At 41.3% G+C, this 525,674-nt stretch overlaps 35 protein-coding genes and 1 long non-coding RNA gene across 59 annotated transcripts; 19 read left to right on the top strand and 17 right to left on the bottom strand.

Moving 5' to 3' along the window:
* Positions 1–5,227: 5,227 nt before the first annotated feature.
* Positions 5,228–8,529, bottom strand: Cdk8 (cyclin-dependent kinase 8). 3 transcript variants are annotated; one of them, XM_089590911.1, is made up of 11 exons: positions 8,254–8,529; positions 7,771–7,873; positions 7,580–7,690; positions 7,347–7,487; positions 7,081–7,270; positions 6,874–6,988; positions 6,714–6,812; positions 6,569–6,641; positions 6,389–6,486; positions 6,198–6,314; positions 5,228–6,037 (listed from the first exon to the last, which is right to left on the bottom strand). In XM_089590911.1, the coding sequence occupies exons 1-11, from the start codon at positions 8,382–8,384 to the stop codon at positions 5,836–5,838; spliced, it is 1,380 nt and encodes a 459-aa protein (XP_089447037.1). In that variant the 5' UTR covers positions 8,385–8,529; the 3' UTR covers positions 5,228–5,835. The 3 variants fall into 3 exon arrangements, with proteins under 3 accessions (XP_089447037.1, XP_089447038.1, XP_014212430.2); XM_089590912.1 differs by having other exon boundaries at positions 5,228–6,030; positions 6,191–6,314; positions 8,254–8,390; XM_014356944.2 differs by having other exon boundaries at positions 5,229–6,030; positions 6,209–6,314; positions 8,254–8,527.
* Positions 8,530–9,781: 1,252 nt separating this feature from the next.
* On the top strand, positions 9,782–11,964 carry LOC106642254 (dnaJ homolog subfamily C member 17). Its single transcript, XM_089591432.1, has 7 exons — positions 9,782–9,799; positions 10,291–10,567; positions 10,653–10,781; positions 10,858–11,241; positions 11,311–11,400; positions 11,465–11,683; positions 11,760–11,964. The coding sequence occupies exons 2-7, from the start codon at positions 10,496–10,498 to the stop codon at positions 11,901–11,903; spliced, it is 1,038 nt and encodes a 345-aa protein (XP_089447558.1). The 5' UTR covers positions 9,782–9,799; positions 10,291–10,495; the 3' UTR covers positions 11,904–11,964.
* SerRS (Seryl-tRNA synthetase) lies at positions 11,924–14,089 on the bottom strand. Its single transcript, XM_014356916.2, has 5 exons — positions 13,522–14,089; positions 13,070–13,354; positions 12,780–13,001; positions 12,458–12,714; positions 11,924–12,386 (listed from the first exon to the last, which is right to left on the bottom strand). Exons 1-5 carry the CDS (start codon positions 13,996–13,998, stop codon positions 12,131–12,133), a joined length of 1,497 nt encoding a protein of 498 aa, XP_014212402.1. The 5' UTR covers positions 13,999–14,089; the 3' UTR covers positions 11,924–12,130.
* A 68,788-nt stretch (positions 14,090–82,877) lies between these two features.
* Positions 82,878–84,287, top strand: Dh31 (diuretic hormone class 2). The gene is made up of 3 exons (XM_014356996.2): positions 82,878–83,050; positions 83,709–83,825; positions 83,981–84,287. Exons 1-3 carry the CDS (start codon positions 82,956–82,958, stop codon positions 84,114–84,116), a joined length of 348 nt encoding a protein of 115 aa, XP_014212482.1. The 5' UTR covers positions 82,878–82,955; the 3' UTR covers positions 84,117–84,287.
* A 2,840-nt stretch (positions 84,288–87,127) lies between these two features.
* On the top strand, positions 87,128–90,407 carry LOC106642263 (testicular acid phosphatase homolog). The gene is made up of 8 exons (XM_014356984.2): positions 87,128–87,280; positions 87,579–87,767; positions 88,318–88,413; positions 88,947–89,186; positions 89,288–89,470; positions 89,531–89,654; positions 89,743–89,945; positions 90,010–90,407. The coding sequence occupies exons 2-8, from the start codon at positions 87,609–87,611 to the stop codon at positions 90,157–90,159; spliced, it is 1,155 nt and encodes a 384-aa protein (XP_014212470.2). The 5' UTR covers positions 87,128–87,280; positions 87,579–87,608; the 3' UTR covers positions 90,160–90,407.
* Positions 90,408–93,777: 3,370 nt separating this feature from the next.
* Positions 93,778–102,399, top strand: LOC106642243 (putative achaete scute target 1). Its single transcript, XM_014356949.2, has 7 exons — positions 93,778–93,867; positions 99,608–100,137; positions 100,230–100,543; positions 100,687–100,795; positions 100,878–101,196; positions 101,275–101,445; positions 101,538–102,399. The coding sequence occupies exons 2-7, from the start codon at positions 99,652–99,654 to the stop codon at positions 101,741–101,743; spliced, it is 1,605 nt and encodes a 534-aa protein (XP_014212435.1). The 5' UTR covers positions 93,778–93,867; positions 99,608–99,651; the 3' UTR covers positions 101,744–102,399.
* Positions 102,400–103,038: 639 nt separating this feature from the next.
* Positions 103,039–104,043, top strand: LOC106642247 (transmembrane protein 216). Its single transcript, XM_014356957.2, has one exon. The coding sequence runs from the start codon at positions 103,312–103,314 to the stop codon at positions 103,735–103,737; it is 426 nt and encodes a 141-aa protein (XP_014212443.1). The 5' UTR covers positions 103,039–103,311; the 3' UTR covers positions 103,738–104,043.
* On the bottom strand, positions 103,825–106,157 carry LOC106642246 (adenosine 3'-phospho 5'-phosphosulfate transporter 1). The gene is made up of 7 exons (XM_014356956.2): positions 105,927–106,157; positions 105,621–105,832; positions 105,298–105,509; positions 104,828–105,203; positions 104,522–104,733; positions 104,326–104,451; positions 103,825–104,244 (listed from the first exon to the last, which is right to left on the bottom strand). The coding sequence occupies exons 1-7, from the start codon at positions 105,956–105,958 to the stop codon at positions 104,071–104,073; spliced, it is 1,344 nt and encodes a 447-aa protein (XP_014212442.2). The 5' UTR covers positions 105,959–106,157; the 3' UTR covers positions 103,825–104,070.
* Positions 106,158–106,901: 744 nt separating this feature from the next.
* l(3)76BDm (trafficking protein particle complex subunit 8 homolog l(3)76BDm) lies at positions 106,902–112,605 on the bottom strand. The gene is made up of 10 exons (XM_014356934.2): positions 111,890–112,605; positions 111,353–111,794; positions 111,030–111,275; positions 110,441–110,956; positions 109,749–110,268; positions 109,485–109,670; positions 108,666–109,409; positions 108,399–108,561; positions 107,262–108,324; positions 106,902–107,179 (listed from the first exon to the last, which is right to left on the bottom strand). The coding sequence occupies exons 1-10, from the start codon at positions 112,044–112,046 to the stop codon at positions 106,903–106,905; spliced, it is 4,314 nt and encodes a 1,437-aa protein (XP_014212420.2). The 5' UTR covers positions 112,047–112,605; the 3' UTR covers position 106,902.
* A 651-nt stretch (positions 112,606–113,256) lies between these two features.
* LOC106642312 (uncharacterized) lies at positions 113,257–117,372 on the top strand. 2 transcript variants are annotated; one of them, XM_014357060.2, is made up of 11 exons: positions 113,257–113,382; positions 113,573–113,829; positions 114,159–114,212; positions 114,286–114,354; positions 114,439–114,521; positions 114,606–114,750; positions 114,816–115,210; positions 115,293–115,556; positions 115,882–116,203; positions 116,276–116,619; positions 116,709–117,372. In XM_014357060.2, the coding sequence occupies exons 2-11, from the start codon at positions 113,814–113,816 to the stop codon at positions 116,976–116,978; spliced, it is 1,962 nt and encodes a 653-aa protein (XP_014212546.2). In that variant the 5' UTR covers positions 113,257–113,382; positions 113,573–113,813; the 3' UTR covers positions 116,979–117,372. The 2 variants fall into 2 exon arrangements, with proteins under 2 accessions (XP_014212546.2, XP_089447493.1); XM_089591367.1 differs by lacking the exon at positions 113,257–113,382 and adding an exon at positions 113,417–113,489.
* Positions 117,071–118,474, bottom strand: SdhD (succinate dehydrogenase, subunit D). The gene is made up of 4 exons (XM_014357058.2): positions 118,292–118,474; positions 118,054–118,193; positions 117,801–117,991; positions 117,071–117,712 (listed from the first exon to the last, which is right to left on the bottom strand). Exons 1-4 carry the CDS (start codon positions 118,344–118,346, stop codon positions 117,523–117,525), a joined length of 576 nt encoding a protein of 191 aa, XP_014212544.1. The 5' UTR covers positions 118,347–118,474; the 3' UTR covers positions 117,071–117,522.
* Positions 118,475–118,871: 397 nt separating this feature from the next.
* On the top strand, positions 118,872–121,319 carry Pez (protein tyrosine phosphatase non-receptor pez). Its single transcript, XM_014357056.2, has 7 exons — positions 118,872–119,081; positions 119,163–119,513; positions 119,609–119,777; positions 119,864–120,025; positions 120,116–120,204; positions 120,440–120,641; positions 120,731–121,319. The coding sequence occupies exons 2-7, from the start codon at positions 119,164–119,166 to the stop codon at positions 121,049–121,051; spliced, it is 1,293 nt and encodes a 430-aa protein (XP_014212542.1). The 5' UTR covers positions 118,872–119,081; position 119,163; the 3' UTR covers positions 121,052–121,319.
* Positions 121,320–121,377: 58 nt separating this feature from the next.
* Positions 121,378–122,266, bottom strand: Uros1 (Uroporphyrinogen III synthase 1). The gene is made up of 2 exons (XM_014357057.2): positions 122,027–122,266; positions 121,378–121,967 (listed from the first exon to the last, which is right to left on the bottom strand). The coding sequence occupies exons 1-2, from the start codon at positions 122,214–122,216 to the stop codon at positions 121,378–121,380; spliced, it is 780 nt and encodes a 259-aa protein (XP_014212543.2). The 5' UTR covers positions 122,217–122,266.
* A 462-nt stretch (positions 122,267–122,728) lies between these two features.
* Positions 122,729–124,020, bottom strand: Srp14 (signal recognition particle 14). 3 transcript variants are annotated; one of them, XM_089591310.1, is made up of 5 exons: positions 123,774–124,020; positions 123,576–123,668; positions 123,423–123,488; positions 123,223–123,335; positions 122,729–123,053 (listed from the first exon to the last, which is right to left on the bottom strand). In XM_089591310.1, exons 2-5 carry the CDS (start codon positions 123,607–123,609, stop codon positions 122,937–122,939), a joined length of 330 nt encoding a protein of 109 aa, XP_089447436.1. In that variant the 5' UTR covers positions 123,610–123,668; positions 123,774–124,020; the 3' UTR covers positions 122,729–122,936. The 3 variants fall into 3 exon arrangements, with proteins under 3 accessions (XP_089447436.1, XP_089447437.1, XP_089447435.1); XM_089591311.1 differs by having other exon boundaries at positions 123,423–123,495; positions 123,774–124,015; XM_089591309.1 differs by lacking the exon at positions 123,774–124,020 and having other exon boundaries at positions 123,576–123,742.
* LOC149375045 (uncharacterized) lies at positions 123,826–124,461 on the top strand. Of its 2 annotated transcripts, none has more exons than XR_016292953.1 (3): positions 123,826–123,958; positions 124,069–124,247; positions 124,329–124,461. It is a non-coding gene; the product is annotated as an uncharacterized LOC149375045 (long non-coding RNA). The 2 variants fall into 2 exon arrangements; XR_016292954.1 differs by having other exon boundaries at positions 124,019–124,247.
* Positions 124,462–125,032: 571 nt separating this feature from the next.
* On the top strand, positions 125,033–126,487 carry LOC106642213 (Arginine methyltransferase 8). The gene is made up of 4 exons (XM_014356915.2): positions 125,033–125,294; positions 125,358–125,472; positions 125,546–125,912; positions 125,986–126,487. Exons 1-4 carry the CDS (start codon positions 125,241–125,243, stop codon positions 126,485–126,487), a joined length of 1,038 nt encoding a protein of 345 aa, XP_014212401.2. The 5' UTR covers positions 125,033–125,240.
* Positions 126,488–127,197: 710 nt separating this feature from the next.
* On the top strand, positions 127,198–128,080 carry LOC106642241 (RNA-binding motif protein, X-linked 2). The gene is made up of 4 exons (XM_014356948.2): positions 127,198–127,322; positions 127,432–127,584; positions 127,656–127,785; positions 127,841–128,080. Exons 1-4 carry the CDS (start codon positions 127,309–127,311, stop codon positions 127,961–127,963), a joined length of 420 nt encoding a protein of 139 aa, XP_014212434.2. The 5' UTR covers positions 127,198–127,308; the 3' UTR covers positions 127,964–128,080.
* Positions 128,074–131,129, bottom strand: Kat60 (katanin p60). 2 transcript variants are annotated; one of them, XM_014356946.2, is made up of 10 exons: positions 130,735–131,129; positions 130,222–130,488; positions 130,028–130,160; positions 129,764–129,956; positions 129,593–129,686; positions 129,394–129,515; positions 129,145–129,324; positions 128,815–129,070; positions 128,604–128,730; positions 128,074–128,527 (listed from the first exon to the last, which is right to left on the bottom strand). In XM_014356946.2, exons 2-10 carry the CDS (start codon positions 130,484–130,486, stop codon positions 128,329–128,331), a joined length of 1,569 nt encoding a protein of 522 aa, XP_014212432.1. In that variant the 5' UTR covers positions 130,487–130,488; positions 130,735–131,129; the 3' UTR covers positions 128,074–128,328. The 2 variants fall into 2 exon arrangements, with proteins under 2 accessions (XP_014212432.1, XP_014212433.1); XM_014356947.2 differs by having other exon boundaries at positions 129,773–129,956.
* A 7,409-nt stretch (positions 131,130–138,538) lies between these two features.
* LOC106642227 (uncharacterized) lies at positions 138,539–147,761 on the top strand. Of its 2 annotated transcripts, XM_089591387.1 has the most exons (7): positions 138,539–138,845; positions 142,382–142,801; positions 143,939–144,041; positions 144,518–144,992; positions 147,137–147,296; positions 147,415–147,600; positions 147,673–147,737. In XM_089591387.1, exons 2-7 carry the CDS (start codon positions 142,474–142,476, stop codon positions 147,735–147,737), a joined length of 1,317 nt encoding a protein of 438 aa, XP_089447513.1. In that variant the 5' UTR covers positions 138,539–138,845; positions 142,382–142,473. The 2 variants fall into 2 exon arrangements, with proteins under 2 accessions (XP_089447513.1, XP_014212417.2); XM_014356931.2 differs by having other exon boundaries at positions 147,415–147,761.
* A 14,151-nt stretch (positions 147,762–161,912) lies between these two features.
* GluClalpha (glycine receptor alpha 1) lies at positions 161,913–254,121 on the bottom strand. Of its 3 annotated transcripts, XM_089590878.1 has the most exons (12): positions 254,034–254,121; positions 241,146–241,213; positions 227,053–227,174; positions 192,204–192,271; positions 166,092–166,161; positions 165,677–165,830; positions 165,156–165,238; positions 164,924–165,058; positions 164,637–164,789; positions 163,956–164,233; positions 162,892–162,900; positions 161,913–162,311 (listed from the first exon to the last, which is right to left on the bottom strand). In XM_089590878.1, exons 2-12 carry the CDS (start codon positions 241,202–241,204, stop codon positions 162,081–162,083), a joined length of 1,362 nt encoding a protein of 453 aa, XP_089447004.1. In that variant the 5' UTR covers positions 241,205–241,213; positions 254,034–254,121; the 3' UTR covers positions 161,913–162,080. The 3 variants fall into 3 exon arrangements, with proteins under 3 accessions (XP_089447004.1, XP_089447002.1, XP_089447003.1); XM_089590876.1 differs by lacking the exons at positions 162,892–162,900; positions 192,204–192,271 and adding an exon at positions 210,301–210,368 and having other exon boundaries at positions 163,962–164,233; XM_089590877.1 differs by lacking the exons at positions 162,892–162,900; positions 192,204–192,271 and adding an exon at positions 210,301–210,368 and having other exon boundaries at positions 161,913–162,308; positions 163,962–164,233.
* Positions 254,122–266,880: 12,759 nt separating this feature from the next.
* LOC106642277 (uncharacterized) lies at positions 266,881–268,933 on the bottom strand. The gene is made up of 9 exons (XM_014357003.2): positions 268,784–268,933; positions 268,478–268,622; positions 268,250–268,398; positions 267,987–268,179; positions 267,779–267,925; positions 267,629–267,694; positions 267,480–267,557; positions 267,304–267,357; positions 266,881–267,224 (listed from the first exon to the last, which is right to left on the bottom strand). Exons 1-9 carry the CDS (start codon positions 268,799–268,801, stop codon positions 267,094–267,096), a joined length of 981 nt encoding a protein of 326 aa, XP_014212489.2. The 5' UTR covers positions 268,802–268,933; the 3' UTR covers positions 266,881–267,093.
* Positions 268,934–269,299: 366 nt separating this feature from the next.
* Positions 269,300–270,797, top strand: Non3 (Ribosome production factor 2-like protein Non3). Of its 3 annotated transcripts, none has more exons than XM_089590988.1 (6): positions 269,300–269,392; positions 269,479–269,512; positions 269,609–269,741; positions 269,829–270,268; positions 270,341–270,485; positions 270,560–270,797. In XM_089590988.1, the coding sequence occupies exons 2-6, from the start codon at positions 269,490–269,492 to the stop codon at positions 270,773–270,775; spliced, it is 957 nt and encodes a 318-aa protein (XP_089447114.1). In that variant the 5' UTR covers positions 269,300–269,392; positions 269,479–269,489; the 3' UTR covers positions 270,776–270,797. The 3 variants fall into 3 exon arrangements, with proteins under 3 accessions (XP_089447114.1, XP_089447115.1, XP_014212479.2); XM_089590989.1 differs by having other exon boundaries at positions 269,474–269,512; XM_014356993.2 differs by having other exon boundaries at positions 269,300–269,512.
* Positions 270,562–272,952, bottom strand: CysRS-m (cysteine--tRNA ligase-like protein, mitochondrial). Its single transcript, XM_014356914.3, has 8 exons — positions 272,663–272,952; positions 272,290–272,585; positions 272,023–272,230; positions 271,685–271,950; positions 271,478–271,614; positions 271,286–271,408; positions 270,960–271,217; positions 270,562–270,886 (listed from the first exon to the last, which is right to left on the bottom strand). Exons 1-8 carry the CDS (start codon positions 272,872–272,874, stop codon positions 270,848–270,850), a joined length of 1,539 nt encoding a protein of 512 aa, XP_014212400.3. The 5' UTR covers positions 272,875–272,952; the 3' UTR covers positions 270,562–270,847.
* A 524-nt stretch (positions 272,953–273,476) lies between these two features.
* Positions 273,477–274,985, top strand: AIMP3 (aaRS-interacting multifunctional protein 3). The gene is made up of 4 exons (XM_014357049.2): positions 273,477–273,720; positions 274,265–274,468; positions 274,551–274,646; positions 274,735–274,985. Exons 1-4 carry the CDS (start codon positions 273,634–273,636, stop codon positions 274,864–274,866), a joined length of 519 nt encoding a protein of 172 aa, XP_014212535.1. The 5' UTR covers positions 273,477–273,633; the 3' UTR covers positions 274,867–274,985.
* A 672-nt stretch (positions 274,986–275,657) lies between these two features.
* Klp31E (kinesin-like protein 31E) lies at positions 275,658–296,596 on the top strand. 4 transcript variants are annotated; one of them, XM_089591792.1, is made up of 14 exons: positions 275,658–276,269; positions 285,388–285,772; positions 287,049–287,498; positions 288,109–288,421; positions 288,682–288,989; positions 289,191–289,229; positions 289,511–289,754; positions 289,849–291,118; positions 291,224–291,448; positions 291,941–292,063; positions 293,210–293,378; positions 293,486–293,591; positions 293,666–294,491; positions 295,930–296,596. In XM_089591792.1, exons 1-14 carry the CDS (start codon positions 276,235–276,237, stop codon positions 295,997–295,999), a joined length of 4,563 nt encoding a protein of 1,520 aa, XP_089447918.1. In that variant the 5' UTR covers positions 275,658–276,234; the 3' UTR covers positions 296,000–296,596. The 4 variants fall into 4 exon arrangements, with proteins under 4 accessions (XP_089447918.1, XP_023248391.2, XP_089447919.1 ...); XM_023392623.2 differs by having other exon boundaries at positions 291,221–291,448; XM_089591793.1 differs by lacking the exon at positions 289,191–289,229.
* Positions 296,597–297,832: 1,236 nt separating this feature from the next.
* PSR (bifunctional arginine demethylase and lysyl-hydroxylase PSR) lies at positions 297,833–300,900 on the bottom strand. Its single transcript, XM_014356945.2, has 6 exons — positions 300,614–300,900; positions 299,487–299,692; positions 299,127–299,409; positions 298,702–299,057; positions 298,298–298,524; positions 297,833–298,202 (listed from the first exon to the last, which is right to left on the bottom strand). The coding sequence occupies exons 1-6, from the start codon at positions 300,684–300,686 to the stop codon at positions 298,175–298,177; spliced, it is 1,173 nt and encodes a 390-aa protein (XP_014212431.1). The 5' UTR covers positions 300,687–300,900; the 3' UTR covers positions 297,833–298,174.
* Positions 300,901–303,140: 2,240 nt separating this feature from the next.
* On the top strand, positions 303,141–314,985 carry gpp (DOT1 like histone lysine methyltransferase grappa). Of its 2 annotated transcripts, XR_016293006.1 has the most exons (12): positions 303,141–304,359; positions 305,882–306,061; positions 306,169–306,495; positions 306,574–306,841; positions 306,932–307,586; positions 307,909–308,359; positions 308,445–309,062; positions 309,681–310,147; positions 310,233–310,361; positions 310,427–310,635; positions 311,458–311,576; positions 312,939–313,003. XR_016293006.1 is itself a non-coding variant. In XM_014357061.2 (11 exons), exons 1-11 carry the CDS (start codon positions 304,288–304,290, stop codon positions 313,259–313,261), a joined length of 3,699 nt encoding a protein of 1,232 aa, XP_014212547.2. In that variant the 5' UTR covers positions 303,141–304,287; the 3' UTR covers positions 313,262–314,985. The 2 variants fall into 2 exon arrangements, 1 of the variants encoding a protein (XP_014212547.2); XM_014357061.2 differs by lacking the exon at positions 311,458–311,576 and having other exon boundaries at positions 312,939–314,985.
* Positions 314,986–316,019: 1,034 nt separating this feature from the next.
* stl (ADAMTS metallopeptidase stall) lies at positions 316,020–319,558 on the top strand. Its single transcript, XM_023392633.2, has 7 exons — positions 316,020–316,124; positions 316,207–316,419; positions 316,496–316,718; positions 316,795–317,320; positions 317,409–317,833; positions 317,909–318,410; positions 319,178–319,558. The coding sequence occupies exons 1-7, from the start codon at positions 316,020–316,022 to the stop codon at positions 319,428–319,430; spliced, it is 2,247 nt and encodes a 748-aa protein (XP_023248401.2). The 3' UTR covers positions 319,431–319,558.
* A 2,036-nt stretch (positions 319,559–321,594) lies between these two features.
* Positions 321,595–326,835, bottom strand: LOC106642223 (dnaJ protein homolog 1). Of its 2 annotated transcripts, none has more exons than XM_014356926.2 (2): positions 326,734–326,835; positions 321,595–323,740 (listed from the first exon to the last, which is right to left on the bottom strand). In XM_014356926.2, exon 2 carries the CDS (start codon positions 323,723–323,725, stop codon positions 322,643–322,645), a length of 1,083 nt encoding a protein of 360 aa, XP_014212412.2. In that variant the 5' UTR covers positions 323,726–323,740; positions 326,734–326,835; the 3' UTR covers positions 321,595–322,642. The 2 variants fall into 2 exon arrangements, with proteins under 2 accessions (XP_014212412.2, XP_014212411.2); XM_014356925.2 differs by lacking the exon at positions 326,734–326,835 and adding an exon at positions 326,363–326,698.
* Positions 326,836–328,024: 1,189 nt separating this feature from the next.
* Positions 328,025–330,696, bottom strand: Atac2 (Ada2a-containing complex component 2). Its single transcript, XM_014356912.2, has 6 exons — positions 330,236–330,696; positions 329,995–330,143; positions 329,713–329,916; positions 329,268–329,636; positions 328,669–329,193; positions 328,025–328,588 (listed from the first exon to the last, which is right to left on the bottom strand). Exons 1-6 carry the CDS (start codon positions 330,604–330,606, stop codon positions 328,236–328,238), a joined length of 1,971 nt encoding a protein of 656 aa, XP_014212398.2. The 5' UTR covers positions 330,607–330,696; the 3' UTR covers positions 328,025–328,235.
* Positions 330,697–331,228: 532 nt separating this feature from the next.
* On the top strand, positions 331,229–335,496 carry tous (testes of unusual size). The gene is made up of 6 exons (XM_014356911.2): positions 331,229–331,425; positions 331,504–332,768; positions 332,845–333,071; positions 333,151–333,324; positions 333,384–333,927; positions 334,009–335,496. Exons 1-6 carry the CDS (start codon positions 331,229–331,231, stop codon positions 335,232–335,234), a joined length of 3,633 nt encoding a protein of 1,210 aa, XP_014212397.2. The 3' UTR covers positions 335,235–335,496.
* On the bottom strand, positions 335,247–337,119 carry LOC106642260 (trans-2,3-enoyl-CoA reductase Sc2). Its single transcript, XM_014356980.2, has 5 exons — positions 336,917–337,119; positions 336,766–336,813; positions 336,156–336,463; positions 335,657–336,066; positions 335,247–335,501 (listed from the first exon to the last, which is right to left on the bottom strand). The coding sequence occupies exons 1-5, from the start codon at positions 336,920–336,922 to the stop codon at positions 335,374–335,376; spliced, it is 900 nt and encodes a 299-aa protein (XP_014212466.2). The 5' UTR covers positions 336,923–337,119; the 3' UTR covers positions 335,247–335,373.
* Positions 337,120–338,810: 1,691 nt separating this feature from the next.
* On the bottom strand, positions 338,811–423,963 carry LOC106642207 (Mediator complex subunit 20). The gene is made up of 5 exons (XM_089591453.1): positions 423,801–423,963; positions 423,447–423,589; positions 340,701–340,960; positions 339,055–339,165; positions 338,811–338,962 (listed from the first exon to the last, which is right to left on the bottom strand). Exons 1-5 carry the CDS (start codon positions 423,812–423,814, stop codon positions 338,870–338,872), a joined length of 621 nt encoding a protein of 206 aa, XP_089447579.1. The 5' UTR covers positions 423,815–423,963; the 3' UTR covers positions 338,811–338,869.
* LOC106642198 (facilitated trehalose transporter Tret1-2 homolog) lies at positions 390,628–417,238 on the top strand. 2 transcript variants are annotated; one of them, XM_089591525.1, is made up of 8 exons: positions 390,628–390,964; positions 412,246–412,347; positions 414,348–414,475; positions 414,557–414,803; positions 414,877–415,161; positions 415,347–415,599; positions 415,691–416,055; positions 417,101–417,238. In XM_089591525.1, exons 1-8 carry the CDS (start codon positions 390,920–390,922, stop codon positions 417,236–417,238), a joined length of 1,563 nt encoding a protein of 520 aa, XP_089447651.1. In that variant the 5' UTR covers positions 390,628–390,919. The 2 variants fall into 2 exon arrangements, with proteins under 2 accessions (XP_089447651.1, XP_089447652.1); XM_089591526.1 differs by lacking the exon at positions 390,628–390,964 and adding an exon at positions 405,593–405,822.
* A 364-nt stretch (positions 423,964–424,327) lies between the features above and the next one.
* LOC106642305 (uncharacterized) lies at positions 424,328–518,638 on the top strand. Of its 3 annotated transcripts, none has more exons than XM_089591744.1 (16): positions 424,328–424,566; positions 509,306–509,790; positions 510,462–510,662; positions 511,077–511,205; positions 512,225–512,338; positions 512,899–513,297; positions 513,382–513,483; positions 514,108–514,731; positions 515,427–515,572; positions 515,642–516,064; positions 516,141–516,336; positions 516,498–516,659; positions 516,757–516,969; positions 517,067–517,256; positions 517,329–518,003; positions 518,079–518,638. In XM_089591744.1, the coding sequence occupies exons 2-16, from the start codon at positions 509,509–509,511 to the stop codon at positions 518,294–518,296; spliced, it is 4,074 nt and encodes a 1,357-aa protein (XP_089447870.1). In that variant the 5' UTR covers positions 424,328–424,566; positions 509,306–509,508; the 3' UTR covers positions 518,297–518,638. The 3 variants fall into 3 exon arrangements, with proteins under 3 accessions (XP_089447870.1, XP_089447872.1, XP_089447871.1); XM_089591745.1 differs by lacking the exon at positions 424,328–424,566 and adding an exon at positions 454,773–454,867; XM_089591746.1 differs by lacking the exon at positions 514,108–514,731.
* Positions 467,945–470,488, bottom strand: LOC106642306 (uncharacterized). 4 transcript variants are annotated; one of them, XM_014357055.2, is made up of 7 exons: positions 470,326–470,488; positions 469,766–469,944; positions 469,521–469,673; positions 469,193–469,381; positions 468,882–468,989; positions 468,432–468,650; positions 467,945–468,319 (listed from the first exon to the last, which is right to left on the bottom strand). In XM_014357055.2, the coding sequence occupies exons 2-7, from the start codon at positions 469,928–469,930 to the stop codon at positions 468,296–468,298; spliced, it is 858 nt and encodes a 285-aa protein (XP_014212541.2). In that variant the 5' UTR covers positions 469,931–469,944; positions 470,326–470,488; the 3' UTR covers positions 467,945–468,295. The 4 variants fall into 4 exon arrangements, with proteins under 4 accessions (XP_014212541.2, XP_023248395.2, XP_089447478.1 ...); XM_023392627.2 differs by having other exon boundaries at positions 467,945–468,316; XM_089591352.1 differs by lacking the exon at positions 470,326–470,488 and adding an exon at positions 470,119–470,186.
* Positions 518,639–525,674: the final 7,036 nt, after the last annotated feature.

Raw genomic sequence — 525,674 nt, 5'->3', positions numbered from 1 at the left:
TGTCTTCTGTACGTGAAAATAACAATGTGAATACGCGTACGAGCGGAAAATTGTTCGATTTCATTTCTTAAAAATCCTGACTCTCAAGTTCCCGAAATTTGCACGTATATGTTATTTTGAATGATGCAATTGTTGCGTACCGATTTTTCGAAAGACTCGTTCTGAAAAAACAAATTCCACCGATAACCCTCTTAATTGTACTTTTTACAATTCTAGGTATTTTAAATGTCTCGCGGCATTCGTGATAAGGCACTCGAGTGTTTGTAAACATTGCATTCCGCGCGTATTTTCTCATTGTCTACTTTCAAAAAAGTGTAGCCCAAGATAGGACGAAAAAATTCGCAGATATTATCGAATCGAGTGCCTCGGCGTCGACAAGTGCCACTTGTGCAGTGCGTCTTCAATTGGACATCTTCAGAATTCCAGTGTTACCTTCGATTCGTATTATTCATTTACGCGACCCTCATACGTTTTAATCTCAACACGCGCGTTTTTTCCAACCTGAGTGTATTTTTACAAAAATTTCTCTATGAACGAAAAGAAACCGTTTGAAAGCTCGCGACATCGCTCAAGTATTTCACGGACATTTATTGTTAGAAGAACAAGTGATAATTCTTTGTTTTTTCCCTCTAATGATCAACTTTTTTTACTATCTTGACAATATGGTTAAAGCCATTAGTTATTATCATTACTGGTTACAAGAGACCAAATAAGCCAACAATTAGGATAGCGCATGTTTTTCAGCGTGAAAATAATATAGCCATCAACTTCGTATAATAACTGACGAGAAAATGAAAAAAAAATAAATAAAAAATTTAGAAATTTCTCTTAGAACGGTAACATATGTAATCTAGTACAGTTTTCGTTGCAACATTTCCGAGCAAAGGAGGATCAGATGATGGGGCCCTAAGTTGGATACGGGGCACTACAGTTTTGAGCAACAATCTTCTTTTATACATCATTACGAGCGAGGACACAATAAAAGATCCAAGTCATCCAAGTCCGTAGAAAGTGCCCAAGTTGGGAAAAATAATACACGAAACTGGTGCGCGTCTATACATATATATATTTATAAGTAAGACCCTCGGGCGCTATTTTGTAGGCAACTCTCGGATGTGCCCTGCAGGTGGAGATTCGATGAGGAAACCTATTTATACCAATATTGTGTAATTGGGTTGTCTATGGAAGTCGAATTGTTCGAAAATCAAAAAGTGCGTTGGGAATGGCCTTGCAGTTGCCACACTCGACACTGCCATCGTTTCTCAGTTTTCATTTTTCATCAGCTATACTTTTTTTTTCTTTTTTCTTTTTATGTTCAAAACTACACATTAGTAGAATGAAATTGTAACATATCTCAGTAGAGGAAGGTAATATCGAACTGAACAAGCAATTCAGCCCTGATTTGACTATACAAATGAGTATACCAGCAGTTACATTTTAAAATCACTTTCGCCGTCTATCGTTACAGGCTCGATAACTTCTGTACAATGATGTCAACAAGCAAGTGAAAGTATTCACCTGCTAACATATTTACAAAAAGCGGTTTTCCCGGGCACTGCTCGCATCATTAATTTTTCCAGGTCACAATAATATGTAACAAGGTGGGCATAAGGACGCGTACAATACGTTTTTGTGTCTGGCGCAATGGATTCGAGAAAATAAAAATTTTCAAACGCAGGATTTGTAACACGTGTACGCGATGAGTCGACTATTTCGAACCCTCCTCAATGGCACAATTCGTCCAACTCCGGCCGCGTGATGAAAAACAGAGGCCCGATGGGTTCGAAAAACCGGTATGTATACATAATACGTACATCGAACGAGATTTGAAATCGTGATGAGTATATAACTTTGTCGAGTGAAAAAAATTTTCCCACAGATCGGTGTATCCGCGAGGCCGGAGAAAAACATTTTTCTATTCGATTCGGAGGGTACGTTAGCTGTTTATGGAATCCAAAGCCCCTGGAAGCCGTCCGGTGAATGTATAAGTGTACGCTTTGAATAATTTTGGGTACTGATTGATTGGCAAAATTTTTTTGACGTCACGCACAATCGCGATAGGCTGAATTTGCGTTGCTCGGCGAATCACGTGAGGCCGCGATGAAACTTTTGTCCTCTTGGCCCTTTCAATCACGTCCATACCGATTTTCGTAATTTTGGTGATCGCCGCGGACGTTTTTTTAATGTTTTTGGTCAGGCGCGTCATTAAAATGTATAATTGTGTTTTTCCGAAAACAATAAATCGGATTTTTATCCGAAAGGTCGTAGTTTTGAAAAATCGTATCAGTAGATTACGCTTAACTTCTTATCATTTTGGAGTTATAGCCTTTCGCAAATTAGTCATGCTTATCTGGTGTATAGTTTTCGAAATGATGATTCTTACAATTCTATGAAAAAATTTACCCAAAAAAATTGACTTTTTTCTACAGAGTATACAGTGACATATTGTATTGAAATACGCGTAAGATAAAGTAGACAAAAAAGGCTTTCCAGATAATGTTTTCTTTGTTCTCAAAATATTTAAAAGTTTATAGTTGTCGTTCATTATCAATTTGTTTTTTTTCTAATATTAATTATGACATTTAAGTATTGTAGATAGATATATCTTTTTTTTTTTTAATTTCAATAAAAAACGATGGACAATTTGAGTTAAAAGTCACCTTTGTCGACGATAGCTTTTTAAAAGACAAATTCAATTCGGTCTTTGTTAGTCGAAAAACCTTTTTGTGAACAGCAGATGCAAATAAATTTGTTCGATCGCCAAAATTCAGTCTCTGAAAAAATCTAGATGATTTATTCAATTTTTTTTTTTTTTTTTTTTGACTCAACAAGTCACATTGAAAAGCTTTTTTTATTATGTCAGACCAGTCCCTTGTTGGATAAATTAAATGAAATTATCAAATTTTTTCATGATAATTATTTTCATGATTTACAAAATGTCTAAATAGAGACGTGCCACACCGGCTTTTTAGGATGTTCTCGCTTTTTTTTTTTTTTTATTCGTCGCATAAAAGCACGAAAAAAGTAAAATTAGTTTAAAAATCTTGCAAAAACTTGATTTGTATTTTTTCAGGGCCATAATTATAACGAATGATTTTTCTAGGAATGGCTCACTAATCGTAAAATTCCACTGTAATCGGTAAGTGCGCACGTATATAAATTACTAGTAAACTGCTGCGTAAATAAAATGTAAAGAGTAATTAGAGGAACTTCAATGTTTATCTTTCAACAGATGATGGCATAGACTCTTCTAGAAATTATTCGAATTACGGTATGAAAAAGAAAAAGAGTAGAGCGTAAAAAGTAATAAAGTAAAAGTAGGGTGTACTGCCACCGCACGGCTCTCGTATCGCAAAAAGCTTGTATTTTACTAGTTAATTTAAAGAAGCAAAGGGTAAACGCAAGTCCCGTCAGGCATTATTTTCGAGTCCAATAGCGCACTATCGCGAAATACTGATGTTGCGAGAATTCCTGCGGCAAACCTTGCTAGGAATCGTGATTCGACGATCGGGATGTCGCGTTCAAGTGGATCAACTTTTCTATTTTATTAGCTCACCTATTATTATTACTAATTCAAACAAGAAGAATTTCATGTCAATATTATCAAATTTTTTATGTCCAAAATGGGAGATGATATAGTGTAAGGCTATGTAATGTTTGTTTGAAAATATTTTATTTATTGAATAACATTGTTGTGTTGATTAAATTTTTTTCCAGAATTCAGCGAAATTCTTACACACAGTCATTAATGCTCAGCCATTCGAGACTTTTCACACACAGAGCGCTCCAAAAACACTTTGAAAACTACATAATAATCGGCAGATCTCGCCTGTACGGATTTTAGGCTTAATTTTCATACAAACGTAGTCAAGAACATACATACGATGTAAAATAGCTCTAATTAATCTAATTAATAACGTGTCACAAATACAGTACAACAAATGCAAATCTTTGCGTGATTTCAATTTTACGTTGCGTTATGTACAAAAACAAGTTTCTTTATTTATACATTTCTCAAATAATCATTTTTGAGTGAAGCTATGGGAGCTAATAATTAATTGGTTGCCTACTTCGACCAAAAGTAGCACTTTTGCTCAATGTACCAACTTCTGGTCGAGTTGGCAATAAAAGAAATATTTATACACTACACGGAGGAGATAAAGAAAGTCTTGTATCGCATGTTCAACCCTTCATGTAATCTGAGATTTCACATTCGCTTCTTATAAGTGCGTAACCTACTAGTGTAAGTTTAAACTATGAATTAATAATGTAAGTATTATATATTTCATTACGCACGCTATTGGCGGAACTGTTTAACTGTGTGTGTGAAAAATTTTAGCACGAAAGCCACACGACATAATGTTGTAATAAATCACTCTATGGGTACAAAAAAAAATCATTTCAAATCTCTAAGGTCTTTGCAAATCTGTAAAGTTATATTCGATAATCGTGCATACTCTCACGATATCACCGTCACAAGGCATATAGCACGAGGCAGTAAAAAACGTTAAAATTTACTGTTAGTGAGAGACCAACCTCGTAGGTTGCATCGGGTCTACATCAGATTGAGCCAGTGTAACATAAAGTAGTACCTAAAGTAGCCTTAGCAAAGTGCCGAAGGCAAAACCAATAACGTAAACCAGCTCGAGGACACAGGCACATGCAGAGCTCTTCGGGGCAGAGATTGCATCGCATCAACAACTGCTGGCATAGTTTGATAAACGTTATAGAATTAAGAAATTAGTACACGTTGCTCGAGGAAAAAAACGCGTTTACTAATGAGACTGTATTGCTCAAGCTTTTGTTCGACTTTTAACAAGTTTTCCGAATGGCTTACACGTTTACAACAACCAATCAGTAAACCAATAGTTTTTTAAGGCTGATAATTTTAATGACAAAATAAAAGTTCATGAAAACTACAATCTTGTCAAATGGTTCATTAGAGTATATCATATATTTTAGTCGTATTAGAAATTGGAAATTTAAACGTACTTAGTTCCACACACTATTCGCTCCGAGCCGATACAGAGGTTGCGCCCCCTCTAGCCAAAATCAGGCAAAATTTCTTGCATGTAAACAAACGGTTTAGAACATATATACATGCGTATAGCTGCTTGTGATTGGCTGAATAAGACAGCAGGAGAGGATCGTCGTTCTCTCTCTAGCCTGCCAAGTGCCAATCACAAGCAGCTGTACGCATGTATATGTGCTCTAAGCCGTTTGTTTACATGCAAGAAATTTTGCCTGATTTTGGCTAGAGGGGGCGCAACCTCTGCATCGGCTCGGAGCGAATAGTCCAGCTGCTTGCTGTCCTTGCAAAGTCTGAGTTTTTTAATATTTCTAGATCGAATTGAGAGCCTTGCCATGATTCATGAAATTTTAGTACTGGCAATCACATTTTTAAGCAAGCGGCAATGATTATACTAACAAATATACGAGTATTTTCCAAAACAAGAAAAAAGTTTCGTACATCGATAATTCGATTTATAGATGTAATTACGTCAAATTATGATTTAGCAGTTGGGATCGGCAAGACAATCAGTGCCACTGTTCTATAAACGATCCTATAATGTAGCAAAACGTCTTTATAATTCTTATTTTAACATACTACACTGTACAAAATCTAATCTTCTAAGAGGAGACTATGTTATCAATTCCAACTTAATGAAACCGATTATTGGATAACAGAGAAAATTAATCGCGATTCCAAAAATCGTGCTTTACAAAAAAACAATTGTTTGCTGACTCTTCACAGAGCCGATTGTATAGATTTTTTTACGTGTTAGTCTTCGTTCAGTAATTAACTTATTTAATCAGTCATTTCAAAGATACTTATTAAAAACGCTGATGAAAATTCGCTTGCTGTGTTGGTTGAGCAGTCGAATAGACCATACCTTGAGGATGCTGTTGGTTCATAGCATGGCTTTGGTGTTGGTGAAAATCTGTTCCATGCGGGCCGTTCAGTCTCACTCTCTTAGTATTTTGGCCATGATTGTGATCACCGTTTCCTTGCTGCTGTTGATTTTGTTGCTGAAAAAAAAGAATATTACATTGTTTATTTCAATCATTGCAGTCTCCAAGTCTAGTTTCAAGCATAAAAAGTCTATTTTAATAATTGACTTTATATGTATGCTGCAGGCAATTATGAGCAAAAACAAATTCTTTAAACAAAATAAATTTTTTTGTTTGCAAAAAACTTTTTACTTACTGTTTGCTGTTGATTTTGTCTAGTTTTATTTTCAGTCTTATCATCGGCATCATCATCTGTTAAAAATTCTCTTTTTGGATATGGGATTGGACACCCTGCAAAAATACTGTAAAAAAAAAGAATTTGATTAGAAACAAACAGCCTCAATGTTAGATAGATTTGTAAGTCAATAAAACTTACTCTGGAGTAGGTGTTGGATCTTCTTGAAAGTAAGGGTCTTGCATGGAATTTTCCGATGTAATCCTTTTATTGGGATCCATCATTAATAACTTTTGTAACTAAAAAAAAAAAAAAAACAGAGAATTTTTAAATAGACGATTAAAATTTGAATAAAGTAAATAAAAAATTGTAAATTCATACCAAATTGAAAGCTTTGCTGTCTGGTTTAATTTTATGACGATCCATATACTTTGTCAAAGAGCAATTTGCGTAACTACGATACAAATCACATGTTTTAGTCACTTATGGAGGCAAAAATAATAAAAATGTAAATTAATAAAATTACTTTGATCTCTTGAAATCTCTTAACAAAGTCTGATGTTCAGGCATTTTCTTAATATCTTCCCAATCTTTCTCCAGAGGAAAACCCATAACGTTGAATATCCTAAAAATTCAGCATAAATGTTAGATGCCCAATTCTGCAAAAATTGTTACAAATTTATTACCTATCTAATTGGTCATGATGGTATGGGTTGCTAGTTTTAATGTCCTCCTGTCTGCAGTGAAAAATTGGCTCTGAAGTCAAGAGTTCTGCGAAAATGCATCCAATAGCCCATATATCTGAAATAATGTATTAAATACATTGCATAAATAAAATAATTGAGTGGTAAAATTTTTAAAATAATATAAAAAAAGTATGAAACAACACTCACCAATGGCCTTGGTGTAATGCCTAGCTCCTAAAAGTAACTCAGGAGCTCTGTACCAGAAAGTGACTACAACAGGATCCAAGTCTGCTAGAGGTTTCAAGGGGGCATTAAACAACCTAGCAAACCCCATATCTGCAATTTTCACACGTCCCCTTTCATTGCCTTCCCCCATGACCAAAATATTTGCCGGTTTCTAAAATTATTACCATTTTGATTAATAATTATGTAAAATGTAACCAAAGATAGTATGGGTTAGGCATTAGAAATACCAAATCTCTGTGAAGAACCCAATTGGAATGTAAATAATGAATGCCATCTAAGATTTGATACAGTAAAGATTTAACCATGCCCTTTGGTACCATGATTTGTTTTTTGTTTGCCTTGGCAGTTCTGTGAAATTTAATAATGTGCTGAAATACAAGCAGAACGATATTATTTTAATATTGATGAAGTCAAAGTATGATTAAAACTATTATGATACAAAGATTCCAAAGCAACTCACCCACAAGTCGTGTTCTGCAAAATCAAATAGAAGCCATACTTTTCTATCATTGTGAGATAAAAATACACGGATCAGAGTAATCACATTAACATGCTTGAGTTCTCTAAGTAGCTAAGAGAAAAAAATAAATGACTCCAAATTATAACTGCGACTTGTATGTATTGAATCCAGAACAATTTAATAAAACTCACTGTAATTTCTCTGCATGCAGACATGGACAGTCCAGTGCCTTCGATTTGTTTTAAGGCAAAGTCTTTTGTATCCGGTCTGCTCTTGAGTTCACTGTCCGGTACTCTAGTTATAAAAAAAATTAATGTAAGTATATAAGGGCTGTTTTCTCGATGGACTAATAGATTGGGATCAGAGACCAAAATTTTGTAATTGAAAATCTACTAATTTTTCGATGCGATGTGCATGTACTCAAGTTTAGGGAGTACTTATTACTTATCCATTAAGAGTTAGCGGATAAAATGAAAAATACCGCAAGCACAAGTGCTGTAAAAAAAGTGCAAAAAATGTGAATCTTGCAAAGTTGATTTGGACAAGATTTTCTAGATTGATGTAACACACGTAGAGGACCATAAGTATACGGGTGTACACGTTAAAAGGCGTGTTACAAAAAGCCAATGCTTATATAAATAAATAAATGAATAGAAAGAAAAAAGTAAACTAACCCCTCTTTTCGACGAGCTTTGTAGACGTGGCCATAAGTACCTCGCCCGACTTTGCAGCCCTCGTACTCGAACAGATCCTCGACCTTGATGCGGTCCTTCTGCGTCTTCATCTTGAATTCGTAATCCATCATGATCAGTTATTAAATTTACTTTCGAAGAACCAACAGACGAATGTCCAATTCAGTTTCAGTTGCTCGTTATTTTTACTCCCACTCCTTTTCTGATTCCGAGAATCCGAGACTCTCGGACCGAGAGAGCCAGTCCTGAGATTTTCTACCTTACCGTCCAGTTAAGTATTTTAATATATTTATTATTAATACGTAAATATTTTCAATTATTCAATTGGCAACTTACATATAGATATTTTTTTCTATAAAGTAAAATGTTCTTTTCACATTTTGTTAAGTATATCAGAAAATGTAAAAAAATTTACATCTATGAATTTTTAATTAATCATATAAAGTTTATTGAAATCGGCAAAAGAATCTTTTGAAACGATTAAAAGAAAAAAATTAATTACATGAATTGAAGCACCAATAACCGATGTAATTTTATTTAGGGTAGTGAAAACTGCAAACTAACATTTCGACATCAACAGTCACAGTGGGGTTTGATCGGGGCATTCGATGGGTGTATTCCGCAATCGCCGTTGCGTGATTAGGGGTACAAACTGCAACTGTGGATTTACTAGATTCGTTCACCTTACAATCCAGGGACTATGTATGTAAACAATAGTTTGTAAATAAAGAAGTGAAATACAAAAAAGTTTGTTTACTTTTTGCATTAAGGGGGCTCCTTCACGAAAGTCCCCAAACAGAGATATATTATTTCTTGTAAATAAAAGTCTACTGAATTTAATGGTGGTCTAAATTATATCTCGAATGGGTCAAAATTTTGAGAAATCCGAGCTCAAAGTTGTAACTATTATCACGTGCTCCTATGGGGCAGCGTGAAAAACAATTTGTTTTCGTTTATAATAAACCTAAATTAAATGTCCCAGCAGACTGAATATATACGTTTTGTAGATGAAGTCTTCCTCTGTAATATGCTGTATTAAAAATTGTGGATAAAGGATCATTTTAGCGAGATATTTGTGATGGAAATAAATAAATAGTGTCCGGGAGGTCAGTAGCAGACATACTTGTTCATGACATATGTATACCATATACCTATATATTACATCGCTATACTACACCAACACAGGTGGTCTGGTCTGGTGGTGTACCCTCGTATGCACTGGACTGGTCAAAACAATAATTAATTTTTCGTACAAAGTTAAACTACACACATAAATATCATTTTTCCCACTTCATACGTTATTAAAAATATCATAATGATTTTCAGACACATTTGTTTATTGAAAAACAAAACTTAATTTTTTTTTGTCTTTGACCTCAGCAGTAGTCGTAGGAGCCCCCTTAACCTAACCTAACGTGTACAACTGCGCATCGCGTACGGTCAGGGACGATCGGGGACGATCGGAAGAAGAGCACTTGTTCACTTTCGTCTCCGACTCGCCCACACTGTCCCCGACCGTCCCTGGATTGTAAGAGTGAGATTACATGGAGTCTGGCAGTCTGCAGACTGGCAGAATCGCGCTAAGTTTAAAATATGTTTCAATATTAATATTTAAAACCTGTTACGTTAGCAAAGAAATAACTATCGTAATACATTTGCATTTCTATATTAACTAATATTTATGAAAAAAAAGGCGACGAAAAACGTTTTGTCACAGTTACATATTGTTATACATACCAGGTTACATCAGTGACCCTACTGACCGACTGTGCGATGTTAACATAAATCTATAAAAAAAGTTATAAAATAATATTTGACACGTTTTATTGCAATTAAAATTGATTGTAACTTAGCCTTTATTCTGTTATGACAATAATTACAATTTTTTCTTTATTTTACTAAATTATTCAGAGATGTTATAATTTAAACATAATTTAAACTTAGCGCGATTCTGCCAGTCTGCAGACTGCCAGACTCCATGTAATCTCACCCTAAGGTGAACGAATCTTCTGATTATAGAAGGCGGTGGTTGCGGAATACAACTATATACAACTCTTGTATAGAATATCATATATATTTTGCTGTTGTCATACATATATACGTATCACGTATGTGATGAGGGCAAAATAACCTCATGTCGTATATGTCCTAAGTTTTAATTTTTTTTAAAGAAATACAAAACGTTACTTTTAAAGCCAAAAATTTACAAAGTTGCTGATGCAAAATGGCAGATGATATATTAAAATTAGATTTGTATGAAATAATTGGAGTTAACCAAACTGCAGATGAAAAAGAGGCAAGTATTGCATCAACTGTATACATTTATGATTTCTACAAAAGTATTTGCAACAATCGAGGAAATTATTATTTGTGACTTATAGATTAAAAAAGCCTACAGGAAAAAAGCACTTAGTTGCCATCCTGACAAGAATCCAAACAATCCCAAAGCTGCAGAATTATTTCAACAATTAACAAGAGTACTAGAAATATTAACGGATGCATCAGCTAGGGTAAGTCGACTATTCTTATGTATCTATGCATACTTTTATTAACATTGAAAGTAAAAATCACAAATTTCACATTTAGGCTGCATATGATAAGGTTGTGAGCGCAAGAGAACAGACTAAGCTTAGAGCTAAGGAATTAAATGCCAAGAGAAGAAAATTAAAAGATGACCTTGAAGCAAGAGAAGAAGCTTTCAAGAGATCATTGAATAAAGATTATGTTTCGGCCCAGACTGATGAGGAAAAACTCAAAGTTGAAATAGAGAGGTTGAGGAAAGAAGGATCAAGGCTAGTCGAAGAAGAAAAAGAGCGCCTCAGAAAAAAGATTTTAGAAGACTTGCAAGGAAATATAACGAGTACGTACAGCGAAGAAGAGTGTCGCGTTAAGATAAGGTGGAAAGTTGCTGTGGATGACGAGAATAACGGAGGGTACACTGAGGATAAATTACGTCAAATTTTGTCCAAAGTAATTTTGTTATTTATAATCTATTATTGAACCACTTTAAATTATATAATTAGTATTATTACTTTCTAGCATGGTGAAATATCAGTATTAATTCTGTCTAAAGAAGCTAAAAAAGGTAGAGGTGGAGCTATTGTAGAATATACGACTAAGGAAGCAGCTGTAAGTACATAACTATCTTTTAAATCATTTTTATGAACAAAATTCGCGAAATATATAATTTTAGGTTTCTGCAGTGAATTATGAGATAGGATTAGTATCCAATCCACTCAAATTAGAAGGAATGTGGGAAAAGGGAAAAACATCTCATAAAGTACAATCTAATGCTAGTCACTTTTCTCTTGGTTCCAAAGTAAACCTATTCCCTTCAGCTAAAGGATCTTCCGACACGAGGAATAATCCCTTTTCTCAAGGACTAACATTTTCATCAGCACCTGATATATTTGTAAGTATCAGTTTGACAGAAATAAGCTTTTACCACGATGTAAACTCATAAATTTGAACGATTTCTTGCTTTTCAGAAAGTTAAAAGAAATATTGATACAACAACTTCAGAAACTGAGTCTCACAACGACTTAGAAACAATGGTTTTAAAAAATTTAAAAAGGGCAGAAGAACGTAAAAGATTGATTGAACAAATGCAGGCAGAGGAAGACGGTGCATAGTCATATGAAATGTTTTTGGTTATTAAGATTTATATTTGTAAGATTTTACCCACTGTGTTTTAATAAAATTATAAATATTTTTAGAAAAATCTAATTTCCATTTATTAAATTCGTAGGAAAGTAGAAATAAAATTTCTTAGCAAATATTAAGAATATCAGAAAAAACATTATAAATTAGTTTTGCAAAACATTCAAATGCAATTATACGTTACATAGAACAGTTTAAGCTATTTGATCTGATTTTCTTTTTGTTTTTTTTGTTTTTTCGTTTCCGTCTCATCGATTGGGGCAGGTTTAACAAAAGGTATTTCCTCTTGGTATTGTGTTGGCATAAATTGAGCTATGGCTTTTGGAACTTGAATCCCAGTTTCTGTTTGGTTTATCTCTAGAACAGCACATATCACTCGAGTTACTGCACACATGGTTGCATTTAACATGTGCACATAGTCGACGGCGGCATTCATTTTTTTAGTTTGGCCATACCTAAAATAAAAATCATTCATATTGGTCCCTGTGTTTAACAGAAAGATTGGATTAGAATAAAAATTTTTTACCTAACCAGCAGACGTCTAGCCTGATAATCCAAGCAATTACTGCAAGACACAAGTTCCCTGAACGCACCAGATCCAGGAAACCATGCTTCCAAATCGAGTTTTTTTGAAGCAGCGTGATTCAAAGCACCCGATACTATATTTACAATTCGATAGGGTATGTTCAATTCTTGATAAAAATCTTCTGCATTTCTAATCATCTCTTCCATCATTTCCCACGACTTATTGTCATGTGGCGAAGTGAGACAAAATTGTTCCACCTATATGAAAGAATCGTAAGTTATGGATTTCGGTGCATTAAAAAAGAAAAAAATGTATATCTCACCTTTTCAAACTGGTGGACCCTAAAGATTCCTCTCGTGTCACGTCCATGAGAACCCACTTCTTGCCTGAAGCACGTAGATAAACCAGCATACTTGATGGGTAGCGAAGTCTCAGGAATCCATTCTCCCCTATGAAACGCTGCTATTGGTTGCTCAGAAGTAGCAATCAAATACTTTTCTTCCAAATCTTTTTCTTCTCCTTTCTCACTGCCTTTTCCTATCACCTAGCCCGAGAAATATAAATCAGTCAAAGTTTACAACGAATACTTGGGTACTGTGCATGCAAATCTACCTTGTACAGTTCTTCATCAAATTGGGATAGCTGTGCAACTTCCTGCATTGCATCTTTTCGCATAAAAAATGGCGTGTACAGAGGCTTGTAGCCTCTGTCAAATAACTTTCTGAGAGCCAACTGGATAAGAGCGTGCTCCAAGAAAACAGCAGGGCCAGTCAAAAAATATCCTCTTCCACCTGCAACTGCAGAGCCTCGTTCTCCATCCATGCCGTCAATCATGTGAATAAGATCCACGTGAGAGTACTTTTTTCTCTGCATGCAATCTCCGTATGTCCTCTCCACCTGTTGGAATTTAGTGACAATAGGGTAAGGTAACCGTGTACCATTTAGATAAATTGGAATTATGAAATCGTGCAAATTATTGCCGGGAGCATGGACAGTATGCAGGGGTACTCAATAATTGAAGGATCTAAGGGCTGAACGATCAAGAGTAAGGGAGTGTCGGATACCTTGTTCTCGTCCTCGTCGTTGCTGACGGGGACCGAGCTGTGCAGGTGATTGCCGACCTCCCTGAGGGCTTCGTTCCTCACAGCCTCGGTTCGCTCGAGCTCGCGCGCGTTTTCGGCTATAGCCTCGTCGATGAGGACACGTAGCTTCTTGATCTGGGCGACGCTGAGCGTCTTGAGGTTATCCGGGGTCACTTGGGCGTCGAGATCCTGGGCTATGTGTTGGGGGACTGCGTCCCCTGCTTCGTCGGCAGCCGGCTGGGGCTCCTTGCGCTTCATTTTTTCTCCGATCTCCTTGCTACAGACGTTCTTGAGCTTGTTGAGGTTGTCGGCCCGGTGGCGCAGCTGCCTCCAGGTCTTGTCCTTGTCGATAACCGTGTCGACGAGGCCGACATCCTTGAAGCGTTTGCGCTGGTTCTCCCGCACCTTCTCGGGCTCGAAACCCTTGTCCTCGCGGAAGAGCTCTAGGTCCAGCACCATTATCACAGGCAACACTTTATAAATAATATATTTCAATAATGATATAGACAAGCAGAAGAAACAGCAGCAGACACTATGCAGATGTTACCGCAAGAACCACGTGGAAGAGGAATTAAAGACAAGCGCATATATTATATGCGGTATGTATATATGTATGGCGGCAGGGCGGGGGGGGGCAGGGGGTGACAGAGTAGAAAAAGCCGTGCAAAATCCACGGCGCTGCAAATGCTTTAGATCCATATTTTAGATGTTCTCGATATGATGAAAATATAAAATTATTTTTATTGAACACGTCCTAGTTTTTAGTACTTACTTGTACCTAAGTTAAACATTCAGTGTAAGTTCGTTAATGTATTTTTGTTGAGTATATTTTTTGTAGTAAAATAAAAAACAGAAATAATGTAAGAAATCGTAAGATACTTTTATTGCTCACATTAAGAAAATCTTTTATGATCATCCAAAAGATAAAATTTTTTTTCTTATTCTTGACTACAAATAAGAAAAACAACTAAATAACGAGTACCAAAAGAGATAACAATATAGTGTGCTGTGAGGAAAAGAAAAAACAAACGGGAACGCTACTTATCCTCAGAACGTATTTACAAAGGTACACTATAATATATAATACCAACTAAACACAATTCTAAACGTACGTACATAACTTTGACACATAGCAAAATTCATTACTTGCAATTATGTTATTACCCATGAACAAAATATTTTTATCATTATGCTGACATCCACCTTTTTAATACCTTCATTGATTTTTCGATTATATGATAGTTACTGCGGACCAAGAGCCACTGTCGATAACGTGAAACAGCAGGTCCTGTATGGGACAGAAATATTTTTTCGGCCAATATTGTGTAAGTATGAAAGTTTACTTTTATTATTTTATCTAGTGCAATATTTTTCGTTTCTATCGGCGTTTCCATCATCACGGCTTTTTTTTATCTTGGAAAACTATTTATCTTAGAATTATTTAATCCTACTTAAACCGTTTGAGTATAGGTACTCTCTTGACTTCATTTACTTCAAAATCAGACATTATTCAGATCGCAAAAATAAAAAAAAAAGTAATGATACAGTCCATATTAAAAATAATAATACCCCGCGAATGGTGAAGGTAAATATTGGTAGGATTGATTTTTTTGTGCCAACTTGTCGACAGTTCAATAAAGTAAAGTTATTCAAACGTATCGATACACGATCGTATATGAAAAATCAAACGCCGCTTTACCTTTACTCACCGACTGCTAGCTCTTGGGGGGAAATTTTTCGAGAGTGTTATTAAACAAAAAGAAAAAAGTAAGTAATAGTAGTGTCAGCATAGAAAAATACAATAATATTAATAATGGCTACATGAGAAGGGTAAGGAAAGGAAAAAAGGCAAGTATTTTATAGCCAATAAAACGATCAATTTTTTCAATCGCCGAATGCTTTTTCGTAGTTTTTACAGCTCAAAAATACAATAATATCGTTTTTCTCAAAGTTCACGCACTGCGACTGAGCTCGTATAAAAATTCCAATATCATCTGACTCGATGATGCACATATTATGTTGTATGAATAAGTGTAAGTAGATTTGCTCAAACTGCCAGTAGTTAATATCATTACAAAATAATAAAAAAAAAAATTTCATTTAATTTTACTACGAAGCAAAGCGCACCACCCCTGCTTAGACGTTATGAATTCCCTATCACTATAATGGATGTAACGAAGCAAGTTAAATACGGTATATATTGCATCGAAAAAAAGCACTGCATTTCCAATTTTTTAAGAAAAAAGTGGCGTATCTTACATTCGTCGGGAAAAATGCAGTACTTTGGAAATGTATACTTTAGAAGTTTGAAAACACACTCGTGTTGGACAATCAAATTATATACTTTCCACGTTATTTTTCACACCTGACGGTAAGATAAAAGTTCAAAGTACATTTGTGTCTTTACAATGAGTTGAAAAAAAAAAAAAAAAAAAAAAAAAAAAAAAAAAAAAAAAAAAAATACAAATCTTCGAGATGAAAGCATTTTTCATCCCAACAAACTTAAAATAACGCCTTCTTTCCTGCACCGATGTACATAAGCGCAAATGTAAGTCAAGGGGTTCAACTAAGGCGTCTCGCGTCTCGGGCTAGACCAGACAGATAAAATAGAAGGACGAATATACATATATAGGATTGATGGTGCAAGTTAAAGTACATAGGTATACATGTATGTATAGGTACACCCACGCATCCACTGTACTTACTAATAGTCCATTTGACTGCAAGTACAGGGTGGCCTTTTAAAAGCCCCCACTGCTAAGTATATACTTACTTTATCGCGAGGAGAAGAGAGCGCACACAGTCATCATCATCACATCAAGCTGGTATGATGATTATTCCCACACATGCCGAGGGTGTACTGGTGAACAAGCCACGGGCAGCAAAGCTCTTGCGCGTAAGTGTATACATATCCGATGGAGTCCGCAGCCACATCGGCGTCTTTTGTTTCCGTCTTTGCCCATAGCACCTGAAACTCGAGCCAACGACGGACCAATAACAACCAGCTCTAAGTCAATAAAGTCGGATAAACCCTTGCCTGCACTTGACACCTATTTTTTAAAATGAAAAACAACATCGGTATCACCATCCCAACAGATATACCGAACCTAGTAGAATTTCGTATGTTACATTAAAGGGTAAAGGGTACATAGTATTTCTGCGTGTGATTTAAAGCCAAATGTGTTCTTACAGTGGAGTCTTGATCCTTGGCACCGCGGGAGGAACAAGCAGTGCGCAGCGGTGACACAGTGTCGTTATCCAGCGGGTGCAATATAGGTTTGCGCGAGTAGCTACCGTAGTTGCGTGTACAGTATGATGTATTTATGCAGTACCAGCTGGATTACATTGCGTCTTGTATATAGAACGTACGTGTGCGTGCGTCCTGCAGGAATCAGCTGGGCAAAGGTCATTTCATGCTTGGCTCGGTCTTTTACTGTAATGCAGAGAAAGAAAAAAAAAAAAAGAAATCTTTAAGCTCGTGACCGCATGATGATGTATGTGGGTACATAAGGTTGCGTTCGTGCGGTTCGTTATGTTTTATGATATTTTATTTTATTTTTTCAAGCAAACACAATATGCATCTTAAGTGCGTCATTTGAAATATCAACTAAAGACGTGACTTGTTGGAAACAATTTCACCAATTATTTGAAATAATTTTTATTGTCGTCGCACGGTAATTGCGGTGAGAAATGGAAACTACGGTAAATTCGTGTCAGATACACATCTACGATGTTCATTGTATCTCACGCAGTTTTGCGGAAAAAACGACTCCACTACTAATGGTTGGCCAAAAACAAGTCTTTTAATTTGAAGGTAAAATATATATTTCTTAAAAAATGCATATTTATCTGAACAAATACCTAATAAAAATTAGTAATATTAAAAGTACAGTGCCATTTACGGATGTAAACACAATTTAAAAACACGATAAACTTAACGAAAAATGCACTCCGATGGAGCGGCATTGCCAGAAAATACATATCTTATATAAGTTTGAGAAAAAAAACCATTAATTTTATGACATTGAGAATAAGTGTCAATACTGTCTAATTTATCTCACACTATCTTTCCAGATCTCTCTCATTGCATATATAACTAAACAAATGACTCCAGAGCCATCAAATTACTACCAATTCGTAAATGTAGATAAAGACAGCTAAAATCTTACACTGTCATATCTTCGTTAATAATAACAATGTAGAAGTGTATAAAATATTTTTGAGTCATTCAATAAAAACAAAAAATTTTTTTAAATTTCGTATACAAAGCCACACGAATAGTTTTCAAAGTCGGTGGAGCAATTAAATAACACTTCCAGACAGTCTATTGCATCACTACAAGCGCCCACGATGCCATAGCGTTACTAAAAATCGGAGCAACTTGGCTCAGAGTATAATATAATAGTCAAGACTTTCAACGCACGTATCACCGTAAACTATCAGGACATCGAAAAATAAGCAATAACTCTGAATCATTAAATTAGAAAAAAATTTTATTTTACTATTCTTATGCTTCCAAATAGAACCCTACAAGCGACTGCAGAACTGTAAAATTTATACAAATACAAAGATTCAAGTTTTCAAATAAGCCAAAACTTAGAATAGCCGTATCTCCGTAAATAATAGAGATACGGCAGACAAAGACGTAATTTAAAGTCAATAGAATAATTAAAAATTTTAATCTAAATATGCCCGTGCTAGGCTCTACAAGTTTTTAGAAAAAATTGTATACGACTGGGCCATGTACCTAGACATCCAAATAGATCCATACGAGTGCCTGTACGCCCTTAAAATTATTAACAATCTAAAATTTTTGAGCTCCGAATCATGCAAAAACTTCAAACGACCGTATCTCCGTAAATAATGGAGATACGGCTAAAAAAGCCTTAATTTGAAGTCACCAAAAAAAAGAAATATATTTTTGCATATTTCCCGTTCTAGGCATTGTTAGTGGCTGTAAAAAAATTGTACACGACGGGGCCATGTACCTAGGCATCCAAATAGATCCCTACGAGTGCCTGTACGCCCATAAAATTATTTACAATATAAAATTTTTGAGCTCTGAAATAAGCCAAAACTTGAATCGGCCGTATCACCGTAAATAATGGAGATACGGCTAAATAAGCCTTAATTCGGAGTCACCAAATAAAAAAAATATTTTTTTTTTCTGGCCTGGTCTAGGGACTGTAAGTGATTTTAAAAAATTTTTGTATGGCTGGGCTATGTGCCTAGACATCCTAATTGATCTCTACAAGCGACTGTAAAACCAGGAAATCATCTGTAATTTGAAATTTTAAGCTTCGAATTATGCCAAAACTTAAAACAGCCGTATCTCCGTAAATAATGGAGATACGGCTTAATAAGCCATAATTCGGAGTCACCGAATGAAAAAAATATTTTTTTTTATTTTTCCCGTTCTAGGCACTGTAAGTGGTTATAAAAAATTTTTTTATTACTGGGCTATGTACCTAGACATTCTAATAGATCTCTACAAGCGACTGTAAGCCCAGGAAATCATCCGTAATTAAAAATTTTGAGCTCCAAATCATGCCAAAACTTAAATCGGCCGTATCTCCGTAAGTAATGGAGATACGGCTAAATAAGCCTTAATTCGGAGTCACCGAATAAAAAAATTATTTTATTTTTTCTGGCCTGGTCTAGGCACTGTAAGTAGTTATAAAAAATTTTTATATGGCTGGGCTATGTACCTAGACATCCTGATAAATTTCTACAAGCGACTGTAAGCCTAGGAAATCATCCGTAATTAAAAATTTTGAGCTCCAAATCATGCCAAAACTTAAATCGGCCGCATCTCCGTAAATAATGGAGATACGGCCAAATAAGCCTTAATTTGAAGTCACCGAATAAAAAAAAATTTTTTTTTTTATTTTTCCCGTTCTAGGCACTCTAAGTGGCTGTAAAAAAATTGTATACGACTGGGCCATGTACCTAGACATCCTAATAGATCCCTACGAGTGCCTGTACGCCTATAAAATTATTTACAAATTAAAATTTTGAGCTCTGAAATAAGCCAAAACTTAAATCGGCCGTATCTCCGTAAATAATGGAGATACGGCTAAATAAGCCTTAATTCGGAGTCACCGAATAAAAAAATTATTTTATTTTTTCTGGCCTGGTCTAGGCACTGTAAGTAGTTATAAAAAATTTTTATATGGCTGGGCTATGTACCTAGACATCCTGATAGATTTCTACAAGCGACTGTAAGCCTAGGAAATCATCCGTAATTAAAAATTTTGAGCTCCGAATCATGCCAAAACTTAAATCGGCCGTATCTCCGTAAATAATGGAGATACGGCTAAATAAGCCTTAATTTGAAGTCACCGAATAAAAAAAAATTTTTTTTTTTACTTTTCCCGTTCTAGGCACTCTAAGTGGCTGTAAAAAAATTGTATACGACTGGGCCATGTATCTAGACATCCTAATAGATCCCTACGAGTGCCTGTACGCCTATAAAATTATTTACAAATTAAAATTTTGAGCTCTGAAATAAGCCAAAACTTAAATCGGCCGTATCTCCGTAAATAATGGAGATACGGCTAAATAAGCCATAATTCGGAGTCACCGAATAAAAAAAATATTTTTTTTTATTTTTCCCGTTCTAGGCACTGTAAGTGGTTAAAAAAAAATTTTTTATGGCTGGGCTATGTGCCTAGACATTCTAAAAATTCTCTACAAGCGCCTGTAAGCCCAGGAAATCATCCGTAATTAAAAATTTTGAGCTCCGAATCATGCCAAAACTTAAATCGGCCGTATCTCCGTAAATAATGGAGATACGGCTAAATAAGCCTCAATTCGGAGTCACCGAATAAAAAAAAATTTTTTTTTTTCTGGCCTGGTCTAGGCACTGTAAGTGGTTTTAAAAAATTTTTATATGGCTGGGCTATGTACCTAGACATCCTAATAGATCTCTACGAGCGAGTGTAAGCCCAGGGAATCATCCGTAATTTGAAATTTTAAGCTTCGAATCATGCCCAAACTTAAATCGGCCGTATCTCCGTAAATAATGAAGATACGGCTGAATAAGCCTTAATTTGAAGTCACCGAATAAAAAAAAATATTTTTTTTTATTTTTCCCGTTCTAGGCACTATAAGTGGCTGTAAAAAAATTGTATACGACTGGGCCATGTATCTAGACATCCTAATAGATCCCTACGAGTGCCTGTACGCCTATAAAATTATTTACAAAACAAAATTTGGAGCTCCGAATCATGCCAAAACTTGAATCGGCCGTATCTCCGTAAATAATGGAGATACGGCTAAATAAGCCTCAATTCGGAGTCACCGAATAAAAAAAATATTTTCTTTTATTTTTCCCGTTCTAGGCATTGTAAGTGGCTGTAAAAAAATTGTATACGACTGAGCCATGTACCTAGACATCCAAATAGATCCCTACGAGTGCCTATACGCCCATAAAATTATTTACAAAACAAAATTTGGAGCTCCGAATCATGCCAAAACTTGAATCGGCCGTATCTCCGTAAATAATGGAGATACGGCTAAATAAGCCTTAATTCGGAGTCACCAAATAAAAAAAATATTTTTTTTTTCTGGCCTGGTCTAGGGACTGTAAGTGATTTTAAAAAATTTTTGTATGGCTGGGCTATGTGCCTAGACATCCTAATTGATCTCTACAAGCGACTGTAAAACCAGGAAATCATCTGTAATTTGAAATTTTAAGCTTCGAATTATGCCAAAACTTAAAACAGCCGTATCTCCGTAAATAATGGAGATACGGCTTAATAAGCCATAATTCGGAGTCACCGAATGAAAAAAATATTTTTTTTTATTTTTCCCGTTCTAGGCACTGTAAGTGGTTATAAAAAATTTTTTTATTACTGGGCTATGTACCTAGACATTCTAATAGATCTCTACAAGCGACTGTAAGCCCAGGAAATCATCCGTAATTAAAAATTTTGAGCTCCAAATCATGCCAAAACTTAAATCGGCCGTATCTCCGTAAGTAATGGAGATACGGCTAAATAAGCCTTAATTCGGAGTCACCGAATAAAAAAATTATTTTATTTTTTCTGGCCTGGTCTAGGCACTGTAAGTAGTTATAAAAAATTTTTATATGGCTGGGCTATGTACCTAGACATCCTGATAAATTTCTACAAGCGACTGTAAGCCTAGGAAATCATCCGTAATTAAAAATTTTGAGCTCCAAATCATGCCAAAACTTAAATCGGCCGCATCTCCGTAAATAATGGAGATACGGCCAAATAAGCCTTAATTTGAAGTCACCGAATAAAAAAAAATTTTTTTTTTTATTTTTCCCGTTCTAGGCACTCTAAGTGGCTGTAAAAAAATTGTATACGACTGGGCCATGTACCTAGACATCCTAATAGATCCCTACGAGTGCCTGTACGCCTATAAAATTATTTACAAATTAAAATTTTGAGCTCTGAAATAAGCCAAAACTTAAATCGGCCGTATCTCCGTAAATAATGGAGATACGGCTAAATAAGCCTTAATTCGGAGTCACCGAATAAAAAAATTATTTTATTTTTTCTGGCCTGGTCTAGGCACTGTAAGTAGTTATAAAAAATTTTTATATGGCTGGGCTATGTACCTAGACATCCTGATAGATTTCTACAAGCGACTGTAAGCCTAGGAAATCATCCGTAATTAAAAATTTTGAGCTCCGAATCATGCCAAAACTTAAATCGGCCGTATCTCCGTAAATAATGGAGATACGGCTAAATAAGCCTTAATTTGAAGTCACCGAATAAAAAAAAATTTTTTTTTTTACTTTTCCCGTTCTAGGCACTCTAAGTGGCTGTAAAAAAATTGTATACGACTGGGCCATGTATCTAGACATCCTAATAGATCCCTACGAGTGCCTGTACGCCTATAAAATTATTTACAAATTAAAATTTTGAGCTCTGAAATAAGCCAAAACTTAAATCGGCCGTATCTCCGTAAATAATGGAGATACGGCTAAATAAGCCATAATTCGGAGTCACCGAATAAAAAAAATATTTTTTTTTATTTTTCCCGTTCTAGGCACTGTAAGTGGTTAAAAAAAAATTTTTTATGGCTGGGCTATGTGCCTAGACATTCTAAAAATTCTCTACAAGCGCCTGTAAGCCCAGGAAATCATCCGTAATTAAAAATTTTGAGCTCCGAATCATGCCAAAACTTAAATCGGCCGTATCTCCGTAAATAATGGAGATACGGCTAAATAAGCCTCAATTCGGAGTCACCGAATAAAAAAAAATTTTTTTTTTTCTGGCCTGGTCTAGGCACTGTAAGTGGTTTTAAAAAATTTTTATATGGCTGGGCTATGTACCTAGACATCCTAATAGATCTCTACGAGCGAGTGTAAGCCCAGGGAATCATCCGTAATTTGAAATTTTAAGCTTCGAATCATGCCCAAACTTAAATCGGCCGTATCTCCGTAAATAATGAAGATACGGCTGAATAAGCCTTAATTTGAAGTCACCGAATAAAAAAAAATATTTTTTTTTATTTTTCCCGTTCTAGGCACTATAAGTGGCTGTAAAAAAATTGTATACGACTGGGCCATGTATCTAGACATCCTAATAGATCCCTACGAGTGCCTGTACGCCTATAAAATTATTTACAAAACAAAATTTGGAGCTCCGAATCATGCCAAAACTTGAATCGGCCGTATCTCCGTAAATAATGGAGATACGGCTAAATAAGCCTCAATTCGGAGTCACCGAATAAAAAAAATATTTTCTTTTATTTTTCCCGTTCTAGGCATTGTAAGTGGCTGTAAAAAAATTGTATACGACTGAGCCATGTACCTAGACATCCAAATAGATCCCTACGAGTGCCTATACGCCCATAAAATTATTTACAAAACAAAATTTGGAGCTCCGAATCATGCCAAAACTTGAATCGGCCGTATCTCCGTAAATAATGGAGATACGGCTAAATAAGCCTCAATTCGGAGTCACCGAATAAAAAAATTATTTTATTTTTCTGGCCTTGTCTAGGCACTGTAAGTGGTTAAAAAAATTTTTTTATGGCTGGGCTATGTGCCTAGACATTCTAAGAGATTTCTACAAGCGACTGTAAGCCCAGAAATTCATCCGTAATTAAAAATTTTGAGCTCCGAATCATGCCAAAACTTAAATCGGCCGTATCTCCGTAAATAATGGAGATACGGCTAAATAAGCCTCAATTCGGAGTCACCGAATAAAAAAAAATTTTTTTTTTTCTGGCCTGGTCTAGGCACTGTAAGTGGTTTTAAAAAATTTTTATATGGCTGGGCTATGTACCTAGACATCCTAATAGATCTCTACGAGCGAGTGTAAGCCCAGGGAATCATCCGTAATTTGAAAATTTTAAGCTTCGAATCATGCCAAAACTTAAATCGGCCGTATCTCCGTAAATAATGGAGATACGGCTAAATAAGCCATAATTCGGAGTCACCGAATAAAAAAAATATTTTTTTTTATTTTTCCCGTTCTAGGCACTGTAAGTGGTTGAAAAAAATTTTTTTATGGCTGGGCTATGTGCCTAGACATTCTAATCATTCTCTACAAGCGACTGTAAGCCCAGGAAATCATCCGTAATTGAAAATTTTGAGCTCCGAATCATGCCAAAACTTAAATCGGCCGTATCTCCGTAAATAATGGAGATACGTCTAAATAAGCCTCAATTCGGAGTCACCGAATAAAAAAAAAATTTTTTTTTTTCTGGCCTGGTCTAGGCACTGTAAGTAGTTATAAAAAATTTTTATATGGCTGGGCTATGTACCTAGACATCCTAATAGATCTCTACGAGCAAGTGTAAGCCCAGGGAATCATCCGTAATTTGAAATTTTAAGCTTCGAATCATGCCAAAACTTAAATCGGCCGTATCTCCGTAAATAATGGAGATACGGCTAAATAAGCCTTAATTTGAAGTCACCGAATAAAAAAAAATATTTTTTTTTATTTTTCCCGTTCTAGGCACTATAAGTGGCTGTAAAAAAATTGTATACGACTGGGCCACGTACCTAGGCATCCAAATGGATCCCTACGAGTGCCTGTACGCCCATAAAATTATTTACAAATTAATATTTTGAGCTTTGAAATAAGCCAAAACTTGAATCGGCCGTATCTCCGTAAATAATGGAGATACGGCTAAATAAGCCTCAATTCGGAGTCATCGAATGAAAAAAATATTTTTTTTTATTTTTCCCGTTCTAGGCACTGTAAGTGGTTGAAAAAAATTTTTTTATGGCTGGGCTATGTGCCTAGACATTCTAATCATTCTCTACAAGCGACTGTAAGCCCAGGAAATCATCCGTAATTGAAAATTTTGAGCTCCGAATCATGCCAAAACTTAAATCGGCCGTATCTCCGTAAATAATGGAGATACGTCTAAATAAGCCTCAATTCGGAGTCACCGAATAAAAAAAAAATTTTTTTTTTTCTGGCCTGGTCTCGGCACTGTAAGTAGTTATAAAAAATTTTTATATGGCTGGGCTATGTACCTAGACATCCTAATAGATCTCTACGAGCAAGTGTAAGCCCAGGGAATCATCCGTAATTTGAAATTTTAAGCTTCGAATCATGCCAAAACTTAAATCGGCCGTATCTCCGTAAATAATGGAGATACGGCTAAATAAGCCTTAATTTGAAGTCACCGAATAAAAAAGAATATTTTTTTTTATTTTTCCCGTTCTAGGCACTATAAGTGGCTGTAAAAAAATTGTATACGACTGGGCCACGTACCTAGGCATCCAAATGGATCCCTACGAGTGCCTGTACGCCCATAAAATTATTTACAAATTAATATTTTGAGCTTTGAAATAAGCCAAAACTTGAATCGGCCGTATCTCCGTAAATAATGGAGATACGGCTAAATAAGCCTCAATTCGGAGTCATCGAATGAAAAAAATATTTTTTTTTATTTTTCTCGTTCTAGGCACTGTAAGTGGTTATAAAAAATTTTTTTATTACTGGGCTATGTACCTAGACATTCTAATAGATCTCTACAAGCGACTGTAAGCCCAGGAAATCATCCGTAATTAAAAATTTTGAGCTCCAAATCATGCCAAAACTTAAATCGGCCGTATCTCCGTAAATAATGGAGATACGGCTTAATAAGCCATAATTCGGAGTCACCGAATGGAAAAAATATTTTTTTTTATTTTTCCCGTTCTAGGCACTGTAAGTGGTTATAAAAAATTTTTTTATTACTGGGCTATGTACCTAGACATTCTAATAGATCTCTACAAGCGACTGTAAGCCCAGGAAATCATCCGTAATTAAAAATTTTGAGCTCCAAATCATGCCAAAACTTAAATCGGCCGTATCTCCGTAAATAATGGAGATACGGCTAAATAAGCCTTAATTCGGAGTCACCGAATAAAAAAATTATTTTATTTTTTCTGGCCTGGTCTAGGCACTGTAAGTAGTTATAAAAAATTTTTATATGGCTCGGCTATGTACCTAGACATCCTGATAGATTTCTACAAGCGACTGTAAGCCTAGGAAATCATCCGTAATTAAAAATTTTGAGCTCCGAATCATGCCAAAACTTAAATCGGCCGTATCTCCGTAAATAATGGAGATACGGCTAAATAAGCCTTAATTTAAAGTCACCGAATAAAAAAAAATTTTTTTTTTTACTTTTCCCGTTCTAGGCACTCTAAGTGGCTGTAAAAAAATTGTATACGACTGGGCCATGTATCTAGACATCCTAATAGATCCCTACGAGTGCCTGTACGCCTATAAAATTATTTACAAATTAAAATTTTGAGCTCTGAAATAAGCCAAAACTTAAATCGGCCGTATCTCCGTAAATAATGGAGATACGGCTAAATAAGCCATAATTCGGAGTCACCGAATAAAAAAAATATTTTTTTTTATTTTTCCCGTTCTAGGCACTGTAAGTGGTTAAAAAAAAATTTTTCATGGCTGGGCTATGTGCCTAGACATTCTAAAAATTCTCTACAAGCGACTGTAAGCCCAGGAAATCATCCGTAATTAAAAATTTTGAGCTCCGAATCATGCCAAAACTTAAATCGGCCGTATCTCCGTAAATAATGGAGATACGGCTAAATAAGCCTCAATTCGGAGTCACCGAATAAAAAAAAATTTTTTTTTTTCTGGCCTGGTCTAGGCACTGTAAGTGGTTTTAAAAAATTTTTATATGGCTGGGCTATGTACCTAGACATCCTAATAGATCTCTACGAGCGAGTGTAAGCCCAGGGAATCATCCGTAATTTGAAATTTTTAAGCTTCGAATCATGCCCAAACTTAAATCGGCCGTATCTCCGTAAATAATGGAGATACGGCTAAATAAGCCTTAATTTGAAGTCACCGAATAAAAAAAAATATTTTTTTTTATTTTTCCCGTTCTAGGCACTATAAGTGGCTGTAAAAAAATTGTATACGACTGGGCCATGTATCTAGACATCCTAATAGATCCCTACGAGTGCCTGTACGCCTATAAAATTATTTACAAAACAAAATTTGGAGCTCTGAATTATGCCAAAACTTGAATCGGCCGTATCTCCGTAAATAATGGAGATACGGCTAAATAAGCCTCAATTCGGAGTCACCGAATAAAAAAAAATTTTTTTTTTCTGGCCTTGTCTAGGCACTGTAAGTGGTTAAAAAAAATTTTTTTATGGCTAGGCTATGTGCCTAGACATTCTAAGAGATTTCTACAAGCGACTGTAAGCCCAGAAATTCATCCGTAATTTGAAATTTCAAGCTTCGAATCATGCCCAAACTTAAATCGGCCGTATCTCCGTAAATAATGGAGATACGGCTAAATAAGCCTTAATTTGAAGTCACCGAATAAAAAAAAATATTTTTTTTTATTTTTCCCGTTCTAGGCACTATAAGTGGCTGTAAAAAAATTGTATACGACTGGGCCATGTATCTAGACATCCTAATAGATCCCTACGAGTGCCTATACGCCCATAAAATTATTTACAAAACAAAATTTGGAGCTCCGAATCATGCCAAAACTTAAATCGGCCGTATCTCCGTAAATAATGGAGATACGGCTAAATAAGCCTTAATTCGGAGTCACCGAATAAAAAAATTATTTTATTTTTTCTGGCCTGGTCTAGGCACTGTAAGTAGTTATAAAAAATTTTTATATGGCTGGGCTATGTACCTAGACATCCTGATAAATTTCTACAAGCGACTGTAAGCCTAGGAAATCATCCGTAATTAAAAATTTTGAGCTCCAAATCATGCCAAAACTTAAATCGGCCGTATCTCCGTAAATAATGGAGATACGGCCAAATAAGCCTTAATTTAAAGTCACCGAATAAAAAAAAATTTTTTTTTTTATTTTTCCCGTTCTAGGCACTCTAAGTGGCTGTAAAAAAATTGTATACGACTGGGCCATGTACCTAGACATCCTAATAGATCCCTTCGAGTGCCTGTACGCCTATAAAATTATTTACAAATTAAAATTTTGAGCTCTGAAATAAGCCAAAACTTAAATCGGCCGTATCTCCGTAAATAATGGAGATACGGCTAAATAAGCCTTAATTCGGAGTCACCGAATAAAAAAATTATTTTATTTTTTCTGGCCTGGTCTAGGCACTGTAAGTAGTTATAAAAAATTTTTATATGGCTCGGCTATGTACCTAGACATCCTGATAGATTTCTACAAGCGACTGTAAGCCTAGGAAATCATCCGTAATTAAAAATTTTGAGCTCCGAATCATGCCAAAACTTAAATCGGCCGTATCTCCGTAAATAATGGAGATACGGCTAAATAAGCCTTAATTTGAAGTCACCGAATAAAATTTAATTTTTTTTTTTACTTTTCCCGTTCTAGGCACTCTAAGTGGCTGTAAAAAAATTGTATACGACTGGGCCATGTATCTAGACATCCTAATAGATCCCTACGAGTGCCTGTACGCCTATAAAATTATTTACAAATTAAAATTTTGAGCTCTGAAATAAGCCAAAACTTAAATCGGCCGTATCTCCGTAAATAATGGAGATACGGCTAAATAAGCCATAATTCGGAGTCACCGAATAAAAAAAATATTTTTTTTTATTTTTCTCGTTCTAGGCACTGTAAGTGGTTAAAAAAAAGTTTTTCATGGCTGGGCTATGTGCCTAGACATTCTAAAAATTCTCTACAAGCGACTGTAAGCCCAGGAAATCATCCGTAATTAAAAATTTTGAGCTCTGAATCATGCCAAAACTTAAATCGGCCGTATCTCCGTAAATAATGGAGATACGGCTAAATAAGCCTCAATTCGGAGTCACCGAATAAAAAAAAATTTTTTTTTTTCTGGCCTGGTCTAGGCACTGTAAGTGGTTTTAAAAAATTTTTATATGGCTGGGCTATGTACCTAGACATCCTAATAGATCTCTACGAGCGAGTGTAAGCCCAGGGAATCATCCGTAATTTGAAATTTTTAAGCTTCGAATCATGCCCAAACTTAAATCGGCCGTATCTCCGTAAATAATGGAGATACGGCTAAATAAGCCTTAATTTGAAGTCACCGAATAAAAAAAAATATTTTTTTTTATTTTTCCCGTTCTAGGCACTATAAGTGGCTGTAAAAAAATTGTATACGACTGGGCCATGTATCTAGACATCCTAATAGATCCCTACGAGTGCCTGTACGCCTATAAAATTATTTACAAAACAAAATTTGGAGCTCCGAATCATGCCAAAACTTGAATCGGCCGTATCTCCGTAAATAATGGAGATACGGCTAAATAAGCCTCAATTCGGAGTCAGCAAATAAAAAAATTATTTTATTTTTCTGGCCTTGTCTAGGCACTGTAAGTGGTTAAAAAAAATTTTTTTATGGCTAGGCTATGTGCCTAGACATTCTAAGAGATTTCTACAAGCGACTGTAAGCCCAGAAATTCATCCGTAATTTGAAATTTCAAGCTTCGAATCATGCCCAAACTTAAATCGGCCGTATCTCCGTAAATAATGGAGATACGGCTAAATAAGCCATAATTCGGAGTCACCGAATAAAAAAAATATTTTTTTTTATTTTTCCCGTTCTAGGCACTGTAAGTGGTTGAAAAAAATTTTTTTATGGCTGGGCTATGTGCCTAGACATTCTAATCATTCTCTACAAGCGACTGTAAGCCCAGGAAATCATCCGTAATTGAAAATTTTGAGCTCCGAATCATGCCAAAACTTAAATCGGCCGTATCTCCGTAAATAATGGAGATACGGCTAAATAAGCCTTAATTTGAAGTCACCGAATAAAAAAAAATATTTTGTTTTATTTTCCCCGTTCTAGGCACTATAAGTGGCTGTAAAAAAATTGTATACGACTGGGCCACGTACCTAGGCATCCAAATGGATCCCTACGAGTGCCTGTACGCCCATAAAATTATTTACAAATTAATATTTTGAGCTTTGAAATAAGCCAAAACTTGAATCGGCCGTATCTCCGTAAATAATGGAGATACGGCTAAATAAGCCTCAATTCGGAGTCATCGAATGAAAAAAATATTTTTTTTTATTTTTCCCGTTCTAGGCACTGTAAGTGGTTGAAAAAAATTTTTTTATGGCTGGGCTATGTGCCTAGACATTCTAATCATTCTCTACAAGCGACTGTTAGCCCAGGAAATCATCCGTAATTAAAAATTTTGAGCTCCGAATCATGCCAAAACTTAAATCGGCCGTATCTCCGTAAATAATGGAGATACGTCTAAATAAGCCTCAATTCGGAGTCACCGAATAAAAAAAAAATTTTTTTTTTTCTGGCCTGGTCTCGGCACTGTAAGTAGTTATAAAAAATTTTTATATGGCTGGGCTATGTACCTAGACATCCTAATAGATCTCTACGAGCAAGTGTAAGCCCAGGGAATCATCCGTAATTTGAAATTTTAAGCTTCGAATCATGCCAAAACTTAAATCGGCCGTATCTCCGTAAATAATGGAGATACGGCTAAATAAGCCTTAATTTGAAGTCACCGAATAAAAAAAAATATTTTTTTTTATTTTTCCCGTTCTAGGCACTATAAGTGGCTGTAAAAAAATTGTTTACGACTGGGCCACGTACCTAGGCATCCAAATGGATCCCTACGAGTGCCTGTACGCCCATAAAATTATTTACAAATTAATATTTTGAGCTTTGAAATAAGCCAAAACTTGAATCGGCCGTATCTCCGTAAATAATGGAGATACGGCTAAATAAGCCTCAATTCGGAGTCATCGAATGAAAAAAATATTTTTTTTTATTTTTCTCGTTCTAGGCACTGTAAGTGGTTATAAAAAATTTTTTTATTACTGGGCTATGTACCTAGACATTCTAATAGATCTCTACAAGCGACTGTAAGCCCAGGAAATCATCCGTAATTAAAAATTTTGAGCTCCAAATCATGCCAAAACTTAAATCAGCCGTATCTCCGTAAATAATGGAGATACGGCTTAATAAGCCATAATTCGGAGTCACCGAATGGAAAAAATATTTTTTTTTATTTTTCCCGTTCTAGGCACTGTAAGTGGTTATAAAAAATTTTTTTATTACTGGGCTATGTACCTAGACATTCTAATAGATCTCTACAAGCGACTGTAAGCCCAGGAAATCATCCGTAATTAAAAATTTTGAGCTCCAAATCATGCCAAAACTTAAATCGGCCGTATCTCCGTAAATAATGGAGATACGGCTAAATAAGCCTTAATTCGGAGTCACCGAATAAAAAAATTATTTTATTTTTTCTGGCCTGGTCTAGGCACTGTAAGTAGTTATAAAAAATTTTTATATGGCTCGGCTATGTACCTAGACATCCTGATAGATTTCTACAAGCGACTGTAAGCCTAGGAAATCATCCGTAATTAAAAATTTTGAGCTCCGAATCATGCCAAAACTTAAATCGGCCGTATCTCCGTAAATAATGGAGATACGGCTAAATAAGCCTTAATTTAAAGTCACCGAATAAAAAAAAATTTTTTTTTATTTTTCTCGTTCTAGGCACTGTAAGTGGTTATAAAAAATTTTTTTATTACTGGGCTATGTACCTAGACATTCTAATAGATCTCTACAAGCGACTGTAAGCCCAGGAAATCATCCGTAATTAAAAATTTTGAGCTCTGAAATAAGCCAAAACTTAAATCGGCCGTATCTCCGTAAATAATGGAGATACGGCTAAATAAGCCTTAATTCGGAGTCACCGAATAAAAAAATTATTTTATTTTTTCTGGCCTGGTCTAGGCACTGTAAGTAGTTATAAAAAATTTTTATATGGCTCGGCTATGTACCTAGACATCCTGATAGATTTCTACAAGCGACTGTAAGCCTAGGAAATCATCCGTAATTAAAAATTTTGAGCTCCGAATCATGCCAAAACTTAAATCGGCCGTATCTCCGTAAATAATGGAGATACGGCTAAATAAGCCTTAATTTAAAGTCACCGAATAAAAAAAAATTTTTTTTTTTACTTTTCCCGTTCTAGGCACTCTAAGTGGCTGTAAAAAAATTGTATACGACTGGGCCATGTATCTAGACATCCTAATAGATCCCTACGAGTGCCTGTACGCCTATAAAATTATTTACAAATTAAAATTTTGAGCTCTGAAATAAGCCAAAACTTAAATCGGCCGTATCTCCGTAAATAATGGAGATACGGCTAAATAAGCCATAATTCGGAGTCACCGAATAAAAAAAATATTTTTTTTTATTTTTCCCGTTCTAGGCACTGTAAGTGGTTGAAAAAAAATTTTTCATGGCTGGGCTATGTGCCTAGACATTCTAAAAATTCTCTACAAGCGACTGTAAGCCCAGGAAATCATCCGTAATTAAAAATTTTGAGCTCCGAATCATGCCAAAACTTAAATCGGCCGTATCTCCGTAAATAATGGAGATACGGCTAAATAAGCCTCAATTCGGAGTCACCGAATAAAAAAAAATTTTTTTTTTTCTGGCCTGGTCTAGGCACTGTAAGTGGTTTTAAAAAATTTTTATATGGCTGGGCTATGTACCTAGACATCCTAATAGATCTCTACGAGCGAGTGTAAGCCTAGGAAATCATCCGTAATTAAAAATTTTGAGCTCCGAATCATGCCAAAACTTAAATCGGCCGTATCTCCGTAAATAATGGAGATACGGCTAAATAAGCCTTAATTTAAAGTCACCGAATAAAAAAAAATTTTTTTTTTTACTTTTCCCGTTCTAGGCACTCTAAGTGGCTGTAAAAAAATTGTATACGACTGGGCCATGTATCTAGACATCCTAATAGATCCCTACGAGTGCCTGTACGCCTATAAAATTATTTACAAATTAAAATTTTGAGCTCTGAAATAAGCCAAAACTTAAATCGGCCGTATCTCCGTAAATAATGGAGATACGGCTAAATAAGCCATAATTCGGAGTCACCGAATAAAAAAAATATTTTTTTTTATTTTTCCCGTTCTAGGCACTGTAAGTGGTTAAAAAAAAATTTTTCATGGCTGGGCTATGTGCCTAGACATTCTAAAAATTCTCTACAAGCGACTGTAAGCCCAGGAAATCATCCGTAATTAAAAATTTTGAGCTCCGAATCATGCCAAAACTTAAATCGGCCGTATCTCCGTAAATAATGGAGATACGGCTAAATAAGCCTCAATTCGGAGTCACCGAATAAAAAAAAATTTTTTTTTTTCTGGCCTGGTCTAGGCACTGTAAGTGGTTTTAAAAAATTTTTATATGGCTGGGCTATGTACCTAGACATCCTAATAGATCTCTACGAGCGAGTGTAAGCCCAGGGAATCATCCGTAATTTGAAATTTTTAAGCTTCGAATCATGCCCAAACTTAAATCGGCCGTATCTCCGTAAATAATGGAGATACGGCTAAATAAGCCTTAATTTGAAGTCACCGAATAAAAAAAAATATTTTTTTTTATTTTTCCCGTTCTAGGCACTATAAGTGGCTGTAAAAAAATTGTATACGACTGGGCCATGTATCTAGGCATCCTAATAGATCCCTACGAGTGCCTGTACGCTTATAAAATTATTTACAAAACAAAATTTGGAGCTCTGAATTATGCCAAAACTTGAATCGGCCGTATCTCCGTAAATAATGGAGATACGGCTAAATAAGCCTCAATTCGGAGTCACCGAATAAAAAAAATATTTTCTTTTATTTTTCCCGTTCTAGGCATTGTAAGTGGCTGTAAAAAAATTGTATACGACTGAGCCATGTACCTAGACGTCCAAATAGATCCCTACGAGTGCCTATACGCCCATAAAATTATTTACAAAACAAAATTTGGAGCTCCGAATCATGCCAAAACTTGAATCGGCCGTATCTCCGTAAATAATGGAGATACGGCTAAATAAGCCTCAATTCGGAGTCACCGAATAAAAAAATTATTTTATTTTTCTGGCCTTGTCTAGGCACTGTAAGTGGTTAAAAAAAATTTTTTTATGGCTAGGCTATGTGCCTAGACATTCTAAGAGATTTCTACAAGCGACTGTAAGCCCAGAAATTCATCCGTAATTAAAAATTTTGAGCTCCGAATCATGCCAAAACTTAAATCGGCCGTATCTCCGTAAATAATGAAGATACGGCTAAATAAGCCTCAATTCGGAGTCACCGAATAAAAAAAAATTTTTTTTTTTCTGGCCTGGTCTAGGCACTGTAAGTGGTTTTAAAAAATTTTTATATGGCTGGGCTATGTACCTAGACATCCTAATAGATCTCTACGAGCGAGTGTAAGCCCAGGGAATCATCCGTAATTTGAAATTTTAAGCTTCGAATCATGCCCAAACTTAAATCGGCCGTATCTCCGTAAATAATGGAGATACGGCTAAATAAGCCTTAATTTGAAGTCACCGAATGAAAAAAAATATTTTTTTTTATTTTTCCCGTTCTAGGCACTATAAGTGGCTGTAAAAAAATTGTATACGACTGGGCCATGTATCTAGACATCCTAATAGATCCCTACGAGTGCCTGTACGCCTATAAAATTATTTACAAATTAAAATTTTGAGCTCTGAAATAAGCCAAAACTTAAATCGGCCGTATCTCCGTAAATAATGGAGATACGGCTAAATAAGCCATAATTCGGAGTCACCGAATAAAAAAAATATTTTTTTTTATTTTTCCCGTTCTAGGCACTGTAAGTGGTTAAAAAAAAATTTTTCATGGCTGGGCTATGTGCCTAGACATTCTAAAAATTCTCTACAAGCGACTGTAAGCCCAGGAAATCATCCGTAATTAAAAATTTTGAGCTCCAAATCATGCCAAAACTTAAATCGGCCGTATCTCCGTAAATAATGGAGATACGGCTAAATAAGCCTCAATTCGGAGTCACCGAATAAAAAAAAATTTTTTTTTTTCTGGCCTGGTCTAGGCACTGTAAGTGGTTTTAAAAAATTTTTATATGGCTGGGCCATGTACCTAGACATCCTAATAGATCTCTACGAGCGAGTGTAAGCCCAGGGAATCATCCGTAATTTGAAATTTTTAAGCTTCGAATCATGCCCAAACTTAAATCGGCCGTATCTCCGTAAATAATGGAGATACGGCTAAATAAGCCTTAATTTGAAGTCACCGAATAAAAAAAAATATTTTTTTTTATTTTTTCCGTTCTAGGCACTATAAGTGGCTGTAAAAAAATTGTATACGACTGGGCCATGTATCTAGACATCCTAATAGATCCCTACGAGTGCCTGTACGCCTATAAAATTATTTACAAAACAAAATTTGGAGCTCTGAATTATGCCAAAACTTGAATCGGCCGTATCTCCGTAAATAATAGAGATACGGCTAAATAAGCCTCAATTCGGAGTCACCGAATAAAAAAAATATTTTCTTTTATTTTTCCCGTTCTAGGCATTGTAAGTGGCTGTAAAAAAATTGTATACGACTGAGCCATGTACCTAGATATCCAAATAGATCCCTACGAGTGCCTATACGCCCATAAAATTATTTACAAAACAAAATTTGGAGCTCCGAATCATGCCAAAACTTGAATCGGCCGTATCTCCGTAAATAATGGAGATACGGCTAAATAAGCCTCAATTCGGAGTCACCGAATAAAAAAATTATTTTATTTTTCTGGCCTTGTCTAGGCACTGTAAGTGGTTAAAAAAAATTTTTTTATGGCTAGGCTATGTGCCTAGACATTCTAAGAGATTTCTACAAGCGACTGTAAGCCCAGAAATTCATCCGTAATTTGAAATTTCAAGCTTCGAATCATGCCCAAACTTAAATCGGCCGTATCTCCGTAAATAATGGAGATACGGCTAAATAAGCCTTAATTTGAAGTCACCGAATAAAAAAAAATATTTTTTTTTATTTTTCCCGTTCTAGGCACTATAAGTGGCTGTAAAAAAATTGTATACGACTGGGCCATGTATCTAGACATCCTAATAGATCCCTACGAGTGCCTATACGCCCATAAAATTATTTACAAAACAAAATTTGGAGCTCCGAATCATGCCAAAACTTAAATCGGCCGTATCTCCGTAAATAATGGAGATACGGCTAAATAAGCCTTAATTCGGAGTCACCGAATAAAAAAATTATTTTATTTTTTCTGGCCTGGTCTAGGCACTGTAAGTAGTTATAAAAAATTTTTATATGGCTGGGCTATGTACCTAGACATCCTGATAAATTTCTACAAGCGACTGTAAGCCTAGGAAATCATCCGTAATTAAAAATTTTGAGCTCCAAATCATGCCAAAACTTAAATCGGCCGTATCTCCGTAAATAATGGAGATACGGCCAAATAAGCCTTAATTTAAAGTCACCGAATAAAAAAAAATTTTTTTTTTTATTTTTCCCGTTCTAGGCACTCTAAGTGGCTGTAAAAAAATTGTATACGACTGGGCCATGTACCTAGACATCCTAATAGATCCCTACGAGTGCCTGTACGCCTATAAAATTATTTACAAATTAAAATTTTGAGCTCTGAAATAAGCCAAAACTTAAATCGGCCGTATCTCTGTAAATAATGGAGATACGGCTAAATAAGCCTTAATTCGGAGTCACCGAATAAAAAAATTATTTTATTTTTTCTGGCCTGGTCTAGGCACTGTAAGTAGTTATAAAAAATTTTTATATGGCTCGGCTATGTACCTAGACATCCTGATAGATTTCTACAAGCGACTGTAAGCCTAGGAAATCATCCGTAATTAAAAATTTTGAGCTCCGAATCATGCCAAAACTTAAATCGGCCGTATCTCCGTAAATAATGGAGATACGGCTAAATAAGCCTTAATTTGAAGTCACCGAATAAAAAAAAATTTTTTTTTTTACTTTTCCCGTTCTAGGCACTCTAAGTGGCTGTAAAAAAATTGTATACGACTGGGCCATGTATCTAGACATCCTAATAGATCCCTACGAGTGCCTGTACGCCTATAAAATTATTTACAAATTAAAATCTTGAGCTCTGAAATAAGCCAAAACTTAAATCGGCCGTATCTCCGTAAATAATGGAGATACGGCTAAATAAGCCATAATTCGGAGTCACCGAATAAAAAAAATATTTTTTTTTATTTTTCCCGTTCTAGGCACTGTAAGTGGTTAAAAAAAAATTTTTCATGGCTGGGCTATGTGCCTAGACATTCTAAAAATTCTCTACAAGCGACTGTAAGCCCAGGAAATCATCCTTAATTAAAAATTTTGAGCTCCGAATCATGCCAAAACTTAAATCGGCCGTATCTCCGTAAATAATGGAGATACGGCTAAATAAGCCTCAATTCGGAGTCACCGAATAAAAAAAAATTTTTTTTTTTCTGGCCTGGTCTAGGCACTGTAAGTGGTTTTAAAAAATTTTTATATGGCTGGGCTATGTACCTAGACATCCTAATAGATCTCTACGAGCGAGTGTAAGCCCAGGGAATCATCCGTAATTTGAAATTTTTAAGCTTCGAATCATGCCCAAACTTAAATCGGCCGTATCTCCGTAAATAATGGAGATACGGCTAAATAAGCCTTAATTTGAAGTCACCGAATAAAAAAAAATATTTTTTTTTATTTTTCCCGTTCTAGGCACTATAAGTGGCTGTAAAAAAATTGTATACGACTGGGCCATGTATCTAGACATCCTAATAGATCCCTACGAGTGCCTGTACGCCTATAAAGTTATTTACAAAACAAAATTTGGAGCTCTGAATTATGCCAAAACTTGAATCGGCCGTATCTCCGTAAATAATGGAGATACGGCTAAATAAGCCTCAATTCGGAGTCACCGAATAAAAAAAATATTTTCTTTTATTTTTCCCGTTCTAGGCATTGTAAGTGGCTGTAAAAAAATTGTATACGACTGAGCCATGTACCTAGACATCCAAATAGATCCCTACGAGTGCCTATACGCCCATAAAATTATTTACAAAACAAAATTTGGAGCTCCGAATCATGCCAAAACTTGAATCGGCCGTATCTCCGTAAATAATGGAGATACGGCTAAATAAGCCTCAATTCGGAGTCACCGAATAAAAAAATTATTTTATTTTTCTGGCCTTGTCTAGGCACTGTAAGTGGTTAAAAAAAATTTTTTTATGGCTAGGCTATGTGCCTAGACATTCTAAGAGATTTCTACAAGCGACTGTAAGCCCAGAAATTCATCCGTAATTAAAAATTTTGAGCTCCGAATCATGCCAAAACTTAAATCGGCCGTATCTCCGTAAATAATGAAGATACGGCTAAATAAGCCTCAATTCGGAGTCACCGAATAAAAAAAAATTTTTTTTTTTCTGGCCTGGTCTAGGCACTGTAAGTGGTTTTAAAAAATTTTTATATGGCTGGGCTATGTACCTAGACATCCTAATAGATCTCTACGAGCGAGTGTAAGCCCAGGGAATCATCCGTAATTTGAAATTTTAAGCTTCGAATCATGCCCAAACTTAAATCGGCCGTATCTCCGTAAATAATGGAGATACGGCTAAATAAGCCTTAATTTGAAGTCACCGAATAAAAAAAAATATTTTTTTTTATTTTTCCCGTTCTAGGCACTATAAGTGGCTGTAAAAAAATTGTATACGACTGGGCCATGTATCTAGACATCCTAATAGATCCCTACGAGTGCCTGTACGCCTATAAAATTATTTACAAAACAAAATTTGGAGCTCCGAATCATGCCAAAACTTGAATCGGCCGTATCTCCGTAAATAATGGAGATACGGCTAAATAAGCCTCAATTCGGAGTCACCGAATAAAAAAAATATTTTCTTTTATTTTTCCCGTTCTAGGCATTGTAAGTGGCTGTAAAAAAATTGTATACGACTGAGCCATGTACCTAGACATCCAAATAGATCCCTACGAGTGCCTATACGCCCATAAAATTATTTACAAAACAAAATTTGGAGCTCCGAATCATGCCAAAACTTGAATCGGCCGTATCTCCGTAAATAATGGAGATACGGCTAAATAAGCCTCAATTCGGAGTCACCGAATAAAAAAAAATTTTTTTTTTTCTGGCCTGGTCTAGGCACTGTAAGTGGTTTTAAAAAATTTTTATATGGCTGGGCTATGTACCTAGACATCCTAATAGATCTCTACGAGCGAGTGTAAGCCCAGGGAATCATCCGTAAATTGAAATTTTAAGCTTCGAATCATGCCCAAACTTAAATCGGCCGTATCTCCGTAAATAATGGAGATACGGCTAAATAAGCCTTAATTTGAAGTCACCGAATAAAAAAAAATATTTTTTTTTATTTTTCCCGTTCTAGGCACTATAAGTGGCTGTAAAAAAATTGTATACGACTGGGCCATGTATCTAGACATCCTAATAGATCCCTACGAGTGCCTATACGCCCATAAAATTATTTACAAAACAAAATTTGGAGCTCCGAATCATGCCAAAACTTGAATCGGCCGTATCTCCGTAAATAATGGAGATACGGCTAAATAAGCCTCAATTCGGAGTCACCGAATAAAAAAATTATTTTATTTTTCTGGCCTTGTCTAGGCACTGTAAGTGGTTAAAAAAAATTTTTTTATGGCTGGGCTATGTGCCTAGACATTTTAAGAGATTTCTACAAGCGACTGTAAGCCCAGAAATTCATCCGTAATTAAAAATTTTGAGCTCCGAATCATGCCAAAACTTAAATCGGCCGTATCTCCGTAAATAATGGAGATACGGCTAAATAAGCCTTAATTTGAAGTCACCGAATAAAAAAAAATTTTATTTTTTACTTTTCCCGTTCTAGGCACTCTAAGTGGCTGTAAAAAATTGTATACGACTGGGCCATGTATCTAGACATCCTAATAGATCCCTACGAGTGCCTGTACGCCTATAAAATTATTTACAAATTAAAATTTTGAGCTCTGAAATAAGCCAAAACTTAAATCGGCCGTATCTCCGTAAATAATGGAGATACGGCTAAATAAGCCTTAATTTGAAGTCACCGAATAAAAAAAAATATTTTTTTTTATTTTTCCCGTTCTAGGCACTATAAGTGGCTGTAAAAAAATTGTATACGACTGGGCCATGTACCTAGGCATCCAAATGGATCCCTACGAGTGCCTGTACGCCCATAAAATTATTTACAAATTAATATTTTGAGCTTTGAAATAAGCCAAAACTTGAATCGGCCGTATCTCCGTAAATAATGGAGATACGGCTAAATAAGCCTCAATTCGGAGTCATCGAATAAAAAAAAATATTTTCTTTTATTTTTCCCGTTCTAGGCATTGTAAGTGGCTGTAAAAAAATTGTATACGACTGAGCCATGTACCTAGACATCCAAATAGATCCCTACGAGTGCCTATACGCCCATAAAATTATTTACAAAACAAAATTTGGAGCTCCGAATCATGCCAAAACTTAAATCGGCCGTATCTCCGTAAATAATGGAGATACGGCTAAATAAGCCTCAATTCGGAGTCACCGAATAAAAAAATTATTTTATTTTTCTGGCCTTGTCTAGGCACTGTAAGTAGTTATAAAAAATTTTTATATGGCTGGGATTGTACCTAGACATCCTGATAGATTTCTACAAGCGACTGTAAAACCAGGAAATCATCTGTAATTTGAAATTTTAAGCTTCGAATCATGCCAAAACTTAAATCGGCCGTATCTCCGTAAATAATAGAGATACGGCTAAATAAGCCTTAATTCGGAGTCACCGTATAAAAAAAATTTTTTTTGTTTATTTTTCCCGTTCTAGGCACTGTAAGTGGTTAAAAAAAATTTTTTTATGGCTGGGCTATGTGCCTAGACATTCTAATAGATTTCTACAAGCGACTGTAAGCCCAGAAATTCATCCGTAATTAAAAATTTTAAGCTCCGAATCATGCCAAAACTTAAATCGGCCGTATCTCCGTAAATAATGGAGATACGGCTAAATAAGCCTTGATTTGAAGTCACCGAATAAAAAAAAATTTTTTTTTTTATTTTTTCCGTTCTAGGCACTCTAAGTGGCTGTAAAAAAATTGTATACGACTGGGCCATGTATCTAGACATCCTAATAGATCCCTACGAGTGCCTGTACGCCTATAAAATTATTTACAAAACAAAATTTGGAGCTCCGAATCATGCCAAAACTTAAATCGGCCGTATCTCCGTAAATAATGGAGATACGGCTAAATAAGCCTCAATTCGGAGTCACCGAATAAAAAAATTATTTTATTTTTCTGGCCTAGTCTAGGCACTGTAAGTAGTTATAAAAAATTTTTATATGGCTGGGCTATGTACCTAGACATCCTGATAGATTTCTACAAGCGACTGTAAAACCAGGAAATCATCTGTAATTTGAAATTTTAAGCTTCGAATCATGCAAAAACTTAAATCGGCCGTATCTCCGTAAATAACGGCTAAATAAGCATTAATTTAAAGTCACCGAATGAAAAAAAATTTTTTTTTTTTTTTTTCCCGTTCTAGGCACTGTAAGTGGTTATAAAAAATTTTTTTATGGCTGGGCTATGTGCCTAGACATTCTAATAGATCTCTACGAGCGACTGTAAGCCCAGGAAATCATCCGTAATTTGAAATCTTAAGCTCCGAATCATGCCAAAACTTAAATCGGCCGTATCTCAGTAAATAATGGAGATACGGCTAAATAAGCCTTAATTCAGAGTCACTAAATTAAAAAAATATTTTTTTTTTCTGGCCTAGTCTAGTCACTGTAAGTGGTTTTAAAAAATTTTTATATGCTTGGGCCATGTACCTAGACACCCAAATAGATCCCTACGAGTGCCTGTACGCCCATTAAATTATTTACAGATCAAATTTTTGAGCTCTGAAATAAGCCAAAACTTGAATCGGCCGTATCTCCGTAAATAATGGAGATACGGCTAAATAAGCCTCAATTCGGAGTCACCAAATAGAAAAAAAATTTTTTTTTTCTGGCCTAGTCTAGTCACTGTAAGTGGTTTTAAAAAATTTTTATATGGCTGGGCTATGTACCTAGACATCCTGATAGATTTCTATAAGCGACTGTGAATCCAGGAAATCATCCGTAATTTGAAATTTTGAGCTCCGAATCATGCCAAAACTTAAATCGGCCGTATCTCCGTAAATAATGAAGATACGGCTTAATAAGCCTATATTCGGAGTCACCAAATAAAAAAAATATTTTTTTTTATTTTTCCCGTTCTAGGCATTGTAAGTGGCTGTAAAAAAATTGTATACGACTGGGCCATGTACCTAGACACCCAAATAGATCCCTACGAGTGCCTGTACGCCTATAAAATTATTTACAAATTAAAATTTTGAGCTCTGAAATTAGCCAAAATTAAAATCGGCCGTATCTCCGTAAATAATGAAGATACGGCTAAATAAGCCTTAATTCGGAGTCACCGAATCAAAAAATTATTTTATTTTTTCTGGCCTAGTCTAGTCACTGTAAGTGGTTTAAAAAAAATTTTATATGGCTGGGCTATGTGCCTAGACAACCTAATAGATCTCTACAAGCGACTGTAAGCCCAGGAAATCATCCGTAATTTGAAATTTTGAGCTCCGAATCATGCCAAAACTTAAATCGGCCGTATCTCCGTAAATAATGGAGATACGGCTAAATAAGCCTCAATTCAGAGTCACCAAATAGAAAAAAATTTTTTTTTTTCTGGCCTAGTCTAGTCACTGTAAGTGGATTCAAAAAATTTTCATATGGCTGGGCTATGTACCTAGACATCCTAATAGATCCCTACGAGCGACTGTAAGCCCAGGAAATCATCCGTAATTTGAAATTTTAAGCTTCGAATCATGCCAAAACTTAAAACTGCCGTTTCTCCGTAAATAATGGAGATACGGCTTAATAAGCCATAATTCGGAGTCACCGAATCAAAAAATTATTTTATTTTTTCTGGCCTAGTCTAGTCACTGTAAGTGGTTTAAAAAAAATTTTATATGGCTGGGCTATGTACCTAGACATCCTAATAGATCCCTACGAGCGACTGTAAGCCCAGGAAATCATCCGTAATTAAAAATTTTGAGCTCCAAATCATGCCAAAACTTAAATCGGCCGTATCTCCGTAAATAATGGAGATACGGCTAAATAAGCCTCAATTCGGAGTCACCGAATAAAAAAAAATATTTTTTTTAATTTTTCCCGTTCTAGGCACTCTAAGTGGCTGTAAAAAAATTGTATACGACTGGGCCATGTACCTAGACATCCTAATAGATCCCTACGAGTGCCTGTACGCCTATAAAATTATTTACAAATTAAAATTTTGAGCTCTGAAATTAGCCAAAACTTAAATCGGCCGTATCTCCGTAAATAATGGAGTTACGGCTAAATAAGCCTTAATTCGGAGTCACCGAATAAAAAAATTATTTTATTTTTTCTGGCCTAGTCTAGTCACTGTAAGTGGTTTAAAAAAATTTTTATATGGCTGGGCTATGTGCCTAGACAACCTAATAGATCTCTACAAGCGACTGTAAACCCAGGAAATCATCCGTAATAAAAAATTTTGAGCTCCGAATCATGCCAAAACTTAAATCGGCCGTATCTCCGTAAATAATGGAGATACGGCTAAATAAGCTTTAATTTAGAGTCACCAAATAGAAAAAAAATTTTTTTTTTACTGGCCTAGTCTAGTCAATGTAAGTGGTTTTAAAAAATTTTTATATGGCTGGGCTATGTACCTAGACATCCAAATAGATCTCTACGAGCGACTGTAAGCCCAGGAAATCATACGTAATTTGAAATTTTGAGCTCCGAATCATGCAAAAACTTAAATCGGCCGTATCTCCGTAAATAACGGCTAAGTAAGCCTTAATTTAAAGTCACCGAATAAAAAAAAATATTTTTTTTTATTTTTCCCGTTCTAGGCACTCTAAGTGGCTGTAAAAAAATTGTATACGACTAGGCCATGTACCTAGACACCCAAATAAATCGGCCGTATCTCCGTAAATAATGGAGATACGGCTAAATAAGCCTCAACTCGGAGTCACCGAATAAAAAAAATTTTTTTTTTTTCTGGCCTGGTCTAGGCACTGTAAGTAGCTGTAAAAAAATTGTATACGACTGGGCCATGTACCTAGGCATCCACATAGATCCCTACGAGTTCCTGTACGCCCATAAAATTATTTACAAATCAATATTTTGAGCTCTGAAATAAGCCATAACTTAAATCGGCCGTATCTCCGTAAATAATGGAGATACGGCTAAATAAGCCTTAATTCGGAAACACCGAATAAAAAAATTATTTTGCTTTTTCTGGCCCAGTCTAGTCACTGTAAGTGGTTTTAAAAAATTTTTATATGGCTGGGCTATGTGCCTAGACAACCTAATAGATCTCTACAAGCGACTGTAAGCTCAGGAAATCTTCCGTAATTTGAAATTTTGAGCTCCGAATCATGCCAAAACTTAAATCGGCCGTATCTCCGTAAATAATGGAGATACGGCTAAATAAGCCTCAATTCAGAGTCACTAAATAGAAAAATTATTTTATTTTTTCTGGCCCAGTCTAGTCACTGTAAGTGGTTTTAAAAAATTTTTATATGGCTGGGCTATGTGCCTAGACAACCTAATAGATCTCTACAAGCGACTGTAAGCCCAGGAAATCTTCCGTCATTTGAAATTTTGAGCTCCGAATCATGCCAAAACTTAAATCGGCCGTATCTCCGTAAATAATGGAGATACGGCTAAATAAGCCTCAATTCAGAGTCACCAAATAGAAAAAAATTTTTTTTTTTCTGGCCTAGTCTAGTCACTGTAAGTGGATTTAAAAAATTTTTATATGGCTGGGCTATGTACCTAGACATCCTAATAGATCCCTACGAGCGACTGTAAGCCCAGGAAATCATCCATAATTTGAAATTTTAAGCTTCGAATCATGCCAAAACTTAAAACGGACGTTTTTCCGTAAATAATGGAGATACGGCTAAATAAGCCATAATTCGGAGTCACCGAATAAAAAAAATATTTTTTTTTATTTTTCCCGTTCTAGGCACTGTAAGTGGTTAAAAAAAATTTTTTTATGGCCGGGCTATGTGCCTAGACAACCTAATAGATCTCTACAAGCAACTGTAAGCCCAGGAAATCATCCGTAATTAAAAATTTTGAGCTCCGAATCATGCCAAAACTTAAATCGGCCGTATCTCCGTAAATAATGGAGATACGGCTAAATAAGCCTCAATTCGGAGTTACCGAATAAAAAAAAATATTTTTTTTTATTTTTCCCGTTCTAGGCACTCTAAGTGGCTGTAAAAAAATTGTATAAACTGGGCCATGTACCTAGACATCCTAATAGATCCCTACGAGTGCCTGTACGCCTATAAAATTATTTACAAATTAAAATTTTGAGCTCTGAAATTAGCCAAAACTTAAATCGGCCGTATCTCCGTAAATAATGGAGATACGGCTAAATAAGCCTCAATTCGGAGTCACCGAATAAAAAAAAAATTTTTTTTTTTCTGGCCTGGTCTAGGCACTGTAAGTAGCTGTAAAAAAATTGTATACGACTGGGCCATGTACCTAGGCATCCACATAGATCCCTACGAGTTCCTGTACGCCCATAAAATTATTTACAAATCAATATTTTGAGCTCTGAAATAAGCCATAACTTAAATCGGCCGTATCTCCGTAAATAATGGAGATACGGCTAAATAAGCCTTAATTCGGAGTCACCGAATAAAAAAATTATTTTATTTTTTCTGGCCCAGTCTAGTCACTGTAAGTGGTTTTAAAAAATTTTTATATGGCTGGGCTATGTGCCTAGACAACCTAATAGATCTCTACAAGCGACTGTAAGCCCAGGAAATCTTCCGTCATTTGAAATTTTGAGCTCCGAATCATGCCAAAACTTAAATCGGCCGTATCTCCGTAAATAATGGAGATACGGCTAAATAAGCCTCAATTCAGAGTCACCAAATAGAAAAAAATTTTTTTTTTTCTGGCCTAGTCTAGTCACTGTAAGTGGATTTAAAAAATTTTTATATGGCTGGGCTATGTACCTAGACATCCTAATAGATCCCTACGAGCGACTGTAAGCCCAGGAAATCATCCATAATTTGAAATTTTAAGCTTCGAATCATGCCAAAACTTAAAACAGCCGTTTTTTCGTAAATAATGGAGATACGGCTTAATAAGCCATAATTCGGAGTCACCGAATAAAAAAAATATTTTTTTTTATTTTTCCTGTTCTAGGCACTGTAAGTGGTTAAAAAAAATTTTTTTATGGCCAGGCTATGTGCCTAGACAACCTAATAGATCTCTACAAGCAACTGTAAGCCCAGGAAATCATCCGTAATTAAAAATTTTGAGCTCCGAATCATGCCAAAACTTAAATCGGCCGTATCTCCGTAAATAATGGAGATACGGCTAAATAAGCCTCAATTCGGAGTTACCGAATTAAAAAAAAATATTTTTTTTTATTTTTCCCGTTCTAGGCACTCTAAGTGGCTGTAAAAAAATTGTATAAACTGGGCCATGTACCTAGACATCCTAATAGATCGCTACGAGTGCCTGTACGCCTATAAAATTATTTACAAATTAAAATTTTGAGCTCTGAAATTAGCCAAAACTTAAATCGGCCGTATCTCCGTAAATAATAGAGATACGGCTAAATAAGCCTTAATTCGGAGTCACCAAATAAAAAAATTATTTTATTTTTTCTGGCCTAGTCTAGTCACTGTAAGTGGATTAAAAAAATTCTTATATGGCTGGGCTATGTGCCCAGACAACCTAATAGATCTCTACAAGCGACTGTAAACCCAGGAAATCATCCGTAATTAAAAATTTTGAGCTCCGAATCATGCCAAAACTTAAATTGGCCGTTTCTCCGTAAATAATGGAGATACGGCTAAATAAGCCTTAATTCGGAGTCACCGAATAAAAAAATTATTTTACTTTTTCTGGCCTAGTCTAGTCACTGTAAGTGGTTTAAAAAAATTTTTATATGGCTTTGCTATGTGCCTAGACAACCTAATAGATCTCTACAAGCGACTGTAAACCCAGAAAATCATCCGTAATTAAAAATTTTGAGCTCCGAATCATGCCAAAACTTAAATCGGCCGTATCTCCGTAAATAATGGAGATACGGCTAAATAAGCCTCAATTCAGAGTCACCAAATAGAAAAAAATTTTTTTTTTTCTGGCCTAGTCTAGTCACTGTAAGTGGATTTAAAAAATTTTTATATGGCTGGGCTATGTGCCTAGACATTCTAATAGATCTCTACAAGCGACTGTAAGCCCAGAAAATCATCCGTAATTAAAAATTTTGAGCTCCGAATCATGCCAAAACTTAAATCGGCCGTATCTCCGTAAATAATGGAGATACGGCTAAATAAGCCTCAATTCGGAGTTACCGAATAAAAAAAAATATTTTTTTTTATTTTTCCCGTTCTAGGCACTCTAAGTGGCTGTAAAAAAATTGTATAAACTGGGCTATGTACCTAGACATCCTTATAGATCCCTACGAGTGCCTGTACGCCTATAAAATTATTTACAAATTAAAATTTTGAGCTCTGAAATTAGCCAAAACTTAAATCGGCCGTATCTCCGTAAATAATGGAGATACGGCTAAATAAGCCTCAATTCGGAGTCACCGAATAAAAAAATTATTTTATTTTTCTGGCCTAGTCTAGGCACTGTAAGTAGTTATAAAAAATTTTTATATGGCTGGGCTATGTACCTAGACATCCTGATAGATTTCTACAAGCGACTGTAAAACCAGGAAATCATCTGTAATTTGAAATTTTAAGCTTCGAATCATGCCAAAACTTAAATCGGCCGTATCTCCGTAAATAATAGAGATACGGCTAAATAAGCATTAATTTAAAGTCACCGAATGAAAAAAAATTTTTTTTTTTTTTTTTCCCGTTCTAGGCACTGTAAGTGGTTATAAAAAATTTTTTTATGGCTGGGCTATGTGCCTAGACATTCTAATAGATCTCTACGAGCGACTGTAAGCCCAGGAAATCATCCGTAATTTGAAATCTTAAGCTCCGAATCATGCCAAAACTTAAATCGGCCGTATCTCAGTAAATAATGGAGATACGGCTAAATAAGCCTCAATTCAGAGTCACCAAATAGAAAAAAATTTTTTTTTTTCTGGCCTAGTCTAGTCACTGTAAGTGGATTTAAAAAATTTTTATATGGCTGGGCTATGTACCTAGACATCCTAATAGATCCCTACGAGCGACTGTAAGCCCAGGAAATCATCCATAATTTGAAATTTTAAGCTTCGAATCATGCCAAAACTTAAAACAGCCGTTTTTTCGTAAATAATGGAGATACGGCTTAATAAGCCATAATTCGGAGTCACCGAATAAAAAAAATATTTTTTTTTATTTTTCCTGTTCTAGGCACTGTAAGTGGTTAAAAAAAATTTTTTTATGGCCAGGCTATGTGCCTAGACAACCTAATAGATCTCTACAAGCAACTGTAAGCCCAGGAAATCATCCGTAATTAAAAATTTTGAGCTTCGAATCATGCCCAAACTTAAATCGGCCGTATCTCCGTAAATAATGGAGATACGGCTAAATAAGCCTTAATTTGAAGTCACCGAATGAAAAAAAATATTTTTTTTTATTTTTCCCGTTCTAGGCACTATAAGTGGCTGTAAAAAAATTGTATACGACTGGGCCATGTACCTAGACATCCAAATAGATCTCTACGAGTGCCTGTACGCCTATAAAATTATTTACAAATCAAAATTTTGAGCTCTGAAATAAGCCAAAACTTAAATCGGCCGTATCTCCGTAAATAATGGAGATACGGCTAAATAAGCCTTAATTCGGAGTCACCGAATAAAAAAATTATTTTATTTTTTCTGGCCTAGTCTAGTCACTGTAAGTGGATTAAAAAAATTCTTATATGGCTGGGCTATGTGCCCAGACAACCTAATAGATCTCTACAAGCGACTGTAAACCCAGGAAATCATCCGTAATTAAAAATTTTGAGCTCCGAATCATGCCAAAACTTAAATTGGCCGTTTCTTCGTAAATAATGGAGATACGGCTAAATAAGCCTTAATTCGGAGTCACCGAATAAAAAAATTATTTTACTTTTTCTGGCCTAGTCTAGTCACTGTAAGTGGTTTAAAAAAATTTTTATATGGCTTTGCTATGTGCCTAGACAACCTAATAGATCTCTACAAGCGACTGTAAGCCCAGAAAATCATCCGTAATTAAAAATTTTGAGCTCCGAATCATGCCAAAACTTAAATCGGCCGTATCTCCGTAAATAATGGAGATACGGCTAAATAAGCCTCAATTCAGAGTCACCAAATAGAAAAAAATTTTTTTTTTTCTGGCCTAGTCTAGTCACTGTAAGTGGATTTAAAAAATTTTTATATGGCTGGGCTATGTGCCTAGACATTCTAATAGATCTCTACAAGCGACTGTAAGCCCAGAAAATCATCCGTAATTAAAAATTTTGAGCTCCGAATCATGCCAAAACTTAAATCGGCCGTATCTCCGTAAATAATGGAGATACGGCTAAATAAGCCTCAATTCGGAGTTACCGAATAAAAAAAAATATTTTTTTTTATTTTTCCCGTTCTAGGCACTCTAAGTGGCTGTAAAAAAATTGTATAAACTGGGCTATGTACCTAGACATCCTTATAGATCCCTACGAGTGCCTGTACGCCTATAAAATTATTTACAAATTAAAATTTTGAGCTCTGAAATTAGCCAAAACTTAAATCGGCCGTATCTCCGTAAATAATGGAGATACGGCTAAATAAGCCTCAATTCGGAGTCACCGAATAAAAAAAAAATTTTTTTTTTTCTGGCCTGGTCTAGGCACTGTAAGTGGCTGTAAAAAAATTGTATACGACTGGGCCATGTACCTAGGCATCCAAATAGATCTCTACGAGTGCCTGTACGCCTATAAAATTATTTACAAATTAAAATTTTGAGCTCTGAAATAAGCCAAAACTTAAATCGGCCGTATCTCCGTTAATATTGGAGATACTGCTAAATAAGCCTTAATTTAGAGTCACCCAATAGAAAAAGAATTTTTTTTTTTCTGGCCTAGTCTAGTCACTGTAAGTGGTTTTAAAAAATTTTTTTATGGCTGGGCTATGTACCTAGACATCCTAATAGATCTCTACGAGCGACTGTAAGCCCAGGAAATCATCCGTAATTTGAAATTTTGAGCTTCGAATCATCCCAAAACTTAAAACGGCCGTATCTCCGTAAATAATGGAGATACGGCTAAATAAGCCTTAATTTAAAGTCACCGAATAAAAAAAAAACATTTTTTATTATTTTCCCTGTTCTAGGCACTCTAAGTGGCTGTAAAAAAATTGTATACGACTGGGCCATGTACCTAGACATCCTAATAGATCCCTACGAGTGCCTGTACGCCTATAAAATTATTTACAAATTAAAATTTTGAGCTCTGAAATTAGCCAAAACTTAAATCGGCCGTATCTCCGTAAATAATGGAGATACGGCTAAATAAGCCTTAATTCGGAGTCACCGAATAAAAAAATAATTTTATTTTTTCTGGCTCAGCCTAGTCACTGTAAGTGGTTTCAAAAAATTTTTATATGGCTGGGCTATGTACCTAGACAACCTAATAGATCTCTACAAGCGACTGTAAGCCCAGGAAATCATCGGTAATTAAAAATTTTGAGCTCCGAATCATGCCAAAACTTAAAACGGCCGTATCTCCGTAAATAATGGAGATACGGCTAAATAAGCCTTAATTTGAAGTCACCGAATAAAAAAAAATTTTTTTTTTATTTTTCCCGTTCTAGGCACTCTAAGTGGCTGTAAAAAAATTGTATTCGACTGGGCCATGTACCTAGACATCCTAATAGATCCCTACGAGTGCCTGTACGCCCATAAAATTATTTACAAAACAAAATTTTGAGCTCTGAAATAAGCAAAAACTTAAATTGGCCGTATCTCCGTAAATAATGGAGATACGGCTAAATAAGCCTTAATTCGGAGTCACCGAATAAAAAAAATATTTATTTTTTCTGGCCCAGTCTAGTCACTGTAAGTGGTTTTAAAAAATTTTCATATGGCTGGGCTATGTACCTAGACATTCTAATAGATCTCTACGAGTGCCTGTACGCCCATAAAATTATTTACAAATTAAAATTTTGAGCTCTGAAATAAGCCAAAACTTAAATCAGCCGTATCTCCGTAAATAATGGAGATACGGCTAAATAAGCCTTAATTCGGAGTCACCGAATAAAAAAATTATTTTATTTTTTCTGGCCCAGTCTAGTCACTGTAAGTGGTTTTAAAAAATTTTTATATGGCTGGGCTATATGCCTAGACAACCTAATAGATCTCTACAAGCGACTGTAAGCCCAGGAAATCATCGGTAATTAAAAATTTTGAGCTCTGAATCATGCCAAAACTTAAATCGGCCGTATCTTAGTAAATAACGGAGATACGGCTAAATAAGCCTTAATTCGGAGTCACCGAATAAAAAAAATATTTATTTTTTCTGGCCCAGTCTAGTCACTGTAAGTGGTTTTAAAAAATTTGTATACGACTGGGCTATGTACCTAGACATCCAAATAGATCTCTACGAGTGCCTGTACGCCTATAAAATTATTTACAAATCAAAATTTTGAGCTCTGAAATAAGCCAAAACTTAAATCGGCCGTATCTCCGTAAATAATGGAGATACGGCTAAATAAGCCTTAATTTAGATTCACCAAATAGAAAAAAAATTTTTTTTTTTCTGGCCTAGTCTAGTCACTGTAAGTGGTTATAAAAAATTTTTATATGGCTGGGCTATGTACCTAGGCATCCTAATAGATTTCTACAAGCGACTGTGAGGGTGTTAAATTATTCAGGCTTGAAAATTTCGAGCTCTGAAGTAAGCTTAGTTGTTGTAGTTGTCGAATTTGTCCGATATCCTCATCATAATCATCATTTACTTTTTTGGTTCGTCGATATTTATAAGTTCGTATGCCCTGTTTAGGATTGAAGTGAATTTAGTCCGCGTTTATACATTAAACCTATTCTGAGAAATTCACCTTGACTTGTACATCTTTATTTCTCTGCGAGCAGTCACACTGCAAATGTAAACAAAGACTTTTTCCCATGTTACAGACAGTTTTTATCTTTTCTTAAGTTCTCTTTTTCTTTCTGTTATTTTCTAATATTTTAGTTATATCCAACATGCCCCTACAAGTGTTACTCTGATCGTTATTGGCTTATCAATGCTTTGGGGCACATTTTTCAAATCAACACTACCGTTCAGACTACCCTAACTTTGATCAAAAATTGATTATACTTGGACTTTTTCAAGATAACTCCACATATCGCATAGAGGGTTAACATCATACCGACATAGAGCGCTGGTAAGACGTCGGACAGTGGCTCTCGAAACGTATCACGGCAATGTTTGTTGAAACAATATTCGGCCCAGATATATCATACGCGTAGGGGCACTACGTGGCGGATTGATTTTTACTTTTACGACCCGGCAGGCAATCCGTGAAATAAACATTTTTATTATCTCCCTGTCCTCTCGAGCCTCCTCCCGCCCCCGTTTTCTCGTGCTCTATTTATTTCTCACCAGCAGTCTACGTATGACCATTAATTTTTTTTTTTTTCCTCCTTCTCTTTCTGCGTCTCTTACTCCCCACGTTTATACGACGATGTGGTCGACGAGTACACATATAAGCTACGGGGTTTCTTACCTCGTCCGAATACAGCGTAACGCGGGTGGCCTGCTTTCGCCTGAAAAATCTGTGTGCTCCCGCTCATAAGTACACCGATGTTATACGGGAAGGTTATTGGTAAAGGGCGTGAGGCACCTCCGGAGCTGTATAGTAACACCTCTGTCATAAATATATTACACGTCTCGTAATCCAATGACGGGGATCCGTGTGTCCTTTGCCGCTGTTACAACGTTGTATATCCCTGATACAAAAATTATAGTTGTACCGGTGTAAGGAACGCGACGACTGTCACGTGATTTAACGGTACAGTTTCGCGGCTCGGGATTTAAACTTTTTAAAGATTTCCACCCCCCACTCCCACCATATACTTTGCAAAGTCGAGACGCGCATTCTTCCAGCTCCGCGGATTCGAATTTCCATTCGTGAGGGCCATGCATTTGAATTTCAAATTTCTCGGTGCCAACGGCTAAACTGCCGCCCGCTAACGGGTGCTTTTCTTTATAATGCGTTATCAAAAAATCATCATCCACCCGCGTTTCTTACCCTACGCACCAACTGTTTATTATTATTATTATTATCCTCCTACATATAAACATTACGTAGGTATGTGTAATGTCCGAGAGAAAGGCCTCGGCGATAAATGTAATGGCTGGACCCTTTCGTTTGTCCCTCTGATGCGTCACGCGTCTCGAGCTTAATGGAGGCTCGTTATTTTTACCGGCCGATTAAAACGATTGATAAATAAAATAACAGCCCCATCGGACGAGATGGGGAAAAAAAAAAAAAGATTTATATCATCCATTATTTTTGCACTGCGCGCTTAAAAGTATACCACACCGAGAGAAACTCAACTATGTGACGGAGAGCGTAAACATCGTGGAAGAGCAATAAATATAATACCCGCGGGAGTACAATGAACCCCCAATTGCAGGGGATACAAATATAGTTGAGATGTGAAGAAAAACTAGATTAAGGCGATCCACGGGGGGGGGAGGAGGAGGTATTGGAGTTTGAAACAAAGTTTTGGTCCGCAAAGTAAGAGGAGAGGTAAATTAATTCGCGGCCACGCGCAGCCTTTGCCCGACGAGACCTGTAATGGGAAGAGCCTTGCACATATTATACAGGATAGGGGGGTAAGAGCTCAAGTGACCGGTGCACCCAAGTCGTTTGACGGAGTACTTCCCTTTCCAAGACGAAAGTCGCGTACTACCCCTGATTCCCTCTGCTCCGGCGCTATGCGTACAAATGTACGTACAACCTTCTGGGCCATCGGTTCCCCTGCGGTGACGCGAAGCTCTTGGCTCCATCAGTTGCTCTTAAGTCAGGGTAAACAAGCTCCTCGGGTATAATATTGATATCCTCTACGTTACGTACCAGTAACTTTTTTCAGCCGAGCGATGGAAGCTGATTCGATTGCTCCTTCTAAATTCAAACGAATCCAATTAAAAATCGGCCTTTGCTGCTTTATTAAATTTTATGCGGGGGTTTTTCCTTTTTTTTTTTCTTTATTCCTATACACCGAAAAGCGCAACTTGGTCAACATTTCGATTAGGCTTGCTTGTTTTAAACGCGCACGTGTAACAAACTCTGATGGGGGAAAAAATGGTATAATTACGTGTAACTTTGACGTGAGAAAATTTATTTTTTACGCAAAATATTTGTTTTTCATCAATGGCACGCTTTTGGGATGACGCGCTATCGACTCGTCATTTTCATGGAAGTTATTCTTTTCTTTATAATTAAATACAATTTCGAAACGGTGAAAATCCCACGCGTATTTTATCCTTAAATTATGTAAAGATACAATGCACGTAGCACTCGAAAAATCATACTGTTGTGTATAAACCAAGCGGGTCCTTGCCATGCAAATCGGCTAAGCGACAATAATCCAGCGCCCATTAAACTGCAGCTCGATGCGAGAGAAAACTCTGTCGTACATGGGTGTATGGAATAATATATGCATCCAGCCCGCGGGTCTCGAGGCGACGCAGCCTCCGACACTCGGACCGCGGGTTGTGCGTCACCCAAAGACCGGTGACGCGATTCGACACCAGCTGCTGCGGCTAAGATCCACGACTACTAAGTATACAATGGATGTACGAGAGTGAGACCAGCCAACGCGGGTTTGGGCGCGTTTCGTCATTTTCAAAAATTAACCGGCAATTTTCTCGGTGTGGAGAAAATGTTACAGAGCCGGAGGAACAGGCGGCGCGGCATGTTAATAATCTAGATCAAGGAAAACTCGCGAGTAAGGAGAGTTTTCTCGAGAGCAAATGATTAATTTATCCCCCCCTCTTTGTTTTCCTCCTCCTCCTCCTACGTGGAAGTACGGCACATTATATGGCGTGCTCCCCGTCTGCCAGGGCGTTATTTGTTAGCGGTCGTTTGCAGACCGAGTCGTCCTTCTGCTGCTTCCGGTAGGGATGACGGCCACTTAAGCTCACTACTTCGAATCGATGTTTTGCGTGGGAAACCAAGTCCTGAAGTTCCCTCACGAGGTCTACATTAGACCCTATACAAATTAAGCATTCAATCGTATACGGAGTCACTCTTTTTTTTTTTTTTTTTTTCACAAAAATACAATATATATCATCGTTGAAAAATCTTACCTCCACTTAATTTTGTAATGACCGAGACAAAACATGTACACAGTGATCACTGACACCGCTATAGGTAATACACATGGTGAAAAATGTTGATGAAAAAACCAATGGTGTTTATGTAAGTACAGGTACACATGGGTATATATATAGATGTATGTACAAAAGTGTTGAGTGTCGAATGATTTGCGCGCACCCCCTTAAACCGAGAGTAATCGTCTTGCATGGCCCGAGTATCCGGAAGACTAATAGCTCGTTCGCATCGAAATTATTGATGACGCGCGGCTGACTGGCGAATTTTTCACGGGTCCAGATTTTTTGTTCGAACACCCGTACGCCAACGCACCAAACCCTCGGGCTCCTTCCGCGCCATTCGTACACAAATATGGTCGATAAACGCACGGGGGACATTCCCCCACGGACGGACTTGTCACGTCACTTTGTTTGAAATTTCTAAACCAGCTGTATACGCTGGTGGTGTAAAAGTAAATGTAAGTTCGCCCAGTAAAAAATAAGCCCGTCAAGCACTACCTATCAGCAGATCGCTAAGTGGTAAACACTGGGCGAGGAGAAAGTACGCCAAGTTAGCGCAAACCTGCCCATCACAGATCCGCGTTTCGGCGGTGACGTCAGGCGCCCTGCACGGCTGCTGGATCATCAATCACTCGGGCTGTGCAACGGTGCAACCGGAATGTGTATATGCACACAATACTCCACTATTTTTCGGTTAAATAAGTCTACGGAGATCCAGCCGATGCGGGAGATCGGCACAGGCTGCACCGATACACGCTGTGATTACAATTACCTTATACTCTATTGTTTTTCTGTATCAATCGTGTATAAACGCATTGTGTGCACAACTCGCACAAACGTATATATAAATAAAGCATACGCTGTTTTTCCTGTGTACAGTTTTTTTTTATACATATATTTATATATATATGCGTGTGTAAGAAATAAACTGATGTACTTAATTCATTGCTGACTCCATCCGCGGTGACTTGGCAAAAATAAAAGACGTTCGAGAAAAATTCCACCATCGAGACGGGCAGACGGATGGACATATCGTGGGGAAAGGGAAAAATAAAGGCAGCAAATTAAACGATTCACGTAGTGACGTTTGGGATGAACGTCATTCCCGTGTTTGTTTCAATTTTTACGATTTTCGACTGTAAGCGTTATTCGTTGGTTTCTTTCTTCTTTTTTTTTTTTTCTTCTATTATTTTGTTTTACTTTCACGAATCAAGGTTGATTTTCCATACGTCCATTTTTTTTCGCTTTTTATCCGCGTACGATGGACTTTATTCTAGAATTTTTCCCTGAAATTCACATTCACCGATAGCAATGGTCGCTTGTACTTGACAAACATTTATTTTTAATATTTATGAATATGTCAAAAGTTACGATTATTTTCAGTGTCATCACTGCCCTTATAAAGTCATTTATTTATCGATAGTCAATTAGTTGTTATCGATTATACATGTCATAAATAGTTCGCAAATGCATAACTATATATGCTACAGCTGTGCAATAAAATGATGCAACGCAAAAAATATATCATTAAAGAAATGTTAAATGGGTTATGGTGAATTGTCCAGTCATTACTGGTCAAAAGTGCGCACATAAAATATCAATTTTATCGGTGTCGAAAGTACTGTGTCAGACCTGTATTTATATTTTGATGAGTATTTTTTCGAAACAAAATCAGTCTCGATTAATTACTTCGGAAAATCATATGTTTATATCTGCATCGATTCTGAGGGATTTGAAAAAAAAATTAAAAGCTGCGTATTTTTAAGAGATCATACAAATCCTTTGGTAGATTTTAACGACATTTAGGCAAGATCGTTAATCAGAGTATTTTGTCAAGCAATGTCTTTTTTTTCATTGTTTTGCGATTTTAACTTTTACGATTTGCAAAAAATATCTTATGATCAAATGATACTTCAAGAAGTTGGAGTAGGATTTATCACGGGATTTTTCCGCAACTTGCGGACAAAAGAAAACTTTTTACATTCGAAATAAAGAATCAGTCAAAGCGTCAGAAACTCGCGCATTTCGCGAGGAGCGATGATTGTGCTAAAATTTTCCGGGATTATTCGCCCACTGCTACAAAGAAAAAATCATTTCGAAAATAATCACAATCCAAAGTTTACATCATTTTTATTCATCAATGTCCAGTCGAGTCTCAAACTCCAACAACCACATACGTTACGTCAAGGGTAGTTTGTATTGTTAAGAAATTCCATCACTTCGGTAATAAGTACGAGCTCATTAACAAGCTCATTATCTGGCTTTCATCTCGATACACGCTGCAACTGGCTCAAGATTTAATCTTTCTTTATTTTGAACTAAAGTACTTAAAGATCACAATATAGTTATACGTGTAACATGGAATTTTTTTTTTTTTTTTTTGTTTTCTTTTACAACCGTACATCCACTTAAAAAATATACTTTTCAATCTGACGAGTTATTGAGCAATTTCTCGACCATAACTTGAAGTATTCCATAACATGCTTCACATAATATACGTAGCCCATTGCACAAGTTTATATCCTGTACCATACTATACCCATGATACTACAATCTCCAACCATATGACGAGGCAAGAGATAACAAACGCTTTTTACCGTAAAAAAACTTTTCATTCTCGCCGCCATTTGAATTTATCCAACGAAGCGGGCATAATTTCGCGCATCAAAGTATATAATATATGTCGAGTCCAAAATTAACCCCAACCCTGCTAATTAGCAAAGAAGTTTGAGAAAGAGAAGTTTTTACAACAACAAAAAGTTGATGTTTTTCGTACGCCTATACCTGGGAAACCCCAAGGGATGACAAGAGCAAACAGAGAAAGCTGCAATTACGTACAGGTGGCACTCGAAGCGAAGGATTAATCGAAGCTCTGGGCAAATCGGCGCGTGCCACCTGTCGATTACTGATTCAAGAGGCCACGCCGATAAACAACATTATTTAAACTCTTTGAAGATGAACAACATAAGCATATATATATATATGTGTACTCCTGACAGTACTCAAGCCATGGGAAGCCGACAATGACGTCCTCCTGGAGTCTCGTGCGCGAAACCAGAGGAGCGACACTCGGAGGGGTTGGTTGCTCGTGAGGATATACAGCTACACACGAAGCAGCGGTGATGGATGGGTGGGGGGGGGTATCGCGGCAAACGGGAGTACCGATTGGCCGGCCGCGTGGGCGCACGCACACCCGCGAGGGTGCAGAGTAGCGCGCGCGGGCTTTATATAAACGCGGGTCGGTCCTCGCTGTCGCGCACTCATCTTTGGCACCCCCGGCCGGCGACTCGCAGCTCTACCCCCGTCAGGACTCGCACACGACTCGACTGCGCAAAGTTTCCTCCACGGACAGATTCGAGAAGTCCAGCCTCGCTTCCAACAGGTAGGTCCCACTGTACATTTATTACTGGCGAAAAAATGAAATACCAATAGCAATGACGTTCCCACGTATACCAACTTTCACGCGATGTAAGAGTTTCATTAATTTCAAGCGAGCAACTTGGCACGATGCCAATCGCGCAAAAAAAAAGGGCCATCCGATGTATATAATCTATAGTCCCTACGGGCAGTTTGCTCTTGAAAAATAGTCATACGTGGCTCAAACTACCGATTTTTTTTTTTTTTTTTTTTTTTTTTATAAAAAAAGTCCCCGGCAAATTTTAAGATCAAGTATGGTGAGCTTTTCGTCCAATCGGGGGGAAAGTGTCCGGCGAATGGTTTATCTCTGCTTCGCCGATACGACGCGGGGAATTGAAGGGGAGAAAAAAGAAAAGTGGAGTAGGTATCGGTAAAACTTGGAGGAGATAAGAAAACGAGGGTGTCGCGAGTGAAAGTATTTTTATCTATTTACGTTTAAAGCGTGGGACTCTCGGTGATACGGTAAATACGCGAAAGGAGAGCGCAACCGAATGGGAGCACCGAACAATCGCGCCTGATGCGTAATCGGATAAAAAGTAAAAAGAGGGACAGAGAAAGAAAAGTAAATTTGCGATTGTGCTTCGGGGAGCTTTTTTCCCTCCCTCGGAGTTGGTGGGTAAATCGGCCGCGGATACTTCTCGTGTACGGCCACAATGGATTCAACCCCTCACTTCCCGCTTCCAACTGTATTTTTATTATCAAGAGATAATGTCTACTTGTAATACCTTACGATGGGCTTCTTTTTTTTTTTTTTTTTTTTTTTTTTTTCTTCTTTTTCCAATTCGTGCGAGTAACTGAAAAGACGGATTACACCCGAACAATGAGATTTCTCTTTGATCTCTCGTTTGGAAAGTCTTTCTACCAATTTTGATTATGAATTCTAATATCTGGATGGCGCAACCACACGATGAGAGATCTAGTAAAGATATTAATAAGAAATTACATTATTTTTTATTCCCTGTGACATACATAATGCATGCTTACGTACAAAAATCTCTTCGTTTGACGATATAGCGCGAGTACGAAACAGGGAATTAATTTTTTATGCGCGTCATACGTACCCCATTTTGGAAGGAGTCAGATAAAAATTGTAAAAATAGTACACGTATATATTATCACGTTCGCCAATGCATTCGACTATACGTTCTTTGGGCAAAAATTGTACAAAGTTGTCAAACAATTAACTTTACCGGCACTCGAAAGTTTTTTACATTGTACGGGCTGTATGTACGCGCACCTCTGGATTGTTACTCGCACGAGGCACGAGCTGCGATACAAAAAACAAAGTACGCGTTGTATGAAAGTTTGCGCAATATTCACTCGACCATTTTGACGTGCGGTTTTAATACGTGAATCATGGCCACAAGCTGGTGAATGAATTTTAAGAAAAGGTACACAGGGTTACAGGAGAAATTGGGTGACGAGCAAAACCATGTCGGTGTAGGGTATATCGGCTCTTTTTCCCTTCTCGCCAGTGTAGGCTTCCCCTAAATTTTCTCACCAATTTATATACATAACCCAGATAGATACAGGTGGGGGTGAGAAAACGTTTGCCGACCACTCGAGCCTGCGTGTATATCGATTGTCACAACGACCACTTTGACGCGTGTATCTCGAATTTACGTCACCACCGAAGAGTACAATCGTTCAGGCATCCGGGCTTGCACGGAAAAACGTACCGAATTAATAATGCACATCTCTACCTATACACGATACGTCTCATGATACTTAATGCAGTATAGAGTGTCGTCATTATCGTAGTTATTGTGTACATTATCGCGATGTGAATCTTCATGGCCGATCTTAGCTTTGCTCTTTCCCCAGGAATTTTTATTTTTGTTTTTCTTCTCCAGGACCCTAAATTATTATGAAATCAACGGTGCTCGAGTTGATATTCGATGAAAACCCACCTTTACACGGGATGAATAGTATAACATCACTCATCAACCCTCCTCCAATAGTTATACGATGATCATTAACTTTTGGGGTCGATGAGCAAAACTGAGGGCGACTATCCGCGTCAAACTTTTGAAGAAAAAAAAATGTAGAACGTACCCCATCTTTGTACAATTATGCTCGTCGAAAATAGCTTGACGCGATGAAATAATGTATTCAGGGTCATTCGTTTCTCGCGCTTTGGAGGAAACAAGTCTCTTTTTGTATAATGTGGATCCATCGGGTATCCATCCACTAAATGAAAAATTACCAGTTGATACTGTGGTGGGAGGGATCGGCAGTTGGGGATAATTGATGTGAAATACCTACTCGATGGCAGCACATCTCCATCGAAAATATCCACAGTGCCTATAACATCCACGTATGCATAAACTTGTATGTATCACACACGAGCGACAAACGAGTTTTCACAGTTCCGCCCCATGTATCACGTCGCCACCTGTGATACACAAAGCGATGGGAAGAAGATGGGGGTGAAAGAGAAGGGGAGTATACATGCAGGTCTGGGGCGAAATAACAGATGACATTTGATTTCGATACGAATGTGGTGTGGTGCGTGTATGCACGTGCCGGTGAAAATAGATTGCCAAGGCCGAAAGTTGCTCCCGCGGAAAGGATCAACCGGTGGTTTTAGAGCTGTTTACGAATTCGCGTGTACAGTAGAGCACAAATCTTTATATTATTACGTAACTAATTCTTTGAATCAGATTAATACATGATTTAATACAAAAAAGTCGTACAGATGGATATCGACGCCTGAGCCGTATCAATTGAAAAAAGTTTTTTTTTTTTTTTTTTTTTGCACTTTGAAAATTATCGTACTGCACGACGATCAAATATAAACTATAGGCTGAACATTTTTTTTCGAAAGCAATTTCGTGGTTGGAGGACAAGGTTCGTTTGTCATTTATCCTCCTCAAGTCAGCTGCCCCCCGCCAAAGAAAAAAAAAAATAGATAAACACAAATATATTTTTCCGACAAGTTTAGATGTTAAAAAAAAAAAAAAATCTTCAAGCGCAATCTTTCTTTCTAGTATAGGTACATTTCGCACGGGACACCCTTTTCCCTTGAATCTTTTATAGCTGGTCGAGCGTAACGTATTTTCGTCCCAAGGCCACAGGTATAGTGAAACCGATTTGGTCTCTGTATTATTGTTGTATACTGTACTTCTCCCCAACGTAATGCAATAACAAAGGTAAAGGGTCCTCTCCAGGTGGCTCGTTACATTTCTCGGGTAGCTAAACGACAACAACGGACAGACGGGCAAAACGGCCCAGAAAATTTGCCACGGGGGAGTCGAAAAACGGAGTGAGAGAGAAAAGTTGCGGCGGCGACCACGAAAATCGGGCGCCCGGGAATTCTCTCTCTCTCTCTCCGGTCCTGCTCGTCCACCACGACTCGTCGTGCAATTTATTTACAAACGCGTGCAAAGAACAAATTACAAGCCACCCCACCTTCCGAGAGGGGACGCGTGCGGCCATTCGTTTCGCTCCCGAGGAAAATATTTATATAAATTTGGTCCCGGATGCCGCTCACGCCACTACACTGTTATACCGGCGTGTATGTGTCATCCGAGGAAATGGGAAAATTTTTCCGCCCCTATTATTTCCGTGGCATGATTTCTTATTTCTCTGCAGCCTCGGAAGCGCGTGCCCTTATTTTTACTTCTTACACGGCCAATCAGCCCCTCCGTCCGTTTTCTCGGATGCACTTATTCCATAAAGTTAAAGAATCTCTTTTTTTCCCCCTACGAGCATAAAAGGTATGTTAAACATCTTACGAGTGTATATATATTCAGCCAAACGAATTAAAATTAGGAGTAGGTATATATATATATATATATGTGGCAACATCGACGATTTCGTGGGGTCAGCTCGGAAAGATCCTTCTTGAATTTCAACGGCTCCCCGTCGAGTGCGTTTTATTCCGGTCACAAGCGCGATCATCGTAACTGTACACTCTGCGTATAGTCTGTCGTCGTGTTGTGCCGTAACACCACTGAATATAACCCAAAGTATATACCTACATCTATATTCATGCAGTATGCATTACGTGACGTTTGCCCGCGATACATACATGTATAAGTTGGAATCTGCTTGCGCGCAAAAGTTTAATTTTTTTTTTTCCCCTCCCGCACGTCCCTAGTTCAGGGGGGATTTCGAGTTTAGCCCGATACTTCCTATACATGCTCGTTCAACGTTGGTTGGGGGGGAAAAAAAAAATGTGCGTCGTGGAACAACCTCAATTATAGGTATACATATCAGCTTGTACCTTCTTTTTTGCTCGTTTATTTATGTATATGCATCCTGCTTGGTGACACATATAATATAATATAACACGTGCAGCGCTCGTAATGTCACGCAACACGTGCCATACAAAAGGTGTCATTGGTTCTTGAAAACAAAGGTTGCTTCATTCGCTCGTTCAATCGCACGGCAACAAAAAAACACTCGGTGAGATAACGCGTATACGAGAGCAGTGCATCCGTTTTCATAAATACCCCTGCGCCCGTCGGCAGAGAAAAAATTGAAAAAGGCTGCCCTTGAGAAATCGCCCGTTGTTTTTTCTTATTTGCAGTGCGCAAAAGCAAAACTAATAACTATTAAAATGGCTTAGAAAGTAAGGGTTTTTTTTTTTTTTTTTTTTTTTTTTGTTTTTTGTAGTTTCCAAGACTTTCAACGTTAGATAAAAGAGAAAATGTTTTGAGAATACAATATACATGAGCGAACTGAAAAATGTTACGTAATTTGAAAAAATGCACCCCGCGTCACGTTTTCAGTTTATTTATCTAACCTCTTTATTTATAAAAAATTAAAAAAAAAAAAAAAAAAAAAACCGATAGACTTTTTGAAGTATCCGATATAGATAACTGCACGCGCTCAGTACTTGGTCGCGAATAACCAAAACAAAAAAGCCAACAGGTCAACCCTAGGTGCCGAATTGATTCCTAGTGGCCGAAAACACACAACACTTGCTATTTTCATTCACAAATGGTTAACGGAGCTATTATACTTGACGTATCGGATGCAACCACGTAATTTCCTTTTTAATTAGCACAATCAAGTAGGCACACATGTACATCGTCCAAACACACGGCAATAACATTTGGGTAAAAGCCGAAACGCCGATCGCATTAACTGTCCGTAACCGGTGCTCTGTAACCAACCTACACACACAAATTTGCAATGGTGTGTAACCATATGGATGCGCTGGCGTTACAGCTGTCATGTGTACCCTCTAAAGAATCGATTGCACGGACCGAGGCTATGGTGTTGGCGGTGGTGACGAGATGAACCAATCAGCCGGCTGAGGCGCAACAGCGAGTAGTATATATATTCGTGTATGTACGCGGTATATTCTCTGCACAGCGGCGAACAGGAGATTGGTCTATTAGCATTGTCGAGCATTATGCAGGAAAACGCTTCAACAGGCATACCGGGAATCTCGATTCCCCCCGATACAGCACCCGTTCGCACAATCTGGATGATCGTGCTTTTCGTTGCCCCATTTTTTATTTTTATTTTTTTTTTTTTTACATCTAAGGTTTTTTCTTTCTTTCGTGTCCAGTGTATGCCTATTACGACACGTTAAATTTATACATCCGGTTGCCGATTGTACCTGTATCGATTATCAGGCACGTCGAGCCTATATCAACGTCTGGAGCATTCGGTGACATAATATACGCAAGTGTACAGAGGACGCGCTTGTTAAACCGTACAAACCAATCACAAATCGGGAGGATCGACAAAATATGGGGTTGTACGAGCGCGTGTGTACATAATTGTACACCTACATTTTCCGTTGATAGCCATTGTGGCCCCGCAACTGCACTAATTGACGTATACGTGTTTTCGAAGGAACCCTCGCTTTTATTGGTTTTTGACACAATTACCGGCTGTTTGAACGGGAGATGGGCCGCTCTCGGGAGGTGTCAGTCTTGAGTGTATCATCGCGGGCACTGGGTGGCCGTAAAGTCGCGCCTCTTGTTCGGGCAACACACGTCAATGACGCCTCTGCCGGAAATTCGCCGAACATTCATTACGCCTAAGGAGCGACGGATGGCTGTAACTACCATGTAATTACGCACGATACAACGATGAATTTTCCTGCGAGGAAATAAATAAACGGCCTAATCGAATATTACACGTACGTCATCGCGTACACGCGCCTATAAACCTTCTCGTTTTACGTCACTTTTACCTGTATATAGATATAATGTATGCGTATATATATATATGTGCCTACATAATAATAATAATAATATATATTCTTGTAAGGATACAGTTTAGGCCCTTTTATTTCTACTGCGGCGCTATCTGATTGTCAGCTCTCCTCCCCCAAAGTCGATCCCCTCGAAATCGCAGGCTATATAATATATGATACACACCTATACCGTACATTGCGAGGTACACGCACAATAGAGCGGTGATTCGCGCCTCATACCGGCAAATGCTGTACATTGTACTTGGGGCGATATGGCCAGCCAAGGGAGGGAGGGTCATGATTGCGCGTGGAGCTCGAGGGCCATCTTGGGCGACGAGGCTTCGGTATATAACGACGTATAAGTATGGGTTATACCACGATTTACAAGAGATACCGAACGAGGCGAAAAACGAGGATAATATTTTACGCGGCTGTTGGAAGTTTACCGGTGCTACCGACGCGCTCGTATTAATCTCGGAATAACCACGTCGTCCTCGATTTTAGACGATGCGCCCGCGTGCGTGTGGTACATGAATGAAGCAACAGAAGCTTCGTCTTACTTTGTTGTACAGAACAAACGATGATACTTTGAGTCCAAATTTATATAATATATATATATACCTACGCTTTTTTTATACACCTTTCAATTTATTTTAATTTTTTTTTCTTTATTTTTTAATGTGTACGCAGGCACGAGAGCTAATTCGACGATGAAATTCCAACGAGAGCAACAATTTAGAGAAATCCAATTAAGGCTGATGCCCGCCCCTATCTTTCACTCCGTTGCCGTTGTTGCTGATGATGCTGCAAACGCGTTATTTAATATCTCACGCGGAGCTTTCAGCTTTTGATGTTCACGTTGGGATAACGAATCCCGAGTTAAATGAAGTTCAAGCAAAACGTTCAGCTCGCCAGTTTTACACCTTTATCGCGCATCCCAATCTTTTTTTGTGCGCTTATACTCGGTTTTTTTATCGCTCGGGCTGTCATCCACGCCATTTTGACCAACAAACTACTCGAATTGATATTAAAAATTTTGTTTTTTTGAATCGCTAACACGCAGACGGGCACACTACTTGAGCGTCTGACCAAACTCGGGCTGTTCTACTGAACGCACCCAATGAGCCGTACGGTTGAAATCTTACCCGACGCTACATGATATTCTATAATGGAACGGGTACAACTGCACCGCCTGAATTTCGATGATTTTAAAATCACGTGCAGACGGAGGTTCTGATGTGCAGGTGGGGTACACCTGATGATGTGTATACCATCGAAATCATCGGCGTGTGCACGTGTAAAAGAAGTAAATAATTGCGTGGGGCACAAAAGAATTCCAGGCTAAACCGGATAAAGGCCGCGGGCTGCGTTGCGATGATGCTCTCGCGTTGCATTCAAGCCGGCTGGGAAGCGGTATTTTTGCAGTTTGGTTAATCCTCTGCGAAAATATGCCGTGACCTAGGGCGTGTCCGCATAACTTGGAAAAAAAAAAGAAAATATTATCCACGGGTGCTCGGGGTTAAAAGTTTTTACGAATTATATGAAAAAAAGACTACAACCAATAACCAGTCAAATCAACTAGGCGTCCTTTGTTTCGGATGATAATAAGACTTCTTCCACATAATATATCGAGGCCAGAGCGATGTACCTATACGCGCACGTATAATAGTGGCAAAATAAAAGATGGATGACCGATCGGTACGATACGAAGCAAGGAGATTTAGATATGTTATTGCCTCTATATGTTTTCGTGATGTGAGCGGCTATCAATATACATAGGTATATGTATACAATAGTCGTATGGACCACAGGTATAATAATATCCACCGTACCAAATAATCATCATGGCTCGTTGACGTGTACATATAGATAGCGTGCAACAATTTTGTCACATCTCATCAACTGTAACCTGCTGTCAACATAACGAATGTCCCATCCCACGCGCGTTGTCGCGTTATGTATAATCCGTGTTTCACACAACTGCGTGCTATACCTGTACGTTTCGTACGTACAACTGACCAACAAACAAATACCGTCGTAAACGTAAACACCTGGACGCCTCGCGTTGACGAGATGTGTGTGTGTGTGTGCTTTTTGTTGATTTGCGATAATCGCTTACTTTTGACGCGAATATTCAGCTGTCATCGAGTTGTTTTTATTTTTATTCAACAACTGCATTCGAATAGTGAAAAGAAAAAAAGGAGCAAAGGTCTTAAAGTGCAGAATTTAGGTTGAAAGTGTAGCAGATCATGCATCGACGACTGAAAATTTTACCAAAAATTTGCCGAAAAAAAATGAGTGTGCTTATATTGTATTGTTTGATGGTGTAATGAAGCTGTTTGGACAAACTTTGCATGCATTATCCAGGTAAAAATACACACACCTGAAAAATCGTTTGAAATCATGGCAACAGTAATATCATCAACAAAACCTATACAGCATGTGTAAAAGTTTTCAAACTCTCAAATACAATGAGAGAGAGTAGGGGAAACGAAGAAACACGAGAGCCGCGCCTAGCGAGTTCGTAATACCATTTAAAGCTCCACGGGGGGGGGGGATCGATTTTCCAGCCGAGTAGGTCGCGAATTCCTTCATCGCGCGCTAATTCTCCCGCACATGCACGCGCATCCGCACCTCGTCGTCCCTCCCCCTCATCCTATATACTTACGTATGGGCTCGAAGCTCCGACATACTTTTACCCCTTTGCTCCACGTCTGCGTCCCATTATTCACGCGTTTTTCAATTTTTCCACGAGCTACGCGCGCAATACACCCCCGCCAAATTGCCTTGCATCCTACGGGCTTCGCGGATTTACGAATCGAACCGCACGCGTATCATATTGGTATACACGCGTGACGGTGCAGCGCGCAGTGACGCGTAAAACTAAAAGGATAAGTATAGGTACGGATTGCCGATGTATGTACGAGTAGCGCGAGAATCATCTCGGGTTTTTCAACAAACGAAGCGGAAACGTCGATTGACTGCATATACATATACGTACACTTACAGCACTATATTTAGGGAGAGGGGAGAGTAGAAAATAAACCGTTTCCAAGTTCGAATCAAATCACGTCTCCTCTTGCAGGTTCATCGAGGATGCTTACTTTTTGTACAACCTATACCCTATAGACTTGATGAACCGATGAAACGTTTATCTAGTTACTATGCAAAATTATGCGGAGGAGCGCGAATGGCGCGCGAGAAAACTTTGTGAAATGACGATAATGTTACGTAGCGCCAACCGTTTGTCCAATCAAATTTGAAGTTTGGTAGCTCCCGTGCAATAGGCACACCCCGCGTTAAACATTCTTAGCTCGGAAACGGCAAAACAACCAAGGACAACTACCACGCTGATCACGTCCTTCGCGAGCGTCGCGCCAAATTAGCCACGTTTCGTTTAGCCAGCTTTACCCCACCCCCCCACCTCCTCTCGAGTAAAATTAAGGTGATTAATTATACAAAGTGCCACTTCTAACCGTTACTTGTGCAAGTGCCGGGGGATAAATCGAGTATTATTTCGTAATTGGCAGAGCAGGCAAGATCCCGGACTTGTCATCGGGGTCCAGCAGCCTTCGATTCGTGTTTGTCTCCGATAGGTACACGAGAGTGCAAGCAGCTCTAGAAAAAAGGAAACCTCGTACTCTGATCCGTTACACGTGTAGCTGTACAGTATATACTTCTGAAGACCATACATTTATATACTTGTACATAGGTATATACACTCTGTTGAATCGATTGGACGTTGACGCCCGCGTGTACGACAAACACTTGAAAGCGACCCGTCAAACGACGTTGATAGTTTCTTTTTTTTATTTTTTTTTTTTTTTTTTTTTTTTCTTTTCTTTTGAAGGTATACAGTTTGTACAGTTAACGTTTGCTCATTGCGCGTGACCTTGCCAAGTTTCACTACCACGCGTATAAAAATTCGAAGGGGCAAGGACGAGCTGACATTTATGTACCTACAGATATTTCAGTGGTTAAAACTTGAACCTCCACTTATGGGTGTTGATGCATCCGCGAATCAATCCCTTTTTCGCCGGTGACGGATATTCTCGTACCAAAAAAAACAAAAACAAAAAAATACAAAAATACTCCGGTTAGTCCAAGTTTGAGCCGAGGACGCAAATCGTTGGTTATTTTCTACTTTTTTTCGGTTCCCATCGGTCTAACTCTCTTTTTCTTTCCCCACCTTATCTTCCGCTGACGCACTCGCGAGGTATACCCAAAGACGTAAAAATGCTTTTTATTCTTCAATATCGCGCGCACTAAATTACGAGCTCGGAGCGGAAACGTCGAGCCAAATTCTATGGATACAGTTGATACTTGATTTCTTCCAGGAGCGAATGAATCGAGCGCACGATCGAGACAACAAATTAATGGTCCCCGCTGCAATAATATATTGTGTGTACTTGCGTGCAAAATAAGATGATTTTGTAATCCCGTCCGACTTGCGGGGTGTACCTAAAATGGATACGCTCGGCTGCAACGAAAGTGCTCTGCATCGGTTTATTTCCCACAGCTGCGAGGACTCGAATCAAGTTACAACTCTCGATTAAAGCATCCCGTACGGAGTCAAATCTGTTTAAGGCGATCCGCTCGCTGGCACTTGGGATGCAATCGTCGCGGAAAACTGCTATATAGTACCTATACTTACTCACTTGGGGAGACGTGACCAATATAGTAGAAATTTCATAACAATTTTAATGTGTGTCTTATGATACGGAAGTACCATTTTTATGACGATATGTATGTTTCTCTTACACCAAAGACTCAATTTTTATCGCTTCGTTTAAAGTAGACGGAAGCTTTTACATCAAATCATATCTGTAGAGAACTATCTCAAATAAACATACTATATGATGGAAACGTGTGCTTGCCTGTACATACCTCGTCGGCTCACTGCTCTAATTTTCAACACGCGTGATTGGTAATATCATATGTGCGCGCGTTTATGATTAAGCCTGCCTTTTTTTTTCAAGAAAATCGGATTATAAATGACATACTCTGTCCGCATATGGATGTGTGCTTCCTCTCGGCTGTTTATGCGCATATTATCACTTTGTCGACGAATATTGTGTGCCTAATAAGTGAAATACCTAAGGGGCACCGACCAACTATTCTCGGATGTACTTTTTCGAGACACCAAAAAAATGAACGAGCTCGCGCGATGCAAAGTAAAAATGCAAAGTTGATGAAATCATCGTTATAACATTTATAAGTACTTTTATTATCAGTTGTTTTCTCTGCGTTGTATCAAATTGATATCATTTCGATCTTTTATTCTAATATTAAAACCGATTGGTTTAAAAATTTGTAGTATACCGGTATATTATATTCGAACGGAAGGGCAAAAATCACCTCGAATCTCGTTCGTTCATTTAGCCGATATAACCGATCATCAACAAAGTAGGTACAAGCTAAAGGCTTCGCTACACCACCGTAGGGTGTAGGTTTCACTTTACAATGTCGCACAGCGTATACGCATCAGTACTGATTACAAAATTATGGAAATGCCGCGATTGCGGCAAGTGTCCGGGCACAGGGAAAACCGCACCCGCTTGTATTGTACGTTATGACAATGTCCCACAACATCCACATCCGAGCGCGCATGAATATGCATTGTGTACACAAATGGGCTATACAAATACACACGCGCGCACTTTGTACATGATAAACTGATACGATTGGCCCTGCGTAAGGCATACTCGTACATAATATGTGTTCAGTAACAGGTGCACTGTCTGTGTAAGAAAAGTATTTCTGGGGACTCAAAATGATAAAAGGGTTGCTTTTCCAATAGACGTTTGACTTTTCGTCTTTCAGTAGTTAGTGTAAGAGGCATTAAACTGCTAACTCGCTCTGTCATCGTGGATTACTATCGATTTTTCGATGCTCGGGAGGTCGGTGTATTTCCACTCCAACTAAGAGCCCTTTATTCAGAGAGTTGGTGAAATTTCAATAAAAAAAATGAAACAAAAAAAAATAGAGGGGGCGCGTGGTGCGGAGACCCCTTTTCTTCGATGTACTAAAAGCGTTTTACGAACAGCTTTTCATCGTACCCACATGAGTTTGGGAAATTAAAAAACCGAAGAGTGGGCTTGACACCCCGACCAAACCTGTTGGCTGTTTTGCTTTCAAGCTTGCCCTGTATGGCCTCCCAACCGGCGTTTATTTTTGTCGATTGAAAAAAAGCCCGCATCCGTGGAAGGGGTTGTAAAACATTTTTAAAAAACGCTGACGCACACCGAGTGTACCAAATGAACTTAAAAAAAATACGTGCGCGTTCGCCCCTTTCAATGAATAACGTTTGATTCCACATTGTCCATGGCACCACCGATTGATTCGCACCGAGCCACTGCACGAGGTGTAATTTAAAACCCTTGGCCGTAGGCTGAACAAGGTATATATATATATATAGGTCGTATTATCAACGAGGCCGGGCGTAGTTAAAAAACGTGACTCGCGTACCGGAGCAGCGACGGGGGCTTCACTCACGTTGTCCTGTAAAACTGACAGCGCCGCGGTGCCTTTTTACATCTCACGGAGTTTCGATTAACGCTGCGAGCTCAGAAAATTACAAAAATACACCCCGGTGTAATTAAAGTTGACGGAAACCACCGGAAGCACTTAATCTTAGCTGTGCCGCGAATGATCGAATAACGCGGGTTTTGCCGTTTGTGCATCCTCGAAGCCCCGAGTCCGGTTTATTACGGGCACCCATACGGCAGAGATAAAGTCCCCAATCAATTAAACGCGTATTCCTTTAGTATTTTCCCGATCCATCATCGCACATAAAGTATCGCGACCTCGTCTCTCTCTCTCTTGTTTTCATCACAAGAGCGTCACTGTCTTTGCCCTCGCCGATGGAAAAATATCAATTCACGTACAAACTGGGATTAAAATGATGTTTTATAGGTCGTGTTTTCGAGCCAAGAAGCGTAGGTCCTGTTGTACAGAACAGCAAACTTGTACACGCGCTGGGGGGTGAAAGTCGTCCCATCCATCAGTGACACTTGGACTTTCTCGGTGTAAAAAAACCTTCCACGCTCGTACGTGGGAATCGGCGGTGGACAAAAAAAATCGAGGAGACGGGGACAATCAGCGGAGTAAATCATGCAGGGAATGTATCCGCTCTAAGAAAGAAGGGACTCGATCCTACTTTCGGCAGAAATAAACTTGCCATCCATACATAATGCAAAACCCATATTCAGATTGATTCGGGTTAAAAATATATCAGCGATGATTTTATTTTATTTTTTTTTTTTCGTATGATTCATTTCTTATGAATTGCCGTCCTTCGGTTTAGCGCGACAACCGACCAACCCTTCAGTTGCAGTGAATGCCGATCCCATTGTCTCCGCGTCGGGATGAATGAAAGTACCGTGATTGCATCCCTGCGAGGGTCCATCCACGCTCGAGAGCAACCCTCGACGGCGACACGCGCGGATGCGTGGCTTTGTACATATTCCCCCATTAAATTGCTTCATACGGACGGTGAGGAGCTTTTCTTCCCTTTCACGCTTGTTATAACATATGACGCGCTCAGCAAATTAATATAGTATACGGTTGGCGAAATGCCGAATTCGCGTATCGTCATGTAGAAAAGTGAGTGGTCGCGGTCAATGTATGGTCAGACGAGCCAGTTTCGATAGGGAGAAAAAAAAAACACATCAGGAGATTCCGCAACTTTGAGACAACAAAGAAAAGCAAACAAAATGAGAAAAGAAATGCTAATGTCGTCGAATTTTCCACTCATGGGGGGCGGTCGAAAATCTCCATAAATAAATCGAAGGACTTATTTATACATACATTATGCCGATATCTATTCATGCGTGTACCTATACAAGCTGTAGGACGAGTCAGAATACCTACACGCGATATCCATTGTAGGACGACACACTTGTATATGTATATGTACCCAGGGGTCGTTCGTTTCCTCCTTCAGCCCATCTATTTTTACACATCTATAAAATTGCGGTTTACATGGCCTTGACGTATTTTTTACCCAAAAGTCTACAGCGCCGCTGTGAGTTTCTTGCTGAAAATTAGCAATGAAAAATGATTATCGGTAAGAAGTGTGTGTGTGTACCAACTGTTGCTTTGGTTATTGATTGAAAATGCAGAGAACCACGTAATGGCTCGTCAACGTGTTCTTTCGACGACAGAGAAAAAAAGAGAGAGAGAGAGGGTAGGCATAAATTAAAGAAAACAAAAACTCCAACTCGAGGATCGAGTCGACTCTTACAACCCCACACGCGCGGGTGTGAATAAATCCCGAGCTCCCGGGCAAACGAGGCAAAGCTCGAAGTTTTTCCTGTACACGTCCTCCGCGCGTTTCCTTCGGCGCGATACAACGCAACCGGGGGGGGGAGGGGGGATAATGGCACAGTGAGTATACAATCGATCGGCCATAGGAAGGAAAGCTAACCGGTGTTAATTAAATTACGCGGGCGCGGCCAGCCCTCGCTCGAGCATCCGTTTCTTTTCCGATTGTCGATGTTCCTCCCCTCGTTGCTGCTTTCGCGTATTACGTCACTCGGTGAATTATCATCCGAGCAGTGTACATACACCTGTTTCGTTACATCGAGCAAGGGATTCCGACGATGGCTCAATTTTGAGGGCAAGTGTGTACAGCAGCATCACCTATTTAAGCCGAGCAGATACGATGGGACGATGAAATCGCATCGGCAAATTGATATACAAAAGTTTTATTCGATAAAATACTGGACGAATTTGTGCATGGATAAAGCATTTTCGCAAAATAGCTAAATCGGGGATAAACGTAGACTTATCGTATTCTTTTTTTTTTTTTTTTTTTTTTTTTTTTTTTCGGAAACTCATGCTTCGAGAGATAATTCACTCCAACCTGTAGGTAATTCGCGTTGCTTCGGAGGGAAAAGAAGCAAAACGAGAGAGTCAAGGCCTGGGCGGGCGATCGTCCGTTGAAAAATCCGATATCCTGTGCGGCGCGAAGGGATGGATGGGAGGGGGGAAAATCGAGGCAAGTCCAGTGGGCGCTTCCGAGGAATCCGCGCGTCAATTATCGACGGGGCCCACGGAGGCGGCAAACCCAATCATCCACTCAACTCGCCACCCCGTGTGTATACGTGTGAGTTTACGCCCATGTTCCTACACACGTACAGGTGGTACAAAGTTGAAAAAAAAAAATAATAAAGTAAAAGTGCCGATTGCGACTCCACAATGAAACTTGATAACAAATTGAGCCGCTTTGGCGTGCACGAGTATAGCTAATTGTTTTTTTTTTTTTTTTTTTTTTCCATCTCTGCGGATCTGCCGGGCACGGGTTTTCAAAGTCACGAGCTCTTGACAGATCAATTAGAGGAGCGATGGTTTACCAACCCTGAATTATAACGATTCTCCCCTGGGTTGTTCCATACTCGTCTCTCTCTCTCTCTCTTTTTTTTCATTTCAACGCGAATCGTCACTCATCAAGAGGGGCATGTACCTGTGAAGGACACATAATATGAATGTGCATATCAAAGGCAATGATTGCATGTGTATACGTACTTACACCCTGCAAGAATTTGCCATTTCAATTGAATTCCAATGTGACTCGTTTGTGACGATTACAGTAAAATCAAGTTAGTGAAAGCCAATGTCCACCTGTTGAATCACGAAATTGCACTGGAGCGAGTTTTCAAGTGCAAATGAGACATGTTGTATACCAAGAGGTGACGGAACAATCGTCGGCCCAGTATCTTCCAACTTTCGCGGGATGCACACGCGTCGCGCGCCAAATCGAGGTGATCAATAGAACCCATACGATCATAAATAAATATATAAACGCCTCTGTACGTGCACCCGCGTGTGGGAAGGGTGGGAAGTCTCGTATACACATGCTCGTCACGGGGGTCATAATATACAATCACCACATAGATATACGTGCCTACGTGTATGTACAGGGTGCACAAGTGCTTTTCCATCCCGAGATCCATCAAGCTTTGCTCCGAAAACAGATGTCTCGGCTCACGTCAGCACGACAACTCTCCCTCGTTTCCCCCCCCCCTATATACTCTCCCGCTTCGCCCCTCGAATTCATCACGTGGCTCCAACATCAGATACGTACATATACATGTATATTTATTTTCTCTCCCATTCCAATGTGTATGTAATACCTTACACTCGGCAGCGGTTCATGTGTTTTTACTTCATTTCGAGCAATTGTGCCTACACATCTATAGTGTGTAGGTAAACAATGATCACATCGATGGAGGACGAGCGCACTATACTGATGATTTTCGATACTTACTGACCTAAATTCTTTTTTTTTTTTTTTCCCCCTTTAGAGGTGAAATTATGATTTTCAGGCCAGCGAGCGTCAAGAAGAAGCCGCAGCGCATAGAGTTATATAATACGTTAGATGCTTTTGAGGAAGTTGTGAAAAAAGCTCGCACCCGCGCACTAATTACACGTGGTTTGAAATTAGTTGCATAGGTATACACGGAAGAATAGCCAAAAGGAAAAAGAAAACTAAAGCCAAGACGTCGATTCGGGCTTTATATAGAGGGAGTGACGCAAACTCGGATCTACCAACACGTAGGGTGTATACACGTGCACGCGGATGACGTATAATTAACAGTACTTGTGATACTTATACTCTTTTTTTTTTTATTTAATGTATCCTCGAAGCAAAGAAAGTAGAGACAAGCGTCGCGCATCTGCGATTTGACGTGTGGGTTGTACTTTTGCGTTACAGCTATACGTGGATGAGATGTATACGTGTACACGTTGCCCGCGTCTCTTTATCTTTCGCGACATCGCGAGGGAAATCTCCTCCGCGCCACCCTCCCACCTAGTCTTCTCTCGCCTCCGTCCGTACGTCATATTATGGAGTTGAATTGAATGTCAGCGATTTCTCTTTTTTTTTTCTCTCTTAAATCAAAGCAGTGTTGTTTTACTCTTTAATTTGTTAAATCGAGTGGAATTTTATCCAGTCGCCACTCGCGCCATCATTTTACGCGATATCGGCAAATTGCCTCGGCAATAAAAGTTTAATGAAATAATCCGACAATTTTCTTTATTATCAATCGCGATGAAATAACCACGACGATATGATATGATATTCCGAAATCGATGCCACTTGAAAGAAGAGCGCGAGCCAATTCCGATATATAAAAATTTCCTCGGGGGTAGTCGTACTCCCTGTATCGGCTGTTTCCTTGCATGCAAATGCGTTACGCTCCCGAAAAATCCGAGTGAATTCATCCACAGTAAAATATTCAATGGATAAAAAAAAAACAATTAAACAAACGCAAGTAGTAAAATCTCGAAGGAAAGCATTTTTGCGTCGGCTCGATGAAAGAAAAAAATACCTCAGCCACGTGTACACGGAATGCCCGGCTTAGCTGACGCGCGCGTGAATAGTTTGTTAGCAAAAACTTGGCTTGCGCGCTCGTACACGCGCGATGCAGTTACCCTGTAACTATGTACGGCGTATAAATACACGGGGACAGGATCAACTCGTATAGGTATACCTGTGTACAAGTGTAGGGGCTCGGGCTTGCGCTACGTTTATATATACCTGTAGTTCATTGTCACCGGCGCTTTCAAACAAAACGAGGCGACTTTGCTCCTCTCGATGCTTCGCTCGACGAACTAGTTGTAAGCACTGCGACTACTTTTTCTTTCGTTTATTTTTTTCTCCTCCTTTGGCCTTTAGTCGAAGAAAGTAACAAATAATGCCCCGAGTGCCTGTACACAGCAGCTGCAAGCTCGATATCTCGCTACTCTCGCCAATTACCCGTACGATCGACTTGAAAATTATTTTTATTCGTCTCGGGCGGAAATTTTCTCTTCAGAGCAGGTCGCGTCATTGAGTTTACAGGAATGATTTTTCACCCCCTCCACCTACCTCGTGTACGCAATCGCTCGGCAAACTGATGGTGTACGTTTACAAGCAAAGGGTATATACTCGATTGTCGGGATGGGCGATGAAAAATAAATGTAATCCAGGTCTTGTGCAAGGACAGATCTCGATGAGTTTCATTAAATGCACAAAAAAATTTTCAAGTGTACTTTAACTGATGGCATTGAAAAAAAAAACAAGTATCAATCACTCGTTTGATCATTAAATTTAAAAAAAATTTCTTTCTTTAATTTTGTAAGGAAAAAAGTGTTTGGTATTATGTTTTAAAAAGCTCCTTTTTACCTTCCCTTCAATATATATATTTTCACATGTATACATAATTATATACCGTCAGTCACGTTGCTTGAATCAATTTATGCACCGATAAATATACTTTTCGCGAAAATGTTTCCCAACCCAGTCGAATGGCTGTATGCTAATGATGGTAACAATTTATGATGGCCGTTTGATGAAATAAAACGCGCGACGCGTGAAACCTTGGTACTCGGGTGTACGTATTCGCAATTTACGAGTCGTGCGAAGAATAATGACTCCCCCGTAAGCCCGTAAAACCTCAAAAATAACAGTAGGCCACTTCCGAGCAATGGGGCTTTACTTTATATAAGTACCTACCACTACCATTACAGTTGAAGGTAGGTGGGAGGGGAAAGCCATGGCGCACACTTATGAATGAAACATTCCAACGATCCCATAATCTGTATACGCGTATTCATAAATATATTTTTCACGCGGAAGCGAACAAGCGCAAGAAAAGTACAACCATACAGGAGCCATATTCCGAAAGAAGCGTCTATAAGTTCATCCTCTTGGTCTACCTTTTCGCCAATCACCTCATCGAGTGTAAGAAATTACGCGCGTACGCGCCGATTACACCACCGATGCCTGTACAAAAATCGAAAATGTGCGCGTGTCCGCAAGTTTCTCGATTAAACTCCGGCCAGTATTTCCTCGGCTGTCGTTTTTCTTAGCGCCTAAGCTTGTGCCTCTGGCCGTTCTCATTCGCAAAGTATATTCCGGAAGGTGGAAAAGGCGCATAACAAATGGAGCAAGCGCGTATACGAGCAAAAGTGGGTATTATACCCGCTGTCCTCGATCATTTTTTTTTTCCCTCCCCCGCGAACGCGCGTAGGTATACACACGTCTAGCCGCGTGCTTCTGACGTTTGCGTTTTACGGCGCCTTTGCGTCTTAAGCCAACGAAGACGACGACTTTATGCTCTCGCCGCGAAAAAAAACGAGCGTCTCGAGAGCGCCGCTTCATCAATTTACATCTCCGCAGCTTATTACAATACGTCACGCGGCCTCGCACTTTTATCCCCCGCGCGCGTATAATATAGCACACGCACGCCAACTTATTCTTCCCTCTGTCTCTCTCGCTGCTATTAAACACAACGCCCGGAGCGATGATTTAGCGACGTCGCTTCTCCCACTCCCTTTTTTTTTTTTCAGTCGCAAGGAGATGGATTCGAGAGACATAGACTCACCCCTTTCAATTTATTCAAATTTGTCCTCCGAGCATTAATCAACCGCGACGTGCAGTTCTAAATGTACACTTGGGATGGCGGGTACACACTCCGTTTCTCTGACCGGGGCCATTATTGCCCATCGAATGAATAAACAAGTGAGAAGAAACGAACGCGTCGACTCGGAAGCGGCGAAATAGTCGCGCAAGGAGGAACATCAATGCCAACGCGTGTTTGTCGTTCTCGTGATTTTTTCTCCCTTTCTTCTTCTTCTTCTTGTCGTTCCGGAGTGCAAAGCAAACCTCGAGTTCTCAATTTGCAACCACCCGTTTTATGTACAGGCGAACGCGAATAGCCTTTCTTTTTTTTTTTTTTTTTCATTCCTCTTTCCTTGGGAAAAAAAAAAAAAAGGTGGAGGAGGGAGTAATTCCGTGATTGGGGCATAAATAACAGAGCTGCCACACTGCTACCGCTCAACTAAATCGGGCAAATAAAATTTACTCGCCCTGCGATTGCCTGCACGTGCAATTCTATTGAAATTACAAAGCGAGGGCCGTACGTTAGAGAGAGAGTGCAGTGACGGTACCCGGCGAGTTGTACGAAAGCAAGGCCAACATATATTATTGATATTCATGTAATTGAGCGCCAATCGTCCTGCCAACTCTCGTATGGTTTGAGCCAAAGAAACTACGCTGCCGTTAAACCGACTCGATTAGCATTTTGTTGTAACCATGGGTTGTCATATACACCACATTTCTTGCAATCTCGTGGATACCCAGAGCTTTGAGTAATGCATCGTCAGCGGGAGACGTGAGTATATACATTTTTTTTTATTCAACCCTCAATTTTTTGTGATCGAACAAGCGCGTGTCGTACACGGAGTATATCTGTTTGGATCTCGAGGAGTTATACAGTTACATTAATGCAGATCATCGGCAGCGTAGGAAAATATAAAGTGAGATGAGTAACAAAGCGTGGAAATTCGGGCGAATCACGCCCCTCGTCCGGGACAGCCAGACAATTCGTACAGTGGGGCTTGTGGTCGTAATAGAGAGAGAGCTCCATTGCTTTTACATTATACCTACCCGATCCGAAAAAGTTGTTTGTCGTTTGTTTTTTCCTGTTTAGCCGAAAGCGCGTACAATACCTAATGTACCAGTATCAGACGAAAACTGGAGCAATGCCGCCAGTACTTATACGAGTAGAGTGACGAGGCAAGAAAACATAGGGAGCAATCATGTGTGTGGAGGAGTACACGTACTTGTCGTTCGCGCAGTACAAACGAGCTTTAATCGACGACCCAGATGTACCTACAGCAGCCCCCCATGACGATCAAATTTATCAAGTACATATATACATGTATACGTTTGCGAGAGAAGTTATGCAAACTTTGTACAGCTCGGCGCCACGCAAGTTGCGTTTATACCATTTCTGCAAGTGTTACCTATATATACACCACCTTTTACTTTATCGCCCATCGCGCAATGGGACCTGCTTTCACGGGGTCTCCAACGACCGGAAGCATAAATTATCTACGTCTCCGCAGTTGCGACTCCATACATCCGCACCGAGACCCTTAAAACCCCACCTTTTTTTTTTTTTTTTTTTCTTTCTTAAACCGGTCTTGTGCACATTAGAAGTCTTGGAAGAGGTTAAGAGCCATCTCGGAAAATCTGTTTCAGAGGCCGACGAGGAAAAATGTTCATACTTTTACGGGGTTTTACGGGTGATTTTTTAATACCGGGAACAACGTGGAATTTTATGGGGTTCTCGTTTGTGCCACCACAAAATAACGCATCAAGTGGTAAGGCTGTAAAGTTTGAAGGAGGGGAAAAAAAAAAAAATCCAAGTATTGTAATTTGAAACAGCAATTTTCGACACACGAGTCCAAGCTCGATAATCCATTAGATTTTATTTACCAAATATGCAATGAATAAACAATGTGCCATCGAATAGGAATTATAGATATAATTTTCGTCGGAGCCAATAAAAAAAAAGCAAAAAGCTTTGGTAAAAAGACAAAGTCGTATAAGTTACACCGGCACAAAAGCCGAGGGCGTTTCTCGGAAGGTGGGCTCTTACGTAATTTAACGGAGAGTCATTACTCGCGGCGATCGAGCACAGCACTGCGAGTGGTAAACAATTCAACGGAAAAATAATTGGAAAAACCAAAAAAAATCAGACCTCTTTCGAGCTCAAGGGTCGTAGGGGCGTGAAAATTTCAGTACCGTTATTCCCGCGAAAATATTTCCCCGCACACGTTATAGGAGTAAGTATCGAAGCTCAGTCGCGCGTCGGCGGATTAATCAAATTTATCGCCAGTGATTACCCCATGCGGGCATGTATACACATATATAGGTACGCGCGTGCGGGAGAAGGTAGTGGTATGCAGGTATATGTCCGCGGGGCAACAAGTTGTCGGCCGTTTGTCTTTGGGCTTCCGTGCACTGTGACGTCAGAGCCGACGAGTCCCGATTCTTCTAGCCCCCCGAGCTTGGAATCTCGTCGCCGGATAACGTCGTCCTTTTAGTGGCTCTCGCGTGGAATTTATCGGAGAACAAGCGCGGCGCGTAAATTAACGGCCGACGTTAACGCCACCCAAGTTTTCAACGACACACACACATGCGGGTGTTCCCTTTTGAATCTGCGATACACCTTATATGTATAAGGTACTCATCGTAAATAATAAACTTGTACCGAAGCCCCCGGTTGGTTGTGCGAGGTAAAATTGTTGTATTTATTTATTACATTAACCGGTTTTAATGTGCACCCACTTTCGCAATATAGGCAGAGGTATTATACACGGGTACACTTGCCGCGGTGGACGAGCAAAAGGAAGAAAAATCCGTCTCGCGAGTGCTCGCATTGGATATTAAGTACGAGGGGAAAAGAGCTCGGGTTTGCATTTTTAAGGGACGCGCGTGTGGCAAAAAAGTTCGTACTCAGCGATTGCTTCGCGGGAAAAGAAAAAAACGTTGCTTAGCAACAAATTGGTCACATATAATATGGATGGTGCGCGGGAGCTTTTTCTCGATACAACGGAGAGGAAAATCACGGGTTTTAATAAGGTAAAAGGCCTCGCTCGTTAAGTTAAAACGTGCCCGGTGTCCCACACAGGTGTACCAGCTTTTTTTTAACCCGATTAAACGAAAAAACAGCTGCTCCAGCTTAATAAAATTTTCGTTTAACCGATGATGGCAATGCCGTATACTTATTGCACCGGAATTTCCCTTTTTTAGCCCTCCTAAACGCGCGCAGTTTTAATCCTCGAAGTAGCGCGCGGCCCTCGGCTTTAAAAAACCAAATCTACCGAGCAATATGCATGGTGCAACGCGAGGTGCTTTTAATCGCCCAGTGGAGCTTCATTTTCGCGTAATGGCTGCGGAATATACATTGCGCGACTTGCGCACCGATTTCTCCCTCTCTGCTTTATACGGTGCAACGCAACTGCATATATATACCACAAATAGTTATGGTGCAACATTTGCAAGCTGCACGCGTCCACCCCATCGTAAATGAGTTAGCTGTAACAGCTGCCTCCCTCGCGACTCGGTTAATCCCCGAGCGAGCCAATCAAGACGACGCTTCTATTATTTCCCCGATGCTTTCGCACTTACGGGTACAATAAATGTGTGTAATGCATATATACCCTACACCTATACACCTAGTGCATAATAATACGTGTATATATTATATGCACGTGATTTGATTGTTGTTTTTTTCATGCCGTTTACGTTTAATTTCCCGACCACGGGAAGGAAAACGCGGCGGGTTTGAAAAACGAATGTTTAAAAAAAAAAAAACGCTCGCGCGAGTAATTATCCGTTTGAGGCCGGGGCTGAAATTGCAGGCGGGCGGGGGTATCGCGTTACGCCCCCCGGCTTGATATAATTAAAAAATCAAAATGAAAAAAATGAAAAAACCACCCAAGCTCATCTCTGGAAGGGGCAGTAGTTAGTAGCCCACACAGCGGTGTGCTAAAATTTTCAGAGCCAACCGAGCGGGGCTTTAAAGAGATGCACCCGCCGTCGGGGTGGAAAAAAAAAAAAGTGTCGACGTCAATTTACACTTTTTTGCGGAGGCCCAGCCTCGACGTTTTATTCCTTCCTTTAACGTTTTACTATACCGTAGGTATAGGTATATGTTCGTTGGGACGGTTTTTTTTTTCCTTTTTCTCTTCGAGCAGAACAACTCTAACGGCTGCAGAGAATGGCTCTCTTTGCCACCCCTTCCCCCGTAGCCGTAAAGTGGTATTTTCTTGAGTTTTTCTCGAGTAAATACCCGAGAAAATATATATATACATGTGTATAGTTGTATCACCATCCGGCACGTCGGAGCTGACTAACGAGCGAAGGATACAAGTTTATTAGGCAGTGGCGAATGTACACCCTGCCGAATGACTTGAAGCCCTAGATAAACGCGTAATTGACTCGTCTTGGGTTCGTTTTGCTGTATCCCACAGTGGGTACGTATAATATACCTGTATAGTCCGTAGGGGTGTGAAAAAGCTTGGCGGACAGCTCGACGTGCTTGTAATGAACCACGTACAACCGTGTATTTTTTTCAGTCACGTGTAGGTATACACGCAATCGCTGATTTTGCACCGTTGAAAAAAAAAAAAAAAAAAAAAATTATTGATCTTTATACAATGACTGAATTTAATTCCCCCGTTGCTCAATGATGAGATGTGAACATTTAATGCAATAAAAAGCAAAAAAAAAAAAAAAAACAGTGACTACGAGAGAGGAATAAGTTAAAAAATTGAAATACAAATGAACAAAATCTACCTATAGTCTCGGTTAATTTTAATGGTGAACGATAACAATGATGATGATAATTTGAACCGACAGATAGATCTGCAGTGAGAGTCCAAACAGTCGGTGCAGTGGGAAAAATAAAAAAAAAAAAAAAAAAAGAGCAACAGCGGCAGAGGGCACCTCATCAGGGATGCAGAAGAAAATCGCGCTCCCCCGATTGCTGCTGGCAGCCGTGGTTCTCGCCGCCTTCGCCGCCTCCTACCCCACCCAGGCTCTACCGTACAGGTGAGCTACGCATTTATATATATATATATATATATACATAATACCGCTCGTCCGATTATTTAATTTCAGTAAGCTCGGCGCTGTACAACCTACACCTATATATACCCTCCAGGTGTATATCATATTACATATATAGTGTATAGGGACCGGGGCACACATAAACAAAGAGCTTGCAACTACACCGCCCCTTCTCCGAAGATGTTTACTTTAAGCTTGTTTCCAGTTGCACGCGCGGATGCGGCTTACGAATTCATAATGAGATATACCCTCGTGTTAATCAGTGCTGCGGGAAGAAAGAAAGAAAAAGTTATACCCCGGGAGATGGACGATCTCGTCTTTGCTTCTCGTTATCTCAAACTCGGTGCTGGTGATGAGGGCGCGTGTCTGTATGTGTACGTGTATACATCCGCACACGCGTTCGTCATGCGTTAAATTCAATGGCCAATTATAGCGGCTCTCTCGCGCGCGACTTTGAATTGCGGCGGTCTTTGCATTATACCCTAGATGATACTAGGAGTGCTGCTACATACCCGTTATCCATATACACGCAATTATCTGAAATTTCGTTGGGTTTGGTGTGATTTTTCGATGCGGGAAAAAAAAAAAAAAAAAGAAATATAACCATGTGGTGGCACTTGTACGAAGTTTTACTTTGTAGACTGGCGTACGACGAGCGACGGGCAGCTTGGAATCCGTATCAGATGGATTATCCCGACGCCACGCAAGAATTGCTCGAAAGGCTGGAGAGCATGGGTCTGATCAGGGCACCGGAAGAGTAAGTATACATCAATATATTATCTTCAATTTATATTTATTTTACATTACATTGGACGATGCAAAATTAAATAATGCTTTCGTACACCTTGTAATTACTAAAACATACAACGCAAACACCCGATGATGGCTACATTGGTAATTGGGTGGTTACAGCCAGAAGCGAAGCCTCGATTTGGGCCTGAACCGCGGCTACAGCGGCAGCCAAGCGGCTAAGCACCTCATGGGTCTTGCGGCCGCCAATTACGCCGGCGGTCCCGGAAGAAGGCGCCGCTCCGAGTCAGCCGCGTAGACGATCACCACCACCACCACTTCCGACTCTGCTCTCGCGAACGCTGCTACTCCTATTCTCGATTCCACCAAAGACACTCAGCCCGCGTAGGGGACGCACTGCAGACACACCAATTCTATACTCACCAGCTGGTGCATGCCCGTTATGTTACTTATTCCATGGTCTCCTATTTATCGATAAATTTTTTTTTTTTTTTTTTTTTTTTTTTTTTTTTTTTTTTTTTCTTACGTGCTGTAACCCATGTACGTCGCTATGGTATCGCTCGCAAGACGCACAAAATTATACACATTATACAAGTAGTCACTGCTTACTCCTTGTTGTTATATATTTAATGTAAACGGTCTTCGATCGCAATTGATTTTTCCCTGCGTGCATTATCGCTTGATGGACGATTTTCGCTTTTCTGGCAGTTTTTAATGAAACGTATTTTCACAACGATTCCACGCGACCAAACCCGCATCATGATTGATAAACGCTTTGCAACATATTATTCAAAACAAATGTAGTTTACGGTCTTGTCGAAGCTTTCATTGGGTGACAGTTGCAATTAGTACATACTTTCTTGATTCGATCGAAATCGAAATTTTACGCCATCCACTGTTATTACATACATACATTATAAAATAGTTTTGAAAACATGTGATTACATTATTAGGACTGTGTTAAATGAAATGGCTAATTATTTTGCAACTGTATGGGAAATAAATTTAAATCAAATATATATAAATATACGTACACACGCATATTTGTGGAAAGTACAATTGTTGTAAAGTATAAATATGATTTTAATTGATTGAAAATGCAAGTGTTGTCTGTAAAGATTCTGTTGAGTATTAAAAAGCTTTCAAATTTTTTTTCTTTTTTTTCAAATGGAGCTTACAACACGTAATTCGAATGTCTTTTCAATTCGTCTCAAAAGCCTTTACAAGAATTGTCATACAATAACGATAAAGTTCTAGAGAGTAAACAATTAAACTAAAATTATGTGTCGTTGATATGTATTGTGAACCTTATAAAACACTAAACAAAAATTATGTGCAGCGCAACGAAAAAGAAAAAAAAACTCAACTCGGAGAAAGGGAGAAGAAAAAAAAAAGGACGTACGTACATTAATGTATATTAAATCGATGTTCTATTGTATAATTACCAAAGAAGTAGTACGTCGCCACGTGAGAATCGCAGGATCGAAATAATTCAAAAGGAATTTCTAAAAACTCACGCTGTCATGGCAATTTCGCAAACTTGGCACGTGCACTTTCACGATCAGTATTAAAATAATGTATTACGCATGTGACCCCATCGGCATAGATCGCCCATGCGCGTATAATATATAGATGTACACACGAATAAACGCACACTATCATACATGACGTGTTTTGCAGAACTTGGCTAATCATTTATTTTACAGTTGTATATAGATAAAAGAAAACTGTCATTGTTTGTACACGCATAATATGTACCTAAGCTTATAGTGATGTTAATATTATTTTTATATATGAATTACTTCACACTCGGTTGACCATCAAATTTTACAGCATGGCTTTTTATCGAACTTTTCCATGTTTATAAAACCATCTTAGTTCAACGTAAACAAATACTAATTTTTTTAAGCATACACTATTGTATTGTTAATTTTAAAAGACGGATCAGATAATTTCAGAGAGATACCAAAAAAAAGTTAAAATAAAAATTCTTGCACTTTACTATGTGTGTCTCACCATAAATTCTTTCCTAAATGTAGGTAGAAAAAAATTGTCGCTTCGCTAAACTATCAATACATGCGCACAGTAGAATGAGAAATAGTTATTTGTACTAAAATTAGAAAGAGAAAAAAAATCAACCGGATAAATGTTTACTATGTACGTTGTTTTAGAGCAAAAATCCTAATTAATTTGAATAAACAGTACTTTCGGTAATGTTTTTTGCAATAAAATTTTCAAACTTACGAATGGCATATGAAAATTAGTACGGAAAATGGCACGTGCTACGTAAAAAGCTGTGACGATCAATGTGACATCAATCCTTGATATTATACGTGTGTAATAGATATTGTATAAAAAAAAAGTTAATCTCTCCAAAAAAAGAGAAAATACTTGTGTACTTAATTATTTCTAGATAGAAGTTTTATCGTTTACGTAGATGTTTAATTCCTGCATCGATTGATAATCATCAAACCAGAAACAAAAAAACCCATGACAAAATGATGAATTATATTTATTTACAACATTTTCATTTATTTACCCAATAAAAACTAGTAATAGTAATTTTATTTTTTCCAACACTTTGTTTTATCAACAAAACCAAAAGCGCGAACAGTTAACCAATTTTCATTGTATAAAATTATGAAACTGTTACGCGTAATTAGGTTTATTTTTCTTGCCTATGCTTTGAAAAAGAGGAAAAATTAGAAAAAGTTGGGTACATAGTATACAAACATTTGTGCATGTTTTTGAAAGTTGATCAGATACCTTTACAGCGCAAAATGTGAAGAAAGGAATTAGTTGAATGAAAAAACGTGGGTCGAAAAGACGCAGGAAGTCGCAAATCGAGGATCAAATATATTTTTAAGCAATGGTTTATTTTCTATGTTAGAGATTGAAAAAAAAAAATAGGAAAAAAAAGTAACTTGTTATTTTATGATTGTAATAAAATGCAAACAAAAAAAAAAAAAAAAAAAAAATCACATTTCATTATTCTCCTATACGTATGTAAGCACTTGACTGTTACCATGAATCGATTAAATGAAAAAAAAAAAAAAAAAAAGCATGAACAATCCATGAAGATATTCAATTATTTCACTACGAGTTTATCGAAGCAAAAAGACCCTGAAGGAGGTATAGGCGTGGCACCCGTCCCTCGTACATACGCTCCTGGTATCCCATACGCAGTGACGTATCAAAGGAAATAGAAAAAGAAATCGGTATACATGTTTAGAGCGAGGGAAATACATATGTACATAACCGCTGCGCCACAGTGGCACAGTCGGCCGATTATCGACTCTCCGTCTCGTATGAGTTCGATGGGCAACCAAATAGTGCTCGCCCCGGATATCGAGGAAGAGGCATCATGGAGCTATACAGCTGCCGTCGATCATCGGGTGACAAATAGCCGAGCCGACGTGTTACATACGATCTCACGAGACAGTACTACAAACATATAATAAAGTAAGTGTCAAGAGCACACTATCTACTCACTATCTTCGCGAGGAGCGGCTTTGCTGCACGTTGATGTGAAGTGTAGGTACAGTATATAGAGTAGTGCGATGATAGTCGGGCACAGCTTACAGCGCCACGGGCGGTACATCGGCGATCGTTTCTCTCACTCGAGCTTTCATCATCGAGTACTTGTTTTGGTTTCAGTTTACTCGATCGATCGTGTCGTTATTAATAAAATACTTTTCTAGGGTATTTGTGAAAGAAAAAAAAAAAAAAAAAAAAAAAAAAAACATTGTGAAATTCGTAGACACATCATTTTACCGATCAAACGAAGAGGATGGAGAGCCGGAGCCAATTGTTAAGTGTCTGTCAGACCAAAAAGAGGAAAACATGCGTTTCGGTCGTGGCGCTTGCAGTCACAATCGGCTGCGTCCTTTTCGCTTTCAAAGCTTTTGGGGAGAAACCAAAGGACCCGTCCCTCAAGAAAGTATTCATCGTAAGTACGACGTAGTTTATTTATGATGGTAATCGTTTTTTTTTTTTTTTTTTTTTTTTAAACAAACAGAAAAATACTTTCTTGATTCGCCATGTGATTCAAACGAAAAATTTCTGCCTCGAAAGATTAAAAAATCGAGGGAATCTTGATTGGGTCTAATTACAAACGCGCATTTTTACCAAGCTTTAAGCACATTGTCAATTAACACGCTTTTGGCAATACGGGATTTTTTGTCGGCAAAATATTAAATATACTATATACATTACAGACGAAAAACATTGCAATCCATTGAACATCAATTGATGCGACATCATATTATTTGCATGAAGATTTTCCCTTTCAATACTAATTATATTTTCAACACTTGCTCACACACGCGTTTATTGTCTTTTATCTCTTGTTTATTTTTTTATTCGCTAAATTTGATAATGTTTGGGTGTATACGATGACATGAACCACCGATAAGATGTGGAGCTCGAAGCGTTTTGGATCTCCCAGCAGCAGCAACGAATAACTTAATTTTAATTCACCTACGATAATGTGCTTTCAGGTTTTTCGTCACGGCGACAGAAACCCGACAGAAACTTATCCCAACGATCCACACGTGAACCATCTTTGGCCCGGCGGTTGGGGAGCTCTAACTAAGGTATGCCATTTTCAAGTGTATGCATAAAGTATAGACGTCCAGTGATTCTCGTCACCAAACTTGGGCACAGACAATTTTTTAATTTTCCTACAGTATTTTTTTTTCTTTTTTTTTTTTTTTTTACTAAAAATATAATTGTTTGTGCAAAAAAAAATTAATTAATTAATTATTAATTACAACACAGTGCTCAGCAACATTTTTCGCGGCACTAACAATGCATTTGGAAGAAAAAATAATTTAGAAAACAGAGTCAAAGTATTAAAATTTTTAATTTCAAAGACTTTACAACAAACTTTAGTACATATAAAATGTATGCGTCTGCCAGAATAAAAAAATGATTGTAATATTTTATTGTGGATGGTATAGTGAAGCAAAAGTTCTTTTGAGCAAAACAAATGCACTTTATTTGGGAAAAAAAAAAAATTTGTCATTCAAAGTTTTGAAAAATCCAGTAAACAATTGTGCCCAAGTCTACCTGTCGCATTACCATTCATACGTGAAAAAATGTACGAATATACGCGTGTGATTTTCAGCTCGGCATGAAGCAAATGTACACGTTGGGCCAGTGGGTGCGTAGCAACTACGGCTACGTAACGGACCACACGTACGTCCCGGGCAGCGTCGTGGTAAACTCGAGTTACGCGGACCGTTGCATCATGTCGACCCAGGCGATGCTCGCCGGACTGTACCCCCAGGACGAGGAAGAGACCTTTGTCCAGGGACTGCCCTGGCGACCCATTCCCGTCCACTACTTGCCCAGGGAGTTGGACCAGGTTGCAATGCTCTTTGATTTTCATTTGATCATCGTTGTACCGCGACTGGACGCGGGAATAAGTACACGTGCCAATTCAATTTTGACTTGTCTGTTGCAAAGGTCCTGGTAGTGAAAAAGCCGTGCCCGAAATTGGATGCCGCGCTCGAGGAGGCGTACCGCAACGAGTCGCTCAGATCCGACGAGGAGTCAAAGTCCTACTACGAAAACCTGACGCGGCACACGGGCCAAATGGTGAAAACCGTCACGGACGTCGAGTTTCTCTACAACACCTTGGAAATCGAGGTAAACGTATTTTTCAAGCATTTCCTTTGAAGAGCCAAAATTGAGCGAGTGCTTGCGCAGGAAAAAAATGGACTGGTACTTCCGGAATGGACCAAACAGTACTACAACGCCAAGATGCGGGAACTGGCCGCTCGCAGTTACACGCTATTCACGAGCAACGCACTACAACAGCGACTCCGAGGAGGTACATGGCCTGTCTCTATTTAATCTTCCAAAAATGCGGGCTGCTCATTTGTATTTTAATTCGTATAATTTTGGCGGGGCCATTAAAGGCCCGTTGCTTAAGCACATCTTGGACAACATGAGAGATGGCAAAAAGGAGGAAAAAATCTTCTTGTACGGCACCCACGATCTGAGTATCGTCAACACTTTGCGAGCCATGGGTTTCGTAGACGAGCTCTTCAAGCTCGACGTGGGCGCGACGCTTATTTACGAGCTCAGAGTCGCCAGGGGCGGCCAGTCGCGCGTAGTCCACGTGAGTTGCGCTTTATAAGGTTCGTCGATGGCGATCTAATTTTTGTCAAATTGATTTTTTGCAGATTTCCATGTTAAACAACACCGAGCAAGGAACACCTCCGCATAGCTTGAAAATACCCGGCTGCGAGAGCGATCCGTGTCTACTAGATGAATTGTTCAACGTGTGGAGTGACGTACTTCCAAACGACTGGGACGAAGAGTGCAAAGCGTAAATTTTTTTTTTTATAAATTTGTTTATTTTCAATAGCGAAATGTTAAGGGCAAGCGTAACGCCACTGTGAACGAATCAAGATGTATCAGTTGCGCGTTTCAAGTACTCTTTCGATATCGAGACAATAAATCGTGTGTTTGACGATAGAAACAATAAGCTACGTTTGCCAATCGACGCGATTGTAGTACTTATATACATTATGTTAATTTGTACAATGTGCCCATGTTGTGATTGTATACTTGTGATTCACACTACCATACATTGTACAGTTGTTACAGTTGATATGCATATATATTGACGAATAATTATGAAAATATAGATATTTTTTGTAAAATTGTTAGCAGTACTTGAAAATGCCATTTAAAAAAAATATATATATATTCTCGTGTTGGAAACTCATTACGACGTAACACGTTTGATCGACAAAGTGTGTACCTCTTTTAAACGAAAAATAGCAATTCATGCCGTTACTGGCACGTACGTATAAGAACAACTAGGCTATTTTCTTCCTTTGAGGAGATTCGTGATTTTTAACTTGTTTTTATCCCACAGTATTTGTATTGAAAATGAGTGTCTACTTGTTATGTGTCGTCGAACCGAGACGTCACTGAGAACAGCCACACCAGTGTCGGCAACAGTATAGATACGACCGACTTTGAACCGTTAGATTAAACCCCATCGGTCACACCTCTGACGCGCGACTCTTGCAAAAACGAACGATTCCCACGCCGATGGATCCACTTACTTCGTGGACCAAGAGGGGAAACTGGGTTTTTTCATTCTCTCCAAACGCTGCGCACTCTCATTTTTGTGACTTCGCCCTGTTGCACTTGATTGGCCGTTCATTAGCTACTATTCCGGTTATGCTCATCGTAAAAAAGTTGGCGGACACTCGTCTAACCAAGAAAGACGTGTTCGAGAGGTTTACATACCCAGAGAAGTATAGACGTGCAGAGGGCGGCCGGCCAATCGATCTTGCGCGCTTATCTGACAAATTGCGGATTCGCAACGTTCGGTTAGCGCTCCGATTGACGCGAAACACTTGAAATTCGCGCTTATGTATGATTCATTCTCTTATACCTGATACATATAGCAATGGGTAAGTACGACGAGGGCAAACAAAATTTCCATTGTCCAAGGCGCTTCTTTCAGTGGAGTTTATATTGCGTAAAAGCACAGGTAATATAGTTGCCAAGTGGCGAAGAACAATTTATTAGGTAAACGTGGATAGGTGCCAAAAGGGAAGCCCAGAAAATAGAGAATACTTACGTCATCTATAATTAAATGGAAAAATAAAAAATCTTTGTACAAATTTTTTCTTTCGTTTTTCTCTGATTCATGGGCATATGTAAGGTGGTATACATTTACTTCCCATTCACGTTTGTTCAGCTTTTAAGAATATCATTGTTATTACTCATTTTATTCGTCGAGATTATATACCTATGTATGTATGCGTTGATACACGTGTAAAGTATACGTTGTTTTTACAGCCTCATTGATGTCGGCTCCCTCTATTTTTATGCCTGGGTAAAAAAGATAAGAAAATAAAAAATAGAAGCTGCATAGTACGCGGAAGAGTGAATGTACTATGTGTCATTTTATCTAGCACCCGACTCGTTTGATGGATCTGTTTCACAAACAATTTGATTCGAAGACGATATCTTTGGCGAAAATGAAAATGCAACGCATGCATCAATACATTTTAATAAACGATGCCTAGAAAATTGATTTTCCAAATTTTATAAAAATTGCACACGGGTATACTGTATGATTTTCGAACGAGGTGTCAAAAGTAGCGTGACTTTGAATACCGAGGCATTGTTGTTACACGTAGGTACAACAAGTTACGTAAAACACCAATGCGCTGATGGCAAACACGACGTGACGCGCCATCACCTAGATTTTTCAACCGATGTTCTAAAAATAAAAAAAATGAAAAACCAACTCCAACATCGCGGAAGACAAAAAAAAAAATCAGTAACTAGTGTATACGAGAGAGCCAGAGCTATCTGCAATGGCACAAAGTCGATCGACGTAACAAAGGCGCTACAGAGGGTTTTTGCGATAAATGCGTTAATTTATCCTCTTTACACCGCAGACGTAACGCAAACGTACACGAATCGAGCAATGAAAACGACAAGCGAACCGAGCTCAATTGGTTTCATGACATTACATACATATATACACACACACCTAAAACATGTCAAAGTTATCATCAGAGACATTCGGTGTCGGCCCGTGCGTAAACGATCCGATTGTCTGCACGCATATAGGTATCATATGTATATACATAAAATGCAATGAACCGATTCCGGGCGACGAAGCGCGCACATGACATGTATAATATATTTATACGGTCCGCATCGGAAGGACGGGCTCTTAAACGACGACGGCGGCTGGACCTATACGTATGTATACATGTACTCCTACTGTTAATCGCCCGTCAGCGCAAATCACGTCCTTAGAGCATATACATAATATATTGTGTATATGCTCTAAGAGCGATACAGAGCCCTCGTTGTGTGTGGCCACACAGCATTTATATGGGACATCCCGAGTTTTGCGAGAAACAATTGGTATATATGCACCATTGCAACGAGAAACGGAAGAATCGAGAAGGTTGCGAATTTGACGAAGCTCCGAGTTGGTCCAGTTTGCACCGGAGGTGGGCCGAAAAGTGTTTTTTCATCATTTAATACGCGCTAAAAGTATACATCATGCATGTGGGTTAGTTATCATTACTGCCCGATGGAGTCTCGAACGGCAGATAAGACTACTACGCACACATGCCTAGACGCGTATTGGGTCAATGCTGAGATAGCACTGGTTCTTGTAAATCATCGTTTCGCGACTCGCGCGAGACGATCACGTATGAGTGTGTGCATGCATAGGTACCCAAACACATATACATATACCTTTAGATACGTGGAGCGAGAGTCGGGGAGATAACGGCCGAAACTCGTATGATCTAAATTTCAGCCGAATATATTGAGCGTCAAATTCACTTGGCCGTAACGACGAAATCGATGATATCGGCGCTATACGCGTAGAAAAAAAAAAATCCTCGTACGTGGACGAGAGCGCGGAGAGATAAGATTAGTCATTGGTTATCTGTGGCTTGCGGAGCGTGAAAAATCCAACTCTGTTATTTCATTTCGAACAAACTGCTACTCCGATGAAACGTCCATGCAATAAAATAAACAAAAAAAGCTTTTTTTTTACACGCACGGTTGACGTTTAGAGCTACCTATCTAGTAATATGGTGTGAAATCGACACACGTCACTATAATATACATCCATCGGAGCTTTGAAAAATATCAAGCGTTCTACAGACGTACAACTATGACGATGAATCACGCGAAGCGCGCCCAATTATCATCACCTCGCGACGGAGCGCGTATAAGTACCGCGCACATGTACAAGGAAGATTGTATGGATGGCAACGCGATGGCACGCATACCCATCCCCGGCGGGTGTATTAAATGTATTCGAGCTGATATTATAGCTTTGTCCGAAAATTGAGGTAGATGTGTGTATAGGACAAGCCGTGCAACGTACTCGAGCATTAGACTCGTCAGTTTGGTCGCGAAGCCGGTGGCGCGTGCACGCGCTGGTAAGTGTCCCCGCGAGTCGGTTGTTGTTCGAGTCTCATTTTTATCAAGTGTACATCGTTACGCCACCATCACCTACAACATCAACATACGTATAGGTACAAGTCCCTTATTGTTTTCCATCCCATCCGTCGAAGCTTCATATATAGATACTTACCTGATGTATCCCTGCAGTGATCGGTTCAGACTTTTGATTGACAACTTTTTGGAGGTGCATCAGACGTTACGCGTACTCGGTTTGTTCTCCACGTGCTTCCGCGGCTATCGAGTGACATATTCTGGCTGTGTAACTTATAAGTGTACTTATACCAACCAACAAAATGTCTACAACACCTACACCCGTTTCCATAGAGTCGCGTATATTATATTACACAGTGCGCTCCATTGAAATCGGTTGAAATCGGTAATCAGGTTGTTAACCCCACGTGGGTGCGGGCTTGATTGTTGTAATGTACATACAACGCGTAGGTACAGGTGTGCTTATGTTTGTGATAGGTCCGGGGCGTCGGGACCTCCTCCAAATCGCGTAATAGGTACACACACCTGACTCTATGTATTTAATTTTCCAGTACGCGATAGATATAGTACTATTATCTGCGCTTTGCCAGTCTGGACATTTAAATGCCTAATATATATATATATATATATATATATATATATATATATATATATATATATATATATATACTTACTCTGCTGTACAATGGTGTATTTTCGCGTGCATATTATCTGTGTTTCCTCGTATATTATACGCGGAGCGCGCACATAAGTTCTTGAAATAACAATTGTTGTTGCATAACTCTCGTTCGCTCGATTGACAAAAAAGTTATACTTAGTCTGTAACTGATTGGGGTAGGAAAATTCGTTTACCCCTCTAGGCATGTACTACCTTATATTTTATATACCTATATATGATATTCAGTGGATAGATTTACATTTTTACAGCGGATTCCCAGTCGATTACGTATACATCAACTGCGTTTACTCAAAATGCATTGCATATAGGTATACACGCGCACGTGTGTTTTTTTGGAAGTTGACTTGCGCCCAGGTTGATTGTACCGTCATAGAAATAGTATGGATGACTGTACTGTGAGAGGTGTACCTATAACTTGTTGATATTTTTTAAGGTATATTTTTCGGTTTTTCCCAACATAAGTAGCAATAGAAAATGTGTATATGTATATGCCCTATACTCGTTCGTTTTAATATCTGTTACACAAAGTTTCCTCATTTTCGTTCCACTTTCTCTCTTCACTTTTTTTTTTCTTTCTTTCTTTCTTTTTTTAGCGAAACATAACTATTCGAGTATAAGTTACAAGTATATATCTAATCTTTTGTTTTGAGAAAAAAAAAACTTTCTTCTTTCACTTTACCCTGCAGCATATACAACATCTGACATAACGGAGCATTTCAATTTATATATGTGTGTGTGTTGTTAAAAAAGGCAAATTCAAAAATTTACGAAAAAGTTACGAGTATCGGTACATCACCTACCTGTGATATACACACCTGCACATACAATATTATTGCATCAGTGAAAAAAAAAAAAATTGTTTAAATAGCTTGTCCAAAGCCAGAAACAGACCGAGCGTCAGCATTACGTCCTTGTAACTAATACAAACGATTCCTTGACGCGACTGACTCGCATCGTTGCACTTTACATATTATATATACATGTATACACCTATGCTCATACATACAATATGTCCAAACGATCGCGTAAAATACATAATCCGCCTGTCTTTATTTATACGTTGTACTACGTATGTGTATCATGAGTATTCGTACCGTCGTGACGTGTCTGTAAAGTTAAGTACCTCTAAAGTTACGAAAAACTAAAAAAAAAAAAAAAAAAAATAGATTAGGCTTGCTGTCGCGCGCGCCACTTGACTTGTGCGTTAACATAGCGAGACCCATAAATTAATAGTGGTATATACTTATGCATATGTTTTGTGTACGCACGTGGTAGTTTGTAGACACACGTAGGCAACGAGTGACCCACAGTCCAACAGTTCAATATAACTCGATTAGCCGCGATCTCGATTCTAAATTACAATTGTATCATCCGCGTGCGATTGGCGTTCCCCGAATCGACTGTTGTTTCATTGAGTGTTCCTTTTTCTACGTTTACGTCACCTTGGGGGTACACCTACATTCTATACTGGCTTTACTCGATTTCGTTTGATTTTTCATTTTGGATTTCCATCGTTCAAAGTATACTTGCTTAAGAGTACATTTTTATCCAGAACTTTTTTTATGCTTCGTTTTGTGCAGGTACTTATAGTTATAATATATGCTCGTCATGTGATATACAACATGTAGTTTAGAGCATTGCAAGAGACAAATTAGTTTTACTACCAACAAGTCCCAGTGAAAACTACTCGACTTTTTCCCCGTTCGTGGGCACAATTCGGTTTATCTCCATGCATGCATGCATAAGTATCAATATTTAACGCTATAAATATAGTAAATGAAAATTCCTTTTTTTCTCTACCTATCGCACGCACAAACCAACAGTTACATTTACTCATTGGAGTTACTACATATAATATATCGATTGACTTAATAATTACTACTCTCTTCCGAGCGAGATAAATAATATGCATTATCGTATATCTTGGTAGATTCAAAAAATGCCTATTCTGCCTATCGAAGTTTAATTCCGTATGGATAACTTCGTATCTTATAAAAAAAATTACCGATAGTTTGATACGTGTATAACTTTCGTTAAACGATCGAGGCGTACTTTCCTTGAGAAAAAAAATTTTCAACGGTCTGATTGATGTTATAAAGCATTTGTTGTTATCCACAGTCATCGTTTTGTATTATTTTACAATTAAAGTACACTTACTCATTGGGCATTGAAGAAATAATTAAGTTATCATGTTCTTTATCTAGGAATGATTATTTTATGATTTCGTCGTACAAACTAGCCGATGAGTCACCGCTATATAAAGTATAGGTATCCCACACCCGCATACACTGACATTTGCAAATGACATTTAATCGGAATATTAAAAAAAAAACACGAGTTTGATTTATTAACGGACAATACCTGCGTGTAAAAAAAAAAATGATGTACCAGCTAACAAAACGTGGAAACGTTTACGTTAATTTTAAAAAAGGCCATCATTGAAATTTTTCCGAGCCGTGAAAAATTTTTCTTCACTTTCGATTCAATATACTCATAGTTGAATCCAATACTCATTGAATAATTGTTTTGCTCACGGGATAAAGAACAATTTATTAGAAGAACTTTCATTTTGTTGCTACTCGATACAACTTTTTTTCAAACTCTCCATGAGAAACAGCGATTTTCCGAGTTAGCTCCTTCCTTTCTTACAACTTGTAATTGATAGCTCTTTTTTTCCCATGCAATCAACAATAGCCCAATAACCATCCAATATTAATATCAGAGCAGCGAGTGCTTGCCTCTCATGAGTCATTCCATTAAAAGTCTTTTATACGTGTATATACAATAATTCAAGTATATAAGTATAGATTGTACAAACAAGGGTGTGCGAATGCAAACTTGGTTTACTATATACATCCGCGTCCGGATTCTGGGGTATTATGTTGCGTTGTGTATGTGTACGTTGTATGATAAAATGATAACAACGTAAAATAGTATGGGTGAACAGTTCAAAGTACCGCAGGAAAGTCACCGTATACTTAAGAAGGAATTTTTTTTTTTTTAATCCAAACAGTTTAAAATCGTATACAAGTACCTATACGGTGACTCAAATAAATGTTTCATTGGCTTGTTGACTAGCACGTTGACAACCATTTTACGATGCACACTTTTTTTTGTTTGCTCGGCCCTCCGCAAGTGATGTTTTTCCTACCGTACCAGCATTGAAGTTTTATCAAGCGAATCAGTGAATGTTGTACTTGTGGGACGAAATATAATTTTTTTGCTAGGCCGAGTTTTTTGTTGTTAACTTTTGTAGCGCTCAAGTGAGTTGTTATTATTTAGCAATTTTTAAGAAATTAAAAAAAAAAAAAAAAAAATTAACGTACCAGTAAACAGTGTACCCATCTATACAAAGTGTGTATAGATACCGCAGCATGATGCACAACAGCGCAGTGCAGTATACATAATTATGGGTCTACTCCGCCCCCTCGCTTCCCTTTCCAACTTCAAGTTCATACCATATACCGATACAACAAAACTTTTACCTGCAGTTCCGCATCCGAAAAAAAAACGCAGGATATGTCGCCTTTTCTCTCCGCTTCGTATACATAAACTCGTTGCATTCAATCGTGAATCATGATCGTCTTGAAACTCAAACCTCTACTGCACACAACGTTTGTTTCTCAAATTTCCATGTCTTATCTGTCCACCACATATGTTAGCGGGTCATATACAGTGTAAACACTGGGCAGACAATTTTTTTTTTCTTTCTACCTTTGGTTTCTTTTTTTGGACTGTCGCAAGCGCACTACGTTGTTCCATACTATTAACTATGTAAAATATAAATATCCCATTCTGCTGAAACTTGCAATATTGTTGGCACAGTCTTATGCGCAAAGATCAAGTACATACAAAACGGGCGATTCCTTTCACGGTTTTTTTTTTTTTTTTTTAAATCAATTTTTCTCGAATATAATACTCGTACAGAAAAATCATAAATCGCAATTATTATTTCCAATAATATTGCGGCAATTAGAGATTTCAACATTTTTCACCAATTTTTTGCTAGCTTAATGAATTTCAATATAAATTTAATACAATTATTCAAAGAGGTATATAGTATCCCCTCTTGTTTATCGTGTCAACAGACAACTTGAATCTCCCGTACGTATATTTTTGTCAACAATGACGCAGGCGAACTTATGGCTCTCGAAAACTACTAATATTTTGAAGAAGATTGTACGTTATATTAATCACGGTGACTGTACCAATTCAACAAAAAAAATTGTCCTCAACTGTGATCCACAAAAATTGTTTAGTAAAAATTTTGTAAATAAAAAAAACCAAACAAAGCAAAACGTAGATACTGTTAAAAACTGGGTATTGTCCAAAAGTTTCTCTCTATAACGCCGTGGTTCTAAATGAAAAAGTGTCAAAAAAATTGCAAGTTTTTTAATCTCAACATTGCAAGTTTCTACGGAATGACCCATGTGTTGGAAGACAATGTGTACATCATAGTTACCATACGCTGCGTGGCGTGGCGTGGCTGATGCCTTTGCAACGCATCACGGTGTTGCACATGCATCATCAACGGCAGACACGCACGTCGGGAAAGAAAAGGTTAAAACGCTGATGTGTCTCTCGAGAAGTCTCGGAAACTCTGAACATCTCTCGCGCGCCGGGGCCGCGTTCCAATTTTCTAGTGTACACACAGCATGCAGCTCGATTGGCTTTAATTGACGGCGCCTACAGTTGCTTGTTTTTTTTTTTTTTCTTTACGACTCGGTGTGGTACTTATATTGTGCGTAACAGTTCATAGGTGTATACACACAGAATCGTGTCATTACATTCACCACCTACTATAGTGTGTACAGCCAGCTCCGAGAGTTCCATGTACCATTAAGTTGCCTTATTGCTTCGTTTCGTCAAATCTTTCAATTGTTGCCGTTTAAGGTTCGACTCTTTTGCTCGTTGTGATGTTTTCGTTGTTCTTTGACATCGTAGGAAAAAAAACGGCTGATGGGATGGCACGAAACGTAACATAATCGCACACTCAAAGTGAAAGTGCACCTGGCACCTGTTTTTATACAAACGACTGTCATATGCTACCTACTAAAACTTCGTCTGCTCCCGTCCTTATTCTTGACTAGTGTATAATTTCATGGTGACTCGTCTAAAATACAATTCTTTTTTTTTTTCAGTGTTCAAGTTTTTGTAAAAAGAGCTGCGCTCGAGTTGATTCGAAATGTTCAGCTGGCTGAGCAGAGAGGGTCCTGGCAAACATGAGGTGTACGAAAACGTCACCGAGGGTCTCAAAAACATTTATAAATCCAAGCTACTGCCACTGGAGCAATACTACCACTTCCATGAATTTCACTCGCCCCAGCTGGAGGATCCTGACTTTGACGCCAAACCCATGATACTGCTAGTTGGGCAGTACTCAACGGGTAAAACGACATTTATCAAGTATCTGCTGGAAAGAGACTTTCCTGGCATAAGGATAGGGCCTGAGCCAACCACGGACAGATTTATTGCCGTTATGTACGATGAGAAGGAAGGCGTTATTCCTGGCAATGCCCTCATCGTTGATCCACAAAAGCAGTTCAAGCCACTCACAAAGTTTGGAAATGCGTTTCTCAATCGTTTTCAGTGCTCCACCCTCAAATCGGAAGTATTGAAGGGTATTTCTATAATTGACACTCCAGGAATTCTCTCTGGTGAGAAGCAGAGGGTATGTGTGTGCATGTGTTTTAACAATCATGAACAAATGTCGTCACCATTTATGTCGTTCCTAAAATCGGCCGTGGTTTCTTCGTTTCACAGGTAGATAGAGGATACGATTTTACCGGGGTATTGGAATGGTTTGCAGAACGTGTTGACAGAATTATTCTTCTGTTTGATGCACATAAATTAGATATATCGGACGAATTTCGACGTTCGATAGAGGCACTGCGTGGTCACGACGACAAGATAAGAATTGTTCTCAATAAAGCAGACATGGTGGATCATCAACAGCTCATGAGAGTTTATGGTGCTCTTATGTGGTCTCTTGGCAAAGTTTTACAGACACCCGAAGTGGCACGTGTATATATTGGTTCTTTTTGGGATCAACCTTTAAGATTCGATGGAAACAGGAGGTTTGTATGATTCATATACAGCATCAATTTATCCAATCATTTCAGGCAATGCAGACTCAAAGTTCTGTCACTAATGTAATTCAAGTAGATTTATCGTTAATGAGTTTTTTTGTCATAGTAAAAAGGAGATAATTTGCTTTCAGATTATTTGAAGACGAAGAACAAGATTTGTTCAGAGACATGCGATCGCTGCCTAGAAATGCTGCACTTAGAAAACTTAATGATTTAATTAAACGAGCTCGCTTAGCCAAGGTAAGCCAAACATGAGTCACGTTGATTTTTTACAATTTATTGTTACATGTAATTAATTAATCAACATCTATCGTTTTTGCAGGTACATGCACACATTATCAGTGCGCTGCGGAAAGATATGCCCACCATGTTCGGCAAAGATAGTAGAAAAAAAGAACTGATTAAAAACTTGGGTCAAATTTACGATCAAATTCAGCGCGAGCAACAAATTTCGCCTGGTGATTTTCCGGATCTCAAAAAAATGCAGGAAAATCTAGCCCATCACGACTTTATGAAATTTAATCAAATCCGACCTAAATTGTTGGAAGTTGTAGACAAGATGCTCTCGGAAGATATCTCAAAACTTATGAATATGATTCCTCACGAAGATATGACTACTACATCCGAGCCACTCATCAAAGGTATGGTAGCAATTGCAACGGCTTTAGATATTGTCAAACTAGTAAGAATCAGTTTAAAAAATTTTTAAATACTTATAGGAGGTGCATTTGAGGGAGTTGAAGATCAAGAAAGTCCATTTGGTTACAAAAAGGGAGAAGGAATTGACGCTGGTTCTAATGAGCCTGAATGGATTGTCATGAAACTTAAACATAAGTACGACACTTTGTTTGAATCGCTTGGTCCATCTGATGGAAAAATTACCGGTGCAGGTAGATATTTTTGATTGATCAACGACTTGCAACCATACTATTAAAATCCATACATATTTTATAAAAATTAATTTACGTTTGATATTTTACAGCTGCTAAAACCGAAATGATTAAATCTAAATTACCAAACACTATACTTGGGAAAATCTGGAAATTGGCAGATGTCGATAGAGATGGATTCCTCGATTCAGATGAATTTGCATTGGCCATGCATTTAATTAAAGTCAAAACGGACGGCTATGAGTTGCCTACGGAATTACCAAGTCATTTAGTACCACCGTCTAAACGCGACATATAGATAAAATTTATCAAAATTTTTGTATTTAAAATGCATATTTGCATGCTAGCAATCATTGCTCCTTTTTAAAAACTATTCTTATTTTGAAAGGACGAAGTAAAAGAGAATTTGAGTAATTTTCTGTTCTGAATCAAATAAATGTGCTTGTTGACGAAACGAGAGGAGAAAATGATATTCTTAGATACGTAATGGTTAATAAAAAGAGGTGTATATTTTCAAATCTACATGTGATTGTAAATGCGACTGATTAATGTGATTCGAATAAAAGTGTCACATAATTAATAACAAAGGATCATACATTCGATATTTACGAAAAGAAAAAAGGAATATTTTACGTAAACAATATTGAGTGTTACATTTTATAAAAAATAGAGTTCTAAAGTTAACTAAAATTTGTAAGGATCAATTTTGTAAAAATCGTTCGTATATTTTTTCTGTATTATCAAGTAGTAACACAAAAAACTTTGATAGTATACAGTTACTTGATTTTACGTGTGGACTTATTGGATTAGATTTAAGGTTTTTAACACTTTTTGCAATGTACATGTACAATACACGCACAAAAATATATGTGCACTCGAGTACACAGAAGAGTAAAATTTATACAATGATATTACAAGATGAATTTATTTAAAATGAAAAAAATATTTTTAAATTATTTATTAAAATAAATTGACATAAAAAAATCAATATGCATTTTTTTTTTTTTAACTCCCCCACACTAAAATCAAACTTGATTTTTATTTACATGATTTTAATAATATATTTTTTACTTTTTTTATACAGTTGCATGCGAACCTTACAATATATTTTTATGTTTAACTATTTTTACATGTTATCTTAAAGGTAACGAGTTAAATCGTGAAGAGAAAAACTGACCATTTAACATTAAATTTTATTGGTGTGGGTTATGCATTAAGTAGGGCGTTTAACACACGAGCTCGATATAAATAAAACTATCAAACCAATTGTAGTGTGATTATAATAAATTTGGTATTTCGACAGTCAGTCTGGTCAGCTGTAGGTAGCATTTAAATTTAAATTTTTCAGGTGCTGCTGATTATGAAGTAAGTACTTGTTGTATTAAGTCAATTTAGATATACCGGAGCAAAAATATATTTATTTATCACTTACTTGCGAAAAAAAATTACATGGTTACCTTTATTACTTTTTTTTTTTTTTTTTTTGACATCGTAAATTCAGTAAGTATTTTTGAACTCACTCTGTTGGCGCTTTACTTTATACCCACTTTAACCTGACCTAAAAAATTTTCGGTTTCTGACAGAGACGAGAAAACCTGATATAAATGAAAAAAAAGAAGTGAAATTTTTTTAATTATAAATTTTTCTTTTTTAGTTTAGTATTATTTTTTTATTCACAGTTTCAAAAGAAGTCTGAAGAAAGTGTTCAAGTACAAGAAAACAGGATCAGTAGTTATACTTTAGCATTGGTAAAATAAGTGTAAAACAATAACAAATATTGCTTAGTAACCATTAGGGGACAGCAAGAGAAGTTATAAGCTAAACTACGTACCTACTTGTCGAATAAAATAAAAGTACAATACCACAATGTCTTCAGCAGTTATGCTCTCTTTATTATACCAAGTACTTTTGTACTTGAATATGTTCTACTTTGGAATGTTTTCAACTTGTGAATTCTGCATGAAATGTGTAAAGGCTTACAATTTCCCATCAAGTTTTGGTACAGTTTCAATGGAATTTGCACTATTGCTATTTTTAATTACCACAGAAGGAATTAGAATTTATCTAGGCAGAAAAGGAAATTTGTTGGACCATGGTTTGCCTTTTTTATTGGGCCTAGCTCTCAATGTGCCTAGTAGCCTAGCTACTCTTTATTTTCTATTTTGGCAAGACAGAACCTTAAGGTTGGAGCAGATATTGTGTGGTATACAAATGGTCTTGCTAATATCAGAACTCATAGTCGCAATAATGTTCCTTGTGGCGGTTTTTAGACGTCCTGCACCAGAAGGCTAAATATTTTTGGAGACATGTCACCTTTTATACCAAAGATTTTATATATACACATATACCAAAGATTTTAACGCACAAAAGTTCATTGTGGCATATTCATTATTTATTATCAAAAGCATGTTTGTCATTATGATCAAATGTATATCATAATCATCGTTATAATTATTATTTAAAAATTAAATCTTTTACTTGATTATTTACTTAGTTTTAATGAAATGAAATTTGTTCTGTTCCTATTTCGTGCTTAAAATATCAAGTGTGAGATTTTTTTTCCCTAAGTTATGTATTTACAACATGTACAGTAGAAAATAAATATCTTTCTGAAAATATGATTAGTTACGATTTGTTTTTTATGCTAATAGCCTCAGCACGTCGTTTCTTAATAGAGCGCAATCTATTATTGCAATATATACGTAGGAACACTGCCAAAAATACTAAAAATATTCCAAGTATACCTAGTGGTGTAATGTAGTGATGATACAGCAAACACGATAAAAGGATCGCAAACCCCTACGAGTATTGTTGATATAGTCATCTTATTTTTGTTAAATAAGAACATGATCAAAAAATTCAATACGAAAATTATCTTACCTGGCGTACCGTCATCATTATGATGAATGTAACAGCTCCAAAATTCGAAATTGTATAAAATATGTACAATTGTCCCGTTGTAGAGAATACAGAAATTAAAATACAATCCAATATAAAGTGAGGGTACTGGAAAACAAAAATGTTGTTAGTTTATTTTATTTAAGGTTTAAAAAAAGTTTGGTTTAATTGCTTTTACCGTTGTTATGAAGGCTAAAGAATACCATAAGCTAGATTGTTGAAACAATGAAGTTGCTGTCAGCAAACAAGAAAATAAATTAACAGCGCACATCATTTGCAAACTAGTAACACCGTAATCATTGAACAAGGCATTTTGCCAATTGCTCGTAAAGCTGTCCAATGTCATGTAAGCACCCAAAAGTATCACTCCAGAAAATGTGGTAGCACCATCTAAAGATTTAATTAAAAATTATCCTATCATGCATCCACTGGAAAGTGTTTGGAAATATAGTTTTTAAGTTATGTCAAATAACAAGCATTGTACCATTTTTATGATCAGTGCTACCCAACATAAACATCATCATTCCAATGGAAATCAGCACAGCTGTTACGTATTCGTAGTATTCATACTTTGCACGAGATACAATTTTTCCCATGATCATGACAGGAATAATTTTTGAAGCCTTAGCTAACACCTGAGTTGGAAAACTTACGTACTTGAGAGCTTCATATTGGCACCAACTACTCAAGACATTAGAGAACGAACAAAACGCGTATTTGTACAGCGGAATTGTGTGAGGCGGTTGTCTGATGATTAATAAACAGACTGCAGATATGAAAACTGCAAGCACTCTATTTATAAAGACTAGAAATTGAGAGTCTTTAAAATGACTTGTGTTACCACTTCCATCATCATATTTCTGAAATAAAGATAATTGAACAAATGATTTTGCAATTCATTCGATCCATTACAGAATATCAGCAAAAACAAATTGACTGCTATGATAAAGTTACCTGAGTCATGATTTTTTCCTGCAAGTAGCCCCATGTCAAATAACTAACTTGCAGTCCCAAAAAGCAATGAATCAGTAATAATGAATCTTGAAGAAAAGTTCGCTGCGAGTGACTATTAGTTGGTGTGGGTGAATAGTGTGAAGAATCAAGCAATCCTTGATCTCCACTTCCCACAAAACAAGAATGGACTAGTCTGGGCAGGCATCCTTTGCCTATTGAAAAGAAAATAATTCACGATCATAAATGATTGTTAATAAACAACGTATTTTTCTGTCATGAAACAAAAATTTAATTGCGACTAATGAACCTTGAACAATACTCACCTCTCCTTTGGAAGTATTTACTTCTTCTAACATACTTGAAAATGAGGTATCCTGGTAACAACACAGTGGCATAGCCACAAAAATTTAAACAAAATCTAATGATCCAACTGTAATAAGTTTGTGAACTAATTATATTTTCTCCACTTCCAATGAAAGATTTGATTATATGCGTCGTACTGTATATGATGCATAGTGAAAACAAAACTATGAGGCTGTGAAAGAAAATAAAGACGAAGTCACATAAGAGTGATCATTTTTATTTTTATATGTATATTAATACGTAAACAATTAACGGTATGTTTTTACCAAATTATAAAATCACCCGCATAATTGCCCATAGTTGAGGTTAGCCTACGGAACTAGCTGTGTCTAGGCTCTGGAAATCTTTAACAGCTATTGATTAATGAATAAAAGAATAACTCTTTTATTGAGCATTTTATTGAACAAATCATAGAACTGAATTATGTTGTGCCATCACAGGGCCAAAGACACACCGTAAGTGGGTCTCGAATTGTTGATATTTCTCGGAGAGTTTGACTGTTGTGCGCGCGAATCACGCGAATAGGTAAAGTAGGTACGGTAGCTGACATAAAAACTAAGTATATTGAATGTATAATACAAATTTTCTTGGAACACTTTAATTAACAACTACATGACCCACTTAATCTTTAATATTTACGTTTACGGATAAATCTTTATAAAAATATAATTATGTCCAATAATTACCGTGCGTGCAGCAGTTAGACCTATAGATTGGAATTTAAATTGGAAAATAATTTTTTTAAACGAGAAACGACAAAAATATTTTTTAATATGTTTATATTTACATAATCGATTGCTTTTATACACAATAAGTTTTTATTAAATATTTACACTCAAGAAACCCTTTTCTTTGACCGCACAATAATCATTTAATAGTTGGTATACTAACTGTGCAGCTCAAGATTATTTTTCTTTTAAACGTTCTCTCATCCACAGACAACTTTTTGATAGGATACTGTTGCTTACATTTATAATGACTAAACAATAAAAGCACCCGGCTCATTGTAACCCACTGACAATTAAAAATTAAAACTATTATATTAAAATTCCGTATGGTTTTTAAGGCACCACACACTACATACTTTATACAAGTTTCTTGATTTTTTAACATTACGTATAATAGCAATAAATATTTCGTTTTTCTAACAAAAAATATGCTATATAGTAATATTTACATATTCTACAAATGTGTTTGAGTAAAAATATATATATATTAAAATATAAAAAAAAAATTTCTCATTCAAACTATCAACTGTTTCACATTACTAATAATGCATACGCTTTCCGTCCTCCACTTCTGCAAAACGTATTCGAGTTTGCTTTCAGCTCTAGCAGAGATTTCCAATCTGGATGATAAATTGTAAGTTCCTGAAGTAGGAAGAATAGCTTGAAGCTCAATCTCCCGTTGCCCATACGCTTCTAATTGACACTTAAATGTAGTTTGACCAGCATAACGGAATGATGTTGAAGCTTGTGGAGAGTAGAGTTGTGTTTTGATGTTTGGTAAAATATTTTGACTAGAACGAAAAAAAGTTTTCGATAATATAGTATATCAGTACACATAAAAAAACTCATGGAAAATTAAACAAATATGCCAACCTGCTCGTTCCGATTGTATCAACTTTTACATGGACGAGGGATTGAGAGTTATTCTGCATGCGCATTGTGACTCGCAGAACACATATCCGACTGCGCGAGAAATCGTGAGACACTTCTTTCGAGTGTTTCAACTGGTACCATATCAAATTCTTTTGATACTCTAACTCCGAGTAGCAATTTTTCCTCGAAAGTGTCTGCGAATCCGGAATAACGACGTCCGGTCCGAAAATCTTTAGACGCCCGGAATATTCGATCGGTTCTATCTGCTTCTCGGTCGGATGGTTGTAAGCTTTATTCAAGTATTGCAGATCTATGTAATTCTGGCCGATTGCGTTGCGCACGACCGTTCCACCCTCGGTAACTTTGGCTCGCCACCTGAGTACTATCGTCGAGTCCAATTTCAAGGCCGAAAAGGTAGGATCATTTTTCACTTTCGATCGAGACTGCTGACTGTCGTTTTGGGCATCGTTGTCATCCAATGGTCTGATATGCCGTTTCTTAATGAAATTTGCATAAGGTATATCATTGGCGGTTTTAGAATCGTTGGTTTTTGACAGAAGAATCTCGGACAAGTTCACGCCATCGCTTGCTTTTCGGCAAAGTTTCAGTAAAAAGTGTATCATCTCCTGGGGCTGTACTTTCACGTCTGTCCAAACGTCTGTTGATTTCGACAATATCCAGGTATCACTTTGGAAAACCATGTTTGTTAGTTCAATTTCATTCATAAACGGATCGTGCACTTGATTGGAATTTTTTATATCGATGATCAGATTTATCAAGGAAAAATTATCATTGTTTGTGGCACTTCTGCGAGCAATAGCACTCGACTGGATAGAATCTAAAACCGTTAAATGCCAACTGTGACGGCTCAGTCTGTACTTTGGTATGCATGTCTGTTGCAAATTTTCATAATAAAATAATAAATCTAGTCTGTGGTTTCCCTTTTCGTGGGGCGCACAAACCCAAAGCGTCATTTTAAAGGAATCGCCAACAAGCAGAACGTCATTTTTTTCGGCAGGCAAATTAATTTTGGTAACAAGCTCATCCATTCTTTTAGTTTCTCCTGCAAACAAAATCATACGTTTGTATGAAATTAAAGGTTTTTTAAATCAAAATAATAACAAACCACGGAAGTACCTTTTTTGAACTCTTGCTCTTCAATAGACAGTGTAAATAATTTTGGGTTGGTAGATCCTACATAAACATTTTTCAATGGAGCATTTCCGACATTTTTTATCGTTACATCCATACATTGAAGCTCACCGCACAACATTTCGGGTGAAAGGCTTGAAAACGTAATCTAGAATGGAAACATAGTATCCAAGAAAAGGAAGGATTATTAACGAAATTTTTTTTAAAGTCACGTGTGTTTATGCTTCAATACAAATTTGTTCATTTTCTTACCTGCATGAAAGGTGCTTCATCGACGATATTGATGTCAAGTCGTTGATCTACTCCATACAATGACACGCCAGACTTTTCTTTGACATTTTTCAACTTCTGTCCTTGGATTTCGAACAAACGTTTCCCGCAAACAAAAGATGATGGACTCGAGTTTACTTGGTCAACTTGCGCTTGAACTGGATTCAATAAATTATAACAAATCCCCAAAATCTTCATCTGCCCAATTTTCAAGGGTCTTACTGACAGAACAATCGTTTGTTTTGACGCAGGTTGAAGAATGACTGAATCGATTTTTAAAGTGTTGGCAAGATTTTCTTCAGATTCAGGAGAATTTTCGTTATTAACAACAGTGCCATTGTCATCAAAAGACCAAAGTAATTTCAAGTTTGAAAGAGGCAAAGGGATCAACAGAGGATTGGATAACGTTATGCACAAGTAGATTGGTTCCTTTATAACAGCATTTGGTTGGGCTGAATTGTTACTGGTGTTGGTGTAAATCGTGACCGTTGGTTTGAAAATCATTGGCATGGTTCCTTGAGCTTTGGAAAGTAGAATTTCTTCCAATTTCGACCATCGCACGTCATCCGCATCTTGACTGAACGATAATATTTGACTTACTAATTCAATATTATTGCCTGGTCTTAAAACAGGTCCCAATAATACTTTGATTTGATTATCTTCAACTAATGGCAAAGGCAAAAGTGGAAAGTTAGTTGGGGATGTCTTTGATTCTTGCACCAACAACTGTGAAATACATTAAAGTGTTAAATTATACGAAAAAAAGTTGCAATGATCGAATCATTTGAAAGATACACTCACGTCGTGTATGTACAAAAATTCTCGTAAAAAAGCTGCCTGTTGAAGAGCTGGCTGTTTACTGGAGGCATTTAACAGTTTTTCAAAGACAGTTATAGCATCTGTGAGTTGTTTCAAAGAAGCGGCCTGTCTGCCAATGGTAAAATGAATATGATCTTCAGCTAAGGACCAGCCCTTATTATTGTACACCTGAGAATAATCAACAGTATCCAAGTCAGGGAAAGCTTAACAAGTTATTTTCATCTTCTGTAAATATTTATCACTTACTTGATAAGCTTGCCTGTAGCAGCGTAAGGAATGTTTTTTCTGCCCAGCTTTAGAAAATCTGTGGCCAGCTAAAACGGCGTGAAAAGCATATTTTCTCACCATTTTTGGAGAGATAAAGCAGTACGCTGCTTGTTCAAGTAACAATGCCGATCGTAAATCAGAATCCTCGCTCGTCATTCGTATTAATTGTTTGGCCGCTTCTCCATACAGCCCTCGATTTTTCAGACACTCTGCACTAAGGAGTGTCGCCCTTGTAGCAAACTGAGGCATTTTACAAGTATTTAGGTAAGTTGTAATAGAATCATCCATGTACTCGATTGTTTTTCTAATCATTTCATCCATCATGAAAGCACTTAATGCAGCCATTTCTAGTGCACCTGCGTAATAAACCCATGCTTGATCTGCCGCAAAATCCCGTTTAGCGTTGTGATATGCTTGATATGCGAGCGAATAATGACCAAACATGAAGCAGAGATCGCCTAGACGACGTAATTGCAGTTCGGGTGATTCTGTTGTGTATCTGAAATAATTACGCGTCAAAAATTGTTATAAGAGTTTACACAACCCACACATGTAATTACTTTTATGTATACAATATTAATTATTTTATATGTTGGTTCGAATCAATATTAATTCTATTATTTGGTTTGCTTTAGACTGAGAAACATTTGGAATAAAGAGTGTCAACTTACATTACAGCATTAGCAGGAACTGATCCAGGAATTCCAGGTTTAGTGGTTCCAAACCACCTTTTTGTAGCACTAAAAAGAGACCTACTAACACCTTTTTTATTTGAAATGAGATCATTGAGTAGAGCAATTTGCCTCTCAACGTAAGGGAATAGACTCTTCAAACAAAATTCAGATATCATAGTCTTGAGTCTCTCAAGATCTTCAGTAGAAAGTCTAGCACCATGTTGAGGACTAACATGGACAGGTGAATCTGCCCAAACATTAACATTCATGGGTGAATTACTATCTAAAAGAGACTTTGAGTTATTAACACTACTAAATTTTAAAGGCAGTTCGTTTTCTGGACTCAACGGATGAACTGTCATCGTTACGTTTGAGACAATGACATCCTGACCAACTTCCAGTTGTAACTGTGAATCAGAAATTCCTGAAGATATACTTATATTTTCACTTTTATCTGGAGTGGGCAGTCCAAAATTTCGTGGAGCTACTGGTGTCCCAGCTTGACTAGTTGACCTATTCAATTTTTTTTTTTAATGACATAAAAAACTAATTAATAAATTAATATACAAAAAATAGTGATACTAACTTTTCTTGTTCAATGTTGACTGCATTTGGCATGGAAGACACACCTGAAGTATCGGCAGGCGTGCGAGGAGAGCTATCTTGATCACTATTGACCAATAAATCGGAATGCTTAACTAAGAACTGACTCCATGGATCTGGAAGATGAGTATTGTCATCAGAGCTGGTAAATTGTCTTGAATTTAGTGGTAAGAAAAAACAATTGTTTGGTCCATAAATATTTTTCATATCAGTAAAAACATCTTCAGCTCTGAAAAAGAAACAGTTGGAGTCAAATTCACTAAGTAAAAAAATAATAAAAATAAATTGGCTTTTTTTAAAACTTACTTTTTTCTATCATCTTGAAGAGCATCATGAATCAAAATATAATATCTAAGAGCATTATTATTGAACCACTTTGGTAATTTTCCAGGAACACTGAGGCTCAACTGAGTAGCCATTTGTTGAATTTTTTCAAGCGGATTGTCATCCGATGTGGAGACCACAATCATGCACGCCAAAAAATGTTTTGTAAATTCATGATCAGCTGGAAACTGCACATTGAGAAAAGTATCCCTCCAAGCTTCGAACCAAGGTACCGACATTGGCACATTGAGATCTATGCTACCAGTGCGGACTACTGTTGTGCGCTCATTGTAAGTCGAACTGGCAGATTCATTTAACAATTTTCTAGCTATGTTTGGCTCTGGAGGAGAAAAATTGACATCCTTGACCGAGATTTGTAAGGAGCGCACTGACACTACTGTTCCTTGAGGATCTTTAATGTGACCTAAAACGGAAGTTTAAAAGTTTGAATATGAATATAAGAACGAGTCATAAGAGACAGCAGCGAAGAAAAAATAAAGAAATGTGGTATAAAGTAACCTTCGGTATTGAGCTTGCAGAACGGCTGGAGCAGCTCGATGAAAGAGAGATTATTCTTTTGACAAGTGGCTTCGGCGTGCAGAGAGCAGGTAGCTGCAACCTGGGGCGCAAAGGTGTTGATAATAAACTCTCTCGCAGTGAGCTTGCACTGGGCCATGTTTCTCGACTTTTAAATGCTCGTGATTGAAGCAAGCTCTCTCAAGAAGTGATTTGCCTTCTTGTCAATCAATTTGGCTTCATCATCAACAAGAGTATGGTTCGTTCTGTATTAATCTTCTTGGAGAGGTATAAGGTCCTATCATTGTAGCAGATAACGAGGTGCCAACGTTGCATCATGGACTTTTAAAAAAGGAGGTGCCCATCCATAGTCTACTGTAATTTGCTAGTCTCGATCGTGAAACTTCTACACATATCACATATCAGTTTTCATAACTAAGTAACTGACGCTGTAAGTATAAGTAAACAAGTACACCTAATCACGTATCCACAGACTTAATTGAAAAAATACGGTCAATATAGAACTGAACTAACAATTTCAATGGGGTTAATTTCATTTTTTCTCCTTATGGATCCAATTGATGCTTGAGTTACCTCACTTCCTAATAATACGCTAAAATACTAAACTATTAAAACTTGCTTATCTTTAATTGTAACGAAATTTTTGCGGATATCTCGTATAAGTGTAGACAATTTCAGTAACTTTTGTTTACGTGTGTATACTTATTTGCTCCGAAAATAATAAAAATATGTAAACGCTTGTGAATCTGCCCCTTTTGTTTCGGACCTTAGGTGTATTCCGAAATCACTTCAAATGACTAGAAATCTATCAAAACGATTGCGGAACGTGAAAAAAAACTTTCTATTTTACCGGCTGAATTCCGATTCGATTGCCAATAATGCCAATGCCACATAGCCACATTATCACCAGCTAAAAAAGTACTTATGTATATCTGCAGTGTATAAGTTAAAAAACGCACTCGCATGTTCAATTTCGTTGGTTAATATTTAGGAAAGCGTAAGAAAATAGTGTAAGTATAAATAATGTGCACCTGTATCTACATGGGCATAATGATCCAAGACTTTTATGAACAAAATTCAACAAATATTGTTTAATTGGTACATATTACACACACTATACATTATGCTAAATGTATGTGTCGTTGAATTATTATTATTGAATCCATATCCTCCAATTGAAATGATGACTAATAAAATGAGCCAATAGAAAAATACCCTCTTATCTCTCGCTTATTTCAAAATCCTCCAATAATATTTTCTCATTGGACATTAGATGTCAGTAGATGTGCTCACGCTATACGTAAAGTGGGAGTCAGCTCGATCCTTATGCTCAATCAGCCACTAGCCACTTAGCCAGTCAGCGTCGTCAACGAGAGACACTCTCTCACTCATAAAGGTGTGCCTTCGGCCCCTTCATTTAGGCCATTTTGTTACTACTTTGTCTGCGTGGCTGCCCTTGCCTGCTGCACACAGCTGTAAGTACACCAAGTATACCTACTTCTTCCGGGCAGTCCCTGGTACTGCTGCAGCCATCGTCCTTCACGTATACCCAATACCCCCCATCATTCCTATATACATCATGGTAATAATACATATACATATACTGTTCTGATGCAGCATACCTATAAAAGTATAAAGATTAATATTTTGTGTTTCGTTCCGCAGAAAGTAAAGAAACTAACGTAAACCAGAGATTAGAGGGCCTCTACTTAAGTAGTCACTTTACGGCCTGTGGGTGCGGGCTGTGAATCAACGTACTTAACCGATTAATGGTCCATCAGCAGTTTATATTCTCAACCATTTCCAGCATTTACACTGGCATCCAGGAGGTAAAAACAGCTGGCAACTCCCTGCTGGTTGACAACTTTCTTAAAACATCCTACAAGTCTCGTTTTAAGGATTCCAAATGGGCGAAGTTATAGGTAAGAGCTTGAATTTACACGTATACATAACATGCGCTTGGTGTTTTTGAGAGCTTCGAATTTGGCGATGAAGTAAAGTAGGTAAAACTTTTAATGCACAAGTATCATTGGTACTCGGTGTGTACTACCTGTTGCGCTTGTTGCGCCGACTCCGTGATAGTTCCTACCTACTTGTCATGTTGTGTGTATCTACTTATTTATTTTGTTTCTTGTTCACAAAGCATGCATATATCCTACTTCCATAGTCATTACTTCTATCATTATCATCACCATCATCAGTTTTACTACAGTTGTTTACAATTACCAGATATCTCTTTTTTCCTTTTCAGAAGTTGTTAAAGTAGAAACCAATTACCTTCAGCAAGATGACGTCAATGTCGCTGGTGCGTTTTAAACTTTTTAATAGTTCTGTTGTGTATTTGTTTGGATGGTTAATCAGTAAAATTATATTTGCAGATGAAATCTTTGTCAAAGAGAATGATAGTGAAAGTTTTATTATACCCGATATAATTAACTCGGACGAAGGTGAGTTTGATTAATCTCCTTTATAACATTTATTCAAAAATTATTTCTAAGCAGCAGTTTAATGAAAACTTGAATTTTTCGTAGTACTCGCACAAAATGGACACATCATACAAATTATTGAAGAGTATGAGTGTGTTACTTGCCACAGAGTTTTTCCAAGTGACGAGGTGAGATTAATTTTTATTAATTTAAAAATGCTTGCCCTGCAAATATGTAATTTTGTTTTATTCATTTGGATACTTCCTTTACAGTTATTGAAAGAACACTTGGAAGTATGTAGAGAAGAAGATGATGATGTCGATTTGTTAGAATTAGGTAGGATGGGAGATGATGATTCTGAAGACGAAGATGACGACAATATCGATCCAAATTATAATACAGATTCAAATCCTTCAGGTACACATCTAAAATTTTGAGCACTGATTTGAGGAAAAATAAAATTACCTAACATTGATTTTTAGATTCTCAAACTTTCAAAAATAAGGAAAAAAAAGTAACAATAAAACCTGTACAAGAAGGCGAATGCCATTGTTGTGCCGAAGATGTGAAAACAGCTCATTCGGGAGGTCCTTTTAAATGCTCAAGTTGTGATATGTCATTTAAAAAATCATCTTCTTTGGAAAGGCATACTATAGTTATTCATTGGGAGCCTGACACATATACATGCAAAGACTGCAATTCAACTTTTTCGAGCAAAAAAACTCTGGATAAACATCGTTATACAACACATATAAAGACTAGCAAAGTATATAAGTGTGATAAATGTGATACTTATTTTTCAAGAAGTTATCACTTGAACCGTCACAAGCAGCAATCTGGCTGTCATGGGGACACCGGTAACAGTTTTTGTTGTCAGGTACAACCAGAGTCTAGAAAATATCTTTATTTATATTTTAATCATTAATCTGAAATATATGAGAAATATTTGTGAATTGTAGGTTTGTAATAAAATATTCACGCGCAAAGATAATTTGAGAGAACATTTAAGGACCCATGCAGGGATGCCTCAGAGGAAAAAAAAATCTTGCACTATGTGTTCAAAACAATTCTATACAAATCAGCAGCTGATTGTTCATGAACGTATGCACACAGGAGAAAGACCAGTGCAGTGTGATTTGTGTCCAAAATCTTTTTTATCTTCCCTAGCCATGAAAAAACACAGAAGAACTCATACTGGAGAAAAACCTTTTGAATGCAAATTTGTAAGTATATTAATATATTTTTCTATAACCATTGGAATAAAAAAAATATGCATACAATTATTTAATAATATTATTCCAAGCAAACAATCAGGATATAAGAATAGGATTTGTAAGTTTCAAACAAATTTTAAACGTCAAATTTTGAATGTTTTGTTTCAACTGAATTTTCGTATTTATCGAGATGTTAGTTGTTGTTGTTGTTGTAATTAAACTTTCCAATATTAGTTTTTTTTATTTACCTGCTTTTTTATAACTATTTTAGTGAAACTTTTTTTCTTTATGAAATACATGCACATAAAAATCTTGATTTTTTTTTGTAACACAGTGCCAAAAAAAGTTTGCTGCAAGAGAAACACTAAATCGTCATCAAAGAACTCACACTGGAGAAAAACCACATGTTTGTCAATACTGCAATAAATCCTTCATCCAAGCAGCTCAGCTGAGAGCTCATGTTTTCCATCACACGGGTGAAAATGGATTTTATTGCGACATTTGTGGAAAAGCATTTAATCGAAAAGGGCGGTTAACCAATCACAAAAAATTCGTTCATGAAGGTGCTACACCATTTAAATGCGATGTTTGTGATAAGGCTTTTATGCGTAAAGAAGATTTATCCAAGCACTCTAATTTACATGCTGGAATAAAACGTAAGTTACAAATAGCAATCATTTTTACTTTTTTAGTTAGACTTTTTTTTCTCTACTATTCGTTGTTTTTAGCTCACAAGTGCGGAACTTGTGGCAAATGTTTTGCTGCTAAATCGTCTTTGCAAGCCCATATGAATACCCACAGACGTGAGCCTCCGCAATCTTGCGCTGAATGTGGACGGGCGTTTATTCGACAGGATTGTTTGATGAGACATATACGAGCTAAACATAGGGATTTGTTAGAGGATGTATTAGGCGAAGCAGAAAAGAAACATTTACAGTTACAAATGTTCAACATTGCTTACAATGCTGCTGAGAAAGCCAAATCTGGAGAAACAAATCTCATGTCAACAGATGAATTATTAAAAGCTATTACGGAATTATTGACTATTCTTATAGAAAAAGAAACATTAGAGGTATATACAGCGAGAAAACAATTAAAAAAAAAAAAAATGTATAAAAAAAATTGTTACTATTAACGACAGTTTTATTTTGTATGTTACAGCTATTTGGTTGGCTACAGTCACCTTTACAAGATGTTTTGGAAGCTGTCATTCGAAGATGTGGTAACGAGCCACTTACAGCTGACAGTGATTTGTCGCTACCAGAAAGATTACGAGGGAATGTTAGAATTTTATTCAATGCTGTTCTAGAAGATGAAAATGTTAAATCATTATTGACAACTCAAACTGTTGATGAAGTTATTGCACATGTTCTTAACGTATCTAAAAATAACAAACCAGAAGAAATCAAGTTAGAAGAAAACGACGAATGATATGGAAAAACATAAATAAATTCACAAAATGATTGGTTGAAATATTATAAACATACAGCTTTAGTATGTTATAAATGTTGGAGGCTAACCATTTGCAATCAATGATTGTTCCCTACTTTTTGATTGATATTCCAACTTGTTAAAGATTCACGTACATCAAGCGTTGGTTGTCAATTCAGTTAGTAAATTACAAAAATTTATTTTAATAACATTTTACAGTGCCTTTTTAATAAAGTGATAATTATGTTTTCAACTTTATTCTAAAACTATAGAATATATAATAAGTACACTTAAAAACGGAAATACTGCGTATATTTTGAATATGCTAGTTTTGCTCTACATAAATGGATTTTAATAAACTAGAAAATTATACAAATATAATTCTGTTGAAATAAATGTAAGTATAAATTTTAACTATTTTTTAAGTGATTAAATTTATTTGTAAAATAAGAGTTTTGGTGAGGATAATTTATTTTTCAATACACATTTCATGTGTCTCATTATAAACTTGATTTTTAAAATCGTACCTCTATTTCAAACAAGCTTACTTATCCTTCCCAATGGCCCAACCCTGCTTAATGACTTTGCAAAGGCCAGGTCCATTGTAAATGAGTACCATAAGTCCAGCAAGAGTAAGAGCAGATGTAAGATACAATGCTGCCATTAAAATCTTGGGTACAACAGGTCCAACGACTAAGGGTCTTGCATAATCTATAATTATTGCCTCCAAACCCCTTGAAAATACGACAAAAATTATTTATTGCGTTTTTTATAAGTAACTTAATTGTCCCAACATTTGTCATAGAATCAATTGATAATTACCAATGAACGTGTATCACAGAAGCAACAGCTAGTACACTGTCAAGAATAGGATTTTCAAGCATGAATGCAAGAGGAAGTAGTGGCAAAAATAAAGCTGAAACCACCCTCTCAAGTTTCCACAAATTAACGTGATCACCATGTGTGCTTTGATTTCTTAATTGTACCAAGCTGCTGCCAATGACTCCTCTCAACTAGTAAAACGTATACATACGTCATTTACAAAACCTAAGATTAACAGGGGAACTTATCAAACCTGTGGTGAACGTGGGACAAGACAATTTTTTGAAACAACTGGCTTTGGTAAACTATTTAACTGGTTCCAACATCTTGATGAGACAGATCCGGTGGCATAGCATCTTAGGGCATTGACATTAACTGGCTTTGTTAGTGTTCCTACAAAAATCTCAAGAAGCTATTGTTAATTAATTCTTTTGTGGAAATAAACAATTATGTAATTGATTTAAAACAACCTAAAAATGAAAGACACTCACTTGACAATCCTGTCAAATTTTTAAGAACCGCAAGATTAGCGATTTTAGCTAACATGTTGGTAGATAACTTTGGACGAAATTACCAAGTATTTTTATTGAAAGTCAATTTATCCTGAGACTTTATCAATTTGTTTTCATTTATTTTTTACCTGTCAATAACTGAACGAATAGATGCGACTCGAATCTATAGGGAAAACTTGTTTCATAATTCGCGTAAGTTGGCAAAAGTGTAAAGCCGCCTGCAGTTTGAAAACTTTGTATATGTAATTTGTAAAACGATTTAAAGATATATCTACTAAGTAGTAGAAGTAGAAGTTAAGTACATTCATTCGCAAACATTTATGTTGCGTAATGCATACTACAGTAAAAATAAATAAGGCAATAAAAATTGGGAGAATATACGAATTTGAATCCTTTATTGGTTCGACTCTGTTTTATCGACCACCGCTGCTTACAACTAAGTGTTGCCACCATATAAAAATTAATACCGATTCGGCTCTATAACTCTATAGCTATAGCGGCGCGCGCGTGTGTGTACACTGCGTGTGTTTACACTGTTTACACAGGGAGAGCGAGCTGGAGTAGGGATAGAAATATCATCAAGAAATGAACAGAACAGAGGTTAACTTTTGACTCCTGTGACCTGTCATTGTCAATAAAGCAAGTATTTTTAATTCAAGCTCTGTCTGGGTTTGTACTGCAACGAAAATAGAATGAAATTTTCGAGGGAGCAAAGTCAAGAAAGCTGAACCATATGTATTTTTGCATGAAAATTTTTGAAGATTTTTAGGTATTTCTTTAGTTTTCTATACCTAATAACAAGCTTCTTTGTACATATTTCCAATCTATTGATTTCGTTTTTTTTTCTTAGAATGCCTTTCAAGTTCCACTTGAAGAAAAGCCGTCAGTACAATGTAGTTTCAAAAAATCAGTACGTGATATGCGTCGAATTGTTAGATTCGACTTCCATAGAATGTACTCTGAGCATTGATAGTCTTGGTCAAGAATGTTTGACGAATATTACGCAGAGACTTGGCCTGGGCCAGCCAGAGTTCTTTGGCCTGTGTTACGTTTGCCGCCACGGGACACCATCTCCAAGATGGGTGGATATGGATAAGCCTTTGAAAAAGCAATTGGAAAAAGATGCCAAAAGTTTCAATTTGTACCTCAGAGTGATGTTTTATATCGGTGATGTGCAGTTTATTCAGGACGAGATGACAAGGTAAAATTTTAAATGTCACAGTATTTATTTCACTGTCATTTGGAGTACAATTATTTCTTAGCTCCCAGAGATTATGCTTATTTTGTTTTTATTAGGTACCACTATTACCTTCAATTGAAAAGTGATATCTTAGAGGATAGGATACATTGTAACGTCAGGCAAGCCACTGTTCTGGCAAGTTACTCCATGCAAGCAGAATTCGGTAATTATGATGCTGAAAGACATAGAGCCGAATTTCTTCAGCAATATACATTTTTCCCAAAAGTATGATTTATTATATTTCATCACAACCACTACTTACAATGCTTTATCTTCAACAGTTGAGATAAACTTTTGCTTTTGTTACTTAGTCTGTTATTGAAGCTGAACTTGGTGGACAAGAGGCACTCTTGAATAGTTCATTAAGTCAATATAAAATGACATCTGGAGTTACACAAGCAGCTGCAGAAGAATACTATATTACAATGGTCATGCAATTAGAAGGATATGGTCACGAGACATTTTCTGCTAAAGTGAGCCATTTTTTTTCTCATTAAATCGCATAAACAAAATTTATATTTCAGTTTTCACAATAAATGTATCTGTATTTTTTAATAATATAGGATGAAAGTAGTAATGAGGTCATTCTTGGTATTTCTATTAATGGTATTATGGTATGCAGTCCAAAAACTCAAACCACACATTTTTACAGGTAAATTACTGTAGACTACAAGTAATTTCTTTATCTTATTTAAATAACAGACATAGGTGATGAGAATTAGACTCTGTAACTTTTTCATTTCCTACTTCCTCTATATGATGTTTCACAGGATTTATACATAAGTCTTTCATCATTTATACTATTCACTAGTTCACTTTTTTATTTCTACTCTATGCTTGATACCAACATTTTTACTTGTATCGTAATTAGGATCTCCTTTTTGTAGGTGGAAAGATATCAGTAACGTAATCAATCACAAGAAGACGTTTAGAATAGAATGTCAAACGGACATGGAATATGCAAAGCAATTTACTTTTCGAGAATCACGAATCGCGAAGTATATGTGGCGTTTGTGTATAGCACAACATACTTTTTATATGCAACATCAGCAGACGCAACCACCAGACCGTCTGACAAATGGCTATTTTGTAAGTCGTACTTAAAGTATAAATTTTTATATTTTCTTCAAAAAAATAAGAAACGCTTCATTGCCGGCACTCATGAAAATGTTTTTCAGGAAAACGAAACCAATAACTCCAGCGAACAAGCTCCGTCTGTTAATTTAGATACTAATGGAACGGAAGACTATACGCGATGGACTAGTTATAACGATCTCTCGACTTCACCATGCCCAGTAGTATCTGTTTCCACAACAGATATAAATAATTTACGTGCCTTATTACCTTCATACAGACCAGCACCAGATTACGAGACTGCTGTAAAAATGAAGTACAATAACAGCGGGAACAATTCGCAGCCTTATTACGCAAATCAATCGACAATTGTTGGAACAGATTTATGCATTGTTGGTAATATTGTAAATCCTAATCTATACTAAATTGCAATTGTATAAAATTTTTAAAAAATTTTTGGCTTTAATTTAGAAGACCATATTAATGCTTTTCAAATATTTCAAATTCTTAATTTGTCATTTCACGTTTTACGATATGATTTTTTTTGTATGTTTAGATAACTTAAATTATATTTATTAAAATTTTTAATGCCACCTATTTTAAGTATTTACAATGAGATTGCTTTAACAAAGTAAGTTGACTTGTACTATATATTTTACATACAATGTCAATAAAAATAATTTTAAATTTTATTTAAAACTTTGTAATTTTATTAGCACCAACAATAGAAACGTCATTTTGATTATACATATCACATAACAGTCTTAATAACTTTAACTAAGGCTTCGGGTTCTGGTTTCTCTGAGACCCCATCAACTCTGATTCTAGCATTTAATAATGCTTCATTAGTTACAGGTCCTATTGCAATAATTTTCGATTTTTCTAATACATGTTTAGCATTCTGCAAAACGTTTATCATTGTTTCTACCACTGATGGGCTGAAAAACACCAATACATCAGGCAATTTTCCCAACGTTTTATACAGTGCTTCTTCCAAGCCATCTTTGGCTTTTGTTTTGTATACAACTAACTTTTCAACAATCATTCCTGCATCTGATAACATTTTTGGTATAGTGTTTTTAGCTATTTCACTACATGGCAGTAGCAGAGGTTTGTCCAAGTAATTCGTCATAGTTTTTATTATAAAATTAGCAAGATTTTTGGCGTTTCCACTTTCAGTACCCAAAACATTTTTCAAGCCAAGTTGTTTTTTTGCAATCATTTCTGTAGATGGTCCTATACAGAAACTAAGTTTTTCTTCCCATGGTTCGATAGATGATTGGTTGTTTGTTTTTACCAAATTCAAAGCTATGACTGTTCTTGGACTTGTTAATATTAAACCTAAGAATAATAAATTGATTCAGTATTTTTCAGAAAAAATTGTACGAGATAATGTTCACCTGAATAAGAATCTGAATCAAGTAGGCGACTTTTTAATTCATCTAAATTGACAAACTCAAAGTCTAAAACTTCCAAAACTTTGCAATCTACATTTATTTCTGATAGGCACGTTTTGTAATGACTTTCTTTACTATCCGTTTCACTAGATGAGCTTGTACATAAGATAATGTTTTTAGTAACATTTGTCATAGCTACTTATATGCACATTCAACATGAGAATAACAAGTGTAAAAAATCGTTATAAAAGGTTATTTATACACTCGCGAATTCAAATGGATAGATAAACCCCTTAAGAAAGTATTTTAAATTACATCATTTTTGTACTTTCCTACATTATTTTTAATAAAAATTCTAAGCTAAAAGTTTAATAAATTTTTCCGTGTTGTGCTATACGTATTGTACAGCAGACAACTAGCACGTCAACCTGCTGACATGTATATAGGTTCAAACAAGTACTACCTATATAGATTAATTTTTTTATTCAATAAATATAATTTTTTTAATGAAATCGTAAAAATGAGTATTGACATTATCAGTGTCAGAACTTACTCAGGTAAAAATAGTTCAAACATTGAATAATACAATTTTGTAATAAATTTTATGCAAATTTTAAAATATTGAAATGGGAAAAAAATGTTGAATTAATTGAAAACAAGGTATTCTTTTGAATTTTAGCATCCTACAGTAATAATTGATACAACAGCAGTTAACCCATGTTTTATTTATTATTTAATATAACAAAGAAGCAGTAGAGCTAGATGATTTCCTCATTATAATAAACTTTCTTAAAAAATTAAATGTAGGCAGACTCAGTGCAGTGACAATCCATTATTATGACTGAGCAATTTTTCATACATATATTACAAACATTAATCTCAGTAACAATATAATGCTATTGATATGATGTTGTCAATGAGCTTTAGGTTTGACTGACTTGATCTTTTTCAATTTTTTAAGTCCATTTATGTTAGTTTTCAGTAAATTCCAGTATGCCTGCTGAAATTTATTTACATCCTTAGAGTGAATCTGAAATTCGAGAGAGTACAATTACTTTGTATTGTTAACACTTGCTTGTAAAGTAAGAAAGCATTATTTGTAACTATATTGATTCCTGTAAAACATACGATTAAACACAAATTATGGCATATTGCCCACATTTACAATATTTAGTATTTTCAAAAATTGCGTTACTTACAACGGTAGAAAGTTTCTTCGTTTTGTATGAAGCCCTAACTAAACACAAGTACTCTGTAGTTGTGGGAAGAAGTGGTTTACCCTTCCTTGGTTCAGGCTTATTATGTCCATTAACTATAACATCAGTAAATACAATTGTGAATTGGAATGATCTCAAATATTCTTACCTGCTTTTTAATGAAACAAAAACATTCAACTTACACCTTTTTATTGTAAGAGATACTGAGCCTGCCAATCGTGACTTCTCAAATAATTTATTGAGTTCCACTAAAAACTAAAAGAAAGTATAAGAAGTCATAAAAATCAACGAAAACTGTATAAAAAAAGCTTGTAATATTTTTAATAAAAAATTACCGGGTCGTTCTCGAGCAAAACCATTACGTAGCATATGCTTTCCTCGTCGTGATCGTCGTCGTCTTCGAGACTCGGGACTCGGAACAGTCAAGACTGTCAAAGTGCGTTAGCGCGATAGGTTATAAAAAAATATAGTACGTCATGTATAGTGGTGCATTCTTATATATAGGTATATAAATGAAAACAAAGCACACATACACCTGAACCTGATGATGATAATCCTGATCGACGATCCAGTCAGCCGGTATACTTACTTACTCCTTAGTATAGTGTATCTGTTTAATTCAGTGGTCAAATTTGTTTACCCTCCCAATTTTTTTAAGTTTACGCATGTAGGAATGAGAAAGTAAGAAAAAGTGTCAAGGAAATATTCTTAAAGAAAAGTAAGTACTTCAATTGCATATTATTTCATCCCGAGATAAATAAATATCATGTGCATACAGAGAAAAAACGAGCACAAACTAAAGCAGACAAACAACCGCGAAATTTTTAGATTCAGAATGGTTGAGACTTCGATTAGTATTCAAATGAATAACAAATGTTTTTATCAAGACACGATGAAAAAAGAAAAAAATGATTTGCCATCGTTGATTTCCGATTTAAAGGTGATTCAACAAAAAATTAACCAAATTCTTACGGACCTTATTCAATCTGGACAAAACTCTAGCCATGGTAATGTAATAATTAATTAAATTCTGTAATAATTTTTTTCGATTGTTGCTGTTGTGAGAGTTCTTTTTTTTTAATTCGTAGAAGATAATTCAGGAGACGATGATGAAGAATCCGAAGAAACTGATGATTCGGCGGACGACAAAGATGAAAATTTAAAACCAAAAAAGTGTAAATACGTATAATAAAATTTTTCCGATTTTTTTTTAAGTTAAAACTAAACCGTGTTTGATTTACTGACGTATGTACTTAATAGGTAACTGAAAAGCATACTACAATTGTTTGTTTAGAATTTAATATGCTAATAACTTTACGATGGGAAAAAAGTTGCTTATATTACATTCATTACACAATCGTGTAAATGCAGTAAAATAAAGAAACAAAAATAAAGTATGTTCATGCATACAAAGATTTGTATCATCCAGAGGCAGATCGAGCCGAAAAGTATAAAGGGTGTGTTTAGTATCGTTCACCGACAACTTTTCGGCAACTTACATATAACTTACGATATCAAAAGACACGATTAAGTTGCCGAAAAAGTTGTTGCAAAGCATTACTGGAACACACGCAAAGTGTCGTTAGTATACACAATGATTGTAATCAGATCCGATTGTATCCGCAATCCAATCGCCACCAGCCAGTTATGCATATATAAAACGTGACAACGTTGAGTGGTCAACCAACCAACTCAAGGGCGCTACTGTCGATTTACTAATGGGGACGGGTCGGTCTACTTGCTCTTTTTCGTGACATTTTCATTTACCGACGTTCTGTTATCTGCTTTGTTTTGTTATATTATACAATCAGAAAAAGTCACGAAAAAGAGCAGAAGACCGATATCAGGAACATATCAGACCATCACCAGTAAATGTCACATACTTATCACGTCGAACATATGTATTGCGGAATACACCTAATAAGTATATAGGTATACCTGTATAGAGAGAATCACGCGTGTAAAACAGTCCGCCAAACGTGAAAAACGTAAAATATAAAATGAACGACGAATCGGAAAAATCTGAATACTTTGAAAATTATCAAGATATAGATGTGAGTAATTTATTTTTAAAGCTATTTTTTAACTCTGATGTCTGATATTCAATATTTTTTAAGGTTCATCATTTAATGCTATCCGACGAACCCAGAACACTTGCTTATAAAAATGCAATTTTCAATATGAAGGATCGGTTTGCTGATAAAATTGTGATGGATGTTGGCGCTGGAACTGGTAACATGCAATGATAATTTAAAATCTTCATATTGCCTCCAAAAAATGTCAGTTTACTGATTATTTATTTTAGGTATCTTATCAATTTTTTGTGCTCAAGCTGGAGCTAAAAAAGTATATGCTGTTGAAGCAAGCAATGTATCAAAATTAATTTCTCAAGTAGCGAAAGAAAACAATGTCGAAAAAAAAATCCAAGTGATATCAAGAAAGGTTGAAGACATTAATCCAAATGACATAGAAAAAGTTGATATTTTAGTGTCTGAGTGGATGGGTTTTTATCTACTGCATGAAGGAATGCTTGATTCAGTCTTGTATGCAAGAGACAATTTTTTAAAGCCTGATGGATTATTGTTTCCATCCATAGCTAAGGTATATACAGCTCCATGCAAGTTGTCCAAGTTTAATTCATTTTGGGATAACATTCATGGTGTTAGTATGAAGTAAGTAGTTTTTATAATGAATACAAATTACGTTTGAAAACTCTGTTTTTAAGTTGGTGACTATTTTTTCTAGATGCATTGCAGATTTCTATAAAAAGTCACTTTCAAAACCTCAAGTATTGACAGTACCCAAAGATGATATTTTAGCAGAAGAAAAATTGTTAATTTGGCTAGATTTAAATTCTGTAACAACAGAGGAATTGGATGCCTTAGGAGGTGAAGAGACTGTAATAGTTTGTAAGAAAGATGGTAAATATCAAGGACTTGCTATTTGGTTTGAAGTTGAATTTCCAAATGGCACATGTTTAAATACATCTCCTGCTGCCGATTCAACACATTGGAAACAAACAGTTCTTGTTTTGCCAAAGTCTATGGATGTGAGTGAAAAAGAGCCCATAGCTTTTAAACTACACTTAAACAGAGATGTTTCAAATAGAAGATGGTATAAAGTACAATATGAAATGTTGGATGCTTTTGAGACCGAACATGATATACCTTGTGATTGTTATATGACTAAATGTATTGTTTCCAAAGCATACATTGAAACTCTTAGTAAAGAGGTGATAGAAAAATAAGTAAAGGTTTTATATTTTGTACACATTAGCCCAAGAGTCACTGAATTTATTTATTCTACCTTTGCTGATTTGCTACTCGAATTCCGTTGTCATGCTGTTTGTTGAATGACTCCAAGGGAAATCACCAATATTATCTTCTACAGAATATTTTATGTCAATTACTTCTTCCAGTTTTTTATTAAGATTATTTAAAAATCTAGAATTATTAATTGAAAAATGGGTGGCTTGCTGGTGTGTCATATTTTTTTTGTTTTTCTTTTTATAATTATGTTAAAAGAGTCTTCGCCTTATTGCGAATGAAGAGTAAAAATTCACTCAATAAAGTAATTAACTTTTTTGTTAAAAGTTTAATGTATTCCTAAACAAATTTGCTTATAAATTTTCTTTACAAACGTTTCCAATTTTTTGTTTGGAATACTTTGCGCTTTTTTTTATTTATCATGGGAGCTTCAGCTAACAAGTGTCTTTAAAAAGTAAAAAAAAATAAAAAAATAAAAAAAATTTTTTTAATTCAAATATTGTTAATAACTTTTTTATTAAATTTTATACACGTGTATTTTGATGATATTTAATTATTCAGAAAATCATAAAAAAAAAAAAAAAGTTTAAAACAATCATAATTGTGGCGGTGGTAGTGCCGCCAACCTTAAATAATTTGGGAAATTCTTTCGGAATAGACCCGTACCTAGTCATTCTGCAGTGTGTAAACTTTAAACTTTAACCTTTATTAGTGTCTCGGTCCACACACAATTTGCTATCAGCACTATTTTACGACGAGAAATAAAAATAATTTTAAACACTTGAATATTTAATGCTTCATCATGAATCCTATGACGTACGTAACGTAGTATTAACAATTTTAAATGATGTATATCTTCAAGAACTTCATCACTAGTTTGCATTATTTTCTCATTCAATTTCAGTGATTAATAATTTTTTTACAGAAACATCAAAAACATCAAAAAATTGAGTGAACAAGAAATACAAAGGGGCTCGAAAACTTCTTGGCATGATGAATATAAAGAGAGTGCGTGGATTTTTATTGGAGGTTTACCATATGATTTAACTGAAGGTGATTTGATAGCTGTATTTTCACAGTAAGTGAAAAATCGTAGATAATTAAAAAAAATGCTTTAATAGTTGTAATATAAGCACGTTTATAATTTAGGTATGGTGAAGTAGTTAATATTAATTTAGTTAGAGATAAAGACACAGGCAAACAAAAAGGATTTGGTTTCTTATGCTATGAAGATCAGCGCAGTACAGTTCTTGCAGTAGACAACTTCAATGGCATGAAGGTATAACTTTATTTTTTAATAGCTTTTTTTCTTAATAATGTGTTTTGTCGTGTAGATTTTAGGTCGAACAATTAGAGTTGACCATGTGAAAGATTATAAACCCCCTAAGGATTCAAAAAAAATTGATGATGATACACGAAAATTGAGGATGGAAGGTTGTGCTCCAGAAAGAAAGTGATTGACATACTATGAAAAGTAACTTATAAATATGTAAATAAACAATTTTATTTATAATATTATACATTAACAAGTAAAAAGATTAAAAATTGTAACATATTATGTATTTAATAAAAACTGTGCGTATTCAAAAACTACATTTTGAGCCAAATAACTTGATTGAAATCTATGCGAGAAATTTTTTTTTCTACATGCATGTTTTTTTACAATTGAAAATTTTTAATCCCTCACACTGATTATAATGACCAAGTTATTGATCCCGATGACAGTCGTATTTTACAATTAAAATTCTCATTTCAGTTAATGATATATATTTGGTAAAAAAAAATATATTGAATTCAAACATTAAGCGCGAGAACTGTGGTATCAAGACGAACCGAATTCATTCATCCATTTTTCATATTTATCTAAGTCTTCTTGTGATACACTTTTGTTGCATCTTTCGAGAGCTTCGTCAAAATCCGCTGCCGAAACGGGCAAGTCCAATTCTTCCTTTGGTAATTGCCTTATTTGATCTGGTCTTAAACCAGCAATTTTTCGCCGCATTGACATCATCGAGGCATCCCTGAAATAGCCATTTATAATTAAATCTAACATTAGTTAAAATTATTCAATAATAAACAATTCCTTTTATGCATTACCTGCAGACATTCGTAATATCTGCTCCGGAGTAACCTTCTAATTTTTTAGCAATTTCAGTGAGGTTGACTGATTCGTCTATTTTGACTTCACGGAGATTAATTTTTAACAAAGCCTCTCTTCCTTCGACTGTATAAAAAAGAAAAATGGCAAGCGTTATTTATTATTCAAGTTTTAATAAATATTAAATGACATAAAGGGGACAATACTTACGGTTAGGCAACGGTATATAGATTCGTTTTTCCAACCGTCTTCTTAAGGCTTCATCAATATCCCAAGGGAAATTCGTGGCAGCTAGTACCATGACTATTTTAGTAGGGTCTTCGTTATTTGAGCTTATACCATCCATTTGAACAAGTAATTCTGACTTTACTCGCCTAGACGCCTCGTGCTCGGACTCTGAGCCTCGTCTTGAACATAAAGAATCTATTTCGTCGATGAATATTGTACTGGGAGCGTAAAACCTGGCCTGTAAAAAGTAAGATTCTTGAAACTGAAATAACTGTCGTAAATATTATTTTTTAACGTTGTGAATGAACAAACCATCTCAAACAATAGTCTCACTAGCTTTTCCGATTCACCTCTGTATTTTGATGTTAATGTAGAAGAAGAAACATTGAAAAACGTTGTACTGCATTCCGTCGCCACTGCTTTGGCAAGCATAGTTTTACCTGTACCAGGTGGTCCTACCATGAGTACACCTTTCCAAGGCCTTCTAATACCCTGGAAGCAGAGATTCAATTTTAATTTTTGTCTTAATACATTTTACCTAGAAAAAATTTCAATGTTTACTTTGAAGAAATCTGGCATCAGTGTTGGAAGAACTACTACTTCTTCTAATAGTCTTTTGGCATCATGCAAATCAGCAATATCATCCCAATGGATATCGATATTTTTTTGCACAATATCTCGCTCTGAAAGTGTATAAATAATTATTTTGGTTGTACTGCGATAATGATATTCTGAGGTCAAAACGTGAAATTCAACACACCTAAAGTTTCTACAAGATCCCTGTCACATCCTGCTGGCTCAAACTTCCTCTCTTCTATTTCGACATCTGTTTTTTCTGAATTTTCCACTTTTTCCTAAGTCATAATAATTTCAATTTACCATTCAAAAATCCATAAATGCGTATGTAAAAAAAAATTTGTAGTTTATAAACCTGTTTTACATCGTCTTTCTTGCCATTATTTGGATTGGATGTTTTTTTGTCATCATTGCCATTATTATTCCTTTGATTGTTTCTAGCAATCGGTTTGACATCTGTTTTCTTTGCAGAAGTGATACTTGGTTTGCGAAGGTTCGAGCGGTTCGTTGGCGGCCTTTGCTGATTTCTCGGTGGAAGTTTCGAGTTTCTGCAGCATAAATAAAAACTCATTTAACATTGGGGAAGTGGCTTATAGCAATTTTATAGTGTGGCCCTTACTTTTGTTCTGTGGGTGAAAGTGGTGGCCATACATCAGGATCTCTGGGTGGTGTTGGTGCCCACATCCCTGAAGAACCACACGACCACAGTGCCGAGTCCCTGGTCGGTTCCTCGTACGACAAGCATGCTGGCCCTTTGAAATCAAATGAACATAGTACTTGCTGGAAAAATATCTAAAGCACAAGTGAACGTACCTACGAGTCTTTCACTATGCGAGTCGCATTTGAACAATTGCAGCATACTGGAGGTGGCCTTGACTTTCTCAAACTCCTGAGCTATCTGGTGCTGGACTTGTTGCCACTTGGCCTTACGGGTGCCATCGACGATGCTAGAAAGCAGCCTGTGAATCTGTTGCACGACGCCCTGATAGTAGACACCAGAGGTGTCGTAGTTTCCCGTGAGGGCCATCTCCCTGGCGAGCTTTGTGTTCTCGCAGATCTCGTTGATCGAAACGGCCATCTCTGGGATGAAAACAAGCGAAAATAATTTCATAAGTCCGTTGCACAACGACACGGCGGTAGTGAGTAGGTATACATATGATGAGGAAAGGAATATCTAAATGAACAGAGGAGGAGGAGAAGCGAGAAAACACAAACGCACAAACACAAGCCAAGGTTAACTTCCGAAAACAGATGTAGGCGGTAAGTTGGTTATTGGTTTTACAGGAGAGAGAGAGAGAAAAAGGTGATATGATATCCTATACTTACCTAATGATGACTGATATTTAATAACCACGGTCCTTTAGACAGGGTATTAAAATAACTCCTCGAGGAATGATATCCTTCCCCGTGCATTTATATCCAGGATGAAGCAGTACTTGCGACGTGTTCGTAATTTTTCCACATTTTCACATCAACACACAAGTGTTTTACACACACAGCACACTATTTTCTCGATCAACAATAAAATTTGTCCAAAAATCGAAATGCATTAGCTGATTGCCATCGTTACAAAACGTAATAACAGTGTATTATTTGTTTGTATTGTAATCAATTAATATTCCGAAGAGGAAAAAAAAATCGAGAGAAAAAAAAATACTTAGTCTCAACAAGTAAGTAGGTGTAGCAGAAACGTCAGTCTCTCTCCCCACCTCTTCAGTGGAGTGTCTCCAACTCTCCACTAGTCCGCTGTCAAGCAGCATAGCAGCATTGCTCCCTCCATACGGTAACCTATATATGTATACGTATACACCTGCATATGATAAATAACACGGTAACCGCATCAAATAGTTCAGGAAAGAGAAGAATACTTAATTGGTAAACTTTTAAGTACTGTGAACTTGCACCGGAGAGATAAGTAAAATGTAAATAAGGGGCTAAACCTATGTATAAAAATATACTTGTAAAACTGAGTACCGTACCGAGTAGGTACAATATTCATAAAAGTATAGTATATATTCGACGGCTCTTACGAAAAACAACAGAACTCAGATTTTCCCGTTTAAAATAACATTGGAATTTCTGAGTTCCGTTGTTTTTCGTAAGAGCTGTCGATATGAGTGTACCACTGTACAACCTGCAGAATATGTTTAGTAATATCACGAAATCCACGATTCACGATCAGTTCAACGACTATATAAGTACTTCACAAACTTTGGTATCGACAACATGATTTAGGTAGCTATAACTGTTAAACTTGCGGGTGGGACGATTCGTTTAAAAAAGAGAAATTGCAGATGAGCCTTACGACTTGCGTTAGTTACATTAAGCGTTGCATTGTTGCATACTTAAATCAAATATGTGTTTACTTGATGAATTACCTATAGTTCGTTCATTTTTTTTTTTTTTTCTCGTCTATTATTTTACTTCGAGTGGAAAGAACCGTTCCTCTCTCTCATCTTGGCCGATGAATTACACCTATTATCGGAGTTTACTTTGATGCACCAGCAGTAATATTATTGGAAAAAATTGCCCAGACCTTTCGATCAATTCAAACTGACGATTATTTTTTGCATAGCTTTCATTGTTGTATTCTGATGCCTATATACATACCCATAGCCGTTATACCTTCATTTTTATCATACCTATTTGTATAATTGGTATTATTATATAGTTTAATAATAGGTATTACTATATATATGTAGTACACAAGTTTTTATTAATTGAGTAAGGGAAGTCGAGTATTTTATACTTCATACGCTGCATTGATAAAGAATAATATTAATAAGTGCAGTTTAACAGACAGATACAGAATAAAGGAAAAAAAACATCGCATATTACCTTTTACAAACACTGACGGTATCAAGTGTGGAAATTATAGTAATGTTAATGATGAGAGCAGTTGTTTGTTTATGCGACAGTAAGCGTCACAATCGCTGGGATTGGGTTTGGAATTTTTTTTTGTATTTGACTGTTCGACGGTGGGAAAAACACCCTGGATTACCAGGGGGCATACTCGAGACTATTTTAAGATTAAAAAAAAAAAAAAAAAAACACTACATTATTAAAATAGGTTTAAAACTTTTATTCATTATTAAATTGTAGTTAACGGAATATGAAGCTCAGTACAATCATATTAAAAACATGGGCATATTTACAATTAGGACTTGAAGATGTGTGAGGTATTTTTCTAATTCTCGAATCATTCCTATTTTGAATATCGGATTGTTAAGGGTAGGTTTTTTTTTCCGGAATCATTAGCGATTTCCCCCCATCTCGTGGATGCAAACCTGGACAGAATTGCAAAGTAATTGTACATCAGCCAAAAGTAATGATACAAAGAGAAAAGTTGAAAAAAAAAAAAAAAAAAAAAAAAAAGCGTAGAAAATGCGAAAGGGCATAACGAACCGCTAAAAGTGAATATAATATATGTAATTGCACTTAAGGTACGATTGATACTCTGCACCGTAGAGAAAGAAGTTTAAATATGCATAGGATGAAATAATATAAGGTACCATAACGCGATTGTTGTATTTACACCGAACTGAATAACTGTTATAGGAAAAATTAAATCCCATGGGGTATAAGTTGTGCGTATTTTTGAGTTACGCCTTACCAATAATTTTTAATCATTACGACTTTTTTGTAGAATCGTTTTTTCGCTGTTATTTAAAAAGTTTGCTCTATAAAGTTTGCATTTGCATTAAATTATGGAGTAAAACGATTTCTTGGTCAATTGTAGTTAGCCTCTCGATCTTGAGTAATTATTCGAGTTTGCAGAGAAAACATGAGGCACACCCCTGGTAATGTATGATGTTTTGTGCTCAAATGTATGGTTGAAATATGTTGGAAAATACAATTTCTTCGTCACGCGTAAAAATGTAAGGAAATAACGGAGGATGTGATATAACGTACTTTTATGTTAACACGGGTATACCAACTGCACTGAAAAGTGGTGTGAAAACTATAAGTGCCAGAGACACAAGAGGCTGTGTAGGCCGAGTACTGGTGTACAAAAATAAATAACAATCATCCGAAATAGTTTATACTATTATTATAAAGCTTAAATGATTAAAAACTATACCTCTCACGTGGACTCGCAATAAAATTTACATTGACAATTTTCACTTGCATTACAGCGTTTGCCAATAAAAAATATCTGGATTCATGTAATGTTATTGATGTTATCGAGAGATTTCTTGTGCACATAAAATAAAAAAAAATAAAAAAAAAAAAAAAACATAAGGCGGGCCGACAAAAAAAAGCATATTTCAACAATACATTATACGCGGCTAATACAATTATTTTCGCTCTGGATGATTCATAAAAAAAAGCACGCGTTACCCGTCTCGTTAAAATATTTCCCGTATACTATTATACGAAAATATTTAAATCCAGACATTATAAATCCCAGACGGGGAAAAGAGAATATTATGTCCCGAGCGAGTATATACGTATATATATATAGAGAGAGAGGAAAAGGGGGAGAAAAGCCACTCGACTCCCCGTGAGCCACTTCAGCGCGGCAGTAGTACACAGGGAGTCGGTGTGGCTCTCGAGACACCCATACACACACACAATGAAAGTAATTTTTCCCTTCGAGAGGCTCTGCGTACTTACTGCGCCGTTTTACCTACTCCACCTATATGTGTATATATACATACAGCCTAATAGCCGGATTAAAACATGACACGCGGGCCAGTAGCTCTCCACGAGATATGCAAAATTCTTTCCAGTGCTGTATGGTGGGTATAGCGATCTTGAGACGGAGGGCTAAAAAAAAAAAGATATCCGACGGGGCGGTAATAGAGAGAACTCGTACCCTGTGCCGCGCTGCAAGCTTTTACACCTTTATACCAGTATAGGTATACACATATAATTATATACTATGCTCGTGATGTGAACACTACTTATAGCCTATCTCGTGCTCCATAAATAGGAAGCCGCAAGTATGAAGGTATGCGCTTTAAAAAAACGGGAACTCGATATCTCCACCTCTTTATTACGCTCATATAAATATAATAAGCTTGCGATAATATCAAACTTTCATCGTTATAAAGTGTAATTCGATCTTTTGGCCTATAGAGTATAAAAATCATTGTCATTCTTACGTGATGTAATAATTATAACGAACATCATCTCGGAGATGAATCTCCCCTCATCCTGTATATGTACAGTACAAATATTATAATTGTAATGATAATGCGCGTTTAAATATATATATACATATACAACTATAGGTATATATATTATATAGAGTATAGGCGCGCTACGCGACGCGAAGACTCTCGTTACGTAAAACGACTTTGCATAAATTGTCGCTCGGCACATAAAGCCATGGCCTTTAGAGGCTCCCGCTGTTGCCTTTTTTTTTTTCCTTTTAAAATATACGTATAACACACGTAAACACAAAATTATACACATGTATTCCGAGCGTATACGCGTATAAGTGCAGTCGGAGCAACAAGGCTGCATGTATATGTGTATTGACTTGGTTAATTTGCATTTTTATCGCTCGCGCTCGATCTCTCGGCCAAAAGGACGCTCGCGGGGCACTCGTGTGTAGGTACCTATTGCTGATTTCCTTATTCGTCTTTTACGCGTGTACCTATACTTATATATATATACACGTACACGGACGATCCAGTACGGTATAATAGTATAGTAGTTGTAGCAGGTAATAGTAAAACAGTACAGTCGTGCATGCAGATTTTTTTCGCCCATAGTATACATATGTATATACATTTGTATAGGGGGGAGGGGGTGCGATTGTTGTTTTTCTTTCTTTTTCCTTCCTTCTCGCGTTCGTACTCGTTTTATTTGCTTTCCCGTCTGTTTCGGTCGTTCGGGTGCCCGGACCAACGTGGACTGAATTAATACGGATCCGCTTGGATTTCTATCAATTTTCTCCTCCGCCCCCTCCCCCCCGCCATTAAGTATAGACGTCGGCCCAAAGTGCTGCAAGGGAAGGAGGAAGACTTTTCTTATTTCTTCCTTCCTTTTTTTTTTTTTTTTTTTTCTTTTTTTTTCTTCAACCCCCCTTGCTTATTCCTTTGGCTCGTCCGCGCAACTGTAATAGTTGGCTTTCAGCTTTTTAAAATTGCTCGTCGCACTGCCGAGATTTCGCTCGGGGGCAAAAAGTTCTCTTCGCATACGCTGCACACACATATATACATATATGCTCACGCGGCTCTCGAGCTAGCGCTTATCGAACCGATTGGCAGGTGCACACACACACGTAAAGTTTCGAGGGAATGGATGGTTATATATTATTATTATGTTGGAACTGTCATTTTTTTTTTCTATCTTTTCTTTCGTAGGGATTGAAAATCTTGCTATTCGTCAATGGGTGAATTTCACCTGGGAAATGTAAACTAGCATCATTTGATATAAAGTTTATGATAATCGATTGGATCAATCAGCTCTACCTAAATAAATAGCTAAAAAAAAAAAAAAAAAAAAAAAAAAAAAAAGTCTAAAAAGCATACACTCACCCGATTTGTATATACGTTAGATAGCTTTTTTTTCTTAACGCACACTTGCGGTACATTCACACAACACACGATCGCCAACACAATTATCCCTGATTGCGATGATCGGTATGGGTGTACCCACCTACCTATATATGATATGTATACATGGTACTGCAGGTTGGTAAGTAGAACAGGTCAACGTATAGGTGCCCACGATTGTTAAAAGACTCGGATGTTTTTTTTTCCCTCCCAACCGTAAAATATACTTATCACGGATGCACGAATTTTTCCCATTAAAGTTTAACCAAGAAAGAGAGAGAGAAAACGCAGCATTCATCTAGATTCAATTAACATTATCCTCCAGCGTCATCTTTACACTTACGGGCCGCGAAAGTTTAACGAGTGGTACGTAGGTATATATACGCGGTAACTTGATACTACTTTTTTAACGGCTACATGCCGCAGCTGGAAAAACGAGGGCCTCTCCGTAAAAAAAAAAAAAAAAAAAAAAGAAAAAAAAATTAAAGTTGTTTTTTTTTACGAGAGTCATCGCGCGCAATGATGCGGCCTTATTATTTAATGGCTCGCGCGGTGAAACTCCAACTGGCCGGGTAAGTATGTATTATACCCTCTAGTAGGGCATAAGAGGCTCTCGGTTTTTTTTTTTCTCCTAACTTGCTTTAAAAACTTTTTCCCCCTTTTTTCGAGCATTATACACAGGCATACCCATACGTACGGACGAGGGACGGGCTCGAACAAAATGTATAAAAGCCGACTACTACAATAATGTGTGAAGGTGACGTGACACTATGTACAATATAACCCTGCCACGGAGGCTATGACGAAAACACATGAATCAAGCGATAAATTGAAATTATCGCGCAACGAGGATATAATGTGACGGTTATGGTTGCTGTATACTGAAAAGTGTGTATATTGTATAGGTACGTAAGTATATGTATACACATGCATCACGAAGAGTATAACTGAACGTGCTCGTATATAAATAGCGGTAGGTGGGCGCGTGCCTGTGTGTATTATACGTACAAAGAAAGAGCAAGAGTACAAGGTATCCTATAGGGACCCCGGGCAGAAAGAGAGAGGGTGTGCAGGGCATATTGCACGCATCGGTGCACGCGCGTTAGGCACCGGAAAAGAGCCAGGCAGGCGAGATAACGCGTATATGTGTATACATTGTACACACACACACACATATATAGGTATGTATACTCGTGGGTTTGATGTGTACGAGTATAAGGTTGCAGTGGAGAGTACTATAATGGTACTGCAGCCACTATGGGACGTCACAAAGAGAGAGAGAGAGCCGGTCAAGTTATATTAGCCGGTAATAAAAGTCAGTCAGAGAGAGAGAGGAGGCGGTCAAAAGGGAGAAGGCCAATTACGCGATGGCGACATTAATCATTGCAGCGGGATCTCAATTTTCCGAAATTACCTTTCGAATGGAATGAAAGAGAGAAATGGCCCCGGTGACCTACTGGTATACCCGATGCAGAAAGTATACGTGTATAGCTAAATACACGGGGAGCAAATTTTAGCGCTCTGGGGGTTGCATCGGCAGTTAAATATAAAGGCCCCGTGGTAGATCTTAGATACATGCATGTATCCCGAAGGATGTATATATGCTGCGAAGAAAGAAAGAATCCTGGTCCCACGCGTATACCTCGATTGTGGGGGGGAGGAAAGGGTGCCCGGCACGAGCCATTAATCCATGCAGTGGATAGTGTACAAAGGCGCGAGCGCCCGCTGCGGCAGCTGCTCCTATATAGGTATGTGTACTTATATACTTACATGCGGCTGCACATGAGTTGAGCATCTGAGCAGTCGGACTCTCTATGGTACATATTACGTATAAGGTGGGCACATATAAGGAGGGGGGGGGGGCAATAGTCGTTACTATATGTATATATTACGCAGTAGTAGAATTACCATAGAGATGCGTGATACGTGCTGCAGCAGTGAGCATCAGCATCAGAGAGAGAGAGAGAGAAGGGTCTCCCCAATTAATGAGATTTTCGGCCGGGTGGGTGCTTACGAGAGAGAGAGAGAGAGAGAGCTTTATACCTACTCTATACACGCTACACGCCTGCAGCCTGAGCGTGCTTGTGTAGACACAGCCGCTGCTTTTACCACCATCCACCCATATATCTATATATATGTATACATAGCAGCGGCCTACCGCCGCGGCTGGCACGCGCGCGTTTTCCAACGAGCCCCTTCGAGTTGCTGCTATACGCGCATGTATACGTATATCCATTTCCCCATGGATGCAGCCGTGCACGTATTATATATAGTATACGCGGTCTTTCACCCCCCCCCGCCCCAACCAACACCCCCTCGATCTACCCGGTGAATCGGCTTTGCTCCGGGATGGTGTTGTGTGTATATATGTGCGTGCACGCGTGCAGCCAGCCGCATCGCACCACCATGCCGTGCGACGACGGCGGCAGCGGTGAGCTTTCCGCGCGCGCAGCGGTTCAATAACTCGGCGGCTACGACCACGACGACGCCTGCGCCACAGATGTGATGCGAAGGCGAGAGAGAGAGAGAGAGAGAGCTTGCTCTCCGTTTGGCTCAGAAAGAAAAGGAGAGCTACAACAAAACTGAAGCTCTCGAAGCACGGCATAAAGCGCCGCGCGCTCTCCACGCTCCGCAGCCGCTTTTACCTTATCCCCCTTTGGTGTAGTGTGGAGAGTGCTCCGCTCGCGGAGAGACACCAAAAACTTGTGCCCATCACGGCGAAGGGGACACATGTATTACAAGTACAACAGTGCAGTGCCGTGCGGTTAATTTATATACTTCGTAATACTTGCGCCTGTAATAAGTAATAAGTGGTGCATATATATATATATATTTAGGATACATCGATTAAAGAGGGACCACCGGCTCGATGTGCACGCCGACGGCGTAACGACTCTTCCGCAGGAGCTGGGCGCCACGCGCGCTATGGTAGGTGATGATGAACTCCCCGGTAGGAGGGATGAACCACCTCGTCAATTTCAATTTTTTTTCCCGCTTCGCATGTTCAATAAGTATACACCATAAAGCATCGTATTTATGATCGCGAGCTCCGGAGTGTCCATAGTTTATATCGTTAGCGCATCGGGTATAATCACTATCGCGCTGATTACCACAACGCGCTCGCCCGTCCGATGGTTAAAATACAAGCGTGACGATCACCAACAACCATATGTATAGTGATGATGTACCTATGTTATATACATATACGCGTGTGTACACCCATCAAAGCCGTGGGTGCGCGAATACAATGCACGGTACATAAAACACAATACGGGAGGAGGGGGGGTTGCCTTGTGTATACATCAGCCTGCCGGAGGTGCCAAGTGCGCGAAAGATTTACGGGGGGAGAGAGTGACAAGTGTTCCCTAATCCCGGCGCGTTACCTGAGGCCGCTCCGAGCGCCGTGTGTTCTTATCCGACTCCCCCCCCCCTTTCTGAACGATTACGCGAACGCAGGTTAGTCCTTATCGGCCGGCCACCTTTCTTTATTATTTTTTCTACACCCCATTTAAGGACCGATTGACTCTCTCTCTCTCTCTCTGTGTACATAATATGAGCTTTTTCATCTCCGAGATGATGTATAGTTTCGTCAAACGAGCCGTGCAACCGTGAATCCAATGGGTTACTGTTCGAAGAAACCACCACGGCGAAGGGGGATTTGTTTTTTTTTTTTTTTTTCTTCCACGTCTCTTTTCCCCACTGATTGTTCCCCTTGAACGGGTAACAGACGGTTCGTGGAAACTCTCGGTGTGGGAAGGGGGGGGGGCGAGTGCGCGGGGATTAATTGCCCGTGACACTTTTCCCCGAAAACCGTGGAGCGCCCGATCGATCTTCGGAGCAGCGCCGGCGATTTATGGGCTGTACGTACATACGCTCCTGTGAATTTTTTATCACGCCTCGGCTACCCCTCCCCCCCCCTTTTTTTTTTTCTTCGAGGATTAATCGTTAATCGGGCGATTCGAGGAGTCACGCGTGTGTATATACATAAACGCACGGGCGAGACGAACAACAGTGATTGTATACACGAAGAAATAAATGTGCACGACGTGATGTAACAACCATACATTATATAATTATAACGGAACAAGCAGTGAAAGTTTAATTCCACACGCGTATATATTATATATATATAGGTACAAAGCGACAATACATTATGTAGATTGTTATAGGAGCTAGAGAAGAATAAGAAGAAGACAGTGGCATGGTTCGGTGTATAAATATCCCAAGCGCACATACGGTTCATATAATATATACTTACGTCAGTAGGTATATATAGGGAGATAGTGTACAAAGCTCCTTGTCTCCGCGTGAAGTGTGTGTGTGTGTACGTACGTCGTGACGGCGGTGGCGGCGGGCGTCGAGTGACGTGTTGATACAGAGGCTTCCTCCCGTAAGATAAATGTCTTTTTAAAAGCTAAAGAACAGGTACACGTATATATATGTATGACGGACGGTTTACGCAAATCTGAAAATAATACCCTTCAACGTCATTTATACCCACCAAGTGTGTAAAGACATTAGAGGGACACAAAGAGGAAGAAGAAAAAGTGTGGCGGGGAGGGGGGAGAGGAGGGTATGTGTGCATACGTACACAACCCCCTCTTTCTCTCTCTCTACCCTGCTTTTATACCTCGAGTCAATCACGTGCATGCGTTTCATGATGGATAGCCTTGCCGTGCGTAATGTATAGTATCTACTCGAGTTAGTATTGCCTCTTGGAGAAAAAAAAAAAAGAAAAAAAAAAAAACACGCTATATACGTGCGGGCACTCGTTGAATCTATATGATTTATTTAATTTCCTCTTTCCTTTGTCATATTGACAAAACAATCACGACGGCAATTAAAACAATGAAATTCACGTAGCGCGACAGAAATGCACACACGTATATCCCTCGCTGTATATATTATGTATATATAAAAATGCATATATTCATGAGTACGGGGCTGTTGCAATGGTGCGCGTTTCAATTAAAAGGCATTTCATTAAAGGACGCGCGTGTACATATGTATATATATATATATATATATAACTACACGCGACTCGAATAGAATATTCGCTATCGAGTGGAGTTCAATAGTTCGTTAAACACATGACCGCAGGCAGCGGGGGGGTGCCCACCACGACAACAGGGACGATTCCCATTGCGTGCACTCGGACATTAATATCTTCGCGTTGAATCAACAAACGCGCGCGCGCATCCTCTTTTTTTTTTTTTTTTTTTTTTTTTTTTTTCCCCGTTTTCCCGTCATCGGCAGCGAACCCTTGAACCCCCCTCGTTGCGTGTACAAATACTCGGATACGTAATACACACACATACTATCGCTATTACACTATATGTTGTTATTATTATTATTATTATACTTTTAGTATAACGTGTACTTATCAAAGAGAAATGCCGGTATTACCGCCGTTATGATGATAGGACGGCCACAGCTTACTTAGTACTAACCGCAACCACTGCCGTCACCATGTGTGTGTGTGGGTGTCTTATATGGCATATGGGACACATAAGTCTGCAGAGGGTAGATGCATGGGTTATACGCGTACACGTACGAAGGAAAACGTAGTGCGCAAACATCCGATGATAAGCCCTTGAGCTCTCACTCTCATCAAAAGGCCATTAACGAGGATGGGGCGCGCGAGAGAGAGAGTTACCCGTAATATGGAGTGCGCTTTCGCGCGTGCCCATAATATTTACCCGTTCGTGGGCTGTAGGAGGACTCGAGAGTAAAACACAGAGATTCGTTAAATGCCGAAAAGAGGAAAGAGTACATATATATATTATATACATCTCTTCGAGTCCATCGTTATCATCATCGTCACTTGATGCCACATCACTGCACATATACATATAGGTACACAGAGACGCGCCATATAATATACCGCTCCTGTACGGGGCAAAGTTTATTCAATCAAAAGTTTTGTAATTTCATACGCAGTGTGATTCAACTTGCCTTTCTCGTGTACACTCCCGCGCGCATACCACCACCACCCTCTGCGTGTTCCCTTTACTGCAGGGGCCAAGGGGGAAACTTTGAATTATGATGTGCGGCCGGCGCTCACGTATATATACATATACATATACATATACACATATATATATATATAGCAAAAATTTACTGCAATTAAACTTCCTACTTATCATCATATCCTGACGTTTAATTATTTAGCACGAGGGTATCATGACGAATGGCCCGTGAGATGGTTTCTTCCTCTCCTCTGTATACACGTTGTTGGTTTATTTCCAATGTTATACAACACGAATGGTGCGGGCATGTGGGGCCATAAATGTGCGCGTCCTCGTTTGATGTACGAGCTTTGAGCTTTCGCCGAGACTCCCGCGCGCTAATACAGACGGATGGTCCTTTTTAAGCGATACGACAAAAGTGCGGGGTACAAGTATAGAAGTAGGTAGGGGACTCTCGTGCCAATGGCGAATAATGAAAAGCGCGTGTTGGGTCAGTGGTGTGATTGCAGGGGGTATCATCAGCGGATGCAGACGAGGACGACGCACCGAGGAGCCATCGCCGTGGTAGCAGCAGGAGGAGGGGAACGATGATGGTGAACGATACGGCGAACGAGTGCTCGCTGTGCAGCCTGGGCCCGCCGCCGGACATGATACTCCGGATACCCCCGCCGCCGATGCCGAGTTTTCTCATGCGCGCCTCGGATTACTTCATCAGCGGGACCGGCCCCGGTGCCAATGCCGGCGCTCCCGGGGCAAATGGTGGCGGTGCCAACGCCGGGGTCGCTTCTTCGGCCAGCCCCGGGGCCAACGAGCCCGAGGACGGACCGGCCGATCACTTTGACAACGGCGCCCCGTGTCGGCACACGTGCGATTGGCGAGCCGAGGGGGTCCGGTACGTCGAGGTGCCCCAACAAGGTCAGACCCTCATTTATACTTTCATCATTACATTATCGCTATATACCATTGTTATACTTATTATACCTAATACACTCATCATTATTGGATATAATACATAATTATATTATGCGTGCCCCCCCCCCTCCCTTGAAATATTTATTACCTATTTACCTTGGCTCGTTGGCACGACATTATTTTCATCGGATTATTTTGGAGCTATACGTATAGATGCGACTCCCCCCCTACAGGTATATATCTTAAAGTTGTCTCTGTCACCCCCTTTATACCAATCTTTTGTTATTGGCCGACTCGCGTGTATTGCCATGTGTCGACGCGGTGGCTTTAGTTTTCGGTAGTATACCTACCTACACAGTAGGTATATATATACTTAGGATCGCGTGATGCGTGCCGTGTAATACTTGTACCTATACGAGGGAGCGTGGCCGTGTGGCGTACCAGGATGGGTATATAGGTATAGGTTGTGTGTTGTTGTTTACACGTATATACATACATGTATATATGGTGTATAGGTGACATTGGTGCTAACGGCGTGCCGTGTAGGTATACATTCGAGGGCTGGATTAGGACGGATATTTGGGGATTTTATTGTTTTTAAGAGGATTAGCGCCACCACCCGGTAGCTGCCGTTGCTGTGTGCCAGCTTTGGCAACCCCCTCGTGTTCTCTGCCACCCCTACCCCCCCCCCCCCCTTTTTCCTCCTCACCCTCCTTCCTCTAGAGCTGATCGATACCTAGTTTGTGTAAATACCTTCATTTTCCCTTCGGATTATCATCGCGATGGGGTGAAAGTATTTCCGAAACTCCGAGCTATGTGTGTATACCTATGCGCGTGTATATATATATATATATGTGTAACGTTAACGAGGCTAATCGAATTGCAGACGAGTCGCGTTCTTCGAATTTCATTAGCGTACAGTACGTATATTTATATATAGCTAGGTATTTGAGCTAGTGGATATATACATCCGTATGATGTGGACTTTAATTCTCTCTCTCTGTTGGCTGAGGGCGATACGTCGAATTTCCTCTTCCCTGATTGAATAATCCAATAACGTCAACCCTAATTGTCCCTTTATTCGTTGTTTCTTCTTTTTCTTTCTTTGTACAATTTTTTCCTCTTTATATCTGTACATAGGAACGTTTCTCGACGACACGTGGTTCATAGTGTTGATATCAGCGTGCGTGGGCGTCGTTTTCGTCGGAATCATACTAGCAACTTTCATGTACAAATGTAAATTGTAAGTAAATCCATAAAAGTGATATATATCATTGTCTTTTTTTTTTTTTTTTTTAGTGACGCGTTTTTTTTTTTTTTTTTTTTTTTTTCGCTAATTTGTTCACTGTTGCACGTACATGTTTTTTTTTCTCTCACGACACGACCCGTTGTTACGTGCGCCCGTAAAATACCCTGTTTCACTTTTGCACGAAAATTCAATAACACGTATACCCATGTACGTATAGCTGTGATTTTTCGATGACAGAAATTGTATATACGTTATACACGCATGTACCGGACGATGTAGCTCGAGTTGATCATTTTGCCAAATTATACGCTCAACCCGTACGATTGTGCAAATATTTTCTTCCGTGCGTAAATGGACTTCCATTGTTGCATGTGTATACATACCTTATATTTTCCGTGAATTGTGTAGACCCAAACACTGAAAAAAAAAAAAAAAAAAAAAAAATGTTTTCTGGACTTTGAAAAAAAAAGGGAACCAGAAGTAGCCCACCCAAACGACGACGCGTCCCAGTGCAGCAACCGCAGCAACAAAAACAGCACCCTGTCTACGTCGACGGCCAGCTCGGGTATGCAAACGACGACAACCTCGGGCGGGCCGTGCAGCAAACTGGGCCTGCCGAGGCTCCAGAGCGAGGCGGTCCTGTACCCGTGCGCCCACCACCAGCAGCACGACGCCCTCTCGGACTCGCGGGTCATGTGGGCGACCCTGACGCCCCGCGGCACTACGAGGCACTACGTCGAGGAGCACACCTACGAGACGATCGGAGCCACCGCGGCCGGCTCGCCGATCGTGGAGGACACCGACGGCACCGCAACCGATGCTTCGACCGTTGACGGTGTTGTGCGGCCCCCGGAGCCCACGCTGCCCCCACCTCAGTCGGTGGGCAGCTTACTCAGGCCTCCGGGGCACAGGAGACGCTACACCGAGGCCGGCATCAACGAACACGTAATCACCAAGGCTGTTCCAGCCATTTATTTGTCATTCCACTCGCTCACCGCCACCGCCCCTACAGGATTGCGTGACTGCACGATTTCTATTTTATCAATACTCGTTCTTTCGGCTGTTTCCGTCTCACTTTTTTCCCCTTCGTTTTTTGCTTGGATCCCACGTATACGTTGCTCCTATAATTATTAAATTACTTTTTTGTACGTATAGTTTCTTCCTTTTTTTTTTTTTTTTCATCACTGCAAGAGTGTTTTGAAAGTATCCGCGGATTTATATTTTTCTCTCAAACACCTTGATTAATTGCACTCCTAGTATTTTTAGGTAACGTAGAAATATATATGAGCGATTCTACGTCTATAAAAGGGATGTATAAAAATGTGAATGCAGTTTTTTTTTTTTTTTACGGCTTTTAAACTGGTATTGTTTTGTTCGTATCATCGGCTAATAAATAAATAAATAAATAAAAAAGACTCGACAGGTCGACACGACAATTTTTATGTTATTGTTGATGTACTTGAAAAATGAATGTTTCCGGTACAGCTTTTTTGTTTTTAGTGCTCGTCGGTCGAAATTTAAAAACACGTAACACTGAATGCCTGCGTCAATTAAACTTCCGAATGGGGCTTGAATAACCCAGGGATCCAAAGTTACGAGTAGCTGGAGTTTACTCTTTCGATTCACGAATTTTCGTCAGAGTTAACTAAATCCGAAAAATTTTGATTGATTGCCCTTAACTTTGTTTGATAACAGTGACATTTTCCTTCTATTATTTACCTTTTTCATTGACATTCGAAAAACAACACCGTATTTAATTGATTACAATTTTTTTCAAACATGCAGTATAAAATATAAATCAAACAATGCGATGGATAAAATTTACTGAAGTAATAAAATAATTTCAAAATTATAAACTACTGATAATTTTTTTAAATGCGTTTTTCGTTTTTGAAAAAAACACTAGTAAAGACAAGCCTAAATAACGTATCACAAGGATATTAATTTTTCGCTTAACTTGCCTACTGGTTGTGTTTAAGTATAAATAACACATAAATAATATAGGAATTGAAAGCTTTCTGGAGCATTCATTTTTTATACAAACAAATATCACGAAAACACGATCGATAGAATGACCATCCGAATCGAGTTATCTCTTTTTCCGTGCTTTAATTTACACTTTTCTGACTTTTCACTGGCCTCTGTCGAAAAAAATTTGTAGAGGAAGGATGTCACTTTTAGAACTTTTTGAAAAATTCATTTTGAAGTTTCGAAATGGTTTTAAAAAAGTGTCCACGATTTTTCTCATTGATGACGTGACATTTCGAATGACATGAAACCACTTTGAAAAATATAAAAAAAATTTTTTCATAATATAACCTACATTGCATGTACAATAAACTAAAATAAGTTTTATTTAACTTTTCCGCATCTTAAAGCATCCCTTTCGCTAAATCTCTTTGTGTTTCATTGGTAGGGCAGCCTTGACTTTTTATTTCCATCATCTATTTACAACTAAATACTCTGCAATCGTCTTACTGTACCCGCACTCAAACAGATTATAACCGTTTGCAACCACAATATTATGTAAAATTTACAAGAATTGTAATTTTTTTTTCCCCCATTTCGCATTTGCATTATTAATCCGTGAAAGCGTACTCCAACATTTAAATTTCTCGTTTCGTATTTAAAAAACTGGAAGTATGTCATCTTGTCAGCGTGATAAACTCTTTCCGCGTATTTTAACGTCAACCGTAGTTGATTTTTTAGTGCATTTTTTACAAATTGCGAAATGTTTCGAATTTAAATATTTATTATTTTTAAAAAGTCGAGCGACCGAATATTCAACTGAAATTCAAAATTCATTCGAGAATATAATTTGAAACGACAAAGCCAGTTTTTCGTTTTAGAGGGATAAGAGACTTTTCGTTTTGTACAGGTGAGTATACGCTTTGCCTCTTGCACGCATGCACTACTTTGTCTTCCATTTCTTTGACGAATCCGAAACTTATCAGCGACGAAAAAACATGTTTTTCCTCCACTCCAGTTGTATTTAGGCGCAGATAGCACAAGAGAACACAATATACCTATACGCACAGATATAACGCATGCTTTTGTTAAGTCGGTAAAGTAACGGTGGGCTTTTACAGACGTACTCCGAGCCACCGGCGGTGCCGGCCCCGCCGATCCCGACTCGTCCAAAGGACGAAAAGGCCTTTGACAATACAGCTTTCGTGGATTACGAGGACCCGCACCAAATGAAAAACGAGTATTACCAGTTGGAGGACGTCCTCGAGCCCTGCGACCCGAGTAATTGAAACTATCTCTTACATTTTCCTCCTCCCCCTTCAATACCGATCTCTGTTTTGTTGAGTGCTCGCGAGGTAGGGGAAAAAAAACAACTAACGCCTCCGTCCTCGTTTCGCAGTTTTTTCGGTCCAAGGTCTGTACAGTATGCAGCCGAGGAGGAACAGCAGCAGCTCGGCGAGCGGCACCTTGCGCCCGCGCGTCAGCTCACCCATGAGGATCGAGCACCCAAACCTGCCGCCCCTGAACCTCCAGCCATCGCTCAAGCGCAACAAGCAGCACCGCAAGAACTCGTTCCACCAGCCCGGCCACCATCTGCATCACCATTCGCATCACCACAATCATCACCAGCAACAAACTTCGCCTCAGCAGGCCGCGCCAGGTGACTGCACGATACTCAGGTCCGGCATGACCTCTCCGACCACCTACATACCGACCATCTAAGGACTCTCCATCTATACATTACCCCCTCCCGACTCTACGTCTATACCTGCAGCGTACTGTTCTATACATACATAGTATATATTATTAAACCCTTAGGTATACCAATACCAATTCTATCTCTCTGCCGTGCAGACTAGACTGTCTTTTTTTTTTTTTTTTTTTTTTTTCTTTTCTTCTTTCTCTTCGTTTGTTTTAATTTTTAATTTAATTTTATACATACATATACATATTTTAACATATATACATATATACATATATATATTTATATTTATATTCTTACTGCTGTGCGAAAGCGAGACCGCGTTGATGGCGTGAGAAAAAATGGGAATCAAACGCGTGTTCATGTATGCGTGTAACATTGTTGTCGGAAAATATGAATCATATATAGAAAGTGTTGCGATTTGTATACATGTAGTATAATAATTATACGTATAAGTATATATTTGAGGAGGGAAAGAGGCGATTGTGCATCATTGGATTTGACAACGCAGATATAATATGAGCTTCGAGAACCTTTAGATTTGGTCGTGCTTGGGCTGCAGTATTTGCTCGATGTAGCGCTACTTTGATACACACACACACACACATACATATATACATATACCTAGATAAATGGGTATATAGGTTTATACATATATATCGTGGAATTGTTACCACCTGATATATACAATATACTTATTATCGCTCGATCGTTAATCCGTCGATTATTGTGTATATTATATGTATTGCTTGGGTTTTAATTAATATATGAGTACCTGCTGCGAAAGAGAACGTAAAAATTTCGAAAACAGGAGAGTATCGATCGATCGGTCGCAATATGTTATATTATATTACATATACACGCATGTACATCCGGCCCTTTACTATGACAATCAAATGTGTATATGTAACGATCGCATCGGACTCTTCTGCACTGCTATATAATAATAATAATAATAATAATAATAATATTATCATCGTACATAATTATACACTCGATCGCTTTTATTCGTATATTTTCTTACGTAGGTATAATTATGTAGCGTCCCTTATCGTTCGTCTCTGCGTTTGTACATAAAATATGCTATTCGCGCGTTTGAGGAAGTATGACCAAATCTAGAATAATCGAGAATGTTGAAATTTTTTTTTGAGCCATTTAACGATAAAAGAAAAAAAAAAAAAAAAAAAAAAATTAACAAAAATAACAATCATCCATTTATCAACGAGAAAAGACCAATGTAGTTAGTAAGAATTAGATTTTTATCGATGATCACGCATATTTATATCGACGATATTAAACATGAATAGGAGACGTGTAATCAATTATATCGCTTTATAATTAAGTAGATGATTCATTTTTTCCGATGATACACAGAGTAGTGAGGAGATATGTACATGACATATAGTTATTTATGAAATATCAGCTACGTAGAAAGAAATATTTTTATTGCTACTTAGAACGTTTCATTTATTCACTGCCAGAATAGAAGAATTTTTAAAATAGTTGATGATCAAAAAAAACGAGAAAATGAAAAAAAAAAAAAAAAAAAAAAACCAATAATATTATCAAGATTTCGCACAACGGACTATAATTTCCTATAAAAGTCTGAAGACGCGCGAAATTGTATATCGATTTTTACTCGAGTCCGCGCAAACTAAAGTAAGCCCCGGTAGCGGACTTTAGTTCCCATTTGAAAGGATCAACTCGTCTAAAACACGTCCTTTCGAAAGAAGTAAGTTTGAACGGGTAGAAAAACTGAATTAACTCTAAGTCGAGCGAAAAAAACAATTTTTAAGTAATAAGCTGTAACTTTTCGTATAAATTCTAAAGTCTGAGGGAAAGAAAGATATACGCATAAAATATATGTATCGTTTGTATTCGAATCGCATATCTCGACGCTATTGTTTCTATATAAAAAAAAGTTATCACTTGCTCTTGAAGAAAAAAAAAATCTGCTGCTTTTATTGGTCTTGCATTTGTATTAGTATATATTTACGATTTTTTCGTAAACACACCTATACCTAATATGATATTGTATTTCTCGTCTTGAGAGCAAGTTTGATAACAAACGGCAAAAACGTTCCTCGTGTAAACGCACTTGACTCACTTGCAAATCGTTTTAAACCATCGTGTAATTGTATACTGCGTAAATTAACTTTTACGTTTTTTTAACACTGTTACTATCTACATTATAATTATCACTCGTAGCGTATTTCGTTGATACGAAATATTCTATTTATTTGAATAAGTAACGATTAAGCAATATCTAAAACGCTATGCAGAAATTTACTTATTATCATCATTACTTTGGAAAGGATGGATAAGACAAAACCAAATGAGAGAAAAGTGAAATTTTTACATGAATTTTCATAGGATTTTCATATATGATTACTTGTAGACGAAGATGATTCTACAAAACCTGCGGGCCATGCGATACTGTGACTAACTTCTAATCTACTTCAGTGTTCCTAGTACTTAAGAAATATCGAATACGTCACACGACTTGATTTTGTAACTATTATTCGTTTAACGCGAACTCGGACTGATCTCACAAAATTGTAAAAGCAATTCACTTTACGAAAAGCAAAAGGAAAAAGAAAAAAAAAAAAAAAAAAGAAAAGTTAAAATAAACGAACAAAAAAAATTTTCTATTTTTCACAGTCAAATGTTTAGACTCTAAATGTCATTTTGCAACATGATTACTGCGTATTTTCATGTTTATCGGTTCGAAAAGGAAAATAATTAAAATTCATGTACATACATGTTATTACATACTTTAAATAATGAGGAAAAGCAATACTAGTCATCTAATTTACGCCAAAGTTAACTCGATTGTATCTAATTAGAAAGATTATATATTATATTAAATTATATATTATATCATTATCACATCGACTGAAACGAAAAGATGATTTTTTGTATTGCGATGAGGTTTACGTTACTTTTTACTTTGCATCGTACAATCTTGTTTGTAATCTTTTATTATGAGCCGTCTTTCTCATTCAACGGAATAAGGGGAGACTGTTAAATACGAGCTTTAACTGTAATAGATGTAATTAAACACGGAAAAGTCGACGCATAATCGAAAACAAAAAAAAAATAAAAAAACGAAGAAAAAAACAAAAAAACAAAAAAAACAAAAAGGAAACGAACGAGTAAACATAAAATACAAGTGAAGTAAGCAAATTAAACACTAGAGAGTATATGCTAAAAGCTCGTAGATTGAAAAAAAAATGGTGTACTTGATCTAAAAATGTACGTCAATAAAGAAACAACTGCATTTTATCAAAGTACTCTTGTCATTTGTTGTCTTTCCGCAAATTCACCTAATTCCAAAATAATTCATATTTTTTTTTAAACCGAAGGAAACATTTGATTTGGATTCGGGAAAAAAACAAAAGTAAATCTGTTTGAACGAAAAGGCTTTCATTTGCTCGCACGCGCGAGTTCGGCGTTATTTTATAGCTCGAAATAAAAGGAGACACTGGCGGGAACTTTGCCCTCGACTCAGTGCGTATCAGCTCATCTGTGAATTCACCGTAATTATGCACGTACGCGGTATATAACTCAAGCTTCGGGCCAAATCGAGTGGATCTTATTGGCCCAAAGTAAAGTAAATACCTGCACGCGTCAGTGGACCGATAAAATTGAAAAAAAAAATCCACCTCTATGAGAGCTAGAAGGAAAACGCGGTCCACCGGAATAAATGAGAAAGGCATCGAGCGATGCTCTTTTTGTACCTCTAAAAAGTCACTGTGCGCATTATGGGTTTTTATTTATTTACAACCTTTTTTTTTTTTTTTTTTACTCAATTCCCTCTGATATTGCATGATACAAACGACCGCGATAATTGAGATCCGGGCGCACTTTGCGAGATATCAATAAATACGCGCGCCCGTTGTGTTATGCACCGCGAGTGAAAGCATTTGCCCAATAATACCCTGTTCATGAATACACGGATGAGTACCAACCAGCCAGTTTATCTCGCATTCCCCGATCGTTGAGTCAAATATTTATGTTATGTTATGGCAAACTCTATCAATAATAGAAGCAACATTTTGCTTGACTATTATAAGAAAAAAAAAAAAGAAAAAAGTCTTTGGTGCATTTGTACGAAGATTTTTGTTTTATTTTTTCTTTAAACTGATTTTAATCATCGCAGAGAGTGTTTATGTCTACTCGGTTCATAATTGCTATGCCCCCATATTATACTCGAGACCCAAAGTGTCAGGTTAAAAAAGCCTCGTGCATAAAGTATTTTTTCTGCAAACCACATGGGAATTACATCCCTGTTCATTTGGATGGAAAATGTTGATGCAGTTGATGCAACGCACAGAGTGCGACGAGTCACGATATTATTCTTTTTTTTTTTTTTTTTTTTCTGGAAAACCGATTTCGCAACGAAATTCGAGAAAAGCGAGGGGGAAATTTCAATAAACGAAAAAGCCAGGTTTAAACGGCGCGTTATCAAAGGCACCGGCGGATGGACGCGCTCCTTTGGTAATTTTTTAACAAGATTAACGTGCGCGTATCGCCGGCCCTCTGGCTATACACACCCGTGCACACACACACACATGTGCCATTATACCGCGAGAGAGCGCCCGGGGAAAGAGAAAAGGGTGACTATATATATACTGCGGTTGGGGGACGGAGGTGGGGGGGGAGGTTGAGAGCCTGTGGGGGACGCCTGGCTGGCTGGCTGAGTGGGTTAAGCTCTCGCGGAGCGTAAAAGCAGAGTGGTTAGTCGTGCCGTTCGAGTTTAGAGTGTGCGTCAGCGACACTATACGTTACTTGACCCTCTGTGCGCGACGGTATTTGTCTTGCGAGCTGTGTACCACCCCGATGTATACATATACTGGGGAAAAGTATAGATATTTTATAAAAATACGACAACGATTGTTGAAAACAATCAAAATTGTTTTACGATTGTAGCAGCACGATTTTACAGTTGCATCTTTGCACTTTTATACGTTTCTTTCTTTTTTTTTTTTTTTAATTTATTGTAATTATTGAAAAATAAGCACTACATGTTATTCATGTTTAGAAGTAAAAACAAAATTTTGTGTTGAAAGTTGTTTGTACGAAAGTTCGAACTAATGAAAAAAGGAAAATAAAGTTCCGTGCCCGATCGAAACTGATGCGCTTGCAAAGTCTTGTCTTGCTAGTTTCTCCTATAATGGCTATCCCAACTATATACGTATATATACAAATCTGATGCCCCTCTCCTTTCACGGTAAAGTTAGTCCACTCCTGAAAATGCTTATATGGTGCTTTCACTGGATGCTCGGCTATTTTCCCACTTTTTCCCATCGCGACACTTTTTTTCGAAAAATAACATTGCTACTACAGTTTAACGTTTGGAAAATGAAATGTATTAATATTTTGACTAAAACTGTTTATCGTAGGTTTTAAGAAAAATGAAAATGGAAAAGAAATACCAGTTATCGATCGACACTGGTGCTGGTGTTGTCGAGTAAGCTTTTGTAATCGCGTGTAAAAGCATGTGCGGTTATCGACAAAGTCCACGGATTGACGGCGGGCAAATATATACATGACATTTTCCGGGCTTCAACAAACCCTTGTGAAATAATTAATATCTCGCCATTGTCGGTTCGACGAGGATACAAAAAATATAACTTTTTTCTTCGTACAAGCTTCAACTTTTATCCGATAATGAACAATTTGAGCCAATTTATTACTCCCCATCGTGTATTATTTCATTTGCTCGTCATCAGCTTTATTATTATTGCTTTTCGCATCGTTAGGTGTATATATCAAATGAAACGACCTGACATAGAAAACCAATATATTACTGCAAAAGTCAACCCAATTAGACAAGGAACACTTTCAGCGTTAATTATTCCACTTTAGTTGCGGGTAAATATTTGATTGATTGAAAACAGAAATTACGATAAATAATAATAAATGCATTCGGATTCAGTGGGAAGGTGAAAGTAGTTAATTGGCTCGGCAAATTGTATAGGTCGGTGCGCGTCATATCCATATACGTGGTTGATATACGTCGATTGACGTCAGTTCACCTCTTCTCCTCCTCACCGCGTATACAAATACACTTCCGTCCGACTTTTCTGGGTTTTGCGTGTATTTACCTATACTTTTTGCTGTCTCTATAGGTAAAAAGCTATATGTATATATACACAAAGCAAATTATTCAAGCCTGAGCTCTTCCGTAAATAAAACGAATAACTCATATGTTGTCCCGATGTGGTGCTAATATTTAGGATAATGATGATGGGAGACAGGGTGTGTACAATACAAACAACGATGTCCGAGTAATTATGAGTATTTATTTTATTGTGTTATCTTTAATTATACATAAAAATGGTAGTTTTCCAATTATATACATTGATGAAAACTAAACTTTTTTTTTTTTTTTTTTTTTTCTTCTATAAAAGGGCTGTTGTTTCGAATGATTCTGTTTGAGAGATGATTTTTTTTTTTTTTTTATTCATTATATCGTATATAATATATACGCGTCGTACGTATACATGTTTGATTAATCGAGTAGATACATTTTAATATATGCACACACTTTGGTTTATCATGCATAATTAAAATTCATCGAAGTGCATTGATTAATTTACGGCTTCGTTTGGCTAGGTTGGAAAATCGTAACGATAATAATAATTGTGGTAAAAATCGAAGAGAGAAGACCGCAAGAAAGTAAAAATGATACACAACGAACCCTATAATATACAACCAATGAGACGCTCAACTTTCGGAAGTTATCATCTAATTGTAACATTGATATTCGATAGTCGTTCATCTAAATGAAAACACAGTTGTATGATGATGATCTTTAAAACTCGTTCGCGACGAAACTATCGATTCAAATACATATACATATATATATTTATATATCTCACCACTTAATTGTTACGAATGGTTTTGGCAGTCTGACTAAACATTTAGTTATACTCCTCGGTCGTGATTTTATTCTCTTATTATTATTATTATTTTTTTTTTTTCATCCAAGCTCAGTTATTCTTTTACGAGCAAACTGCACGAGGGTTTTTTCTGCATTATTGACCGTTTATTCAATCGTCCTTTTCATTTTTCGTCTGTTCAAATTTTTTGCTCGCTGATTACGGTGTACATCTCTTACAACAAAAGAGCGAGCGAATCATCATTATAGGTATTACATCGAGGCGTAAAATAATACAAACATACGCACAACCGGGAGTCCCTGAGTATATGTGTTCTGAGGAGTTTATACACTCGTGTCTGCATACCTGTGTGCGCGTGTACGGATGTGAGTGCGTTGGTGTTTTCTCGAGTTAGCTGCGTGCAAGAAAATGCAAACGTCTACGAATTTCCGTGCAGCTCCGTTTTCAATATATACGTATATTTCACACTTAGTGCCTCGATGGACATTCATGCACGCCCTCTCCTATACGTTACATTTTATGCATACGTACGCGTAACGAGTATGAATTTTTTTTTTTTTTCAATTTTTTTGTTTTTTTTTATTTTTTTTTTATTTCGTTCAAATGGAAAAGTAAAAAATTACGACTCTTCAATGGCGGCAACGGCGATCAATGACAATTAAATTACCAGCGTACGTATTTCCGTCCCATTCAGCATTTTCACCAGGAAAAGGATGAATTTCGTTCGGTAAAATCCCTTGCTCCAGCTTTTTTTCTCCCCCCCCCTCCGACACGCACACACACACACACATGATTTTTGCGTATACCTACTCGCACATAATAACGGAATATATATACACGTACACGAGAAAGAGACAATGCCTCGTGAGCAAGGAAATTCTTACTCACACGTGAAATCTCCGTATAGTAACAAAATAATAAACAACGGCGAATCAAGGCAACTCGGAACTACGTTACACAAGACGTTTTTTTATTTATTTTTTTTTTTTAATTTATTTATGTAATTCGGTGTTAAGGCGTGAGTGCGCACGGCAAAGCACGTATACTCATACACACAGGTATGGATAGGCGTAGTGAAGGTGTGTCCATGAGGTATATACCTAACAGTGGCGATCGATTTATCGAGGAGAGAGGATATATCTGTGATTGGGGCTGGTGCTCGACATTCAACAAACACTTACTGCACGAGTTGATGAATCTCCGTTACTTATTTCTCTCAAGTGTAATATAATAATATGATTATTCCGTTTCGCTCGTGGTGGTTGAGATATATATATATATTTATAATGTGTGTACGTGTATTCGTTAACTCGCTTCGTTTCGTCTCGACGCAATAAAATTTCGTAAATTCAACTTTATGACTCGATCAACGCATTTACACATAAAATATCAATTGTTTAAAATTAACGTCCGTAGATTATTCATACTATTTTCTTTATCTCCTCGTCCCTTTGAACTCGCTCCTCGCGTGTTCAAACGATACACACAATGAAACTCGCTGTTACACGGGTCAACACATTCTATATCGTATCGTCGTGATACAATCAACTTTATTATAGCATACCGTATAACTTGTGATGAGATGACAAAATAACGATGATGATAATAATAATAATAATACTTTTTTCTCAATTATGGCGTTTCTACAATGCAGACGCATATCTTGCATAATAATCGTAATCATACACGTAATAACACATTATCCGTACTCAAACGTCACCATGATGCGCGTCACGTATATATATACCTCCCTCGTCTCTTCTTCACTTTTACTCGATCGTTTTATTTGTGAATTTCCCAGAGACGTCAATACTCGTTCGCATAGGTACACGAAATTGTTTATTAATTTTTTTTTTCTTTTTTTTTTTTTCTCGCTACGGCATGCAAAAACACACAGACTCGTGTATGCACATTGTACGTAAAATCGCAAGCTCATCGCCACCAAAATTATTGATTATTATTTAACTTTCAGACGTAGAGTTGGGTATTTGTTTCAAATACATCATTGATTCGGATTTCGTGGCAATGGTCTTTTTAAAGTTTACTCGGGTGGCGTATTAACTGTATATTTTACGTAAGATACACTTCAATTTTTTTATTCGTAATTTGACGTTATAAAAATTAAAGTCGTAAATTTTTTTTCTTTCTATTTTGGGTTTACAAAAAATCAAAGCTCAATTTCATATCCAAGAAAACAAGTGTACCCAAACGAAGATTTCAAAAATGATATTAACTCATACAGCACCAAGTTTGCAAAGGCAAAATGTCAATACAATCAGATAAATTATTTTTAACATGGACGTAACTAAAGCAGTTTATCATTTTATTATGCTTTTTAAGTGTTAAACTGAATTAATAGTTTACAAGATTTAAAATAAATCAAAAAATGTTTTTGGTCAGATATTCATGGTTTCGTTAAAGTGTCAGATTGTGGACACTCTAGTACATGTATAGGACATACACGCGATTCTAAACGATAGTTGATTTTTAGTTTTCTCTAATAACTTCACGCATCAACGCTATTATCGTCTTACTTTCATGCGCAAACATACAGACACACACGTACGTAATACAAGTTTGTTTGTTTTTTTTTTTCTTTCTTCGCCCTGTTTTTCCTTTACCCCTCTTAGCTCTGTTTTTATTTTTTAATTAATTTTTTTTTAATTTATTTATTTATTTATTTTTATTTCTTTGGTTGAAACGACCTTAAATACTACGAGACCTAATACAGTGTGGTAAATAGTTTTCGCATAGTTGTTTTATGTATATGTATATATATATAATATATGCATATGTATATATAATATCCTAAAGTTTTGAGCGACGCGGCGGCCCTTTATTTTCATCGGGAAGAGTTTAGAGGGTTTTTCTTTTCGTTTTCATCTTTAAATTTACCTATTACGATGTATATAGTACTTTGTAATATATATATATACATACATATTTTATTTTTATATTCTTATACGAGTTTTAGAATAACGACGGTTTTTTTTCTTCTCATTCATGTATATATATGTATAATTAAATGTGCGATTTGACGTAATAAAAAATACAAGTCACCTTTTCTTGTTTTTTTTTTTTTTTTCATATGAAATTTTGCAATCAATAGCAGTGACCGGATAATACACTGAAAAATAATTATAATAACAACAATTTGTAATACAAAAGCTGTAAACTGTAAAAAATCGACACAATGACGAAAACAATAAACAACATAATGTTGTGTAATTAAAAACGCATATAAACCATCACACGCACTTGCGTGAAATGTGATAATATTTAATTAATTCCCATATTATTTTATTATGCTCGTTTGCAGCTACAATAAAATTGCGATTCTTGTTTTTTATTACGTCTCTCGTACGCAGCTCGTGTATGTTTGTGTAGTGTGTGAGTATATATGTGTATTGTATTCCAATTAAAGATCTTTAACGAGAATCAGTTTACCGCGTAGTGCAGCGAATTTTCGATTTTTTTCGCCTTCACATACTCTCCTACATTTTTGACTCTCTTTCTCTCTTTTTTTCGAGTTTTCAAAGCTGAAATTCGATTTTTCTCTCCCGACTCGACCGACGTCCAGGGCTCCGAATAATGAAATAAAAGCGTGTACATGTATAAAATTTTCGTCGCTCAATCATAGTATTCGTTCCTCTCGTCTCATCATCTTTGACGCTTATTCGCCGTGTACAAAAACTCGCGCGTCGCAGTCGTTGGCGTCGTGTTTTACTTATTTATTCGGATTTTTTATTTTTATTTTTTATTATCATTATTTTATATTTATATATATTTCTTCGATTAATACAAACGTAAAAATCGCGTTCGCGCTAATGTTCGGGAAGCAAGTCGAGAGAAATCATCTTCTTTCGCGAGCCCCCTCGAGGGAGAAAATCGGCGTATATGACGTTCGCACGATAGTGCCCGAGACGGTGTGTTATGTGGATGTGTGTGTGTGTTTTTTTTCGTGTTTCCCTTAGTTTTTTTTTTTTTTTTTTATTTCATGTTCATTTTAGAATGTGTCGTCGACGCTGTGTCGCAAGGGATCTCCGTTTGGGTTTTTTTTTATTTTACTCTTTTTTTTTTTTTTTTTGTTTCATTAATTCTTTTTCGTACGCTTTATGAATCCCAATTAAAAAGATAAGATTCTTCATTCGAACGTTGTTACAACGAGCTAATACTTGTTTTTACCTTTTTTTTTGTCTTTGATACTTATAGGCATATTGTTTTTTTTTTTTTTTCTTTTTTTTTCATATATATTCATATTTATATATTTATAATCATACTTTTACACTTTGATCATCCACATCAGTAATTCTATTTTTATGATTTTTTTTATTTTCAGCATATTTCAGTTGATTCTCATCACTTTTTTTTCGATTTATCATATAAACTTATATAGATGCGTTACTATTTTTTTTTTTTTTTTTTTTTTTTTTCATTTACCCCTTCTTCACTCTACTCACATTGTCCATCATTAATGGGTTTTGTTTATTTCACGACTTTTAATCATTTTAATCATTTCGTTCTTCACTTAGTCGTCGATATAATATCATATCTTAATATTAACGTTATCTCGCTCGTCCTTCGTCGGATGTCCTAAAACTACGACTATTATTATTATTATTATTATTATTATTATTATTATTATTATTATTATTAGCCTTACGATCCTTAATGCCTTAACTAAGATTTTCTTTGTCGTTTTTGGAGATATAGGCCGTGGCTATACAGGGCCCTCTAAATTTATTAAATATCACTTATTGGTGGCGCGCGGTCTCCCCGGATAATGGGTATTACTCGACGATGCTCTTCACACGTATACACACGCAACGTGTATGTGCCCACGCCCCTGCAGTGATTCGGTTTCGATGACCCGAGCGACTCGAAGGGAAAACTCCCCGATTCCCCAACACCTCCTCGAACTCAAGATCATTGGGTAGACATTTTCAGTACTCCCCTGTATCCTAAGCCCATACGCGTGGGATGGCATTCATTTACATTTTCCAGTTAGGAATCGGCAAAATTTTCGCGCCCCGAACCGCTCGGCCCATCCAATCAACGTGGAATCACTTTCGCGCGTACGCACAAACACGAAAATACAGTATACATGCGTACGTATAAATATGGTTACGACGGCCGGCCGCATTCACGCCATTCACGCTTTCGCTCCCATTGGCATGCACACAACGAAACGCGCGCGATATCTACTCTCCCACACACACAACAATCGCGCCCGAGTCTTTTTCCCCGTTTTACATGTATGTAGTATAAAGCGTTTCGTTCCACCCAGAAATCGACATTCCCCGGACAGGGGGTTTTGCGCGGTGCACAGGTACATGCGTTTATACTCGTGTATGTATCTGCGTACCCCGTCGGCGGTAGCGGCTGCGAGCCTCGTTTATTCATGCTCTTCGGCGATTTGCGGTCGCGAGTCCGCGCGACGATTTCATCATCATTACTCTCGGCGATCCCCACCCCTATACCTCTAATCCTTAACGGTTAACCATTGAAATGCACTTTGTACGATATCAAAAAGGTCTTGGTATAAAAAAAAAAGAATAAAAGAAATCTTGCATAGGTATAGAAATCCCGTTTTTTGTATTATTTTATATATACACGCGTGTGTTGCTCGTATACGATGAAACCATATGATACAATTTGTATGTAGTAACGACGAATTCGCGCGTCAAGTATACGTTACAATTGTATTATCGAATAGGAAAGGTCGTGATCAAGTTTACAGCCAACGCTGGTCCTGCACGCATAACATAATGCATGAAAAGTTGTATAATGTACTCGTTACTCTTAATAGAACGACTCGTAAAAAGCAACTGTTTATGCGTTTGAATAAAAAAAAAAAAAATAAAAAAATAAAAAATAAAAAAAAATACAGACAACCGGCCGGTGGCCCTTTGAATAAGACTCGCCGCCTCCCCGTCTACTCGTCATGCAAGCGATCGACGCGAATGAAAATTTCGTTACTTTCATAAGTAAAGGCTGCCGTTGGCCGTGTTCGCCCTGGGCTATCGTAGGTGAATGAGGACTCCCTTTCATTAAACTTGCGTGGCGGCGAGCTCTGCGATACATGGAGGGACCGGCCGGCCCTTAGTCAGCTGATGGCCGAAATCGTCTGATGATTTGTCACTCGTATCGTCAAGTGCTGCTGCCGCACCGGTGCAGCTCGAGGCTCGCCGCGGTACCGCTTCCCCCATCCCTCGCTCGCAACAACAACAACAACAACAACAACAAGAACAAGAACATTCTCATCATTAACAACATCAACAACATGTACAATAAAAACAACAACAACAACGGTCACACAAGGGGCGCACACGAGTAGAAGAAGAACAATTGGCCGGGCCGCGCATCGTCATCAGTTACCCGCGGGTTCGTCGTCTCCCTGTAGGTAGCGGGTCCAGTAGCCAACGTTGAACATGACGAATATAAAGGGAAAAAGGAACCTCGACAGCACGTCGATTTGAGCGCTGCCCTTGGCGTGGCAGGTGAACCAACGCTTCGGCAACAAGCCCCAACAGCAGCGCTCGTCGTACGGGTTGACCAGCGGTTTCCGAAAGCGCGGGAAATTTTGGGCGCGCAACAGTTGGGCGGCCGCCTCGGCTGTTACCGGCTGAGCCGGTTGCTGCTGGTGGTTGTACTGTTGGGCGGCCGCCGCGGCAGACTCGAGCTCAGCCACGAGGTGGGAGGTGGGCGACGGCGTGCAGGAGGAGCGCCGCCTCGGCGGTAGCTGCACCTGGACGACGGTGGCGCTCGGGCTGGCCGCCGCGGGACTGCGCGAGCGCGAGCGGGACCGGGAGTGCCGGGAGCGTTGGCTGCCGCGCGAGGAGCAGCCGCCGCCTGGCCGGCCCTCGCTCTCCGTGACGGACGAGGAGCTGGGCGAGCGCGAGCGCAACTGCTGCTGCAGGGCCGCCCTGTGGTGGGCGTGGTGCTGGTGTATACTGGCGCTGCTTCGCTGCGACGTTTGCGAGTGCGGGGGCGAGGGCGACGGTGTCGGGGAGTCCTGCTCCTCAAGGTGCTGCTGCTGCTGCTGTTGCTCGTGCTCCTGTTGCTGCTCTTGGTGCTGGTGGTGGTGATGGGTGTGGTGGCGGTGACGATGACGGTGATGGTGGTGATGATGGTGATGATGATGCGGGGACTGTTCCTGCTGTTGATGGTGGTGCTGATGGGGGTGGTGGTAGTGGTGCTTGTGTTGCTGTTGCCTGGGGGGTCGGCTACTGGTGGTGGCTACTGGGAGGCCAGCCGCGGCGATGGCTGCTAACGATGTTGGCTGCTGCTGCTGGTAGGACGCCGCGAGACTGGCCGTGGTCAGGGGTGACGCCGCTACGACGGCTGAGGCTTGTTGTTGTTGAGCCGTCGCCGAGCGGGGCTGGGAGTAATAGAGGTGGCCGCGTGCCACATCCCTTGATCCAAGCGCTTCCTCCTCGTTGTTGTCGTCGAGGCTTACTCGCCATCCGCTTCCTCCCGAAATAGGTACGTTGACCAATACGCGAGATTGAACAGTGCGAAAACGAGGGGGAAGATTATCCGTGCGATTACGTCTATCCGCTTGGACCTCGTCGGGAACTTGGACAGCCACGACCTGCAGCAGTTTTTTTTCGGCGGTTGCGTGTGTAACTCGCACTGCCGCATCTTCTCCATAGACACGCTGTCCGCCTGCCGTACCAAAGGCTTCTGGAAGAAATTTGCTCCCTTTGATTTCCAGTCTGTATTCACTCATCATCGCTCGTGTGTTTTTTTTTTTTTTTTTTTTTTTTTTTTTTTTTTTTTTTTTTTCCCTCCCCCAAGTGTTTTATAGTGTGTGACAAAGATGACAGATAAAACAAAACAAACGAAATAATGCAAGCTTGATGCGCATACGGTTGTCGCTCCCCTTGCCGTCTCACGTGTAAGTGTGTTACAAAGATAGCAGATGAAAAGCGTGCACAAAGAGAATTTATTTACATGGTTTTGATAAGCCGATAATCGCACTTATGATGTAGTAATACGAGAATGCATTTTTTTTTTTTTTTTTTTTTTTTTTTTCATTTTTCTAAGGCGTTGGTGATAGTTGATCCAAATGAAAAGCAAAGACGTGAATCACTCAAACACACGCATACACAGTCAATTTCGTTGAAAAGCAAAAAAAAAGCAGCTTGAAAAAATAATCAAGCAAAAAGGTAATTGGATCGAGAATCCATTCATCCCGTAAAGTCTTTGATTACGGCTTCAAAATGGAAATACAATGACGCGAAGAGTTTCCGAAGAATATGACGAGGTCAAACTTTCAATATTGAATGCACAATAGCTTGGGCATTTTGCATCAGACTTCAATTAAGGTTGACAGCAAACCGTATTGTGTGGGAGGACGTATAAAAAATGTTAATCAACATATATATATTTGCTTTCAGCGACAACTTTTGTGATCTAAAAATTGCGATGAAGTAAAAAAAAATTAAACAGGACTGATCTCGTATGGATGAAACAATAATTAAATATCACGCACGCACACATCATGTACACACAATCAATTCTAATTAAAAATTCTAATATACGTAATATAATATACATGTCAACTAAGCATGCACATATCGATCGAGGAACAAGTAAACTTGTGTCCCAAAATGATAATAATAATAATAATAATAATTATAGTAAAAATAATAATAATAGTAATAATAATAATAATAATAATAAATAATTACTCATTACCACTCAACATATAAATTAATATGAATCGATTGATTGAAAACTTACTAGAATTAAAAAATCTAGACCACTCATTTCCCTGTAAAACAAAAATTTCCTTCAAAATTTTATGATCGATTTTGTTTTTCGAACACGGTTTACTTGCTTGTTACATACACATATCGTGATTTCTAAATTATTTTAAAAGCATGGAAAAGTGCAACATGAAAAAAAAATATATATATATATATATATATAGCAGAAGAAAAAAGTGGAGCTAAGGAAAAAAACAAAAATTTAACCGAACGCTAGTATAATGAAAAAATATCGTTGCACATCCAAAGCTACCCCGGACCCCGCACTTATCTGCTCAAACGTCTAAGGCACTAACGCGTACCAAAAACATAAAAATCACTGTCAATGTATTCAAAAGAATAGGAGGCAGATACGAGCTGGGGACGTGGGCTATGATGTATATAATGTACTTTGTTGTAACAAAATACGATCAGACATCCGATGCATGAAAAAAAATAAAGGTGTAATAAATAAACGGATAAGATAACGAAATGTGAAAGAAAGAAAGAAAAAAAAAAAAAAAAAAAAAAAAGAAAAAAAACAGACAAGAGAATATATTATAGGGGACGGAAAGACACTGACCATGGCAAAGCCGGCGGTATCCGGCTCGAAGGGCTCCGAGGCCGGATCGACGGAGGCCGAGTGCTCCATCTCCTGGTACTTCTTCTTCATGTTCTCGCGGTGTATGTCGCTGCGCGAGGCGTAGTTGACGAGGGCGAACTCGAGCAGCGCCCCGAACACGAAGGTCAAACAGACCCCCGTCCAAACGTCGATGGCTTTGGTGTACGACACCGGGGGCAGCGAGGCGTTTATCCCCGACGTTTGGGTCGCCATCGTCAGCAGAGTCGTCACTCCTGGCAGAAAAATGTGTGTCTTTATACCACCCTTCGCCCCCTTCCAATTGGGTATCGCGTCGCAACGCGGGTGTTTGTCCAGCCCAAATATAAATACCCGACGCGACGATTGTCCTTGTAAACTCGGACGGCTCGGACGTGTTTGTTATGTATTTGTTTTGACGCCTCGAGGCAAGAGCGAACTTTTTTTTTTTTTTCAACTCAACGAAGAAAAGAAAAACCGGAAAGTTAATTTCACCTCTGACCGAACAGCGGTAATTTTGTAGTTGAGAAGAAAAAAAAAAAAAAAAGAAGAGCTCCGTGACGCGGATTTCTTTGATGCGCCGGAGTGGGCGTCTTTCCATAGCTAAGGTCACGAGGTATAGGTATTATATATGTAGTGGAGAGATGGTCGTTCGCTCACCCAAGGACACGCGAGCCGGCACGGCGCTTTGATCCAGCCAGAAGGAGACCCAGGAGACGATGACCAGCATACAGCAGGGGATGTAAATCTGGATGAGGTAGTAACTGAACTCCCTTTTGAAGAGCAGGTCCACCTTCAAGCAGCTGTACTCCCCTGGTGGAGCAAACGAGAGAGTTATATTACATACGAGTGAATGTTGCACACATGTATATACTATATTTATATAGTCTGAAGCAAAATGAAAAGCTTTCCCGATGTATATGATGTACATAGTGGTATAGGCTTACCGGTGTTTGTTTTGCTGTTACAGTAATCCGTGAAAAACCTCTCCAGAGTGAACCGAGGCAGGTGCAAGTTCTTGACCACCTGCACGGGATCGCCCTCCTTCCACAGGAACACCAGATCCGCGGTGGTCCATCCGTCTGTGATTTTGGTTGGAAAAAAAAAAAAAAGAAATACCATCAATGTACCGTCGTGTCTTTTTTTTTTTTTCCGTGCAGTTCGCGAGAGTATACTCACAGCTGGCCATTCGCAGAGAACACGTCTGACGGTCGAGTGGGTAGAGCTTGAGATTCATCGGGCACGAGAGCGTCAGCGATATTCTGCAATTGAATAATTCAACAATTTCAGAAAAAACGAGGGGCTCCGAAAATTGTAAATTTTTAGAACTTGCGCTGCAAGAACATTGTTTCCTTCTTCTTCTTCTTTTTTTTTTTTTTTTTTTTTTATCAGGATAATGGAGTATAATTTTCAATTGGGCCCGCGGGGAGTCAACACGGGTTTTAATATATTTTCTGACGCGTCAGGAGCAAAAGGGAGGTAGGGAGGGGGAGGCGCGCTCCAGATTTTTCGCTGATACTTTAGAATCTGAATAATGAGAAATTTCGCTCGAGCCGCAGCTCCTCTCCCTCTCTCTGGTCTCGATCCAGCAGGGACGAGCAAATCCCGAATATGAATTTCAATGCGCGTGAAATTCCCGAGGAGTAGGCGTATGTTTCAATGATTCATGAAGAGCCGAGGATGGAAATGTTTGTACTCACCGTATGCTGTAGAGGACCGACCCGTTGGGAAAGATTCGTATGTACACGTTGGGCATGATGATGTTGTGGAAGTGGCCCTCCTTCTCGTTCGCGAAAAACAGATCGGGCATCCATACTCGGCTCGCGTCCGTCAGAGTCAGGTATTTCAGTTTCCCTTTTGGTTTTTCGGACGAGCAAAAAAAAATAAAAGGACACTCGTCACTCGCCGGTACGTACAACGTTAGTTACACATACAGGGTAGCAAAATCCATCGTAAAATATTTACACGAGCTGGTTTATGGACACGTATATATATAATATACCTACGTAGCCATAAACTTCCAGCGTATACAATGGACTGGTTATATCGTACATGTATAATGTAAGGTGGTGTTCATGCGTAAAGGTTTTTAGTTACAGGCGAACTCGGTCTTACCATTGTAGTCGTTAAATATGAGTCTATCGTCGATCCATTGTTCTCGGAATGTCAACTGAACGGAATATTCCTGCGGGCAGACAAGCAATGCTCAGACAGTTTTCTTTTGTACCCTTTGACGTGTACACGTACATTTACATGTACCTAACGGTAAGTGTACAATGGTATTGTCAAGTTTCAACTTTATCAATGCAATCCCGAAGAAAAAAAAAAAAAAAAAAAAAAGTTACTTTTTTCTTTTTCTTTTTAAGAAGCTAATTGAAACTTTGCACGCGGTTATACGTGAGATTTTAACGCAAGTATTCCGATTGTTTCACATGCACTTTTTTTTATTTTGCAACGATACACTTTCAACACAAGATATCGTTACTTAATTGGTTCCAAACAATGCGATGCTTGTATCTTAAATTCAAACTTTAAAGTTTAAACCGGTGATCAAAGGCGAGACTATAATGTACAGTTGCATTTCAAATCGTTATATGTACGGATGACAGTTTGCTTGCAACATCGAACTGAAATCGGGGTCGCCTTGCTTTGAAATCTCACGTATTCTACTGCAAAAAGTGATGAAAAATGATATGCATCGTGTGTATTTATAGTATGGTCTATAGCATCCCGGTTTGTGCATCTGTATATATCAATGTGAAAGAAAAGGAAAAGAATTGAAAAAACAGTACAGAATGAAAAGGTTGAATGTAAAAAATGAAAGTTCAGGCACGCGCGTAAGTAATATCTACCGTACAATAAATATGGAATATATCGGGTAAAAAAAAAAAAAGAAAAACACTAGTTTTGCATGGTCATTCATGACGAGTCCACCAACTGCATGCTTGATTATTTCAAGTCGTAAAAGGATATTTTAGAGAGAGAGAGAAGGTGCGTGGGGGGGGGGAGAGTAGGAAAGGTGAAGCGTTAATTACTGTTGGAGAAGTTTAAGGGTGTGCTATAATTGCATTGCAGATTAAACTATAGGGTAATAACAATAATGACCGCGTAGCGAGAAAATTGCAAGGAGTTTGTTGTGAAAAACGAAAGCGGGGAAGGAGGGATGAGGAAAGCGGTACGTAAACACGTTGTACGAAAAGTCAAGGCACGTCGGAGGGATTCTTTTTTACAACGAGAGCCTCGTCTTTATTTAGCGTAAGGAAGTTCAGTAATTGGTTTCACGTTTTTCTCGCAATTCTCCGGAGGGGCGGGGATTAGATGAGGGGCAAGTGGAGCGGGATTTCTCTCGTTCGCCGGTTCGTTTACACCTGTTTGCCGGGACGGGAGAGCCACTTGTGCAATGAAAAGCAGTGTCGAGCCAACAGCTGCAGCGAACAAACACACGCACACACAAGAGAGCACGGACTCTGAAAAAGTTCCTCCCCTTCTTTTGTTTTTGTGACTTTTTCGGTCGGCGCTCTCTTCTAGCTCTCGATGCAAAACGCGCACTCTCTGCAAGCGCGCAAAAAATTATCGCGAACGAAAAAAGCACGAAAGCACACCAAGAAGCTACACGTATACATTGCACATACAAACAATACACGGTGCAAACATTATATAATATGCTAACAACAACAATAACAATCATGCGTTTCACATGCACATGTACAAGTGTGTAAAAGTAAATGCTGGGGGATGGGGCACTTGTGTGCGTGTGTATGAAATACATACATCACAGGCACGTCTAAATAAGTATAGCGATACGGACACAAGATGCAAACGTGCAATTTAAATACTTGGGTTTTTTTTTTTTTTTTTTTTTGTATCTATATGATAGGGCGATAGGTGCATGCAGAGTCCTAACATTGCAGGTATCTATATACGTTGGAGCCATGGGCCTTGAATTTATTGTAATATAGCTAAGATAAATGTATAAAAGTATGCTAATGCCAAACGTGCACCTGATAGCTCACAGTTTAAAGTCGCAGCTCGTTGGTCTCTGGACATTATTTAGTATTTCCTAGCTGCGTCTCCGATATATATATTTTTTTTCTTTTCATTGAATTTTCCCTCTCTCCCCCGTATATACGTGGGAGCTCTTTCTACCATACCCGCGGTCTCCCCCCCCCCCTGCCCGCTCGTTCGCTCGCTGATTCGAACGCCAATAATTTCACTAATGAAATTACCGGAGGAAAAAATAAAGTAGAAAAATCTCCCCCAACCGGCAAAATCGCCGGATGTAATAATAATACGGAGGGAATTGCACGGTAATAACACCCGCAGGGAGATTCGATTGGAATACGTTCCGTGAATATAATTCACCATCTTGAAGACACAGCCTCGCAGAGTAGGGATATCGCGATGAGTATAAAGAAAAAAAACGAGAGCACACGAGTAAATACAGTTGACTATGTACAGACATTATACACTCTCGAGCGGGGAAAAAAAAAAAAAAAAAAAAAAAAAGTTGGAAGGGGGTTGAATGGAGTTTGGTGTACACATGAGTAATTTCCCGATGGCAGCCGCGACGCGGAGCGACAGCCCGAAGAAATTTTTCTCCCCGGCTCATTTGAAATTCATCGGGCGTGAGCGCCCCCCCCCCCCCCCCCGGAATTATTCCTCGCTCGCCCGCGTCCGGGCTCCAAATATATATATATAAATCAAGCGACGGGCGCCTCGTCCCCGGGATAATAATCGTTCGGCTGCCTATATTACGCCCATCCACACACCTATACCGAGCACTTGTACAGCCCAGGTGGGTTATAATGCGCGAGAGGGCGCATGTATTATTTACGATCTGATAGATGGGGCACGTGTGCGTTGATTAAAACAAACACGATGCGAGGGAGAGTTCGAAGAGCAATTAAAGGTTTTGTTCTCCCGCGGTGCGTGTAATGTATATACTTACACGGCCGCCAACTAATAACTTCGGAGCGTAGCACGGCTTTTTGGCACGCGTTTGTTGCGCACCCATATCTGCAAACCCACAAAAGTTAAGAGCCCGAGTGTGTGTGTGTGTGTACATACACATTGCGTATATGAATAGAGAGAAGGAGTGGCGTATGGTAGCTCGTGGGGTGGGTGTTGTATTGCTCGGGTGCGGGTGGCTTGGGGTTCTCGACGGGGCTGGCATACAAGTTTCGGACGGCAAGTCGGAGTTGTTGACTCAAACAGTTCGCAAAGTAAAAAAAAAAAAAAAAAAAACGAAGTGTGGTATTGAATTTAATTGTATATATATGCGAGGACGTTTGGGGAAGGAAGGAAAGAAAAAAGAAGCGATCGGATTTAAATTAAGAAGTAAAAGAGAGAGAAAGAGATATAACATTAAACGTGCATCACATATAGATGTGTAAAAATATATTCAAAGTGACGGGGAGAAAGATCAATACGTATAAGTTGAGTTATTTATTAGCCTTCATTCGAGTTTCGATTTTCATTTTACTCATCATTTTCGTTTCCCCCACTTTATTCGCTCGGTATTTCCATACTTTTCATCGCTACCACTGCAAATGTAGGTGTATGTATGCCAACCCTTTGCAACGCACACTTTCGTACTTTCGCTCGTGCGTAAAATACCCTTTGATTTCCAATCACCCCGTAGCATGTATAGTTTCGGTGCTCCATTTCGCAAACACACGCAACATTATTTTTCGTACCCCCACAGCAGTACAAAGCTGGTGGGGGAGAAAAAAAGATTACCAAAGCCAGCCGTTTGCTCCTCCTCATTTCAAGTCACGCTGATTGGATTCGTCGGAGACGACGAGCTCTAAGGCTGTATATATATAGGCATAGCTCCTGACCCACCTCATCTTACACAACTGAGCCTGTACCACTAGTGCGAAGGAGACTATAGTCTCTTATATACTATTTTCCGAGCAACTCACATATATGCCAATTTGATTTTCGTTTGCACCCTATAAAAAATAACGATGGAGTCGTTGATATATTGTCGCTTGAATTTGCAATTACGATGCGTATATTATCACCCGAGCGCCCAAACAACCCTGCTAATTCATTAATCCTTCTCGGGGGGGGGGGGGCGTTTTGCATAAGCAGCTTAGAGTTTGGGCGAAATATTCACCCAAGGTTTTATAAGGCGCTTACACAGCTATGGCGGTCCTAATTGAAAATCATTGCCGAGCCCGGTCGCGCTGATCAAGTATTCAAAAACCTGTGCGCCGATGTGTGGCTATGTGTGCTCTCGCTCGACACTGTACCATCAATTTTTAATTATTCCATTGAAATTGAAGCAGTAAACACGGCGTGTAATGCTATTAGAGAGAAATCGCATTACTATACATATGAATGTTACACATTAGCTGTAAGGGAGCTTTGGTATATCGTTTCATCGTCAATCCGATTATATATATATACATGCGGAGGTTCAAGGGGGGAAAAAATCTCGTGTCCCATTGTCCCGATGTTGGAGGAAAAAAAAGGGGCTGTTGTATCATCATCGTCACGTGCGGAAGTCTTTAGCAAAAGCTGCCTCATCCCGTGTACCGTGTACATACATACACACGTACGAAAATTTCGCGTACACGCACGAGGCCTCACAATTATATACACACAGCGACAGACAAAAGAAACGAGAGGCTATATGCAGAGAAAGGGAACAATATACCTACACGTGGGGGGTGGGGGGAGGGTATCAGGCTACTTCCAACAATATACGTATCCGTACACGTATCACGGCAGTGTTTCTTATCGAGGAAAAACAATATCTCGCGCGGACACACACACAATGGGCCGAGTGTTGTAAATACCGCGACGACGGAGACGGCAGTAGAACAAGTAAAGCAGTAGTCAGACGGTGGCAAAGGCCTAACATCGTCCGTGAGATAAGAAACATAATGCGTAGGTATACAAGAGGCGAGAGTGACGGACGGATGGATATAGGAGTGGGAAAACAAGCGAGGGGGGTTTTTTTTTTTTTATAGACGTATACTCTCTCGCGCGGGGCAAGAATAATCATCCCTGGCGTCGAAAATTCGACGAGACAAATGGGCACGTGTACGTATTTTCCTCCGGCTCGGTCGCGCGCGTGTCCCGACTCTGCAACAGCTACCACATAAATATCCTGTACAAACTCGTGTGTGTGTGTGTGTGGGTGTATACACGTGTATAACAATGTATGGACGCGCGTATATAAGATAATATTATAATGCAAAATTGGTGTCGCGTCTTCTGGAAAATCTGGCGCGCAAGCTGGTGTTGTCCCTGCCCCTCCCTCCTTCCCCCGTCTTATTTACGACGGGAACATCGACGGAAAACGTATCAGGCTGCGACAGCCGATACGTACATGCATTTGTGTTGAAAAGGCGAGGCTCCGCACCTGTGTGCCCCATATATACAATCTGGGGGGTACAATGCAGCACCTGCAGTGTATATATTATGCACAAATACAGGTATACAAGAGAAAGAAAGTAGTGTATAGCGTACAGGGAGTGGAAATAGACCAAGCGTACACGGAACAGAGAGAGGGAGAGGGAAACGTTTGTCGTTGTGCGCGGGGCGTTTTTGTTAGTCTCCGTGCCGTAGGTAGGTATACATACATATACATATATAAGGTACAAAAAGCATCGCGCACTGCACGCACGCTCATCTCCATCCCTCTCGCTCTCTCATCCTTTTGTTTCGTTTATTCACGGAAACGGAACAATGCCCGCGTGCATCATATCTGCACAGCCGCGGCAGTTGAATGCACGCGCCTCCACCTAAAACGCAGCTCGTGAAAAGTGCAGCCGGAGATAGAAGGCGCGCGTAACAGTAATTTGCCGCCCCGCGTGCAAATTTCGTACGGATAATACACCCACGCGGGATATGCGTGCATATGTATGTATATTAAACGGGTGCGTGCCGTTTCGAGGGGGTAAAGTTAAATGGATATATTAGTAGACTCGCGAGCGGGCGAGGAGTACCCATATGCAGGAGCTCTTTCAACTCTGGTGCCGTGGGTATACCCATTGTACGTGGCGCATGGTGCGGCATTATAGCTGTGTGGGTGTGTACAATGGGTGCCTATGTGCAATATGGACTCTTTATATTTTCTTCGCGTGCACCTACTCTCGTGGCTTCCTCCCTTTTTTTTATTATTTCCCTTTCCACAGACACACCACTCCCATATCTCTGCTCTCGTAGCGAGACGAACCGACAAATGTTTAGAGAGACGACGAAAGGTGTAGGTGAACGCAGAACTCGTGGGTGTGCGCTCCTCTCGATCCATTTCCATATAACCGAGCGAAACGCGATTTTGAACGCGATAGGAGAGAAAAATTGTTTTTCACCGGTACACCCACACACATCCATTCTGTATTGGCCGTAGAGTGGGTGTGGGGAACAAAAGGACTCGTATATAGATGAGAAAAACAAGCTCTCTCAGTGTGTACCATACATATATGTAGGGTGTGCACCTGTACGAGGCATACTGGCATCAAATGTATATACCTATAGGTGTAAAGTACATCCCAACTTGATGACGGATCTCTCTCGGCCCCCGCCCATTTTTCCCCTCTCGTTCTGGCTACGTTGTTTTTTCTCTCGTCCGAAATTGCCTTTTTCGACGCTCCCGCGTGTACGTACAGCTTGACCGCCCGAGCTTTTTTGCCCCTTGATCTTGTATTTTCAGCGCGCGGGTGACGAAATTCCTTCGAAATTTAAGAAAGCATCGCTGAATTTTTTTCCCCCCTCCGTTTGGACAAACAGAGACTCGGGGATGCTTGCTTCACTGGGATCATCCGGTTCGAGTACGTATATGATGTTGGGTCCGCATGGGAGGACAAACACAAGCACTCGACGAGGTGTGAAAAATACACCGGAATGTCACCGCAAATAATATTTTCATCACTGGTCCATCCAAACTTTTTTTTTTTCTAGGCATAAGTGTACATCTAACACTAGAAACCACCTTGAAGTGAATTTGATCTCTCGTATACAGAAAATACTTGCTTGATTGGAAAATAAAATGGAGAATGGGTCCTTGATACCTTGGAAAAAAATGTATTTTTCCAAAGTAAAGTATACGCGCGTACAACATATATTATATGTACAGAATGGGATTCGCATGAACAAAAAAAAATGAAGGTAGGAAGGAAGAGTGACTTCAAACGCGGTATAACCGACATTTCGCATCAACGTTTTCATACTTGCGTACACATGGCTGCACCGCCACTTTTCAGGCGCGCAGTCGGACGTAAAAGGACGCGACAGAACAGAAAAGTAAATAATACGGAGAAAAAGGAGGAAAAAAAAAAAAAAAAGAGAAAGTAAAACAGAGAGACGCTCGTAAACGTCGAGTGGGTCTGAGTTCTTTGGCCCGCGCGCGTGTATACACTTGCCGATGTTATATTGCCAGCTGTCAAATAAATCAGACGCGAAAACAGTGCAAAACGCGTTTATATATATATATATATATATATATATGTAATCACTGCGCATAATATACACGGGTTTTTTATGTGCACCCTCGCGTAGTTAGTTACACGCGTGTATTTCACTATTATGTACACCACAAAGTTTCGTATATAAAACGTACCTGTGCAAACTTGGATGATTTGTTAAAAGCGCGAGCAAGTGGTGTAACGCAGAGCACGCGTTTGCACGGCCTACGACAGTTATTTTTGCCCAAAGTGGCGTACACGCGCGCTAAAATTCCAGTAAAAACCATGCGAGCGCGCGCAATTGCGCGTATACCTCGGTGTTTTTCTAGTGCACCCATATTCGCGCAATGCGCGTTATTTTTTTGTTTTTTTGTTTCTCTCTATCTGCTCTTGCCATTGTTGTTGATGTTACTGCTCTCGAGTGTTTGTTTTATTACATGTGCAGTACACACGTAAAATATTATATATACCCTCGTACTACTACCTCTACAACAACAACTTGTGTGGCAATTGCGGAAAACTGTATAACGTCCCCGACTCCAGTGTGTGGGCTATATATATGTATGTATAGGTACACATTACACGCTCGGGCGCCAAATCGTTTTATTATCACAGTTCGCGTCCCGTGTAATACCCGAGGGACATTATTTTTCGTTAAATATCGCTTCGTTAATAGAATATCTATATCAATTCCGGGCGAATAATCGTTTATATGGGGGAGGGGGAGGGGGTGGTTATTATCGTCATTATTTGATGAAGGTGCCGGAGGGATATTACCGAGGGCTCTCGTGATTCTTTGGATAAATATTGTGCCGGGGCAAACATTACTCTCGGGGAGAGCCACGCCATGGGGGGGGATAAGTAATTGGGACGATCGCTTTTTTTTCCCCGATTTCTTTTTTCGGAACAAGTGGGATGATATTGATTTATTGGGCTCGCGTGCGCTGGGGAGCGCGTAGCTCGATACTCGAACCGAGGAGGGAAAAAAAAGTGCCATCCGAAGGTAAAGATGATACGTTTTTTGAAATATACACATTGTTGAGACGACACGTTTTTCAAAGTACATTTTTGAAATGTCACTCGAACCTACATCTACGACGGGGGTGGACAAGGTACACGCTCGAAAGGTATGGCTACTTGCTTGTTTATTTTATTCTTTGCGAGCAAAAGGATGTAAAATGTGAAACAAAAGAGAGGAGGAAAAAAGCGTCCCTTCGACTCATGCGTCCGACAAAAGTATTCGTATTTCATAAATGCACACAATGGAGGGTCACAGGGCGATAAGAGCGCTCCTGCATGTGTATTGATATTCAGTTGGATGACCTCCCGAGTTTTCCCGTATGAGCATTACGAGTCGCAGGTGACTCGTAAAATATTCAACGCCTCGGGGCTCGATTTTCAAATGCACCGCGGCTGGAATTTAAAGCCAACGGTTTATTTCCGAGCCGTGGGTGCCCTCGGAGTAAGTGTACGACCTTATACGTCACTCTTCGGGGCGATAGCCGAGCCAAAACGCGGATGGAAATTAGAAAAATGCCCCCCTCGAGCGCGAGGATCGTCATAAAACGGCGATAACGGAGTCACGCGTGTGCACCGTGTGGCATCAGAAAAATTTATTGTTTATACTCTTATTGTGATCTTTAGGAAAGAAAAAAATCCGTACAGGTTACCAACAACATAACAAAATAATTTTAATGTATATTGCACGTAAAAGCGTAAAACGCTGAAAAGCGCGGACGACCGAGGAAGAGAGCGAGTAAATTGGGAAGGCGATCGGATCGATGCACACACGTCCCGGTGGTCCGAGATCAGCGCCAATGAACAGCGTAATTAAAGCGTTGAACAGAAGGATGGGGAGCAAGAGAGAGAGAGAGAGAGATGGTGGGTGAAAAAAGGAAGGAAGAAGAAAAAAAAGGTATCACATTGCGGAGCTCGAAAAAAGCGTGTGCCTGCGGAATCACTTGGCTAGCGGCGAGAGAGGCAACACACACACACACACACACACACACACAGAGATACACGTCTATAGAGGCAAAGAGGAAGAGGGAAAGATAGCTTCCCCTGTACCTAGCTCCGATTGAATGCAATCGGCGACGCAACTCCATTAACGGCTCGGCCTTCCTCCTCACCCTTAGCCTCTCGCTTCCACCAACTTCTGGATTACCAGGTCGAGCAGCTACGTCCCTGCGCCTCCTCGTGTGCATCATCATCACATCTCTCGTATCGCGCACCACCACCGTTGTACTCCGTGGCTGGGTGTGTGTGTGTGTGTGTGTGAATTCAAACCACTACTATCTCTGTGTATGTACCTACCGCTGCCTCGCTATCACCGGGGACGCATACTCTCGTTTCAATCCGACGCCCATACAGACGCTGGCCGACCAAACCGGTGTATATATGGGTACGGCAGGAAGCACACCGAGCGGCTTTCAATGAAAGGAATAGATAAGGAGCTGACGCATTTCGAGCCCCACCCCCTTGCCCCGTGATCCCTGCGTACAGCCCGCCCTCCTTCCGTATATACACCTATACGGGTGTACTTACCCGTGAGAGCTGTACGAGTGACGTCAACTGACGTTTCCAAAGTCGCACTGTACAAAGCTTTCGCACAATCTTACAAACTTGCTTGGACTCACGTGGTCCGAAATGTTCGCCCCTCCGTCGTAATCTCACGTTTTTACGTATAATATGTTAGTGCAGGTGTGTATATATATAGGTAAACCTAATAGGAGACGAAATGTGTCTTTACACTGCATTTACGGAGACTCGATGAGAGACAAGATGATCCGAAGGGGCACGCCCACGACCTGTTGTATATATTGTATCCGTTAGTCGTCAGCTGCACGGCCTCCCAAAACCCACTCGGGAAAAAGCCCGGGCTCTACGTTAATTCTCAGCCACCCCCCCCCCCTGGACCCCTGTTTCGGCTTGAATGGGAATTTCATTGCGAGAGATAGCGGGGCGAGTGGGAGAGAAAAGACAACGGGAGAGCCCGAGGCTATTAAAGAGGGGTCGGCCGGAGATAGGGAGACGAGGGGTTACTTCGGATCAGGAGCCCCCGGGAGCTCACGTGAAATACGTAAGCACTCGCTTAGTGTTATGGCCTGCTGATTTTCGCCTCTCGGTTATTTATGTCCCCTACAAACACTTTTTCCCTAACTCTCGTCGCTACTCGGCTCGAATTTCGTGTGTGTGTGTGTGTGTGATTTAAGACGCGTATTTTGTATACCATTAAAGCGTTATTGTACAAAAAGCTTGTGGAATGACAAAACAATGGGATGAGCGTGTATTTTTTTTTGTGCTCCGCGCGTAGCAAAGGAAGTATAAAAATGGAGCACAGAAGCTACAAAAGTTCAAGAGAGAAAGGGTTTGCTTGTTGAAACTTTTGAAAACGGCGACCAAAAATCTTTTGCCGTTCAAATGTATACAGTACACGACAATCACTTTGAAACAAGTTCTGGACCCAAGCGGCGCCAACGTTACATAAACGATCCACTTTAACGTTGGTATCCTTATTTCAGCCGTATACACACGTGGTTTTCCATTTCTTTCCAAGATTTTTTTCTTTTTTTTCATTTAGAAGCAAAATTCCAGCCGAGTCAGCGCAATTTATATCCTTATCTTGTGTGTACCCACGAAAAAGAGTAGACACACGCACGCGGGAGAACGATTGGCTTTTTTTTCCCTCCGCCCTCGACTCTGTCATGAGCCAAAAAAAAAAAAAAAGGGTCCACTCGTCCTTGGAAACCGCGATCTACGATAGCACACAGCAGATATTTCGGACTCGTTCCCCTCCTAAAGGGCATATATCGCTACAAGTGCGAAAAAGAAACGAAAGCGAGGAGAGAAAGAGATCGGTAAGTATACACGTGTGTGTGTGTGTGTACAAAGTAGTGGGTGGGGGAGGCGTCCGAAAATGAAGAGGCGATAATCGTTGGAGAAACGAAAAAGTCGGGGTTATTTATACGCGGAGGCACCACCACGCCCAGTTACTTGAGCTGCTACCCTGTCCGCCTACGCGATCACATATATTATATATCCACACGGAGATCGGTATATGTAGGTAAGGAGTACTTTGGGAGTACGTCCGCGCGTGCTTGAGTTATTTGGACGTACGTGTGCGTGCTCTCTCGTGTAGTAAAATTTTCTACGGTCCCCGTAATGGCCACTTTAACCGAGGGCGGGGCTCGAACTCCTCCGTCTTTCCTTGTACCTTTTTCCCTCCTCCTTTCTCTCCAGTTTTCCTTTTTACTTTTACCCCGGAGCGAAAATCTGGGGTGGTCGGAATTGTTAACGAAGAGATCCGGGCTTTACACAAAATCCATGTCCTAACGGGATTTCGCTGGGATGGATCTTTTTTTTTTTTTTTTTCTATACGATGTTGACTCTTAAAAGCTTTCGCAGTTGGACGAAAATTTTTTTCCCCCCCAGCTGTGGATGCCCGGAGTTGAAAGAGACAAAAAATCACCATTGAATCCTTTGCTCCTCCTTATTTTTCATTCATCCGGGAGTTTCCAACAATATCGTTCATCCCACCGCTGAAATAAAGTGGCGTGTACGTGACTTGAATCGAACCGAAAAAAACAAAACCCTCTCATTAAAGCAGTGTCTAATTGAACATCAGGCCTATTATCACTTGCAGTAATTTCAAATCAATTGGCCGGAGGGGGGGGGATCGAACCCTCCGAAACAAATCATAATTAAGAAAACGCCATTTATCACAATTAGCGTATCGACAAGGTGCGATGGAAGCGAACGAAATTAAACTCAAACGTGTGTCCATCGATCCATTGAAATAAAAAATGATGAAAAAAAAAAAAAAAAAAGAGTTTCCAACTGATTTTCTCCTTTTCCTCGATTGTGCTCACCGCGTGAAAAGAAAAAAATACCACTTTCCCCGGCAATGGCCAATCTCTCAAAAAACATGATTGGGCACTCTCCCCCCGATAGAGAATCCAAAATACGTTTGGGGGGTAAAAAAAGCAGCAGACACGCGGTGGAAATAAATGATCACGCGCCAGTCTGCTTTGTACGTGTACCTACACGCGCGTCTACGCCGATTCCAAGAATAAGACGAAGAAAAAAAAAAACGGAGCAAAGTAAATCAGGACGTTTTTCCACCCTCCGATCGAAACAAGCGTGGGGCTTCGCGTGTGATCGGGTGATTAATGAAGTGGTGTGTTCGCGCGCGCGTTGAGTCTTCGCGGTGATAGATAACGGGTGGACCTGCGGCAGTGACAAAGGAGTCTCTCTCTCGCCTATATGGGTGTACAACACATGCACGTATATATGTGCTTCCTCCGTCCAATCCTTCGAGGATGGCCAGAGCCGCAGCAGACCCTTTTCACGTCTTCTTACCAGCTAGCTGTTGCTACAGCTCCCCCTGATGGCGCTCCAACTACAGTCAGTCACAGATGCAGCCATTGTGTATCTCGTCCCTACACTATACAATACAAGCACCAGGAGATGGAACTACTCGGGAGAGCCAAGTCCGATATGTACTTCTGGCGTATTAGCGACCGCCCGAGTGGCACGTCTTGGCCTTCCTTTGCTCGTCCTTATGTGCGCGTTCTGTACGGCTGCTGCCCGGGAAATGGATGAAATATTACACAAATTCCCCTTTGGTTTACTATACGCATGTTCTGTAACTCGTTTACTTGATCACGGGGTTTCTCGGATCGTAATGATTTGTCGTTCGAAATTTTAAAACTTGTCTAATTGTTTCTTACATTATATTTTGGTTTGAAAAAAAAAGTATCACTAATCCTTTATTTCGTGGATGAACTTTCTCATTGACATGGTAATAGTACCTATACAATGGAGCTAGCTTTTTCAGCTTCGCTGGTCAAGTTCTAGTACAGTTTTCACTTTTTCAGACTGAGAGACTCACCTATATCTCTAAGGTAATAATACAACAACGATAGTATATACATGAATATATTTGCCTAAAAAAAGATTATGGTGAGTCGCTTATATTACAATGGGATTTTCTGAACCTATATGATTCCGAATTTTAGTAACGAGTGTAATATGGAATTTGTATGTGTATAATATTCGAAACGTTGAAAATTTCCTGTAAATAAAGCTTCAAATCGAACTTTATCCGATTTGTATTTTGAGTACTACATCAAAATAAGGCAACAATACGTTTTATTCTCATTAAGAGAATAGTACTTTCCTAATTTTTTCTAATTAAAATTTAATGTTGCTACAGTGATGTTTAGCCTTTTTGTTACGTAACTATTGCAAACACATTTCTAACGTAACCTACAGTTTTTATTGCAGCGTTAGCCTCGTTTTTCTGCAGTTCGATCTTATCGTCCAAACAGAAAATCACAAGAGATAAAAGTTGTTTTCATAAGCATGTGATCTCCGAGTAATTGTGTCCAATGGTGTGTATTTAATCCACTGTAAATAAAAATCGTGAGATCTTGGGATGCGTGGTTTTACTGTAAGCCTAAAAAAAAAAATGTTGTGTACGTCATGGCTGGACAAAATTTTTGCAACGACATGAACACGTGGTGATGAGAGGCCATTGATAAGCAAAGATGATGTATGCTGGTGAGTGTATGAGAGAAGGCATGAAGAGCGAGAGATACATCGTTATAGAAGAGGGTCTAATAATTAAGATAGGGTATAATATCAGGCAATGAAAGCATGAATGAACACGAATGACAGATATATATATATATATATATAATATATAATATTGGTACGTATTATACATAAATATATAAATAAGGCGACATGGCGGGGAATTTTCGTTCTCTTAATACATCGCGCGTGCAGCTCAAATGTATCAGACAATTTTTCCATATGTGACAAACAATGATGTAGCAATAGTAATAACCACATACATAATAACAGTAAGTATATATACTTAATACAGAGGAACACCGGCTAACGTGAAAATTGTACACTCCCACCATATATATTGTGAATAATATGTAATACATATGTGTGCAATATACACGATTTTCGACAAACATCGTTATATTTAATATATACACTCACACATTTAAGCTTTGATATCAAAATTTCGCACAAATAGAACTCCAATCACTTACAATACACCATTACTTGTTTAATGTTATGGTTGCTCAACACGTTAAACAACACTCATTTAGGCAAGCACTTGACAACTTGTATACTTTCTTTACTGCGTCATTCAAGCTACTTACTCGTTTTATTTTCGGGAAAAAATTGCCTTTCAATTTCAATTTCAAAAGTTTTTTTTTACAAAATTCATTGTTCAAAGTTTAAAAAGCTTTAACTGTACAATGTCAATCGCTTTTTGGCTCTAAGCAGATTTAGTATTACTAAAAAAGCTGTAACTCTACTCTTAACTTTAGATATGTTTTATAAATAAAACTTTATAAAATGTTGATGATTTTTCAATGAAATTTTAGAGATATACATGTAGTTGATCACTAACCTTAGACATATACATTTTTTGCGTCTCTGTGGTCGGAAAGTGGAATCTTCGGCCCGCAAACGTGTGCGAATGAATTTTAATAGTGTAAAGCCATTTGAACAAACAAACGTGACAATAAAAGTAAGTTAAAAGCGATGCGTGATGTTGTATTCGATTTAAAATACCGTACAAGCGTGTACTCGAGGTGAAAAACCAACATATACTCGCACAGTTGCTTTCGTCATTCTCCTTATGTCGAGATGAAAATTTATTTTTAGGATTCAACTTTATTTGAACGAGACATCATTATATGTGTTCTCTTTGACAGAGCAACTGAAAGTGCAATTTCACATATACATCATGAATATATTTAAAAAAAAAGTGACCTCTCGTGCGCGCGCGCGAACTGTATCTTTATCAAAAGAATTATTTTTCTCATTTCCGATGCAGCAAGAGTAACGAGAAACAGCAAAGGAACACGTACTCTTTCCTCCAGCTCTTTCTGAATTATTTCTACCTCATTGATGCATCGTCAGTGCACTCGTACACATCTTTTCATGTATATACACAAGTATTACGTGTGTGCCTGTTACATATTTATAAACTATGTGTATGAGCGATTCTTCAAACAAAATTATTCGTTGTGTGGTAAAATTATATAACATTTTTTACACTTGTTTTACTACTGCCCTTATTTTGTTTAGCACATCGACTACTAAATGATAAGCATCTTCGTTACCTCAGAATCACAAGGAAATTCGTTTGCATCTTTGTAAATTGCGGAGAATTTTTTTTTTTTTTTAATTTGGAAAATAGCTTTTTTCCTATCAACTGTTTATAGAAAAAATTTTAAAAGTCATTGTTAGGAATTGAAAAAAATTTTTTTTTACAATCTTTAAAGTAGTTCCAAAAATGTATGGCACATTAACGGTGGAGTAGTTTCGGGGTAGTATTGAAAAATTGTAAAAACTGCAAATAAGATTAAATTTTTATTTATTTTTGGACCATAGAACGGAAAATATTTTGTGGAATCGGTTACACACACCACATGGTTTATTTCAATGTAACAGACCGTTCCAATGTTACACCGCCAATTTACTTGCTTTATGCTTTTTCCAGATATACATACATGGCTATATTCATATAAATATATATTAATTAATATATGGTTATATAAATATAAAACGACATCAATATTTATAAATATAAATATATACGTAATACATCACATATTAATAAAAACAATATTCAATATCCAATATACCGATGTCATAATGATGCGACGTCCAATTATTATATCCACATAGTTGTACAGTATACGTAAATTGTTGTACATGTATATGTAATATATGCATTATTTTATATACTAGAACAGTATACACAAGATAAATGCAACGAAAAAAATGAACTCGTATATGTGCAATAGTTGCTTAATACCCACAATCTTACTGAAACTTTGACTGCGCGCAAAATTATGTAAATATAGTAACGTATGTAGCTTCAGGCAAAATTTTATTGATGTGATTAAATCAATGGTATTATGCTCCAAGTAATATTAAATCAATAGTATTACATGACTCGAAAAATTAATATAATTTGACTCGATATGCAAATAACGTGTACGAAATTTCCACGTGGGCAATACAAGCAAACACATCTACAAAGAGTTCATGTTATGGGATTTGTAAATAATATATACACACATACATGACTTTCATGTATATGCATATATATATACATGTACATGTACAACATACACAAACACTGCGTGCGATCATATTCATAATATGTATTATATGTATATTGTAATATATAATACAAATATATGTATGGATAAACAGATACTCAAGGCATTGCCGGCTGGATATTTGGAAGCACTCACCATGTTATAATCATCAATTTTGCTGATCGAGCGTAGGTACATGTTGATTTCCACCAGAACCGGGCCGTCTAATATCATCGTCCGGAACAGAGTATATATAATAATATAATCAATTATTAACGTGGCCCCGATTCACATGATTCTTACATAGGTATACAGCTGAATGCGCAATATCCTGACTATTTTATATAAATATATATTTTTTTTTTTTTTTTTTTATATTATAGTGCTCTACGTCCGGCTCCTTTTTAATAAGGGCACTACTATGGGCACTTAGCACTTTGGAGAAGGAAGGGAAGAGGGATGGGAGGCCTCCCATTACAGGAGGGGGGTAGGGGGAATTAGGCAATGATGCTGCGAGAAGGTCGCCTAAACCCTCCTCGAGGAGCATTGCGTGGTGAAAAAGCACATGTGAAAGACACAGAGGTACTTGCCCGAAAAAGTCGCACTGGCCGGGAACTGAACCACGGTCTCCCGCGTGCCAATCCCCGACCTAGCCGACCGAGCCACCGCGCGCTCATATAAATATATATATGTATTTTATCATAGAGCTAACAATAAACCCTGGCCATTGTCTCTATACGTTATATCAGCTTTCATTCCAACTATGCTGTAATGCTATGATTTTTTATTTTTTTTATTTTTGTTTGTTATTATGCACACAACGTGTACCAATGAAACAATGCCATAATGAGTTATCGTCACATTTCATCGTATTGAGGAGCTGCCTCAATTTTCAGTGTATAGTTTGGACGTATTACACTTGCGCAGAGAACGAACGGACGAAAGCAGCTGTGTTTCTCTATATATATATATTATTCTACAATGAGGCACGTTTTAATGAACGAAACGCATTGTCGACGTGATATTGAAAAAAAAAAAAAAAAAAAAAAAAAAAAAAAAAAAAAAAAAAAGTGATCAGAGTAAGTTTTAAATGTAGAAATAAATTGACAAAACTGGTTGACTATGCTGTACAACTACAGTAATGTTGTGGTGAAGAGTATTATATTATATAGTTTTGCATAGTAAACGGCGTATATGTGTGCATGGCCATGTCAAGGAAACATCGCGCATTACACTAAGCATAAAAAATATGGTAATCAAAAGCTACGCTCTCCTTGCGAGGGGAGTGTCGTTGCAACAAAAATTGGGCACTTACCATCCCAAGTCTGCTCCGTGCAGCGTTTAACGCGCCAACTTGTCCAAGTTACCCGTTATTTACATTACGTGGGATCGGCTTAAAATTATTCCTCGTATTGCCACCTAAACACTTGGCTCGACTCGATCGAAGGCGAAAAGTGTGGGACGAGCCTCGCTTCGGCGAACGCGCGAGCCATTGAGGTGAAGTCGAGCGAAAGCCTCGCTTCTTGTTTATGAGTCTTAACGCGCATGACATATGGCACACTGGGGCATTTCACTCGCATCGTGCATAGTAAGTATATGGGTACAAAAAATATTGTAAGGGGAGACGGGTCGTATTGGCAGGCCTGTAGATATCGAGTGTGTGCGAGAGCGCGACAAAAGGAAAAGGGAAGGAATTCACGCGAGCTATCTCCGCGGGAATAAACCTCATTCACGCCCCGTTGAGCCGCGATAAGGAAAACGACCCGCACGGTCGATCGATTCCTCAGCGGAGAAAAAGAGGGGGAGGGAGGCAAAAAACGTATGTGTAACGCGAGTCCGCACGCACAATAAACGCCTAGGAGGAAGGCGCGGGGCCACTTGTGGCACTCTTGGCGCTATCGGCCCGAGATCCGGGAGGGACCGAGTGATCGATAAGGGAGTAACGACCAACGCAAGCTCCCCCCGAATGGAGATCAGATTCTTTTCCATTGCTATTAGATTTCACAACGTCAAGTAGCGTGGATGATTTGAGAAAAAAAGAAAAAATGTATAGGGGTGGCCGATTTTTCGATTCATTAGGCGAGATCGGTATTCCTATACTCTGTTTCTCTTATCGCGCGCTCGAGGGGCGAAACTCGTCAGCGACGAAGCACACCCGTACCATATTAGGTCTTATCGTCAACGACGACTCGTCGAATTCCCGTGTATAGATTGTGCAGCGAGCGCGGGCCATTGTTTACAGAGCGGACGCGCTACACATACATAGGCAGGTATATATACATCATAAATGGTAATAGGGTGGATATACATATAGACCTATATAAGCAAATGCGGGAGCGAGGAGCGAGATAAATGGCGCGTGTTCGGGGCATCGTCGAGGGTACGTATGTATACGTGTAGGGACGAGGGACAGCGTACAGGGGGGGGGGTATACGTATACCTCGAAGGGTGGAGTCGGACATTACGATTACGAGAGCGCGGATTGAAACAAATCGATTATGTGGGGCGCGCGTGACGGATCGGCTGCGCGCGACGTCAGCGCACGAGGAATGGGGGACGAACGTATATGTGTATAATATATGTACCTATACTCTGCATCGGTGTCGCAGCTGAGAGTAAGAGAGAGAGAGTTGCTCCTCTTATCTCTCTGCTCTGTTCTGCTCTGGTGTGTATACCTATGTCCTATATCCAGTGTGCCACCTATACATCTCTCCTCGGGAGTGCGGGGGACCACCTTTATCGTCGTTACCAAGCGAGAGGGACAGGATCGATTCGACCCAGGCTGCAGTTTGTACGTAGGTACACACACACACACACACACACCCACACACACACACACACACACACATATATATATATACATAGGCACACTTACATCCCCGTGTAGAGGAAGATGACAACCCTGTATGCACGGTGATGATTACCATGCGGGTGCCAATGTGTGTGTACCTATATATACTTAAGGTGGGATACTAAATGTACACTACACCGAGAATTTGCCTATACATCCGTCCGTGTAAATGTGTGCATTGTCCGATGGCATCTTCCGTGCCACGGTGGCACCGCTATCTTCCGCTCTCCCCTCCGTATGCCGAGCAACTGGTCCCCTTTCATCGTGGGTCCTTTTTTTTTCTCCCCTCCCGCTGGGTTATTTGCTCCCGCTTATTTGTGCTTGTTTCCAAGGAAAATTAATAATCATCCCAAAAAATGTAAATATTGCAATAAGAATTCGATACGAGCTTTTTTCCCGAGTTAATGTCCTCGGCAAATGAAGTTTTCCATTCCGGGAAGTTAATCAAAGTCGGGGTAAGACAGAGGGAGATGGGGATGACTGTAAAATAAAAAAATAAAAAAAAAACGAGATGGCGAAGGAGCCGGTCACCGCTACTATGTAATTTAACTGGAATCTTCATCGCTTCTCTGCTTTCGGATGCTCATTGAACATTGTTCTCTTCGAACTGCTCGGGTGAGCACGTGCACTTGTGTGAGCGAGGATAAATGAAAGATTCGAGTATACAATCACGGAAAGAAGAAAGAGACGTTTGATACAGAGTACCTTAAAGAGAGATTCATGATGATGATTACTTTCAAGTATTGTATAGGATATGTTATACTCCCAGAGTTCATTTAAACTTTTTAACTTTGGTGTAATGTTGTTATGGTGATTATTGCATCGATCTTCAAACACGATACCTTCCGCGCGCTCGAGGGACAGTAGACGAGACGCTGGCCGATGTCGACGCCAAAGCAATCTTTGGTTTTTCGTTCATCCCCCCGTGTCCCAGATATAAAAAAAAAAAAAAAAAAGAAAAAAAAAAAAAGAAAAAAAATACCATGAAGAAAGGAAGGAAGGAAAAGCCATCTTTCATCCCGCGTCATTTATAGAGGCCAATCAGGAAGGTTCTTCGTGGCATAACAATGCGGACGGCCCCGGGAAATCAGGGGGGAGAAGGGCGCTCTCTGGATAAAAGGGAAACCCTACACCTGCTTATACAACGTTTACATTTGCCTCGACGGAAGTGCCTGTGTGTACGTACACGGACACGGATGATAATGGAAGAGCGATGCGCCGGCTTTTTTTGACCCGCGAACACTCACTCGCACACAAACCATTTTTTCTTTTTTTTCCATACGGCAATCAATCACTCTGTACGTGTACCAAATAATCCCCCCCACCCACCGCCCTATCCCCCCTTTTAACAACACAGAGACTGTCACTATATGCCCCCTCCCCCACGCGATCGCATAATACCATTCATGGCCGTCGAACGTGGAAAATATTATTCAGCAGATGCTCGTGTGTATATAACGTACCGGGCGGAATACATTATACCAGGCGTGATCCCCCTGCCGGCCAAACGTCACGCGGGCGTCACTTGTGACAGAAAGTAGGTGCGCGTAATTGTAGACGTCGAATTTGTCAGCCAATGGCAAAACATTTTTGCTCTGCCCCCCGTCGTTTGTTTGCCGCCCGGGCGCAAAAACACATCGGAAGCGCGTGTACACGTATACAGTCAAATTTTACTGCGAATCAGTTATCGCAATAAGTAAACGACTCTTCACTTATAATTAGTCAGTATTGACTTATTCGACTCATCCAACTTTAGAGGGTATATATGTACATGGAAAAAAAAGCACAAACAGAACGAGCCAACGAAAAACACCCCCTGTACAGCATCACCAGTCTCACCCTGTTTTTTTGTTTTTCTTGTGCAAAATTGGATGTCGAGGAGCCAGGCGTTAAGAGGTGAGAGCGAGAGCGAATCAACGGAAAGGCAAGAAGGCGCGCGAAACGAGTCCTCCTCGCGGCATCTGCGCCAACATCGGATACACTCCCCCCCTCTCGCAGTGGAGTTGGCTCGAAAGGGTTTGTATACACGTATATATGTCCTTTCTCCCTGAGCAGAGGCGAAGATTGTCAAAGTTCGCGAAATCTCTGTCGAGCGGTACGTACCTGCCTAACCGATGGGCGGGGATATGGCTTCCTTTCGAGCCGGTGCTCATCCTCGAGCAAAGGGGACGATCCGAGTGTAACGTATGGTACGCTGCGACCAAGGACCTGTTACGTACACCGGCGCGCACATCCTGCTCCACGCACCCGTGCGTTTCACTACCACCCCACCACCAACTACCCCGAATTTGGTTCTCCGTGTGGGCACACGTATATATACATTACGTTCGTATTCAGTCGACGGAGATTCCGGAGCCCCGAGGCTGTGCAGAGCCGCGAGAGTATACAATTATACGGAGCTTATGTACGATGTGCTGTACGTGTTTCGGATGGAGGATCGCGGCACACCATCGGTAGACTATAACCCTCGTTGAGATGCAAGCAGCCGTGATAATAAGAAAATCATCTGGATTCGAGTGGTTTGCCGATCAAATCCCATCAACGCGCGCTTCCTTCCAACTTCCTCCCCTGCATATAGTATACAACCCCTGATCCGGTTATTTCTTTATACGCGCTCGTTTATTTGATGTTCATTCGGCACAGTGTATAAGTATACGTATCAGCTTCCTTCCTTTCTTTCCGGGACGTGACTTATTCCAGCCCCTTTGCGATTAACAAGGTAAAGGAGCGGGACGTGCCTGGCAAATGTTTGAGGGTGTGTGATTGGAGCTCATCGCTCCTCCCTTTTTCTTTTTTTTCTTTTTTTTTCTTTTTTTTTCTTTTGCTTATAGGCTTCGGGGATCCAGTTATCGTTGTCATTATTGTAGTTTTTTTTTTTTCCTTCCCTTCGATCATTCAATTTCGTTGCCGTCAATATTTACTGCTCCAAGGGGGAGGGGGTACGATAAGACGCGACGGATGCGAGCGCGAAACAAACTGACTCTTACGTGACATCGTCAAACGCGAAATTGCCTGTACTTTTTATTAAATATCGTTTCTGCTACGTGTATATGCTTTGTACATAAAATTACGCGATGTCGCATCGATGAAATCGCGACGGTGCACACGAAGGACTTACAAATCTAAGCCCCTTCTAGAACTACGTACACGGTAAGTATAGGCGCAGTCGTTTCACTACATTTTTATCATTAATAACAAGTAAAGTGCAGCTTAAGTCGAGCGTAGGTACAACGCAGTGCAAGAGTATAACGTACACGTGTATATACACACCATATTTATACTTACACATAGCTAATTTTCGACACGTCATTCCTCATACTCGACTTTATGCGTAGGGAGGGGGGATCGCGAGATGGATACAAACGTCCTTCCTAATAATCATCACGGAGAGGAATAGGCGTACCCAAGACGGGAGTAATCTTTATGCCCGAGGAAGGCGGCTCAATCGAGATTCGCGGGGGGTACGTCTACACATCTACTTTCTATTATATACGCTATATACAAGATAACTCCTCTGGCCGGGAACAATGGAGCTGGGGTCGGAGAGGCTGCGCGTCGGGTTGGTATACCTATATCTAGCGAATCCAATCAAGCCGCTATATATACGATGGAAAGCTCGAGTTTACGGGTTGCTTTTTGTGCGTCCAACACCCGCACACCTACATAGTTATATACATTGCACAGGTGTACACATTCGCTCGGGCAAATATGTATAGGTGTACACCTGGTAGTATTAAACGAGGGATCGTATACTGCATGGTCCCTTTGGCACAACGCATCACGTCCGCACATGGTTATACTTCTCGTCGGTGCGCGTCTAAAGGAGAGCTTCATCAATTTGTGGGAGCAGTAGTATACATGTGTCGGGTATCGATGACTCCGCGTCGTTGCGCCGGACCCGAAAATAAATGTACAATGTGGATGCACGGAGGGTTATTGAGTGAAAATCCAGCGGTGATTACGCGCGATTCCTCAAACGTGAAATCGCTCGAATGGGGCCACGCGTATACCCCATTTGGAACATTCATGCATCATCTCCCCGTGTAACATGTACGGGCATAATTGTGCATCTATGTACGTACATACCTAATGGAAATAAAGCGTCACAAAACATCACGCGCTGTGTATGTTATGTACCCTCGGGTGTGCGGGGGTTTGTCTGTGCGTAGGTATACACACACGTGCATCCAAAAGACTAATAACAATTTGTCCCCGTGTGTCATAACATGTACCCATACGTATCAATGCAAGGGTAATGGTGTGGTAATGGAAGTGGTGATATGCTATACCCGGTGACTACACACACATGTACGGTATACACCTGTACACGTATATATATATATATATAGGTACGCGAGAGAGCGTCCGTCAGTCAACGGATGTGATGTATATTATGGATGAAGCGAGGCGAGGGGGGGCACACATGTGTGTATACCTCTATACGTGTACGATTGAGTGACGCGTAATTGCATAACCGTGTGATCGCTAATTGTTGAGGCGTCCGAGGGGCACATGTACGCCGTCCACAAATACACACCCTGACCAACACAAGCTACATGCACGATACACGTGCAACCTTGTCGCGAGTACCTGGTGTACAACGTGTGTATATATCTATGCAGAGTCATGTATTATATAGGTACATTTGTGTGTGTGCGTGTTGCTGCCATGCGGGCCAGTCTGAGCTTCCAGTAATAACCCCCCCCCCCAACCCCCTTTTCGCCCGCGTCCCTCTCCCGTCTCCCCCCGGTAATTGTAATTGAGATCTAACAGCGTCGCGGACAAATCATTCGCTGAAGGGGCCCACATTTCTCCCCCCCCCGCCTACAATAGTATATCTTTGTGCACAACATACATACATACATGTACATAATATGCGCGGGCACATGGGTACGACACGTGACGCAATTTATACAATCGTCCTTTCGTCGTTTTTGATACTTCTATCCGTACATCCTTACTCATTGTGCTCTGTAATACCGTATACCAACTTTGTGAATAGGTACACGGTTTTTTTTTTACTATATAATAAAAAGTAATGAAGAAAAATTGCAGTACTTAAATAATTATAGTTATATGTATAGCTGATCCAGGGACAGCGTGACGCCACTTCCTCCTCCGATTCCTCCGTTGCTTCTTTTTGTGCTTCTCACAGTCGGCTTCGCCGGACTCTAGACGCCATTTATAGTCCATGTATTTTTTGCGCCACAGGGAGCAAAGCGTACGCGAGCCCGGCTGTGTGTGAGCCGGGGAGTGGTAGCGAGTGGCGTCAAGCCGCGATTGGATCGTGAATGTGAAAATCAAGGCAATGATAAGTAAGTATGTATAGGTATACCTACAATGGTACATAAGTACAGACAAATTGTTTTGATGTCTCATCGGTTGCGCAGTACTTTGTGTCCACGCGCAAAAGGGGATGTGCTGTCTTCCAATAAACATAATTAGATGCGTGGATATGTATAGACGTAACGGCTCGTGAGCCATTTGTTACCCAACAACGAGCCGCCCTTTGGATGTACCCAACAGAGATGGTTCGAGCATCGGAGGGGAGAATGGGAGTCGAGTGTTGGCCATTGATGTCGTTCGACTACAGGCGAAAGAGAAAAAGAGCCGGTCACGGGGAAAAGATATATTATAGAGATGAGGCGCGTGTCACATCATCATACGTTGTATACATACATATATATATACGTATACAGTGAAATGGAGGATACAGGTGTACAACGAGGCTCGCGCTATACGTGTGGGAGGTAGTGATTATACGACGAGCTTTTATATGCGCGCATTACGTGATGCGTCTGTGTAAGTGAGATATGCTGGGCACTGAGTGTGCATCAGAGCCAAGAGAATGAGAGACAATGAATTGTAACGGCGTGCCCCTATATATATATACGTGTGTAGTAATCACAGGAAAGAACAGTACAGAAGAAAGGGTGCTGCGTGGCTATACCTACACATTTGCCGCTATACTAAAGTCGTGATAACAAGGGTGTCTTTCTATGTATATATATGGATGTACGTATGTGCCCGATTACGACAGAATTGCAGCTTTTCTACATTTGTGATGGAAATACACGTAGAGCAAAAGAAGAAGAAGAAGAAGAAGTGAGACGAAGCCAACAGTGAAAAAGTGATTGCAGGTGGTGATGATCTACATACGTGTATACTATAATGATAATAATATGCTATGCGTGGGTGAGAGAAAGAGGCTCTATAGCGAACGACACGAGATGGAAATAGAGTTACAGGATAGAGAAAGATTATCTAATAAATTGTATTGTAATGGGCGAAAACATATCTTTTACACACACCCGTAGTAGCCCATTGCTATATAGTGTTGAATATTGGGTATATTACTATTATTATTGATGGTGGTATGATGATGATGATGATGATGATAATAATTGAATACCTATGTATTGAAGTAGATGAAAATTAAATGTAGCGCAGTGATTGTAAGCATTTAATATTATGTGGTATATGGTTACGTATTGTAAACAACGAAGAAATTAATTATTAGTAATAATATAATATTAACAACATTGAGAATAACAGTAATAGAAGTAGTAGTAGTAGTATTAAATAGTAGTAATATAATTATAATAATAATATAATACAAACACCCAGCACAAAATAAGTGTAGGAGTGTGTATGTGTGTATAATAAACGCGTTTACTGTGTCTGCAATAGTAGTATGTATGCTTTTTCTTGGTCTTCAAATCTTTTGGGTTTTTTTTTTTGTTTGTTTGTTGTCAATGTGAAAAATAGTAAATCAGCTGATAAAAGTCGGGGCGTGTGTCGTTTATTTGAGACTTACCATGGTAACGTCATCTATTTTTGAGATACTTCGAACAAATATGTTGACAGAGACAACCGCGGGCCCATCTAACATAGCAAAACAGAATCAATTGATTAATAAATCGTCGCAACGCCTCTTTTCCCTTAACATATCAATAAATCAGTGGTTCTACGCATACATTAATTTTTTTTTTTTTTTTTGTTTTTTTTTTTCTTAGTGTTACGTTGTATTCTCCTCCGTTGATCGTCGAATTTTCATTTTTATGCTTATGTTTTTTTTTCCCCCACAATACTTTACTTTTCTCGCAGCTTTCGCTTCTTTTGTGGCTCGAGCGCACTTTGGACTATTTCTCGCGACTTTCGACTATTTCTCCTCTATTTCTCTATCATCGGCAACGAAGAAAAAAAAAGTTGAAAAAACAGGGAGCTTAAGAAAAGGTCCCGTACTACACAGTCACACAGCCACATCGTAAAATTGCTTCTCTCCCCCCTCCTGCACCCCGACCCAACAAACGGGCTGAAAACGAATTTTCTCCGTCTCCCGGGTCGCATTCTAAAACGAAAGCAGAGCTACGTGTATGTATGTATGTATATACGCGGTGAAAGAGACGTTGCGAAAATTGCGAGACAATCTTCGGCGCACGTATACAAACTCGTTCAAAACACAATGGCATTACGGTGTCGAGGGTTACTACTACAGCAGAGAGGCGATCGAGTCGCCGATTACTCGCATAACATTGCACACAGTCATTTTTAATCCGCGAGAGACAATAACGCGCTCGCACGCGATACACGTTTCCAGCCCCCCCCCCCCCGCAAACTACATCGGTACAAGTCGGAGGCTCGTAAATCTTTTTGCCTTCCTCACTTTTCGTTTCTTTCCTCCCGTTGTACGTGTGCACTCACGCACTTTCAACCGTGTAATCGACGCTACAACTATACGCGTGTTTTTTTTTTTTGCTTTCGCCCTCCCGCGATTCCTTTTGCCGGGGTTTTTTTTTCTTTCCCCCCTCGCAGGGTTGGATACGCGGTAGCTCGGCCAACAAACGAGCGAATCTCGTTTTCGAACAACTGGAGCAAAATAAAGTTAACGAGCTTCGTCTATTGCTCCTCCACCTGCGCGTGTGTACAAATACACATCACCCACTGCTCCCTCTCTTCCGTGTGGTGTCCACTGCGGCGCGCGGCGGTGCTCTCTCCTCCCGTATATATACCCACCCCTTTCTCCGCTCCGTGTGTGTGTGTGTGTGCTTGCGTGCTCGCCCATACACCTAATAAATTGTGTTTTATTGGCTCGGCGACGTTTTACGCGGGCGATGGCTGGTGCCCGCCTCGCCCCCTTTTTTTTAAACTCACGTGAAAACATGCGTGTGCCTTCCCAGAAGTATCGATATTCCATATGTATATAATATATGTGCTCCAGGGCGTCGACAAACGCCTGTACACGGTTTAAACCTAACTGTACGAGATTTACGGCTGATGAAATTGGGTCGCGAAATTTACGGCTGTACCCACGTATATATACCTGCATATAACGAGTACTCAGTTGATGTTTGCCTTACTGTAATTTATATCACAAAGAACGTCCGCCGCGGTGCATAAGTAAAAAGGTGTGGGTACCTACTTGCAATAGATTAGCCTTCGATCGGAAGCCCCCGTTTGCTCGATTTGCTCTATGCTTATACACTCGGATGCTCCAACTTATATAATTTGTTTGCGAGAGTTGGCTCGTTTCAAAAGAACGCCAATCTCGTGCACTTGTTTTCCACGTGTACAAGTATAAATACGTACCTATACACGGGTAAGGCTATATATTTGTGGAATCAATGTTGCGCCGAATCATTGCTGGGTATATATATATATATATGTAAAGAGGGAGGGGGTTGATTGGAACGGATAGAATAATCGAGGCGATATTCCAACAACCGATCGCGGAAACTACCGATACCCTACCCCTGCCCCACTACCTCTATACGTCAGTTGGCTCCTGCAGTTCCTCCAACTCGATCACGTATACCGATCCATCTCCTGTTATGGACACGTAATACGTACCCCCTGCCCCTCGACTGTTGCGTACAATTTGCAGGTATAATGTACGTGCAGTATAGTACATTAACCATACGTGCCTACCTGCCCAGCAAAGCCGGCTCGAGAAATTAATTTCGCTGCAGTTTTGATTTTCATAGCCCGTCGCTACGAGGTGAGAACCAGCTCGAGGTAAAATCGGAGAAACAGCGTGCAATACCTAGTCGAGCTAGTCATATACTGCATCGCGGGTGTTTCCACGAGCGCAAGGAAAAAAAAAATTGTTACACGAGAAAATTGAGCTCGCGCGCGGCTAATGAGCTGAAAAAATTAAATATCCGCAAAGCGCTGCCCCTCGTGCCCCCTATTCTTACATGCACGTGACATTGGTCGTGCACGCACCGAGTAACATCTCGCGAATACGATTCCCGTTCGAGTGGACCCCCCTTTTTTTTATTTTTCCTCCTTCCGTATACTTCTGGTTATAGGAGTATCAGTAGTACGGATAAACGTGCGGTGCGCCAGTGAAGGAGGACCTCGAGCCGCGGCCGCGGAACGAACGCAATCCCGTTATAGCCGGTGCCGGGTACGGCTGGCGTGACCAGATTGCAAACCACCGAAGCCGTGCTTAAAAGCTCCGACCGCTTCTTTATCCGCTTCGCGTGTTTTACGGCAAGTTAAGCTCCCCCCACCTACCGGTATATATGTATATAATGCACGTATATCTACAGCTAGTTCAAAAAGGCGCATACATATACATAGACGTGGTGTATACGCGCAAGCGAGCCCGTTCGTATCCCGGCCTGCGCAGCAGAGGCAACGCCCAGTGACGCGGTGAGCCCGGCTCTCTCTCTCTCTCTCTTAGACTCCCTGTACAAATATTTGAGGGCTGTTGGCTTTGAGCTCCGAGGCGGAATAAAATTTAAACGCCGTCTACGTGAAAGAAAAACATCGGGGATGCTTGTACCCGACGACTGTCCGGACGAGGCTCCTTTTTTTCTTGTGCCATTAGCCGCGAGCGCGTCTGACCGGTATCGGGTTTTTACTACTCGTCGTGTCTCGTGAGCGCGTTGTATACAACACGGATACATGTACCTACAAGTTTATTAATCCGTTCGGGTATGGTGTCATTTTTTAAATAAAAAACGCAAGACTTTTGGGTGCAGTGTATACACACGCACGAGCAGGTGATTCGCGAGCAACCGTAAAACGGCAAATAGCCCGGGAAATTACGCGCTGTCTTCCGTAGCGCTTCCTGCTTTTTCCTCCCTTTCTTTCTTTTTTTTTTTTTTTTTTTTTTGTTGCTCGAACCGTTCCCTTCCGGGAGCTCTTCCGCGCGTACAGCACGCAAACTCGTTATTTAGTTCGTTCGGCGCGTTGGCAAGTTCCGCGAGTCGAACTCCCACACTTTCCGCTCGGTACGGAGGCTACCGCGCGCGTGTGGGGAAAACCGTAGGGAATAAAAAAGAAAAAAAAAATACCATGATGGAGATTAGCCGCGCAAATTGCGACCCTATTCGAGCCTAATGAGCATTCGTCATCGGGCGGAGTAATTTGTCGCCGCGGGTGCGTGTGGGTGTATGTGTGTATGTACGCTGGACGAGGAGACGCCGTCGTTGTTTCTCTTCTTCTCCTTCATCCCTTACTATTTTTTTTTTATTTATTTATTTCATACTCCGTCCCTTACGGGTTTGGAGGGGTTCCGTAACATTTTGTACATTTATTATATACTTAATCTACGCTATATACTGCATTCATTTTTACTTTAACTGTTCTTAATATCTACTTTGTCTTTTTTATAATAAAATTGAAATAAAACAAATTTAATATCACTACAATTCCAATTCTACAAAACTCAATTCTCAAACTTCAAAATTAAACACATGCCTATCAAAAATTCAACAATTTACGACTTACATTATCAAAAATTATCAAAATTTCCTATATTTAATTCAGTAAACAAATTTTCTAATACTACTTAACTATCAAAAATTTCAAAAATTAACAACTCTTTTCTTTAAATTGTCCATATATTTTGTATTCTTCATTCTTCCTTGCATTTCATTTTCTCTCTTCTTTCTTGTCCTACTAATCCTTCTTCTCTCTTTACTACCTTAACTTTCTGCATACTTTCTTTTATCTTTTAAATCTTTTCTGACTCCTTCCTTTTTCTGATTACTTTTCTTAGCACTTCTATCTCTTTTGCATCGTGGCTTAGTATTTTTTTCATTTCTTCTTCATTTCTCGTATCTCCGCAAATATTTAGTATGTGTCTAAGATCTTCTTCCTCCTCCTTGCATAATCTACACTTTTTATCCTCCTCTCCTTTCCAGTATTCTCTACTTCTGCATTCATTTCCGCATCTAAACCTTGCTACTAACTTTCTATCCTTTAATGGCATATCCTTTTTCAAGTATTCTGGTTCCTCTTCTGTTCTTATACCTTTATATGTTCTGTTGTACCGTGAATTCTCTATCTTTTCCATTCTCTTCTCTTTTTCTTTTCTTTCCTTGTTCATTAATATTTTTTCTCTTACTTCCTCCCTAAATTCTACTCCTTTCATAAATCTTGTTTCTTTTACTTTCTCTTCCCGTAGTAATTCAGCTCTCTTTTTTGAATCCTTTCCTATTCTCTCTCTTTCCTTGTCCTTGTCCTTTTCTCTTATGCATTCTTTTACTAATTTTATGTCTGACTCCCTAATTTTCTCTTCAAACTTTAACGCTCTCCTTAACGCTTTTATACTCATCCTTTCTAATCTGCACTCCTCTTCCACTATATAATTTGGTGTATTGCTGTCTAATCCTAATATCCATTTCATATATCTTCTCTGTATACTTTCTAGTCTTTCTTCTTCTTCCCAGCCCCACACTTCCGCACCAAATAGCGCTATACTTTCTACTAGGGCTGTAAATAATTTTCTTCTTCTTTTGTAGCTATTCTTAAATATTCTTTCTCCTATGCTCCATGCATTTTTCATAGCTATCACTGCTTTTCTTTTCCTTTCTTCTATATGCCTATCGTTTCTCCCATTCTTCTGTAGTATATATCCTAAATATCTTATTTCATTTACTTCTTCTAATTCCTTACTCCCCCACTTCCATCTTCTATCATTCCTCTTTCTTTTTTCGAACACTAAAATTTTCGTTTTTTCCTCACTTAAAATCATCTTCTTTTTATTTGTGTACTTTTTGAATCTTTTTAACATCTCTTTCAATTCTTCTTCTCTATCTGCTATTAATACTATGTCATCCGCGTAAGATAGACTCCATACTTTTTCATTACCAACTCTGCATCCTCCCACCTGCCCTTTCTTTAATTCCTGCTCCAGATCCGCTAAGTACACGTTAAACAGCGTCGGGCTCAGTGGGCAGCCTTGCCTCACACCTTTCTCTGTCCAAAATTCCTTGGATTCTTCTTCTCCAACTTTAACTACATTTCTCGTTTCTTTATAAATATCCATAATCCTATTTCTTAGCTTTTCACTCACTTCCATTTCTATTAATCTTTCTTTTAAAACTTTCCTATCCACTCGATCAAATGCTTCCTTTAAATCAATAAAACATGTAAATAATTTTCCTCTTTTTTTGCTTAATTTTTCCTCAACAATGTGTTTCAATGTATATATAGCTTCTATTACTCCTCTCTTTTCTCTAAAACCAAACTGACTTTCTGATAATTTACCTTCGATTTCCTTTTTTAACATCTCATTTAACATACTCGCATAAATCTTATAAGCTGTACATGTCAATGTAACTCCTCTATAATTTTCTAACCTATCTTTATCACCTTTTTTGTGAATCAAACAAATCGTACCTTGTCTCCACTGATCCGGTAATTCTCCTTTTTCCCATACTTTTTTCAGCAATTCCCACAGAGCTGCATCCACTTCTCCTGGCATGTACTTCCATACTTCATTTTCCAGCTTATCTTCTCCTGGTGCTTTTCCTACTTTTAATCTGGCTATCTGCCTCTCGAACTCTTCCTTGCTCATTTCTTCCTGATCCTCTGCATTTGTTCTTGCCTCATCCTTTCTTGTCTCTTCCCTCACAATTCCTTCTTCATTCTTCCCATCTAACTTTTCCATAAAATACCTTCTCCACTCTTCTACTGTGAACTTTTTGGATATTTCTCTCCTTCGTTTTTTCCTGTACTTGTTTATATATTTCCACACTTCGCCTTCCGATGTTGCCTTTTTTATCTCTTCTTCTTCTAATCTTTCAAACCTTTTCCTTTTTGCCTCACACCAGTTCCTATACTCTCTTTTTTTATCTATGTAATAACTTCTTTCTATTTTCTTTTTCCTCCACCTTTTCATTATTCTTCTTAAATCCTTCTTCTTCTCCTTCCATTCTTTATCGTGCCATTTTTTATCCCCCATCTTCCACACTCTACACTGTTTTTCCCCCTTAGGTACTGCACTATCTATTTTTTCTTTCAATTCACTCCATCTTTCTTCAATCTCTTTTCCCTTTCTCTCCCAGTCTTTACACCGTTCTCCATACTGATCAATCAATTCTTGAGTCCAATCCCTCCTTGCCTTTGTTCTCTCTTCTTTCTCTACAATTCCTACCTCTACTTCCTTTTCTAGGTATACTTCTAGCGGCATATGATCTGATTCCGTTCTTTGTCCTATCTTCATTTCCTTAATCTGATCTAACGCTTCTTGACATCCTATTGCGTAATCTATTACCGACTCTCCTCTGCTACCAACGTATGTGAATTCTCCTTCTTCTCCTTTTTGCCCATTTACTATACACCATCCTTCTTCTGTTATTTCTTTTATTAGTCTTCTACCTTCCTCATTGATCTTTTCGTCTTTCGACTTTCTTAACCTTACGTCCTTGTCGTCACTATCACTCTCACTATCACTTTCATTAATCCAACCTCCTTCTCTCCCAGTTCTTGCATTCCAGTCTCCTAGTATAAGTACGCATCCACTTTCCTTCGTTTTTACTTTTTCTTTTATAATTCCCATCGTCTCTGCTACATTTTGACTATATACTCCTATGATTTTCCAGTTCTGATTTCCGTGTTTAATCTCCTGCATTACTATATTATCGCTCCATACTTCATGATTTATACTCTCCAATTTTTTGCTTATTCCTAATATTACTCCTCCTTTCGCTCTACCTTTTTTATGCTCTCTAGTCGCTGCTATACACTTCCACTCATAGCTTTTTGGCAACTCACTTTCTACATTAGTCCACTTGTCCTTTTCCAACCATGTCTCTACTAACATTATCACATCAAACTCACTTAAATACTTCCACACTTCACTGTCCTTATTTAGCACTCCCGCAATGTTCCACGCACAAACACTAACATTTCTTCTTCTCACTCCCTCCTCCTCTACATCTTCTTGTTCTCTTCATTCTTGGCTCCTTCTTCTTTCCTCTGTAAAATCTCCTTTCCTTTCATCAAATCTAAGCCATTTACCATCGATCAAAATCTTCATATATCCAACTTTTGTATTTTTTCCTTTGTTCCTCTGCTCTTTTGACTTGTTTAAAATAAATCTTTGGATCTCTCTTTCTCTCTCTGTTAAATCGTTTTCTATGTAAACTCCTCTCTCCAGATGTTTTTTATTTCTCATTACTTCTTCTTTCATTTCTTTACTTGCCAGTCTTACTACCACCAACTTCCTCACATTTTGCCCAGCGTTTACACTTATCACTTTGGCCTTTTCTATCTTGACTTTTATTTTTATCTTTTGTTCAATATACTCTTCGACCTTCTTCTCCAGATTCTCTCCTTCAATATTTGCTCCTTTTATAACAATGTTCGGTCTCCTTTTCTCTCTCTCAGCTTTTTCTGTTTCCCATTCCAACTTGCTTATTCTTTCTTCTAACGCCTTCTTTTCTTCTTTCCACTGTTGCCTTTCTTTTATCCACATCTGTTTTTCCTCTTTCCAATCTTCTTCTCTTCTTTCTAGACTACTAATCATGCTGTCCAACTTCCTTTCCAACCTGCTCATCTTCTCGTCTAATTCTTTATTCTCCTGATTTTCTTTTGTAAAATTCAATAGAGTCTGTTCCTTTAATTTTGTACTTGTATTATTTCTTGTATTCATACTTGCTGCAGGCGGCTTTCCTGTCATTTTTAAAATTTTGCCGTTAGTGCAGTTTTCTTCTTTACCGACAACCTACTTCTATCTGTCAAAAATTCTATTTACCGGCCTTACTCAACAAAGTAGTGATCTTCCTTACCGACCTCACAATTGTTTTTTTTGTTGTTTTTTTCAGGGACCTTCCTTATCCACCTCTCAGATTACCCCTTTTATCGACCTCTTTCTCCAATTGCCGCTTCTTTCTTCCTGTAATATCTTTTCTAACCTCACTTTCTTTCGAACTTCACTGCACTTTTTCTTTTACTATCACCACTTTCACCTGTTTTCCTGTCCTCTTGTCTCTCGTTTTTCCGCTCACTAATACCTTTCTTTATTATCCCCTATTCTTACTACCCACTCCTTACTTGCCTTACACGTGTTCTCTTTACCCAGACACTACCACACTAATCTCACTTCATCCTTTCAAACTTTCATAATTATTCACTTTACACTTTTTCTCTGCTGCTTCTTCACTTTTTACACTTCCTCGTACTTTTATTTCTTTTAATTTTCACTTTCATTACTTTTTAATTACTCTTTCCTACGGAGCGCTCTCTCGACACGTCCGCACTCTCTCGCATGCACAACGGAACTCTCATCCCTTACTATTGCAGCGGACGATCGCGGCGCCCGGGAGTCCATTTGTTCCCTTCCCGGCTCCTGTGCTCGGTTTGCCCTCTTTTCCTCTCGCTACCTTTCGACCGTGCCATTTATTATTCACAACCGGGAGATGGAGCCTCGGCTGCGTGAATTATTTTCTTCGCTTTCGAGCGCGATATTTCACCAAACGCCAAACTGTATTGGTAATGGGATCTGTACATGTCTGTTGGGGTTTTTTTTTTTTTTTTTCAATTTTAATGAGCGTGTAATTCCCGAATTTCAATATATTCCGAGGGATTTCGCTGAAAGGGAAAAATTCCGGGGTGCATTACCACGCCTGCGAATCTGAATGAATGGCCGGTAGGTTTTTTCAAAAGGTTTTTTGTTTTTTATTATCATTATAACCATCCAATCGTAAAATCTATAAGTCGAGCTTGAATTTCTACGGGTTTCGAGTATGATGGATGCGTGGCTGATTTTTCCGTCGAATATCGAGTAATCCCTTTATCCTTGTGCACTGGTGGGATAAAAAAAATCATTCTGGACTATTTAATTTAATAACCTAAAAGAGCTTTTGAGGGGGTTTGATTACTGATGAATTTTATTGGCTCTATACTCTGGGAAGATGGATATTTTTTTACTTTACGAAAATATCTGACATAGAGGGGTGAGACACTAAATTTGTTATAAAATTATCCTCGCTTTGCCCGTCACAAACATGTATTAACTCACCCCTCGACGAACGCACCGTTTAAAAGCAATACATCAAAACACGTAATGGGTGATTTGATGACGTACATTTGTCTCTGTCAAAAAAAAAAAAAAAAAAAAAAAAAATGAACACGTGTGAGTATAAAAAATATATATATCCATGTCCTAATTTTCGGAACCAGCGTAATGCTTTTCCCTCGGGGGAAAAAAAACCAACAAACAAATAGGGTGTATAACTCACGGCTCCATCGGATACTTACTCAATTTCAATTCCGAGCGAGAGAGAAATTTATATATTTCCCCAACAGATGAATCACGATACAACCGCAGCCACGAAAGCAGAGCACCGATGCAGCACGCAACCAAAGGGACGATTGAAAAAAAAAAAAAAAAAAAAAAAGAGCCACGTCAGCCACCGCGCAATTAGCCATATTCCATCCGATAAAAATCCCCGTCCCACTGGATATATACGAAATACACTGCCGGCAGCGCAGTTGGCTCTTCTTACGCGCCAAGGGACCCCGAGAAGAAGAGGCGAGCGAGCGCCTTGTTTTATGCGACGCATACGTCTTCCGCGGGCTTTCAATCTCAATTGATCGTTTTCCGCTCGGAATTTCACCCCGGGGCCGGAGCGCACGATTATAAACTAGCGCAACTTTCCGATGCGCTTGGATTTTTTTCACAACAATACTTTCATCAAACTTTTTTTTCTTTTGATAAATGAATAAGCGTCAATTTGCCCGTTTGCTCGTACTTGCAGCGCATGGAGGTGAGTCATCGACCCGACAAAAGCCTTCCAGCGGGTTATAGGGAGTACCTAATACGTACAATACGAGCGCCCGCCTAGCCCATATCCGTCCTCGTAGAGAGGCTAAGCCGGACCGATTGGATTTAATGGGAGTTAATTTCGCCGGAGCCGTTCCGACGGGAGCACAATGGGACCCGCCTTTTGTTTCGCCGATCCTTTTTTGTTGTCTCCTCGCGGTGCTCGGGTGCAGGGCCGACGATGGCCTTTCATCCCTTTTCTCCCGATGGTCCTTCGTGAAAATGTTTTATGGAACGCCGAGGGCTGATATTTCGTTTTGAATGAACGACGAGGAGCCACCCGTACACGGGAGTATCGATCGAGCCCGGCTGTAGCTTGGACGCTTCGAGAGCACTGGCCGTATACGAGAGGTAGCAAAATGTTTGTACGCACAAGGAAGATTAGAGCTAGTGAAAAATATTTACCTATGCCACGGGCCAATCGTATACGAGCTATTGAAATTTTTCATCAGTGCACGTACATTGGACGAATCGTTGAAACCCGTTTGTAATGATATATATAAATGTACTACATGTACATCGGTAAAGATACTGCGCCTGAGTAAATCACTTAAAACGAATGGACACGATTAGCGAGAAAGGGTACATATATGTATGTACATCTTTCCGGAGTTGCGATTTTTCACGAGTCAATAAGTAAGTGCCTCACGTGCGCAGGTGTGTATACACACCAGGTGCCTGTATGTATATACGTATACCTGTACACAGAGAGTCTTTTGATGAATTTTTAATTTCACTTTGCCGTGTCCTTTGGCTCTAGCATGGCAAAAAATAAAGAGCCCGAGTCTGCCAAATAAAAGGGGCATGGCCTCGCACGCGCAAAAAATATCTCACGGACACGCCTCTCCGTGTCCTTGTCGCTTTTCTCTGAATAATTCAAGCTCGCGCCGAAACCGATTAGCATCCGAGCTGGCACGCGAGGGGGTAAGCATATACACCTCTGCCGCTTTTTTTGCCGAGGACCGCGCGTCCGAGCAGCTACCGTTTTTAAATCGTCCTGCTGTATAAACACGCAAGTGAGTAAGTACACGCGTGTGCGTCAATCCGCGGATTGGACACAAATCGGACACTAATTCGCAGAGAAAAAAAATGCCCCTGCCGCGGCAGAGAGTCACACGGAGAAAAAGGTTATAAATTTTTTTTTATCGGCAAATCGGGACGTGTGGTTTTTATCGCAAGGGGGTCGATATCGATTATTTAACCCTTAGGAGGCGCGCGAGCGCAGAAAAAGCGAGCGATACACATCGGTAAACGGTGATCAAACAGCGGCTTCCGGTGGCTGTTTGCCGATCATTAGCCGTACAAATGTGTATGCTAATGTACCAGGGGAAGGAGAAAAATGGCCTTCTCCGACGTGATGGAAAATTAATACGCGAACTCGTGAATGTTGTACGTGTATAGAGGTATAGCGGCGCTCCGCGAGGCGATCTCTTGGGCAAACACGAAAAAATACTGGCGCTCGTATATACCCCGCGGATCGAAATCCACGCGGGTGTGTAAAACTCGTTTCTCCTATTTGATCGCGAAATACGTGCGACGCGTTTTTTTCAATATACTCACGCCTTTATTGGATTTTGCGGTTACCCGTGTGTAACTCGCCTTAATTTTCAGTATAGGCGTGTCCATCCACACTTGGATGCTACCACTGACGTATAGGAGCAACATCCAAGTACGGTCAGACGTGACAAACGCATTTTTTTACCAAGTGCAGATTTCAATATTTCTACGTGAAAGAAAAAAGCCAACCCAACTGCCAGCCATCATTTTTACCGAGGCATATAATGAGTGAACGACAATTTAAAGCTCATCTCCGCCCAGCGTAGCTCGAAATAAGCGTCAAGACAGCGCTGTCACCGAGAGCGCATTAATTACACGCGCACACACGGCTGCAGCGGCGCACTCGACAAAAGAGAAACCCGCATGAAATCCCCGCTCTCTGACGCGTTACATTATCTCATCACGGCTGCCGGTGGCCGTCCTAATGAAATCTCGAGGCTCTCCCCGGCTCATTCAATTTCCTCATTGACGAAACGCGCCCGCCCGCTGAGACGTATACCCGCTTCGGATCGGCCGGGAGTTCGTCTAGTGGCCTACTTTTCGTACCACCCTCTCTCTCTCTTACGGCCGCGACTTTGATGGAGAGAGCGCGCGCGCAAAGCAAAGAAAGCGAGCGTATATATATGGGTCGGAGCACACACGGGCGCGCGGTGGTGTACTGCACTCAGCGATTCATAGCCAAGTCACACGAGGGACCACCGACGGGAGAATCGGGTCACGGACGTCGTCTCCTCCACGCGGATATGCATCGGCAGCCTTTCCTCATCCACAGTTCGTTTTTTCGCTCAATCTGCCGAGAGGGTTGTACGCAGCCGGGGGAAAAAAAAAAAATGATGATCGCTCGCACCTATATTACTTGCAATGTATTTATTTACTTTTTTTTTTTTTTTTTTTTCACCATATTTGACTAATGAGTTTTGTCCGGGGATTAAGAGGAGCTTGATCCCCGCGTTTGATTGATTGCCCAAGTGTGACTCGTATTTATCCACCACTCGAGTTGTCATTGTTGTTTCTAGAGTCTAGTTCGGGTCCGGAACTCCTTAATCCCGTCGAAGCTGCTCCCTGCATTGTTCCATTAGCTGATTTGTTTTCGGCTGATGATAAATCAGCACACGCTCGCTCCATACGTATACGTATATACTACACACACACCTACAGCGTTCCGATAGCTCGCCCGTGCGCATTGTTCGAGAAATTCCGATAAGAAAATTTTATTTCCATCCCTGGGGGGGGGGGGTTGGGGTGGAATAGAGTAAGACGTACGAGATTCGGGGCAACAATGGCTCGCGGCTAATCAATCACTCGCTCGGCTTATCTGAAACTTAATTTTGAAACTGAGAGGGCGCATTAGGGATGTATATATGTCTCTCGTCCCGCAGTGCAGTATTATACTGCTGCTGGTCGAGTCATATTTCTTCTCGGCTTGCCTTCTCTATATTCCTTTTATTATTTTTTTTTTTTCTTTACAGGTTCTTGCGTATAGAGAGTTCAGAACTCCAGGTCGACTTTTGGCTCCCGCTGGAATTTGACGCGAGACGAATTTCCACGAGCACAGCACGGGTTTACAAAGAACACACGCGTGCGCTGCTTTTTAGGCGCGGGCTCCCGTTTTCGACGCGTTGTTTCGTCGTACTTTTGCCCATACGAGCATGGCTTCAATTAAAATTAATTAACTTTTGTTTTCCCCTGCTTTTAATTAACGAAATAAAAAAAAAAAAAAAAAAAAAAAAAAACCTACCTACGCGCCTTCGTTATTTAATTTTCAGCGAAATTTCTTGCAGGGCGAACGATCCAATTAAACGTTTTTCATCCCACGTAGCCGTGAATCACAACTTGCCGAGGAAAAATTCGCACCGCGGCTCGATTAGATAAATTTGCTCTGTTCTAACAAGTTTTTTTTTCTTTACAACGTTGCTACTTGGATTTATCAGCCTTTCGGATATAAAGTTACGCATCTGAGCGTAGGATCAGTAGTCCAAGTTCGATTTAGGTCGGACGCACCCAAAGTTTGTTGGTAAAAATACGAGGGAACGATAAGTAGTACAATCCCGACTTTGGTCAGACACATGCTCCTGCCACGTTTGGTAAAATAAGCATTCTTTATTCTTAACGGAGGTGGACTTGATTATTTGTTTTTCTGCGTCAAACGATGCACAATGTAAAAGAGTTTGAAGATAAACGGGGCGCGAGTACACTGTCGTTGATGCAAAGTTTTCCGAGTCCAAAGTAAGTCCGTCCGTGTCCCAGCAAACGTCCGGGAGTTGAAATCAAATTAAAAAAAAAAAAAAAAATATCGCCAGCCTTTCCTGGAAATGTAATCATTCAGCCTCTCGCAAACAAGCGCGCGCCCGACAAAAGTTTCATTTGTATATTGTAACGAAGGCGCGCATGTTGGGGGTGAGCGCAAACAATCTCATTAGTCGCGAAAAACACTCGAATCCGAGACGCCGACGAGTAAATTAATTTGAAAATAATATCACCGCTAGTATAACGAGGGGGTGCCTTAACTTTTTTGTTTTCTCTCGGATACAGCGCGTTAATTAAACAAAAGGAAGCTCAGCTCCGAAAACACGACACGGTCATTTGGCGCACTCATCTTTTTTTTTTTTCGCCCCCCCCCCTCCTGTCTAATCCTCTCGTCTGAATAAAAAAAAAACAACTACAGGAGCAACAGAAGTAAGTACATAAGCTGCACAACAGACAATATTGGATAGGCACGCGCTCCTAATGAGGTCAACGGGCAGAAAAAAAAGTCATCGGCGCCGTTGTCGTGCTAATTGCAGTAACAGTCGACGCAACGCAACTCTCTTTTTTTTTGTTTTACCTACACGCTCTCGTACTTGGGACGCGCGAGTTGCGTTATTTTCCAACCGATATCCAGTAACACCAGAGCGTGCGAGGGAAAAAAAAAACAAACAAACAAACAACAGCAGCATCGCGCGCTCGTTTATTCAGCGGAGGAGGGTATAGTCGCGAAAGTCCACCTTACACGCGGAGCCAGTCGACGAGCAAAAAATACCCATCCGGCGGAGCTGTTTCGCGCGTTCTCCCGTGAAAAGGTAGGGAAAAAGCACGTATACCCAAACTCACGGGGATTACCTCGCGGAGCGTGTGCGCGCATTGATTAATCCAATCACGAAGCATCCCCCTCACACATATAGGTATTTGGTGAAATATAGAGCTGTTTGCGCTTATGCAATCGATCGCGTGTGCCTCTACTTTCGGCCCCTCGAATGAAGAAGACATTCGCGTGGACTGATTTACCGGCACTCGCGTATCCTGCCGAGCAGTGGGGCTCGTAAATTCGAGATTACGCCAACACGCCGGCAGTTGTACGGCAGGTACTCAACGGTGGCACGGCGCAACTGCGCGCGATAAGTTTTGATACGACACCCCCTTGTCATGGGTATATATATATATATATATGCACGCTGTAAACTGTATATGTGCACGGGGTACGGGTGGAAATTTAAATATTTAAATTTGGCGATGTGTGTCCCTGTAACTCGAGAGTATATATATATATATATAAGATACGGTGTATAGCGAGGCTCAGAGTGTCATCTGACGAGACTCCCTGAAAAATTATTCCAAGCGGGCGTTGTATCCCTGTTTACGTGTACTCTTAAGGAGGAGAGCAATGCGCACCGCGCGCTCCTAAAAATATGAATTTCTAAATCTCCGGGGCTACATCGAGCCCTTTTTCTCCCCTCCGACGCGGTGCAAATGTATATGTATATAATATACCTATACGTACTCATTTTTATACCCCTATAAGAGCTGAAATCCGAAGACTTGCATGCACTCGCCCCTCCCCTCCCTGTCCAAGAGCATACATACACGAGGTGGAGCTTTTTTACCAGTCCCTCCCACCTGGCACGTAAGTACACGCGCCAACTAAATATTTCACGTAGCTTATTTTCCCTCGTGGCACCTGATTTTCCCACTACCGGTCTGTTGTACGTGCACACACGACGCGCCTTTGCGCCAAGCATCCTTTTGACGTGACTGATGGCACGCCGCTCTGTACACAGGTATATACTAATAACAATAATAATGATGATGATGGATCGCATACTCTTACCTATGCCTGACTATGTTAAGTAGAGTATAGGGGTGTATACGTGGAAACGAGAGAGAGAGAGAGAGAGAGAATTTTGGGAGAGCCGGTCGGCCCGTTGACATTCGAGACGGTGTGGTGACTCGAGCGCTGGATTCAAAGGTAAGACGATCCCTGTGGATACTACGGGGGAGTTGTCGCGTGTGTGTTTACGCGTGCAGCTATACTTGCGAGTGATGGTGTGCTTTGTCGAGGGACTACGTAGGGGGAGGAGGGAGGGGGGGGGGAAGAAAAACACGAACCCTAGATTAACAAGCCGTCGATTGGGACGTTGTTACAGGATACTACGTGATGGCAATCAATTACCGAGGACCGACTCTCTCTCTCTCTCCCGCTATCTGGTTCGCCCGGTCGGGTCTCCCTTTGATTGGCGTACATCACCACCTTCCACGTTGTCTATATGCTGTTTTTTTTTTTTTTTTTTTGCTTTTCCTCGTTCTAGTAAATGTTTTTATCTCTGATTGTATATACGGTCGATGCGTATGGGTTCGCTTGTTTTTTTATATACATAATTATATCCTATGCGTAAATCGTCAATCACTGATTTGGTACTCCATACTTGATAATAATAGTAGTAGTACTATAAATCTTAAACTTTAAACCTTTTTTTTTTTTTTAACATACACATATACATGATTAGCTATATTTATTTTAATTCACATGTGCGTATATACGCAAAACAAGCTGGTATATATATATATATATAGTAATAATTTAATATGCCACATGCCTGCTTCTATTATCTAAGTATATAAATGCTCTATAGGTCGTGTCAAGGTGTGTACACTCCATTACACTATGTAATATCATATCATCCAACATAATATTGTGTAATGTATTATATATTATTACATACTTTTGGTTTTGTAAACTGCGGTTGTGTGGGTGGACGTGAAAGGGTGTACAAGTGTGGGTTTGTCAGGCGTATGCGAAAAGAGGAGGGTCGGTCGAATTCGTGCGTGTGTGCGGCGTTACGTGAAAAAAAATGTACCACGATGCTCGAGCGTATATATATATGCATATGTACATGTATAATATACATATACGGGAGAAATTAAGAACGTGTGCTCGTGTGTGTCTCTTGTGGCGGGGCGTACGCGCGCGCGCGTGTGTGTGGGTGGGTGGCGTAAAAGGGAAATGGTGGAACAAAAAAATGTTTTCGCCATGTATCAAAGGGAAAAGGGAGACAAAGGGGAGGAAAAAGATAAAAAACATGGGGTACACGTGTGCGCGTGTAAGTGTACGAGAGTGCGGGGGAGCTAGGAGAGGAAAAAAGAAAAAAAGAGAGAGTTAACTACTGTTACTACTACTACTAGTACTATACATATATACATGTGACGCCGGCAACGACACATTTCTGCTCTCTCTCTCTCTCTCTCTCTTGCTTTTTCTTTGCCAAACTAGCTCGCGTGTATCGCATGACTCTGTATGTGTGTGTGTGGGGGGGGGGTTCCGTGCACATAAGGAGTCTCGTATACAGGTGTACATGGTTCGGCGTGCGTGTGTCACTTTGCTGTCCCTCGACTCGCTTGATTGATCGTTTCATCACCGCGAGACGAGGACCAGAAAACATTGGAAAATTGTAGAAAAAAAAAATACATCTTTAAAAACATTTTCGCAAGTGAATACTCTGTCGTACTGTTTTTTACAGCAGCAATACATATATATATATGTATATATATATGGTATATGTATCCTTATGATGTAATATATTTGAATACGTATATTTGCAATGGTAATGATGATAATAGTAACAATAATAATAATATGGGAGACACAGATAAGAGAACGAAAGAGAAATGTGTAACACGGGCAACGTTGTGACGAAAGATAAAAATTAACTCCAGGTTGCAAATAAATAATGGTAACAATATGCTGTCAAGAGACGTCTGAGTGCTTTTTTTTCATCGTTATAGACGATACAAAACAATACTGTAGCTCGATTCACTAACTCGAGTGTATGTACATTAATTTAGAACTTTTTTTTTTTTTTTTTTATTATTATTTACTTTAAGCAAGATAAACAGGCATTCGCTTTTTACATGATATAACAACAGATATATTACAGGTAATATCATAATGCTTGATCGAGTGATTTTACGTGACTTTTGTTCATGGTAAGTTTATATATGTAATAGTCTCATTCGGCTTGTTTGGCGTTTCAATACTTACCATCTTGATGTCACTTATTGTGGCAATGCTTCGCACAAACAGGTTTACCCGGACAATGGCCGGCCCATCTAAGGGCAAAAACAACAACAAGAAGCCCCTCTTAACAAATCAGTTTCATTTTTCACTGGCGTCGATTTCATGGGTTCATTTTCATTCAATTTAATTCTCAATACACTTTTTTTTTTTTTTTTTTTTTTTTTTTTTTTCTTATCTCCATATCACATACATGTATGTCTATATAAAATTTATTGTTTCTTTGCTCATTTCACTCATTACACTATAAGTGTAAATTGGGACAAAGTTCCAAAGGTGATTGTTTGCTTTCTGACTTTGAAGGAGACTATACGTTATAACAACAACAACAATAACAACACGTGTGTGCCTGCAGTTGTACACAGACAAGAGATATTATACATGGGTGTGTGTGTATGTGCGAAGGGTGCTCGCATCGCCGGTCTCTGTAAGTCGACGCTCTTTCGGGTTCGTGATCAAACAACACAGTCTATATATTATATATAATGTACCAATCTACTTCTTTTGTGAGGAAATGAAAAAAACAAAGGAACTGTTTCAACCGCAGTATTTCTGCTTCCAAACAACAAAAAAAAAAAAAGATCCTGTATATTTCCAAAGCAAATACAAACAACGCACTATACGTCTACGGTACCAACAGATATGACGGCCGTCGCGATCGTTTGTCTTAAAACACAAGCGCCAGTGATATCAACCTTATATCTGGGTATCTGACGCAAGAGAGAGAGAGAGAGAGTGCAAAAGCCATTGTCGGAGCGCTAAAAGCTCTCAAACGTGAATGCAGATGGCATATACGCGCCTTCTCTCTCCCGGCAAGGGTAGAGACTCGATATGATATAGTGCGCACTCGTAATAACAAAGTTTCCTCCCTGATCTGGTGGCCTGACAGCGCCGAGTATATTAAACGTACCTAGTAGAAAAAAAAAAAAAAAAAAAAGGAGCCGCAGGATAAGCAGAGCCCTCGAGTGCCGGTGACAGTAGGACGACTCGTCCCTGTGTGTATACAGAGCTGTTGCGCGTACACGCGACAACAACGACAGCAAAGGCCTTCTATACACACCTCGTACATTGTATAAGCGTTAATCTCAACTCTTATCTCTGCCGAGCGGAGCTTTCGTTATTTTCTTATCACCAGCACATTTTTCGCTATCAAAAGGAGTGTAGTGTGTATGTATATGTATGAGAGAGAGAGCTGTACTCGGTGGAGTCAAGTCCTTTGCTTTCTTTCAGCTAAAGTGCCAGCCGGACCCGAAGTAAAAAGCGCGGCCAAGCTCGAGAGGCAAAACGAAGGAAAGAATTGTTGGAGTTTCGGTAAATTATCGCGCGAATCCTTGGTGCATCGATGCGTGACTCTCGCCGTGTACACACACAACTTTACCCGCGTCGTCGTCGTACGAATAAGTACAGAAGAGTATATACACGCAAGTCAAGCGAAGACGCCGAGAAGTAGAGAGAGAGATAGGAGGAAGCAACAGCGGGTGCAAAAGTTTTTCCCACCCCCCACCCCTGCCTCTTCTCTCCCTGGACCCTTTTTTTGTACGCGTAGCTACGGCTGTATATCTCTCCCCCATGGTGGTGGTGGTAAGCTTCTTTAACGAGTTGCCGTCAGCAGCGTGTACCTGGGCGACTCTCTTTTCGCGGTCGGGTGCACCCACGACGACAATATCACCTCGGAGCGCAATCAGCGAGGGCAGGAAGCTTTGCGCGCCACCAGAGCAAAACTTCCTTTTCGATCCTTTGCTCTTAACTTTGGGCACGCGCGCCCAGGTGTACTCGCATCTACTCCGCAGTGCACGCGTGTGTATGTACAATATATATATATTTTTTTTTTTTTTACGTGGCTGTGAACACACGTATACTTTTTCCGAGCGAGCAATATAAATATAATGTATATTATATACCTTTTCGCCCTCCCGAAGCTATATTATGCAGTTTTTGCTCTCTGCGGGTGACTTTATTTCGAGTTTCGTTGTTTTGCATGAAAAAGTTGAAAAAGCCGAGAGTAGACGCGCGTCTGAGTTGGAGTTTCGAAGTGTTAGTTGGGGAGAAAAAGACGACCCGGCAATTTAAATGGCAAAGCTTCTTAGCCCACCCCCGCTGTGTCTTTCTCTCTCGGGTATAATAACTCGGAGGACCTTTTGTGTGCACTTCATTTTTTTACTTCCTCCCCCCCCCATCGTGTACAAGCGCTCGAATAAACTTAAAAATCAGCGCGGATTCTTTATTGAGACTGTATACACCCAGTAATGAAAAAAACTGCTGGGGTAACCGAAAATCAAAAGCACTGGCCGATGGGGATTAATTAGCGTCGCAAACGACGATACGCATTAAAATGTAGAAAGGACGAATGAAATTGTTTTCAAAACTAAATTGTACAAGTATACACGGACTCGGTGTGTACCCCGGTTGAATTAAATAACAATATACATGTATACACCCGCCAGCCGCATTTAAGCGCCACGGGCACGTTCGCGCGATTATTCAGAGTTTGTAATAAGCGGTACACGGGAGAGTAGCTTTTTAACGAGCTCCCAAGCCCATCGTAACATCCGCGTTAATTTGTCAGGGGTTCATAGAGAGACAGAGAGAGAAAGAGTACACGATGAAGGGGGGTTGGTAGCGAAAATGTGACACGAGCTTTTCAGCCAGTCAAAAGTTCCCCCCCAACACATGTGGGTACAAAAGCCCCCTCGCGTACACATGCACACAATAGCAGCTATAGGCGACGCACCGAATAGATAACACCTATCCGCCGTCGTCCAATTAAAAGGGAGCGCGTCGATGATGGGCTGCAGTGTCCTATGTATCTCCGGCACAATATATATGTGTAGGCATCGGCTGTGCATGTAGCTTCTCTTCTATCGGACAAACGCTGACCGGTAAAATAAAAAAAAAAAGGGGGTCGTCGGTATATCAGCCCCTCGAAATCGAAAATTGCCGAAAATGTGAAAGTACCGAAAATCCAATGCAGCTGGAGGGAGAGAGAGAGAAGGAGGCGAGCGATATTGTTCGAGACTCGAGTGTTTGGTAAGGATGCGGGGCACCGACTGCCTCGTGTCTGTATCGCCCTATGCGCATATATATATATATACGGCACGATTCAGCGGTGTGTGTGTACACCACGTATAGGTCCGTTCGCGCGCAATATGTCACGGAGTGGCCACTCGAAACCGAGAGGCCCGTACATGTATACCTGTATAGGGAGCTTTCCTCTCGGTACGACCCGGGGCGCGAAATATGCCGATCCGATTGAAATCCCTCCCGTTATCTGCCACTTACGTCCTAGTATAGGTGGTATGCGGTGTATCCACCCCTTGTCGATGTGCCGCCAGTATATAGCCGATCTATACCCCTCCAGTGCAAGCTCAGCTTTGAGCCCCATACGAAGAGAGCGCCCTCCGCGTGTCTTGCACACTCTTCCATGCGGATATGATTACAGCACGTGCCTCGCGCACACGGCAAGCCCTTTGGTCCAGCATTTGCATAACATCGCCCTGTACATTATCCGGTCCCAGTCTGCTCAGCATATCTTGGAAGCCTATAGAGCGTGTCGTTTTGCAGTATATGTATATATTCCGTACAGGTACGATACTTCGTGGTGCACCTTATATTATGTTATATACTCTGCGTCTGGGGCTATGCACGGATACATGTGTGTACAGATGAGCGGTACTGTCCGGCGCATACCCTCGTGTACGGATCGGCATTCCGTGCATTGGAGTATGTGTATACACACACACGGCATCTTGACCCCTTCCCCCCTCGCACCGTCGGCGATGCGAATCAACAACATTTCTCTGCATCTGTTTTGCTCGAGTGCATCCCCTGCATGGCGACAAACTGTACATTGGTATACACACACATCTCTCGTCCCCATCATCTCCTTTGCCGATCTCTATCTCGGCGTAGCGCGAATTGTTGTGATTCCCGATGCTACGAGCTGCTCGTTGTTTCACTCTGTGTGGTGGACTGTGGGTGTGGTCTGTATTTGCATTACCACCAGTTGTACAAATATGTCGAAGCCACGAGTCCTCCCTCTATTCGAGACTTTGTGGGCCGTGCGTTTCATTGGGAGGGAAAAAAGGATAAGAAAAAAAAAAAAAGGGAATCAGAGGAGCGTTCGGATTTTTATAATCCACCGGCGCGCGTGAGTGCTCGGTTTCATTTTCGTTGGCTGCAGCTACGCTCCTCTCTCTCCCTTTCCGCCTAAACCAACTACTCCATCGTATAACACGTATATGTTATATACTCCGGGAGCCTAGAGACGAAAACCTGGTCGATGTATTCACGATCGTCGAGTAATTGTTTCTTTTTCGCGAGTATAATGTGTGTACGTATAGTACCACATACATATTATAGGCTCGCATTTTATTTGCATGCATTGAAGCTCCCCACGGAGAGTTTCCAAGGATATACGTTTTACATTTATTCGAGTGGCGTGAGAATATTGTGCGTATACGCTAGTATCGTTTTTTGGCCGTACAAATTAGTTTTATCGTCCGTAAAGTCTCCAGTAAAATATGTTGAACCACCTCGAGTGCGGGTAATCGGGTGTTTGGAAAAAAAAAAAAAAAAAAAAAAAAAAAAAAGACGCATAATCCACGTGCACGGCGCAGCGTCCCACGGACAATGGAAGAGGGTTGGGACAGACGCACGCCCAAAAACGAAGGAAGAAAAAACCAAAAAAAACAAGCTACGTATAGAGATGTAGCTGCGACAATAATATTCGCACTCGCGCCCGAGTAGGTATTATACGCGTGGAGCTTTCAAGCTCTCGTTGTACTCCCCCCTGCGTTCGGCTGTGTGTGCGTGTATCCCATTGTAGACGAGCCCTCGAGTGTGTGTCGCCCTGCACCGCTGCCTCAATGCACATGCTCCGATGCTTGTCTCGCTCTTACTCTTATACCCCCCTGCATGGCGCCCTCGAATATATATATATATATATTTAGTCTCGGAGAAGAGGGATGATGGGCGGCGTGGTGCTACCGTAGCCGTGTACACAGAGCTATATATACGGTACGGCACAGTGGCAGCTATAGGCAGTGCATATATAGTATACGTACACAGAAGAAGGGGATGGAGAAAGGGTGAAAGCCAGGCTATATGGAGGTAGGTAGGGTAGGCGCCGGGTCGCGCGCGCGCTCGTCGTCGATCGATCGAGCCGTTGATTCTTCTTTGCTAGCTCTCTCTCTCTGCTGCACCTGCTCTATATATGTATATAATATACGTATACATGAAGCTCTAGCCGTCCTCCTCCCATGCCGGGAGGGAGCCTACCGTGTGGGTGGACGGTTGCTTGCATTTGGAGGAACTGCATATTACTACATGTATATATATATACACCCATATAGGTGGTACACGCACGTGCGCTTTCGAGTGCCACGACCTCCTATTTTGCTCTTCTCTCTCTCTCTCTCTCTCTCTCTGCACTGCTCGACAAATTAACAATTCGAAGGTTTACGTTGCTTTACGACACTTTGGTGCGTACAGGTATACGTTCAGCTTCGTGTACAAATGTATATAAATATCACTTTTCTTTCAATAGCGTTGTACGGGAGCGATACACGCGCGTGCATGGATTTCAATCAAATGTTTCCACCTGATTGATTATTGTATGATCCTACCGCGTCTGCACGAAGAATGAAAAAAAAAAACTACGAACGGTAAAAAGTACAATCCACCGCACGCAGTAGCGAGTCGTTGAAAAAAAAAAAAAAAAAAAACATAGCTCTCGCTTCGATTCTTGAAATTTTTTTCGTATTTTTATTTTTATTTTCTTGCAAACTCGAGTTCCCGAATAAAAGATTTTAATATGCAAGATTGACGAGAGAAGCGCGGTACGGGGAGGTGGTTAGATTCACGGAATTTCCCTTTAGCGCCGAATTTAATCAAACGATTTCACGCGCGCGCCTCTAACCGAATGAATACACCAAGAGGATGTATGTACATACATTATCCGTCGTGTACACGGATATTATATACGCGACAGTGTATACACGTATGTAGTAGCAGTGCCCCCGTCGATCCCTGCAGTAAAAGGAATGTGTACGCACAAAAGAGCCGCGACGAGAGACCGAATTAGGCTTTCGATTACGTTTCGCCAACTTCCCCCTCGCAGCCCGCGCTGGTAAGATTGACGCGCAGACTAAGGAGAGCCGCGCGGCAACAGCAGCCTGCCAAATCTGTCTATATGAAAATTGCATCGGTCGGGAACACGTGTAGTCCGACAACGACGACGATGACTTTGCTCTCTTACCGGGCCTCGTGGAGGGAGAAACCGAGATTCTCTCGAGAGTGAAGACCGGGAGGGGAAAAAGCTGATTACGTTCGAAAGCTCGGATGAGCTTAGTCCTACCCTCCCCCAACTTCCGTCCTGTTATTCGTCACCTTGTACCCGAGGCGGTGTTTTCTGCAGGTTTACTTTGCGCTACGGTAAAACACTGTATTTTGGATATTACCATATATTAGTTGCTGCCGTTGTTGCCTCGGTTGCCAGCCCTTTTGGATTTTTCAGCTGTAATTTCGTACACACACGGAACTGTTGGCAAGTGTTCCATTATAGGAGGAGCGGGGCTCGCTGTTACAAAACTAGGTCGGCTTATAATTTTTTTTTTTTCTTCTTCTTTATTCTTTGTACCTTCCTTCGACGTGTGTGTGTATATGCGCGCGCGCTCGAGAACTGGAAGTTACGCAAATGCGCCTCGATTTTTCATTTCGCGGAGCTATATGGGGCTTAATTAAAAAATTTCGCTTGCTCGATTTTTACTTTCGAAAATATTAAAATTCACTTATTCGCGCGAAAATAGTATGATCGACTTTTGTTTACTCTTGCGAAAAAATTAATCGCGAGATCAGACGTTTCCTCCGGGCTAATTAACGAAACCCTGCATTAGCGTAAAAATAATTTTCTTGGAATGAAAATCCTTCTTCACGCGAGCTAACATTATACGGGAGCAATTATCAGTCTCTTAGAAAAAACAATTCGCGATGTCGGACAGAGTTGAAAGTTTTTTTTCCTTGCACATTGTTCGAACCCGATATTTCCGAGTAATGCTTCGTTCAGCTCAGGCGAAAGAGTGTTTTTTCACGAAGACCAACGCAGGGCAAAATTTCTTACGACTCGGTAGTAAAAACACAAATGACGACTATGAAACTTTTCGCTTGGTGTCTACCGGCGTAAAAAGTTTCGTAATCCGCGGGACATCAAACTGCGCGGATGCTTGAAAAAACAAAGTATTTAAAACCGTATGTATATAATAACACCGAGCTCCATTATCGTAACATGTAGGTATATTTTAATCGCTAGTTGCAATTAATTAAACGATTTAAAACGGAAAAGCTACGCCGTAGTATGATTATTGCACAAGTAGTTACATAAAGGGGGGTGGGGGTAGGTGCACGAAAACGCAGGCGTCGCGCGAGAGAGAGAAACCTGCGTAAAACAAGCGTAAATCTGCATTTGTCCCGGGGGCGCTATCCTGCAAGCTCCTATTAGCATAATTGTACTTCATCCTGGGCTACTTTTAAACCGTTCGGGATATAATGTATTGTACATATGTTTGCTCCAGTGCACACTCGAAGCATTACACGTATCAAAACTTTAACGAATTTTCATGTCCGCTCAACTCGTACGTGTATGCCTATAGATACGTGAATAAACGTATGTTAAATTTTTCATGCATCAGTTTAAGAGACTCGGGATGGGGAGAATCAGTCGTGCATGGTACAGATGATGACTTGTACCGAATAGCATACACAGTAAAAATACTTGCGATTCTTCAAAAAAACAAATTTTCATCTCTTTGTTGGTGAAAAATTATTACGTTTTAATTCGTGCAAAAGTACACAAATAAATTCGTAGGCTTAAGTATTTCGGCAAAGATACAAATAATTAAGATAAACGAAAGTTTAATATTCATTAAGTCGCCCGGCGGGACCGCATTAGGCCACGGTAATCCCGAGAATTTAGATTATGCGCCACTTTGAGAGGAGCAAGGGAGAAGGAGCACACCGACCAAAAGATGGTAAGATCGTAGGTGTATATAGACATAGGGTCTTTCCCCCCCCCCCCGTACACGTCGCACACAGTGGCTTCAATGCCTCCCAAAGAACCGAGAGATATAGACGAGAGGGCTGCGGAGGGGAACGCAACAAAGTGCCGCTGTGGGTTACCGTGACCCGTATAGCGCAGCAGCCCTCGCATGGGCGCTGTTGTTCCGTAGCCCTCCCTCTCCCTCTCTTTTACCCCGTACTAATATCAACTATATACATTATATACTGTGCCGCATACCCTACACCCTCCAAACTGTGGACGACTTGCATGTGTAGGTATATATATATATGTACATCGACGGCTATGCGGTGTGAATAACTTTAATTAAGCCATATTGTTCCTTCGAGTTTATTGTCACGGCTGTACAGCTAATACACCGTATACATGTATATATACATATTTATGATATTCGAATTTATATTATCCACGCATATGTATGTATAGACGTACGTGAAATACCGTGTGTGAATACATGTAGGAAAGTAATTAATGGGGCTTTTAAAAAAGAGGCTTTTAAAATTACGGCAAACTCGTATTTTTCCAACGATTGTTATTTACCGGTGAACAATGAATTTTATGTGTAGTGAACGGCGATCGATTAAACCAGCTTTTTGGTAATAAACGAGAGTTGTGGAGGATGATATATTATAGTATCGGCGATAAACAGCGTTAATCTTCGATTAAATCGGGCGCGAGGCAAGATCGTTTTGTTGGACCAAACCACTTTTTTTTTTTTTTTTTTTTAGGGACAAAAAAAAGAAAAAAAGTGCGATAAAGCCCGAGATGAAAAAAAAGTATTTATACGCGTGGGAAGCGATCTGTATAGGAGGGGGCACGTCGGCGCGTTAGCTCAACGCGCGATCAGGCGAGTTTTTACGCGCGTTTCGGGATTACGGCACTCGATTCGAGTTTCCCAACTTTCAGGATACCGTGAAAAAAACATTATACGACCCAGCCTCCGTGCGAGTGTCATTATACGGTACACCGAAGCGCAAAAACTTGGAACACAACCGCAAGGATTTTTACTGTGTATGTGTGAAAAAAGTACCTCGAACTTTAAAATGTATAATAAAGTTGCTTGCGTGGGGGAGGGGGAAACAAAACACATGGTATATCATTGTGCGTGCATGTGTGCTCGACGCACTTGGCAAGCTGTCGGCAAGAGGAAAAAAAAAAAATCAACTTAAAGGAAGGGATGCTCTGTTTCGTGGTTCATCGTCATCATCCCCATTAAAATGTATTTTTTTGAACCTCAAGATGACGGGACCACCGAGAAAGAACGAAGAAACACACCCAAGCCTGGTGCAACGTAAACTAGACGTTCATTTATTTTATTTTTTTCGGCCTCAAAACGAGACGTTTTTTTTTTTTTTTTTTTTTTTTTTTTTTTTTTTTTTTTTTTTTTTTTAACGAGGAAAACACGTTTCAGGAGTTTGAACTTTGTTGTTCGGCATCAAAACAACGTTGCACCGTTCGTCATGCAACGATTTTCCTTCAACTCGCGGTGTTGTCCTCTTCTTGTACAACGATATCGCTGGCAGTAACGCAGTGAACTAAATAGCATTCCCGTGATCCGTTTGAGTACAACGCGGGTACTCAAAGAAGATACTCGTACAGCTTTGGCAGCTTCTTCTCAGCAGCAGCAGCTGGAGGCGCATATTACGACTAATATATACCCGAGACGCGGGAGGGGGGGAAAAGCCCCGCAAAGCCGCAACACAGCACCTGCGTCTCGAATCAATTTATTTTGCTTAGCTCTCTCTCTCTCTCTCTTCGGGGCGTTTTCGCGCCACTTACGTTATATATATATATATACACCTACACGTATACCCTTCAATTTTGCACCTCCGTGCACCCACTCCTACATAATAAGTATACACGTGGGCTTGTTTCTCCCTCATGGCTTGCCTTTGATGCCAACTACGGCTTGCTATAATTATACACCAGAGAGCGCGCGCAATGTAATTTGCGGCGTGACGGTACCAACTGCATTAACTCGATCTTCCGTGAATAGGCGCCATAGAAATTTATCGCGGGTGAATATTGTTCGAGGTGCTCCTCGGGGGGGGGAAATGGTATATTTATTCGGTAACACATGGTGGATAATCGCAACATTCTGTTTGCTTTGGTTAATTTTCTTCCGCCCCCCCCCCCTTCCAAAACTCTCCCATCTCTAGAGAGCGAAAATAGTAATGTAAAAGAGAGAGGGTGCAAAGTTTTGTGTACGACCCAACGGATGAATCTCCGTGGGTGATAATTTCGAGACTCGCTGCGACAGTTTAACAGGCATCAGGGGTTACGGGAGACGCGGAGGCGAGAGAAAAAGCAGACGTTGGGGAGGGGGGGGGGTCATTTATACTCTGCTCGGCCAAAGTGGATTTGCAAAGTACAAATTCGGAGGGAGGAGGGGTTCTTATTTTCATGCGGGACGTGAAAATTAATTCCGGAAAATGAAGTGGAGCGCCGTGAGGCTCCGCCGACTGAATTCACTTAAGAAACTTTTTTGCGATTTCAATGGGCAGGAAGGGGGTCGTGCCGCTTCAGCGCGAGACGCAGCCGGGAGCGGAGCAAAGTGGCTCGGGGGTGGCGCGCAATTTACAGCGATATCCCGAAATTAAAAAGCAATCTCTTATTCCCGGACTCCATTACAAGGATTCGCACACCGAAGCTGCGGAAAGTTCCACGCTCTCCGCGCCCGAAATCTGGAATGGAAAGACCCGTTCGAGCTTTTGATGAAAAAAGGTTGATTACACCGATACGGACCAAGAACGAAATAACCGGAGGATCCTGTATATTTCGCTTGTCTCGTCTGGGCTGCTCGAGGGTGCCCCGCGCGAGCCAAGTGCCCCCCAAAGACGTTCCACGACTTTTCTTACACGTTTCGCCGCCTCCCTCCTCCCCATGTACTTCCGCCCTCGCGCGCGCGTTTTCTACCCGGGCACTACTGGATTAATTTGTTCCCCGGCTCTCATACGTCCTTTTCTCTCGTGCGGAACGGATTGGGTCATTTTTCCACGTTCCCGTGAACCCACTTAATTGTGGCGGATGAAGCGAGAGTGTTTGCTCGGTTATTTATCATTTGTGCACCCTCCCCCCCTTACAAACTTTTTTTCCGTGTTCTCAGCGAGGGAGGGGAGAAATGGGGACCATTTCCATCGCGTTAAAATGTGGATTTCGATTAAGAGGCGTTTCGTGGTGATTGCAAGCGGCTGTGCGGACCGACAAACGCGGGAGCTCTTTGAAAAGTTTTTTAATTGAAATTCGCTAGCGTGAGTATAATGCAGTGCTCCTTGGTCCCCTCGAGAAGCGCGGGATCGCACCCCTTGCGGGGCCAAAGGAACTTATTGGCTCCGTGATTTATGAGCTGTGACGAGCGCGTTTGGCTGATTTTTTTTCGAGACGCGAGTACTCACCATTTTGTGTGTGTATACGACGCATATTGAGATTTACGCTTTTTTTTTTATTTTGCCATTTTTTGATTTTTAAGCAATTACGGGAGGGGGGGGGCAAAAGCGCTTACGCCGATCGGTAATTCAAAAAGCTTTACGGCTGACCTGTTTTTACGGACACGGCATATTTTCCCGGCTCGCGGAAAATAAATTCGACGCCGTGTGCAAAACCACTATGTTCGAGGCTTTAAAACGAATTTTGGATAAACAAATCATGTTTAGCGTGTCTTTGGTGGGCTTTTCGTTGTTTTGTCGAATATACAAAGTAAATTATTCGCAATCCCGTAACAGTCGGAGATGAACGAAATTCGGACGGACAAAGTTTTTCGCTTTTGCTCGAAAAGTCCCACGACCCGCAAAAAAAAAAGTAGAATTGCAGATCTCATTAAACTCCTTCAACTCTATACTTCGGGTATAATTCGTGCCGTAAAAGCAAGGAAAAAAGAAAAATAAAGCAACCATCATCAAAATCATTAATGCAAATTTTTAGCAAACCAATTATACACGTAGTAACCATACTGCACTTTGCCGTGACGAAAAAATCGCAGCAGCCGCGCCCAATGCTACAACTTAACTTTTTCGCCCAAACTCAGTTTCCATTTTATTACCGGCAAAAAAATTACTACAGTATACAGTAACACCGGAGTCACCGGAGCATGCATTTTTTAACGAGTGTTTAGATTTTTATTTTTTTCCCAAAGCGGTTATAAAAATCGCTGGCCCTCACCCCCCTTGCCCCCCCCCTAAAACACCAGCAAAACCGGCAAGTCGAAAATAAAATTTGCAAACTCCACCCTCGGACGCCCCGCATCGGGCAGAGACACGCACAGACACAGTTTGGACGGGAAAAGCAAAACAAAACAAAAAATTGTCCAGCCCGCCAGCGCCGAAAATGTAAACACGACAGCCAGAGGCGAAGGGGGTGCCAAACGTCGAGCTATACACTCGTTAGCCGCGCCCAGCCGGATCAACTCGATTTGCCGAGCTTCCACGAAAAGTTTGTACACGCGCTCGCGTAACTGGATGCAGGCAAATTACCGTACCACTATATACGCGGATGGCGTTGAAAGAGAGCCGGAACCCATCAGCGGCAGTTCCTGTGTATCGGCATGGGGATGTGAAGGGAGGGGGAGAGGTACTGTTAATTTCAGCAGCACCACACACCCGATCACCGATCAAAGAGACGACCAACGAGGGAAAATAAAAGGGGACAAGCGCATCATTTGTCTCCGGTACGGGGTATATATAATTGCTTTGACGCTGATGGCACGCTGGTAAACAAGCTCCAAAATCCAGCAAAACAGAGGAGGAGTTGATCCAGCGCGGGGGAGAAAGGAGGAAAAAAAAAAAAAAAAAAAAGTTGTGTTGGGGGGGTGAACTGTTATACACCGCGGCTAAAAATAAACTCGCGCTTTCGTCGACCTTTGCCGTGTTGCAGCGTCAGAGTGCATTTATATTTGTATGTGATATGTACGGGCAGCAAGGCCAGGGCGTGCATCAGCATCGGCTTACCAAGTGCAGGGTACTTACATGTAGGTATAGGTACGGCTGCATTTGCTCGGCAGTCGGAGTCGAAAGAGAAAGAGAGAGAGAGAGAGAGAGAGAGCAGTGTAAACGCGGGCTCGAGAGAATGTGTCCGGCCTTGATCCACTCGTCTCCGTCGTCATCAACCGTGTGTGGATACTTATTCATAATGCAAGCTTTCGTTTACACTGCACCAGCTCGCTCTCTTGGGGATTTCTTATCTCCCTCTCTCTACGCTCCTGCCTCTGCCCGGCTGTATATATACACTTACTCCTCTCATCCAGCTCGCGTCTGTATGGATATATACATCTATTTTTTATGCATTTTACGTGGATACGAGTGGTGCATGCACCAGTGCAGCCCCGAGCGCTCCAATTACCGACACCTTCGGGATTTCAATGTGTTTTCTTTCTCTTCCTGTTTTCCACTGCCCTTACACTTACTTTTTCAGCCCTTCTTTTGTTATTTTCACGCGGGCGACGATGTCACTCGTCCATATCACGTCACGCGTCCGAGAAAGTAAATATACGAAGAAACACAAAAATTCATCGATTTTTACAGAAATACATACTTTTTGTTTCAATTTAAACCCATTCGCGTGAGTGCATTTAAAGTTTTAGGGTCGGAAACAAACGATTCATTTGCCGGGTAGGTATACATATATCATCATGTGAATTCGATTCGTCCATTCATCGTTATAAATACCGATAATTAAGTACACGTGGCTCCGGTGCGAGTCTTGGTCCTTTGAACCGTATAATATAATGTCCATCAATTTCCAATACGCCAGAGACATCCGCACGTTAAATATCACGACTAACTTGCTTTGAGACCTTCTTACTGTTTGTGGCATATTATATGCTTCTATATATTATACGTACAAATACCGAGTATCTGGCACTTGGAATAACGTACCCATATAAATATATGTATGTGTAAGGGCAGTTTCGTTCAATCCCGTGTATTTTTTTATTTCACTCGTACAATTGTCGCGTCGTTCCGGCTCGTCCGCTTATTTGGCGTGCTAGTTTTTTATACATGTACGTATTCTGGAAGAAAAGCCAAACGAGGCATTTAGCGGTCAATAAAGCGGGAATTTAATGTATCCGGTTTCATAGAGCCAACGTTGATGTATATACCCGCGGTACACCCCCCCACTGCAGCAAATGTATTTACGAAAGCCGATAAGTGCCAGAGCGCGCGGATACTTTATTCGCGCTTCGAGTGTACAGGGAATATATTTATTATGTATTTATTATCTTTATGCACGGCTATAAATAAACGTAAATAACATCGGTTATACAAGTAATAAAAAACATCTTTCATGAAAAATTGCAAATTGAACCGTTGTACCCCCTCCCAAGACAAGCAAAAGTTTTGCAAAAAGAGGAAAACGAAGCACTCCCCGAGGATAGCTGAGATTCCCACAAGTTACACCCGGATGCTCGCATTCCAGGTACCATCACCTATTATGTGTATACACTTGTATACTAGATTTACGGTGCGGTCACATTGATAGAGCCACCCGGAAAGTACATATTATATTAAAGCGGAAAAAAAATGGTAAACGATAATGATAACGGCGAGGGGCTATAGCGTGGGGCTCTCGTCATCATCGTTCCTTTGATCACGTCACTGTCAAAGTGAGAGACGCGTTCCTTTTTCTCTCTCCTTGTACGCCCTTTCCCTCACTCGTCAGTAGCCGCCCGATAGCATAGTAATCGTTTATCGGACGAGGAGGAGGAGGAGAAGAGACCTTTGGCCTCGTGAAGTCGTGCTCGAGTGCCGTGCTCCGAAGCTACAGAGGAGAATAAGAGGAGAGAGAGAGAGAGAGAGCAAGGACAGCTATATCCACGTATACATAATTATATAGACGTATGGAAGAGCAATCGCGCAATCACTCGCCGTAATGGCGTAGTTGCTTGTTCTTAATTGTCAATTAGGATTCTAATCAGCGGTGTCTCTTTCTCTCACTTCGCCCTCGGCCATGGTCCAATACATGCACAGCCCACCACTCGTTCACCCGTCCACCTATATATCTATATGTACGTATATACCGCACCGACCGACCCGTTCCCTCCATTAACCCGGTGTCAGCACCGCCCCTACCTTTAGCCGCCTTTCACGGGGATTTCGACCTGTCCTCCTCCTCCCCTCCCCCCCAGTCTCGCTCTTCTATTTAATTTCCATACCCATCGGTACGTCTCGTCCCCTCCTCTCTATTTTATTTCCACTCTTTACTTTATTTCGCCCCGTTTTTCCTCCGTCCCTTTCCCGCCGTACTTTTTCCCTTTGTGTGTGTGCTTCCCCGACGGCTTTACTGTACACCCACGCGTACATCTCTCGAGGCGTTTCTCCCTCGCTTTCCTCTTTTTGCTTCTCTACTTTTTAGACGCGGCTAAAAACGTACGGCTAGAAGATCGCAATCGAGTTTCTCTCCCACCCCCCCCCGCCCCCCGCCTGCCGGGAGTGTGTTTTATCCCTTTTTCCGCGAGAGCTGTACACAGCCTGCACCGTCTTTCCCTCTTCCTACCTCTGCGTGTATATTTGTACGGCGCGACGATCAAGAAGCTAATACTTTTTGATTTTACGGCGCCGGCGCTCCAATCCGTGATGGATATTAGAAAACGTGTCATTGGTAGAGGGGAGATGAGATTTTTTAGATGTACGTTAGAGGGGAAAAGGTGCTCGCGCGACAGGAGAGTTGGCAAACAGAATGTTGACGATTGTTCGTGGGAAAACGTTGTTTTTGTACCTATTATCTGTTGATTTCGGTGGTTACTTCATACCCAACATTCACATTTTTTGACGTCTTGCGCGTGAATCTTTCGAGCAAGATGCTGCGGCACTTTCAGTTGTTTTTTTCTTTCTTTCTCTTTTCTTACTCTCCCCAAATTCGTGGGGTTGGCTTGCAAAAATGTGTTGTTTGTTGTTGAGTGGACCTCGATCAGTTTGATTATCATGTGACATTTCCATGTCTGGGATTTTCGTACCCACTCCTAAGTTGTTTTTTTTTTTTTTTTTTTCATTCGAAAGCTCGCAAGAACTGTTTTCGTGACGATCAATATTTTCTCTTGAGATGTGTTTGTGTATACGAATGATTATTTTTATTTCTCCGATTTGGTTGGAAAAATTATTCATTAAAAACACCTCAGCAGCTGCAGTAACAGCTTTTTTCAGCTCTATCATAGTATTTTAGGCCCCATCCTTGTACCCTCATCATAATTTACCCTACAAGTATATTGGAGAAGAGTACCTATACACTGCCATATACAGCTATTTCTCATAGTGGCAATGACGAGTAACCTGAGCCTATCCACGTCAAATATGTCATACAACAAAATATATCAATTCCTTAGCAGGTATTTGTCGCTGTATGTATTATTAAATTGAGAATATCATAAATATCATTGCCAAGGTAGTTCCATCCACGATCCATTTCTTTGGACGGCAAATATCGGTTTTTTTATCATTGAATTACTTTCAACGATAAACTATAAATATTTCTCACGTATGCCGTATACTAAAGTAAAGTTATATTTTTTGCACAAAATAAATTTTCGAGTTTAAGCGAAAATCGCGGACAGAACCACCTCAATTGTAATTAAACGCAATGTCGGTCCGGAACAACATATCATGTTATATATGGCGATAGTGTAAGGGGTGGGTTATTGTAAGTAACGCGTTGTTTACCTGTTCCGTTGACGCCGCTCGGTCTTATGCGGGCGTCGTAGCTGGCGGGGCCGAGGATATTGTCGAGCACCTGCTTCTCCTTCTCTCGAAAGTTTGTCGCACCCATCTGCGACCGAGCACATCTGCAATGTCACCCATAAATACATGTATAATTGACATTAGCCGGAAACTATATATGTGTATATGTATATATATGTATATACGCCTTCGAGAGACGGCGAAAGATGAAGTTGGTGTCGTGACGTATACCTACACCTACATTGTTGTAGTACATAATGTATATATATATATATATAGGTACATGATGCAGTTATATACTTGTGCGATTGGATGTGTGAATATGCATGCAATGGATGCGCAGTGCGGGAGAGGAAGGTCAATTGCAAGGGAAGGAGGAGAGTAGCGCAAATAAGGAAACGAGAGCAAAGTGCAGACAGAGTCTTCTTTTCTCATCTCCGTAGGTGCTTCTCTCTCTCTCTCTCTCTCTCGCTTATTATCTCTTTCTTCGGCTCGACTTTTCCGCCAACTCTTTCTTCCCTGATGGTCTCTCTCTCTCTATATATATATACCTCCTCGGCGAATCATGTTATACGTGTACCATCAATCGCTTTGGCTTCTCTCCCTTGCGTTCATATATACATACATATACAGTACTGCTACTCTAGCTGACGAGTTTGAGTTATGGATTTAACATTGCCCTGCTGCGTGAATCTGCAAGATTTTTAATTAATTGCCTCAGCCCCGTATACGTTGTTCTCTTTTTTCGGTCTCTCTCGAAAATTCCTTTTTTTTTTTTTTTTTTTTTCCTCTACCTTCGCTATATCCCAATCACATCGTGAAATGTACCCTTAATTGAAGGTGTATTTTTTTATCACTACTTTTCAAGCTTTTTTTCAGTCAGTTGACGCACTCGACCTTTTCAATGTAATTTTTGCACTCGCGTGCGTTTACTTATCATGCATGTTACGACCCACGAAACGAAAGAAAGTTGATTCAGGCCGCTTTTTTAGCAATTGGGTCGCGACGAGTGTAGTTTACGTTATACAAGTGTAAATTATAAACTAAAAGCGAGGGGTGGGGTGGGGGGGCTGATGAAATTTCATATGCAACTCGAGCGAAAATACATTCGTCGGGAGAATAGGAAGAAATAGGGAGCTGGTGTTCTCTTCTTAATCATCAATTAAAAACTAGTTTTGGAGAGTCCCTTCATACAAAGGCACTCTTGTCCTTTTTACAAGGCTATCGTAGCGTGTCTGTGTCAAACAGATTTTCAAAAAGCAATTTTGAGTAGACAAAAGGGGTGCGCATCAGGATGGTTGAAAAAAAAAAAAAAAAAAAAAAAAAAAAAACTCCCACCAGCTCGGTAGTGGCGGTAATTTTGCTGAAATTCAATGTATAACGAGCGAACAAAGAGACTCCGGCGAGGAGCGAAGAAAAAAAGGCCAAGCGCGCAAATACGTCAAACACGATTCTTTACTCGCTCTATATTGTTTTATTTTTTTTTTTTTTTTTTTTTCCCTCTCCATCCCCCCACAAGGCTGCTCTTCATCAGCTCTCATGACGCGAATATGAAACTATCGGCACGGGGCGAGCGTAACCGTGTTCCCGGTGAAAACCAATTAAAAGCTCGAGCGGAAAAACAGCGGCAGTCCATTAGGCTCCGAACGGTCCGTATGTTTGTGTAGTGTCCACCGCGGCCGAGTGAAAAAATTGTACACGTGAGCCGAGAAAAATTAAATAAAAAAGTGAGAGACCGACGCTTTGCCAATGGTATATATACTCTATATTATGTAAACACACGCGCGTGAAAATAGACAAATTTGGTTTTTCCGCGATGTATTCGATTAAAAATCGTACGCGGTAGGAGGGAAGATAAGCCGATACACGAGAGCCGGACAAGCTCCTTATATTCCTCTCGAGGCTGTGGTGCACAGAGGCTTGATCGATACGTGTTTACTCGTGCACGTGTGCGCAAAGAGCGAGAGAGGGCGAGCACGACGTCGACAACAACGAGCCAATTACCGAGGGTCGGGGAGATGCAGAGTTGCGAAGTCACGGCCGAAAGATCTATATGTATATGTATGAGTGGAGCACCGGGCAAGAGAGAGCAAGAGCCAAAGAGATGACTCCCGAGTGCAAACTATTGCGCGTAGTTTCGGAGGAGAGAGAGAGGCATATAATACACTGTACACATACACGGCTGGTGCCTATATTCTCCGATCCGATCGCATTATCGACGAACGTTATATCCAAAGGGGGGAGTCGCGGGTGCGTGGCCGGCATGAAAGCGCAGTTTTTTTGTTTCTTCTCCCTTTGCCGTGCGATAATTCGGGGTTTGAAATTTTACAGACAAAACAACTTTGGCTGGCGTACAATGCTTTCGGCCCGTCATTCTCGGAGCTCGGCCGTCACGCGTTTCGCGGCTCATGACCGAGCGATTTTTGTTTTATACGTACACATTATCAATAATATATTTGGAGTCACGAAGCCAATACCCCACCGGCGCCGGAATATATTATTATACCCGTTTAGCTGGGAGTAGCTCATGATATTTCGCGTCATTTATAAGCCCCCAGCATCAACCCAGACGCCGAGATTTGGAAACAATCGCGTTAGAGTATAAGTGTACAATGCCATACACGGGTGTCGTTTGGGACCGAGCTGTGTGTAATCAGGGCCTTGCCCCAAGTACATCCAGTTTGGGCGAAACTGCTCCCGCGACGTGCCATTTTTTTTAGATGGGGGGGGGGGATTAACAAAATTGAAGAGAAAAAAAAAAGAAACTTTGGTCCCGTCGCGCGTCGCGCGAGCGAGTCGGAATTAACGTGCACAATGATAAGGGAAAAAGAAAGTATAATATACATAAAATGTATGGATGTGTGGGTGCAGTACAGCCGCGCGCGAGAGACGGGCGTTGAAAAAAAGCATGTTCGAGAGGTGGTAGGGGGGGGGGTGTAGTGTATACGGTATATATGTTAAAGGGGAAGCGAAGAGACGGAGGGCCACTGCTCATTGTGCTAATATAAGGGCACGATGGGCAAACAATTACCGTTAAGCCGACGAGTGGCAGCAGCCACACACACGTGGGAGGAGATACGAAGCGCAGTACCGACGGGGTGGTGGGTGTACATACACACATACATATATATTTTATATATTTATCGGTATGTAGGAGCTGAGGGTGCAAAGGTTGGAGCCGGGTCCCCTGGCGCGGAGGGCGCGAATGAACTGGTGGTGGGCCGATATCTATATACGTGGCAGTAGGCGAGCCCTATGCTCTCTAATGAGGTCGCTTGCGCGAGAGCCGGCTGATGGCCGGGGGGGGGGTGGGGTTACGGCGCCCAGCATCACCAGCGCCGATGTTAATGAGACCGGAGAGAGGCGAGCTGGAGAAGGAAAGGGGTTAGTAGAGGCACTGCTGCTGATATGCTGTTCAAGTCGTGCAGGCAAAGGGAGGAGGAGGCCCGGGAAAGGACCGGTGCGCGACGCGCGCACCTCGTTTACGGATTTTCTTCGTGTGCGCGCCCGCTTGTTGGCGAGAGAGAGGGAGCACCCGGGCGGGGCCGCTCCACGGGTACCTATACCAATACCACTACCCTCTGAAAAATGGAATGTGTATATATATATACTACGGGTAATTGGCTTGGTTGTTATGGATTTTCTTTCCTCCTTTTGTGACTTACTGCTTTCCTTTTTTTTTTTCCTCCCCATCCGCGACGGCTGCTGCTACCGGCTTTCTTTTATTCAGGATGGCGTTGAGGAGCTGCCTGGGATTACAATATCCCCCCTCTCCTATCGCTGATGTCTGTATATTGCTTGACCCCCGGCCTCGTTTGCTCGCCTTTTTTGGCCTACCAAGGGGCAGCCGTGTATTTATCTATTACGGGCTTAAGTGATTAGCTCTTCGTATAAATATATATATACCTACTTAGCGGGGGATATGCGGCAGGATCGAGCACGCGTTATAAATTATTCTTTTACTTAAAAAAGGCGAAAAGGTAGAATTTTCACCGGAGCTCGTCAATTTTCCATCCCAATTACAGCTAGTGCTCGGGGGGAGAAGGAGAAAAAAAAGGGCGGGAGAAGTCCGCGAGTTGCAATTATTCGGACTGTGGGGTAGGGGGGGGGGGGGCTACCGTGAACGATTCAACGGAGCGACAGGAGCGCCTCGCGGAAAGAAATTAAATTGGCAAAAACAAGGCGTCGCGTCCGCGCAAATAATTACAAGTTCGTTGATTAAGCCGAGGGTAGGGGAGAGGTAGGCGCGTGATTTCTCGCGAACCCGCTTAATCGCGCTTTAATTTTGATCCGCTCCAGCTCCATTTTCCCTGCGCATACATACACATATATACCAGGGCGTTGGTGTATCGGCCACGGTCCGCCCGCGGCTCTCGAGAGAGCCAATAATTTCAGGCTGCGAGCGAATGTGTGTATATATATACACGTATCGACGGCCGGAGGGGGATGGATGCTGATGAGGACCGATGATGGATGTAAAACCGGTGGGGCGTTAATTCTCCCCGGATATTCGAGTTGGCGGAAATGAGTTTTTTTTTTTTTTTTTTCCTTTTTCTTTCTGCTGTATTGCGTGACTCGTATATATTTTGGACGAAACGACAGTGGCTGCGTAAAGATGCTAAGGGGCAAACAAAGGCAAGCGGCTACGTTTTACATGTAACGAGTATTGTTTTCCGATAAGATCACTCGGGTATGTTTGTTGTTTTATCCTTTTTGAATGAGACAGGGGCTCCTGTGACACGGCACTCATAAACAATGGAACTCGACAAAACGAGTACCGATACACTTTAATACTCGATAGGGGAGTATACGTGCAGGCTATAGGTATCGAAATTCATGTACGACGTATATATTTCACGGTCGGTCAGTGACGCATTACCCATAAACACGTGGTCGCGTGTGCGCTGCCCCTGATGTTGACGTTTTAACAGGGACAACGACGACAGGCTCGCGGCTTATTCGCACGCAAATCTGCTGCAGGTAATCGCTTTATGCACGTTACGATTGATTTGTGGCTGGGTCGCGACGCCGTACACACACGTATCACCCCGCGTGCAATGCAACTCGGCTACCACTTGTACACGTACGAGCGCGAATCCGGGAAATTGCCGAAAGTTTATATATATATATATATGTATGTACGCAATACATCAGAGTCAAAGACGACGAGGGTGAGTCAAGTGGCGTCTGGCGGTAGTTGACGCGATCGTGGGTGAGAACTGTACAGCCCCGCACACCAGGTACAACGGAACAGAGGTTCGTAAGGTGCTCTCGAGTCGCGGCAAGTAGGTATAGACACGGGGGGGGGTTGACGCGCGGCGTGCACGATTGGCGGGAAAGGGGGCGCCCGCCGAGATGATTCGACTTTTACGAGGGTGCTTGGGGTATTTACTGCCCACCGATCTTGGATTCCCGGGAGACGCGTAACAACATCATCCCCCGATTTTAACGTTCCTCTTCGCTTAGCAGTTTTGTACACAGTACTGTTTGTTTTTTTCGCATACAAATGCGCGTATATCCCGTGTGCTTCGATGGCCATAAAACCCCGGGAATAACCGATGCGCCCATCAGGGATTTTATATCTTATTTTTATCCGGCCGCGACTCCCGTTTAATTAGCTATAAAAATATCTTTATTACCCATGATATCGGCTCCTGTGCGACGCTAACCCCTTCGAGTGGCCATCGGAAGGGTACACACTGGAGCGCGGTAATGGCGGACGAGGGTGTAAAAATATTTTAGGGGCTCGCTCGAGTGTGGCTGTATATATATATATATACATAGATGTGCCGCGGGAGCATACTCGAGTTTGGCTGACGGGAGCTTGACTTTTACTACTTGCTCCTCACGCATAGGTAAGTTACACAGGCGGAAAAGAAAACAAGAAAACGACATTTATGTACCGATGCACGACACAATGGGACAACTCGAGAAGCACATATAGTTTGCGCCGGTTGTTAATGTTTGTTTGGCACTCGATACTAGGCAGGGGCCGGGCACGGGTATTAGCGGCGAGAGGAACAAGAATAAGTCGTGGTCAAACAGAGGCCCGACCGGGAGGACTCGTAAGCCGAACGAGCGACAGGGCTCTTCCTCCGTATGTGTATGCATGGAGTCGAGAACGCGAGCAAGGATATATAAAAAGCGGCGTGAGTGGCGTGTTGACGGGATAAACGTTTCGGAGCGAGTACACACACGTTCGGTAATCGAGCACGGAGGCTGAAGAGGCGCCCGAGAGGGTGGAAGAAGCCAATAAGCGAGCGGGAGAGTTTTTCGACTCCTTCGAGCCAACTTTTCTCCCTACCCCCTCCCAATCTGGTTTAATTAGTCGATATTGTTCTCGCGTGCCCGATCACCAGGGGAGCAAGAGAGCCAGATCAGGAGCTGACGGGTGGATCTAATGCCGGCGAGGACTGGCTAATTGAACTTGAATTAAAATACGTGACTGGGGTGCACAACACGCGTAGCGCACCAACGTTTCTTCTAAGCGAGCCTATGTAATATAATCCTCGATGTCTCGTCCAGAGTAGAGCTGTGTATATAATACAAGCACCCGAAAGTGGCTTAGCAACGGCTAATTTCTTTTTTTTTTTTTTTTTTTCTTTGTTCATCTGGAATTGGTGAGAGGCCGCTTTCAATTAAACCCTGCCAACTCTGCCGGGACGCGATAAGGGCGCGCCAATTGTTATTGTTATCCGTCGTGTGTACGCCCGAGCCTTATAATCGCACCGGGTAAAGGGTGCTTTTCGTTAACTAAGTATACGACCTACATTCGCAAGAGCCCGTTTTTATTTTTTAATACGAAAACTGCGGGGGGGGGGGGAAGATATTCACGTTCCGAAAATGTTCTCGAGCGCGAACTTGCCGTATTTCAGCGTCAGTTGCGATATTTCAAAACTTTTGGCACTATGGGGCTGTGGGTGTGTAGTTCGTGTACTCTTGGCGGAGGCTCTTCTGGGATTGTGAAAAGCTGACCCCGATAAATTTGGTCCCTAAACTAGCTGGACTTTTCCAAACGGATGTGTAATAATTTCATACACGGGGTTATCTCCCGCGGCCGAGCTCTCCGCTGCGCCTGACATGATTTTGGACGTCGGAGAGAAATTCGAGGATATATAACAAGAAGAAAAAAGGGAAAATCAGTTTAGTCGAAACTCGGTATAGGTAAAAGTGGATGGAGAAGAAGAGGAGGAGAGAGCACGATTGGACGGGGAAAATAAATGAAGGTGCACGCGAGAGGGAAAAAGCGAGCGAAGGGTTGACCAATGGCGGGAGTTGCGGTACAGCCACGGAGCATTTAGGCAAGGGGGAGCAATAGCCCAGCTTTTGCGCGCTTCGCTGTGATGGGTAAAAAAAAAAAAAGAGTATTTAGGAGCTCGAAAGAAGACCGAATAGTGAATAGGACAGCCCGAGCGAGGAGGGGGCTGATGCGATACGCGGACCCGGCGTTTCTCATCAGCGTTTGGCCCCGGGGCTACCGACCGACGCTTGAATATTTCACCCGCGCTAGGCTCTCCCCGCATATTCCGGGCGGCCCAGCAGATCTTTTAACGCATTATGTGTACCCCACGGAGCCGAAGGGAAGAAAAGGGGCCGCCTCGTCCCGGTGCTATACGCGCGATTGCACGTCCCCGCGGCCAGCCCCTCTCGACTCGACGTTGACGGCGAACGTGATGCGTGCGGCGTTCCGGCCGGAGCATCGATTTTCCACTCCCGCGCCCGGGAGGAATTCCCCGAGATAGCGCAATATTGTTTTGTCGAGAGACGCGCCTTCTCCCTGCGTGCACGCTGTGCTCCTTTTTCTTTTTTTTTTTTTTTTTTTTTTTTCGTACACGGCCACCGGCGGAAAATTTGCGGCCAACTGGCATGCGGGGGGCAAAAAATGGCAATATACCGGATTATTGGCGATGGCCAGGGGGGGGGGGGAATTTTGCGGAAATTCAATTATTTTCATACTGCAAGACAAATAGAGCCGGAATTTCCCTGCTCCCAGGATTACAGGTTGTTGCCAGGTGGCCACGAACCACGATGATTTGCATATCGTTTTGTACGATGGGCGAGCGCAACGGAGAGATGAAAAAAAAAAAAAAAAAAAAAATCTTCTTTGGAAAGTGAAAACGATTAATAATCCCGGTGGGTCGAGCAATGGAAAAAGGGAGGGAGAGGATTCGTGAAAATTTTATCATGCCCGTGGCAAGTTGCCTGCCAGCGGCAGCCCAAATCGAAATCCCCCCCTGCCCCCTCTACTGTCGATAAGCTGCGAGCCAACTTCTCCCCCTCGGCCCTTTTCACGTATAGGAGCGTGTCCCGCGAGGACTGTAAGTAGTCGAGCGATACACTCGCGTTAAAAACTGATCCATCTCGAGACCCCCTGCGTTATAGTTACTATACCCGGAAAAAAAAAAGTGGCCGCATCATCCACTCCGCACACGTACCGGGCAAACCCTCGACGCCCTCGAGAAAGACGAAAAGGGACCCTCGGCCGCATTAGCGCAAAGACGAGCCGTCTCTGCTGGCATTTACTCGGATCCCTCCTCATTTTTTCCTGGCTGGATTTTTCCCCGCGCTCGTGCCATCTTCGCCAAGCCGCGATCGGGCATTTACGAGAGAAACCCGGCTGATGATGGCTGCCCGGGCGAGAACCTATCGATCTCTTACACCACGCACTTGACGAGACCTTGTCCAAGAGGGGTAGGTACGTAGGGAGCGACGTTTTATCAGTGCGCCACCTGTCAGTGCGAGCCGGATGATAATTCTCCCGGGCGACGGCTCTCCCTGTATGTACATGTGTATATATATACCAAGATGAGGGGGGGGGTACGAGAGCCACGCCTCGAGTGCATAATCCGAGTGCTCGAGGCCTACTCGTGCAAAACGACGTGCGCTGCTCTCGGTTCCTGCACTCTTGGCTCGTAATAACCGCTCCAGTTTTACGAAATCCACCCCCCCCACCGGTGTTTTTCTCTCTTTTTTGCTCTTGACTTTCTTTCGCTTTTAATTAAATTTTTTGTTTCACTCCCGATTGTGGCAGTGGGTGCCGTACGATGAAACATCCCCGGGTAACGTCGTTCCGCCAATGTGGTTCGCTCGAATCGAGTTTGCTCCCCCCGTGTGCACGCGAACACGGAAAATCCTGGACCCTCGCCCAGCGTTGATCTTCGGGTCGAAACGGACTCCAAACCTGCCCCGTGCCCTTTCGACGAGATCGCTTTCCCGCACCTACCCCCGCGCGCGAAAGGGTCAAGGAACCGTGTATACATTGCTTATGCAACGTGTACGTATTTACGTCCCTCCGTCTCTTCCAGTGCGTTTTCTATTATTGGCGCCCGACTCAACCACGTCCCCATCCATATTACCGGGATTGGCCATTGAGGTAGGTGTGTGTGTGTGGGAGGTGGGAGACAAGGGATGAGTCGACGGTTTACGAGTCTACGATTATTTCTCCCCCCCCCCCACTGTTATCTATCCACGGTGTATATACAGTGGGGCCAGACAGATAAATAGATATGTGGGAGAGGGGGTGGCTATACGCGTGGAGACGACCGTGATATGGTCAGCCGGTCCGTGAGCGTATCAAAACAAAACAAAAAGAAAAAACACTTTGGTCGAGCGGATGAATAATGCAGTGCCGTCTCTCTCGGGCCTCTACCCACACATACGTCCCCCGGATTCTTTTATGTTTATAGATGAAAAAATTATGCTAATGCACCGTATTGCGGGCTTTATGTGCCACGTAAAAATCATCACCGTGGGGCATACCTATGGATATTATATATATTTTGCGGTGTATTTTATATTGATTATTTATTCGGCGACAAAGGGACCTTTGATTATCGAGCGTGTCACGATTTATTTCTCCCCCCCCCCTCCCCTTCAATTTAACAGATTTTACTTATTTTACACCCTGTGATTTCTCCTGCATTATAAATATTCGTTTATGCGAATGCGTCGTCCAGTACAATGAAATTCCAATCATTATTTTTCAATCGTGTATACATCACTCATTAATAATAAAACACACCGAGGTGAAGTTAAATAAAGGGATGTGGGCGTCGATGTTGGAGTGCAATTAAATATTGCATTCTCGTGTTGGGGAGTTTTTGTAATTGATGAAAAATCATATATTTTAATAACGTGATATTTTGTTGCTTCTCAATCGAACTACATTACTCGCTTGAATTTTACTGTTTATAAATGATATGCGTTTTAAATTAAATATTACAGAAATTAGTGGAAATGGATAATGTATAATGCGGAAGTTTGGAAAATATACAAGCTGCATCATCAATAAAACTTTTTGCTCTTGTAAAAAAAATGCATTAGTTTCCTTTTATCTTTAGATTCCATTGAATGTATTTTTTCCTGATTTTTGTACACGTTGGTTAAACAAGATTTTTTTTAATGTAACAAAACACGTAAATATTCGAGGAAGCCTCGCAACTAATAACCATCCTCGGTTTTTGCCCCGAAAAAACGTATCGATGAAACTGATGAAATTCCAAAGAGCCGCTAGCAACCGTGAAATCTTTCTCGAAAAATTATACATCAAACCCCCTCTCGATATCCTGAGGTTTCGATACGCGTGTGGGGGGAAAAAAAACAACCCCCAGAGTCTCCGAAACGCGAGGCTCCTCTTTTGAAAGCAAAATCCCACGGTATTCATCGTCGGTTCGCCCTCTTTCTCCGGAAAAATCTCCCACATCGATTCCTCCATTCTCGGTAGCGCGGAGCGACCAAATGCACGCCGATGCGAATCGTGAAAACTCACGGGACGCACATAATGTACACAGCTCGCGGCACCGTACATTTTTTCACGAGAAACAAAAGAAACGAAAAAAAAAAAAAAAAAAAAAAAAAAAAAAGCAAGAAACACAACTCCGAGATCGCACAGTTGTTGCACGCGTCGAACACCGTTCGCGTTTCTCGCACCGCTGCCGAGTCGAAATCCACTCGTCCCCGGGTAAAATCGCGGCGTCGAAACAACGTGTGCACACACGTCGTACAATCATCAGAGCCGCAGGTCTGATTAAAAGTCACCTGCACATGCAAGTGCGCTCTTCCCTCTTCGTGTTGTCTTTAGCGGCGCGCCCACAGTCTCCCCGGCACGGCGCGTTTCAATTAGAGTAAAAGCATATTTACAGTTTGCCTCCCAGCCGCGCGGAATAATTAAAAAAATTTAATCCAAAACGATTTCACGCCGGGACGCTCGAGGATTTTCTTTTTTCCAATGCGATAATCTCGAGAGATTTAATCTACAGCATGTCGACGCACTTTGCCGGTGTTATCGGTTGTACTTGCCCAGTTTTTTTCCTCCGCGTGAAAACAAAATGCGCTCCGATTTACTTCCGCGAAGGTGTAGGTGGAAAACTTGGACGAAACGGAATTTCTGACATATCCGCACTCTCTCGTCGATCTCCCTTTGGCTGATGTACGCTCGTGCAGACGGGGAAGCAAGTGCATTTTTCCCGATGTACAAGTTCCGGAGGGAAGAGGGAGTGTTTTTGCATACGTGGCCTCGCGTGTGTGTAACCGTGGGGCGACGTGTACGTGAGCGAGCGGCGAAAGGGCGTAGGAGTCAAGAGGGGAAAGAGAGAGAGAGAGAGAGAGCGGAAAGTGAAGAAAATTGAGTTTGCTGTCCGTCGAGCAGCCCGCACGGAGGCAGGGCGGCTATATGTATGCACGTAGTGACCGATCGATCGATGTGCTCGCCCGTATACGTCTGCAGTATGGCCCCTTTGGCGCACCGGAGACGAGACTCGCTCGGTGTAATCAGAAAAGTTGAGTCCGCGAGGACCAGCTCCTACGCCCCATGTGTACCTAATCCTCGACCGGGCTCTCCCCACCTTGTTGTTTCCTTGGGGGAGGGGGGCCGAAAAAGTAGGTAATCCAACAGCCCGGATATCCACTTTGCCAAATGGCTTTCTTCCTCCGCTGTTGCGCCCGGCGCACTCGTTCCTCTTCCGCTATCTTTTTTTTTTTTTTTTTTTTTTTTTTTTCGCAGTGCCAGCAAACACACGCTACGGCCGTTGTAACACTCGCGCGTGCATCCCCGGTTATCCAGCTCGTCGCGATTTATGCGGCACTGGTCAGCCGAAACTCGTCCCCAGCGGCGCCGTTGTCGTCACGAGGACACTCTGTATACATACGTACATCGGCTCATTGCGAGAGTTTGAATCAGATACCCCCCCCCCCCGACCCTCTCCCATTTCAGTCAACGTGGAATGTAACTGCACTTCTTCGAGGAACGTAATCTGCCGTGGTATTGCGTAAGGCTTCCCTTTTCGAGGAGTAAAGAGAATTCCCTATAGGCAACGATTGAGCACGTACCGGCCGGCATACCTGGTGTATAAGGGGAAGGAATTCGAGCTTACGATTTTACGACCGATAGAATTTTTTTCGACATTCCAGCCTCTTCTGGGGGAATTTGGCCGGTGAAATAGATTCGCGGGCCTCTGCTTCCGTACGGCCTGACTACGCGTTGACTCATTCTACTGATATTACTCGATCCTCTCTTTCGCTCTCTCAACGTGCGTATTTTTTTTTTTATAAGTTTGATTCTTTTAACGTCACAGATAGAGGGGATGGTGCTCTCGAACCATGCGATTTTATGTTTATAATGCTCTTACAAGTTATTTAGTTCAAGTATTGCAAAACGATTAAATATTAATATTTTTAGTTCATATTATTTATAGCCACGTGAAAGAAAAAAATGTATATTTTGTATGTATAGAGATTCTGTGTAACAGTGCATTTTAAGCTGGTGGATGAGATTTTTGTTGAAACGACAGAAAGGCACCGTTTAAATCTCTCGGGTTGACTATTGTTAGCTTTCAAAGAGGATAAAAAACACTCGACTCTTTCCGAGGATCGTTAATTAATTACAAGAAAAAGCAAGGGCGCTTTCTTTATGTGCCGCGACAAGTTGTACGGCGTTTAATCTATTCCGCTGCAATGGATTTTTTTTTTTTTTTTTTGTTGTGCACGGAAATCACGAATCAAAGAACTTTGGGATAAAGGGTTCAAAAGGCTAAAAAAGAAAAAAAAATACAAAAGGAAGGACCGTCGAGGGTAATTGAATACAATGGAGTCTTAGAGATGAAACAAAAATGAAGAAGAACAATAACAAATTTCATTTTCTAGAAAAATCGTCGAGGGTCAAAGTTTCATGCAGGGTACCTACGAGTCAAGAGCGTATCGTTTCGAGATAAGCACAATGGAACGCATCCCGTGCGCGTAAAACACGTCAAATGTTTCGATAAAAAAAAAAAATAATGAATACGTGCGTTGTATTATGCTAGTAGTAGATTTTTGTCATGCAAATTTCGCGCGTTATTTCAATGAAAATAATTTGTTTAACATTGCAAAAGAAAAAAAAAAACCTTTGTGACGTATACACACGCGGGAAATTTTAACGCGTTTAACGAAATCCGATAATCAACGAGTGGGGCCATATTTAACGTCGTTACGTACACATATAGAGAATTGCATCGAGGGCAAATTTAAATAAATAATTGGCAGCGCGAATTTCAGACATAGTTGAAACCGGTATTTCGGATGAACGGTATACGTATTAAATCAACTCGCGCACTCCAAAACAATTCTACGTAGTAGTAGAGCATCAAAAAGTGCTCGTAGGGGGGGGGGGGCGAAAATGAAAAATATAGTAAGAAAATACAGAGTCGATCGAGTTGGCCGAGGAAAGTGGGCGGGATGGAAAAACCGGCACGTAAAACATTATTCGCTCGAGGACATTTGGTGGACTGTGTGTAGATCGTCCGAGCGAGTCGAAAGACAAGCGTCACAGTGCAGTAATGCATCCTCGGAGCTTGCAAGGGGCCACTGCTGCTGACTTGGTCTTTCGCCGGAGTGATTGATGGAGTGTGCAGTGCGTGTCCACCAGCGGGCAACTACACGCTAAAGCCACGTGTGCGAGGAGAGGTCGGTTGTATGTATATGCATGCACGAGAGAGGCGGAAATCTCGAGCGAGTGTGGCACCATCAGCATCACCAGAAGCAACGGAGCTACACACACATATGAGCCATACATGCAGTTAGGGCAACAGCGATAAACTCACCTTGCTGGATGTAGCAGGAGTGCCAGTAACGCTATCAGCGGTAGTGCTCCAGGCCACATTGCGAAAGCCTGAAAGCAGATGTAATCACCTTTATATAACGAGAGCTTGCAAAGCGCCCTTCTCTCCGCTGGGCATACATATACATATATTTATGGTATATGCATCTTGTCAACCCTCCGTCACTCCCTCCCCCCCCTTCCTACTACCAACTAGCATCAGGGATCAAACTTCGCCGTCTCCCTTGTCCCCATCCGCAGCCACTCCGTGGGTGGGTTTCCCTGAAGCTCTCTCGCTCTGGAGAAAGCCGATAGAGTCGAGAGCGCCACCGAGGGATGACAAAGAGAGCTGGGGAATTGATCGGGGAAACCGAGGATTGGCGTGGCGGGGGGGAATAAAGAAAATAAATATCGAGAAAGATGAGCAAAAAAAAACAAAATAAAGGGGGGGGGGAAGATGCGCCTAATGACTTTTGTATTGATGGGTCTTTTGTATGCATCGGGTGTACCACTCTCGGGTCCGCGGTTGCGTTTCAGCAATACAGAAGTGATGCGCCGGTGGAATTGCTTTTGTAAAATTCAGCGGTGTTTTTTTTTTCCCCCCCACGAGTCTCGGGCTCTGGTGCGGCAAAGGTTTCTCGAGCAGGGCGTGTCATGTATTTCGCTCTCGTGCGAGCGAGCCAGGCGCCACTTGTCGAAAACTTTGTCGCGTTGGGAACGAGTGGGAAATATTTTCGAAACAAAGAGTATCGAGGATAATCAACAAATGGGTCAACTTCGATTTTGGGCCCATTGCGCGTAGGTACGTGTACTTGTAAATGTAAAAGTAGTTTTTCGCCCGAGCCACGCCCGTCATCCATCGCTCGGTTCTGCGCAAAGTTTCCGCCTACGAAACTTTTGCAAAGAGCGCCTGCAGAGTTACACGCTCACAGATTCCATCTCGTACTTGTGAATGACGATTTTATCGTAAAGTATAGGTGCACTCATCGTTATCAAGAATAAATAAAAAAAAAACCACAGAAGTGATAACCTACCAAGTACATATGTATATGTATAGAGACAGAAAAAAAAAAGAAAGCCGGGCTCAGTTGTAGGCATATATACCGATCGATGGAAACGCGACGTTAATTGAAACTTATCGAGGCTCCGATTGCCGCCGCAAGCCAGCCATCAGCTAATAGTAGCCGTAGCAAAAGACACTCGGGACCAGACAATTCCTTTTTTTTTTCTCCTCCCCTCGGCCCATTTCCCAGTATGCCAGCAGTACATAGAACCCAATAACCCTCAGTCCATCGGTATATAACAAATTTAGTAGGTGTGTAATCCCCCTCGATATACCCCCCCCTCTCGTATATAGCGAACAACCTGCTTCGTCTTCTTGTTTTAACGCCGTTTGACCGAGATAGATTTCTGGCAGCGAGACTACGGGCACCCTCGGCCGCCCCTCCTCGGATCAATCCGAGCTATCGCTTCCCCTCCTGCTACTTCTACCCCCGTCTGTCTATCCAACCCCTTTTCTCGGCTCCCTCTCTCTCTGTTGTCGGTTTTTCCGATGAGCATCGAGGATTCATTATTATTGGGTATGTATTCATTTAGTATATACAGGTATACATGTACGGCTTGTAAACCGAAACTGGAAATTTGGTAAAGCAAACGTGTAATGAGAGGCAACGAGCTAGGGGTGCGGGATATACGCCAGCTGTAATATTATCGGTTCGCGTGCTCTGCGCCCTGGCGCGGGTTATCGCTGTTATTATTATTGAAAAAGTTGGAGCCAAGTTTCGACAGGCGCTACTTCAAGTTGGCCTGTAGGTACCTACACCATGACGAGGGGTGTTTTGGGCTTCTTTTTGCATGCCTTCGATCGCGCGAGAGTTAGTATACAAGTATGCACCTGTCGGCGCTGTTCTAACTTTTTTTTTCTTCTTCAAACACCCTGATCGATGATTGACGCCTGAGACTGAAAAAAAAAAAAAAAAAAAAAAAAACAATCTTTGCATATCGCGGCGTGAGTGGAATTTGATTAACCCATTTTTTACAGAAAAACACAGACTCGTCATCCCCGACTGTCCACGTCCCATGTTATGAATCATAATAGTTGTTAACTACATTAAAGAGGGGAAAACGTAAATAAGCAACAAAAGAATAAAAAATACCTGAACAGAGTCATAGGTTATTCGCAGACTGCGTCATAAAGGAAATTCAGAAGCTAAGCAAATAAGATAGTTGGGGATGATTTTTTGTTTCCTCAAAAGCCCTGCAGAATCAGTAAAGCTGCGGCAAAGACTGGAGATAAATCATAGAGTAGCAAACGCGAAATTTATTGAGGCTGAGAAAATAAGTTGATAGTAGCAAGTAAAAGACACACGGGCAACAACGTAGGCTCAAAGACTTGAAGATAAGGAACATATGCACAGTAAAACAAAGCCTCAAAGATAAACATGTAACGTACAAAGAAAACGAGATGACAGTGTAATCATAAATTTATAGAATACAAACACAGTATCAGGATGAAGTAATGATAGATTTAAAGGAAAAATAACTGATGGTTGAATATCAAAACAGTCGTGAAAAAAAGGGCGTACGCAGCTATAAAGGCTGAAAAAATTTTGCACAAGTACTTCAAAGACAAAAAGTGAAAGAGGGAATGCAGATAGAGATTCTAAAAGCAATTGGTACTTGGATCGAAATTTAACATAAAGGTAAGCGTTGAAGAGGGAAAGAGACAAGATCCTACTGAAAAAAGTCCAAAGAAACTGAAAGTCTAACTTTCAATAAAAAATAGAAAGTAAATTATCGATAATATACAACTAACAGACCAAATAAAATGTTTATAATTTTTTTTTTTTTTAATCTTAATTATTAGCTCTAAAAGTGTTTCTTTCTTTCATCACGACAAAGGAAAATAATATTTCTTTTCAATAATGTTTTTCACTGAAATATATTAGTATTTGGTTTGCGACTCGAAATAAACAGTGTTTTTCGTTGATACAACTAAAAAAGGACCAATCCGATAAAATAACAAAAATTGTGACAGCGTGGTACATAGGGTTGGGTCCAGAAAAGCCAAAGCCGCTACAACGCGCTCTCTCTCTCTCTCTCTCTGCTGAAACGGCAAGTACTTATCTAAAGTATTGGCGGTTGCGTGTGTGTACTTTTCCAAGGTAATCGAGTTTCAGCTGCGTCGGCAAAAAATCGCTCCTCGGACCGTTACTTAAAAAAAAAAAAAAAAAAAATTTCCCCCCGTCCCGCAATACGAGATTCTGCAATTTCCTCGGCCGAAATATTTAGTGCTCCATTCGGATGAAGTGTGGCCCTTTTTCCGCCCTCGAAGGTGAGAGAGGCTGACCCCCTTTTTTTTCTTCTCTTTTTTCAATACGCACTTGCGCGCAACGGGGTCGCCCGGTCGGGGAGTTTCGACACGACTCTCACTCGCGGAAATTCGGATATTATTATTATTATATATAGGAACGTATACGTTTTTCGCTGCACGGCGATAATTAATAATTATAGCCCAGGGTCCAAGTGAATTATCGCTGGGGAGCAGCCCCGCGGTTTGACTCGTTGTACACGGCCGGGGGGGGATCGATTGTAAAATCATCGCCCCTAATTCCCGTATTAAAGTATAATTAGCGCTTTAAGCGGGATGCAAGTGTGTCGTACACAACATACACAGCACAGCCCCGGGGTTTTCTCTCGAAGGAAAAAGTAACGAGTTATCGGTTTTCAATTTAAACACGCGCCCCTCGTTAATGACTGTACGAATTGAAAATGTTTTTTTTTTTTTTTTTTTTTTTTTCCTTTGATAAACTATTGAAATTGTTTACCTATGCTTGTCGCGAGTAAACTCGATTTCCCAATTGGTTTCGATCGGTTAAACTTTCATCGTCCGATCGATATCTCATTATACGAGAGCTCTGCTCTTGTCGTCAAAGCAAGCCAGCACTCGTCATCAAAGCTGACGGACAGTGTATGATGTATATATATGTACCAGCGAATCGCGTTACATCGCTAAAACAAACGGGAAAGCCCCTCGGGTGACCGTGAGCCGATACACATGTGAGCAGGTAGTGGAAATCTTGGTACACAGGCGGACAGGAGTGTAGAAAGTGATTTTCGGTGAATATAATCGGGCGCACACGCGTCGTGTGCACATACGTATGTACAGCCACGCGGCCAACGAGAGACCGATCGAGGGTTTCCTGTACACGTAAGTATATACCTATGCGTATAGTCCGCATTATTTGCCACGTGCACACACCTCCGCTTCCCGAGTACCCAATTCGTATGTATATAAAACGTATAGCAGCTGCAGGATGGATACAGATGGATGGACACATCCGCAGCAGGAGCGACAATACACGGACGAAAATCGAGAGCTCGGGGCGCTGCTGTCCGGTGCAACGGGGGTTGGAGGAGGAGGAGGGCCCCATACGTCATCTCGGCCCCACCCAGCACGTCGATCCATCCCCGGCTAATTCGATCATTGCCGTCAGCTAGTCGAATTACCTATACGTGGTGGGTGGAGAGCGAGGGCTCGGGCAGGTGCACCATGCAGCCCCGATCAAATGCTGTCTCTGCCCGTGCGCCTGTCAGTCTGCTTTATCGGGCACCCGCAGCGCCCCAACCGCCGGCACGTTATTTAGCTCGCGGCACTACTCCTCGCTCGTCTCTACCTGTGTGCATGTATATATATATACACATACATACACCGAATGCTGCAGTTTCGCAGTCTCCTTTCCTTCGATCTCATCCCCCCCACCCTGTCTTCTCGGGAGCGGTGTGCTCGAAAAAGGGCGTGGGCACCTGATAGACGTGAGCTGCTGGAATTAAAAAAAAAAAAGAGTGGAGAATTCCACCCTCTCGGCAAGTCCTTCTCTCTTTTTCTACCTCCCTGAATTTTTTTATCATTATTATTATTATTATTATTATTATTTTTTTTTCTTTCTTTCTTTCTACTTTCACCGGGCAGTGGTACATGTATACGATCTGCTCCCGGGCAATTTTCAATTTCATCCGTCAAAAGGTAGCTGGTGCGCGAACTCTCGCGGATCCTCAACCCACATTTCGTCTTTTCGCCACCACCTCGCCTCCTCCGCTGTGTATATATATATACATATGTACATCGCATAGGAGCCGGGGTGGCACTGTACCGACTTTCCGCTTGCCACGGCCCTACCTGACGCGGGAGGGCATGCGCTCTCTTTTCCTCTTCCTCTCGTAAATGATCCCCCCCCCTCGTTTGAATCTTACTCTGTCTAGCTCGAGCTGCAATCTCGGGCGTCGTCGTCCGGTCGTGTATGTATATCTGTACCACTGCAGCAAGAGGACCCCCCATTAAAAATGATAATGATTATTCGTGCAGGTGGCGGTCATCAGGGGTTTCGCCTATTTTTGGGTGGCACACCGCGCGCGAACTGTGCTAGCGCCCTGGGGACGCGTGTGTGTTTGGAGTAACGTGTGTACACTTGTCGTATATTTAAAAATAGGTGGTTGCTGTTGGTGGGAAAAAAAATAAATAAAATCTCGAGGTTACGCGAGGCTGCTCTTGATGCGAGGAAAAAAAAAAAAAATGTGTTTTTTTGCTCTCTACTATAACGTATGCGGAAAAATAAATTAAAATCAGGTGAGCACGCGCGCGCTCGAGAGGAAAAAAATGTATATTCAGGAATGAAAACACGCATCGACTTCGTTAAAATGAAAAAGAAAAATATATATATATATATTTTCTATCGTCAAGATGACCCGCGGAAATTATAGGTCAACGAGTGTCGAGCCGTACACGTGTACTGTATATTTAAAAAAAAAAAAAGAAAAAAAAAAAAGGAACGAGAGTCGAGAAATCAAGTGTGCATGAAAAAGAAAAAAAAATAATTCCAACGTCGAAGGAGAATTAAAATCCACACCTGTGACGGTACATGATGCACAAGCTATACAAACCATTTTGTCCGTAAATTATAAAAAAAACAAGGCGATGAACCAAACTCTCTTGCAGCTGAAAATCGAGCATCGGAAATTAACGGCGCCCTCGTAGCGTGTGTTTAGCAAACCATCAGCCGCGGCATCTAATTAACAACTCGCTATGAGTTGCGTATAAATTACCCTGAGCAGTATGGTTGCCGAGTTACCAGAGCCCCGGAGAGAGCATTAATACACCGCGAATCCCAAATTCATCGAGGCCCCCACGCAAGACTTGTTATTAAAGTCGTCGCGTTGTCTCGAGATTAGCACCATGCGTATGTATAGTTTTAAGCGTTAACGTGTGGTGCTGTCGACATCGGAGAACCCGTGTTGACGAGACGGGGGTGGGGCACGTGCGCGCGCGCAAAATAGAGGCAACACCGGCCGGAGATTGAGAGCCGATTGATTATTCCGTCGCTCGCGTACACCTCCGCCCACGTATACCTACACGAACGGACAGGGTAGCCTGTGCTGTCTTTTCATCCCATCATCCGTCTTTGCCCTCTTGACGCGCAATAAACAGCACAGCGCCGTTTGGATTAAGTATTTTCCGAACTCGGAAGTTGAAGAAGAAGAAGGAGGAAAAAGGTACAAGGGGTTGTGGGAAAACTTCTCGCGTAGGTGTGTGTATGTATACGCGTATTCCATCGATTTTCCCACAGCTATATATATATATACGTCGGCCCCTCCATACATCTTCCTCGGGCCGGTCTCTGGTTGACCCACCCAAACTCGTCGTCGCCCCGTGACGGCTGTGTACCTACTAACCAGCTCCCCTGCCTACGAAACGAGATGCCTCCTCTTTTTTTTTTTTTTTTTCTCCAGCTGCCAAGAATAACACCCGCTCCATCTCCTATATATAGCCTACTTTTTCGACCGCGTCGGTCTTACGTTATACCGATTTCCCAATTGAGATTCGGGCCGCGTCCCCCCCACCAGCGTTTTTCAATCGGCCGAGCAGCATCGACTCTCTCTCTCTCTCTGGCCCTGTTCTTTCGCGTGTATGAGTAACGCTTGCACGTACGCCTCGCCCATCCGGATGATCGTCATATCCGATTTTTCCTCTTATTCCGCCGCGCCAGCCAAGGATATTCCGGGGAACAATTGGACGTGCATCCGAAACGAGGAGAAACAGTATCACGACGCGCGTGTCGAATGTACCCCGGTATGGGGTGTGCTCGTGTATATTAATGCTCGCTCGCTCATCCGTGCAGGGTATGTATATATTATACGTTGGCACGTACCGTATACGTACGTATATGTATAGCTATCGTACGAAAAGTTAGGGGGAGGGAAATGGTAAATGTATACCTATACCCCCCACGTGTAAAGTCAGTACTCGCGCATCCGAAGATCGACACACATACCCATAATATAGTATACATGTGCGTGTACAGGTGCGTCCGTCTATCTATATGTGCGCAGGGTGTGTGCAGCGAACTCGGCAGAGCTCCCTCGAAATGCTGGAGCACATCAGAGCAGAGCAAGCAAGAAGGGCACTCAGCCAGCGGAGTTTTCCTCTCCCGTGCACTGTGTCGCAGAGACGCGTAAATAATTCGAAGCCTCTGTCACCAAGGCGTTGTATGTAGGTCTACATATAATACATCACGCGTATAAAGTGTATGCGTATGTATATTATAAAAGTACGTTCGGCTGCAACGGGTGAGAAAATCCGATGGGAGGTGCGCTGCTTTACTTTTTTTACTCCCTTAAACTCTAGAGGTGGAAACGACTAAGAGCTTACGTTTAAAGAGACCCCGCGCGTCCTTGGCAAATATAAGAGAGAAAAATGTGACCGGGAACAGAGATGGAGGGAAGAAAGTACACCGACGGTCTTCTTTGCCGGAGCTCGCCCGCTCGCGAAAAGGATAGAGGCCTATTGAGATCTCGAGCTGGTCAGAAAGGTTTTTCCGAAGCCGTACAGGAAGGGTGTTTGACAACCTTTGCCCCCTCGGTACAGCGGTGCAAGGACTCTATACCTCGCTCGTCCCGAAAAACAAAAAAAGCCCACCGCAAGTATACATACACAGGTCGTGCCGCGAATCTGCCCGCCGGTGCGTGTAAACTGTTTCCGATATAAGCCGACGCGAGGGTATGAAAATATTGACCACCTGCCTCTTCATTAGCATATTCAAATCGACACCCACCTGCCGAGGGCGAGTTGAAAAAGTATGAATCACAAAGCACGAGTTTACCCCCCCCCCTCCCCAAGTATACCTCAATAGGGAGTAAAACGAGTACAGAATACCCATATACATACTGGTGAAATGAGGTTCGGGTAAGTACGCGGTTTGCAATTTGAGGATATTTTTAATCATCGACTCGAAGCTCTCTGGTGCAGGCTTCGAGGAAAATCAATAGCCAACCTTGGAAACGGGAGGAAAAGCTTTTACTGTAATTGAACGAATGACGTTTTCGTATCGATATACGTATACATACGTGGTGTATACATGTATTCGCACTGAGGTCATAAAAAAAAGGGGAGGGGAGCTTTCATTGGAACCGGGTGATATTATTTATTCTAAAGTCATCGTCAAAAATAAAAATCATCGTCAAAAGGATGAAAAAAGAGGCCGATGAGCTTTTAACGTTGCATTTACCACGTACGAGACACGAGTCTTATCAAGCTTTTATGTATTTTCGAAGGAAGCTCTCGCAAACGGCACAGCTACAAGTTCATCCCCGCCCCGAAAAAAAAAAAAAAAAAAAAAAAAAAAAAAAAAAAAAAAAAAAAAAACGTACCCGCACTCGTGGGACGAACGGAATTTTCTTAAATGGGTCACCGATAGCAGAGAGCCTCGAAAATTAAACTCGCGCGCACACCCGCCTACTTCTGAATCTACTTAAATTTAAGTTTTTCCCCGCGACGACGAGAGAAGGACGAGCGAAAGAAAGGAAAGGAAGAAGAAGAAAAAAAAACAACATCAAGTGTCACTTGGAGGGGGCGCAGGGCGGAAAAGCCAGAGTGGAGGCAGCGATAAGTACAACGGCGGCAGAAAAAAAAAAAAAAAAAAAAAAATTTCTGGCTCAGCCGCCCGGCGCACTTATTTTACGGAGGCTGCATTTCGAGCGCGTGCCGGCCTTTTTCTTCTTCTCCTTCCTCTTTCTCTTCTAAATCTTGGCCTCCTCTCCGTAATTCACCTCCAATTTCTCCCAACTGGCAATCGCTCGTCGAACTGCTCCCGATTCCCCGAGGAAATCACGAAAATCCTCGGCAGTAGCTTCCGATAACCCGTGACCGCGCGGACGTGCATGTTCCCCTCGTACACCCAGAGTTCAACAACAATTTCTGCCGCAGTCATGTGCACGCGCGGGACATGTACGCTTGACTGCGGAAATGATAAATTAGCGACTGCGCGCTCGAGTCTTGGGGTGTGGTTATTTGACAATAACAGCTTTGCCGGTCTCGCCTCGCGCGTCTGGAGCTTCGCCGCTAGTTACAGTTTCACGGGGTTTCGGGAGACCCACACACACGGGCTCGGGGGCGCCGAGTAAATTCCAAAGTTTAGCCACGGCAGCCGGGGACAATTTTAATTATCTATTCATTTAGGGCTCCCACCGGTACATCATACCGTCTTTTCCTCCCCCGGCGAGATTTTCCTCTATCTCCTCCTCCCTTGTTTGCGGTGAAATTGTTACGACTACCGCTCGCGAAAATGAGTTTTGATGCTCCCTGATTGGGCTCGTGATTCGGTTATTTCGAAAAAAAAAACTGCGGGCAACGCACCCGATGTACAGGCTGGGGGAACGGAGGTCGGAGGTTTGACGAAAAGTTTTAGAGGGAACTTTTCATCAGCGACCCTGAAAAAAAAATTTGATGAGAGGGGCTCTTTTATCTCGGAGGAGACGAGGGTTGTTGCCGGTGAATCCACCTTTCGGACTGAAAATTAGCCCATGTGCGAACCGAATGGTGCTTCCGCAGGAAAAGTTCCAAAGATCGCGAATCCGCGCAGCATAGTTGGGGCTAATGCGACGTGTACACGGCCGTGAGGGGGGGGGGTCGAAAGTGGGGTGCTCGAAAAATCAAAACTTGCCCTTAATTTCGCAAGAAAAAGACTGATCTCGAAACGAGAGTGAGAGGCGCCAGCGAAATGGAAAGAGCAAGGGCTCTCGAGCGAGGCTTCATTGTTGCTTCGGTCGAGATCGATTCAACACTTTTAAGGGCAAAAAAAGCGATGCCGTAGGCTGGGATGGAAAAAAAAGTGGATGAACAAAAAAAAACATTGTAACAACAATCGTAATTTTTGTCGCTGGGGTGAGGGAGTGTTTTTCTACTTCCCGTGGGGCACGATGGAGTGAAAATGTTTACGCAGAGTAATCCCCGAATAACGCGCTCACCTACACACACATTTTGCGCCCGTGTATATAGCGTTCGAGCGTGAATAATCTCTCGATCGCTAACTATACGTAAGCGCCCAGCCCGACGGAGAAAAGAATTAAAAATTAACATCTGAAAATGTACTTTTTTTGAGGATGGCCTTTGAATAATATTTTGAAGCGTAACATTGGTGAACTTTTTTCCCATCCCTCCTCTGCTACGGCAAGTTTCATCGTGATATTGGTAAATCCCGACGATTCCTCGATACACGCAAAGTAATAAGTACTCGCGCGCGTGCGTATACATATTCCCAAGATATTATTTTCCATTAAGTACACATGTATACGTGTACATGGGAGTGGGCGCGCTAGATATTCTAATGGAAATCCGAGCCCGCGGTATTTGTACGAAAAACAGGCCAACGCGCAAACACACACGTAAGAGTATAGGTATAGAGAGGGAGGGGGAGCTAAGAGCAAAAACGTTTCAATGAAATTTGCTTTAGCCCCACGGCGACAAACAATAGCGGCGGGAAAAAGCAGAGCGAAACAGAAACTCGGCGAAAAAACAAAGCGATTTGCAACGTAAGGCGACGGCGTAGAGTGGATTTATCTTTATATATACACACACGTAGGTGAACCCAAGGCAAACAGGGTGAAAGGGCACGTGTCGCAAAAAAAGCGTAAATTTTCCCTGATGCCAATGCCAGACGCTACATAAGTGCGATGTGATCCGACGTAAGAGGAAAAAGAAGAAAAAAAAAAAAAAAAAAGAAAAAAAACAATTTTGAGAAGAACGAACGAGACAAACGCGGAGAGATGTAGATTATCGAGCGCTTGAGAGGACCGTAGCTGCCTTTCGTTAACCCTGCCCTCCTCTTTCCATTCTACCGCTGATTTTCGCACTTTCCGAGTCCCCCGAACAAAAGAAACGCTTGGCTGCCGATCTCTCTCTCTCTCGAGGACTTTTTTCGCCGAGCATCTTCCTTTTCTCTTTTATTTTTTATTTTTTTCTTCGTTTTTTCGTTTTTCTATTCACGAGACAGTGCGCGGGAACTAAAGAGGGCAGCCAGCAGTGTTGTTCCATTATGCCACAATAACCGGCATTACCACCGTGTACTTCGGGCGCGTGAATTAGCACCGGAGCCCGGATAAGTACAATCGTGGCTTTTAGCGAAACTGTGCTACTGGCTGCGTGCTACTGACGACCCCAAAAAAAAAAAATATATATATATACATATATAGATATACGTCAGTGTTACAACTCTTACCCCCACCCCTTTGCTCTTTATTAACCGGTAATGTGTAGTTGTGTAAATCTTTTTTTTCTTTTTTTTTCCCCCCGCCAAGATACGGAGAGATCAGGCGGATGTATACGCGCAAGTAGAAACAGCCGAGTTTGGTCAGACGGTGCGGGTACCTGCGCCAATCACCTCCGTAAAAGTATAAGTGCGAGGCGAGACGCTTCGCGTCTAATTGACGATCTTTTGTCTTTGTCTTCCCTTGTAGCGATAATTCACCAAAGAAGTTAATTGCAACGTTTCAGGAAGGCGCGAGCAAGAGAGAAATAAGAGTTGCCGAGGAGAGTTGAAATTAAATTTAAGTAGTTTGCCCGGTAGTTGGCGAGAGAAAATCGTATTCATAAGACGAAAATTTCGCCCCGAATTCATTTGGAAATTATTTCCCCGACCCTCCTCGACAAGCTGGGGAGTGTTGACCAGCCGCGGCTTGCATAAATGAATACGAACGTTTGCAAATTTTATTTTTTTTTTTATTTTTTTTTTTTCTCATCTCCGGGAATCATCACTACCATCAGCACCACCGGCGTCGAGATAAAAAATAAAATTTGCATTTTGTTCAAACTGCGCTCTTTACCCGGACTAATTAAACTCTGTTCCTTTACGAGCGGCCGGGTGAAGAAAAAAAAAAAAAAAAAAAAAAAAGTTGCTCTCCCCATTTTCGCGCGGAAAAAAAAGGAATATACATCCTAAAAATTCAATAAAAGCCCCCGGCCAGAAACCCTCTTTTAGAAAAAAAAAAAAAAAAAAAAATCACAATGAAATCACTCAATCGAGAGATATTGTGTTAGAGCAGCCACGATTGTGGCACCGAAATGTATGGGCGTGTAATATATACACGTACAGCGCGAGACTACGCGACACACGAAAAAAAAAAAAAAAAAAAGCTATGACCGATTTGATTACACGCTTACAAAAGCGCCTCTTGCGCTCGACGTGCCAATATAAAACGGGTGCAGCGTCGATGCCGTAAACTACCTGTCCCCCGCACGTATAAAAAGAAAGGGGCGAAGAGGAGAAAGGAATATTCTACTCGTGAAAATTAAATTCGAGCGTCACGTGTCCCCGTACCACCAGTGGTTGGAAGGTTCTCCCAATAACCATCAACTACGTACGAGGGAACGCGTGAATCCAGGAGGAAAGAAAGAAAAAAAAAAGCCGCGAACCGCTCACAAGAGCCCTCGAGACAGAGAGAGAGAAAAAAAAACTTTGGTAAACTCGAAAAACGTATTTTTTAAAACACAACCCAATGGGATCGAGGTTATAATATAGGGAGCCCAGACCGAGGAGAGTGGGTGTAAATCGAGTGGCCTCACCTGGAGTTATCTCGAGTCCTAGGCGATGGCGGGCCAGGGGCGCCCCGGATCTGGCATGGCGGCTGCAAGCACCACCACCAGCTTCACCAGCACCACCACCAGCACCAGAACCACCGGAACCACCAGCACAGCTGCTTCCGCCGTTACGAGGACCAAGAAGACGAGTAGAAAAAGACGTGGAGGAAGAGCAACGCGAAGAGGAGGGCTGGGCGGCCGTCGTTGCTGGATGTTTTTTTGGCAGAGTTAATTCGAGTCTACCGCTACCAGTGGTTCCTCTTTTTTTTTTTTTTTTTTTTTTATTTCGTTGGCTCCGAAGAGATGCGAGTGCGCGCGCGTCCTTCCCCCCGGGCGGCTGCTCCGCGGCTACGGGGAGCCAAAGAGCGGGCGCCGAGGGGATCTGCCTGTCTGGCTGGCTACTCGGCGCTTCGGCTCGCTCGGAGGCTCGCTCTAGCGGTACTCGCCGCGAGCCAGCACCGTGTGCTCCGTTACCCGCGGCAACTGCTGCTCCTCCTCGTCCACGGCTGCGGCTTTAACCTCACTCGTGGTCCCGGTGTCGATGCCCCTGCTGGCCTCGTCGTCGTGGTCGGCGGGCCCCAAGCCCGGCCACGTCGGCATCCTCGCCCTATATATCACACGGGAGCTCCGCCACTGCCGGCTATACCCAACAACTCTCTATATCTATCTCTGCTGACTGACTGACCGACCAAAGACGACTCTCTCTACGTGCGTCCGTCCTGTCGCGGGAGCGCCGTCTCCTGGACTGAACTGGCGCGCACCCGTCTCGCTCGCTCCCTGGCGCTGCCGCTCGACGCGCACTCCCCCCACGGATGAAACGAGGTGGGGCAGGAGGGGGAGGGGGATGACGACGGTGACGACGAAGACTACGTCGACGAGAGCAAGTCACGGGAACCAGGGAGGATGTGTACGTGTTGTACACCTGCCCGCCTGGCGGCCAAGAGAGACAGAAAATGAGGGATGCTGCGCCGCCGCCGACGTAAATGTAGAGCGCGCTGCGCTATTGATCCCCAGCGCGCACACACCCACCCACACACTGCCAGAGAGCGAGAGGGATGGTATATATACTTTGCTCGCCGTTGCCGCGGCGCGTCGCTTTAGCAACGTGACGTCATACTCCCAGCATCCGCGGGGTGGGCGAGTTGGCCTACTCTTTCTTTCCTCCCCCTTACACCCCCCTGCTCTCTCACTCTATACACACCGCACCCTTTGCGCTCCCTCTCCTCCTCTCCCCTACGTCCCTCGAGAGCAGCTTCCCTATAATCCCACGTATGTGCACGCGATGCAGCCAAACCAAGGGAGGAGAGGGGTGTATACCCATACACACATAATACATAATATATATATACTCAGTTGCATTGCCGGGTGTGGGTGGGTGTCGCAACGATTAACAATAATATACTAGCACCTCCGCGGTTTAACGAGACTCGGGTCCATCGAACCTCGTCCGATGCGCTCGCCCGCGACGTCGATGGTTTTGTTGGTGGTCGCGTTGCCGCAGCTGTATGCGATTTTCCCTCGGATCAAGTATACATATATTATGTGTATGTAGTACATACGTGTATATGTATATAGACGACTTGCAGAGAGTTCGGGCACTGGAACGACACGGGGCGGCTCTCGCGTTGTTTTCGCCGGGGCTCGAATTAATTTCACGAGGAATTGGGTATTTAGCGCCGTGCACGCGCACACACCACCAGACACTGATATGCGCTCGGTTATAATGGAGATTAGGGAAATTGCACGGCTACGGGGGAAATTTTGGTTGCGGGATGGATTTTCCAAAAGTTGCGTTTTTTTACAATTTTACGTTTCCATCCCCCCCCCCCCCCAATGGAGTCTCGCGAGAGATAAGAATGACGACGGTGACGCATTGTTTCGTAAATAGAGAGCATTATGGAATACGATACATGGGGTCGTGTGTGCGAGTGTTGGTATACGTACGAAGGCGAGGAAGGAAGGATAGCGGGAGCGAGGCGAGTGCGCTTTTGTGATTCAATTCGTGACTGAAGGTCGTAAATCACGCTAATACTCTACAATTACACAGTGTAGGATGGCGTAGGTACCGAGAGCGCTGCTGTTCAACTGGTGTTTCTTATCGTGTGGCGCCGTTGGAACGGAAAAAGACTGTTAAGATCGTCGAGTCTGATACATCGATGGGCCCGGAGTAAAGTGCGGGAGGGGGGACAGAAAACAAACAAACGACAATGGATAGTTGTTACCCGCGTGATTTTTTTTTTTTTTTTTTTTTTTTTTTCATCCTTTTTCCTCCAAAGTAGCCGTAAAAAGAATCAGTGTGTACTTACCATTGTACTTGTTTCGAGATAAAAGTATCGGAATTTCCATTCCTCGAGAGAACGTTTTTTTCTTTTTTTCTCTCTCTTCCTTTCGCCAAGGGTTGACACCGCGGTATTTCATCGTGAAAAGAATTATGCTGGATTTAAGAAATTCGCGAACTCTAAGAGGATTGTGGGGCGAGAGTCGCGGGGGCTTCTGTGTTGATAATAAAAATCTCTTCATCCAATTATGGGGGGGGGGAAAAGGATTTTTCTTTACACTTGCGACGCGGGAGTGTGTACGATTAAGATGAAATCGTCCGACAAGTTGTAGGCCAATTTTGTGAGTATGGACTACCTTCGACGTGTACAGAACAACACGTGGAATTATACTCGTAAGCCTGAAACTTTTGAAAAATTATTTCGCGCTTGTTTATACAAATGCCACGAAACTCGGGAAAAAATGTCCATTCGCAGATTCATTAAAAGTCCGTCGAGCCTCACTCGATGAGTATATGTTTTACACACACATAATGTACGTATACCACGAAAACTTAAATACATTAAAAAAAAACATGTACGTATGAAAGGGAGACAGGCTTCGAGATAAATAAGAGCGAAGCACAAACGAATGACTTATAAAACAAATAAATAAACGCAGCACTGGAGTTAGTTTGGGATAAAACTGAGTAGAATGCTTGTACTACGTGCGGAGGAGTTTCGCAGGCGCGCAAAAAACACCCTCTCACGAAAGAGAATTGACTCTCTTGTCCAGTTTTCGCTTGGCCGGACTGCCCGGGACGCGGTGACTCGTGCATCGGGCGCGCGAATAGATTTCGCCGAACAATCGGAGCGGACGCGAGAGGAGAGGAAATTAAGAAAACCTCGAGATAAAAAAACAAGGACAAAAAAAGGAGAGAGAGAGAGAGAGGGGGGGCAGTAGGACGCTTGATAAGGAGTTTGATTGCTTTTTGCCGTATGGATATATTATATATGTAGTGCTGGGGGCTTTTTTCGGTGACGCGACAAGTTGAGCGTGATTGGTGACGCGCACCGATTGCTTTCTCCCCCTCGGACCCCTTGTTTTGGTTCTATATCATTTTCTTTCTTTTTCTTCTGCATTGTGTACAACATCGGTGGTATGGTGTAAAAAGTACGTAAGCCAAGAGCGATGTAACTTTACCTAAAACGAAACTCATTCGGTTAAAACGAGAGAAACAAAAACACCGATCGGTCAACGATGCAAGAAAAAACAAGAAGGAGGACACGATAAAAAAAAAAAAAAAGCCACCTATAATGGAAGTCGACGCAAAAGTTTGCACGCGCTTCGGACCTTCCGTATATAATACACCCATACTTGGTACATATTTTCGTCGCGCATGGGCCAGTCCTCCATAAAGGAGGGCTTGAGCGCGAAGCCTCCTAAATCTTTCAGAGCCACGCGCACGCCGTGGAGGCGAATCCCTCCGCTTCATTGTACACGAGCAAACTCCACGCGAAGTAAAATTTCTATTTGAAGAGGTCTAGCTGCCCCGGAGGGAAAATGTATTTTAATTTATGCGGGGGAGCCCCAGTGTGTACGAAAATATACATATACATGAATACGTGTACGGATCCTCCTCCTCCTTTCTATACCGTCTGTTTACGTATGTATACGTATATCAACCTAGCGGCTGCCGGTGCACTTTCGAAAATCGTCCATCACCGAGGCAAAACTCGAGAATATCGTCGAAAGGACCGACTGAAGGTGAAATTCCGCACCCATCGATTCGAAAATTAATTCGGGGAGGGGGCATTCCACACGACGATGTAGCCCAACTTGACTGCAGGCAATTTCATCGAGGAAAAATCGGGAGGAGAAAAAAAAAAAAAAAGGTTATACAGGCGATCGGCGTGTTTGTTGTATACATACACGTGCGCGCGTCGCAAATCAATTTCGCGTACGTACCCGTCAAACCCTCGCGTCCCTTTTACGGCCCATCCGCGTATCGGAATCGTAAACATCGCTTATTTACGGCCCGGACCCCCTTCGCCACTCCCGGTTTCAATCGCCCCTTCCACCCCCGGCCGTGACGCGCAACGTCTCAATTAGTTGGCCTGCAAAGGTCCGATCAAATAAATTCCCGGCCGATCCGCGAGCTATGCACTAAATCACCCCTCGCAGCTCAAACGCACGCACGTAACGATCGGCGGATGGGAAAAAAAAAAAGAGGGAATCTCGGCCTGTTTTTTTCCCGTCCTCGGTGTAAACGATCGAGCGCGCGGACAAACTGCCGTCATATACATGGCTACAGCCCGATAAATTAGCGCGATCGAGGGGAAGAGCCCGCCCGAAGGGGATTCCTCAAATTTTTCCCTCCCCCCTGGGGTGACACTCGCGCTAAATCGATGCCGATAACTCACGGGCCGTATATATACGTGTACGCGCGTTGATTTCCCGATCCCACCCACCCCCTTTGCATGCGACCACGTTGGTTCGAGCCTCTTTTTTTTCCCTTCATCCTCCGGGAGAGCGGGGGGCGACGCACCGTTAACTCTACGTATATGGAGTTCACAAGATCGCGAGAGGGTATGTATAGCCGTATAGCATCGGAGCACTCGACGAGGTCGCGAATAAAGATGCCGGCGGCTGAGCGTGAAAACGGGGAGCGAGCCGAGCGTGAATATGTGTATATATATATATATTTTTTTTTCGTTTACCAGAGTTATCGGGGCGTCACGGTTTATTCGACTTTGCCGAATTTCGAGGTGTTGTGGAATTTACAACGCGCATCTGGTTTTGACGAGGTGAGCACAGCCCCCCACCCCTCTGTTGTTGGCTCGTAAGGAGCTTACACGCGGGGAAAGTAGAGTGCGAGATTAGCCGTCAACGTGAAAAAGAAAACAACGGTAAACAAAAATAATGATCTTCTTGTTGACACCTGCTTTTTGACTGTCTTTTTTTTTTAATACCGTCCTCGCCATGTGCCTGTGTAATGGAAAAAAAAAGTCTTTACGTAAAGAATATAATAAATCAAAGAGGGAGGGAGGGGCGGAAAGGCCTGGCGTATTCATTACTTTTTAAAATTTATCGCACCCGCATTATATTGTGTCGCGTATAAAAATTTACGCATTAATTATACCGGAGTATCTCGCCACGATATCTCGTGTACACCAGTGACTGTGTAGAATTTTACGCGTGCGTGTTTTTTTTTTTTTTTTTTCCCTTCCACCACCCTAAAACACATTCCAAAAGGGTCGTATATACATGTATAGGTGTGCCCCAAAACGAGGTCAGAATCAAATTACAGATGCTTACCACCCCATAAACCAGGACGCGTTTTGAAGCGGGAGTGAAACGGTAAAACCGTGCAAACAAGCCCGAAATGCCCCCTCGGCCCCCTTAAATTCCCATTAACACGCGTAACGGCCCCACTTTTCAATTCCACCGCAGCAGCGGCTGTTCTCCCCTCGCGAGCGATATAATCCCAACTCCCTCGAACACAAAAACCTTAAACGCAAATGTATATGTGTATATATAGACCCCTCCACCCTCTTGTATCACCGCACCCCCTCCCGGGTAAAATCTCGCAGGTCGCGTCAAGCCGTGAACGACACGAAAATAAAGAGGACAAGCGTTGGGGCTCGATCGAGAAGAGATTTAACGCTTTCGGCCTTGTCCTGCGACCCCTCTTGACACGTCGTACACGGGGACACCTTCCCTTATCGCGGGGAGCTCCCGCTTTTTTAATTTTAATCTCAACCCACACTCGCCCCCAACCTCGAACTCCATCCGCGCGTTCATCCGGCAAATATCGACATCAGCACCAGAAAAGGAGGAGAGCGAAGGAGAAGCCGGGAGAGAGAGAGAGCTGCGGGTCGGGGCGCAAATCGCTCTCGCACCTCGACGTCGATGCGTGCGCCGCCACCACCGACGATCCTCCCTGTGTATATACAGATTGATGTGTATAAACGCGAGCGGCACGCGATAGAGACGTTTCTCTCTCTCTGCCCCTCCCTTTTTTTTTTCTTTTTTTTTTTTAATTTCCACGTGGATACAAGTCGTACAGGTGTCCGGGGTGCCTGTGAAAATATACGGGCTACGGAAATTTATGGATCCAAACGTCACGCGACAATTGGCCGTCACTATATTTTTTCTCAAGGGAAATAAAAATTAAAAACAAGATGATGATGATGATGCCCCGTTGTATACGCACGTATGACTCGCGAGTATATATATATATAAGGCATTGTACGCGTGAGTCGGGCGCGACTCGGAGGCTTTTCGAGTTATTTGAAACGGGGGTTTCTTGTTCGCAATTTTCGCGCGTGAGCCGTACAGTGAAGGTGACGTGGGAGGGCTACGTGTAACGCGACCGAGCGCACGTTATACATCAGCTACATGTGTATGTATATACGTATATATATATATATATATATATATGCACGAGTGGTGTATATGGGTGTACAGCGAGTGCCGCGCTATATACCATAACGTATATGTACGTGGGTGGAAAGGGTGTGGCTATAAGCTGGCCCCTGGGACAAAATGAATCGCGCTCGCGCCTTCCCCCGTTTCACCTACCCCCCTGTGCGCGGTCCTCGAGCCGTAATTTTTGTATTCACGGCGGAAGCGACAAGGAAGGTTCTCGTTAGGCCCGCGGCTTGTACGAGCTTTTTCTCGAGAACACCGGGTTTATACTCTTTTTTTTTTTTTTTTTTTTTTTTTTTTTTTTTTTTTTTTTTCAAGACACCTGAAATAAGGATGTATTTACTTGCGTTGAGTCAATGATTAGGTACCGTCGTTTGATTTATAAGTTATTAATCACATTTTTTTTTTTCAAAATCATCGTTCGGAGCCATCAGGTGTCACTCGCCAATTTTTACGCTATTCTCCCTACTGGTGCGGGTTACAATTAAAATCAATTGGTATCCCGACGCGTGCACGCTCCAAAATTTAATTACAAAGTTTTCCGGAAAACTTTGTAATTATATTCGGATGATATTTCGTCGTGTTTCGTCAACTTTCTGTTTGCCGAGTACACCTGCGTGTACATACACATGTAAACGGTATACACCAACCAGCTGGAGGCATATCGGGTGGAGAGGGGTGTTATATTACATTCGAAACTTGGAATTGCAGTGACAGGAAAGAGGAGGAGCTGCTGATGCGACGATCGCGATCCGTTTGCAAATTGCCGCGATGACAAATTGGAGCTATCGCTGTTATACCCCCCCCCCCTTCCGCCTGCGTATAGCGGTAATTGTAGCTGTGGAGCTGATGGCAAAGGGCCTTTTTTTTCTCCTTCCTCCTCGTCTCTTTCTCTCATCGATCCGTTTTATCAGAGAAATATGTACTTTGCTCAATTTGTGGGTGTATCTGTTACAGCGAGACCGTATATAGATCGGTAAATCGCAATTGCCTTATTTAGTGGGTTTTCGTGTGATTTAAAGACATAAATTTTCATTTTATTTACAAATTCAATAAAACAGTATTGCCACTAAAAAAAATATTCCCCGGAGGTTATAGTACTACAGTATGCATTTTTACAAAAGGTGTTTACGCTTTTTTTTTTTTTTTTTCTCACCCCCAGAGTCATGAAATTCATCCCTTCGCACTCGATAAATGTAAATACGCAACTGTTCCTACAGCAGATGGATGGTGTTGTGAGTGACCTAAAAAAACGCGCGAAAAATGTTTGTTGTTTTCGATAAAAAATACTCTGCAGGTGCAACACATTAGCATTTAATTTTCAACATAACGCACCTGTATGTATCCGAGCTGCTGGTATACTCTACTTTGCTAATATGCAAAGTTTTTCAACAAGTGCAAAATTCTCGTTCCCAGCTTTTTCGTGTTTGGGTGTACTTTTTCGGTATCATTTTTTCTCCCCGCGCGGAGGCTGTAATGCAATTTTTCAAAAAGATTTTAGTCGCACATTTTATATTAACTTGCAAAAAAGATAAAAAGAAAACCTATTCTCATCCAGGTTGAAATAAACTGGGTGGCGTACACGCACGGCACAAGGACAATAGGAGTCGGAGGGAAACGTTTTTGTTCTCGTATCTTAACTTTTGAAGTGATCACAATTATTTTTCCGGGGGAGAAAAAAAAATATATATATATATAATACATAAACCCGGGGCTTAAACGAGAAAATGCTTTTGCGGCTCGAAACTTTGCCGGGGCTTGCCTCGCATTCCAAATTATATTAAATGTACGAGCTCGAGGCAGAAAGTATGTGGAGTGGGTATGAAAAAAAAAAAAGAGATGGGATGGGGTAGGGGTTTCATAACACACGTAATTTTCTTGGAAGATTAAAAACATAGAGATCTCGGAAAGTATATCGCGGCAAAGCTCTGAGCTTTTATGTGTATATATATATACTCACCCAGTGCACACGTAGGTGTACACGGTCGAAAGAAAACGAGGGGGTTCCAACTGCGCGATGTACACATATCTCAAACAACGCGATTTTCCCGTTATGCATGTGTATTAGGTGCGCCGGTGTGAGTGTAGATGTATATAAAATATGTATGCTCGCTCTGGGTAACAAATAGTAGAAGAGCGGCACAGCGATGGCGAAAGAACGGGAGGTAAAAAGTTTTTCCTCGACAAAGAAGTCCGTGCGGATAAATCGGGTCATCAATAAAATTTTTCGATGCCCCCACGCCCCTGGTAAGTATCTCCGTCGGGCAAATGAATGCGCGCGCGGGTAGATTGATGGTGGTATAGGTGTGTGTACGAGTTTCATCAAAAGTTATACGCGATGCATTTTATTTCGCTCTCGCGGGGAATTTACATCGATCCCGGGCATTTTTTTCAATATTTTCCTACGTCAAACAAATTTTACCGTAGGCAATAACAAGTTATTGGACAGTGGCGTGTACGTATGTATTTTTTTTTTTTTTTAATTTTATTTACCTTTGGTCAAAGAGTCCGATGAATTTCAACAAAGTGTGTATATACGCCAAAGTTGAATATTACAGTAGATATGAATATATACATACCGCGTGTATCGATGAAAAGTTCGTTGGTGTGCGTGTCATTAGCGACGCGATATGTGAATTTTCCCCGTAATGAAGTAATTGAAAATACCTATGTTGGAAAATTCATGGAAGGAAATTAGATTGTTGACGTGTTTCGGATTCCCATTGAAGTTTGCCGGAAATACAATTAATTTTTGATAAACAATACCCGCTCCGAGTGTATAAACTCTTTTCCCGACAATGCGGCCGTCAAACAATTGCTCGCGATGAAAACATTCGATCGCAACTTTTCGCGCTATTGTATCCGTGAAAAATGTCATACATAGGGCGCGTGATGTTGAGTAAAAGATACGATATTTGAGAAACGTTAATTTGCACTTTTATTCGCGGCCAGATGTAAAAATCGAGAAACGAGTAGACGTTTTATATACCTGTACAGTGGCAGCAGATGCCCTCAAGTAGAAAGATCCCGTTATGGTAAGACCAATGGTATATGTCTACAGTAAGTTTCTTCCTATGACGACACGATCACTAAAGTTCAAACGAAATCTGACAATGCTCGTGACATCACGCGTAAGTAATAAAAAAAAAAAAAAATAATTAATAAATCAGCCAATTGACACCCGGTCATAATATATATAAGCGTCGGTGTAAGGGTGCATCGTGCTACGGTTGCCCGGTGTAAACGGAAACAAATGCAGTTGTACTGCGAAATTACGAGGGAAACGCGAGGCAATATTTTTCTCAATATAGAGGCGCGCTTTCAAAAAAAAAAAACAAAAAAAAAAAAAAATCTCACGTTTCCAGGGAGGATGGAAGAATACCCCGAGCATCGGGCTGCTGCCGTCTGAGTTCTCGAAAAGTCATTAAATATCGCAATAAGACGTAGTTCCTCCGACCTTCTTCTTCTTCTTATTCTATCCTTTTGCCGCAGCCCGCACCACAACACAAGGAAACATGTATATAAATATACACAGCATCTAAGAAGTGGCGGGTATTAGGTACACCATTTCGGTGTGGGGGCACATTATGTACAACCCTCAGACGTGGCTCGAAGGATATCGACGATGCGCGGAATACAATATACGACAAAGCACATACACACACGCAGGCACGGGCTGTAATATACAAATACACATATATAAAAAACACGTGAGAGCTGGTATATAAGCGAGAAAAATAATAAGAAGCAGAGACAGCGCAGTGGGGGGAGGGGATAAAATCCAGAGTTGAGCCTCGGCGGCAAAGTTACTCGCGGAAAGAAGCCGGGCCCGAGCCTCGAGCGAACAGGGGGTCTGCATAAGTATACGGAAAAGCCGGAGGCAGGCGAAGCGCTCGATATATATACACACACACACATACACACTTACTTATAAATAAGACTTCCTTCGTCTCTGGCTTTCTTTTCATCGCTCGCATACACCCACTTTGTGTTTACGTACACGAGATGGTGCGTGGGTACACGTATTCCCGTGCGCATCGTAAGTGCTACGTGTAATATCGTCTCGGCGACGGAATCACTGCGAGGAGTTTCGCGGATCGCGCGATCGACGGCCGGAGAGGAGGAAGTGATAAAAAAAAAGGTACCTCCGTCTCCTCGAGCAACCATGTACTCGCGTACGGGTGTGTGTACCTGAAAAAACAAAAGACAAAAATCGCGCTGCTGCTGCTGCTGCTTCTTTTTTCACTTCACCTGTTCCTTCCTATGTTTTATTTTGTTTCACCTCGCCGGAGCTGCCGAAAGCACCTTTAGGAGTACAGCAAAAAAAGATAAAAAGGGACTCGGAATATCATTTTTACGGGAGAGCCGGGACGCGGAACCGAAACCCTCCTAACTGTAATCATCGATCACCTGCCAACTATGTTTCACAAAAGCCAGATCCAGTACAAAAAAACCTGTTTAGCTGTACATCCTGCACGTGTACGGTCTTCGACTTGGTCTTCCGTACCTCCACCGCGTAGGCGAGGGTTCCCACGACTTTTTTTTCCCTTGCATATATATATACGTGCACGTTTTACACGTGTGCCCATACTCCGCGTGGGCTCTGCTCCGCAACTGATTGGTACTTTTGCGGGAAAAATAAAATCCTCGGAAACCCAATGTTTTTTTTTTTTTTTTTTAGCAATGGTTGGAAAATAAAACCGCTTCGACTCGAAATACGATGGGGCAAGCAAATTTACCCGTGTATTTTCATCGGGTCGAGGAAAAGGTGGATCACACTTGTGTTTGCACTCGAGTATTCATAAAATAATACAAAATACGGCAGTTTGATTAAAATCACCCACATCATCGGGAAGGGGAGGAATCGATTTCAATTACAGTTTTTTCATCGTTTAAATAAATCCTCCGTCGCGCTCCGATGGGCCGCCCTGGTGACAATTTTTTTTTTTTTTTTTCCTATAAAATTTATGACGTACCCAGCGCCACTCATTTATAAAAACAAAAATATCGCCCCGTAAGCCGCTACCAACCACCCTCCCCCCCCCCTTTTTTACGCCCCAGCATTAACATCGAACCGTAATTAAACCCGTTGCGGTATCCCAGCGCGCCCTTCCATATATACACTGCATCAGCGGGCCGGAGGAGGCTTTAACTATTAAACCGCGTAAAAACAATCTTCAAAGTGACTTTTCTCAATAGCTGAAGGTAAAGCTGGGGGGGGAAGGAAGGGAAAAAACGAGGAGGTCGCGGCTAAGGGCCAGCAAAAAAGCGCGAGGGTGACGAGGAAAGGGGGGGGAGGGGCGCCCGGAGAATCATAAAAGTGTCGTAACACGGCCATTATTTGCCCGTAAGCGCAGGGGGGGGGGGGCTGCAGTTTGCGGCGCAATAATAGCCGGTGCTCGAAAAAAATCGTTTTAGCGATTAATGAAAGAAAGTAAAAAAAAAAGCATAAGTGAAAATGACTTTGTTGCTCTTGTAAAGGGCGGGTGTTCCCTACCATGTTTTCCTTCTTTCCATTTAGTGGGGCGCCCCTGTACTGTTACGAGGGAGGGAGAAAAAAAAGTTTTTCAAGCAGCGCGACGAGGGTGGTGGCTGTTGAAAATGATTTTTCCTCGCGCTTGACGTCAGACTTCTTGCAGCATCACGTTGCTTTATGTACATTATAGCGCGTTAAAACGCGAGTACGAGGGTATAGGATGCGAAAAAAAGGGAACACCAGGGCGAAAAAGCCCGCAGTTGGCTCCAGCTGAGAGAAAGGGGCGTTTTTCAGGAGTCGTTGTAATTATCAAGCCACTTGAATAATTTTAAAACACGCACTCGTTAGCGACTTGTTGGAACAATTAAGTGGGCGCTTAACTGCGCTCCCTGTAAGTACACCTTAGAAGGAGTTACCCAGCGCATGTGTGAACTTCACAGCTCCCGCTGGCTGGGCTGTCTAGTTGGCTGGCTTGCATGGCTACAGCCCGGTACATATTATTTAATTTCGTTTGCTGCGAGCGCGCGTTCTCGTTTCTCTGCACCACTGTACATTTTCACCCTTTTTGTCCCCATTTTTCTTTTGAGCTAGGATACAGTGTACAATCAGAGAGCGGTTTTTTGCATACTGTTTTCCATATATATATATTTTTTTTTTTGCATTTCCGTTTGACATAACAATTTTTTCTTCGCTTTCTTAAAAATACTCTAAGATCAATTGGTAGCTGATATTCTTTCACAACTCGTATGTACAATCGATGATTTTTAAACATATAAATTATATATTTTCTTTCAAATTCAACTCAATAAATATTTGTTAAGTATGTACATGCCTTAGATTACCTAGCAAACATTCTTCCGTTGATGAAAACATGGACAGTTTCTAGTATCTAGGATTTGGGAGCTTATGTCCGTTCTCGCTGTACATTTTTTTCATCTCCTTCCTTTTGAACTCCTCTTGCATCTCTCTTTGTTTTCTTTTCCTCTCTAGTCTCATTTCTTCCTCTGTCATAACTATTTTTTACACACAGTTTGGCTTTAACGTAATTTTCAATTTTTAGTATTAATGCATTTGTGTACAGTTCATAGTTACCTTTGTGGAGATTACTTCTGGATCTCTCGATTTTCGTTTCTTTGCTTACACCATCTGAGATAATCAGTTTATTAGTATTGTCAATCAAACTACCAACAGTTTTTTCTTTTATAAAAATTCAGTTACATTAAGTTTTTATAAAACTATTTTTATCCACGTACAATAATTACTCTTACCAAAACTAGCTTTGGCGGTAACTTCCGTCGTACTGTTGGAATTTGTGCGTACTAATTTTTTTTTGTCTTCATCCCCATCTATGAGTAATCAGATAATTTAAGTAAAATTTTTCTGCATAAATGCATTGATATATAAAAAATTATCTTACCTTTGTTCGATTTCACATCTTTTATGCGATGAGTATTGACATTTGATGACTCTTTTTTTTCTTTATCTGACAATTGAAAAAAATTACATTTATTACAAGTATTTTGCAAGTATTAATTTTGATTTTTCAATTGATTCAATTTTTTAATACCAGAGGGTACAAATGGCTTATTCCCTTCATTTTGGGGTGGCTCACTTCCGTTTGCCAATTGATCTTTATCAAATAAGTGATCCATTTCTACAATATCCAAGATAGCATCAGCTTGTGACATAGGGATCTCTGCAAAAGCTTCTTCATCTATGATGCAAAAATAATAATTAAAATTAAAATAAGATATCGTCACATCCAATTTACTCACCAATACTTGTTACAGCAGTTGTTGTTGTTGTTGTTTGGACCGGTGTTGCTTTTTTAAGCTGTTGCACCTTGCTGGATGGCGTTTCTGTTGCTAACGGACTAATTGTTTGTCGATTTGTGGAAGTATTGATTTTACTCGAAATATCACAGTCAAAACATAAAAGTGCTTTTTTTAATCCATCGTTCAACGAACCCTAAAATCATTTCCTAAAATTTTTTCACTGGTCAACAATAGGCCAAGTTCTTTATGCATTTTGTACTTACAAATCTAACTCTTTGTACTGCTGACGACTTAGTTGAACCCTCTGATGAATGGTATCCTACAGCTTCATGAAACTCTCCATTTTTCAACTGTACTCTTAAAATAGTTGCACATCCTGTGTGATACCTACCATTTATATAGTCCACAAAGTCTATAGAGAAAGGACAATTAATAAAAAATTCCAATTGTTACACTTAAAAATTTAATAGGGTGTCAACAATAATTTTTACCAAGAGTTTGACTCGTGATTGCATGACTCCAATTGCCCGGTCCAAACGTATGATTTGCAGCTGCAATCAACTGTGTAAGAATCGCAGTTTGATCGTTTGGACTATCTTTGTTGTTTGGCGTTTTGAGTTCGGATTTTGAAGTCGGCTGAAAAACAGATTTGATGAGGTTATATAGATATGTATGCGTACGTTGTAGGCGAAGTAAACAAAAATATCACTGATTTATTTGAAATTGACAATTTCACATACACATTTGAGTACTTAAAAACAATAATTTTAACTGAGAAAAATCATAAAAACACTTACAAACTTGATGCAGCTCATAATGAATGGTTTAAAATTACATTAAAAATTAAATAAACATAACCTTTCGAAAACGGTTACACACGCACACGCACACGCGGTTGGATTAAAACTGTTGCCAACACGATTACAGAAAAAATGGAATAGTTCAACGCAAGACTTGTTCGATTCGAGTGCTGAATAGGATCGGTGGAATGGTATAACCCAGTAACCCCAGAACGCTGGAGTATAGTATACCTCCAACGACCCAATAAAATAGGAACGGTGGAATGGTATAACACCATTCCGCAATCCTAATCACCGCCATCCAGTTACGTTACATATGCACGACGTGACAATATTGCGTAATTAGGGGCGCTACTGTCGATTTACTGGTGATGTGTTTTGAATGTGTTCCGTAATCTTACAATTAGAAAAGCAGACAACGTTGGTCTCTATATAGGAAGAGAGACTTCAGCCAATCAGGACCCTCAGTGGATCAGCTCGGGCGAGCGCAGGCGAGCGCGGTTTGACGGCGTGCGCCCAATCTCGGTCCCCGAACATACCTATACTGTAGCCAACTTTGACCGGAGCACGTGTAGGTAGTCACACTAGTTAGCCGTGCCTGTCAAAGTAAGTATAAAGCAATTGTTTATTTGTAAGGGAGGACATCTTTTTTAACAACAATTTCACTAATTATTATTAACTGCTAAGAAAAGAAGGTTCCAACATGGGTGTTATCGAAAGAGTAGTGTGAGTATACAACCAAAAGTTTTAAGAAATCTTTAACCTCTAATTTCGTTATAAATAATAAATTGTGTAACATGTGTTCTTTTGATATAATTTTAGTAAGCCCAAAACTCACAGGGCTAAAAGGGCACTTGAGAAAAAAGAGCCCAAAATAATTGAAGATCCCAAGCAAACGATCTATATTAAGGGTTCCAAAACTTCCCCAATTGGACAGAGTTGCATGAAAGATTTGGTAAGTAGCAAGCAAACATTTTTTAACAAAATTATGGTGTTCTACAAAATATCAAACTGTTATGCTTTTATTGCGATATGTTTACAGTATCAATTAAAAAAACCAGGTGGCCAAATGATGCAAAAGAGAAATGAAATTCATCCTTTCGAAGATGCCACGTTGATTGAAAAATTTAGCAAGAAATACAATGCGGCTCTGTTTATGTTCGTTTCCAGTAATAAAAAAAGACCCCACAATCTCGTACTTGGAAGACTCTTTGAACATACTTTGATGGACATGGTAGAATTCGGGGTGGAAAATTACACAGCTTTGAAAACTTTCAAGACAGAAAAAATTTCTGAAGGAATAAAACCTCTTTTAGTATTTCAAGGGGAGTTGTTTGAAAATAACCACGAGTATGGAAGGATTCGTAACTTGTTGGTTGACATGTTCCAAAGAGAAACAGTTGGTCAAATCAGATTACAAGGATTGGAGCATGTCTTGAGTTTCACAGCCCATGACAACTGCATACTCTTTAGGAGTTACAGGTATGTTTTTTTTACTTAAATTTTATTTCATAAAACCAATCACACACCTATCAACTATCAATATGTCTTAAGGGTTCAATTGAAAAAATCTGGAACCAGAATACCAAAAATTGAATTAGTAGAGATAGGACCACGCATGGATCTGAGAGTGAGAAGAACAAAACTTGCGACAGACGATCTATTCAAACAGGCTTGCAAAAGACCTAAAGAACTGAAGGTAAGACTCTCAATTTTGATATTATTTCATGCAATGATAAAATTTTGTATTCATAACTCAATATTTTTTTGTAGGTAAAGAAGAAGAAGAACATAAGCGAAGATGGATTAGGAAAAACCCTTGGAAGAATACATATGGGTTCACAGAAACTGCATAAAATACAGACAAGAAAAATGAAAGGCTTGCGCAAAACTCCCACAGAAGTTAAAGCAGAAAAAAAAAGAAAAAGTTTAATTGTTGATGAAGAATCAGCTAAAAAATTAAAGGTTGTTAATGCCGAGGCTGAATAAGTACAATTTACATTTTTGTATAGTAGGTAATAAACTTTGTTTACATAAATTACAAAAACTCTTTCTTCCAAGCTACTGTCTTATTGTCCATAGAGATTTTCCTTTCTGATCCTGAAAAAAATCTTTTTTCATTACTGTATTCTATATCAAAATTTTACAAAAAAAAAAATCAAACTTTTATTACTCTTAAGTCAACTCCACAGTCAGACAGTCTTTTTCTGACATTGTCGCAAGCTTTCAAAGATTCCACATCTTTAACGTCTTTCTCAATAGCCTTATTTCGAATGTCATTTCGGAAATCAATAAAAATATCTAGTACGTTAGATAGATCACAACTTTGTTTTAAAGCTGTTGATTGAGTTATACCCAGTTTGGAAATTAATCTTTGTAAATAACTCGATACAGCCGCAACACTTGCGGAATCCCTTGCAACAGTTTCTGTCTATAAATTAAACATAAATTTAATGAATTTTAAATTAAACATTATCACTTAAAAAATTATAAAATTACCTGTTTTTGATGTAGCATCTCATGTCCAACCGAAATCAAACTTAAAATAGCGTGAACAGCTTTTGGAGTATGGAAATCATTTTTAAGCGATTCGATCACTTCATTTCTAGTTTTTTCCAAAGTCTGAAAATCATATGTCATAAAATATCTTTAATTGGAAATAATTATTCATAATAAATTTAAAAAACTCACTTTTAAAAGTTTAGGTCCATCTACATTTCCATCCTGATATTTTCCAGAAACATAAGCATCACAATCACTTAAAAAGAATTCAATTTTTTTCAATGCATTCACTGCATTCTGAATAGTAATATCAGAGTACTCAATATCTAAAAACGTATTAAATAGTAACAAAAATGCATATCATTCTCATAAATAAAATACTGGGCTATACGTTACTATTTCTGTAATAACTCAAAAGGCAAAGCATCCTGAACTGATTAGGTGTAAGATCTTTAAATAAATCAGGTATGTTCATCGTATTTTTCAAACTTTTTGACATTTTCTTGTCTTTTGACTTATGTAAATGTCCTGTATGCATCCAATAATTGACCCATTGATGCGCATCATGATGACAACAAGATTGAGCTTCCTCATTTTCATGATGTGGGAAAGCCAAGTCTATACCTCCAGTGTGAATATCAATATTGTTTCCAAGCACCGCACTGATAATTAAATGGCATTTTATAAATTACTATTATTATCCGATTTCAATGCAATTAAAATATTTTTTTTACCTAGCCATTGCACTGCATTCAATATGCCAACCTGGTCTGCCAATACCCCAAGGACTTTCCCAATATGGTTCGTTTGGCTTTGCTGCCTTCCATAATGCAAAATCCAGAGAAGATTTTTTGTGTGGATTTTTCTCTGCATCATCTTCCGTTAATGGCAAATCTAATTTTCCATAGTTTTTATAATTCGATGTATTAAAATATACAGATCCTAAAAAATCACCAAAAGTTTGAATGACTTAGATTTGACGTATTTCAACAATAACTTACCATCTTTGCCAACGTATGCTCCATTTTTGTCCACAATTTTTTTTACAAAAGCAATGATGTCTGGTATATAATCTGTAACTCTACAAGTCTTGTATGGCCTTAGGACATTAAGAGAATCCATATCAGAGAAAAATTCTTTTTCATAATTATGAGTAAGCTTCATCCAGTCCATGCCAGTTTCATTGGAGCGCATTATAATTTTGTCATCAATGTCGGTCATTCCCATGACAAGTACAACATTCATATCAAAAAATTCCGTTAGAATTCTGCGGATAGTGTCAAATCTAACATATGTACTAAAAAAAATTAAGCATAAGCAATGGGATCTCTGAAAAATTAACAAAAATTATTTTACTCATAAAAGTGAAATTACCAAGCATGTCCAATATGAGCTGAATCATAGACTGTCGGCCCACACATGTACCATGTGACAATATTGTTGTTTCTTAAGATCAATGGAGTCTTTTTTCTAGCCACCGGATTATAAACAACGATGCCAGAGTCAGATCCACTTGGCTGTATCCACTCGAATTTGTTGCAAGCCCTTGCACTCGAATGAACTAGTCTTCTCCAAGTTTTAAACATTTTTTACACGCGTCGCGAGCCAATATAACAATAATTTTACTATTCAAGTTTTTAAAAAGAGTTTTCAATGCGCTCAACCTACATATAAATTTCCACTATAAAAATATGAACTTTTTCTCTTTAGTACCGTTAGATAATTGGAATATACCATTCTAATAAATAATGATACATTAAGGGAAATAATTTTTTAATTTTTTGAAAAATATCCTTATGGTTTTCGCGCTCGATTCGAAATGTTGATTTTTATAAATTATCAAACATTGTAAAAATTTAATCTCATGTCAGATTATTTACTTTTATTCACAATCAAACCAATTAACGTTGAATAAATATGTACCGGCAGACAATAGTACTAACAAAAAATTATTTCGCAAAAAATTTGTTAAAGCGCTTTTCATAAATTATTTTAATGTATCAATTATACAATTTTTTTCAAAAGCAACCGATGCGATGTTTACTTCGGTATAGTTGTAACAGACTGCACGCAACACTGCTTAGCAGACGGTTAACTCAAAAAAAAACCAGCTGTTTATTATTATTTTCATGTTTTCAATCGCAAGTACAGTATCGAAGCACAGCCAATCAGCGAGGGAGAGAAGGTATATATAGTCGCCCTCGCCGCATCGACCACCATTAACCTTTTCTTGTCAGAGCGTACAAGAATTAGTTGTGGCTTGCCCGACGACGTTTGTTGGAGTCTCGTTTTTCCGTTTGTACTAAAAATTAGTTATATTTTTCGGTTGTCTTTACGAGCCCAAGATGGTCCTCTGCAACATCGAATGCGTGAATAGAATAAGCGAGTACCTGGACATCTCTCCGGGGAAACTCTACGTCTCCGAGAACAACGTAAGTCCATGCAGTGTCCTTGGCGCTTGCACTTTTCATTTCTCTTGGCGTGTATATGGGGAACGGTCTTTTTAAAGCCAAGCTATGTTCGAGTAGGGTGGATGTCTGTCTGACGAGACTCATTTTTTTTTGTTTTTTTTTTTATTATTTTAAAGAAGGAATTCTTGCTGCAACTTGAATATTTCTTAGCATCTAAAAGAAAGTTTGGAAAAAAATAGAATACAAAAAGTTGCATTTTTTTGGGCTTGTGCTTCACACTTGGTTATATATTGAATTCGTGGCGAGAAGCTTTCCCAATTTTCGAGAGCACGTTTACTATTTTTGTAGTACTCGCGTGTAAAATTTTATCTAACCAACGTGTTTAAAAGGAAAAGTTGGTACCTCTACAATAACGTAGCAATTACAGTGATCGTTGAAATAGTTAACACCCAAACAGTCTTATTGTACGTATTTGAAAAAAATTTCAATTTGCGACAATTTTTTTTTTCTTACAAATATTAATTTTTTCAAAGACTTAAAACATCGGTGGTTTTCATAATTTTAGACTGTGGCCACAGATGATTTGATAAAAAATCAAAGCACCGAAGGATTTAGTACAATTGTTCAAACCCTTGTTAAAAATTCTAAATATCCGGCCATACTGGGTGACGATGCTATAACACAAGCGTTGACTAGACAAATGCTAGAGTACGCCGTGCTCTGTGTCAATTATGCAGACAACTCAAACAACGAAAAAAGAGTCCTGAAGGTAGTTTTTTTTCCAATCCTATATTATGTACTTGTTTCTTATTGATGGGCTTGCAAATAAAATATTCCAATGCTTCTTTTAGGAATTGAATTATGTATTAAAATTCAGCACTTACGTGGCAGGGACGAAAAAAACTATTGCAGATGTTACTCTGTACTACGCTTTACATGGAATTATGGTAAGATATGCATATAATAAGCAGTTTTTATTAAAATTTTATAAAACAACCTTAAACGTTTTATTGTTTTGCTATGTATGTATTTCAGCAAAGACTGAGCTTGCAAGAAAAAGCAGAATATGTGCACTTATCGAGATGGTTTGACAATATGCAGCAAGACGATAAATTAAGACAAACCATGGATGTAATTAGTTTTAACATGATGCACTTGTATTTGTAACAACTTGATTTTATTTTCTCATTTTCACGTGAAATTCCATCGAGTGTAACGATTTCGTACTAAATTGACGATTTATAACTAGTAATAAATTTGTTAATTATCTATCTAAGGCAAATAAATTTTGCATTTATTTATTATTGAGTACCGATATACATGTTTTTTTTTTTTCATTCGCCGCACCCTCTCTTGCATCAAATTAATAATCGAAAATCCCGCGAGCGATTAATTTGAAAGTTGCAGATAAAATTAGTGCACTTATAATTGAAAAATTTAAATTAAAAGACGTTAAAAAAAACCTTTCACGGACGAAAATTTTTATCGAAAAAATTAATTTTATTAATTCAAAATTGGAACCATAAGTAAATATAAGTACTTTTGATGAAGAAACAAATTACAACTCCAGTTGCTCCGAAAATATATATCGATCGAGCGGAGCAGGCGCGGCGCTGTCTGTTACCCCAACAATGGAGCTAACAGACAACAATAAACAAAGCGAGATGCCGCTAAAAGTTTCTACCTCCCGTCCGTTGCAACGCGACTATATATATATGTATACGAACACATACGAAGCCTCCGTAAAAAACGGAATAAGCAGCACAAAAAAAGGTCCCGAAACATGTCTGCCATGTCTCCGCCGCGTGCGCTGCCGTTGCGCAGGAAAACGGAGGTGGTGGGTGGTGGTAGTATAAGCAAAGCAAAAGAGAGAGTAGGGGATAACGGCGTCGGCGGCGAGTATTGTAGATGTAGAAGGGAGCAATAGAAAACTATATAATTCAGTCGAAGCTCCAAAGCCAATGCGAACGGCGGGTGTTATCGCGGCGGCAATCGTTGCTGCGATCGCGAGTGAATGTTATAAACATTAAGTCACATTACAGACTACTAGCGTTAGGAACAAGCGCTAGCTAACGGATAATATGGTGCTGCTGCTGTCAAGTGGTGATAGTTTACAAGCGCGGCATCGGGGCCGAGGAGATGCTCAAATCGCGAGGAACGAGAGCTGATGATCTGTCCTCCTTTTCTCGCCTATTATATATCACACTATACGATGCACCAGGAGTAAACGATCAATTAGCTACTCTGCGGTTGGAGGACCGGTGGGAGCAATCGTGTATATAATCCACTCGGATAGATAATAATAATAATGCACCCAAGTCCGAGCACGTAAAAAATACAAAACACGGGCCAACGCGGTAGTTTTTTTTTTTTTTTTTTTTTTTTTTTAATTTTATTTAATTTATTGTTTCTATTGCCGTTGTAAGTAATTTTCGGAGCACGGCCGCGGAGAGGAGAACTTTGTTCGCTCGGAACGGAGTAGAAATCAGCTGCCAAGTACGGAGAGAGCTGCTGCTGCAGGCGAGAGAGACGGAGATGGCCGACGATTCCAGCGTGCGCGTCGCAGTGCGGTGAGTATATACGTATACATATTGTATACTGTATATTTATGTTGTGTACTTGCGTGATGTCTACAGATATACTTAAGTATACCTGCATCGTATGTATGTACCTGACTATTTCTATTTTACGATTCGGTCGCTCTAAGTATGAGATACGGTACACGTACTTGCTACCTACAAGTACACCCATAGAGAGGAGTTATTTTCGGTCATTTACAAAGGCAGCATCGTTTAATTTGCTCTTTGTTACGGGGGAGGGAGTTTTCTTTATCTGCAAATTGCCTGATTCTTCTTCCTTTATTCGCGAATGAATCGCGATCAATTGATTCATGTGTACTTACCTATACCTATGTATTTCGGAACTCATCTTTCCAAGGTTGCTTATACTTACAGCAGCTGAATGCTGGGAAGGGGACAATGTAAGCCCTCGGATCCCAATAACGCACGCGCCAGAGTATTAGCCCTCGTCCCTGTAGCATAGCCATCATGGCTCGATGGGATATTCTTAATTGACTAGTTCTGTTGAACAATTTAACTGTGGCTTTTTCGATTTCGGCTATCCTCTCCAGCGCCTTTTAAATATTCGACTCGCGTTGTTATACGAAAAGCTCGCCGCTAACCCAGACCTTGAAAAGCTCTGCGGGTCGTGCACCACACCGCGGCACATACATTTATAACATGTAGACAATACATGTTATACTCACTGTTTAAATAATGAAACATTTGAAATTTAAATCAACCTTTACTTCAACCTTTTCTATAGCCGTAAGTATAAAATCTAACGTCACGTTGTTAATAATTCATCAAAGTTTCTTCAACGATGTGTATATATTATGCGTAAAAGGCGAAAGGTCGCGCTAAATATATTTGTAGTGCCAATTGTTGTATCATATACGTATTTCGTTGATTTTCATAAAAAACGACCCTCGTATTATTATAATTTTAAGTAATATGCTCTTATACATAATATACACTTTTGAGGTAAACGATTCGCGGGTTCGAGTGCATCATCAGATAATATGTATAATCATGAGTAACTGGATTACAAAACGACGAAATAAGTCTTGGTAAAAGCGCAAAGAGAGAGTGTACTTACTTGTATTTATACCCGCGAGTCCTCTTATTAAGTACCGAATTTCAAAAGGCAACAATCCACCAAAACAACGCGTAACAAAGACGCTGTACTTAATATGTGTGTATGGAAAAGAAAAAAAATATGAACCCAGCAAGAAAGCAGGATACCTGCACGCGGACGCGCGTAATGGCTTTCCAGCGCATTTTTCCCGCTCCCCTTGTTTTTTTTTTTTCTGCGCGGGTATACACTTGCAAGTACTCTCCTTTTCTCGAGAACTTTCTTGCCGAGGCAGAGTCACGTGGGAGGACTCCTCTCATTGTCTTCCACTTGCTTTTTTTTTTTTTTTTTTTTTTTTTTCTCCGCAACGAGTCCCTTTCCTCGTTACGTGTCCGCGCATTGCCCGCGGAAAAAAAGGTGGAGTGGGATGCGGAGGAATGCGTGCAGAGTTGAAGCTAAAGTTTCACAACATAACGTGAAAGTTATCGATTGCACGCCGAGCAGTGGTTTTTTTTTTCATGCGTTGTCGATCTTCGGCCCTTTCATTAGCCGGCCCGTGATGCGATGTGCACGATAGTACGTTTCCGCGTATATATATATATATATAGTCATATTTATACGCAAACTGCAGCGGTGCTTTCGCTGCCATACACCGCCGGGGGGGGGGACACCAAAGCAAATTTTATCGATTTTGATTTGGCGTCTGGCTGTAGTTGCGGGGCTGTTGATGGCATTGGTCTCGAAAAAAAAGCCGCGCGTCGGCAAAAAGAAAAAGTCGGCGCTGCAAAAGAAATCCAAGTGTATACTTAACGTGTGCGTCGATCGTAAAAAATATACGCATTACCGGGAATGATCGTTAAGTACGTATCACGTGTGCAAAAAAAGAGGAGTGTGTTTTTTGCGTGTGTATAATATGTAAGGCTGCTTGTATGCAAGTGAAGCGTTGTAGGCGCTGGTGTTTTTTTGTTCCTGCTTTTAATTTCCGCCTTGTATATATTATATATACCTACCTGTACTGAGAAAGAGAAGATGATCGGTAAGCCAGAAAAAAAAAAAGAAAGAAACGTCAAAGAGGATATTATCTCTCCCATTCTGCGTTTGATGCTGAATAATGGAGCTTTTCAGCCAATAACACCATCATTCCGTGCATGGGAGGGGGAGAGAAGGATATAATATCAAGACATCTCTCTCGGGGAGTTACAAAATGCAGTTGTAATGTTCAGCAGCAGCGACGAAAAATGAAAAATGATGATGGGCTTGAAAATTGGAGCCTCTCTCTTTGTGAAAAAGCTCAGTTGTTGTTGTTGTTGCCCCGTATAGATATTATACATCACGTTATATACTCAGAGTCCAGCGACTCGTGACGTAAAAATTATCTATAATTGTGTAATGCAAAACCAGTATGCTCGCTCACTCTCCTTCGATTTCTCGGAACGGCAAAACTTCCTCGAAAACTTCCACGGCACATGAATACACTGCCGCCTATGCATATATGCGTACAGGTATGCGTGTACTCGTAGTTCTGGACCGAAGAAGTGATCACCCTAATTATGTGACTCCTCCGGCACTCTCTTACATATAGATATATTATGTGTACACCACCACAGTCTCGCTAGTGAAAGCCTTTTTAATTGGAGCGAGAATATAACTTTACTTGTCATCGCCCCCCCCCCTTACCGACCAGTATACCTGCGCTTCGCTGAATTATGCACATTTCGTTATTTGTTCCCTACAAACGCCGCGAATGAAAGAATATAGGTACATGTGAAATAAACGAGCCATTGCCGGTGGTGCAAATGAACAATATTTTAAACATTTCCTTGCAATGCCTCGGAGGATTTTTCAATGCCACAAACACAATGTGTGACACCAATACGATGATTTACGATCACCTGATGCGTTTCTGCAGCATCAGCGGACACAATTTCCAAGAGAGGGGGGAGGGGGCTTAGAAAGTTTTACGACCTTTCGAGAAAATCATTTCACAAACAACGCCCGGCATGTTACACATACATATATATATGTTAGATAAAACATCTTGAATGAATAAAGCGTGATAGATTTCGCCAGCCCCACATATTATATATACATGTATATTTTCCAGCTCGTGTATATAAATATGTGAATCGCGGTAATGCCACGGTGATAAGTTATTTTAACGCGGGCCCGTTATACTTCTCCCGAATATTTATATGTACACGCTATTATACGAGAAGTACCTTACCTTTCACTTCCGCTCGAAGAAGGCATTAGTCACGTCTTGCACCTATATACCACTTTTATCGAATTGTTCGTAAACGCGCCGATATACTGATGTATACGCATGTATATATATATATTTTTTTTTTGTTCGTAATTAACGCTCGCACATAGTCACCTACGTTTTTATATTAATGTACATTTGAAAAACGTAAAAGTAGATAATCGCCATAAAACATAATAAACATTTTCAATCTTATTCCATAATATGGAGTTGGAGAACGAGGAGTATAAATCATTGTGCATAGCGAATTAAAATATCGCGACCGAGAGAATTTTCCAGTCAAGTCCGAAATCCTTGAGGCGAAGGTCCTCTAACGAAGATCGATCGAGAGTCTCCTTGAGTTCCGCAGCATCCGCACGAAAGCGTATATATTATATTCATAACGTATGTGTGCACCGACACGCGGTCCCACTCCCAAGGCATGTAGGACCGAAGGTATATGCGAAATAAAGACTTTTCTCGGGAAAATTGGAAGAGAAAAAAACGCACAAGTATATATACGTGTTTTCCTTCTCATTAGAGCAACAGCGACGACTGTTGGCTATTTTCTCAAAACGTTGGAACGGCCGCGCGAAAACTTTCTGAAGGTGAAACCCGATTTTCCCCCGCGCGTGTACAGGTGAAAACACAAAGGTATAACGAGTCGTGACGTGAGTTTTCGTGTAGGAAAAAAAAAAAAAAAAAAAAAAAACGGGATACTTATGTCCAAGCTACATTGAGATTTCAACCGAGTGTTACCTAATATTGGCGACTTCTCGCGCCAGTCGTGCATTTTTAGTTTTTGATTTATATCAACAATATACATCTGTCAGCTCCTTGTTTCGTTGTACCGGAGCTTATAATTTCTCATAGCGATTGCAAGTATTTTATTAATAAAACACACTTGACATTAGCGTTGAAATTAGCGTTTGAAACAAATTTTATCATCTTATTATCGCAACTTGTTATCTCGACACTCCTCGTTACCAATATACTGGACGAATTTTGTATCTATATAATATGTGCACACATATAATCTATTGATATCAAATATAAATTTTTTTTTGTTTAATCGCGAGTTCCCAAAACCAGGACAAAAAAGTGCTATCACAGAGTTTTAGGAAAAAATTTTTCTTCATCAATTTAAAAATGTTTGCGACAACGAAATGAAAAATACTTTTACGTTGGGAACGAGATAACATTGTCTTGGGGCTGGGTCTGGCTTAAAAATAAAATAAAAATAAAATACACGTTTTTGACTCGATCAATACGGTCGGTTGGACTCAAAAGGGTGGAAAATGTAAAATAACATGTTTATAGTCTGGTAAGAGCTTCTCAAACTAGACGCTTTGGATTATCCTTTTACCGCCCTTTCGCAGCACTTTCCGATACCTATTGGTTAGAGGAATGTTCGTATCTTAAAAAAAGAAAAAAACCAAAAAAATCGAAATATTTCTCACTTTGGATAGCACTTATCTTGCCCGAGTCGTCGAAATTGTCGGAAAATGATGGTACATTTTGAAAAACCTAACGGAAAAACTTGCTTGGAAGCTCCGAACGTTCGGAAATGTCGGGATTTCTGTGTCATTCCGCTCCGCTCTAAAATTTCTAAAACCAACTGATGCAGGCGAGAGGATGATTCAGCCCATCGTGCACCTACCGAATTCGCAAAATATCCTTTAAACGTGACATAAACATTATGGACACACCTATTAAATAGTTGGACTTGTGATACCAGCTAAATAATCGTGTTCTGTGATGTCACACTTTATTTTCAGTAGACACACAGAGAAAAAAAAAAGCCGTTATACTTCCGTAATCTCTTATTAATTACAATTATTCCCAATTATTACCCTCGTGTACACAGCAGCCACACTGCAAACCGTATATATACGGGATAAACGGTGTGTGCGAGCACATTATTAATTCGATTTGCAACCGCATCGCGCCTCGCCACCGCGATAAAAGCCACGCCGGTGTACTAACACATTAACATAATTATATACATACACAAGCTCATCAAAGTGCATACTCTTATACATATATAAATGTATCGTAATATACCCGAGCTCTACACTATATACATACACATGCATGCGTATAACAAATCGCGACGGCGAAGGTCTCCCCGCTCCGGATGCATGTACGACATGCCGTCATTGCTATACTATACACCAACTACTCCTCGTCTTTTTTTTTTTTTTTTTTTTTTTTTTTTTTGTTTACCTCCTTAAATCAACGTGCATAATGTATACTTGCACGTATATTATTATTGTTATCATACATCTTACATTCGCGTAATGCCTATCTGCTTTTGAAAGCCGCGTGGGTTTTGCAGGCAGGCAGCCTATACCGCGCGTATGGAGCTCACAACCTCCTGTTTTCCGATGAATGACCACTACTTACACACTAGCTCTCTCTCGGTTTTTTTTTTTTTTTTTTTTTTTCCTCGTGACACTCGAGTCCTTTCGTTTCCAACTTACTTATGACGTTTCCTTCCCGGGGCGCTGAGCCGGAGGTGAGGCGAGGCGCTTATATACACAAGTACCTGCCGGGCTTCTCTTTTTCGAGCCGCCGAGTCGGCTATTGTTTCGAAAGAGACCAAAGAATTTTCGGTGGCTCGTTTCGACCCAACATAAATTTCACCGGTTGCTGGGCGCATTTTTTTTTTTTTGCCGCAAAGCGTGTGTACCGATATTTCGCTCATGGGCTGATTAACCATCATTTCCATTGAAAGAGAACATTATTTTTACAAGTAATTTTATATCGAGAAGTAAATCGTCGATTCGAAGCATAATAATTTGATGATCGATAAGCGTTTGCTACCTGATAAGTAATTACGTTTTACTTTTCGTTTTCATTTGGTTGTTTGCAGCCAGCGTTTATCGAACCATCGATTTTTGTCTTACAACTTGTTTCGTCTAGCCTTACATTATTCAAGCAGAGATATATATTTATCCTTACCTAGAGGTAAAAATAACAAAACAGTAAATTACTTTATAACAAATAATAAAAGTATAAAAATATTGCGCGATTCAAGTACATTTTTACTTTTGTTATAGGTTTGAGTAATCCTATGGCTGTCTTTGGTAAATTTTTCAACAGATCACGCAGGAAAACATTAATAATAATTATAGCCACGTTGTCGTACTGTTGAATAAAACATGGGTTTGTTGCTCAAATCAAAACTCGTTATCTTTCCATTGAATCAGTTGGAATTTATGGTAACATTGTGGCTGTATGGAAACTTCATTTCTCAACAGAACAGCATAGTTATTCCCACGTTTCCTGTCCAGCAGTCCCCCGATCGATGCGGTACAGTAACATAATATATACTGTCACAAAGCGATTTCACATGAGTGGGTGGTTTCCGAATCTGAAATTCAGAAGTCAATCAAGAGAGAGAAAAAAAAATCCTCATTTCCATCGCGATAACTTTGCGAACGTTTGATCCCTACAACCCACGCGTCGAGCTTACTCGAACGTATCTCTAAAAATAAACTTTCACCAAAGTCAACAAAAGCTCGTCGTCTCGCTGCGCGTGTATATACACGTATACGCTCAATAAAACCTCATCAAAACAACCAGTCGGTGTAATTTGCCCTGCCACATAATGTCTTTGGGCATTACCCGGCAGCTCAAACAGCATTGGGGCGGGGCTTTCCCGTACTCATCGTTAGAGAGCCTTAACCCTTTGCAATTGTCATCTCCAAGCAAACTTTCAATATTGCTATACAGCGCCGACATAATATATACGAGTACAATAATTATAATCTGTACCAAAAGTACGCGGCGAAGCAAATAAGTCAATCACAAGTAATAATTTAACGCTTATACGGTCCTCCTCCTTTTTTCTGTTTTGTAAATATAGATTTGTACATATTTGTACGCACATCGATTGTTTTTGTTCTTTTGCAGCCGATAAAAAAGAAACACATCATATATTATTCTTTACTAGTGTTACTTTATATTATGTCATTCCTTTTGATAATTTCTAAAATTATGAACTAAACCTCCAGTAGTAGTTCGTAGCTATGAGACAAATTATTTGTATTTTTCATTTTTTTGTCACTCAACTCAGTTTGAGCATGAAAAATAGACTATTACTTGTTGTTAGATGTATCTAACGCGTCAAAAGCCTTAAAAAAAAAAAATTTGTCTATTGAATAAAAAATGTTTCCTTTATTTTCAAAAAACAGGTGTTTATAGGCTCCCGGATGCCTTACTTTCCTCTGAATCAGTTATAATATGACTTCACTTGAAAACGTAATAACTTTTAAAAACCCCAATGATGCGTAGAGTAAAAAATGTCTTCATTACAAATGCATAAGTCATAAGGTTAATTGTTTTATTTTCGTACTTTACCAACAGATATAGTTGAGTGCGTATATAAAGCGGTGACTGCTCCAATTTCCACTCGATGAATATTTAATATCCATACAAGCACTGGAATGACAATCCAAACATTTTGTACGAAAGCGTGAAAATCAATCGAGCAACAATAATATCCCCGTGCCACACTGTAGGTGACGATCATTTTTCATTTTTTTTTTTTTTTCACCCATCAGTGACTGCACGGCGTGAACCCAACGTTGTCGCCAAATAAAAAAAAAAAAAAAAAAAAACAGCACCTTCCCCCCTTGACATTGTTCGCGCGCGTCGAAAAAAAGCCAACAACAGCAGCGCGCGACGACGAGTTATTTGCAATAGACAAGAGGAGGAGGGAAAAAAGCACGCCTAGGTGAAAAACTTCATTGCAAAGCTCGTCGTCTTTGTCGTTTGTTTTTTCGGCGCACTTATACACGTGCTCTCGCGCTCCGGCACTCTCCCCTGCCCACACATACATATATAGACGTATATGTTAATCCACGTGCACGGGTGTATATAATACTTGGGTATGCGCTTACTCCCACGTCTCGTGTACACCTTCTATCTCGATGGAGAGCCGGTTCTCGGTTTTTTTTTTTTTTTTTTCCCACCGTCCCCCGCGCGCGTAGCATTAATGCGAAGAGAAAAAAAAAGAAGAAAAAAATGAGAGAGGGAGTCGACGTTCATTCATGATTCTAGGCTCACGGAACGACAACGCGACATCCGCGTACCTATCCTTGTTAATTATTTTCGGACGCGGGTTACACGCTTCCTCCCGAGTCTCGCACGAACAGGACTAGAAGGGGAGCGATGATTTTTTTTTTTTTTTTTTCGTTCAGCACACCTGTATACATTGTGATGGTCGCTGGTTTCGTTTGAGCTGTCGATACCGCGTGGGCGTTTAATTTGTTCTCGCCATACTTATACGTGTGTCGCGCGGGAGTTGATGGAGACGTCTTTAATAGAAAAAAAAAAAAAAAAAAACGCGCGCTAGAGTTACATATTGCGCGTCTGGCGCAATGTATGCTAATGAGCGTGAAAACTCTTGTTTATTTTCTCTCTCTCTCTCTCTCTCTCCATTTCTTTGTGACGTTTTTTAAAATAATTGTGCAAGCAAAACTCGGCAAAGAAGATTTTGCAATACCTTCTCCTGTCGCGCGTGTGTAGTATATGTATAGGTAACTTTGTTGATATAGAGCCGTATAGGCAATCAAGAGGGCGTTTTGGTCAATTGTATCGTACCGTACACACTAAGGGCCATTCGTGACAAATGTCACACACAAGTTTTTTCGTTCGCTTGAAATGGCCCCTACGGTCTTTGGTGCAGTTTGGTCGCCAAATACGACATATCTAAAATAATGTAGTGTTAATGGTATTGACGATGTATAGATGCCAAGTGGATTGAAAAAAGTAAAGTGATGGAAAAAAAAAAAAAAATGTTTAAGGATCCGTCCGCAAGTGGCTCGCGAGGTGATCGACATGTGCCGGATATGCACCCAAGTGCCGGCCGGCGAGCCGCAAGTCTTCCTCGGGCCGGACAAGGCCTTCACGTACGACTACGTGTTCGACACGAGCTCGGACCAGAGCAGCATCTACGAGACCTGCGTGGCTCGGCTGGTCGACGGCGCCCTCGACGGCTACAACGCCACCGTACTCGCCTACGGGCAAACCGGCTCCGGGAAGACCTACACCATGGGCACGGGCTTCGACGTCGAGATCGACGACAACGTCGTCGGCATCATTCCCCGGGCCATCAAGCACCTCTTCGACGGCATCGCCGACAAACAGGCTCGTGCACGCGAGCGCGCACAGATGCCACCCGAGTTTAAGGTTCGTGTATCCTTTACTACACACCTCATACAATTTTTTTTTATTATGTCACGCGAGTAAGCAATTTGTCACGATGAAGATCGGTTTGAATAACAAGGGGAATCGACCGGTTATTTTCAACGAAAATCCGCTCTTTTTCTCTTTGCCCCCGTTATTGCGCATATAACATTATATATACCTTTTCTTACGAGAAGAAGAAAGAAAAAACAAATGCCCACGCGTTCGTCAATAAATTGTATATTTTAAACTTGCGAGCGAGCTTTTGTCTTTTTTAATGGAATCTCCGTCCGTTTGCGAATAGCGACTTATTGTTTCGTAACTTTTTTTTCCTTCTCGAATCAATGTCTAGAGGCTACACTTTTGTAGTTACGGGTAATGGAAAAAAAAAAAAAAAACTCTCGCGTGGCTGTTTGAAACATTTGATTTGCGATTTTCGCAACACTCCGTCAAGTGTCACGGAACTCGTATCGAGGAAAAAAATAATGACAAATAAAATGAACGACCCTTCGAGACACGAAAAGGAAACGCAAAAAAGCCGCGCGGAGCTTAATTGCGAGACTATAAAATTACTCGATCCGCTCGACGTGAAATGGAACGCGACGTACTCACGCGGGTGATATAATATACATGTATATACCTATACTGTACATCGGAGGGGGGGGGAAGGTAACTCGAGTCGCATATTTTAGATGCGCTAAGAGGCGACATCCTAGACCCGCGCGTGCCACGCGATACTCTCTGTCTCCTACACGACTGTACGTTGCAGTCTATAAGATTATCTGACGAAAAAAACAACAAAATAAATAAAAAAATAATAATAACGATAAACTCGGTGTGACTCGGGTCTGAGAATCGTGCGAACGCAGTGGTCCATGCGATGCTTTTTGGTTTCAGACGCCCACGCGATTACGTTTCACGTTCGCTGTGGTGCTTCGATCGACTTGGTAAATGGAAAAAAAAAAAAAAAAATAGACTTGACAAATAAAACTGATCGGAGTAGGCCGTGGTCATCTCGTTTGTGTTTATTGACATAACGCTCGCTCCCTCGCAATGCCACCGCGCTAAATTTTCATTCGCATCCAAAAGATGCCTTGCATTTCCACTCAATTCCATTACGAATCCCTGGTATTTAAATTTACACGAATAAACTGTTTAATTGATGATGTATCGATCGGCACTGCGTCGCATCTCCCACATTATGATGGATATTAACAAAAATAAACATTGTTTTATTGATTACGCGTGCATACTTATATAATGTATACAATGATGGCAGGTGACGGCGCAGTTCCTCGAGCTGTACAACGAGGACTTGAAGGATCTGCTGGAGCCGGGCGGTCCCAGGGGTGGTGCTCGAATCCACGAGGACACGGCCGGTAATATCCACCTGGCCGGGGTCGAGTCGCAGCTGGTGACCGGTCCGCAGGAGGCACTGGAGTACCTGCGTCTGGGTGCCCTGTCCCGTACGACGGGCTCGACGCAAATGAACACCCAGTCGTCGCGCTCGCACGCCATATTCACCCTGTACGTGAAGCAACAGCGATGCGTCAGGGTCGAGGATCCGGACGCGGACGTCGACACCTCGAATTCCATGGAGACCGCCAACGAGTTCGAGACCCTCACCGCCAAGTTTCACTTTGTCGATCTGGCCGGCTCCGAGAGGCTCAAGAGGACCGGGGCTACCGGCGATCGCGCCAAGGAGGGCATATCCATCAACTGCGGACTGGTTGGGCTTCCTTTTTTCCCCCCCCCCACATTTGCATGCGCTTTCGCGTATGTTGTATGATCCAGCGCCTCGTGTTGCATGAAAACTCACACGCGGGGAATTGCATGAAATAACATATGAGATCGCGATGATGATCGATTCATCGTAAGCTCGGGGTGATTCTTCAATTTGATTTAGTTGTTTCGTGTAATATGTATCGCGACGCTAAGACAACTCTGCGAAAGTATTTTTCATTGGTACAGTATATTTTTGGATCCCTTTTATATATGTCGAACGATTTTTTCGTAAACAAAGTAAAAGAGCCGATCGTTCGGAATGATGATTCCGAGTCGTTGCAGGTAAACCGCGGACTTTCGAGAAATATATCGTGATAAACTTGTGCGCGGAGGGATAATTATTGAATAAGTATACACTCGTGGCAACGTAGCGTAACGAAGAGCTCGAGCTGTACGGGTATTCCGCGCCTACGCGCGACTGGATCATGAAAAATTCATAGAGGAAATACTTTTGTACGCGCTTCGAATTTCAATGAGTTGGGGGATTATATTGGGTGGCAATCAATTTTTCGAAAAAACCATGAGCGTAAAGTCTGAAATGTGTGTGATGACAGCTGGCACTGGGCAACGTGATATCAGCCCTGGGTGACAAGACGAAAAAGGCGTTGCACGTGCCGTACCGCGATTCGAAGCTCACGAGGCTACTGCAGGACTCGTTGGGCGGCAACAGCCAGACCGTCATGATTGCCTGCGTTTCGCCGAGCGATCGCGATTTCATGGAGACCCTCAGTACCCTCAAGTACGCCAATCGAGCCCGCAACATTAAGAACAAGGTCACCATCAACCAGGACAAGAGCTCGAGGACCATCGCTTCGCTGAGACGCGAGATACAACAGCTGCAGATCGAGTTGCTCGAGTACCGCCAAGGTGGGTGTGCAAATTTCCTCTTTTTTTGTTTTATTGAATATTGAAGAGGCGCACTCTGCTGCTACCACTCGTTTGTTCTGCATTTTTATTTCTATTGTACAGCCTTTATTATTCACAAGTGCACGTACTATATGGCGCGAAATAAAAGATTCAGCGCGATACGTGCGCGTGTATAAAACACGATGCATCATCTTTTTTACATCTCAAGATTTCAATACTCATCGCCTCTCTGATCACCGATTGATTTTTATGAATGTCAGGCAAGCGCGTGGTCGGCGAGGATGGTATGAATGACGCGTGGCACGAGAACCAGATGCTGAGCCACGAGTTGCAGAGCCTGCGAACCCGAGTGAAGGCGCTCTCGGAGACGGTGGACGCCTTGACGGCGAAAAATTCACTGCTGCTCGCGGAAAAGGCGGCGGGCCAGTGGCTCTCGTCTGGCGCGGCGGCTGCCGGTGGCGACGTTACCGGCCTCGTTCAAGGATACCTGCAGGAGATCGAGGAGCTCAGGGCGAGGCTGCTCGAGGCTGAGGCGCTCTACCAACAGCTCAAAAAGCGACAGATGCACGTAAGTTTATACTCACGCTGTTTTCTTACCGTTGCGCAACTAATTGTTGTGTCATTACGAAAAAAAAAATAATAAAAAAAAATACGTTTAGATCAGTTAGTCACGGTGATTTTTGCACAACGTGTACGTCGTTGTACGAAAATCCTGTTGAAATTTCTTACAACAGTTTGATGGCAAGTTTAAATTTATTGTTGTACACAGCAATCGTTTGGACTAGATAGTCAACCCGAAAATTTACAGGTACAGTTTCTTGGACGAAACCTATCAAAGTAGAAATACATATTATATTTATTCACCTTTACAATTCATAAACTCTAGATGTGGAAAGTAGCAATTATTTTTCTTTTTTATAACTCTTGCACAAATTAGATGACACAATCCTTGCGTAATATAGATTATTCTTATAACTTACAATTTGATCCATTTTTGCGAATAGTAGAATTCAGCACGTTGCATTCAGTATTTCTATACTCCCACGATTCTCCTCGATTTTTTACGATACTTTTACGTACCTTGATCAGATGAACGCAACAAGCAACCCATACGCCACAGATGTGTCGCATAATAACGACTCTTCCTCGCTACTGTTGGATGCCAAGAAGGAGTTGCAAAAGGAAAAAGCTCTTCTGGCCAGCCTTAAAAATCAGCAAGCGCAAAATTCCAACATGACCGGCAAAGACACCGAGGATGCGGATATGGAGGATGCCGAGAACGGCCAGGAGTCGATGAGCGAGGACGAGTCCGACGATGACTCGGATCGCAAAGGTGGGTTTGTGGTTTCGACAAAAAAAAAAAAAAAAAAAAAAAAAAAAAAAAGTTTTCTCAATTTGATTCACGTTGACGGTAAAATAAATCGTAGAAGAGGACGAAGAGGAGGAGGCAATGAATCGCGAGCTAGAGAACCTCACGTCCAACATCGACGTGAAACAGAGGCTCATTCAGGAACTCGAGCTATCGCAGAGGCGACTTCAGACCATGAAGCAGCACTACGAGGACAAACTGGCCCAGCTGCAGCTCCGCATTCGGGACACGCAGGAGGAGAGGGACAAGGTGCTGTCCTCGCTACAGAATCAGCCGTCCGCTCCCACGGAGAAGGCCAAGAAGCTACGCGACGAGTACGAGAAGAAGCTCTCGGCCATGCAGAAGGAGGTCAAAATGCTGCAATCAGCGAAGAAGGAGCACGCGAGGCTGCTCAAGAGCCAGACCCAGAACGAGAACAGACTACGGGGTCTACGAAACGAGCTGGCCGAGATGAAGCGGGCCAAGGTCAAGTTGCTGAACAAAATGCGCGAGGAGGCCCAACGCCACAAGGAGAACGAGCTCAAACGCAACCGAGAGATTGCCCAGTTGCGCAAAGAGAGCCGTAAGAACGCAAATATGATTCGGACCCTCGAGGCGGACAAGCGAATGAAGGAGGTGGTGCTGCGACGGAAGCAGGAGGAAGTCACTGCGCTCAGAAAACGAGACCGCGGGCTTAGTTTGAAGGTTGCGGGCAGGACGGCGGTCTCAAAAGTCGTCAATCCGAAGGCTCTAAAGCAGCGGTGGCAGACTTTCGAGCGGACAATCACGAAGCAGGCACTGGCCAAGCAGGCAGCCGCCGAGACCGAGCGTGAAATGGAACGACTGCTCCAGGAGAGGGAAGAGCTGGGCAGAGACCTGGAGAGGCTAAAGAAGCACAGGGCAGCCGTCGGCTCGGCGAAGGGTGACACAAGCGATCTCGACGAAGAGATCGATAATGTCACCAGCAAAATTAGCTACCTGCAGGACAGTATCTCCGAGTGCCAAAGAGCGATGGTGGAGATGGGAGACGCCGAGGCCGAGAACGAGAGCGAGACAGGTGCTGAGGCCCTTTTGGGTACGATTAGATCGGTAGAAGAGGCTCAGTACATGATGCAACGAATGCTAGACTTTACGATCGAGCAGAGTTACATAGCGGCCCAGAAACAACTCGAGGCTCGCGATATGGAGAGCCGACTGAAACAAGTCGCCCAAGAAAGCGACGTGCAGCACCAGCTACTTGAACACGTGTTGCGCGACAGGGATCTATTGTCCCTCACCAATAGCAATAATACCAATAATTCGATAGCGGCCTACAGTCCACCGAGTTCGCGTAGTTCATCTCCTGACAAGTAAGCGTGTAGAAACGGTGTTGTGTCGATTGAGGTGGTAGAAATAATATTTTACGACTAATAACTCTTTTATTTTTTGTTTTTCGCAATGTCATCTTGTAGTAGCGAAAGTCTCACGCAAAGCCTAACGACGAGCCTAACGCAGAGCTTGGGTGGAGATGATAAGCCACGAAGTATTAAGGTTCGACGGCGGACCACGCAGCCCCAGGAGCTGCTCTACGGCATATCAACAAACTCCGAGAATCAAAAGAACGAGGATCAAAATCAAAACCAGCACCAAAATCACAACCATTCACTGACGAGGGTTCCCAGCGCACCAGGCAGCCTAAAGTTTGTTATTTTTCTTTTATTTTATAATTATACTTCACTTGGACTATGGCACGACTGGGCTTTTCGGATCTGTGTTCAAATCTTTGCGCAAGGCTTAAAATTATCTATATTTCACATGCTTGTCATTCATTTCATTCAAATGCAAAGAGGATGTCACGAAATCATCAAATCAAACGTGCAAAAATCAAAATTTCATTGCAACACTTGATTGCACTGTAATGCTGTCCTTGCTGGGCTTACAATTTTTTTTCCAACGATTTTCAGATTTTCACCGTCGCTTATGTACTGTCTATGTTTTGTTCGATAGGCATTAGTCAGCAAGAGGGTGATTATTAATTTTTTTTTTTTTTTTTTCAATTTCTGAGCCAAAGATTGAAAAACACGGAATCCCGGTAGCCGAGTGGTGGGTGGTCTGATACATATGTGAGACAAAACGTAGTTATAAATGGAAAAAAGTAATGGTGCATAAAAACTTGAATTGCATGATCCTAGGGGGTTGGTACTCGCTAGGAATCAGTACGGCAGTGGGTTGATCGGCTCGCCGACGCTCAGCCGTCGCGACAGCACGTCACCGCGACCCCTGCGCCGAGCTCTTCACGCAGGTGGCGGTTCCATGTGAGTGACAGTGCTCCAGCTGGCTTTCACTTATTTTATCCTGTTGTACTTATGTCTTGACATTTTGCACAGTGCACTCTATTGTTGTTATTTTTATTTTTTACTATCAAACTTGATACAATCACTTTTTTTTCTCTATTCTTTCTACCTTGTATTTTTTTAGTTTTGGATCATGAGATCGGCGATGTGTGTAAATCGCAGATTGTATTTAAAGTGCCTTCCAATCAGACAGATAAATAATGTGAAAATTGGCAGCTAGGAGCTTAATTGTCCAATTCCACACAACAACACGAGTGTTTATCTCTTTTTTTTTTTTTTTTTTTTTTTTCCAACTCAATAAATAAACAAAAAACTTTTTTTTAATTACATACTCACAAAGTGCTTAATGAAATTAACGACTGTGTAGAAATAGAGTGTATCGAAAAGATTTTTAACCCTCTACATGGCAAATGAAACAATAATGAAGTTTTTAACTATGGAGACTCTAATGCAAATACTTACGTAGAGTGTACAAATGAATATATTTTTAAATTGTACTTGATCGTCAGAAAAAAACAAAGGTGTGTAAATATTTATGCATGTATCGTTGAAATACATAAAAAGTCCTGTCCAAGGCTTATAACAAAAAAAAGAAAATGTACTATACAACCAGTTGTATGTAACAAGCAATATAACTCTATATTTGTACAGCTTTCAAATTATTGAATAAATGATATAAATAAATTAAAAACTGTACCCCATGGATTTGTTTACCAATGAAAAAAAAAAAAAAAAAAAAATCTCTCCTTAACGTTTAGCGCGCAATATTTTAATAAAAGCACACGCAATAAGTATAAAATCGTAACCCAAATAAAAAATTCACTCAAAAGCAATACTCACTCGTTTCTCAAAAACTCACACAAACACTGCACATATTAACTAACATCCATCAGCTTTATTCTTAATACCGCCGCGCATTCAAAGTGATGCATGAAGCTGTCTGTTCATCATGCCAAAATGTACATAAATTCAGTAGTATCTTAAAAAAGCATGCGATCTTAGATGTAAATGTAATTTTTGCTACCTGTATGGACTAATAAAGTATACTTAAAAGGTGCTTGAACTAACGATGTTTTGCTAAACTAACAAATTGACGGCCTAACCCAGGGAGCAGGTAGCCTTGATGGACACCTCGTCGCCGCCGGGCTCGCCCACGACGTATCGCCGCTTCAACAGTCGCGAGGAGAACGTCTTTTCAAGGCTGACCGCCACCAGACAGACCATGCACGTCGAGCATTTACCAACCAAGGGCGTCATTTCCAATTACCAGGGAAAGGTCAGAATTTTTGTTTTTTTTTTGTCAACAGTGAAAGCTGTAATTTTAAAACTTTTATCTCATATTCTGACAAATATTTTTATTTATTTTTTTTTTTTTTTCTACAGAGCGTTCCCAGGGCTATACTGCAGTGCACGCACGTAGCCGAAGGCCACAGCAAAGCCGTCCTGTCGATTTGCGCAACCAACGATTTACTCTTCAGCGGCTCGAAAGGTTTTCTTTTTTCTTTTTTCCCCAAAATGCACACTTTTTTTCATCTCACAGCACATATTCCTAATTTTTTTCAGATCGAACGGTTAAAGTGTGGGATCTGGGAACTGGCATCGAGAGCACATCGCTGAGTGGTCACCCAAATAACGTCGTCGTCGTCAAGTACTCGACAGCTCATCGGCTACTGTTCAGCGTCTCAGCGGCTTACGTAAAAGTTTGGGACCTGCGTAGTGGCAATAGCTGTATTAAAACTCTGTTTTCGTCGGGCCAAGCCCAGAGCGGGCCCTTGAACCTCGCGACACCCTCGCGCACACTCCAGATGCCCGTGGGCGAGACGACGATCAATGACCTCGCCCTAGGTCTCGACGACCACGAGCTCTACACGGCGTCGAGTGACAAGGTACGGATCTGGGACCTCAGGAAACTGGCCTACATTGGCAAACTCAGCACGCCTCACGCTGCCGCTGTCATGTGCCTGAGCGTTTCGGATGACGGGAGAGTCATCACTGGGTCGAAAGATCACCTGGTGAGCTTGGTAGAGCCAAACATATCTGGCCAGTCGCTGAGCTTATCGCCGCCGCATTACGATGGGGTACAGTGCCTGGCGACCCGCGGAAGCACGCTGTTTTCCGGCTCGAGGGACATGTGCATCAAGAGGTGGGACTTGAGTCGAATGGAGCTGGTTCAGTCGCTCAATAATGCACACAAAGACTGGATCCTGGGATTGTGCCTTATCAACGGTGGATCAGTCATGGTATCGGGTTGCCGAGGTGGTTTCTTGAGGGCATGGTCCGTGCCCACTTTTGGTGACAATGCGAGTGAGTTCCTTGGCGAGGTACGCGCTCACACCTCTGCTATAAATGCCACCGTCGCCAACGATCAGCACATCTTCACAGCCAGCAAGTGAGTACAATTTTACGTCGACACGGCGGTAATATATATATATTTCTAAGCAACTTTTTCAGTAGTTAGAAATCGGGTTTGGCTTTAAGGGGATGCGATACAACAAAATGCTGTTTTGTAAATATGATAATTGAAAAAAAAAAAAAAAAAAAAAAAAAAAAAATGTAAAACTGGACGAGTTGACTTTTTTGGATAACTTTAAAAATATTAACGCGAAAAATTGTCGTTTAACGAAATCTACAAGATAGGATTTTGAAGTAGACCAACATCCCCTTGATGTCAATTAAATAGTTATTAAAAGTTATTAAAAGCTTGGATCGTTGGTTGCAGCTCTGGTGAAGTAAAGCTGTGGCGAAGTAAAGCTGATTCTTCTTTGACCACGTCCACAGTTTCCTTATAACTTGATCCGCTTATCCTTTGGTTGGTTTCTATTTGGTTATTTCTGTTGAGTGTCTATCTTTTCTATCAAGTAGTTTAATTAAGGTACTGGGATATACATGTAGGTAATCTAGTCATTAATTCTCTTTTTAACATTTCATTGGTACTTACTAAGATTAAATCAATTATTCTAATAAAAATATACGTTTTAATAACTGTTTGTCGGAAACAAGAGTTAAAAAATTTTCCATTTGGTTGTACATGTGCTTAATATTTTGCTAATGAAAAGTACAAAGAAGAAAAAGAAAAATTAGAGTAGAGAATAACGATTTTTATCAAGATTAAAAATCGTATTCAGCCTTAATTAATTTTTAAAAGAGTACACCTGTAGAGATACTGTTTCTGTGTATTTTTAAAGTTCCTTGTTTTAAGTATGTAACAAAATAAGCCATCTACTAAGCCTGTATAATAGCCACTTCAAAACAAGACGAGATGGTCTCAACTCGACTCGATATCGTCTCAAGGTCTCGAAAAAAAAATCTGCGTGAACCTCGGATAAATTTTTGGAGACCTCGAAACGAAAGCGAGACGAGACGAGAATTTGAAAAATTTTACGAGCTTAAAACTAAAAGATTTCGATACGAGACGAGAAATCTCGTAGCATTTCTTAGTGCATATCCCATCCATCGATCTCATCATTCACAATCTCATCATAATCATCCCTATCAATATATTAGACTGTTATTCATAACAAATGTGTTTTGCAGGTTCTGTTTTTTATATAAATATTTACTTCCACTGACACTACTAGTATATACTACCGCTCTAACAAGCACAGGTATATTATTATGCACATGCTTGTTAACTCTTAGAACAACTCGTCACTCGTCTCAGTGCCAAGACATGTTTGCTACCTGTCCTAAACTAAAATAAAAAATTCTCTTTGAAAATTCGTTTTTTTGCATGTAACCTTCAAGCTTTTATTCTATGTACTTATTATTGTCATTCACGCAAGTTTCGAATGTACTTACATTGATTGTGTTATTTTGCGTGTATCAAGCGATGGCAACGTGCGGATGTGGAACTTCAACAACCGGACTTTCCAAAGGAGCATCTCGCTAAAGTGCTAGCACGTGAAGTATTTTATTTATTTAGTGATATTTCTCGCTTATATTTATTCACCTAGTTTTTATTAATTTGCGGTAGGAATCTAGCAAATATTATCGATTATTGGAGACACGACGAACAAATACTTAATGAAATTTTTTTTTTAACAATTGAAGGTGCGAGATTATTTTCTCCGTATTTTCCGCATTTGTTGATGTATTTATGCTATTTGTTTTCGAGTACTTTTAAATATTTAACAAGCTGTAATGAACTTTTTTTTTTATACTGCGTGTAAGTATAGGCTATGCTGATTAATTTTCACGTGATATTTTATAGACTTTTATAGGTTGTATAATAATGTTACCGTTGGAGTCGAAAAATGAACTTCAATGCATATAATATGTGCACTTCTCCAAAAGCGCCTAAATAAATTATACAATAAAATTATATTTGAAAAAACTGAAAAAATTGGGCGTTAAGTAGCATTTATTTTATTATAAACGTAAAAATGATCATAATTGTTATTCTTAGTACAAACAATAATTGTCGATTACAATAACAATCAATGTAGTCTGAAAAAACAAAAATGTTAAAATCAAAACCAAAAATCCCAACTTTATACATGCAAAATAAATGATCAAAATGAAAAAAAAAAAAAAAAAAAAAAATGTAACTAAATAAGAACTGTTATGCGTTTTATTAATTTAGATTTTTCTATCATAGTATCACAATTTGCTTCGAATTATGTAGTACAAAAACCCTTAAGTATAAGGCCGTCTATACGAGAGAATCGGCATATGTCGACTTCTTTTTGAAAATTGCGGAAGAAACTACTTTCATCGTTCATGCCTGCATTTATCGATCCCTTTTTCAAAACGTTGAGAGCAGCAGTAGCAGCACATTTGTCTTAATGGTAAGTAACTCTGCTGCCACTCACTGACTCTGATCCTATTGTTGCGCTATGCATATGGGCACAGCACAGTGGTACGAAATTTGTTTTTCGAATGTATCCTATTCGCTTCGTCATACAAAGAATAAGTAAGGGTCAGCAGAGAGTGAACGTTATCTTTGATTTTGAAATTTCGATGGAACCAAATTAAAAGTAATGAGAGCCACGGTGTTTTTTGTTTTGCGCTGTTTTTCCCGTATACAACATAATTCACAAGATTATCGCAGTAATTGACCTCTTTTTAATAATACGCGACGTTTCCGGAAATTATAACTGGTTGGCCCTGCTAAAAGGTAATTTTTTAACAGATTTATTCTGTGTGTCTTTCGAACTTTAGGTCCAACTTTATCTTATAAAATTATTGGCTGGTTACATAGCGTAGTTTGTTAAAATGTAAGCAAATGACAACATTCATTTTTTATAACTGCCGTTTAATACTCCACATCAGGTAAGAGTTTCGTTTCAGCTGTAGACTTTTTGTGCAGTAGACAAGATTTGCTTTGCGCATTGTAATCATCGGTTTCACCGTAACTCTGGATTGCTTTTAGTAAAAAATGCTGTTAAAAAATTTTTTGAGTCATTTGAACGGTTTAAACTAAACAATTTTAGAAAATAAATACGATTCGCAGATATAATTGAAAAAAAAAAAAAAACTTAAGAGAGCGAATGTATACATCACGGGAGACAACTTTCTCATTGATTCAGTCAATTTCCATCACCGATACATGTATAAAGGATAGGTATAGATTTTGCTCGTTCTAATTATCGTTATAATGTAAAGAATCATTACAATAAATATTCTTTACATAGTGAATTTGTTTATTTTTTTGTGTTAATGTGTTATGCAGTTTTAACAAATAATTATAAAAAACTTTCAACTTATACAAATTAAATGGATTAACTTAATACAGTAGTTGGATTTTTGAGCAAAACGCAGTATTATCTTTTCATTTTTTTGTTATCTTTGTTTTTATTATTTCATACGATCGTAAAAAATGTCACAAGGCATAATTAAAATTTAAAAAGTATTTATTTATTGGTGCATATAAATAATCGTTTCCAAATTGGTCACACTATGTCGGGTCGTATTGGCACTTTCCATTGAATCACCTCACTAAGAGTTCCTCAACGAGTGGTCTTTTTGACACCTTAAGCAGTTCCCAAATGATTGTGGTATGTCCCCAGCAACTGTACAACATTCCCCGAGGGCTGTCATCCATCGGTGGTCGAGTGTCGTCTTTATCCTTCGTCAGGGCTGAGTGTTGTTTAATTTTCGTCTAAGAAAAAAAAGTGTATTGTAAAAAACAATAAAAAGAAATAAATTTACTTAAAAAAAAAAAAAAAAAAAAAACTGCGATATGCGTTAATTTACCTTTTCTTTTTTTTGTGTGAAGCAAGTCCGCTATCTTCGCTGTCTTCAGATTCACTGCTGCTACTACTGCTGCTGCTCGAAGAACTGCTAGATGAACCGCTCGAGGAGTCACTAGCTACGCCTGTGTCTTTTTTTACGTCAATTGTCTCTGCAAGAGCCGCTAATTCTGGCTCCTTTTCTCTTAGTACTTTTAGCCATTTGCGCGACAATTTCGGTCGACCTCGAACCTGAAAATAACATTGTATCAGATTTTTTTTGTTTTTAATTCAATACAAAAATATTATCTTGACGAATGATAATCCTTATCAGATATTAATATTTTGGAAAATTAAAATTAAAAATAAATGTTAATCCATTTTTTATTTGAAACTTAAGAGTATAAAACGCAATGAAGCTTGTCTTACCGTCTTGTGCCATACGACCGGAAAGTTAGTTCGGGAACAAAAATTTTGCGTTACAGCAATTGTATCATCGAGATTAAGAACAACATGCCACCAGCCACCAGGCACAAATACTGTTTCTCCAGGATTTTGTAAAATTTCTATAGGTTTGCAGTCTTGTGGCCACGTCGGCAGTTTCGTACGGGGATAAATAACGGAGAACCAGGTGATAGCTTCGTCTCTCTGCTTACCACCTTCTGCACCAGTTACTTTTAAGAGCTCTCTAGGAGTATGAGTAGGAAACAAACACCATCTCTTGTGTCCAGAGATAAGGGCGTTCCAGGCACTAGTTCCAAGAGGATCTATGTGAATTCCAGTTCCTGATATAGAAAATATGTATTAGTTGTATTATTGAAATTTTTATTTTAAGTAGTGTATATCTAACTTACCGGATCTCTCAGGCCCCATAACAAACCAACGATAAGGGGGTCTCCTGTGTTCCCCAGCATGTTGGAAGAGATCGTCTCGGAAGTACAATGGAATCACATAATCTTCCAACAGCTTTTTTCTTCGAGGATGTTCACCGAAGGAACTGTCAAATATATATAGCGGAGAATCATCCTCATTGTTCTGCATGTAGCGAATGTAATATTTCATTTTCATTTTAACACTATAGCCCTCGTTATCCTCTCCACACTTAAATTTTTGGTTTCTATATTTCTTTGCCAACCTCTGTAAATTTTTATTTGGCAAAATGTTGAAAAAAAACATATAACATAAATATTTTTTTATCAAGAATCGTATGTTACCTCTATCGTCCATTTGTATTGTGCCTTCCAGCCATTCTGAACACCTTTTATTATCACAGGTATGTAAGGTTTTTCGAACCTCCTAATAAATTCATCAGCTGAAACTTCAGCCTCGTTAATACGTTCAACATTATCTTGGAAGTCCCAAAATTGTCGGAATTTTTTGTAATAATTATGCTGGGTCCAAGCTGTCCTGTCAGCAAGTTCTGTAAATGAAATATTTCGCTACTTACTGAATACAAGATCCTTTCAAAGAGTATAAAATTAATAAATAATATAAAATATAAATTACTTTACAACTACAGTTAAAAAGAATCAGTGACATAATTATAAATAAATAATAACTTGCTTCTGGAATGACTTTGCAATGGAAATTTTAAAACGAAGCTCTCAAATTGACGGGAATTGACACTTTTTAATTTTTACGTGCGTAAAAATGAATTCACTCTTTTAAAACATAAAATAAACGTTCGACTCCTACCTTAAGCGAAACAAGATAGGTACTTAAGTTGGTATACTTAAGCATAAAAAAAAGGTCAGTGGCAAAGATTTGACGTGTACCTATTACGTAAAGCAACAACGGTATCAAACAGTTTTTCAGAGGCTCGTCATATGAGTGATTCATTAATTGTTTCTTTTTTTCTCAGCTTGAAAAGAGCAAGACGTTTCCAATCGATTAGCCAAAGTGTATCATAAAGAAGAAAAAAACGAATCCATCCTTGGAAGGGCATGAAACATGCTCAGCTCGCTAGAGAAAATTGGAGCAGGAGCAACGTTCATCGGCAAAATGGATAAGGTATGACAATGTGCGGTGAACAGCGAAAGCTCACAACGAATTCACTGTCGGATTAAGCGTGTCAAATTCAAGGACAATCCGACGTACACAACATACTATACATGGCCGTATATATGGAGGCATACAGCACACCTACACACGACGGTTGCGTAGAGGTTATGGAGAAAGAGAGAAAAGAATTTAGGGCATGCATATAAATCTACCGCTCTAGAACACATGGGATTGCAAATAGTTATTGGGACAGGAGGGTAAGGATATATACGCAAAGATGGGGTCGATCCTGACCCTACTTGAAGCATAATCATGATGACGAAAATACACGTCGACTTACCGGGTCTTGCTTTTCTTTTGATTTCACGAATGCGTTTTCGCGATCGGTGATCCAGCTTTAATTCCTCCGACATCTTCGTGCACAATATAACTCTGAACTAATGCACGGCACCCTCGTCGTCGTCACCGTTTTTACAAAATAGAGATAAAAATAACTACTCTAATTGTCCTGCTGTCCCTTGTATAAAATATAAATACGTAATTATTTGTACAACACTAACACAAACTTTATTTACAAATTGGGTATTGCGGGACACACGACACTCCGCAGGACGAAGAGCAAAAGAGCCGTCGGTCGACTGATCGGCTCCTGTCTGCTCGTCTCTCTTGCTTGCTTCATGTATACCTATACCTACATACGAGTTACGAGTATGTACTGTGAGCTGTGAGTACTGTCTGAGAGAGCTAGAGTATATTATACCTAGTTATACGCAGTATACGCAGCATATGACCATGTATACTTGTAAACTTCTTACAGACTCCAGGAGGTGTCGTCACCGCGGCATTTTTTGTTGAGCCTTGACTCTCTCCTTCACGAGCAAGCTCTATTTTTACACATTACTTTTTTTACGCAAGTGAGAGGAAATTTAAGGGAATCGTATGATTTATATTATAAAATTACGATAGAATTTTGTACTCTGGACATTAAGAGACATGCAATTGAAAAAAATTGTAGCAGGGCGTTAAAGTTGTCTGTCTCTATATACGTGCCTACGTGACGAACGGTAAGAGAATCATGTCCCGTTCGTTTTTTGAGAGAGAAAGAAAAAGAGGATAGAGAGGGGGACTAGGGGGGAGGGGAGCAGAGAGAAGTTCATTGCTCCGAAACGAACTTATTATCTTTTTTCAATTCTAATGCTTGTAAGTAAGTATACGAGTACTTGCGCCTGTCTTTTAAAAGGTTCAAGTGATTTTATTCAACCAGCGGAAATTCGATTTCTTGAGATTATCTACACTTTCGTTTTGAACACTTGCACTGTTTGAAAAATTGTTCAAATCGCAAATAAAAATTTACCGACACATAATAATAATACATTCCCTATTATTTTTAACAAAAATAAATTTTGTATCATGACATGTACTCTTGCGAAAACTTGAGCCAGACGTTTGGTAAGCGAGAATCGGTTTTTTGAAAAAATTCTATTGTTATAACGGTTCATACACATCCCCTTTTGCGCTCTCATCCCTTTAAATCGCATACTTGTTAATTTAATATGTATAATACACTAAAAAAAGAGAAAAAAATCAAAATGATGAAAAAAAAGATAGTAACATGATGCGAGAATCGGTGAAGTGTACGTGTATACTTAGATCGAATTATGTTGTACAAGTACATCTTTGTGATAAAGGATTATTATGTATACGTATAGGATTATCGGTACTTAGAAATGTATGGTATAAAGTTTAACTATTCGAGCAACTGGTACAGTTTAATTTTTTCTCCGAATCTACATCGCCGTTCGTTCATTTCTTACCGATTGTTCGGTACATACATAATGTATAAAAAATGGGTATGTGTAAGGTGTCATTTGCGCGCTGTACATTATTCAGCGAATTTATTGTACTTATGTAAGATCACAAGTAGATGACAAAAAATAAATTTTGTTTGAAACCGGGTACCTTAGCCGTTTTGTTTTGGCTTCATTTTAAAACTGAAAAACTGCACGCATCGGGAGTACCTATACGTGAAGCCTAAAGGAAAAAAAATACATTCTTTAAGCCCATTATTTAATTATTTGTACCCATCCATGACTCGCTGTTGTCCCGATTCTTAAGAAATCGAAACACTTACTAAGTATACATATGTACGTCTTAATGCGAAAACACTTGTTTAAATGAAAATTATTTGATCGTGGCTATTAACATTTCCCATTTTCAACGCAATACGCATGCATTACATTACAGCGCGTGACTTTTTGCACCCATCACAGCTGACGCCCTATACCTACTGACTGCAGGTGTTTTTGGAAAATGAAAATACAGTTGATTAGAACTTAAGTACTTAGATAGTACTGTTCTTATTCAAGTATTGGAATTACAACGACGAAAATGATATTTTCCAGAGTTCATAAAATATTTAAAAAAGCGTAATTTTGCAAACGATCGAGATAATGAAAAATTATATTCTAAAATATCAGGAAGAAAAACAAAATTGTACATATTATGTATTGTTATACATTTTACAGTTTAAAACTAATATTTGAGATTTCCATCGCCATCACGCAATGCGATATGGTTTAAAAAAAATATGAAAATTTTATCCAAAGAACCTTTCGGCTATTCCGAAACACAAGTGTCGTATGCTCTATCTCTTTCGTACTCGTACTTGGACTGAAATGCATTTAGGAACAAATTCCTTGTGGTGGACGGATGGGGGAGGTGAGAGGCGCGGAGGTGGTAGTAGAGAGAATAATAAAAGGTGGAGGAGATCCATCGCGCGCCATGTTTTGGTGTCGTCACCCCCTCACGGCCCTCCCCGCCCACTCCACACATACAGACATGGTGTGTGAGTGTGCGTGTTTTGTGTGTTTTCCAAGCGCGCAAACGAGAGCTGTGCTGTGCTCTCGCGCTTGTCAGCAGCGTGTCGTTACTGCCGCGCGTGTAAGTTAGGGCGCACCGCAGCAGCAGCAGCTCCTGCAGGAGCAAACACCAAATAGTGAACACCAAAAGACAATAACACTCCACCGTTGAAGAGTGAACTATACGGTGCACGGATAGGCCACGGTGAACTTTCTCTCTCCTGCCTTGCACGCTCAACCGAAGAGCGGAGAAGAGCAGCAGCCACGAGCTCCTGATGCTCTCCTCCTCTTCGACGTCGTCGTCGTCGACACAAGTATTCCTACCTACATAGCTTGTACAAGTCGTACACCAACATCAACAGTTTCTCTCACATGTGCAATGTATAGTAAATTGTAGTGTTATTATCGCGTAATCACGTGCACACATTACTGCTTACATAAATAAGGAAGATAAGCATCGTCTCTCGTCTCCGCTGCCTATACAGCATTCCAAAGTGCGTCGTGTGTGCAACTGTGTGCAGTGTTCCTCTGCTGATCTCCAAAATCGAAGACTCCAAAGGTGCAGCCTGATTTGTCGACGTATAAGAGGCGGGCGGGTGGGCTTCGCTGCGTTAAGCAACTTCTGCCCGATCAAAAGCCCCGTTTGCGCGTCATCGTCTCCTAGTGCGCGAAATCACCATAGCCTCGCTTGCTCTTCAGGTAGCTGCTATCATCGACGTGCATATGTATATATCTGTGTGTGCGGTAACATTAGGGCATATAGCTCTACTCGGAGAGCAGTCGGAGCGAAGCCAAAGTAGAGGCGCGCGCAGCTGAAGGAGTAGGTACTTGTTGTGCACCTAGGGTGTCTACTACGAGGAGAGCATAGGCGGCGCGCGCACAGAGCCAGACACGCAGGCAGCTGCTCCTCTGATGCGTGTATATATAGGTACTCTGTAATAGGTTCCTATACGTTCCTAGTCGCGTGCTGTTGGTTACTGTACCTGAACCCATCATACATATACCTACATCAGTTATACGGGTAAGCAAGCAGTACTTACATTACATTGGACGAAGAGAGAGGGGAACGGGACGCGCGTGGACGCAGCAAAACCATCATCATCGGCAGGTCAACACCATCAACATACCGTACCACAGCCATCACGATCGGGCCCCGATGGAGCTGCGATTGCATTCGCCCGCCGGGGCTGACCCTATCGTCTACCAGTGGCCGCTCACGGCCGTTCACGTATGTACCCTGTGTCCATATTTTAAATGCACATAATTAATATTATGATAAAAACAAGTGCATTGGTACGGTTTCTGTATAGCTATTACGATCCGCGCGTCTCGTGCTTCATTTGCTTTGAGAAAAATTTTCCTAGTGTATCCAGTTCTTCCTTTTTCTCTCTCTCTTTCGCAACTTGAGAAAAATTGTATTACGGAACCATGTACTTGTCGTCCCAACGCTATGAAATCTAGTCGACGAACCTTTCATCATTACCTAATCAACTTCACGGGAAAGAGTCGACAATGTCCCGTTAGCATGACCAATTCCATTCTCAACAACTCGACTCGCTACACTTACTTCACGCTCCTCCGAAATAACGATTCGATTTTGTTTATAACATTATACAATTTTTCCATCGTCCGGCAAACTTCTAAACAGTCCGCATGATCTTGTTGTTTACATCACCTCCCCTCACGCCATGCGATACCCTCGTTGGCACGCTCAGTTTAAAGCTAAACAGCCCTCGAATTTAAAGGCCCACGTGGGCGTTAAACTCCGGACTTGGATGTAATAATGGAGTATAGCTAATCGTGCACTTAACAATAGCTATGTTGAAATAACAATTTATAGAAAAAAAAAAAATTATTTAGTGTTTTTCATATCTACATAAAAATTATCAGAAATGGCTCCCTTGTTCGTATATTTATAAAAAATAAACCATCCTTACACGTGGCCATAGAATAATTTTTAATAGCATATCGTTCCCTTACCGTTTTGTAAACACGCAGTCTCTTAAGATGTACTTAAGTAGCAGTTTTTTTGTCATGGACCTACTGCAAAAAAAATTGCTGTGTATCATGGAAAATAAATTTATATTAGGGGTAGCTTTTTATGATTATACATTTGTAAAAATACAATGCATCCATGCATGTGTTGTAGCTTGTGTATAATACCGCTACGCGCACCATAGTAGTACATATATGTATATGCCTTGCCGTGTAGTTTTGTGTGGTTTGAGCCGGACGATGTTCTTAATCTTATTTCTATAGGAGTATGGATGTATACTTACGTATCCCCAAGAACTTCTCACGACTCGCAGCTCCAATACGATGATACTTTCTGATATGATAACGATACATTTACTCTTCTGCTCTACTTATGCAAAAAAGCACACATTCATACAATTCGTGCATGGTTTGCTTTGTAACCTCGTTCTTCTTTTTTTCTTTTTTTTTCCTTCTTTTTGCAGTCCTCGCTTTGATCCAGCGTTCGCGCGCGCTTTCGCTATCTCTTGCGAAACTGGATGCACGTGCTGCAAGAATTAGCGTTTGCAGTACATTACCCTATGTCATAAGAACTTTTTTTTTTTTTTTCCATTTTCAATATTTTGAGAGAATAGGTATGTTTTTCAAAATTGTACTGAAAATCGGAGTGAAGAATTTTTTCGAGTCTTCTTTTTCTTCTACTTGTCGTATTTTGATCATTTACCATACTAATAAATAAATATTAAAAACTAACATTTGATAAATGATTTTTTAAGGATCGTCACGATGGGGCAATAGATGTGGTAGAAACAATGAGATGGGTTTGCGAAGATTTACCAGACTTGAAGCTGCCCCTAGAAAACAACATACTTCACAATTATGATACACGTGACTATGAGAGCATGAAAAACTTGTGTGATAGGTTCAACCGAGCCATCGACAGCTTAGTACAATTGGTGAGCATTGTCTCAAGTAGTTTCTTAATGAATTAAAATTTTTATGTATCATCTATTCTTATTTTATTTTTTTCATTTTTAATAAATTATTCTTGTGTTAAATGCAGGAAAAGGGCACTAGTTTACCCACCCATAGGCTAAATAAGAGGCCGAGTAGAGGTTTACTTAGACACATACTGCAGCAAACGTACAATCAGTCCGTTACCGAGCCCGACAAGCTCAATCAGTATGAACCTTTTTCACCAGAAGTATACGGGGAGACGAGTTACGAATTGGTTTGCCAGATGATCGATCAAATTGATGTCACGGAGGACGATGTTTTTGTAGACTTAGGTTCCGGCGTTGGCCAGGTAGTACTTCAAATGGCTGCATCGACTTTCTGTAAAATTTGCATTGGTGTAGAGAGGGCGGAAGTACCTTCGAAATATGCAGAGGTAAATACTTTTTACGAAATAAAGTCTGAATTAATTTGGAGCGTTAATGTTTATGGATTAATGTTTTGCTATTCATAGAGTATGGAAGTCAATTTTCGTAAATGGCTAAACTGGTATGGTAAGCGTTGTGGAGAATACCGATTGATCAAAGGAGACTTCCTCACAGACCAGCACAGAGAAAGTATTACGTCTGCGACAATAGTTTTTGTTAATAACTTTGCGTTTGGACCTACCGTCGATCACCATCTCAAAGAACGTTTTGCCGATTTACGTGATGGTGCACGCATCGTCTCCTCGAAATCTTTCTGTCCCTTAAATTTTAGGATAACAGACAGAAATCTCAGTGGTAAGTTTAATTTCTACATCCATGTATTTCGTCGTAATAAAAAGTTTTTACAGTACATGAGATTCCAATGGCACTTTTTCTTTCCATCAGATATCGGTACGATAATGCACGTCTCGGAGATGTCGCCTTTGAAAGGCTCGGTCTCGTGGACTAACAAGCCAGTGTCGTACTACCTGCATGTGATCGATCGTACAAAACTCGAGCGTTACTTCAACCGATTGAAGAACAACAAGCAAGGGTGCTTCGATAACGATAATTCAGATTCTGTGATAAATAACACTGCCAGCAATAACCATAGAATATCGAGCAGAGGTGAGCGGGCCAAGCGCGATTTGTCCCGCCAACTGGATAACACAAACAGCGATTCGGATGCCGAGGAACATTCTATCAAGCGGCAGCCCAAGATGCGTCGGAAATTAAACAGGAAGGCAGCTACCGCTAGTGCTCCGGGAAACGGACCCCAGCTCCGGACGTCGTCGAGCAGGGGTAGGCAAAAAAGGGGTAGGACAAAAAAGGCGATTAATATATCGGGCCTGGATTTGCTGCACAGTCAGACGCTGCTGAGCACGTCGCCCCAGGCGATTGGCAAGAAACCGCCGCCCGCGCCTGGAACCGTCGATCAACAGCTCTCGACAATCTCGCTGGCTTTACAACCTAATCCAGCATCCGTGCACGAAGAGCTAAGCATACCTGCTGCTCCGAACGCAACGCCCTATGCGTTGCAAATTCTTCTAGATTTGTACAGGTAAATAGGAGTACATTATCTACCCTAATACGGATATTATATCTATGATACAAATGATATCGTGTATTTATTCAATTTCTATTTAATCAGCATTATTTTATAGAAGAAAATCAATTTATTCTTTACAATAATGGCGTGGGTAAAACTATAAATTGTCTTAAACTAGAGTGAAAAATATCCCCAGTGCTATTATTATCGGAACAATTTACACATACAAAAATGACTAACTTCCTAGCATGCCAATAGCACTCATGATTTTTGCATTTTTGTTGCCATTAACACTCTTCTCGCAATAATTGAATTTAAAAATTTTTATTTTCAGGGATCAATTTATGGCAATGCTAGACTCGATGAAAACACAAGAGTACAGAGCCTCCGTGAACGCCGACATAATAAAAGAAAAGGACAGGAACGCAAAATTATTAGCGAGAGCTGCCCAGTTGGAAAAGCAAATAAAAGTCTTGATAGACGATAGCGTAGGTCTTTTAAAAGCAAGGATGACCGAATTAGGCATCAATGCAACGTCACCCGGCGATCTATTGGCCAAAGCAAAAGAAATTGTTCTTAGACATAAGCAACTTCAGGCAAGAGCAAGTAAACTGCAGTCTGCGGTCTGCACCATGGAGACTGAACAAAATAGGTTAGCTACTTTAAGACACCAGGAACTATTGGAAAAGTTTAATTTGCCACCACAGCAACAACCTGTAACCTGTCAATTTCTTATGAAAGAAATATTATCGTCTCATGCACATCGCAAAATGCTACAAACTCAAGTATGCTTTGTTCTTATTTTTATTATGCACTGACACGTAGGATAAAAGTTTATATATTTATTTTTATAAAATATATTTTGTTTAGATGTATAAGTTGGAACAAGAAGTTGGGACGATGCAGCAGCAACAACAACAACAACAACAACAACAACAACAACAACAACAACAGCAGCAGCAGCAGCAGCAACAACAGCAGCAGCAGCACCAACAACAACAACATAAGAGTAGTAGTTCGCGCAAAAGTCGAGAGCGATCCCGATCTCAAGATTGGCCGGACGTTCCTGACGTTGGTAAAATTCAAGAGAAAAATCCAGAACTCCTCGCTCAAAAAATCCTAGAAACCGGACGACAGATTGAGGCTGGTCGATTACCCAACAGTCGAGCAGCTACTGGAACAGTAACGACAAGTAGCTCGAGACCTCGATTGCCGCAAGCTACTTTAAGTTTCTCCAGTTCACAACCGTCCACGATACCGACGCAATCACAGTCCGTTGTTCGGGATCAGAATACTAATCGAGCTCCTATTCAAGAGCCTCCGAGGGTAGCAAACTTTGAGGACAGGCTGAAAAGCATAATTACGAGTGTACTGAACGAGGATCAGCAAAACAGGAGTAAGCACCAGATGCAGCAGCATATGCGCATGCACGGGGACGTTGACAGGAAGCGGCATATGTTGCACCTCAATGCACCAGATTACTCACAGGTAGGTTAAAATTGCTTACAATATCGTTGATTGCAGAATGTTGATCGCTTTGATGGCAACTTTAGTGTAGTCCAAATGCTACTTCTACTTATTTAATACTAAAATCTTTGACTCAATCCTAAAGATTACTTTGTAAATTAAAACTTCCAATCTATTTACTAAATCATTTTTGTGAATGTCTCTTCTTTGACTTATTTCCTTTGTGTTATACTGAAATATACATAAAAATTTTAATTGCTTGATCAACAAAGCATGTGAATGTATTAAAATTTTACAGAAGTGATGTGAAAATATTTTTTTTATTTGATTGTATTTACCTCGTGAGAATACGCTTGAGTTTGAAAGCCTTGAAGTGACTGTTGAAAAAGTCATGTATCGTTGTTAATCAAATTACAAAGTAAATCCTTGAATTCTCGTAAATCTGGACTGCCACAAGTTAATACGATTTTCAAAGTAATGGTCAATAATGCAGAATACTGTAAGCGAATGGTGTTTGCAGATGAAAGAAAAGAAAATGAGAATGCCATTTGCATACGCTTTCAGTACACCGCATGTTCAGTCTCTTTACCGTTACTTTGAAAGTCTTGTAAAAAGTCAAAGCTCACATTTGCTTCAAAGGTATCGCCTGCTAAGATGGCTCTCCGTCGACATCTCTCTCAGGAACGTCTAACCCCTCACTCGGAGCAGCAGCAACACGTCACCGGCTCTAATTCGGAGGCAAAGCATCATCCGCATCCGTCCACCAATCACCATCCACAGCACAGGACAGAGCAAATGGCCAGCAGTGGAGCTGGGGGTCCGAGTGGACTCTTGGCAACGCGGACGATCGGTGATCTGGTGAACGGTGAGATCGAGCGGACTCTCGAGATTTCCAATCACGGTGGTTCGGGCATGGACATCAGGCCCGACAGTTTTTCACCCGTCAGTCGACCTGCTAGCGTGGAAGTTGAAAACACGGGATTGGCTACGCTCGCGCACGTGGCGAGCTACGCGCCTACGCCCTCGGCTTCCGCAAATTCCGCGTCATCAGCTGCCACGTCAAGATCATCGGTTCTGTATTCTCCTCAGCAAAATCAATCTCAGAGGTATTTTCCAAGTCTGGCTCTAAAATTGTTTGAATATTTTATAGCAAACAACTTTTAACTGACGTATATGTTTTTTTTTTACAAGATACACGCCGGTCCAACTGCCGCGAGCCGACATTAAGCCTTACCACGAGTCGTACTTCAGTGACAATCCCTCGCCGTCTATCAGCCAGTCTCGGGCTACTACTCCATTGGAAGGCCTGGCAGCAAGGAGGTATTTAAATAAAAATTGTATCTCTTTGTTAGTGCTGTGACAAAAAATTCATATGTACTCAACAGGTATAATCCATACGGGTACGGCAGAGATGGTAGCAGTTCAAATTCGAGTAACAACAGCGCAAATGCTGTGGCCCCTCAAAGCCAACCGTCGATGTCAGTCAAGACCGAAGCTGTCGTTTCAACGGTCAGTACGAGCGGTGCTCCTTTAAGTCCACCTCTCGTTGACGAACCGCACCTCACGAATCCGCGGCAGGGACACGGTGATGACGGTAAGTGGATTCGAGTCGATGCGCCGCCGCTACATTTTGCGAATATTGCAAATCAGCAAGATCTCTGCATGGCTGCTCCTGCCTATTTTTCTTTTAATTCTTAAGTTGATGGTGATATGCGTGTGTATGCACTGCGAGAATTTGAAGAGCTTTGCGCTTAAAAAGACTGTAGGTACTGTTTTTGTTGCAGGTTGTAGTTTCCTTTAAAGTAATGTAGAAGACTTCTCTTTCGTTTTGTTCTCTTGAAACGTGAATTTAAAATTTTTCAAACTTTTTTACTAATTTCAATCTGTTTATTCAAAACCTTCTTGGCTGTAGGTATTACAATATTTATATTAATTTATAATTAAACGGACTGTATTTGTATACAAATTTTGCGTAACATTGAATAATTATCATGTAATATATTAACAGCGTACATGTATGATATATATTAATTAATCTTACGGTCTACTAAATAAATAGGAATCAATAATATGGTACATAAAATTTTCAATTTATTTTATAATCAATCGATTATTTTTATCTCTACCTTTACTTTGCCCTAAAAGTAACTGACTTACCGAGTATAGTAACTATAATAATTTTATTTATGTTTATTTTTACTGTCGTTTCCACAGCGAGTTGATTAAAAACTTTTTTTTTTTTTTGCTTTTTACTGACTCTGCATCTTGAGTTAGTCGATAACTATCGCTAAAAACTTTAAAACTTTACAGTACCATCTCTGTCTTTCTGTTTGTTCCTTTTATTTTTTATTTTTCTTCTCAATGGAGCTGGTTTCTAAATCTTTATTTATATTTTTTATTTTTTGTTGCTGTTTAGTGTATTTGTTAGATGCACTGTAGCTGTATGTTGGTTAGCTCTGTCTGTCACAAAACTCAATCTCAATCACAACCCGTGCAGCTTGTTTTATATAGAAAGAGAAAAAGAGATTGAGAACGGTGAGTCTGGCCCGCCACGGGTTGTTTTTACAAATTTACACTTTTTGTTTTAAGATAATTTTAAAAGAACAACAAATAAGAAATTTTAACGCAATCTATTACTCTCGAATTCTCATCCCCATAATCATTACTCATATACAAAAAACCCGTTTCCTTCTGTGGATGTAAAATTAACTCGACCGATTATCAGTGATTTTTTAAAATATAAACTGTGACACTACGAAAGATCGATTTTTGGTCTATTTTTCAAGACGTCAATATTTTTGTCACTTGTTTTTTATTTTCATTAAAATGAAATAACGAATAATCACTATCACCTGTCAATCTATTGTTGCATGTTACTTTTGTCGTATGCTGTTTGTATTCACATATACTGTGTATCGTAGTCATTGATTCTTGCGTATTATGAGGTTTCTATTCATCACAAATAGTTTCACTTTTATGACTACTGTTACTTTTACATTTGCCTTTTTTGAAATTTGTATTAATTATTTTAAAGTGACACAAAGTGTCAGTTGGACTCGAAATTGTTTTTTAATTTTTGTAACACCGCGTCAAACCAAAACTCACAAAAAAAGTTGCTCGATACTTTCATAAAAATAAGCCAAAATTATATGAAGTTTTGGGCTGACTCGATACTCAGATTCTTGAAATGTTGCATGTTTTGCATGCAGAGTAGTAAAGTAAAAGTTATCTTCTCAAAAGTCCAAGACAATTTGTGTTTGATCATATTTCTTTGAGTGTGATACTGAAAAGCATATGAAACGCAACAAAATTTTTTTTTTTTTTTTTTTTTTTTTTTCATCAAAATTTTTCATTTTACTTCTTCTTAAGCCGCATACACCCGCATATGCCGTATCTTTCGTAATGGCTTATTTTTATGAGAATATCGTTTTTATGTAGTCGAACTCTCATTCATTTTTCTTTATTATTATTTTCTCATCGACCGAGAAATGTCAATTGAAAACGCTAATACATTTTTGCAAAACATTTGTTGTTTCATTTGATGGTAGTTAATGCTTAGAAATGTTAGTGTGCATTAAAACGTACTTCAGTGTTGTATAATATCATTGTTCCATAAAACTGTTAACCTAATCTCTATACATTAACATGCATAAATGTCTACGCTCATGATTAAAAATTTGTCCTAACAACTCATTAACTTGTTTTGAAATAAACATTTTTTCATACTATCTAAAAAAAAAAAAAAAAAAAAAAAAAATGAAAATCTTGTTCTTGTAAAATTTCCACATACTTATACTCGAAGTTTTCAATCGAACTTTCATGATCGTTGTACATGTCCATTATTACAATTAATGCGTGACGCGAGCGTGTCTAAGTCTGGAAGTATGCAACTTGCAGAAGTACACTGGCGGGACCGAATAAGCTCGGGCTTTGACAGACTCGTGGCGTTTGCCTCCACGGAGCTGGACAAGCGTCGTAGGTCTACCGATGACAGCGGCCTTGGCTCGGACAGTAGCGCCGTTCTGGGCCCCCCTCCGATCGTGCCGTCGCCGGACGAGGCTCTCGGTCCACCACGAACACCGTCCCCGTCTTCGTCGTCCTCGTCATCTTCGGTGCCGCTCAAGTATCAGAGACAGCAGGCCGACCTTTACTTTAAGAAGAGGTTTCACAGAGACTGGAATCACCATCACCACCATCACCACCACAATCATCTTCAGTAGCTCCCTTTTGTTCCCTATAGCTCCGACCTGCCTTTTTGTACAAAAGTAATGTTTTTCTAAGAGTCTCGAGGGCCCACTGCGTATCGCCCGTCGTCGATGTTCTCTATTTAAGTTGGTCGCAACTTTCTCGTGGATGCAGTCAGATTTGCTTCAAAGAAGATGCTTTTTGACGCTTGAGTTGTTGTTGATGATGATTATTATTATTACTTTTTTTTTTCTTTTGTTACTTTTTTATGTTGGTAACCAAAAGTTTATTTTTTTGGTTAAATTAATTAGCATGATTTTCAATTGATTTTATTGTACAAAAATTTCGTTTATTTATTTATTTTTTTTTTTTTTACGTTGAATACAACATTTTCTTCATTTCTAAAGTTTAATGCTAGGATTGTGTGCTTGAGAAAAAAGCGTCCACTTCAAAGTACTGTCAACTGCCAACTTATAGTTTTTTTTATTTTTTTTTTTTTACTCTTTTTTCTTATATTTAACTGTAGTTGTTTAGTCGTTGTATAGATATAAAAAATTGTTGTTTTCGTTTTTGCGTGAGATGAGAATGTTCGGATTATTAATGATTCAGATGTTATATATTTGCTCGAGTTAAATTTTTAATATTATTACTATTATTATTATTATTATTATTTCTCGGGCACAACCGATTGCGCTTGCAATAATTCGCGTATAACGTGTATAACATTAGAAAAAAAAAATTTAATTTTAACGTTTATAACGAATAGAATATAAATAAAGGGATAGCTGGTCGATTCGACAATTCGCGAGAGCATCGTAATTATCCCACCGTCTTATATACAAGAAAATAAAGAAGAAAAAAAATCAAAGTCACATCGCAAAAGTGCGCTGCTAAAAGTTAAGGTGAAATTTCGTACATGAGAAATATTGTGATGAATAATTATATTAGTATATGATAAGTATAAGATTTTTTTGTAATGCCACTTCTGAATGATAAATGTACCATTGAGATTAGGGTTCAACACGCGTCAAGTAAACCTCGAAACATCTTTTTCACTGACTTGAAAGTCTTTTTTCAAAACGATTTATTGAAACTTGCAAAGATGCCCACTGATGCATCTCGTTGTAGTTTAGCTAATTGAAAACTTCCAAAGAGAAGTAAAATTTGCTGTTTTCGCAACGGCTAATAGCAATTATTGTTCTTATCAATTTAAGGAACAAATAAATGATTGTAAACCGACGATACAAGAACGAGCAAGCGATGATCATTTTTCAACTGGCGAGTAAGTGTTGAGATACATGAGGAAACTGAAAATGAAATGAAAAGATTTACCAATCATGGCATTCATAGTGTAAAACTTTGTATAGAAACAATCAGATTATTTATATCAAAGTACGCGCTCATACATACGTCGATAAATGAATACGTAGATATAGTACATACACTGCCGAACCTTCTATTTGATTATTATTATTATTATTAAAACTATTATTATTATTATTATTTATTGTTTTTATTGGAATATTTTAATACTAAGATTTTTGTAACAAGCAACATCTCTTTTATTTTTGTCATCCTGTTTATAGCATTCCTTGTACTCGCAATCCTTAACAACAATCTAATCCCAAGTAAAATTTTCTCTTATGGAATCCCTTAGAGAATTCTGTGCTAACTGCAACAAGTTCAGATAAAAAAAAAAAAAAAAAAAAATGTACCAAATGAACAGGAAAGAGTAAAAAAATTGTTTTTGTGAAACAATGGCGTGACATTAAATGCAATACCTTTCAGAACTTGATGAGTAGTTTATTCTTGTTTTAACAGTATTTTTTGATAACTATTTTTCTTTCTCTTTCAACCCAACTTTCTTCTAAGTTTTGGATACAGGCACCAGCATCGTCAATAGATACATCAAGTTAAAAATATTTTATTTCCTGAACCCTATGCCATCCGTACTTTATTATATATATTACGAATGAGTAAGTATTGGGGACTACGCAGAAATATAGAGCTTATGGTGATAATCTGATATTCCTCCTATCAATCGTCGATTTAACATATATAATATATTTAACGTGTTTGTGCCCAGGAAGTATACTTACCTTGTTGGGTGCCGTCATTCTGTATAGCCGGACAAAAGTACACACTTTCTTTTCACAGGCATGAAAAATATTACTTTTCGTTTTCGCAGCAGGCGCCTGATAAGCTTTACTTTTCACATTAAAATAGATATTTTATGTATGTATTTGAAAATATCTGAAAAATATGAGGGCTTTGCACAGCCGTACAATCTACACGTTACATGAGAGGTGAAAATTTTCAAATTTAAATAATACACATACATGTGACAGGCACTCCCACAGCGGGATGTGTGGCAACTTTTTTTTGTATACAGTGTAGATAAGATTTTATAATCCGTCCAACGTAATTTTCTATCCGCGTGTACAGATAAAACGACATTTTTACTGCGTCCGGGACCGGAACGATAAGAAATTTTTGAAAACCTTTTTTCGTGGGTATACCTACAAATATGAACTTTACCTTTAGTAAATCTTTCAGAAAAACTCTTGCTTCATCGGCACATATATATACTACATCATATTCCATGTTGTTGACTTTTCAACCCAACTTTTTTTTTCTCTTTATTTTGTATATATACATATATCATAGTGGCACCAGCATCGTCGGTTGCAATTTTTTTTTTTTCCCCGCGTAAATGGAGATTTTCGAGCGTATAAGAATGAACCGTAGTGGCGCGAACTGCCGCAGGTGTCTTTCACTTTTCGTACCATCAAGATGAAATGCGCCGTCCTGACGCTCTTGCTCTTGTTCTACGGCTTCGTGCGGTGCACCGAGGAGGACACGCAAGTCGTTCTTTTGGAATGGAATCACGATTCTCGGGTATATCGATACAGAAAAAAAAAAAAAAAAAAAAAAAAACTCGTTTGAAAATCAATTTTCGTTAATCGCAACGTCGACGCAGGTACCGTTGACTTTCACGGCCTTTGGTAAAAAAATCGAGCTGGTGCTGTCGAGGAACGACAACTTGCTGTCCCCCGGCTTCGAAATCTGGAAGCGCGAGGCAGGCGACGCTCTGAAACGACTCGACGAGCCGCCGACGAGTTCCTCCACGTGCCACTACATCCACGAGGACGAGCTGACGAGCGCGGCCATCACTTTTTGCAATGGATCCGTGGTTGGTACACCGGCGTTGGGAAAAAAAAAAAAAAAAAAAAAAAAAAAAAAAACTACATCCAAATCATGATTCGTAGCACGGGTTCGTCTTTCTCGAGAGCGACAGTCTCGAAATAACACCCCTGGCGTACTCCTGGGACTCGAGGCGCAAGGCGAGATCGGCACTGCCCGCGACCGGCAAGCCCCACGTCGTACGGAGGCGGCGAATTCCTCGCTTCGAGCTCGTGGACAAACGAAACGCCGAGGAATCCCCACCACCGCTGGCAAACGACACCACCGCACCCCTGACCATAGAATTGGGTAAGGCATCATCCGCACATGGGCGTAATAAAATATATAGTATACGAGCTATAAATGCGCACTCGCGAGTTTCTAGCGGTGTTTTTCGACGCGGCCGCCTACCGCAGCTTCAAGCCGTACTTCGACAAGGGCGCCGACGAGCCATCGGCGAGCGAGTCGCGCATGCTGGACATGCTCCTGGCGTACGTGAACAACATCCAGGCGCTGTACTACCACCCGAGCCTGGGCGAGCGGGTGAGGATAGCCCTCGTGCGGCTGGAGCTGATGGAACGCCAGCCGGAGAGACTCGCGAACCTGGACGGCGAGCGCTCCCGGCTCCTGGACGAGTTCTGCGCGTACAGCGCGTCCATCAATCCACCGGAGGACGCGGATCCCCGACACTGGGACGTGGGCCTGTACGTCTCGGGCCTGGACTTTTACGCCATCGAGGAGGACGGCCAGAACAATCCCGTGACCATGGGCCTGGCACCGGTTGGCGGTGTCTGCTGGAACGAGTACGCCTGCGTCATCGCCGAGTTCGGGGTGACCAATCGGCTCGGGAAACCCTACCCCTCGGGGGGCTTCACCTCCGTCTACATCGCCGCCCACGAGATCGCCCACAAGTGCGTCAACCCGCTTACACGTCTCATATAATATACACACATGTCTCTATAATAATTGAAAAAGTCTTGATCGATCGTATACGTTCAGTCTGGGCATGCATCACGATTCGGCGGGCAACGGGTGTCCCAAGGACGGTTACATCATGTCGCCTTCCCGAGGGCTCAAGGGCGAGACCCAGTGGTCGGCGTGCAGTCAAAAGGTCGTCTCCGAGTTGGCCACGAGCAAGCCGTGTCTGCTCGACCAACCCGCGGCCGAGTCGTTGGACCACAGCGGGAGGTACCTCGAGCTGCCGGGTCGCAGGTGGACGGCCAAGCGCCAGTGCGAGATTTTGCTGAAGAATCCGGACGCTTACGCGGACACGGGGGATCCGGCGAGCAACAGTTGCCAGGCGCTCAAGTGCAAGAGCCCCGACAGGACGGGCTACTACTTGGCCGGGCCGGGGCTGGACGGGACGCGCTGCGGCGACGGCAAGGAGTGCCGGGCCGGTGACTGCCTGGCTATTGACGATAGGTGATTAAACAGCCCACCCGATCAAAAAGACGCGTCAATCAAAGCTTGCACGTTGTTTTTGTCCCCCTCCTATGGCAGGGAAACACCGCCGAGGCTAGTGAGCGCGGGTGGCAACGGCAGCTCGGGGTGGAGCGAGTGGCGGGAGGAGGGCGAGTGCCGGAGCGGCTGCTTGCGGGGTTCCTTGGGCCGGTTGGAGCGTCGACGCGTCTGCCAGGGTGAGGATCCGTGTCCTGGTGTCGGGGTCGACGTGGTGCTGTGCAAGGACAGCAAGGTGTGCCGTAAGCGCCTCGAGGTCGACGAGTACGCGGGGGAGCGGTGCCACGAGTTTGCCCGACAGCTCGCGGAGATAGACGGCAGCGCGCCTGGGTTGCAGGCGAAGCACGAGGCCGACCGGCCCTGGGTCGCTTGTGCCGTGTTCTGCAAGCGCAAGGACGCTGCCTCGTACTACACGCCGAAGCTCGAGCTGAGCGACATCGGGCTGGACCCGTATCTGCCCGACGGTACCTGGTGCCACAGGGACCCCAACCACGGGGACAACTACTTTTGCAGGAGCCACCAGTGCTTGCCCGAAAATTTCAGGTTGGACATATATGCTAATTATATATATTGTATATACATGCGCACAATATACGGGCGATAATTTCTTTGTTGTCTGGAATACTTATAACGGTTGTTCGCAGCGCTGCTCTCCACACGATTTTATGCGCATCATTTGCGTTAAACACACGAGTACGGTGGCTCTTTGTCACGAACATTCCACGTATGCAATTACAATCTTCGTGCAGTTTTTTTTGTTTTCTCTTTGCCCCCGGAATGATAATTAAAATGGCACGTACTTTTAAAACAATGCCAAAGGCCCCGATCGTAAGGATCGGTAATTTGCCCGCACGCGCATCTCGATCGCGTGGTTTTTTGTTGTATTATATTCGATCGATCGTTACAGCAAGTATATATTCTCGATATGTATACTTTGTTCCTTGGCTTCGGGGAAAAAAAGGCGCGCGTGAGTAAGGGCTGGGGCAGGAGGAACACAATAGCTTTGTGAAGAGCTGCGCCAAATAAGAACTGCACGCGGTATAACGGTCGACCGGTCGGTGAGATACGGTCGCGCGCCGCGCTGGCTGCTTTATACGATAAAAAAAAAAAAAAAAGAGCAAGAGCATACAATGTATATATATGCTTACCTCCCGCTTTATTGCTTCTGATGCTGACTCAACTTGGCGAAAAAAAGAAAAGAGGGGCCGATGTACACTCGCGCGTGTACATCCGCCTTGGACGCCCACGCGCGCGCATTGTCGTTGGCCGTTTTTTTTTTTCCTTGATTTTCCTCTCGATGTGTGATGCAGATTCGGCAAAGAGCTGCAGCCGGACGACAACGCGGGTCCAATGAACGCGGCACCCCTCGGCTGGCGGCCGTCCGCGGAACTCGTAAGTTACCTCAGCCTGGACGGCAGCGGCAAGCCGTTACTCACGAGGCTGCTCCCGGACGCGCGGCTGCTGCCCACCGACGGGGATCCCTGGCTCGACTCGCACGACTACGTTGAACTGGACGAGCTGGCCGTTAGACGCTCCAGGATCCGAACGCCGGCTTCCACGTGAATCATGACGAGCGGACTGTTCGCTTCATTTTTTATTTTTTTCAGCGGAGGAGACATTTCAAAGGCAATTGAAATTCATACGCGGATTTATATTCGTTAGCTGGAACCTTTTGTTTATTACGGTGCCGCGGGTGGATTTTTGCAGAGCATATATAGATGGTCACTTTCCGTTTAGTATACGTTATGTGTATGATCAAAAATTTTCTTTGCAATCAATTACGAAGTATAGTTGTACAACAAGTGGAAGAAAGGTAGAAGCCAAATTATTATTTTTGTTTTTAAACTGCAATAACAGCTCAATGTGAAAAATTGTAACTGTACGTGAAAAATTCATTTTTTCAATGTAGCTAGTACGTTATTTTTACCCTTTCTTTTTACCAATAAAATTCATCCACTCGCAACATTTGGAGTTATTTTAGTGTGTGATTTACATGTGGTTTTCTTTATGATTTCTCACAACAAAGGCTTTCACACTTCCAGTTAGTATCATCATCATTATTATTATGTTTAAATTAATGATGCTGCTTATTTCAATTTATGGACATGCCTTCCAAAAACAATGTACTTTCGAAAATCACAGCATGTCTTTTGATGAATTACCCTTTTCACGAAATATCTGTAGTTAAAAAAAAAAAAAAAAAACTTTCAATTTAAATAATTTTTCTTTAAAGAAAGTAATTATACTTTTTTTATTACTAGACATTTAGATTTACAGATCACAGAGTCAGTATTAATTTTATCATCGTAGCGTTATCAATTTTTTTCGTATTTAATTAATCTGCTTGACAATTGCAAATACTTAAATGCACTACAGGACTTTTTGTCAACAAATCACGAGCTAACGATGTATGTAACGCCTCTCATTGAAAAATACCTATTCGGATTGTGAAGGTCTTGAGTATCGTGCTACTATTTTCATTTTTAAAAATTTAAACTTTACTTTACGAAAATGAAAAAATAAAACAACTGCTCCTCTTTTTACGACTGAATTTTGAAAAAAAAAAAAAAAAAAAAAAAATCCTACATTAGCATTTGCACCGAGTAACGCGATTTCGACAAACCAGACGTCCATCAGCTACATATAGGTATACCTGGCTGACAACCTGAAGAAAAAGAAAAAAAAAAAAAAAAAATAACAAGACAATCACCAAACTACTAAAAAAAAAAAATTAAGTTGATAAAATTAAGTAATTTTCGGGGTATAAAACACAAAAAATTGGTTTTATGCATAAAAAAATTACTCTGCAATACGGTTCAAGTATTTCTGATGCACTGTTCGCAGAAAGCATTGGAAGAAAATTTCAATATTGTGTCAATAAAAATACTACGTGTGGAGTATATTAGATGACTGGAAAATATAAATGTGACAATTACAGCTCAAGCCAATACGCCTGAAGAATACTAAATGGAAAAAAAAACCGAGCTGTAAGGTGTATACAGCTTATAAAGTGAATTTAGGAATTTTATGTAAGCAACGTGTAGTTTTTGACTCTGCTTTCGAAAATTGGAGAGATTTTCGATGACGAGGATAATATCATCGTATTAAACAAAAACAAAATTGTCGCCTAGAAGTGGAGAGAAAAGTTCGCGAGTTGAATAAGTTTTCTTTTTGTTTGAAAAATAGATTTTTTACAAAAAAAAGACTTAAGAGCTGATATTGGTTATAAATGACGAAAAAATCTTAATATGAAACGGTTTTTAGCCAAAATTTGAGCGATAAACCAAGATGAGTAGTAAAACGAAAGCAAATATCTTGAAAACTTAAACTGCTGTTAACCTTCAATAAATTTATGTTTGATTTAAAAAATGTATGGGATCACGTATCGTAATCGCCAAAAATTCGTATTTTCAAACTTTTTACTTTTTTCTAGGTTTTAAAAATTAATTTATCACAATTTCAAGATTTTTTTTATTTTTGTGGCAAAATGTCTCGTTCATTCATTATGAAAAAAATGTATTGCGCACTTGGACGTCAAGTCTAAAAAAAGGTATTGAATGATTTTTTAGCATGTGCCTTCCCGAATGTTCAGTGGGTATCAGCCGCCGTCTTTTTCTTGTACACACGTATTATATGTATATATGTGCGTATTCTCGCGCGTGAGACAGGTCGGTGACGTCATCGTTCAGTTTGGGATTTGGAGACGTAAAATAAAAAACGGCGTATGTAGAATGTGAAATAATTTAATGAATTTGTTTTTTGTTCATTAGAAAATACAGTTGAACAGTTTTTCAGCAGAAAAATTAAAAATCACTATTGACATATGTATTACACACATGATTTGTTGAACCAATTACTTAATTTTTTTTGTCCTTGGTTACGTATTGCAAACACTTTTTAATTGATATTACACTTAAACTCTTCAGTGAAAAAGGTCATTGACTTTTTAGAAAGTTAGAAAAAAGAAATGGATATGATTTTTCTAGTCAGTCTATACTAAGAAGTTAAATTTGACATTTTACATGTACATATATATGAAATATAGAAAAAAAATCCCATGACTAGTATAAAATAAAATTGATCACGACCTTTTTCACTTTGTAGTTGTGCAATAGACAGTAAATTTTTAGTAATTACATTTTTCACACATCACAAATTTACCACTCACTTAACATCAGTGATTACACACAGCACTTGTATGCTCAGAGCAACTTGCTGCACTTGTCTATACATATAGTTATGAGCACACGTTCCACTCGGCATGCATACGCTTGCACTTTTTTTCTTTACATTGCAAACAGTTTACTGTTCTAAATTTATATTATTTGCCTAACTTAGCACATCAAAATAGTTCAGCAGTCACTCTTTTTACAATTAACGCTGTCAAATTCAAGCTTTCACTTAAAAATTAATAGTAATAATAATAATAATAATAATATCCAAATCGTATGAGGGATCGAAGAATATACGTTCTGTACATAACAAAGTGAGCGGTCGAATCGTCCTATAAAAAAAAAAGTACAGAAAAGGCTTTTTTTCATGAAAAAGTATTCCCTCCAGGCCGGTAAAGCCAAGAGAAAAACCATTAAAACTAGCTAAACTAACAAGAGTGAATTTTTACACGTTGGCGAGTCTTTGTTGCGACTGCTGCAACCAGCCTAGGCGACAACGGCGACAGTCGTCACACAACAAACACCGAGGACGAACGAGCCTGCCTCTGTAGGCAATCATTATGCCCTTGTCTCTTGTTTGGTCTCTTCGCTCGCGCGTCCCTCTCAATTTGGCAGCGTGTCATATAGTATGTCCTTGGCACTCTGGGACAGCGACTCTGGAAACTTTATGTCAAACGAGACAAGCAGGTCACCCTTCCGCGACGGTTCTTTGGGATGTGGCACCCCGTGGCCTTGAATCCTTTTCACGGTGTTGGGCTTGACGATTTCTCTCGTCAAGTTGAGCGGGATCTTGTCGCCCGTGAGAGTAGGCACCTCGATCACGGTACCACAGAGCGCCTGCTTCAGTGAGATTTTACACGAGTACCTGATGTCACATCCTTCTCTCCTGAACAAAGGATGAGGCTTGTCGCGGATGATGAAGACGATGTCGGCGGGCACCTTGCCTCGGCCCTGGTCGCCCTCCTTTTGGAAGGTAATCTTCGTTCCAGCCTTCCAGCCAGGCTTGACGTTTATTGTGAGCACCTTGTCCTCCTTTTTTGTCGAGCCATCGGGCTGCATGACCCTTCTCGAGATTTTCATTTTTTTGGTGCAGCCCCGCAATATGTCCTCTAGACTGACGTACAGATCGTGCTCGATTGCGGGATCTTGGGCTCGGTCCTTGCTCGCGACGCGGCCTGTTGGTCCGGCAAAGTTGAATGAATGCGAGCGGAAGGCACCACCGGGGCCTCCGGGACCACCCTGCCTCATACCACTCATGCCAAGGCCGAAGGGATCGTCGGTCTCCATGTCGTCGTCCTGGAAGCCGAACACGCGGTTGCCGCCTCCGGGACCGAACTCGAAGAAGCCCTGGAAGGGCGAGGCAGTGCCGAAGAACTGGGCAAAGGTGGCTCGAGGATCGCCGTGGAAGGTGTAGGTGGTACCACCGCCAACGCCACCGCCACCACCGCTACCCGCTCCGGAGCCTCCCTTCAGTCCCTCCTCGCCAAACTTGTCGTAAACCTCGCGCTTCTTCGCGTCCGACAGGACCTCGTAGGCCTCGGCGATTTCCTTGAACTTCTCCTCGGCTCCCGCGGCTCTATTCTTATCCGGATGGTATTTGAGGGCCAGTTTACGGTAGGCCTTTTTAATCTCGTCGTCGTTGGCGCCCTTGGCTATGCCTAGAATTTTGTAGTAATCCTTTCCCATGTTTCTTCTAGACTCCTGAAACAGAAAAACCAAACACCGATTCCGTTAGTAACTCATTCATAGCAATTTTCATTTGTGAATCTCATTGATATGCGACAGCAGCCTCGCACGTGTGCAGCATTAGCATGATTATCGAACATCCATATACTGTGAGTTTTGAAAAATCGTCGTCGTTTGCCAGCTGCGGCCTTTTTTACGCAACGACAAAAACAAAGCATAAATCCACGGCGGCGACCAAGAGGCGTGGACGAAAACAGACGCATTCGCGCAAGTACGCCCGCAAATGGTTTAATCGCTCGACTGCCAGAGCTTGCAGTTGAACGGCAAAGGAATTATTAGTAGATTCAATTCTTTTGTTGACGAAAGTGCAGCAGCGGCAGCGACGAGAGCCGGAAACAGAGCGCGGGTTTGGATGACGCGCGTCCAATGCACACACATGCGTTCGCGCTCCCCCCCGAGCTATTAATCACTGCCCGATCGGGGAGACGTAAAACGCGATGGAATCTGCGACACGCGCCTCACAACAAAAACACGTTAGGCAGGTACTTTTGGCCGTACGGTAGTTGTTCGCACGGACGAGTCATCGACAGCTTTTCGCCCGGATTTTTACGGTTCGAAGGTCTCTCTCGAAGTCGTCGCTCGGTTGAGAAATAAAATAAAGAGAGAGATTGGAACGCGGACGAAGAAAGGATACGATGCATCGGCCCGCTTATAGCGTATACATATATATGTACAAGTATACGTGAAGGAAAGACGTGACCTCGGATGTGTCCGACCGAAGACGCCCCTTTTAAGTTTATAAAGTTATTGCGCGCTCGTCACTCGGTAGCAGCACAATTGCCACTGTTGTACCGTATACACATGTCAGCCTTGAACTTTGCGCTTTCTTAAAGGACTTTTTTTCTTTTTTTCTTTTTTCAACCGACTTGGTGGTGTCGTGTGCTTATCGACTACTTAATGAATTGGACAACCTGGTTTCATATAATAAACGTTTAACCAGAGAGTTTATTCGGTGTTTCGCCAAATTAGTACATACGGTTGAAGCGCGTTTCAATTGTTATTTGGACTCCGAAATGAGCGTTTACAGGTAGAAAATTAATTTTTTTTTCTGCTATTCATTTTAATCGCTCAACGGTATGGATATAGTGGGTACGGTGAGATTGTATTTTAATGAAAGAGCCAAAGCGAACTTATTTTCATCCGGGTTCTATATATAGCGCTATACGGGCTAACGTATCTCCGAAATCGCGTTGGCATATATGTATATTTAAATGAAAAAAAAAGAGAGAAGAAGAAATCGCGACTACCCGAAACAGCGTGAGTAATATTGAAATTTCGAGTTTCCTCGGTACGATTTATAAATCATAAAAAAAAAAAAAATAAATATAAAAAGAAAAAAGATACTATACGTTTTCGACGGCTTCGCTCTTGTAGTACGATATTTTTGTTTCATCGAATTCATGAAACACAAACGCGGGCTATTATTAGTCAAACGTGTCAGAGTAATCGATCGGAATTGTCACCAATTATATACATCAGAGCTATTTTAATTTAAAAACCAAACGAGAGTTCCTGCTCGACCAGCAAAGGACGATTCATTCAAAGTTTGCGTTGGATTGTTACACCATGAACAATTTCTTACTTTAGGCAAATATGATTGTACCTAAGGTTTCCGGGAACTTGATTAGAGTCAAAACGTACATGTATAATAACAGGTGCCTATCACGTAAGTTGATGAAAAAAAAGACAAAAATACAAGAAAAAAAAAAACAGCGAAGCAAAGCGCGAACAAAATCAAGGACGAGAGAGGCAGCTGGGGGCACAGGTTCCAGCCGACTTTGGCAAGCAGAAGGCGAAAGAAACAAGTAGGTATCGGAGCGCGAGGCGCAAACTACGCGAAACAACCAACGTACGCGAACTTTCTATATAACGTATAATCATAGATATCTCGTTCGGGTACCAACACAAACTGACATTTGCCAATTTTTTTTTCTCGCTCGCTCGCGTGCATTATTACCTACTCACACATTTCGCAGATATCGAAAAACGAGATACCGAGAGAGACGGCGAGCGAGGCTGTGCCCCGCTGCCATGCTGCTCGCATCTCGTCCACTTTGGTGGCTAGAGACACCCACGCGCCCCTTATTTTCCCCGCTATTTCGGGAAATGATGATACATCCAAGAGTCAGCCGCGAAATGGGAAGAGAAGTCGACGACGACGATGTCGATTCGCCCCTGTATCCGCGGGAGACAAGCGAGCGCTGAGTGCAACACGACGGCGATGAGGCTACAAATTTTATGTATACCCGACGAAAGAAGGACAATCAAGAAACATTCCGAGCCATCTGCTGCTGCGTCGAAATTAAAGATCTGCTGTACGTGACATACGCGAAACGATATGGTTGACGTCGTCGATTCTCTGCTACATACATTTCGCTCTATTTTCATCAATACTACTACGATATGATAAATACGCACGCGCGATATGGCACTAAAAAAAAAAAAATTATTACAATGACATCACACTCGCAACGAAGATCCGAATATAAACAATACTAAAATGTCCGTGTCACACTTATGGCTTTTCCGAGCAACGCAATTCGAGTCGAAAAAATTGTTTTTCGCTGTAACACTTACTTTGTTTGATGATTGTTTTTATAAAACAACGTCTCTCGATGAATCAACTCACTTATATCGGAGTAAACAAAACTTAACAAAAATATATAAGAAAACTCCTCGTAGAGGATATATGTAGATTAACGTTACGTCTTTACTCAATCACTTCTTCTGTTGAACTAAACGGCCACAGGGGTCGCACACGCAATATATACAAACTGTCGCTCGCGCACTTTCCGGAAGCTTCGAGAAGTGACTCGAATACAGCCTCGCTCGTTCGATAACGCTTTCTAATCGAAATTGCGCACCTTGCGTAACGTCACGTTACTTCTACCCGATCGGTTAACCAATTACTTAGCAAAAAATCTTTCAATCGGAAAAGTTAATTTTACCGTGAAATTGTTTAGATAACCGTCCAATAATCCATACGGTTTTTATTTGCGGTTAAAATGGCATTTGATACGAAGCTCCAACACTATGAAGTTGGTCGCTTTTTCGTGTCTCTTCGACAAATGAACTGTCTGCTTACGTCAGGTGATCTTTTATATACACACCCCCGATGACCGCGGGAAAAACGACTGAACCTGAAGATAAAAATAATCGCGTGCATGTAACATGCGATATTTAATCGCAAGTATACTTTTAATTAAAAATTATGATGTTTATCGGTGCAAATGGTAGAAGAGCTGATTTTATTTCTTATTATTTAATTGATTCTTTGATTCACTCTGATCTAATCTTTTTTCTTTAAATTCTATTGGTTTGTTATTGATCAAGACTGTGCATCGGGTGGTAATAAAAACACCTGCGTTTATCGACACAACCCCAGCGAAAATTTGAAAACGTAACAAAATGTTTGAAAAAGTGAACATGTGTAACAACATGCCGTAACCCGCAAGTAAATGTAAGAAAATGTAAGGAACTGTAATAGTCTCATGGATTTCGGACGTTTCTTACACTTTATTATGTTGTGTTACGTTTTTTTTTACATTTTCTTACGTTTTAATATGATTAACCACATGCTGTTACACTTATACTTTTTCATAATAGTTACTCAAGTTTTTTTCATTTAAGGCAAATTTTATTCGAAAATGTAAGGAAATGTGTCTAAAAGTTATCAATGATAATAAAATATAATAAACTGCAAAAAACTGTAAGCTGTTATAAAACATTACAGATGACAACACTTCCTTACAGTTTATTAGAGTTTACTACAGTTGCTTTTTCACGAGATTCAAGTGTCTTTTTAGAATTATAATAAAATGTAACGAATCGTAAGACAATGTGTTGGGTTGTAGTTGACTATAATCAAACGTTACAAAACGTAACAAACTGTAACTGTGGTCCGAAATCCAACCAAACTGTACATTACATCACAGAAAGTTATGGTTTGCTACGTTTTTTCACACTAACTTTTTCCGTGTGGGAAACAAATGATTTTTATAGAAAAAATAATAAAGTTTTGTAGACGTTTTGGTTACGTAAAAATGAACACATTCAGTTCTCAAAAAATTTGGGCGTTAAAAAAAAATAGGGATGGTAGACAACTTGCGGTTAGAAAAAAAAAACGAAAATATTTTTATAAACTTAATAAAAATAAGCATATATTTATTAATATAATCACAATAATAAGCAGTAAGACTATTTACAAATTTATACTGTTTTTCAAATTCCTGCTACAATTTGACCAATATGAATTTTTAATTTACAATGTAAAAAATAAATATTTCATTTTTTGTACTCAGTGCGTAAAAAAATTCCTTACTAGATAGTATCATTTGATAAAAAACTATTTTTCTTCAATGTGACATTATTCTATAATGTATTCAAAATTCCACAAGAATATGAATGTAAAACAACAATCGGTCCTGTATAGAAAACGCTATAGAGTTTCTCATTTCAGCCTAAGAAAAAATGCATTTTTACTCTCTTTCGAAGACGGCGGTATATACTTATCGTAAAAATTTTTTAAAAAACTTTCTATTTGGAATCCAAATTTCGAGTACAAAGTCATGGCTGGATTCGTTACAGATACATGCAAAGTGATGTCTTTGTTCCAAACGGTTTGAGTGAGATGATACAACATAAAAGTTCCGATTTTGGCTCTTTGCCACTCGGGTCGTACAAGTAAAAAGGATATGTATGCTTCGTTAAAACTAACATCAGGTACCATGACAGCAAATCCCACAACTAATTTTTTGTACAAAGCAACACACGTCGTATGAGGATGTTGCAAACATTCTGTTACTGCAATAATATTTTTATTAGTAGAAACAATTTTCATTCACAATCAAGACTTTTACTGTAAAATACTTGATTATACTCACAATCGACTCCAGGCCAAAAAAATTGAGAGCAAAGACTATTCATGGCAGGTATATGCTGAGGTCTAACGTATGAAAAATCTACAGTTGCCATAGGCTGGGGTTTCCATCCAAGTTTCTTGTGATTCACTTTTGCTAATAGCTCATCCATTACTTTCAACCATGGGGCGGGACATGATGGATACCTCCAAATAAGAGGATCCAGTTTTCGATCTACAGCTGGAATATAAATCGGTGTCAACTCACAATGTCCTTGCAGCCGTTGTTCGAATAAAACTCTAAAATCTTCTGGCATAAATTTATCCAAAATATTCGTTATTTTTTTGGATTTCAAGTTATCTTCTTTTTTCCGAAACTTGTCTAGGTCAAATACTGGTAAGCCCAACTGCCTTTTTTCTTTTCTAACTTTTAATTTTCTGTACAACCTATGGACAGTAACTGGAGCAGTATTTAGTAGATGTTTGTGTTCTTCAAGTTTTTGAAATAAATATTCTTCTTGACGTTCAGTCATTAGGGGTTTGATACATTCTGCAAACCATAAAATTTTTATGTAATTAATTTGAAACAGTATTACAATGAAACTTAGAAAAATAAAATATTACCTTTGTTAATTTTAACGGGTAAATTATTCAATATAGATGTTTTACATTTGGATTGAGTAAATAAAGAAGGACGTGGTTCTGGAAAATCATTACTCTTACTACTTTCTACATTATCTCTGTCAGATTCATGAAATTCCTCAGTGTCACACTCCATTTTTAGATTTTTTTCATTTTCAGTGGTTTCAAATAGAAACTCATCAAAAATATCAACATTCTCATCTTGCTGGCCCATTATGTATTGAAAACAATCTGAATCATATATTTCAGACAGTTCATTTACATCCAAAAAGGGCAAACCATCTTCCACAGTATTTTCAATAAAGTCAAAAGCAAAATCATCATTGACGTTATGTACATCTACTTCCATATCTGAAAAATTTTTTAAATTGTAGTGATAAAAAAAAAAATACCTCGAAAAATCAGTTTTTTTAGAATTAATCATTACCTCGAAAATCTTCGCTTGAAATACTGCTTGGAACTCCGCTTGTTGATTCTTGTTCGTAATTTGGATTTGTTGAACATTTCTTTCCTTGAAATTCAGACTTTACTATCTCATTACTATTTACAAAACAACTATCTGACTTTTCTTTAGACTTGAGGATGGAAGAACTGCCATCAAATTTTTTTCCCTGTTTCCTACATTCTGTATCTAAAATAAAGAAAACGGTGTAAAAAAACAAAGCTTGTCACATTGTAACGGAGCAGCTAATCAAGATGAATGAATTACAGTAATTAAAAATGACTTCGGGAATATCCATGGGGATCAACTTCCACCAGCCTTGATCCCCAAGTTCTTCCGTTCCAGATTTGAAAAACTCATCTTTGAACGCAGACAATGTACCAGATATCGTGCCTCTCCAATTTTTTTTGGGCTTCCTAAAAATAATCCAAGCAAATCACAATGCCGCTCGCATACAAATCGATGAACATGTACAACAAACATGACGATAAACAAAAACCATTCTTACACAGATTTTGTAAAAAGTATGTCCCATTTGGTATGAATGAAGTCGCAGATGTGACTGCGCCAATGAAAGTACCCCTGCCTGCCGAAGCCGTACGACTTTTCTCGGAGATTGTACAGGGCCAAGACGATGGTCAGAAACCAGGACAATTTTTGGCGGATGAACACCTCCTCGTTGCTGTCCGAGCATTCCATGCAGTACAAGTCGTAGAAAACGTCACCCAACAAATTACTGGGCAACGCACCGCGTCTCAAACAAGCCACGTGCACCAATTTCTGGCACTGGTCGTCGCACCGGACGGCAGGATTTTCGTAAGGATCGATCTCCTTGTTGCACCTTTTGCAACATTCCGGTTCCTCGGGTTCGGATTTCATGTTCAACTGCGACAAAAATCTTCGATAACAAGTATTTTATAAATCAAGCTGTGCGACCGAGGCATTTGAAGGTTAAGCGACAAGCGCGGCTTGTAAACAACAGACACGTGGAATAGGCTCGGGGGGGTCAAAGGGAGCTGTCAAGTGCCGGCGGGGGAGGGGAGACGCAAAACGTGTGTGTATCGGTGCGCGGCGCGAGAGCCGATGCATTTAAATTTCATTGAAAAAGAAGCATTTGTTCACATCATCAAATTAAGCTGCAAATATATCGTTGCGAGAGAAATGTAATTTTTGTCTCTTGCAAAATCAATCGTCGAAAATTGTGAGGGTTGAATATCGTGAAATAGATACAATATCTCTTATTTTTGATAAGCATCAAGCACCTGTGTATTAACTTTGCAAAGAAAATATCCAAAAGTGTACATCGTAGAATATAAATGTATCATTGATGAGTTTGTTAAAGGGACCAAGCGCCATCAGGCTCGAATGAATGTAATTTCATCTCGTCGTCAAGGAAATGAAGGAAACAAGTTGGGAACGACAAATGGGGCACCTGCTGCTGTTAGAAGCGTGAATTTACAGTAAAATCCGCAAAATCAGTGTTTTGGCAACACATGAAGCAATGTCGCGGCTGCAGACACGCGTCTTCTACGGGCTTCGGACCGACGTCTCGGGGAACGCGCACTTTGTCACCGACGACGAGGTTCTCTACCTGGTCGGCAATGCCCTCGCCTTGCACAACTACTCGCAGCGTCGTCAGAGGCTCATACGACTGCCCGACAAGCACAAAATCAATTTGATGACCATAGCGCCCAACAAGTGAGTGCCTCATGACGATAACTGACAATTTTCAATGATATGGAGTAAAAATATCAAGTACGATGATGTTTTATGTAGAAAGTACGCGGCTCTGTGCGAGGTCGGGGAAAAGCCGTTGATCACGATCTACGACCTGGGCACGATGAAGAGAAAAAAGTTGCTCGGCATACCGCACGAGTTTGCCGGCTCGAGCGGTTTCTCGTGTTTGTCCTTCACGTACGACAGTAAGTACTTGGCGGCGGTGACGGACGAGAACCAGACGATGTTGTTTTACAACTGGGAAAAGGGTAAGATCGAGTCTAGCTCGGACTTGAGCAACGCGCAAAACCTCGCGTCGAAGGTGCACTTTGTCTCCTGCAACCCCAGTGACGTTGGGATCATGGCCGTGGCTGGTAGTTACGTCTTCAAGTTCCTCACCGTGTCCGAAACCATCTGGAGGCCGTACGGCTTCGCCAAGGCGGACAACTTGCTCGTTACCTCGATCACCTGGCTCAACGGCGACCGACTCCTCGCCGGGCTCTCGGACTCGCGGATTCTCTTTCTGGAGAACGGCGACCTCAAGAACATCTTCCGGATCGCCGACGTCACGCTCATGAACCTTAAGATCCGCGAGGAAGTGGTACTGCATCCGGTGGCTGATGCGACTACCACGGCCCAGCAGCCACAAGAAATACTGTGCCTGACCTCCTTCCATCGTGGCTTTGCCCTCGCCTTGGGTCTCGGGACCATCGTGGTGTTCGAGAAGGATGGTCAGCACAAGTACGTCAAGCGGAACGCGTACACCATCCCGAGCCAGGCTTCGATCGAGGCCGATCGGGATCACTACCGAGTTAACGCGATGAGCGCGAATCCGAGCGCCGATAAGTTGGTGGTGACCTGCGGCTGGTCGCAACTATTTTGCGCCAATCTCTGGGGCCCGGAATTGAAGGACGATTCCAAGCCCGAGATCCTCGACGTCATTGGCCACAATCTTCATCACGGGCCCATCGGTGGTCTCTCGGTCTGCACGTGGAAGACCCACGTTGCGACCTACGGCGATCTCGACCACAGCGTCCGGCTCTGGGACTACGAGGACGAAAGCCTGATCATGGTCAAGCAGTACCTGGAGAGGATATCTTGCGTCGTGCTGCACCCAACTGGCCTTTTCTGTCTCATTGGCTTCAACGACAAGCTCCGATTCATGAGCGTTCTCATCGACGATTTTTTGACGATCAAGGAGTTTCCGATCCGCAGCTGTAAAATAGCCGCCTTCAGCTACGGGGGCCACGTATTTGCCGCCGTCAATGGGAACATTATTCAAGTGTACAGTACGATGGATTTTTGCACTCGTTTTTTGCTCAAAGGTGATAAACTGTAGAACCTGTACTAGGTAAAGGTGCTATTTTTGTTTCAATCGAGTTTTTAAGTTGAAATTTCCAGGCCACTCGGAAATAATAAGCGGAATCACGTGGTCGCTTAACGACAGGAAACTCGTTAGCTTCGGAACCGAAGGTGCCATTTACGAGTGGGACATGAGCAACGGTTCGAGAGTAAAAGAGATCGTTTTGAAGGGCGTGATGATCCAAGGAGTTGTTTTACTGTCGACCGGAACTGAGATGTACTGCATTTCGAGCGATGGCCTCATTCACGAAATCAAAGAAACCACAGTGATTAAACATTATTAAAATACCACTGACGACAAGCATTACTGTAAGCATAAGAAAAAATACATGTCAATTTTTATAGGTGATCAGATCATATCAGGTACCCGAAGTACAACTGCGTAGCCTCGTCATTGGAAAAGATGATTCGCTGATATTTGCAACTTACCCTAATGGCTTTGTAGCATCTTTGAAATATCCTCTGCAGAACCCAGTAGAATATAACGAATATCACGTACATTGCACGGATATCACTCAGGTATTTTTACACAATGGAAAAGTAAAATTACAAAAATTTCACGTCATGTTGTTATTTAGATGTGCTTGACATACGATGAAAACGTTCTAATAACTACCGGCGTCGATGGCACAATGTGCTTTTGGAAAGTTATGTATACCGACGGTAAAACTACTGCCGTAGGCCGAGATCTCCTCTACCTGGATCAAATATTGATTGGCCGAAGTGACCTCGGTGACAAAGTGCAAAACATTCGCGATCTAAACACCCGCATTAAAGAAGTGGAAACGGAGAACGCGTACAAAATGCGTCAAATTTCGATGCAACACAACGAATTGGTACGCGATATCCATGAGAGCTATTGTGAAGCGATGGAAGAACTGCGAGATAAGATCGATAAGCTGGAAGACGATCATACGAGTGAGATCAATACGATTAATGTGGAGATTGCGAGAAATATGGCTGCCCATGAGGAAGCCATGCGTCAAATGGAGATCAGCTATGATGCAAAGTTGATCGTCGAGTATGACAAGTACAGCAAGTTCGAGGCGCACAATAATACTATGCGTCAAGACTACGAACGCAAGCTTGCCGATCTCGCTAAAAAAAGTAAACGTGAACTAGGTGAGTAGACGGTTACGACTTTACAAGTTATCACATTAGTTTGCAGAGGTATGATTGATAAAAAAATTTTTAATCCATTAGAGGAAACAATAGCAAAGTACGAGGATCGACTGAGGGAAAAGGAGCTGCAGCTCACAGAGGCTCACGAAGAAATAAGTCAGGAAGTTCATGTTCACGAAATGATCAAAGAACAGATAGAGGACGACACAGATCGCGAGATTATAGAGCTTCGTACCAACTACGAGACTTTATTGAACGACGAGAAACAACATATATTGAAATTAAAGGGTGAATCTGGAGTTTTAAGAGGCCAACTCGTGATGAGCCAAAAAGACTTGGAAGAACTCAATTGGCAGCTGAAAAAGTTGCGAGATGACTATACACAGCTCAAGGCTCGAAAAGAGGAATTGGATAACAACGTGGCAGATTTGAAAAATGAGGTTGCGGATAAGGACTCAACCATCACCAGTAAGGATAAGACAATAGGCAAACTTGAATTGTCGAATCAGGAACTTGAAAAAATTAAGTTTGTGTTGGATCATCGAGTGCTTGAGATGTCAAAACAAATAGAGCCCCGCGATCGCGAGATCAGCGAACTTAAAGAAAAGATTGCCGACATGGAGACAGAACTCCTAGCTCTCAACAACATCAATCAAAACCTTGAATTGAAAATCGTAGGATTGCAAGAAAAATTAAGCGCTGCGAAACGTGAGACTCAGAATGAGATTGGTCTACGAAAACGAAAGCAGCAACTACTCAGAAGAATACGCATTGACTTGATTAACACTACTGCCCTCATTCAACAACCGGGTGCTCTAAAGAACGCTGTCATTAAATTGTACAATCAGTACAGTGCGAGTGACCAGTTGAAGCGAAGTCACCAGGCAGACCTCGACGCGCAGTACGAATTTGCCAAGCAGAGAGATCACCTCGAGAACACCATTACTTTGTTGAAAAAGCAATTGGCTCGCAGTGATTTGATGAGCGATACTCCTTACGATAAACTCTTGGATGACAACATATTTTTACTATCGGAGCTAAATGCGCTGCGAGATGAGCTGAGAGCAAGTCAAAGGCACACCTCGGATATGGAAGGCTTATTGGGCATTAGAGGTAAAGAGATTGGTCCAACGGAAGCAAGAAATAAAGTGTTTAAAATCATTCGTGGTAATGAAGAACTGAAGCGCGAATACGAGGTGAAACTTCAAGATTGCGAAAAAATCATCGACCTACTGAAAGAAAACATTTCGGAACTGTACAGCAAACTTATGGAGCATGACACCAAGGATCAAGTGGATCTTTCATAAAAATGAACAAGCTTTTTTACCTCGAAAATACAATTTTATTCAGACAGTAAAAATGCTAACAAAAAAAATGCACGACACCAGGTATTTATGTATTTTTCTTAAATAATAGTCTTTGTTCACTAGGAATGCGTTCATTTGTTCACAGAACGAACGGAATGATGGCCTTGCGACATTTAGGGTAGTCTGGGAACTCTTTTTTATACGATTTATGCTTTCCTAAGGCCCACACAGTCATTTGGTAAGCGCCAGCGAGTGCAAAGAAACCAGCTGGAATGAAAATTATTTTCTCTTAGTGTGTAGAAAAATAAGAATTTTGAAAAAAATTTTATTTCTTACAAAACAAATTGTAGTTCTTGGTAAAAAAAAAAAAAAAAAAAAAAAAAAAAAAAAAAAAAAAAAAAAAAAAAAAAAAATACATTTACCTGGTAGGCACTGCGTTAAAATGGTGAAACCAATCCAGCTTCCGATTTCATAAGTGTAATTGGGACAAGAAACAAAATTAAACAGCAAAGTAAACGGATTGCCAGTAGGTACTGGAATTTTTCTCACAGTAGTTCCTGGAGGCCTGAGGTTCCTCAGTGCTATATGGATACTCAAATTACCCAGTTCACAGAGAATAAATATCGCCGAGCCAATGATAAATTTCATGCTACTTGGTGGCGTGTACAATGGATGATTGACATGATATGACACGTATGCAGCAAACAACCAATAATAAGAGCAATTTTTAAAGAGGTTCATAAGTGGCATAGTCGCATGGCTGAAGCGATGGACAAACAAAGTCTCCAGTAATCGCTTGACGTAATGAATAGACCAGAATACCGCTGCCCAGCTACGGCAAATAAGTTTATTTTAAGCAATTACCACAGTAGTATTAGTATATGCAAATGAGGCAATAAAACTTTTAGTTTTTCTTCTTACTGTGCGACAGAATCCATCTTTGCGTCGACGTCTCCGTAAAAAAGCCAGGGCCTCTGATAGAGCCATAGGTACATGCCGAGTGGTCCAGCGTACTCAGCCAGAAAGACGGTCTTCCAGCCAATCTGTGGCCCCAAGTCCTTGTAGTACAGCTTGGAGCCATACTTGAGCTGCAGGTTCTTGATCGTTTCAGAGTCCGAGAGAGCCCTGCCTTTGGGCTCGAGACGCAGGCATATCCTCTCCGGTTTGGGCGCTTTCTTGTTACTGTGCAGCTGAAGCTTGAGTTCACGTATTGTCGTCGTTGGGTGCGCCTGCCAACAACGAATTGTCAATAAGTAAATAAATTAATAAGCACATCGAAGACCGTCAGAACATGAACGACCGGCCGGCACGACAAAGCTCAACTTAGCTGGCTCATTGCAGGTGTTTCATAACAGAAAGGGTTAACGAAAAAACAACTCAAGTACTCCTAAACTCCAGGGGTAGGTATCAAGCGTAAGCACGAGCTTTTATGGGACAACCATTATTAAACTTTAATCGTAGAACGTTTATCTAATACACGTAGGTACACGGTACGGTCATTTAAAAACGGAGCAAAAATACGCTTACTCACCGTCAGCGAGGCGACTTTCTTGGAGCTCTTGGCCGTCACTACCTCGATCTGCAATGCAAAACACAACAAATTAGATACATAGTCACACGGAACGGCGCACTCTAGCTGATGCTGCAACAGCAGAGGAGACGGACTCTCGTCCTTCACTCACCTCCATCCTTATTATTTGTTTGCTAAAAGAGAGCTACAAGTCTTATTTGATAATGACGGGATTAGTGATAAACGATCCGAGAGACTAGAAATGGGCACTGTGCACTCCACTCACTATCGGTATCGGTCACTATACTTATTTCGGTTAATCCGTGTGCCAGACAAGTGTTACGTTACCTGTACACACTCTACAGACTACACATTTGTTACCTCCACTACAGAGTACCTACTAGGCTTCTAGTATACCTACTCTGCTTGCCACGTTGCTCCACTGCAAGGCGCTGCGGTGCCGCTTTTAAAAAGCTTCCACTGCGACGTTGATCTGATCTGAGCATCTGAGTTAAAAAATCCATCCTCTCTACTAGCACTTTGAATGTAATTTATGTTTAAGATAAGTACTTACTGAGCGCATGAAAATGAAGGACGAAAAAAAAAAACTGTTTGAATACGTACAACTAAAAGTTTAAGGTATACAGTTATTACAGTTACGAAGCAGGAAATTAAAAAGATTATCGCCCTTTATTGGCTCTGTTGAATGAAGTTTGTCAATTAAACTTCACGGAGTAAGTATATTTAAAGAACAAAAAACCCATTAGCTCGAATGAAATTTTTTTCAAATTTGTACAATTCAATTCCAATTAAAACGATGAAACTTGAAGATGCAAAAAGTTTTTCACGGGCTCCGTATATTTAAATTCATCATCTAATTTAAAACTAAATACGAGTACATCACTGCAGCATTACTCCTCCGAAGGGCAAAGAAAACATATGGTCGTCCTTGGCATACTTACTAATTCTGTCGAAACACCGTAACACTCGCATACGTGTGCATATTATGTAGTGTTTCATAATTACCAGGAAAAAAAAAAAAAAAATATACCTTAAAATAAACTGTACATAATAAGCGTAATTGTCGTGTATTACACGTAGCCCATCTCCCGAAGCTCTTGGTTTTGATTGAACTCTGCGCGCACCTATATAGCCCACAATTAGTGTCGTCTCTTTTGTGAACTCTCCTTATATTTTTAAGCCTCGCATCGGTCACGCGCTAATTCATTCACCGGGAAACGACGATCTCTGACCCCAAAACTGAATTGCCTCTCGTATATACCATCGATACTTTTTTTTTCTCTCCCGCGACGCAATACTGAAAAATGAACTTTTTCAAGGCTAACAGGTTTTTTTTCTTATGATCAATCGTTTCGTGGATTTTTTTTTTTTTCTTTTTTTTTTTCATTAAAAAAAAGTTACGAAAGTGGTGTCACTTCAATTGTTAGGATAAAAATATTTACGATGATGAATAATTTCGAGTTTTTTTGCTTCATGTAGTCCAACAATTTCGAAAAATATATACGTTTCGACACAAAGTTTCTGTTAGCTTATTATAAATTTTTTGAAAACTCCAACAAGCTTGCATGTAATACGATAATATTATACTTTCAGATTTCGGATAGACTAGAAAAAAAAAAAATGAATCAAAATTATTTAGTATTTCCAAGATATAAATTTACACAGTTCAAGCTCAATTTTGATAAGAAATATTCAGAGTAAATTGGTAAGCATATATCAATGTAATTATCGATGATTTTAATACTTCAAATCATAATCTTATCCAATGCTCAAATCAAACCCTGTCATCGCGAATTTAACTTATTTATCATGTTCCCCCGCATTTTACTGAAATGTAAAAAATTATAAAACATTTCGGTTTTGCTCGACAGATAAAAAAGGTTCTACACTGTGAGTTTTCGGGGTTAACCAACAGATGGAAAAAGTATGGTATACATGTGCGTCAATGATCGATACAAAGACGTTTATCGGTAATAAACGATAAAAATAAAAACGTAAATTGTTTATTTATCAAACGTACAAAATATCGTATGCAAAGTACGCTTCATAAAAGTCGTTTATTCGTAAAAAAAAAAAAAGAAAAAAAAAAAGATTTTTGTCACAGTTAGAGCAACCCCGCTGTTTTTCGGTACTGGCCAAAGTGATCCAGGTACTGATGAATCGTGTCGATCGGTTGGTAAACCTCGTTCATACGGTTCTGAAACAAAAGGTCATCGTCACACGTATTTGTTGTAACTTGACGAATGAAGAAAAAAAAAAAAAAAATGACCAATGTATAACAACATTTACCTGCAAGTGCGGCGGTATCTGATGCGACACCGCGTTTCCGAGAAAACTGTGGACGAATTCGCGCATCAGCTCCCAACAGTTGGTAGGTACAATCATCGGACCGTACTCGACCTGCGCGCCATCAACAGAATAATGTATATCAATCATCCGATTGGATATTATTTTTTCAACCCAAGGATTTATAAAGCACAGCCGCGCTTCGAGTGATTCACACCAACGCGACTCTGTTCTCGCTTTTTTTTCCCCCCCTGCTCGCGCCTCTTTGCTCTTTGATGTTCGCTTCTTGGAAATTCTTTGTAAAAAAGGCGTTACAACGGTACAGCCGGTGTAGAAATAAGAGTTTTGGTGAAAGACGGGGCGCGATGATTCCGCGGCTCGTGTCCCATCATCGCTCCCCACTGATGGAGGGAGGGGCTCTATTTTCGTATCGCGCGCCTAATGCAACCACCCCGGGACTTTCCCCGCGGAAAACAACAAAAGGTCGGGCCGATCCGACTTTATCAATTTAAATTTAGACGCGAAAGCGCGAGCGGAGGGGAAACAAAAAGAAACCATATAGTCGCCGATGGCCGAGATTAATGGGAGCCATTCGTCTTGCTCTCGCTCCGTCGAATCAACGCGCCGTTCCTTTTCACTTATACGTTGCAAAGACGGAATAAAAAAGCAGAGCATTGATTGCACACTGTTACGTGTACCCACCCAAAGGAAAGATATTCGACGCTGCGTTTTTCACTCAGCCGAGAGGAAATCACATGTTTATTATTCGTCGCTCCTTCCCGTATAGATACTCTCGTGTGGGTTTTCGCAGAGACCCACACGGGGTGTTTGGACATATTACGTATAAATATATTGGGCGACGCGAGCTGCTCTCGGTGGATTAAAACTTTGACGACAAGTGTACACCCTAGTAAGTATATTTATGAAACTGAGCCAAGCATAATATACACGCGTATAATATTTACCTACCCGTGTTTTTTTAAACTTAAGCGCTGCAATTTTGGAGGGGCATCACCTACGAACGAAAATGATCACATACGAGAAAACGCGGCATCGAGGTTGTTTGTGTGTTTCACAAAAGTGACGCGGTCCAGCCCCATTTGCAACAGCTCTCCTCCTCGCGAACACAAACACAGAGAGAGAGAGAGAGAGTAGGTAGGGGTAATGTTTTGGGAGTAAAAAAAAGCAAGCAGACGCGCTAACCCGGTCATGCGCGCAAGACCCCGGAGAGAGCGACAATGGGCTCTCTCGCGTGTTTATATATATATACGCGGGGGTGCGGAAAAAAGAAGCGCACGCCGCGGACGGGCACTTAAAAGCTAGCTCCCCCGGGAAAAACCGAGGGGGTGACCGCTCGCACACCGAGGAAGGGCTGGAATGTGGGCCGCGTGTGGGTAATGTATATGTAAGTATATATACGTTTGTTTCACTTTGCGCCGAGCATACGTTTTTCCGCGAGCAAATGTAGGCCATATGTCACGCACGGCTGTAGCCCGAGATTTTTCGCGGGACAATTTACGCAACGATTCGCGAATGAGGATAATAATAAAAGTTTTTATCTTCCGCACGAGCGAGCGTCCGTTACGAGAGATTTTGGAAAATGGAGGGTGTTGCATGGTTATATTATACTGTTGGAAAAACATGCTCACCTCGACGAGGACACCTTTGAAGTTCTGGGACATGGTGACCGTGCCGAGTTTGATGACCAAGTCGACGTACTCGAACCGAGGTCCCTTGCACTCGATCTTCGTTTGCTTCTTGTTCGTGTAGATCTGAGTCATCTTGAGCATGAGCAGATCGAAGAGATTGTCGGCTATCAGGGGCACGACCTTGCTCCCGGTCTCCAGGATCGCGAACACCGAGGCCGGATGCTCCGAGTTGTGGAGCACGTGCACCGTCCGCTGCGGACCTGCAATACCATAAAAATTTCATTGTTTTATATATAATTGTCATACTTTTACCATCGATTTGCTCCTTGAAAAAAATAAAATAATCATCACTTTTTTTGTCTTTTCCATTACCAAGCCATCTTCCGCTCAAATAAAAAAGAAAAAAAGAAAGAGAGAGAGAGAGCCATCGGAGCATAATTTCTCCAAATGTAAAACAAACAGCGACTCTTGTTTTAACCCCATTTAAGCACTTTGCGGGAATAATAACGATAAAAACGAGGGAGAGAATTAAGCGCCTCTGCACTCTCGTGTCGTATATACAGTTGTGTGCGTATACACTCGCAAAATAACAGGGCTCTTATTTTAATACCCTCCCCCCGTTAGACTCGCTCAAATAGATTTGGGGTTGCAACCTGTCGACCCAATTGCTCGCGCGCATTGATCCCGCGCTAATTTGTCGCGGGGCTGTTTCCCCATCAGGGGTATGCTACGCTATGTTGGGCTTATCGATCCCCCCCTCTCCATATCAATTTTTCTACATTATAATAATTATAATATGAACACGTGACGCTCGAGTGAGTGTACAGTTGTAGGCTGCGGGTTACATATATATACGTGGGGCTGATTATCCGTGCCAAGTACATACAAACAGCCGATTACGCGCGGACTCGCGTATACAATAGCCGTCGGCCCTTTATCTCTCGGCTCCGCGAGCACTGCATAATTATTGTATTACAATGTAATTGTCATTCATGCTTTCCGATGATAATATTGCGAGGAGACGATTTGCGACTGAAGCGCGTTTACATTAACAACGAGAGCCGTTGTGTGAATTACCATCATCATCATCATCATAACGTTATCGTATATTATATCGTGTAAGAAGCCACGGTCGGTCCCCCTACGGCGACGCGTTTCAATTGAGCCGGCAGGTCGGCGGCGGGGATTAATCATCCGACGGCTAAACTTTTAATTGATTGTCAGCCGGAGTATATAGGGAGGAGAAAAACGTTACGGCCTGTCGTGCGCGACTGGTACGGCTCTCGATATATATATTTCGCAGCTCGAGCTCGTCTATGTGTGTTGCGTGAGTTTCCGCATACACATAATACCTATACACACATGGATTGAAATAGATAATAGTATACGAACGCACCTAATTGAATACAAAGTAAATGCAAATAGAGTAACATTTAGACGTGCGTGAATTATGTTATTAGTTATTACTCGCCCGAATTTTCTCTGTTGAGGGGTGGATACCTGGTAACGCTGATAAAACCATTGCGTGTATTATAACGATAATTAGTGCGCGATGCTCTTACGAACTGGTGCGGCTAAAAGCCTTTCAGAGCCCGCACTGTGATCTACGTCGCAGTTCCGCCAGAGTTAAATTAAAAGAGCAACACGGAGATCCGCCCTTCCTATCCGCTTTCCTGTACCGAGAGATTAAAAATTTTCTCGCGCTGCCCCGCACCACGCACACGCGTACACCGAGAGAAAAATATTATAATAATTACTGTGCTAGAATGGTAATCTGGTACTGTTGGATCGTATTGAGACTTTTTACTATTGAAACAATCATTTTTAAGGTTTAGAAGTCATTTTTGTTGCAAGTATATTGTGATTGTACAATGGGAGTTACCAAAGTAAAAAGTCCCTAGAAATGGCACCAGGTTACCATTCCAGCGCAGTAATTTTTATTATATTTTTCTCTCGGTGTACCTATATGTCAGAGGATTAAAACCGAATTCTGTGCATTTAAGCCCCATACCTATATGATTCCTGTGGTTCGCTTGTCGAAAAGAAAGAAAAAAGTCCTGTGAAAATTTCCGGACCGAGAGTGGATTCGGTCCGTAACACATATATATAGGCGTTCCCTGCCACCTTCTTCCTCTCGGGCGTGTGACGCAGTGCGGAATCGCTCCGTACACGCGCCGTCGCTATGTTAACCACGCGCGTGTGATAAATATCGCTTGGCGTTTTATATACGTATGCATTCGAGCCAGCACAAGCGCAATTAGAGGAGACACCCGAGTCTCTTCCTCTTGCGGCGGATTAGAGCCGATTTTTGTTTATTAGCCGGGCGACGGGTTCTCCGATGGGAACTTTTTTTTCCACTGGTGCAATTCACAAAGAGGAAGATGGAGAAGAGCTGCTACCTGCCCTGCAGCTCAATGGCAAATGAAAGTTGGCTTAATAAGATTTGCGCGCGGGAATCTCGGGGGATTAGGGAGTGTTTAAGCCTCTCTGCGGAATAATGCCTCTTTTTCGACCTTTTGCCCCGAACGGCGCATAAGTACCTATACACCCTACCGGTTCTCCACATTGAGGCTTTTTCTTTTTTTTCTCTTTTTTTTTTTTTTTTTTTTATTGACCGAGAATTAAAGGAGGAGCTTTGGCGAGCGCGAGTTCGTGATTTGCGGTCCAGGGGTATTTTATTTTGGCGATCGGAGGAGCCTGCAAGGTTAATGCGTATACTTATCCAATATATGGGCGGCCAACGATGAATGTCATTGTGCAACTGTTATTTATTCACTTGAACGTGAAAAGAAAAAAAATTACAAATTATTTTCCCATTGTGCACCGTAAGCTCATTTACTGTAAAATTTTTTTTTTTCGTTGTAACAATATAATACATGCTTGTTCAAGATTCACTCATCGATGCGACCCTTTGCCTGTGTATTGATTACAAAAGAGGTCCCGCTCTCTAGCCTTTCACGATGACGATGGTGATTCGGACCATTTACGGGCTAGTACCCAAATCGTTCATTCAAGCTGATTGGACATTTTTGAGATATTTTATTGGAGAAGTATAGGATTTCGACGAGTTTTTCCGTATGATGGATACAACGTTAACGCATCTTTTTTCATACGTTTAAAATAGTTTAATCTTATTAAAAAAAAAGCGACAAATTAAAAAAAAAAATCGATATCACGTATTTTGCACGTTAATATATTTTAAATTGATGACTATCATAAAATCATTAAGGGATTCAACTATAAAAATAAAAAGAGCTTCGTGAAAATCACAGGAATCTTTTGCATATAATTAACAGTAGGTATCTCAGCACACAGTGTATCGATAAATTAGGAAAAAAAAATGTGAAACTTGTTCAATATCCCCATGTTTTATGTTCAATGAATCTGTCAGGTATGAACTATTCTCAACTGTAACATGAAATTTCCTAAATATAGTGCCATCAGGAGTCATAAAATTCTCATGATTATACATGTTGCTTGTACCAATCAAAGTGCGAACAGTTAAAAATTGATTGAAATAAAACCGTATAGCGCCATTCACGTTGACGAAAACGTATCACACACACACACGCTCAACAGCGATATTAATTAATACATGTAAGTATATACATCGTTCTCACTAATCAATTCCATAAATTCGTGACGCACACATATGTGTATATAAACATATACGCTGTAAATGGAGGATTACGTGTATCATTAACGTCGAGTCGAGCCAAATGGTCGGAGGCACGCAGTACCAATAGCAGCTAGATTGAAAAAAAAAAAAAAAGAAAAATTTATCAGTCCGCGAGAGTATACTTACCCCAATGATCGATGTGTAAAAGCGCTCATCGCTTTTTTGTTCGCAACTATACGTGAAATAAAACACCAAGTGACTTTAAAAGCCAGAGGAGGTAAAAAAAAAAAAAAAAAAAAAGTTTTCGAGAAAACGCACTCGATAATAAGTATAGCCGGCCAATTAGCCTCGTGGAGGACCATCAGGACGTGCATCACCTTCCAAAAGAGGGGACGCATCGGGGCTCACAAAGAAACCCCCAAACGCGAGCGTTTATATTTAGCCACGTATACACAGTTGGCGAGTAGAGTTCTCGGGTGGGAAAAGTTTTTCAGGGCGGACATTAATCCTCCGGTGTCACTGCGTACCAGGAGGCTCTTTGCTCTAATCCGACGCTCTCCATCTCGGCGTCGAGTCGGACGGACAGCTGTTGGGATGTATACGTATAGATGCGGCGGGTATTTCCGCGACAGGCTCTTTCGCAGAACGGCTTTGCAAAGTGCATCTCGCGTGTATACGGTACCTCCCCCCCCCTCCCTTCCCGGGAGTCTTGACCCATTGCTGCGTTGCCCTCGCGTCCGGTGGTCCGAGCTAACGCGGCCTCACCCGCGAGTCTCTAAATATCGGGAGATGGATGTGGATTGTACCCGTTTTGTACGAGATGTAAATATGTTGCACACGCCAACCGCAGTTTCGTTATCTGCGTGCATCCTGTCACGGAAACGGCCTCGCACCTATACGGACGACGGTTTATTTATAAATAAATATTACAAGGTGCTAGCGTCCCCGTGCCTCGAGCTGCTCTGGATACATGTAACTCATAAGAAGCTCTGGTTTGTAATACGTGTCTACTTTTGTTTCTAAACGAATTTGCGAAATTACGTTTAATCGCATTGACGAAAACGGCCGTCATATACGATAACTCGTTGAAATCATTGCATTTGAACTGATTCTCTTTAACACACGCGGGGTGCAACGGTACATATAATATCGTTACACATGATGAGGGGGCTTGATAAAGCCATTGCGAATACGGGGGGACTGGAAAAATTAATCCGCTGTACGAGCGGATTCAATGGGCGGGATGGATAAAAATTGCGAAAAAAAAGGTGACGACCTCGACTTTGAGGGATAGCGGCGATCGGTTGTCAGTGGCGTCGAGTCATCGCCGTTTAATCGGATGAAAGTTTACAAGTATAAGTCGGGTGATGTTTATTAATTTCAAAGATGGAAGATGCGAATAGCCGTTTTTAACAAGGAGTCCCCACGGGACGTAACGAGAGAAGGAGCATATCGAAAGGACTGTATGGAACGAAAAGTGCAAACCTCATTGAAAATATTCAAAGTGTGCGCGGCGAACGGGGGCAGACGGGGAACCGTTGCTGGAGAAAAACTTTTTCCTCATTCAGCCGAGTATTATATACTACAGAGACTCGGTTATTGTTCGCAACTTTTTAATTACCACCCTTTACGAGATCAAGTAAAGTCTAAAAGAACGAGTGCAGTTGGAAAAAAAAAAAAAAAACATATTTATACAAAATAGCTCGCTAACTTGCAACGGTGAGAGGTAAAATTATATCTCGAGGAAGCAAAAGCTGTACTCGAGTTCGAGGACGGCAAAGTTTGTTTACGCAAATCCGGTTTTTTTAGGGCGAGCCTCGTTAGCCATTTTAAAATCGCTCGCAAGCTTTGTAGAATAGCGATTTTAAGAGTATACTTGTATGTGCGAGGAGATAGCTTTATTGCTGATCTCGATGAAAAAAAGATAGAACATGCATATAATACTGTATTACAATGTTGTAAGAGTGCACCGACAAAAACCACGAAAGTTCAAGATTTCATTGAAACGGTGGCTCGCACTCGTGGAAGCTCGAAGCACAGAAAGGCAAAAAGGAATGGAAATCAAATAAGTACGGAAGAAGCGTACAAGGAAGCATTTCTTCTCGAGACTGCTGACGTAGGTCTTGCCAACTCGCACACAAGCGCGTACCTGCACGAATGTGTTACGTTTGCACGTAGAGTTTCAATACAGGAGCTGATTATAAATAGTGAAAAAGTGCAAATGAAAAATGCTTTGGGCTTTTAGCTGTTTTGCTTGTCGAGTAAGAAAATCGGAGTCGCGTGAGCGGGAAAATTGCCCCTGTGAATACATTGTTTCAGGCAAACTGTTTCATCCGACGGTACGAAAATCAAATAGACGGAACACCGCGAGCGTCTCTCGCTGGGGGGAAAAAAGCTTAAAAAAACCGCCCTGTTTCGTCGAATCTTTACGCTCCTTTCCTCGTTCATTCGAATTCCGCAGGAGGTGGCTTCTGTGCACGCGCCTTCGGATTCCGATACTCCGCTTTCCGGGGCGTTTATTAAAAAATTTCACCGCTAATCATATATCCGGCCGACTTTTTTTTCTTTTTGTTCTTCCTCGTTATTGAAAGTTGGATCCGTTCGCATCGCGAATGAAAGAAAATCCCCGTGATTCGATCGAGTTGTAAATTTTGGGGTGAAAAAAAAAAAAAAAAAAAAAAAGTTAAGGTGATTGGGATTGAAGTCGGGAATTGCTTTCGAAATGAATCATCTTTCGACGCGCGCCGATGCAGTAATTTTATATAACTTTGTAACGAGGTTACGATAAATTTATTACCCAGGAAACGACGTTACGAAGCTTTCAGGGGTCGGCGAGAAAAGGGATTTTGTCCCTTTGCAACTCGTTCGACCGAGCGTTGAACGAGGGAAGCTTTTTCGGGGATCAAATTCTCGAGGGTTAATCAAAACTCGATTTAATTGTACTCTCTGGAATGGAGAGAGAAAAAAAAAAAATAAAAGGAAATTTCACTCGTGCACCGGAAAAATCCTGATCAAGGCTTCAAAAGGCAATTGCCATTCGTACGAGATATTAATCCCTCGTGAGAAGATGTGTTGATTCAGCGCGCGGAGGACGAATCCCCACATCGATAAAAAGAGGATTGTATATGCATGTAGGTATAGAGAATTCAGAGCTGCGTTCGTGATTACTTCGATTCAGTCGAATGGTGACGGGAAAAATAAATCACTGGGACTCGGATTAATATACATATATATACATATATAGTTGCAGCCGAGCGGAAAGCCTCTTCGACGCTCGTTACGCGTCATGCGGGTTGCACCATAAAATCAATCGTTCGCCCACTGTATAAATTGCACCAGAGAGTAAATACTCCGCGTCGACTGTTTGCTTACAAAAATATACCAATACACGAGGCTTTAATTTTGTAAAAAAAAAAAAGGGAGATTTTAGCATCGAGTTTCGTTTTCCAAATGAAAAAGCTTCTACCGTGGAAGGTACGGAAATTCCGTTGATCCGGACTCTCCCGGCTTCATTGTCTCGTGGAAACGCACGGGAGTGGAAGCAAAAAGTCTCTCTGCCCATCCACTCCGGTCGTTCCGTAAAAAAAAGAAAAAAAAAAAAAAAAGAAAAATCCGCCCCGTCATCGTCTGTAACGACGAGCAATACTGGTCGAGAGAGGGAGGGGCCGGAGAAATCAAATCGGAAGAAATCAAAATCGAAAAAAAAAAAAAAAAAAAAAAAAAAAGTCAACCCTCCAGCTGCCGTGTGCTCCCAACCTATATACACCGAAAGGTCGAGTGGGGGACACGCACCGAGCCCTGCATCATCCCTCTCCCGTGAGCCACTCGCTCCGCAGTCGCGACACAGCGAGATATTATACACATGCACGCGAGGTGATGCAACCCCCCCCCCCACGCAGAGGCCTATGACATGCACTGGCCCGGCTGCACTGGGAGGATGCACACACACACACACACCCGCGAGAGGGGCTCGGCCGCCCGAGGTTGCGCGAAGGTTCGCGCGCCGACCGTAGACCGGAGGGGCTGCCAGGCTGGATGATTGTACACAGGTTGGCAAAAGGGGGGTGGCTGCTGGTATGCACACGAGTGGTAGTGGTGGATGTGCGCGCGCTCGCGGTAAGCTCCGGCAGGAGGTGCAGCGGTGGTGGGCCTCCCTCAGTTGTCCGCGATTCGGCGCCTGGTGCATCGGTGCCCTGGCCCTGCACCGAGCCTCGCGGAAAACCGTACGTGTTTGTTACACATGCTTCTCTGAATTTTTTTTTTTTTTCACTTGCAATTTTTTTTTTTTTTTTTTTTTGTCTTCCTCTCACCCACTTCTTGCGCACATGGTGTGCTTTTGGTTCGACGATTCTGCTGTTTTAAGTATACATCGCACACGTGATGGACATAGTATTGGAGTGTTTCGGTTCTCGTTTTTCCAAAATTCGGGAGGGGCAGCATTTATTTTTTTTCGAGATCACCCCAAAAAAGTACGTGCTCGGTATATATACCCTCGATAAAAATGAAAAGCTCCGCGTCTGGAAGTCTTTGACTTTACAAAAAAAAAAAAAAAAAAGTTTACAAAAGACATCATTGTATACAAAACAAGAAAAATTAAAAAAAAAATCTGCCACTCCACGAGATATAGGTATTTCGTTTAAAGTGTCTTTAAAAAGTCGAAAAGACCTCCTCCCGCGCGCTCGAGATGATAAAAAGTAAGTTTGTCCAAAGAAATGCAGAGAGAGAGAGAGAGAGTGCACTCCAACTATTGGCGTCGACCTCGTCGCGGCGAATCCCCTTGCTCTCCCCCGAAAGAGCTTGTGTACGTACAATGTTTTTCCCTCCACTACCAACACTCCCCGACCAAACGAGAATAAAAACGCGAAAGAGCCCGCGGGTAAATACCGCGTCCGTTTAACCAAGGGGAAAAAAGGGTGCAACGATTTGAAAAAAAAAAAAAAAAGAAAAAAGAAAAATGATTGGATCCTACATCGATTTGTCGTCCCATCACTACGCCGTGTCAAGGGGTGTCGGGTGATTGAGACCCGTGGAAACGTAAAATCAATCGAATCAGTGCGTCGTCTCCGCAAAAACGATAAGTGAGATGGAGAGGATTCGACAGAGGGTGTACCGATGAATTGTCGGGCACGTGAAGATGACACCGACGTGTGCGCTCGGGGCGTCACGGGGCATGTATATATGTGTGACGCTGCAGCCACAGTCACGCAGCCCATATCAGCCGTGCTGTTGACCTCGTAACGGGTGACACGGGCTTGTGGGCCGCACACGTGTGTAGAGGGTTGATAACGTTGTACCTCCGTGTGTGTACGTGTGTTGTACGGGCGCCCCAGAGAGAGAGAGGCCATGCGGCTGCGGTCGCGAGTCCGACGACCGAACGCAATCAATGACTATACTTTTCCGCTCGGCGCATTAGGTCATATGGCACAAATTGCGCGCACACGCGACTAAACGGCCTACAACCTTACTTAACTCGGGTTCTTTCGTTTGTTTGTTTGTTTTTTTTTGTTTTCTTTTCCATCGATCCCTTTCGCTTCGAGGACAGGACGATGCGTGACGGGTACGCGAGGATATGGATCTGACATGCGAGTGGCTCGATTCGAAAGGATGACATCACCCTAAATACCTACTCGCGGGTGACGTGGGAATTTTCAATTTTCCCGAAAAGCTGTGTATATACACACGAGACAGCCGGTGCAGCTTGAACGCGGGGGTTAAAACGAACCTTATTTTACGGGGTGATGGGGGTCGAGGGGTCCGTTTTTTTCCTCCCCCGCTGTGAAATGAAGATGGAAGAGCAAACTCGTTAGGGTGAAAAATTACACCCGCGAGCGCCAACTGCCGCAATTTATAACGCAATTTCGGACCGCGGAGACTTTTGGTCTTTATTTATACATCTTTGAACCTTACGTGTATGGTGTTGTATCGCGTGGGTCGTATGTACACTCTTTTTTTTTTTTTTCGACCCAGAGATGAGAAAATTAGCTTCGATTCGTGCGGCAATGGGTTTCTCGCAGGAGAGCCGTGAGGAATGAGACGTCGAACGAGACCTCGTAATCCAGCGGTGGGAGGCATCGAGGCTGATGTTAAAGGATGTGGCAGAAGACTTAATTCGCGATGGAAGAGGCGAAATGAAGCTGCACCAGTTTCTCCTCCGTCTCTCTGCAGTGGCATGGAATTTGATGCATCGGCCCCCCCGTCGTCGATAAATTGGTTTTGGATGGGGTGGTGGTAGGGGGTCGCCTCTATGAAAAAAAAAAAAAAATCGACTCGCAGCACCGACCCCCGTGTGCACGTCACAATGTTTTGTATGTGTGTATTGTTGTGCGATGTACAGTGTAATATATTATGTCGGTGTCGGTGCAAGTGGTGGTGGTGTGGTGTGTGCGATTGTAGGAAAAGAGTCGCTGGTCGGGCGAATAGCGCAGCTGCTGGACCGTGTACGGCCGACGCTCCATCACTACTGCACACGTGACGCAGACGAATTGGGCTTATCTCGCGTTTTTCCGCCGTAATTGCAGCACTTGGACGATTAATCGAGCGACTTTTCTTTTTTTTTTTCTTTTTTTTTTTTTTTGCTGCCATTCCCGCGCGTGCTTTCTCCGGCTCCTCTCGAGCGAAAAATCCTGCGGTCGAATCGCTTCGGTTGCCGCGTGGTGACACACACTGCGAAAAATTAAACGCAGGCTGTAGGGAACGAGGATAATTGAAGCGGAAGGCTCGAGGAGTTCTCTCGACGAGGATCGAAATATTATTTTTCGAATGTTCCCGCAAGTTATTCAGTATTTTGTGCTTCACTATTTTCTACATACAGGTAACTCTGTTTCGTCCGGGTTTTATTTGCTTTTGGTGAACAATAATTGGGGTACGATGTGTACTTAAAATTGTTTTCTTTTTTTTACTAGTTCCATTTGTTTTTTGTTCAAACCTAGAAATTTTAATTGGAAAACCTGCTGCGGGGGAAGAGAGAGTCGCAGGCCGAATTTCATTAAAAAAATTTTAACTCGGGAATCTCCATTGTGGCTCGTTTGAATAACTTTTATCAACGCGGACGCAATACGCTATGTACCAACCGAAAAACAAACGGAAAAAATATATCATCTTTGGTCTATTGTCGAACCGAAACGGAAACGATGAAAAAATTTAAAATACACTGTAATTTAATTCGCGAAAATTAACTACTGAACTCGTTACGAAATTCAATAATTCACGATATAAGCATGAGTTGTGGTGTAAGGTGAATTTCAATAGGATTAAATATTGAAAAATCTCCTGCACTTCATTAAAAGGTCTTGTACTATACAGCTTGCTGCGCTAACCAGCTCGATCCCTTAAAATATTTTAAAAATGCGCAGAAAAGGAGATGAGGGAAGTGAAAAAAAAAAAAAGAAAAAAGTCGAATCTAGATGCGAGAAAAGGGGAGGGGGGATACAAAGTGCGGCGGCGTGCGCGTCATAAATAATGTCCAGCCGATTCGCAAAGGCCAACTCTCGGCACAATGCGCGCACGCACGAACGCGGCCGTATTTGCTCATAAATATCCCGGACGCTCCGACGGTGTTACGTAAAACGCCCGCGTACGGTGAATTGTAGAAACACTCGACCAACCACCCTTACTAAATGCACTACACTGTCATTGGTCACCTTGACGGTCCCAATTGAGGTGGGATTCTTGGTTTTTCAGGTCACTTACTTCCCAAACTTATGGCCGATTATGGCAAAAGTAGGGAGATTTCCTATGGTTTTAAAAAAAATACTTATTCCACGCACATTACTTTGTCACGACGAAACAATTTGATACTATTTGACTCGCGATAAAAAAAAGTTAAGAACACCAAGTAACAATTCAAACTTGAGACGCATGTCATCTAGCGTGGCTCAATTGTTAGAGAATGTGTATGGCATCGATTGAACCCATGCTAATGGTAATACGGTTCATGACCTGCGTGTGTACGGGGTAAATAGTGATTACGACCTATACTTAAAGTAACAAATTCACAAAGTATGGGGCGTCACAAATAAAAAGAGAATAAGTGCACTTCTATTTTTTTTTTTTTTCTAATTTCAATTCATCATCTTTTATGTAGTGCGTTTCAATTTTTCAACACCTGCAATTCTCACTTGATGTACTTTCTCGCGTGCATAACTGTATGAAAAAAATTCGAGCTCACAAAATATATGTTTCTAAACTTTTTTTTGAACAATTATAAAAACTTCCAAGTTAATCGGATTAAAGGATAATATCACATATGTGTATACCTCTGCATCAAGCCTTTTCGCGTGATGAATACTTTACTAAAATTTTCAATGACATCCCCGAATGGCTTCTTTTTTTTTTTTTCAATCTCCTTCGATGGATAATTTAATTACGATTATTCCGCATAGCCATGCAACGACAAAGAGGCTTAGCAAGTATTCTCATTCGCGTATTCATGTAAAACTCGCACGCGGGCAACAAATTGATCCGCTGGCGAATTAAAAATTTCAAAAGGCTTTTATACTGAACTTTAGGGAAGTCAATCGCACGACAGCCGCATACATTAGATTAACGAGTTTAACTATGGGAAACTCCGCGCGTGTATAGTGCCGTCGGCGTTTGGCGCCGTTTCGTGATTTCGCAAATCCCGCGAGCGATCGCCATTAGTGTCCACGTCGAGATGCATTAGCTACGAATTTTTGCGCCGAGCGTCACCGAACCTAATTGAATGACCGTGTTTTCGGGGGTTGGCCTCTGAATAATGGGTCCAACGAGCGCCGAAAATGTACCTTTCGAGTGAAGACGTAATCATTTAACCAAAGTACTCGGCGAGCGCAGCGGTAACTTTTTTTGTCACTCCAACTTGCTTCCCGATCGGACGAAAAATAAAGCGTGTACGTGATCATCGGGTCGTTGCATCGATCTTGTTACACGTCCACCTTGGTGTGTATACAGCGGACGAGTACCTACACATTTTTTTTCCCCCCCAAGACTTTCCGGGTGACAAATTGCTCGACGCTGTAACTTGGCGAGGTATAGCTGTGGACCAGAAAAAAAAGTAAACCTACACCTACACTCGAGTTTTAAATGCTTATTGTTTAAAAAGACTTTGGTGTACCCGGTGAAAGGGTAACTTTCTTAACGAGCCGTCACAAAGAGAAAAGTTGTATTAACAAAACGGTGTCGTTTTGGCCAAAAAGTTTTCACGCCAGCCAAATAAGTTCCGGAAATTTAAAGCGCATGTTACATTACAATACACGCTAATGCACGAGTAAAATATTCGAGTTAACAGCCCAAAAGAGTTACAAAAGTCCCTGCTCTTGAAACTATACGTATCAGAGCGCGCGGTGGCTCGGTCGGCTAGGTCGTGGATTGGCACGCGGGAGACCGTGGTTCAATTCCCGGCCAGTGCGACTTTTACGGGCAAAGTACCTCTGTGTCTTTCACATGTGCTTTTTCACCACGCAATGCTCCTCGAGGAGGGTTTAGGCGACCTTCTCGCAGCAAATTTGCCTAATTCCCCCTACACCCCTCCCAGTGATGGGAGGCCTCCCATCCCTTTCCTTGTCCCTTTCCCAAGTGCTAAGTGCCCATAGTAGTGCCCTTATTAAAAAGGAGCCGGACGTAGAGCACTATAATATAAAAAAAAAAAAAAAAACTATACGTATCAAACGACCCTCGAGTGACAAATCACGATAAATCATCCCTGTTGTAGGAATAAGGGAGGAAGGAAGGAAGGAATATATACATATAATGCCAGGACATCGGGAAGGGAAGGGGGTAAGGAAAGCTCGCCGTTTGTATATATAACACGTAGGTGCGGGATGCGTGAGTTATCACCCGGTGCCAAGCGCATGCAGGGGTGGCCGGTATCCTGACCTCGTCGCAGCGGGAGCCAGCGGACAACGCGAGTGAGTTTGCCCGTCGCGCATCTACACGGCCGTACAAGGGGCAGAGTTGGATATCTTGATACATCGGCAGGGGGAGATATTCGGAGGTAAAGGAGTTCGGTGTGGAGTCATAAGGGGTAGGACGAACAATGCCGGGTGCGCGCTTGTTATCTGCCGGCTGATGAAGCTGCACCTCGTCGTCTACCTCTCTGCCCATTAGCGCGGGTGTTTTGTGCAATATAGGTACGAGAACTGCAAGACTTTTCCCCATCACCCCCACTTCCAGGAAATGTTTAATTGCTCTTTTCATGGCAAAGTTTCGGATGAAGCTATACACGCTGCCTGCCTGGGGGTAGTGGCCCCCACCGCCTCCCCGCATCGACACTCGCGCGACTTCGACTCGTATATTCCTGGAGGATTAAGTATATATACTTACTAGGTCACACTTCCGAAATTCTCTCTCTCTCTGCTCTTACAGGCCAAGTGTCACTGGCGCGGAGTGATAGCGGGGGGTATAACTTGAATTCAGGCCGGGTCTTTCTTTCTCTTGTTGTTACAACTCCGATGTAAAAGCAATAACGCCGTCAGTGGGACACTAGTTTGAATTTTCTACTCCAATTACACATACAGGTATGCTTGTGCTCAGCCCGAACAATGAATATATATGAACAACTTACAGGGTGACGGTGCAACTTTTTTTTTATTTTTTAATGGTTTAAGTATTGGTGGAAGATTTGTTGACTTTTATTCGCAATTTTTCAACTGAAACCGGTACAATGTGTATACATATACGATGTACGAATGGTAAATTAATGCTCGAGAGAGATGGGTACATATATATATATACCTTATTGACAGTTTGCGCGTACGCGTCGTAGAGATCGTTGACCCTGGCCCATGTCGAGCGTTGCGCGTTACCGCCAAGAGAGCGTAGAAATTAAATTTCCTCCTCGAGAAAAAATGACGCAGATGGAAAAAGAGCAGCTTATCCTCGTCCGCGCAAATCCGTTTTTCATCCCGGGGGAGGCTCAAAGTCAGCCGATACACCCGCGCCTGCAGTAAAGATTCCCTCCTCCTCCCTCCCCCAAAGCCCCGTTTTTCCTGTCCCTCTTTTTCGTCGGACCGCCGTGTACGAGCGCATTTTTTCTATCTCCAAGCCATATCCAGGTGGGCGGCTCGATGGGCTCGAAAAAATATACGTTAACGAATCCTAGAAAAGCCTATACCTCGCCGGTCCCTTTCAAAATAGTACAGGTAAACGCTGTACTTTAACACGCAAAATCTCATTGGGGGGGAAAAACCGCGCCCAATTGTATAATATACCATGGTGCATGGTCGCGACAAATCGCCCATTTCTCCGGGAAAACAACGAGGCTCCTTTGTCCAAGTTCCATAGCATCCCGGACGCAAACTCTCAAATGATGCATTTATCATCTGATAAAACAAGTATACGTACATCCAACCCCGCGAGAGCGGGCTGAGGGGGTGAAATCGGCTTTCCAACTTTCTCCCGCGAATAAATTATAAATACACCCACGCGTGTAAGCTCCTTTCCACATTTTCCTGAATTATTTTCACCAAAAACAGTAATAGCTCCTCTTTGGTTTACTTTCACCGAAAGCCCCTTTATTTCAGCGTACGGCATCTCTCTTGTTCTCTATATGTATATGTATATACAGGGTCACCTCCTCTCGTTTTCGTGTTGTGCACCGGCAGATTGCTTCTTCTTCTTCTTCTTCTTGCTCCGCCGAGGAAATAGAAAGGACGCCGGCATCAAGCGGACCCAATTACGACCAACAACGAAATATCGACAGGAACAAGCGATGGAGTAAAAATCTCGCCCCTCAGCCGATAAAAGCCCCGTTTCCCCGGGGGGAGGGGGAAAAAAAACTAATTAAGCGCGGCGCTGTAAGGGAAATGCGAGTGGATCCGCGGGTCGGCGGAAATGAGGAGGGGGACCGTGTTGTCCGCGGGACGTAAGAGCGAGCCCGACGGAGCGAAAAAAAGTCACGTGGAGGAAAAACACGGACGGGGCTACAAGATGACGATGGGGCCGCGAAGCTGGAAGACGGGTCTCCGCCACCATTGCCCCGACGACAAAAGCGACAGCAGCAATACGCTCTCGTAGGCTCGGCAAGGAAGAGGAGCCAAAACCTGCAGCTGGAGACATGTCACTGCAGCACAGATATTACGTGAGTTTCGTTTGTACATACATCTATTACATATACATGTATATACTATATATTATATATTATACCGCCCACCTCTCCTGCTACTAGCTACTACTGCCTCTATTGATTTTGTGTGCAGCTCTATATATATATATAACCGCGCTTTGCTCCTCTGCTCCGTACGTCTGTATGTATAGGTGCAATGTATGTAGTCTCCTCCTTCCCCTATACGCTGTTGTTAACCCATCGTGTCCTCCCCATTTTTTTTTTTTTTTTTTTTTTTGGTTTTTTGTCACCTCCTCGCTTTCCTGTCCCACGATGCTGCTGCTGCTAACTCTGCTGTTTTTCTGCACTGGTGCTCCTATACCATCGCCCGCCGGCACGCCTACACGTTTGTTACGCAACGCTTGCGTCTTGGTCCCCTGATTTGAAAGGCTCCTCTTCCTGCATCGTCCTCGCACTTTCCAGATCAGAGGAGACGCTTGATTTGCACAAGCTATACAACGTCAAACGGGGCAAGGGGGTAGCGCAGCGCTGACGTCAAAGTGACGCTGTTTGAACATGATAATTTCGAGATTGCTCGGGGTCCACCCCCTTTTTTCCTCTCCCTTAGGGTGAGGGTATATATATACATATACGTATACGTACATGGCGCTGTTTTCGCACGCTGTTTGTACTACTAGCTTTTTTTTATTTCGCTTAGTCTGCGAATTGCTTTTTTTTTTTTTTTTCATCAATTTTACATCACGTGAATTCTCATCAACTTTGCTTTGGATCATCAAAACGAACACCATGGAAAATTAATGCAATCCATCAGTGCAGAGTAGGTACACCATGTAACTTTGATGATGTCAAATAACCTGTATGATTTGCTGGAAGAAGAGAGAAGGGGGACGGCATTTCGAAGCTCGTTAAATCCAACGCGTGTAATTGACGAAAACTGCCTGCATGGCATCTCTGGGTGGGATGGAACTTTTCGAATGCATATATACGTTAAATAATGAAAATTACCGACACAATTTGAAAAGTTCGAGTTCATCGCGGGAATGTAAAATGAAAGCAAAGAGGCGATACAGCACATTTCGCAATGCGTGTCTTTTACAATAGATATACATATATAGGTGTATGTTACATGCATATACGTATCGATCGACGCCGCTGGGATTACGAAGTTCTCACAATACCGATACTCTCGTGATTAATCTTTCTCCCCAACGATTGCGTATACATTATACTTCGCGTTGTTGAAACTAAGGATAATTAAACGTTCGATGGGAGGCCAAAAGATAATCTATACACTACTTGATCTCTTCTACATGTGCGAGAGAAGGAAAAACCATTATGATGTTGCACACGCAGTCTCGGCTATGTGTACCTAGTCAGCGGTGAAGAAACATGTATATGCCTATATATGCGACAGTGGGAGCGTGTATACGATTGTCTTACAGTGGGTGTGGGAGAAACAGCACGCGCTGCTCGTTCCCGCGATACAAGTGAAAATTCGAGTACGACGACAAGGGGATGTACCACCAGAGTGTGGAAAAAGTGTGCTTTTTGCCCCCCTAGAATAAATCCTTGGGCAGTTTTCATGCGCCCGAGCGGACGTGGAGGTTCTCGCGTCACCTGTTTTCGTTTTACTTGGTTATTCAACTTACTTGGCGTGTTGTATGCGAGGCTTAAATGTTATACTTTTACACCGGCGTCACTGAGACGTTCAGCTTACCTGAAACATAAATGCGATGGTGATCCAATTAGATACACGGAACAAGCAAATCAACTAGAATTTAATTTTTCATAAAAATAACAACAATTGGATGCACTGAGAGGACGAATTGTTTATAGTTAAGATATATGTTAAGATATATGTTAACTATAAACAATCCGGTCTCTCAGTGTGGGTAATTGAAAAAAAAAAAAATAAGTTTGCTACCCCCTTGTTTACGTAAAGACAGTACTCGGTGCATCGAATCATTGCCCGCGTAAAAATTTTTACGTTTGGTCAAACTTTCGCCAAAGTTCATGTGGTCAACGTTTGGCCAAACTTGGACAATGAGAAAATCCCAAACTTGGATTTTCGTTGGAATATTTTACTCAAAATTTTTCGTAAGTCATATATGCAGACCAACGAATATACTGACGCAACAAATTAATTTTTTAATCATTTTGAAGAACATTTTCTAAACTTGAGTAAAATATTCCAACAAAAATCCAAGTTTGGAATTTTCTCATTGCCCAAGCTTGGCCAAACGTTGACCACATGAACTTTTGCGCAAGTTTGGCCAAACGTAAAAATTTTTACGCGGGTGCTTACATGATTGTGTTTGACGAGACTTTGTTATACCATAGGGTATCAACTCGACGGCAAAGAGGTGAGAAAGAGGGGCATGGGATTTAAGATCTATGATCATCCAGAGGAGGAGACGAAGCACATATAGCGAGAGAGTATAAACATAAATGTGTACAAATTAGAGGGAGCGAGAGACTGCACTACGCGAACCACAGCCATGGGGATCACCGTATATCTACAGTCGTACCCGCGCGAGTGTGCGGGATCAGACGACGTCGGCAGCTCGATATCGCGAATACTGCATGCACGGGTCTCACGAGAGAGAGAGAGAGAGAAGTTGATTCGTTTCTCTCTCTCTTTTTTTTTCTCTTCCTTTCGTTCAAGTTCAGCTCTATCGGGTAGCTGAATTTTAAATTGTACCATTTGGCTCCCCCTACCCCCTCCTCGCTGCTCTACTCTATGCTTATTGGATTTCGTTATTCCAACCGTAGTATGCCCGATAGATTTTTAAGCTTCCCGCTTTGGTTCTCAAAGTGCATCTCTCCCGCTGTTTTTATCTTCCGATCGAGGAACGAGGGAAATCCACGTACAGTGTGTTACCCTTTAATTGTTTTTTTTTCATCCATTTGTATTTATTTTTGTTCAATATTTTATGGCATGCAGGGAGGATATTCCCTCGCCCTGACGATGACACGGTTGTTAAAGGCGCGAAATACAAAAAAAAAAAAAAAAAAAAAAAAGAGGAAGCAACAAAGTCCCGTGGAACCATTTGATTTATATCTCGCGTTAATTTGCGGCGATATTGATTTACGATCCTTGTGCGTGTGCGTAGGTATAAAAATGGAAATTCGCGTTTCACGATAATCCACGTACGGTGATTTCGATGAAATAGCAGCTTCCAATATTTGTCTGCGTTATAATATGTTATAATTATTGCGTGAGTTCGTCATCGTCGTGTTGTTCGATCCTACACGTGTACATATATGTATATGTATCCTGTTTTGCTACTCGAATCGATAACGGTACGATGACGAATCATTGAAAAAAGAGTCAAAGGGTGAGCACGGGTGAACCTCGAGATGTACACTCGACACCCTCGAATTCACGCGCGGAAACGTACGTAATATATCATTGAAATCAAGGTGGGGGGGAGGGGAGGGATGGCGCACGTCGAATTCCGAAAATAATTTTCTCCCCACGATATACCTGTATATATGCATCCCGACTGCCGTCCTGGCAAGGATCCAACAAAGTCCGGCACACTCGCGCGAACGTAAGCAGGCCCCCCCGACAATGCCGGATATACCTACGTACAGGACGGCAAGGGCATATTATATAAGAGGGGGAACTGCGGGCCAAAGACAGAAGTTTAAATAATACGCTCCCACTGGGAGGGGGGTACAATTTTAAAATCTCGTTTGGCCCGTGCTGCAGCCTCGACCTTTTTCCTCCTCCGGGGAGGGGCAAAAGTATATACGTAAAGTCGCGCGCTGTACACCCCACCCCCTTGGAGCCGAGAACTCTATGCTCCGCGGGTAAGGTAAAAATCCAGCTTGGCTCCATCTCAAAAGCACAGCCTACCTCTTTGACCCCCCGCACACTCAAAATTGTTCACCAAAGAGTCGCGCCCGCGGCAGCTCGATCGTCGAAAAAAGTTAAAGCGCAAGAGCCGGTGATGCTTCGTCAAACGCCACCGGGGACAACCCGTATACATATGTAGCCACGTGTTTTCAAGCGAGAGGGAAAGAGAGAAATGTATGACGACTATATTGATAGAGAACCGTTTGACGAGTCGCAGCGGAGAAGAACAAAAAAAACGGGGCTGCACTTTGTTCGACGAGGCGGGGTCTTGATCCCCCGCGCTCGGTTCGCAGCGAGGCCGTGCGCTACAGATTCCTCTGCTCTACACATATTATTTTTTGTCCATAATATATAAGTACCTGTGAGCGAGGAAAAAAAATCCATGCAGGGGTTGTGATCAATCGCGGTCGTTTAACCCCGTATACTTATAGCGGAAACAACCTTTTTCCAACCAACGTAACCGGAATGTAGGTCGCGCGAGGTAGTTTCTATTTTCTTTCTTTCCCTCCCGTATTGACAACTGATCGTTGCAGTTGGAATAACCCGAAGGAACGTGACACGACCTCGTGTTTACTCTCTCTCTCTCTCTCTCTTCCTGATGGTGCTAGCACAACTCCTGGGAGCTTCGAACGATGGATTTCGCTTGTGTATACGGCTGGTGATTAGCGGTGGGTACACGTAGGGTATATCGTGGCAGGAGGTAGGATGCAGCGTTGATGGGTTTTTCATGACACGGATCGATATATCGCTTTATGATCTCCGGCATACTTGAGAGCTGGACGTGCTTCCTAGAGTTATTTTCCAGACGATGACGTTGAAAAAAAAAAAAAAAAAAAAAAAAATCAAACCAAAAGAAATGTCCTACCCTAAGCTCTGGCAAACAGGTGCCCCGTGGCTCGGCCGTTGCGAATCGACGCGCAAAGTGTTTATACATCATCTTCCGAAGGCTCGCGGGTTCAACAGGAGACCAAGAGAAGAATTTAATCGACACCTTATAGACCACCTGTACCGGTGTGTCGGGGAGATTACATAGGCAAGCCTCGAATGTAAAATGCGTCATCCACCACCCAAATAATATTATGATGTAAGACCTTGAGGTCGGTATGCCTCGCGTTTGCCAATGCAGTTTCTCTGGATCCCGAATTATCTCTCTCTCGTTGTCTTTCGTTTGCTCGCGTTAACTTGTCCTCCTCTCAGATCTTCTCATTTTATTTTCACAGACGCGTGCAGGTATACCGTTTTTTTTCTGCACTGTATATACATGATTAAATGATAAAAGTACCAACGCACGCGGTCAGGCACGATCACGTACATCTACAACTATATAAGCCATATCACCTTCTATGCAAATCGAACGATCGTGTAAGCTAATAGGAGCTCAGATACACCCTCGAAGCATCTCATTACACCGCGTGCAGTTGTGCGGGCACTGTACCCGTATAATATTATATATAAGGGACGGGGCGCCATCGTGTATACACGGGCATCGCATACCAAACCCCAACCATCAACAACAGCAGCAACAAAAGCCCATCCGTGTGTATGCGTGCGTGTATATGCATTTACTGCGTGCGGGCGAACAATTAATGGCACGGTAAGGAAACGAAAGGGGCAAATAGAAGCAAAACGGCTTCCTACATGACATGTATGTAGGAGGTACGTGTATATATTATATGGTAACGATTGCCGTGTGCAACCTGTACTGTACACCAAACGCCCGAGTTGCATTACATGCACCGGTGATTGTCCACCAATAACCCGCGAGATACACGTACACGGATACTATATCAGTGGACCGGCGCCCACTAAGGGCCAACCCCCACCGTAGGTATAATGTGATTACACGCCGCTTGCACGGATCCATGAGGGCTTTATCAATTTCGTGCCCGTATACCTATATATACATCACCTACCGAGCGTTACATTACAAACATACACGAACAAAGCCAACTCGATCCGTACGTGGATTTCTATCAGCGTTAATTTCACCTCTGCATCTTTGTGCTCGAGGGGCCAACGAACCCTCGAGATCTCGTTTAGCAGTAGCCGTGCGTAGGTGACCGACTACGTACATTTGCCGCTGCTATACTCGAGATCGCACTGCGTACTATTGTACATCCTTAATCCTCTCGGCGTGTATCGCTGAGTCGAGAGAGAGCACCGGCTGAGAAGCTTTTCGAGGAGTAAGTATCATAGGTGTAACTACAATGCAATTATTTATATGTATATATATTATCTCGCTCTCGATACGCACATACAAGATGAGCATAGGAGTGCGGATGGCGTGGTTTCTACTTGATGTATATAAGCTTCCTCCCCAAACGACAGATAATCGTTGATCGTCCAACTTTTGCGAGTCAACTCGTCGTTTGAAAATATAATATATACATGTGTACGTATATTGAAAGGGAGTAAAAACACAGTCGGTTGGAAAAATGTCGAGCGAAAAGTTACTCGGAGTAACTAGAATAGGTATATATACAACATACACTCCCTCGGGGCTTGTCGAAAGTCGAAAAAAAATTGAAAAAAGGGAAAGATAGAGAGGGAGACATGCCCCGTCCGATCGGGATCACGAGGGCAGGGGTAGAGTCAAAACAAAAATTTCAAAGGCATCCCTTTGACGCGGGTCGATCTCCCAGCCAAAAGAGCCGCGATTGTTCCACCCCCGATCTCGCGCATACCTTCCTTCCTCCATCTATACATCCGCGGTAGCCTTAGGTAGAGAACGGAAGAGCGATAAACTATTTTCATTGAGCGAGCCCGAGACTGTGGGGGTCGCTCCCCTGCATCATATTGGTTGGTACATATATATACACCCACACCTATGGAGGTGGGCGCGCGCAGAGAGAGCGGCAGATGTATGTATGTATACAGCGAGGGTGCGGAGAGAGAGAGGGGCACGGGAGCAGACACGGTCGTGGTGGCGGGTCTGCTGCCAAAACCCGCGACCCAGATACCGATCGACCCACCGACGCACACCAGGCCAAGCTTCCTACCCCCCCCTCCCCCCTAAAGAGACGCTTCCGCAGTGTACGTACTATGTACTCGAGTCCTCCTCCTCGCCATCCGTTTCCCGTTTCTGCTCCGGGAGAACTAGCTCGCGAGCGAGTGCAGAATTTTCCTTTGGTCATTTAAAAAAAATTTGGACTTTGGGATGCAGGGCTCCGTACAGCCGATGTTGGTGGGAACGAAATCATACTTAACTTTTCCGCAGATTGTTTTATCCATGCTTTACACACTCTTGCGATTACGCATCGTATGCGCACAAACATTGTCAATCAGATTGCGAGGGTAAAAAACGAAACCGTACCCATTTTATTAAATCATATATTATGTGCCTCAAACGTGCATTATTATTACAATCGAAGAGGGTCATACAATTCTAAAAATATTAGCAAGTATATCGCACATGGAAAATGTAGCCCCGTTACAGCCCGAAGGGCGCACAAGCGGTGTAAGTATGTGGGAGAAATCAAATACCAATGGTCAGTCTCTCTCTATCAAGATCTTCTCTTACATGGACGCGTATGTGTGTGTACTGCTGCAGGAGATCTCTATATCCCGGATTTGTCCAACCCCATCCTTACACAGCGCCCCCGATAGGTATACACATTGGACTGTTTACACGATAGCCGTGTTAGTAGGTTACACGCGCACCTACGCTGATTCCACCCCTCACGGTGCCCTATTGTGCACAGGGTGCAGGATACCCACTCGAAATTCCACGGGATGTAGATATATACGCGCGGAGAGGCAGGTCGGTCGGATAAGTCGATCCGTTTCACCGATGGCTTGGCTCGGGTGCACTTACTCGCCCGACTTTTGCCTCAAATAAATATAAAAACCATTGGTATGATACAATACATGAGATCTCTGTCCTTTGTTCGCACACCAAATGCCAATAACGCATCTCGACAACGGATGAATAATCAAAGCAAATTTTGCGATCAGCGCAGTTTTTTTTCTAAAATAAACCGAAACCTACGTGTTACTGTTACTCTCATTATTGTTATTAGCTCTCGAGGCACAGCAGCCGGACACAATATTGATAACAATGTGGGCGCGCAGTTGTTCACCCGCTCCCCAAGGGAACGCAAAGGGGACCGGTTGGGTGGTAAACTGATGAGGCGGGGTCTAAAAAAGGAGAATAAATGAAAAATTTAAATTAGAAGAAAAACGATTGATCGGCTGGGTGGCCTCGGCGAGCATGTATATACAATGTTGTCATGTACACAGGGGGGGAGAGAATAGCCGGAAGCTAGAGCGACTTCGATTTAATATCCCTCCCCCCTTGGGCACTCTTCTGTTGTAAATATAATATGTACCCCACGTATTCGTTCTTTTACTTGTTTTCCCTCCACCCTTTGGTCTCCCTTTAGCCGCGGCGAGGAGCAGCTCTCGTCTTTGCGCGTTACTGCCCGGCCAAAGTGCACTTAAACGCAGCGGCGCCCACCAAAGTAACCCACTCTCCATACCCGCGAGTGCGAATATAATGGATGGATCTGATTCTTCGTTTTATTCGCGGAGGTATGGGTATAAAACAGCTCCTCGGGGCCCGGGGGGTATGAAAGGCTCAAATGGAACTAATAAATCCCGCCCTTTCGGCCGAACAAACTGCGCCTCGTAATCCGTTTCGTTTCAGTTTTTTTTTTTTGTTTTTTTTTTTTTTTCACCCATCGCCTCGGGGCCAAGTGGCAGCCACTTCTATACAGTTGATATCGACATCGGAAGCGCATGTATATCAAACACTGGATTTGAAATTTCCATCCGCGGCCGTTATCCCTTGAACCTGCCCCCCCCCCCCCCGCGTAATGCCCCCGTACTCAACTAAGCATATATTGTACATACAGCGACGGGAGATTTTAACGATAAGTGCACGCATCTCATAAATATATTGGTGAAAACCCCAGTGTTTCGTGGTTGTTGCTCCCATACTCTCGTATACACAAAAACGTCGAAGGAACTGGGAAAGGAAAAAAAAAAGGGGTGAGAGAGGGGCAGCACGTGTATAGTTGCGAACGGGCACTCGGCCTGATTCTCCGGGGGTGCGCAAAGCAAGGGAAGGCACGAAAGCCGCGAGGCAGTCAAAAGGGCGATATAGAGGCGCGATCATGTGTGCCTTCGGCTATCGCAACGTAGGTGTATATACATGCTCAAGCTAGACGGATTCTCCCGCGCTATGCCGCTGATGTTCGAGTGCAGCTCGGCCTCCTCCTTCTCGTATAGTTTCTCGTTAAGTAAGCACTTTGGCTCCCTTGCTTATCGAGCTCAAAACTCGAGAGCGCCCGCTCTGCACATAATACGTATATATATATAGAGAGAGAGAGAGAAAAGCGCCTTCCTGCCCCTCTCGCGCGCCTCTTGGCCCCTTTGCAAACTAAATTCTCGTAATCTACTTTCTTTCAACTTGGCCTGATCTGCTTTATTCCCCTGCTCTTGTTGCGATCCAGCTAAATAAGCGCGATCTCCCGAACCTATACACCCTTCGCTACCTCTCGCTTCTTTTTTTTTTTTTTTTTTTTTTTTCCCACGCATACATCAGTTTTGGGGGACTCGAGGTGTCAAAGGATACTGAAAATGCGTCACCCACGCGCTCGACCACCAACAGTAACTATATATACATTATATACCTACCCGAGTAAGAATGCAATTACGTGACCTCATGGTATAGCGTTAAACTTAACCCTTACAAGTTTGTGGGACAATCCGTTTATTCATATTAGCAAACGCCAAGGGTACAATGCATGACTTTGTACATTATACGTACTTAAATAAATACTCACGGCCTACGCGCGCGAGGTACAATATCCCCCAAGGTGCATCTACATACATATTTATTACAATCTTATATATACGTCATCCAAACGTGGATGTGCAATTTGCACGCGTGTGAGCATGAATCGTGGAAATAATCGTAATTTGCGAAGTAAACAGCAGTGTAATTATGTATAAGCTAATTTGGGTGATTAAAGTTTCCACAAGTCATCCTTAGGGAATCATAAAATTCAATGAGCGCCGTGTTGGCGCAACAAAAAGACCCTATACCTATACCCTTTCGTTTCCAAAAGGAGGAGGGGGGAGTCTTTTTGCAGTCGAAACTTTGGTGGCCCTTTGTATGTATACCTGTACACTTTGGAATTATTCGCAGAGGCTCGTTTTTTCAATTAACGCGAGAAAAAAAAAACCAGAGAGTTACTGCCAAGGAAAAAAAAAAGATTCGAATAAAGAAAAAAAAAGAAGAAATATACGCAACGCTGTTTTTTTTTTGTAAAGATCAAAAATTCACGATATATCCCGATGACCGGTTAAACAACCAAAGTCACGGTGGATCCAGTCGCTGAAAGTGCACATCAAGCGCGCTCTTTCATACGATGCGATTCTTGTGAGGTCAAAGAGCCAAAGCGCGGCTTCATTTTTTTTCACTCGCGCTCCGGGACGCGTATACAGCAATTTGCGATTTGGCCGACGTGCCAAGACGATCTCCCTCGCGCCCAAACTGGGTCACCGCAGCGCCAAGTGTGCTAATGTGTGCATACATGCACGCGGCCGTGAAAGCCAAGCCTCCCCCTGACGCTGACCGCTCCCACCCTTCTCCAAAATAATCGACGGTCCGCGTTTTACACCCCATCAACGTTGTTATCTCGAAGAGACGCCCAAGAGTTTTCCACCGCGCGCGGGAAATTCAATTTTGGAGAAGGACCGTCGTTACCCCTCGAAATTGCCATTCCCTCCGAGCTGAGTCGTCTCGTTGCACGTCGGGCGCATTTTTATCCTCCCTCCTCGGCTTGCACTTTTTTTTAACCGCATCAGCCGACTGTCCTCTTTATCCATCTGAAAACGCGTATAGTTATGAACCAACCGGGGGGGGGGGGGCTCTGGAGGGAATAACCATCACGTACAGTGCGAGCATAGTGGACACACGTATATAGGTATATATATACACGGGCTGTAATTTGCGTTTGTTGGAAAGTTTCGCGAGTTGATTTACACCCCGGATGGAGGGTACACGGGGGGCGGGAAAACCGCGACTTTACGGCTGATGCTCCACGTGCGTGGGATGATGTAACCAAAAACCGTGTCCGTACAATATATAACCATTGGATAGATCGCGTATGATTATCTATATATGTAAATGAGCGCGCGGTGGCTCGGTCGGCTAGGTCGTGGATTGGCACGCGGGAGACCGTGGTTCAATTCCCGGCCAGTGCGACTTTTACGGGCAAAGTACCTCTGTGTCTTTCACATGTGCTTTTTCACCACGCAATGCTCCTCGAGGAGGGTTTAGGCGACCTTCTCGCAGCAAATTTGCCTAATTCCCCCTACCCCCCTCCCAGTGATGGGAGGCCTCCCATCCCTCTTCCCTTCCTTCTCCCAAGTGCTAAGTGCCCATAGTAGTGCCCTTATTAAAAAGGAGCCGGACGTAGAGCACTATAATATAAAAAAAAAAAAAAAAAAATCTATATATGTAAGGACTACTATTTGCGGAGCTATTGATTTTATTTGAGTGTATGGATGGATGTAAACGAGCGAAAGTCTGGCTGGCGCCGCTAAAGTATATACGTAAGGGTTACATAGATATATACGTTAGTCGAGGAATGGCCTCTCCACCGCGAGGATAAATTAATTAGTGAATGATGCATCGTTTTAGGGGTGTATACGGTATCGAGTTGCTATTTCACTTAGCCCCTCGCTATCCTCTTCCTCGTTGACTGCGGGTGGTTAAAATCGATCGCCGGTGCAGCTTCCGAGGAGGTGATAACTACACTTATACCGTGGCGATAAAGACGCCGGTGCGAAAATTACACGTTGGCCGTGCGTGAAACGTAACTCGAGAGCCCTCGAGGGGTCTCGCGTGATCTCTACTTTGGGCGCGTATATGTTTATAATATATCATTATGATACACCTATACAGTATATAAACAAGCAAACTCCCGGTATACCTAATGCGTAAATTTTAGCTGTGGCCTGTATTAAATTTCACGCGCATCAAGATGGTCTCTGTTCGGATGATCTCTCAACGGAATCGATACTAGGAGAGCGATTTTAAAATTATCGATCGATCCATACGGAATGTGTACCGGTATCGCAGTGCCACGACTCCCGTGGCAGAGCAGACCGTGGCGTATTTTGGTGCTCGGATATTTACCGTCCGATCGCTGTTGGAGCCTCCAAGACGAGCCGCTGGGATTTGGAGAGCCTCGCCCCCGACCCCTCCCGCCCCGAGGGAGCAAAGGTCTTTGTTAAATGAAAGTTTATATTAAAGTTCCCGGGGCCAGCCCTCCTCCCCGTTCGACCTTGTTTGTACGCTGTCCCGGGATTGACGAAAATTGCCGAGCTTTTTTTTTTCTCCACTGGACCCGCTTTACTCGGAAAACTTGCTGGATTAAATTTTTTTTTTTTTTTTTTCAGCCACTCAGGTTCCAACAATGAGTAGGTATACACGAGTGATCTCTGAATTGCTTGTCCAATGTTTTGCATGAAAATCAATTGACTTGATTGGTTCGCGTATTTTTTTATCTCGCAATACCAAAACGGGATGTATGAGAATAAACTGATTCCCGTGTCGACGAAGCTCAATATGGCAATAAAAAATAACGAGCTGTGCGCTTGCGTTGATTGATTTTTTATTTTTACTGTGTAACTGCATACTGAGGTCCATCGGGAGTTTTGCGAGGCGCGACGCGCGTGATGTGCACGGATCACACATAAAAGGGCGAGATGTGATTACTTTTTTTTTTTTTTTTTTTTATTTCGTCACGGCACGCTATAGAAATGGGTGGAAACATGAAATAATTCGATGTTTGTACGATACTTGGTTAAACTCCGTTTTTATGGAGACAAATGTAGCGTTTACATACAGTCGAGAGAGGGAAAACTAAGTTGATTTTTTTTTTCCACTCTGGTATTCTCGGATATTCATAATCCAAGCTTCGACACTGAAAAATAAGCAGGAAAATTACACCAAATTTTCTTTTTAGTATATAACATACGCCATAATTTCACGTATTATTCATGGGTGGGTTATTCTTAAAAACAAAATTCCAACTCCAACTATGTATGTATATTATAAGACACGCTCGTACAAGCGTCCAAAAGTTCGACATTGCACGGAAAAGCGAGTATATGTACTCGTAGCGTCACACTTGTAAAATTGCACATCGCACCGAGAGTCACATGTAAGTATAATCTTCTTTCGACGTACAAGGGGACTACAACAAGTTTCACCGTTCGAGAAAAAAAAAAAAAAAAAAAAAAAAAAAAAAAAAAAAAAAAGAGCTAGATCGGGCCGAGCAAGTTTGGCCCACTGCAGAGAGAGATTTTCGTAAAAATCCATCCGGAGCTTTCGGGCGCAAAAGTTACCGGCGACTGCACCTATACGGCCTGTACATTATATTGACAGGAGGAGCCGCGGGCGCAGCCAGGAGCCAAGGAGTAAAGAAAAATAAGGCACTGGAAGATACATGCACGAGGTATATAGTTGTAGAAAAAAAAAAAAAAAAAAAAAAAAAAAAAAGGCTCGGCTATCGATGCATCGGCGAACGAAGTAATGGATACGTACGACCTATAGTCGTGTCCCGATCCCTCTCGGTGATCTGCCCCGTGACAAAGTGCGGGGGGGTTGGGAAATTCGCGGATTGAAAATTTCACTCTGTAAAATTGGAAAATTCTTCCTCAGCCAGCGCTTCGCGAGATCTCGTACACCTGCATAAAAGACCGAAAGATTTATGGCCGCGATCGAGGGGCGCGACGATGCGAGACTGATCCATCGCTATTTAATTTTGATGTGGAAAATCGACCTCCTCGGTATATTTTCATAAATTCTCATCCTATGCCACACGTATACTCTTGTACGCGTAATAGCGCGCGGCGGAAAAAGTTGGCGAGGGGGAAAAAAATGGCCCTCGAATAAATAAATAAATCGACATCGATAGACTTTCAAACGTGTTTGTCGCGAGGAGAGTGTAGGTATATATACTCGAGTTTGTTCTTTTTCTCGGAAAGTTGGAGTTTGGCGCGCTGGGACAGTTAGGCTCCATGAATGTAAGACGGGGAAGGAAAATAAAAGACAGGAGGGACGTTTTAAAGGATTTCCTCGAGTGTTTGACGTCGAGAGCGGAGGCAGCAGCTGGACAGTACATCTTTGCTTTTTCTTCTTCTTTTCTTCTTCTAGTGAGTGCTCGATACTCCAAAAAGTGTCACATCAGCTCCCGCACTCCAAAGAGAGCCGAGTACGTCCGTTTAAGAATGTACAAAAATTTACAAATGTGTACTCGTATACACACGATAATTTACACGATAGAAAAGCATGTCAGATACACCCCGAAACAGTGGAAATGAGAATATGTTTATCACCCGATACAGCATACCGTGTTTACGCGACAAAGTCAACCTCGTTATACACATATCCTGCTGTAGTGCACCCCATGGGTATACAAAGTATACTCGTTCTCTCTCTCTCTCGGTATATATATAAGCGAGCGTAATGGGCACTCGAAAAAGCTTAGCCCGAGTTGTAGAGAAGTACTCGCTCGGAGTAACACGTCCGTCTGCTCGTGTACTGCACGCAAACGGATGGGTATATATACGAGTTTATACTGCAGCGGCGAGGATGAAAATGAAGCTCTCGGAGTGTGTTGGATTAACGCGAGGTAATGTGTAGGTATACCTACTCGAAAAAGAGGATGTAGAGCAAAACAGAAGGAAGTAGATTGGATTAGGGACCGTGATTAGGCGGTATGGGTGCAATGTGTACACTTCGTCATGTAATCCATGCAAATTACGGGCCATTAGAGACGCTAAAAGCACGTAGAGACTCTGTATAAAGTTTTACCTACTCTCTCGATAGCGAATAAACGACAGGGCAAAGTAGCTTTTACCTGTTTATGTATACGAGTGGTTTAATCAAAACAAGTGAGAAATGGAGCAACGAAATCGCTCGCGGGCTCATAGGTAATCGGGCGGGACAAGCACATTTCACGTTGAAATGATCCAAGTGAGATTCCACGAAATACCTTATTCCGTCGTATATTTGTTGTCCATTTATTTGCTACGATTCGTTTGAAATTCCCTATTATGAAATATATTTAAATGAAGAAGAAAAAAGGTTCCTTAAAAAGTACGTGTCACGTTTGCTGTTTGAGATGATTATACGATTTTTCTCACTTGTCCCAAACATATACAGTAAAGCATATATGTATTAAAATCTTAAAATTTTACCACACAAAGAATGATGATTTTGCGTGAAGTTACTAATATAATATATCTGTTCTACTGCAACGGTATAAGAGAGGATAGGCGGAAGAAAGAAAAAATGTAAAAAGTGAAACAAAAGCTGAGGGCAGCTCGGAACGAGGGAGGAGGAGTGCAAGAACGAGAGAAAGATGGGTCAATTTGTCGAAAGAAGACTACAGTGTACACATATTATCTATACTACTTCTATCGCGCGTGTGTGCGGTAGTTGGCCAAAAAGTACAAATAATCGCTCGAGCTGTGCTTCTTTTCTTTTTTGTTGTTCTATACCATCCTTCGTTCAAGGGCGGGTGGGACCACCACGGGCGATCGAAGTAGGGGCTATTATAGAATTGTCAGACCCTCCCTTTCGAGAAGGTGTGCGCCTGTAATTATCGCACGGGTGGCTCGTCGTCTTAGGGGGGGGGGGAATATTGCTCCCCCGGAGGGCACATTATGCACACGTATAAAGGCCAATTTCGGACTTTTTCCCGCTAAATCGTTTCCTCAATTTTTTCTCTCCTTCAAATCTCAACTATAGCAAAATATTCGTGCTGCTTATTACTCTTTGGTTTATCTCGAAGATACTAGACGCGAGTGGCGAAAACACAGTACAGCAGGTCAGGAACAAGTACCTATGCTCCACTTGGCGATGCGTACAATTTGATACACAGTACAAAGGAGGAAGATTAATGACGAGGCGATTACTCCTTCGACCGAGGCATGATGATAATAATAATGATGTATACAGTTAGCCGAGAAGCCAGTCTGGTATCAGCTCCAAGTTAACATTTAATCGCCGATCGAGATAAGCCAAGCAAATGACTTGGGTATGCACTCGCTGAACTGTGACGCCCGAGATAACTTTTTTTTTTTTTTTTTTTTCCCCTCCAAGAAGGGGGTTTCACTTGGTAGTGTATATACATATACTGCACGCTAAACTCGAAAAACCGACCGATAGAGCTCGAGTGGGAATTATTTGGGGCGACAATTTGTGAACATTTGATACAACCTTCACTCTCAACTAGGGAAAATAAAGGTAATTTGCGTGCTATGGTTGTAAATTACTACAAGGTCTAAAACATGTTGGTCTAATAACAAAAATTGGAATTGAATAAGGTCAAGCGAAAAGGAAATGTTTTGCATTCGTGTATGTTAGTTTGTTATACGGTCGCCGGGACAATAAATTGAGGGAGGAAAGTGTCGGATTTACCGTAATACAGTCGGAGTAGTCGCGGCGGCGCATAGATAAGGGTGCGCATAATTTAAGAGAGAGCCGAGACCCGAACTGTGTGTAAGATGTGTACATGTATAGGAAAGAAAGTGTACACGTATTATCATGGAGTGCACGGAGCTGCAGACAACGGAGAAAAGAAAGAAGATCCTTGTATGCGTTCGAGTGTCCCGAAAAGTGTCCATGTAGTTGTATCTTTGATTTTAGTTCTCGTTTTATCAGCGCCAGCCTATAAATACTCCTCGAGATGCTGTTTCCGAAATTTTCCAGGCACGGCTCGAGGGTTTTTTTTTCTTTAATAAATAGCAGCTACGGGTTTGGCGATTGCCTCCCCCCCCCAAAAAAAAAAAAAAATTACAGCACGATTTTTCATCCTTCAATTTGAAAAAGCATCCTTCGGCTGTCCGTAAATCATTTCTCGGCTCTTCGGCGAAGATGTGAAAAAAAGTTCTTGAAAACCGTCGAGTTAGCGTGATGGCCCACCCTAAAAACGACCCCGACTCCGCACCTCCACTTTTCACAATACGCTCATAGTAAGCTCGTAGATTAGCGCCCTCGTAAAGTGGAGTAGCTCTATACTCTCGGGGCTGGTAACACGAGGCTCATCCGCGTGTGTATATATATACATATATATATACATGTGAGCCGTAACACAGTTTCCGACCTCCTCTTCTTTCGTTCCTTTTACTCGTACAATAACAGTACTTATACATTTCTCAAATTCGCCATGCACCGTGTGAAAAAAAAAAAAAAGATAAAATTTACAAATCGAGACAAAGAGGAAAATATTTCATTTAAAACTCTGTGGAAAAACATTTTGGATGGAAAAAAAAAAAAAGAAACGTCATCGGAGACACCCGTGCACTCGCAGTTTTCTGTACTAAAAATAGTGTCGGTTGACATCGACCTCTTCCCCGAAAAGTAATAACCACCTCGAGTGTAGGTTGTACCGTGAAATCGCCGTACATCAGCGAGCTTGATCTGGCTCGTTTTTGCTTCAATTTTCAAATAAACTTGAAAAAAAAAAAAAAATTAATCGACAAAAAAAGAAGGTGCAAAATCGAATAGTAGACGCGCGCGTGCGAGAAGGTGTGGAAAAAAAAAAGACGAAACGAAATTCCAAAAAAAAGAGGAAGGCTAAAAGTCTCGCGTGCGTGCCATGTATACTTTAACTTCAGAGGAGCCGTGGTGGCTTGGCGCGGTAATAGCCGAAGGCGTTAGAAATAGGCGTTCCGCGGCACAGAGCCTCCCGAGTACGTCTCGCGTATTACTTCTCACGCGAGCCCACACCAGGAGAGCTATATCGCGTGGCGAAAAAGTCACGGCCACGCCGTAATGAGCGCCAGAGAGGCCGGATCAAGTTTTTTCTTTTTTTCGGTAGAAATTTCGTGACATCACCGGGAAGCTGCGAGCGACGCATTTTTCTCTCCACGCCGGCGAATAAAACATCCGCGAAAATAAAATAAATTTTCGCTTCAAGAATATCATATGTATACAAATGGTCGCTTTGCAAGGGGCTGGACATCTAGTGACTATGTCCGTAAAAATATGCAACGAGGGACAGAGAGAAATTAGTTTTTCCTTGATATAAGGTATCGAGAGCTACATAATAATTAATGTCCATGGGACAGTTGACGTGATTCCGCGATCGCACACCGTAGCGTATCGGATTTCCCCCTCATTGGCTCTTTTACCGCTCAGGTTTCACATTCTCCGACCCCGGGAGTGTGCATGAAAAAAAAAAAAAAAAAAAAAAATTATTTATAATTAATATTTATCCCACTCAAACGTCACGTGAGAAATGGTTTCTTGATTCTGTCGTCTCCTGCAAACGGGGGCTACAGTGATCAGGTGCAGGTAATTCGCGCGGCATCAAAGTTGCAGGAGAATGAGAGAAAAAAAAAAGACGACCAACAGGAGGACTGACACGGGCACAATAAGAAAGGGAGGAAAAAAAAAGAAACTGTGGGGAGTCGGAGAAAGGAGAGAAACGATGCCTGTGTATACCCGCACAGAGAACGGGTGGAGCAAAAATAAAAGACGGCAGCAGAGAATGATTCGTCCGAGCTGACAATGAGCCCCACTCCCGCGTTTTGACATTCGTCCCGCGACTGTACCCCGTTTATATATGTGTATAATCGCGGAGCACGGACAGCAGCTCGTCTTCACCGGCGTATGCGCTTTTGTCAGGCTACTCGACACGACGCGCTCGAGGCTTATATATATACGTACACATCGCAGGCATTGTCTCTCAACGTCTATATACTATACGCGTGTACCTGCCGTGTTACACCTTGACCGTCGACGGATGTGTTTCAAAGTCGAGGTCGCGACCCTTCATACCTCACGCCCCTATATTATTATTATATGTGCCCTTGCAGCTATTACGTACAAACAGGGGTATAATATCAAGTTGCGCATATCACGTGCTTTTTTTTGAGGGAAACCAAAAATTCCATAAGATTCACGTCACTTTCGCGTTTCCTCGCCCCATCCGAGAGTGAAGGTAATGAATTTATCTTAATGAAAACTTGTCACTCGCGCAATCAGTGCACAATATACACCTAATCGGTGCAAGTGCCCATTTTGTGAATAATTGCCCTGCAATAAGCATTTATGGATCGATATTAAAAACGTGTGATGATAACTGAGTAGAGTATCGGAATTCATTAACACTTTGTCCACGAGCGACACAGAGGTATGGTAAGTATACCTTTAATGTATTGTACATGATATTCTCTTTGGGGGAGAGAGCGTGTACGCGGAGGGCGCGACGTGCAGCGCCGAATTATTAATCGAGCTTAAGTGCCGCGGCGCGCATATATATACGTATACGCACACAGAGTCGCGTGCGCTCGCACGTTCGATACACAAGGCATCCAAACGGTATGTATGTAAATCGAGGACGCGATCACCCGCGCGGGGTAGGTATATACTTCATAGCCGTTTGGGGGGGGGAGAAAAAAAAAAAGAAGGAAAAAAACGTGAAATATGTAAATCGCCATTGAACCCAGTGCGTGTAATCTATGTGCGCATATTATATACTCATTGTCGCGCGCGACGATAAATTACGCGTCGCGGTCACCCCCCCCCCCCGCTTTTCTTTTTCCAGTCTATATGTACAGCTCGGACACTTTTGCGCCGCAATCTCGGATAATGATTGCGCGAGTCAAACTCCGTATATACGTATACAAGGAGAGTCGAAAATTCCCAAAGCTCCATCATCTCGATAACCCTCTCGCGTCGTAATATATAGGAGGAGAAGAAAAAAAAAGGATCGATTGATCTCGCTATACACGGGACGAAGGCGCATTGTGCTGTGTATACTTAATCGGGTACAGATAAGCGAACCCGCAGCTTAGGTGTACAATATACATATATATGTATACGTAGAGACAATAATCCAACAAATTATAGACAACGTGGTATCGAAGCGAGCGCCAGTCTCAAATGTCCTCCTCTCCTCCGTATAGCTGAAACAATAACTCCATTCATTTAGCGGCAGCTGTAACAATATACATATAGGTAAGGTATAAAGCGAGTTCCATGTATATACATATATGTAGAGTCTCGCGAATGTGCGTTTGTATTTAATTACCATTTGACACTAAAACTCAACTCTCTATATGTATATATAATATATAAAGTTGCACAAAGAGGGTACAATGTATAATTTATAAATACATGAGTTACGTGTATACAGACAGCAGGTATGTAGTTTCCCATGCACGCGAGGAGCCCAGCTGAACCCGAGGAATAAGCTCGCGAGAGAGACAGAAGGGGCTGGGAAAATTCCGCGGATGCGTATCTATATATTTTGCATACGTGTATTTTCCTTCGGTTGTCTCTATATATGATATTATGTTTCGAGTATACCCAAGGTATTGGCGCCGGGCTATCCTAGCTGTACGTCACTCACGCCCGAAAATTGAGGAGCTTTTGCAAAAGAGCACAATTTAATCACAAAATTGTCATTTTGCCCAAAATGTTAGTCGATGATCGTAAAAATTTTTCGTGACTCATCGTGCTCATGTATAGGTAAATCCTAACGTCAATTGTGATAATCCCAGTGGACCAATCTGCATAACATCGAACCCCAACGAGGTACTTACTATATGCTATACGCTGCAGTTGGGGCAGGTGATGTTGAATCGTCGAAAGAGTTATGTTTGACGATATAGTGTAGAAGCGAGAGGGAAAAAGTGCTGTTGGTGTACCGGTAACAATGGTATTCCCTCGGATGTTGACCGGCGGTGTATATGTTAACGCGTCCCGAGGCCGATTACGAGAGGGAAAAGTCGAAAACAGATTTTTGTTTGTTAAATCGGCCCAAGCCTCGACTGTTCGATCCACCCGCGCTCAAAACTAGCGTTTTATCGCCAACTCGTCGGCTCCCCGTGTTTTTGGTACACGCGTAGGTATATACTTTTTGCTCGCAGCGTGTTTATCGAGCTCCGCCCGGACGAGATTCGCGCACTTGCTCCACAAAATTGTTTGATGCTCATGTTTTCATTTTTTCTTTTTTTTTTTTTTTTTTTTTTTTCATGTACCCACGTACACATTATGTGGATCTTTCTTTATGGATCCGAAATAAAAATAAAAAAAACACATATAGCATTCGGTTAAGTGCGAATAAATGATTCCAATTTACCCTGCACTTCCCTTGCGTCTTTTATATCCGAGAAAAAGACAATATCACTCAAGACCAATTTTTATAATATAAAAACGAGAAAAAATAAAAAAGTTGAAGGGTCGTTGTTTTCAAAGTAGGCAAAAGGGTATGGATGATACTCGAGAGGAGCCGAGCACGATTTGTCAGCCCAAGATTACTTTCCATCTCGCTTGAATAGGATGCTCTTGCACGGAGACCCATCATACAGTGTAACCAATGCAGCTCTGCCGGGAGCACCCGCGTACGCGCGTCAGGGGCAGGTGACGCGCTCGAAATTGAACACAAAAACAGCGGTACGTGGGTGAGTAGGAAAAAAAAAAAAAATTACTTTTATACCATTGCATCGTGCACAAGCGAAGTCAATTTCGGCCGCGAGTCGCGTTATTGCATTACTATGACGTGCGCGCTCCGGCGAAGCTTGATTTTCCGCTCGAGCTGATGTTTTCCACTGCACCGCGCGATATTGCTGCTTATGATCATGATGTTATTAAATTACGCACGTCGCGTCCCCTACTCTCTTTATTTTGAGAAATCAAAGCGTTAAGGGATGTTACCTTGGGGATATTTACGGAAACCCGGTCACATCTGCATGAAAACGCAAAAGCGCGCACACAACAAGTTGCAAAGCAGCCGTTTTCTATTTTATTCAAGTACAGTCTGTTACGTCGTTAAGTGGGAAAGAGATTTACTAAAAACACCACATTTAATACCGCCTTGTGAAATGCGTATCATGTATACTTGTTAATTGCAGTCAATTGTCCTTCTTCACTTATCCATCAAGTTCTACGACGAGGGTGTATATATATATATATCTATCTACCATTGAGCTCAATGGTGGGCCACGAGCTAGATGACTGAGCCACCGCGTGCTCTATATTATACTTATGACCCGACAATAAGGGCTCTAAACAAAAAAAGTTGCACCGACTATTCTGTCCTTTCAAGCTTCTCTCTTCATGATGTTTGAAGATTGCGTGCAGCTTATCCGTTGGCAAGTTAAAGCTTTTTCAACTTCGATACAGTTTCGGATACGCTTGGGTTTTACTGTTTCTCAAACATTTAGACTTGCTGCTGTTGCCTTTACGAGCATAAACGCGTGCGCCTTAAATAAGAGTATACGGTATGAGAAAAACAAACTTTAAATCGTGTCGTGATTGCCCTCGTTAACATTTGAGTGTACATATCATTCCCGAGATAATCTTTTTTTTTTTTTTTTTTTTTTCTCTTTCACATGGTTTTAGTAGCGCAATAAAATCGCGATGATGTAGCCGTTTCGAGTTTGTTTTACGGATGAGACAAGGAATATCTCGCGGCTTTCCCCGACAAATCGACGGCGCAGCCGTTCAGGCTGATTTTCGCGGTGACAAGTGCATTTATTGAACCATACATATCGTTTGCGACGTCAAGTAACATTAAAACGCTACGAGGAAACAAGCGTCTCCGACACGGATGATCGGCAGCTCGAATCGTCACGTAAAACGAAAAAGTGTATTTCTCCGGCAACGACGGCGCTTTCGAGATGAAAAGCCCGATCCGGTATACAACACGATATAATGAATAGAATAAATTGCGCGCGTGTAGTATAATGCTCGTATACGCTTTTATTATCCGACGAGGTTGCACGTGCGAGGAATCAACAACATTCCCTGTTTGCAACGATAATTCAGCTGCGCTGACTTGTACATGTATATATAGGGGTATATCAATATCGCCGCGCCACAGACAACCGGCTCATTAACATCACACATGTGTATCATTGTTATTGGTATTGGGTACCTATATAGATATATATGGAGTACATTACAGAAGGTGACATTATCAACGTCATCCGTGCCGATACACAAGCCGAGGCGCCGGTAATCCTACCGATTCCGGTATACACATGTACCACGCCTTCGCATCTTTTTTTTTTTTGTATTTAAACACAAATATGTCCATGGTATGAGTTATACAGCTAAGGGGGATACAATTACTTTTTCAAACAGAATGCTATATGTTCGATTATTTTAAGTTCATGATTGCTTGTGTCCAGGACAATAAAGGATGTGATTTTTAAGAGAGAAAATTAGAGGACGAGTTCATAGTGAGTAGCGATTTGGAAAAAGAATCTCTGAAATGATTATATGCAGCGGGACACTACATGTGAAAATTTCGCCCATGACTCCGAGTGCTTTTTGCCACCGCCTTTGTCGAAGAATCGCCGTCCAGCCTTTTTTTCTCTCTCGCGAGAATGCGCGTGCTCACGACGGAGCCCTAAAAAAAAAGCCCAAGGAGAGCACTTGGGTGGTATACTCACTGGGCGATCGAACGACGACTTGTCCGGTATCTCGTTCTTCTGCCCTTAGAATGAAAAGAGCCTGTTGTTTTGCAATTTTATGGTGATGGGTTCCAAGGGGGGGGGGGTACAATCTCTCGCCTGTACGCTTCCGTTAGCTCGCGGGACAAGAAGAGAGAGTAGAGGGGAGTTCTTGCACTGTAGTCTTATTTTGTTTATTGTCGTTTCAATTATACCCGCGCGGTCTAATCTCGAGCTAGCACCACGAGCAGTACTGTATACACCTATATATTATGTACACCTATGCTAAGAGAGCAAGAAAATTTAATGAATTATCGGTGAGCTTTTTTTTTTTTCATCAGAGTCGCGCCAAGTCGGGTTCCGATGCTGGCGTGGTCGCTTATCGTTCACACGCGCTGCTTGATTACTCGGACATTTTTCTGAGGGAAGCGCATATCAAATCAGCTGGGTTATTTGCATGTGTCCAATATCAGGCCTACTTCCAATCAAACATTGGATATCGTAAGCAAGTACCGGTTTTGTACAAAGTGAAATTTTACTATTTGAAAAATCCAAGTGTATAGCGCATGTGTCTACGTGTAAAAATTTTGTCGAACATTTCCGAGTACTCCGTAATCCTCAATAATGTTGTATTACGCACAAAATCCATCTTTTTTGGGGCGTTAACTCAAAGAACAAAAATTTGCGCGCATAAACGGAGAGAAGCCGGTAAACTCGCAGCTCGTTCTCTCGGCAATAAAAGTAAACAGGCCCTCCTACAAACACACGCCCACGCGTCGGTCTGAAAGAGCGAAGCTCATCCTGTATTGTGTATAAAGTACATCTGCAACAGGAAAAAAAAAAAAAAACGCAGCGCGGGAGTTTAAGTGTATAGCGTCTCGCTTCAAAGGCCATCGAGCCTATGTATATTTATAATATCTACACCCTCTCCCCACGATGGCGAGCAAATATTTGTGAATTTAAAAAGGAAGCCAGCAAACACGCAGCTGAGAGCTACGTTGTATACGTACACGCGTTGACTTTTCGAAACATATCGTACATCAGTCAAACCCGGGGGGTGCAGAGTGCACATCCATGTATATAGGTATACAAACAAAGAGGAAGGAGGGTTGAAGCATCGAAAACAGGGAAAAAGGCGCGCTGTGATGCAACATCGTTTCGAGCTAATATATATGTACTGCACGTAGGTATACATATTTATATAAACGCTTGGATATCGGGAGGGAGGGCTTATTGGGTTAATGTTTCAATCTTGAGAATGCGCTTGCACTGGCAAAATAATCACGGAGCGAGTCACGCGGTCTATGGTTATTCTCGAGTTCGCGATGACGGGGAGCTTATTCCCCCCCTCACCGACTCCCACTCGGCAATGACTAAGTCCATGTGTATATTATACTCAACTCGCCCTGATCAATCTCGACTCTTTCCCGTGATGATGGTTGAATTTGTTACATTAACGAATTCTTGAGGCGCGGGTCGAGGTTTTTCACGATTTTAATCGTAGAGGTGATCTCGAATGGAGGTGCCGGGCATCTTTATTATAGGACTCGATTTCAAAGTGCATTACTCAGCAACTATATACGGCCCAACAATGATACACCCTCGGGTGGATTGGGTTTAATTTGTACCCATACACGAGCGCGTGGATAATCTAATTTTTTCGATCCAAACTGGTTTGGCCCATAACAACTTTGGGATGTATATCCCTCTCTCGCTCGCACACCACATACTTGGGTCTCTTTTGTGATCCCTCTTGCTTACACTGGTATGTGGAAACAAACAAAATTTATACCCATTCTATGCGTACGTAGAGCTAACATATTATTTTCAAGCTTTAATATTCGAGACTTTAAATTTAGAATAAACAAAGAAACGTTCCCTAACGGATAAAACGAGCCATTAGCGGTTAATCGGTAAATTTTTCCTTGTTTTTTTCCTTCCTTTCACAATTTCGGGTTCTAGTAAACAAATGCTTCATTAACTAACAAATTATTGAAATCTACGTATTGTGTTGAAAAGGTAATCGTTAATTACAATAAGTGTAAGATGCCTCGTTCTCCTCTAATTGAAGGCGGAACAGTGTTGTTTCCGTTAAACTTGTTGTTGATCGCCGTTGGATTTCAAAACGCAAAATTCTATCCTCGTTCGTACACACGCGCATTACACGCTCAATCTCTTTTTCTTCGCTCGCGGCGCTAAGCGGCGGACAACTCCCCTCTTGCCCAACGAAAGAAATAAGCGCTAGTTTTCAATACAAACGCCATCCAGTTTTATCTCCGTGTTCCCCATTAACGCGCGAATCGAGAACGTATAACGAGCGCGTGAATAATATACGTATTTATTCAAACCTTGTATGTAAAATTGAATTATTTATCCCCCCCGTAATTATAACTTGTATAACTCAGGTATGATACACGTGTGCATTACGCCGTTACACATACACAGACGCGCGAGTAGTGTTTTCAGCGATAAGCCGCGCGTAAACAGACGTATTTATGTATACAAATATTCAACACCGACTGATAAATGTTTCACTTTATTAAAACAAATGGCCGTGTCGATTTACGTGCGTGTGTGCGGGGCGAGCGCGTTATCCATCGGATACGCGTTATTTGAATTCACCTCCCGGCTAATAGACTCTTGTTACGGTATACCCGTTCGCAACACATTTTTGTTTGTTCGGCCGAGTGGTGCAAAACCCAACCGAGCGCCGACAATAAATATGCAAATATTGTGTCCCTCGGCGGTGGCGCCTATACGTGACCGATTCACCGCCGCGCAACTAAAAACGCGCGATCGAAATTAATTGACTCGCAACCGGATCTCCATCGCCCGCGTGGAGATGAAGGAAAAAAAAAAAAAATAAGAAAAATTGTTTGTCACACGCGGGGAACTGAAAACCGATCCCCGTTGACAAACCTACATACACAAGACCAACTGGCGTTTAACCCAGATATATATCGCGCATACGCGATACGAATACGCGTGTATTAGCGCCACTCCCGCGCCCACGCGGCTTTCCCCCCGCGGGTTTCTAATCTCTTCTGTCGCGGCGCCTGCATAAAGTCGCACGCGCGCGCGTACGGTGATATACTGCCCCCCCCCCTTTCTTGGCCACCGCGCCGGTTATATATTATTATACTTGTATACGCACATAAATACTTGCCAACTTACGCGATTGTGGGTATATAGGTGCGTTTGTGTGCCTTTGCGAAACACGCACGTGCCAAGTGTGACGGGAGTTTACTGCAATAGCAGCACCTATGGGTTTGACGCTTTGCGTACCGCGACTGTATTATGTTATCGGTATACCTACGGTTGGGGATTTTAGGGTGTCTGGAGAATCGCCACCACAAATGTTCCCCTGCGTGTGATTTATGAAACAAAGGTATACTTACACTGGTTTTGTATATATGCACATTGCTCGTCGCTGTTACTGGTATTTATATATACGAGTGTAGTGCCAAAGTGGGCCCTGCACCCCATCATTGGTTTACAATATAAATACACGAGGGTTTTTATTGTACCTCCGGCGTGCCGAGCTTAGCTTATCGATCATCCCGGGCGAGGTTGTAGATAACATATGTAAGTAGTGTCAAAATAGAGATAGCGCAACGCTCCTTTCGTGTCAAAATATGGACCGACAACGAGTGTAGGGAATTTACAGCCAATGCACCGATGAAATGCTGACTTTCGTGCCAGCCGTGGATTATAGGGCAAAAATTATAATGCGTCGGTAGGGACTCTGAGCAGGGGGGGTTATTGGGATATATCCGACTGCGACGCGGGTATACATGTTTTGGCATACCTGTACCTCGACCTGTAAGATAACTGCGCCGCTTAGTGTTTTCACGAGAGGGTCAAATACCGCAGGTAGGCATATACTTGTAAACTCTGCCTTATTGGTGTATCTCTGGAAAAACAAACAACATTCTCCAAACACGGATCTCCGTGTGTACCGTACGAGCGTTTGGGCTGGGGTTGTGAGGGAAACATTTTTCGGTTGAACGACCAAACGGTAACTATACAATTTGTCAAGTATATTATTTAACACGCCCGTGGTGTTGTCAAACTCTTGACTCGTGATTGCCCATTCAAATTTATTGCCAAACAAACGCGACGGCGAAATCGAATATATATATTGTTGTATGTATAGGTGCACACATAGGTATACTTTCGTTTCGAGTCCAACTATACCGGCTGTGACGGGGCGTGACACATTTTTATAAGTATATATATACGCGCGCATTGATGCCAATCCCGCACGATTTACGAAATTTTATCTTCCGAATGTGGCGCATATTACGTAGGATTTATCCGGCACATTAAATACGGAGTCCCGAGTAAATCGTCGGTTTTATCTCCCGAGTGAAATTGTGGATCTCCCGTCGATCATTTGACGCGTTTAATATACCTACATCCCGGCGTGTTTTATTGCTGGCTACCTCGACATTTGCTGCTAGTCTTCGATACATACTGGGTCGTACATGGTAAAATAGACCTAAGCCTCAACAGAGAGAGAGAGTAAGAAATCTTGAATGGATTTAACGATGCTATATCGACACTCGGGTTAGGAGTGAAAAAAAAAAAAATCGATTTTATTGATACATCCACCGCTTATGTCGAGGAGGATATAATGTTATTTATTGGCCGAAGCGCCTGTAAAACGAGTTGATTCGTAAATTATGATTATCAGGGGGATAATAATGCATAAGTACTTTATCGTGTGAATCGAGTGAACGATCGGCAACACTCGGCTTTATATGACCCACCCATTGAAAAATCATTCGAGCTAAAATGCTCGACACGACGCAGATGAAGACATTGCGTTTTTTTTTTTCGCGTTGACGCCCCCCACCCAACCGGGCGCGTGTACTCTCGAATAAATGCACAAAGTGTTATGTATAGGCGCACAAAGCCGAGGAGAGAAGATCAACGACCCGCGCTGTCGGGCGGAGCATACAAAATAAAGGAGACGAGAGGGGAAGAAAAAAAAAAAAAAAGTGCGCGCGAGTTTGGGCGCTCCCGTGGTGGAACCAATGCACTTGCACGCACATACATATTATATAGAGGGCCTTTCGAAACGCCCCGGGACGGAGCGACAGCCGAAATGGATTATAATCCGATCCATCGAAATGAAGCCGTTCCGTTCGTACGGAGGCAAAGGCCCCACGCGATGAATTTACATCCTTTGTGGGATATTTTTAATGGGATGTACATATACACGTCACGATAAAGTTTGGGCTCGAGCACCGGTATTCTGCAGGCATAGGTACATCGATATTGTGAAACGAAAACACCCGACTGCACGAATGACTCTTGAGACATTTTTCATCATCATGTTAAACCTCAAAAAGATTTATGCGTCATTTGGAACTGGAAAAAAAAAAAAAAAAAGAAAATCTCCAACCGTATAGATCCTCGCTATAGCTCTCGCAAAAGCCATTACCGTCGCGCTGCAACACGCGTCGTAAAAGTTTCACCAACACTTGGAGTTGGAAAATAGCGAAGGGGAAAAAAAAGAGCCTCGATTTCTTCTGGAATAAACGTCGCGGGAATTCGTATCTTTGGGGCCAAACACGGACGCGCCTTGAAAATTAAAGTTTAAGCGCAGCATAAATCGACCGCGTTACTCCGCTCGTTTCCCAAGTTCGATAGCCACGAAAATTTATAACCCCATACGGGGAAGTGCGCGTTTGAGGACTGGGAAAGGTATCAATCCGGGGGCCTGAGTTACGGCACAGTCGTACGTGCGATCCAACTTTTACTCCCACGCAGAGGCAGCCTCCTCCTCGCGATTAACGATCTCGCGACGCTAAAGGTGCGGTGTAACTATATACTCGTTGCGCAAGAAGATTTTTGTTAAAACAGAGCGCGACGAAGCTCGTCCCTTCCATACAAGGAGTTGCATTGTTACGTGTGTTATTGCGAGAGTCATTTTTTTTTTTAAACGTCAGTCCTACGAAATCGCCAGGGGATACAAGGGGCAGCTTCGCGCGTTTTATTTGTTCTCAATTTTTATAAAAACAACATTTGTTGCATATTTGTCATTGGTGCTGTATACAACTGCATCCGACATTGACACGAGAGAGTGCGCGTATACAAATATTTCCATAGATGCGAAACGAGGGGATGAGGAGGCGACCAATGCCGTTGAATACCATACAATTGTATAGATGCGCGGGGGAGGGGGTGACACGTATTTGCCATTGTTTCGCGTCTAATGACACAGAAGCGCGTTGGCCGTACCGTGGACGATTAGCACCACTGGGTTTGATTACTACGTGACAGCATTCGGGAGGAGGTCTCAGGTGGGAATTATTGCCGCGTAATAATTTTAAATCAGCCGCCACGCGCCCTTTGTGCTCTCTCGATGGCGCGTCACGCGAGAAAATAATACACGAGCACCACGAAATTTCATAATACGGCGATTAGCATTTGTCATGAATATACTGTACGTACCTTATAAAAAAAAAAAAAATACTCGTAGCTCTCCGCACTGGTACAGGTACAAAGGTGGGGAAGAAAAAAAGGGACGTTTCACTCGTCTTTTCAATACTACACGTACAGGATTTTTTACAACCGCGCTCGAAAATTATAATTCCAGGAGAGCCCGAATCGAACCCAAAGCGATTCGAATATACGTACGGGCAAAAAGATGAATCGGTAATGCCATGACAGTGCAAACATGCGTTGCCGAGATGAGATGAAAAGCCGCGAGTTACGAAAGTTTGTTGTAACAGCACTCGAGCGGCTTTTCAAACATCTCGGGATACATGATTTGCTTTGGAACCTTGAACGGGAAAGAAGGAGAGTAAGCTGTCGTACTGCACGTGTATATATATATTATATGCTCGATCCGTTGCGTGTTGTTTTAACCTCGATATACAACGAAAATCTCGTCCAGCGCGCGTCACTTCCTCTTCTACCTTCGAGGACCCACGCGAAGTGGCCGTGACCATTGTAAAAAGGCAAAAAGGAGCGAGTATTTGCTCGTTAATAATAGAAGATAGAGAGAGAGAGAAAAGACATATCCCTCTCGCACGAGTGAGCTTCCGTGACATGCACAACATAATTATAATTATCGCTCGAGTTGCGGGGGGAAGAGGCAAAGCAAACACTTTATATGTATACACCCGGTTGGGTTGAGCAACTGCATGATGGGGGGGATACTTACAGAGTCGACGACGATGACAGTCCATCGTGGGTATTGGTTCAAGGGGCAAGCTTGGACTGCACGCGAGTCAAATCGGCATGTTCCACTCATTTTTTTACCATCTCACGAGGGTGAGGCGTGTATACACGTGTATATAAACAGTCAAACGACATTCCGTTGTCATCCCAAATATTGCCTCTATGGAGCGCACTCTCTCTTTTACTGTATTCTCTGTTGGTAAGGCTATACATGTGTGTGTGTGTGTGCTCGGCGAGGCCAAGTGCGCGAGCTATAGCCGCACGAGACTCGAAATCTAAATCGGGAAGGAGATGTATGAATGGGCCGGGAGACGGACACGACGGAAGAGCGCCTTGTCTGCGCCCTGTCGACGAGCGGAAACTTTATAGCCCCCTATCCTATACACCCGTATATGTATATACTCGGATGCTTCGTCAGGGAAAAATCGAGTTTCTGCATTGGAAATTCAATTAAAACGGCGATTGGAGCAACGAAGGCTTGGTAGAACTTTTTTCTTTATTCAACCAAATGATGGAAAATGAAAGCACCTTCTACTGCAGTGCCTGCACTCGGAAGAGACTTTTCCATCCTGAAATGCGCGTATACCTATACTCATACGGGGTAGGAGAAAAAAAAAAAACCCACCTTGGTCGGCACGGCTCGTTTTACCTGTATTCATGCGTATATTATTTGGTCGCCTCCTCGACGTATAAAGTCGTTTTTCCCTCCATGCTTCTCCCCGCATTCTTGGGCGTGCGAGTTCGTTATTCCTCGCGCTCCTCGCTCGGTGGGCGAATTCGGTTTCGCATCAGGCATTTAACGCCCGGAGAGCCACTCGAATGAGAATCGCCAGAGAGACGTATTATACGCAGCTCGACACGAGATCGAGACGACAATGGCACCTGTACGGGAGAGAGCCCCCCCCCCCCCCGTTCATTTTCATTTCTCGCGCGTACGCGCCTCTAACAAATATTTCCTGCGCCGAAGGGTAGGTCGTGTACGCACCTGCAAAGCTCCTTTTTTCACTCTATCGTCGCGTAGCTATTTGTTTTTCTTTGTTTCCTCGAGAATTTCTTCACCATCGCTTGCACCTATATATACTCGTATCTTGAATACTTTACGACGCGGGGGACATTAGTACAGCGAGGCACGAGGTATATAGTCAAATTAGAGGCCGCGTGCCGCAGATAAGAGCTGACGAAAGTAACAGAAATAGCCGTAAGTATATACGTGACTGATGGTGTATAGGTACATGGCTGCACCAGCTGCGCGAAGCATACATATATTGTGTCACGGTTGGGATGAAAAATTTTTCGACGAAACACGTAGTAGGTGCCCCTGTATCGTACGGTAAAAAAAAAAAAAAAAAAAAAAAAAAAAAAAGAGTTATTCGAGGTGTCCCATTGTCGAAGCGGGAGAGAGGGAGAAAGTGCTTCTCTTTCCATTTACAGGTGGAAACTAATTTGAGGCCGAATGAATTAGGACCACTGCCATCACTCGAATGGAGACATCAAAGGAATTCAAACACCTGCAGCGCGCGAGGGACCGAGTATACAGTATCAATACCTGTTGGAGGGCGGGAAACTAAAAACCGGAAAATTTCAAGGGGAAAAAGACTGGGAGCGGGTACAATTTCTCGAGACCGCGACCCATTATCGATGCGACACGCGAGAATATGGCGTATCGGAGAATATACAATTTCATCTCTATTAGGATATTTTCTTCGGACTTTCCGCGCTATTAGGTTGCGAAGAAGAGAAAACGAGGGACACACCTTACTCTAGTTGCCGTTTCCCCTATACAGCTCTTTTTTTTCCACTCTCGTCTCTTTATACACGTTTTGACTCTCTCTCTCTCTCCGCAGCGCGGCGGCCCTTTGATTTGGACCCCGCGAGGCTTATCCCCCGCTTTCCCACCTTCCACTTTCTTCTTTTCTTTTTTTTTCTTCCTTCCACATAAGTGATCGATGCTCGAGCGCGTGTAAAAGTAACGCGAGCCGAGAAATGCGCTTCGGAGACGCGCCGATTATGCTAATACCCGTATACATCATGCGGTGGATGCATATAGAGGCGGCTGGTAAAAGTGTGATTTTTCTCCAGCTCAGTTTTGTCACGGAGTGTGGGTTTGGGGGGCGCAAAAAAAGTTTGGTAAACGATTACCTACCCGGGCAATTTGCTGATGCCGATTTACGAGGGCCCCTATATATATATGTGTATCCATGCTGTACGATGGACGGAAAAAAAGAATATCAAAAGCTTTGGCCGCGAGCCTTCGCTGCAAATAAAAAAAGAGTCCCTGGCAACGCGGAGTTGATTCTTTTTTTTTTAATTAAAAAAGGAGCGACTGCGCGGTGCAAAATCAAGCCCACTCCTTGCCAATTAGACATAACGAACTAATTAAGCTCTTTCAGCGGCTGAGAAAGGATGAGGGGGGGAAAGCTCGAGCTTGCAAAGTTCAGCGGACCGCACGTCTCCCTCGGCAAGCTTGCAGCTTTTCGCCATAATCCCATATATACCCATGTATTATACTCTCGACGCAACCATCACCGTCACGTCCACGAGAGCATCGCGTTCGCGCGTTTGTTTCTAGCCGGGGAGCACCGCGCAGACAAGAAGACGAGAGCGAATATAATATGTGTATTTATTGCGAGCCGAAGGAAATAATAATTGTCGGCGCTCCACATGGGCTTGGGCATGGAAATACCACGTCTCTCTTTCGAGTGCTCTGATTTTCATATCCAAGGGGGCCAATCAATTATCGCCGATTCAGCCAACCACCATGAATTTCTTTTGCTCCACCTCTTTAGTTTGTACATGTATATACATATACCTACTCTCTTTGGATCCCCTGTGTACCTCATTCTGGTTTATTAACGAGTTGTAGGCTCAACTTGTAGAGCGAAGAGGAACAACATTTCGTTAAAGGACAGTACGAGGATGATGGTATTATTAAAATTTATTTTATTTCCCCCCCGATTTTCGCGATACCAACACAAATAATCATCATTTGGTATATTATGTACACGTTCCGCGTATTGAGAGTAAAACTAAACGAAAGTCGGACCGCCCGGTTTGTTAATTTACACAAATTGTGTATAGTGCGTGAGGTATAGAAGAGCTTCAGCCGACCCCATCCTCCCTGCACAAATAAGACACGCTGCACCTCTCGTTCGACAAACAATACATAAGGTACATGGTACTTGAAGTGACAAGAGTGAATAAACCGGAACTTCCGAAAACTACTTATGTATTACAATTTGTTTTTTGTTTATTTTATTTTATTCTTTAACGTCCCGTGCTGTACGACCCATCAGAAAGCAAGCGCGACCTTTGCAACATGCACCATGTCACCGAGACCGACCAGACGACGATGCATCAGAATGAGACCGGCAGCAAACCAGTCTTGGTCCACGTGCTTTTCGACAACAATCTGCATGCTGTGTAGATATTATATATACGGTGCAACTGCGTGCACAGCAGAAGATACACGGCGAAGGGGAGGAGGGGGAACCGGAGTCGAAACGAGACGCGTGCATGTATATACATACACAGTGGAGCTAAAAAGTTAAACATACACTCGAGTGTACATATATATATATACATGCCTATATACACATATTATATGTAGAGCACGCAATGTTTTTAAGTATACGGCGCGCACACACATGAGTGCAGCCGTCTCGCTCTCTCTCGCTGTGCACCCTCCCGCCTAACGCTCACGCAACCGTTGCTTCGCCGGCATAGAGGCACAGGCAACCAGCGGACCGTGAAAAGAGAGCCAGAGCTCGAGTAGTCTCAGTTACGCGGTGGTCATCCGAGCGGTGGGTTGGTTGTTGTTGCTCTGTAAACGCTCCTCCACCCGGACTCACCGTACGATTAATCTTGTGATTAATGAGATTAGCTCGCGTGTTGAAAAAAAAAAAAAAAAGTCAAGACTAATTGTGGAATCTGTATTATATTGGAACAGTGCGCGTATAGGTTTCGTGTGGTTGTCGGTCGCGATATCGGCAGTTGTTCATACTTTTGACCACCGGTCAATTTTCCTTCGTTCGTTCGAGGGATTATGCGAAGGTGCTCCATAAGGAATAGCCATGTCTACGAAGAAGTACTTTACGGTCATCAACATGCCATCATGCGTAAGAGTATATTTTTTTTTCTATCCATACGTTGTGTCCGATTTTCGTGCCGGTTGCTGTTTTTTTTTTTTTTTTTCTCTTTTCGGAGCAGCAACACTCAAAGTTTAAAAGAGGAGGTGTTTTGTGAGTGTTTACGACCACTCGTGCGCTAGTATATATATGGTTAAAATTTGGAGCGCAAGCGAGACGTTCCCTGACCCCGCAAAAATGCAGGGAATCCCGCGAATAATCCAGATCTCAACGTTTTTTTCCGATACTAGATTCCCCGGATAGTATTGGAAATTTGTCTTTAAAAAACAAACAAAAATAGTCCGCGGCATTAAATTTCGTCTTAAAAACTGGTAAATACACACGAGACTCTATTGGTTGTTTTTAAAAAAAAACCGATGTTTTTAAGTTTGTTTATTTTTGTTCTTCAAGTTCTTTATGACAGTTGCGAAAGCAGTGAAGGGAAAGAAAAAAAATCAATAAGAAAGAAAGAGCATTTATCTCAATAACGCGAAAGCGCGTGCTCCCACCGTATAACGTGAGCCGCGCAGTTATCGCCTGCACCCTTCACAAATTAAACGAGCGACAGCCGAGATGATATAAAAGTACGTAAAAAAAATACTCGTTCATCAATAAGCCCAATATAATATCTGCCGTGCGGTCTGCAGCTTGAAATTCCTGACGTAAACACAAGGTATATTTTTCTCCCCGAGCTCGACCCTTTTGTTGCACGTTGTTTTACCGCGTCGATGGATATTTTGCCGCTTACGAAATTCCACTGTCGCGAAGTATATAAGCAACCAGTTTTTAATTAAGAGGGTCAATGCAGTAAATTATTCGTAAGTCTATAACATATCTCTCCTTCGAGCTACAGCTTTAATCTCTTCGCTACATATGCTCCAACACGTACACTTATTACATAAAGACGACGCCCGGATGATGTGAAATTAATCCTATTGGTATAATGTATACGTTTGATCGCGGCATACCGGCGGATCCTCAAATTCCCAACAAATACATTAAACATCGGAGAGGTCTCGAGAGATAAACGCACGGTAAAAAAAAAAAAAAAAAACTGCCGTATAAATCATCGATCGATGCGTGACGCTGTAGGGATTAAAAAACGCGCAGCAGCTACCGGTGCACGGTACAAACGAGGAAAAGCCCTTATGAAGAGGAAAAGTTGGCTTTGCTGTATTATCAGTCTTTGGCTGCTGGATCGCCGCCTATGTGATATTACGTACACCAACTCTCGCGAGAGGAGGGATTAATTATCGCGCGAGAGGTAGGTATATACGCTGCATGTGCCACTTGGCTCCCGTTATCCGCATCCACGGAACATAGTATACACACGCATGGCGAGTGATTAATTAGCGAACACGTCGAAGGCACTGGGCCGCTCAATTTCGCGGTCCGAGAAGCGGGACGCGTATATATACGTAGTTGCGGCAGTAGCCGATCGAACGCGGCAGCGAGAGTATAAATTATATATATATATGCGTGTATACAGCGGGGGCGTGAAAGTTGTCGCCGAGTTTGAAGTATTAATTAACGCGCGCGAGAAGAAAATATGGGGGCGCTCAGCTGCCGCGTATCAAGCTGTGGAACACGCGGGGCCGTTTTTCCGCCTGGCTTTCTTCGAGCCTGCACGCGACTCCACGCGTATAGCGCGTATACTGTTCTATTATACAATGTGATTATAATACGATGTATACTTGCCCACCTGCACTTTTACTTACCTCTCACGCGTCTATGTGTGCATTGTTAATGGTATGTTTAAAAAATAACAGACGATAGTAAGATTGATGCTTAAAAATTTAGTAAAAAAAAAAAATTTACTTTTTACTTTATTTTACTTTGAGACTCGTGATTTTTGTGGGATTTAATAGAAAAAAATGTAAATACGTTGGAACAAAAGCTGTTCGACGAAATGTCATTACATGCATGTCGTAAGAACAAAGATCGTTACTTTGTAAACGGTTTAGATAATAGAATAAAATTAGTGGAACCGGATAGCATTGATATCGATGCAATAATTGTTTTTTTAGGTAAAAGTTACTCGACGCCTCACTAATTATCGAGAACACAAACTTTGTCACCTATAGACGTGAACATTCTCTCGTTATCACCCGTTGAGGCTAGAAAAACACACCTTTATCTTGTTAAACTACAATTACTTCACCGGTTTCAACACAAAGAACCTCCCGTAAATTGTTTTTTTTTTCTTTCCCCCATTAGCTGCAACTTTTATTTTAACAAATAGAGTTTCGGTAATGTCGCCGATAAACCGTTCCAACAATCAACAGTTTCGATCTAGATAATTCGAAGCGCATTGTTTTTTACCGCCTCAGTCTTGACAAACAACTTAATTAACCAAATTATAATTATACAGCGCAAGCGTTGTTTATCGTGTCGCAATATGTGACTGCTATTATTCACAAATATTTTTTTTTTTGTTTTCGAATATAGAACGTAATCCCCTCAGGCTAGTTACGCACTACGTGTTCATTTTGACGAAATAATTATCGATTGGTACCTATTTCAGTTGTTCCCAATTTGACTGATCATTTTTTTTTTTTTTTTAAATTATTATTTAAAGTTGCGAGTAGGACTATGAATGTAAAATCGGTTGGTACATGCAATTAACTTTGTAATTAATGCGAGCGCTTGTATCGATACTGGAAAAAATGACATCTGCTAAAATTAGACGGGAAAATGAAATCTAAAAATTAAGTCGGGGAGAAAAAAATTCATACGAGGGAAGGAAAATTAAGTTTCTTCATTGAGTAGCTCTTGGAAGGTGACCTTTATGAAAACGCGTCACGAAATAAGCTAAATTATCAAAATGAAAGTAACGTAAAACGCTTCGTACACCAAATACAAGATATAAGAACGAAACATTTCAAAGACCAAATGTAAAGTGGATGGCACGCCAAGTACTCTAAATGAGAAGGGCTCGAAAAGTGACTCAGATGTCGCTTTCATTCACCAATAAACTCAATTGAGACTTTTTTCAAAACAAACGCTCGAGTCGAGGCTTCTCCGCGCATCAACGGCATTACACGTAATTGAACGCAAAACGTCAAAGGTTGATTTCACGCGATTCGAATGGCAAAACATTAATATTCTTCATACGTCTTTATATGCGACCAAATCACTCCGCGAGAGTAAGCTAATCAAGTATAACGCGTTTATTTTTTTTTCACTTTATTTCTCCCAACACCTGCCGAAAACTAGATTTTGTCGAGAAAACCCCTTCCGGCAGCTTTTGGCGAATAAAAGTCCCGTTGTAACGACGCGCAACGCGGTACATGCGTATACGTGTAATAAAACGCAGCAGCAGATCCACAAAGATCCATTGAGCTGTCTCTTCGCGGGAGTTGTGTACACGCAGCGCCTTTCTCTTTCCTCGGGCGTAAACGATCTTGTTACCGCCACCCGCGCGGGCTCTTCCTCATGTCGCACTACTGTTGGCGGCTAATTGAGAATGTGAAAACACATCTGGAGTAACTCTGTGCGCGTCTGCTTCCTCGAAAACGGAAAAATTTATTTACTTCCCCCCGGAACGAGTTTGTGGAAACGACCCGTCACCCATTAAAATTATCATTAAACTACGGGACCAACCCAATTTTCTAATATACCTGTATACAGCGGCATGGACCACTGGAGGAAATAACAAAACGTTAAAAGTAAATCGCGCTCAATTTCGGAGACGCGGTAGCTTTAATTTCGCGCTGAAAAGGTTGTTTTGTTACGTAAGAAAGTAAATACATGTAAATACATGTAGCTGCAACAGCATATATACAGAGTATACCCAGCGAGCGCTGATTTTCATAAATTTAATTAAAATACCCACTCGAGTTTTGCAACCATCTCTCGCCGAGTCTGCCCCATATAATATACACACGAATACCCAGCACATAATATATATACAATATAAATAGCAATGGAGCGAGTCGACGGGCAATCGCTTTTGAATAAATAAACGGATGAATGATGAATCGCGCCGGTGTATATATATATATATATGTGTATGCACGCGCAGGGCAGCCGCTAATGAATTTTCTGCTCTTATCGCCGAGGGAAATCTTAATCCCAGGCGACGACAGAAGCGCCACGAGAGCCCGTTAGCTGCGATCTCGAGATGAGCGCGTTATATTATAATATACGCCAGGGCGCCGAGTGTGTTGTCCCGTAGCAGGTGTAATATTCCGCCCACGCGCCCAACGTGCGCGACAGTTTTTTCATCCATAGCGAGCGAAATTCTTTCAATCGCGCGACTAGCTGATACTCCCAATGATTAGTTTTTTTTTTTTTTTTTTTTTTTTTTTTGCTTTAGTATAGGTTGCAATGTGCAACGCGTACGACAACGTACTTTCTACATTTTTTCGGAGAAAACGTGCATGCACGACGAGAGCCTCTATTCTCGCCCATCGGAGCGTTAACTCGAATCGGCCGCTTTTTCCCTCGGAACTCCTGTGTGAAAGGCTCCGGGCACGAGCACCCCAATTATGCTTACTTACAGGGGGGGTACGTATTTTTTCTACTTTGCAAATAATAACGATTTCGCGAAGAGCAAATATAGTGAGAAAATTGTGCCCCGCGAGATGAGATAACGATCGTGTGGATTTGAAATTGATGGAAACAAAAAAGCGAAAAGAGAAAAGTATGCCGTTGGCTCCGCATGACACGCGACAGGCATAGGTACAGGAGCGGAAAAAGTGAATCAACGGCTCGGCGGCCCGTTACATATACCGATACCCTCATGATATCTATGAGCGCACGACACGGTGCATTATGTAGGCCGGAAAATGTTTTTTCAAATCATCACCCTACATACCTACATATGCAAAGTCGATGATGTTGTGGATTTTACAAAAATAAGGAATTACTACGGGTCCATAAAATAAACGAGGATAATTGTATAATTGTAACGAGCCGCTCGAAGTGGCATTTCTCGCGGTGCAAAAAGCATGGGAAAATGTTCATCCGACCAAAAGGAGGAGCGCACCTGTGTATGGGAGCTCGAAGTAGTTTGAACGTGCGTTGCTTCCGTAATAATATAAGTGAGCACGAAACGAGAGAGAGAGAAGAAGAAGAAGAAGTTCCACACACACGTTGCAGCAGCTTTCAAGTGTTATATATTTCGCGATAAGAGGCGCCTATCTGTATGGGATACTGTTACCTACTCGAAGCGCACTCAACTTTTCGTTGTTTTCCACGGCATCCCGTGCACACACGCAAGTGTACCTACATTGTACACATATATAACAAGCGCGTATTTGTTCAGCTGAAGTGCAGCGACACTTTGAATCGGCCGATCGATTTGGATGCAAGGTGCGTCTCGGCCGCTGAATACTTTGTATCTGCAGTGTGTTTCACAAGGCGCCGCGGTAAATTAATACCCCGTAACTATACCGCGGTCCGCGCTTACGGCGCCGCGTGCGATGTACGTGCATTTTCAATCGAGGGTACATTGTACACGTCGGTGATGTTTATGCAAGAGACAAAAAAAAAATACGTGCAGTGTAGTTTTTATTTTCGCGATTATATACTTATACCCATATATATATGATGCCCGTGCAATCGACGCCAGTCGGGTCAATTTGACGCGAAAATACGACTACACGGATACCCAGCAGTCCGCGCGAAGAATAATGTTACAACGATGATGGTGCCCCTCGCGTCCATGTATACCATATGTACACCTGTATACCATGCATCGACAATCGTCACGTACGAGGTGCACGTATATATACTTAGGTACACATTCCGATTCGGAAAAATTCCCAAACGCCGTCTGTCTGTATACATACACATTATGCTATAAACTTGCAAGTTGTACGGAATTATATATATACGCAACGTGCACTCGTGTGTGCCTTGAATCCCTTAGCGTTAGCTTATTGTTGGCGATCGGCGCGCGAATAAAAGGACGCGCGACGGAAAAATAAAGAGCACGAAGAGGTGGAGGAGGAGCAGCTGTTCTCTCGAAATTATAGCGCTTCTATACCTATGCATACACGTATATTGTGTATACGTGACTCTTTCGCAAGTATTACGCAGAGCAGCCCCTTCCGTTTCCACGCGGGGAGGAAAAAGGGAAGCAGGTTGAGGGGGCGTAAAAGGAGAAGGCGATTAGACATTCCTGGCGCTCTTTTCGTCGCTCGCGGCCCTGTTTTTCCCTCTCCCTCCCTCGGAGCTTTCTGTGCAGGTGTGTGTTTGTTTGTTTGTTCTTTTGCGCGGAAAGTGCCTGGGAAAAAAAAGGGCATCGGCCTTCCCGAAGATTAGGAAGCCCTTTTTTCCGCTCTTTCACGCCCTCGGATCGCTTTCGTTTGATATCGCCTCCAGTTTTGTCGTCCTTCCAACAACGGGTCGTGTGCCAAGCCGTTTTTTTGTTGCTACCTTGCGCGGGTAGAAGCAGAACTTCTACACGTACAGTTTGGTTTTTTCCTCTCGCTCCAGTTTTTACGACGACTTTCAAGCGGATTAGGAGCCCCAACGGGAAGTCGTAAAATTTTTATCAAGGAAAACAAATTATTCTCGGCTCCCGATGTAGTTGAATTTCAAAAAAAACATGAAAATCGGCCGCGCGAAGATGCCTATTTTTATTCAGCAATCCACGAGTGGGAAACAACGCCCAACTCTTTGATCGCGGAAGAAACACTATACGCACAGTTTTCGCGAAATTCCATCAGTTGGTATACGCTGCGCGTGTTTGTTGTACGTCTGTGCGAGCTCTACTTTGATCGCCTACGAAAAATGACGTATCAAAGGCTGTTTTTTTTTTTTTTTTTTTTTTTTCATTATGCTAGACTCTCGGGGATGCGAAAAAGCCAACGAAACAAACGCCGTGCGATAATAAGTGATCTGTCAACGTCCGGCGCGTCGTATCGTCGTGTACCGAACGCAAGGCGGAAAGTCGGGCGCGGCAGATACACGCGAGTCAAAGGCGCGATTCCGGGCAGCGCATCGACCCCCCGACCCGTGAAACGAAAGAAAAAACGGGGCATCATTCACCGTCCCTCTCGACGCAGCGTCCTCATCTAGGATTTATCGGCGTTTCTATTTTCCAACGGCTGCACATACACGCACAACACGTGTGCAGATATTATGTACTTGTATTGTATATGTAGCTGACCGGCTGTTTCTCTCTTGGCCGACGGAAGTGTATCGCGTGACACGTGTTTCCTATACATCGCACGCTCGGCCCGATGATGAACGGCACAGTCTCTGTGTGCGCGTGTGAAAGTGGCGCCGTCATACGCAACACGAGTATATGGGGCTTGTATTCGTATATGTACTTACGCACAAAGATTGCCTCGCGTAATTTTTCGAGCGAGTTTATCAATAGTTGGTGATAGGAGAGACTGACCCACATAGCGGTAAAGGCTTATCGTATCGCATCGCGGGAGCGGAGGGGCGTGAGGGGGTTTACAGTTCACCCCTAAACTGAACGCCCGACCTTTTATTTACGCTTTTTTATGACTAATAGGTGTATACGCGCGTACTCGGGCAGGGGGGGGGGAAAGCTCTTTCCACTCGAGAGGCTCGTAAATCGTAGCAGGAAGGAAAATGCACGCTAAAGACCGCCAACAGCGGAGCCTCTTATGTGTGCTCTTCTATCTTCCACTTCTTGGCTTTTCTGCCTCTCTGGAGCGAGGGGTGGCCTCCCATCGTCAACCACGGCGTTTCGAGTGTGTTTTCCGCTCTGGGTTTCATTCATTTTCCAGTTTTAGAGGAGAAAATTTCACTTTTTTTTTTCTTTTTTTTTTTTTTTTTTTTTTTTTTTTTTTTCAGGCACCGTTTCCTAAAATAGAAGCTGGGAACCGAGTTTTCATCCAATTTTATACGGTTTGGGTATTTTTAATGGAAATTAACCCTACGTTTGCGTAATCAAGATTTGGAGACTAATTTTAGAGTTTGGTCGTATACCAATGTTGAAATAAAATATATGGGTACATTTAAGTTAAAAATTGAATATCAATAAGAACCAGAAATCAAACGCAAGAGTTGTAGATTTCAAGACAGTACAGTTTTTTTTTTTTTTTTTTTTTTCTCAAGTATACGTCATTTTAAACTATACAAATTTTAATAATAATCGTTAGTAATAATCGTGGAAAAAAATTTTTATGCTGTGGTTAAATAACCTTTTTAATCCAATGAAGGAAATGCACGAGACGTGCCTTGCATGAAAAAAAAAAAGCGCGCTCTTTCCTATAAATTGTTGCGCCACTTGTTTTTCATTCCCTCGGAATATATCTATCTAATTGCAGGAAATCGAGCTCCAATGGAGCTGATTTCTGCGAAACTAATGAATGTACGGAGAGGCGCACCACGTCAATTGACGAGTATTTTCTATTCTAATGCCGCGAGCGTCTATCGATAAACATGAATGGGAAGAGAAGCAGCGTACAGTTGGAGGGGGAGGAAAAACGCAAAGAGCAAGAAGAGAAACCGATACCACAGCTGCTGACTGACTGTAAGCAGCTGGGCTATTGTACACGTGATTGCTCGTACAACACACATACCGCTGTTGTATCATTGTCTAATATCAAAGCCCCCCACATTACACGGTATATGGGCATTATAATGGACGCATCGTCGCCTACATTTAAAAAAAAAAAAAAATACCGCTTCGCTGTTGTATCATTGTCTAATGTCAAAGCCCCCCACATTACACGGTATATGGGCATTATAATGGGCGCATCGTCGCCTACATTTAAAAAAAAAAAAAGGAAAGCTATGACGCCCCAGACACACACACACACACACGCGTCGAGTCTCTCTTTTTTCCGTAGACGGGCAAAAATGCGTCTTATTTACTGCCTTCCAAAAATAGGCTCCGTATATACTTCGGCGACGGGTCATTTTTTCCGTTTTAGAATGAATTTTCGGCGACGCGCCGAGGGGGACGCTCCGCGTTATATTTTCGGCCCAACATCAGGACTGCCATCCCAACCCAGTGTACAATGTACCTATATAGGTATATATAAAATTGTCCCGGGAGCTCGCGGTCAATGAAACGTCGCTCGCCTCCCCTGTAAGACCACCTCGGTCTCTGCGATGCAGATCTCGATCTTGACATTTCGGAGCGAGCCCATCCCGTTCGTGTGTGTGTGTGTGTTTTGGTTTGTGATCTCTCGTCGCGATCGTGCTTGGCGAAGCGTGCCCTACAAGCATACGCGTCATCTATTTTATCATTTACGTCCCATCCACAACGTGTTTTAAAATTATTAAAGTTAACGCAAGTGTAGAGTATGGAGTGGAAAAAGTTTTGAAGAAAAATACCAAGTACGTGTAAAAATCAGATCACGAACGAGAGACTTATTCTCCCTTGATCGGTCGGTCACTAAATGTGTTATTCGTGAGTAAAATGCATCCTATAATGCTGACATCGACTAAACAAAATGGGCCGGTACATCAAGTAATGTATACAGGTACAGCTGTAACGCACAATCGGCATCGCAATCCTTCGGAGGCTGTAATGTTATATAGCTCGCACCGAGGAAAATCCAGCCGTTGTGTGGCCGTGGCTCAATTTGCCAATTTAACAGGCGTCTCGCTGTCCAGCAACAACAGCGGGAAAGTGCTGTCATCGGAGGACTGCAAGCCGAACTCGACAACAACAACAACAACAACAACAGCACTGCAGCGTCAAAACGGACAGGAGTCGCGGGAGACCGAACGGCATCGAGCTATACATCAGGAGCGCCCATTGTTCCGAGTCCCGTCCCGCGGCGTGACAATGGGCTTGTTGTTTTGTCCCGATGGCGAGAACCGCCCGGGCCGTATATACTTACTTATTTAAAGCTCGCACTTTTTCGAAGCGCCAAACGAACATCATACGCAACCCCCTCGACATGTACCGCGAGGGGGTATGGAGAAAAAAAATTTCAGCTCCTACGTAATATATTGTACACGCATCATGCATTTTTGGGCCCGTGCGACCGGCCGATCCGCGCGAGCTTAGGTGCACTTGTATATATCGTATAGAGTCGTAGGTGTGGCTGTTTCCTCCATCCGTATATACATACCCCTTTCTTTGTGTTGCATAAGATATACACCAGCAAAATTGATTTGGTCGCGCGGCCACGAGGGACTACATCGGCAAACAGGGACGGTTTTCGTACAATATCACGCTGTGCGTGTGGGCAAGCGTCAGACGGTCTGACAATTTGACGGCCAGCAAAGGGGGAAAAACTACATAATTACACATGGGGCAGCAATGATACACCCCTGATGCGCGCATGGTATTATGATATAGGTACACTGTGCGGTGCACCTGACGCTGCTGTTTTGATGGTTTGATTGCAGCACAAAACTGTATACGTGTTGGTTTATTGTGTACCTGCAGTTCTAATGTATACATAATATATATACCTTAGGGGTTTTTTTTGTTTGTTTTAATTACTTTTCTTTAAAGTGGATTTCAGTCGACACGCGTGTTCAATGACATATTTATGTTGTCCGATCAAACCTGGCGAGCCGAAACACCTGTAAATCTTGTCACTCTGTAATGTATCATCCCTTTTAATCAGCCCATGTACGTATTCTACCCAAAATTTCGCGAAACTCTTAAACAACGCACGCACGCACGAGCGTCTAACTGGAACGGCCGAGTAAAAACTCTCGAGATAAACCAGTCACCGGGGGGGAAAAAAAAACTGTCCTCAAAAAGTGGTGCCACAACAGCATGTTCGTCTCGGAACACGAGGTACAAACATAAGCATACGCGCCGTTTAATTTGGATGTCATCAACATTTCGCTCGCATACCCACGATTTTCCTCGTCTCTCGGCAAACGCCCCCTACCACCCTCCTCTATTCGTCCTAAAAAGCCACTCGATATTAGTCTGGCCACCTAATCATATATTGCAATGCGCAATTAAGAGAGGAAAATCGATGACCCAGATGTACCTTCTCCTCCTCCTCGAGACTACTACGGCCGATACGACGGTGTTGAAGTATATAGTAGTATAGCAGCGTGCCAAAGAGAAAGAGCAAGTCTAACTGCACTTTATACATACATACATATATATATACACGTGGTCGGGCAGTCAAGTTTTCTCGCACAAGTATATGGCCAATGTCAAAGTTCGAATCGATATGGAGCGAAAATGAAGTTGGCGAACCCCCATCCTCCATTTCCTTCTGTTTCTTATTTGTTGCTGCATGCCGGGAAGAACGGGAAACGGAGATCCCGAAAACACTCTAGATTATATTCCCAGCGAAAGCAAGCAAATCAAGTAGAGGTCAAACAAACCTTCCGCCCGTTCGTACATGCTACTGTTTCTCAGCTTTGCTCCCGTATATATAATTGTATATACTTAGGTACTCAACAATAAGCGCCATATGGTAATCGAAGAGAGGACAGGATAAACAAAAAGTCAATATATTATACTTATGTGCACAGTAGTTGTGCCCATACTCGTGTTAGCTTTATTTGCCCGGCATGAATGAGCGAGCGGTTCCGATCGACTTTGTCCCGAGACTTGCACGGTGAACTCGCGTTTTGCAAAATTTCCCGCGGGAACTCGTTTGAGCGCAATTTCCTCTGAGAGAAAGAAAACTCCATGGTACAAGCGTATACGAAAACGCCGAGCAGCAAAAGAGTGTCGTGATTACCATGAGAAACTGCGTGTATAGAGGAAAATACTTTGAATTCAAAGCAAGGCTTGTTCGAGCACACGCTCCTCGAGCAGATATTATGTCTCTCGACGCCAACATCCGAGAAATAAAGGGGCAAAAGACGCGAACGAGCAAACGCCGTGTACGCCATTTCAAGATGTTTGCGAGAGAAAGAGGGAATCGTCGCGTCTTTGGAAAATCGTCTCTTACGGGTACTTTTGTTTACATCATATGGCAGACCTATATTTGTACACCCCGTCGTAAAAGAGGATTCGTGTAAAAAAGAAGAAAATAATCATTTTTCCAAGTGAAATGCCAATACTCTTTAATCAATCTCATCCCCCGAAAATGTTTCAAACTCTCTTTTTTTCTCCACTTGCGATACATATAGTCCACGTTGAGTCGAAAAGTACCAATAATACCTTTTGTACAAGTGCCCGAAATTTCCATCCCCGAGCTCGGAGTCGAAGGAAAGAAAAGAAAGTTTAGCCATCAGTGAAACGAGTATCGGTTTGGCGTTTCAAGAGAATATAAGGTATATGTAGCTGCACACGGACGCAGCGCGTTATTCCCGCTCCACCGAACTGGGTATCGGTAACCTGAAATCGCCCGATACCCCATATTACACGCAAAGCGCACGTCAAACCTATTAGTCTTCTTCTTGTTATTTTCCCATTTGTTATCCGTACTCGCCGCCTGTAGGTCTCTATACTGACTGCACACGCGAAATCAGCGCAGCGTGAAAGCGCACCCGCCACCCGGCCAAGGTATATCTCTCGCTCCGTCGTGCATCATCGCGAAACTAAAGCAAAAAGCAAGAGAAATCGCATCGATGTACACGGGCGTGCGGGGCACAAATGGGAGACTTGTGGAATACTATACACGGGGGGGCACGAGGGAGAGCCATAAAAGTGCAGAGCGCGTCCGTCGACGAAGACGACATCACAAGTGCCGGACGAGCCGCGAGAAATCACGTTTGGTTACCTATACACACACACACATTGTGCGCGCGGTAACCAATATATCCCCCTTTTCTCTCCACACCATGGCTCGAGGGCTGTTTACAGGCGTGGGGCTTCCTTAGCTGCACTCGCTACTGGTACCGCGCAACACCCACCCCCCGTGCAGTATACACGCATCCTCAACCCCTTCCTTTTTTTTTTTTTTTTTTTTTTTTTTTTTCTCACTGCAGTCCCTCGGTGTGTTTGACTTTTTTTTTTTTGGCTTGCATCGACGAAATCGTGATACTTTTTTGAGGTGCCAGCAGTTTTGTTGCTCCTTTTGCTACGGGAATCGCATGCTCGACGGGAACGAGTGTCAGATTGAGTTGGGCTCGACGCACTGGATATATTCAAAAATTGACATTTTTGCTGATTTGCAAAGCGATTATTTTTCAAGAGTAAAAATCAATCGATAAAAACAACATAATATTCGGTTACAGCGGGGCCATAAACTTTTTTCGGATTAGACTCTCGATGTATAAGCGGCTAATAGAACAAAAAGAGGCAGCCGTGTGCCCTCGAGTTTACGGCGCAGGGAACTCTCGTGGGGACCGTAGGATTTTTGTACAATAAATGCAGGCCATTGTTTTCTTTTGGTCAGCTGTATATGCTCCGATGGCCGGAGAAGCCAAACGTCATCCGATGAATAACCAATCCGTCTGTTCCCCGTACCCCTTTTCGCCTGTAATTAATTTCGAGCTGGCGACCCAGCGCACGTACACGCGGATTAAAAAAACAAAACGAAAAAAAAAAAAAAAAAAAAAAAAAAACTTGCACGCGCAGTTTTCTGCTTGATTAATCGAAGGCCCGCGGTGGAGGTGGGGGGGATTCCAGCAGTCGTTCCTTGTGACGTCGCGCGGAGATAAGGACTCGTCCGCGAGAGCTCGAAGATTAATCGACTGCTCTCGAGCATATAGGCAGTCGAAGCATACGTAGCGCGCGACTCGCAGTGCATAGGCGCTAGTTAATACGTTAGGTGAATTCACTCGTTTACTTTTCCGTGCCTCTGTAATTGAGTCGCCACCTCCGTCTCTATCTTAATCATCGGCGCGACTTATTGAACATTGCAAATTCAATTTCTTTGCGAAACGCCAACGCTTAGGTACAGGTGTATTTAGACTTTTAATAATCATTAGACCGATATAGATGCATCTTAGCTCCCGTAATTGTGACGAGACGAAAGGAGGCTTTAACTCGTATAGAAATATACATCTTTAAAACTGAAATAAATAACGCGCGCGTGTGTTGTTAAAAAAATTTAAATGACCGTATTTGCCACGAGAGGGAAAATTACAAACATCTGGCCCGTAGTAATACAATAAAATTGTGCTCCTCGGCCATTCGTGATGGGCGTCGTTGTAATTTCTGGCGTACAATAGACACGGAAAATAGAAGAAAACACATTCCAAAACGTAGTGCGTGTACCTACGTACACTTGGTAGATTGCGCACCGAGGAATATCATACATGCGGTGCACCGCATCACGCATCTTTGGCCAAAAGCAGACCTGATGGGCCATTTACATTATATATTGTGCCACGATGCGAATATATATTATATTGCATGTTGTATTATGGCCTTGCAAGGGTTGACTTGGGAGAGGATTAGTGTAGGTGTCAGCAATGGTGCGAGAAGAATTAAGGTATTTACCAAAAGTCAACTTTTCGAAAGTCATTAATTTAAAATTGAGACAAAGATGGCGTTTTTAGCAAAGCGCAGAAATTGTAAAATTTAAATTGTCTAATGAGGATACACCTTGTATACCTCCCATGCACCGTCGCTGTCAGTGCAATGAATTTTACAGTACGGAAAGTACGGGGGGGGGGGGAGGAAGAAAAAGAGCACGCACATGTATGTATATGGGGCCGTCAAGCTCAGCTCAGAGGGCGCTAGGGAGAACATAAGGTATATAAATATATGTTGTACATGCAGCACCACGTTTAGAAGGGATTCATCGATTCATGTATACTGTCTATTGTAAACCAGAGGCCCTTCTTATCTCTCTAGTGTCCCTGGAGCTGAGCTTACCAACTCGCCGGCCCCGTATATAGGTGTGAAGAAATTTTGGTAGCACCTCAGTACTCGACTGGACACGATCGGGACGAGTCGTCGATCTAGCATCGACGCTTCGTTGCTTGCGTCGTTCGTGCGTCTATACAGTGAATTTTCAACTTGTTCTCGGTGTGTTTGTTGCTCAACGATGAAAAAGTGCCAGATAAATTTGCCCGATTTTGTTTCGGTACGTAAATACACCTACATATACCATACAAATGATATTGTCGGTGCACAAAAGCAGATGCTCGAGCGCGACTGTGCTCGAAAAGCTCAAACGACCGCTTTGATTTAGCTCGCGGGTATATGCACATTACGGCCGAGCCCTCCGTATCCGGTCGGTAAATCTTCCCCATCGGCAAAGTGCAGCGTTTGCGACTTGGCGAGGGTGTTGTATGACGTATATACTTGCACACCGCCTTTCGGTGCGCGTTTTCGTGTTTTTGTTCGACCCGCGGCCCCCCGAGTGTTTGCATTACGCTTCGAGGATCCCTTCCGAGAGCTTTCGCGAGATTTATTGAGTGACGAGCGATTTACGCGCTGCCTCTCCATGGAGATGTTGTGGTCTTGCGCTCGCTGCGACGGCCGTTTCGGAGTTTTTGGTCGGGTGTTTTTAAAAATTAAGGGAACGAGCTCTCTTTCGACTTTGCTCGGGAGACGCATGTGTACACGTTTTCTCCTCTACCGTGGAATGTCAGAAAAAATAATAATCCATGCCATTTACTACAATTGACCAGGTGAATTTACAAAGTGTGGTGTAAATGTACCATTTCCAACGAGAGACTATTTACAAATTGATTATTTGCTGCGTGGTGAACCGAATTTCTCGAGCGCACATAGAAGATAAGCGCGTGTCATTTGATCTCTGAACTTCAAGTACCGATTTTTCCCCATTGTAACCTATATACGGTTTGGTATATACACGGATTGAGACGCTCGGGTATATACGCACGGCCAAGCAGGAGCACACGCGATGGGATAGTCGAAAAGCTTTTTATTTCTGAAATTTCCATCTCTGAAGGGAGGAATAGTTGCGCGCGCGAGCGATCATCGCGCATCATTTCGGAAATGACGGAATTTGAGTGCGCTCCTCGGTTGTCGGTGCAACGGGTGGAAAAATTGCTGCCGGCGTACAAATATATGCGTATACATTCGCCCTCCTGTGGCAGTTCTCTTAATTACCCGATGCGGATGTTTTTCCGCGTCGTTTACTCCGTGTGTGCTTGTATCATTTTTTTTTTTTTTTTTTTTTTTTTTTTTTTTTTTTTTTTTTTTTTTTTTTTTTTTTTTATAAAGCAAGAACCCCGAGAGTTTCAAAAACGTCGATTTCAGTACGTGTTCTTGCATTATTTTTCAGCTCGAAAAAAAAAATCTGCACTCGAATTATGCATGTACTTATAGATCGAGAGCTGTCATTAACGTCTATACTTTACATTTAATTAACATGGCATAACGTTTAGATCGAGCGCATATGTAATTAGCCGCCGGATAAAGACGGGGAACGTATAGGTGATATTAAATTTTTCGAAACGTGTGCAAATGTACTTGGTAATGACCCGTTGAACCAACATCCCCGTAGTTTTTGCGAAACTCGATGATTTTCACGCCTCTACTAGTTTTGTACGAGAAAAAAAAAAAAAAAAAGTCCTACATGATATTCAGGGCAAGAGTGAATCAATGTAAGCCACCGAATCGCACGGGCAGCTTTTCCAGCCGAGCGAGACGCGCTTAGCGATGCAACGACGCTTACACCGGGGCTTGGCAACTGCAACAAAACTACGGCATCATCCCGTGCACCTAGTGTACAGCGTAAGAGAGGAGCGCCACGTGCAGTCCAATAACCCAGGACGTATGGAACCGACGACGAGGCGCTATTGAAATTCCTAAGCCGCGCATATGTGTATATGCGGGGAACAACCTTAACTTGGCAGAAACATCACACACACCTCTTGAACTTTACCGAAAACACAGCACGAAATAATACCGTATTTGCACGCGGGGGGTGAAAGAAACTCGTTTTCCTTACGCGACATCCATCCGTTTTACATTATAATCGGTGTCCTCGTGTCGCGTCTTATAATATATAGTGTACGGCACACGAGAGGTGGGGTGTGCAAACGTTAACGGGGATTGAGAATTTAATGCGACGGGGATGGGATTTATTGGCCGCGGCGTTTCGTATAGTCGCGGAGACGCACGTGTGTTTATAGCGGAATACCGGGTTTTTAGACGGATGAAATGCGCGCGCCAGAGGGAGAAGATGTCGATCGAACCTCGATGCTTTTTCCTGTCCGCGCTACATTTCCCCAACGAGCGACTACAGATTTTTTTACTGTTTTCCCGGTTTCAGTATAGTGGAATTTATCTCCCGCGTATCTTGTGCGTATACCTGAAAACCTTTGCAAGACCGTACTTACCATCGAGTCAATCGACAATAAACTCCCGGTGAAAAGTCGGGGCACAGCGATTTGAGAACATCGCGAGTATCCACAATCCTATCTCCGAGGGACAAGCCGAGGGTACGTTTCACCCCGTCATATTCAAGAGATACACCGAGCAGCACATGCATACATCCTACGTACAGCGGGGCAGAGAGGGAAAAGTGAAAGTGCCCGAGTAAAGTGCGCAAAAAATCTGCGTAACCTCACGATTGTCGGGGGAAAACACACACACACCCGATCTCGAGCTAAAACATTGCCGAGTGCGCGATAGACGCGTGTATACGGACAATCGAGTGGAAACTCTGGTCGCCCGGTTTTTTTTTTTTTTTTTTTTTTTTTTTTAGTCAAGTAACAACACGAGCAGAGAGAACCAGCATGTGCCGCGAGCGCTTAAGTAATCGCGAGGCTGCGCCGTGTCGGCTCTATCGATTATACAATAGTATAGGTGCTCGTAGCGTGTACATTTATATACATGTATATATATACAGCAGCCGGGGGAGAATGGCCGGTATGCGGTGTGCTATATGCAGAGCTGCTTCCGTGAGATGAAAATAATGCGCTTAACGGCGCTTGGTGTTACTAGAAACTCAACGTAAGTAAGGGGTAATTAGCAGTGCCTACATGGTGGTATGGACATATCACTGCGTACGAGCACCATGATGGGGATGTTTGTAATGATTTTGCGTTACATAAACTGCATATTGTACAACATGGGCTTGGAAAATCGACTGCCGATTTTTCCCATGTATAATACATATATACGCCATATAAGCCGTAATGATGATCGTTTCGGTGTATATGTATGCGTTATATTATACATATTACGCAGTGTAGTGCGTGCATGAATGGCTTTAGATCGGCACCCAGTGAAAACAGAGTAAATAAGAGTATTGCGCTATCTAAACAAAACAGTTTTCAATTTTCCGACTGAAAAGTATAGGCGTGTGCGCGCGCGATCGATCCAATTAAATTTCCATTCAACGCCGATGCGCAGCCAAATAACGTATATAGAATAAAAAGAAGACGAAATAAAAAAAAAGAGAGAGCACCCGGACGTAGCGACGTCCACGACACTCTATATACGTATATATATGCTGTATATCGATCAGACCCTTCCCTACTTTCTTAGCTATCGTGAAAATCTGTAATTAAGTTCCGTTGGAGGGAGACGCGGAGGCTGGCGCACAATACATAAGCAGATTCAAAGCCTCCCGGCCTGTATGGGTGGCTTATACCGTCGCATCTTCTTATGAAATCTCCGCTGTCCAAAGTTGCCACGAGAGAGAAAGAGAGGGGGGGGGGATGAGGGACTTTTCCTAGCCGGGAATGAGAGTGCAGCCGCGGGAGTACTATGGCACATAATTTACGATCGAGTCCTGAATCGCGGGCTGTTTTGCATTTTACTACGGGCTTTTAATTACTCCGATGTGTGCATGTTTATCGCTTCCTCCTTGGAACGAGCCGTGCACACTCGAGGAAAATAGTGACCATTCGGGTGGAAAGCACAGAGGAGTATACTTATTTTTTAGGGAGGAAAATTTCATAGACGGAGAAAAATGGGAAAGGAGAGAAATTTTAATATTCCGCGATTAAAACATCATCCTCGCATGTACAGCCATTGCGCGGTTTTACGGAATCACCATTTCCTCCACTGGACGCGCTCGGTGACGTATAAACGTTTTTCAATAATCAATCAATCCGCCGCGCGTAGCGTCTTGACGCAGCTGCGCCTCTGCAGCTCGAAAATGCAAAAAACAATGTGTATACATATATAGATGATCCCGTGGAGCTCGTCATTGATTTATGCACCGGGAGAGAGGGACGAGTTGTTTATTTCGCGAGGAGACGCGAAATCGATTCGGGCGCGCGAGAAAGTTATAATGACTAGACGCGCCCCGCGAGGAAATATAAACTAACTCACGCCGAACACTCGCGCGTGTCTACATAATACGTATGTATGTGTGGACTTACATATTCATAAATGCAGACGCTAGTGATTTAATTAAGTCGTCGGTCACGGGAGGTATGCGTGTAGAGGGTGGGCTCTCCGTGGTGTCGATTAATCGGGAGGAGGTTACTTTGGATGAGTCGGCGAACTCCGCGTGGATTCCATCGTTGGAAATTTTTTTAATTTAGCTCTCGTCGACATACTGCGTTTTTGGGAGAGATTATAGCTTTGACTACTTTTCATTTACTTGCGAACTGAGTGTACGGTTTTACCGTATATACAAAAGTTTTTCTCTCGTAAGTATACATCTTCTATGCGAGGCCCGTTTCTTCTGGTATTTACTCTCATAATCTAAACGAGTAAAACATCTTCAAAAACGGTGTAGGGAGAAATTTTCTTGTATGCGAGATGGCATCGATTTTATTAATTTTGCACTCAAAGTTTCCGGCACGTAAGTATATACGTAAAGAGGACTTTTGGATTGGCTATAATTATAGACTTTCTCTACAGTTTACGGGGTAAATAAATTACCGCAGAGTCGCCCCGAGTATGTACATATATAAAAGTGTACGAGGGACAGCGAGTGTTGATTGAAACTCGTATTACTCGTTAAACAAGCGAAGATAGTATCTCGCAATATATTATAATGAGCGCGAGCCAAACTTGTCCACACGAGAACAGACTTTTATTTGTTTCCCCGTGGACGAATGTATAGCTTTCCAAATATAATGTTATCAATTCGACTTTTATGCACATTATGATTGGTAACAACCAACCAAACGGTCCTAAATAAGCTACTTTTAAAAAAAATGTGATTTTACCGTATCTTGCGATACAATTTTGTACCGATCGCGAAAATTTTCCCGCGTGATGTATACGTCGTACATCTCCTCGTGTACGGCTCAACTCGCTGAGTCTATTTTGACCCAGCAGTGAAACTCGTACACACACACAAGTAGTGTCCTCTTGGCCATTTCTCTTTCTCGAAAGAAAAAAAAAAAAAAAAAAAGAAAAAAGAAAAAGAAAAGAAAAGAGAGAACTAAAAGCTGCGCAGACGCGCGCCATTAAAGACCCCCCCCCCCTTTCGAGTTAATGACAGTCTTTGGACAATATGATGCGCCGCGCTCGTTAAAAGCAAGCGCGAGCGTAAAACCACCAGCTGCACCGCTTTTAACCCGCCCGTGTTGTGTACCCCCGCAGCTATTGTTCCCTGCAGGCATCACCAGCAATTGACAAGAGAAAGCACTGCATACGAGCGCGCGTATTTTACGCATCTGGGAAAAAAAAAGCCAAGCTCTCCTCTCGCGAGGACGACGGGTTTTTCGACTCGCTCCAAGCCGATGATTGATTTTCCTTCAAAACCGTATGGTATATATTAGACGTATCGGGCTATTAGAGGAAAAAAATAGTGTAGCTCTATATAGGAGTGATGCTAAAGTGCCATGCTTGTTTTTTTTTTTTTTTTTTTTTTTTTTTTTCATGTTCCTACATTTTTACAGCAGGTAGTGCTGATTAATTTTCGAGTCTGACGATTTAACTGTGACGCCGGAATTTTTTCACACCCGAAATAGTCGTGTTGCCGTGAAAAAGTCAAACGAGTATTTTTTCAATCTCTGCTTTTCGGGTGGTCGCTCGGCTCCGATACCCCTTCGGGCTAGAATATAATGTACGTAAACACGTACGAGTGTACGACCCGCGTGAAAGTAATTAATGATAGGTACTTGCCTCCGTGACGTGTATATATATAACGGACCTCCGAATTCGTTGCGAGTCCCAGTGTATGATATTATATTAAGTAGGTACACATCGGGTATATGAAACGCCGGGCAGTAAAAATATATACAGCCGAGGCGAGAGAGCGTCAGCTTGATTTTATTAATATTCCTAAGATTAATGCCTCGAGCCCGAAAGCTACTTAGGAGCGCGCGTTTATTAATGCGGACGAAATTTTTTGCGCGTTAATGCGACGTTTATCTCCTCCCGGCGAGGTTTTCTTTCTTTTTTTTTTTTTTTCACGACGCTTTTCCTGCGCAAGATAAAAAAAAAAAAAAAAAAAAAACCTCGCTATAGCCTCTCTAAAAGCATCTAATTTTTCCACTACGTGACAAAGTAGCTCTGCTCGGAGAGACTCTACATGTGTATGTCGAAAGAAAAAATTGAAGCTGGTGAAAATATACAGATGGAAGTAAGTAAAAGACGATCGATTTGTTGTGTGTTGCAGGTGACAACGGTACCGAGCAAGGCCGAGGACGACCTCAAAGTCCCGCGAGCCACAGTCGTGCACATGGAGTCCACGCCCAGCCGACCTCAACACTCGTCCCAGGTGAGTGCGTTCGCGTGTTTTCCGCTCTATAAATATATATACACACAAATGTATTGTACACCCACTGGAAACTTTCGATACGGAACGCATCGCGGAGCCGATCGGTCGAGACCCCGTGCGAGCTTTTCGTCTGATCGGCTCGCTGGATTTTTTGTCCCCGGGACCGACAACGAGGGGGGTAAAAAAGTAAACTTTGCCACACTATATATATGGAGTGCTATACACATGGCTGTGTTTTATTGTTTCGCCCTACCTGGTATTGTATTGTATGCCGGAGGCAAATAAGTTAAATCGACGGCGCAGGTATCCTTATTATATGCTACGGTGCAATTTCGGGCGGGGCAGCGCGTGTTTGTTGATCTTGGAAAAAAGAAAGAGTCTCGGCAATAGAAATAGCTATAAAACGGGGGTGGGTGGACCGCCCAAAATGAAGACATCGGCCGTAATGAACGGTTTGGTTGAATAATGCGCGAGGGAGGAGAGGCGCGTATACGAGAGGGCAAATGGTTAGAGCATCGGCGATTGCACGTATGCGCTATTGGCTACACCCGTGTGCACGTAAAATACCTTTAAAGGAGGGAATTGCGCTCGGGGGGCCGCCGGAGCTAATGACCCGAGCTCGATATTAGGCGCTCTCGGAACTCTTTTTTTTTTTTTTTTTTTTTCCCTCTTCGCAATCAATCAGCCGGCCTTCCTTCCGAGAACGCTATTTATCCGCGATTTCTTCCCCCCATCCCGCCTCCTACCCACGGCCGGTGCTCTAATCGAAAAGCGATTCTTTGCTCAGCGGTACTGTATCACTGTAATTTTCGATGCGCTTTTAGCGACCCCCCCCCCCCAGCTACGCAATGTTACACTCTAATAATTTACGCGAATCGACCTTGGAGGGGGGGGGGGAATAAAAGCTCAATTGTCGCGAGCCAAGAGTCCGAATGTTACGTACGATATCTTTTGACAAACGCCGACCGTACAATTAGGCAACGGTTGCTACAATGTATACTTGCTCCAGGAGCAAGACAAATAATGTGATTAATAACGAGATAACCACGATTGCAGAATCCGTAATACAATGAACACGTGAAAAATCGATATAACCCAGAGATATATATATATATTTGGAATTCCGGGGGGGGGGTAAAAAAGGAATATAAACACACATTGCACGCATATACATATACAGATGGGTATAATAAATACGAGCGACTCGTGCGAGTAGCAGATTCTCTTAAATGTATGTATATATATAACAGAGGAGGGCCATTGTTTTATCGCGCGCGATAAGTCTCGCGCATTCCGGGCCGACTTGCCCATTGTCGGAGCAGTATACGTATATATGCATTAGGTACACCTACATGTAAATCGCACAATGGCTCGTACCGTGTGCAGGACGACGTATCCATGTGACATTACAAGTTGGCTTGTGGTGGAAATCGGTATTCCCAGACTCTCCGCTTGACTTTAAATTTGCTCGCGCGAGAATACTTTTAATTGGACCGAAGATACTCACGTGTATAACCGAGCGAAAAGATCGAGCAGTGCGGGCTCATTAGCCAACGCAGCCACTGCTCCGTAAACGGTACATCGTGTATACCGGGTGATCTCTACCGAGAGTAGAGCGGAGAAACAGAGCGGGATAAACCGAGGCGAGATTTGCTTCCGACAATCGACGATCATCGGGAGCTGCGAGTCGTGCAAAACCACATCCGAAGCCCTCCACCGCCTATATGTATAAGTATCACTGCGACCGACTTACCTCGACTCTCTTGATCGATACATATATATACCCATTTCGTTCGACCCGAGGACGATTCCTCGTGATTATTCCAAGTGCGCGTCGCTGATTAAAAAACTTTGCACCCCCTCTCGGTCCGGTTACATCCTCCAATGATAATCCAGCGAGGGGATCAATCAATTGGGACACTGCGTTTAAAAAACCCCCTTTCCACAAGTATAGCCATTGACTTTTGTTGTTTGAGCAAAGTATTTTGTTTCCGTCGCAGGTACTGGCGACCCTGGCTCTGTCCATGGGTACCCTGTCTTCGGGATTGGCGAAGGGTTACACGTCCCCAACCCTCGACTCCTTCCTGAACAATAACTCGCCCGACCTCTACCCGTGGCTCAGCACCTGGTGAGTCAATCTTCCAAATGAGTCATCATCGCCACGCATATGGATGTCCAGGTGTAACTATAACTCTTTTTGTTTTACAAGGATGGCGTTTACGGTGACGGCGCAGGAGGCCTCGTGGGTAGCGGCGCTGTCGTTGCTCGGCGCCTGGGCCGGTGCCATCATAGGTGACTGGACGATGCGCAAGGGTCGCCGGCTGGCTCTCAGAATGACCTCCCTGCCCCTGGCCGTGGCGTGGATCCTCACGGGTCTCGCGCCCTGCGTCGAGCTCATCTACCTTACCAGTTTCTCCGTCGGGCTCTGCTGCTCCATCATCACGATGGTCGCTCAGGTAACAGATATACACTGTATAATCTTTAAAAAAACGGCACGATCAAAACAATAAATCAACTATAACATGACAGGTGTACATATCGGAGATATCGCTGCCGGGTATACGGGGCTGTCTGTCGGCGATGCTGAAAGTGCTGGGCCACGTTGGGGTGTTGCTCGCCTACATATTCGGCTCGTGTCTCAATTGGCGGGAGAGCGCCCTTCTGGTATCCATCGCTCCGTCGATGCTCTTCTTCGGCACCCTTTTCATTCCCGAGACGCCCTCCTACCTTGTGCTCAACGGCAAGGATGAGGAGGCTGCCAGTAGTCTGCAGTGGCTACGCGGCTCCGAGGTCGACATCAGGAACGAGCTACAGGTATGGCTTTTTTTTTTTTTTTTTTTATCTCTGCACTTGTCTCTTGCGAGAAAAAATTATAGCGATACAGCAACTGCCTCGCGCATTGGGAGAGCTCTCACAATTTTTTCTTTGTGCATCAAACAATCCCCGATCGAGGATACCCATCATGATTATCAACTCTCTCTCTCTCTCTCTTGTTTCAGATCATAAAGACGAACGTCCTGGTGTCACGGGCCAAACAGTACGAGCAATCCTTCAAAAATAGCATGCTCACGCCTAGGCTGTACAAGCCGATCGGCATAACGTGCGGCCTCATGTTCTTCCAAAGATTTTCGGGGGCCAGCACCTTCAACTACTACGCCGTGAACATCTTCCGCCAGACCCTCGGCGACATGAACCCCCACAACGCGACGATAGCCATTGGGTTCGTCCAACTGTTGGCCTCGCTTCTCTCGGGTGAGTCACCACGTACACCGATATATCAATACTTTGGCTTATTAATTGAAACGTCTTCACATCAAAATTCATCTGTAATTCGCCTATACAGGCTTCCTGATCGACGTGGTCGGCCGATTGCCGCTCCTGATAGCCAGCACGGTCTTCATGTCGCTGGCGCTCGCGGGCTTCGGTAGCTACTCCTACTACAACTCGATGTCACAGCTGCAGAGCATCCCAGCCTCGACTTACGCCGCTGAGGCGACGGTGACGATGACGGGCCAGTACGACTGGATACCACTGATCTGCGTCCTCGTATTCACCACGGCCTTCGCCCTGGGCATCTCGCCCATATCTTGGCTTCTCATCGGTGAGCTCTTCCCACTCGAGTACCGCGGTCTCGGCTCGAGCATCAGCACCAGTTTCAGTTACTTCTGCGCCTTCATCGCCACCAAGCTCTACATGGACTTTCAGCAGGTGAGCGAATTTCAAAATTGCATCCGTATTGAAAAAAAAAAAAAAAAACAATCCAAAGCGAATCGGGGTACAATTAGACCGCTTTTTTTTTTTATAAGTGCCAATTTTCTAAGGCGCACCGTGTGCCATTCTTCCATTGTTTAGCATGGAAAAAAAAATCTGGCGCGTTACATATGTCATCCCCGGAAATAATTGACTTAATCGCGCGCCGCTCCCCCGCGTTCTTTTCAAATTACACGGGCCTGAATATCTAAGCAGCAGCGGCGCGACAAAGAAGATCAGCTGTACGAGAAAGGAGAAAACGCGGAGGTGCAGCTATATAGGAAGTGCAGCATTGCTTCTTCAACTGCAAAGCGACGAGACACACCGTATTCGTAATATGTACAGTCCTCGCGATTTGCCTTTTCGCATTAGCTTATAATTGCAGGGAAAAATACCGACAGCGAGAGAACACTAGTGTGCGTGGGTGTGCCGTTAACTGAGTGACTTTTCTTCCGTGGCCGATGCTGCGGCCGACGATTAATATCGAACCGCACGACGACTTAATGATCGGTTCAACGCTACGGTGCGGTTTGCGCTCGCAAGGCTCGGTTTGATGTCGGACATGTAGCTGCATTCGTGTTACACTTGTCGACGATTTGCGCCACGCAGATGCCGTTTTTGTACGTACACGTGGTAAACTGTAATTATCAAGCGATACATGTGCAGCTAATGAACACGTATTACGCAAGGTATAGGAGCATTGCGTCAACTTTGCGGGAATTTCGATTTATTTTGCGAAACAATTAAATTCATCAACACCCGATCGCTACGTTATTCTCATCGAGACCACGTTTTATCGTTTACGATTCTTTCGCGCTGATTCATTTTTATTTTCCGCGGTGTAAAAAAAAAGAAGAAAAAAAAGTGGTTGTATTTCACGTAATACTCGGCATGATTAACGAGCAAGCGGCAACGATTACCCCACTCGCTTTGGAGATGAAAGATAATGTGGATGACGTGTAAAGTAATAGTGAAATAAATAAAAATGTGTACTGTTTCGCAGACGATGGGCCTGCACGGGACATTTTGGTTGTACGCCGTGGTGTCGGTGTTCGGTCTGGGCTTCGTCGTGTGCTGCGTGCCCGAGACCAAGGGCAAACAGCTGGACGAGATGAACCCGGACTACGCCCAATCCCGGTAGTATAAGGCCTCCCTCACAGGAGGGCTGTCGAACCTCGAAAAGACAAACAAGCCGCTACCGGGTGGGGCCTACCCGAACCAGGTAGACCCGCGCGACGCTTACTTACCGCCCGCCACTGGCATGTGTTACCAGTACCACCAGCAACCCATACCAGTGCCGGGCTTCTCCATCATGGCCAACGGGGCGCCCACCTACCCGTACCCTCGGCGCTCGAGGCCCACCACCCTCGACTGCGCCTCGCTCTTCCGGCGCTGTGGCGAGCACCACCGGCTGGCCAGTTACTGCAACGTCTTTGCCGAAAAGACGGGCCGTATCGGTCGCGGAGTCCGCAGTAAAATCACCAGCTGGCACAGCCGCGTGCCCCAAGGCCTGAGACGCGGGGCGTACGGGGCTGACGCCGTGCAACCACCAACCACCGTGGGACAACAGCACCAGCTGGAGCAACGGTACGACTACGGCTACGGGCACGAGGAGCTGATCGACCCGCGCCGGTGTGCCTCCAGCAGTTGCTGTTCCTCGTATGGTCGCGAGGCCATCCGCAGTCTCGAGGAGCTCCAACTCGACCGGCTGCATTCCCCCTTCGACCAAGTGTCGGCGTCGTCATCGTCTCTGCTGGCGAGGCACCACCAGCCACCGGTTTTTCGGGAGCCCTCCTGCTACAGCTCGTGGTCGAGCGAGCGCCCGTACGCTACCCTGCCGAAGCGTGGTCCCCGGGTGGCTCCCGTTTATGGGCTCGAGCGCCACTTTTTGCCGCGGGACCTCCAGCGGCTCAGTTGCTACCCCAACAGCTTGCAGGACCTCAAGTACCTGGAGATCGAGGCGATCCTCGAGAGGGATCCCAGGCCCTTCGACCGGGTCGAGGACCTGAGCAGTCTGCTGCTGGAGGAGCCGGCAGTCCGTCCTGCGCCTCCGGTCCCGCTGCGGCCTTCGCTGTCGTTGTCGTCTTCGTCGTCGCGGCTGGAGGAGACGCAGGACCGGCTGTTCCTGGATGCGCTGGCAGCGGCGGACGGTCGGATCGTCGAGAGGCTCGAGCCGGGCAAGGTGCACTACGAGCGCGAGTACAGGGTCTACGGCAAGGACACTGTCGCGCTTATATTCTATAAGACTTGCTACTTGTGATTTTCATCGCTGCCGTCGTCGTCGTCGTGGTCATCGAACTGAGTCCCGCTCCGTTTTGCTTTTGTTTCTTTGTGTCGTCCACATAATATTATAGTCATCAGCAACAGACACGGTCTCATTACCATCCGGGAGCGGGCTTTTTACGTGCATGTATGATTATATATATATATATATATATATATATATATATATATATATATATATATATACGAGCTCGTATATATATATATATATTTTTTTTTTATTTCGACGTCAAACGACACGATGTAAATATTTGTATATAAATTTATGTACAAATTTTTTTTTTTTTTTCAAGTTAATGCGTGCTGTCAGTTCTTATTTCCGTGATAACTACTCTAATGCTTGGATTAGATATTTTTGTAATAAATCATGAACATAATGATGAAAATGTGGAATAATACGTATGTTTATGATTTTTTTTACAAAACTATGTACTGTAATTATTACTATTCATTATGATAATAATCGTTCGTGTATTTATTATATGCATTTTATAAATTTTATTAATTTCATTTAAAAACTCAGTTAATACTAATTAACAAAGCTTCGTCATTATCGCTTGTCTGTAGCAAAGCCACATTGGCTTTTGTCTATCGAGTTGAAATGACCAAACCTCACATTACTATGTGATTCAAGCTAACATAGCTAGGGTTTATGGTCAATACAGCTTTATTTTTCTCTATCATACAACCGACCAGAGACTTTATAAACTTTTACTTCCTTAGGCGTATCATGCAACTATGTGCAAAATAACTGATTGTACATTTTTGTAACCATAGTAATTATTTCAAATTTCAATATATTTTATTTTAAATCTTATTGGCATTACCAACTCACTGACGCTCACGGCAAAATGTTGGTTGCGCTGGAATACAGGGAGTAGATACGCTTTATATTGCAAGTGTAAAGTGCATCGATAAAGCGCAATCGGAGACTTCTTCGCTTGCTCTAGTGGTGTTAATACGATTTTATGTGCCGGTGCATGTGGGCTGAAAGTGGAGTTAGCCTAATTAATTTTAAAAATTTAGAATAATTACGAGAGTTACAAAAATGTACATTCAATTGTTTTGCACATAGATGCATGATATGTCTAATGGAATAAAAGTTGATAAAGTTCATCTTCAATCGTAAGCTCTGGAGTAATAAAAGCTCAACGTACTTAGCGATGTACTAGAGAAATGTATTTGAATTTTGTACTTTTATATAGTTTGTAGGAGTTAAAAAATACGAGCGGAAAATAATTCAAAGAGTACATGAAAATGTCTAATCCAAGACGTTTTATAAATCTTATTCATATCGGTAAAACCATATCCCGCAACAATAGCAGATAATCAGCATTTCCAAGTTTTCTTTCGTAAACAAGGTAACAGTCATATCTTGCTATTTACTCGTAGAAAGACACGAAATATGGAAAGATTTATTTTCATGTCTTACAGTGAAAGAAAGCACTTGATAACAACGATATCCAGTATCGCAATGCAATTGCAAATTGAAGAAATTAATTCCAATTTTGTGAAATGTGTGTATGTAAAAACTAATTGAGAGTAAAACATGGTATCGACGTTAACATATTTTATACCAATTTTAATTTAGATTTTTTAGATTCAAAGTTTAGTGAACTAAAGTGATATTTTTGAAATTATAATCTAAAACGAAAAAATATTCTAATTTACCGACAGATGATTTTAAAATAATTGTTATTAAAAAATATTGTTGATACAAAAATTGTTGATGTTAACTAATATTTACGTGTATAAGAAAAGTATTTTATTCTTATTATAGTATCTATTTATTAAAAATTCAACAGTGACAATAAAAGTGGTTACAAAATTTCAAAAAGCCTAAAGATTGATAGAATTATCATGATTCAAATGAATAAAAATTAATCCTATAAAAATACAAAATACTAAACAAAACGAAAAAAAGTCAAAAAAACCTCCGATTCTTCCAATTATGCCGAATCAAACGAGTTACCTAAACAAAATTTTACTTCTCTGAAATGTAAAAAAAAAAAAGGGATCGCCGTATGACGTTTATAGAAACGAAATGTATTTTATATGAAATATATGTAAAGTGAGAGCAAATTACAAAATCGTTGTCATGAAATTTCTCCGGTGTAATAGACGCTCAAGTGTAAAAGATAGAAACATCTTGTAATTACACACATGCATTTACATTTGCATGTTTTGCAAAATTAGAGAACGAGATATGTCGTTGCATCGAAGTGAAATGTCCGGACGGACGTTCCTTGGGTACCGTTCGGACAACTATTATGCATACTCATGAATTAATTATGGTAGGGCTCTGTACAATAACTTCTCTTAGAATCGAACGATACAATAAAAAAACGATACTCTGCACTGTGCACTTTTGTGAATTGAAGTTTTTCTGTATATAATCGTAGTGACGAGAACAATGATTCTTTTATTGCGAAACGCAAAGGCTATACGTCTTATAGTAAAAAATAGCTAGTATACGCAGTAAGGCTACCCTTGAAATTTTCAAAGTCAGTATCACTTGTTTCCTGATTCCCATAAAAAAAATTTATTTTATCAAACAATCGAAATAATATTATAAATATATGGATTAATGATTATTGGTAATCTAAAATATCGCTTTCAACGTTTACTGCATTTGTGAAAATTTTGAGACGCTCGATAAATAATTGAATTTTCCTGTACACTGAGAAAAATGATGATCGGAAGGTGAGGAAAGTCCATTTGAATTCTAAAAAGACATATCAATTTTCGTTTTGGACCCGAAAATGTTTACGACAGGCGGAAGAGTCTGAGACTATGGCAAATGTAAAATTCAATCGAGTAGATTTTTAAGATTCATTTTTTTTCAGTGTGCCTTTTTTAAGCACGTGTAAATAAACTGATTCCAAAATTACGTAGTCTTCATACGAGTGAGAAAAAAAAATTACGCGTAAAAAGCTTTAACGAGTCTCCACTTTTTTCTACAAAAAAAAAATTGTCATCGAGTCTAATAATAGGAGTCAAATTAAAATAGTCGCCGAAGAAGCTCTCACTCTTTACTTCTTTACGTTATACTTTCCCACTGCCTCCTTTCTCAAGGGAATTTTTTCTCAACTATATCTCAATGACAATTTACGTGTACACCGCGAGCAAGATTTTTTTTTCTTTTTTTTTTTCAGCAAACTGATACATTCCAAGCGTCCAGCTTGGATGTGCCTATACATAAAATTTCTGAATTATAGGTAAGCTAACGAAAGACAATAAGTAGTTGCAAATGTATAGTAAATAATCTTCGAAACAAGCGGCAATCCTGTGGTTTAGACCAACGGACAAGACTTGATTACAACGTAAATAAACAAAAACTATTTGTTTTTCAAACAACTCCGAAATACCTTAATATACATGAAATAAACTTAACGTATACATTACAATAGTAACGTATAGTAATAGGAACGATTTAAGCGGAAACGCGCGCGATACTTACGTTGTGTAGGTAATTTGTGTAAGGTAAAAATCAATTGAATTATAAAGAAATGACGATAATAATGAAACTTAACGACAATAAAATAATGGATGCTTGAGAGATATACATATATACATATAGATATATATATAAATATTATTATACATGATTGATAGCCGAGTGTACACGAACGAGAGTGAAGATTGATTTTCAATAAGTATAATAAGTACACGAAAACGAGAGCTATATATGATGCGAAAAAGAAAAATTCTCGTGGCTCGACGGTCTTTTGGAAAGACCGTTCGCCTCCTCCAGCTTCGCTTGCTAGATTTAATATTTTTGTAATGACGCCTTAGCCGTATGCATTGCTTGTTTATACCTTCGTAGTTTTTAAGCGCAGCTCTTGCACGTACACCACGTGGGAATACGTATACATCTTGAAGATAATGTCCTTCATCTCTAAAATTAACACTTTTTCAGCTCTCATTGTTTGAAGGTAACAAGGTATTGTAGCTAATGAGTGAGTTAAAGTATCGAAGAATAATTGAAAAAATATGAATTTTCATGGATACTCAATCGTTGGCTTTAGTGATTTTTAAATTTTAAGGAAGTGTGGGGGCTAAAAACTTTTGACTTTAGAGATGATGGACATTCTCAGTTACATACATGTACATATACACATGTATATAGTAGACACAGCTCTTGCGATGAAACGAAAGACGATGAATAAGTCCAGTGTAACGTGAGTATGGGAGTATATTTTGCTTATATGGTGTGTGCGGGAGCGTGAGAATGGCTTCACGTTTTTTGAAAAAGGTGAATGCATCATTGGAGTCAAGGCCGAAATGAATCGTGTGATCTGCATAGAATATATTATTTTGTAAAAAGTTTTATGCGTCTTCCTTTGTCGTTACGTAATTTAATTTAATGTAATATATAACAATAAAGTTCTCTGAGAAACGATTGTCTCAACTTTATAGAATACTACTGTTCTACAGAATAGAGAGATACTGATCTTTTTCAAAGTCTATAATACAAAAGTAACAAAATGTATCGATCAATGAGGTACTTATGAATTTTAAAGCTTAAAAAGTTCAACACCAAGAGTTTCTAAAATCTTTTTATCTTTAAATAGGATGACTTAGAAAAATATTAAGCCATGAAATTTTATTTGTTACTTAACAATACGTTAAACAATCATGGCCATTTGCATTTATACCTTGTCCTTTTTCTCATTCTAACAGAAGCTTGCTTTTCCTTGGCAAGCATTGAAGAGGTGTATTTTATGTTAAAATGTGTGTACTTAAATCTCAACTTGTAATAATATAATTGATGACCCGCCTTTGTACCTTTGTAGAAAAAGTTATCAATATATCAAGCCATACATGATTGCTACAAGAAACAGTCGGCAGAACCAAAATGTTGCGTGTTTGTATAAAATTAAACATACTAGAAAATATATACTACTGCTAAATAGAAGTACTCAATACAACTTGTCTTGTTTTGAATTTTGCCTTTCACCTAATCCCATGCTGTATTTGGTACGCATTTTCTTATAAAATTTTAATTTGTGTTACTACGTAATTCATGAGATTTTATTTTGTTTACAAACATTGATTAGACTCACCTAATTGTGGAACTGACATGTACGTATCGCAGTCAACCAGAAAGTGTCCAGCTGGTTTGGCACCCAATGTAATAACTTTTTTGGTCAACTGTTCAATAATCTGAGGACCAGTTTTGTTATCTGTTGTGGGGTACTGATATAACCTAAAAAAGTGACATGAAAATTTATGAACGTATTCAATCCTGTTTCTGAATAAATTGACCACAGGTATCCAAATGAAGCTATGTTATAAAACTTTATTGCGCATTAAAATAAAAAGTATAAATTATTCATCATGAAAAGAGGCTAAGTTGAACATGTAAAATAACAGAAAGATAATGAGCAAGGACATATATAAGGGAGTTGTACACTTACATTGTGAAACCCATTATTCTTGAATATTTTTGCACTCAATACTCACAATTAAAATCTACATTTACATAAAAAAATAACACAAAACACGTTTGTTTACACCGGCTAGTTGACACTGAGACGTGATACATATATACATACATACAGAAACAGGACGACAATAGCAGACAGCCTCTCTCAGCTGTCGTTTGAACCACCGGTCAACGGTAAAAAAGAGTTTAACCTCATCTTTTAATGGTAAGATTCCGAAAGTCGCATCCAGCGATCTCGTTATGAACCACTGTAGGACAAAAATTCAAAAGCATATTTGTGCAACTTCTTTTTTTATTTCAAGTTGCCGAAAGAAAAACCAATAAATTACATCATAATGTAAATAGGTAAATAGATTTTACATTAACTGGAGCCTGACAGTTAAAAGTCTTCAGTCTTGTCAACGAGACAGCAGAGGTCACGAGTAGTACGTAAGCTGCAGACAGCTGTCCTTTCTGCCGCTCACAGCCATAGCCAGATCTCCGAGCTCGTTCGTGAGCATCAAAGAGTTGCGCCTCATCCGCCGTCGGTGTTGCTCTCGAGGGTGTCTGTTGTCCGCGTCGCGGATGGCTTTCGTTGTAAGCCTTCACCCGCGATCATAAATCGTGTGTGTGCATAATATATATAAATCTATATATACCTACCGCCAGTGCAACGAGCGATACAACTGTAGATCTTCGCAGGGCCTTCGGTACAGTCATCCTCGGCGTCGGGAGACACGAAGGAAGAGGAGACTAAGGTACGTCTACGAATGCTCTTTAAAACTGGTTGCTGGATAGCCATGAGTACCGATATATTATAAAGAAGACCCGCCAGCTCCGTTATAAGTATATATATGATGGTGCACCACACTGTACGTGGGTGGTTCGTGGGAAGTCCTTTCTTTCCATGGTCCGTGATGCTCCGGCACTCGCTCAGGAAGGTTATGGTCGATGTTGTTTTGTATGCGACCATCCTTGCACATATACCAGAGTTGCTAAAATATTGTGTGTGGGTGAAAAGAGTTGTGTCTCTTGTCTCTGTGAATTAATTCGGAACCGTACAAGAAGTTAATATTTGTTTACATTTTCATAGCCTGTCATTCTACTTTATTCATCTCAATTAATAATAAAAATAAAAAGCATCAGCCGCCTTATTAAATGATTAGTAGTGTTGTAGGCACGCCTTGCATATACATTGAGCGCTGTCTGCTGCTGCTTGAAAAACGTATTTTAACACAAATAGTCGAACGAATGGTGATTTGTAAAAAATGTTATTAAATGCAAAACTAAGAGATTCCATTGATTTACCGAGTGAAGGATTTTAGCACACATTCGCATAACTTTGGCACTCGTGCACTTTACAAACTAAACCCGGCTGTCTGGTCCAGAGATATTTCCGTCAGAACAGTCGGTTATATATAGGTACTCATATACAGCCAAGTACGTGTACCAGAATAGAGTTGTACAGAGCGAGAAATCGAGATAAGTTAGCAGCTGCCGCGAGCGAATGCACCGGGCGCAAGTTCTCTCCATATTCGGGCATCATGTGCACACACAACATATTATATACTCCCTCCTCCCTTTTACTCGGTCATGCAACGGCACAGTATGTATTATATAGTCACGGCAAGCCCTTTAAATTTTAGAGTTTTTTTTTTTTTTTATTACTCAGCTGAATCCGATGCTGAGAAAAACTTTGATTCGCATTCATTGAGCTACTGCGCATTTAGGTTAAGTTTTTTTGGTTTTTTTCTTTTGGCGTATTCTATAACGTAGCTTTCTTTTTTTCCTTTTTTCCGAGTATTTGATCATTCCGTGCACTGAGAAGTGTTTCGCTGCCATTAAAAGCGTAAGAGGATGTTTACTTGGATTGCAATGGTTTATTTGATCAAAAAACATTATTTTTTCACTTTTACATGACTTCAAATTTCAACACGTGCAATGTACTTTGTTCAGTTTTTTTGTGCGGTATAGTATAAGCTTTGAAAGGCCAATTACATATTTACAAGAGATGACGTGTACTTTCTTTGCGATTACAATGTGTCATAACAGGATATTCGACGAATCATTAACTTTTTTTTTTTTTCATTTGTTTATTGAAAATAATTTATTCCTAATGTGTCAACTAATTATTAACTATTGCAATAAAAACTAAAAATTTCACAACCAATTGAGCTACAGATCAAAAAAAGCACCGACAAAAGCTTATAACAAACCCTGTAGGTATTTACAGTTGTTGTTGAAGCTCCATAAAGAATAAGGGTATCAATTATTCGCCCAGTTGGCCTATACCAAGATGTAAAAAAGAAAAAAATGCTAACCGGTTATCGTTTAAGTATACACAATGGACTGTGCTTACGACACGCCTGACGTAATTGAGTGTGCAACGAGAGGAGCTGCTTCTGCAGGAGCTGTTGTGGGCCTATACTTATGTTGATCATCTCTTTTTCGCTTTCGAGTGCTCTCACAAGGTCTATACGCCGGACAGCCAATCGAGACAAATTAAAAAAGAAGAGACCGGTGATACAACGCGTGAACACGTTTTTAATTTTTTTAATACTAGTTGGGAAAAAGAAAAAAAAAAAATTCGAATGTTGAAGTACTGGCGAATAAAGAAACGAAGAAAAAAAAAAATTGAGGAGAGAAGCACCGTGAAATTTTAATCAACCCGCTGAATAAGGTAGACAGCCTCCCACGCAAATTCTGCTTACCCAATTGCTCTCTCTCTCTCTCTCTCTTATAATATATTCCTCACCGGCACTCGAGCCCGAGAGATCAAAGAGAGACTTGAAATTTGTATAACGGTATACCACCATTCGGCGGTTTTGACAGCGTCGGGGCATCATCTCGCCACTTTTACCGAAATCCCCCTCCGATATACATCTACTTGTACTTTATGCACCAGAACCGAGCCACGAATCCCAATTTTTTCCCCCGCGAAAAAAATAACGTACCTATTCAAATGTGCGACTCGGACTATCGCGCTTGTAAGTATTACTATAATATAATTGACATGTATATAATGCGTGGGGGCTGGATATGCGGATTATGCAAGAATTACGAAGAGAAATCTTGTCGAGGTGTGCGCGATAAGAAAGAAAATCGCGGCGTAATGTTATCCGTACAAACGAGCGGAAGTGCCAAAGGGTATGGAAAAAGTTGCGATTATATGCACGCCCGTTCAAGGATGCAATGCGAAAAAAAATGTGCATCAGGGACGCGTACCGCAAGTGCCAAGTGCACGGGACGATGAGTGTACTTTGTGTGTCACCGTTTTTTTTTTTTTTTTTTTTGCGCCACTGTGCCGTGGATGGAAAAGAAGCGCAATGGCGTGTACCTACATACAAGTTCTCTGAAGGTCTATTTCCGCGACTCTTCTCTCTTTCCTCTTGCACTCGTATTATATTATATTCCGGCAGCTGGCGATGGAAGCTTCCTCTTTCTCACGTCTCTGTGGGTGTACATCGCGTATTATACCTATACGTCAGATGCAAAGCTCCGCAGAGACGAAAAATTGAAGAGATGCAACGGCGATGCGTACATGTATAACTGCATGGGCACTTGAGCGCCCAGTCTTTGAACATAAGGGCTTGTATCTTTGCGCGTAACTCCTTCCTGGAAACTTTCTACAAGCCTTTTTTTGTGGATTACATTTATTTTCTGTATCTACTTGGCTTTCAAATAAGGAAGAAGAAGAATAATCGTTATTAGTTTTCAAAAGTCGTTGTACTCGCTCGAGGGGGGGAAAAAAAAGTTGTAATAAAAAAACTTTTCATGCTGTTTGAAAAGTTTCTCTTGGCAAATGTAAACGGAATATTTAGGCGAAGCTTGAAAATAACAGTGTGGCAAAAAAATTTTTTCTTTACTCGCTCGATTTTTCTCCGAAATTAACAACCGCATGAAGTAAAATTGATTTACTCTAGATAAAAAATATTCGAGGATTTTTTGTATCACTTTCATCGACATTTTTTATAATAAGATACAAAGGTGAATATGACCGTGCTGACCTTGTCACATACTGAATTTTTCATTAAAAAACGAATTAATTAAAAAATGGAAGAAAAAAAAATTGGGCTGAAGAGTTGAATAAAATTCCACGAGTCAGTTTATTGGCTTTCTCTAAGCGTACCAGTCGTATATTATATGCCTCGAATAGTTCCGTGCAATAATGACATTTTTTACATTCGGGGCTCATTCAAATAAAAAGTGAGTTATGGGACACTAAAGTCTTGGACGTGCGTGCATCGGCGCGGTAGCGTTTGATCCGAAATTTGACTTTCGTATTAACTCACGATTGGTTGAATTTCCATTTGGCAGGGAAAGGATCGTAAATTTTTTTTTTTAGCTTTCAAACGTATTTGTACGGTACATATCTAAATGAAAAAAATCACGTGATTTCGTTTTTCAGTGCACTTTTTTAAAAGTACTGCAAACAAAAGGGAAGACAAAAATGAATAACCAGAACCCACATTTCTGATGAGTTTAAGTATCCGTGCCAGCTTAAACCGGGAGAAACTGTTTTTTGAAAACACTTGCCAGTAGCAAATCGTACTTTAAGCACCAAAACCAGTAAATTTACGCACACGGTTGTAAAAATAAAATTTTTTAGTTATACTGCAGCTAAAAGAGTCCCATCGTGCAAAATGCGTGCTTTATTCCGAAACTTATCAAGTGAACCCGTGGGGTCGGTCAGAGAGCCGTGCATCAGAGCTTGAGAGAACTCACAGTGGCAGCTAGAAAAAAGAAATGAAAAATAATCGCCGACTCGAGAGAGCAAACGCTATATGCGGTAGCTGCACCCTATATAACAAAACGCGGGCGGTGGTGGTGGTGCGATTCCCTCTCACTTTCTCGCACAAGCTAATTCGATAACCACGACCCTCCCAACCTCTCACTCTGCTTTGTACCACCCGCGCAATTATGAGCCGTCCACGCGCAGCTGGAGCTCCAAAGTGAACAAGAGAGAGAGAGAGACCGAATTCCCGCGGGCTCGGCGACCATTAATGCATGAATAATATTCCTCCTGATGAATCGCCGATGATAATGCCCCGTGTCACACTGGCTAGCGGGAAATCAATTATCGCCCCCGTGGACGTGGATACAGTTGTCTGAAAAATGCTGGAAAAAACTACTGCCCAACTTGTTGAATATTGTGTCCGAAAGGTATTTTGGGGACGTTTTACTTTTAAACGAGTTTACAAATATTATGTTTTTTTTTTTTCTTTTTTTTTTTAATCGAACCAGGTGTAGCGATACATAACGAGATGTACTGTATTTGCCGTGTACCGTGACATCATCTTATTAGTAAAATTTGTGTACGTTGGTGTTGGTATTTTACTTTTCCAAGTATAAACTACGTTTCTTCGCGAATCACGTGTAGGTGATGTGGTTATATTTATTATATTAAAAAAATGACAAGGAGCCGGCCAAACTTTTCACTAGGTATTCCATCAAGCGAACTCAACTTTGAAATATTTAATATCTTGCGTATGCGCGAGAAATAATGAAAATACTTGCAAGTATTTCGTGGCCGGTGTTCTAAAACGCGATTTGTCCTCGCATGAATAATGCAGATACGCAATATAAGTACGCAGTGCCGCCAGAGACGGGGAAAAAGTGGGAGAGGAAATGCGAAAAATTTTCCCCCTCCCCCCTTCTTTGCGTGCTTCCGTACGAAGCCGATACGGCAATTTTCCTTTCTCAAAGTGCACCTCCTCCTCCTCTTTTTCCTTGCGGTCATGCATTAGATGCCGCGCCTTTGTACGCAGCGCGACTCGTGCAAAACCTCGGAAAGCTTTACGAGCTTTTTCCGACCGTCAAATTTCACAGTCTTTGACGCGTGCGCGCAACTGAAATACGTTTTTCCCACACAAAGCGTTCATTAGTCCCGAAGAAGAAGCATTGGATGGTTTTTTTAAAAATTTATTTATTTTTATGGTAAAACCCTCGCGTATTCGATCGCAACCTTGAAACGTGCAGTTCCATCACCGCTCGACGAGATAAACAAACCTCGCCCCCCCTCGAATTTCCAGCCGCGCGTGCTTATAGTGCCCTTCAAGCTCACCCGTGTATATATCCTCCCCCACGAATGTACACAAACGAGCCCAGTTTATGCTTCTTCCATCGAGAGTGCAAAGGACGCAAAGCAGAAACTCGAAGAGTATATATAGGTACACCTAAACCTGTACAGCAGCGTAAAAAGGATGCGTAAGAGGAAAAATCAAGGACTCTATATGTATGGCGGCAGCAGAATATTTTCGTTACGCGCACCAATGGGGAAAGTTATCGAGTCGCAAAAGTCAAAGGGGGGTGGGGTGGAATTCGAGATTGCAGCGACAGTTCGCTAGGGAGACGCGAAAAATCAGAAAATCGCCTTCTTGACTGCCGACAACTTTGGGAATTCGATCGCTCGAGGGGTGAGAAAAGGGCCGAGCGGGTCATTTTGCTGCGATCGAACGGAGCCACTTTAGTACCTATATACCCCCGTATCTCCGGGGCGCGAAGCCGTAAATGCGATTCGCACGCGCTCGATATGATTTTCAGCTGCAGTATACGTACGTGTGGTAGTTAATTTGGTTCACGAGTCGGAGTCACCTACCCTCTCCCTCTGATTGTATTATCCAGTAATAGACTCGGCTGGTATAACAGTTCTTGCTCCGATAATCGATTGGCCGGCAGATTTTACGGATATTCGGGAAAATGGCACGCCGAATTCCGCAGTTTGCATACACGATCTGATCGAAAAAGTTCGGAATCGCCCCCCCCCCCAATATCGCGATGATTCATTGATAAAAAGTTTCAACGATCGGCCGTTGTCCTCGATATTATCACGTGACTTGTCGCACCGGTTACTCTGTATAACATCACATGTTTTATACACCTCGTAAATTTATACCTTCCGCATGATAATCCGTACGTAACTCTGTTTTTACTACCTTTTTGATCAATCGTTGGGACGGTAATAAAAAAAAAATTGAGTTTTTTAATTTGATAAAACACCGTAATTGGAAAAAAACAATAACCAAGTCAACTATAGCGCAGCTGAACGTTGTGTTTTCCGAGTTTCTAAATATATAGGCATCATTGAGAGGCCGGAAAAATATGTTTTGAAAAACATGCGCTCTCGTTTCAGATCAAAAGTAACATGATGATGATCAACACGTGAAACTCGGCAAAATATACCCTACTCTTAGTATTTTGTTTATCTTCGAATGCAAAAAAACAAGCGTTCGAAAACACCCCTACATTCTATGTAGTTAATTACTTTATCTTTCTTTAGACACTTTGTTGTCAAATCGATGTTCGGTTAAATAAACCAGCATCATCGGTAGAGAGGGGGTGGGGGTAAACTCCTGCAAATATGCAATATACGCAAAGCCTCACTGTGACAGCTGGGCCTTTTTTTTCAACGCCAACAGCAATTAACAGCACACGGTCGTAGCGACGCGATGCGATCAGCCCGAATGTATTTTTATTCTGAGCTATGAGATGCCGAGTTCCCTCCTCGCCACGCTCGGGATTATCGACGCATTGGCCAATGCTTCTTTTTTTATATTTTTTATTTGTTTTTTGTTTTGAAGTATCGGGGCGTCCGACCCCCGAACCTTACACATACTTTCAAGTATAAAGAAATACCGCTGCCTTTTAGGTATATGATATTATTATTATTATTATTGTTAGAAATAGCGCACTCGTATATCTTTTTGCTCAAAAGGCTCATCTGCGCCTTTAATATTGCCCTTCCCTGGACTCTGTACAAAATGAGACGAGGCGGCGTGTTGGTGTCGACTGACGTCATCCAAGCTCGCGCGGTCAATTTGCGCGGTGCAACAGCCCATACTTATACAAACGAGAGTAACCGAGTAAGCGAGAGAGAATCAAAAAGAAAGCTGCTCGCACTCGGTTTTATTATTAAGCGGGGCCGCGAGAGCTTATCGCGCGAGTGGTATGACTCTGGCGGCGGCGAGTTTTCTTCCTCCCTTTCCCCCTTCTCCTCTCACCGTCGCGTTTAAAAATAGGCGTACGAGCATTTTCGAATTTTGCTTCCACGAAGCGGCACCGGTTCGCGCGAGCTTTTTTGCCGCCGCCAACTGGCTCGCCCACGCGCAAAGACCCTTCAAACTCGCAGGGTCTTACTTCACTGAATTTTTTTTTTTTTTTCTGGTTCGGAGGCTGGAAATATTTTTGTGAGCTTCGAAAGATTATAGTGTTTGTAAAATGTCGAAAACGACATGATTATTTGGGCGATAAATTGAAGATAATATCCATACACGTCCGTACGATTTTTACAACAATTTCACACGACACTACCCTGTGTTCTTGTTCTCTCGAGCATGTGTCATAAATTTAATGCTTCCAAAGAGGTTTTTAATGGACTGCACTTCCTGCGAGCTATGGTGAACAAAAAAAAAAAAAAAAAAAAAAACGTATCCGTCTGTCACCTTCTAAGCGTAAAAAATACATCCTGTGCGATCGCGCGCACCAACAAAGCTAATTGGACACGGCCACTGCGGTATTGCCGTCGAATTAACAATCGCTCTGGCGCTGTTGAATCAGTTAGCTTCGATTGTTTAATAAAATGTACACACCCCTACTTGTATACGTATACGTTATCTGCAACCTCCCGTAGTCACCCCTGAAAAATAGAACACGATGATAAATCCACCATATAAAGCACATCGCTGTACACTCTATTATTAACTCGGCAAAGAAAGTTTTACCTCTGGAAATAAAATATCGTGTACGTGATGTGTTTTTTTTAATCTTGCCAACTACGAACTTTATCGGTAAAATTCGGTATACGAAACAAAAAAAAAAACAAAAAAAATGAAAAACGTATTTTTCCAACAAAAAAAAACCTCTTGTGACTTTGTTGCAACAGATTTTCAAAACCAGCCTCGTGCCCGACTATTGCCGGAGAGAAAATTAAAAAATTTTTCCCCGAGACCCAAGATCATACGCTTTTATTTTCAAAGCAGCGCGCGGATCCTCGGTTTTCCCCTTAATCGCCGGCTCTGGCATTTTCAGCGAGCTGCTCGCCCTTTTGTACCTACACAGGAAAAAAAAAAAACAAAAAAAAAAAAAAACAGCACTTTCCTCGAGTTAACGAGAATTAATACACCTGGGCGCTATCTCTATTCCGGACCGAGATAAACGAAAAGAGAGAACCTCGTTACGCGTATGGACGTCAACTTTCCTGGATTAGAGGCTTACACGCCGTCGGCGTCGCGTCTAGACACTGGCTGCTCTTAACTTTGTGCTAATATGACTCCTCCCTCTTGCTACACAACGAAGACTACATATTATCCTCTTTCTCTCCCTTTTTTTTTTATCCCCCAGCTTCTCTCGTGTTTCCCTCGAATTTGCAAAGTTCGCGGTTCCGGACATTTTATGTCGGGTTTAGGCAAAAACACCCCTGCCGAGCAGAGCAAGTATGAATTTCCATAATTTTTTTCATCAGGAGTGAACTGTAAAAGCTGGTGGGAAAATCCTTTTGTTTATAGCTGATTAAAAAAAATGTTCTCGTCTCCGTACGTATAGCTACTTTGTTCGCAACAAAAATATCTCGCCACGGATCGTCGAAGGAAGAGCCCCCTAACGTTGCAAGAGACGTGTCGGACAGTGTTGTGATACAAAAGTGCCATCGGATCCAAAAGTTTCTCTCTACGATCCTGGCGGCGATAAGCTTTCTCCGACCACCAGACAAACCCGCGGAATTGACTTCGTTGTGACAGAACCTCGCAATGATGCCTTTATGTATATAACTCGGAGAAACTAACTTGCATGTATACAAGAATATGTTCTTGCGCAAGAAGAAGTTCTCAGATGGAAAATCGATGTGTATAAGGAGTGTATTTTCGTTAATCAAACAACAGTGAATCGAATAAATATATGAGTCCATGATGAATTCTCATGGCGTGGAAACTCTCGTAAATTTAAGTGAAATTCAATTCGAGAATTTAGCTATTGAAATATCAAAATGTGTGTCGAGTATTAAATTTTTTTTTTTTCATTCTAATTAGGGAGAGTCCATAATATATACGAGCGAAATTCATACCGCTTCGATAAATTTCAATTATTCAACTTTCATTTATTATCGTAAGTATATGTGTATGTGCAGCACATCCAATCCTCGCGTAAAATCACAAAATTGCATGAAAAAAAAAAAATCACCATTTAGTCGTTTCATCGTCTATCGGTATCTACAAATAACTCGAGTGCAATCGCCCACATATTATATGTATACCTGGCGCGATCGTCACGATTGACTATAGGCTAGTCGGTGAAAAAGCTCGATTTCCCGAACACCAAAGTAAGTACATGCTCGGAGGAGGCAAAAGCGGCGCTTCAAAGGAGTGCTCGGGGCGATTTTAAAAAGCTGCACTGCCACATAGAGTATCTGGTCCCAAAAGAAGCAAATAGCAGCGCGGCCGAAAACCACGACCATTCAAAGACCGAAAACACACACGCTACTCCTATACATGTATACGTACACATGACACACGGTCTTCGGAGGAGGAGGAGGGCGGGACGCCAACAAGGGCGCGCGGGGATACACGCGAGGCTGCAGTTATTCCGAGACCGTCTGCGGGGTTAACGCTCGCTCCGCGTTGGCTTGGATGTGATATACGTATACACATTAGTGTGCGCGCTTCCGACCGATCACCCCTTATTTCGGACCTCCCTTTCTCTCCCGCGCTTGAAAATCAAAACGCGCCCAAGGCCTGCCAAGAATTGGACCGCCTCGCCTGCGCTCGACCGGATTTTGATACTCGGTATATGTACGACATGCTTGGCTCTCTCTGATGCACCCTGCGGATCACGCGGGTGGAATTTTTCGAGTTTCGAGTCGAGTATATCGCAGAGAGAGACAACCATCTCCTTTGTGCGCATATACATGCATACGTAAAAAAAAAAAAAAAAAAAAGTGCAGGCGCGCCGGAAGAGAGTGGGTCCTTTCATTCGACACAAACCTCTCGGAAGTGCCGATACTCTCTTACAGGCGTCACGACGTCTCTTTCGTTAGAGTCAGCGGCATCGCGAGAGATCAAACAATCGGTAAATCAATTTTTGACCGAACGAATAAGTATCGAGTATAATAATTATACAACATCGCCCCTCTAACGCAACCGCAAAATTGAGGAATTGTCGAGGAACTTTTGATGCAAATAACATGAGGGTGTGTGTGTATATATATATATAAAATCTAAAATTTTGATGTTAACTAGACGCCCGAGCTTATTTGGCTCAACGAGTTTCGCGGTCCGTGTGCAGAGCGGCGAAACAAGTTTGAAAAAGCATATATACACGCCGATGCGCACGGTTTATGTTTCCCAGTCGATGGCGATGGTACGTACACCCTCTTGTAAACGTTCAAAGGCGTGACTCAACATTCAGATCGGAATAACTTTGGAGGTTTCATTGAAGAAAAAGAGAAGCGGATCATACATATTATCATTCACGCACGAGAGAGGATATCAATTTACAACGCGTTTTCCGCTCAGAGTCGAATGGACCGTTTTAAAGAGAGATTGCGGTATTGCAGATAGATGAGGGCATATATATGAGGATGGGGGAGGGGAATGATGGAATTCGACGTTTCAAGGAGGACGACGAGGAAGATTTAGCTTGGGCAGCCCACCACAAACTATATGGAGCGCGCCTCGAGAGTCATCCCGGACACTTGGTCAGGGGGATGTATGGGTTGGCACTGTACACAGGTACAAAGTGCCCGCACACGGGTTATAAGCCAAGAGCGTTCATACATCAAAATTTAATATTAGCAGTGTGTGGAGGTCGGAGGCTCTGCCATTGCCCCGATATCTTACTCCTTCTCGGCTCCCTTGGGATCCGTTACGGATTTATGGGTTCGTTAAACCCTACCCCGCCGTCGCCCGGTATCGCTACCACACGAGGTGGCGGTGCATGGGGAACCGCTGCTATCAAAGTTGGCTTAGCTAGAGCCGACTCTCGATTTGTCCGGATGGAAGGATGAGCGACAAGTCGGGCCGGATAGTCCACATATTATACATACATACAGGTACAAGGGGTCCAGGTGGTGCATTAACTATTCCGATTTGTCGTTTCTTCCCTTTCTCTCTCTCTCTTTCTCCTTAGTTGCAGGATGATATTACTTTGTTGGCATCGTGGAATTTTTAATCATACCCTTCCTTGACCTATGCGGCGAGTATCGTGTATCATTTGCCGATATTACCCTAGCGCAGTCAGCGTTGTCTCTATCGTCAATACTCGATTACAATTTTCATAAATGGCACGAAATGCCACGCTTGTTCGTAGGTTCCAACGAGGATTCTTTAACCCTCTGTCTCTCGTTTTTACCCAATAGTTTTCTCTTTGATTGTACGAAGTAAAAAAAATACATACTAAAAGTGCATATTATAAAAAAAAAAATAAAAAAATGTCACGTTAGCGTGTATTTTTGCGTATAGAATATACCAACGCGAACGAAAAGAGAGATCGGACTCCGTCCCTCGATATGGCTATACACGCGCAACCTGCCAAGTTTAATAACAACCGCGGGATGCCCGCGCCAGATGTTCCTCTCCCTCGAAATGACCGCCATTTTCGTTTGCGGCTTCTATGTATATACCAACACCCCGCCGGCTGCCGCCTTCGTAATGTGACTTTGACAATACTCCCTATAACGTACACAGTCGGGATAATAACCTTTTCTCCCTCGCTCGCGTCGTTTGTAAGGATCATCGGATATCTTAACGCCTCCCCCCCCCAAGTATATCTCGGTGCATTGCACACGCGCCCCCCTCCGTTCTTCCCGCCGAGGTCTGATCATTGTTTGAACCCCGCACCCCCACCAATCGCATCGAGCCGCGAAAGCGACACTTTACCTTTTCAATCGGAGCCACATCTGCGCCGTGATCTCGCTCGGCACCGGGGACTGGACAAAGTTTTCCATTCGCTTCGCCGATAGAGCCCAAGTGTAATTTTATTATTTGTTGTTAATAGGTGCGACTCGATGGATCCCTCAAAAGATGAAAAAAAAAGTGTGTCGACGTGTCTATCCATATACACTTTTTTTTATATTATAGTGCTTTACGTCCTATCCGGCTCCTATAAAGGGCACTACTATGGGTACTTAGCACTTGGGAGAAGGAAGGGAAGAGGGATGTGGGAGGCCTCCCATTACTGGAGGGGGGTAGGGAAAAATTAGGCAATTATGCTGCGAGAAGGTCGCCTTACACCCTCCTCGAGGAGCATTGCGTGGTGAAAAAGCACTTGTGAAAATACACAGAGGTACTTGCCCGAAAAAAGTCGCACTATGGCCGGGAATCGAACCACGGTCTCCCGCGTACCAATCCACGACCTAGCCGACTGAGCCACCGCGCACTCTATCTATATACACAACTCGTGTTCTGCGAGGGGGCGAAGGAAGGAAGGAAGGAAGGTACCGAAGAGACAATCGGACAAGTTTAAATTACAGTCCCGAACGTATAATGTAACTCCTAGTCGTCCGAGTTGTTGGCTCCTGTCGCAGCCCAAAGAGTTTCTCGATTTGCGGAGCCTTAATCAAATTAGCGCGCCGGGGGGTGGGGCCAAAGGGGCTACTGGCCTCCTCTTTCGCATGCACCACCAGCGCTTGCGACACGCTAATGACGTAAGTTTGTCCCTCTCTTTGAGCCGTTGCAGGTGACGACAACAGCCCTGTAATGTAACGCGTGAGCCGTTAATTGTTCGCCGCTAGTTGTTGCGCAACAACGAAAATTTCGCTAATCACCGGCGCGTATGTTAATCGATCGCCGTCGCCGTCGTGTATATCGTAGCTATACTCATTCATTCCCTCTTTCCTTATCGTGTTTTTTACGAGCTCTCTCTCCCTCTCTCTCTCTGTTGCGCAAAGTCATATGTTGTACATATACCCAAGCGTGGATGGTTTTCCGCGCAAAGTCGTCAATAACAACGAGTTTCCGAACAATGGGCCTCTTCGTCGCGTGCAGTATTGGTCTCTCGATAAGTAATCTTTCGCGCGTACGGCGAGGAAACAAAGTGCGGAGCAACAACCTCGTAGATGTGGAAAGGCCATCAGCTCCGATAGAAAATTACTTACAGGACGTGGATTTTTTTTTTGTTTTTTGTTCCGAGTCCCCGTGCTCTTGGCGAAATGGAAAAAGGCCGAGGAGCTTACGCGCCAAGTGTCCATTCAAGAGTCGAAGGATTGGACGGGGAGGGGAAGAAGGAAAGCTCCCGTGTGGAGGCGAAAGATCCGTCCCCTCCGACACTTTCTCTCGGCTGCGTCGTAAACGTGAAACTTCCGCCGGGAGAGTGTATAAGCCGTGGATATTTAAGGCCTCCTCTTTGTATAATATACACACCTATATACATCTCGCGCGCAAGTGCGGACCTAGAAAGCGCGACAGTAGCCTCAAAGACGCGTGTCTTTTACACGTGTATGGAAGGAAAAAGAGTAAAAGTGAAAAATCGCTAATCGATCGAATCTCAAACGCAAGCAGCTCTAGGAATAATTGACACCTCCGCATACGTTTTTTAACGACTCGCTTTTAACGAATTTTTTTCGTTCAAACAAGCTTACTCGACTCTTTTTTTCTTTCTTTTGCAACGAGAGTAACTCTGCTCGCGTAATTTTTTTTTTTTTTTAGCTGCGCCGGACTTTGTTTTACGTGCGACGCGATATCGCACACACTTTTTTTTCCTCGGGTGTATTTTTCATTTTTAAACTCAAGGGAGTCATGTAGCTGAAAAAAAAAAAAAAAAAGGAAAGAAAGAAAAAATATATACGCGTAGGTGTATATCCCAGCGACGCGTTTATCCTGTCTCTTCTCCGTTGTTATTATAAAACCCCCACCTGTACACTCTCGGTGAAATCCAAAACGCGCTCATTAAAACCCGAGTCGCGATAATAGCTCCTATCTGTATGTATATAGCGAAACTGTAGCAAAGTATAAGGTAGAAACCGGCAAAGACCAGCTCGACGTGGAAATAAGTGTCGTTTCCACGCAATGATCCCCGAAAAAGTTGAAACGAAACGCATGGCTTGCAGCTCACCCGCATTTTTATGAAAGTTTATACGCGATCTCGTGGACCGATCGAGCAACACCAAGATTATGTCGAGACATGTGTATGCAATTTTGATGGAGATACGTACATCTCACTATGGATGAAAGCTATAATCTGCTCCCCCGCACTCGTGCCCCTCGTTAATATGAACCACATCGTGCGGGTGGGATACCAGTTCGAAGACCCTGGTCTATCAAGAGAGTGAAGTAATCCATGTGATGTACCTATGTATAATGATAGCGCGACTCACTTGGGCCAAACTTGCACCTTATCGTCGACGCAACCCTTGTGCATACACTGCAGTCATGCGGTGCAACCGTAGTTGGGTATATACATACCTATATACATATACGTGAAAGTCGAGGGTAACTTCGTAAAGTGCATATTGTCCCTCTCTATAATAGGTACGTATCGTGTAGCTGTCAGGAAACAATTGGCATAGAAATAGGCACTTGTCGCGGCGCATCTGCGACTTGGCGTATTATATGCAAACGCTGCTCCTGTGAAGGTAAAGTGTATATATATATAATACAGGGCTGTATGATATACTTGTAGTTACGTATATTATATCCCATTCAGCTCACGACTTTTCAATTTGCGCCTCAAAGTGCACAGTTATTCCGATGCGCGTAACGCGAGACACCGCCAAGTTGTTGCTGAGTGCACTTACGTGTCATCGGCTTACCGATACGATTCTTAGATATACATTTTTCCAAAGGAAAAAATTGCCTTCGATTTTATGTGTACAACAGACGCGCAAGCATACGTGTATATATAGGTACAGCTGGCACGTCTTGGTATATAAAGTTGAAAAATCACACTGTGCATCGGGGTGGCTCGGACTTTGTAATTTCGAGGACACAAAAGCCTTTGTGGTGTGAAAAATCGCTTCGTGCAACAAAAGGTATAAGTCCGATGATGCAGCGATGCTGATCCACCGGCTAATCAGATGACGCTGGGGGATGTCTGCGAGGGGAGCACTACACGTACACGAGATCAGCGGGGCTTATAGGTCGTCGTATTGGGGATGGTGAAAATTATCGATTTCCCTACGGTACACCATATTGCGGATCAGTGTCCAGATTGTCTCGACTCCCGAACTTGTACGTACTCGCACCAGCCCCGTACGTGTCTCTGTGATAATTCATCTGTATAGTACAATATGTGGCCCAGCAACGGGGGGGTTTGGATTTAGAGCTTCAAGATGAAAAATATTGGTTAAACGGAAAACTACCCTGAAAAGTCGATCCGATCTCTGTAGCTAATTGGGATCCGATTCGGCTCGAGCGTAATGTAGATGTTATCCTCAAAGTTGAAATTTTACTTTGAAAAAAAAAAAAAACGCCGCCTCGCACAAGAAAAGTCACCACCACCACTGGCTGCTGTGAGGCACTAGCCATTTCTCGACTACTTTCTTTCAGGCAAGAGTCGTCTCTCTGAAAAGCGCCCAGCGGTTTCTTAGCGTGATCTCGAGCTCGGGGCATCTCTTGATTCGAATGCGCTTCCTTTAGACGATGAATGCAAAAGAAGAAGATGGTTGTATGCTGTTAGTGACACGTAATTTTCGTCCCGGCAAGATAGAAAAAGGGGGGAAAAAAACTATCGTTACGAAGAGCGGGATTGCGGTGCTCGGACACCCATTAATTTCCATTTCGCGGCTCACGCGACTTTCAACCTCCTCCCCGGTGTCGCGGCACATGTTGCACACCAACAGCAGGACAGATTACTGCACCCGTCCCACATAATACAATCTGCATCGCACATGATACAAAGCACGGCTTCTTTTTTCATGCCAATTGTGGTCCAATTGTATATTATACATTTACATTGTGTTACAGTATCCGTCCCTCCAGAGCTGCTGATTAAATCATTGGTGTTGGCAGCGGAGAGACGCGCGCGTCTCGTTTCATTGTTGTGCAACGCGTGCTGTTGATAATTTCTCGATGTTGATGCATACATGGCTGCGTCGAACGATTGAAAAGCCTGAGGTTTTCCTTATTATTGGCCTTTTTTTTTCTTTCTTTTAACCGCCTTTCTGGATGATGGAATGCATATTGTGTTGGTAAACAAAAAGAGCTGTGGTCATCCCGCGGCTGATTGCCGGGGTAGGTCTGTACATATAATACACACTCGGCAACAACCGCGAGACAATGCAAAAGTTTTCCAATGTATATCATCGACAAAGGCGGGATCGATCGGCGAGCACGAAACTGCAAAATATATAACGTAGGGGCAACGAGGCGCGCTCTTTCTACGTCCAGAGCCACTCGAGCGAAACTAGAACTTGTACGTACGCCTCCACTTGCGCAAAATTTTCTCGTGATTCTGCAGCGACGACGACGGCGCTCATCACCTCCGATGGCTAATTCTTCTCCCCCCTTGCTCCAATTCTCGTTTCGCACCGACGCGTCCTCTTTTTCTTTATGTTTCTCAGTCTCCCGTACATATAAGCTCGGCTTCTCCCGTCTTGTACACTCGTTACGCTCCGTCTTGGTATAGGAGCTAGCGCACCCGAGAAAAGTATAAAGAAGCAGCCACTCGACACAACGGGAAGCTGCTTACGTTTTTACGTACATATACGTGATGGAGCTCGCGCAAAAAGGAGACGAGAGGGTAGGTACGACAAGCGTACAAAGCACCTAAGGAGAAAAAGCCCGGTCGATCTTCTCGCGGGGGACATTCTTTTTTTTTTCCCCTCCACCTTTCCATCTTTGTATATATTATATTACTTATGACACACGCGGCTATGAGCAATACCAAACAATGAGGATGCATCTCGCGTGCACTCGCCACGTAAACTCGGATTAGTTTGTCGAGTTTCACCGAGAGCCCTTGTTTACCCGCTCTTGCCATTCGCGCATAACCCACCCCAACTCTCCGTTCCCTTGATTTTGCTTCGTACGGGCTCGCGTACGGGGATCGAGGGAATGTAAATTTTCGGATCTGCAAGTGAATCCCTTGTAATATGTACACAAGGTGTGCTGCTGTGTTGTCCACCGTGAGATATTTTTTTATCCATACTGCGTTTGGTGTATATTTACCGTACATAGATTTTGGCAGATCTAAAAATTACTAAATAAAACGCGTAGGGTGTAGTGCAACAAAGAGTCGCTGCACACGCGTCGGACAGAGAAAGGAGATGTGCGTACATCGCTTTTCGAGACGATTCGCTCTGGTTGAAAGCGTAAGCGTCCGTTATTATCCCACACCGAAGCTCCCGCGCCCGAGGGCATTAATTAAAAGTAATCGCAAGAGAAGGCCGAAATAGCTCGGCCCACCGTTACCATACGACTGGTGATCCTCCACGGGCGCGTCTCTGGCCGGCTGCCAGAGAGAGAGAGAAACGTCCTCCTCCAGTCGGCTTGTGCACCGTCCGTTGTTTGGATTCCCGAATTTCGCATAGGGCCTCCTCCGTATGTACATAATACCCTCTCTCCGTATAATTCTCCCCCCATCCCCTTGCCTCCCTTGGTTATTGCCGGTAACCAAGAACACCGGTACAGTTGGAATTTAGCCGATACCGCCACTGTCCTCTCGGTCCGTACACCTGTGCACACGCGCGAATTAATTGGGTGCGAGCGGGGAGGAACAACCGCGACTGATGAATTTCCCGCCGCCAAATATTTGTCCCTCCTCCTGCTACCGTTGTCGGGTACCAAATTTGCATGTACATACGTTTGCCGTTGATACCTATATGAATGCCTCTTTCCATCTTCTTTTATTCTTTCTCGCTGTGCTCCGAGAGTCCGTTGTTTGCCCCGAGGGGGCTGCTTAAATAGTTTTCCGACTACTGCTTCATGGAATTGGTTGACGCGACGCTCCGAGAAATACATGGGTTTATAGTGCTCGATTAACCCCGTCCTCCGAAAATTTCAATCAAGTGTATAGAATATAGTTCACCACCGGCAGCTCATAACTGGCTCGTTCCAACTATTTTCCCGAGTCTCGTTTGAAGGTGGAAAAAAAAAAACCTCCGATCCGAATACCTTTGACGAAAGTTGCCCGCGTTTTTTCAGAGGTACATTGTTCAACTTTGATATCCATAGAGTCCGGGATACTTGGGAGTGCATGTGTGCCTACGGTAAAATTTTCCAACGGAAGGGGAGGGTCGATCGCGTGAACCCTCGTACATCCGAGTGGGGGGGGGATGCAAATCAGAAGTAAAAACCAGAGGAGGGAAATCTCGTCGAGGGGTAGTCATCGATTATTCCGTGGCCGTGAAAAACTTTTTCGCTCTTCCCCACCCCCCGACCAACTCTCGCGCATCTAATAACGTAGTCGACCTCGTACTCCCTGAAACAAGGATTACAGCAAGGGGGGAAAAAAGAAATGTACGTGTAGGGGCGAGGGGATATTTCATTAGCTTTCGCGTCACGTCCGCGACTTCCACGTGCGGTTTCCGGGACCCGCTCGCAAAGCTCCACGAGGTATGTATACGCCAAAGAAAACCCGTGGAAACAAGTGCCACCTCCTTTGCACTTTCATAAGTCACCGTGTCTCCTCAGTGTGTGTGCTACACGATGACGTCGCCTTGTATTATATATAGGTAGGTACTTTGCTTCGGATGTCTCCTTCTTCACGACGATGCTCCTCCGCGTTTCTTTTTCACTGCACTGCTCGAGCCTTTCCATACATATTATAATGTAGTCGTCGACGAATCTACCCTTCCTTCGCGAGAAGCTGCTTTGCCATTTTTCACACGAGTGGCTACATATCTCGTATAGTTACCTACATTATAATTTGCAGTGTTTCTCCCTCCCAAGTCATCGTAACTGGCCAATATTCGGGAATTTCCACCGGATGATTGAAATTGACCTCCCTCTATCGACACAATGCGCCCCTGCTAATGCGTTCGGCGCACTACAACGTGATGATACGAAATTCTCCTCCCAGTCTCTCGCGGCACGTGCTCGTATTGCGCGAGCCTAAAAAAAATAATCCATGGCCCGATCAATCCGTATGGTTTAGCTGGGCGGGGAACCTACCTGTTTTCCTCCGATTTCACAGAGGCGCGCCATGAGTTTCAGAGCCGGCGAAACAACGGTGGTTGTTCAACCATATGAACTTTGGCGCTCCGAAGCACTGCACGACCCGTGTACGGCAGCCTCGGGCGTTGTAGGATTTCAAAGTTCCTCCGCCCCCCCCCCCACCCTCACACCACGAAATGACCAACATATTCATCCAATCGCTATAATTGCGCTTGCAGCAGTGGCGAGCCAATACGATGTACGGTCTCTAAATTGCGTCGAGTGAAAATCGAGGGGCATGACCACGCGTGTACAGTATACTTATACCGTATGGAGTGACTATTGCAGGCAGTGTAAAATACTTGTATAGGGGGGAAAGGTGTATAGTCGTGCAAAGCTATATATGAGCAGTGTCTACTAACTGTGCTTGCTATTATTATTGCATTGCCACCTTAGTCCCTTACGGCTTCGAGGTGGATGCAGGAGTGGATCGATTTGCATTTCGCGGAGATGGTGCTCAGTTGGTTTATATTTTTCCAAAACTCGTACGAAATAATTTGGGAGAAAGAGAATATTTTATTTATGGGATCGTGTCACGAAAACCCTGCGATGAAAGATTATATTACTCCACACGCAGGTTGCACATTAGAGTCTCGGCGAGTGGTAGGTATATGGGTATACTCTTGGCGTAGGAATAATCAATGGCATACAAGGGGCAGTATGATACACCTGTAGCATCGGATATGACATGGGCGGGAGCGGCGGACGCTGTTTCGCGTAATGAAAAAGCAAAAGAAATTACGATACGTTCAGACTTTGCGTGCACACGCTCCGTACCCTTTTCTCACGCAGGAACAGGCTGCCCTTGAGAGCTCGAGTCCTGAACTTTTGCACTGAATTTTCGATCATAATGTAATTCCGTTTTTTACCAAAAGGTTCGAAATGCCGATTATTTATGGATAGTCGTAAATTTTGCTAAATATTTTTTATATGATTTTTTTTTTACCGGATTTCCTCCCATAAATATGGATTTTTCGTAATCGTTAATAGGATGATACCTTCGCACATTTTATATATATTCGTTATCGCATCGTACGCGTGACAAAAATTTGCTCTCAACGTTCCAGATTATCGGATTAAATGAAGCTTCATGAGGCCATATTTTAATTGACACGAAACTTTTTTTTGTAAACAGCGATTAAACATATAATATCAACAAAAAACGTCATTGTCCGAGCACTATAGTGAAGCAGGAATTCATCGGTGCGGAAAAATTTTCGAAAAAGCGTCATTAGAGACCGGGAGAAAGAAGAGAGCCAACGCGCTGAAAATTGCACGAAATGCATCGGCAGACCTAATTAAATTTTGTTCTTTCACCAAACTGACATTAGTAATATATAGTTCAAGGGCGTGATACACAAATTGCACTAACCCAATACCTCAAATATGACTTGACGTTCACACACAAATTCTAAGTATCCCCAAAAACTACTTGACCCAGAGATCCTCCGTTATTGCCGCTGCAACTCCAACTTCTGCTCCTTAGAAAAAAATCTAGCCGGGTATGGTATTCTCTCTTTGTTTCCGGTTCGATTCAGCCTCCAGTGCTCAAAGACCCGGAAAGGTATAAGCCAAGCGCTGTACGCCATTGGAGCTGCCAACCCAACCGCGATATTATTCTCCTTTTCATGGGAAATGTAATTTAGGTGAGTGAAAATAATTGTGGATCCCCCAGGGAAGGTCTCCAGCGACGCACCCTTTTTTTGCTTGGCTCCTTTGTGATTTCGGGTAATTCTGGGTCAACACATTACATAATACGCTTAATTTTACAATTAGACAACGGAGGGATCGCGTTACGTGGATTCCACGTTTAATCGACCGAAAGAAGAAAGAGAGGGAGGGAAAATATAGCATCACTGCACGGACGAATTAAGTTGATACAATCAGCCCCCCCAACCTTTTCCCGTGTGAGTCCATAAATTTTATTCCGGACTGCTGATTTACATCGCTTCCGCCGTGGGTCACGTACAACGGAAATGCCATATACTAATTTCTTGTCGCGTGGTTCTCTCTCCCCTCTTTTTTTCATCCTGACGAACTGTGGACTTTTCCCTTTATCTTGGAATTAGGCTAGCAAAAATTACAAGGAATTAATTAGAGGGACCACTTTGTTCTTCCAACTAGAGGGTAAATTCTGACAAAATAATTTTCCGTGCGATTTCGCCACAGCTTCTTGTAAAATCTCTCTCACTTTGTTAACGAAATTCGTAATTAACTGGAACAGTTCTTTTTTCGGCTTGAAGGAGAAAAACACGCTTCCGTGACCTCGTTATTTTGGCATTTTTTTGGGGGGGATAATCTACAGGTGATCTCTAGTCCTGGGAAAACTCGAGGAAGGCTAAATCTCGAAACTGTCACGTTCCTACGTAACAAATTGTTATTCTGCAGAAATAATCTTATCGGTATCGCTGTACTGTGAAATTTGAAATTTCCATTTCAGCTCTCCATCATCGATATTCTGGCATGGTCCGCGATTTCCCGTACGATATATTTTCCGGCCGTGTCAGAAGTCGGCCGGAGACTGCAAGGTATAATACAAATCCGTATAGAAAGGCCGAGGAAATAATTTTATTCGATGCAAAATTGGACGGAATTTTAAAACCTTACAATATCGTTTTTACGTGACAAGGAGCTTATTTCGTGATCGCACTCGGATGGGTACACGTAAATTTTAGATTTCAATTCTACCGCTACTGTTGCCATTTTTTTGTCTCGTGTCGAAAGGTAATAAAAGCAGGATACACAGCTACAAGAAAAAAATCGAGGAAATTATTGTTGTTTTTTTTCACAATGTACAATAGATGTCAAAACTCCAATTTATTCGCTTGGGTAGCAATATAGCATCATTTTTTTTTAATTTCCAAATAATCAGCCACGCATAAATACGGCTGTTGGAAATTACTTTTTGCGAGAAAAGGCATAAAAAAAGTCGTACTAGGCGTATTATAAAGAAGGATTAAATAAAGACGCACGTCAGCACGAAGGGGAGCGATAAGATCTAGATGCGCTCGAGCGAAACAAAAACCACCAAGTCATATTTCGTTCTCGATGTATCGGGAACCGGATAACATGCCCAAACGGACATTATGTATAAATAACCGGTTAACTATACTTTTGTTTGTTTGCAATAATTCTCATGACGTACACATAATTTTCACCCGCAAAAACACACTTTATCTTTTAATTCTCGCTATATAGACTTGCAATGCCCCATTGAAGATCGATTGAACGAGGATACCCGCATGAATATTCATACGCACACCTAACCCACTCCAAGCGCTCGGTCGTGAAATAATTTCTCAACCCTCGAATACAATCAAGCGCACACACGGCCCGACGTTGTATCATACAAACGCGGCACCCACAAACGCCATTTATCGGAGCTCCTCTACCGTAACGATATTTCTTTTTTTTTTTATTTATTCCTTTCCTCCTGGCAACCACATAGACGTATATACAATATCATACACGCATATATCAGGTATAAAAATACATAACATGTTATATATGTATATATACAACTGAAATAATGACGGAGTCTCTCGGCTCATCCCCGTACCGCTTGTAATTAAAGGGTGCCGCTCCCGCGCACCCATATCCTATATACGTACATCGTGCACCTCCGCCCCCCTACTCACCTTATACGCTCCATTGCACCCCGTTGTGTATACTCGGTTCCCTTCCAACCCGAGCAAATCTAAGCCTTCCGTTCGCTCGGTCCTTTGTATACTCGTACCTTTGGCGAATAATTTTAATACGCTCTGACCGACACTCCCACGTGTGTTCTGTCGGCACGAACGAAAACAAAAAAATGCTTCATCTTTCGAAGGGGGAAATTTTGCTTGTTCGGCACGGGCAGAAAAGCTCAGGGGAGGGGCGGGCTATTTCCCAAAGTACCCGCCCGAGGGAGAATAAGTACCGGCTGGGAAACCCGCCAAACCTCGTGTCCTCGCCCTGTATACACGAGAGGGCAACACCTTTCCTGGCTGACTCGTCTTTGTCAACTCGCTCTCAATTATCCGCGACCCCCTCTCTTTTTTACTCTCCAGCACCGTAGTCGAATCAGGGAACAGACGGGGGGGGGGGGGATGTTAATTTGGTAAAATCGTCCCGGAGCCCGGATAAGTCGCCGAGCATTTCCGACAGCGGCGCTATGTATATATATGTATGCTGGCGCTCGGGCGATTTCTTGACTAATTGCCCGCACCTCTCTTTTAGCTATACGGAGACGCTAACGAGTGCCGCGGGACGCGCGAAAGGCTGTTAAGTTTGTCGAGTTAATTTCTGCTTCGCCATGTTGCACGTTGCCCTGGGCATCGGTATAGATACTGGGACTTGCTTCACTTTTGTTTCTTGGATCAAAGGACATGAAAATACTACTTGAGAAAAATGGAATATTGTTTTTTTTTATTTCCATATACACTTTCGAACATTTTTTGCGCCAGTCAATCAAGAGTTGCATCTGTATAACTTATGATTATCATATGCCCCGAAGTCCGGTTTTCCGTGTGTTTTTGTTGTTGCCACTACAATCATATTGTACCTCGTGTACATCTATTATGGTAGAGTCCAATTTTCAAATTGCACTTTCATCAACCCGCTGTTTATACGTTTCCTGCACTGGTTTTATTTATAATTTCCCTGTTTATACCTACATTTGGGAAAAAGAGGGGGGAACGTACAGGTGTTGTTATAATATTATATTAGTGATTAACTCGACACCATTGTCCCAAACAATCAAAATGGCCCTCTCTGACGAATTTCAAGAAGTATACGAACAGTGTATATGTAATACAGGGAAAGCAGCTAAAAGCAGCAAGAAGAAGGCTTGGGGGGACTGTATAGTTACGTCTCATCGAAAAGCGATTAGCGCTCGCTCGGCTATATTAAATTGACTCTGCGGCGTATTAGGGCCGATCACCGGCTTGATTATTATCATCATCGCTACCGTTAGTGTGCCCATGTACAGGTATTGCAGCGGGTGTATCGGTAGCGGAGATACGAGATTGTGAAAGAAATCCAGATAGACGGTGAAGCCGATGGAGGAGGCTGTGAAAAAATCTCCGGCTAATCCGGTGAAGTTTGCTCGAGCGGAACGTTCCTCGATGGTTATTACTATCATCAGCCGCTAACGAAGTACGCTGTGTAATACATAATACGTACATACCCGCACCCACACATAAAATATGAAATGGCGGTTTTGCTCATCTGTTGATAAAACGCTCCAACTTTGGACAATGACGCGTCTGTTATTTCTTCGACGTCGCTGTAATTGGGTAAACGAATCACATTCCACGGGGGAGTAATCGCTTTGCGGGGAAACAGCTTTGCTTAATTGTTCAGAGACGCGCGTCGCGTAGGTGCTAATTAATTTGCGTTCGTAGCACGGGTGACTGTATACTATACGACGCCGATGTAAAAGTGCACCGATTGTCTCTATATGTATTATATATATATGAGTTTTCTGTCCTATTGAAGAGACCAAATAAACAATTTATGCGAAACCCATTATTTATTATAATTTTTCACACGGATGATAGGATACCACTAGCGTGTACTCAATTGATTCTATATTCGCTCGAAGAGGCTTGATCAGTTTCAATTTGAAACGCGAAAAACAACGGCTGTAGGAAAAGGAAAAAAGATGATGTTTCGCTGTCGTCGGCTTATGGTTTGACAATAGCAGACTACGATGTACGAGCTTCTATATCATAAGTGTCCATTACGTATGTTTGTTTGTTCAAGTCAAACCCAAACTCTTTCGTCTCCCGTCACTGTATCAATGACTCGGTAGGGGCACGATGGAATATTGATTTGCGGGCGGGTGTTTCTAATCAGCGTTTCTGAAAATCTTTCGTTTGGGAGGAGTGAAAAATATCATCTTGTCTCGTATGCGTCTAGTCATACCAACCACTCATCGTTTTGAAGAAGTATGGAAGAAAGATAGAAAAAAGGGAGGCTACAATGTGAAAACCGTTAGAGCTTCTTTTCTATACTATACCTACATTATTATCAATTGAACTTTCAACCGATAAAAGTATATTTTCAAGACCAAGCATCGGGTTGTACGACTTGCGTAGTGGCATCGTTAAGAAATTTGAAATGTCCCCTTTCAATTTTAAGACATAGCAGCAACATAGGCGTATAAGTACGTGGTATAGTATAACGAAGAGTCGAGTCGATTCCCGTGACTTTCCCATCACATTCAGCGCACATGAGTCACGCGCCGAGTTCCGTAAATTTGCATCTTCTTTTTCTTGTTGCGAAAGCTCACGTCGGCAAGTCCCATGCATGCGTCCATCAATCCCGAGAACAGGGCTCTTCCCTCTTTTGACTCCCGACTCCAAGTATATGCTGTATTCCACAGCCACGTACACATGCATACGTGTATACCTATACACCGCAGAGGGAGGCGAAGCCTCGCAAAATCGAATCTGCCGCTTAATACGAGTATTAAATAGCCGAGCTGCGAAGAGCGCACGTCGGCAATGCTGCTGCATCACCGGGTGCGCGCCGCCTGCTGTTGCCAGCCCGTGTCCACTCGAATTCGAGTTTCTCCTCCATGTGTATTTTATATGTGTATATATATGTATAGCTGGGGTGCGTCCGAGCCGGCTTGACTTACCAATCAAAGCGCGCTGGTAAAGTCGTAGGCTTTCTCGGAATTTTTTTTGCCTCCGAATGTTACTCGCTCGAATGCCTCGTGAAGCTGCTGACGTTTTATATAGATTTATAGACATGTACACACGTGTATATGTATGTATAAGAACTGGATAGGGGCTCAAAACTCGCTCTTTTCTTTCGAGTTACATTTTAATAATGCCGATATATTATGTTCACCTATATTCTATTGTAAGCTCACAAAAATGAAAAAAACATCGATGTATTAAAAGGCCGTCCAACTCGTTCTCACATATGTATATTATATACTGTGATGTACGATTCCCAAAAAGAAAGGGGAAAAAAAAATCATTTCATTCGCAGATTTTCCCTCTCGAGTTCGGATGTGTATTTCCATTACCACATTTCCGGGTAAATCCCCACCTTTCTCCGGTTAACGAGAAACATATTTCTCTATTGGCCGGCGATCGATATTTTTGGCAAAGAGAGAAAAAAAAAAAAAAACAGCGAATGCCGGGGCTTTAAAACAAGAGAGAAATAGATCGAGGAGGAGGTGAGGCCCGGGGAGCAACTAGCACCTCATATACTGCGAAAATTCCCAGGTGGTGCTGGGGCACGCGCGTACGTGTGTGTGTGCCACGCCTTGGTTGTTGGATCAATCGTGTTGGGATGTGTATGAGAAAGCGGTGCCTCTCAGCTGATGAGACCACAGAGATGCCGCTGTGTATATGCTCCACTGAAGACGAGGAGGAAAAAAAAAAAAAAAAGATGTGAATCCAAGTCTCAATGTCGTAGGGGTCGATGGATCCCCTCCGGGGGATTCGGCCAACTCTCTGTGTTCTTCTCTCCCTTTTTCTCTACGGAGACATTCGCGTACACACACACACACACATATGCAATATATGTACAATATAACATACAGTGCTCAAGTTACACACATTTCCTCGATTCGTCCCCTCGCAATTACCCACACGCGCATACATCCCTGTATTCTATATGTATATTGTTACTTGGGTCTTGCAGAGGATGGCCGTGGGTGACGTGTACGGCCCGTCCGACTGGACTCTCATGCTCGTGATATCTTGCGAACGCAACGTCTGGCCATAAATTTATGATGAAAGATCAATCGTCTCCTTTATTCTTTTTCCTCTCTTCGTATCCGTTGATTACGGTTAATTTATTATACTTTTTCTTAAACAAACGTTATGTATGATCAACGTGATTTTTCATTATTATTCTTTCTTCGGTAACGATTTTTCGTTGTTACGAGATGAGTGTAAGTACATACGCGTCATTGGTACATCTGTAATGCCGGCTTGGGTAAGTAGATGTTTCAATTTCAATGGGCTGGTGTGCATATTTTGCACTTTTTGAAACTAATATGTCACTATACAATATACCTATGCATATATTATACAGATACTCGGGCACGCAAGGTATTAAATTCCATACGTTTTAATGTACGCATATGCATGACATTTTACAAGAAATTTGAAATTCTTTTCATACATTTTTACAAAGTAAAAAACAGAAAAAAACGAGAATACCCTACGTTATTGGCTTACGATGAAAATGTTTCACTAAACTTTCCATTTTACGTTTACCGCTGACATATCTCGCATACAGTTAAACTCACACACATATACACAGGCGCTGAATAAAATGGTGCAACAAAAATATACAGCTAATTAAAAAGCTTCACATCCGCGTCAACTGTAATTTTGTCACATCACTCATCGCTCGAAAATTTTAAGCTCCACTGTGTCCTGGCACATTATTATTGACAACTACTCCCGTTGCTGCTATACCTATACACGATAAACTTGTATTCTTGCATACATATATGTATACACGTATACCCATACGGGTACAAGCCGAGATACGGATCTCATGAATGATATTGTTAATATACATCAGATAGTCGTGTCGGCCAGAGTGCAGCCGTGTAGCATTTGTAGTTTATTATGCATCGGAGATGCAGACGAGGATATATTTATAAGAGAGGCATCGGCTCGTCGAGCATTATTTCCTCCTCCCACCTTACTTCCGTGCACGCGTGTATATATACCTATAGCTCTTACTCCTCGACTCCCGCCGCTTCATATCGATTCAACTGTATGTACGGCATCTCCGTTGGCGTTCGCTCTGCCCACCCGGCCCGCCCGCGAAAAGACTCCGAGATCGAAGAAACGAGGTGACGAAAGTACCCTTTCTTTTCCTCTTATTGGACAGCCGTATTTGGAAGAAGTAGCAGCAGTCTCCAGAGATAAAGAGAACGTTCAGTGTGTCGATGGAGGATGAAAAAAAAAAAAAAAAAAAAAAAAAAAGTTCCTTTGCTCATTGAATCGAGCCTCTCTTTTTCCCTCCTTCTACCGTTTCTAGATAAATACATGCACACATACATGTAACGTACGTGTGTTTGCGTAACTCTTTCTCTTGAAGTTGATGTGCTCTCTTTTTTTCTTCCATGTACTCGGGTATAGCTTTTTTATATTCCCCGTATATGCGCGCGTTTTTGCATGTGCCATTTGTCTTTACAAATATATATTGCCCTATTGCATCGCGCTTTGGTCTTTGCGGAAAATACTTTCGGTGTACTGTACATACGAATACATACATATATAAATGCCAAAAGTCTCTTTACGTATATATAGATATAGATGTGAAAATTATACGCACGAAACATAAAACTCGGTGTTTGAGCGATAAACTGGTGGTGAACTTTCATATCACCAGTGCAGTGGCTTTTTATTGTAATTCCCGCGTTACTTTTATTCCAGCGTAATACACATTTTCGTGAAAACGTAAACTTTAACTTTTAAATTTACACCACAAATTTATTTTAGCTATTCGTGGGTCGAATACTATATTCTCTTTTTGCCATCAGCACGTGCTCTCGATTCCTCGTACGAATGAACTAAATACACCGTGCGCATCTGCAGGTTTTCGAGCCCGTGCTCTTTCGCCAAACGAAAATCAAAAAAAAGGAGTCACATTTCCATTTAAGTTTTTCGGAGCGAGAAAATAGAGAAGAAAGAGGGGCTTTTCAAACTCCGAGCCCGACGATGAACAACATAGCTGTGTACGTATAAAATCAACACCAGTTGGACGGCGGAGGGTCCCCGCGCTCTGTTATCTCGTTCCCTAAAATAACGCCGCGCTTTTGGTTTCGCTGAAAATTCGCACCCCTTATACCACGTATTGATTCAAAACTAAGAGGATTTTCGCTCTGTATTCCTCTCTCTCTCTCTCTCTTTCCCGTTTGATTTAACTCAATCCAAACGGGGAGCAAAGAAAAGAGAAGAGTGCAGCCAACGCTGCAGTAGCACATACATGCTGCAGCAACAAAACAAGGTATACGAAGGGAGAGAATGAAGCGGAACAGTGCGGGGCTCCCTTCATGGAAAACATCGTCGTCGGTATATGCAAGTATAAAGGCCAATTGAGAAAATGAAAGGAGCAAAGGCTTATACACAAAGATAATGGAAATAAGAAGAAGAAAACTAAAGAGAAACGATATCACGGACGAAGCGAGAGAGAGAGAGGGTGGGGGATACAGTAAAAAAAGGAGCAAGTATACGTACAGAGACTTAGGCGAGACGAGGCGAACGAGCAATGGTCTGGGGCTATACATACATATATGCTACCCATAGTCCACTGCTGACTGCACGATGTAACAGTATTATATGTATATATACGCTAGTTGTACAGGTATATAGCTGTGCTAACTATAGTGTGTGCAATATACGCCGGGCGCCATGTTTTCCCCTCCTGCTCGTGCGCGGTTGCGCGCACCGCCACCTACTCCACAATTTCCATTTTCCCGTGTGTATGTATATATATGTATACAACCGCCCCCGAGCCAGCTCTGCCCGCTGCCGCCGATGTGCTCCTCCGAGCTCTGCCTCGCTCAGTGCGAGCCGCGTACGCGACGCGCCCGGTTTGCTCGCTCGTTCGATTTTACGACGAACCGGTGAGTGTGTGCACCGTGTGGTTTTTTTTAATTATTTTTTATTCCTTTTTCCTCGTGTCTCTCATACGTGCGAATTGATAACGAGGCAACAAAATCAGACGTCGTGTGCGGTTGTTCAATTGTGCGGTCAGTTTGCCGGTGTGCTAATAATTTATAATTACTTGGGTACATTATTATATACTTTTGGAGTCGCCGTGTCTGCTGTATACTCGACGTTCGGAGTTCTCCGAGTTCACTGGACGCGGCTGTGTGCGTGTTGCGTGTGACTCTTCTACGCCACCTTCCACTCGAGCGTGACTATACAAGTGTATATATTACTTATACACTCACTCCGCTCGTTGTTTCCAAGGTTTACGAACGATTGGGTGTTCGGAGATTGAGAAATCGGTGAGTTGTTCCGAAGAACGTTACCTTTATCGCGGGTTATCCTTTACTACATATTATTATCCCGTTGAGCTATACCTGCCTCATCATATCTCTTGGAGTTTGCTTAATTCAGTTGCGGTTGTTGTCTCTGTAACATTTTGAAATATCCCCCGTCGGAATATTTGCCCAATGTCTCCCTTGTGCTACAGGAAGCACAAAACCCACACGGCGGTGCATTACAGCATAGGCGTGTAGGTACTACCCATCCAGCCGCGACTGGAGTGCGCTAATTTCTCTCGGCGTTCAATCACCGGTGACTAATTGCCTGTCCGAGCGAGCGAATGCCGGCTGATGCGCTTTTTTTTTTTTTTCGAGCTCAACGACCTGTACGGGTATACACACGCAGTGCTGCTTTTTTAGTGATCCGCCAAAATAAGCTGGTAGTGGAAGCAACCCTGACTTCGACTGATGTCGCATTACATTCGACGATTTAAAAACTGGCAGCGAGGCCAGTACTCCCTCCCGGTCTATTAATAAACATTGTCTGCGTGCCGTCTCGGATTCATTTGTATGCAGCTCTCTCGCGCTCAGCTTCTGCCCGGCACTGTTTAATATATAATAATATGTGTACCCCTGGGTGTACAAGTGAAAGATCGACGTCTCGCCGAGCTTTCTTTCGTGCGATTTCTCCTTTTTTTCTTCTTTTTGGTAGCTCTCTTCGAGAGGTCTCGGGAAAAAAGAGAGCCTTCTCTCGACTCGAGGGCTTTACAGTCGTGCATGAAATATTCACGAGCTAGCGTATATATATTATAGTTACACTCGGGCACTCGTCCTAATGAAACCGGCATATTACAATCGATGGTAATGCCAATTTACATGCGAAGTGATTTTTTTTTGTTTTCCCCGAAAAAACCTCAAAAAGTAAACACGAAGCTAGATTTAATAACGGGCAATCCTCGAGTGGAAGCGCGTGAAATAATTCAATATGAACTGGACAAACGCGCGGAAGGGGGGGTAACGACTGAAATAATCGGGGGGGGGGGTAGGCATTACACGGAGGAAGAAAAAAAAAATAAGTGCACAGTGTACCGTGTTGTACTTGGTAGTGCGAACGCGCGAAGAAAGGAGAGAGAGGCGCCGATGGAAGTAGGAACGGCACGCGCGGTTTATTGCTCGTTCGGGGAAAAATAAAAGAGAGGAAAGGAGCTTTCGTTGCGAGGGAAACGTGAGGATGATCACCGCAGCACACGATCCTCGTTCTCGTCCGAATTTCATTATTTAGCGCTTCCGTACTTTCTTTCTTTCTTTTTTTTTTTGGCTCACCCTCGCGCGCAACAAGTTGCCCCGTTCAATTTTTTTTTCCCCTTTATACATGTTCAATCACCCTGTTGTAAAATTCACCATTGCGACTGTTATTTACCCAAAAAAAGCGCTCTGCGGATCACACCAAGTTGATACTATTTTTTGTGCTTCTGTACGCTGCTTTGTCGAGTGTCGGCACTTTGATGAAAAAGAATCCACGCGCTCGTAGATCCCCATTTATTAATAGGAGCGTCGGACACAAAGAACGGGAGGGTAAGGATATCCCGTCTCCCCGACTCCATACTCCCGCACGACACACCCCCGTTCACATATTCCGCACGAATGCTGCGAAAGATCAGCGGATCTGCTGCTGCGAGATAAACGAAGACGGGAATAATATATACATCCTCCCCCCCTCCCTATAGATATACGTTCCGCACTCGCGTGTACAATAAACCCCACAGCCGAGTAGGGGAGGCTTACACGCAAGGGGGAAAAAAAAAAATAAAGAGAGAGAAGAAGTAGTGTGGTACAGCAGGGGTTTAACTCGCGCGATGGGTGACTGAGCGTGCAGAAGTGCAAAGAGAGGCACGACGACGTCTATATGCCCCCTCGACAGCAGGTGTCGGATGATCCTCTCCTCTCTACCGCTCGATCTGAGACTCTTCTGCATAAGTACTTGTATATACATATATATACATAACTCCCGATCTGCACGGATAGTGCGATGTCTCTTGGAGCGTAATATCGTCTACTTTTTCTTTTTTTTTTTTTTTTTTTTGCGTACCTATCGTTTGTGCACATGATAAACGCACAGCCCAATGCCGTTTCCACTATTATCATACACGTGAGAGCGAAAGCCTCGGCATCCGTTAGCTCATTTATTTACTACTTGCGTTATATTATCTCCGAAGATGTTTACTCGAAGGAACGACGCACACGATGTACCTGTATGTTTCATATACAATATATGTCGTTATCTTCGATTCGAATGAGTTTATCGGTGAGCACCTACTCGGTCTCGTGATAATGATCTTACTTATTTTTGTTTGATATCGTAGACACGTATAAGCTACACTCCGTGGGACGAGCGCAAACTCGATAACTTTCGAAAGCTCCGAGCTGTCGATGCGCCAACGAAACAAGAGTATATACACCCTCTCGGATGCCGTGTGCATGTTTAACCGTGCGCGCACACACGGATAAGTAAGCGCGGATCGTGATCGGCATCGGCAACGGCAACGAGAAAAAGGAAATAAAGAACTGTGCGCGCGGACACAAAGAAGACTTTGGCAGCAACAGCCGATATGTCTCTCGGTGCACGCTGTAGGTACGTGTTGTATATATATATATTTTTTTTTTCAGTGACAACGCTGGGATTTACCATCATGTTATATATATACATGTAGGTACCTTCGTCGTCTCGGGAGCTTGCGCGCTCGAGGGGGAGCTCTTTTGCTCCTTCCTTCCTCTCTTCCTCGGCTCCTTGTATCCTCCTTTACTTTACCCACCACACGCAGCGACTGTCACTCGCACAGATCCGCGCTTCGGTGTGTGTATGCGCCTTCTTAGACGTCGCTGCACGTGGGACGCCCCCTCGCTTATAACATATACGAGTATTATACACAGAGCCACGCGTTACTTACAGTCCCGCGGATGTGACTCTAGAAAATCGGGGCTGAACAGCTCCGTCTGCGCAGCGTTACACGTCGCTACGCATGTGCGCGCCCTCATCCTCTCGCTACCGTCACCGCCAGACTGCTCGTATGAAAAAAAAAAAAAAGACTCCCCTCACTATCTAAATGGTGGATTCCCTTCTTCTTCACTTTGGCGTATTTTTGCCCCGCTGCCTGTCAGCCGTGTGTATTAGCTCTTTTTTTTTTTTTTTTTTTTTTTGCCACTCCATCCTGCCCGCGTGCTCTTTGAGCTGGGGAGCTTTGACCGGGTCACACAAAGCCCATTGACGAGGGCTTGACAGTGTCACTCGCGCCTCTCCTCCCATCCTCCGCGACCCTTGTAACATATACCTACACACGCACTGCTCCTCCTCTCAATCGTTTCGCACGCCAGCGGTGTCAACTAGAAAAAAATTGCGTATCGAGCGAAGAGCCCGACGCTTTCGTGATTTTCTTACATACTATTCTCGTGAATTATACTTTTGCCTCGTCCATACGCGTGATTACGGCGTCGGTACATTGAGCGCGTGAGAGTGCGATGGATCAGCCTCTATTTCCCTGTGGGTACAGCGTAGACCCGTTTTTCTCGCAACTACAGAGTTCGATAAATAATAATATATACCTATACGAGGGAACTCGGCGCCAACAACGGCACTCAAGCGGTATATTATATATAAGTGGAGGAGGGCGCCTTGGGTCCCGCGCGTAAATTGCAGGGAGCGGCAATTGCATTATGCAGCGTCGTCGCGGGCGAGCTTTTGCGCCCAGATATATATACCTATTACCATAAGTGCGGGCGCGTGGGCCGAGTGCACGCAAATTCGCCACAAAGTGTACAATATATACAATATGTGTATGCATTATATTATGCCCAAAGTGTTACAAACACGACGTATGGGGTATAAGTGCGTCCTGTCGCCACGAGGCAATTTTGCCAAACATCTCTCGGCTGATATTTTACACCCTGCCTCCTCGAGGCGAACCTTCGAGCGGCTCTTTTTCCAAACCATGTATATATATACGTCCGTTGGTGCGATTGGCCGGGATCAGTCGTCGCTGTGCGTTTATGGTATACATAATACACACTAAAACACGTGGGCGCGATCCAATAAGTTGCTGGTATGAAAAAAAAAATTTACATAAACCCCCCCCCCACTCCCATGCATCTGTGTAAACATTCGGGCAGTAGGCACGTTTACTCCAAACGTTTTACAACTATTTGGTTTATTTGCTTCCCTCCTCCCTAAAAGAAGAAGCGCGTGAGACTACATAAGATATTCCCTTTTTTTTTTTTTTCAGTGTCGATTCTCACAGACGCCTTGAATGAAGAATAATGTGTTGTTTGTTATACGTACATCACGTTGTCCAAACAGAGTCGACTGCCTTTCTTTTTTCCCTCCTCCGTTCCTGCGCGTGTGTCCTCTACGTGTATTATATATTATACCGATAACATATGCTACCTTCTTCCGACCTGTGACTGCGCATGTAATATCCTTACGAGGAGACTCGGCGGAGAACGTCGCTGTTTCTTGAAGGATTGCATGCAGGTCTTTGTACGTATAAGGTAATGTAAAGCATTATAGGTACGCCGAGTTGTTGTCACGTGTGTGTCGCATGCGAGGAATGCTATATACCTACGAAGAACGGCTGGGATGATGTATATAGAATAGACTCTCGCCAACCGGAGCATGCGAGAGGAAGTTCCGGGACACACGAGTTTAATTTCACCGTTGGGGGCATGTGTGGCACCATTGCGCTGTACCTTACATGCCTTTCATATCTATATACATGTTCACCGAGTGCGGAAGAGGAAATGGGGAAGCAAGAGCTCGAGGGGTAACCCATAGACTCGAATACGGAATGAGCGGCATGACGGACCAAGAGAGAGAAATGGTCACAAGATGCACCCTGTGAACGCGTATAATGTGCACCAGAAATAATATATACGTGAATATATAGTATACCCTGGGTTGTGTTGCTGCTACCTCGCTTTCAAAAACTCCAAAGAATAATAAGTAGCACATGCGCATCCTACTGTTTCCAAATGTATATGTAATTACTATACATATTGACAATGCAACGCTGCATATTATAAATTCGTGTGGATGTACGACAAAATCCTTTTACTATCCTCTCTGATGCAGAAAATGTGTATGCATAAATATACATCGGTGATGGTCAAACTCATTCTTGTGTTTTACGTATATATACGCGAACGTGACCGACCAGAAGGGCCGTAATTCATCCGGAAGCTCCTCCACCATCCGCCGCAAGCAATGAAAGCCGACCCTAAAAACTTCAAGGCTAAGACGAATCTTTTTTTCCCCTCCTCTACTGTATATAGATGTACGTCAGTGGACGTGTATATATAGCTGTGGCGCGGGGGTGAGTGCACACGAGAGGCAGCTGACTCGTCGATCCTCGGTTAACTTGAGATGGAAAAGCACAAGTTCTGCTGCTATGTTGTACATGTACTGATGGTGATTATACATATATATACTTGGATTCCTCGGAATCTTTGGTGCATGCAACGGACGGAAGGACGGATGAAATTACGCCGGACGGCATTTGACGACCGGCTGCATAGGATTCCGAGCGAAGCAGAGTTATTAATCAGCTGCAGCACCCTTTTACCGGGAGAGTATGAAAAACGTGTACGTAAATCCGAGCGTAAATCTATATAAAAATCAAAGGTCTCTCGCCTATTCAGCCACTACGCGTCCATCAGTCCAATCGCCATCACCTATACAGTACCCTTAGAAGCGCATTTAATGCACAATCTGCTTGTCTCGCGCGACGCGTGGGCTGTAATAAATTCGTCGTATTGCTTGCGCTCGGCCATTGTATACATTATTATATACACGTGACTGATGTATTATGGCAAGCTGGAATCGATGTATCTCACGTCCCGTTTGATAATTATGACGGGCCGTAGAACATATACATATATATCGGGTTCATAAATCACGCGCGCCCGAGTTCAATGAGCCCCTACACCGCGTTGAGATGATATTATATTCGCATTTGATACACGTCCGTGTATACTATATATATTATATTTGAAATTAAACGGGGCGATTTTTCGACAAAATTGCATTTGTTCCAGAGTCGATGTCACTCGCCAATCGATGCCAATTTAGGGAGATTGGCTGGAATTGACGTTTATTATCTACGGTTTGGTGCGTCTTGGCCGAGTGTCGCTGATACCGAGCGCCAAACAAAAAGCAATATTATAGAGAGATTAAACAGCCAGTTGATGTTTCATATGTAATCTTTATTTTCTTTCTTTCTTTTTTTTTCCTCCATCGACGCGCGTTGATTTCGTTTTGTCATTTTTGGCTCATGTTCGATCGATACGAGTATATATATTTAAAAAATGTTATCACAAGATCGAGACAAACAAACAGTTGGAATTTCATCACAGCTGCCCAAAGTCAAAATCACTCGAATAATACCCTGCACCATCAAATACGTCACGCTGCGTATATATAGCTCTAGCGCGTTTTCTAGGCAACGAATTCATTTCGAGTCCCCTGGGAATCCGTCGAAAATAACAATTTCCCGCTATCGGGTTCGGACAGCGTCGGAGCGTTGCGCGTGAAGAGAGAAAAACAAAAAAAAAACGCGCTCGCGCGTGCCAACCTCCTGCCGAAATAATCCCGGAAAATCCCGCTGCTGCTCCATCTATCCGGCTCCGCTTCTCGATAGTTCCATCCCCCTGTACACACGTATCGTGTGGCCTCGTCCATCCCCGCACACATGTATACGCGCTTACAGCCAAAGGGGAGGTATCAGCAAGATACGAAATCCAAAATTGCTCCCGAATTATCCGAACGCACATCTGCCGGCCCGTATATGGGCGAACCAGCCGATGCGAAAACTATGAGACGAGGGGAGCTTGGCTCTGTACACAACTATTTCGGCTGATGACGCTATACTGTACGGTCGTAATGCTGTTATTGGCGCATTACAAACGAGGACCGCACACCACACGCTGTTTGGTACAATTATCGCAGTTCGCAGATGGCATTTAATGAACAACGGATAAGTGCATATAAAATAATAGAGCAAAAAAAAAACAGTTAGGGTGCCCGAGAAAAGCGTGTATGAACGACACCTGTGTCGGAAAACGTGCAGCCATTATTTCGTGCAGTGACGCTCCCCGGGAGCTGTTTGGGGAATTGCGAAGATAACGGAGTCTGTTGCTGCACAGTGGGTCGTCTTATCGCGCCCGTGCGTGGTTTTTATCGGTAGCGTGAAGGTGATGACTTTTTTTATGAATGAAAAAAAAAAAAACAACCTGCAGTGAGTAGTACCCCCAAGGTATGGGCGTTTTTAATTATCGTTTAACCCATATTTGTCGTTGTCAGTTATGATTATAATTATTATTTTGTTTCCTTCATCCATGTCTAATGGCCGTTGTTGATCATTAAAATGAGCCTCTAATAACCATATACTGTACAGTAGAGTTCCTGCGAGAAGTAAAAGAATACCGCGCCTCAGCTCCGCCCCTAAAAAGAGAGAGAGAAAGGCATTCGTATCCGCCTGTATGTATATTATCATATACCCGAGGAATAAAATTAAAATTCATCCCGACGCGTCGAGGCCTCAGGGGAGGAGGGTTGCTGCCTCCTAATGCACGAGAAGCGATCGCGGCAATCCATAAATAACCGAGAGCCGCCAAAACTTTTTGTATGTATATGTAGCTCGCGTCTCGCGGCGCACACCTTTTAAGAACAGTAGAGTGCGAAATTTTAGCTTCTGAAAAATCGATCCGACCTATAGCTTCTCCACATCCTTTGCCTACATAATATGTATACCTGCTCCACCCCCAGCTTTGGGACAAGTATATCATAGAGGACGAGTACGATCATTACGGTGCAGCTGAGTCCTCCGTGGCTGGTATGTGCGCATATGTATTCGGAAATGACCTTGTTATTACCGCGGTAGCGGATGGGCAGTGGTGGAAATAATGTGTAGGGTGGGTCCCCGTGGGGGCAAAACGGCGCGTATATGATGAATTGGTTCGCGGTGCCCTCGTGATTCCGTGCCAGCTGAAATCACGCGTGCTCCTCTCTCTCTCTACGAGAGTCGGCTATTATCGAGGCGCACCAGGGGACACCGCCCTCCGTATAGGCCGAGAGCTTTTATACCGTCGTTACCGGGGTGAATGGATTTTTTTTTTTTTTTTTTTTGAGCCTTTGGTTGTCCCTCTCCCTTTCTTATGAAGAAACTGCGATCGAACGACAAACATTTTCAACCTTTCGAGCCAAATGTTTTATTCATATGCGGCTCCTCTCGTTTTATATATGTATATGTATACCTGTCCTCGTAGAGAAAAGGGTTCGTGGACCCGTGCAAACTTTCTCGGGCTGCCCCGGAGGGGCTTGGGCCCGGACGCTACCTCGATCTTCGTATTGCACAATGGCTTTCTGCCTCGCGCCCGTGTATCCTTTTTTTCCCCTCTGACTCTATGTACTCTGATCCATACACGGATAGATGGGTACAACAGGGAGGAGGTATTCTTCTTCTCGTATGTGCACATCTTTAGCCCTTATTTCAGCAAGAGGCCGTCCACTGTGCAACTAACCCGCTTTCCCGTCCGAAATATGCACGCTTGGTTTTTTCGCGCGACCCTCCGGTCGAAACTTTGAAGCCGGGGGGCGCGTTCGACAACTTCAAAGCTCAACCGTGACCCAAAACCCTCGCTCGAGAATGTGCCCGTGCCTTCGGGCTCTCGAGGAGAGACGGGGGGTGGGGGCGAGGGCTCCATGTGTATGATACAAAAGTGCAGCGAGTATGTAGGTACAAAGAGCGCCCGCTACTGCCATACGTATAATATACTCTATGGATGTACATATATGTATATATAGGTGTGATGGAGGGAAGCCCCGGCGTCAATGTTAATCCGAATCCACCCGCGGGGGACGCTCAACTTTTTCTTATCCTCTTCGAATTGATGGTGGAGCGAGCGGAGGGCCGATTTTGTTAGAAACCGGTTTCATTCCTCTCTATCTCTCCTCGCGAGCTCGTAACTGTACCGATGGGTGCTCTCAGGAGGTGTAATGCACTTGCGGCAAAGTGACAAATTTTCGCGGGATCTGACTCGTAGACGCTGAGCTTTTTGGGTCATACCGAAGAAAAACTTGCAGTATAAAGAGGATACAATGTTTCTCTCTTATGCTCCGAAATATTTATATCTCTGGCCCGGTCACACTGTACAAAGGAGCTTCAGAGCAGATAATTGATTTTATGTAACGAAGGCAAGCTTTTATCCAACGTACACAGAGAAGCTTAAATGATCTCCGCAGGGAGAGCTTTTAGAGCCAAGGTCCGTGACCAGCTGAGAGCTTTAAGCGATTTTTGGTGTTTTCGTTGCCTCTTTTGTTTCTCTTAGCCGATTCTGAGATTTCGGTGATACCTTGATATCCAGTAACGGTATAGCGCACCCTTGTTATCATACCCGCCAACAATCAATCGACAAATCCAATTGGTACTACAATTAAATCTCCCGATACATGTACCAGAAATTCACAAGACCGAAGCACATTCTCTCGCTTGATATTACGCCAACTGCGGCGTTTCGCAGAATATATTCCAACGGAAGCTGCGCTACTGTACGTGACCTCCTTACTCGCGCGTACATACATAATGTTACGTAGTATACGTGTATGGGTGGGGTTGGAAATTCAACGAACTCTGCTGCAGCGGACCGGCGTTTTCGCTTTGGATGCTAAACAGGACATTGCGAAGTGCGTGTATATACCTTGGCGCCTGTACCCCCTTTCCGCGGGCTAAGGTGGGCTGTGTCCGGCGGAGGTGGCGCGTGAATTATTAATGTGCAATTTAACGCGTTACCCTTTTGGATGACTTTGATTCGGGTGCGGTGCACGGAACGGCTGATGCCCGTGAATTCAAAGTGGTTCTCGCCCGACTCGCAGTGCCGGTGTTTTAATGTCGTTACGATTATCGACTGTATAGTATGTTTCTCGCTAGACGGGCTCTGCGGTCGCGTTAATGGCTGTTTCAACCTCTTTTGCGTGGCGTTTTACCTTGGGCACGAAAAATCATGCTGAGAAAAATACGGAAAAATATTTGTACCCTCGCTCTTTTTTTTTCTTCTTTTTTTGCACGAGGACTCGAGTTAAAACTTTCTTTTAGTATATACTTTTTTCACGTTCATTTACTCTCGTGAAAGACGAGTTCTTTTAATGGTTCGACGTGGAGTATATTCCTCCAAAAAGTATGTTGGTTTTTTTTTTTTTTTTTTTTTTTTCAAGAGTAGCTCAAACAGCTAAAGACCCTTGAATTATACCCCACAGTCGGTACTACACACTCATTTGAGTAATCGTGTCAACGACATGCACAATTAATTACCGAGGCGCATGTTCATTAGAGCTTCTTCGCCATATTGTGTTGTATGAGTGATGAATTCATCAAATTGACGCAAACACGTAGGATGTAGAAACAAACTTTTTTTTTTCTTTTTTTTTTTTTGCAGCTATTTACAATAATATTAAAATACAATCCAGTGTCGTCGCGAACGACGATGATTTGCACACAATGCTCCCTCGGAATCGTCATGTCTGCTGAAGCATCATTACCAGAGAAACCGCGGATGGGCTTGCCCTTCTTTTCTCGGCTTTCGAGGTTAATGAGTTATGACTTTGTCACGTAGGCACTTATACTTGGCCGGTCCATTCCTTATTGGTTACGCATTCACACACATACCATGCAACACAACACCATATCGCCCTCTTGGGGCCATTATTCTTTTAGCATGCATTTCTGTCGCGTGAGAAATACCAACGCCCCCATTGTTTATTATTCCCAAGTTACAAGAAAATTTACGCTTTTTATATCTAACGAAACCATTTTGTTTTTCTGTTACAGGTGAGTTGCAAATGTTCAACGCCAATTCTGCCAATGGACCGCCGTGAGTTTGGGAATAAAAAATCCTTTGCTTTTCGAGCTCGATAATTGCACGTAAAATACACTCATTTTATCTAATATTTCAACAAAAAAACAAAGCTCGGGGGGGGAAGCTTGAAAAAGCTCTTTTAACGAACAGAAAAGTTGAAAAACTCGGAAATGGCTGTCCAGTTTTATTTTTTCGAAATAACCGTTGTTAAGCCAAGCCGTGGATTCAGACCCTCCGCTATCGGTCCCAATCGACGACCCTTCAACGCTTCCTCTCCCGCGAGCAATGATAATTGTACACAGTAACGAAAAAAGAAAGGCACGCGGGTGAGGCCCTCACCTGCATGGTTAAGTTCTTGAAAAAAAAAAAAAAAATTAAAATCCTCCCCAACGTAATCCTTTTACGCGCCTCGCCTTCCAGACACACATGCTACTCTTTGCGGCCAAACTTTTCCATCCAACGCAACCTCGGGCGTATTATGATCATGACACGTAAAGGCTGGCTCTCGAGAATTCAAATGTATTTATTACGCGTGAAATGTATTCAAGCGTTGGTGCTGCACGATTATTCGGGGGGGCATTCTTATCTTCGCCGGGCGATGAGATAAAATCTGTTACACCCTGAGTCATCGCACGCGTAATAGATGATCTTGCGCTGTTGCACGAGAAGAGGAGAGAGCAAGTGTTGAGCTCATACCTACACGAGGATAAAGTTCCCCTCCGTCGGTCGATCACCCGAACATTGTTGCTTCACATCCAACTCGAGTTTAACTATAATTGCTTTATTTTCAAATTTCTAAAGGATTCATTGCACTGGTAATGCGTTAGAATGGCTCGCGCAGCTTGAATATTAAAGTCAGTCTTACCTCTGCATGTACATACAACCCCCTGGGGGACACTGCATTAGCAATTAAAAAAAAGTTGACTTGTATTCATTTATCGCGGGGGAGAAAAGTTTTTCGGAAAACTTCGTCATCGGTAGCGGGAGGAAAATTATATCCGCCCTTCGTGCAGCCGCGTGGCATGAAAAACTTTACCCTTTGATTTTTTAATCGCCCCCACCCTTGTTAGTAAATTAGATGTTTCTCTCGTTACGGAAATGTACTCGAGGGATGAGTATATTTCTACTCCGAGTTGGGAAAAAAGTTCTTCGCTCGGCGGGAGAAAAAGTTTTTTTCGCTTCGAGCCGTGAATTCTTTATGTGTTTCCGCTCTTTTTATCAATTCTGAAAGGAGTGTGACATTTTTAATCGAAGTTATCAATCAATGATTTCATTTTAGATTACGTGCCATTTTTTCGTAGATCAGTCAAAGCGCGTGTATGTCGAATTATAGTTTAAAACATTAAACATTACCTTGTTTGTTTATTTATACATTGTACAATGCTGCGATGTAAAAAAGTTGAACACGAAACTTTTAAATTACAAATATGAGGTTTACTGCGGAAAATTAAGATTTCCACGTATGAGAGTTATTTTTCTCTCAGAGTGAATCGTATGGGTCATTACAGCGACGGTTTATATTCATGTGTCCCTTTTATAATAAATAAGCAGTCGAGCTTTACAAAGCGTCAAAAGAACCACGCCTGCGACGTTAATGGTCGTTACTTCGCTGTGAAGACTGTCCTTTACTTTGTCTTGTGGCTCCTGCAGAGACTTTAACGACTTATACAAGGCGCCGGTGTAGTTGTACACCCGCACAGCCACAGCAAGGTATTCCATTGACGAAAATGCACTCAGCTGCACCTACGGAAAAGCCCTTCCGCTTGAAACAGCAGATGGTCAGGACCACCCACACGTGGGGGGGACTTTTTTTAAGAAGCTTTTAAAGTATTGAAAAAGCTGACCAGAAATAAGCCTACGCAGTTTCGGAAAAACATATTTCGCTGGCTAAGGTGTGTTAGCTTTGTGCAGAATACATCACGTAAGACAAAGTCGACTTAAAATTTTTAGTTTATTTATATTTCTTAATAATTTTATGTAAATGTTATCTTTTTGATTCATACTTGTGAGGTTTTGTTGTGCTAGGAATAATTTTTTTTTTTTTTTTACTTTTTTATAAAAAATTAACTTTTTTACAACACAATAAAAATTTCAAGAATAACAAACGCTTATTTTTATTGGTAGATAAAGTATAAAATAAAACAAATTTTTTCTTATTCATACATAAATATATTTAAGTGAAATTACATACAACGTAAATGTTTCGCAGAAATCTCAGAAGAAAAAGAAATTATTTTCGTACCCTAGTATTTTAATCAAAATATAACTAACGCATTCACCAGTAGTAACAGTAATTTTTTATATTTTTTCTGCTTTATTTGTAATTTATCGTGGTGTGAAGGCACTACTGACGTAATGATATTTTTTTTTTCTGTACTATTTTTTAACTTATCGAGGGTGGTTATTTACAGTTTTTCATTTTGCTTTTTTTTTCTTCTTTTTTTAAGTTGGTGCGTTTCTGTTTAGCAGAATTTTGTTGCGTTGAACGTTGAGTTCGTTTTTTTTCTTCAATTTCCATTTCATTTATGATTTCGGGAATATTGTTCATTTCTAGATCCTCTTCGTTGCCGTCTTCTAGAGCATTATCAAAATCGTGGTTTAGTTCTACACAACTCTTATCTACAGTAGCGTTATCAACATATGTGGAGGAAGAACTCAAAGTAATATTATTTTTTTCGTCACTTACAACATTACGATTCAGGGCCGTAGCGTAACTGAATGGAACTTTTTTTGGTGAATTTGGACTCTCTTTGGCTTGCTGACTCGTGGATGAATCTTCAATCGATGTAGTATTCTTTGCTTCTTTTGGTATTGCTCCTTGATATGCACATGCTTCGGCATTAGCTGATTGGTTTGTTTGGAGCTTGCCTGATGCTTCGGGTTGTGCAACAGATTTGTCATCAATCTGTAATATTAGAGTAAACAAATTTTTTAACACCAAAATTGTTTGATCGTCGATGTTTAGAACTTTGATTTTTATTATTTATTGAGTAATCGTTGCTCTCTCAAATAAAAATTAATATTTTGTATTTCATGATGAACTAAAATAAATCTTGATAATTCTTTATAAAATCCAACATAACGTACTTTAAAGATACTTGAAAATTAAACTAAAAAATTTAAAAATATAAATTACCTGAACTTCTTCAATTTGTTTAATTACTCCAGTTATTCCTGCCGTTTCTTCTACATTCGGTTTTTTTACAACCTTAGATTTATTTTGAAGCTTTCGTACACCAGTCTCCTAAAACATATGATTATTTTTGAATAATTTTCTTTTATTAGTACTGACGCTTTTATGTTTGCCTTGTTTGATTAATCTGTCAGTGCCTCGAATGGAGCAGACATAACTGTTTGCTGTTAAATGATTACGAGGTAAATAAAGATCATATTCAACAGACTAAGAATCATTGACAACAAAATTAAAGAAATACGAGGGATAATTACCGCAGCGACTTTTTCTTCTTCTCGTCTCTGATTTTCTTTTCTCTCATTTTCGTTCAACAGCTGCTGCATACGCCTTCTTTCATTCTCTTTAAATTTTTTCTTTACCGACTTTGAAGCTATCAACAAAGGTCGAAGAACCTCCTTTTGTTCAATGTTTCGCAGTGGATTGTAGCTGGCTACCTCCTGATCCTATCAAAATTGAATATTTAAAATCATGTATTTAAATGACACTTAGTAATCACACAATTTTCACTTGTCAAGAAAATATGCTTCATCAAAAATCGTTCACTATTGGGTTGGAACATGTTTAACATAAGTTTTTACTCACATCATCCCAATTGACAACAGGTAGATCCATAACTGTTTCTGCTGTGCTGGCATTAGACACTGGAGGAATATTAATAGTTTTTGTTTTGTTATCGCCATCACGCAGACGATGATGCAAGACAGATTCTTGAGCTGGGCAGGTTTTAACATGGCTCTGTAAGCATACATCAATAGTTCATACTAAAATTTAGGTGTTTAAAAGTATCAATGATCTAATACACCTATACCAATTACACAAATACCTACTTGGTAATCTTCAGGATTGATGAGATGGCGTGGGTCGTATGGACACTGCTCTTTCTTGGTTTTACGATGGTTTTTAGAACATTTAGTCAGATGAACGGCCATGCGTGACCTGAGAATTTGGTGGCTTTTATCGTGGGGACAAATTTCATACGGCTCGTACTCCATATTTTTAGCTCAAGCTGCAAAAAAAAAAAAAAAATTTACACTTGATTGTTATCGACGATTTGTTTTTCGTTTCTAAAGCAAGCAAGTATTATTTTTATTGAACTTGCGTTAATTTTTTTTGAAGATAATGTTAGGACACGTAAGAAGTTTAAATGTATTCTCGCTCGAAGATCGACTGGCACACACACCTAACCTAACCAGAGATATCAATATTTATCATCGAACAAAGGATCCATATTTGGTACGCCGCACTGGCCATGTGGCCATATTGTAATTTAATCCGACTGGCCAGTCACTTTAATTTTTTTATGAGCGTCACGTATAGGAATGACAAACGAATCAAATAATATGCCATTTAATAATCAAAATTAAAAAAAAAACACGAGGACACATACCTCTTTCTCTCTCTCTCTCTCTCTCTCTGATCGATAAATAGAATGTGGACGTTGTTGACACGTATAGTTTCGGTTTCTTAGTTAAGATGGAGGTGTATAGAGCAATTTGTCTTCTGTCACTTTGGTACGACTGTATCCTTCAGTCGTCAAAACCCAACTGAAGCAAACTTAAAAGAGCAGAAAAATTTTTACTATAGCTTTAATGCCTATACATACACATGTAGATACACTACATTGCAACTGCACGCATACCTAAACATCGAGCGTGTGCAGGTGCGGATTTGCGGCTGTGACCCGAGCTCTGATGGTTGCTCGTTCTGTTTTCTGTTTAGCTTTCGACGTTGAAATTCCTCAAAGGCTAAAAGATAACACTGTGTACTTATAGCTATGTGAGTCACGAGTGAGCATGAGGCCGCAGCTTTATGAGGCTTAAGGGCCCGTGGCCTTGGTGTCGCATGACTTTCGGATTTCCACATAAAAAAAAAAAAATCTTAGTCCATGGTATTTTTCGTTTCGCAAAGGCTAAACATTTTTTTTTTTTAATTTCTAAAAAAAACCTGCCGGCACACCGTTCATGAAACTGGCTGTTAGCCAAAAATAATTTAAAATGAGAGAATTGGAGAGGAGTCGAGTCAATATAATAATTCAATTCCACACGAGCGGTTGAGCGAGAGGTAAATGCACAAGTGCAAAGTCGCAGTATTAGGTAGTTTTTCCATTTGCAAATAGTGAGAGCGTATACACTTTTTCACGATACGTCAGCTGAACTACCACGTGACACCAGCACCGGAATGGATTCTGTTGACTTGTATGGTAATATTTACTTTAATAGACCAAGAGCTGAGGCCCGAAGGTGATCGGAAATCTAAACCAGCCGCAACTCTTACCGGATTTGAGAGACTTTATGATTCGTTGAGATCCGGAATATTTTAGTCATATTTCATCTTGGTAAAAAGTTATGTGGTAATTGAAGTAGTGCCATGTAGTTCTTTTAAAAAACCAGCCGCAACCTAGACCAACGAATAGGAAATACAAAGTTGACTTGAATTGTGAAATTGAAAAACCTGAAAAGGAATGTAACTGCTGACTTTTCTAGTCGAAATAGGAAAAAATCGCGCTGTAGGTGCCATATCATCATGGGAACACTTTACTTTAAGGGACAACTTTGAGAAGAGTATGGCAAATACTCAACACTCAAGTTGTCCCCTTGAGAGGAATGCACGTATATCTATATACTTTTAATTCTCTAAAGAAAATTTGTAAGATTTACGCCATCATGTACCGCACCACCGCAGTCAACGGCAATCCAAAACCCGGCAGGCAAGCATGAATCTACGGTTATCAAATGTATCCACCCGTTATGCATGCCATACCAAGAAGAACTTTGTGACCCACTACGGTTTCACCGCCATCGCCTGTAGTTGACCAACGCTCGAGCTTTTGTGGCCACTTGAACGAGCAGAGTATGTGTACACATGTAGCCGGTTGTGGAGCGCGATTATAAAGTCTTTGCCCCGTCCGGTTTTTGGCCTTTCGACAACTTTTTTCTTTTGGCGTCGCTCATTCATGCGGACGCGGCTGCGTCGACAGTTTTAGTAGGTCATAAAGTTTACGCGAAACCATTGTGAAATCAGCTGAGATTATACAGAGAGATAAACCTGTTTTTTTTTTCCCTCTTCTTCTCCGTTCAATTGTTGTTGCAGAGGCAAACTCGTTTGTACAATTTTCCACTGGAATACAGTACATCGCGTGTATCGGCACTTTCACTCCGGCGATTTCGTGTCAATTGGTACACTTGAAAATTCAACGCGGCTTGCCACCGACACGAATTTCGATGCTAATGAAGTGTGATTATGCCACCGAAGAGAGCTTTTGACACCGATTTTCGGGTCTATTGCATCGAGGCACGGGAAATTTAATACAGTCGTCATTGAAGAAGAAAAAAAAAAGTCACAAATTTCAAGCCTCGGGCTTCCAGCGGCAAAGTTTATCGAACAGACTTGATTTGCTGGCCAAACAAGAAGTTCTTTCGAAACACTTTGTCTTCTTCGATTGGGAATTTTGATTTTTACGATTCGTCGGTAAATAAACCGTATACGTACGTGTCACCGTTTCTCGAATCGCCTCAATTTTATTTTATCGCATTGACTTTTCCGTTGCAACATAAGATTTATCAGTACCTCGTTTGAGGTGTGTGGCTCTACGAAGCGACAAAGGTGATTTTTACATCATAGATCGACGCTCAACTCGACAGGTACGTTTTCGTTTAGGCAATGCCCACTAGCATATCGCCCACTACTCCAACTTGTTATCAAATATTTAATCACCGAAGTGAAATTTTTTCTGTAATTATATATTATTGGTTACGACTCCGACACAATATTTGCGATAAAACATGGTTCCTAAAATCACACTTAAATTTATTTCACTTGTAATACGTCGCGACATTCCAACGATTACCCAACCCAGCCACAGCGCTATATAGGTACTCGTGTCGTAACCGAACTCGTGGACACGGATGCTTGCGAATGACAAGTGCAAGCTGTGCTCACTTGCAGGGGACGAGCAGTGGGCACCGCAACTTATGACTCGTATATGCCAGTTGTACACCTTTTTGAATGAAAATACACAAACACGTATAGTAAGTACTGCTGCCTCTGACATCTGCGTGTTTGCAAACGTGGTGTACATAAATGGTTGCTTGAGGTTCGCGAATATATACATATAGGGTTTCTTGATTAAATTTCTTTGTTAATTATTATCGGCAGCCAGCGCTTGTTAAAATCCTTTATACATGTATAAATATACTCTCGGTGAAGGATCGATGCAATTTCCGACGTAGAACTGAAATATCTGCCCCCCCCCCGTACTATACTATTATCACGAAAAAATTCCATTAAGCTATAACCTGATTTTCATCTATATGCATCGACAAAAGTAAAACTGTCGATTCTCCCTCTGCAGCTTCTTGCATATTTCAATAGTCGCGCGCATCTTGAATCAGGTCATCGGCGACGCCGTACTCTACAAATATACTCTGTCGTTAAATTTTCATAATCAAAAAATTTTCGTTTTTTCGCCCTGTTTTGTTTTAACTGTGTAATGCCACGTCACCTCCCCAGTTATATTGACGCAAGAAATGTCCGTGTAGTAATGCCGACAATATCGTCGGCAGATGTAGACATCAGGTACAGATAAAAAAGCCATTTCTCCGGTACAGGCAGACCTTTTTGGAGAAAAACATCGGTACAGTTATCGTAAAAAAGTCGCAAACGAGAGGGGAAGAAAAAAAAAAAACTGTACGTGTACACGTAGACACAAATCGATACGAAACACCCACTCCATCTCGACGGAACCAGACGTCAAAACACACAGACTTGTTACACACGCGCGCGCGTGGATATATTATACAGTCGCGGGGTATAGGTAAATGTACGTGTATATACCTACTCAAGGCCATCCGTCTCCTCGGGCCAGCATCATCAGCTATCAGCACCCGGGCAACCAAGTGCAGCCGAGGTAAATACTTCTCGGATCCATTCACAGTAGTTCGACGTCCTCTCTCCGCTTCGTCCCACCTGCCGGGAGCGCTGTGTGTTATATGGCATGGCCCCTCGTGCCCACGCACTTCCCTAGACTCCATGCGCGTTGTTATTACGTTTCGCAATCCACTGGACGGACGAATCATCGATGATACGCCCAAGTGGCGCCGGCGCGTAGGAAGCTACGTTGTTAAAACTCTTTTTCTTCATATCCTTCGTTGCACGCGTGTATGCCATGGTACTGCACCTGAAGAATCGCGCCATCCTGGAGCCTTGCGCCCACAAGTGCGGAGTGGGCGATTTTCCCGCACGAACTCTGTGCATCCTACACCATATACTTATTATTTTGAAAAATTACGCGGGAAGGCGGTAATATCGCAGGTATTCTCGAGCTACGTACTCGTGATCTTGAAAATAAACGAAAAAACTTTCGAGTGGTGCAGCTTTACTTGCAATTAGTAATCTCACCGGTTTTTTATCATTATCGAAGACTGAAATTGAGGGAAAAACACCAGCACGTTTACAAACATCTGCATTTAATGGAATATTTGAAGATAATTATGACGTTCAAATATTAAATTGAGCTCAGATTGTGTGGGATAATCGGGAACTTTCAACATATTTTCTCGCTATGTACGAACGAACTTGTGTTACCCGTGTGCATGTAGACGTAAAAAATCAAAGTACGCTTTAGGAGACTGGCGAGGGTAGACTAGCGCGTCCGATCGAATGAATCACCTGTACACGATAATTTGCTCGCATGTCTATACAAAGGAGGAACGAAGAATCGGTGGGGTTGAGAGATCCGGGCGTCGCGGTGGTATAGGCATCAATGATAGCATGTAGGCGAGTGAAATCTTTTCGAGGGAACTGTGCCTATACAGGGGGTGGCTCTTGATTAACACTTTTTCCCTCGCGAGTCAAACAAGCGGTGAAAAATTGTCTCGCGCCGACTCTTCCGTGTCGATTCATCAAACTTTCTACGTCTTTTTTTTTTTTTACCGGATGATGGAACAATTTCCTCCCTCTGAAAAAAAAAAAAAAAAAAAAAAAAAAGAGAACTGCGATCGATATTTGTTTTGTTGTTGCGATGCATGTAAAAGTCTTTTTGCGCGCGTGGGTATCATCGGAATAATGTAAGTCTCTTTCAAAGCGTGAGTCCGAGACAAAAAATGAATTATAATTCAAGTGTTTGCCACTCAAAACGGTAGATCAGCTTTGGAAACTACATATTATATGGATGCCGACTCGGCAGAAATCTGTGCGCACTCAATGGAGAAGTTTCGCATTTCGGTGTATAAATTTGTTTGTTTCTTTTTTTTTCTTCGGTGACGTCTTCCCGGTCGCGTGATGCCGAGGCCTGCGGATGTACGTATGTAGTGCCGGTGCACGGGTTATTAATACAACCCCGCGCTCTTTCATTTATCCGCAACCTGTGCACACGAGTCAGAGTGTACATACAGCTATACCTGCAAGCGCGCTTCGGCAGCGATTTACGATCCCCATAAATTTTTCGAGCAGACGTCGTTAAGGGCGGTCCGCCAACGAATGGCTCATCGGCCCTCGTGTGGTAATGACTTATTTACAAGCTCCGCAAATTCCCTTGTTTTTGCATTTGTGCATATATGTGGAGCACAGGCTACACTTTCGAGAAACAAAGGGACATCGACGTGTGAACGCGACACGCGTTTGTAACGTGCCGATACTCCAATAACGTCCACCAGGTGCGTGGGATAATTTCACGAATGCCCTCCAACGGTAATGGTGCCAAAACGAAGCGCTCAGGTTTTTAATTTTTCACAGCTCATTCCTACTGGAGTTGAAAAAAAAAAAAAAAAGAGGCGTCGAACCGATCGGTACATTGCTGTACTGGCAGCTGCGCGTGGACATTGTTTTGCCATTCCAGAATATCGAAAGCGCGCGAGGGGAGAAAAAAAACTGTAGCGGCCGTGGTCAATGATATTCACTCGTTGTCGGGCAATGTATAGAGTATATCAGCAGCGAAGGTGATAAAGGGACAATAAAAACACGCGTACCTATATGCGCTCGCTCTGGGCTCGTTGAATTGCTAATTTCGCACGGATACTGTGCGCTCTCATTGATTACGGCTGCGGTGATTTCACTGTGCGGCAATGAAAAACAGCGCTGCTGTGTATAGATTCCATTGTTTGGTTTTTGCAAAAACTATATCGTACAATGGCAATTGGTCCGTATACCAGTGGATAATGACGATGCTTGATGAGGTCGAAGAAGCATAGTACAGATTTTCTAGAAAAAAATTGTGCTCCGATTTCAACGCGCGCCAATTGTGTCGCGTATTTTTTTATTTTTCAAGAACGAAACTGCTGGGAAGTTGAATATAATACAAGATGTATTTTCTACGGATTTTTAATCAAAATTTACGATGAAAGATTGAAACGAAAAAAAGTCTTACAGTACAAGATGAAGCAGCAAATTTACGAGGGACGCGTAAAAGTGCTAAAATAATCCAGGATCGAATCGCGGACTATGGCAGCTTATTTCCAAGTTGGGGAGCGTGACAAATTTACATTCGATGTGTTCTCGAAGCTCCCGTCGTAAACGAGGGTCGGTGGAGTGGCATTTATGCAGGAAGTCGAGAGCCGGCCGTAAAGAGCCCCCTGTAAATCTCGAAAATTGATTGCCGATCACACGCGCGACGACGACGAAGAAAATAAACGAAAGCTCCCGGCTTTTATTCCACACCGATCGGGGCAATGATGATTAAATTCAAGGCGAAACGGGACTGTAAAACCCTTACAGCTGTGATACCCTACATCCCCGAAGTAACGTAATTTACGCAAAAATATCGCATTCTCGACGACTGCGCGACAATTCTAACGGAGGCAAAAATCTGCCCCGGTGTGTATTTTATCCATCCACCGGCACGGCAAGTAAGGCGCGCTCACCTCCTCCTCTTCCTTCCCGATATACTTTTAGCACACAAAACTAAAGGCAAACACCCACATAATATATACAAACATCCCTCGCGCTCGCTACAGTCATACACAATATACCTATACGTATGGTATCATTGCACGCAAGAGATAGCAATTCGAGCTGGCTCCGTCGCAGCGTGGAAAGGGTAAACAGCTCTCCTGTACGCCACTGTGTGGGGAAGTATACGTGTATGCAGATATCCTTATCATCCCCCGCGCGTCTGGGGAGACAATATACTCATACAACGGGGAGGTATGTGTGTGTGTGTGTGTGTGTATGCATATGTTGTACGAACAGAGGCCGGCTTATTCTTGGCGGAAAACAACGACCGCGTTATTTTCCCTACACATATAAGAGCAGTAGAGCGTCGTGGTGGCCAAAAAAATGTCACAGTGGGTATAATATACGTTGGGTTTCTGCTCGCTCGGATGGAATAAGGATGCATCGTAATCTCCCTATAATCGAAGGAAAGGGGTAATAATATGTTTTTATATTGATGCAGACTCGATGCTGCATTGTACTCCAAGGTAGAAGTAGGTATAAATTTCCGATTGCTGTAATGCCGATAATGGATTGTTTGTATGTATAGGTATGTACCTACTGTACCTAAGGTTATTTTGTTGATTTATAATATTGGCCGACACGAATATAAACATGTTTAATGATACTGACGTAAATGCAAATGGATTATGAAGTCACGAAAATACAAAAATAACATCTAGACTATAGATCGGATGTACCAAAATATATATATTCCAGACATAACATACCAAGTGTTATATTTGAAAGTATCAAAAAATTGGAGTGACAATATCACAAAGCCCTTTGCATGGGTAAGTATACGCAGAGAAAAATAAAGAGAACCGGCACAGTAAAAAATTATCTCGTGGCGTCTTGTGCCTCCGCAGGAAACGTGATACCCACTGCGAGTCAGAAAACTCTCTCTTTCTCCTACGTATATATTCGTACACGCGGTTTGCGCAACTCGCTCGCGGTGACGTACAAACGCCGGGCATTTGGCACAGTTATTTTTATGGGGATGATGCCCTCTGCCCCTCCGCCGACGCACCAATAGCTGCTGTTATTGTCGTTGTTACAGTACAGGGTATACACTCGTTGCTATCGTTGCAGTGATGATGATGATGAACGACGGCCAGAGGCGCATACCGGCCTATTGAAATTGATGCCTCGCGTCGGTGCAGCCGTAGATATACGCCTCGCCTAACTGGCGTAATACGTCGCCGTCGTCATTGCGCGACGTCCAAATGCGTCCGAGATGTGGAAGATTTATGCCCCGTGGCGCGCCTCTCTTGTTTACCCGGCTAATGTTCATTTTTCTCTTCTTCCATCCGTGTCCGCCCCTCTGCTGTCGAATGGCCCACTTTGCTTACGGGACGGGAACTCTTTTTCCCTTATTGCCAATGACGAATGCAAATAAATTCCTTGTATACCTACATACATGCAAAAAAGGGTACCAAGCCAACCCAGCAGGAACAAGAGTTCCCGTCGTCGGAGCTGTTGCAGGCTGCATTTTTTAAATTTCTCACGTCGCTTTTGAAACGCCCCTCCCGGCACGTAGCTTTAAAATTCGGGCGGAGGCAAGTATTTCGGCTTTCGTGAAAAACCAGCACACCACACCTGTACATATACATATATACATACAAGTTCAGGGTTCGTTGTGTTACGTGCTTCTGGGTCGGCGTAAAAATAAAAAAAAAAAAAAAAACTGTCTGATGTACCTATCTCTTCGAGGCGGAAACTGGTGCGAATTCGCTCTCTCGGTGGAAACGATTTTCACGTATTCGTGCTTATATATTGAATAGTACCATCTCGTACTCTGTTCAACATCTCTTAATCTGCTGCAGTATATATTATATCTTTTCCATCGCGATATTTCTCGAAATGGAATAATCGTACCAAAGGCAGGCAGTCGAGCCATCACAATCCCCCGAAAAAGGACGTGAAGTTTCGACTCCTGATCGATTCGTCGCGCGACTTGTACATACACACACGGGCAACTTGCTGCTACGCCCGAGGCTACCCTATACGTATATACCCGTGGCAGGGGTGGCTGTCCAGATTGCAAAAATAGATGGCTCTTACCTGCGCTAAAAGCAAGTGCACACCCAAGCGTGCGTACACAAACACCAGACGTATGTATATATATATACTCTTGGACGACCGTGTTTGTGTACGAGATGCAAGTCACGAAGCTCCTTCACCTCCTCCTCCTGGTTTTAGCAACCCCCTTCCCCTTCGCTCGAGCCTGATCCGTCCGTCGAGTTGAACGGACTGCGGAAAGTGCCTATACTCGTGGACGCCGAGCAGGGTCGTGTTTTTCCGCCGTCTGCTGTTGTTTGCACGCCCAGGGTACGCGTTGGGTCAGCATGTGCATATATACCCAACCAGTCGAGCCGGCCACTCGCTGGCTCTTCCTCTCCCCGCAGTTGCACACTCCGACTCTCCTCCGATTAGCCGATTCGCGTAATCGATGCTGTAAAACACCGCTCCGAAGAAGAAGAGGGGCTTTTTTTTTTTTTTTTTTTTCTTTTGTGCCCCTACTTATGGTATTAATTAACTGTCGCGCGTCTGCTTGTTGTTGGAATTTGCAGGATTTGCCAACTGTAATCGTTCATTTTGAACTTTAAATTATGTATGCTGTAAAACTGGGTAGAGAAAACAAAGGTTTTCTTTCATTGTTATTATTTTTTTTTTTTCAAATTAGGTATACATTATGAGAAATGTTTTCTTTTTTTCTTTTTCACCTCCGACTAGATATATTACGATATTGTATGCATAACCACATATATGTATAATCGGTTAATCATGTTATGTGTAGAAGTAACGTGTGGCAAGTATACCGTCGTGTTTCTTCGTCGTCTTTCAGCAGCAGACTCTTTTTGTTCTCGTTGCTCACGCGGTTTGTAAGTAGTTTACTATGGATTGACTCTCGCAACACTCGGTGCACGACACCCTACAGTTTCTGTTGTACCCATATACACGTTACATATTATATCGTCGGATGCACAGTCCGGCGTACATCGAGTCTGGGCGTAATGGGCGTCATCTACTGATTGCGATAGATAAAACGTCTTCTTTTCTTTGTACTTATACCGGATGAGGCTACTAGCTGCTGTTGCTACAGCTATATCTACACATGTGCGCGTAGTCGTGAGATTGCGATACTATCATTAATTTTATTATTGGAAAGTTGTTACCACTGATCACCGACACTGATTCAACAGTGAAATTACAATGACATCTATATACATATATGATTCGTCAACGATAAGTGAAAACAACACTCGTCTGTTTGATAAAGAATTAATCTTTTTTTTTTTTTGTTTTTGTTTTTTTTTTTAGCTTTTTTAATTAAGATGATTAAATTTTTCAAGTTCAATAAGCCGAAAGTGATTTCGATAACAAGTCGGTCGATCAAATATACATTCGTGTACTGTTTTGTGCTCGAAAATTAATGAATTTCGGATAACATTAATTTCGTAATGCGCTTGCAAAATTATGTATCGCTCTCCCTCTCTCTCTCTGTTGACGTTTAATCGTAAACTCGATGTATAATTAATATTTCGCGTCGATGTTGAACAAATGTAATCTCATATCGCTTGTAATAATTGTTACTCGTTTATCAAGAGTAATTAAACGCTGGAAAACATGAGTTATCGCAAATGGTGGTGGGGGGTGGGGAAAGATAAAAAAAACCTCATCAAATTAAAAGGCTGAAAGTAGACCGACCTCTGCACTCTTCTTCTCTTCCGTAGCTCCCCGGAGCAGAAGCTCAGCGCACAACAGCTCGCGGTATATATATATCTCCGTCGTAGAAGTCGATGTGACACGGGTAGTTCTCTCGAGACCCCTCGTTTCCCGCCTCGTCGCAAGATACACGCGCTCCCCAATCTTATACATGTAAGCTTCGTGGTATTCCCGAGTAACCCCTACCATCGCCGAGAGAATAGGTACAGCTAAATACCAAAATAAAGGCAGAAATCGCGAAACAAGGCCAAGCTCCGTGCGCATGCACCTATCCGAGCGCGCATAATACTGCCCGGCGCCGCTAATGCATTTCCGCCGACGCAGACGGTGCCATTGTTAACCCATCGCTCTTATATACCCTTCTTGTGCTCGTCCTTTGTAAACTCTATACGATGTCGGACCGTAGGCGAACGCGAGGATCGTGACGGGCATTCTTTCCCTCGAGTGCAAGCTCTCCTTTTCTCTCTCTCTCTCCACGTACACCCGGAGAGTTCGAGCGATCTGTATAAAACGCAGGAGCTTGACAAATGTATCGCGTGCAGACTCGAAGCCTTTTTTTTTTTTCATTTTCATCCCCCCATATTCTTTCCTTTCGCGGCGCTCTTCGTTTCGCTGCGCGGCCGAGCTTTTCCCGGGTGCGAATTGACGATGTTCGAGGAACAGCTGTTTGTCTTTTGTACCTCCGTCGTGGGCTTCCCCGCGGCCGATACTCGAAGCGCGACAAGCAGCTGCGCAAAATATATAAGACTCTGTCAATGGACTTTTCGGTGTTTTTCGCGAATGGAAATTTTATTCGACTCTCGGTACAGCAGTGCCAGTCCGACTAAGAATTTTAATTCGCGTTATACGGGGTTTCCGTGAATTGATGAAACAAACGGGAGCGAGACATCCTCGCCATGGACACCTGCCAATTGTTTATTCAAGCTGTTGTGCTCGAAGTGAGCAGCGCTCGCGCATTTATTTTCAACCTCCAATTAGTCGAATCGAGCAAAGAAAAAAAAAAAAGGCAACGGGTCGGCTACTTCAGTTTGCCCGACTGTGCATCATTTGACACCCCTCGGTGTCAAGACTTATACCAATGCACCTTCGTCAGCCATGCATTTACTTATACCACAGCACAGCTTGTTAATATATTGCTCGTATACGTTATTCCAACGTGGACGTGAAAACGCCCACATATATTGATGATACCTCGTACCTTCGCTTGTCCTTTTTTAGCTGCTGCATGCACTTGTCCGTCCACACTCACCCTAAACTGTATATATTATAACATATACCTACGATTCGGAAAATTATATCAAAAACATTTGCGTGTATTTATTATCTATATTTCTAGTTACCTATTCTGTATACGGTAATAATACATACTATACAGCATTAAGCCTATAACAATACCTGTCCATCAGAAATATATAAACTTTGCTTCAAATTTCACGCTTGAGCTGCCTCGATGTGTCATTATTCACTCGTTTTCCATCAATCCTATTAACGTTAATTAGCAAATGTGTATATATATATTGTAAACTGTGGCGAGTATTGGCGCTAAGTACATCAAGTTGACTTTCAATCAATCACGAAAGTACAAATACTCTTATTGACGGGTATGATATTAATATAGACTTGAGTCTACACATTAAACAACACACAAATACTCGAAGTTGGCTATGTTATACGATGGCCTACGTGAATATATACATACCATACGTACATATTGTAACAATAATCTCTTGGTTCAAGTGTATTTTCTATTTACATGTTGCGGGCTCAGCTCCGTTGCATTTATGTATACTTATCCCTCGCAACGACTATAATTTCGTTTGTAACCCTTTGCAGATACATCTACGTCCGTATAATATTAAAACCACCGTCGCTACACTAGATCACCGCGTTCAAAAGCGTTGAATATGTGTATGCCTATACGCGCAAGCTCGCGCGCCATCTCCTCGAGGGCTTGGCGGCTAAAAGCCCTTGCGAGAGCTATCGGTCTTCTCGCGATGTGGTGCCGGTGCTTTATACGCGGGTGTACAGCAAGTTCCGAGGCTCCGCAAGCTCTTGGTGGTGGCGAGGAGGACGGCCGCGCCTCTTCGTCAGGTTGCGATTCCGGTGGTGCTGTGTGGTGCGTATAGGTATATATATATATAATCGTGAAACGGGGGAAATGGATGTCCATCGAGTGCATTAGGCCGCTGCTAATGACTACACGGGGTCTCGTATAGCCTGCGAGGTCACGTGGATTCCCTGCGCGAATCTTCAACCCAGTTATTTCAATTTTCCCAGCCAACTGCACGTATACACGACTGGAGAGTTGGTGTAGAGAGAATAAGCGCCTTGTACCTATATGTACACACCGGCCCTGATACCTCGTCGAAAACGAATATAATTTGATGCAACGAAATATAATACATTATAATATTATCTACTTCCTTGTGTAGGCATGCTTTTTAAAAATTGACGCCACTTTGTTTGAGATCCCGTACTCGCGCGTTGTACCGAAAATGCTTGAAACCCTTTGCACGCGTGATGCATGTGCGTACACCCCGCGTGAAAAAAAGCAGCTGCTAAACTGCGCCCAGTTATTACTCTCGCAGGTCGGGCTCCCCGTAGTTGCGATGTAGTATTCCATGTAAACGAGTCGAGTAGCTCGCATCAGGCAAACGCGCGCGGTTGATTTCACCTCGGAGCTGCGATGTATACGGGGGGTTGTAGAATCTCGTCTCAGTAGTGCAGGCTATATAAATATTACGTAAAAACTTGTTCGGGAGGGAAGAACCACTTTTAAAGGGTATGGGTATACGCGCAGAATAACAGGTATAAAGGAGTGCGCGGTGCTGTTGAGGTATATACACGTGTAGCGATGGGGCGCGCATCCGGTGCATCATCGCCTAGAAACGCCAACGCGCCCACGACGCTCCGTACATCGTATAATACAATATGTGTATGCCAGACGAAGACGTGTATATGGTACCTGATGCGCCAGTCGGCCTCGATAAGTGCAGCATTTCACCTAATATAGGTATAAGGTATAGGTACTTGTACGTGTGTATGGGTATGTATATATAAAGGCACGGGCGACAATTGCCTATCTTATCAGCGGCCCCCTCGCGGCGCGGCTGGGAGAGCCTTAATGGAGAGGAGGAGGCAAATAAGTCGAGAGGCCATCGGGGGTGGGATGAATATATAAATATGTGTGTGTGTATCCCTACCGGCCTCTCTCGCGCTCGTCGTTATCGTCGGCCAAACAACTATCCGCGGACGATCTCCGAGGGCGTCGCTCTCGCGCGACGCTGGATTTCGAGAGACTCGCACCACTTAAGTACTTTGCCTACATGTGTGGTTTTTCTTTTCGCGCGCAGCAGTGCAGATTCAAAGGGGGGGGGGAGAGAGAGCAGATTACGCCGAGAGATAAATTCGGTACTTGGGAGCAGAGCACGAGGTTACAAGGAATGTGGAGCGCGCCAGCCGCGCTTCCGGTACACATGAGTGTACAGTAGTGCTCTCTCGGATTACTCTTCCTCCGTTTCTCTTCTCCTCCACTTTGTACACGTTATGTAAGGCCTTATCGCCCCGTGTGTGTATGTGTGTAGGCCCCGGCAATCTTATATTTATGTACATGTGCATAGAAGCAGAGAGTAAGAGTGTCGAAATTTTTCTTGCTCCCCTCTCGAGGTAAAAAAAAAAAAAAAAAAAAAACGCTCGAGTTTGAGTTTTTTGTTTGGAAAAGCCATTGTGTTTATTTCTTTTTTTTGGGGGCACAGAGTCGCGTGGGTGTATATGTTTGCGGGGTGAAGATTTCGATGGCGATGCTCGGCTTCTCGAATCGAAAGTGGATTAAAAGCGTCACTTATTTAGAGCGTGATATACGAGCCGAGACATCTTAAGGGGGGGGGGTGACGAGTATATACGTACGAAGCTTTGCGCAAGCTTTTTGCGCGGAGACGACAAACAAGCCGATTCAGATAACGATTAAACCAGAGGCAGCGCAAAAACACGCGTGAATCGTACAAGACATTACATAGCTGCCGACAATAATAACAAGCAGCGGAATACGTGTGTACAATTTACTGTATACGCGTGTATACGTGTATAGGATAAGACGAGGTACACGCGCGCGCGTCTGCCCTCGAGTGTGTGTAATAATAGAGCTCCCGAAGTCATATCGGGGTACCTTATCTCCGGCTGCCATCACCACCTCTGAAGCTCGATATTAACTTTTGCTCTCGCTGCTGTGCCCATATTATCTATTTTTCGTCTCTATATATAATGTACTTTCACCGCTAGTTACTAATTTTTTGTGCATCTTCGATTTTCCTTTAAATTCGACAAGTTTCATTTTCCGTCCAAAGTTATGTATAGGGAAAAGATGACTCGCGGAGATGGAAATAAGGGCACTTTGCAGCCCGAGCGGTCGAGATGTTGTTTTCACGTCGACGGCGGTCATAAATCCACGAGAATTACAGGGTCTTCCGACGAGGAAGCTGGTAAAAGAAAACTCACTACTTCGTGGTGACGGATTTGAGAGCTTGTGTTTTTTGACGTTTCATCGAAAATTTCGGCACTACGCGACAGCCCCTCCCCTTTATTTTTTTCCGTAATCGCTTGACCAAACAGTCACGCGGTGATATATATAGGCCGTTTGTTTTCTCATCCTCTCGCATATTTTTTTTTTCACTCGTCGATGAGATCAACACGGCCGCGACTAATCGAGCCCCATCAAGCTCTGTGTTTTTCTCGGACAATCGAGTTGCTCCCTGTTTATTTATTTTTTTTTTTTTTTCTCTTCCTTTTCTGGAAAACAAAGAAAATCGCATTACGTTGTACTATATGAACTACCATCGTTGATTTACACTTAACTGCTATAATACCCAGTAAACCCCACTTTCGAGCACATCGCAATTCCGTTTACAAATGTATAAGGATAGTATATTCATAAAATACACAGTACCTTTTTGTCAAATAGAATTTACAATTATTGTCATCGACGCCCATTAAATTAAAAGGTCTATTGCCCACCGCAACAGTTTGGGCCAAACAGCCTATTTCGTTAATTTTACAGTCCTGTCCGCTCTTGAACGCCAGACGGGACGAGCTTAAAAGACCTTGTACTCGCCTTACCGCCTTTTTTGCTCGACGGTTTATCGGAGCTACGTTGGGGGTCGTGGTGAAATATTGATGCTGCCCAGGGTTTTTTTCATTCAAAACTAGTTATACGTGTAATTTATTTTTTGTACGGAGGGCAAGTATACATACAACGAGCATCAACACCGTCTCTTGGGGTATATAATACATTTCTTCAACTTTGGCTCCTCGTGTATACCTAGTCGACGCAAACGACGTTGCAACGGCTCGGTGAACTGGAGCGCGTAAAATTTCGCCGGGGCATAAATCGCGCATTTCTGGTAAAATGCTCCTGTTTTGCATATACATTTTTCACCGCGTACCCAAGTGTTACGTTATGCACTGAAAAATAAACGCCGCGTCCTATACAACAGGGAGCATTGTGCCCCGCGTCATTGTCCAGCGCTTGATTTACACCTCATACTGCTTGTTGTTGCTGTACGACTTTACCGCGTTACCGATTCTTCGGTGCACAATATATACAGCAGTCTATACGTGCACGTGAATAAACATCCAAGTATAACCAACGCATCGGAGCAATCCTTCGTTTTTTCTTCTGTAGCGAAAGAGCAATAAAAAAAAAAAAAACAACGAGGGAATATATTCAGCCCACGCGCTCAAGAAAATCGACGACGACGGACAGGTTTCTTTTGTTGTTGCGTGTGAAGCGCGTTCTCCCGCGCCCACGCGGGTTTGTACAAATAAAGTACATACTACGGCCTCACTTTCCTTCGCGTGGATCCACGGGATCTAAAGAATAGGCAATATCTTGTTTGGGGGGGAAAGGGGATCACGTAGGGTTCGTTTCGCAATTACTTTGGATATGGTCGAAGAAAAAAAAAAAAAATTACAGCGTTGGTGCATCGGCGTAATAATTCATCCGAAAAATCGCTCGTGGTGTATATTGTAGAGCCCACTTGGCTCGTTTATAACGTTCGGCCATTACTTTTTGCCGCTTGGCGTTGGCACACCAAAAAGAGCGAGAGCTTTACGTGCGGGTACAACGTATACACTTGAAAATCGATTTACATCTCCGCGCGCCCGAGCTTTCACTTATTCTCGGCTGTGGTCATGCGCGCCACGACTCCCGTTGTTGCGTTAAAACACACTATTCTTTTTTTTTGTTTTTTTGTTTTTCCTACACACACTTGTACAGGAATGTTACATTGTACTCCATACCCGTGCACGTCCAATGTAAAAGCTCTAAATCGTTCCTCAGAGCACGGACGTCCGGGAGTTGTTGTCTTGGTGCAAAACAAAAAAAAACACCAATTGTAGGTCCAAGTAGTTGTGGAAGAGAAAGGAAGGGAGGAGGCAAAAAAAGCTGATGAGGATCTGAAGCAGCAGAACTGCCCATCAAGTTGAATTTCACGTTGACAGGCGCTCTCTGCTCCGCTGCTGGAAAGTTTATCATGCTAATGCGCCCCCCCCCGCAGAAAAGTTTCTCGCTGATTGGTTTCTCCCGAGGAAGCGGCAAAAAGCTAGCTGGGACTTCTTAATGGCTTATACATACCGTTGAGTTTTTTCTTTCTCTTTTTATTTGCGGATGTACTTTAAAAATAAGTCCCGACGCCGCAGGGTCGCTTCGATTTATAATTTATTGCGGAGGTGATGTGCGAGCGAACGATGCCAATGATCCTCGTCGCAAATTTAAAGGCATAACTGAGGGTGCAAGTGAAAGCCACATTAGGGACGATTTTCTCCAACGCGACTCGATAAATCCGGTCTCTGGAGCCTCGATAAAACCGGGGAACAAACGGAGCTCTCGTCGTTACAGTCCGAGATATCGGTCCTTGGCCTCCCGCGGCTGGAGCGAAAGAAAGGAGCTATTCCCGTCCTCATCGCCCAAATGGGTATCCGATCCGATCGCTCGCTCGGTATGAGCTGGAAAATCCAATTGAATCCTCGGAGAAAAGGAACTGGCGTCTCTACTTCCTTGGCTCCAAATGTTATGTTTGTTGCCCATCATGACACCAGAGGTCGATATATACAAGTGCGCGGGGGAGAAAAAGAATGAAACGAACGAGCCGAAGCGAAAAACAAGGCTTCTCGTCGCTGATGTTAATTACGTTAATTGTTCGGCACGCGAAGCCATCGTTTATATTTGTGTGCCTCCCCTACATCCAGTATACACACATTTTACTCGTTATGCTTTACCTTGTGCTTTAATTTAATCATGGACTCGATTGTAACACCTAATTATTGTAAGTGACTGCTATAGTTATCAAATATGGTAAATTACATGTGCCATTTCATTATCAAGAAAACAAACTAAACTTCTCCGACTCGCAGTGTATTTTGCCAAACGATGATTATTTTGTGGGTATTTGAGTGGAGCAAAGTCGCAAAACCACAACTGCTATTTGTCTAATGTGCGTGAATGATCAACACCCATACGCTGGTGAGATCAATTGAAAAAAAAAAAAAAAAAAAAAAGGCTTCTTCTCGTTTCATTGATGATGTTGCGTGGCTCCATCGAAGGACACTGGCGTTTGTCGAATAGTATTATACAGCGCACTTTCTGCTCCGATAATCTATTGTGCAAACCGTTGGCGCAATCGGTTCGGCGCATAGGTAAGTAACAAACCTATTTTTTCCTCCGAAAGTTCGCGCGAAAAGTTTTACCCAACTCCCCTTGTACCATTTAATAACGAAGTTTCGGGCGGAAGGGCGAGCCGTCGTCGAAACTTGACGACTCGAGGTACAGCCAGCCGCACTTTTGGGCTATTTGTTTTTCAAAGTTCCGTTTCGCGCTTCTCCCCATTAATTGTTCTTCCCTCGCTCGAGACGAATGTATATTTCATTCGGACGGTGAATTATTAAATTCGCCGCTTCCCCGAGCAGAGACGAACAAAGTTGGGCTTTTGTGTTGAAAAATTGATCCCCAAGAATATTATAATAATGCCTTGATATAACTTCCCCCCTGCCTCTAGTCAAAGGTACCTATACATTAAATCTCTTGATAAATTTTGTAAAAACAAAACAGTCACTTTTCCTTTGTTTGCAATGTATTCTGTTCATCGAGCTTTTCCAGAAAATAAAAGAAAAAATCACGGCTTGTATTCGACGATACCAGGTATTTGCATACAATATATATACATTATCTACAAAGCCCGACTAGCTGGCGGATTTTGTCGTCGTCGCTGTGGTGATCCTGCACAGTGCGATCGCAAGGCTGCACGCGAACGTGGTAACGAGGTATACCGCCGGTACATGTATGGCGTAGGACGAGTCGGGGTTGCTGCCGTAATCGATAGTACCGCCGTCGTCTATGGGCATACAACCTCGCCGCGATGGTCTCGTTTCTCGATGAGGATTCTTGGTGCCATTTTTCACTCTGTCTGTACAATATATTGCGTGTGTACCTATCGAATGAAAAAGATACCATACGGCGGTGGTATGCTCCTAAACGGTACAGCGTGCGCAGCTTGCTGTAATTCGATACTCTTACAAACCGCTAGCCGTGGTGTTCGTATGGGCGTGCAACAACGGCTACTACATCGTCACCTTGGCACACCTCCGGCTGCTCTTGTTTTTCGTTGTTCCTGCTTAGATTGGTTGCCTGCTTGAACATTTTAATGCTCCGACCCACTAATGGAGCTTTCGTTTTTTTTTTTTTCCAGCCTCAATATTTATGTATTTTGGGTTGCTGCCGATACGTCCCGTTGAATATTCCTGGAAGAATAAGTAGGCAAGTCTTGCTGGCAGAAGTGAAAATTCCGATTGCACTGTTTGGAGTTGGTTACACCGAATATCTGCCTTGCTTGTAAATCGCTGTAACGCTCGGGTGTGTTAATTAAAAACTTTTTTTTTGAGCGCCTCCGACACGGATATAACGAGCTTGCCAACTGTATTTAAAAAGTTTCTCGGCAGTTCATTGAAAAGTACGAGCCCCATTATTCTCATTCAACGTTCTCATTACAAAACTACATGTGCAATTATACTTACTGGCATTGGACTTACTTATTTGATTAATAAACATTTATAATAAATATTATAGCAATCAACTTGGTGTTGTTAAAACATTAAAAAATCTAAATGATTGTTTTATTTTCTGTTTCAGGTGGGTACAACACGTATGTAAGACCGGGTGCTAACAATAATTCGTAAGTACTTAAAAAAAACAACGAAATCTGATACCCCATTTATTTAAAAAAAAAAAAAGTGTCATTTCAAAACAAAGTCCGTTAAAATGAAAGGTCGCAAATAACCCTAAAGAGAGAGAGAGAGAGGGCGAACGGAACCCGTTTCCGGAAAGCACTTGGCGCGCTCGCGTGTGTACTTACAGTACATCCCGACTTCTTGTCTAAATAAAACGTCAGTCTTCCCCCGCGCTCTAATGGAACTCTTTCGCGAGAGTTCGTTCAACGCGAAGATCGAAATTTCGCGTGTCAGAGCCAGACAAAAGGCGCATGTGCTACATATATATATGTACCTGTATGTGTACGCTCGCATACTGGCGTTGTATTTTTCGCTCGACCACTCGTCGCTTTGGTCCTCCGTTTTATTGCACGCGTACAGGCGGGGTCATTTTTTTTTAACGGAAAATACAAGTAGCTCAACATCGATCGCCCCCACGGTTCGCGTGGTCTTACTTTCTGGAGTTTGTGCAACTTCCTTGATTCCAAAAGTAATTAAATCTAATTTTTAATGTCGAGTTTAGATTGTCTCTACTTTGCGTGAATTAGATTTATCTTTTTTTTTTTTCTTTTACAACATTTTGCTACAACACCCCCACCGCTCTTCATTGCAAATTGCTTTTCTTTTCTTCCAATCTTTCATCATCGCTGACTGTAAATATTCAACAGTTGGCTCGTCTCAAAAAGTTTTCTTTACAAATCTGCATTTTTTTCCCTAATAGTATAAACAATAAATCAGACCGGAACCTACTGCTTATCCATCCATTAATAAACCATACATGTGAAAAAAACCTTGGACGGGTACATATTAAAATGTCCTCGATCCGACTCCACAGCCCATTGGATGCTAATGTTTATCCGCTGAGCCTCGTAGACTTGGACGCGCTGTTCTGCGTTTTTTCTCTCTCTCCCTGAGATTTATGAGTCTCTGGACTATGTATATATGCTTCCCCCCCTGTAAGCCCCTTAAGTGCGTTTTTTCCACATCCCATGCAAGCGGGCATTCGCGGAAGCACCGATTATACTAATCGAAAACATATTCCCCCCGATGTTATATCCCATACACACACACACGCGTATACAGCACTCTCATCTTGTTGACGATGGAAATGATAATGCTAATGAATTACATCGGGATGAGCCAGTTTGCGCGCATTAAAGTGCACGAGCAGTAATTGCGGTAAAACATCGAATAATTATAGGACACGTAAAGCGGCAGCCCCTCCCCCGCTCTTTCCTCCCCATCGAGGTTTTTGTCCCCGCATCGATATACGGTCACTCGGACTCGCCAACCCGTGTTTTTGTTCCCCCCGTACAACGTTGGAAATAATCCGCGTATTATCAATACAATTCCGATCAACGCATGCGCGCCCTTGTGCACTTTATCGTGATAGATTTCGATTTGATTCATGAATAATGTACATGGGTTATAATGTTTCCTCGTTATTTTCAATGTCCAAACAATGTATTTTAGGCTAGTGGTTCAACCAGACCCGTTTACTCCTCATATTTGTTACGCGGAAATAAAAAAAAAAAAGCTCGCAAGGATGAGGTTTAATTTTAGAAAACCTCTCAGCGAGAAGGTGCTGATGATGAGAAATCGACGAGCCGTCAGATGTACGTATGTATGTAGTGCGCACTCAAGGGGAGCCGTGAAAATAATGGCGCGTTTTCTCTATACATGTCCGAGTTGAGAGCTCCGCTGGGAGGTATTGAAGCAAGAGCGCGCGAGTACACGGGACGTGGGCAAAAGGCCCGACTGTTTTGAGCATCGGTTTACCGCCCTTGTGAACAAAAAAAAAAAAAAAAAAAAAAAAAAAAAATAGACCGAAGCGCGTGCGCTTGCATTAATTCAACCTCCTCGCGCTGTTCTCCTCCGGCTTCGCGTAAATAATTCACGCGTCGGCGCGTTTATTTGCCCCTGCATTATTTAAGAGCTTTTTTTCGAGCCTCCGTGCGGTGTTATCAGCCCGGCGAATGGAGGGCGGGGATTACCCCCTTCTTTTTTCGGGCGAAGCTCGCGTGATTACATTTTTAGGATTTTTCCATCACCCGTTACGCCCATATTTGGGCATGAATAATTTCAGTTGTGCCGTATAGCGTAATTGTCGACGTACACGTACACACGTATACAAGAGAGAGAGTGTCTTTCTACCAGCGCACGTTTGGGTGTGTTGCGTGTAACATAGCCCAAATGGGAAATCAGTAGGTATCTGGGACACACGGAGAAACGGCATTGGGGCAATAAAGTAGGTACCTAGGGCTAATAAGGCAATCGAGTAACGAAGGGTGTATACATACTATGGCTCGAGCGGTGTAAATTTTCCAGGTCACACACGAGCCCCCGGGTTATTGGATTCTCTCTCTTTTTTTTTTTTTTTTCCCCGAGCATCACGCGAGGAAAGAAAAAATCAAGATAGAGAATCGCGAGTTCACTTGCCCGCCCCGGCTATCCATATAAACTCGCCGTACACACACTGCAAACCATAAACATAAATTTCGCCGAGCGAAGGAGCAGAGCTATAGGGGCAATAAATACGTGTAGACGGAAGCTCGTAGGCGTATTACCGCGGGGGCGTCGATAAAATCTTTTTTTTTTTTTTTTCCCCTCCGAGCGACCTCCAATCTTGCGCGCGTGTATGTATTTAGGGGGTGTAGAGAATTTGCCAGCGCCTGTCGTTCTGCTGGGAAGCGTTGGCTGGATCGACAGAGTCCAAATCAGACTGTCTCTAGGGGTGCTCGAGCGTTGATTTCACGCTTGGATGGAGCTTGGGTGCTTTTTTTTCGGGACCGAGTCTCTACCCCTACATCCCCGTTGACGCGTGTGTGAATTTGAATGTGCTGTCACGCGGAAAGTGCGAAATGAAATTTTGTTTATTTGTGCACGGGAATACAAGCGTACGACCATGTGCATTTGTGCAAATTATGACTTTGGGTATACGAATGATGAATTTAAATTTCATCCTCAACCTGTGAAAGCTTCACATAATTTTATTGTATAGCTTGTAAGTAGATGTAGCAAGACATTTCCAACTGAACCTTTTTTTTTTCAATTCACTGCCCTGTACCTTTCAGCGCTCCCAGCTGGAGGTTGGCCTTTCCTCGGCTCGATAACAATAAACCCCATTATATTTGCGGGGTAAAATCCAATTGGCACAGCCTCTACGCTCCACGAAGCCCCAGCACGTTCCTTGGACCAGTTATCGGGACGATCGGTAGCGCAGAGGGTGTAATAATCCCCTCCCCTTACCTCAGTTCTAAACATAAATGCTAATAGTCATTAGCCATTGGAGCCGCACTTATTGGCTTTCGAGACATCTATATACGTAAATCCTCCTTGAAACAACAATAACAGAGAGAGAGAGCAAAGGAACCGATCGATCGATTCTTATCTCCGGTCGAAATTAGTCCCGGGAGTTACGGTGTGTACCTATGTATACGCCAACATTCGGTAGTCTTGGGTAAACACGCGAACAGCGAGCGACTCGCAATCAAGCTGCAACTATATGTATATGTTGATGTTTAGTTTACCCCTCGCAGTCTGCGATCGCCTCATCTCTCTTCTCTTCCCACATACGAATAGGCACATGACGTGGACTCTTGATAACAACTGAGATCATGTTTGCCCATAGTCTTATACGGCGCGGTACCAAATACTCCATTCGCGGCAATACGTAGGTAATTCGAGTATAATGTACGGGGCCTCGCTCGCCGTTTCAATAATTGATGCAGCGCTGCTCCCATTGCCGTAACGAGAAGTGCACGCATCGAGCTCTCAACGTTATATTCTCGTATACGTATTATATGCAGGCGCGCACATAGTGGGTTATTAAACAATTGAGTTCAGAGTTCAAGGCCTGGGTTCTCTCGCCTCTTTCTGGTGGTGGGCGATAAAGATGCGACTCCTCTTCTCCTTCGGCTCTTTCAATTATTGCAAATTATCTGCCTCGGACGCGTCGGCAGCCTCGCGCTCGTTAATATTTATCGGACGCGCCAGAACGTCAAATCGATTAAAGTGTTTTTCCATGAAAAACAGAGTCGTATCTTTCTTTTATTGAGCATACCATCCCTGATGCATAATGAGCATCAAATTTTACAAAAGAATGCAAATGATGATTCCTACATTTCATCGGTTGATCTTTGAAAAAAAAAACAAAGGTTTTTCTTGTCGTGCTGTGCTTTGTGAATCGTCATGTTTATCCCCCGTTTGTTCAACAGTGACGGGCAAAGGTTTACTTGTATGTGCATAGCACAACAAAGATAAATACAAGCAACAAAAGTGCAAGTAGGTATATATATAAAATAGTGAATGGGAGCAGCAGCATAATCGTATTCAAGTGATGGTGGAGGTCATGCTAATGCAAAGAATAATAAGGAGCGAGTGTATAGTATAGGATGAAATGAGCTCTGTCGTATATAATTATTAGCGCACCCGCGCCGTCTTCGTTTTCTTCAATCCTCGGTCCGTACACATAGTCACGCCCGGCATGTTAATTTTTTAAACTTTGACAACTCAAAGACAATTTTGATTTGCCCATCCGATATACACGAAGTGATTGGCGGTGTGAAGAAGTAGCTCATCCCTCTCTCGTTTGTCTCATTTGATTTATCCAAGAGTCGCGGGGTGAACTTGTGCTGCTCGTGAAATTACGTTGAAAAGTTGGAAGACTCGGAGCGCGGGTGTCATCGAGCGACCAGTTTTCTCTTGCCATTTATTCCTTGAAAATTCCCTATCTCCGCATTATAAGCCGTCAAATTCAAAGTACCTATGCATAGTCCGTTACAAGGATGAAAACGAAGAAAAGGATCGATTGTTTACCCGAGTTGCACAATGGCGATGATGTTAAGACCAGTGCTGCAACGATGACGTTTTACTTTGTTGTCGCCAAATGCACGGCTTTTGTTCCTCTGAATATCACCTACAACGTCTTTATTCTCGGAAAACAAACGATGTTTAGTCGGTCAATGCACATGCACAACATCGGGAAGCACCCAACTCTTGTACGTTGCACAATTTCTTATGAATTTCGACCGACTCTCGAGATGTTTGATGACATTACTGTATAATATCGGAGGAACGAGAAAACACTGTCCGAATAGCGATACAACTTTTTCGCTCACCTTACATAATATACACGTAATGGCAAAGAGTGCAACCCTCGATAACATAGTTGGGCCCACGACCCGTTGGTTAAATAAATATATGTATAGGTACTTTATATACACATACCTACTTACAACTGTCGAATGTCATGATAAATACATGCATGTATCAAAAGAGAGGAGGAAGAAAGTTGTACTTATTTTTTTGGGGCGTTCTCGGTGGAGTGGTGTCAATGCCCCTCGAGGAACAGAATGGGGGAGGAAGGACGACAGCCGGTCTCGCGGAAAAAGACGTGCACGCGCGCTCCTTCCTCCTATTATTGGGAATGAAAAAACGGAGGCTGGCTGTCGTTGGGGCGAATTAGCATAGGCTCCTTCGTTGGTGCCTTTTCGCGGTACAGTATACCACCGAGTGGTGCAGTGACTATGGATGGAGGAAGGAAGAGGGACAAAAATGTCGGAGGGAAACTTGCAGGACGGGAGGAATAGAGAAAGGACCGCCATCGGACGGGTTGGACGACGGCGCGAGTTTTCCATTTCGGCGTAAAATTCACTCGTCCGTCCCTCTCGTCTTGCCGTATCGTCGTTTCTTTTTTCTTTGAAAAACTCGAGGGAGCAACGAGGTTTAAAACTCTTGCACTGTACCTTACTCGTGTCATTGTGATGTAACCGCGCTCCAACGAGCAAGCAAACACAGGTAGTATTTATGATAAGCATCCGGAGCGACATACTCTTGTTTGTACCACATACACGCGCTTTTTCCCTCTTTTGGCGAGAGGTATCTCGATTATATACACACCCAGCAATACTCTCCAACTATGTGGGAGAGATGAAAATAGCGTATGGGTATACAGTGGATTTGTTCGGTCTACCGGGACAATGATAGTCTGCCACTATTGTACAGCTCGCTCGTGGTAAATAGACACAGCAGGGGTATGTGGGTACGCGTACGTGGGTGCGTACAAATTTTTCAATAGGTGCGGTACAGGATAAGTGTATACGAGTGAAAATGAGCGTGACTCTCGTTGTACGAGCTGCTGTAGTTTTTTTTTTTTTTTTATGCGTTATGCCACGAAACATTAACGGATAATACCTATTTATGTGTTGCTGTACGAAGGTTTATTTTTGCTCGTCGAGTTTTCTTTTTGTACGCCCACGTAATTGAAATCGCTTGACGTGTGTGTAAGTTGGTGCGTTAACAGAGTAACAACTTAAATGTTATCGTTGCAGAAGATGGGGTAAAATTAGTCGGTGCAGCCTTTGCCAGTCGACAAAAACAGTGAATTTTACTTCATTAAATATCCCAGAAGATCAATTAAACAATTGACACATTTTCGGTGTATCTCGCGTATAGATACGCAAGCTCCAATTATAAAGATCTAGTATGAAAAAAAAAAAAAAACAAATAAAAAAACTATTATTTTCGTGCAAGTACTTTATTTAAGAAAAACGATGAGGTGAAGCCGTAGGTATACTGGAGACAGTTAAATTCGTTGAGCGGGTAATTAAAACATGTTATTCCTGTTTGCCGATTCGATGACGTAACCACTCTCATTGGTAAATCTTTTTTTTTTTATCGCTCAACAAATTAAACTGCCTCCAGTGTGAGTACATGACTTTCTGAACGAATTTCAGTACCCCACCGATTGTTTTACGACTTTCGAGCTCGGTAAATTGGGCATGGCTCTTCTCTCGCAAGCTCGCCTTGGCTGTCATTTCACTGTACGCCCAGCTATAGAGAGTCGTGCCTTCGTTCGCATACTCTGCATATAATGGGTAAAGCTATATCTCCGGTGTTTCCTGACAAAACAGCTCTGCTGTATGATTATGCGGCCCTACGTTTGTTCGATAACGAGAATAAATATCCAGTTACCTGTGTGTACACTTGGCCACGGGTGCTCCCATCAGTTGTGTTGACTTTGGTGATGAACATTATTGTTATTAATTATCAATACGTGGGCGTACACAACGGTGCACGAGTAAAAGAAAGCGTAACGTAATAATACGCTCTTCGTCGTCAAGAGTAGGTATTGTTTTTTTTTTCTCTCATCCGTACACTCTTCGTCACCCGTTCTCCAGGCGTTTTCTGTTCTGTTCGTCCCCCTCGATCAACACGCTGTACATGTATACACACCCACGCGAGCGAGCTCCCATGTGTACACACAAATAGCGAGGGTCGAAAGTTTTCAAATCCAAAGTGAGCGAAAGCTCGGAATAGTTCACGGGGAGCTTTCGACAAAGTTTTCCCTCGCCTTCGAAGACTAAGGGAACTTTGGAGCGGTCCCTCTGTCCCTCAATGCGTGTACCTATATGTACAACAATGTACGTGCAAGGTAGATGGCTTTGCAGTGAGCCAGATAATCGATAGGACATTCGTTTGATGATTTCGAGCTGTTTATTTTATGACGGTACGCGCGCGTCAGGCTGAGACTATATTTTTGAGAAATACTTACACAGTTACGATATACTTATATATTCCGAAAGAGACAAGATTGGCCCTCAAGTGCCTTATTTTTAGTGCTGCGTGCGAGGAGTTGAAAACTATAGGCGTCTATATGTGTACTCCCTACAGATACATTAGAGACAAGGAATTGATAAAGATTAGAAACCAAGAAGTAAATTATCTTTAAGGCATTGATGATTGAATTTTCATGTCATTTATCGTGCATATTGGTTCACCCACCTCCTCGTTCATTAGCTGCTTGAATAATCAAGTGTGTTGATTGGCAACAGTGTGTACCCCACATCCTCACCATCCCCATTTATTGTCTTTATTTTTTCATCATTTCATTCAAAATAATGCCTTAGACACGTCCCGAGTTTTAAAAATGCAAATCGTCACGCTCGAATCGGCCCTCCGATGACTCTCAGCTTTATTGTCTGTACGCATACTTTCTTTGTCTGCTGCTGGTATACATTTTTCCCTCTCTTTGGCTCTCTTTTCCAATTTTAGACCGTTTCAAAAGCATCCGTCATCGAGAAACGAGCTGAACCGTATAGCCTGTAAGGTATAGGTATTGTGTATGGGTATGCACGATAATGGACCATTTTTCATCTGAGCGGCGAAGAGAGCTTTCAATTTTTAAGGCCTCGCGTTTCATTACAGCCGTAAACTCCAAACCCGCGCTAAATGATCGAACGAGGGGCAAACATCGGCTGCTCGCGTCGACTCGTCATTCCCTCATTGATGGAGCTCCGTCATCATCGCCGCCGTGTTTCACTCGAGCTCTTATCTGCAGCGCCTTATTAACGACGCGCTCGATCAATGCCCACCCCCACTGGTGTATATTACGATACCTGTACAGCTCGATCGAGGGAGTAAAAAATGTGATGTGGAAGAAAACTAAAGAGGAGACGTATGAAAAGTTGCATCGGTTGCCGGTCCCTAAACGACAAAAGAGTGTTTTTTCTTGTGATACATGACAATCTATATGGCAGCGCATACGCCTTAGTGTATACTGTACAAAGAGCGAGAAAGATGTAAGTGTAATGATATCATAGGGCTCTCGACGATTCTTGACCCCGCCCTTTCCCTCGGCCATCATGATTTCCGATGGATCAGCGCCCAAGTGAACGCTCCCGATACTACTGCTGCGCGCCGACGAAGCGGAATAAATTGCTCAATGGCATGACCAGGAGAAGAAAAAAAGCAAGAAAGAAAAAAAGACAGTGTTTGTCTTGTTCGTGTATCACGGCTTATCGCACCTTTGCGGACAAGCGTCATGGAGTGGCCATTCGTCACCTCAGCGGATGAGAGTCTCGGGTGGCCGCACCGGAGCTGCTTCCATGTACCTATGTGTATATTATGTAGTATCGATATAATATGTAGAATGCGCGGACGAGCATGTAAGGTACGCCTCCCATCTGATTTATCTGTCATTTATCTTTCGTAATAATAATGATGTTGTAACAGCATAGGGCTATTCTCGCTAAAACAGATTTAAAGGACAGGCTTTTATCGTCCATAAATAAACGACTGTCACGTTGCTGTCGTACGATGATCATTTTTGTAAGGTGATAATTTTATAATATTGCAAACTTGTACACCACATAAATCAGTACGTGTATATCTGTTATACAAAGGCATTTTTTTTTAAATTTGATTGGATATGTATCGTACGTGATAAAAGACTTGGTTCATAAAATTATACACTACATTATAGTGAACTGTCTAAAAGGCTCGATAAGTTTTTACAATTATTTTTACAACAATAGCCAAGTCCTACTATACGTAGCTTCATAAGAAAATTTTATTCATTTTCTAAACAAAACTAATCACTTGTTTTACCATGTCTTTGGAATATTTAAAAATTTTAGGTAATGCCATGGCCTTACAGTCCTTCGTACTAATGTATCAAAATAGGTATGATGTAACGAAAGGGTAATTTAGTTAATAAACAAATTTTCCAAAGAAAAGGCAGGGCCTAACATAGGTTAAAAAGAAAAATTTTTTTTAATTATTTCAATGATTCCAAATTATCGCTAATTTCGCTGTATCTCCATTATTTACAGAGATACGGGCGTTTAAAGTTTTGCGTATAGTTTTAGCCGAAAATTTTGAAATTTAGACAATGCCAAGGCCTCGTAGTCGTTTGTAGGGATTTATTTGACTGTTAAAGAGGGTAATTTAATGGATGAAATAAATTACCAAAGGAAATGCAGAGCTGAACATGGGTTAAAAAAAAAAATTTTTTATTAATTCTAATGATTCCAAATTATCGCTATTTTCGCTGTATCTCCATTATTTACGGAGATACGGGCGTTTGAAGTTTTGGGTATTGTTTTAGCCGAAAATTTTAGATTTTGGACAATGCCGAGGCCTCGTAGTCGTTCGTAGGGATTTATTTGACTGTTAAAGAGGGTTATTCAATGGATGAAATAATTTTTCTTGAGGAAACCCAGAGCCTAACATAGGTTCAAAAAAAAAAAATTTTTATTAATTCTAATGATTCCAAATTACCGCTATTTTCGCTGTATCTCCATTATTTACGGAGATACGGGCGTTTAAAAGTTTTGGTATTGTTTAAGCCAAAGATTTTAGATTTTGGACAATGCAGAGGCCTCGTAGTCGTTCGTAGGGATTTATTTGACTGTTAAAGAGAGTAATTTGATGGATAAAATAAATTTCTAAAGGAAATGCAGAGCCTAACATGAGTTAAGAAAAAAAAAAAATTTTATTAATTCCAATGATTTCAAATTATCGCTAATTTCGCTGTATCTCCATTATTTACGGAGTCACGGGCGTTTAAAGTTTTGGGTATTGTTTTAGCCGAAAATTTTGAAATTTGGACAATGCCAAGGCCTCGAAGTCGTTCGTAGGGATCCATTTGATTGTTAAAGAGGGTAATGTAATGAATACAATAATTTTTCTTGAGGAAACGCAGAGCCTAACATGGGTTCAAAAAAAAAAATTTTCATTAATTCTAATGATTCCAAATTATCGCTAATATCGCTGTATCTCCATTATTTACGGAGATACGGGCGTTTAAAGTTTTGCGTAAAGTTTTAGCTGAAAATTTTGGATTTTGGACAATGCCGAGGCCTCGTAGTCGTTCGTAGGGATTTATTTGACTGTTAAAGAGGGTTATTTAATGGATGAAATAATTTTTCTTGAGGAAACCCAGAGCCTAACATAGGTTCAAAAAAAAAAAATTTTTATTAATTCTAATGATTCCAAATTATCGCTATTTTCGCTGTATCTCCATTATTTACGGAGCTACGGGCGTTTAAAGTTTTGCGTAAAGTTTTAGCTGAAAATTTTGCATTTTGGACAATGCCGAGGCCTTGTAGTCGTTCGTAGGGATTTATTTGACTGTTAAAGAGGGTAATTTGATGGATGAAATAAATTTCCAAAGGAAATGCAGAGCTGAACATGGGTTAAAAAAAAAATTTTTTATTAATTATTTCAATGATTTCAAATTATCGCTAATTTCGCTGTATCTCTATTATTTACGGAGATACGGGCGTTTGAAGTTTTGGGTATAGTTTTAGCCGAAAATTTTAGATTTTGGACAATGCCGAGGCCTCGTAGTCGTTCGTAGGGATTTATTTGACTGTTAAAGAGAGTTATTTGATGTATAAAATAAATTTTCAAAGGAAATGCAGAGCCTAACATAGGTTCAAAAAAAAAAAATTTTTATTAATTCTAATGATTCCAAATTATCGCTAATATCGCTGTATCTCCATTATTTACGGAGATACGGGCGTTTAAAGTTTTGCGTAAAGTTTTAGCTGAAAATTTTGGATTTTGGACAATGCCGAGGCCTCGTAGTCGTTCGTAGGGATTTATTTGACTGTTAAAGAGAGTAATTTGATGGATAAAATAAATTTCTAAAGGAAATGCAGAGCCTAACATGAGTTAAGAAAAAAAAAAAATTTTATTAATTCCAATGATTTCAAATTATCGCTAATTTCGCTGTATCTCCATTATTTACGGAGATACGGGCGTTTAAAAGTTTTGCGTAAAGTTTTAGCTGAAAATTTTGGATTTTGGACAATGCCAAGGCCTCGAAGTCGTTCGTAGGGATCCATTTGATTGTTAAAGAGGGTAATGTAATGAATACAATAATTTTTCTTGAGGAAACCCAGAGCCTAACATAGGTTCAAAAAAAAAAAATTTTTATTAATTCTAATGATTCCAAATTATCGCTAATATCGCTGTATCTCCATTATTTACGGAGATACGGGCGTTTAAAAGTTTTGCGTAAAGTTTTAGCTGAAAATTTTGGATTTTGGACAATGCCAAGGCCTCGAAGTCGTTCGTAGGGATCCATTTGATTGTTAAAGAGGGTAATGTAATGAATACAATAATTTTTCTTGAGGAAACGCAGAGCCTAACATGGGTTCAAAAAAAAAAATTTTTATTAATTCTAATGATTCCAAATTATCGCTAATATCGCTGTATCTACATTATTTACGGAGATACGGGCGTTTAAAGTTTTGCGTAAAGTTTTAGCTGAAAATTTTGGATTTTGGACAATGCCGAGGCCTCGTAGTCGTTCGTAGGGATTTATTTGACTGTTAAAGAGAGTAATTTGATGGATAAAATAAATTTCTAAAGGAAATGCAGAGCCTAACATGAGTTAAGAAAAAAAAAAAATTTTATTAATTCCAATGATTTCAAATTATCGCTAATTTCGCTGTATCTCCATTATTTACGGAGTCACGGGCGTTTAAAGTTTTGGGTATTGTTTTAGCCGAAAATTTTGAAATTTGGACAATGCCAAGGCCTCGAAGTCGTTCGTAGGGATCCATTTGATTGTTAAAGAGGGTAATGTAATGAATACAATAATTTTTCTTGAGGAAACGCAGAGCCTAACATGGGTTCAAAAAAAAAAATTTTCATTAATTCTAATGATTCCAAATTATCGCTAATATCGCTGTATCTCCATTATTTACGGAGATACGGGCGTTTAAAGTTTTGCGTAAAGTTTTAGCTGAAAATTTTGGATTTTGGACAATGCCGAGGCCTCGTAGTCGTTCGTAGGGATTTATTTGACTGTTAAAGAGGGTTATTTAATGGATGAAATAATTTTTCTTGAGGAAACCCAGAGCCTAACATAGGTTCAAAAAAAAAAAATTTTTTATTAATTCTAATGATTCCAAATTATCGCTAATATCGCTGTATCTCCATTATTTACGGAGATACGGGCGTTTAAAGTTTTGCGTAAAGTTTTAGCTGAAAATTTTGGATTTTGGACAATGCCGAGGCCTCGTAGTTGTTCGTAGGGATTTATTTGACTGTTAAAGAGGGTAATTTAATGGATGAAATAAATTTCCAAAGGAAATGCAGAGCTGAACATGGGTTGAAAAAAAAAAATTTTTATTAATTCTAATGATTCCAAATTATCGCTATTTTCGCTGTATCTCCATTATTTACGGAGATACGGGCGTTTGAAGTTTTGGGTATAGTTTTAGCCGAAAATTTTAGATTTTGGACAATGCCGAGGCCTCGTAGTTGTTCGTAGGGATTTATTTGACTGTTAAAGAGGGTAATTTAATGGATGAAATAAATTTCCAAAGAAAATGCAGAGCTGAACTTGGGTTTAAAAAAAAAAATTTTTATTATACCTAATGATTCCAAATTATCGCTAATTTCGCTGTATCTCCATTGTTTACGGAGATACGGGCGTTTAATGTTTTGGGTATTGTTTTAGCCGAAAATTTTGAAATTTGGACAATGCCAAGGCCTTGTATTCGTTCGTAGGGATTCATTTGACTGTTAAAGTGGGTAATGTAATTGATAAATTAATTTTTCCTAAGGAAACACAGAGCCTAACATGGGTTCAAAAAAATAAAATTTTTTATTAATTTCAATGATTCCAAATTATCGCTTATTTTGCTGTTTTTTTATTATGTATAGCTGTATGTATTGTTGATGTATTATTATGTATTGCTGTATCTATATATACATAGATACGGTTTTTTAAAGTTTTGGGTATTGTTTCAGCCGATAATTTTGGATTTTGGACAAGCCATGACCTTGTAGTCGTTCGTAGGGATTTATTTTACTGTTGGGAAGGGTTATTTTTTTCATAAACTATTTTTACGATATAGTGCAGGGCCTTAAATGTTTGAACAAAAAAAAATTCTTACTTTATGATTCTAAATCTTTCATATTCGCATTAGTTACTTTTATATTACGATTTATTTTAGGGGCGTTTTAAGTTTATATTCTTTTTAAGCTTTAGTTTTGAGATTTTCAGTAATGCTATAGCTTTGCAGTCGTTTGTAGTGATCGAGCATATACACACTATTTATGATCTAATGATAATTATAATCCAGCAATTGATATGTAATACGCAGGTTATTGAAATATAGAAGTAGGTCGACGATCAAAAGATTGGATAATAAGTTTAGTTTAATAAAGGTGTGAGGAGGCAGACGACTACTTATAAAACCAAGTTAAATTTCGGAACCTCCACGACGTCGGATTAAAGTACAAGTGCCGATCATTCTCATACATCAAAGGCTTGCAGTCTGTCGTTTGTGTAGTCGCTCTAGTACAGGTGACGAACGGACCGTGCAGCGACAACCCTTGCTCTCCGGTGTGGTATACGTACGGAGAGGCCGTCGTCTAATTTTATGCACATTATACGCTCTCTTCTACTCTCATGTTTCCGTAAACGTGATTCAAACAAAGGGAAGTCGATCAGCCACGAAACGGCATTTTACTTGCACACCTTGACGAGCCAGCTCGATTCCTTTTTCTCCGACACAGCCCTCTCGCTCGTTGTACCCCTTACGAACGTAAATCAACGGCATGTGAGACGCGTGGCTTTGCGATTGTATTAACGAGTTATTGTGCTACATACAGGTACCTATATAATATACGAACTACGGTTCATACGTACTGGATCCACAATAGATCCGCTTATAGGTATACCCCGAGTTTGCCGAAACTCGAAATAACTCTCGGCTAAATGCAAATGCGCGCCACGGTCCTCCTCCACCTGTCTTTTCCTCTTTCAAGTCACCTCGGCATACACCTCCCCCTCCCCCCTTTCAATGTCCAATACACTTGTACGCGTGGCCCTCGGTCCACTTTCCATATCGCGCAGAGAGTCCCGTTGATTGAGCTTTATAACGTGTCCCGCCCCTTTCTCTCTCGTGAAATTGCCTCCCGCTTCATCCGTGCCACGAGTAGGTGTATAACACTGTTCCGTGGTCATGTGTGCGGGGGGGGGGGAGTCTGGGACGACGGGCTCGCAGGACGTAAGTAATGTGCGCCCCGACTCGAAAGGGCTCAATGCAATTACGGAAGAGGTGAACTACTGGGGAGGCAGTGGGTTTCTCTTTTTTTTCAAGCAACGTCGCTTCGCTGCGAGCAAATTAATAGACTACTGCTGCCGTCCCCGAAGCTATGTTCTCCCTCGGTCGGGCTTTTAAGCTTTCAAGATCGTGTGCAAGTACGTTATGATTGTTTCTTTCTTTCTCTTTTTTCTCTCCGACGGTTTTTGACTGCTATTACACGGTGAAAGTGGTATGGGGCACTTTTGCGTATCATGTGCTTCATTGCGAATACGTTTTTGTGATTCGTTAAAGAAAAAAGGTTGGTTCGTTACGTGTGATTTTACAATACCTATTGATTTTAGTTATAAATAGAAGCGAAGCCGGTGCGTGTGAAACTGAATTAATTAATCAGCATTCGTTAGTACCCGCAACACGCGGTGCATCTCGCATTTTATCGAGAGGCATGTGGTCTTTCATAATTAATTTTTTTCCCACTGTTGAAACGCTGCCTTCATTTTATATCATTAAAAAATTTGTACAATGTATCGATTATTTCACTGTTTTCTTCGAATAAAGTACCTACATGTAAAGTCGGTTATACCCATTCATTACACATTAAAATTTGTGAAACTCGATGATGATTATAAATGTACATTAGCTCGATTTTGCACACGTACAATCACATTTAAAGTTGATGACTCGCTCGAGGTCCTAAAGCATTTGGTTTTTTAATATTAATCTTTTAAGATATTATTGAACGAGTGGTCACAGCTTCTGGAGAAATTCCACTTTCAATCGATTCTTTCGACTGATCGAAAACTTTACGCTGAAGAGTTAACGATTTAAAGCACACTCGATCTAAATTTCACGGTGATGTCTTTGATGTTTCTATGAAGATTATCATTAAAATAGTACAAAAGCGTATAAAATGTATACCCTACAGTTCACCTTAGCGCGTATTTTTCAACAATTCAAAAGTACTCCCTGCCGCAGTCTCCGGACGAGAGGAGAGCCCAAAGTCCCACCTCATTATTTCACAAAAAAAAAATCTCCGATATTCCGTGCCCAAGTGACGCAGGTGGGTTTTAAAATAATAAGCGAGTATGCTCGAGTTGTACAAAAAAAAAAAAAACGAGGTTGGCGCACGGAAGCGAAAATCCCCGAGTCGTCGAGAGAGCGAATGGGGTTTGTTTCCGCTTCAACGGCATGTAAAACCAACGACGCTGCCGGCGCCGTTGATGCGATGATGCTCGACAACGCATCGGCGATACGTAATCAAGTACAACAACTCCTTCAGTCTTCCTTTTTTTTCCCACGCCGTGAAAATACACAGGGCTAGTCGATGGCTCTCGAGCGCGGCACTGTGTACCCACACTCTTTTCTTTTTTTCGAGGGAGCTTACGTGACGTGCAAACCCCGCGTCCGCCAGGGCTCGAATGTGCTCCAATTTTCCAGTAACGAGACTCATCGAGAGCCCCAACGGCTGTATTTTTCTTAGCACCAAAATACAAGGCTTTTTTTTCTTCACGCTCCACGTGAAATGTTTTTTTCGGACCAGCTGTACTTATTTTACGGAGCTAGAAAAAAAAAATTGCCATTAGGAAGGAAGGGGCCATTTTTCTCAGGCGTAAGGGACAGGCGGACTGTTTTAATCCGCGAAACGCATCTTTCCGGGGAGAGAAAAAAAAGTGGCCGCGTGTATAAGACGGTAGTCAAGTTGCTCGGCCGAGAAGATGGAAGAGGCACTATACATACGAAGGAAAGCTCGTTCGTTCTCTCGTGCACGCGCGCGTGTTTTTATGCGCATGTAGAGTCGAGCTAAAAAAAAAAAAAACAAAAAAAAACAAAACGTGGAAAGAAAGAAAAAAAAACAAAAATCGAGCTTTTACACTTTTTGTTTCATGAAGCTGGTGCTGTTGGCGTGCGGAGGAGCTACGCAGCACTGACTTATTTGCCTCGGGTGAATAACGTGAAGTTGCGTACTTAATAGCGGTGCAAAGAATAAGAAGTATCTGCAGAGCAGAGACACTACATGTAATCTACATACACATATATATACGCAAGTTATGCGACGAGTAACGTTTTGTACATTAAATATATAAAACAAACTCGTATTTGATTTGCTCAAAGCTTCCGGGGGCGTTGGCTCATTGTCCACTGAACTACGTTGAATTTACACTCGGTCTCCGCTTCGTTCACTCGGAGAACAGGTGGAAGAATAATTTCACCCGGAGTAGGAGAGGGTCGCACTCTCTTTGCATACACACGTGCACGTATATACATGCCATATACGCTCCGTTAGCGTCCCTCCTCTGGAAGGTTTGTTTCACGAGTTTGCTAAGCTGTTAGCTTCTCAGTGCAGTATAATACTTAGTGATGTACGAGAGAGGAACAGCTTACGTAACGAATATTGCGCGTGTAGGACACATAATATCAGTATATATATATGCACACACATTCGTCCGGCGAGTGCACGCCCCGAGATAACGTAATCAAAGTTATGCAGAAGCGCGACTCCGGTATAAGGTAATCAGTGTATACATACAAGTGGTGAAGTGTAATTTCATACATGTATAAAAGTATCCACCGGTATATACTTATCTCTTCAAAATTAGCGAGTATAGGTGTGCGCCAAGTGAATACAAGTATATATAAACTTTGCCTGCGCGCGAGAATCATAAACTCTCTTTCGCCTCTTTTAGTACCCCCCCGAAATTGGTCATTAACGGCACTATGTATCGCGTCGTTGTTGTCCACACACTGTACATTGACCAAAACGTCGTGGAAAAAAAAGCACGTGATGTTAAAATATATTCCGACGATACGATGAAATCGACAAAGATACGTATGCGGCAAAAGTGGCGTGGTGGATATAAAGTATAGTTTACCTGACATATATGTGTTGGAAAGCCAAGTGGGTATACTTTTACGAGCCAAAAAGAAGCATAATATTTCCTCGTTATCATCACTCACATCCGGTGTTAGCAGACTAAAGTAGGCACAGGTACGTTTGTCGATCTCATTAACCGAGCGTGTCCGCCCGATAAGTAGCCTACGCTCGAGTTAGGTACCCATCCTCCCCCTTGTTCATCCGCCCGTTCAATACCCATGAACTTACACAAGCACCCACACACGTTGGTATCACCCGATCGAAGGGGGCGCTTCGGAACTGTACGCGTACATACGATGTACATATAGGTGTACCTTATAATATACGTGTGTGCAAGAGACAAAGAAGCGAGGGTTGGTGTGTAACGACGGATGTCGCGGTTACAGAGCAGCAGAGAGACCATATAGCTCTCCTCGTTGTTTCTCTCTTCACGTGCAAGTGCATACATGTTATGCACAATACCTTAGACATAATACCTTATACATATTTATATGTATACACCAGCTCATGGACGGTATGGGCCGTCCGTGCGTCGATCTTCCCTCGCTTTGCTACCCTCCATGGGCGTCGATACTGTATATTATATAGTACGTCCGCCACCGCGCACTTTGTATTATGATTATTGAACGATGCCACCGTCTCCCTTGGCTTCCGATGCTCTTTGCCGCGTGGTTAATATAGGTACCCTATACCCTTTTGAAGTGGATACATATAGGGGGTTTTTGACAAAGGGTATGTACACATAATAATATATATGTATATAGTGAGCGTCTTCAATTTAAATGCGGTCTGGTGATGATTTTTCGTTTAATTCATTGCCCGGGTCCCTTTATTTTTCCCTACCAATTATAATATACAATGTCTCTATGTAAAGCCCTTTCAACGTCACGGCTTTGATGAAAAAAAAAAAAAAAAATTCGAGATGCCCGTTACCTCGGACACGAATCGAACCTATACATACAATAGTTAATTCTTAATTCTACTCGTTATGCGGTAACAAAAATTAAACGTCAGACCAACACGTACGCGGTGGTATGTACACAACTGTACGTGTGCACAGTAGGTATGTATATATACATACATTCAGAGTCCGCGCACCCGCCCAGGAGATTAATGCCGTTCGTTAGCCGAGGGAAGCAATTATCCTTCGATTAGGTGCCGGGCGCTCTTTTTCCTCTTTTCCTCGCTCACGCGAGTCCACTTGGTTCTACACTCGCCATTGCTACATGTATATACATGGCTTGCCGTACGAGACTTGGAAACGAGCTAATTTCGAGATTGCAGTGATATATACTTATAGCCATCCCCGGGAAGCTATACACAAAGTCTGGCAAAGCTGCAGCCACGTAGCTGTTATATATTTATACATCACCTGTACACTATGTATGTAGGTATCGGAGTCTCCGCATCGCCCGCATACGTGGACTTACAGTACTTACGCGTGAATCGGATTTGCACCTTTTATACCGATAGTATAGTTACTCCTACCCCTCTACAAGCGTATATTATATACTTGGGTGTACAGGCACTCGGGATTACAATTACCTGTATTATTTGAGAGGCAGCTGCTACACGCGGGATATTATCGGCACTTTTCACTTTGTCTTCCTTCCACGCGCATAATATATGGTACAGGCCGGAATTTGCCCTGTTATCTCGGTTTATATTCCTCGAATTTTTTTGATGTAAAAAAAAAAAAACAAATAAATAAAGAAACTTTGTGGTTGTTGCAGGTATACAAGAGCTAAGAAGAAGCATGGCATGATAATCCACAATCGTGTGTGTAAATGCTACAAGTATAGTCCAGGACCGTGCATCCAGTAGATATAGATATATACATAAAAGTGCGCGAGAGTACGACAGTTACAACGACGTCGTCGCGACCGACAGGTGCAGAGTCGAGGTGGCGGAGGTGGTGGCGCTCGTATAGAGAAACATGAAGCGAGCCACGCGTATTGGGTTGCTGCTGTTGCTGTTATCGGTCCTCGGCTGGTGCTCCCAGGCGCTGAGCCTACCCGAGGATGATCTCGTCTTCGAGGACGAGGCGCCCGACCAGCAGCCCCAGCAGCACGTGAAGGAGCCCAAGCCCCGTCCTGGTAAAAAGTGGCGGCCCGTCAAGAGCCTCCTGGGCATGACCGACGCCGTCGCCCCGGCGGGACACCTCTTCAAGCTCGGCGTACCCAAGCAAGCTTTCTCCGGCAGCGTCGACTACTACGAGGTGAGTTTTCTTTTTTTTTTTTCTTTTTTTTTTTTTTTTTCTTTTATAGTGTCCCTCGTGTACCCACATGTGTTGTTACACCTTTTAATTTTATTAATGAGCTTTGTCGCGCAAGGGTTGTGAATCGGCAGTGGCACTCGTGCAATGTCGCATCGAGCGTACATCCTGAAACGGGTGATTCTAAAAACTTATACGATGTCAGCTCCGGTCGTCTACAGCAGTTTTCGCGAAGTAATGCACCGGCTGAGAGCTTATTTTTGGAACTCGGAGCTTGATGATGAAATAGTTTTTTCCGCCCTCGGGTGGTTTTGGGAGGCTGGTACTTCCTCGGGCAAAAAAGCAGTTTTCCGATACCCGTTCGAAAAGTCTCCTTTACGAACCTCGTTATACGAACCTCTCGGTTCGCAAACAGAGACTTTTCAAACTCGTAGGAAAACTACTATATTTTACTATTTATATCAATTTTCCTCACACATATTACGAAAAATGTTGTACGTAACTCGTGCGGGAAATCTTTTATTTCGCACTTGTAACGTAAACATAACTAACTACAGCCGTGCAGATTATGCCGGGCCAAACACAGCAGATTTCGGGGTTTCGGGGCCGTCAATAAAAACAACGACAATCGAGCGGGTTGATGAGGTAAAAAAAAAAAAAAAAAATGATTGCAGGTAAAGGGCAGCGTGAGCAAGGCGTTGCCGCACTGGCTGAACTGGGACGAGCCCGCGGCGGTGCTGTCCGGCGTGCCTTCGTGCAAGGACGCGGGGAAGCACAAGATCCGAGTGAAGGCCTACGGGAAGCGCGACGACTTTGCCGAGGACTCGTTTTACATCCAAGTCCCGAGGTGCAACGAATACGACGTCGAATTGAGGGTTTGTACATTTTTTCTTTTTCGAAGGGAAAAAAGCTTGCTTCGCCCCTCTGAACTTTATTTTTATACTCGGGTGAGCTATCTCGAGAGGATTGATTCACGCGAGGCTAAAAAAAATAATAACTCACGCATGAAAACGGCGAGTAAAGTTTTATCCGAACGAGCCCCGGAGATGAAAAAAAAAAAAAAAAAAAAAAAAAAAAGAAAGAAACGTTGCACTCCAAGAGTGAATATTGACGTCGACGCGCAAGGAAGAAAATTGCTTTTAAATCCCCCGGAGAAATGTATTGGCCAAGTGTCCGTTATACTGTCCTCGATTGACGTCTCGCGTGCAATTTTTATACCCGCGAAGCCAGCTCGTCCATTGGTCATAAATTACGTTGCAAAGTGTATGAAATGTGCCATCACGTTGCAGGAAAGCTGCCCGGACGACCAGGGCCCTACGATGCTGACGCTGCTCGCGGACGCTGAATTTGGGAAGCTCACTGCCACCGACAAGGTCCACGCGATCGAAAACCTAGCTGGCTTCTTCGGCCTCAACACGGTACGTATATATGCGTATTATGGCTGATGATTTGCTGAATTAGGTGTACATGTATGTACACGCTGTGTCTTTCATCTGTCCTGCATGTGGGGCTCCCTTTCTTCCACTTTTTTTGTGCTCAATTGAGAGTTGACTGCGTTTAACGCGCCACAGTTCTCTCTGCGCTCCACTTGACGAGTCCATTGAAGCGAGTTTCGAGAAATTCGAGGAAGCCCTGATGCATTGACACGCATCAGGAGTCCGTCTTCTCTATACTTCTTCGTGATGGCTTTAATTGTCGCTATGATGAATGTTTTCTCTCGAAACGCTCGGGCTATCTCCCTCGAGGCTCGAGTTGGAGTTTAATAATTGGAGCGCGATTTCATTTGGTGTAGGTATACATATATAAGTGGGCGACAAAAAGAACAACATGAAAAACAAACCGTGTGCACCACTGGAAAGTACTTACAACTTTATCAAAGCCTCAAAAGCAGAGTATAGGTGTAAATAGAGAAATCATCCGGGTCTATTTTTTTATTGCTCATACAACAGGCGCGACATTAGATCCCACCGGGAGAAAAAGACGCGCTTTCATATCGCAGAGATTTATTGGTCTAGACGCGGGTCTGGCCACCCTGAGAAATGCCCCAATTACGCGTTTTTAGCTCTCATCCATATAGGTACGTGCATCGAGTTTCACATCATTATTCTCTTCTGCCCACTTCCTGTTTCCTCGTTCGTTGTACTTTGTACACGTATACAAAGTGAGAATCGGCAAAAAAACACAAGAGCCCCACGGAGAAATCGGAGCACGCGCTCGTCAATGTCTCATCAGTGTTTTCACTGTTTCTCTGCTCAGGACGGTCACACGCGCAATACTTACGATCAGTAGGCCGTATCCTTTTGCCGCGAAGCTCGAGAACATCATCCTTTATTATTCGCGTGTGCAAAGACTCATTGAACAAACCATTATTATATGTAACTACTTCGTACCGAAATTTCGATGCACATGATTATAATTACAAACTGTTACGTCGCAGAGCTGGATAACCATCCAACCGTTCGAGAACAAGGATTCGAGCAGCTCTGGAGCCCGGCGACTGGTCCGCAAGTACTCCAAGGACATCAAATTCCCGACGAAAATTCAGTGGCAGGTGAGTAAAAAAAAAAAAAAAAAAAAAAAAAAAAAAAAAAAAAAAAAAAAAAAAAAAGTTCAACCACGCCAGCTGCAGTGTACATAAAATTGACGGCGCGAAAGGGAGAGAGGGTCCCTCGTTAATACAATATCTGCGAGCCAAGCAATGGATGTGCTGATTCGGCGCTTCTGCCGGCGACAGACGCAAAGCTTCGATTTGCCTTTTTTTTTTTTTTTTTTTTTTTCTTCTGGCTGTGCCTGCAGATTCGACTGCCGGAATTTTTTAGTTTCATTTTTCGAATAGCGGAATTTTCGAAGGGATTTCGCGACAAACTATCGCGTCGAAAAAGTGAAAAATCAGCTGAACACGAGTAATTTGAGCGCGATGACGGGCACTGCTAGAAAAAAAAATGGTAGTGGATACGAATTCGGGCTTGCGTAGCAGTCGAGGAAAAAAGCTTCGAGCTACCTGAGCCATCTGATCTAAAACGCATAATTTTTCTTCCCAAATAAATGCATTCACAATCGTTTCGTCAACTGGGAGTAAATGAAAAAAAAATTTTTTTTTTAAATTCACAGGTCGGCTGCGACGGCAAAATATGGCTGAACATAATCAACACGACGAGCGAAATTCCGAACCAAGCGCGAGACGGGACGCTGACGGAGGTGGCCCAACTGCCGATTTACATGTGGAGTTTGCGCACCGAGCCGCCCTCGTTCGCTCGCAACCGCCGTGACGCTCGCGCTGGCTCGGGCGATGGTCTTTTGCCGGATGACGACGAGGACGACGAGGAGTACGACGAGGATGACTACGACGAGAATTACGACAACGGTGACGGTGAGGGTATCACCGACGCGTCGCCTCAGGAGCCCAAGCACAAGCCGGTCGTTCACTCGGGCAGTACTTTTGCCGAAGAGCACCCGCATCGACACCACCACGGCGAGGACAACGTAGCCGGCATCGGTGCCAACATTAACGTCAGTGGCCATCTCACCCCCTTGTTTTATTATCAGTGGATTTTCTTTATGCGTTTATTTATTTATTTTTAAATGTGATTTCAGAACGAAGGAGATCCGTCGATTTGGGATAACGCGGAGGTCAACAACGCTATTGTTGTCAACAACGCAACGCCAACCAGCGATTCACCAATCACTTCGGATTCCGTAAGTTTTGCACATTGCACACAATTTTTGTGGCTGTTTGATAGTCCAACTCCTTAGAAGCTTTTGGTGCTCGTTGCTTTGTTAATTAGTTTTCACGAGCAGCGAGCACCCACCTTTGTATGTAATACATCACCACAGCATAGCCAGCCATGAAGCCTCCCTCAAGTGCTTTTGAACAATAGTATAAGTGCTTCTCATTCAAACACCCTTTTGTGCAACTGTCACCGTCCAGTGCCTTGTCTGATCTTTTTTTTTTTTTTTTTTTTTTTTTTGTGAAATGTATTTACCTTATGGTACTCATGTTCAAAGTTCACGTGTACAATTCGTTTTTAAAAATTGCTTGAATTCTTGTTAAAGTTCATTGTACATATTTTTCTTTCATTTTCTACCTACACTATGTGCGTTTTTTCAAATTCCTAGTGTCTTTGTCGAAAAAAAAAAAAAAAAAAACTTTAACCCATTCCTGTAAATATGTAAAAAAGTACCCATGCACCACAATCTTATCTCCAAAAAGGTGTAGAGATTCCTTTGCAGAAGCAGAATAGTATTATAGAAAGAAGGCCTCTAGAAATTGTAACTAACAATAATTTCTGCCACACACCGCATCTACTAACAATTTCGCAGACAATAGCATTATCGTCGTCAACAACTGCAAGTACAACAACCACCATCTCCACCACCACCACCACCACCACAACAACAACACCACCAACGACAAGTAGTACAACGACGACAACAATCGAACCTCCAACTACACCAATATTTTCGTCGACAACCGAATCAACGATGGCCTCCGTTACCTCGAGCCCAACGGAACCAGAGTCAAGCCCGACACCTGCGGATAACACGACGGTGTCGCAACAAGTGACGTCTACTGCAAGTGTCGAGACTTTCGCGACCGAGACCGAAACTTCGACGCCGACGTACACAAACTTGACGCAAGTTGTTACAAACTCGGAGACACAAGCTCCGAGCACTAACGTGTCGACGGACTCGTTAACGGGAGACGGGGATGAGGTCTCGAAGGCACTCGACGAGAGCCAGCCGACCACTCGCTACCTCGACAACGAGACAAACGTCGAACTGACCACGATATCGGCGATGTCTAGCACACCGGAGTCACCGGCTACGTCGAGTAGTACTGGTGGAGCGCCCTCGGCTGCAAGTGGTTCCGTCGCCGAGGCGATGCCCACAAGTGCGGAGCCCAACGTTACCGCGGTTTACACTGTAAATGCCACTGCAGACGAGGTAATGCTTATTCGCGAGCTCAGCAGCTTTCATCGCGCGCTATTGCTCGCTCGCTTCTCGCCCGCCGGCTAGTTGGCCTTATTTTATTTTCCATCTCTATGATTTGTACAGTGCGACCGGCTTTTATTTTCAGCGAGCTTTTTCACTTTCTGTTACTCCAATCCAGCGGGATTCTCAATTCCTCATGCACGTCCATTGCGCGCGTCGTACCGTCAGCTCTAATCATTTTTGATTTTCATGAGTAGAGAATACAAAATTTTGGATTTTCTATTTGAAAGAGACAACAAATTCATACATGTATTATGTTTTTTTTTTTTTTTTTAATGTAATTTTACGTCCGAGCTCTGACAGTACGACATCCATAAAATTATTTTGCTTATTTATACCCAAGCGCAAACGATCCACCTCACGCTCCGCTCATTGTTTGTTTGTTTGTTTTTTTTTTTTTTTTTTTTATTTCACACCAAAAGTGCACGCACAAACCTATGTTTTCTATTGTACAGTTTTTTATGTTTCAAAATGTTTTTTATGTTTCTACAGGTTTAATCTTTTGTTACCTCAACTTTCTGTGTTTTACTTGTTATTTTCTTGTACCCAAGATACTATTTACGTTGTATAAAAATTGTTTAGAAGTCATTAAAAAAAAAATATAAAAAAAAAAAAATGTATTCAAGTCTAATGTATTATTTTATCAGAACCCAGAGTCATCTGCACCAGCCTCAACTGCATCGCCATCACCAACTTGGAGTAGTAACACAACTGAGAACGAAGGTGGCAAATCCTTTGATCCTTACGATAACGTAAACGTACCAGGGTACGATTCGACTTCCAGCTCCTCGAGGTATTTTTGAATTTGGATAATTTTTTTTTAAAACGCCTTTTCATCTGGTTTGACATAAATTATCCGTAGCACATCAACCTCGACAACAAGTACAACACCGCTGTTGACTCCAAGCACTACGTCTACAACTACGGAGATACCAACTAGTCCTTCAACAACTATCTCTTCAACCACAACAACTACGACTCCAGAACCCACGACAACAACAACGACGACGACTCCTACTATGACGACAACTCCATTGACAACAAGCACCACTGAAAGGATTGACTTTGGCGGGCTTAACTTCCCACCAAAGGTTGAAAAGAGACTGAAGAAGATCCCGATAACGCAGGGTAAGCTACTTAGCTACACGATTCCCGAGGATACATTCAGTGACGTTGAGGATGGCAATACAAGGAACCTAAGACTGAAGATTTATGAAAAGGGAGCACCAATAAAGCCTACTTACTGGTTACAATTCAATGAAGAAACGCAAGAGGTTTACGGATTGTAAGTCCACTTTTACAAGTATTGTTCATTTTTTATAAATTGTAGAGAAAAAATAACTGTTATATTTTTATTTCAGGCCTCTTGAAGAGCAGTACGGTACATATCCATTTGAAGTGATAGCCATGGATAGGGAGGGATTGAAGACGAGCGACAGACTTGATATTTCTGTGCAGCAGCACAAGCAAATTCGTGCCGTCAATCATGAATTCCACGTGTACTTGAAAATCGAAAAGAGAAGTGAATTCCCAACGAACGTTGATTGGGAGCTCAAGGTTTGTAACAATTTTCAAATCAGTCATTGGCTCATGTAAATATAGTAATTATTTTATGTGACTGACTAAATTTTTACCAACCGAAATTTCTTGTTTCAAAATTTTTGGTAACCCATTTTGTATGTGAAACGTCGATTTAAAAAAAATTCATCTAATTTCAGGTAATGCGTAGCTTGGCTGAATTATATGGTGACAGTGATTTGAGTTACATTACTGTAAGGTCCATCGATATCGATCACGACCAAGCAATTTACTCGTGGACGAATGATAGTTTAGTGAGATCTGATTCTTGTCCTCACGAAGAAATCAAGAGGTTATACAAAGTGAGTTGTTTTTTTTACTACTCTTAAAAACACATTTTTTTTGTGTCACATTTTGTCTTACAAGGGGCAATGAAATTTAACATTTTATTTCTAATAGGTTCTAGTTGCCGATGAAAAGAGCGAGGAGCCAAGTGAGCGTTTAACGCGCGTACTGGGTCCTGAAATAAGACCCAAGCGAGTTGTATATCAAGGCTTGGAGCAGTGCCAACAATCGAAGGAAACACAAGTTAATAAGTACCCTATGCCGAGAAACCAGATAGATCAGCTGAACGCAACAGTAGGCCAATTGTTCGTCTACCGAATTCCCAAGGTGAATTCAATTCTATTTTATTTAATTTGTGCAATGATTCTATTTCCGAGTTTTCCAGGACTAATAGAATTGTTTTCTTTGATTTAATTTTTTTTAGGATACCTTCTTTGATGAAGAGGATGGTGACACTAGAAGTATGAAAGCATCACTTTTGACGGCAAACAGAAGTGAAATACCGTCGCGAGACTGGTTACAATTTGACAGCAGCAATCAAGAATTCTTTGGGGTACCTTTGAAAGAAGACATTGGACGAAAGACGTATCAATTAGTTGTTAGGGATAAAGAAAGTGTGTACAAGTTTTCTTTAAAATTATAGTCTTTGAAACGTTCTTCCAAAACATTAAATTTTTTTTTTCCAGATCTGGAGGCAACTGACAGCCTAGTCGCCGAGGTCCATCCAGCTCCAGTCGTTCGCCACGTTGTTCAGATCTCAATAACGCTGAATATGCCCGTCGAAGCATTCGCCCATTCGGCCCAGAAGAAGCGCGAGTTTATCCAAAAGCTACAGAAGCTCTACGGTGATAAGAGCACAAACGCCATATCCATCTTGTCCATTACAGGCAATCGCGACTCGACCATTGTTACTTGGCGCAATCTCACTCTACCCACGTACGAGTGTCCGCACGATGAAATCACACGACTACGTCGTGTTCTGGTGAACGACAATAAGAGTTTCACGGAGGAGCTAAACCGTGAATTCAACAGCAACAGCCAACAGCCCGAATTTGCCGTCATTCAGATAACGGTATCGCAAATGGGCGCCTGTCAAGACGTTGACAGACCAGACATGCCACCCATCGATGACTCGACTTTCGTCGGAAAGAGCCACGACGACTATCTATTTACGTTTGTGCTGCCGGCGGTCATTATAGCCACAATGTTGATCCTGGCGGGCCTAATCGCTTGTATTTTGTACAAGAGGAGGCGAAGCGGAAAGATGAGCGTCAGCGAAAAGGACGAAGAGAGGCAGAGCTTCCGAAGCAAGGGAATACCTGTAATCTTCCAAGACGAGCTCGAAGAAAAACCGGATCCAGGTGACAATTGCGTTTGGTTGCCCGTCAGGGCAAAATATTGGGTGGAATACGACTAACAATCAAAATCATTTGCAGGTAACAAATCTCCGATTATCTTGAAAGAAGAGAAGCCACCTCTACCACCGCCCGAGTACCAGCGAGCGGAGGACGGAGCTGACATTCCGATGTTGCCCAAAGAGAACTCGGAAGAACCGTATCAGCCACCGCCACCCTTCGCGACGAATCGTGACAACAACCGGCAAAGTCGACCAAAACCAACGTACAGAAAGCCACCGCCATACGTGCCGCCCTAACAAAGCGGCCACAACAGTAGCAGAGCCGTCGCAGCCGCCGTAGCCGCCAACAACAACACGACGGTGCACTCGCCCACTCGCAAGTACATGCTGGCGATGCTAGGCGACGACTCGCCTACCCACGTCCAACACCAGGCCATTGTGCCGGCGCGATATAACGGGGGATCGCTCATCGGCAACGGCTTTCACGAGCCGCGGCTTATCCGATAGACTCTCTTATTGATAGGTATGAGCGCTCCTCGCGATTTTGGGGGATGAAAAGACACTCTGACAAATAAGGTGATTCGCTCTCGTACACCCGCCAACTGGCAAACGTTTTTATCATTTTTTTTTTTTTTTTTTTTTTTTTTTTTTTTTTTCTCGAGGGGTAATAAGTCCTTCCTTGAGCGAGATTACTTAATACGAGGGACAGGAGGCTGAAGTTCACGCTCGAGTTCCGCGCAAGCAGCGTGTATTTATAATTGTGCTCGAACAATCCGGACGTGAATTTCGATCAAACTTCTTCCATAATACTTGGGCTCTCGCGCGACTCCCTTTCTTGTAAAAAAATGCGCGATTCTACTTACTTTGATGAATTGTTTTTTTTTTTTTTTTTTTTTTTTTATCTCTGATGGGCTAGCATACGTATTTTCACAAGTATATGTACGACTACGTCTGTCTACGATTTTCGGAATATTGACTCGATAGGTGACTTTTTTTCCTTAGACTTATGGAAAGATGAATTTTTACATTGCATGAGAGCCTACAGACTTAATGATACGAGAGTTTATGGGAAACTTAAAATTAGTTTTAAATTAATTTATCGTTTAGACATCAGTAACTTTTTGACTTTGAGATACGCACACTCGTAAATAAAGTAAGACAAGAAAAAAAAAATTGCTAAAACTTATCGATCACGCGTTGCCTTTTGTAACGATCTTCGCGTTTATAGCATAGAAAAAATACGAAACCCATGACTCTCAGATCGAGACTCGCTTATTGAAAACTTTAGAAAAGTCCATGGAGCAAGTGCAAAAACAAGGGGACAAGAACAGGGAAAACACTTTTTTAACCAGTTTAAGGATTCTCTAAACGGAGTAGAAGTATATTTGACAGTAATTAGTGCCATTTTATTAAGCAATAAGCTCGCCTAATTGTGAATAAAAAATTTTTTTACATGGGTTTTTTATACAAAGTTCTTTAAATTAACTTACTGAACAATACGTTTTATTGACCATAATAAATGTAGACTGTTTTATGTAATTTACAATGAAAAAAGAAAAAAAAAAAAATAATAATAAAAGAACAAAATTCACAAACACTGCCAGGATGAAGGAATAAATTCTTCGTTCAAATGTTCCATCAACTTTTGCATCTGTCACAAAAATTTTCCAACATTGTACACTGAATTTCATTGTACACTGTGTTTTGTGCTTTCTTGATCTTATTGAATTAATGCTTCCATTGGTACAATATATACCAAGAATAAAAAGATTAAAGCATAAAAAAACGTAGAAACATCCATCTGCATAGCCTTGTATCATGCATATAAACAGTACATATCCAGAAAATGTCATGAATTTATCATTTGACGTTTGTGTATCTCGTTGTATTTTTGATAGTTTGGAACGTACTGCCTGATCAAATTAGTTTTTTGAGAAAAAAAAATTAATATTTATGTCTTTGTGTTAAGGCCTTCTTTATCAACTTTATCTTTCAAGTTCACTTGCGTTTAGGAAAAAGATAGTAATAACCGCCGAATGTAAACAACACACAAATATTATCAAGCGCACTTTAGCATCGAGAGCTTAACTAGCAATATGTATACACTATTTAAACTAACGCGCATTTTTTACGGCAAAAACATTTAATTTTAGAAATTACATGTTTAGTTACCAAGCCAAAACTTGACTAAATAGAATAAAAGTTACAGCAAGAAAGAGGTACAAAAAAAAAGAATTTTAATCAATACGCATCGCCCAAACGGAATTTCAAAGCAACTTTTTACTCTCATAATTTTAGACAAATGAAGGCCACATATAGGAGCAACACTATTTGTTTTACTTTGCACTTATGTTGTATGTATGCTCGATGTTTCAAACAATTATATGATTCGAAATTTTTTTAGAGAAATAAAAGAAACGAAAGGGAGAAAAGATAATAATTATATACGTGGATGCGTCTGAATGAAGGCAATTTTTAATTGTTTTGTGAATGTATACTAATAAATAGAGGGTTAAAATAAAATAATAAGTAAAAACGAGTGTTTGATATGCCAGTACTGGAGTGGTATTCTGTAACTACTTTGCTGTACATCAGCCTATGCATAGGAACACACGGTAAAAAGTTACTGAATACCACCCCTGGAGAATGAAATAATCTAGTTTTTAAAGTGTAATGGCAATGCTATCATATGTTAAAATCGCGTTGTTGCGTTATTTGTAGAAATTAAGCCTACCATCAGTTGCAAGAGCTGAAAAGGTCAATCTTCTGTCACGACAATGATGATTAAAAAAAAAAAAAAAAGAAAAACCTCAAGTAATAGAGAGTTTCTTGTTGTTGACTTTTATTTGAATACTGATTTTCTGCGAAATTTTAAATGAATGCAATGTTGATGTAACAAATTAAACCATTTGTTGGTAACATTTTTATACCGAAGTTTTACTAAAATTATACATATATAATGATGAATTTTGCTTTCTGATTTGTTTCTTCATGAAATTGCAATCTAATGATTAGTCATCAAAGAATGAGCTAGACGTAAGATTAAAATTTTCAAGCCCAAAAACAAGCGTTTTTGCGATTTATAGTAATAACAAAACTAAGCTAATTGTACACTTAACATCAATTCTCTCATATCACGCTTATATCATATCGTTGCTCAACGCGTATCCGTCAGAAGCTGCCAGTTATATATATAAAAAAAAATAATAAATAAATAAAAACATAAAAGAAAATCTTGTATTATATTTGTGCGGTATGTAGAATTGAAGAATAGTATTGGAGTCGATCAACGATTAAAACGTTAATGATGTTTCTGTACATTTTATGTAAGGGACCGAAGTAGATACAGATGAGTGATCAACCATTGGATTAACAGTAGATGTCGGAAAAAAGGGGTACAATTTTTTATTAAATCATTTAGTTTAAACATCTCTTAAACATGACAGCATATTTAATTAAACCGATCTTCCATGCTGTTTTTACTTTCATACAAAAAATAAAAAAACTTACGTTCAATCGACCGTTGCTATAAGGACTTTCAAAAATTTTCATGTTCCGATGTAATGCCTAAAAAGAGATAATAGGGGCAAAGGGCGCAATGGATGATTTAAAAGTTCGAAATTATTTTTACCTGTTGAAAAACATGTAAAAACTGTAATGCTTCGCTAATGTTATATGACTATAAAAAATGGGCGTATACTTATATATGCAGACTAATACACACTCTCACACACTACACTGACATTGGTACCACCAAAGGTACTTGACATACTATAAATATTTATACAAAACTCTTATCTCCTCGGAGAGTCTACACTGACGGGGCTGATTGACACATTTTTTGACGGAACTTCAAAAGAGTTTTACGAGTCATTAAAAAATGTAGTATGGCAAACTGGAAACACCTGCGTTAATGATTTTTTGTTACGTTATTTCGATGGTATCCTATTACCTACTAAATTTTAGCGCAATACAGAATACCCGTGTGGCTTCGTTGTCATTGTTGCATCTGATTTTTATTTGTGCACCGATTACATCTAATTATTTACGTAATTGTATAGATTTATCATTTAAACTTGAGATGTTCAAGATGTGCTGATTGGCCAAAACCGTCAGGGACTTGCTTATAAATTCTTGCGGTTCCATATCAATTAACAAAGAGAGAAAGATAGAAAATGTGCATGAGTGTGTGTGCGTGTGAGGCATAGAGCAAATATAGAAGTGTGAAAATGAACAAATTGAATATACATATGTGTAAACAAATGTAAGGTCTGACAAGCATTATACATATATAAATGAGATGTGAATAAAAAGTCATTTAAGAATACGAGACTCTGTTCATTGTCACTTGTACGCCAGAAAAAAGAGATGCAGAGCTTTGGTTTTGTAACTATACGTATACTCTTTTTTTTTTTTCTCCAAATATACGCAAATAAAATCTGCAGCTTACTAATGTCGTCTGATACATATATGGCTGTTTATAAATTTATTAATATTATTATTATCGTGCATATGCAAATAATTTTTTTATTAACAAAAGGTACGAACGAAAGCCTACTAAGTCGAGATAATAAATATATACTTATGTACATTATCTTGAAAAATATTAATTTTTACTAATTGTTTTGATGTATATTGTACAAAAATGTATGTATTATTTACGTTACATTAAATAATTTAATCTTAGATATTACTCTATTCATTAAATAGTTTGAAAAAATTTGTAAAATGAAAATAAGCACGTACACAGTTAAGCAAGTACATGCTTCTAATGCATTAATTTTACATCAACGCCGAAAAAAAAAAAAAAAAAAAAAAAATGCAAACCTGACCGCGGTAAACGCGTCTTAAAAAAGAAGTAAGCTCCTTGTATAGGCATATGCAATTCGAGAAGAGCGTAAAAGAGAGTTTTAAGAATCCAAAGAAGAAAAACCGGTCTGTTGGTATAACCCGAGGACTGCCTGTGCGCGAGGGTGTGTGTATGCATGCGCCGGATACTGTTCACAGACTTGTTGACTTCTTCGAGCTCTACGAGGAAGAATAATTAACACTCTACAATTGAGCTGCATTTTTCGTCGTCCATCTTGCACCGTTGGAAAAAGGTAATTAGAAAGGCGTTTCTTCGAGCTGAAATTTATGATTTTCCCAAAAACCGGTTTTTCACGACGGTCCTCGTGGTGCTGTTCGAAAAATCTGCTTATTTTTTGAAATACCACTAAATTCGAGTGATTCACTTTACATGCATATTGATTCCACAAATAATGGTTTCTTGTGGTTGAAAAATAAATTGAAATTCAGTTTTTCGTGCGTGCTCCCAACTAGTTTCCTTTTTTTTTCTTCAAAATATGATTTTTATGTAGACGAAAACAAAAATGAAAAGGGCACGAAAATAAAAGGGAAAAATAATGTCCCGATGATAGTTCAGTTTCAGTTTAAGCAAGTTCATTTCAGAGTTTGGTTCGAATACTATATTTTTCGAGTTTTTAGTTTTTAACATTTACTGGACGAAACCATTAGAGCGTAAAAAATTCAGTTTTTGTGAAAAATTTACGGACAAAATTTTAAAACAGTGCAAAACTATAACGACTGATGTTATAGTTTTGCAAATAATTTAAAACATAAAATAGTTGTCAAAAAACGTTGCACACACTGTCCTGACAAAAATATAAAGAAATCCCGTATGCTTAAAAGTAAAATTAAAAATTGCTGTCACGTCGAACTTTCAGGGTGAATTTCAGTTCAAAAAATGCGTAAAAACAAAAAATTAAATGTTTTATTTTTTTCGCAAACCATTGATTGGATGTGTGGAATTACTCAAATACATATAGTAATTTTCGTACCTCCCGGCAAATGTTACCGTTATGCTCGCCCTGGTTGAACAAGCGTCGTTCTCTCATATTTGGATAAGAGGGATAGCATGATTTTTTTAGTTGTGCTTTGATTAGATACGTATCGAAGTAATCGCATCCAAGGAACGCTTATTAATGATCGGGTGGGTGTCTTTTTTAAAAATTTAGACCTTTCGTTGAAGACTTTATAAAAACAAAATTATTATTTTTGTAGGGTGATTTGTCATAAATGAATAATTTACATAAGTTCATTCTTTCGAAAAACTTAAAGATATGCCTACCCTGTTATCGATATATATTTATCACTATTTGTCATTTCGGAGCTTTGACCTTTCGTGATGACAAATTGTTTGAGTTAATGACCTTTTGTAAATTACTTACCCTATGATTGATATCCATTTGTCATTTTGAAATTTTGTCGATAGGGTTTCCAATGTGTATAAAAGTGAAATAGTATAGAAATACTACTTTAAATAAATAGAAAGTTTCTACTTTCGAGGAAACTTTCGTCGTGGACAATGAAATAATTTTAATTTGCTATGCATCAGAAAAATAGGCCTAATAGAGCATTCGTGCAGTATAATAGTGTAGCAGCAAAATAGTGTAGTATAGTATAGCTAAATACGTTGAATAAGATGAGAATTTGCAATTTATAAAAACCAAAAACATAAAATAATGTAATAAAGAAAAATAAGATTTCATACACTCAATCACCGTGCACGGCAAGGATCAATTGTGGTGAGAAAAAATTTACACGATCAACACGCGATTTCTCAATTATCACTTTCACATTTTCCTTCTCCTATATAGGAAATCGTGAGAGTCATGCGTATAAGCATTTGTCCCAATATACGTATGTACAGTTTTTCTATACTGCGCATCGGCTATAATCAATTGATTGCGATACTTATCATAAAAAAAAGGATTTTTAATTGTACGAATTTTTATATATGTATATATTATACACTTATATCTTGAGTTTAAAAAAAAAGTCAACAAAAGAGGCACGAGCGCCTTTATATTTATGACGAATCAAGTATACCAGTGCCAGGGGTCAATAATATTTGATAAACCACATGAATCCTTCAGCCGTAAAAGGTATATCAAGGTATGGTTATTAAGTAATAAAAAGTGTGAAAGTAAATTGCGTTGCTTTCCGGTCCGTGAGTCCCGGGGCCATTAATTTCGTTGACGTTTGATCATAACAGGTATATATCTGTATACTGTTAAGATGTCATGGTACAATATATGTACAGGCAGTGCCAAAAGTTGACCGAACAATACTGTTGTGTACTCTGTTGCACTGCTTGCGTGTGGAGAGAAATAGTAAGTATTCCAAACCTAGAGAAATGTACCTGAAAAATAACACGTTGCCAAAATTGATTTGGATAAATTAAAGTTTTAAATTAAATTTGAAAAAAAAACTTTCAAAGAAATATAATTGATGATTTAAAAAAAAAAGTTATCTCGTACACAGTCGAATCATGATAAATTCCATCTTTCACCAGATCAATATTTATAAAAGGTGATCAAAATGTTGTATACGTTACGCAACCTTTGCTAATCTTTGGTCAAAGCTGAAGATTTTTGGCCTAGGGTTTTATCTTGTGGCGTCTATCCGTCTATCAATTTAAGGGAAAAAAAAAAAAAAAAATTAATCGATTAAAGTGAGTAAAACACGTGAACAAGTTAAACGATCCGGTCGCTCAATTACTTTTGGCTCGTGATAATAAAAAAAATACACACTTTAGGCGCTGGTGACTATTTTATTCGAACGTTTCGAGCGCGCTCGAGGTAAATAATTGAAATGGCCGAAAAAAGCCGGC

The sequence above is a fragment of the Copidosoma floridanum genome, unplaced genomic scaffold, assembly GCF_036245765.1.
Source record: "Copidosoma floridanum isolate Cflo_tuat_1 unplaced genomic scaffold, Cflo_Japanese_pri ptg000013l, whole genome shotgun sequence".
Classification (NCBI taxonomy): domain Eukaryota; kingdom Metazoa; phylum Arthropoda; class Insecta; order Hymenoptera; family Encyrtidae; genus Copidosoma; species Copidosoma floridanum.
Note: the sequence above shows the minus strand (reverse complement) of the source record. Positions and strands in the feature narration are given on the sequence as shown.

What these genes read in the sequence shown, in the direction of transcription:
- Cdk8 (XM_089590911.1), bottom strand. Translation starts at nt 8,384, where the DNA reads ATGATGGATTACGAATTCAAGATGAAGACGCAGAAGGACCGCATCAAG. An exon ending in CTGCATGCAGAGAAATTACA is followed by an intron (nt 7,691 to 7,770) that starts GTGAGTTTTATT and finishes TTTTTCTCTTAG; the next exon opens with CTACTTAGAGAACTCAAGCA. An exon ending in GGGTTCTTCACAGAGATTTG is followed by an intron (nt 7,271 to 7,346) that starts GTATTTCTAATG and finishes TAATAATTTTAG; the next exon opens with AAACCGGCAAATATTTTGGT.
- LOC106642254 (XM_089591432.1), top strand. Translation starts at nt 10,496, where the DNA reads ATGGCAGATGATATATTAAAATTAGATTTGTATGAAATAATTGGAGTT. An exon ending in AAACTGCAGATGAAAAAGAG is followed by an intron (nt 10,568 to 10,652) that starts GCAAGTATTGCA and finishes TGTGACTTATAG; the next exon opens with ATTAAAAAAGCCTACAGGAA. An exon ending in TACGTCAAATTTTGTCCAAA is followed by an intron (nt 11,242 to 11,310) that starts GTAATTTTGTTA and finishes ATTACTTTCTAG; the next exon opens with CATGGTGAAATATCAGTATT.
- SerRS (XM_014356916.2), bottom strand. Translation starts at nt 13,998, where the DNA reads ATGGTGCTGGACCTAGAGCTCTTCCGCGAGGACAAGGGTTTCGAGCCC. An exon ending in TTGATGAAGAACTGTACAAG is followed by an intron (nt 13,002 to 13,069) that starts GTAGATTTGCAT and finishes TTCTCGGGCTAG; the next exon opens with GTGATAGGAAAAGGCAGTGA. An exon ending in GGGTCCACCAGTTTGAAAAG is followed by an intron (nt 12,715 to 12,779) that starts GTGAGATATACA and finishes TCTTTCATATAG; the next exon opens with GTGGAACAATTTTGTCTCAC.
- Dh31 (XM_014356996.2), top strand. Translation starts at nt 82,956, where the DNA reads ATGCAGAAGAAAATCGCGCTCCCCCGATTGCTGCTGGCAGCCGTGGTT. An exon ending in ACCCAGGCTCTACCGTACAG is followed by an intron (nt 83,051 to 83,708) that starts GTGAGCTACGCA and finishes TTTACTTTGTAG; the next exon opens with ACTGGCGTACGACGAGCGAC. An exon ending in CTGATCAGGGCACCGGAAGA is followed by an intron (nt 83,826 to 83,980) that starts GTAAGTATACAT and finishes GGGTGGTTACAG; the next exon opens with CCAGAAGCGAAGCCTCGATT.
- LOC106642263 (XM_014356984.2), top strand. Translation starts at nt 87,609, where the DNA reads ATGGAGAGCCGGAGCCAATTGTTAAGTGTCTGTCAGACCAAAAAGAGG. An exon ending in GTTGGGGAGCTCTAACTAAG is followed by an intron (nt 88,414 to 88,946) that starts GTATGCCATTTT and finishes TGTGATTTTCAG; the next exon opens with CTCGGCATGAAGCAAATGTA. An exon ending in ACAACACCTTGGAAATCGAG is followed by an intron (nt 89,471 to 89,530) that starts GTAAACGTATTT and finishes GTGCTTGCGCAG; the next exon opens with GAAAAAAATGGACTGGTACT.
- LOC106642243 (XM_014356949.2), top strand. Translation starts at nt 99,652, where the DNA reads ATGTTCAGCTGGCTGAGCAGAGAGGGTCCTGGCAAACATGAGGTGTAC. An exon ending in AACGAGCTCGCTTAGCCAAG is followed by an intron (nt 100,796 to 100,877) that starts GTAAGCCAAACA and finishes TCGTTTTTGCAG; the next exon opens with GTACATGCACACATTATCAG. An exon ending in ATCCGAGCCACTCATCAAAG is followed by an intron (nt 101,197 to 101,274) that starts GTATGGTAGCAA and finishes AAATACTTATAG; the next exon opens with GAGGTGCATTTGAGGGAGTT.
- LOC106642247 (XM_014356957.2), top strand. Translation starts at nt 103,312, where the DNA reads ATGTCTTCAGCAGTTATGCTCTCTTTATTATACCAAGTACTTTTGTAC.
- LOC106642246 (XM_014356956.2), bottom strand. Translation starts at nt 105,958, where the DNA reads ATGGGCAATTATGCGGGTGATTTTATAATTTG. An exon ending in GCGGGTGATTTTATAATTTG is followed by an intron (nt 105,833 to 105,926) that starts GTAAAAACATAC and finishes TTTCTTTCACAG; the next exon opens with CCTCATAGTTTTGTTTTCAC. An exon ending in TAATGATGACGGTACGCCAG is followed by an intron (nt 104,245 to 104,325) that starts GTAAGATAATTT and finishes CAATACTCGTAG; the next exon opens with GGGTTTGCGATCCTTTTATC.
- LOC106642312 (XM_014357060.2), top strand. An exon ending in TACAGATTCAAATCCTTCAG is followed by an intron (nt 114,751 to 114,815) that starts GTACACATCTAA and finishes ATTGATTTTTAG; the next exon opens with ATTCTCAAACTTTCAAAAAT. An exon ending in TAGAAAAAGAAACATTAGAG is followed by an intron (nt 116,620 to 116,708) that starts GTATATACAGCG and finishes TGTATGTTACAG; the next exon opens with CTATTTGGTTGGCTACAGTC.
- SdhD (XM_014357058.2), bottom strand. Translation starts at nt 118,346, where the DNA reads ATGTTAGCTAAAATCGCTAATCTTGCGGTTCTTAAAAATTTGACAGGA. An exon ending in TTGTCCCACGTTCACCACAG is followed by an intron (nt 117,992 to 118,053) that starts GTTTGATAAGTT and finishes ACGTTTTACTAG; the next exon opens with TTGAGAGGAGTCATTGGCAG. An exon ending in TCTGTGATACACGTTCATTG is followed by an intron (nt 117,713 to 117,800) that starts GTAATTATCAAT and finishes CGTATTTTCAAG; the next exon opens with GGGTTTGGAGGCAATAATTA.
- Pez (XM_014357056.2), top strand. Translation starts at nt 119,164, where the DNA reads ATGCCTTTCAAGTTCCACTTGAAGAAAAGCCGTCAGTACAATGTAGTT. An exon ending in ATTCAGGACGAGATGACAAG is followed by an intron (nt 119,514 to 119,608) that starts GTAAAATTTTAA and finishes TGTTTTTATTAG; the next exon opens with GTACCACTATTACCTTCAAT. An exon ending in GTCTGACAAATGGCTATTTT is followed by an intron (nt 120,642 to 120,730) that starts GTAAGTCGTACT and finishes AATGTTTTTCAG; the next exon opens with GAAAACGAAACCAATAACTC.
- Uros1 (XM_014357057.2), bottom strand. Translation starts at nt 122,216, where the DNA reads ATGACAAATGTTACTAAAAACATTATCTTATGTACAAGCTCATCTAGT. An exon ending in TGATTCAGATTCTTATTCAG is followed by an intron (nt 121,968 to 122,026) that starts GTGAACATTATC and finishes TATTATTCTTAG; the next exon opens with GTTTAATATTAACAAGTCCA.
- Srp14 (XM_089591310.1), bottom strand. Translation starts at nt 123,609, where the DNA reads ATGCTACGTAATGGTTTTGCTCGAGAACGACCCG. An exon ending in ATCTCTTACAATAAAAAGGT is followed by an intron (nt 123,336 to 123,422) that starts GTAAGTTGAATG and finishes CTGATGTTATAG; the next exon opens with TTAATGGACATAATAAGCCT. An exon ending in CGAAGAAACTTTCTACCGTT is followed by an intron (nt 123,054 to 123,222) that starts GTAAGTAACGCA and finishes CTCGAATTTCAG; the next exon opens with ATTCACTCTAAGGATGTAAA.
- LOC106642213 (XM_014356915.2), top strand. Translation starts at nt 125,241, where the DNA reads ATGAACGACGAATCGGAAAAATCTGAATACTTTGAAAATTATCAAGAT. An exon ending in GGATGTTGGCGCTGGAACTG is followed by an intron (nt 125,473 to 125,545) that starts GTAACATGCAAT and finishes TATTTATTTTAG; the next exon opens with GTATCTTATCAATTTTTTGT. An exon ending in ATTCATGGTGTTAGTATGAA is followed by an intron (nt 125,913 to 125,985) that starts GTAAGTAGTTTT and finishes TATTTTTTCTAG; the next exon opens with ATGCATTGCAGATTTCTATA.
- LOC106642241 (XM_014356948.2), top strand. An exon ending in TTGATAGCTGTATTTTCACA is followed by an intron (nt 127,585 to 127,655) that starts GTAAGTGAAAAA and finishes TTTATAATTTAG; the next exon opens with GTATGGTGAAGTAGTTAATA. An exon ending in ACAACTTCAATGGCATGAAG is followed by an intron (nt 127,786 to 127,840) that starts GTATAACTTTAT and finishes TTTGTCGTGTAG; the next exon opens with ATTTTAGGTCGAACAATTAG.
- Kat60 (XM_014356946.2), bottom strand. Translation starts at nt 130,486, where the DNA reads ATGGCCGTTTCGATCAACGAGATCTGCGAGAACACAAAGCTCGCCAGG. An exon ending in GGATCTTGTAGAAACTTTAG is followed by an intron (nt 129,516 to 129,592) that starts GTGTGTTGAATT and finishes ATACACTTTCAG; the next exon opens with AGCGAGATATTGTGCAAAAA. An exon ending in TGAGACTATTGTTTGAGATG is followed by an intron (nt 129,071 to 129,144) that starts GTTTGTTCATTC and finishes TACTTTTTACAG; the next exon opens with GCCAGGTTTTACGCTCCCAG.
- LOC106642227 (XM_014356931.2), top strand. Translation starts at nt 142,474, where the DNA reads ATGATGGTGAACGATACGGCGAACGAGTGCTCGCTGTGCAGCCTGGGC. An exon ending in CGTCGAGGTGCCCCAACAAG is followed by an intron (nt 142,802 to 143,938) that starts GTCAGACCCTCA and finishes ATCTGTACATAG; the next exon opens with GAACGTTTCTCGACGACACG. An exon ending in TTCATGTACAAATGTAAATT is followed by an intron (nt 144,042 to 144,517) that starts GTAAGTAAATCC and finishes TGAAAAAAAAAG; the next exon opens with GGAACCAGAAGTAGCCCACC.
- GluClalpha (XM_089590878.1), bottom strand. Translation starts at nt 241,204, where the DNA reads ATGTGGCCTGGAGCACTACCGCTGATAGCGTTACTGGCACTCCTGCTA. An exon ending in CTCCTGCTACATCCAGCAAG is followed by an intron (nt 227,175 to 241,145) that starts GTGAGTTTATCG and finishes GTGACATTGCAG; the next exon opens with ATGTGCTCGGTCGCAGATGG. An exon ending in TAACAGCAAAACAAACACCG is followed by an intron (nt 164,790 to 164,923) that starts GTAAGCCTATAC and finishes TTGCTCCACCAG; the next exon opens with GGGAGTACAGCTGCTTGAAG.
- LOC106642277 (XM_014357003.2), bottom strand. An exon ending in TACCGCCAAAGCTAGTTTTG is followed by an intron (nt 267,358 to 267,479) that starts GTAAGAGTAATT and finishes TGATTATCTCAG; the next exon opens with ATGGTGTAAGCAAAGAAACG. An exon ending in CAGAAGTAATCTCCACAAAG is followed by an intron (nt 267,225 to 267,303) that starts GTAACTATGAAC and finishes TGTAAAAAATAG; the next exon opens with TTATGACAGAGGAAGAAATG.
- Non3 (XM_089590988.1), top strand. Translation starts at nt 269,490, where the DNA reads ATGGGTGTTATCGAAAGAGTAGT. An exon ending in GGTGTTATCGAAAGAGTAGT is followed by an intron (nt 269,513 to 269,608) that starts GTGAGTATACAA and finishes ATATAATTTTAG; the next exon opens with TAAGCCCAAAACTCACAGGG. An exon ending in AGAGTTGCATGAAAGATTTG is followed by an intron (nt 269,742 to 269,828) that starts GTAAGTAGCAAG and finishes ATATGTTTACAG; the next exon opens with TATCAATTAAAAAAACCAGG.
- CysRS-m (XM_014356914.3), bottom strand. Translation starts at nt 272,874, where the DNA reads ATGTTTAAAACTTGGAGAAGACTAGTTCATTCGAGTGCAAGGGCTTGC. An exon ending in GCTCATATTGGACATGCTTG is followed by an intron (nt 272,586 to 272,662) that starts GTAATTTCACTT and finishes AATTTTTTTTAG; the next exon opens with TACATATGTTAGATTTGACA. An exon ending in GAATGCAGTGCAATGGCTAG is followed by an intron (nt 271,951 to 272,022) that starts GTAAAAAAAATA and finishes TTTAATTATCAG; the next exon opens with TGCGGTGCTTGGAAACAATA.
- AIMP3 (XM_014357049.2), top strand. Translation starts at nt 273,634, where the DNA reads ATGGTCCTCTGCAACATCGAATGCGTGAATAGAATAAGCGAGTACCTG. An exon ending in TCTACGTCTCCGAGAACAAC is followed by an intron (nt 273,721 to 274,264) that starts GTAAGTCCATGC and finishes TCATAATTTTAG; the next exon opens with ACTGTGGCCACAGATGATTT. An exon ending in ACGAAAAAAGAGTCCTGAAG is followed by an intron (nt 274,469 to 274,550) that starts GTAGTTTTTTTT and finishes TGCTTCTTTTAG; the next exon opens with GAATTGAATTATGTATTAAA.
- Klp31E (XM_023392623.2), top strand. Translation starts at nt 276,235, where the DNA reads ATGGCCGACGATTCCAGCGTGCGCGTCGCAGTGCG. An exon ending in CGTAGTTCATCTCCTGACAA is followed by an intron (nt 291,119 to 291,220) that starts GTAAGCGTGTAG and finishes GTCATCTTGTAG; the next exon opens with TAGCGAAAGTCTCACGCAAA. An exon ending in AGCGCACCAGGCAGCCTAAA is followed by an intron (nt 291,449 to 291,940) that starts GTTTGTTATTTT and finishes GCATGATCCTAG; the next exon opens with GGGGTTGGTACTCGCTAGGA.
- PSR (XM_014356945.2), bottom strand. Translation starts at nt 300,686, where the DNA reads ATGTCGGAGGAATTAAAGCTGGATCACCGATCGCGAAAACGCATTCGT. An exon ending in AATACAAATGGACGATAGAG is followed by an intron (nt 299,410 to 299,486) that starts GTAACATACGAT and finishes AAAAATTTACAG; the next exon opens with AGGTTGGCAAAGAAATATAG. An exon ending in CGGTCGTATGGCACAAGACG is followed by an intron (nt 298,525 to 298,701) that starts GTAAGACAAGCT and finishes TGTTATTTTCAG; the next exon opens with GTTCGAGGTCGACCGAAATT.
- gpp (XM_014357061.2), top strand. Translation starts at nt 304,288, where the DNA reads ATGGAGCTGCGATTGCATTCGCCCGCCGGGGCTGACCCTATCGTCTAC. An exon ending in AACAGACAGAAATCTCAGTG is followed by an intron (nt 306,842 to 306,931) that starts GTAAGTTTAATT and finishes TCTTTCCATCAG; the next exon opens with ATATCGGTACGATAATGCAC. An exon ending in CAGCAAAATCAATCTCAGAG is followed by an intron (nt 310,148 to 310,232) that starts GTATTTTCCAAG and finishes TTTTTTTACAAG; the next exon opens with ATACACGCCGGTCCAACTGC.
- stl (XM_023392633.2), top strand. Translation starts at nt 316,020, where the DNA reads ATGAAATGCGCCGTCCTGACGCTCTTGCTCTTGTTCTACGGCTTCGTG. An exon ending in ACCCCTGACCATAGAATTGG is followed by an intron (nt 316,719 to 316,794) that starts GTAAGGCATCAT and finishes GCGAGTTTCTAG; the next exon opens with CGGTGTTTTTCGACGCGGCC. An exon ending in CCTGGCTATTGACGATAGGT is followed by an intron (nt 317,834 to 317,908) that starts GATTAAACAGCC and finishes CCTCCTATGGCA; the next exon opens with GGGAAACACCGCCGAGGCTA.
- LOC106642223 (XM_014356926.2), bottom strand. Translation starts at nt 323,725, where the DNA reads ATGGGAAAGGATTACTACAAAATTCTAGGCATAGCCAAGGGCGCCAAC.
- Atac2 (XM_014356912.2), bottom strand. Translation starts at nt 330,606, where the DNA reads ATGAAATCCGAACCCGAGGAACCGGAATGTTGCAAAAGGTGCAACAAG. An exon ending in CGAAGTCATTTTTAATTACT is followed by an intron (nt 329,917 to 329,994) that starts GTAATTCATTCA and finishes TCTTTATTTTAG; the next exon opens with ATACAGAATGTAGGAAACAG. An exon ending in ACCCGTTAAAATTAACAAAG is followed by an intron (nt 329,194 to 329,267) that starts GTAATATTTTAT and finishes TATGGTTTGCAG; the next exon opens with AATGTATCAAACCCCTAATG.
- tous (XM_014356911.2), top strand. Translation starts at nt 331,229, where the DNA reads ATGTCGCGGCTGCAGACACGCGTCTTCTACGGGCTTCGGACCGACGTC. An exon ending in ATTGCACGGATATCACTCAG is followed by an intron (nt 333,325 to 333,383) that starts GTATTTTTACAC and finishes GTTGTTATTTAG; the next exon opens with ATGTGCTTGACATACGATGA. An exon ending in AAAAAGTAAACGTGAACTAG is followed by an intron (nt 333,928 to 334,008) that starts GTGAGTAGACGG and finishes TTAATCCATTAG; the next exon opens with AGGAAACAATAGCAAAGTAC.
- LOC106642260 (XM_014356980.2), bottom strand. An exon ending in AGAAAGTCGCCTCGCTGACG is followed by an intron (nt 336,464 to 336,765) that starts GTGAGTAAGCGT and finishes CGTTGTTGGCAG; the next exon opens with GCGCACCCAACGACGACAAT. An exon ending in AAGATGGATTCTGTCGCACA is followed by an intron (nt 336,067 to 336,155) that starts GTAAGAAGAAAA and finishes TATTTGCCGTAG; the next exon opens with CTGGGCAGCGGTATTCTGGT.
- LOC106642198 (XM_089591525.1), top strand. Translation starts at nt 390,920, where the DNA reads ATGTCTACGAAGAAGTACTTTACGGTCATCAACATGCCATCATGC. An exon ending in TACCCGTGGCTCAGCACCTG is followed by an intron (nt 414,476 to 414,556) that starts GTGAGTCAATCT and finishes TTGTTTTACAAG; the next exon opens with GATGGCGTTTACGGTGACGG. An exon ending in ACATCAGGAACGAGCTACAG is followed by an intron (nt 415,162 to 415,346) that starts GTATGGCTTTTT and finishes CTCTTGTTTCAG; the next exon opens with ATCATAAAGACGAACGTCCT.
- LOC106642207 (XM_089591453.1), bottom strand. An exon ending in CATGTCAGTTCCACAATTAG is followed by an intron (nt 340,961 to 423,446) that starts GTGAGTCTAATC and finishes ATGGTATTGCAG; the next exon opens with GTCCGCAGCGGACGGTGCAC. An exon ending in TCAAAGGTGTCCTCGTCGAG is followed by an intron (nt 339,166 to 340,700) that starts GTGAGCATGTTT and finishes GATGGCGCGCAG; the next exon opens with GTCGAGTACGGTCCGATGAT.
- LOC106642306 (XM_014357055.2), bottom strand. Translation starts at nt 469,930, where the DNA reads ATGGAGTACGAGCCGTATGAAATTTGTCCCCACGATAAAAGCCACCAA. An exon ending in CTGTTGTCAATTGGGATGAT is followed by an intron (nt 469,382 to 469,520) that starts GTGAGTAAAAAC and finishes CAATTTTGATAG; the next exon opens with GATCAGGAGGTAGCCAGCTA. An exon ending in AAGAAGAAAAAGTCGCTGCG is followed by an intron (nt 468,990 to 469,192) that starts GTAATTATCCCT and finishes CATATGTTTTAG; the next exon opens with GAGACTGGTGTACGAAAGCT.
- LOC106642305 (XM_089591744.1), top strand. Translation starts at nt 509,509, where the DNA reads ATGAAGCGAGCCACGCGTATTGGGTTGCTGCTGTTGCTGTTATCGGTC. An exon ending in GCATCGGTGCCAACATTAAC is followed by an intron (nt 513,298 to 513,381) that starts GTCAGTGGCCAT and finishes ATGTGATTTCAG; the next exon opens with AACGAAGGAGATCCGTCGAT. An exon ending in AAATCAAGAGGTTATACAAA is followed by an intron (nt 516,660 to 516,756) that starts GTGAGTTGTTTT and finishes TATTTCTAATAG; the next exon opens with GTTCTAGTTGCCGATGAAAA.